Source organism: Microcaecilia unicolor, chromosome 2, assembly GCF_901765095.1.
Source record: "Microcaecilia unicolor chromosome 2, aMicUni1.1, whole genome shotgun sequence".
Lineage (NCBI taxonomy): Eukaryota > Metazoa > Chordata > Amphibia > Gymnophiona > Siphonopidae > Microcaecilia > Microcaecilia unicolor.
The window spans coordinates 398,158,874-398,735,589 of NC_044032.1; the positions used below are offsets into that span (position 1 = coordinate 398,158,874).

Consider the following 576,716-nt stretch of genomic DNA (forward strand, 5'->3'; position numbering starts at 1 on the left):
AATATTTTAATGTCTGGATCCCCCTGTTTTATGCTGTACATGTTTTAAAATGTAAATTAGTTTGTGAATTTGTTTTAAGGGGACACCACTATATTTGCTTGTTAGGTTTGCTGGGCAAACTGGTGTTTTATGTGCTCAAGAGTTTGAAAGAAACGCAATTAAAATGTCAGTCACTTTCATTTAATGCAAAGATTACAATGTTGAGTTGCCTTAAAACAAAGCAAAATGAAAAATTTTCATTGACCTCTGGAAACTCAGAGTAGACTATTATCTTTAGTTATTGGGTATATTATTTCTGCTAGTTTCAGATAGCTTTGCAGTTTGAGTCTAGTAAAAAAAAATTACAATATGCTTTCATGAAGGACCATGCCTTGAGATGGGTGGTTCATCAATTTTGGTGGTTCATTAGGAAACAATGGAGTCATTAGGAAACTGCCTTAGAAACTTTGAGCTGCTTGCTCTGTCAGCATTTTGAGGGTCACAACCGATTGTTTTTTCTTCTGTTGGGGCAGTGATACTTTCTAAACCTTGTATCTTTTTTAGTGCTGGTGCCATTATGCTTCAGAGAGAGTACTCCTCTGATACAAGAGAGGTGTCTTATGTTGTAAACACTAATGCTAACAGCTAATGACAGCAACCCTTTTTAGTTCTGGAAATATTTATTTCAATGTCTACATCTGATTATAATTGGCTTTTTTAAAGTATTAAGCTTTGTGCAAATCCCAAACCTTTGGAGTAGCATAGAGGACTCTTCAGCCAGCAGGAACACTTAGGATGTGGTCATTTGCAAAGGGACGCAAGAGAAAGCTAGCTAAAATGCACTGGGAAAAGTACCAGTGTTAGGTAAGTTTTGTCTCACCTCCACATTCAACTTGCGCAGTATGCAGTGATTAGGTGGAAACTAGATTTTGTTAAGATTTCTCTTAGTCCTTTTGTCATAAGCTGCAGCCTCATGAAATCCACACTTTCATTTTCCACAATGTGGTTTGAAAATAATACATGCATTTTTATATAATCAAAGCAGAATAAGTGGATAAAACTAGCTGAGTTTGAGGGATTAAATGTAGAGCAAGTGGTCTTAACATTTTCACTTAAGCTGTTCTTTACAGCTTTCTTAGCCTTTGAGGATCAATCATGATCTTGACTATATGACAGGTATCATCGCTGTTACAATAGCACCACAAACGATCTTGCCTAGCTTTCAGCACTCATTTGGCTGCAGAGAGGTAAGTGTTGTACTTGTGCCATGTTGTCAGCATGGTGGTTCCTAGCACTTGGTCTCCATCATAGGGGGTTTTATTTTTTCAAGCTTTCAGTTTGTTCAGGAGTGGGTTAATTACTCAAACACCAACAGGCAGTGCTTGTTTTCTGTGGGTCTTAAAACAGACCATTTGTATATTGGAAATTCTGCCTGAAGCTAGGTCAGAGTTGTTCAGTCACTTAGAGGCTACAGAACACTAAAAGGTACACACAGTACATTTCAAATGCTGAACTTTGTCTTGCTTGTAGAATCCATTTCAAGAAACTTGAGGAGAGGGAACTTGGAATGAGCATTGGCTACCAGTTACTTTACAACACATGCAAGCCTTAAGCCTACCTTTTATCTATGTCTTTGTTTTCTTTTAATAGAAACTTTATGCCAGATCTTAATTGAGTATCTTTTTTCCTTACAAAGTTTTAACTTACAAGTTCTAAACTTAATCATTTTCTATAATTCAATAAATAATTCACGTTGTGTATGGGTGCTGGGCTTTTCAGATTGTGTGAAAAACCATGTTGTTATTATCAAACTTTATTTGATGAATTTAATGTTCTCTAGAATTATCAGAACATTTTATTTTTTTCAAGAGAGATTACTATATGTGTGTATTTGTATATTCTGTATATAATATAGACACATCCTCCTCTATGCTGTTGTGATGCAGGATTTCAGAAGTTAACATTCTGTTCTTTACGATGGAGATTTCCTGCAGAGTCCATGTCTGAAGCCGACGTTGTCCAGTGATGGCCTGTGCATCGCTGTATATGTATATTAATATCATAAATCAAAAGCTATTATGAATTACAATAATGTTGATGCAGTAACTTTAAGGGCACAGCAGGGTATGGACACATCATTTTCCTTTAGCGACTGAATTGTTTTGTGTAGTGATATTGTATAAATGTAAATTAGACTTATGTAGATAAAGTAATACCTAATCAAGTTATTTTTCAAAACAAATTGCAATATGTTTTCTTTAATCTAGGAACAGAAGTTGTGTGTGTTGTATATATTCTGTGTTTTATTCTAACAGCACCATTTGTGATGTGTATTTATACATTGTTCTGGGAAAGGGAAAGGGAAAGACCTGGATAACAGATATAGATTATGTATGACAGACCTACTCAAATAATTTGCTTGTGAAAATTTGAAGGTGCAATTGAATGTCCTTAGCACCAAACCCCCTCCTCCAATTTGTATTTAGTGATCTCACCCAAGTATTCTGCTTCTTTTTCTGCGTTCAGTATGTGGATTTTTTTTTTAAATACTTCTGTAACTCTTTATCAAACTGCTAAAAAAAAGATTGTCAGGTTCATTCAGTTTCTTTTAAGTGAATTAAGAGAAGACTTCATTTTCTTATTCTGTTTACATCTGAAAGTAGAAAGATATAAAAATTTATATTTACAAGACCTCTTCAAAGAATACACTTTCTATATTGTAAAAAATTAAGATAAACAAAACAGATCAGAAGAAAAATAAACATTTATACTATTCTATAGAGCAGTTTTTGTGCAGTTTTTCTGTTCAAAGGCTTTGTAGTGATGGGATTTATTTTTAGAGAATTCAGACAAGGGAAAATCTATCATTATCCTTGAATTAGTATTTTATTTTTGTTCAAGCTTAATTTCTGATAAGATAATGCTATAAATTTTTCAGATCTGCTGATCCAATTGCACTATGTGTGGAGTAAATGTAAAGGTGTTTCTGTGCTGATGCTCATTGCAACCCCTACCAAACATGTCACTAACCCAGGTCAGTCCGCGATAAATCGTGAACAGCTAAGGAATGGGCTCAGGGTTTTTGTAATTCAAATTGTTTCTGGAATAAAAACTGTTCAACTGTTTTCTTAACATTACAGTGCCTTGTAAAAGCCTTCACATCTTTGGCCATTTTTCATAGTCCACTATCTAAAAAATATAAGTCAGACTTTAATAAAGTAAGAGTTTTTCACTGATCTAATAGTCTACACTTTCAACGTGAAAGAAGCTATTGTAAAAAATATTGAAAAAGTAATTAAGAATGAAAAAGACATCACAAAATCTGTCTCAGCATATTCCAAAAAAATTGCCTAACAACTCCCATAGTAATTTAAATAAAGACCAGTTGTGTCCTTTTATTTATTTATTGCATTTGTATCCCACATGTTCCCACCTCTTTGCAGGCTCAGTGTGGCTTACAATACATTATGGATAGTGGAAATAAGAAGAGAATATACATTTGGTATTACAGAAGGATTTTGGGTAAAGGAATACATGATAGTGGTATAGCAGATTACATTAAAAGACAATTCTGGGTATAAGTAGAGAATTTTACATGTGTTGATCTTTGTGGTATATCTTGTCAAAGAGATGGGTCTTTAGTAGTTTGCGGAAGTTGGTCAATTCATAGATCGCTTTTAGGTTGCGTGGCAACCCAGGTCGCTGACTGACCTGGGTTAGTGACATGTCTGGTAGGGGTTGCGATGAGCATCAGCACAGAAACACAGTAGATGAGCAGAATTGAATACTCAGGATGGAAAATCAAGCCATTTTTTGTTATAAAGTGAGTTGAAACAAAGGTTTAAATATGCTAAACACCAAGCTGACAGAAGAACATTTCTGTGTTTGGATATCCCTTGGGACATAACATTGGCAATCACATCCTCATTCCGTACTCAATAACAAAAACACTCACTGTCCATTTATGGTGGAAAATCTTTGGCCACAGCTTTATTTAAACTTCAATGCAAATAAATGAAGAAGTACATAACTTATTTTCTCATACACAGCAAGTGCCTTTTAATTAAATTAGCAATTTTTTGGTGCTAGTTGGTGACAAACTAGCCCCAACTTTGTCACTCAAAACTTTCAAATACTCTTTCATGTATTTCAGTGAGACCTGCGGTGTCGTCAAGGTCTCCCGCCAGCTTGTAGCGGTTCCGCACACAAGCCAATGTATTCACAACTTCATGGCACTTGCTCCCCTTACTTTCCGCAGCTGCGACCACCCCATAATCCCATCACACCCCAACCTTACCCTATATAAATTATTCCAAAATAACCCAAACTGAAAAATAACCAACAATCTAAAAAAATTCAGGGTGGCATGGGTAGGCTTAAAATTAAACATAAAAAACTTCTCCCACACACCCAAACCCCATCCTCCCTCCAAACATTCTCCTCATGAAATTCTATTACTCTTCCCTTCCCACCCTTAAAAACCAACCAATCGTCACCTTTCCCGTCCTAGCAACCAGTCAGAAAAAAAACATCACTCTCACTAACATAATAACCCTCCCCTTCCTTATTCCACCATCCCGCTGAATTAATTTATTATTTAAACTTCTCCCAGACATATTTTCATTCAATTTGCTTTAAAATAAAATTAGTGACAACATGTTTAATTGAATTAATTTCAAAATAATTTTTAAGTCGGCATGCGTGCTTACAGCATGTCAAAGGCTAGTGTAATACTGGTGCCTTTAAAATTGGCAGTTGCGTGTGTAAGTGATAATATTCTGTAGCTTATAGAAACACGATGTTAGATAAGGGCCAAATGGCCCATCCAATCTGCCCCTCCACAGTAACCACTAACTTCTCCTTTTCCTAAGGGATCCCACGTGTCTGTCCCATGCTTTATTAAATTCCAACAGTCTTCGTCTCCATGACCTTCACTGGAAGGCTATTCCATGCATCCACCACCCTTTCCGTGAAAGAGTATTTTCTTAGATTCTTCCTAAGTCTGTTTCCTCTTAACTTCATCCTATGCCCTCTCATTCCAGAGTTTTCCTTCATTTGAAAAAGGCTCACCTCCTATATGTTAACGCTACTGAAGTATTTAAACGTCTCTATCATATCTCCTCTCTCCTGCCTTGGATGATGTCAGCTACCACAGTGCTTCCAGCAAGTCATTCAGATTCCATGATGGTATTGTTCAGGAAAGATGGTTCAAGGCCTAACCAGGCATCAGACCTACAAAAGGTGAGATACAGGGGATACCTCTACATATTTCTTTAAAAGAATTACAAGTCTTTAGATAAGACGGGGGGAAATGTGACTGTTCACAATATTACTCAACATATGTGGCCTGTATGGGAGGGTTATCAAAAACAAAAAGAGGAAAACTTTGATAAAACCCTGTATAGGGAACTATAATTGAAACATGAAAATTAAAAAAAAAAAAAAAACCCAGCTCACAGCCCACCCAGGATTAATTATAAAAGTTCAAAAAATATAATCAAACATCTTCTGTGTATCAAAAAACTGTAATATGTAGATAATGAGTATATCCAATTAACAAAGCTTACTTCATATGGATTATTTAATATATATATTTTTTATAGTATTCATTTTTCCCATGGGGATTTTTTGTATTTTCATTTTTCTTCAAGAAAGAAGCCACTGCTGAAAACAAAAACAACTATATGACAAACTTATAGTACGTGTAAAGAAACACTTTGAGCCCCTTATACCAAACTGCAGCAAAATGGGGCCTGCGTTGGCGTTAACACGTGTTTTTGATGCGATCAGAGGCCCCCTATTACCACATGTGGCCATTTGGGGGGGGGGTCCCTTACCGCCACCGACTGAGGTGACGGCTCCCACACTAAGCGGACGGTTAACTGGGCAGCAAGTGGCACTGCCCGATTATCACCGGGTACGCGCTGGCACTATAAAAATATATTTTTTGTAGCACTGGATATGATGTCGCGCTGGTGGTGGGAAGAACTGCCGGGCTGCTGTGCTAGCCCAATGGTACTTTTTAGCGAGCATTAAGCTTGCGTTGGGCTTACCACCGCTTTGTAAAAGGGGCCCTCAGTGCAATCATGTGGGAGAAGGTTTTCTGGTCTGAGATCAAAGTGGAACTTTTTAGTCTTAATGTGTGGTGCAAAACAAACACAGTCCAAAGTACAGCAAAAAGTACCAAGAGCAGTCAGAGACTGGACACAGTTCTTTAGTGGTAAAAATCAATACTCCAAAATGGACCCGACAGGGGCTGTGTTTTGGCACACAGCGCCTGTGTCAGGAGTCAAATATGTTCCAGTGTAAAATGAGGACTATATGTGGCAACTAAGGCTCCTTCCTATAAAATCGGAAGACAATTGGTCTGTTTTATAAAATAGTCAAAATCATAAAGTCACTCCTTTTCTTAATGTGTTTGTTCTTTCATTCTATAACCACAACTGCAAATTTTGGAACGCCCCCACTCCTCCCATGGTCATGCCTCCTTTTCAGCTACGGGCATCAGATTTACAGTGGTGGAAATAAGTATTTGATCCCTTGCTGATTTTGTAAGTTTGCCCACTGACAAAGACATGAGCAGCCCATAATTGAAGGGTAGGTTATTGGTAACAGTGAGAGATAGCACATCACAAATTAAATCCGGAAAATCACATTGTGGAAAGTATATGAATTTATTTGCAATCTGCAGAGGGAAATAAGTATTTAATCCCTCTGGCAAACAAGACCTAATACTTGGTGGCAAAACCCTTGTTGGCAAGCACAGCGGTCAGACGTCTTCTGTAGTTGATGATGAGGTTTGCACACATGTCAGGAGGAATTTTGGTCCACTCCTCTTTGCAGATCATCTCTAATCATTAAGAGTTCTGGGCTGTCGCTTGGCAACTCGCAGCTTCAGCTCCCTCCATAAGTTTTCAATGGGATTAAGGTCTGGTGACTGGCTAGGCCACTCCATGACCCTAATGTGCTTCTTCCTGAGCCACTCCTTTGTTGCTTGGCTGTATGTTTTGGGTCATTGTCGTGCTGGAAGACCCAGCCACGACCCATTTTTAAGGCCCTGGCGGAGGGAAGGAGGTTGTCACTCAGAATTGTACGGTACATGGGCCCCATCCATTCTCCCATTGATGCGGGTAAAGTAGTCCTGTGCCCTTAGCAGAGAAACACCCCCAAAACATAACATTTCCACCTCCATGCTGACAGTGGGGACGGTGTTCTTTGGGTCATAGGCAGCATTTCTCTTCCTCCAAACACGGCGAGTTGAGTTCATGCCAAAGAGCTCAATTTTTTGTCTCTCTGACCACAGCACCTTCTCCCAATCACTCTCGGCATCATCCAGGTGTTCACTGGCAAACTTCAGACGGGCCGTCACATGTGCCTTCCGGAGCAGGGGGACCTTGCGGGGCACTGCAGGATTGCAATCCGTTATGTCGTAATGTGTTACCAATGGTTTCGTGGTGACAGTGGTCCCAGCTGCCTTGAGATCATTGACAAGTTCCCCCCTTGTAGTTGTAGGCTGATTTCTAACCTTCCTCATGATCAAGGATACCCCACGAGGTGAGATTTTGCGTGGAGCCCCAGATCTTTGTCGATTGACAGTCATTTTGTACTTCTTCCATTTTCTTACTATGGCACCAACAGTTGTCTCCTTCTCGCCCAGCGTCTTACTGATGGTTTTGTAGCCCATTCCAGCCTTGTGCAGGTGTATGATCTTGTCCCTGACATCCTTAGACAGCTCCTTGCTCTTGGCCATTTTGTAGAGGTTAGAGTCTGACTGATTCACTGAGTCTGTGGACAGGTGTCTTTCATACAGGTGACCATTGCCGACAGCTGTCTGTCATGCAGGTAACGAGTTGATTTGGAGCATCTACCTGGTCTGTAGGGGCCAGATCTCTTACTGGTTGGTGGGGGATCAAATACTTATTTCCCTCTGCAGAATGCAAATAAATTCATATACTTTCCACAATGTGATTTTCCGGATTTAATTTGTGATGTGCTATCTCTCACTGTTACCAATAACCTACCCTTCAATTATGGGCTGCTCATGTCTTTGTCAGTGGGCAAACTTACAAAATCAGCAAGGGATCAAATACTTATTTCCACCACTGTACGTGTGCCTCTTTTTTTTAGAATACTCTTTAAAAAAAAATGTCTATCCCAATTATTGGCAATTAATACCAATTATTGGCCAATTATCACTGGCTTGTTAGCCAATTAAGGTGTGTGCGTAAATTGAACACTTGCTCAATTTAACACATGTAACTCACTGCGCCTTATATAAAATCCGGGATAGTGCTGACAGGGCCGGTCTTAGCAAGTGCGGGGCCCTATGCAGACAAATTTGGTGGGGCCCCATCCTAGCCCCGCCCCCACCCCAGCTCCACCCCATTGATGATGATAATCAATTTTTTATAACATTTTTTATTTATGAAATTTCAAACAAAGACAAATGAAGCTAACTTGTACAGAAAAGCTGATTGAAATAATAAGCACAATGCTATCATGAAACTCCCCCCTCCCCAGAAATTATTCAGTCATCCACTACAATTAGTAGTTTCCAATTCTCATAACCCCGGGGGGGGGGGGGGGTCAGAGGTGCGGACACACAATCTCTCCACTGCAAAACACTATACACAAACTTGTGCAAAAACACACTCATAACCTTACCAAACCATAACAGCATTAATTCCAAGGACAGGATGAGCTACAACCTTATGAGTGGAAAGGCAGCACTGTACATTACACCAGGCTCTAAAACACCAATACACTACCCTCGTAAAAAAAAAAAACAGAACAAAAAGGGCTGCAAATGCTATACGCTAGCAGGATACTGCACCTTGATCACACATGAAAAACACAGGACACAACAGATATGAAGGCAAAATGGTTACCTTAAGAAGTCAGACTCAGCATGCAGCAATACTAGAAAAATTGAAACTTACATGCAAAATATCACAGATGCACATTTCCAAAAGCTGACATATGCCAATTAATAAATTCTGAATAAAATACTTTTTTCTACCTTTGTTGTCTGATCATTTGGTTTTTCTATTTGCTTAGGTCCCAGTGTCTTCTGTTTTATGCAGTGTCTTCTTTCCATTTGATATTTTTTTCTCTCACCATGTCCACCATCCTCCTGTGTCCTTATGTGTCCTGTCTACCATCTGTAGCCCTGTCCCTATCCTTTCTCGAGTTTCAGCATCTGCCTTCAAAGTGTTCCGATCCAGCCCTTAAATTCAGCAATTTCCCCTCCATGCATATCCAGCATTTCTCCTCACTCCCCTCCTTCCATGTGCATCTACTTTCCTCCCCTCCCCTACATCCATGTCCAGCATTTCTCCTCTATCCCTACTCCTCCATCCATGTGCATCTCCTTCCTTTGTCTTTCCTTCCTTCCCTCCATTCGTGCCCAACATTTCTCCTCTCTCCCCTGCCCTCCATGTCCAGCAATTCTTCTCTCTCCCTGAGCCATGCCCTCCCATGCTCCTCTGTCCCCTGCCCCCTCCATTCATCCCTATAAAGCAATTCCCCTCTCTCCCTGAGCCCTGCCCTCCCATGCTCCTCTGTCCCCTGCCCCCCTCCATTCATCATCCCTATCCAGCAATTTCCCTCCAAGCCCTGCCCTCCCATGCTCCTCTGTCCCCTGCCCCCTCCATTCATCCCTATCCAGCAATTCCCCTCTCTCCTGAGCCCTGCCCTCCTCCCATCCATGCTCCTCTCTGTCCCCTGCTCCCTCCATTCATCATCCCTATATCCAGCAATTCCCCTCTCTCCCTGAGCCCTGCCCTCTCCCATCCATGCTCCTCTCCCCTGCCCCCTCCATTCATCCCTATCCAGCAATCCCCCTCTCTCCCTGAGCCCTGCCATCCATGTCCAGGTCCTCTCTCCCTTGCCCTCCCGCCCCATGTTCAACTGCCTGCCGTGGCCACCTCTTCTCCCCCCAATCAACAAGGATCCTTTTTTTTTTAATTTACCCTCCATCACCAACTTGCTGGAATCTGACTGAACAGCACAGCAGGCAGCGTCGCTGAAAGCGCTCGTCCCCTCCCAAGTGCCCCCGACGTCTCTAGCAGAACGCAGAAGGTTCCTGAATCGTTCATTCTCAGTGTCCCAGCTAGAGATGTCGGGGGCACTTGGGAGGGGACGAGCACTTTCAACAACGCTGCCTGCTGTGCTGTTCAGTCAGATTCCAGCGAGTCGGCGATGGAGGGTAAATTTAAAAGAAAAAGGATCCTTGTTGGTTGGGGGGAGAAGAGGGCGCCAGGGCGGGCAGAATAACGTGTTGTCGGATTGCCGCCAGCCCTGGGAAGAGGCTGACTGAGGCGCGCCGCGCAGGGCCCTATGCGGCCGCCTTGGCCTAAGACCAGCCCTGGTTGCTGACACTGATACATGGATGTGTTGAATATCTGTACTTGCCATGTGTAATTGCCTCTATATGTGGAAGATGCCAAGCAATGCCATACTACTAAGTAGTAAAATTTAAAACAAAGCAGAGAAAATATTTATTTACTCAATGTATATTTAAACTCTGGAATTTGTTTGCCAGAGAATGTGGTAAAAGCAGTTAGCAGGGTTTAAAAAAAAAAAGGTTTGGATATTTCCTAAAAGAAAAGTCCATAAGTCATTATTAAGATGGACTTAGGGAAATCCACTACTTATTCTTATGATAAGCAGCATAAAATCAGTTTACTGTTCTGGGATCTTGCCACATACTTGAGACCTGGATTGGCCACTTTTGGAAACAGGATACTGGGCTTGGTAGACCTTTGGTCTGTCCCAGTATGGCAACACTTCTCATTATACACATATAGTTGTGTGAAATGGCTGCTCCTGCTGTATTGCTAGCAAATATATATGCATTTGATGCCATATTTGCACATATTTATCCAGTCTTGATGTTCATCATCAATTTCTAACCTCTCTGTACTATGCAAAACAGGCTTTTAGTTGGCTGGTGATTTTTTTCATGTGGTTTTAAATTGATGCAAGTCTAGGTATGCTATGGTATCTACACACACAAAAAAAAAAAGCCAATGAAATCACCTGCATTGATATTAATATTAATTGCATTTGTATCCCACATTTCCCACCGTATGGCAGGTTCAATGTGGCTTACCTATTGCTAAAAAAGGCAGTTACAAAATTTGGGTTTGTAGAAGTCTAGTACATAATACAATAACGCTTAAGTTGATATATTAGCATATTGTGAGAGAGGTTAATATTATTGTTTTCCAATTCTGAACTTTTCGTGATGTATGGTGGTGTGGGATTAGGCATATCCAGGGGGGAAAGACTTCTTGAAAAGATGTGTTTTCAGATTTTTTTCTGAATTGTAGGTAGTTTTCTGTGAGTTTCAGGTCGCTGGGTAGTGAGTTCCAAAGTTGTGTGCCTATAAACGAGAGGCTGGTGGCATGTGAAGATTTTTATTTTATACCTTTGCAATTGGGTAGCGAAGGGTTATGTAGGTTCTTGCTGTTCTCGTCTCACGTTTCTTAATGGTAGATCGATAAGTTCCATCATGTAATCTTGTGGTGCGAGTCTGTAGATGATTTGTGGACTATGGTGCATATTTTGAATGTTATGCAAGCGTTAATAGGACGCCAATGTAAGCTCCTTAGGAGGGTTTCGCCATTTTGAAGCATGTTTTCCGAATATGAGCCTGGCAGCCATGTTTTTGTGCTGTCTGTAGTTTCTTATGATTTGATCTTTGCAGCCTACGTAAATACTATTGCAAAGACCAACCCTGTCACGACAAACTAGGTTAATAGAAATAGCAAACCACCCATATGGCAATCAAGTACTTGATTAAAACAAAGACAATGACTCAATGTGCCCTGCCTACATCTGGGGTATTGAAAACGTCTGTAAATATATAAAAACATGTATGAAATTGTATATAAACAGATATAAATAAAACAAAACATAATTGTATAAACAGTAATAAAGATAAATACATGACCATCTGTACTGGCAAAAAGAAAGAGACAAATCAAGCAGTAACAAAAATCTACAGATATGTAATTGCAAAGGTAAACCAACTAGAATATTCTCTGAAAAGTACATGTGAAATTCTAAAATGTTTCTTTTTCAGTCCTTGTCCAGAAACCAATTGTACCAGAACAAACACTACATTCTACAACTATGAAGGAAATCTGAAGAAATAAAAATGCTATTACAAATAACCTATGTATGCCAACTTTTTTTTTTTAGGATATTGGCCATAGTGTAGGCCAAAGAAAAATAAATTACAGTGCTCTAAACAAGGCTAGAAAACTGTGTAGATCACTGTCTGAACTCATATTTAAATAATTCGACAGACTACGATTACTTTCCAATTGCAGGTATTAATTCTCTAAAGCACCACAAAACTTAATTGTAGAACATGATGCTATATTGGAACCAGAATCAACTTCAACATTTTATCAGCAGGGGGCAAACAATCATAAATTGGCAAAAAAAAACAAATTCTGTATCAGAATTTCACATCAATATCATCTGAATATCTCTCATATTCACATAAGTACCAGCAATCACTATTCAGGACTTCAGCAGCAACTTGTTGCACATAGAGAAGTCACTCTGGATGTCTTTTACAAAGGTGCTCTAGCGTTAGCGTGTACTAAACGCTAGACACCCATATATTCCTATGGGTGTGTCTAGCATTTAGTGCGTCCTTATTTTAGCTCACGCTAAAAACTCCAGCGTGCCTTAGTAACAGGGGCCCGTCTATGATGTGCAGACATTATCACATGGTCAGCTCTATTTTGAATCTTTTTAAATTTTTCATTAATCATTTTTAATCAGAACTTTAAACTTTCAGCCAAACTTTGAATGGGCTGTGTCGGCATTGCTGCGGTGGCATAGGATGGCTTAGTAAACAGGGGGAGATAAATGAACAGGTTTTAAGAATTTCTGATCCAATAATGGTCAAATTGTACAAATCTGGGTTAAAGTAAAATAGAACTTCTAATTCTAACCTGAAAGTAGCATGGTTTCATGGCACAATAATCTTATGACTGGCTACTGTAATGCCCTGTACGTTGGTCAAATAAAAAAACAATTTGCACCACGCCAACTAATTCAGAATGCAGCAGTATGACAGAGAAGGCTGGCAAGCGGGAAAACCATATCATACCTTTCTTCTGCAAAAACTACCACTGGCTATCAGTACCTTACAGGGCTAAGTTTAAAACTCTGGCCCTTCTTGTCTGAGGACCTTGAAAATCAAGAGTATTTAAAGATTAAGTTAGCTCTTCTCTTCCCCACATGTTTTGAGACCTCTAAGGTCCTCTCAAGGAGCATCATTTTTCTGTGCTCTCATCAAAGAAATTGCACAATGTGATACCTGCCAGTGAGCCTTTTCAGGAGTAGCCCCCGCACACTGGATCTTACTCCGAGGGGCTACATCTAACTCAAGACTATCTTTATTTCATAAAGTAAGTGAAAACTAGCTCTTCTCCCAAGCCTTTAATACATATGACTGACATTTCACCTGCACCCCCACCCAGGCTAAGTTTGCTGCACACCTGTTATTAGAACAGTTTCACATATCCTATTCACTGTGCCTATGATTTTGCCTTCAGCTTAGCCAACCATGTATTTATCCCAATTGACTTTCTATTACCCATCTTATCCCATCTATATATCTCACCTTAACTTGGCTCCTCAGCTACAGAGTAAGGTGTTTCATTGTACTGTTAAGAACAGCATTATCATATGTATATTATTTGAATTTTCTATTGAGTGCCTATTAAGTGTTGGTATTATACTGACACTAGTAAAAAAGGCTCGTTTCCGAAACCAATGAAAGGGCGCTAGCATGTGGCTTTTTTTGTGTGTATGTGTCACAGAGTTATTTTGTGTGTGTGTGTGTCTGTGAGTGTGGGGTGTGTGTTCTGGTTGTTGATGTGTATCTTTTTTTTTGTTTTTTTTTTTGGTTGGGGGATGGGATGTGCTGTGCTGGCAAAGTGGGATGGATTGGTGTGTGGCTTTGAGGTAGAGAGTTGCACGGGGACAGAAATCCTACCCATCCCCGCCCGTCCCTGCTGGAATCTTACCCGTCCCCACCCATCCCCGCTGGAATCTTACCCGTACCCACCCATCCCTGCAAAACTTTAAACCATCCCAACCCGTCCCCACCCGTCCCCGCAAGAATTTAACCCATCCCCACAAGAATTTAATAGTACATAAAAGAAAGTTCCAGTCAGCTCCCTTTCTGGATTTGAGCCACAGCACTGTAGGCAAGGACGGACCGGAAGTTGGAACTTGGAACACTCTGGTGCGCACATGTAAGATTTGTCTCTGATTCACTGGGATTGTGTGCTGAGAGGCCGCCACATGCACGCGCCAGTAGGTCAGGTGACATCTGATTCTCGTGCCTGTGTCAGAGCTGAGGTCTGTGCACCAGCCTGAGAGCAAAGAGGATTAATAGTAACATAGTAAGTGACAACAAATAGACCTGAACGGTCCATCCACTCTGCCCAATAGTCACACTCATGATCAATTCATCATTAAATCAACGAGTGTGATATTATATACTTGATTATGGTCTTTCTTTCGTGTTTCTGGAACAAAGACCACAGGAGTCTATCTGGCCCCATCCTTATGTTCCAACTGCTGGAGTTGCCATCGAAGCCCACTCCAGCCTATTCATGTTCTCATTTGTGGGACACAGACCGTAAAAGTCTGTCCAGCACTGTCCTCATGTTCCAGCCACTGAAGTTGCTGTCTAAGCCCTTTCCAGCCCATCCTACACCAGATTGCCATGTATGAGACACAGAACATACAAGTCTGCCAGGTATCAGCTCTAGTTCATCACAGCCAGAGTCGCCATCTAAGCGTCACTTGACACACACACATGCAGCCATTTAAGGTTAGCTTTATATAACTTCCATTTTCTAATTAGAGATCCTCTGTGTTCATCCCACGCCTTTTTGAATTCCGTCATCATTTGTGACTCTACCACCTCCTTAATGGAAGACTTTCCACATTTATGCTGTTAAAGCAAGGAAGAAGAGGAGGAGGAGAAAGCACTCAATAAATTGGTATTCGGTAGATGAGAGGCTGGTGCAGGTGCAGCTTACACTTCCACGGGAAGCCCACAGAACTGGTTCCATCCCTGCGGGAACCCCGCAGGAACTGCCTCCGTCCCGCGGTAACCCCGCAGAATGCTTCCATCCCCACGGGAACCCGCAGGAACTGCCTCCATCCCCGCGGGATTCCCGCGGACGGAAGCCGTGCAGCTCTCTACTTTGAGGGTTGTTTGTTTTGTATTGTGTGTGTGTGGTTTTGTCTGTCAAGGACGTTTGTGGAGGGGGGGGGGGTCTTTCTGTTGGTGAAATGTAAATGTGGTTGTAGGGGGGTCAGCCTTTGCTGAGTGGTGGATTTTTTTTTCCAGGTTTTTTTTTTTGTGTTGTGCTGAGGCAGCAGTGTTGTTTTAGATGGGCGGAAGTAGAGGAGCACGTTCTTGGTCTGTCGGTATTTTTGGCCGTTTCAGGGCTGCTGTAGGGGAACGCTGGAAGAGAAATGTGCTGTTGGAAGCAGCGCCGTCTTTTTCCATTGGGCTGGGGTTCTGGGCATCCTGGAGGGGTGATGCTTGCTTGAGGACGGGGATGGTTGTTTTAAGTTGGCGGAAGGGAGAAGAACACGGTCTGGGCCGTGGGGGGTGATCCGGTATGTTTGGTCCATCTCAGGCCAGCTGCAGGGGAATGCTGGAACATTTATGTGCTGCGGGAATCAGCGCTGTCTTTTTCCGGGTGCTTGGGGAATCCCCGAGGTGGGAGACAGCTTGCCTGAGGCTGGGCATGGTTGGGCACGTCCTTGGCCGCTTCGGCAAAAGGGGAAGAGGAAGGGGGTGGGGAGTTACCTTTAGCCGCGTGAGAAACCATGTATTCTTTGTTTTGTATTATTAGTTTGCATTTCTGTTGAAGAAAGAGTGGCTGCCTTTCGAATGTTGGAGGTGGTGCATCGGTGTGCGGTTGTTTCGTTAGTTTGGCAGCCAGTCTCCAGTGATTCCTAGGCAGGGAAGGAGTAGGGAAACACACTCCGCGTATTTCCACTCCTCCCCCTTCCTTGGTCGCTGTTTGCTGCTGGCTGGGTCGTGGGTAATCCTTCCAGCTGGGCCACAGCTTGTCCTGTTCGCCCACGTCCCAGATGGTGAGGGGCACGTTGTTTTCCGACTCCTCCGACTCCACGTCAAGCGATCCCAAATATAGTCTGTGCTATAGGCCCTCTGGCACTCTTCAGTACCGGCATTAGGCATTAAAAAATGTCTCCCCACCCCCCCCGGTCTATTTTTGCACATACCCACAGCAGGAATATTCTTCTCTTGTTCCAGCGGTGGTTCTATGCTCTCCATGCTGCACAGATAATGAGCCATTCTGCTGGGGAATGCTCCTCCCTTATTGTCACGTAGTTTCCTCTGATTGGTCCGCCTTACGTTGCCTAGCATTGCCTGGGAATGGTGTTGTGATGGTCCTTTGTGTTTCAGAACGTTGAGGGTGTTTTTTCTGATTGGTCTGTCATGTGAGGGCGGGGCAGAGACATGGTCAGTGTTGTGGCTTCACCACCATGAACTGACGAACCCTTCAGGCAGTGACTGAGTGACTTCAGAACCTTGTCTTCAGAACGTTGAGGGTGAGTTTTATTATAGTAGATTGTATCATATCTATGTTATTTTAATGGTCTTGTGTTATTATGATATTTGTATTGTACTGACATATTTCTGTTATATGATTGTTCTACAGTGCTGTTAAATGTCTACAATAATACAGTTTCATTTTAAATTTCCAAGAAATTAAGCAAATTAGTGAGGCAAGCCTGCCCTTGGCTGAATCCATTGTTGACTCTGTCCCATTAAACCATGTTTGTCTATGTGTGCAGTGATTTTATTTTTTATAATAGTTTCCACTACTTTGCCCAGCTCTAATGTTAGGCTTAACAGATCACCCTGGATCCCTTTTTAAAAACAGGCATTACGTTGGCCACCTGCCAATCTTCAAGTACTAGACGATTTTAACGACAGGTTACAGATCAGTAACAGCAGCTCTGGAATTTCATATTTGAGTTCTTTCAGAGAGCGGTGCCAACCCAGCAAGCCAAGGTAGAGCTCACAGTAGGTAACAGAGGCACTTATTATTTTTGTGGCTGCCTCTGTGAGCCAACTAGATCTGCATCCTTGGCTGCTAGTTGTTTACTGGTTTGGTTTAAAAGGGTTTTTGTATTTATCATTGTGTGCCCCTAAAGACATTGAAATACATGGGTCAAGTTGTGGCAAGTCTTAAAAAGACTGCAGGATAGTGTATAGTACCCCCCTCTTGCCTCTCAAAAAAAAAAAAAAGGGGGGGGGGAAGGAGCTGTACAACTTCAGAAGAGACAGAAAGAGAGCCCTTCTGGAAGGAAAAACACTCCAATCAGTTTTTCTCTTATAATAATGCTACAATGTATTCAATTAAGGGTTACAATAAAAAGTTCTTTTATCCCAATGTTACAGAAAATTAAATTCTTATAGCAGTCTAAATTTAAGTATAAGGAAAATACAATACACCTCTGGTGTTCTGTATTTCCCTGGAAGATTAACAAACTCTGACTGCCATAAAATGTACTTGTAGATTCCTGAAGCTTAATTTTGTCCAATCACTTAATGCCTTATATTTTCTCTCTTACTTAGCTGGTATCCACCTTCACATAATTCTACTTCTTTGTTATTTTTCCCCAATTATCCATCATTTGCCCTTTGTAATCTCCCTCCCTTGAATACTTATTGCTCATACTTGTCCTTCACTGAGAGTGTCTTGTTGTTATGTTTAGAGCCTGTTTAAAGCAAACAGACACTTGTTAAAGTTTATGGCCCATTACTAGGGCTAAGCAAGCTTGTCTATTGTCCCTGCAAAGGTCAAGAAAACACAAGCTAGCTCTGTGCCCTACTAGATCATAAATAAGGGAATAAGTTATATATAAAAAGCTGGCTGATCTGCTAAAACCAAACAGCTCTATACTAAACAATAGTGTTTTACTGATACAATGCCACTGAGCAGTATGACTGCATATACTCTTACCAATATCAGGGGTATACAGGGAACTCCTTAAAAGAAAAAGTCACAAAGGAACTGTGACAAATGAATTTTATTCAGGAAAACACACTCAAGTACCGCACATAAAAGCCCCCTGCCTAGGCGATTCCTATTTCTGTTTTGGCTTGTCCAATAGCTCAGTGGTTGCACCCCCCCACCCCCCCAAGCTCTGGAAGGACACAGAGGGCAGGACACGTTGTAAAAAAAAAAAAAAGTCTGGTCATTGCAAGTTTGTCTAGCTACATCTACACTCCAAATAATGAACAATTAGACAAAGTCTTGTCCAAAATGAGTTATATCTTGACTTTTTAACTCTGTTAATTTGGGGGAGGGGGGGAGAGCCTTAATACAGTGGCCTTATGAGCAGGATCAATCAAGAATGAAAGCAATTACAATAGAATAATAAAAAATGTTTTACAACCTTGTAGATTACCATTCTTTGATATGCACAGGATTACCCACCCCAATATTACACTTTAGTCTTTGGCTATACTGAAGTTTACAGAATGGACAAAAGGCTCCTTAGGCTCTGGTATACAAATGGCACTACCTGTCCCTGCATGATTAAGAGAGAAAGTGTTTTATTATTTTTTAGTAGAGAGAAAAGGTAGAGGAAATTTTGAGACTTCACTTTTCAGATATCCCTCCCTTCACACCTCTATTGGGAGCAATTTCAAAGAAGCATCTATATTAACAGAATGCAGAAATTGTACAAAACCTTTAATCAGTTTCTGGACAGTCAAATCCAAGGGAGGATGAATGAATTTGATACTACTGGAACATCCTACTCTTGATGTTCTTGTACAACACAAAGCCAATTTTTTAAGGAAAAGCGAACCTTGTGTTGCAGTCCAACAACCAGGAATTGTAGAACAAAAACCAGTTCAGCTCATGTTTTTCCTGAGACGTGGATTACAAGGGGAGCTGGAGGGCCACAAGACTGCTGCTCTTAGATGTGCTCAGGTATGCTAATAGTTGGGTCAATGGCTATACCTATGAGCTGCCTGGATCTACTGCCTTGGTTTCCAACTAGCTGCAAGAGCATGAACTTTATTCATTTAAAGTGGCCTGTTTCTTACAGGTTACAGGGTGTGGTTGTTGCAAAGTCAAAGTGGCAGATATGTGGGAAGGAATGGGAGTAATATCTACCCTAGAAATCAAGTCACTGTGTTCAACATAATGGGGGGGGGGGGGGGGGGTGGCTTCAGCAGTGACAGAAAATGCTACATGAACCTGGGGCCTAGGAGAGGTGATATTGTTTGTGCTTTAGGAAATGTATTCACTGGTATAAAACAAATATGCCCAAAATTTCTTAGTTGGGAGATTCTTTTCAATTGTAAGTTGTAATAGCGCAGGTAATTTTCATAAGAAATCTTATGGAAAAGGTTTTGCATAGTGAAGCTCAGGAATAGAATAACCACAGCACTAGAACTATACTGCCATCTGTATGCATGTACCCCCCCTCCCAAGGTTTTCTAAAAGCAATTTTGAGAGGCTCAGCTCTAAACCTCATAATAGAGGGAGATTCAATATAGTAGTCCCTGCAGTGTGGAGCAGCTATGTTACTGTTAAGTGGGAACAAGGTGAGCAAATTTGAGGACAGAAATGGTGTTAATTTTCAAATCATGTACGTACAAAATTCCACAGTAACATATGGAACTTTGTAAGACTATGCTTTCAAAATGAGCTTCTATAGTTATACAGCACAGTCTAGGCCTGTCACCCTAAAAATTATGGCCCAAAAATAAACAAGGGTCTAAAGATACTCATCCTCCTTTTTTTTTTTTTTACAAAGCTGTACGGCAATGCAGCAGCACCTGCAACCTGTTCACTTTGAAGTGGCTGTGTCAGCATTACCACAACAGCAGCTGATATACAGCTTTATTACCCCCCCCCCCGGGGGGGGGGGGGGGGGGGGTGTAAAGTGTTCAGATAGAATGCAGGAGTGCATAGAGGTATAATTTAATAGGTCAATAAGACTGTGGGTTGGGATGTATAAAGGTGGTAGGAACAGGCAAGTTTATGCAATACGTATCTTAAACAAAAAAAGATTAAACAGACTTAGTCCCAATCTGGTTAACAGTTGAGAAGGGCTGGGCACATAAAAAACCACAAGAAAGGCATTTGGGAGGTTTTTAAAAGTGAGATGACAAATTAACAAGAGGAGGAATTGGAGTTTTTTTTTTTTTAAATAAAGAAGATCGGTACCAACGTAAAGGGATAGACATGTCCACTTACAAGGAAATTTGTTCTTCGCAACTGCTAGAGACACACAGATGGGTAGTGTACCCACATTCACCACAGTACAGGTCCATCATGGTATGGCACATAAGGCTCCTCTGCTCAATTTTTATGCCACACCGTTTTATAGAAAAGTTTAATATTGTTTTTGTAAAAAAGACCATACTTTTTAAACTTGTTATATTAATATTTATTGCATTGTACATTTTCCCAGCGTATGGGCAGGTTCAATGTGGCTCACATATTGCTAAAAAGGCAGTTACAAAATTTAGATTTGTAGAAGTCTAGTACATAATACAGAAGTACAATAAACGCTTAAGTTGATTATTAGCATATTGTGAGAGGTTAATAATATTGTTTCCATTTCTGAACTTTTCATGATGTATGGTGCTGTGGGATTAGGCAGTTCAGGGAGGAAAGCCTTCTTGAAAAGATGTGTTTTCAGATTTTTTTTTCTGAATTGTAGGTAGTTTTCGTGAGTTTCAGGTCGCTGGGTAGTGAGTTCCAAAGTTGTGTGCCTATAAACGAGAGGCTGGTGGCATGTGAAGATTTGTATTTTACCTTTGCAATTGGGGTATGAGGGTTATCTAGGTTCTTGCTGTTCTCGTCACAGTTTCTTAATGGTAGATCGATAAGGTCCATCATGTAATCTGGTGCGAGTCTGTAGATGATTCTGTGGACTATGGTGCATATTTTGAATGTTAGTGTGAGCGTTAATAGGAAGCCAATGTAAGCTTCTTAGGAGGGGTTCGCACTTTGAAGCAGTTTTTCCAAATATGAGCCTGGCAGCCATGTTTTTGTGCTGTCTGTAGTTTTCTTATGATTTGACCTTTGCAGCCTATGTAAATACTATTTGCAGTAGTCTACGTGGCTTGGATCATGTGCAGAATGAATCCCTGTGAAAGTAAGGTTTTATACATTTGAGCTTACACATAGTGTGGAACATTTTCTTGGTTGGTTCTTAGATTGGCTTTCTAGTGTTAGGTTGCAGTCAATTGTTATGCCTAAGATTTTCAAGTGGTTGGCGATTGGGAGGGATGAACCCTGTGCGTAATTGCCGAGGGGGGGAACATTATTGTATTGGGATGAGAGAATGAGACATTGGGTTTTATCTCTATTGAGTTTTAATTTGAATGCAGATGCCAGGATTCCATGATGTTTATTATCTCCTTGGTGATTTATGTGGGGTTCTGTTTCAAGGGAATATAGATGGGTGATGTCATCTGCGTAGAGAAGATGGATTGAGGCCTTGTTTGGATAGAGAGTGAGCCTGTGATATCATTAGGTCGAATAATATAGGCGACAGCGGTGATCTTTGTGGTACTCCCACATACTGCTTTCCAAGGTGAAGATATACGAGTTTGTTTGGACTTGGTATGTTCTGGATGTCAGACATCCCTTGATCCAGGAGAGTACTTTTCCTGTAATTCTTATCTTGCTGATTATTCTCAGTAGTATGGGTGGTCGACCATATACGCCAAACACAGCAATACTTGAAAATGTAGATTAATTTGATAGAAGATTCATGTGATCTCTAATAAATCACTTCAGCCAGCACCACCTGAAGCCAAGAAAAAAAAAAAAATACCCCCAAAAAACAATTTACAACTATAACCAGGATATACAACTGTACACATGCAGACTTTTAAAGATGTTAATATGACAGCTGGGATTGCCAGACAGAACTCTGGCTTCTAGAACTTCATTACTTCATAAAGACATTTTATGGAAGGTAGGACATTACATCTCGAGAATAAGAAATGGGCTTAGTGATTCTAACATAGGACTTTTTCACAAACTAAGCCCATTTCTAGCACTGTTCTAAGTGGGACTCGCAAAAAAGTTAGAAAGTGTTAAGTACTGCTGTGTTAACTCAGCATTAGCCAGTTAGTGTACACTAATATGAATGCACTAGTTGATCAACACTTCCACAATCAATCATTCTCTGCCCCTAACCACCCCTTCTGAAAACTTATTTTCAAGAAATAGTTACATGCAAACAAGCAAAATACTGCAAAACGTTTTTAACACATTCTGCCTTTGACTGTTTTTCATGAATATCATGAGCTAAGTACACATTAGGGCTTAACTCCCTTAGGGGCCCCTAAATGAGCTAGGATCAATGGACACAGAACATGTGTGATGGTGGTCAGCACATAGTAATACTTACCCAGACGGTTTACTTGAGTATATCAATACTAGTAATGCATTTTCAGTTCTGGAGAAGTTAAAAACAAAAGGTCATGCGCATTAATGTTATTACTACTAGACATGACAGGTTACAAAACCCAGCTTTGAGTTTATGCCCTCATCCCATCACTATGTGAACAGCATGTCTGATTTAAAACTTATCAAGTTTGTGTATACTTAGCCCTCTAACAAGACTTCACTGTATTATTTCTAGTATGTTACTGAACCTCTATCTTCCTACTTCATATGCAGTTCTGTGTACTACAGAAGTGAAGTCACACAGGTGATGACCAAGACTAAGTGACAATAGTGCTAGCAAACAGGCCCTCCTACAATGCCAAGGTTCCCTTAATATCTTTTTTTGACTATTTGAGTATTACAGTACAGTCTCAATTATCTGACCTTTATTGATTCAACCATCCTACATATCCAACAGACCCCTTTTCTGAACCTGGGACCCTACGTTTACCGCCTTTGTTTCTGCATTGTTTGAAGGGTTCCATTATTTGTTATATTATCCAACTTTTAATTTATCAAGAGAATGGGTTGGAGCCAGTTAGGTTGGATAATCGAGACTTTGGGCACTTATGGTTGCATTATGTAACCTTCCTTTCTTTCAAACAAAGAAATGTTTAAGCAGTGATCCAAAACTGCCCATTAGTCTGGCAGGGTTGTCACTGAATGCTAGAATGTTAAATTTCAGGTTTTTCTCTTAAGACAAGATTCTATTAGTACAGTGTAATCTTCCCCAAGTGATTTTTCAGCATAAAAGCTCCTAATATAATCACGGACAGCTATGAATCCACCTACTGAAGAATACAGGCTCATGGAGGCATATATTTGCATTTACAGGTAAAGAAATTTGAGTCAAACTTAGTTTAGCAAGTCAAGAGCCTGATTCCCATGAACAGAATTAAAGCAAAATGCTTGTACTACTATACAAAGTTTGCTACAGTTAACTCTTTTAGTAGCAAAACATTTGTAGACGGCTCCATTTAAAATAATTCAGCTTTCCTGTTTCCGGAAAGGCGGGACCAGAGGCAGAGCTGAGACACGTGCGAAGGAAAGTCTGAAGTGCCGCTTGCCTTCAATGCTGACGCCGGACCCCGAGGTAAGATTTTTTACACTACAGCCGGCACTTAAGGCAAGGGGCTGCTGGAGGACAGGTTGTCCTTGCACTCGGAGAGCGGCACGGGGGTGTGGAACTCAGAGGGGAGGTAGGGGGGCAATTCTGTACTCACCTCCACTGGCTGCTGTTGGTTTCCCTTCCCATTGGTCCGCCCTCTGATGTCATCGCCAGACGGACCATGGGAAGTGTGTTATGAACCCAGGCATCCAGACAGAGGTGCAAATTATTATATAGGAAGTTTCCACAAGGTAAAGGATATCTAATTTATAGGTCGATAAGATCTTTCACCAGAAGATGTTTTCCCCATAAAGAGTGAGCATTAATAAAAGCAACATGAAGGACAGTTTGTGATATCGAAGCCTTAATCATAGGTGGAACAGATGTTAAGTATCTTACCTGCGAACGGTCCTTTAAGGTAAGGAAGCAAATAGATAGGTCCAGAGAGCCGTATCTGCGATGGCGCCATAAGTAGGAAGCTCAGAGTTGCTGCCCCTGTTAAGCCCTGGTCTTCACTGTGTCAATGGGGGCGCCCTCAGGAGCATAACCCGCTCCTTATTCATGCTTCTTCGTTGTGTTTTGCAGATATGTAAATATGTAGGGAAATACCAGCGGTGTCACTTCCGGGAGCAAAGTCTGGTTGGACTTATGTGCTGCTGCAAATGCGGCAGCCCGGGCAGGAATGTCAGCCATGGCAAAAAGCCTAGAAGACAAAAACAATACAGACAGCAGTTTCACAGAGAGCATTGGCACAGCAAAAATACTCCAATTGTTGTAAAGGGATTAGGTGAGACTTGGGGTAGTCTAATATAATAATTTGTTACTTGAATGTTCGAATGTGTCTCACTGGGATCATAACCACCTGCTGACGTAATTGGCCAGCACTAGAACCCTGCTTGCCTGATGTCAGGACTCATGAGGTGGTTACGATCCCAGTGAGAGACAGGGAAGCGCGCAACCAGCAAAAACAGCAGCTGACAATTGAAGAACAGCAGGCGCGGGCAGAGACGTCCCTACGTGCACGTCGCCCCCCCCCCCCCTGCTACCCTCCCCTTCTTACCGGGGTCCCGGCGGCAGCAGTGAAGAGCGAGCAGGCTCAGCGAGTCTGCTGCCTTCCCTTCCCTCTGACTCTGGTCCCGCCCTCATTTCCTGTTTCCGCAAGGGTGGGACCAGAGTCAGAGCAAAGAGAAGGGAAGGCAGCAGACACTCTGGTCCTGCCCTCATTTCCTGTTTCCGTAAGGGAGAGACCAGAGTCAGAGCAGGGAAGGCAGCAGACTCGCCGAACCTGCTCGCTCTTCACTGCTGCCGCCGGGACGTCAGTGTAGGGGAGGGCCGAGAAATATATATATATAAATAACTCAGAGGAGAGGGGAGCCTGGAACCCGGGGGGGGGGGGGGGGAGAAGAGAGAGATGCACCACCTGTACAAAAAAAGAAAAAGAAAACAGCACCCCCCCAATCAGGCCTGTAGAGAACACCTGGAAACTTATGGACAAAGTGGTGAGTTGCAGGGGAGTGGGAGAGGGGAGGGAGGACAGCCTGGAAAGGAAATCAGAGGGGAGGAAAGGGGGCTGTGGGACTATGGAGGGGACAGAGGGAGAGAGCAAGGAATGGGGGGGGGGGGGGGGGGGGGATAACCTTCCTAGCGCCCATTTCATACAGAAACAGGCCTTTTTTACTAGTTTAAAGTGAAGCCTAGTAGTTCCAGCACCGAAATAGTTCTCTGCATAGACTCCTGAGCACCTTCCTTCACTAGCCAGGTAAGAAAACACATGGACGCTCAGTCTGCGTAGCAATGCTGTAACTACTGCTAGACGTTTGGTGAAAACCCTGGGAGCTGATGCGAGGTCAATGGTAGAACACAATACTGGAAGTGATGTGTTTGCACTCAAAATCTGAGATCAGGATATGCATGTAGGCATTTTGAACAAGGAAGTACTTGAAATAGAATCCCAGCCCTTCCTCTTCTGGTGGAACAGGTTTGACCACATAAGACTTCAGAAGGGAAGAGTTCCTCTAAAAGTACCTCCCTGTTGTGAGAGCTGAGAAAGGTTGCTCTCTGGGGGCAATCTGGAGGTCTCATTTGCCAATGACGAGCATAACCGAGATGGACTATTTGAAGCATCCACAAGACACAGGTTATAATGGGCCATCTTTCTTGGGGGGAAAAAAAACAACAACAAAAAAAAAACCTTTAGCCTCCCTCTAACGGGAAGGTTGTCCAGCACACATACTTTTACTGTGTCTATGCTCTGCTGGAGCCAGTCAAAAACTTGCCACTTGCTTTAACTGGGGAGCCTCTGGAGCACACTGTTGACAAGAACGAGTGTGCTGGGGTTAAACAGGGTGAGGAGTGTACCTACGCCTCTCAGAGACCTTGCTTCAACTTGCCCAAAAACCTTCTAGAAGAGAAGGAAGCAGAAGACGTCTGCCCGGAGAGAGTGTTGATGGTATCAGTATCTTTCTTAATGAGATCCGAGGTCTGTGACCTCTTCCATCTTCCTCCAAAAAGGTTACCCCTAAGGCAAATGGTGTCCACCAATCTCTGCTGGACCGCTGAGTCCAAGTCAGAGAGAAGCAGCCATGAGAGTCTGCGCATCGCTATACTGTGTAGAGATTCTGGATGCAACATATCATATGCACCCCAGCCAGAAATTTACAAGCCTTCTGCTGGTAAAGACTGCCTGCTCAGATGGGAACATCTGCTATAATCAGTCATACTATGTACCAAGGACCACAAGTAAAGGCTCATGTAGAGATAGTATGATTGTACACAAGAAATGAGCATTGAGGCCTGATACATCTTATGCCCAAATGAGTCCAGGGTTCAAGCTTCTCTGCCTGGGGGCACAGAGGCAAAATCCCTGGAATTTCTGGACTGTTTGATCATGGATTCCATCACCAGAGCACGATGAGGCAACTACGGTTCATTAAAACCCAGGTGAACTCCAAGTCCAATAAAGTGTCAATTTTCTTTGGGAGGAATGGGATGGAGGAACTCCCGATTCTTCGCTTGAACATCATGTAAGATCTTATGAAGAGGGACACTCACAGCCTCTGTAGGTGGACAGTCATAGTCCAGGACCTTGAACATCTGGCCCTGTGCTCATCCTCCCACCTTCAACTTAATTGGGATGGCAGCCGCCATCTCCTTCACAAAAGCTGGGAAAGAGAGATGCTCTGGTGGAGATTTCCATCTTTCCTCTGGTGGGGAGGCCTGATGGAATACAACAGGACTCCTCCTCTGAGAAGTACCTAGGAATATCACCAGACACCCATGATTGATCAGGGAAAAAATAAAAACCTCCTCATGGGAGGGCTAAGACCGTGCCTGCCTCAGGAATAAGGCGCCACATCTGTTTGGAATGGCACCAAGATGCAGATGGTAGAGCCATGGCTGGCACAAACACCCCCAATGCTAATGAACTCTTTTGTAAAAGCCCCACCAAGTGCTCTTGCAGCATGGCCCAGATCCGCTCAAGGGTCGACATTGGTAAAGGCTGGGGTGTCGTTCAGGCAGCCTGCTGAATTATCGGTACTGACTCTAGTACTGAGTCCTGGCTACTTGGAAACCTGTGCAAAAATAGAGCGGAAGTGCTCCTCCCAGCGCCAACGCTTCTGGGTAATGACTCTCTCGGTGATCCTGGCACCATGTGCCGAGGGAGATCGATACCTGTGCTTCTTGGCCTTAGACGAGAACGTCAAATCCTCCCATCTTTTTGGTGTTAAGTCCGATGCTAACCAGTCCTAGGGGCCCTGCACAGAGGCAGGCGGAGACCTACTTAATACATATCCACTCCCAATGTCTGATATAGTAGCCATAGGGACAGTTGTTCCCGATGCTGGTGTTGACAATTAGGACCTAGGTCCAAAAATTGACTTTTTGAGACACTCTGGATATTTGCGTCCTTTTTTGCATTCGCAAAGAATGCGGTTAGTAGAATTATAGTCTAGCCCCATACACAGGATACACCAGGAACGGGTGTCAGTCCCACAGATGGTCTGACTGCACCGAGCATAGTGCTAAAGCCACTGGGAAGCGTTGATGACATGGAAAACAGGCGTGGCTAAATCAACCTACTCTGATACAAAAACAGGGGAAATCAGCAAAAAAAAAAAAAAAAAAAAAAAAATCAAGGAATAGTACCCTGCTGATGCTCAGGCCTAAGAGGGCCCTGTGAGCCCCCTCCCCCTCCAAAAAAGAAAGGAAACTTAAAACTGGGCAAAAGTGATTAAAAAAAAAAAAAGGAAGGGAAGAAAACCCAACCAGAGAAGAAACTAAACCCCATAAGGAAAGGTGCCAAAATTCACAATGAAAATATGAGACACAAAAAACCCCATACAGTCTCTTCACTGTGGATGAAAAACTAACCGGTCTTGCACTTGTGAGTCAGGAAGGAAGGCATCTGTGCATGTGTGGTGTGAGCGCTACCATGAGGTTTGCAAGAAACAGTACACTGGGCAGTGTTTCTGCACCAGGTACTGTAGATAACATCACCCACATGTAAGAATTAGTTCTGGTTCTTGGAGAAACACTAGATTTTACATATTTAGAGTAACTTACCTATTTTCAGTCTGAAGGCTTTTGTCACAAAATTATCCTATGTTAAAGGAAAAAAAAAAATCGAAGTTATTATTCACACTTAAATCACTCCCGGTTTTGTGTTAATAAAAAGCAGCATACAGCTTTACTTAACAGTCACTGGGTTTTTTTTCCCCCTTTATTAAGTCCTCAGCAATAAAATAATAATCACGGATGTTCATGATGTGAACAGCAGCAAAACGTTTTCATCATCAGACGTAACAAGGGGAAAAAAACCTCCTACAAATAACACCATTCTTCTCTTTAGTGTCTTAACTTATAAATCTAGAAAAACCTGGATTTACAAAGCCTTACCCTCATCGCCATCACACAATTACATAGGAATCATAAGGCGCCAATGGATTTAAAATTTGTCCCAGTGGGATATATAAAAAAAAAAAAAGCCAATAAATATACAGCAAAAACAAATATTTCATTCTCCCTACAACCCATAGCTCATCCAGTAATTAACACATCCTCACTGTCCCTGGAACGTAGAGAAAGAGAAAAAAAAGCCCGCGCGCGCCAACTTATAGGGCATATTCGAGGCCACCAGTAGTTGCGTCACCTCCTACGCTAGGCACGTCTCGGTTAGAAGGAGGATCTATTCTCACTCCCCAAAGGCAAGAAGGAGGTATTCCCATTGTCATGGCTTTCTTTTTGTAATTTGCAAAAAATAAATCAAAAATTGAATAAATGAACTCAGACTTAAAAAAAAACCTTGTTCACCCTGCCCATTTTTTCCCTAGTATCACGACCAGTAACATGGAGAAAGGAGGTTTAATAAGATACCTCCTTGGTGGAGACTAAGAGCGAACTCTATGGTCATCAACGGACGCAGGTTTATGACGTCTTCAACAAGTTGAAGCAGGAAGTAATCATCCTAATAAGACTGGGAAAAAGAGCTAAGGAGTAGGTTAAGTGAAGACGCTTTTCTTTTAGCTGCCAATCAGGCATATTTTCAAAGCACTTTGGGAGGCTAAGTGCTTTGAAAATGAGCCCGAATGTATACCGTGTGAGACGTTCTCAGACTGGCCTGTTCTCGGAGCAGCTGACAGCAAATAAAAGAAATCCTACACCACTTAGACGCACAGATAGTGCCTGATAGTTATATAGGAGACTAGTGCTTTCAGTTTTAAAGGCATGTGACGCAAAATGCTGTTCTCATCCTAGTTCATAAGGGACGACCCCTTTCTTTTACTGTAATACCTTCTTTCTCATACAGCCCGAGAGTCTTGTCTTCCCCCCCCCCCCCAAAAAAAAAATAAAAATAAAAAAAACAACTCGAGGCAAAACGAGGCTTGAGTTGTCAAACATTGCTTCCTCTTGACCTCTTCCCCTTTCCCCCTCTCAAGCTAAGGTTTCTTGTGGAGCATGCGCCTGGCCGACGAAAGATGCGAAGCCAGTACGCCTGAAGGGGGCGGGGTTTCGAATGCCACGTTGTAGTAGTGGGACGTGGAAGTGACCGGCGTCTGTAGCTGTTGCTGCTGTGGTGCGTGCGGAAGAGAGAGAGAGAGAGAGCTCGAGACTGAGCGTGAGTGAAGCTGGCGTGTGTCTCTGCCCTCGCTACCCTCCTGCTGCCACTGTGTCCTCAGCCTGTAAGCGGTCCCGGGGAAGGCGAACAGCAGGTGAGGGAGTGGCCCTGGGGGGCCTCCAGTATAGCTTGTCATCCAGACCGGAGCCCTCTTACCCACTAAAAATGTCTTCCTGACCTCCAGTACGAAGTGATGAGTCCGAGGCCCCGGCCTGAGTATTGTGTCGGGGCTCCACTCCCTCCCTCTCTCACTTTCTGGAACGCTGTGCATTCTCTACATTGAACATTATTCATGAGTGAATCTCCAGCTGAGCTTAGAGAGGGAGAGACTGGCCTTGTCATTATTTGGTAGTTCTGTCTGACCGTTTACTATCATTTTGCATGGTGTGAAAGGTTTAGTATTATGTGGGGTGGGGGGTTCCGGGTTTATTGGCATAATGGCCCAACTGCTGTGAAAGGAGTTTGGTGGTGCAACGTTCTCTCTCTCTCTCTCCCCCCCCCCCCCCTGATTATGAGTAGTTGACATTTATTTTGGGGGCAAGAGAGAGGCAATCGTAGGCGAATACTTGGGTCAGTCAGGCTGCTGAATGTGAACAGCATGAGCATGTTCAAAGTCCATTTAAGGCCTGATTCAGGAAAGCTTTACTGTGTCCATGGGGAAGAAAATAACGGAGTAATTCCCTATACTGTCTTTGGTCTTGATTGAAATTGCTGTTGCATGAACCGTCTTTGGGTGAATCGCACCCTGGCTGCTGTTTAACGTAGGCAATTTCAAAAATACTAATTTGCAAGTATTTATTTTCTAAGATGGTTATATTGTCTGAAATTCTAGGGTCTGCAGTGCACCTGAGAAAAACTGGAGACTATGGGGCTCATTTTCAAAGTACTTAGACTTACAAAGTTCCATAGGTTGCTATGCAACTTTGTAAGTCTAAGTGCTTTGAAAATACACCTCCATGGTGACCAGCATAAAAATTGTCTAAAGCTGAGGGTGGACATGACCTTTCACTCTGTGTAGGCCTGTTCTGATGTCACAAGGTAGAATTCAGTTATTTGTTTTATGATGGTGAATAGCTGGTTTACTGTGGAAATATGAATTCTGTAAATAAGCTTAATATTCGTTTTATGAGGAGGAAATATTTTTTCACTCAGTGAATAGTTAAGCTCTGGAACTCTTTTACGGAGGATGTGGTAACAGCGGGGTTTAAAAAAGGTTTGGGCAAATTCCTGGAGGAAATATCCATAGTCTGCTATTGAGACACGTAGGAAGCAACTGCTTGCCCTGGGATTTGTAGTATGGAGTATTGCCACGATTTGGGTTTCTGCCAGGTACTTGCGACCTGACCTGCCTTGGCCACTGTTTGGAAAACAGGATATTCTGGATGGACTATTAGTCTGACCCAGTATGGCTACTCTTATGACATGTGAAGTAAATACATTTGTATTCAAAGATAAATTTGTGCTTTTTAAGGTGGGGTTTCTGGGTTCTTAAAGCAATCACTAGTGAGACAGGAAAAGTTATAACCAGGGTCATGTACCCCAAGTAAGTATACACTTCAGTATGTTTCTATTATAAAAAGCAGTGTACAACATAATCCAGTGCTGGGTCTTTGGGTATCATAAAGATGAAGTATTTTCATGATATAGGAGGGAAAGGGCACGTAATAGCATTTCATTTTTCACAGTTTACTTGATGATGACTTCTCTGTTTTTCGTGAAGCCATCCACTGGATGGTTTTAATGATTTTAATCAAATCTATGGTTATATAAGTACATGGGCCTTGCTGTACTGGGGCAAACCAAAAGTACATCATGCCCAAGATCCTGTTTCCAACAATGGCCAAACCTGATCACAAGTACCTGGCAGGATCTCAAGAGGAAAATGGATTTCATGCCTCAAGTCCAGGTTATTAATGGTTCCTAGACTTTTTTTTTTTCAGGAACTTGTCAAAAGTATATTTTTAAACCCCTGGATACACTAACCATTTTTACCACATTCTCTGGCAACAAATTCTAGAGCTTAATTATATGTTGAGTAAAGAAATAACTTTCTCCTATTTATTCTAAATGTACTACTTAGTTATTCATTTCGTGTCCCCATGTACTTTTGGAAGAGTAAACGTTTGGGAAGCTCGCCAGGTGCCTTTGGCCTGGATTGGCCGCTGTCGTGGACGGGATGCTGGGCTCAATGGACCTTTGGTCTTTTCCCAGTGTGGCATTACTTATGTACTTATGTAAGCAATTCACTTTTATCTGTTTCACTTTACTCATTTTATAGACCTTTCTCATATCCCCTTTCTTCAAGCTGAAGAGCAGTAGCCTCCTTAGCCTTTCCTTATTGGGGAGTAGTTCCATCCCCTTTATCATTTCAGTTACCCTTCTCTGTACCTTTTCTAATTCAGCCATATCTTTTTTTTTTTTTTTTAAGATATGGTGACAGTTCCACACAATTTTAAGTGTGGTTGCACCATGGAGCAATACAAAAGCATTATATAATCTTTGTTTTATTCTCCAGTTCTTTCCTAATGATTTCTATCATTCTGTTTGCTTGCTTGGCTGTCACTGCTGCACACTGGATAGAATATGGACGAAATTTCAAATTCTCACAGAACAGAAGGTTTATTATTATTTAGTATTCTTCATCTCAGAGTATACTAGAGTCATGTCTGACGGAAAGTTCAGATTTGGCATGCACCCATAATGCCTGGATGAATTATTTATTTATTTCCTCCCATGCGTGCCGTTTCCGGCAGTAATCAGCACTTGGATTATTAAGTGGAATCCATTTAGGCAATCAGATGACACACTAAAGATAAGTGCTATTCCCTTAATCTTTTGAATATATTTGAAGATATACATGTATACCTTGGAAGAAAGGCGAAACGGGGTGACATGATACAGACGTTCAAATATTTGCAAGGTATTTTTTATCGGAGAGGGTGGTGGATATGTGGAATGCCCTCCCGCGGGAGGTGGTGGAGTTGAAAACGGTAATGGAATTCAAACATGCGTGGGATAAACACAAAGGAATGGGTCTGTGGAATCTTAGCGGAGATTAGGTGGCGACGCCAGAAATTGGGAAATAAAAATGGTGCTGGGCAGACTTCTACAGTCTACGCCCTGATCGTGACTGAATAGATAGGGATGGACTGGAGTGTAAATTTGAAGGGGCTTCAACGTGAGCTTCAGAACTTAGTACAAGAAGAGTGCTGGGCAGACTTCTATGGTCTGTGCCCTGAGAATGGCAAGGATAGATCAAACTCGGGTATACATATAAAGTATCACATACCATGTAAAATGAGTTTCTTGTTGGGCAGACTGGATGGAGTGTCCAGGTCTTTATCAGTTGTCATTTACTATGTTACTATGAGATTGGAGGTTTTTTAGCCAGTGAAGAAGTGTTGCTCTGCGAGTCTGTAAGCAAGATAAATTCAGACTGCTGAAGTACAGAGGCTTTTTCCTCCTCAAATACTCTACTTCCTCTTGTTGATGTTGTGAAATCCACAAGGTGAAAATATAGTTTAGTTGTTACCACAATATTTTGCAACCGCATGTGGGTTTTGACAAGTGTTCTTTATTTTGGTGGTGGAGTTCTTGACACTTTAGAGCATATTTGACAACTATTTTATCTTTGAAGTAAAGACACTCTGTTAGTGTTTAGGGCATTATGGAGATTATGATCTAATTTTACACCTGAAGTATTTCAGATTGTTAGCGCACCTACAGCACAGCTTAGTAAACAGGGTCCTAAGTAGGAATTTGTTTTGGAGTCTTGTAATTAATTGATGTATCAGTTCCTGGGAATGCTCAGTTATTTGTTATTGTGAGCCATCTTGAATTTCCCTATGTCCATCAATTTCAACTTGCTCATATTAAATTAAACCTACCAGTTAGGTGTCCTGCCTCTCAGCCTCGTACAATCTTCTGAATTCTCAGTCCTTTTTTGATTAAACAACATTGTCATTAGCAGATTTGATCTTGCTCTTTATTCCTGTTTCCAGTTTATTTATAAATATGGTACAAAGCAACAGTCCCATCACAGACCCCTGCGGAACATCATTATTTACCATTTTCCATTGAGAATTTTGACTAAACCAGTTTTTAATCTGTATTATACATATTATTTCACTCAAAAATATATTCAGGTACAAGATACATATAAAAGAGGCAGGAAAAAGGTGGAGAACAGACCTCAGTCTGCCTTGAAGGTAAAGCCCACACCACTAACAATTAGCAGCAAAAAAAAAAAAAGGCTACCCAAGTGAAACATCAACGATCAGAAAAACACCACATTAAACATATAATTTCTTTTTAACATTATCATTTCTTCTTAAATATCAATATCTCGTTTTGAAAAAAAGGAAAAGATTTTCAGTACTTAGTTTATCCAAGAAGTGTGTATTTAAAGTCAAATATATTCAAAGTTCCATTGCCCTCTGCAGTATCTTAAATAAGGGGAAAGAAACCCACTGGCACAGTGAAGGGGGGGAGCTGGTAGCCGGGCCCTCTGTCATGACTGCCTTGCCATAAGGGGTCTCTCTTTGGAGTTCTCGGTAGCAGCCCTTTTTCGCTTATGCTGCTTCAGGAGAATCTATTGCATCCACCAAACGCTGCCTAGCTCATTTTCAAAGTGGCTTTTTTTTTTTTTTTTTTACTTATACTGCAGAGGGTGATGGAAGTTTGAATATATTTGACTTTCATGCACCACTTATTGGATAAGCTAAGTACTGAAAATCTTTTCTTTTGTTTTAAAATGGAATATTGATATTTAAGAAAAAATTATAATGTTAATGTGCAGTTTTTCTGACTTGATGTTTCCCTTGATGTTTACTTGCTGGTAATCGTTAGTGGTGTGGGCTTTTATTATTATTTTTTTTTATTATTTATTACATTTGTACCCCGCTCTTTCCCACATTCAGCAGGTCCAGTGCGGCTTACATAGTAAAAGAAAGCATCTTACATGGTAAAGAATACAGTAAAAACAAGGAAATGTAGGAACAGTATTATAAATTGTGATGATCATAACTACTTACATTATGAAAGGCATTACAAAAGACACGTGAAAAGAATGTAATGAACTAGAATAGGGAAGGTAGACAAGGATATGATAGGAGAATGGGAGGGAAATGGTAAAGGATGGAGGGAAGAAGATGAGGGATTGAGTATAACATTGGGGTCGGAGTATGCGTCGACGTCTTAGCAGGAGTATCGTAGGTGATCTGGTGGAATTAAGCTGGTCCATTAGGGTAAACTTGCTTGAAAAAATGGGACTTTAACATTTTCCTGAAAGGTAAATAGTTGTTATTAGCTCGGGTGGGTCTTGGGAGAGCATTCCAAAGTTGACTACCCAGAAAGGAGAAACTGAATGCATAGTATGTTTTGTACTTGACACCTTTGCAGTTTGGGAGATGTAGATTGAGGTATGTTCTATTTCTAATTGGGAGGTCAATCAGGTTGTTCATATAACTGGGGGATTCTCCTGATATGATCTTATGGATAATTGTATGGACTTTGAAGTATATACTCTCTTTGATGGGGAGCCGGTGAGGCGCTTTCAAATCTTGACTTTCCAAATATGTCTGTCTGCCGTGTTCTGGGCAGTCTGGAGACTTTTCAGGACTTGGGATTTACATCCAAGGAAAACACTGTTGCAATAATCAACCTGAGTGATGACTGTGGATTGAACCAGATTCTGGAAAGTGCTTTACCTTCAAGGTAGACTGATATTTTCTCCACTTTTTCCTGCCTCTTTTATACGTATCTTGTATCTGAATGTATTTTTGAGTGAAATAGTTGTTCTACATAATAAAGCAAAAGGAGCTGAATATTTATGATTATATTTTGTGTAACTTGACATTTTTCTTGGGTAATCCAAAATGGAAATATTTTCCCATCAGGCTTTCTTATTTTACGTATAGAAAACAGGTGGAACTGGTGCATATTTGAAAGTTTCATGAGCCTTAAGAACATAAAAATCGATTCATGTGTACTTTACCACTCTATTCAGGATTTTATAGACTTCTATTCTATTTCCCCTCAGCCATCTCTAAGCCTTTCCTTGTATGAGTAGTGTTCACTCGCCTAATTATTTTGGTCTTCCTTCTTTGTATCTTTTCCAGTTCCACTGTATTTTTTTTGAGTAGTACAAAATATGACTTCAAAAATTAAACAAAAAAAAATCTGCATGGGAAGGCACAAAGAAGTCTTTGACAAAAACGCAGCATGAGGGAGAGAACACAGGACATGTCCTCTCAGCTCTGTGGAAAAACAAAGATTGGAGGACCCGGTCTTGCTTCTCGGGCAGAAAGGCACTAATACATGCACGATAGGACGCTGCTAGAATTTTCCACTTGCTAGTCAGCGTCTGCACTGGGCTCTGTCAGATGATCTCACCCAGATGTGAGAATAATTGGGGAACACCAGCTACAGGTAAATATCTTTGCTTTATTCTTTATTCCTTTTCTAATAATTCCTAACATTGTTTTCTGTTTTTTTTAACTGGCACCACACTGAGCAAATGATTTCAACATCTTTTTCATGATACCTAAATCTCTTTCCTCTACCGTGACTCCTGGTGTAGACCCTAGCATCATATAGCTATAATTTGGGTTATTCTTACTAATGTGTACCACTTTACACTTGTGTACAGTGAATTTCATCTGCCATTTGGATGCCTTGTCTTCCAGCATCCCAAGGTCCTCCTGCAATTTCTTGGTCTGCATACGATTTAACAACTTTGGATAGTTTTATGTCATCTACAAGTTTGATTACCTCAGTCATCATTCCCATTTCCAGATCATTTATAAATATGTTCACAAGCACCAATCCCACTACAGATCTTTGTGACGCTCCTCTATTCACCTTCCTCCATTTACCCATGGCTTTTTAATTTTTTCAGGACTCTCTCATGATGGATTGTCAAAGGCTTTCTGAAAATCTTGATATACTACATCAACTGGCACACCTTTATTCACATGTTTGTTCACACCTTCAAAAAAAATGTAGCAAATTGGTGAGGCAAGACTTTCCTTGGCTGAATTCATGTTGACTGTAACCCATTAAGCCATGTTTGTGTTCAGTAGTTCTTTATAATAGTTTCTACCATTTTGCTTGGCACTTACATCAGGCTTATGGATTTATGCCCAGATCACCCTGGAGCCCTGCAAAAAAAAAAAAAAAAAAATTGTTATGTTGGCAAACTTCCAGTCTTCAGGTACCATTTTAATGACAGGTTACAGATTCCCAATAGTAGATCTGCAATTTCAATTTTTTAGATTCTTTCCAGTAGTCTGAAACATAATACGCAGCCCTACAAGCTTACTGTTTTTCTTTAGTACGTGCGCAATACTACATATAGTAGCAGCAAAAAGAGGAAGACTACAGTGACTCTAACGCAAATAATTAAATATCAACAAGTGAAGAGTCCAGTGTATGTGCTTAACCAAATTATCAACACGATGTATTTAAAATTTCAAATCTTCCTTTATTTTCAAACATACTCTTATTTTTGTATTTTTTATATATATAATAAAAAGTTGTTGAGCACTTAGCTATGGCTCGACGGTGGCCAAACCCGTTTCACTTTACATGTTTCATCAGGAGCCGTGCATCAACTTTCTTACAAAATCCAAAAAGATATCACATCACATATTCTTGTGATATTCAATACTACTTATAAACATTTTGTGTTCTAGAAAACAATTCCAGTGCATCAACATCTTCCAGTTCTTTCCCCAATGTCCCCTCCCCCTCTAACAACTACTCAATACTTTCAGGGATAGAGTAGTTTCCTGTGTTATCAAAACTCACATGTTTTTGTAATTAAAAACCTCCAGGTTACAATGCAAACTCAAAAATGAAATATTTCAGTATCCTGGTGTGTATACCAGCCAGTCGGGGTGATTTTTCTGCTCTTTTTCTTGTTGTTTTGGTTTATAAAGGTTTCCAGGTTCACCAAGACTGTTTCATTTCTTTGCTACCATCACCCTTAAATATCACTTCTGTCTCAGGTATATCCCTTACAATCCTCCTCAGTAAAGACTTGAAGTGAAGAATTCAGTCTCTCTGCTATGACCTTGTCGTCCCTGAGTTCTTCTTTCAATCCTTGATGATCTTATGGTCCACTGGACTCCTCCACTGGCTTTCTACTTCCAATGTACCTAAAAAATATTTTGCTCTGAGTTCTTGTCTCTCTGTCATTCAGATCATTTTTCAATTTTTTGAATGCCTGTTTGACTCTAATATCCTCTCTCACCTTACCTTATAAACATGCCAGCTATTGTTTGACCTGCCTTTCACCTTTTTTGATATGTTAGAATACAACCGGTCTGGTCTTCCAAGATGGTATTTTTACATGTCCATGCCTAACTTAGGGCTTCTTTAACAAAACCATGCTAGCGATTCCTGTGCGGCAAATGAGAGAAGCCCATTCAATTCTCATTTGGCATGCTGGAATTGCTAGCGAAGCTTTGTAAAAGAAGGCCTTTAACCCCTAACCTTTGCAACTGCTCCTTTTAGCTTTTTTATTTAATTATTTAAATTTTCCAATATATCACCACTTAAAGTGAATATGCAATCGGCATTATTTAACATTAGGAAACAAAAATGATAAGTATATATCTTTACAGCCCATTTGTCCACAAGTTAAAGAAATTTGATTCCAAGATTAAGGAAATTAAAAAAGAAAAAAAAATACAAAAATTAATAATCACTAGATGCTTCCTCTGGTTCAGACCCCAGCCTGCTAAATTAGGGAAGGTTTACTATATTCACATCAACTCTTGCATCAATAAACTCTTTCAACTGTTTTGGATCTACAAACTGAAAATGTTTACCCTCAAGCATCACATTACAAAAACAAGGAAATCGCAAAACAAAATTTGCTCCCAATGCCACCACTGTAACTGCTCCTTTTAGCTTTTTTTTTTTTTTAACCCTTTTCATTTTATCATAGTTGCTATTTTAAAAGTTAAATGCTGATGAATTTTTGCATTCTCTTCAGTTAACTCAAATCTGATCATGTAATGATCACTGTTGGCGCGGGAGGTAATAGTGTTGGGGCCACTTGGCTAGTCCTGCATTCTACTAATTCTTAATCTTAAAATCACTTCCCCGCTTGTCAATTCCTGAACCAGCTACTCCATGAAACAGTTATTTCATCTAGGAACTTTGCGTTTCCCAATTTTATTTATCCAGTCAATTTTGAGGTAATTGAGGTCACCCATTATTATAGTGTGTTAAATTTCCTTGCTTTCCTAATTTCTATTAACATTTCATAATGTATCTGTTCCGGTAAGGAAGATAGTGGTATAGCCTTATCAGTATTCTCTTCCTTTACACATGGAATTCTATCCGTAAGGACTCTGGTCTACTGTCTGTTTTCTGTTAGATTCAGTTCCCTCTTTAACATGTGCCACTCTTCCCCCCTCCTATTTGTTCCACCACATCATTGTGATATAACTTGTATTCTGGTAACAGTGTGTGTGTGTGTGGGGGGGGGGGGGGGGGGGGGGGGCAGACTGGCTGAGGGCAGATGGGAAGTAAGAGAGAGAGAGTGGAAGTTTGACTGAGGCAGGTGGGATGTATGTAAAAGAGAGAGAGGCCATACTGGCTGCAGGCCTGTATGGAAGTGTAAACATCATTTTGGAACACTTTTATCAAAATCTGCTTTTATTCAGTTGCTGCCTCTGGCCACTCTGGGTCCTTCCCTCTGCTGCACTGAAACACTGCAAAATAAGGGCCTGGGAAATATTGTGGAGGTGGCAGGTGCAGGAAAAGAAATATCCACAGCTAACAAAAATGGCTTTTACAGAACTACTTCCTTTTGCTTCAGTGTACTTATGTGAAACCACTTTCTCTCATCTAATAGTTTTCAAATGTAAAATGAGAAGAAAGTGGCCTGATTGTGGAAACCAGTACAGTGAAACCGAGATTGAGTTCTTTTATTTGTCAAAAAAACCCCAGATCCCATTAAAACTGTAAAAGCAAATATGCGTGCCTATATTTCACCATGTTTTGACAGTCCACACTTTCAATTTAAGTGGCTGTGGTTACTTTCCTTGTATGTTCTGAAGACAGCTTCTGCTTCTATGTCACTACTATGTGCTATTTATTTTTAAATTTTTTTTGGTACGTGCATAGAAAGGTGCCTTGGTTCATTAGGGCCTGAAGAAAACAAAAGTACTTCGCAAAAGTGGAGAACTTGCCCATAGTGACCAATCAGATTTATTTTTTCATTTTTCCAGAGAAAAGATGAAACTGGATTGGTCACTTTTGGCAACTTTTATGGAGAACTTTATTTTTTCCTGTTCTTATAAATAGGCCCTGACTAAATGTCATTGTTCATTTTTACTCAGGGTCCCTTTTACTAAGCTGCGTAAGCGTCTACATGCGCTCAACGCGCACCAATATGGACTTACTGCCCGTCTACTGTGTGGCTCTTGCGATAATTTCATTTTTGGTACGCGTCCACAAAATATTTTTTATTTTCTGGTGTGCATAGCGGACGCGTGCAGATCATTACTGCACAAATTCTTCACTGCTAGATCTATGGCTGGCAGTAAGGTCTGAGATCCAAAATGGACATGCAGTAATTTTGATTTTGCCGCATGTCCATTTTTTTGGGGGGGGGGAGGAGAGGCCTATTCTGTGCGCGCCCATAACCCGCGCCTACACTACCGCAGGCCACGTTTTACTGTGGCTTAGTAAAAGGACCTCTCAGTTTGTAAGAATAACACACCACCTGTCAAGGGGCCAAACAGTTTATGCGAGACTAAAATATAACAGATCATGCCAATTATGTCTTGGTCTGTATGCCAGTTGCAGAGTCCTGTATTTGTTATGTATGTTACCTAGTTAGTTAACTGTTCTAACAATAAAATGTCCATTTCAAAATCTCTGCTGCTCAGAGCTCGGGGGTAGTTGATTTTTCAACAGGGAGTACTTGGCTTGAAGAAGCTGGGAAACACTGTCATAGGGGGGTGCCTTCTGTCACCCCCACATATATCAAGTCAGTTTGAATTGTCATATCCAATAAGAAAGACCTAAACACATTCAGTATGTGACTCAGGAAACTACTCTATTCCTTTTTTGATAACATGATACGGATTGGTAGCTGAACGCTACACACTATCAAGGCTGCAGAAATATATGAAAAGGAGCCACTGTCACATTATGATATTCAAAATTCATTTGCCAATGATTTAATGTTGTACTCAAGAGATTCTGTACAATATCCAGTTCCAAATTCAAATTGGTGCAAGACAGTTAACTTCTATATGGTCCTGTAATTGTTGAAAAGAAACACCTGCTCGATTAGCAAGAGAGAGGGTGAAATTAGGTAATAGCTACTCACAATGTTACAGTTGGAGGAAGGATATTTGAAGATTTGGGTGAATCAGTTTGAAAATTGATGATGATGATGATCCTCTGTTAATGAAGCATTAATGATTGTTGGTAAAAGCACAACAGTCTCATGCTTTAAACTTTAAGAATTCAAATTGGGTAAAGAGGTTGAGAGTACTTTTTATTCTTCATTTAGAAAATGAGATAACACAAACAAGAGTCCACACTCCACACAAAGCAAATAAGCAAAGAACAGACAGCAGAGTTGACGAGAGAGGCAGGTTGTCTTTAATGAGCAAGTCTTCAAACTGACTCAACACCGACCGTGTTTCGGCGACAGGTTCTGCGTCAGGAGTCTGTGGACATGTGCTTATACAAGAGGTCAAGACAACCAACTAGATCTATGTCACATGAAAACACAGTTTTTGAATTACTGCTTTACATACACATATAGATGACTGCAGATACTGCTGCAGTCCAGATTTACATCATGTGATTAGCCCATCAAATGCATAGAAAGATTCTAAACGCCTGTGGAATAAAATGATTTCTTTACACCCTTAACCATAGACCTATATTGTGCCATTACTGCTTTATAAAAAATCCAGGACTTTATTTGATTATACAGTGAACTAAAACAATTGAGAAAATATAAAGTCTGATGATTTGCATACAGTGATGTCAGAATGAGGAACATGTCACATTGCCCTTTGTTTTAAAGTTACTGCTAAGAGAGGCTTCCTAGTGAGAGCCATTAATGTTGCATTGTTTGGATGCACAGATACAAAGGAGAGATGATGAAAGAAAGGGTTTAATGTATAGGAAAATGGAAGAACTTACATAACACATTTTACATTGTTTACCTTCTAGTTTAGAATAATGGAGATGCTTGTTAAAATAATCACGCTGAAATGAATTCAGAGGTAAGCTGAAATGCTTATGTTAGGAGTTTATATAAACTAGTGAGGATTAAAATGTCTTAACTTTTAATGTGAAATCCTTTCCAAAAGAGCGTCAAACTGCATTTCTCTTGTGTAGTGGGACTTTCTCCCCACGCAAATATTCTTTATATATCAAACAATATACCCAGAAGAAATGGTTGAAACTGTAAAAGTCTCTATTAAAAAAAAATGCATGGGAACAGATTTTATATGGGCCATGTGTCGACATGAGTGTTTTCATCAGGAATCCACAAACAATAAGAAGTTTCCTTGTAATTTGTAACAGAAAGCTCAAGTATTCCTGTTACCTACCCAGTGCCGCCTTCATAGAATCTTGAACATTGGAGTCTCCCTGTATGCTCTTTGCTGCCTTACCACCTCACAAGACAACTTTTTAAAACAATTTATATTGAATAAAACAAAAGTACATTTAATCTAACAAACACTCTAGGAGTTCAGTATTTTTTAGTTTCCTTACCTGCCCTAACTCCTCTCCCCCACCCCACCTCGATGCTAGGTTACAAATAAAATAAGCTTTTTTTTTTTGTTTTGGCTGTTCCAAAGAGAAGTGAGTCATATAAATATAACCAATTTAGTTAGAGAAATGCCCTAATAAGCACCCTTCTCCCAATATACAAAAAATACCTTCAGCTGTAGAGGAGACTTGACTCTGATATTTACCTCAGTCCTTACAAAGCAAGTGGGTCAGATGTGATTCCAAATAACTGTGGAGAAAAAAAGCCCTCATACCTCTCCTGGTCACCTTTAACTGCACCATCAAATAGTATTAAGCACCAAACGCCTTGCCCTGGGAGAGAGATTTTGGATATAAGGTTCCAAACAATCAAATTTATTTCCCCGTTTGAGACACCCTAGCCCTATATTTATCCATTAGAATCAAGTGATGTAGTCTACTATGCCAGCCCCAATAAGGTAGTCTGTTTTCACTGGTCCATACAGTAAAAATCACTTTTTTCTCCAGCAAACCTGTTTTATATACTAGGGGTGGTTCCCCCTACCTTGCAGCACAAACACCTCAAATCTATCCAAAATAAAGCTTGCTGCCAACAGCGGAATCGGGGCATCGAAAATGTATTCCAAATAGGTGACCATCACCCTTCAAAAAGATTTCACCTTGGGGCACTCCCACCAAAAAGCATGGAAAAAGGAATTGGGAGTTTACATACATTTTTGACAAAGAGGGGATGCTATACCTCCTGTTTGAAATAGTTGTGCCTGAATAATGTATGCCCGATGAAGTATATGAAATTGACACTTCCATAGATCTGCATTGCCCACCAATCCCGGTATACGTGAAATTAATTTAAGAAGGTCCAGAGAGACAGGTGACCTGTTTAAATCCAAGCACCAATGAGTAGTCTATGCTTCCACATTCTTAAGGTGAGATATATCTAAAAGGGCTCTGTAGTTCAGATGCTGAAAGTCAGTCTCTTTGGACCTTCATAAAAAAAAAAAAGTTTGAAACTTTTCTTCATGATGAGCAGCTAGCACGCATTTCTTCCCTATAGGCAGGTAATGCTTTAATTGATTATAAGCAAAAACATCCCTTTCTTGCATCAGGGTTCCCCCCCCCCCCCCCCCCCCCCATGCCACTAAAGGCAACCTAGTACCATTTGATTGCAAAAAAACAAAGAGAAGTAGGAGGTAGACCAAATGTATATCCAAACAGAAGGCTTATTCTTGTATAAAAAAAAATCAAAAGATTTGACGCAGTCCTTTGTTTTGGCACTTACCTTGCCTGCCTCAGAAGTCAATGTCAGTTATCTCTGTATAAATAACATAAATAGTATAAACATTTCTCCTCCATCGCTAACTCCAGACTCCGTTCCTTTTATCTCGCCACACCTTATGCCTGGAATAGACTTCCTGAGCCATTACGTCAAGCTCCATCCCTGGCCGCCTTCAAATCCGGGCTAAAGGCCTACCTGTTCGATGCTGCTTTTAATTCCTAACTTGTCACCTGCTCGTAACCTTATCTTGTCTTCCTCTCTTCAATAGTCCCTTTTCCCTATGTGTCTTATCTGTCTGTCCTACCCTTATCTGTCCGTCCTGATTTAGATTGTAAGCTCTTTTTGAGCAGGGACTGTATTTTCTTCATGTTCAATTGTGAAGCACTGTGTACGACTGGTAGCGCTATAGAAATGATTTATAGCAGTAGTATCTAATCATAACAAAATAATAAAACACTGTAATATGCAAATAAAAATAAAGTATGAAAAACATATTACAAAAAATATAGACTGTATTACATAGTAAATGACGGCAGAAAAAGACCTGCATGGTCCATCCAGTCTGCCCAGCAAGACAAACTCATATGTGCTACTTTTTGTGTATACCCTACTTTGATTTGTACCTGTCCTCTTCAGGGCACAGACCGTATAAGTCTGTCCAGCACTATCCCCACCTCCCAACCACCAGCCCCGCCTCCCACCACTGGCTCTGGCACAGACTGTATAAGTCTGCCCAGCACTATCCTCGCCTCCCGCCACTGGCTGGCTCTGCCACCCAATCTCGGCTAAGCTCCTTAGGATCCATTCCTTCTGAACAGGATTCCTTTATGTTTATCCCACGCGTGTTTGAATTCTGTTACCGTTTTCATTTCCACCACCTCCCGCGGGAGGGCATTCCAAGCATCCACTACTCTCTCCGTGAAAAAATTACAGAACATAAAAGTTGCATATATCTTCAAAAGTTGTATATATATAAATATAAAAATATATTATAAAACATAAATTGTAGATATCTTCTAATATGTAGGTTACACTATTAAATATCATAATAAATATCAAAAGATAATGTAACAAACGACCAACTATAGAGTCACTTATCAATGCATATGTACATTCAAACTGTTTTGTGATACTGTCTTCACGTCATGAGATTGTGTTTATCTATTAAATTGTTGTTACTCTTCACTTATTCCTTATTAGATGCTGTATTATTGGATTCTCAAGCCCATTTATGTGTTATCATCAGCTGGTATATTATGTACATTGCATTGATAAGTGACCCTACAGTTGGCCATGTGTTGTTATATTATCTTTTGATTTTGTTTCTTTATTATGATATATTTAATAATGTACACACTATATATACATATATATTTTGAAGGTTTGTATGACTTTTATATTTTATAATATAACTAGACTTTGATTATAGGAAGGGGGGGTTGAAAGGCCCGCCCCCACCGCCGAGTTTGCCGCTGCCCCTCCCCCTCCGAGTTCGCGCCCCCCCACCGAGCCGTCACCACCCACCTTCCACCCGGCCGGGCCCTCGCTCCGCTATTGAAACAGCGGGGGTCCGGGAACGCAGCACTGAGCTCTGCTGAGCTGCCGACGTCGGCCTTCGTTCTTCTTCTCTGCCTGTCCCGCCCTCGTGTGACGTAACGTCGTCGAGGGCGGGACAGAGGCAGAGAAGAAGAAGGAAGGGCGATGTCGGCAGCTCAGCAGAGCTCAGTGCTGCATTCCCGGACCCTCGCTGTTTCAATAGTGGAGCGAGGGCCCGACCAGGTAGAAGGTGGGTGGCAGCGGCGACTCGGGTGGGGGGAGCGTTAGACGGCGGTGTCCCTCCCTCAGCAATGCGCAGTACAGACCCTCTGTGTTCCGCCCCCCCCCCCCCCGTCATCACGTATTGACGTGGGGGCGGGGCAGAGAAGGTCTCTACTGCGCATTTGCGAGTGAGTACGGTCACTCGCCGTTTATATGTTTGACTAGCCGTTAAGCCCGTAAAAACGGGCGAGTATTGCATCCCTCCTGTCTCCCCTGGTCTCACCCCGTTCACCGATCCTCCCCCCCATATCCAGCGACCCTCCTCTGTGCCCTGCTCTCACCCCAAGTCCAGCAACCATGGCCTCTCCCCCCTGCCCTCCCCCCATGTCCAGCTACCCTCATCGCCGCCGCTCCCTCCCCCCTCCGTGCCGGGCCCCCTGCACTGACCTGACAGCGCCTCTCTCCTCCGTGTGAAAACGCTACAGGCAGCAGCAGATCGCTTTGCTGCTGCCTGCAGCGCTTGCACACGGAGGTGAGAGGCGCTGTCAGGTCAGTGCAGGGGGCCCGATACGGAGGGGGGCGGCAGCGGGGATGGGGTGGAGGTTGTTTCACGCGATGTTCCTTTCCAGGCGGCAGAGGCGGCGTCCGACAATTCGACTCAGTTTCCCTCTCTGTTCCGCCCTCTGACGTCATGACGTCTTGACGCGAGGGCGGGACAGAGAGGGAAGTCTGTTCTGCGCATTTGCAATGAGTATGGTCACTTGCCGTTTATATGTTTGATTTATATATATATATCTTTTGAAGATATGTGCAACTTTAATATTCTGTAATACGTTCTATATTTTGTAATACATTTTGTTTTTCATACTTTATTTTTATTTGCATAATATGTTTTATTATGATTCAATGATACAAAATGTTTATATTATTTATTTTGTTTATACAGAGATAATTGACATTGACTCCTGAGGCAGGCGCTGAAAAGCAGGACTGTCGAGTCTTTAAAAAAAAAATTTGTTCTTTTAATGTGAGAATAAACCTGCTGTTTGGATATACATTTGGTCTACCCCCTTTTTTGTATTTTGTGTGATTTGTGGTTAGGGGGACACTTCTTTGTGTTGTTTTGTTTTGTTACCATTTGATTGCAAAACATGCTGTAAGCAAAAAAAATACTCTTCTTTTCCCAAACAGGAAAAGCCCCATTATTGTTACCTTGTAGAAACAAAGCATTTCCCTGAATAGGGTGAGGGCCTGAACTTTCCGAATCAATACCAGGTCATATCTTGCCAAAGGCCCCGCAAAAGTCGTGCCTGGCACCTGGCATAGGTGTTAAGGTGTCCAGAAACCAGTCCTCAAGATGACAACACAAACGTGCTTGGTTGTATTTATTAAGATCTAATAATCCCGTTCCTCCTTGCTTCCAAGTACCAAAAAGTATCTTCTAGGCTTTTTCTCCCCTCAGCAAAATTTGGATACCATATGGTATAAAAGCTTCAAACTCTTTTTAAGTTTTTGAGATGTAGCAATTGCAACATATATAACCATCTTGGAAATTAAAAATGAATTGTACCATGTAAATCCAGAGGACAGTGTTTCTAAGTAGCTAACACCTCAGAGGTGGAATTGGGCAAATGAGAGAGATTAAGTTTATGCAAATTTAGATGAGTTGAAAGTAGTACCCTTAAATATTTAAAAGAATTCGCAGCCCATTTCAAAGGAAAAGTTTCCACCCATCATGCTATACTACTTCTGAAGAAGCCAGCACCAGGGATTTGGAGCAGTTTAAATTAAATCCAGAAAAGTCTTCATATTCTGTGAGCCTCCATCAATTCTGAGGCCTGAGGGCACGTAAGATGTATAAGAAGATCATCCACAAATCTGATATTTTAAACTCTGAGTGCTTAACAGACACCCCCTGTATATCAGGATAAGTTGTGGTGTCTCGTATCAATGGATCTAGTACCAAAATAAATAAAAGTGGTGATAATGGACATTCCTGGTGTGTGCCCCAATAGACATGAAATAGCTCTGAGTACAACCTATTGACCCACATCAAGGCCCTAGGTTCTGAATATAACATATCAACTGCATCCCTAAAAAAAAATCTATCCTGCTGTACTGCTGCAAAAAGAAGAACCTATATAACCTGGTAGAATGCCTTCTCTGCATCGAAATTAATGAATAGAGAAGACATTTCCTACCTGTGTACCTCCTCCGAAAAAGTCAAAATAGACCATGAGGCTCATTTTCAAAGCACTTAGCCTCCCAAAGTTCCATAGAAACCTATGGAACTTAGCCTCCCAAAGTGCTTTGAAAATATGCCTCTATATGTTCTTAGTGGTGTAAAGACCTCACACAAAAGCCACCTGGGACTCTTCCACCAAACTAGGTAAAACCTGGTAGAGCCGATTGACATTAAACTGTTTTCTAAAATATTGGCCAAAATTTGACAGAGAAATGGGATGATAAGTCTCTGGAGAACAAGGGTCTTGTCCAGGTTTCAATAAAATGTGTCAAAACCTTGGACTGAACCATGCAATTGAACAAATTAAACAAGGGAGCCCCAATTTTATTAGAAAGAAGTTTGTAAAATTCAGCCGATAACCATGAGGCCTGGGGCTTTTTGCAATTCTAAGGTAAGTTCCCCTTCAGAAATGGGCTCATTAAAAGTGTCCTCTGTTTTTCGGAAATCTTAGGTTCCATTCAAAGGTTCACCAACCTGTGGCACATAGAAAGATCCATAATATTGCTTAAATATCGCATTATGCAGTGTCTGAGGTTACCCTATTTGCCATTGGGGCCCCGAAGTTGTAAACATTTTGAAGAACTTTTTTTCAGTCTTCACTAAATGGGCCAACAATTTGCCACTTTTATTCCTATGCAGGAAAAGATGGTGTTTATAATATAACAGTAATTTGGTAGCACCTTGGTGTAAAAGTTCATTCAATGCTGTTTGAGTTGCCAGGAGATTTGCTAGTGCATTAGGATGCTGTCCAAATGTCACCCTGTCCTTTCTCACCTGGCATTGTAGTCTCAAAATCTCTTGATCTCTCATTTTCTTCTTATGGGACACATAGGGGCTCATTTCCAAAGCACTTAGACTTACAATGTTCCATAGATTAGTATGTAACTTCGTAAGTTTAAATGCTTTGAAAATGAGTCCCATAAGCTATGTTTTCCCCTCTATGCGCTGTACTCCACTTTGCGTAGCCTGACCACTTCCCCACATACTACCAAGAGTCTCTTAAGCCCTTCAGCTGATACTTTATCTCCCTGCTTTTACTTCTAAGGTTACAGATCTTTTAAATTCTCGTCTATGGCCACCTCTTCTATCACTGATTCCCCAATGTTGGACCCACAAGGCCCATAAATATCCTCTTTTGCACCATCCTCCCCATGTAATTCCCAGCCAAATTTATCATTTCAACCCCTGACCTTGTTTTCACTGATAAAAACACTGTCCTCTATGAGGGCTACTACATGTCCACATGATCCTTTCCCCTCTTGTTGGCTGAAAAATCATTAAACTGAACCTTTCACCCAAACTTTTGTCTTTGGTTAACAGTAATCTCTTGTCTGGTCAGGTCCCTACCCTGTGGAAAACTGCATTGGTCCATTCCACCCTGAACAAACCTTTATGAGATCCTCAAGTCCCTGCCAATTACCAACAGTGTCCAATTTTTGCGCACTCTCAAAACTTCTGGAAAAAAAATGTCTTCTACCAAACATCTTCAATTTCCAAAAAATCCTTGCCCCTCCATCCTAAATAATCTGTCTTTAGGTCACATTATAGTACAGAGACTCGCATCTAGACAATCATAAGGTAGTCTTAGCTGTTTCACTAGATTTATCCGGTGCATTTGGTGGATCGCACCCTCTTGCTTCCCCATCTTTCTTCAATTGGTATAAAGGGAACAGTTCTGTCTTGGTTTGATTCTTTTTCTCTTGGGCTGCTTATACAAGGTCATTACCTCGTCTTCTACATCCATTTCTCGTTCTCTAGTCTGTGGTGTTCCTCGGGGTTCAGTACTCTTCCTCCCCCCCCCACACCCCCCATGTTGGCTTACTGGTAAGTTACCCTGCCCAAATATCCCATTTAACCCTTTTTGGAACCATAGTACAACCCACTGACTCCTTCCATTTATCTTTGTGTCATTCTTGATTCCCAGCTTTCCTTCCTCCTCCCCCCCCCCCCCCCCCCCACCGGATACCTTCTGTGTGCAAGTCTGGTTTTTCTGTTCTTTGCCTGCTACGATTAGGAGGTATTTGATCAGCCTACATTTCACTCACTCACTTATTCTTTCTCTATTGACCACTAGACTAGATTATGGTAATATAGTTAACCTAGGTCGTACTCATACTCATCTGAAGAAACTACAGTCTCTACAAAATACAGCTTTTAGACTCCACTGCCTTGCTCATCACTATGATCATGTTTCTCTTCTATTCCATATGGTTACCAATTGGAACAACAGATTCTATTTAAAACTCTGACTCTCGCATTTAATGCGGTCCGTATTGGCCTGCCACCCTACCTGTCTTCATTAGTGATCCATTCCTCACCTACACGTTCTAAAAATTTGATTAATAACCACCGGTTAGTGCTCCTTCTTTTTGATGTAGTAGTAAATTCCTTACGCCTAGTGGCCACCTTGGCTAAAAGTCTTGGAAACATAAGATTGTATAGTTTTCATATTTTACTGGTCCTTTTGCTCAGAAGGCTTGCATAATTTCCACCTTATCAACATAACTTAATAATTTTAAAAGTAACCACTCTGGGCCTGCGGAAACCATCTTCCACCCGACTAAATCATTGCACCTGTTCTATGTATAAGGGCCCCACTATTGATGGTAATTGCAAAGTTTGCACTAACCAGTTTTCCAGAAATCCCTGAAGCTTGCCATCCTTGACAGGCTCAGATAAGCCCACCAATTGTAGATTGCAATGGTGAGAACAGTTTTTGAGGTCATCCAACTTTTCCTTGAGCTGTTCTAATCATGCTTGCATAGTGGTCTGGGTCTTCTAAATCAAAGATCCATCGTTGATAGGCCATATTCTCCATCCTGGCATCCATTGAGTCTATCTTGCTCACAATGAGGCATATTTTCAAAGCACTTAGACTTACAAAGTTCCATAGTAACCTATGGAAATTAGTAAGTCTAAGTGCTTTGAAAATGAGCCCAATGTCTTGTAAGTGGCCCCCGTAGTAGATCAATCACCAGCCATTCTTCTGAGACAGTCTCAGCCACCTAGGCCAAACTCAGATTCTACCAACTTGGTCTCTGTGCTGCGGTTTTTTTTTCCCTGTTTGCGGGGGTGGTTTTGCAGCCAAAGTTTGGGAAAAATTCTAAATAGAAGAAAAGTGAAGGTCTTCTGATCTTGTGCTGTTTCAAAGCAATATTAAGGGTGAAAATAACCTAGAGGAAGCCCTGGGAGCGACTTCACCCATGCTCGCTTCCTAGCTCAGCCTTACATGATTATTATGTGATTTTATAATGTGCTTGCATAGTATTTCCACTATTTGCTATAATTACTGAACCATTTTTTATTTTTTTTGTAGGATGAAGTTGAAGGAGATAGAGCGCACTGCTATGCAGGCATGGAGTCCTGCTCACCATCATCCCATTTACCTGGCTACAGGTGAGATGTGTCACTGGGCATTATTGTTTCTCACTATAACATCAGCAAATCTGCTTTAAAATCTCTGCTTTGCTCTATTTTTATTTTAAATCATTTAAAAAATATGTGACTATCCTTCTCTGCAGTCTCACCCCTCAAAGCAGAACATTTTAAGGAGTATAATCTGGGACTGTTGACCAAAATTGACACAGCAAATAATACATACAGATTAGGCCTTGGTAATGAGATATGTCGAGACATTTCAAAATGCTGAAGTTGCTGGCCATTTTTTAAAGAAAGATGAATGCTTGATCCGGTTTCTTAATTTTTATACATCTGACGTAGGTCTTTCAGTTCAAAATTCTCCTAAATTTTGGAGAGCTGACTTTCAAAGTTGTTCTTCTTGAACTGATCCTGCCCACTTTTGATGCAAATCTAGGAGGTCTGCATTAAGTGAATTGTTATAGATCTAGGTGCTTAAGGGAAAGTGAGGGGAATGGGACTTGATATACCGCCTTTCTATTTTTGTTTTGTTTTTTTCCAACTACATTCAAAGCGGTTTACATATATGCAGGTACTAATTTGTACTTGGGGCAGTGGAAGGTTAGGTGACTTGCCCAGAGTCACAAGGAGCTGCATTGGGAATCGAACCCAGTTCCCCAGGATCAAAGTCCACTGCACTAACCACTAAGCTGCTCCTTAAAGGCTCTGTTTATTAAGTTGTGCTGTTGGCGCACAAACTTTTTAGTGTGCACTAAAACTTAGCATGTGCTAACGCTAAAGACACCCATAGGAGTATAATGGATGTCTTTATTGTTAGCGCACGCTAAAAAGTTAGCACGCCTACAGTGCGGCTTAGTAAATAGAACTCTAAGTTAGGTGCCTGAATCTTTAGAAAATCTCCCTTTTGATAATTCAGTTTCTCTCCTCAAAGGTCACGATATAGTGGGTCTTATTCAATAAAGATTTCTTCCATGGTCATGATGAGAAAATGTCCTTTTTGAACAAAGTTCATTGATTGACTGAGACTCCATCAATATGCCTTAAATTTGTTACAGAACAGGCTGTTTCTTAAGTTTATTTAATGTACTATCGTACCTCTGTATACTATAATTGTAAATAATTTTACAGTGGGCCACTTCATTTTTTTTTTTTTTTTGTATTGTGAATAGGTACGTCTGCTCAACAGTTGGATGCTACCTTCAGTACAAATGCCTCTCTGGAGATATTTGAACTGGACTTGGCAGACCCCTCCTTAGATATGAAGTCTTGTGCCACGTTCTCCTCATCTCAGAGGTAAGGGTTTTCTTTGTTCACATGTAAAATAGGGACTAAATAAAGCCATGAATGACACAAATTTTTTTTTTCGTATGAGGCATACAAATCTATAGGTTTTCATACCTCTTGTTCTTTGGAGCTTGGCTTCTTGTTTTGGATTCTTGACTTCTTGTACTGTTTTTGCCTTCACTTCTTTTCATGGTTTCATGTACACTATTTGTTGGCCCGAACGGCTCATCTCTGGTAGCAGTTCAGACACTAAGGCTCCGATGATCAATTCCCTGTGCTGTTCTGAAGTAGCGCCCTAAAAATAGCGCTAGAACAGCACGGGGAATTAACTCTCCATTGATCAATGCTAATAGCATGCAAATTTAGGTGCGTTATTAGCATTGATCATCAGGGGAAAGTGCGTGAGGATTGTGCCTGGTAGGTAAGCCCCACCCAGCGTAATCCAGGATGGTTGGGCAGGGCATGGCGCTGGAAGGAGTAGGGAGTGCTATTCCCTCCTCGTCAGTACTTACTGCAAAGTATAGTTTGGGGAGAGTGTGTGAGAGAGGGGCCGCTAGACCATCAGGGCGGGTGGTTGTATGTAGCCCACTGGGCTAGCAGGGGATTACATTTTGTGTCGGGGGGGGGGGGGGGGGGTCTAGAGGTCCACTGGACCTCCAGTCCCCCTGGGCTTGGGGGGGGGGGGGCAATAGGCCACCAGGGCCTCAGTCATTGGAGGGTCCTGGGGTCCACAGAACCCCCAGGACTGATGTTTGCAGCCCAGGCTGCCTCCCATGGATGGGGGGGGGGGGGGAGGAAGTGCTTTAACTTTCACGCCAACTTCAAGCTGGCATAGAGTTAAGGTGCTATTTGCACCATTAGATCATAGCACTATGGGCGGAATACCGGGGAGCTACATCCTATATAATAATTCTCACCTCCAACATTCTGAGGCTGCCTGGAACCGTGGATCCCTTGGAGATGGTCTGGAGTTGGAGTAGATAATAGTGACGTCACACAACCCACACCAGATTGGCCAGTAGAAGGGAGAGGGGCGGAGCCATGATACAGGGAGCAGCGAATCAGCATAACACAGGGAATGCACAGCAGCAGGAACAGAAGCCTCTCTCACACAGTCACTCTCACATACACTCTCTCAAACATACACACTCAGAGGAAAACATTGCTAGCACCCGTTTCCTTTCAAACAGAAACGGGCCTTTTTTACTAGTTTAAATATATTTTAAATGAGCTCTGTGGAATTTCCTGTACGCTCGTGCCAGACACCCTCTGATCATGGGTGCTGGGTAAAAGTGGGTGCTAGTCTGACACTAGTGGCCTCTAGCACGGGCTGTAAGACAGAACTGTATACACGTAATTTGTTTTCCTTGCATTCGAAGGATCTCTTATCTTAGATAGAGAATGACACTGGGATAAAGTTTGGCCCCGTCCCCATCCCATTCCCGTGGGTTCTTTCGCTGTCCCCACCCCATCCCCACAGGTTCTGTCCCCGTCCCTGCCCCGTCTCCATGGAGTCTCGAACAATTATGATTTTATATTTAAATCTTTTTATTAAAGTATAAAAAGGAACAATATGCTTTTCAACTGTTGTGTATAAATTACAAATAGAAAACAATAAGAACAGCGAGCAGCTATAATAACCCCCCTCAACACCACCCTCTACACTTCCAATTCCAACAATAGTTGATTTCTGCTACCCCAAGGAATCCTAATCCACCCTGTTAAAATGTCAAGGGATACAAAGTACAACACTTTCTGTATGCCCTAGAGGAAAGAAATATGCCCAAAATCAGCATGTTTAAAATCCAGTACTTTGAGTTTTGTGCGTCTGCACTCTGTTTTTACTCTTATATCAAACCATATCATGTGAAGATCATTATTGCATAGTTGGGGCACCCACCTGGAGGCTGAAAACTCCTCCTCCATTTTGTGAGCACTAGATCCAGTCAGCCCTTCCCTTGTGGGTTCCGCCAACATTTGTTTGAGCAAAAGCACTTTGGCAGGCACAGAGTCTCTGGTTCTTTCTGATTCTGCTGGTGGGACATTCCAATTCACAGGCAAGTCAAAATCTCCCAACAACAGCAAATCCCTTTTCATTCCAAATTTATAGATATCTTCGATCAGATCCTTGTCCATGTTCTCCAATTATGCTGGAGGTCTATAAACACCCATGTTATGCCTTTTCCATCTTCTCTTTCAGGATGATCAATATAGTTCTTCCTTTCCCTAGCTTCACTACATTTTTGCCACTCTGATATTAGTTTTCACATACAGTGGCACTCCTCACCTTTTCTGCCCTCCCTATTCTTCCTAAAAAGACTATAGCCTGGTATGGTCGCATCCCATTCATGGGAATCATTGAACCATGTCTCTGCTGCAATATCCAAGTCTTCCTCAGACATCCGGTCTTGCAAATCTTGAACCTTTCTACTTAGGCCATGAGCATTTGTACTCATTGTTTTTCATGTGTTAAGTGAGTTTAGATGGTTTTCTATATTAACGTTGCCTTCCTCACTGCTGTCATGTTTTTCCTGGGGGTGACTTTCTGAATTTCCTTGCTTCCTTTTGTCACCCCCATCCTCTAGTTTAAATGTCTAGAAATAAACTGTCTGAATTTATTCCCAATGGTCATTTTTCCTGTCATAGAAAGATGTAGCCTATCATTACAGTACAGCTTCTATTTTTCCACGTACTGCCTCATCCTACTACTCCTATGTATCTAAAATCTTCTTTAGACCAGGCTTCAAGCCACTTATTGAACTCCTCTGTTTTACACAGAGTCATACTTTAAAAGCACTTCCATAAAGTTACTATGTAACTGTGTAAGTCTTAAGTTCTTTGAAAATGAGCCTCATAGTCTTTCTCTCCCTTTTCATATGTAGGAAGCTGTATCTGAACCAGAGATTTGAGTCCTTCCCGAACGATCTCTGTGCTCCAAACTAGCTATTGTTGGCCAGGTCATTTGGCCCCAGTTATTTGGCAAGTAGTACAGTGACTGCAATTAAAGCAACCAACCACTTTAAACAAATCTATCACTTGTTTTCCCAATGTTGTTAAATAATATGGACTCAGTTGTTCTATATCCACCCCCTTGAATGAACTTGTAAAGTTTTATGTATGAAAGTCCTGCCTTTCAAAACAGGAGAATTCTTTTTCTCCATGACTTTTCTTACTTCTTTTGGGTCACAGGGCTGTTTAGCTTTGTTTATTGATAACAAACAGTAGTTGTGTGGTCTGGCAACTGATGAGTTAGCATGCACCATGGGAGAGTGTTAAGCTGGTGACTTGAAGTTCGTATGCCCATTGGCCCAGCTGCCTTCTGAAGTTTCGTCTTCTTTACGTAAATTTCCTCTCTGCAATTGCAGTTACCTTAACTGAGAGGAAGGGGACAACTGGCGGTCAGCCGCCGATGGCCAGCGTTTTATCCCCTGAGCAGCAAGTGCGGGACTGCTGCGCGACGAACTGGCCACAGATGAAAGGGTTGGCGAGTTTTTTGATTAGCGCCGGCGAAGGAGCGTCGATGCTCTTGGACCTGGGAAAAAAATAACTCCATCGCTCCTGAATTATTCAACCACCATGTCCAAAGGAGTGGAGGAGTGAGTTAGAGGTATATGCTGAAACGGAGGACATTTACAGCAGAACCCGAATCGGCGGAACCACTCCTAAACACCTATGAGAAATGAACTTGGAGTTTTTGACTCCCGTGGAGGTTACATTGAATACCATCTGGAAGGCCCTTCGGGACCTAACGGTGGCAGTAAATAATTTTGTTTCAGGTATAATTTTATTAGAGAGTTACGTGGACAATTCAACTGAACCCTTTGAGAGTAAAAAATTGATATAACAAATGATTCTACATGAGCAAGAAGTGGTTATGATTTTGAAAATGATAATAGACCAGAAATTTTGAATAATAAAATGAATATATTATTATAGATGATTAATATCAAGATTATTGTTTTTCCCAGAGTTTCCTCAGAAATATTTCCTCAAATTATTACTTTAAAAGGAGTGAAGCCTGTGAAAACTGGGATTACTTTAATCAGTGGGATTTGAATTAGAGACTTAGTATATGTATTGTTAAATAACTTCTAGTTTTTAAAAGAGAGAGAATGTAATCAAATGTATTATTTCTAACTAATATTGGACAAAAATCAATGAAATGATTTGACTATACACCATATTGGCCTTGAAGAAGCCAACCAGATGATCAATGTGGAATAATGAATTAGACGAGTAATATCTGGGGATAATCAGGTTAATACCACATTTTTTTTTGTCTGTTTACTGTTTAATTGATCTTCTTATCTTGTTTCACTCTCCCTATTTAGTGGTCTAAGGAAGAGAATAGAATTACCTGCCTGAAATAATTCCTCATATTACTTTCTCTGTATTTCCAGCAAGTTGTTTTACCGCTTGTAAAAATGTAAATGGTTCTAAATAAATAATTTAAAATAAAAAGCATGCACCAGCTTCATAGTTGATACATCAGAATTAGTCTTCCTCATATGGTCCGACTGTAGTGCTATTGGAGATGCTTACTGTTCACCGTGGTATGGAAATTTAATAGCTGTGGATAAGCAGAACTTTGAATTGCATTCATGTGGATAAGCACAAGTTCCAAATCAGTATTTTATCCATGTGTGCATTATTTGTTCAGATTTTATGGCTGAGTTTTCCGAATTATGCTAGGCACTGTAAAGACTTACTTAAGATTTAAATATTTATTATAATAAAAAAGTAAACTGGGTTCACAATCTAAATAAAGTAGTAATTATTACTGATATCAATCTATAAAACCGTTTTCTGTATCTGTAACAATAATTCTTTATTAAACATGTACATTATTTTTAATAGTCAATATAATATCAGCTGCTACAATATTAACTCTGCCCTTTTAACTGCTGCAAAAACCACATACATATTTGTAAATGACGCCTAATTCACTTACAGAGATGCAATGATAGCAGTCCAAATTTATGTCATTATTTGGACTGCTATCATTGCATCTCTGCAAGTGAATTGAACTTTCTCTACAGTTGAATTAGGAGTGATTTACACATGTATGCGGTTTTTGCAGTGGTTAAGAGTTAATATTGTAGCATCTGTTGAATTTTAAAAATAGTTTACATGTTTAATAAAAAATTATTGTTACGGATAGAGAAAGTGGCTTTATAGATATTAAGATTTAAATATACTACATTTAATTGCTATTTGAAAAAACCCTGTATTGAACTGAATATCTAGAAAGGTTCTTCCTTAGATGTGTAAATGAAATTGATCTCTGTAATTGTTTGATAGGTACCACAAGTTGATATGGGGCCCACATCGAATGGATTCAGATGGTAACTTGTCAGGAGTCCTCATCGCAGGAGGTGAAAATGGAAACCTGATTCTCTATGATCCAGCTAAAATTGTAAATCAAGAGAGCGAAGTTGTAATAGACCAGAAAGACAAGCACACTGGTCCAGTCCGGGCTCTAGATATGAATCTTTTCCAGGTTTGGTTTCTCTTTTTTTTTTATTTATGAAAATTTATGTACTGCTTAAATTGAGAAACCTTATTACTTGTTATGTGATTAGCAGTATTTGTACCATTCTTTATCGTCTGTACCAGGCCAATCCTGAACTATTCAGTTATGTCTGTCGACTAGCTGATGGAGACAGAGAAAGAAGGTAGTTCTTTGTGACTTGCCCTTTAAGGGTAGTAGGCAGCCATAGAACATTCAGTGTATTTCTCTGCCTCTAAGCGGATGGGTTGATGGACTGTGCTGCTGCTCCTTGTTGCTTTCATCTAGCACCCGACTCAGCTGATGTCTGGTTGTCAGTGGAGCAGGGAGTTTACTGCTAAGGAGACAATCTTTTTGGGGACATGGTGGATACATTCATTGACCTTATAAAGAAGCGCATCGACACCATCCAGTCCCTCTCTTGGCAGCCTCCAGCTGCATCCTCCTCAACTAGGAGATTTTCAAGTGGGCCTAGGTGACGAACCTACTATTCTCAAAGGCGAAGGTTTCCATCCCAGTCCCAGTGCTTTCACCCTCGTCAGTCTTGTCCTCAGAAGCCCCAGCCGGTTCCCCATTCAAAGCAAGGGACAAGCTTTTGACTGGCTCCAGAAGCGCATGGCTGCAGTCCAAATAACTATCCCGGATGACCTTCCGCTAAGGGGGAGGCTTAGTTTTTATTCCCATCAAAGGTGACCCCTTTGTAATCTCAGACTGGTGGGTTTTTGAATTAGTCCGTCTCGGTTACGCACTTCATTGGCATCAGAAACCACCAAATTGCCCACCAAGAGCATCATTCATCAGCTCTCAGCACAAGCAGGTACTTATAGAGGAAATCTCCACCCTTCTACAGGCCAATGAGGTCAAACCTGTGCCACCAGGGGAAGAAGGGAAGGGATTCTAGTCCAGGTACTTCTTGTGACCAAGAAAATGTGGGGATTCTGTCCCATTCTAGCCATAAGGGCCCTGAACAGACTGGTCAGAGAAAAGTTCAGGATGCTTTTCCTGGGCACCCCTCTTCCCATGATTCAGGAAAAAGATTAGCTAGGCTCTCTGGACTTGAAGGGTGCCTATACCCACATATTGATACTTCACAGAAAGTATCTCAGATTCCGAGTAGGGAAACACCACTACCAGTATCGTGTTCTGCCTTTTGGCTCACGTCCCCTTCCAGGGTATTCACCAAATGACTACAGTAGTTGCAGTGTTCCCAAGCAGACTGTGAGTTTGTGTTTCCCTACCTGGACAACTGGCTGGTGAAGAGCACATTGTAGGAGGGGGTACGAGTCATTGCAGAGAGCTATTCGGGTACTGGGGGCTACTAGGGTTCGTTATAAACTATCCTAAATACCACCTTCCCCCAGTACTGCAATTGGAGTACATTGGAGCTCTTTTCAATACAGAGCAAGCTTAGGCTTTTTTACCTCAGGCGAGAGCAGATGCTTTAGTAGCAATCGCCTTTCAAGTCTGAAGCAGCAAGCAGATCACAGCTTGGCAGATGTTGAGATTGTTAGGCCACATGGCCTTGTCGGTGCATGTCACCCTCATCACTCGTCTCCGATAGAGGCCCAGTGGACCCTAGCTTCCCAGTAGTCTCAGGCAGCTGGGAATCTAGCAGGTGTCATCCTGGTCCCTCCAGAATTGGATTCCTCTGGTGGACAATTTGGTCAAATTTGACTTGTGGGACTGCCATTCCAAATTGCGCCTCCTCAGAAGGTACTGATGACTGCTCCATCCAACCTGAGATGGGAAGCTCCTGTCGATGGGCTTTACACTCAGTGCCAAAAACAAAGAGGGGTAACTGGATCAAACTCTTTGTTTTCAGACTTAGGACTCCCAATGTGAAATTAAAGATGTTTATTTAAGATGACTGCTTATCCGCCATTGCTGCATGGATGTCCAACCGCCACCTGAAATTGAACATGGCCAAGACCGAGCTTATCGTCTTTCCACCAAAACCCACTTCTCCCTCCGCTCTCGATCTCAGTTGATAACATCCTCATCCTCCCTGTCTCATCTGCCCGCAACCTCGGAGTCATTTTCGACTCCTCCCTCTCCTTCTCTGCGCATATCCAGCAGACAGCCAAGACTTGTCGCTTCTTCCTCTTTAACATCAGCAAAATTCGCCCTTTCCTCTCTGAGCACACAACCCGAACTCTCATCCACGCTGTCATTACCTCTCGCCTTGACTACTGCAACCTACTCCTCACTGGCCTCCCACTTAACCATCTATCCCCCCTTCAATCCGTTCAGAACTCTGCTGCACGTCTTATATACCGCCTGAACCGATATACTCATATCACCCCTCTCCTCAGGTCACTTCACTGACTTCCGATCAGATACCGCATACAGTTCAAGCTTCTCCTTCTTACCTACAAATGCACTCAGTCTGCAGCCCCTCATTACCTCTCTACCCTCATCTGCCCTTACGTACCCGCCTGAAACCTCCACTCACAGGACAAATCCCTCTTCTCAGTACCCTTCTCCACCACCTCCAACTCCAGGCTCCGCCCATTCTGCCTCGCCTCACCCTATGCTTGGAATAAACTTCCTGAGCCCCTACGCCAAGCCCCCTCCCTACCCATCTTCAAGTCCTTGCTCAAAGCCCACCTATTCAATATTGTCTTCGGCACCTAACCTTTATACCTTTCAGGAAATCTAAACTGCCCCAATTTGACTGCCCCTACTTGACTGACTGTACATTTGTCCTTTAGATTGTAAGCTCTTTGAGCAGAGACTGTCCTTCTATGTTGAATTGTACAGCGCTGCGTAACCCTAGTAGCGCTCTAGAAATGTTAAATAGTAGTAGTAGTAGTAGTACTTGACATGGTACCATGTTTTGTCACACACGTGCCTGCCTCGGGAGTCTGTACAAATATAAACGAATTTATAAGAAGACAAATAAGTAAGGAATCTTAAAATCATACATAATGATAAACAACAGTAATATTGGTACCATGTTTCGGCACACACGTGCCTGCCTCAGGAGTCTGTACAAATATAAACGAATTTATAAGAAGACAAATAAGTAAGCAATCTTAAAATCATACATAATGATAAACAACAGTAATATAAAAAGAATACAATCGAATAAAAAATAATAATAACAGAGTACAGATTAAGATCGATTACTGAAGGACAAGGTTAAAATATTGTATGTCTTTAAAACACAGAAGAAATTATATGTATATAGTTAAAAAAAAAAAAAAAAAAAAAAAAAAAAAAAAAGTGAACAAATCTTGATGCATATACTTGACAATCACATGTACCCTTGGCAATACATCTTGTAAAATAAACATAAGCTGGTCTAAAAAGAAAAAGTAAGAATAAGACTTTACTTTCTTTAATACATTGTGTAATGTGGTGTTGAATATGGGTGTAAGACTAACTAAGGCTCCTACGATGTTCCTAGATGATCAAGAGTTTCTTGATAAGTGGTGTTCTATCTTAAACAAATGTAGTTTGGATTTGATGATCCTAATAGCAGAGACTTCTAAAAATAAGAGCAAATCCTTACATGAGACATAAGATGTTAAACTCAATAATTTGCAACATGACGATCCAAAAGATAAATTTAAGGCTGACACTAAAGAGATTAAAACTTCTAAATTTAAGAGAGATGAGGCAGACTACAAATGAGGAGCTATTTATCCCTTTGCAAAGGCTAGGCCTTATTACAATCACAAAAAGAAAACAAGTGAGGTTTCCCGTATTAGTAAAGACCCATACCGAGTTACTGTGGCTTCCTTTAGAACAGAGGAGGAAAAAAAGAGTCAGGAGTGACTCTGGAGGTTTTTATACTTCACCTTTGAATAGCCCTCGTTGCATCACCAAGACCAGTACAAATGGCCCCTTCATCACCATTACCGCCCATCAAGAAGTTTTCAATGATCCCTCTGTATGCGTATCCTCCAATACTTCTCATAGAGAAGACTTTGCTGAAACTCAAGCAAGATCGAGGAACTATGATTTAATCATCCCTTATTGGCCAGAAGAACCATAAAAATTGAAGTGTTTTCTGACCCTTATCACGAAGAATAAGGGATCCCTTTTGCATCCCAACCTCCAGTCCCTGGTCCTCAGTTTGCTTCCTTAAATCTGCCTGACGATATCACAAAATGCCTAGCCACCCGCCTGTAGTTACCCTGTGGCCACATAGAGGCATATTTTCAAAGCACTTAGCCTTCCAAAGTTCCATAGGTTTCTATGGAACTTTGGAAGGCTAAGTGCTTTGAAAATATGCCTCTTAGAGGGTCTGTCCCCAGCACAGCCTCTTGTGCTCTGTACAAGAACCTTCCTTCCCCTGACTGGGTTTCAACCACCTCTGGGCGAGTTTCCCGCTCTCAAATTATCCCCAGTGATTTCTAGGTTACTGGAGGTCAAACTCCCAGTGCTCCCACAGTTCCCAGAAAGACCCAACACACAAATCACCAGGATTCTTTATCAGTCCAGACAGGCAGAGTCAACAAACTAATCAAGGTTTATTGTCAGAACTTGAACAGTGAAACAGAAAAAGTGCAATCAGCTAAACAATAACAGGTAACTGAAATATGGATCAATTATAACACTAACTAAACATTTGTATACTAACTATTTAGTATCTGGGAAGATCAGTACATACAACTATTCACTGAGCCTCAGCAAATACATTCAGCTCTCGTTTCTTCCTGGCTAAGACTGGAGCAAAAGCCAGTAACTCCTGGGTAACTTCAAACTCCAGGCCAATCAGAGCCCAGAACAACAACATTTGAAAATAGATGTTTACATCACTGCAAGCACTTCCTTTATCTGTGTTAACTATAGAAGAAAATGTCAGTTCTTTTTAACAGCTTAAAACATAACATGCACCACCTGCTGGCCAAACTAGAGAAATACACTTGAAGAATTAATTAAGGTGGTTTTACAGTCTTAAAACACACTGTTCTGTCACAAGGCCCTAGATTATTTTACTTGTCCTACACAAAAACTGCTTTTATAACTTCTTCACATCTTTGAGAATGGTTTGAAAACCAACTCTGTAAGGCTTCACCTTGGTGCAATTAGTGCTTACCATCTCCATATAGGAGGTAAGTCCATCTCTGTACAGCCTCTAGTTGTATGTTTTATGACAGGTTTGCTGTTGACAAAGCCCCCTTTCAAATGTCCCACTGTGTCATAGGATCTCAATGTTGTTCTCACTCAGCTGATGAAATCTCCTTGTGAGCCGCTTAACTCCTGTTATCTGAAGTATCTGACCTGGAAAGTTGTGTTTTTGGTGGCAGTCAGTGAGCTTCAGGCCCTAGTAACTGATCCAACTTACACAAAGTTTCATCGTAACAGAATAGTTTTTTGCACGCACCCTAAGTTCCTTCATAAGGTGATGTTGGAGTTTGTCAATTGTTTCATCTGGTCTTGTTGCAGTCTCCATTTTCTCCCTTGTTTGGGGATGACTGCTTTGCTGTAATACTGCTTTGCATCTATAGTGTAGAGTGGCTTACTAGACACTTTTGTGTAAAATATTCATTATTCTTCCTCTACTGCGTCTTGTTTAAGAAATATGTGATTTTCTTTTTATATGTAATATGTAAATTCCCAGATGTCTCTTCTGGTGGTGCTGCTTTTTTTGTAATCCACATAGAACTATGAAGGTTAATGTGGAATAGAAGCCCAGAATGTAATGTAATTTTGAGATGTCTGAGAATTTAAATGTTCTGGTCATTCCCTTATCTGCTCTTACGGCAGCCTCCAGTGTGACACAGTGATAGCAACCAATTAGTTTGCATGACTACTGCATCATGCTCAATTGGTATAGCTTCAGCACCCACAGGGGTGTTTTTCTTATTCCTTCCTCTCATATTGTCAGTCACTCTGATTCACTATTGTGCATTGCTTCTCCAATTGGGTTCTTTTCTACATCTTTGACAACTCTAGATGGCACACTTTTTCCCAGTTATATTTTACTATTACATCATGTACCTATATTCCTCAAACTGTACATTTCAGCTGGGTGGTATGGCTTCTTGCATTGGCTATTTTCTGTAGATAGCTCTGTTGGTCATTAGCATTAACAGTTAATACTGCCTTTATTATGAACCGGAGGTCTCACGTGGTTGTCTATCCAGTCTGTTATTCCCTTATTGTCAAGGAAAAGATTTCTTTATAGAATCTCTTACAATCCAATACAGTTGCAGAGTTTCTTTTTTTCCTTCTTCCCACTGTGTTCCTAAGATGCATTTCATTTAGCTTTCTCTTTTGGAATAGAGTTCTCTTGGCATTGAGTATTCTTGGCACCCTCTCACTCTTTCCAGTTGATTGTTTTCCTCTTTCAGTTTCAGTACTACTCTTTCTCTGCATTAAGCATATGGTCTCCATCTTACTACTTGCAGTATTTTTTCCTGTTCTTCTAGTCCCACTCGTTTTAGACACGTCTTTGCTACATCGTAATAGTTCTGGACTGGTATGGTACAGACAGTAAAGAGGAAAAAATTATATCTTACCTGTTAATTTTCTTTCCTTTAGGCCTACCAGTCCAGAAACCCATCCTGATTGAGTTTTTGTCTCCTTTTCTGACAGATTTCATTGCTTCTTCAGTCTGCTAAGTCTCGCATATACATAGTAACATAGTAGATGACGGCAGAAAAAGACCTGCATGGTCCATCTAGTCTGCCCAAGATAAACTCATATCTTGAATTTGTACCTGTCTTTCAGGGCACAGACCGTATAAGTCTGCCCAGCAGTATTTCCCGTCTCCCATCACCGGCTCTGGTACAGACCGTATAAGTCTGCCCTCCCCTATCCTAGCCTCCCAACCACCAACCCCTCTTCCCCCCACCTGCTCCTTACTCAGTGAAAACTGTGTTTCAGAGTATATGCTTACTTTGTTGGTGTAGGTATTTCTAATTTGGGACAATTGACACGCTTATTTCCAAAACTCTCCAAGTCCAATGGACTTAGCACGTTTTGGAAATAAGCTCTTCAATTTGTGTTGCCTCTTCACTTTTTTTGGCTGATTTATAATCATGTGCACCATTACATGGCTTATACTGAACATTTTATGGCTTCACGATTCCCTTAAGGAGGAAGTTACAAATACTACTTTCTTTTTCTGCCTATCTGGTGGTCAATGGACATAACCCAGTAGTTGACTGGTGCAGTAGGGGTAACATACAATTTTTATTCTGCTCTGGTAACTCTTTTTACTGAATAACAAAATGAATTAATATGAAGCACTCTTTTCCATATGGCAACAATAATGTGTAATCTCATTTCTCCGAGGACAAGCAGGCTGCTTGTTCTCACAATTGAGTCGTCCTCCAAGGTAGACCCTAGCATCAGGTAACTATTCTTTCCAGTGTGCATCAACTTGCATTTGTCCACATTAATTTTCATCTGCCATTTGGTTGCCTAGTCTTCCAGTTTCCTCAGGTCTTCCTGCAATATTTCACAGTCCGCACGTGTTTTAACAACCTTGAATAGTTTTGTATCATCTGCAAATTTAATCACCTTGCTCGTTCAGATTTCTATTTCATTGATAAATGTTAAATAGCACCGATCCCAGTGGCACTCCACTGTTTACCCTCCTCCATTCAGAGAAATGACCATTTAACCCTACCCTTTGTTTTCTGTCCAGTAACCAATTCCTAATCCAAAACAGAATGTTGCCTCCTATCCCTTAACTCTTACTCTTTAATTTTCTCAGGAGTCTCTCACGATGAACTTTTATCAAAAGCTTTCTGAAAATCTAGATAAACTACATCAACCGGCTCACCTTTGTCCACATGTTTGTTCACACATTCAAAGAAATTAAGCAAATTGGTGAGGCAAGACTTCCCTTGACTGAACCCATTCTGACTCTGTCCCATTAAACCACGTTTGTCTATGTATTCTGTAATTTTATTCTTTATAATAGTTTCCACTATTTTGCCCAGCATCGACATCAGGCTTACTGGTCTGTAATTTCCCAGATCACCCCTAGAACCCTTTTTAAAAATCTGTGTCACATTGGCACCCTCCAGTCTTCAGGTATTACGGATTGTTTTAACGATAGGTTACGTATTACTAACAGCAGAGAAAAGTCTTTCTTCTTTTCGTCCCTTTTCTTTTGCCTTCTTGCAAGAGTGCACAATATAGAGGACATTGTGTCACATGTAGAACAGTTTTCTGATTGGATGAGCTGGGCACACAAAGACTTGCTGGTATAGGTGTGCACGGACAGTAGATGAGGTAAGGCCTTGGCTAATTAGGATCACTGTGCTGGCTTAGATGCTGAATGTTGTTTAGTATAGTCCAGGATAGCTATTCTGTAGAAAATATTCAGGCCTCTCCTAGTCCCCCTCCCTATAGAATATCTTTTAAAGACCTAATCCATGTCTAAGCTGCAGCAATTTTTGGAAGACTGAAGCGTATGGAGGGGGAGGGAGCATTATATGAGGTCTGTTTTCTGTAGACTGTTACTGGCTGTAAAATGTTAAAAGTAATCTCAAGAGGTACAGTGAAGCTTAACTTTTTAATTTGTATATTTTTGATTTTTTTTCTGTTTTATTTAGACTAATCTTGTGGCCTCTGGTGCTAACGAATCGGAAATTTACATTTGGGACTTAAACAACTTTGCTACACCAATGACACCTGGAGCTAAATCTCAGGTACTTTTCTGTTAGTCCAAATTATGGCAATGAATAACCTGTAAGAAATGATTAATCAGTTTGTTAAATATTTTTAATGCCATCTTATTATAACATCTGTGCCACTGAGGTAGCAGTGTAAAATGTGATTCCCTGTTCATCCTGAAACTGAGTGCAGGGGCCCATTGTATCAAGGATTTTGCCTATATGCATTAAGGTGTTCATTTTCTTTAAGCCAGATAGGAGTAGATTCTATATATTGCTTCGAAACAAAATACGCGTAAGCATATTCTATAAAATATGCCTAAATTTAGGTGTATTATTTTTAGAATAAGACTAAATTTCTGTGCGGATTGTAGAATATGCCGAGTGCCCGTCCATGTGATTAAATTTAGTCGCAAACAATTACGCCAAGTAAAACTCGATTTAATGCAGGCGCCTAAATTAGACGTGGATTGAGTGTATTTCTATATCAATGCGCATAGATTTAATAAACGCCCATGACACGCCTATTCCACGCTTATGGCCATGCCCTCTTTCAGCTATTCGACTTAGAATTTATGCGCATCACACTATAGATATGTTGTGTGTGTAAATTCTAATCAGTGCCAATTAGTGTCAATAATTGTTAAGTGGCAATTATCAGAGTTGATTGCCTTGTTAAATAAGTTGCGTGCACAAATCCAGAATACAACTGGATTTGTGTTCGCAACTTAAGTAGTATTATATAGAATCCATGGGATAGTGGCAAGTATGCAGATAGTTTCCTTTGAAGGCTTTCTATAATATAACTGCATACTTAGCCCCTGCCATTTTTTTGAATGGGGGTTGGTGGGATAAACTATATGCGTATATTTGAATATTTCTTATAAGTGCAGTTTTCTCCCTAGGGCAAGTTATAACTGTAGGAACTCGTACATTTAGAATGGCAAAGCAAATTTCAAAAAGGGGATCTAGCTGTCTGTCTCCATGGTTAAGCGGCTTCTGTACAAAGGAAAGTCATGTTCCAGGCATGGCCTGTTGATTCACTACGCATGTTGGTACAAAACATAAATCAATAAAAATTACGGTTGCATGTCGATTAGAAATTTTAAACATTCAGTCACGATAAGTTTTTAAATTTCAAGATGAATTGCATAAATTGGCTAGCAAATGGTTTTATGTTCAGGTACACTGGTATTTTAATCCTGACTGTGTGAGAGGTTAACCCCCCCACACCCCCAAACCATGCAGCATATTCTCTCTCTCTCTCTCTCTCTCATCCAGCATTATCTAGTCACTGGCTTTTCTGCCAGTCCTGTTGGGTCAAGGGGGTTTGATAACAGGAGGCGGCATGATGTCATAAGGCTGAAGCTGGTTTCCACCCAAAGAGGTTTTATGTTTAAACAATTTTTATTGGACAAACAATGGATCCTCAGGAGCTTAGTCCAGATCGGGAGGCGGGGCTGGTGGTTGGGAGGCGGGGATAGTGCTGGGCAGACTTATACGGTCTGTGCCAGAGCTGGTGGTGGGAAGCGGGACTGGTGGTTGGGAGGCAGGGATAGTGCTGGGCAGACTTATACGGTCTGTGCCAGAGCCGGTGGTGGGAGGCAGGGATAGTGCTGGGCAGATTTATACGGTCTGTGCCAGAGCCGGTGGTTGGGAGGCGGGGATAGTGCTGGGCAGACTTATAGATCTGTGCCCTGAAGAACACAGGTACAAATCAAAGAAGGGTATACACAAAAATTAGCACATATGAGTTATCTTGTTGGGCAGACTGGATGGACCGTGCAGGTCTTTTTCTGCCGTCATCTACTATGTTACTATGTAACAAATAAAGTAACAGCCAAAGTATGAAACTGTGAGTCATTTCATATTTTACATATAAACCAACCCCCTCCCTCATCCTACCACCCTATTGAACAATGTTCTGGAAATAAACAAAATGAACATATCAACACCGTCGATAACAAGGTGTGTCTACCCATCAAAACAAAAACTGTAAGAGTACCAAGTCCCTCTCTCCCACCCTCCCTCCCAATACTTCATTCTCCAAATTCCCCCCCTCACCCACATATAAACAAAAACAGCCTCAGAGGGTGTATACTCTTATGACCCCCCCCCACCCCCCAAGGCACTAACATGGGACAAAATGCCAAACCCCCCCCCCCCCACCACCCTCACCACAGTAAGGATAGGGCTGCAGTTACAGACGAAATTGCTAAGGCCAGTAGCCTATAAGCTGTTAAGGAGCAAACTCCAACCTCGTGGGTGGAGGATTTATAGGTAAGGATCCCAGACCAGCAAGAAACGCTTGTTACGTTTAAGTGAGCCTTTTGCTTCTCTAGTCTCCCATGTCACCAACATGTTCAATTGGTTCCTCCAACACCAGTAAGCCGGAGGCTAAGTTGAGGTCCAGTATTGTAAAATGCATTTATGTGCTTCCAAGCTCATTTTATGAATTAACATAGTATTACCCTTTCAGAATCCCAAAAAGCTTGTGTTGTATCTAGTAAGAATTGTTCCACGTTACTTAATGCCCCCTCCCCAACATTAAGATCATGAATCTCCTAATTCGTTCCCAGAAGAGCTGAACCTTGGGACATGTCCAAAATGTGTGATAAAAGGAGTTATGAGGGTGGCCGCATTTAGGGCAAGAGGGATCTTGTATTCCATCCATATGGAACAATTGTGATTGAGTCAGGTAGACCCTGTGCAAAACTTGATGATAACGTTCCCTCAAGCAGGCATCAGTTGTGAGGGCTGGATTGCTCTTCAAAGTGAGTAGTATATCCCAACGGGGCAACGGGTACCCAAATCTAGCTCCCACCTGTTTCTGAGTTCAGTAAAATCCTTTTGGGGTTCCTATATAGTAAGGGCTTTATGGAAGCCTGAAATTGAGACTCTCTCTGTGGATATCTCCTGAAAAGAATCCTTGAATTCGGTCCCCCATAAGTTGACATAAAAGCCCTTTATCTAAAAAAGCTATATAGTGTTTGATCTGATAATAAGCAAACCTGTTACCTTAGGTAGGTCCCACCCGGGCCTATAACTCCTCAAACATAAGCAATGCACCATCCCCACTCAACAGGTGCTTCAAGAGAAATATGCCTTTGCGTTCCCATAAAGCAAAAATGGTTTTATCCAGTACTGGTTCGAAGGCCAAATTGCCTTGTATCAAAATCTGATCTGTGATCAGGGGGTTCCCCCCCCCCCAACCCCTAACAAGCACACTCCACACAGCCCCCCGCGGACGAAGCAATGTGCTCTGCCTTATACCCACATGGAATTGGGCCCGTTTGTTATGTAGCAAAGAGTAAACCTATAGGGAGCATAAAATGCAGATTCTAGGTCTAGTGGGTTATGAAATTGAGTGTGAAGGAACCAATCCCCTAGAATGTTGCAGTAACCAAGCTTGATTATATAGTTTCACATTCGGTACCCAAAGAGGTTTTAATTCTTCCCAATACAGCTGCTGCCATCATGGTACACCCAAAACAATGAAATTGATAGGGCTCATGCCGGCTCCTTTTATCAAACCTCCTTGTGCTGCGCACGTTGTCCTATCTGTGCATTACTAGCTGCTCTTATTTATTGGACTGGCAGAGCCAGCGGTGTCCCCATGTTTGTACTCTGTTTGCTGCTGTTGCCTCTGCTGCCACTCTGCAGAACCCAGACCAGGGGCGTATCTGCGTGGGGCCACAGGGGCCTGGGCCCCCGCAGATTTCACCCTGGACCCCCCCTACCGCCGTCAACCCTCCCCTGCCGTCACCTACCCCCGCCGAGGTCCGCTTCCTCCTGCCTGCCGGTGCCTTTTACTTCAGCTGGCGGGGGACCCCCGCCAGCCCAGCCGAGGTCTTGTTTAAGTTCTTCCTCGTACTGTGCTGTGCTGTTAAAAGCTGCATCCCTTCCAGTTTCGGACGGAGTCTGACGTCGCAGCATGTTGACGTCCTGCACGTACAACGTGCTGCGACGTCAGACTCCGTCCGAAACTGGAAGGGAAGGGATGCAGCTTTTAACAGCACAGCACGAGGAAGAAAACTTAAACAAGACATCGGCTGGGCTGGCGGGGGTTGGGTCCCCCGCCAGCTGAAGTAAAAGGCACCGGCAGGCAGGAGGAAGCGGACCTCGGCGGGGGTAGGTGATGGCGGGGGGGGGGGGGGGGGGGGTAGGCGGCGGCGGCCGGGGGGGGGGGGGGCTATAATGTGCCTCCTCACTTTATCCCCTGCCCCCCTTACCGCTGAACCTCAGATACGCCCCAGACCATGTAAGTGAGGGAGGGGGATAGAAAAGGGAGACAGAACGATGTAGGGGGATGGGAAGGGGGAGAGATAGGGGCAATGCTAAATGGTGGGGTGTTGGGGGAGGGGGGGAGAGAGTGATACAAACCTGGGGTGGCAGTGGGCCTGGCTGGTAGATGAGTGAATGAGCGGGTGATTGGTAGGGAGAGGAAGGTTGTTGTTGGGGTCATTAATTGTGTTAAAAATTTTAACATGTTAAAATTTTAGGGGCCCTTTTACTAAGTTGTGCTAAGAAATGGGCTTAGTGCATCCTTACATGGGACTTTCCCACATGCTAGGCACATTTTTAGTGTGGCTATCAAGAAGGGCTTTTTCATATTTATTAAATATGTTAGGGGTTTGTTTTTGTTTTGAAGCAGATGCATGCTAGCTAATGCAGGAGCATTTAACCGCCTTCTATTTAGGTGGCATTAAGGGCTTCTGTGTTATGGACGTGGTTAGCCCGGCAGTGATGTCATGTCACTAGCTAATTATAACATCCGTGCCCATTCTCTGCTCCTGACATGCCCCCTCCAAAAACAAGTTAAAAAAAGCAATTACTGTGTGCTTAGCGCACAGATGACAAAACTAAAGTGAGACATGCTCAGGCATCCTGCTGTAACATCCAAATATGAGTTCACTAACTGCACACTAAAAATATATATTATCTTGGAACTGTATTACATAATTATTTAATATTTTTATTAGGGCTGCACAGTTAGAGGCCCTTTCACTAAACTGCTCTAAAAAGTGGCCTGAGTGTGTCCTTATGCATGTCTTTCCCGCACACTAAGGCCATTTTTACCACAGCCAAAAAAAATGACTTATTTTTCTATTGTTTGTATTAATGGCCGTGTTCTAATGTTGCCATTAGCATAACTATTACCACATGTGCACTTACTGCCACCCATTTTGTAGGTGGTAAGTCAATGGTTCCCAAATCTGTCCTGGGGGAACCCCAGCCAGTCAAGTTTCCAGGATGTCTGCAATGAATTTGCATGCAGTGCCTCCATTGCATGCAAATCTAACTCGTGAATAATCATGATTGACTGAGATTCACCCAGGACAGGTTTGGGAACCACTGCAGTAAGGGCTTACGTGCTATCTGTGTGCCAACCATAGGTGCCGACTCTGTGGATGCTGTGGGTGCTCGAGCACCCCCAATATTTTCCCCGTCGTCAGAAGTTCCAGTTCCAGCCCGACCTGCCTGCCCTCTTCTCCCTCAATAGTCCTCCGTCCTCGCCTTCCTGCCGCCCAGAATTTAAAACTCATCTTACCTCGGGTCCCGGCAACAGTGAAAGGCGAGCAGGCTCGGCTTCAGCCTTCCCTTCTCTCTCTGGTCCCGCCCTCATTTCCTGTGTCTGCGAGGGTGAGACTAGAGCTGAGAGAGAAGGGAAGACTGAAGCCGAGCCTGCTCGCCTTTCACTGCTGCCGGGACTGAGCGAGGTAAGATGAGTTTTAAATTCTGGGCGGCAGGAAGGCGAGGACGGAGGACTGTTGTGGGAGAACAGGTCGGGCTGTGGCTGTGGCTGTTACTTGGAGGAGAGGAGGAGGAGAGGAGAGGGGGGCCTGGAACTCGGAGGAGAGGGGGGGCCTGGAACTGAGGAGGGGGGGCTGAAAAGGGGCGGGTGAGTTACTGGACATGGAGGGGAGGGGAGAGAGTAGAAATCGCTGGATGTGGAAGGGAGGGCAGGGGAGAGATGAGACTTGTTGGACATGGATAGAGGGAGGGGAGAGAGGAGAATTCGCTGGACATGGATGAGAGGGAAGGGAGGGTAGGGGAGAGAGGAGAATTGCTGGATATGAATGGAGGGGGGAAAGGGGGGGAAATGCACCACCTGTAAAAAAAAAAAAAATTTCAGCACCCCTGGTCTGCCCACTACTCGAAGTCATTTTTCCACTGCAGCATCAGTGACATTCTGACTCAAGTTGACCTACACCTCAGCCAGACACTGTCGGTGCAAAAAATCAACCTTTTCGTAAACACTCTGCTGCATAAGACCCCAAATCCTGTAATAAGCAAGGTTCGGACTGTTAGGAGGCCACAACTCTGACGAAATGAAATCCAGAGTCATTCCTTACAGCAACTGGATGGTTTGACAAGCATGATGATCAGGTGCACTGTCTTGCTGAAACGTAAACATTGCCGGCAATATGCCAAATGGCCAGTAGCAGTTATTGTGATGATAAAACTTCATAATAGTACTCACCATTAATCTTTGCACCTGGGTTGACAAAGAAAAGCTCTGTGTATCCCATTTTGAACTCGCCAATGGAGACTATGACCGATTTGCTGAATTTCGAGCAAGTATGCAGAAGACGATCAGCAGCAAGATTGTACTTCTTCACTGCAGTCTGTGCTTAAAATTCGGTAGTTTTGGGTGTTGATAGGTGGCTCAACCATGAAAATGTTCTCATCTGTAAACCAAATGAAATCAACAGCATGTGGGGGGAACTTGCGAAGGAGTTGCTTGGACTGTTATACAAACAATGCAGTTGTTCTCAGTTAGGTGTTGTGCTTGCCTCCACTTAAGGCACTGTAGGTGAAGATCACTGTGGATGATTCGAAACACTGACTGAGAAATATCAGTTGCTTGACTAATTTAATGGACTTGTGTTAGGTACACCCTTTTGGTTCAGCACAAGTTCAATTGTTGTGATGCTGCTTCTTGACTTGCGATCAGTTGAGCCTATTTCTCACACTTTCTTCAATACATATTCTTTGCTTATCCTTTTCCACCTCTTTTCTGGAAACTCTTGTACCAGTCTACGAGAACCATAACTTTCTCCAGATACAAATGTTTTTGTAAGGATCAGATCCTCCTGACTGAAAACCATGATAACTGCTTATGTATAAAGCAAAATAGTGCCTGAGCATATCATGAAAAGCGCTAGGAGATGGTGTCATTTATGCGAGGTGACCGGCATGAGTGTAGGGGCTTGTACATTTATCCAGGATGATGTATCCCAAATTTTATTGAAATTGGTCAGGTTTTGACAGTTGTGCAGAAAACAAGCTTGTATAAGGTTTTGCTTTTTTTTAACATTACGTTCATATGTGTATGTGTGTATATCTTATATGAAATTTCAAAGTTGATATACTATGGGAGATGACTGAAAGGCATCTAGTGGTTATTCCACCTGCTTTAAAAAGATGGTGTTATGACTTAACCAGATGGCAAGTAACATCTCTTGAAAGTTTTTCGGATAAGAGCACCCAATTTCCATCAAAGATGGCAAGGAAAAAAATTTCTCCTTGTGAAGATCATAGAATCCTGGTGGAGATGCAGGGAAATGCTGTATTCCTATAAAGCTTGGGTTCTCAACCCAGTTCTCTGGACTCAACCAGCCAGTCAGTGAGTCAAGTTTACCTGTACTACCTCCATTGTATGCAGATGTATCTCATGCATATTAAGTGAGGGTATCCTGAAAATTTGGCTGGATATGTCCTGAGGGTAATCGGAGCGGGTGCAAGGGTAGTGGGCAACCTGGGCAAAACTTCAGCCTCCCCTGCCCCCCTCCAAATTCACTTTCAGGTCCCTACCATGCAACCCTCCTAGGATTTTGGTAATTAAACTCAAAAATCATGATCACCACACACACATTCTATAAAAATAGAGGTTAAAGTATGTGCGTACGTGTGGCTGTCTGAACCTATTGTTCTGCTTTGACTAGAACTGCTCTTTGCTGCCCCCAAGAAGCTGCCACTGCAGATGGTTGCCTAGACTTTCCTACCAGTTGGGCCAGCGCTGAGGGTAATTCTAAAAGAGTGTGCCTATTTTAGGGACCAGAATGTGTGTAAAATGACAACAATACCAGCTTTTTTGTGTGTATATGTGCACATAAAGCATGTAAATACCCATATTCCATCTAAACACTATTCTGTAAACTGGTGTCTAAATGCAATGGCGTATAGTTTGAAGGTGGGCGTACACATGGGCAGAGTGTGGGCAGAGTACACAGTTATGTGTGTAAAGTATGGCATATCATAATTTTATGTGTATTTTTTGCCAGTCCAGGTACGAGAGAGCTGAAAATCTTCTGATTTCGAATTGTCTTTTGAAACGGTGATGCTAGCATCAGTTGTTCTTTCATTCTGTTAGACTGGTCCAAACATAGCGAAGTGGTCTTAGTCATCAGTTCAGAGGTGAAACCCTGTAAGATTTGAAAAACTAAACAAGCAGCTTTGAACCCAAGTCTTTCTGCTATGGGAAGCCGGTGCAGTTTAAGATGAGTTGAAACACTAGTATATCTATTCAATTTGTATATTAGTCTAGCAGCTCTAGTCTGTATGAGTTGCAGTTTTTTCTGATATTGACACTTAATACCGAGAAATAGAACATTACAGTAATCCAAGTGAGGTAGGACTAACATTTGGACTAGTAGTGCAAATGCTTTTTGGTCAAAGAATGATCTGACTAGACATAGTTGTCTCATTTTGAATAGTGTTTTCTTCCATAGCTGGTTAATATGGGAAGAGAAGGTGAGTGAAGAATCAAGCAAAACACCTAGTACTTTGGTTTCAGACTTGACTCTAAAGCTTTCACCATTGGACAAAGATATATTGATGATGGGACCTCAATTCCCTGATTTCAGAACCACAGGCCCTTGTTTTTTTGTGCATTCAGTTTCAGTTTATTGGTCAGAGCCCAGGTGCTAACATCAGTCATGCCATTAGCTATAGACTGAGTTTATGTTTAATGCTGTCACTGGTAAGAGAAGCAGGGTGTCATCTGCGTAGGATAATAGTTCATTAAGACCCAGGTGTATTGAGGCAAAGGATGACATAAAGAGATTGAACAGGATAGGTGAGAGGGGAGATCCCTGTGGGACCCCGCAATTAGGAGACCAGTAGTTGGAAATTTGGTTGTTTTGCTTGACAATAGCTTTGATTTGAAAGGAATTCACTGAACCATTTGATTAACAGTCCCTGTTATTCCTATCTGGTCCAGGCATTCAAGTAGCAATGTGTAGTCAACCGCATCAAACACCGCCGATATAGCGAATTGGAGAAGAATTACTTGGTTGCCTTTGCATAGGTGTTGTTTGACATATGTAGTTAGAACTAGCAGCAATGTTTCCGTAGTATATGACGATCTGAAGCCAAATTGTGACCGTGTAATACAGAAAAAATTTCCAGATATGAAGAGTTATCTACTGATGTAGGTTTCTAATACTTTAGTAAAAATGGGTATGCTTGCCACTGGATGGTGGTGTGCAGGTGATGTTACATCTAGCCCAGAGTGAGAGCAATTTTGCCTATATCAGGAGGAAGGGAGACAGTTTTTAACAGCTCATTGAGATCATCAAGTGACCAGTTTACTGCTTCCATAGGGATGGGTGTGAGTAGGTATTTTGGGCATTAATCCAGGGAGCAGTTGGCTTAGGAGCAGTTCAACAGCAGTGATCTTACATTCTCAGCTGTTAGTGGTTGAAATGATTCCCAGTTTTGAGTCCTTGGATTGTAGGATCTTCGGTGATTGAGTGTGAGCTACAGGTTGAACTATTTTCCTCTGTTGGAGTAGCTTTAGATAGTTCAGACCTAATTTGGAGGATCTTATTGGCGAAATGATCAGCTAGGTCTGGGTAGTGGGACATGTTTTCTGTGAATATTAATCATCATTAGTGGAAGCTAGTTTTTTAATTAAGGAGAAAAGTGTTTTGTTGTCAAGATCATCTTGACCTATTAGGCTGTTATTGTACTGACCTTTTGAATCAGCTACCTTCTTTTTGTAGCATCGGAAGGCTGACTTCCATTTGGATTTATCAGTAGTATCTTTGTTCTTTTCTCCATTGCTTTTCAAGGTGTCGACATTCCCTTTTTAGAATGGATAGTTCCTCTATAAACCATGGTGAATTTCTGGGTGTCTTGATCTTTTTAGTGGTAAATGGAGCAATTTTGTCTAGTATGGCTTTCACCTTGGTATTCCAGTGGGATTTGATCGAACCATGTGTAGGAGATGAGATAGTGAGGAAATCTGTTAGCTCAGACCAGAAAGTGACCTCGTTGATTTTACCTCTGGTGGAGATGAGTTTGGAGGACTTGTGCCTGGTTAAGCTTGATATACAGATATCAATGGTGAAATCCAGTTGAAAGTGGTCAGACCATGGTACTGACTTCCATTTGAATGAACTGATCAAGCTATTAGGATAGGAAATCATGAAGTCTAACATATGACCTTTTTCATGAGTTGCACCCTCGGAGAATGTAGTTAGTTCGCAGTCCTTCAATAATTTGAAGTTGTGGACTTCGGTGTCCGCATCGTTTTCCAGGTGTCTGCATCGTTTTTCAAGTGTAGGTTTAAGTCTCCCGGGAAGATAATCTTAGAAAATTGGGACATGGCAGAGGAAGTAATTTTACAAGTCAAGGTTCTGCTGTGGACCAAGCTCCCAGAGGACGGTAAATGAGAAATAGGGCAATTTGATTTGCTTCTTTTGAATCATTGCAGAATTTGCACAGCATATATTCCAGTTCAGGGAAAACCTCAGAATTAACTAAAGACGTGTGGAAGAAACTCTTAAGTATAAGAGCAAGTCCGCCGTCTTTTTTTTATCCTGTCTTGGGCAGTGAAGAATTATTCCATAACCGGGTGGATAGATGTGAGGCAGTATTGGACTATCTGCTTCTGTCAGCCATGTTTCTGTGAGAAACAGCCCAGATCTGAAGATTCTAACAGATCCCTGAGTAAGAGAGCCTTGTTCTTTACAGACCTGCTGTTGATATAAATGGCGGGGACAAGAGTGAGTTGAGACTTGTGTTCCAAAGGAAAGACTTGTTTGGGTAATTTCAAAATATAACAAGTTTTTTTAGGCTGTCAAATGTTAGCCATTTGGTTCTGGTCTGAAAGCATAGTAGTGTTCTGATGGCATATATTGGCATTGTCTAGCAGGTATCTGACATTACAGCTAGGGTGTTTCTTAGTACAGTGTTTTCTAGACGGATTGTAGATTACGTGGCTAGGATTAGGCATTAAGTTATCTGGTAGGTTGCTGCCTGACATGCTCAAAAGGGCTAAGCAAATCCATGTGAGCCATTTCATGGTGATAGCTTTTGGAGCTAATTTAGCGCTCTTTGTGAGTCCTAAATGTGCGCTGTGAAAGACTTCAGAATGGATTCCTCCCTGAGAGTAGCAGTCATTGATGGTGAGGAGAGGTCATGGTGTCTCAGGAGCTGATAAGGTGGCGAGGTGTGGATGTGCCCTTGTGGCAGACTCCAAAATGATGCTATGACTCACTGTTATTATTAGGTAGGGTTCCTCTTTCAAGCTGTTGTTCTTCCATAGTTGGTCATGCAGCAGTAAGTGAAAGTTTAGAGCATGCGAGAGGCCACAATGTAGCTCTCATGTTATAGAATTGTCAATTTCCTTTGCTGTTTTAATTATGGTTACAAGTACAGAGCTGAGCAGGACAGGTATTTGTATGACAAAGTGGAGTAATTGACCTTAACCACAAGTTCAAAATCCAATCTCATCTTCTCCGAGGACAAGCAGACTGCTTGTTCTCACTGATGGGTGACGTCCACGGCAGCCCCTCCAATCGGAAACTTCACTAGCAAAGGCCTTTGCTAGTCCTCGCGCGCCCATGCGCACCGCGAATGCGCGGCTGTCTTCCCGCCCGAACCGGCTCATGTTCATCAGTCTTCTTTTGTCCGCGCTCGGTACGGTTGTGTTTGCGCCGTTCGCGCCCCTTAAGTTGACCCTCGCGCGTCTTTTGACTTTTTCGCTCTTAAAAAAAAAAAAAAAAAAAAAAAAAAGGGATTTCGGAGAAGGACCTTACGGTCTTTTTCCCTTCTCCGTATTTCTAGTTTTTGGCCCCGATAAGTTTTCTTTCGTTTTCGGGGTAGGCCCGTTTGAGGCCTCGGGTCGAGTTTTTTTCTCCCCCTCTTTTTGGTGCCTTACCGCAATTACGAGTTTTGATTTCGCCGGCGTGATTTTTCCGCCCATGTCATCGAAGTCTCCCAGCGGCTTCAAGAAGTGCACCCAGTGCGCCCGGGTAATCTCGCTCACTGATAGGCACGCGTCGTGTCTTCAGTGTCTGGGGGCTGGGCACCGCCCGCAGGCCTGTAGTCTTTGCGCCCTTTTACAGAAAAGGACTCAGGTAGCGAGATTGGCCCAGTGGAACGTTTTGTTCTCGGGCTCTTCGTCGGCACCGGGAGTATCGAGTGCGTCGACATCGACAGCGTCAAGACCTCCGCCCTCGGCCGCGACTGTATCGACTGCATCGAGGCATCGACCCTCTGCATCGTCGAGGCCGAGACATCGGAAGGCTGCGTCGGCGTCAGTGGTACCGGGACCTCCACTAGTGCTGATGTCGTCGGACAGTGGTGCTTCGTCTGGAGTGCAGGTGAGGGCTGTCCATTCCCCTGCTGGTGGCGGTGAGCCTTCGGGTGGGTCTCCACCTACCCTGAGGGCTCCTGTGGTACAGCCCCCCCGAGACCGACCTTCTTCGGGCTCGGCCCCGAGGAAGCGACGGCTGGATTCTACGTCCTCCTCGCCGGTACCGGGAAGCTCCGGTGACATGCTTCGTTTGAAAAAGTCAAACAAGCATCGACACCGGTCTCCTTCCCGTGTCGGTACCGAGAGCTCTGGGTCGCCGAGGGAGTCGACACCCAGCAGGCATCGGCACCGGGAGGACCGCTCACCCTCTGTTCAGGAGGTGTCGATGCGCTTCACCTTGGACAGCCCGGAACAGCCTCCACGCCCGGAACAGACTCTGACTTCGACTCCTGCATCGGCTTCCATGTCTTTCTCCACAGCCGCCCTGCACGAGAGTCTCCGGGCCGTTCTCCCAGAGATCCTGGGAGAGCTGTTGCGCCCTTCCCCTCCGGTACCGGGGGTGCTTGTGCCACCGGTACCGTCGAGTGAGGCGCCGGCTGGCCCCTTGCCCGGGGTGAGGTCTCCGACATCGGTGCCGCTTGCGGTACCGACTGCGGTCGCCTCCCAGGAGGGCTCCCCGACGACTTCGACGGAGGGAGCTTCGCCGGTGTGGGCAAGGGAGTCTACCTCTCGACGCTCCCACCGTGGCCGTGGTTCCACGGAGTCGAGCCGGGCACGGCTTCAGACACAGGTTCGTGAACTTGTGTCTGATACCGATGGTGAGGCCTCGTGGGAGGAGGAGGAGGACATCAGATATTTCTCTGACGAGGAGTCTGATGGCCTTCCTTCTGATCCCACTCCCTCCCCTGAAAGGCAGCTTTCTCCTCCCGAGAGTCTGTCTTTTGCGGCCTTTGTCCGGGAGATGTCTACGGCTATCCCCTTCCCGGTGGTTGTGGAGGACGAGCCCAGGGCTGAAATGTTTGAGCTCCTGGACTATCCTTCTCCACCTAAGGAAGCGTCCACAGTACCCATGCATCATGTCCTAAAAAAGACATTGCTGGCGAACTGGACCAAGCCTTTAAGTAATCCCCACATTCCCAAGAAGATCGAGTCCCAGTACCGGATCCATGGGGACCCAGAGCTGATGCGCACTCAGTTGCCTCACGACTCTGGAGTTGTGGATTTGGCCCTAAAGAAGGCTAAGAGTTCTAGAGAGCATGCTTCGGCACCCCCGGGCAAAGACTCTAGAACCTTAGACTCCTTTGGGAGGAAGGCCTACCATTCCTCTATGCTCGTGGCCAAAATTCAGTCTTACCAGCTCTACACGAGCATACATATGCGGAACAATGTGCGGCAGTTGGCGGGCTTGGTGGATAAGCTCCCTCCTGAGCAAGCCAAGCCATTTCAGGAGGTGGTCAGGCAGCTGAAGGCGTGCAGAAAATTCCTGGCCAGAGGGGTGTATGACACCTTTGATGTTGCGTCCAGGGCCCGCTGCTCAAGGTGTGGTGATGCGCAGACTCTCATGGCTGCGTGCCTCCGACCTGGAGAATAGGATCCAGCAGCGGATTGCGGACTTGCCTTGCCGTGCGGACAATATTTTTGGAGAGAAGGTCGAACAGGTGGTAGAGCAGCTCCACCAGCGGGATACCGCTTTCGACAAGTTCTTCCGCCGGCAGCCTTCAGCTTCTACCTCCACAGGTAGACGTTTTTATGGGGGAAGGAAGACTGTTCCCTACTCTTCTGGTAAGCGTAGGTACAATCCTCCTTCTCGACAGCCTGCGGCCCAGGCTAAGCCCCAGCGCGCTCGCTCTCGTCAGCAGCGTGCGCCTCTGCAAGGCCCCTCGGCTCCCCAGCAGAAGCAAGGGACGAGCTTTTGACTGGCTCCAGCAGGGCATAGCCGACATCCAAGTGTCAGTGTCGGGCGATCTGCCGGTCGGAGGGAGGTTGAAAGTTTTTCACCAAAGGTGGCCTCTCATAACCTCCGATTAGTGGGTTCTTCAAATAGTCCGGCAAGGATACACCCTCAATTTGGCCTCAAAACCTCCAAATTGTCCACCGGGAGCTCAGTCTTACAGCTTCCAGCACAAGCAGGTACTTGCAGAGGAACTCTCCGCCCTTCTCAGCGCCAATGCGGTCGAGCCCGTGCCATCCAGGCAAGAAGGGCTGGGATTCTATTCCAGGTACTTCCTTGTGGAAAAGAAAACAGGGGGGATGCGTCCCATCCTAGACCTAAGGGCCCTGAACAAATATCTGGTCAAGGAAAAGTTCGGGATGCTTTCCCTGGGCACCCTTCTCCCCATGATTCAGGAAAACGATTGGCTATGCTCTCTGGACTTGAAGGACGCCTACACGCACATCCCGATACTGCCAGCTCACAGACAGTATCTGCGATTTCACCTGGGCACACGTCACTTCCAGTACTGTGTGCTACCCTTTGGGCTCGCCTCTGCGCCCAGAGTGTTCACGAAATGCTTGGCTGTAGTAGCAGCGGCACTTCGCAGGCTGGGGGTACACGTGTTCCCATATCTCGACGATTGGCTGGTGAAGAACACATCCGAGGCAGGAGCTCTATAGTCCATGCAGATGACTATTCGCCTCCTGGCGCTACTGGGGTTTGTGATAAATTATCCAAAGTCCCATCTTCTCCCAGTACAGAGACTCGAATTCATAGGAGCTCTGCTGGATTCTCGGACGGCTCGTGCCTATCTCCCAGAGATGAGAGCCAACAACTTGTTGTCCCTCGTCTCGCGGGTGCGAGCGTCCCAGCAGATCACAGCTCGGCAGATTGTTGAGATTGCTGGGCCGCATGGCCTCCACAGTTCATGTGACTCCCATGGCCCGCCTTCACATGCGATCTGCTCAATGGACCCTAGCTTCCCAGTGGTTTCAGGCTGCTGGGGATCTAGAAGACGTGATCCACCTGTCCACGAGTTTTCTCAAGTCCCTGTATTGGTGGACGATTTGGTCCAATTTGACTCTGGGACTTCCTTTCCAAATTCCTCAGCCACAAAAAGTGCTGACTACGGATGTGTCTCTCCTGGGGTGGGGAGCTCATGTTGATGGGCTTCACACCCAGGGAAGTTGGTCCCTCCAGGAACGCGATCTGCAGATCAATCTCCTGGAGTTACGAGCGGTCTGGAACGCTCTGAAGGCTTTCAGAGATCGGCTGTCCCACCAAATTATCCAAATTCAGACAGACTACCAGGTTGCCATGTATTACATCAACAATCAGAGGGGCACCGGATCTCGCCCCCTGTGTCAGGAAGCCGTCAGCATGTGGCTCTGGGCTCGCCGTCACGGCATGGTGCTCCAAGCCACATATCTGGCAGGCGTAAACAACAGTCTGGCTGACAGACTGAGCAGGATTATGCAACCTCACGAGTGGTCGCTCAATTCCCGAGTAGTGCGACAGATCTTCCAGGTGTGGGGCACCCCCTTGGTAGATCTCTTTGCATCTCGAGCCAACCACAAAGTCCCTCAGTTCTGTTCCAGGCTTCAGGCCCACGGCAGACTGGCATCGGATGCCTTCCTCCTGGAATGGGGGGAGGGTCTGCTGTATGCTTATCCTCCCATACCTCTGGTGGGGAAGACTTTGTTGAAACTCAAGCAAGACCGAGGCACCATGATTCTGATTGCTCCTTTTTGGCCGCGTCAGATCTGGTTCCCTCTTCTTCTGGAGTTGTCCTCCGAAGAACCGTGGAGATTGGAGTGTTTTCCGACCCTCATCACACAGGACGAAGGGGCGCTTCTGCATCCCAACCTCCAGTCTCTGACTCTCACGGCCTGGATGTTGAGAGCGTATACTTTGCCTCTTTGGGTCTGTCAGAGGGTGTCTCCCGCATCTTGCTTGCTTCCAGGAAAGATTCCACTAAGAGGAGTTACTTCTTTCTGTGGAGGAGGTTTGCCGTCTGGTGTGACAGCAAGGCCCTAGATCCTCGCTCTTGTCCTACACAGACCCTGCTTGAATACCTTCTGCACTTGTCTGAGTCTGGTCTCAAGACCAACTCTGTAAGGGTTCACCTTAGCACGATTAGTGCATACCATTACCGTGTGGAAGGTAAGCCGATCTCAGGACAGCCTTTAGTTGTTCGCTTCATGAGAGGTTTGCTTTTGTCAAAGCCCCCTGTCAAGCCTCCTACAGTGTCATGGGATCTCAATGTCGTTCTCACCCAGCTGATGAAACCTCCTTTTGAGCCACTGAACTCCTGCCATCTGAAGTACTTGACCTGGAAGGTCATTTTCTTGGTGGCAGTTACTTCAGCTCGTAGAGTCAGTGAGCTTCAGGCCCTGGTAGCCCAGGCCCCTTACACCAAATTTCATCATAACAGAGTAGTCCTCCGCACTCACCCTAAGTTCTTGCCAAAGGTTGTGTCGGAGTTCCATCTGAACCAGTCAATTGTCTTGCCAACATTCTTTCCCCGTCCTCATTCCTGCCCTGCTGAACGTCAGCTGCACACATTGGACTGCAAAAGAGCATTGGCCTTCTATCTGGAGCGGACACAGCCCAACAGACAGTCCGCCCAATTGTTTGTTTCTTTTGATCCCAACAGGAGGGGAGTGGCTGTGGGGAACGCACCATATCCAGTTGGCTAGCAGATTGCATTTCCTTCACTTAAGCCCAGGCTGGGCTGGCTCTTGAGGGTCATGTCACGGCTCATAATGTTAGAGCCATGGCAGCGTCGGTAGCCCACTTGAAGTCAGCCACTATTGAAGAGATTTGCAAAGCTGTGACGTGGTCATCTGTCCACACATTCACATCTCATTACTGCCTGCAGCAGGACCCGACGCGACAGTCGGTTCGGGCAGTCAGTGCTTCAGAATCTGTTCGGGGTTTAGAATCCAACTCCACCCCCCTAGGCCCATGTTTATTCTGTTCCAGGCTACACTCTCAGTTAGTTGAATAAATTGTTAGGTCAATCTCAGTTATGTCCTCGCCGTTGCGAGGCCCAATTGACCATGTTTGTTGTTTTGAGTGAGCCTGGGGGCTAGGGATACCCCATCAGTGAGAACAAGCAGCCTGCTTGTCCTCGGAGAAAGCGAATGCTACATACCTGTAGAAGGTATTCTCCGAGGACAGCAGGCTGATTGTTCTCACAAACCCGCCCGCCTCCCCTTTGGAGATGTGTCTTCCCTTGTTTTGTCTTGCTACATATGGGACTGACGAACACGAGCCGGTTCGGGCGGGAAGACGGCCGCGCATGCGCAGTGTGCATGGGCGGGCGAGGACTAGCAAAGGCCTTTGCTAATGAAGTTTCCAATTGGAGGGGCTGCCGTGGACGTCACCCATCAGTGAGAACAATCAGCCTGCTGTCCTCGGAGAATACCTTCTACAGGTATGTAGCATTCGCTTTTGATTTCTAGAAGTACATGTTACTATATATTATGTGTATATATGCAATATGTGTATATATGTTTGAGCATACTTCCCTTTGTTTAAATTTTTTTCTCTTTTGCTTTTTGACTTAGGTTCTATATTTTGATGATTTTTTTTTAACTTGTGCTATTATGTTTTTCCCCTTTTTCTAGTAGTGGGCATTATTTTATGTTGCCATCTGGTACAGTAACCCCCAAATCAAAGATTTGATCCAAAACATGTCCCTTCTCATGGGTTGGGAAATCAATTTCCTGAGAAAAATCCAAGGGTAACAGTAGCAATATGTTAAAGTGCTAGCGTCTTTATGAAGATTAAAACTCTTGAAAATCTTTTTAATCAGTGATTAATTCTAAATGTCCACATAGGTGCATTATTTTGGGAACCCTATAAAATAAAGCGCTGTAGGGTTAGTGTTAGGATGCTGGACTAACAAACATTCTGATTAAGATAGCTCTAATAAAGGAAGCTTGATAATAGAATGAGATTCTGTATAAACATTCCCTACCCCCCCCCCCCCCCCAAGCAGAATTCATGTTAAATAGTAAAGCCTGTTGGACATAAACATTTTGTTGACCATAATAAAGGTTACTTGTGACTCTGATATTTTACATGTTATTTTACATGTTAATCTATTTTAGCCCTTGGAAGACATCAGCTGCATTGGCTGGAACAGGCAGGTTCAGCATATTCTTGCTTCAGCCAGTCCCAGTGGTCGTGCTACTGTATGGGACCTTCGGAAAAATGAGCCTATACTTAAAGTTAGCGACCACAGCAACCGGGTAACTATGCATACAAACAATAAAGACGTGTGTCATCAGTAGTTAAGAGGTTTGTCTTTCCTGCCTAAGTGAAGCTGTGTGGCTTTAGTATCTGGTGTGTTTCTGTACTGCAGGGTGGGATTGTTCTGGGAAATGGTATGAATTAGTAGTTTGGAGGTGAGTGGTAGAGGGAGCATGGCAGCAGAAACTGCAAATAAGAAAAGGCAAATACAAGTATGAATTAAACTTAAGTTTCCGTTCTATCTTTATTTGTATCTATAAAAATGGAAAATGAACAGGGTCTTTAAATGGGTAAGGCTGTATGGGTGTTCATATATTAAATATTTATTTCATTGACACCTTCAGTACGTCTGTCCCATCATGAGAAATACTGTGTAGATGATCTTTAAAACAAGACACAAATCTTAAATGGAAGAAACATTTCTGGGCACTAAACAGTTTGAGTGAAATTAGTACAGTCTGTATTGTCAGTAATTAGTTATTTGGAGGTTAATGTTGTTGACCATGAGAAGGGTGTGATGTGACCTGAAGTATCTCTGCAGATGCACTGCTCTGGAATGGCGTGGCATCCTGACGTGGCCACTCAGTTGGTCCTTGCCTCAGAGGATGACCGACTGCCTGTCATACAGATGTGGGATCTTCGCTTTGCTTCATCCCCGTTACGTGTTATGGAAAACCACACAAGGTATTGTATCTTATACGTGTTATGGAAAACCACACAAGGTATTGTATCTTAAAAGTTTGTATTCAGATGCACACAGAGGAGGAAAGCCATACCTGTCTTCATTGCCCTCTCCCTTCTTACCTATGACCAGAAAGGGAAAGCACATAGTGAGCAAAATGAAACATACAGAGTTGGGAGCTGGTAGTGGAACAACACAGATGACCAGTTTGCTCAGTTAAAAGTTCACATAGAGGTGTATAGAGATAAGAGGAGAGGTAATGAGGAGTTATATAGAGTAAATCACTTATGGGAGAGTAGAAGAGTCTTAAACTGAAAGTGAAAGGGGGAGTCAGGGCCAGATGCACTAAACAAAACGACCCTTTAACGAACACATTTTTAACTGTGGCATGCATTAAAGGCCATTTTCCGACAATGCTAGCAGCTAACGAAAACGGAATGCAGATGAGCAATTCGTGTAGAAACCCTATTGAAATGAGATGCACTAAAGTTTTCCGCTTGCCCTAACGTTGGAAAACTACTGGAAAGCTAACGAGAGGTCTGTACCTCTCGTTAGCTTAAATGTCAAAATACCTAAATGTCAGAACAAAAAAAAAAATTGCGAAGGGGCAAAAACGTGCGTCTGGAGCGTCCTTTATTGACGCCCGAGGTCGCTGCTGCTCCCCGCTCCCCCTGCATTAAAATAAAAGGGAAAAAAAAGGATTGAGAGGGGGCAAAGGCACTCGTCAGGAGCGTCCTGTATGGATGGCCTCCCCCCCCACCGCCCGAGATCCCTGCTGCTCCCTGCTTCCCCCTGCATGAAAAATCAAAATTTTAGCAGCCCCGGTCCTATGTAGGTTATTTACGTCAGACCAGGGCGCGGGCCCAGGAGGAAAGGAAGGACGCTCGAAGACTCCGCGAAGAGGCATCAGCTGTTCTTGCCCGTGCAGCGCCTTCACACAGAGTGAGAGGCGCTGCGCGGGCCCGGTAAGAGGGAGGGGGGCCCAGTGGAGGGGGGGAGTGGTGGCAACGACCTCGGGGGGCGCGGAGGATGGCGGGAGGCGGAGCTGGGGGGAGATAGAGAAAGGAAGAGAGGAAGGGAGGGGGGGCCGGGGCAGCTTAAAGTTTTGATTTTGGGGAAGCGGGGAGCAGCGGCAACCTCGGGTGGGGGGGGGGCCAAGGCCATCCATAAAGGACGCTCCTGATGAGCGCCTTTGCCCCCTCCTGATCCTTTTTTTTTTTTTACATTGTGGATTAATGCTGATAACGTGTGCTTTCTGTGCGCATGCATTTCCTACTCCGCTACAGGGGATTGCACCAGATTAGCGAAACTTTCATGCATCCGACTTTTGAATACCGTACCAAACATTTCTGAGGTGTGTTTTTAGTGCATTCTTCGTTTTTTCAAATTCGGTAAGCACTTTTACGTTTTAGATTCTTTTACGTTTGTTTGATGCATCTTGCCCTCAGTGTAGAGTCTTGATTGTAATGACATTGATGGAAAGTAATTCGTTCTGTTTAATTTTGAGTAGACTAGTGGAGATAAGTGATCCTTGGGGGGGTGGTTGTAGTAATTACCTGCATACAGACTCTCTTCATTCTTTGTTCTGTGTTTACATTAACTCGCGCTATGAGTACTGTAATATTATGTATGCAGGTATCTCCAAGACTAATTTAAAATGCTTGCAATCTCTTTGTAATACTGGAGCTAGGATCTTATGTAGGATGAAGTGGTGTGACCATGTCACACCTCTTTTGAAACAATTGCTTTGTATCCTGCGCTTTCCCACTCATGGCAGGCTCAATGCGGCTTACATGGGGCAATAGAGGGTTAAGTGACTTGCCCAGAGTCACAAGGAGCTCCAAATAAAAAATGGTTACATCACTACAGGCACTTCCTATTATTTGTGTGCCAAATAAAAGAAAGAGAAGTCAGTGCTCTGTAACAGCTTTAAGCATAAACGTGCACCATCTGCTGGTCAAAGGAGAAATACACGTCAGACATATATTTTACAGGCTTAAAACACATTCTTTACACTCTTTTCCACTTGATTCCCTTATCTGATATCTGAGTTTTCTTTTACCAACTTAAAAAGGAGCAAATGTAATTATCTTGAGAAACAAGTGACTGCAGTATGTAAAAATGCTAATTTATGCAAATATTCTTTAGGAGAAAGGTAGGAAAGCTTAGCTGTTAGTAGATGCTTTAAAGTGGGGCACATTGGCTGACACAAGATTTAGTGCAACAGCAAAGCATTTGCATACTGAAATAGATTGAGCTGTAGCTCATTAGCAGGAGCTGATGCTCAAAGCTAATGCCATAATTAGAAAGCAGTTAGTGCCTGATTTTCATACAAGTTCTTGTGTGCAGAATGCTCAAAGGCCTTGAGCCCAGGTGTTAATGTGTGTGCTAAACCTTGCTGTAAATCATATTGAAATGCATTTAAATTGATGCTTATGAAGTCAGTTAGTGTTCTTTCTCAATGCACTGAAGGAAATGATAGCCTGTAATACTGAAAATTTACCGCCAGTTCAGGGGCAGCATAGAACGTTTACAAGAGAAGATTTCTTGTCTGTTTTTCACATTGCACTGGGGTTTTTGTCAGCTTTTGCAAGCAGACGTAAACCCGCACAAGTTGGAGTGCTACTAATGAGAGCCAAGCATGTGCACGAGTCTGAGGAAAAGTGAAAGCAAACATTGGCACCTGTTTTTCTGTACTTAAATATGAGCATTTCAAAAAATTAAAGTGCATATGATGTTTGAAAGGCTTATATTTATAAGTGCAGAACAACAGCCCCGATGCATACTTGCGCTTCCAGGTTTTTCTGGGTATGCACACAAGAGCCAAGCTTACCGCAAACCTTTGGTGCATATGTGCCATGCACAGTCCTCCCCTTGCTTTTAGTTAGTGCAAATTAACCATGCATATGATTTGCACAAGATTTTTTTTTTTTTAGCATTGCTTTGCTATTTCTTTGCATTCCTTTCTGTGTTATGGGCTTTGTGTAATGCCCTTCTGCACCCTACTTTGAGCATAGGCCCCTAGGAGCAGCTTTGTAGGATGGGCCGCTGATCTTCTTGCAATATGTATGGGAGAGGGCCTCTTTCAATAGGGACTCCCACATGGTCAAATAAATTGCCTCTTGCATTACAACAGGAATCAGATTACTTGCATTTCTGGAAAGCTGTGAAGCCTTGGACTTGGAATCAAGCTGTTGATTGACTGGGGTTGATAAACAATGATCAATTGGTTTAATTTTGCGGTGGGACCAAGAGTAATGCATTATATCTGGATTGGAGATATGTTGAATATCCAAGTGGCCGCCGTCTTCATCTAATGCTCATGTCAGCTCTCTGTGACCTCTGGAACTAGACCGCGATGCCGAAAAGAAGTGGGCGATCCGCTCCCACTGCCTCTCAGTGGCAAAGCTTACCTTGTGGTACCGGCATACTTGATTCCTATTTTCAAAGGGCTGGGATTCCTGCAATGACGGAGGGCAGCCTGCTGGAGCGCTTTGGAGTGAATGGAGACCCTGGGACGCTCCCTGGGCTACAGCTTTCGCTCACCCCCGACATGAGAGCTCATCCCCCACAACCACGAGGCAGTAGCTCCCCATTATCGGCGTCTCAAACCCTGCTAACCAAGGATAGGTTAGGAGAAGAGAGATGAGACGCATCTTGTCAACCCAAAGGAATTCGGAGTAGCAAGGAGCTATTAGCTTTGTCGGGAGAGGTCGAAGCTGTTCCATCTGACATAATGGGGGAGGTAGTAGTTGGAAGTATGGAGAAAGATTCTTCTACTAACAAGGGAACCGAGGCACCAATGACTTTATTTCCTTTATCTATATCTAAACCTACTCTCACCCTTGATAGTCTATGGAGTTTAATTGTGGACTTGGGTAAAGCATTGTGCCCTCAAGTTCCTGTAAAGGAAATTTAAAGAAACTGCCACTGGATTAGAAACTTTAACTCAACAAAATAAGATACAAGAAAAAGAATTGCAGCATATACAAACTCTTCAAAGCACTATGTTAAAGATTTGACATATTTGAGGAGAAATACTGAATCTCTTGAGAACTTCTCTAGGAGTAATAATCTCCGATTACTTAATTTTCCTAAACAGTTTGCAGTCTCTCCCTCAGATATGTTGAAAAAGTATATTAAAGAAACATTAGGAGTGGCTGAAGGAAATATCCCGCCTTTCTCACAAGTATATTATTTACCTACTAAATCAATAGTTAATCAGCAAGATCAAGATAATCAAGAGTTGGATGTTTCTGCCTTACTGGAGTCTTCAGATACTGAATTGGTTGTGGCGTCAACTTTGCCACTGTAATGTTGACACCTGATAAAATTGGTTGATGAAAATGTTTTTTAAAAATAAAGATAAGACTTTCCTGGGATTGAAAATTCAAATTTTTCCCGATATCTCTAAGGACACCCAGAAGAGACGTCAACAATTTTTGTTAATGAAACCAGGTGTTCTTCAGCTAGGAGCTACCTTTTTTTGCGATATCCATGTAAATGTGTCATTGGGAATCAATCGGTAAAATATGTCTTTTACAAGCTTATATCTTACAGTTCTTTTGTCAACTAAACGAATTATTGGGGGATCCCAATAATAGCTGTCTCTTTAATTTAATTTAACAGGAATCTAGTGATTCACCAGATGAAGGAAATGCCTTTACTGTTTTCCTTAAATTAAAATTTCCATTGTTTAATATCTTGGATCTAAAATGTGGACTTGAGTTATGATTGACAGATAACGTTTTTCTTTTTTTTATTATATAATTGCATATTGTTGTCATATCATACTTTTCTGTACAAGTATTCTTTTTTGCTTGATTAATTTTTGAAATTTTGATAAAACATTAAAAAAAAAAAAAAAAACTAATTATGTTAAGGGTTGGCTGTGGTGTTACTGCATTGTGACATTGTATTCTGAATTTGGAAATCGCTTTGAGCTTTTTGATAGGGGTGATAAAAATACTTGCGTAGTTCCATTGCAGCACCAATGAAGTTGAAAATAAGATTAGAAATTCAAGGATACATTTTTTCCCAGAAGGTTAATTTATTTATAAATTTTGGAGCAACACTCCCAAATGAACAGATAGATGTTAGCTGCAGTCCATGTATCTTCACATTTATAGCAGTCTGTTTGTCTGTTGTAAGAGAAGCCTAGAGCTGGCCAGATCTTTAACATTATATAGTAAGAGGATTTTCAGTAATCTGTCTATATCCATTGGCAGCTCTCAGTTTGGAATGTGAGAAGGGCTGCTGTCTTTTGGTCCTTTAAGCAGCATCTGTATTTGAATTTGAGCTCTATCCACAGACTCTAGTTTCTGCCTTGCCACTCCCTTCAGGTGTCTTATGTAGCAGTACTATTATTGTATTATTTTCTTCCCTCCTTGAAGCTGATTTTTTTGAGTTTGCCTGAAGATTTGAAAAGAAAAGTCTACATGGTTTCCCCCACAGCATTGCTGTATGAAGATATGGCTTCTGGGGCTACATGATTTCACATTACTTGCTTTGTGAAAGTAGGGCTGCTAAAGCTCCTGAAATAAATTTGGGATGGGTCTCTTTGACACATCCGGTGTTTTGGTCTGATCATTTTTTTAAATTCATTTTTCTTTTAAGATGGAGGCATCTTCAAAGAGAGGTGAAAAAAGTAATCCACAAAAAAACAAGAATAACTAGGTTGTGTAAACATTTAATTGACAGTGACTTAAGAACTGTAGCAGTCGCTCATCTACCCACTATGTTGGAGTTTGAATTGGAGGAAGGAGTCGGATCAGTGGCTTGATTTTTTTTGGCATAGTTGCAGATTTGCTCCTTGAGACTTTTTTGAGACGCCAAGTGAGCCAGTTGGAATGAAAATGGTGAAAACTTCTGTCACAAGAACTAAAAAAAGAGCTGTAAATTGATGAGTATATTTTATTACTCGGAGGTGGTAAGCTGTAAAAAAATAAATTAAAAAGTTGATGATATTCCACACTATCTGTTTAAAGTTGTAAATAATTTAATATTTTCTCATTGTTCATTAGTTCAAAATATGCATTTGACTTCCTTCAGATTTTCTGAATTTTTCTACAACAAGGTGGCCAATTTAATAGCAGGTAGTTCTTCACCAAATAGCATAAGTTTTGATTCATATTGAACCAAGCAACATCAAGTGAGGCCTACTCACAATTTGTCAGTTACAGATACAATGGTAGCTACCGTATTTTTCGGACTATAAGACGCACCGGACCATAAGACGCACCTAGGTTTTAGAGGAGGGAAATAGGAAAAAAAAAATTTTCCTCTTTCCCTCCTCTAAAACCTAGGTGCTCTGGTGCGTCTTGTCCGGGTTTTGGACCTCCGTTGTGTACTTACAGGATTCCATGTTCCCTGGTGGTCTAGTGACGTCGGGGCAGGAAAGAGCCCCCTCTTTCCTGCCCATCGCGCTGCTCTCCGTGCTTCTCAATGCTTTCTGATGGTCTCGGCGATATTCAAAATGCATTTTGAATCTCGCCGAGACCGTCAGAAAGCATTGAGAAGCACGGAGAGCAGCGCGATGGGCAGGAAAGAGGGGGCTCTTTCCTGCCCCGACGTCACTAGACCACCAGGGAACATGGAATCCTGTAAGTACACAACGGAGGTCCAAAAACGCTACCTTCGGACTATAAGACGCACCCCCCATTTTTCTCCCAAATTTTGGGGGAAAAAAGTGCGTCTTATAGTCCGAAAAATACGGTAAATATTTTCAGAGCTTAAATTCTTCTGCAGCAATTTTGGATGCCATTGATGGCATATTTGGTCATACTTTCTCTCAAGACTGATGTCATTCCAGATAAGTTAAAAGAAGCTGTTATTACTCCAATTCTAAAAAAAAAAAAAAGTTTAACATAAATATTCTAGTTTTTGTGCTAATTCAAACTTATCAGTGCTGAAAAAGTAGTTTTAGAACAACTGGAAGATATTGTGGAGAAAAGGCAGATTTCGAACAAGAACCAATCAGGTTATAGACATCACAGCACTAAATCCTTTTTGTCTCGGGTGGATGATATTTTACTCATGGGGGATCAGGGTTATGACACTCCTTGGAATCATTAGATGTAAGCGCAGCATTCAACACTGTTTCTCATTCTAAACTACTCAATTTGCTGTACATAAAGGGAATTTGTTCTGTTTTTACAATGGTTTCAGTCTTATTTTCTTAATCAGGCACAGATTGTGCGATGGAATGATGAGTTGTTCCCTTCAAGGGAACTGGTGAGAAGAGTACTACAGGGTTCACTTCTCTCTCCTATGCTTTTCTATTCAAATACTCATTTTTATACAAGATGATCAATCTCTGTGAATACTGATTTGAACTGTAAATTAGATTTGTTGTGTAAATTGTTAAGCTATCATGATTTGGTTCTAAATATGGAGAAATCTTCAGCAGTGTGGCCAATCTCGTAAGTCAAATCTGCTGACCATTCAACAGTGCTGCAAGGTAGGCCAGTTCCATTGAAGGATGATAGTCACTTTGGGATTTAAATGCGATAGCTCCTTGAAATTTGACAAACATATTGGTTCTGTTAAATCATCTTATTGATTGATTGATATGGCAATTCAAACCTTTTTGGAACAGATCCAATTTGATCAAGATAACTTATGCATTTGTGACCAGCAGACTCCGCTATTGTAATTCTTTATTTCAAGGACTTAATAAAACTGGTTTAAAGCGATTTCAGTTAGTTCAGAATGCTACAGCATGTTTGGTAGCTAATGGAAAAAGATCTGTTCATATTACTCCTATTTTAGGAGACCTGCACTGGATCACATTTAAATCATTTTACTTGATCTTTAAGGCTGTTTTGGTTGGGGTACCTAAATATCTTTCAGATAAGTTGATGAATCAAGAACAGCAGTACTCTGCGATCGTCTCAGCTCCATTTGTTACAGCCTCCATAACTGACATTGGCTAGACTGAGCTCTACTAGGAATAGAACCTTTAGTTGCGTTGGACCATCTTTATGGAACTCTGTATCCACTACTGTCAATTTATCCAGTTATTTCGGATTCCATAAAATTTTGAAAACCTGTATTTTTGAAAATGTCTGGAGATTTCTGAGTTCTGTAATATCTTGAAGATTTGGATCAGGAAGTGTTTTATCATATTTTAGAGTTGTATGTAGACATAGTTTTGTTGATTTTTAGATTGTAAGATGTATATTTAAATTGTATATTATTTAGTTGTAAACCGCTTTAATACTAATTGTCAAAAGCGGTATAACAAATTAATAAATCAAATTCCATTCTACAGCACATACTGTGGAAGAAGTGGTTTTCCTATAACTTCTCACATCTGCAGGAAGGAGTGTTTCTCTATTGTTAGAAGGGGAGGTTTGCGCCCTGAAGGGCGCAATTGTCCCTCCTTGATCTGTCTGCCTTTCAGCCTGAAATTCACAGGGTCTAGGTACCTACTAATAGAGAAACTGTTGCAGTTTATCAGCTTGAAATGCTATCTAGGTGGGAGGACCCCTCAGAAGAGAATTCAGATATCGTAGAACCTACTTCTTCAAGCTGTTCAGGTTAATCTTTATTTCTAAGCAAACTCCTGGCTCTATGCATGTAATTTTGCTAAGTTAAAAAAAAAAAAGTGGTCCGACTTCTTAGCTGGATGCCTGAGAATTTGTGTTTGCTATGGAGACAGTTTCTGGGGAATTCAAGACTTTTAGTCTTTTTCAAGAAGTATTGCTGTTCTTTATAGGCTGCTTGTACAGACATTCCAGCTTCCACTTTACAAAAGCAGACAGTGTGGACACCAGAGTCCCAGCCTTCTGCCAGATGTAATACCTCTTCCATACAAAAGAAATTTTGTGTTTCTCTCCTTTCACAATGAAGGAGGTGGAAGAAGTAAATCTTGGTAGATTTCTTTATTGGTGACATTTCCTTCACAGTTTTATCAATAAAGTTATTTCTGACAAAATGCTTCTTGGACAGTTCGCAAAGGATGAGGCAGTGTTTAAAGCTACTTGTGATCCTAGTTGCAACAGGTATTTTGTCGTCCTGTGTTTTGGTGGGAATAGTCTCTGCAGTGTTTCACAGAACATCTACCTCGAGTTGGACTTCCTCTTAAGTAGAACTCTATTAGAGGTCTCAAGGAAACATATGAGCGTCTTACAATCCGTATTATATTTTGTAAGGTTCAGTGGTCTCATACAAGAACACCAGTGAAGGTGATACTTGAGGCCAAGCTCTTTTGGCACCAATTTATAAGTCCCATCCATCTAAAGGATTGCTTTGCTGTATTCCACAGGTTCTGGATTCCTTTGGTAAGGACACTATGGAAGAAGAAATGCTTACTTGATAATTTTCTTTCCTTTCGTCTACCAGACCAGCCCAGAGACTCTCCCTAGTTGAATATTATTAGATAGTATTCTATTTTTGGAATTTTGTTCCAATTCTTATCATTTATGCAGCTCGCGTAGCATCCTCTGATTGGTTTGTGAGACAGCTCCTGACCCAACTGAGCTTAAGAGTGCCTTGTTTGTTTTAAAGAATATGACAGTTAACGAGAAGAAAGATATTGTTGAGGCTGCACAGTGCCCCTTTTTGAGTAAAGCCCAGAATTCTAGAATCTGTCTTCACATCTGCTGGTTGATGGGCACAACCCAGTAGTTTTGGGCTTGTCTGGAAGGTCTAAAGGAAAGAAAATTATCAGGTAAGCCATAATTTTTCCATGTGTTACATGAGGGGGAAATCAATAAGGAAAGTGACGTTTTTTACCGTCTGGCATTTCTAATGTTACCTTATTGACTTTTTGTATCTCATGCTAACCCTTATTGATTTTTTTTTTATCTCTTCATGCTAACAGAGATGCTGCTTTACTTATAGCCTTTTATTGTGTTATACAGAGAACAGGAAGCACATTCATACAAAATTCCAGCTCGAAGTAGTGAGGTTCAGTGAAAAACTTTGAGAACTCTTAGTAAATTAACAAATTCTGTTTCATAAAGTATTAGAGAAGGGTATCAGACAAGTGGTTAGTCCCAAATAGGGAGGGATAAAGACATGGTCCTAAAATATTTCAAAATCAGCATTGTGTGGATATATAGTTTCTGCATAAAATCTTTACAAAATAAACACACTAAAAGGTCTTTGGAAAACTATTCCAGCTGTAAATCCAGCAGTTTTATTTAATATCTTGTTTTTTTGGGCACAGATGGGGGTAGCATGAAAGCTTCTAAAAAAACTGCTCTGAATGCCGCTGCTTTAGACATTGCACTGCTCTGTTTTTTTCTGTGTAATTTACAGTACTTTTAGTTAACTGATATGTTCAGCTTGCCAGCATGGATGGGGGATATGGCAGCGCTTTTTACAACATACAGACACTCACACTCAGTGTATGGCGCAGTGCTGCATAATAGTCCAGAATTAGTTATCCTTTGTTTTCAAAGTGATGGTGCGAGACAGGTAAAGGCTGTTCTTCCACAGGTATAGGTTTGTCAGTCACTCCAATGTTGAGTGGTCTGTGGTGGGCTTCCTCTGGTGTTCTGTTGTAGCTGCACAGAAGGGACCAGAAAGCCATGGGTAGTACTGCCAACTGCCCAAGCCCCAGGGTAGGCCAGAGCAGGTTTGTGGCAGCGTTAACGTATTTAACTTCAGGAGTCATGAAAGTTGCTAATGTACAAATAGCTTCTTAAGAAGCATTTTTTAAAAGACCATTAGTTACTACATTTTTTTAAATGGGTGGTTTGGGTTGAAATTTCTTTTATAATTGTGGTCACTGGTAGCTTTAAAGTGAGGATGAGGAGGTAAGATGGAACATCAAAGTTAATAGTTGAAGCTAAAATGCTGCTGTTTGCTCACAACATATCAGTCATGCATTTGCATATTGTAAAGAGTTATAGCAGAATGTACTTGCTCTGAGAAGCACTTTAAAAATTTTGTTATACAGAATAAGTATTCCGGTTCACTAAATATAGTTCTAGGTGGATTATAACAAAAAATATACAGACAATAAATAAATGATAGACATCAAATTAAATATACACTCAAGATTTTAAGTTATAAAAAAAAATCTTTCAAATAACCGTCTTTACAGCATGTCTAAAACTCACATAATTTGAAATAACTGTAATGTTCAATGGCAATGAATTCCAAAGTTGACACTTTTCCTATTATAGTTCTGTTAAAGGTCTGTTTTAGTCAACATTCAGACTTCAGTGGAATTTTCTATCTAACATAGAAATTTCCACTGAAGTTGACCAAAGAGCCCTTCTAGGTTGGTATAAACAAATACAATCCTGAAGGTAGCTAGCACCCATCATATAATGCCTTAAAAATTAAGGACAAGAGTTTAAATTCAATCCTAGCCCCAGGGAAGCCAGTGAAGTTTCATGAAATAAAGTGTTGCATTCTCAAATCTAGTGCCACCAATTTGTGCTACACCATTTTAAACAACCTGCAGTCTCTTCATTTGTCTATCAGATATTCCCAAATACACGATACTACCGTAATCAGTGCTGAGCGCATGTGTTTACCTGTTACCAAGAGGAAATAATGACAGCTGCTTACCATTCATCATCTGCAAGCACCACTAGTCTCTGCTTTTTTCTCAGCCTCATATACACATATATTTCCCTAGAGCTATTTGTTTTGGTGGGTTTTATAAACTGCACAAATATTTTGACATGGACAGTAAAATGTTGGTTTAATGTATAATTTTCTGAATGCGAAACAGATTGGTACATCGTGGTTAGATTGTGTCCAGACAAGGTCTTTAGATGTTAACTTTATCTAATTTGTCTCCTGCAGGGGTATTCTGACAATTGCCTGGAGCATGGCAGACCCTGAACTACTCCTCAGCTGTGGAAAAGATGCCAGAATCCTGTGCTGGAACCCTAACACAGGGGAGGTATGTAACAACCTTTGTGGTGTTGTGCAGTATTTCCATTTATTTGTTCTTTTGTGGAGTTGGCCTTGAAGCAATAATGTGTATAAATAATACCAATATCCAAACAATTTTGCTAGCACGATTTGGAGCACACCATAAACAGGCACCGTTGAGATACTATAATATAATAAAACAAATGAAGCCTCAACTGTCCAGGGAAAGTCATAGACTTTTGAACAGTCCCCCTCGCGGACTTCTTATTACTGACTTCCACTGTCAGTGGAAAAACAGCAGTGAAAAAACTCCCATAGGACAAAAAACCACTGCTTCAAAAACTGTGTCAGTTTCAATCTACAAATAACATGTCCATGTTATGGACTCTCCTAAAATGGTGATGCTAATGAATAAATGAAACAATCAAAAAAACTTTCTATGAATGTGCACTTGGAATATTTATTATTTATTTATTACATTTGTACCCTGCGCTTTCCCACTCAAAGCAGGTTCAATGCGGCTTACACAGTAAATGGAATACAGAATATTGTTAGAGAGGGTAAAAGTATACCAGAATAATAGGCGAGATGGGTAGGTAGAAATAGGCAACGGAGAGGGGAGTAAGGAGGGAGATGAAGTTTGGGTCAATGTCGTTATAAGTACATAAGTAGTGCCATACTGGGAAAGACCAAAGGTCCATCTAGCCCAGCATCCTGTCACCGACAGTGGCCAATCCAGGTCAAGGGCACCTGGCACGCTCCCCAAACGTAAAAACATTCCAGACAAGTTATACCTAAAAATGCGGAATTTTTCCAAGTCCATTTAATAGCAGTCTATGGACTTGTCCTTTAGGAATCTATCTAACCCCTTTTTAAACTCCGTCAAGCTAACCGCCCGTACCACGTTCTCCGGCAACGAATTCCAGAGTCTAATTACACGTTGGGTGAAGAAAAATTTTCTCCGATTCGTTTTAAATTTCACACTGTAGCTTCAACTCATGCCCTCTAGTCCTAGTATTTTTGGATAGCGTGAACAGTCGCTTCACATCCACCCGATCCATTCCACTTATTATTTTATACACTTCTATCATATCTCCCCTCAGCCGTCTCTTCTCCAAGCTGAAAAGCCCTAGCCTTCTCAGCCTCTCTTCATAGGAAAGTCGTCCCATCCCCACTATCATTTTCGTCGCCCTTCGCTGTACCTTTTCCAATTCTACTATATCTTTTTTGAGATACGGAGACCAGTACTGAACACAATACTCCAGGTGCGGTCGCACCATGGAGCGATACAACGGCATTATAACATCCGCACACCTGGACTCCATACCCTTCCTAATAACACCCAACATTCTATTCGCTTTCCTAGCCGTAGCAGCACACTGAGCAGAAGGTTTCAGCGTATCATCGACGACGACACCCAGATCCCTTTCTTGATCCGTAACTCCTAACGCGGAACCTTGCAAGACGTAGCTATAATTCGGGTTCCTCTTACCCACATGCATCACTTTGCACTTGTCAACATTGAACTTCATCTGCCACTTGCATGCCCATTCTCCCAGTCTCGCAAGGTCCTCCTGTAATCGTTCACATTCCTCCTGCGACTTGACGACCCTGAATAATTTTGTGTCATCGGCGAATTTAATTACCTCACTAGTTATTCCCATCTCTAGGTCATTTATAAATACATTAAAAAGCAACGGACCCAGCACAGACCCCTGCGGGACCCCACTAACTACCCTCCTCCACTGAGAATACTGGCCACGCAATCCTACTCTCTGCTTCCTATCTTTCAACCAGTTCTTAATCCATAATAATACCCTACCTCCGATTCCATGACTCTGCAATTTCTTCAGGAGTCTTTCGTGCGGCACTTTGTCAAACGCCTTCTGAAAATCCAGTTATCATGGGGGTATGTGTTAGGTATATGGTTCGTAAGATTAATTTGGATCGTTTGGATATGCTTGCTTGAATAAATGGGTTTTTAGTGCTTTTCGGAAGGGTAGGTAGTTGCAGATTGATCGGATATATCTGGGGAGAGCATTCCAGAGTTGACTGCCCAGGAAGGAGAAATTAGATCCATAATAGGTCTTCTACTTGATTCCTTTGCAGTTGGGGTAATGCAGGTTGAGGTAATTTTGCGAAGATTCAGACATGTTTCTGGTAGGGAGGTTAATCAGATTGAGCATATAGTCCGGAGATTCACCGTGGATAATATTGTGGATTAATGTGTGGACCTTGAAGTTGATTCGTTCTTTGATAGGGAACCAGTGAAGTTTTGGGAAGTATGTTGGAAAATGTTGGTTATTGTGTAATGCTAGTCCGGAGACCAACCAGAGTTAGAACACAAAAAAGAAAATTTTGATGTTATGACAGACTCTGATATATAGATTAAATATATATATTAAAGTGAACAAAGCATTGAAAGAGCATACAGGGCAAGATATCGAAAGGCTATCGGTTTGTCTCCTGAAGAAGCTAATTGTGAAACGGAGGTTCGCTGTAGAGCAAACCACGTTCAAGATAAGTTCCCTTTCAGTATTAAAAATTACTCTTTAAGAAATTGCTCTTTTAACATAGATACAGATCAAAAAGAAAATGTAATTGATAAAATAGTGATTGAATATCCGGAGGTTTATCTGACTGATGAGGAAGCTCGCCCGGCATTCATATTGAATAAACCAAAGATAGAAAGCCGAGCATCTGAAGTAGTTTCCTCCGGTAAATCACTATAGTTGGACAATTAAACGAACCAGGACATAATACTTGCCTATTAATGGTTCAGAAGTATATTCATTAGCAAGCATAAAAGTGTAGTAGTAGTAGTACTACTTAAAGCAGTAATGTATTAATAAGCTATTTATTTTACTTCACTACCTTCATACTGAATCTTGAAATTAAGGAGTAATTGTACTATAATTCGGTCATTGGAATTTAGCCCCCTTTTTTTCTGTATTTTGTTTTGCATTTAATGCTGAAGGTCATCTGTTGTAGTTAGCCAAACGGGTTGGAAGACTCCTTTTGGAGATGAAACTTTTAGTCCAGTCTCGGCTAACGGAATATTTCTGAGACATCTGCCTTCTAGGACCTACACTAATGCCTAGATACTTCCTCTCCACAACAAATCTGCTTACTTGAATCTTTGGTTTGAACACTAAAATCACATATTGCTGTTTTAAATTCTGTTGTTTTTAAATAATTTGTTTACTTTCTTATTCCAGGTTTCAGAATTATTGTAGGCAGGATGAAGAAGTGAACTTCATTTTCAAATTCATCCTGCTGTGTCATAGGCCAGCGTATTCCCTAAAATTGCTGGTCCTTATTTTGTTTGTACTGACACCTCTCTTCTTTGTGGCCATTCTCATATTTGTTTACATTTTTCTGTTGGTAGGTACTATACGAGCTTCCTACAAATACTCAGTGGTGCTTTGATGTTCAGTGGTGCCCAAGAAACCCAGCTGTGTTGTCAGCTGCCTCTTTTGATGGACGAATCAGTATCTATTCTATCATGGGAGGAAGCCCTGATAGTCTGAGGCAGAAGCAAGCTGACAAGGTGAGTAAAGATCTGTTGAAAGGACACACTCAACCTTATTAGGTATCCTATTACTGATTCTGTTTGAGAATATAATGCGCAAATTTTAATAATTTTGGTTTTACTCCAAGGACAAACAAATAGAAACAGAGCCACAGAAATAGCTCATGACTTCTACCACACAAATAGATAACATAGTAACATTGTAACGTAGAGATGATGGCAGATAAAGACCTGCATGATCTATCCAGTCTGCCCTAATGTAAACATAGCATATGATATGATGCAGTATATATAACCTATGAATACCAGGGGCGTAGCCAGACAACAGATTTTGGGTGGGCACAAAGTGTTCTCTCCCCCCCCCCCCCCCCCCCCCCCAAAAAAAAAAAAAAAAAAAAATTAACTCAGCTGGTGAGAAAATGCTTTCTTCCACCTTGGCAGCAGGCATGCACTGAAAACTGAGCAGGTGCCGGTGTCGTGGAGAGTAGCGTTTTTGTTACCATCAGGGGGAAATCTTCAGCTGGCGGAGCTTGGGATTCCCACCAGTTACCACTAAACATGTGCTACTGTTGGGTGGGCCTGAGCCATAAATGGGTGGGCCCTGGCCCACCCAAGCCCACCTGTGGCTACGCCACTGATGTATACTTAATTTTGATCTTCCCTTGCCATTTTTGGGGCACAGATCATAGACGTATGCCCAGCACTGGTCTTGCTCTTCAACTGCCGGAGTTGCTGTTGAAGCATACTTCAGTCCATTCAGATCAGTCTAGCTATAATTGGGCATAGACCATAAAAGTCAGCCTAATTACTGTAGTTGCCACCTATACGCCGCAAAGTTTTAGTTCCATATAGAAATTTTTTGTGTTTATCCTACACATTTTTTAATTCCATTACCATTTTCTTCTTCGTCACCTCTCGAAGGAGGGCATTCCAGGTATCCACCACCCTTTTTGTGAAAAAGTATTTCCTGGCTTCTCCATCTCTGGAAAAGATATGTTTGTATATTAATACTTTTCAAATGTTTAACACCTGTATCATATCATCCGTATTCCTCCTTTCCTCTAGGGTATACATATTCAGGTCAAGTCTTATGTCTTGTGGCAGAAGCCCCATACCATTTTTGTTATTTTGCTCTGAACTGCTTCCAGTTTTTGTATGCGCTTAGCGAGATACAGCCTCCAAAACTGAGCACAATATTTCAAGTGATATCTTATCGGCGACTTGTATAGGGGCATTAACACCTCCTTTCTTCTGTCTTGTGTTGACATAGCACCAAATATTCAACACCTAAAAGTATTTATTGCTATGCATGGTAGCTGCATTGTGATAGCCTTCACAAATTCTTAAGTAGTTGTACTTGGAGGACCCTCCAACCTTCTTAACTGAAGGCTGGGTTGCTTCTGTCTTGCTCAGGGTCATCTATAGGACTTCAAGCAGCAGTGTTTTTAATTCACTTTGGCTCCTCATTTCTCAGCTTCTTTCCCAGGGCTCCTTCTTGGCTGCTGGTTGGGGCTGTGGCCCATGGAGGTCATATTATGCCCCGGGAGGGGTGTCAAACCCGGGTAGCTGGGTCCCTTCCCCTTTCTCTCCCTATTTCTTTTAGTTCCTTGTCCCTGAGGGGTTTCTTTTTGTTTCTGGAGGTCCTTCTTGTGACTCAGCCCCTTGTACTATTTAGGGGCCTTGAGTGTCTAGGAGGTGAACTTCATGCTTGCTCTGTGTGGGGGTGGGGAAAGAACAGAGTCTCTGGTTTGTCAGTGCTCTGCAGTCTTTGTTTTGTGCTCAGTTTGGCAGCACCCAGGCTTTGAGCTGCTGGTGGGCGCTTTTTGGCGGTGTTCTCGGACCCCCCCCCCCCCCCCCCATCCTTCCTCCGCAGCTCTTGACTTTGTAGCTAGTTTTCAAACGAGCAATTCCTTCTTTGGAGGTGCTTTCTTTTGAGCTAGTTTTATTTTGAGCTCCATTTGCCTTGGAGAGGGGCCTTCCTTTTTTTTTTTCTGATCCAGTATTTCTGCTGTGTTAACTTGGAGGTGCCTTTGGGCTTTTTCTCCTGACCCAGTGTATGCCTGGACTTCAGTTAAATTTGGGGAGTGGGCGTGGTGTGTGTGTGCCTTGTTTGGCTCTAGATCCTGTTAAAAATACAATTAAAAAAAAGCAAAGTAGAGCAGAGGTACATTCAGAGGTCTCTGACTTTTCCATCTCGTCCCTCCCCCTACCCAGACCGTTGAAGTCTCCTTTAGAAGACACCGTGTTGAGTTTGTGCTATGTTTTCTGGCATTTTTTCCTCCCCCCCCCCCCCCCCCCAAATATCAGTACTTTGTCACTATGAGGGTGTGTGCACCTCTGCCCTTTTCAAGCATGAGAACAGTTTGTTTTCCTTTTTTCTTGTGGCAGACTTGATTATTGACAGGATAGTTCAAAACCTTCCAAAGCTACCTGTTCTTTGACTGTGGTAAGATGTATTTTATTACTGTTTTCTTAAACTGTGTAGAACACTCGAAGTAGCCAATATTTAATCACTGCTTTATTCAGCTTTGCAGAGTTTGACTCCTGTGAGTGCATGGAGTTCTAGAATTTTCAGATTTCCATGGTAACTTAACAGTCACTCAGCTTAGAGTGCTCTACATCAAGGTTGCCAATTCTGTGGTTCGGCCGCAAATTTGGGCGGGTTTGGTGCGACTGCCACGGTTTTCTTTGAAAGTCGTGGGATATTGGACCTTTTTTTGCCGCCACGGGCTGGCTGATTTTTCCCGCTGGGAGGGACTGTGGAGGGAGGCAGAGATGAGAGCTTGCAGGAGTCTAGAGCAGGGGACACCTTGTGTGGACTTGGATAGAAAGAGCACATGAGGTGAGCAGCAGCAGGGGGGGGGGGGGGGAGGGGCCCGGGGACTTGGTCGGGGCTCAGAGGGAGGAGGGATGGCTTGCTGTTTAAAAAAACAGCGCCCTCAACCCCCCCCCCCCCAGTCCCCCCCAATCCCCCTTGACCCTGGAAAGGAGGGACTAGGGAGAGGTAGCAGAGCACTAAGCCAGGAGTGCAGGGGACACGGAGAGGTCTGGAGGATTTGTCTCTGACTGTGTCGGTCTAATAGTAAGAAGCAGAGCAGACTGAGGGACTGGTTTGCCTGGGAGAATGGAGAGGGTCTGTCTGGAGGAGGGGGACTGGCGGGCTCAGAGGCCCCCCCCCCCCACCACCACCACCGGGCCCTAGCAGTCCAGGAGGACTCCAGGAGGGGAGGGAGAGCACCAGTAGGGAGGACTGTGGAGGAGAGCAGCAGCTTGGGGCAGGTGTAAAAAAACAAACAAAAAAAGTTAAACATAGCACTTCCCCTTCCCTAAGGAACAGAGGGGAGGAGTGAGAAAGAGGGAGGGAGGGAGGAGAACTGTCCAGGGCTATTCCCTCCCTCCTCCCCCTTTCCCTCCTCCGAAACAGAGGGGGGAGGAGGGAGGGAGGAGAACTGTTCACCCAAAACAAAGCAAGCAGATCTGAGCTGCTGTATCCAGGCTGTTGTTCTTTATTGTTGGGTACCATTTTTTTATGTGCTGATGATGATTATGAGGATTAGTTATGGTGATGATTATGAGGGTTATGATTATTATGCTGCTGCTGATTATGGTTATGATGCTGACTGATTATGAGGGTTATGATTTATGCTGCTCCTGATTATGGTTATGCTGATGATTATGGTGATTATAATCTATGATTATGCTTCTGATTACAATTGCAATAATTAATATTTACATTATTAATATTCATATTAATGAGCTATTTTGGGGCTACTTTTGGCCACAAATAGGTTGGAAAAATTTTCACCATCGTGGTGTGCTGCAAAGTGGGTTGCAAGCCAAATAAGTGGGTCATGCACGTTGCTACTCCCCTTACTAGTCTGTGGGCGGACTAGAGGGTGTGCTCTGCTGTCTGCGTTGCTTTGCCCCCTCCAGGCTCTCTCTGCTCTATTGGTTGAGTGAATGAAATAGAGACACTGAAGAGAACCAGGGGAAGGGTGTTTGCTAGCCTAGGGAAGGGGTCTGGGGGTTGGTTTGTTGGTAGCATTTTCATTTGATCTTGCTGTGTACATCCATGTGCTGTACACATGCCATTGGTGGCTTGTACAGCATATCGATGTACACGGAGAAAGGAAGTATTGGTTTTTCATCCGAGTAGTGCTTGGTTTTAAATTGTAAATGTGCCATGTTGAGGGGCTGGCTATAGGGACTCCCCGATTATGCAGTTTATGCTGCTGCTGCTGCTGCTGATTATGATGATTACAATATCAATATTATCAACCTCATTAATATTCATATTGACATTAATATTCATATTTACCTTAATATTTATATTAATATTGGGCAATATTTGGACTGGAAAACTTTTTGCCATATGCAACACCTCTGTGCACATGAGGTTGAAACTTTGGTGGGGGAGGAAGAGATGGAGTTTTTCAGAATATAATCTTTTAGTTATATGGAGTAACTTAATCAGACTTTTAGAGTGCTCTCTGAACGCTGACAGTCAGAATGTATGGAACGCTTTAGGAGCAGTTACATTTCAAAATAAATAAATGAATAGATAATAAAAGGCCAGTAGCTCCTTTTTGGAGTGAGAGAATTGAAAGTTTCAGGTTTAACTTTGCCTTGTGTATGGTTGTGATTAACACCTAAGGATTTAGAGGCAGATGCAGCAACCAAACGTAAAAAAATCTAAATCGTTAAAGTCCCTAACGATTTTAAAATAACGAAAAATGCACCAAAAAAAAAAGTCACACATGCTGAGATCGGTAGTGAAACGTACAATGTATCAAAGAATCACAATACACATCGGTCTGGACCTCTCGTTAGGACAGCTCCGTGGCAGGAAAAAGTGTTAAGTGAAAAAATAAACAAACTTTGAGCCAATCCCAGCGCATTAGCAGAGCTAAAAGCGCTGTGATTGGTCCAAAGGACCTCAGAAAACACATAAAAAAATAAAAATAAAAAAAGGATCGGGAGGGGGCAAGGGCGCTCATCAGGAGCGTCCTGTACGGACGGCCTTGCCCCCCCCCGCTGCTCCCCACTTTCCGCTGCTCCCCCCACCCCGAAAAAGCAAACTTCTAGAAGCCCCTGCCCCCCTCCCTTCCTCACTACTCTCAGCTCCGCCTCCCGACATCCTCCGTCTGTGCCCCGCCCCCTTTGGGGATCGTCGCCGCCATTCCCCTTCTCCATCGGGCCCCCCTCCCTCTTACCGGGCCCGTGCAGCGCCTCTCTCCTCTGTCCGAAGGCGCTGCACGGGCAAGAAGAACGCAGAATCAGCTGATCTGCCTTCGCGATAGAGCGTCTTTCTCCTCCTGGGCCCGCCCCTGTCTGACGTCAGTAACCTACGTAGGTTTGTTTATTTTTTCACTTAACACTTTTTCCTGCCACGGAGCTGTCCTAACGAGAGGTCCAGACCTCTCGTTAGTTTTCCTGCCTTTTTCCTGCGTAAAGGCAATCGGAAAAGGTTAGTGCATGTCGTTTCAATGGGGTTTTCACACTAATTGCTCATCTCCATTCCGTTTTCGTTAGCTGCTACTACCGTCGAAAAATAGGCTTTAGTGCATGGAAAGGATCGGAAATTCTTCCCCGAGGGCTCATTTAACGATGAAAAACGTTTAGTGCATCTGCCTCTTAGTTTTTAGAGACACTGCAGTTTGGAATTCAGCTTTTGTGCGTGCCTTCTCAGATGAAATTCATTGTGAATTTACTCCTTTGATTTTCATAGGTGCTGTTGTTTCCAACACACACCTCTTCACAGATCATTTATTTTGCTTGCTTTCTCCTGACCTCTGCTTGGTGTTGTGAGGTCCTTAGGGAGCGCTTTCTCTGTCTTTCAAATGAAATTTGGCCTGCTGTTTACAGGTGCTTACCCCCTCTGTAACAGAGGCGTAGTTAGGTGGCTTGCAAGGGGAGCAGCTGCTCCCCCAAAATGGATTTTGAATGAAATGATACCTATGCGAATTGGGCTTGCAGCCTCGCACCAACACCTATTTTACAAAAGGTCTGCTCTCCCAGATGTCAATACCTGGCTGTGCTTCTGCTCTGTAATAGCACTGTTTAAACTCTATTCTGGTGTCTTCGGGAGACTGAGGGCCAGATGCACAAAGGTCCCGTTAAGGATCCGTCTGCGTTTCGAAACCAGTAAAAATGTACCTATTTAGAAACACAGAGGGATTCACTAAGAAAATCGCATGGAAGTGAGCTGCTCGTTGCTTTTGCGACCCAGCTCATTTGCATGCGATATGGGGGAAGCATGTCGGTGAGCTGAGCATGCACAGAACAGTCAATCGTTATGCATGGCTGCTCTGCGCATGTTACAGACGGCTCTCATACATTTTTTTGGATGGGCATACCTGTATTGCAGCTCCCTGCCTCCGGCTGCTGGGAAAAAGTGAGAAAAACCTCGCTCTGCTGCTCCCCGTTCTTCTGTGAGGAATCAGCAGCATCAGGGCTTGGTTCCACCCCCAGCTGTTCCTGCTGCTTCCTTCTATTGGCTGGCCGACATCCTAGAATGCCCATCTCCCTGAAGATGGACTATCATTGACTGGCTGCTGTCCCAGCTCCTCCTCCCTGCAGGGCTTCCCTGATGACATCACTTTAGAGCTGTGAACTGATTGGATCCGAACTTCTTGGTGTCTCCCTCCAGTAATGAGTGGGCGGGACATCCCAGGCTGATGCTGTCCAATTGGTTCAGCCCCTCTCTGTGGAGGGGGACACCAGGAAGTTCGGAACCAATCAGTTCACAGCTCTAAAGTGATGTCATCAGGGAAGCCCTGCAGGGAGGAGGAGAGTCCATCTTCAGGTAGATGGGCGTTCTAGGATGTCAGCCGGCCAATAGAAGGAAGCAGCAGGAACATTTGGCGGTGGAACCAAGCCCGTGTCCCACAGACGCTGTTTCTTTGATGGACCCTTAACTTCCTTGCATTTTTGGTAAGTCACCATTACTTTTATGCTTTACATTTCAGTACTCCCCCCCCCCCCCCCCCCCCCCCCAATTTCTTGCCAGTAAATGTAATTTGAAAAAGAAACATATGTGGCACGGCTTTCATACATGCAAAGAAGCTGCGTGTAAGCTGTTATACTATTTTTTTTTGTGCTCCATTTTCCCTGCCTTGTTTCTCCCCTTCTCCTACTTGCAATAATGAAGAACCGGCAGGTCCACACCTTACGTTAAAATTTCCATGGTAAAGGTAGGGACTGCTTTTGTGCATGGGGTCTTAACTCTGCTTCTTCAGCTTTGTCAAGTCTGGATATCAGTCCACTCCAGCTGGGGACCCTCAGCTGAAGACCCAAATAATCTTTCACCTCCCAATGGTTCAGAAATTCAAACTGCTAACATGCCGGTTTTAGTGTTCCAACCTGACATAGCCATTATCTCACTGAATTATACAAATTATACAAAGCTGAAGAAGCAGAGTTAAGATTGAATTGTGATAAGGTATGTAGAAGCTATAAAAAGCTTTATTATCAGATTTAGATAGACAGAAAGTAAAAGAGGAATCCTCACCGTATGTTTTTTGGTCAGTCATCGCCCCTGACGACACCTAGAGCGAAACACAATTGTGTTGGGCTTGATTACAAAGAACACAGTGTAATGTGAAAAATGAGTGGAGACATTGAGAAACGAGGAGCTGCTTGACAGGAGCACAAAGTGCATTGAAAAACTAGTAAAGCGAGACGGCAGAAATGGCAGCCCTCTGGTGGAAATCTCATGAACCGGAAAGATAACTTGAAAGAATGAGGAAATTGAGAACCCATAGGAGATTTAAAACAACTCAAGAGACTATTGCAGACGTGGGAGTGTTTTATAGGTCTTTAAAATGAACAATAAGAGCAATTCTATGAATAGAAGTGGTCATTGGGTAACACAATGACCACAATAAAAGATAGTATTTTCTATGTAAAGGTTTGATTTCAACCAGAAGCAAACAGATTGTACTACTTGCACTGTGCAGTGAATATAATTAGAGTAAGAATATAGTGTGTATGAATGCAATGTGAGTGAAGCAGTGAGGATAGGGGAGTTTTTACAGATTTGTGAATTCATGTTAATGAAGGAAATAAATGAATAAAGATTTGTTAAAAAGTTTAAGGAATTAGGGATAAGTTACTGGGGAAAATGCATATTAATTGGGGAAATCCTGAAAACCCGACTGGATTTCAGCCCTCAAGGATCGAGGTTGGACAACCCTGGTCTAAAGGAAAGCAAATTAACAGGTAAGATCTAATTTCTCCTTTTTTTTTTTCTAAATAAATATTTTTCCTCATTTCTGGTTCTTGGATTTTTCCCTATTTTGTTTGACAACCCCTGAGATGGGAAATTCTACTTGTGAACCTGCATGTCAGCAAAAGGGCAGTTACTTATTGCTGGAAACTGTTAGTCGCACAGTCCATTTTGTCTCTCTTTTTTGAAGGAGTTCACCCACTAGTCAGACCTGTTGCATGGAATTAAGTGGTGTTGCTGAATCACAACAGTGCAGGAACTGCCATGCATGGCAATAAATACTTTTAATTGTTTCTAGAAAGCTCTGGAGAATGTTTGGTGCTGAGCACAATCATGTGACTCACCTGTGTGAATTGCTGTTATCACTACTATTCAAGGTGAGCAGCTTCACTTTCTGTATAATTCTGCATATTCTTGATCTGTTGGATTATCCTCTTCCTACTGCAGTTGTTACTCATATTTATTTATTTATTTGGTGCATTTTTACCCCACATTTTCCCACATAAGCAGGCGCAATGTGGCTTACATTAAGTCAAGAGGATACAATTCAATACAGAGATGGCACAGAAACAGAATGCGACAGGAGGGGAAGATACATGGATGACACGGGTAAATGACAGGGGTGAAGAGCCAACAAGAGATAGAGGTTAAATAGAGGAGTAGCCAGGGGGATAAGCCTTGGCGAATAAGAAGGCTTTTAAGGTCTTCTTGAACTGATGATGGTCGATGAGCTCCTTAAGCTGTCATGGCAGAACATTCCAGGATTGTGGACTGATGTAGGGGAAGGACGAAGCATAAAGAGTCTTGTATTTTACATGCCTGCAGGTGGGGTAATGAAGATTGAGGTAGGTCCTTGCAGATCTCAGGGCATTTCTAGAGGGCAGATCGATTAGAGTAAGCATGTATTCAGGGGCTTCACCATAAATTATCTTTTGTGTAAGTGAACAGATTTTAAATGTAATACGGTCTTTGACAGGGAGCCAGTGTAGTTGAATACAGAGTGGCTGAGCAGGAACAAAGCGATATTTGCCTAGGATAAGTCTTGCAGCCGTGTTTTGAGCCGTCCGAAGCCGTTTCAGAATATAGCCCCGGCAACCGGCATAGATCTCGCTGCAGTAGTCTATATGGGACAGGACCATAGGGGACTAGTCTATAGGGGACTATATTGTCCTTTGGCGTCCGCTTTGAATACCTGCTCCAACACACTCTGGTGCTCTCATTGCTACCAACTTAGTGCATTCTTTCAAGGATTTGCAGAAATGTCCCTTTTTTGTAATTTTATTTTTTTTAACTTTTTTTTTTAATTGAAGTATCCGCATTCCTATTTATCAAGTCCTACCTCCGCCATTTCTCTCAATCCGCCGCTCCCTCCCAGACACTCTCTCCTACCCACCTCAACTCTAGCTGAACCCTACAACAGGAGAAACGAGAACAGAATCAAACAGCTTGATACTGAAATCAGATACTCACAATCCTTATGATGCTGCTACTTTACTCCAATGCATGGTACACTTTTCAGGGCCCAACTTTCAAATGGTGCCCAGATTCTTTCAAATATCTCCAATCTGTCATGCTACAACACAGTTAAAACTTGCTTAAGAAATAATTGTTCCATAATTTCTAGTAAATACTCATTTGCCATGAGATGCGAGGTCCTCCATTCTCTGTCCAGCTCACAATGCAGCGATGGTCACAATCAAAAACTGCGACTGGCACTGTTCAATTTTTGCTGGTTGCAGTTGAAAGATTTTTGACACTAGGGGGAATTTGACCTTCACCATCTTTTATATCAACTCAGCACACATTGTCCAATAAGGCTGAACTGTAATATAGTTTCACCATGTATGCAAAAGTATCTGTCTTTCCACAACACCACCAATAACAATCAAGGACTGACCCAAGGTATCAAGTACCAGCAGTAAAGAAATGTAATCATTTCCACAAATTTGGCTGATACTGCTATTTTATTGGTTTGTTGGAATATGTTTGACTAAATCTTCAACTTGAGTCATGTCCCCCTCCCACGTTTTGATGTATTTGAACTTTCCTTCCACCATTCGGTGTAAGGTTTTATACAGTTTAGAAACTAGTTTTTCTCCAAGGACAGGTAAGCCATAATTCTCACAAATGGGTAACACAGTCCACATTGCCAGGTCCGGAACTTATTACAAGATTCACAAGAGCTTTGTGGAGTACAAGACATGCTCCACTGTGCAAGTGCCTGCCGCAAGAGCACGGTTACTGCAGTTATTTTTCTACCGCAATGAGGAGTGGCTGCTCTTCTCAGTCCAGTCTGGAGAGAACTTTTTTGGTGCCTTTCGGCATGTTTTTTAGCTGTATTTTGCTGTGCCTGTCTGCATGTCCTCTTATTTCCTCTTCCCTTACAGTTTTAGTTCTTTTTTTCCCCCCAGTTTCAAGTTTCCTTTATTTTTCACATCATACAGCCGCATTTAGGCCTTGACTTCAGCCGGGTTTTTCCCTTTCTTTTTTCTGGCACCATTGCTTCGTTTGATTTGGCTGCGGAGGTTTCCCACTCAAGTTTCCAGTTGCTTCAAGCGCTGCTGGCAAAGACACCCATTCTTGGTGGCTCCAGTGTTTAGGGCTTGACCATAGCCCTACAAACTGTGTTCTCTGTCTTGGGATGAAGAAGCAGACTCAGGTTGTTAGAGAGGCTCAGTGCGAGAGAATTTTTGGAGCCAGGTCCGATTCCTTGGCATCGAATACTGCACTGGGAACATGATACGTATGGCTGTTGCTAGAGCATTGAGTGGGATCTCCATCTATCTCAATACCGACTGCTGTGCAGGGCCCCCAGGACTTACCAACATAGGACCCGACCCCAAGGTGACGTGAGGATTTGATGTTGTCCTCGGCACCGAGGAGTCTCGATGTAGAGCTTCAGGCAAAGGCAGAGAAGCATCAGCATTGATAGTCCTTGACGCATGCTGCTGGGAGCTCCGGGACATCGAGGGATTTGGCACCCAAGAAGTGTCGTGCTGGGAGGACCGCTATCCCTCTATTCAGGAGGTGCCGATATGACTGTCTCCCAGCAGCCAAGACCCATCTCAACCCCAGCAGTTCTGCAGTCTGTCTCTGAGCCGACACCCCAGCCTTTCCTGGTGTCTGCCCTTGATGATCGCATCCAGGCCTTGCTCCCTGAGCTGCTGGATGGCCTCTTGGCAATGGTGTGCATCGGGGGTGCTTGCATCTACCCTTCCTCCTGTTGTGGCCCCGCTTGGCCCTTAGCCTGTGGTGCAGCCTGTGACGCTGGTGTTGCGTGCCACCCGGGCTGGCACTTTCTCATCGTCTGTGGAGGAAGCTTTGCCAGATTTGAGGTGGGAGTTGCCTCCTCGATGCCCTTCTCGAGGATATGGTTCTAAGTTGTGGCAAGCTCAGTCTCAGCCCTCCCATGAGGAGGTTTGCTCTGACACCGATGAGGAGTGCTCATGGGAATTGGAGGAGGAGCCACGTTACGTTTCGGAGGATGAATCCTATGGCATCCCCTCTGAACACTCCCCTCCACTTGAAAGGAGAAAATCTCCTCCGGAGAGCCTTTCGTTTCCCTCTTTTGTGAAGGAAATGGATGATGCCATTCCATTTCCTTTGGAGGTGGAGGACGAACCCAGGGTCAAGATGCTTGAGGTCCTGGATTATGAGTCTCCTCCTAGAAGATGCTGTGACCGTTTCTCTCCATGAGGTATTCAAGGAGGTTCTCATTCAGAATTGGGGTCCCCTGTGTCGGTCCCTGTCCTACCCAAGAAGATTGACACTATGTACCAGATCCACAGCACACCTGGATTTGATAAGCCCCAGTTGGCTCATCATTCCATGGTGGTGGAATCTGCCCTCAAAAGAGTCAGGAGTTCTAGAGACAATGCAGGAGTTCTAGAGACAATGCCCCCAGGCAGAGAAGCTAGGACCTTGGACTCTTTTGGGAGGAAGGTGTTCCAGGCCTCTATGCTCGTTTCCCGTATACAATCTTACTAGCTCTTCACAAGTGTGTACTTGCAGGACTTGGTGCGCAAGTTGCTAGACTTGGCTGACTTTCTCCCGCCGGTGCATGCTGAGACGGTATGCCAGTTGGTCAAGCAGCAGAAGACATGTTGTATGTTCTTGGCCGGGGCATGTATGACACTTTTGACATGGCATGACTTGGTTCAGCAGAGATTGGTGGATGCCCCATGCCGGCACCCTTCTTCCCATGATTCAGGAAAAAGATTGGCTATGATCTCTGGACTTAAAGGACACACATACGCACATCCCGATACTTCCAGCCCACTGGAAGTATCTTTGGTTTCACTGGGAACACGGCATTTCCAGTACCACGTGTTGCTCTTTGGTCTCGCGACAGCTCCCTGGATCTTTACCAAATGCCTAGCAGTAGTCGCAGTGTCGTTACACAGGCTAAGGGTGCATGCGTTCCCTTACCTCATCAATTGGCTGATGAAGAACATATCGGAGGATGGGGCTCGGGAGTCCATACAGAGAACTATTCAGGTGCTGGAACTACTAGGGTTTCTCCTAAACTACCCCGTCCCATCTTCTCCCTGCCAAGCGATTGGAATTCATTGGAGCCCTGCTAGATCTGCAGCAGGTTTGCACTTTTCTCCAGGAGCCAAGAGCAGACGTCCTAGTTGCACTGGCTTCTCAGGTTTGAGCCTCTCAACAGGTTGTTGGGCCAAATGGGCCTCCACGATTTATATGTCTCTTATGGCACACTTTCACATGAGGTCACTTATGCCCAGGCTGGGCTCACAGTATCAGAGCCATGGCTGTGTCAGCCCACTTGCAGTCATCCTCCACTGAAGAAATTTGCAAGGCTGTGACGTGGTCTTCAGTCCACACATTCACATCTCATTACTGCCTTGAGCAGGATACCCAATGCAACAGTTGGTTTGGGCAGACTGTGTTGTAGAATCTGTTTGGGGTCTAGAATCCAACTCCACCTAGGCCCATTTTATTCTGTTCCAGGTTGCACTCTCACTCAGTTTGTATATATTTTAATGTTAATCTGAGTTATCTTCTCGCTGTTGCAAGGCCCAATTGACCAGTGTTTGTTATTTTCGGTGAGCCTGGATGCTAGGGATATCCCAATTGTGAGAATTAATGGCCTGCTTGTCCTCGGAGAAAGCGAAGATACTTACCTGTAGCAGGTATTCTCTGAGGTATATTCTCACAAACCCACCCACCTCCCCTTGGAGTTGTCTCTTTTTCTTTACTTTTATGTTTTAGTTTTTAACTGCAGTAACATCGCTCTCGCAGAGGGCAGGATGAGATTGCAGTGGAGTGTGTCTCGCATTCCATAAAGCTCTTGTAAAGCTTTTCATAAGCTCCCTACTTGTTAACGCGGGACCACGTTAACCATTTTGTGAGAATATAAAGCCTGCTGTCCTCAGAGAATACCTTCTACAGGTAAGTATGTTTGCTTAATTGCCCCACCTCCCCCTAAAATGAGTAAGCTCTCACCTTAACTGCACCCTATGAGGGAGCTGAGAGAGAGGTCTCAATTGCAATCAATAAAAAAAAAAAATCACTATAGGGAATCTGGTAAGCCTCTTGGATTCCCATGAATTTCTTGAAATCCTCTCCTTTATAGTTGCCCTGTGGTGGTTATGCCCAACTCCTTCCACCTTTTTACACTGTCCCCTTCTATACCTGCAGATAAGAGGCAAATTCTGCAGATTAGTTAAGTTTGATATGTCTCTTCCTACAATACTTTTTTACACCACCTTCCATACCTCACAGGTTACATCAACACAAGGTGATCATTTGTTTCCTCGCTCTAGGCTCTCTGAAAGCCATATCAGTTCTTCTGATGGACAGTCTCTCACAAAAGCATACTTAATTTGCACCTACGGGCTTAGGAAGATGTTTCCACAATTCTAACAGCACTCTTGCCTGCACCACACTATAATATTTATCCAGATCTAACACCCCCATCACTTGATTTGTTTTATCAGATATAAAGATTTTCTGGTGGACCTGATGTAGTCTTTTCTCCAGATGTAGACAAATATTTTCCTATTTAGATTACTCAGCTCTCTGGATGGAATGGCTAGAGGAAGAGTCTAGCAAATGTATATGGATTTAGATAACCATTTAAGACTCATTATCTGCCCCATCCAAAGAGTGATTTAGCTTACTCTGTTCCTCTAAATCTTTAGCAAAAGACTCGAAACGATGTGGGATAATGTAGCCTACACATGTCCCTGCAATCCACACTCCCAGACCAGATGCTAGATTGAACCTGCTGCCTCCCGCAATTGAAAAGAGGCAAATGAAGCACACATACTCTCCATACCTATTGTGAGCATTAGTAACTGTTTGTCTGGGTTTGAGGTGAATCTTATGAAGTCTACTGTGTATCTTCATCTCTTTCAGGGTTTCTTCTGGCATCCCATGTGGCTATCCTACTGTTAACAAATTCATTGGCAAAACAGCAAAATTTTATATTCCTCTTTGTCCACTGTAATACCCTTCACTTTAGCGTTAGCACATATCTGCCCTGCCAGCATTTCTGTCACCAATACAAAAAGCAAAGACAAAAGTGGTTGGTATCCCTTCTCTTTGCCATTTTTAAGTGGAACCATCTTAGAGTACCCTCCGTTAAAACCTGCACTCTAGCTTTGGGATCTGAACAGAATATTTAATCCATCCCCAAAAATTAGGTAATAAGCCTATCTGCCTTAAGGTAACTATCATGAAACCCCACTCCATGTGATCAAAAGTCCTTTCAGCATTCACCACTATCAAAACTAGCAGTATGTTTTGAACTTGTGCCCAAGTAACCAAATTCATTAGTATCTGCCTGTTGTGCCCTGCTATTCTGCTTGGGATAAAGTCTGACTGATCTGCATTCATTATCTCACTGATAAAATTATTCAGCCATGAAAATTGGATCTTAGCCATAATTTTTATGTCTAAATTTAATAGAGATTGGCCTGTAAGAATCACACAACAGATCTCTGCTCTCAGCCATGTCCTTTTCATCAGGAAGCATGAGGTCAGGTGTATGAACTCTGTGCAGCTCAAATTTTATTCATGGCCACTGTAATGGGAGCTGTAGCAGAAATGGGATTTGGGCCTTATATGGCTGAAACAGATGGATTAAAAAGATAGTTGCTGTGCCAGGGGCTGTGGCAGAAATGGGTTTGACCTGGGTTCATGGGTGCAGTTTAGAGGCCGCAGTTATTCTAGTGGCATTGACTGAAACAGGCAGCACATGACTCAAATGTTGTACGAAAAGTAAATTCTACCAAGAACATGAATGCTACAGAGTGGAATAAAATAGAATCATATTCTAGAAAACTCACCAAAATCAGAAAATTTCACACAGAAAAAAAAAGGTTTAATAGCAGAGGGTTATTCAACCAACTCCTTTTTTGTGTTACTATCAGGGGCATTTCTGAAAGAGAAGGGTGCCCATCTTCCAACACAAATCAGGAGATGGGCGTCCTCTCAGGGTCACCCAAATCGGCATAATCGAAAGCCGGTTTTGGGCGTCCCCAACTACTTCCTGTCACAGGGACAACCAAAGTTCCTGGGGGCATGTCTGAGGTGTACCAAAGGTGAGACTGGGGAATACCTAACAGATGGGCGTCCTTGAGCGATAATGGAAAAAAGAAGGGCGTCCCTAATGAGCACTTGGCGACTTGGTCCATTTTTTTTTTACAACCAAGCCTCAAAAAGATGCCCGAACTGACCAGATGACCACTGGAGGGAATAGGGAATGACCTTCCCTGATTCCCCCAGTGATCACTAACCCCCTCCCACCCTGAAAAAAACAACTTTAAAAACTTTTTTTGCCAGCCTGAAATGTCATACTCGGGTCCATCGCAGTGTGTGTCAGCGGAGGCATAGCGAAGGCATGGACGTCCTTCTTTCAAACATTTTGGACGTCATGAACTCCCCCCCCCCCCCCCCACACACACACACAGGGACGGCCAAATTTCAAGGGAGTGGAGTGGAAGAGTGGCCTAGTGGTTAGAGCACTGGTCTTGCAATCCAGAGGTGGCTGGTTCAAATCCCACTGCTGCTACTTGTGATCTAAAATCCAAATAAATAAAGGGGGTGTCAGAGGCATAGCAAAGGCATGGATGTCCTTCTCACAGAAACATACACATTTTGGATGTCCTCAACTGCCGTCGCAGGGACAGAGGCATAGCAAAGGGCGTCCTTCACCCATACGCTTAAAAAAAAAAAAAGAAAGGCATCCCTGACGAGCACTTGGACGTTTTCACCTGTAGTTGTGTTTTTCTAAGGTTATAGGCAGCTATTATACACGCAGCTTGTCTGCATATATGACGCTGTCTTTGGCATGCGCAGAGCAGCCACACATATCTCTTGGGTGCTCTGCACTGGCTTCCCTTCCTTAGGAAGGAAATCGTGTGCAAATGAGCTAACAGCGAGCAGCTCATTTGCATGCAATTTCCTTCATGCATGCCCGTTCCTTTCCGAATCGCTAAGGGATTGGTAAGGGAAGGGCTTTTTCCGTTCAGTTAGTGGGACCAGTGCACTTCGAATGCTGGCTCTTCCCACGACCAAATGGCTTGGATTTGGTCATTTCTGAGATGGTCGTTCTCGCTTTCCATTATCGCCGAAAATCAGAACTGACAAAGTCCTGGGGACGACCATCTCTAAGGTCGACCTAAATTTGCTGATTTGGGCGTCCCAGACCGTATTATTGAAATGAAAGATGGACGCCCATCTTGTTTTGATGATACGGGTTTCCACGCTCCTTGCTGGCTCGTCCTGCGAGGACGGCCCCAGGAAAACTTGGGCATCCCTTTCAATTATGCCCCTCCACGTGTCCAATATATGCATATGTATTTTTCAAAAAAAATAAAGGGCTAAAAAAATTAAAAAAACAAGAGAAAAAAAATCACAAATAGTACACGACAAATCTAATATAATAAAACGCACCGTGAACGTTCTAATGAGGACAACGTTCTGAAGTCACTCAAACATTTCTTAGGGTTCGTGGATTCGTGGTGTGAAGCCAGCCAGGCTGCCAGCCGTCTCTGCCCCGCCCTCGCGTCAAACGTCATGACGTCCAGGGCAAACGTCATGACGTCGACGGCGCAAAAAAAAACCCAGCGTCAGGGAAGGAGGCGGCGCTCCCGACGTCTCTAGCCTTCCCTTCGCTGTGTTCTGCCTTCTTCTGACGTCAAGGATGACGTCAGAAGAAGGCGGAACACAGCGAAGGGAAGGCTAGACGTCGGGAGCGCCGCCTCCTTCCCTGACGCTGCGCTGCCGGAACCGCCGCCACGGAGGTAAATTAAAAAAAAAAAAAAAGGGATGTAGGGGGAAGAGAAGAGGGTGGGCAGTTGAACAATGGGAGCGGGAGGGCAGAGGAGAAACGACAGCAAGGATGCGAAGGGGGCGGGACATGCTGGGACATGGGAGGCAGAAGAGCATGGATGCGAGGGGGGGTCATGGAAGGGAGAGAGGGGAATTGCTGGAAAAGGATGAATGGAGGGGGCAGGGGACAGAGAAGCATGGATGGGCATGGATTGAGATGGCAGGGCTCAGGGTGAGAGGGGAATTGATGGAAAAGGATGAATGGAGGGGGCAGGGGACAGAGAAGCATGGATGGGCATGGATTGAGATGGCAGGGCTCAGGATGAGAGGGGAATTGATGGAAAAGGATGAATGGAGGGGGCAGGGGACAGAGAAGCATGGATGGGCATGGATTGAGATGGCAGGGCTCAGGGTGAGAGGGGAATTGCTGTAAAAAGGATGAATGGAGGGGGCAGGGGACAGAGAAGCATGGATGGGCATGGATTGAGATGGCAGGGCTCAGGGAGAGAGGGGAATTGCTGGAAAAGGATGAATGGAGGGGGCAGGGGACAGAGAAGCATGGATGGGCATGGATTGAGATGGCAGGGCTCAGGGAGAGGGGAAATTGCTGGAAAAGGATGAATGGAGGGGGCAGGGGACAGAGAAGCATGGATGGGCATGGATTGAGATGGCAGGGCTCAGGGTGAGAGGGGAATTGATGGAAAAGGATGAATGGAGGGGACAGGGGACAGAGAAGCATGGATGGGCATGGATTGAGATGGCAGGGCTCAGGGTGAGAGGGGAATTGCTGTAAAAAGGATGAATGGAGGGGGCAGGGGACAGAGAAGCATGGATGGGCATGGATTGAGATGGCAGGGCTCAGGGAGAGAGGGGAATTGCTGGAAAATGATGAATGGAGGGGGCAGGGGACAGAGAAGCATGGATGGGCATGGATTGAGATGGCAGGGCTCAGGGAGAGAGGGGAATTGCTGGAAAAGGATGAATGGAGGGGGCAGGGGACAGAGAAGCATGGATGGGCATGGATTGAGATGGCAGGGCTCAGGGAGAGAGGGGAATTGCTGGAAAAGGATGAATGGAGGGGGCAGGGGACAGAGAAGCATGGATGGGCATGGATTGAGATGGCAGGGCTCAGGGAGAGAGGGGAATTGCTGGAAAAGGATGAATGGAGGGGGCAGGGGACAGAGAAGCATGGATGGGCATGGATTGAGATGGCAGGGCTCAGGGAGAGAGGGGAATTGCTGGAAAAGGATGAATGGAGGGGGCAGGGGACAGAGAAGCATGGATGGGCATGGATTGAGATGGCAGGGCTCAGGGAGAGAGGGGAATTGCTGGAAAAGGATGAATGGAGGGGGCAGGGGACAGATGGGCATGGATTGGGAGGGCAAGGCTCACACTCTCTCTCTCATATACAATGTCTTTCTGACTCTCACTCTCACACACTCTGTCTCACAATGTATCACATTCACTCTCTATGTGCCACACAGTCACTCACACACTCGCTTGGTCTCATACACTCACTCTCACAGAGAATCTGTGTCTCACACACACTCTCTCGCACACACACACACACACACACACTCTCACACTGTGTCTCACATACACACTTGCACACACTCTCACAAACACACTCACACCCAGACTCACTCTCTCTCTCACACACACACACTCACACTTTCACTCTGACTCTCACACAGTCACTCTCACATACACTCTCCCAAACATACACACTCCGAGGAAAACCTTGCTAGCGCCCGTTTCATTTGTGTCAGAAACGGGCCTTTTTTACTAGTATGTAATATTTGACTAGTATTGCCTTCTGTATAGCAAATAGTGACCTATAGAGCCTGTTGGCCTTATAGCTTCAATTTATTCAGGCAGAGATATTGTTAATTTCTTAATTCCTTCATTCACAGTTGTCGTCATCCTTTGGAAACTTGGATCCATTTGGCACAGGGCAGCCCTTGCCCCCACTACAGCTCCCTCAGCCCACAACTGCGCAAAGCACCATCCCTCCCCTGAAGAAACCACCAAAGTGGCTGCGCAAACCTGTGGGTGCTACCTTCTCAGTAAGTCTCTGCTTTTATTGCCTTACAGCAGTTAGTCACCCTTTGGAGACCATTATGAATGCACTCTATATAAACTGGAAGATGTCACTACTGAGTAGCAGTCAGGAATCTGGCCCTTTTGGGGTCTGTGAACACTTGAAGAGCAGGAACAATGTCTGGATTCAAATCTGGGTCTCTTCAGCAGCAGTTTTCCTGTTAAGGTGTTGTCTGTACTGTGTGTATCTGTTATGATAAGAGGTGCCTCAAACAGTTTACATGCTTGACTGTTTCTGTCCACTTCATACTGCACGATATAGAATCCCTTTATTTCTGTAACTAATAGATGGACTAAACAAAATGATTACAAAGAAAGGTATGTATTGTGATATTAGTGTTCCACGTAAAATCAATTCATCCATAGCATAAATCAGTGCTAACCACACTGAGTATAAACAAAAATAGACTTTTTTTCCCCTTAGGTGTGTAATAGTCTCTTTTTTTCCTTAAGTTTTGCACGATCAGTTTTCTCATGTTTCTTTCTTCTTTCTACGTAGCCTTGCAGTGTAGCTACAGTGGCGGCTAGCAGGTCACCTCTCCTGCACCCACTGAATGATGCAAAGAGCTGAAATGTATCCTGTGGTGTGCTGTAGGTTAGAACACAACCTTGGCTCTGCCTCACAGCTGTAAGCTATTAAATTGCCTTTTCTCCCCTTGTTGATTTCTCTGGTCTCATTTCTTACCTTGCAGTGGCGCCATGTGCTACCACTGCTTTTTCCAGTTGTAAGTACCAATGCCCCAGCAACCACTGCATTTTCCAGTTTTGCCTTTACATGTTCCCCAACATTTATGAAATGAAGGAAAAGGAAGGGGAGGCGGCATTGTATGGAGATAACAATTTAAACATTTTTGTTGCTATTCTCCTTCATCTTTTGTAAGGTTTTGGGGCTTCATACATTTATATTTAAAATGCCAATGTTGTGTGTATGTGTGTGGAAGGCACTGTGAGCCCTCTGCAATATTATCTATACTTTATACAGTGTTTACATCTATGCTGCATTCATTTTTGTCTAGAAAGAATTACCATCATACAGAGGTCAGGACAGTAGCTTAACTGAAAAAAAACAAAACAAAAAAACGAGGTTCTGATTGTATTTAATCCCAGGTCTTTTACATATGCTACGAGCAAGAACCAGATCTTTCCATCTTTTCTCTCAGCTGCAATTAAAAATAACACTTGCTTCACTTCTCTCCCTGCTCTGGGTGTTCTGATATTTGGAAACATAACAACTTTATGCTATGTACATATCTTTCGTATGGGCTATGATTTTTGCATCAGACTAGGATAGGAACTACCAGGTGATGTACTTGAGCTTTTGAGTCCATGTAGGTAATGTCTTAAAATATTATTACAAAATTTCATGTACAGCTTCTTGGATAATTCTTACAAAAGGTTTCATAACCTACAAAAAAAAATCTAGTTTCTTTCAGGATTGGTCCAGGTACTGCTGCATCACCACACTTTTTTGAGTATAGCAATTGTAAACCATTTCAGTACTGTAGGAAACGTAGCAACTGTTGCACTGTGTTAAATTGTGTTGTGTTTCTCCGATTACAGTTTGGTGGCAAGCTGGTGACGTTTGAAAATATAAAGCCACAGCAGCAGCAAACAGCTCAGCAGCACTTCTATGTGTACATCAGCCAGGTGGTAACTGAGAAGGAACTCCTGAGTCGTTCAGACCAACTACAGGAAGTCGTACGTTCAGGAGGGTTTGTGGAGTATTGTCAGAAGAAAATAGAGGCTTCACAAACAGATTTTGAGAAGAATGTTTGGTCTTTTCTGAAGGTAAGGACCATGCTTTGAATAATTTTGAGGTGAATTGAGTGTGAAGGGGAAGCAGTCTTTAAGCCAGAAAGCCAATAGTTAAAAACACTGAGTAGGCATTTTGTTCACAGTTTTCGACAGACAGTTGAAATTTTGTCAGGAGCAGCAGGAGTGTGAGATTTGGTATTTATTCTAATTTGTCACATTGTTTTTGTTCTTTACTTAACCTCACAGTATTTCTCATTTATTTTTCAGTCCTCCCTCATTATTTTCTTATTTTTTTCCCTTTACTTATCATGCCTCTTCTCTTTCCCCACTCCTGTGTCTTTCCCTTGTACCATCTTCATCAAGGCAGTTATTCACACTAAAGCTGCTTCCTCTTCCTCCTAACAAAAATGCTGTTTCTCCTACTGATGCTGTTTATTAGTAAAACTACAGTCTTATCCCCAAATGTAGTGTATCAGTCTGAAAAGTTTTTTAAATTGCAACACGCATGTCAAATCCTGTTTTTTCCTAACTGCATGGAAAATTGCAAAATTGTTTTTCTTATCCTGATAGACCAGTCCAGACAAGTTATATCATCCTACCAGCAGATGGAAGCAGATAATTGAACTGTTTTTCAGTGACACCATTAATATAGGGAGTGGTACAGCCTAGAACTTGTCAGTATTTCTCTGTCTCCAGCATATGGTGAAGATTGGACTGATGTAGCAGGTTTTTGTTTTTCTATCTGAGTAGGCCTGTCTCACCAAGTGCAATCCATGGCATGCAGTCCTTGAAGTGAGGTCTTGGTCAGGGTACTTGGACCCAGGGATTGGTCCACAGACCATCCTGTCGTTGAGCTCAAAGATTATGAGCCTCCATGGTTCCAAGCTGCAATCCAGTGGCTCGGCTTATGAGGCTAGTTGGTAAGGGTCCTGTGGACACTTTACAAATGATAGTAAGTGGGCCTTGCCCTCCCCCCATCTTCTCCTCCTTTGAAGAATCAATTTAGGAAAAAAATAAAGGGGGAGCAGAGCTTCTTTTGTTTTCTGACACTTGTTTGCTGAATAAAGTTAAACAAAAATGCATATGCAAACACTTTCTCTGGTAATTTTAATCTTTAATTGGCAATTCTCAACAGGCAGGTAACTGTGGCATTAGGGCAGGCCTGGGCCAAAGGCTGATGGTGAGTCACTGAGCTTAATTGTTGCTAGTGATGGGAGGTCTGCATTTCTGTGAGCAGCTGGAGTGTTCTCTCATACAAGGTAGGAGGTGCTACGGGGTATGTGGGGACTGGCACGTTAGCAGTGTGGCTACTTCATACTGCCCTGATTGTGATGCAGAGGCCTTGATTTCTTTGGCTGTCTCAGATGTGCTGCTGCACCAAGAACCAGTGATTCACAGATTTACTCCAGCCTCCCACTCCTATATCAGCTGTTGTGGGCCCAGATTTAGCAGTAATGGTGTCTGTTTTGCTGTCAGATTGCCATAATCCTGTGAGGCCCAGGGAGCTTCAGGGGGCCGGTAGATTTAGGGGTTGTAGTAGTGTTTCCCATGCTCCCCGCCTTTGAGATGAGGAGCCTGGAAGAGTCGGGGTGGTTTCCATTGGGGGCCCTAGCCTATGCAGGTCCTTATGGACTTTGTTAGGAGTCCAGGAAATGTTTCAGGGTTTAACCCTTGGCTGGGCAGGACCGCCAGTAACACTGGAAAGTACCCTGGGGGCCTGGCTAGGGGACTATCTCTAGTGAGGGCTCAGACCCCAAGTGGGTCCTGATCCTGCCTCTGTCATTGGTGGAGGATTATTGGGGCAAAGAGGAGGGGGATGCATCTCTGGAAGGTGATGAGTTTGTCCTTAGGAGGATGAGAATTTGCCAGTAGCCAGGCTGTTTTGCAAGGTGGAGCACTTCTCATTGATTAACTAGGTCTCCTTGGCACTGCATATGTTCATAAGGGGGCAGGAAGAGCTCACAGATGAAGACCCCAATTTAGATGATCTTGTAGACCTTCTAAGGCTGCCTTGCTCCCCTGGGGCTTCTCACAGATGTTTCTTACTGAGTGGGAGGCTCTGAATATTGTCCTGCAAGGCAAATGCCAGAAATGAGACCAATTGATTCATATGAAAAAAAAAAATACATTAGGAAGGAAGGAAGGCACTATATGAATGAAAACCAAATCCGCCTTGACTGACAGATGTGGATCCCTACAAGAGAGTACGTGTCACTTAGAGACCCTTCTGGCTGAGAACATAACTAGGAAAATAGTCTTTATGGTCAGATCTCTTAGAGACACATGCTTTAAGTGAACAAAACTTGGATTGGCTAGGGCTTCCACAAACAAGTTGGAGAGAGGGTACCTCTTTGGGACCTCAACAATTACAGCCAAATATTTTATTTATTTTTATTTTTGTTACATTTGTACCCCGTGCTTTCCCACTCATGGCAGGCTCAATGTGGCTTACATGGGGCAATGGAGGGTTAAGTGACTTGCCCAGAGTCAGAAGGAGCTGCCTGTCCCTGAAGTGGGAATCGAACTCAGTTCCTCAGTTCCCCAGGACCAAAGTCCACCACCCTAATCACTAGGCCACCACCTTAAAAAACCAACCCACACCCACCTGAATCACAAGGAATAGACTGTTAAACCCTGCCTCAGAAACACAAGAGGACTGCCACCTCAATCTTGAGAGTCAAGGCCTGGTCAAGACCCCACTGCAAGAATGCCAGACTTAAGGACACATTCGCACATGAAGGACAGGTGCTGCTCCACACACTGGTGCTTGAAGACCCACCAAACAAGGATATGCACCATGGAAGTAAGAAGACCTGCATGTTCTTAGCAACATCATAATGACAGGCTCTGCCCCTCCCTCGAGAGGACTTGGGTTTTTTCACCTCCCTAGAGTGAGCGCTTTCTTGATGGTGGTTGTCAAGAATACCATTCTGGTAGAGCATCGCTTGATCCTTAAGGACTTGCATGACTCGAAGGTAGAGTTGTTTCTCAAGCAGGCCTTTAGCATCTCAGCACTTGGAGTCCAGACGTCTGTTTGCAGGGGGAGAGTTATTTTGCGAGAGCCCTCCTGTGGTGCACACAGCAGATTCCCGCCTCACCAGAAGTTGTGAGATTTCTAAGTGGCACGTACTCCCTTGTAGGGATCCATATCTGTCTGTCTTGGTGGATTTGGTTTTCATTCATACAGGGCCTTCCTTCCTTCCTAAAGTAGTTTTTTTTTTTCATATGAATCAATTGGTCTCATTTCTGGCATGCTCCTACATTACCTGAAGTTGAGAAATACTTTTAGGAAGTTGAATAGACTCTTCACTTTGTTTTACAGGCTGCACAAGGATGAGGCAGTGTCCAAGTGTTTGCTAGGGTTGAGACTTCATTTGACTAGAGTTGAAGTGACTTCTTGTGTGGGAACCCGATCATTTAGCCCTGAACGCATCCATAGAGTGGCAACATGAATGTTGCTGCATTTGTTTGTCAGACATTATAAGACTGATCAATCCAGAGGTGATAGTACATTGACAGGAAGGTCCTGTGGGGAGAGGGAGTCCTCGTCTTCCTCCTGCACCAAGGAGTTTTTATAACAGGAGACATGTCACAAGGCTTAAGCTAGTTTCCACCCACTCCACCCATGTAGATTTAAATTCTCCTCAATGCAGCTGCCGCCATCTTGGTACACTGAAAACAATGTAATTGATAGCGTGACAAACTGTTCCTACTGGCTTCAGCCCACATAATGGGCAAGATACTCTCATGCTGTCTCCTGTAATCAAACCTCCTTGTTCTGCACTAAGGGACAAAGCTTTGGTACATCCTGTCAGATTGGGTTAGCCTACCAGGATGACAAGACGGTGACACTTGGTTTTACCTGAAATTTGCCTTTCTTTGCTAGCCCAGACCATGACCCACCTGAGAAGATTGTGGGGTTGGCTGAGCCTTCATAATTGGCCCGCCTCTTCATGTTTCATACACTGAATTTTTTTTTTCTAATGCTCAGAGGTCTGCAGAGGGTTCCTTGATTAGTGGTTGGGTTGATATGTATATAGGTGGTTTTTGTTGGCTTTGGCATTAGCATACTGACATTCCAGGTTGCACCACTCCCTGTGTTAGTGAAACCATTCAGATTCTCTGCCTCTATCTGCTGGTAGGGCAACAGAACTCATGAATCTGCTGTTCACCTGAATAGTTCTTAAAATTCTCCCTGTGCTGGTTTCCCTTTTAAATATATGCACACACATTCTGGAATGTGCATTTTAAACTAAGCACAGTTCTTGCATTTAAGAAAAATCTTGAACTTCCGTTTCCATAAACTTGAGCAAAGTTTTAGGGTCAGACTTTTTTTTTTCAGTGCTGTACCTGTGGCGCTGTACATAGTTTCAAAGAGTACCCAGAATGTACTTGTTTGAAATAAGGGGACAACTTAGAACTTCTTATAGCTGTCTAGCCTTATTAACTTTTTGACTTGCTTTGATATGAGTGAGGTTAAGTAGCTGGAGCCCTTTGAATGCAAGCAAATGACTTCACTGTGAACTTTTCTAAAATGACACAAGATGAAGAAAACTGATGTGTCTCAGGAAATGTAGTCTAACCTTGGTTTTCTGTTGACTTTCATTTTCTGGGCTGACAGCTGTGTTCAGAGTCCAGCAAAAATGCCTTGCTGAATAATTGTGGTTGAAGAAAGAGGGGATTGAGATGTTTTGCACGGATATGTGAATAACTGATGTAGCATAGTTGCACCTAACTCAGTTTGACTGAGTTCTGCCTGCCTGCAAAAATGTGGAAATACAGACAAAAAAATGTGAACTTTTGTTATTTTTAGGTGAACTTTGAGGAAGATTCTCGTGGGAAATACCTAGAACTTCTCGGCTTCAGAAAGGAAGAGCTTAGTCAGAAGGTAAGGTGCTTTCATTGTTTTCAAAAGGTCAGGGTTTAACTGGGTAATCCAAACAGAAAGTGATCTTTCAGTTCTCAAAACCACACAATGAAATGCTGAAAATATATACCAAACAATACCAGTTAAGCAAAAATGTATTTTTAAGTCTCCTCATGAGTTTCTTCTAGTTAGTAAACATAGTAGATGACGGCAGAAAAAGACCTGCACGGTCCATCCAGTCTGCCCAAGAAGATAAATTCATATGTGCTACTTTTTTATTTGTACTGTCCTCTTCAGTGCACAGACCGTATAAGTCTGGCCAGCCCTATCCCCGCCTCCCAACCACCAACCCCGCCTCCCAACCACCAGCTCTGGCACAGACCATATAAGTCTGCCCAGCACTATCCTCGCCTCCCAACTACCAGTCCCGCCTCCCACCACCAGCTCTGGCACAGACCCTATAAGTCTGCCCAGCACTATCCCCGCCTCCCAACTACCAGTCCCGCCTCCCACCACCAGCTCTGGCACAGACCGTATAAGTCTGCCCAGCACTATCCCCGCCGCAGACTGTATAAGTCTGCCCAGCACTATCCCCGCCTCCCAACTACCAGTCCCGCCTCCCACCACCAGCTCTGGCACAGACCGTATAAGTCTGCCCAGCACTATCCCCGCCGCAGACTGTATAAGTCTGCCCAGCACTAGTCCCGCCTCCCAACCACCAGCCCCGGCACAAACTGTATAAGTCTGCCCAGCACTAGCCCCGCCTCCCAACCACCAGCTCTGCCACCCATTCTAGCCTAAGCTCCTGAGGATCCATTCCTTCTGCACAGGATTCTTTTATGTTTATCCCACGCATGTTTGAATTCCGTTACCGTTTTCATCTCCACCACCTCCCGTGGGAGGGCATTCCAAGTATCCACCACCCTCTCCGTGAAAAAATACTTCCTGACATTCTTCTTGAGTCTGCCCCCCTTCAATCTCATTTCATGCCCCCTCTCGTTCTACCGTCTTCCCATCTCCGGAAAAAGTTCGTTTGCGGATTAATACCTTTCAAATATTTGAACGTCTGTATCATATCACCCCTGTTTCTGCTTTCCTCCAGGGTATACATGTTCAGGTCCGCAAGTCTCTCCTCATACGTCTTGTAACGCAAATCCCATACCATCCTCGTAGAATATTCAAAATGTATTTCTCTAGAGATCAGCAGGATATTACATTCCATTCCAGGTCATTTATACCCCACACATACGGAGATCACGTGAAGCATTGAATGGGGCAGCTGGGTTTCTGTACTGCTCTGTAGCCTCTCCGTTTTTACTTCTCTTTTTAGTATTTGTTTAGCATCAGAGAGGGAGACCTTCGGCACCACTTAAAGTGGAATCCCTGTATGAACAAATTCCTTCAGTCTGGTGATCGGGTATGTCCTCTAAACCTAATAAAAAAAGAAACGAAATCACGGGGCAGTGAAGACAAGATGGTGGTGACACCAGGGCCCGTGGTGCCACAGTTCTCGGAAGCCCAACTGGCATAGTTGACAGTGGCAGTGATGCAAGTGATGGAGCCGCAAATGTCAAAATTATCCGGTCAGCTCTAGCTGAGCTCCTTTTGGCAGAGTTCTCCTGACGCACTGGCAAACTCGAGCAGAGACTTTCTGGGGTGGAAGATACTGAGACCGCCATGTGCACACAGGTGGAGTGACTCCTGGAGCAGCTTAAGGATCAGGTGCTTAAATTAAATGATCTAGAAAACAGATTGCGTCAAAACAATATTCGTATCCTTGGCCTGCCTGAGTCCATTGCAGAGCAAACGCTGGGACGCACTCGCGAGTGGAGAGGCTCGCTTTGTCAGCAATGACCCATTCTGGAGTGAGCTCATCGGGTTGGTCGCAATCGTGAGGGAGTGGTTTACTCCAGAGCAGTAGTGGCAAAAGTTCTCAACTATGCCCATGAATTGTTCAGGGCTGACAAGTGTAAGAAGCAGCAGCTTGTCACATCCTTCGCTCCCTCAGGCTGCTCCTCTGCGGGAAGCAAGGGACGGAAGGAGAGATCTGCAGCCAGAGAGGACTTACCCGACGGTTCCCCGGATGGCCGGCTATCTCGAGTACAGTCGGGGCTGAGCCGGTATTCCTTGCGGCGATGGCCGGCCTTTTTAGAACCGCGGCCAAAAGCCAGGACCCGTCACGCCGATAGCCGCCCTGTCCGCGGCCAGGCCCGTAGACCAGCGATCGCGGTTTCCAGGCTCTCTGTCGCCGGCTACGGAGTTCGCGCTTGCACTAGCAGGGAAGATGGCGCTGAGACGCGATGGCCGACGTCTTCTCCATTTTCAGGCACGGGAACCCGAAGCTCCGCCTCAGAGGGACCAGATTGGGATGCCGGTGCTGTAGCTCCACCTGAGAGGCCGGACGGAACCAACCAGAGGGATTTCTTCGGTAGCCGGGTTCCGATTGGCTGGCCATGTCGGCTGGGGCTGGGCGGCTGAATGCTGACAGTATTTAAGGAGCGGGGCTGCAGCAGGATGTTGCTTCAGGTTCTGTTTCCCGAGGCCAGTCTTCTTGTGCTCCTGTTCTCTGTGCGTTCCCTTGTTTTCCTGGTTTGACCTTTGGACTGTTACTGGACAACTCTGATAGCTGCCTACTTGTTGCCTGTTTTTGGACTACTCTGTTAGCCGCCTACCTTGACCTGCTGCCTGTTCCTGGATTTCTCTGACTTTCCACTTGCTCCCTCCGCTCCCGGTTCTAGTGCTGGGTCAGTCCGTCAACCACGCGGTTCCGGAAGTCCCGTTGGCCGCCTGTAGCTGGAGGCTCAACCCTCGGTGAATGGCGGTCGCCGTGAGTGAAGACTTGGGGTTGCACGGCTGTCCTCTGAGGTCCTTTGGGGCCTTACGGGACCTAAGGGCTCACTTTCTTCCAAGATAAGACACAGCTGCAGTATGACAGGGAACAGGTACTTTTATTTCAAGATTATTCGCTGACGCCGCTGTACGGGCAGAAAGTGCATTTTCAATTTTTGTATCCTGTTCTCAAAGTTAGAGTGGATGGCACCTGGAAAACATATGAGTCTTTACAAGGGGCACAGGACTTGCTGAATTGTCTTGCTCATTTTATATCGTAATGACTGTTTTAGCCTGCATGTCAGGGCTTGAGGGCTGTGACTGCTGGGTGTACCCAGGTTTCATTGATTTGAGATGCACCTGAAGAGTTCAGTTTATTTATTATGTGGCTTCTCAGAGGACTCTTTTCCAGTGGGTCACATGGTACTTTACCTTTCTCCATGGTAATTGAGAGTTTTGGTGGGGAGGTAGTCTAGCTCAAGAGTGATCACTTGCACCCTTGTACACATTGTGTATGGGAATGGTTTCTAGTTCTTGCATAGGGAGAGGATGGGTGGGAAGGGGTTGGGATGTGGTACTGGGATGTTTGGGAAGGGGGGTGGGTTGATCTGCAGCACTGCAAGGGGGAGGGAGAGAATCTGGACAATGGAAGGGGGGGGTTCCTTGGGGACTTTGGCCCCCACCCCCGCTTTGGGCTCTGACCTCCAAAGCTGCAGCAACTGTTCAATGGCTGGTGGAGTAGTCAAAGCCCTGCCAACTGAAGAAATCAGCTGTCCGAGTCGCCCACTTCCTCCTTGCACTGCCTCAGGAGCAAAGAAGTCAGCGGCGTGCCTCCAGCAGCAGACACTGGCACTACTCAAGTATATCCTCTGGCTAAGTAAGAGGGGGGGGAGATCCCCAAAAAGCCCCTCCCCAATTGTACAGTATATCTATCCCTCCCTCCCCTGTACACCTGGATCCACAATCCCCCCTCCCCCCTCCCGCCTTAATGATGCGATTAAAAATTTTTTATTGACCTTCAGCCCTAGTTTACACATTTCTCATTCGATTCATCATTGCCTAGAGTGAAAGTATGAATATAGCATTATGAATTTTAGGCATGTTACTATTATGTTTAGATTTTATATCTTTCTAAATTGATTTTCCTGCCCAGTGTATTATGTATTTTTAGTTGATTCATTTTATATTGTAAACTGTTCTGAGCCATTGGTTAGATACGCTATATATGAACTGCTATGTTATGTCAGTTATTTTAAGTCAGCTGATGAAAGCTCCTTTTTAGCTTACTAGGTACCTGTCCTCTCAAGTACCTAACCTGGAAGGTCTTGTTTTTGGTGGCAGTCACTTCACCCTGCAGGCTTTAGTAGCTGATCCACCTTTCACAAAGTTTTTTTTTTTTAACAATAGAGTGGTCCTGCATACAGTTTTATTCCCTTTTTTTGTTGAGGCACTCTGTAGGTAGGAAGTCCCACACGTGAGAGAAGGTGATATCCTGCTTGACCTCGGAGAAGATAAATTTACTTACCTATATCATGTGTTCTCTGAGGACAGCAAGATACATATTCTCACATACCCTCCTTCTTCCCTTTAGAATTGAATTCTATTAACTAGAGATTCGGCTGGCTAGGTCCCACACAACAGTGGCTGGTGAGAAGGCATGCATGCATGCGCGGTGAACTCTCTCAAAAGTTTCTACATAGCTGGAGAGGTTCTAACATGGAGGTCCATTGGATGGCGTCACTCATGTGAGAATATGTATCTTGCTGTTCTCAGAGAACACAGATACATATAACTACAGATAAGTAAGTTTCTTTTTTTTTGTTCAGTGGGTATATTCGGCCTTTGTTGTCAAACATGTTTTGACAAGTGAAGTAAGAATACACCACGAGGAAGGTGGACTGAGAAAAATTGGTGAAAGTACAAGTTTGCATTGCTTGTCTCAATTTTTTTCCTTGTATGTATTTTTGTACATACAGTGGTGGAAATAAGTATTTGATCCCTTGCTGATTTTGTAAGTTTGCCCACTGACAAAGACATGAGCAGCCCATAATTGAAGGGTAGGTTATTGGTAACAGTGAGAGATAGCACATCACAAATTAAATCCGGAAAATCACATTGTGGAAAGTATATGAATTTATTTGCATTCTGCAGAGGGAAATAAGTATTTAATCCCTCTGGCAAACAAGACCTAATACTTGGTGGCAAAACCCTTGTTGGCAAGCACAGCGGTCAGACGTCTTCTGTAGTTGATGATGAGGTTTGCACACATGTCAGGAGGAATTTTGGTCCACTCCTCTTTGCAGATCATCTCTAAATCATTAAGAGTTCTGGGCTGTCGCTTGGCAACTCGCAGCTTCAGCTCCCTCCATAAGTTTTCAATGGGATTAAGGTCTGGTGACTGGCTAGGCCACTCCATGACCCTAATGTGCTTCTTCCTGAGCCACTCCTTTGTTGCCTTGGCTGTATGTTTTGGGTCATTGTCGTGCTGGAAGACCCAGCCACGACCCATTTTTAAGGCCCTGGCGGAGGGAAGGAGGTTGTCACTCAGAATTGTACGGTACATGGCCCCATCCATTCTCCCATTGATGCGGTGAAGTAGTCCTGTGCCCTTAGCAGAGAAACACCCCCAAAACATAACATTTCCACCTCCATGCTTGACAGTGGGGACGGTGTTCTTTGGGTCATAGGCAGCATTTCTCTTCCTCCAAACACGGCGAGTTGAGTTCATGCCAAAGAGCTCAATTTTTGTCTCATCTGACCACAGCACCTTCTCCCAATCACTCTCGGCATCATCCAGGTGTTCACTGGCAAACTTCAGACGGGCCGTCACATGTGCCTTCCGGAGCAGGGGGACCTTGCGGGCACTGCAGGATTGCAATCCGTTATGTCGTAATGTGTTACCAATGGTTTTCGTGGTGACAGTGGTCCCAGCTGCCTTGAGATCATTGACAAGTTCCCCCCTTGTAGTTGTAGGCTGATTTCTAACCTTCCTCATGATCAAGGATACCCCACGAGGTGAGATTTTGCGTGGAGCCCCAGATCTTTGTCGATTGACAGTCATTTTGTACTTCTTCCATTTTCTTACTATGGCACCAACAGTTGTCTCCTTCTCGCCCAGCGTCTTACTGATGGTTTTGTAGCCCATTCCAGCCTTGTGCAGGTGTATGATCTTGTCCCTGACATCCTTAGACAGCTCCTTGCTCTTGGCCATTTTGTAGAGGTTAGAGTCTGACTGATTCACTGAGTCTGTGGACAGGTGTCTTTCATACAGGTGACCATTGCCGACAGCTGTCTGTCATGCAGGTAACGAGTTGATTTGGAGCATCTACCTGGTCTGTAGGGGCCAGATCTCTTACTGGTTGGTGGGGGATCAAATACTTATTTCCCTCTGCAGAATGCAAATAAATTCATATACTTTCCACAATGTGATTTTCCGGATTTAATTTGTGATGTGCTATCTCTCACTGTTACCAATAACCTACCCTTCAATTATGGGCTGCTCATGTCTTTGTCAGTGGGCAAACTTACAAAATCAGCAAGGGATCAAATACTTATTTCCCCCACTGTATGTATTTCTTTCTCTCTTTGCTCTCTTCATCTTATATTTCATTGTCAATATCTGAATGGGGCATATTTTTTGCATGCCTGTTTTCCAAAAGATGAAGGTAGTTTCCTATTTACCTAGAACATGTTAGTCCTGGTCAATCATGCGCAAACAAGAGAATTAAGGTTTGAAAAAAAATAGTCCAGCTAATGTTTTCCTGTTGCACTAACCTGGTGGCACAGTGACAGGTGTTAGGTGCTGCCATGAGGAAGGTCCCTGATTAAATCCCTAGATGGGATTTCTGCACCCCAGGTTGGGCGGACATGCGGATGCTACAGAGATGTGGTCATGACCTCCTACGTAAGAGTGACATGTGGAGACTGGATTTAGAGCCAATGATACAAGGTTCCAGAAGAAGCTCTGGCATTACAGCCTTTGGTCCAGGACCATTGCTGCAGTGATCAAATTATGAACACTGGGAGGGTGGATTTATTAAATAGGGGTAAAATCCCTAGGTAGTTGTGATTGACTGTTCCATGGCATCAGCAAACCATCAGAGTGCAAAATTAGAAAGACAGAACTATTAGGGCTTTATTTAAATAAACAGCCAAAAAAAAAAACCCTTCCTCACTGCACACATTTCAAAGGTCCAGCTGTTGAACTGTGCAGTCTAAAAGCAGCAGTTGGGCTGGCCACTTCTAGCTGTTTATAATGGAAAATGAAGTGCTTACGTCTTCAATGAAGTTGTTTGTATATATTTTTTAACTTGCTGTTCTTTGCTTTATGTCTTGTATTTTTCAGCCTAAGGACCCTGTTTACTAGGCAGCGTTATAGGCGCGTTAACATTTTTAACGCGTGTAAACAACGTACGTGCTTACAATATCCCTATAGGTGCCTACATGGTTAGCACGTGCGCTAAAAACACTAATGCACCTTAGTAAACAAGGCCCTAAGTTTGCCTCTGTGTGCCTTTGATGTTTAAAACAAACCCAAAACTGTTGAAACTTAAACTCAAAAGTTTACAATTGCACTCTAATTTTTCTTTCAGATTGCCTGTGCTCTGGATAGTAACAGTGTTGTAGATGGGGAGCTAAATGAGGTAAAAATGATTCACACACCTAACTTAACTATTTTATTTTTGTAACACAAGCATGCTTTCAAGAAGTTTGTTTCAGCTTGGTAGGGGCCTCGTTTTGCAGATGGTTCCTTAGTAGTCACAGATGATATTGCACGGTATGGCACTGCTGATTTAGGCTTCAGCTTTTATTTATGTGTATGATATAAAAAAAAATTTAAGGGGAAAAGCCTCTTTAGTATTAAGACTTTAAGCTGTCTTTCAGATATCTATGTGAGTGATGAATAACAAGCTTAGATTCTGTTAGAAAAGTCTAAGGTTGTGTGAGAAAGAAAATGCTCTGCTAGTGTATGTTCAGCTCAAGGATGAGGTATGGAATTTAGGGGTAATTCTAGACCGCTTCTTGAAACTGCATAAACAAATATGGAGTAGAGGATAGCCTGGTGGTCAGAGCTTGGTCTCACATTTTTCTGGTGCCCCTTGTGTTCTTGGGCATTTCACCTTTTGTTGTCATGGGCATATTCTTAGGCCAGAATTTGCTAAAGTGTACTACCGTGATGGTGTACAGTGGGTTGTGTCTACCAATGCATGTGAGCAAATGTTAGTAAACCTAGTCCTTAGATTGCAAGGCTCTTGAGTAACAGGGAAATACCTGTTTCTATCTGATTATAACTTGCCCTGAGTTACTAATAAAAAGGCATCCACTAAATCAAATATACAGAAAAGATTTCAGGAACAGCTTTTGCCAAGGTGCATACATCTGAATCGATTTTTTACTCTTTCAAAAAGTACAAAGACCAGGGGACACTCAATGAAATTACATGGAATTATTTTTAAAACAAATAGGAGGAAATATTTTTTCATTCAAAGAATAGTTAAGCTCTGGAACTAATTTCTGGAGGTTAGCATATGTGGGTTTAAAAAAGGTTTGGACAAGTTCATGGAAGAAAAGTCCATAGTCTGTTATTGAGATGGACATGGGGGAAGCCACTGTTTGCTGGGATTGGTAGCATGGAATGTTGCTGTTAATTGGTTTTCTACCATGTACTTGTTTTTTTTTTTTTTTTTTTACCTTTTATTTTTCTTTTATTGAAAAGATAATAACAATAGAACAAGATTGACATTTATCAATACAACCTTAAACCAATCCTTCCTAACAGGGCATAAGAACAGATGTAAGTTACACCTCACTGATAATATCCTATACCCTCCTCCCTCTTCCCCAGGCAAACTCCATACCTTTGTTAGTAGGTGAACATGAAGCGTCCGGATGTGAGGTCCACTGAATATATAAATCCCAAATCTTATGATACTTAAGTAGATGTCCTGTCTGCACAGCTGTTAGTCTAGACATCAAATGAAAATAGTCCAGCTTGCGTAGAATTATCTGAAGGCCAGGAAGAGTAGGGCTTTTTTAAACACTGCTACTAAAACCATCTTACTAGCCACAAACACCTGTGTGGCCTGCCATGTACTTGTGACCTGGACTGGCCACTGTTGGAGGCAGGATGCTGGGCTAGATGGACCATTGGTCTGACCAAGTATGGCTGCTAGTATGTTCTGAGGAAATACAGATGTCACTCTTATGGTAGCCTAGTGCTGAAATTCAACATAAGATTGTTCCAGGAAACCTGTTAAATCCAAACTATTAATTGAAAGGTCAGCTGCATTCTGGTTACTCATTAGCATTAACTCTCCACTGATCTTCTGATTTTGGTAATATGTAATATCCTTTAGAGAAAGGAGGTAAAGAGTCCTTTCATATATACAGTGGGGGAAATAAGTATTTGATCCCTTGCTGATTTTGTAAGTTTGCCCACTGACAAAGACATGAGCAGCCCATAATTGAAGGGTAGGTTATTGGTAACAGTGAGAGATAGCACATCACAAATTAAATCCGGAAAATCACATTGTGGAAAGTATATGAATTTATTTGCATTCTGCAGAGGGAAATAAGTATTTGATCCCCCACCAACCAGTAAGAGATCTGGCCCCTACAGACCAGGTAGATGCTCCAAATCAACTCGTTACCTGCATGACAGACAGCTGTCGGCAATGGTCACCTGTATGAAAGACACCTGTCCACAGACTCAGTGAATCAGTCAGACTCTAACCTCTACAAAATGGCCAAGAGCAAGGAGCTGTCTAAGGATGTTAGGGACAAGATCATACACCTGCACAAGGCTGGAATGGGCTACAAAACCATCAGTAAGACGCTGGGCGAGAAGGAGACAACTGTTGGTGCCATAGTAAGAAAATGGAAGAAGTACAAAATGACTGTCAATCGACAAAGATCTGGGGCTCCACGCAAAATCTCACCTCGTGGGGTATCCTTGATCATGAGGAAGGTTAGAAATCAGCCTACAACTACAAGGGGGGAACTTGTCAATGATCTCAAGGCAGCTGGGACCACTGTCACCACGAAAACCATTGGTAACACATTACGACATAACGGATTGCAATCCTGCAGTGCCCGCAAGGTCCCCCTGCTCCGGAAGGCACATGTGACGGCCCGTCTGAAGTTTGCCAGTGAACACCTGGATGATGCCGAGAGTGATTGGGAGAAGGTGCTGTGGTCAGATGAGACAAAAATTGAGCTCTTTGGCATGAACTCAACTCGCCGTGTTTGGAGGAAGAGAAATGCTGCCTATGACCCAAAGAACACCGTCCCCACTGTCAAGCATGGAGGTGGAAATGTTATGTTTTGGGGGTGTTTCTCTGCTAAGGGCACAGGACTACTTCACCGCATCAATGGGAGAATGGATGGGGCCATGTACCGTACAATTCTGAGTGACAACCTCCTTCCCTCCGCCAGGGCCTTAAAAATGGGTCGTGGCTGGGTCTTCCAGCACGACAATGACCCAAAACATACAGCCAAGGCAACAAAGGAGTGGCTCAGGAAGAAGCACATTAGGGTCATGGAGTGGCCTAGCCAGTCACCAGACCTTAATCCCATTGAAAACTTATGGAGGGAGCTGAAGCTGCGAGTTGCCAAGCGACAGCCCAGAACTCTTAATGATTTAGAGATGATCTGCAAAGAGGAGTGGACCAAAATTCCTCCTGACATGTGTGCAAACCTCATCATCAACTACAGAAGACGTCTGACCGCTGTGCTTGCCAACAAGGGTTTTGCCACCAAGTATTAGGTCTTGTTTGCCAGAGGGATTAAATACTTATTTCCCTCTGCAGAATGCAAATAAATTCATATACTTTCCACAATGTGATTTTCCGGATTTAATTTGTGATGTGCTATCTCTCACTGTTACCAATAACCTACCCTTCAATTATGGGCTGCTCATGTCTTTGTCAGTGGGCAAACTTACAAAATCAGCAAGGGATCAAATACTTATTTCCCCCACTGTACCTGTGGCATCATCAAAGGATGTTTAGGAAAACTAAGATGGCAGAAATTTATATTTTCCAGCTTTTAATGCACTATGGGGCCCTTTTAAAAAGGCATGCTAAAAAATGGCCTGCGATAGTGTACGCGTGTTTTGGGCATGCATAGAATAATTTTTCAGCGCACCTGTAAAAAATGTCTTTTTTAAAATTTTTACTGAAAATGGACATATGGCAAAATGAAAATTGCCGCATGTCCATTTTGGATCTGAGACCTTATTGCCAGCCATTGACCTAGTGGTAATGTCTCATTCGGTAACCATGCGGTAATAATCTATGCGCGTCAAATGTCACTTGGCGCACGCCCAATATGCGCATATCGGACGCACGCCAAAAATGAAAATACTGCAAGAGCCATGCGGTAGCCGGGCAGTAACTCCACTTTGGCGCATGTTGGGCGCACGTAGATGCTTACGTGCCTTAGTAAAAGGGTCCCTATATCTTTATCCTTAATCAAGGATACTTGCACTTTCTAAAGCTCAGCGGTTTGACTTTCCAAAGTGTCCAACGTTTGCTGGGACTCTTTAGAAGAAACTATCCATTCTAAAGAAATGCAAGTGGTAGTCACTGTTTTTGTCAGAGCAGCTAAAGATTTATGAACACCAGCCAAAACATCCCACTGTGAAGATATGGTGACAGTTTCAGGTCTTGAGAGAGGAGAGATAGCCAAAGTATACTCGGAACATAACAGCACTGACAAGAGGGTACACCAGTTCACTCTCCCCTCTCTTCAGGGGTTACTCACATTCAATCTTTCCTCTGTTGAAGTTTAGCAGTGAGTCAAATCCATAATAGTTGATATTACCGGTGAATCCACAGTAACACGGCTTTATCTCTCTCCAGCACAAACAGCACTATTCACAGTGTTGCACTGGGGCACTTCGGCCTCCGGGGATGCTAGCTGTGGTGGAGGAGGGGCTTGTATGGTGGTCAGAGCAGTATTCGCATCTAAAGGAATCACTGCTTCATTCGGCTCCAAGTCAGACTTTTCTAGCGCAGTCACAGAAGTAGAACTGAGCAGTTTGGAATTGTAACTTGCTGGGACTCAGAGAACATTGGCAGTATACTATGTTTGTTTTTATGTCACTCGTGTCACTTAGCATGGAGACCAAAAAGTTGTTGTAATTTGATCTCATCAATCCACAAAACCTTCTCCCACATGCATGTTTCTTGGTGGCACATCATATATCTCTACTTCTGAAACATGGACAGTATGGAAGGAAATCTTGAAATTGTTGAACAGTCTTACTCAGAAATTTACTTAATCCACACCTACTGACTTGGGAGAGATGGCCTGATCAAAGCAGTGTCTTGGTACCAAACTATTTAGCCTTCCACCACTTTGTACCTTGGAATAACTTTATCCCAGAGTTCTTTTGGTGGCTCAGTGTTTGGCATGTTTAGACCTTTGCTTCAGATTCACTTCATTCAACAAACAGCTTCATTTTTCACCAGAGGTATTCAAATCAGCTGAACTCTACTCTGATTGGACACAGGTTGGCTATATTATAGGCTTCATTTTGACAATTTTTGGAAATGAAGCTAACATGGGCTTGCTACGACAAAGATGTGAATATTTATGCAGTCAAAGTTTTTCAAAATATTTCTGTACCGTATTTTCACGTTATAGCCTGCACACGGATATTACTACTACTATTTATCATTTATATAGCGCTACAAAGCACACGCATCGCTGCAATAACCCGCACTGTGTATGATCCGCAGAAAAGAAGATGCAATGTAGAAATTGTTTTGAATTCCCCACCAGATGTTCCATCATGAAGTCAGTGGCAGGCTTCAGTTCCTGATGCCAGCACTCCCATGCATGCTCAGTTCATGTGCAGGAGTATGGGTGCAGGTAACTGAAGCATGTTGCCAATGCTTGACTGATGAGGAATATGAATTCAATAATGATGAAACGGAAGCATTCGCTGTTGAACATTTCAGCTACTCAGATGATGATGCAGACTTTGAAGTTTTTTCCTTCTAGCGACGAGCGAGATAATGTTTGAGACACTATGAAGAATTAATGCCATAGACTTACCTTGTAATAAGTATTTTAGGCAAACCATTTTGGAGGTTTTTTTTTTATTTTTTTATTATTAGAACAGTAGAATGCCACCTTCCACTGTGCTCATGAAATGTAAAGGCGAGTATAACCCATACCAGGAATATCCTGGCTGTAAAAATGTGTACACCCCGTGGGTTATATTTGTAAAAATATGATAATTGTCATTTCACATTGTGTAGCTCAGGGAAACAATCATGTTTTGATATATTTTGGATTGTATGTTATATTCAGTCTTAAAAATATCAAACTCATGTCATATAAAACTAGTGGAAATATCTAATAAACACAAGAAGGAAAAAGCTTCAGCAAGCTCAGACCATTTATATTTGGTCTTTAAACGGCTTTGGTGCAATCGTTGGCATATAAAAAAACCTCTTGTGCTTTTTTTTATTCCCTTGGTTTTCAATTATTCACTTCTACAACTTGTGTAGTAGATGTATAATGAAAACATAATTGCTGATTTATATCGGAAACTTATGTACTTCTCCAGCTTCTGATCTGCATATCACATTGTCTGCACTTCTCAGCAGTATTGTCCGCAGCCGACGATGGACATCGTTTCATTGTACTGCGTCAGGGACATTTGGAACACTTTCAAAACTCACTTGGTCAACACTGCTGCTTTCATTGCTATAATTGAAAATGAAGACATGAATAAAAAAGGCACAGGAAGTTTTTTTATGTCAATGATTGCACCAAAGCTGTTTGTAGACCGAATTTAAATGGTCTGAGCTTGTTGAGGCCTTTTCCTTCTTGTGTTGTTTATTAGATATGTCCACTAGTTTTGATATGGTGTGAGTTTGATATTTTTAAGATCGGATGATTTGTACTCCACCTCCTTCCCAGATCTGGAGTTGTATTTTATTAACAGAATGTGAAATGTGTGCAAAGGTATGAAGACTCTCTTTTCCATTTGGTTTTATATTTTGCTGCCTTCTATCAGATATGTCTGTGAGATAAAATCTATATACATAACATTACATTTCAGTACTTACATACTTGACAGTAGAATTTCTATTGTAACAAACATAGGGCCCTGTTTGCTAAGTAGAGTTACAGGCACGCTAATGTTTTTAACGCGTGTTAACCATGTACATGCCTAAAATATCCTGATGGACGCCTACATGGTTAATGCGCGCTTTAAGTGTAGGTGCACTAAAAACCCTAATGCACCTTAGTAAACAGGGCCCATAGTGCTTTTATTTGAATTTATTCTTTTCCCTGTCTCCCTTTCTATCCAGTATTTATGCATATGACAGAACTTGCATCTGAATACTGTTGTACCTGTCTTTCTTGTTGATCAATTACATCACACTGCTAAATCCCGCCAAACTTTCTTCTCCTGTCATTCCTTAAAAGGCTTTTAAAGAATCTGACCAGCCAATCACCTGTGATGACGAAGAAAACCATGTTCCTGAGCAGCAGTTTTTGGGGGAGGTATTTATTTATTTCCACTTAAGCTGTGATGGACAGTTCTGTGCTTAATTTTGGATCTATGCAGTTTAACTACTATTTGTGTTTTTCAAGCAGCATGATCCGCTGATGCAGAGATGCATCATTTCACAAACAAAACCACTTCCTTCTGCTTCTAATAGGTTTACTGTTAACCCTGTTATAATCGCTGTTTCTTGTTTAATTACACTGAAAGCGGAGGTCAGAAGTTTGTGTTTCTGCTTTATTTATGTAGTTTGCATAGTGAATATTATCTAAATTAGCAGTTCCTAAATCTGGTTCTTGAGATACCCAAACAAATTTCCTTGTCAAGATATGCACAGTAGAAGCTGACGAGGTTGATTTGAATACTTGTTTATGTAGTTACTAGGTTAATTGGCATTTATTGGTAGGTAGCCATTAAAACTGGACTATTAAGGTGTTTGAAGGACAGGATTTGGGAGCCCCTGACCTAAATCCTGCTTGATGGAGAATAGGAGCTCTGCATTCCTGACTTTGACACTCCTAATTTAATCCATTTCAGGATGTTCATGTGTATCTTGTATCAATGAATAGTATTTCTAAGACATTTCCATATTTTAGCATGAGCTATAAATAAGTCAATTTACCAAAAGTATATTGAATTTATGTTTTCAATTAAAATCTGTCATCATGCAGAGATGGCATCATGAGAGCATTGCCCTATTACTGTTTCCATTTGAATTTTTGTTGTCCACTCAGGCATCAGAAGATTCTCAGAAAGCTTAGAAGAAATGAAATAAGCTACAGAATTTGTTTAACCTCCCCTTGAATACTGTTTCTGTGCAAATGAACTCTGACCAAGACAGAAAACTTTAATTGAGCCTTTGAACTTAAAAGTAGCCTAGACTGGTCATAAGATTCCAATTTCTGTAGCATGATACTAATGTTCGTTTTTAAGGTTGTTTTATAGCATCTATTTAGCACTGTAAATTGTGGACTTTTACAACATATTACATAACACATTCCTTCCAAAAAAAGGCTTGCAATCAAAGGGAATACTGAGAAGAAATAAGTGTCTTGTCCAAGGCCAGAGTTAGTGTCTAGGGTAGAAGCACTTTTTGAATTCATGTCTCCTGGTTCTTCCTTAGCCCATTTTGGGGCTCACTTTCAAAAGAGAAAAACGTCTCAAAAATGTCATAAAGCAGCATTTGGACAGTTTTCTTTGAAAATTTCCAAATAGCAGTTTTCAAAATTCAGATTTGAGACATTTTACTCTGCAGTGTGTACAAATCACAAGGGGGTGTGTTGGGGGCAGGATTTGGGCATTCCCAAAACGTGGTCATTTTTCTGTCATAATGGAACAAAGCAAAAACGTTCAGGGCTAAAAGTTAAACTTTTGGTCTAGACCTGTTTCAACCATGACTAAGCCACAAAAAGGTGCCCTAAATGACCAGACGACCGCTGGAGGGATTAAGGCTTAACCTTCTCACACCTCCAATGGTCACTGACCTCCTCTCACCCCCCAAAGATGTGAAAGAAACAGTACATACCAGGCTCTGACAGCTTCAGATGTTATGGCCCGTCCTATTAGAGTAGCAAGCAGATCCTTGGAGTAGTCTAGTGCTCAGTGCAGTACATTGTAGAGAAGGGGACCCAAGCCCATATCCCACTCTAACTGGTACACTTGTCAAAAGTGTGAGCCCTCCAAAACTCACCAAAACCCTAGTGTACCTACATATTGATGACACCTGCAGGTTAAAGGCCATTGTAGTGGTGTACAGTTGGGTACAGTAGGTTCTTGGTGGGTTTTGGAGGGCTCCCTCATACAATATAGGGGGTAACAGTGAGATGTGTACCTAGGACTTTTTATGAAGCATAAACGCATTCCAATGACAGTCTCATAGGAAGAGGAGGGGTAGGTTAGGTGAGAAATAAGGAGAGCTATGTGGATGAGTCAAGGAGAGATGGATGGTAGATAAGGTGACAAAGCAGTAGAATTTTATGGTTTATAATGGGTTAGGAAACCCAGATCTTTGTTGAGTCCTGTCTGGCGGGTGTCAAACTATTTCATCATTTTGACTTCAAAGATCTTACGTTCATGTTCCTGGATTGTCTTAAAGACAATCCAGGAACATGAACGTAAGATCTTTGAAGTCAAAATGATGAAATAGTTTGACACCCGCCAGACAGGACTCAACAAAGATCTGGGTTTCCTAACCCATTATAAACCATAAAATTCTACTGCTTTGTCACTCTCTTATTTACCATCCATCTCTCCCTGACTCATCCACCCAGCTCTTTCTGTTGCTCATCTGACCTACCCCTCCCTCTTCCTATGAGACTGTCATTGGAATGCTTTTGTGCTTCACTTTATATATTCTGATATTTATCAACATTTACTTATTTCTGATCTGAAGAAGAAGGGTTACCTTCAAAAGCTAATCAGAAGTTAGTCCAATAAAAAGGTATCTTATTATTTTCTTTTCTCTGTTTTGATTTATTTCTATTTATTACCTTTAAAAGTGGACTAACATGGCTACCACACCACTTTACTCAAATAGTTATTACAAATGTTGCTTTTTGTAAAACAGGTTCCCTTTTTGTTAGTAACTTTTTAACAAAATAACTTGTTGCATTTTATTAGATGCCTTGATTCATGATATGTGATTGCATTTTTGAGCTGTTGTCTGGTAGTGGAATCTGTTACACTAAGAACACTTACTTAATTTAGTCTGACAGATCATAGAGGCCAGATGTACTTATCAATTTTCGATATGACACACAATACGAAAAACCCCAGTTGAGCTGATTCTTTTCATACATGAAACTTGGCACCTGAAAAACAGAACATTAAATAGAAATGCGCACATCAAAGAAATTGTGTGTTCTTGGATTAATGCACATTTTCCAGGGTTTTTCAGGGTTCCAGTCCTTTGTGTATTATGCATTGTTATTCATTGTAAAGTAGGTATCAGCTGAAAAGGACCATCTGGGCCACCCGGTTGCCCCGCCTTCCTTATTTTAGCTATGATGTCTCAATTGTTCATAGTATAAACTCAACCACCCGCAGGGGATGTTTTTCTTTTTTTGCCCTCAGCTAGGAAGTGTAGCCAGGTGTACCTGTTGGCCATGGTGTAGGAACCATGTCATTTCCTGATTGTGTCAGAGATGATGCTTAAGGTTAAGGCTATACTTGATTAACTTTATAATGCTACTTAAGATGGAAGATAATGCATGCAGAAAGAGTTATGTAGTTTAGTGTACATAAGTCCAGTGCAGTTGCTCACAAGCAATTGATAAATGCATAGTGTCACATAACACCTCACATTTTAAAGAAATACCTTAGTGGAACACCTGATACTCACTCATGGACACAACTTCAACAGAAAGGACTTAGACTGCCACCCGCCTGTTAGTTGAAGGAAAGCTTAGTGGGGAAACAAAAGGTCTCGGTTCACACAAAGCCCCCTTTTGGAGGAGTGGCCTAGTGGTTAGGGTGGTGGACTTTGGTCCTGGGGAACTGAGGAACTGAGTTTGATTCCCACTTCAGGCACAGGCAGCTCCTTGTGACTCTGGGCAAGTCACTTAACCCTCCATTGCCCCATGTAAGCCGCATTGAGCCTGCCATGAGTGGGAAAGCACGGGGTACAAATGTAATAAAAATATAACAGCTGTAATTCAGATAAGTAGTCAAGAAGTGCTTTTAGTCACTACACAGAATTGAGACGGGTAGTCTGTAGGCGCTCTGTTACTTCCAGCTCTTACTGCTTTGACTTACTGCGTGAGCCTATTTATTGCAAGGAAGAAATGGAATACTGTTTTGAGGTGTGGATAGTACTTGTGTAATGGCTTTTCGGCCTCAGAAAGAGCATGTTTAGATAATTAAAACTGTTTTTACTGCTCTGCAGAGAGACTTTAACTTGTGAGTTTTGCAGATTAGGATCTTGAGAGCACAGAGCAGGCAGTCTGAGCTTCACATTTAGGCTGCCACTGGAGAAGTGTTTTTAGTAGCATGCAAATTAATTTATTAGCTATGCTGAGCTTTTAGGTGGCTTAACTCTTGTTGTCCCCATGGCTTCTCTTTATATCTTTGGTTTTATAACATAGATATTTGATTCACATATTGAAAATAGCAGTGAGTAAGAGTAATTTGGTTACAGTATAAAAATGTAATATGGTAGATCAGAGTATAGAATCACACAGAGACTGCAGAGGTTTATGATCAGACACTTATTAGCACATTTCTCCCTTGCAGAGGCTAGCGGGTGAAGAGACTGAAGTCTTCAGATCTACAGGAGAAACTTTTAATATTTCTGTCAGCGGAGGTAAATCTTGCTCAATTAACAATGAAAAGAAGTACTCTGAATAGCTTTTTGATAGTAATATAGAGGTATTTCTTAGCAATAGCAATGTAAGAAAAAATATAAATGAACAAGGCCTGAAATCAATCAGGGCATCCTTGAAGTGGAATCATCTCTACAGGGCCGCTGAGGGGGGGGGGGGGGGGGACAAAATTCCCTGGGCCTCCAAGGGGGGCCCGGCACCGGGATCTCTCTACTCCTGCTCCCAGGCCACTGGTGCTGCAGTCCCCAGTCTCACCTGCCTGCCCTCTGCTCCGTCGACAGCCCCCTCCGTCTGCCACCGGGCCCCCTGCATTCAAATCAGCAGTGCCTCACCTCCGTGTGAAAGCAGCAGGATCGCGCTACCTTCGGGCCCTCCCTCACTGTGTCCTGCCCTCGTCTGATGTAACTTCCTGTTTCCGCGAGGGTGGGGCACAGTGAGGGAGGCCCTGAAGGGAGGCGATCCTGCCGCTTTCACACGGAGGTGAGGCGCTGCCGATTTGAATGCAGGGGGCCCCGATGGCGGACGGAGGGGGGCTGTCAACGGGGTGGGCGGGTGGAGACTGGGGACTGCGGTGCCAGCGGCCTGAGAGCAGGAGAGGGAGGCGACACTGGTAGTGATTGGGGGGGGGGGGGGCGGCAGGCCCGGCTCAGTCTCTCGGCAGCCCTGCATCTCTGCATCATCTACCCTATACCATTGGCGGTCCCTGCTTCTTTTGCCCAAACTCAGCTCAAAGGGCTTGATTGAGGCTTTCTCTCATGGGTTCAAATATGAAAAAGTAACATACTTTGTACCTTTGTAGTTCAAACATTTTTTTAGTGAGAAATCACACGAGTAGTTTCATTTTTGAAAACTGCTTAAAGCTATGTGAATACAAAGTATACATATATTTTGCCATGCTATTTGTGCAGCTGGTTCTCTGGGAGAGAAAGTATATGCAAAACACAAAAAAATGCAGTAAATAAGCATAGTTTTCCTTCTTGACCTAAACATGTCCCTGGGAACAGTTACTTGAAAAGTGGTTGAGTAGCCTACATTATGAAAGTATACAACTATATTAAGCTTCCTTGCGAACAGATATTTTCTCATTCAAAGGTCTAGGCATTTAGATTTCTTTGAGTGGTGGTCTCTATCCCCAGAATTGTGTGCCTAAATTTGGGTGCATGCCCAATTTAATTGAATAATGAGCCAATTAGTGCTGATAATTGGACAGTTATCAGTGCTAATTGGAATTTGGGTGTATGTGTGCAAAGTAAGGCGCCAGAATCACGTGCAGGTCTAAAAGGGGGGCATGGCCATGGGAGGGTTATGAGAAACAAGATGGCAAGCGATCCACAAAATCCAACGTGGAGACAAACAAAGCAGATCAATCAGTGATATGGTTCATAACATGATGGCAGATAAGGGCCAAATGACCCATCCAGTCTGCCCTTCCATAGTAACCATAACTCCTCCTTTTCCTAAGGGATCCCACATGTCTGTCCCAAGCTTTCTTAAATTCCGACACAGAAATCAATCTTGGTGCTAAACGCCCAACCCAGAGCAGGCTACAGCAACTCTAATCATTGGTTGGTGTACATACTGAAGTTCAGTGGAGAAAAAAGCCTCTTGAGCATTAAAAAAAAACCCTGTACTTGCGCAAAATTAATAATATGAATCAAACAAGGAGCTAATGCAGGCAACCACTGGAAATCCAAATATTGTTTTGACAAATGTTCACAAAAAAGTACTTAAGATATTTTCATACATTATACAACATATACAGCCTGGTGTGCCTCAACAAACCAACAAAGGGCCCCATTAAAAAAAAATCTCCATAAATGTAAATGTTTTTAAACAACGATAATATAGCTTAGTGAATAAGACAGTGAGCTAGAAGTTGGCAATTACGTGTATTGAAGCTAGTTAACTGTCATTTCATCGGAATAATCAAATATTGAATTCTTTCTATAGGTGCTGAGTTAATGTAACTGAATTCTGGGTCTAAATTAAATCTCAATTTATGTGGATAGTAATCTAGCTAAAAATAATTTTGGCATGTAGTAATTCGGGCTGTAATTATTTCTTTTTAATATCTGCACATGTCCCCCCCCCCCCCTTCATTCTCCACTTTCTCCGTATCAAGCCAAGAGCTCCAACTAAGAGCTCGAATTACAAAGTGCAGCACAGTGTTAATTTACAATAATGTAGTTTATTAATGTATTTTGTTAGGCCTAATTTTGCTGTAATTATGCATTAATGAACCTCTCTAGTGCATTTTAGCCCTATATTGTGTGATGCAAAGGCCTTTGTTTTCATGTTGTTGCAAACAGGAATGGTCCATTTGTATATCTTTATATGTAAGTTAAAAACTTTTGCCATTGACAAGCATGGATGTATCAGCCTCACAAGTGAGGAGTGTCATCTAATGATGCTGGTACAAAACATATCTGCTAGAACTCAGAAATAAAGTTCAGAGCATGGTGGCCTCTCCTACATGTAGAAGTACCCAGAGTCTCCACAGTTTTATTTTGTTTGGTCTGTTGAACAGACATGAAGCAAAGCTCTTCCTTAAAAAGCATTTTCTGAAGAAATTTCTCTTGTGGCTTTTAACAATGTTATTAGTTAATGTTGGTTTAAAAAATGTACTTGATGATTTGGAGTAGCGGAATGTTTCTTTTCTTTCTTCCCTTTATGCCAGATGTGGATGGGTTGATTACACAGGCTTTGCTGACTGGCAACTTTGAAAGTGCAGTCAATCTTTGTTTACACGACAATCGTATGGCAGATGCCATTATATTAGCCATAGCAGGTGGACAGGATCTTCTGGCTAGGACACAGAAGAAGTACTTTGCCAAAACCCAGAGCAAAATCACCAGGGTAAGTAGTTTTTTTTGTCATATTGTAAGCATTTATAGTTGAATAACTCTTCTGGGCAAAGCTACCCAATGAGTAATTCCCAGATTCCGTTTACAACTGTCTGGCTAAAACAACTTCCTAGCTCTGTCCAGGGGTTATATTATAAAGGAACCTGGCTGTTCTGGGCCTACACCAGAACTTTTCTTCTGTTAGAGAGAACTGGAATAAAAGTAAAGTCACTGCTGTTAATTTATTATATAGGTAAGAAAATAGAATAATACACCCTACACTACAGCTTAGCTGTACAAATGTAGCTCCCTTATACTGATAAGCAACTGTAGAATGTATTGTCTAACTAAAACACTGATATCACTGGTTACTAGGTTATTACACAATCCTGATTAGTAATACTGACTAGGTCATGAAGTAATACAGTTAGCAGCACATCTTCCTGATCACAAAGTTCTGACTAACCCGCCTTTGCTGAGGTAAGAACCCACTAGCTAATCCCCGACTATAGGAAATAAGTCCCTGTAATTCTCACCGAGCTGACTCTAGGTGGTCTCTCAAATGAAGTGGACACAGGTTTTTCCCTTTAGACTCCAGCTGTTTTCCACAGCGAGTCCCCGTCTTAGGAAACAGCACAGGCTCTCTGCAGCATGCAGGATTACAGTCTCTCTGGCCGGTAGAGCTGAACCAACAGGTACTTTCTTCGGATGGTCCGTTCACAAGGTTGTGGACCACTTCAGGTCTCGCTGGTCTTCTTGCCAGCTACCCTTCTTCCAGTAGAACCAGACAAATTCTCCCTTGCTTCCTTCTCCCTTGTCTGTCCTTTTTTTTCTCCTTTCACTACTTTCTTTTTTGGTTCCCGCTCTCTGCCCCTGATTCCCAGGTGACCAGACAGCAACCAATCAGGATCTTGTCCAGCTCCTTCCCTGAGCAAGAAAACCTTTTTGATCTTCCAGTTGTTACATTGTGGTATACATTCCTGTCTCTCATCAGACTCGCTGGCACCATGGCCTTACCCCCTGTAGCTCATCAGGGAGGTGCAAGGGTCAGGTAGCCCACTGCATATCCTTGAGTTTTTTCCAGACCTGCCAGTTATTTACCACAAGCAGAGCTCTGCCACAAACAGAAAGTTGAATCTGCTTGGTCACTGAAGTGCAGGGTCTTAGTTCACAGACTCCATCTTGACATAGTTGTATACACAGGCTGAGACCAGCAGCGCGAGGCTCACAGGGAAATAGCCCTACAATATGAAGGCCTAGTTTTTCAGTTGTAAAAGTGACAGTGTGGATCAGCAGAAGGCAGTTTTGCAGACTATCTATCAAAGCACATTTAAAATTCAAAGAGTGATTTCATATGAAAAAAATTCTGTTATAATATCTTGATGAAGTGCACTGTAGGACTGAGTAAATAAGTAATATTGGACTGATACAGTTGTTCATGTATCAGTTACATGGTCTGTAGTAAAATCTAAGATGCGTGCTGCACTGCAGTCAATCTCCAGTGTGACGGGAGAGTAAACTTCACTGAGGCATTGGGGATCGTAAATGTCTTGATGTCTTCGCCCAAGGCCTGATATCAGTGTTGGTGATTCAAGATAGCTAGAGACCCAGACTTCTCCTCTGGAGTATGTTTTCTAGTTTCAACTGGCTTAGCATCAGACTCATAGTCTTCATGTAAGAGAAGAAAGTCCCTCCTACCTGAGGAATTCTCATTCATTGATTTTGTTCAGGAAATGTTGAGGCCATGCTATTTGAAGTTAGAGATGGAGAGGAGGGGACCCCCCCCCCCCATGGCTGAAGCTTCAAACATCTGCCAGTTCCTGAATCCCCAACCCCCCCCCCCCCCCCTCCAATGCTGTGAATGGTGTTCACAGATTCCTTAAGGACATAGAGATGAGAATGTGGGAGAACCTCCCCCTTTCTGTATCTTTTAATGAGAAGGCCAATTCTGTATACAAAAATAGTCCATAAGACTCAAAGCAGCAGCTTTCTCTCCATTCGTTGGTGGTTGAATCCAGTCTTAGTAGGGCCAAAATTTCCAAGACACTCTCTTCAGTATCCCGCCCCCCCCCCGGGATGAGAGGTTTTGACATTGAAGTCTTTGGGATAAAGATGTTTAAGAATGCTATTCTCACTTCTCGCATTGCTTCTTACCAGCTCTTCGTGGGTGTATACTTGTGAAACATTATGTGCCATATTGGGGAGTTTGCAGAGCTCTCCCTCTGGAGAAGGCCAAGCACCCCCTGTTCCTAGTGAACAAAAGAAAGGAATGCAGAAAATTTCTGGTCCAAATGGCATATGGTACGGTGTTGAGAACTTCTGCTATAGGTATTGGTTGCCCATAGACTTGCATGACTGTGGGCCTCATACCTAAGATCCAATATGTAAGAAAAGCTTGCCGACATGGTATAACAGAGAGAGAATCTCTTTTGAAAGTAAGATTTAAAAGGCTGCTACCCTTTTCAAGCATCACAGTGAAACTCTGAAGACCTTCTCTAGGTCTACTTCTCACACAGTCACCTCTTCCAAGAGGCAAAAGAGATTGTATTACTCTCAAACGCATAGGGATCCTCCCCCTGTTCTTCCCAAATAAGATGAGGTTCTTGCTCTCATCCTAGACAGCAGGAGGCCCAGAAGACCCAACAGCTCCACAGCAAAACCATAGACAGTTTTGAGTGCCTCCATAAAAATATAATCAGTATTTCAGTATCACTGCTGGACAAACTTGTGTTAGGAAGGAGGCTCAGGTTTTTGGGTTTTTTTTTGGTAAACCACTGGCCTCTTATTGTCTCTGTCAGTGGGTTCCAAAAACCATTCTACTAAGATATGATCTGCATCTATTCGAAACATCACAGATTTACCCACTAAGAACATCGTAGTCAATATCAGTAAATATGGGTCAGACATTTGATAAACTGCCTTTCTATGGTACAACCAAAGCAGTTTACTAAGGAGCTCTTTCCTCTTAGGCACAAATAGGTCAAACCCATTCCACCAGGGAAAAGAGCACAGGGATTTGAATGTGTCCTGATTCTAATGAAGATGGAGGAATTCTGTTGAATCCTAGACCTAAGGCCCTTGAACAAGCTTCTAATAAGAGAGAAGTTCAGGATGATTTTCCTAGGCACCTTAATTCCGTTTCTTCAAAAAAGAGACTGGTTATGTTCTGTGGACTTAAATGATGCTTACAGTCAGATAAGGAGACATCCCAGTCACAGGACGTATCTTAGATTGGTCAACGGAAATGCCACTACTATCATCCCAGATTGAGTTTTGGCATTGCATCAGCTCCTCAATTCCCTATTTGGACAATTGACTAGTCAATAGTGCATCTTGAGAGGAGGCTGAAGAATCAGTGTGTGCAACCATAGGGCTGGAATTTCTGGGGTTTGTCATAAACTACCCCAAGTATCAGCTGAGCTGATCACCATGATTGGAATTCATAAGAGCTGTACTAGGCACAATTCAGATGAAAACCTTTCTACTACAATAAGGGTGTCATCAATCTATTGTCCATAGTGTTAGAAATTCAAGAGTCAGCAGACATTAGCATGAAAAATGTTGGGTCATGTGGCTTCAGTAGTATATGTAACAGCCCTGGCACATCTCGGGATGAAAAGTATTAAATTCTATTTGTGTAGTTAGTAATATTGTGTTTTTTAAATTATATTTGTGTTAGTTATTTTAGCCCCTGAAGCATCCATTTGGCGAAACTTGGCAAAGTCGGGCTCTATGTTCAAAACCCTCTTGTTGCATTATAAAGGTGTTTATGTATTATATTGGACTTTTGCGGTCTTTTTGCTCACAATTTCCTTCGGTCTGGAGTTTGCAGACCACCTGCCCACTTATATTTTGGGAACATCTCAAGATGAGACAAGCTCAATGGACATTGCACATGCAGGGGACACAGGCTGCTTGTGAACTGCAGTACATTTATATCTGTCACAAAATCCCTCTGGGACTGTCCGTCCCAGTGGACAGTTCAATCCAGGCTGGCAAATATTGCACCCCCTTCTGAATTTCACATGTTCAGAAACTGATGATAGATGTGTTCAAACTGTAGTGGGGAGCCCATGTAGATTGGTTTTGCGCTTTTATATCTTCTACATCTGTTTGAATCAGGTTTGAAAATTAACTCTATTTAGGATTCTGTTTAGTGCAATTGGTGTTTCTCACCAACATATAGAAGGCCTTTAGTTGTTTGCTCTGTGCAGTGCTCGCTTTTATTGAAGTCTTCTTCCTACAGTGTCATGGAATCTTAACATATTACCCTAGCTGATGAAAGCTCCTTTTGAGCAACTTGATACCTGTTAACTGAAGTACCTGACCTGGAAGGTCCCATTTCTGGTGGAAGTAACTTCAGTAACTGATCCACCTTACACTACTTTCTACAACAACAGATTGCATCTGTGCACTTATTACATAAGTACATAAGTAATGCCATACTGGGAAAAGACCAAAGGTCCATCGAGCCCAGCATCCTTAGGAATTGCTTCCTAACTTAGTATCAGATTTCCATCTTAATCAGTCTGTCATCCTTCCAACAATTTTTCTAAGACCTTGTACCCACAAAGGTCAAAATGCATTGCACAATCTGAATTGGATGAGAGCTTCGGCCTTATTTGGCTAGACTAACGCCCTAAAAGTCATCTAAACTTTTAGTTTGTTTTGACCTTAACAGGGTGTAGGGACTGTTGTTAATATACTCCATGGCTAGCAGATTGCATTTCTTTCACTTATTCCCAGGTACGCTTCACTCTAGTGTCATCATACTGCTTATATGTCAGAGCTATGGTGGCGTCAATAGCTCACTTGAGATTATTCTCTCTGGAGGAGATTTGCAGGGCTTGTAACATGGACTTCCGGTGAGCCTGATGTTAGTGCTGGGCAGAATGATAGAGACTATTATAAAGAACAAAATTGCAGAGCATATTCATAAGAATGTATTAATGATACAAAGCCAACATGGATTTAGTGAAGAGAAATATTGTCTCACCAATCTATTACATTTCTTTGAAGGGGTGAACAAACATGTGGATAAAGGTGAGCCGGTTGATGTTGTGTATCTGGATTTTCAGAAGGCGTTTGACAAAATACCTCCTGAAAGACTCCAGAGGAAATTGGAGAGTCATGGGATAGGAGGTAGTGTTCTATTGTGGTTTAAAAACTGGTTAAAGGATAGAAAACAGAGAGTAGGGTTAAATGGTCAGTATTCTCAATGGAAAAGGGTAGATAGTGGGGTTCCCCAGGGGTCTGTGCTGGGACTGCTGCTTTTCAACATATTTATAAATGATCTAGAGATGGGAGTAACTAGTGAGGTAATTACATTTGCTGACAACACAAAGTTATTCAAAGTTGTTAAGAGGATTGTGAAAAATTACTAGACTTGGAGACTGGGCATCCAAATGGCAGATGACATTTAATGTGAGCAAGTGCAAAGTGATGCATGTGGGAAAGAGGAACCTGAATTATAGCTACGTAATGCAAGGTTCCACATTAGGAGTCATTGACCAGGAAAGGGATCTAGGCGGCATCGTTGATGATACATTAAAACTCTCTGCTCAGTCTGCATCAGCGGCAAAGAAAGCAAATAGAATGTTAGGTATTATTAGGAAAGGAATGGAAAACAAAAATGAGGACGTTATAATGCCTTTGTATCACTCCATGGTGCGCCCACACCTTGAGTATTGTGTGCAATTTTGGTCACCACATCTCAAAAAAGTGGAATTAGAAAAGGTACAGAGAAGGGCGATGAAAATGATAAAGGGGATGGGACGACTTCCCTATGAGGAAAGGCTAAAGTGGCTAGGGCTCTTCAGCTTGGAGAAAAGACGGCTGAGGGGAGATATGATAGAGGTCTATAAAATCATGAGTGGAGTGGAACAGGTAGATGTGAATCGCTTGTTTACTCTTTCCAAAAATACTACCGTAGCACTAGGGGGTATGCAATGAAGCTACAAAGTATTACATTTAAAACGAATTGGAGAAAATATTTCTTCACTCAACGTGTAATTAAACTCCAGAATTCATTGGCAGAGAATGTGGTACAAGCAGTTAGCTTAGCAAAATTTAAAAAAAGTTTGGCTAAAAGAAAAGTCCATAAGCCATTATTAAAATGGACTTCTGGAAAATCCACTGCTTTTTTCTAGATTAAGCAGCATAAAATGATTTGTACTGTTTGGGATCATGCCAGGTACTTGTAACCTGGATTGGCCATTGTTAGAAACAGGATGCTGGGCTTGATGGACTTTCAGTCTGTCCCAGCATGGCAATACTTACATACTTATGTACATACTTATACATCTTGGTTCTGTTTAGAGAGAGACTCCTGATATGACAGGTTTGGCCAGTCAGTTCTCCAGATTCTCTTTGGGGATCAGAATCCAAATCCATCTTCTGCTACAACTAAGTAACTTTGTTTTAGAGTAATGAGCTTGATGGATAAACTAGCTTTTATAATATACATTTTTATTTCTTTTGTGTTTTTAAGGACAACACCAACTTAAAAACTCTTAGAAATTGTTGTCAGTCAAAATATTTCTCGTTTAGTTTGTCTTTCTCTTGAAGTGTCTCCACAAAAAGGAATTTGAAAGGACATGTATGTGTGGGTTTCCAGTGTTAGTTATCAGGCAGATGTGACATTAACTTAAGTTTTTGTTTCTGCCTATGTATGAAGGGACACAACCTACCTACCAAAGCTGTTCCTGATTTCCTAAATTTAATTTAAAATGTAGTTTCTTTTCAGATTGTTAACACTAGGGTTAATAGAGCATATCTGTGTGAACTTCATTTAGTTCATTGTTGCATCAAGTACCTAAAATGTGTAGGGTTTTAGGCTAAAGAGATATTAAAATAACATTTCCTTCTTTTTTCCCCCCAAGTTAATTACTGCAGTGGTGACAAAGAACTGGCAGGAGATTGTTCAATCATGTGACTTGCAGAACTGGAGGGAGGCTTTAGCTGCTGTGTTAACTTATGCCAGACCAGATGAGTTTGCTGGGCTTTGTGGTAAGATTTCTTAAATTGGTTTCTGCAATACTGCTGTTATGATGCTATATCATTTTTAACTGTTTTCCTGAGTAGTAAGCAGATATCACTGTACTTAGCTCTTGGGAAAAAGGAGGTACATGGGATGCCATTTTTTGTAAAATGCTTGCTGGCTCTGTGGCCTTTCATGTTTACTCTACAAGTTGAATGTTTCCTTATTGCATACTATTTTTGCAATATGAAAACAGTTTGTGGAACCTAGTAGGGTTTTTTTCTCTGATTCTCACGATAAAATAAAACTATCAAAGTTTGTGTTTGTCAAAATCATGGAGTGCAGAAACTGAATTCTGTGATGCATTTTTTTTTTTTTTTTGCATTAATCTTATAAGGGGAGCTGTAACCGTAAATGTGGGTAGATGTGATTTTGGTGCCTGTTAAATAGGCTCAGCAACAGCTGGTATACTGAAGGCATTTCTTTTCTTTTTTGCTTTGGGAGAATTTACACCAAATTTATTTTAAGATGGTGCTTAATCTGGTGTAGGGGATATTTTTATTTATTACAGCTTTATACAGCTTTTTGTGCTAGGCATATCAAAACGGTTTACAGGCTTAAATGAACATAATTGAAAGGAACTCTAGAGTAGAGAGTTGCACAGGGACAGAAATCTAACCCGCCCCCGCCCATCCCTGTGGGGAGTGTAACCTGTCCCTGCAGGATTCTAAGTCGTCCCCGCCGCAAGTAGTCTCCATCCTAGTTTATCGTTTATTTATTTACTATACCATCACTTATTGCATCGGCAAATCAGAATGGTTTACATTATAAAAAATAGTACCGATCCTAGTACCAATCCCTGCAGCACCCTCCTCCATTGAGAAAAATGGCCATTTAACCCTACCTTCTGTTTTCTGTCCAATAACCAATTCCTAATCCACACCAGAACATTTCCTCCTATCCCATAACTCTAATTTTCTCAGGAGTCTCTCAACAGGACCTCTTTCAAAAGCTTTCCGAAAATCTAGATACACTACGTCAACCAGCTTACCCTTATCGACATGTTTACTTATGCCTTCAAAGAAATGAAGCAAATTGATGAGGCAAGACTGCCCTTGGCTGAATCCATGCTGACTCTTTCCCATTAAACCATGTTTATCGACGTGTTCTGTAATTTTATTCTTTATAATAGTTTCCACGACTTTGGCTGGCACTGAAATCAGGCTTACCTATCTGTAATTTCCTGGATCACTCCTGGGACCCTTTTTAAAAATCAGTGTTACACTGGTCACCCTCCAATCATCAGGTTCTACAGACAATTTTAATGACAGGTTACAGATTAGTAACAGCAGCTCAGAGTTCTTTCAGTAGCCTTGGATGCATGCCATCCAGTCCAAGTGATATACTAATTTGTCAATTTGGCTCAGTATGTCTTCCAGGTTCACAGAGATTTCTTTCATCCATATCATCACCCTTGAAAACCATTTCTGGTACAAAATACACAACAGAGAAGTTAATACTACATGGTGATTATCACCAGGCGGGGCCACAGCAAAAGGCATGGCAGGTGCAGACACCCCTGATGCCGATGTACATCAATGCATCGATCCCTCCAATAACTCTGGAAGCAAGGCCCGGATTTGCTCATCAAGCGCCGCCATCGGTAAAGGCTGAGAGGCCGGTTGGGGCTCAGGTTGCTGAACTGTCTGGGGTGCGGGAACTGGATCTCGGTTGCTTGGAGAAGGATGCATCAGCATCTCTTGAATGGAGGGGGAGGCATCCTCCCGGCGTCGATGCTTTTCTGGTGCCGAATCCCTTAGCGTCCCAGAGCTCCCAACACCATGAATTGAAGGAGATCGATGATGTTGCTTCTTGGCCACCGCCCAATGCACCTCATCCAAGCTCCTTGGTGCCAACAACGTCGAATACTCCTGTCGCCTTGGGGTCGGGTCTGACGATGGGCGGTCCTGGAAGGCCTGCATAGCAGGAGGCCTTGAGGAAGGTGAAGACCCACTCAATGCCTTGATTACTGTAATTTAGGGTACACCAGGGCTAAACCCTCTGGCTAAGTGTCTGCAATCTGTACAAAACATTGCCGTTTAGATTCTGTGCCATGCAAGAAATTTTGTTCATGTTACCCCTTCTAATCCAGTAGCACTGGTTCCACTCCAATTCAGGATTCAGCTGAAAATTTTGACTCCAAACAGATAAAGCTTTATATACAGGTAATCTACTATCTAGGCTGCCTAATTATACCTTATACCCCATTTTGTGTGCTCCACTCCTCCAAGGATTGTAGGTTAACAATTCCACCAGTTCTGCATGCACATCTGGACATTACTAGGCACAGCATTTTTTCCCTACATGGCCCCAATGCTTTGGAATGCATTTCCGTTCACCCTCCAGCTAGAAACTTCTTACAAGGAATTCCAGACTACCTTGAAAACCCATTTCTTTATTAGGTGTTTGGCAGATCTTAGGCAACATAAGGTGCAAGAATCTTGGAAGTACTTGCCTGTATTTCTCAACTTAGTAACCACTACTTATTTTTGACTGTTTCTGCTGCTCCATTTCTCTTCTCTTTTCCATCCTATTGTATCTCTAGAGTAGACAGCTGCATGGGAATGGGGATAGCGGGATTCCTGGGGATACCATAGGAATCCCATGGGGATCCCATGTGGATGGACGAAGGTCCACGGGGATCCCGTGGGGATGGACCTGTGTGCTTGATCAGTTCTTCGCTCTATGGAATGCCTATTAATGTGAACTAAAGGGTGTAATATAAATAGAGTAAAACAAAAAAAAAAATCTGTTTTCCGTTGTGTTTCAGGTCTGCTGGGTGCCAGACTGGAGAATGAAGGGGACAGTCGTCTCCAGGCACATGCATGCCTGTGCTATATTTGTGCTGGCAATGTAGAAAAGCTTGTTTCTTGCTGGACTAAAGCTCAGGATAGAAATAATTCATTGTCCCTTCAGGTGAGTGTCTGTGCATCCTAGTGTTTTTAATTTTGTTTGTTCTGGTTTTTTTTTTTTTAGATATGTGTAGTTTATTTTAAGCCTACCCTAAACCTAACCCTATTTGTTCATACCTTCTGGAACACCATGATAGTACTTTACCTATTTCCCCTATCTGCTACCAAACAATGTTTTCAGTAAGATGAAAGAGCCTATTGGAATCTGCCTTAATTTCTAGTTACAGATGTGTTATAGGATAATGTTTGTGATATGGTACTGATTGAATAGATGGTATTGGACAAGATGAGTACAGGTGTGTCATTACGAGGATGTAATTAACAAATAGCTAAATACATACAGGTAAAATCGTCAGAAAAATTCCTTACCCTATAGATCTTAGTGTAAGTGTGGAGAAATAGAGAGCCATACACGATGTAAGGATGGAGGGCACCTGCATCAAGTAGTACATCAGAGTCAATACTGATTTTAAGGGCATAAGTTTCAGGTTAATGGAAAGCAACAGAACAGGCTTACAACAGGGATTTTTAGTCCAGTCTTCAGGAGGCACCAGTCCAGCCAGTCTAGTTTTCAAGATATCATGTACTTCCTCCACTGTATATAAATTTTGTCTCGTGCATATTCATTGTGGTTATCCTGAAAACCTGACTGGGCTGGGTTTGCCTCAAGAGACTGGATTGGGAACCCCTGGCATAGAGGCAAAGTGTCCTTTGGAGACAAATGAGTTATAAATAGTACCATTTATATGTGTAGATATGCTTCATTTAAAAATTTCAGAAAGCCTCTAAATACACAGAGATTTCTGTCATGCAGAGATTTCAAGAGGGCATGTTTTGGGTGTGGTTAAGGAAGACTGAAAATTTTATACATTTGGATTTCCCATTTCACCACAAGAATTCATGTATATTTAACAGTTTCCCATTGGCTCTTTCACCAGCTGAGAGGCACTAATAGATTTCTGTAGTTGGTTCATAGCATTTATGTTTTAATATGTATATAAGTGCTGGCGCTTATATGTAGAAGCTGCTGGGTGAAGTTTTTTATTTTATTTTATAGATGCATCTATTGTATTTATTCTGCAAAAGGCTCTGCATACAGTAATCAAGATATGGGAGTACTAAAGATTGAGCAAATAACCAAAATGCTGCTAAGTCAAAATATTTGCCAGTGGTTCTCTGTTTTCTAAGTAGAAACAAAGCATTTTTTTACTACCTTAACCTGAATACTTGATAACTGCCAATCTCAGTTCCCAAAATTCTGGAAGCGCAGTCTAACATGAACTTGGAATTTCCAATCTTGATAATAGAATTATTTTGTAAAATAGTACATAAGTACATAAGCATTGCCATGCTGGGACAGACCAAGGGTCCATTGACCCCAGCACCCTGTCACCGACAGCGGCCAAAAGAACAAGCTATTTGTTCCGCCCATCCTAGAAAAACTGTATTCCCTCGTCCATTCAATAACATTCTATGGCTTTTTCCTCCAGGAAGCCGTCTAACCCTTTTTTGAAGTCCGCTAAGTTAACCGCCTTAACCACCTTTCCCGGCAGCGAATTCCAGAGTTTAACTATGCGTTGAGTGAAGAAATTTTCCTCCGATTCGTTTTACATTTACCACACTGCAGCTTCATTGCAAGCCCCCTTGTCCTAGTATTTTTGGAAAGCGTAAACAGATGCTCCACATCAACCGGTTCCATTCCACTCATTATCTTATTAGACCTCTATCATATCTCCCCTCAGCCGCCTTTTCTCCAAGCTGAAGAGCCCCAGCCTCTTCAGCCTATCCTGATAGGGAAGCCATCCCATCCCCTGTATCATCTTTGTCGCCCTTCTCTGCACCTTTTCCAATTCCACTATGTCTTTTTTGAGGTGCGGCGACCAGAATTGAACACAATACTCGAGATGCGGTCGCACCATGGAGCGATACAACGGCAGAATAGTATCCTTATTTTTGTTTTCCATCACTGATACCCAACATTCTATTTGCTTTCCTAGCCGCAACAGCACATTGAGCAGAAGTTTTCAACGTATCATCAACGACGACACCTAGATCCCTTTCTCGGTCCGTGACTCCCAACGCTGAACCTTGCATGACGTAGTTATAGTTTGGGTTCCTCTTTCCCACATGCATCACTTTGCACTTGTTCACATTAAACGTCATCTGCCATTTAGACGCCCAGTCTCCCAGTCTCGCAAGGCCCTCTTCTAGTTTTTCACAATATTCCCGTGATTTGACTACTTTGAATAACTTTGTGTCATCGGCAAATTTGATTACCTCACTAGTTATCCCCATCTCTAGGTCATTTATGAATATGTTAAAAAGCAGAGGTCCCAGCACCGATCCCTGAGGGTAGTCTTTCATGAGGAACCTTATCAAACACCTTCTGAAAATCTATATACACAATATCAACCGGCTCACCTTTATCCACGTTTGTTTACCCCTTCAAAGAAATGCAGCAGATTGGTGAGGCAAGACTTCCCTTCACTAAACCCATGTTGATTTTGTCCCATTAGTCCATGCTTTTGAACGTGCTCTGTAATTTTATTTATTTAATTTTGTTCTTGATTATAGTCTCTACCATTTTGCCTAGCACCGGCGTCAGGCTCACCGGTCTATAATTTCCTGGGTCTCCTCTGGAAACTTTTTAAAATATTGGCATTACATTGGCCACCCTCCAATCTTCCAGTACCATGCTTGATTTTAAGTATAAATTACAAATCAATAACAGTAACTCCGCCAACTCATGTTTTAGTTCCATCAGTACCCTAGGGTGAATACCATCCGGTCCAGGAGATTTGCTACTCTTCAATTTGTAGAACTGCGCCATTACGTCTTCCAGATTTACAGATATTTCAATAAGTTTTTCCAACTCTTCAGCTACGAATAGTTGATGGTCCCACCCACAAGAACTTAGTTTATCTTTATTCAACGTTATCTTAGATGAGACCCAAGAATCTATGGTAGACATTGAAGTAAGGGAAAAAAACTGTAGTATCAGCATAAATAAAAGATTGCCCTTTAACTTTTTCAAGTCGTTCTGCCAAATGTTGCCTCAAAATATTAAATAATGTAGGCGAAAGTGGTAAACCTTGTGGCACTCTTCAACCAACCTTCCATGGACAGACATAGTTCCACACATCTTTACCCTATAAAACAGTGGTTCCCAAACCTGGTCCTAAAGGCACCCCAGCCAGTCATGTTTTTAGAGTACCCACAATGAATATTCATGAGATTGATTTGCATGTACCCCCTCTACTGCATGCAAATCTATCTCATGAATATTTATTGTGGATATATTGAAAGCCTGACTGACTGGGGTGCCTCTAGGACCTGGTTTGTGAACGACTGCTATAAAACGTATTTGATAGGAGACCATGGATCTGAGAGAGAACCATGAATTCCAAACATATCCAAAATGTATAACAAAATCTCATGATCCACTAGGTCAAAAGTGCTGGACGGGTCGAACTGAACAATAAGAGATTTCTGCCCCAATTCGATTAGAGAACTAACTACTGTCTCCATACTATAACCTTTCCAAAAATCCGATTGGGATTTATGTAATACCTGAAACTTCTTCTCTAAATAGGATTCATGGTTACATAGTAAGTGATGGCAGATAAAGACCTGTACGGTCCATCCATTCTGCCTAACAAGATAAACTCATTTCACATGGTATGTGATATGTATACCCGAGTTCGATTTGTCCTTTCCATTCTCAGGGCACAGACTGTAGAAGTCTGCCCAGCGCTGTTCTTGTACTAAAAGTTCTAAAACTTAATGTCGAAACCCCTTAAAATTTACACTCCATCCCATCCATATCTGCACATGCTGTCTTGTGTGACCTGATGCTTGGGAACTTGGAGTGACTTGGTCCTACTAATTTCTTTCTTTTCTTGGTTTCTAGGATCTGATTGAGAAGGTGGTCATCCTGCGCAAAGCTGTTCAGCTCTCACAGGCCACAGACTCAAATGTTGTGGGTGCTCTTCTAGCAGAGAAGTTGAGTCAGTATGCCAATCTGCTGGCAGCACAGGGTAGTCTTGCTGCTGCATTGGAATTCCTGCCAACCAACACCACTCAGGTGAACTAGAATTGCTCTTGTTGTATACCCTTGTTCTTTGTCTCATGGTCAGTGAGCAAACATTCTTTCTGGATTAAATTTGTGCCACATGTTCAGTGATAAACTGAAGATGACAACTGTAAAAATTCTTATTGGGCACTTAGCTTTAGTGAGTCTAGGTATTGCAGCATTACCACTGTTACATCAACTGCCTGGATCTTTTGAATGTTTCCTGGTAAGTTTTAACAGCTACACCCCTGCAAACCTGCACAACTGTGCTGTATAATGTCTGTTTTGTAAAACTTTAATCTTAACCTTTCTCAAAACTGACAAGTCTTTTTTTTGCCGCTTTGCCTCCTTCGGGATCTGCACTATTATGAGTTAGAGTGGTGCACCTTGTTAGATTTGCAGCGCTATTGTGTGCATAGTGGTGGTCTCTATTTCAAAAAGCTAGTGTACTGATTATCGATAAGCCATTCTGTGCAGTTCAAATGCACATCCTATGGCCTGTTTTCTTTCTATGAAGTGTATTTCTGAGACGTATTCGAGCTGTTTCATTGTGGTTCTGTAGAATTATCTTAATGGGTAGTAGGTTCAGAGGGATGACAGTGGGTGAACTTTCCAAGGCAAGTTTTAAAGTTGAAGAATAGGAAATCTGTCATGCTGAGTTTTAGGAAGAGAGTGAGACTGGGATGTTAAGGTTGTAATGAACTAGGATGTAGCCCTGAAATGCTAGATCTTTTGAGCTAATGTACTTGTATGTTGGTGAAGGTTGCAAAAGATCTGTTTTGTTAATGGCTTTAATTTTATAGTACTAGAGTAGATTCTCATCAGGTTCTGTTTCCTGGTATTTAGTCTTCTTGCTAGATTATCTGATGTGTGTTAATGTCTTGGGTGGCACTTAGGACTCTATTCATCTTGTAGGTTTGTTGATTGATTAAAATTTAAGTAGGATAATGTTCTTTAAAAAATTTGAGGTATGTCCCTCAAGCCAAAGGACAAATGATAGGTGTTGTATCTGTGAAGGTTTTGTTCTTTAGTAAATGGCCACTAAAATAACTTTTTAACTCAGTCCATGATGTGATTGATCAACTACTGTTTTAAGCTGTGTTCTAGCACAGCACAATAAAAGACTGAGTGCCACAAGCCAGCAAGGATTTCAGAATATCCACAATGAATACTTATGAGATTATATTTGCATGCACTGCTTTCATTGTATGTAAATGTTACTCTGGTTAATTCTCAACAATTTTTTTTAAAACTTTGCATACTTTATTTGTAATTTCATGCAGACTTCCTCCCCACCTCTCCCCCTTCAGCTTTTTGTCACTCGTTAGCTCTCTCCTTTCGCAAATCAACTCAATCTACTCTGGCTTGATCTCCCCACCTCCACAGTTTTAACACACAGCTTTCCCTGCCCTCCTTCCCCCCCCCCCCCCCAAAAAAAAAAAAAGTTTTTGTCTTTGCTGTTCTGTTCTCTCTGCACTCCTAGTTCCTTCCCACTTTCCAACAAGACCCCCCATGTTCTCTGCTCCCCAATAAAAACTTCCCATTTCTGTCTCTCTGCACACTCCCTACCCATCAGTAAGACCCTGCATTCCTCAATATGTACCCCAGCTCCCTATCTATCCTTCAGCTTTTTTCCCTCTCTCTCCCATAGAATTCCCCCAGGAGTAAAATGCATCTTAAGTATGTAAATTGTAGATATCTTGAAAAACCAACTGACTTGCAGCATTGGAGGACTGATGATTCCTACCATTGATTTACACATTTTGTTTATGGTCTATGCTATATAATTCACACTAGAACATCTATTGGACCGTTGTGCTGTGGGCTTGGAGTTAACCTACTCTTATCTTAGATTCTTTTAGTACCTTGATGTAATTTCAGTATACGTTGGGGGCAGCAAAGTGCTAAACTGGGTTTCCAGCTATCTTAACCATGAGCTTTATTCCCCATTTACCCATTCTCTCTTTTTACCTATATCCAGATTGTTCTTAACCCAGTCCTTGGAAAACACCCTGCCTGTCAGGTTTTCAGGATAGCCGTATTGAGTATGCATTTGATTTTCATGCACTACAAACACTATATTCAAACCTTTCATACATATTTAAATAGTAGCCATCAGGGGTAAACTGAAAACCTGACTGGCTGAGTGAATCTTGGGTACTGGGTGGAGAATCACTGCTATAGGCTGTGAGTGTACTGCCATTGGAAAATATAGGCCTGATTAAGTTAACTACAGCTACACAAATGATGATCAGATTTTCTTTTCCTTAGAAAACCTTTATCAGATCTTTTAACACATTTTTCTTAATTAGTAATTAGATGATAGGCTAGTAAATTCAAGTTATCCCTGAGAGAACCAAACTGCTGTGTGCCCATCCATGATATACTTCTAGTTAAGGGATCTACAGTCTAGTTATCACTGACTTTCTCTTTCCAAAGAACATTAGGTTAATTTGGTAAACTGGAAAGTGTGTGTTAACTTGTCATAATTAAGAAGATAATGTGGGCTGTGGTCCCTTCACATCTCAACTACTGTAATATAGTCTGCTTGGGACTTGCAAAGAAAGTTGCTAGCCTATCTGTAGCTGATACAAGATACTGCTACGAAAAGTCATTTATTGGACATAAGAGAAGGGAAGGAAAGAGTTACATTTGAGCTGGTTATGGTGGCTTTTGAAGCTGCTTATATATTTTAGAATTATTTTCAATCATCTTTAGAGTTTTGAAAGGATCAGCTCCAGGTTACCTAGTCAGTCCATTGCAATAAGAGATACAGTACTGAGAGTTTACGAAGCCCAAAGCATAATAATGAGAATTATAAGTTCCTACTTGTTTAGGTGAACGTCCTTTTTGAAGTTACAGAACTGCCAAACCAACATCTAAAAATCTGCAGGCCTCTTTTCCATAGCTGACCTAAGGATTTGTGTATCGGCCATTAGGAAAAAAACTAAATGGGAATGGTGTTCGTGGGAGTATAGCTAGGAAAACATCACTCTTTTCTGGAAAGAACATTGCTTTAGGTTCTGTGGAGAGATGTCATTTCAGTCACAGTAACAAACTCTATGCTGAAATCTATACATTGTCTTCTAATGCTTTAAAATGCATAGTTGTGCTAAAGGCCATAGTAGTCATTTCAATATATGGCCACTTACACAATCAACATTTTCATTTTTGTGTCACTAGATCATCATCCTGTCAAGCGTGGTGGTGGTGACATGTTTTGTCATGGTTTGCCATCATTTATGGATCCATGAATTAATTCTGCTTGATATCAAATTCTAGAGGAGAATCTCGAGCTATCCATTAATAAACTGAGTTGAAAGTAAGTTATATAGCAAGGCAAGAACCCTAAATGCCAAAAATAATGATATCCTGGTTTGTATTAACCAACCAAACCCTATTTGAAATGCTATCGCAAGATCTGAATTGAACTGTTCTTGCAAGGAAGCCTCAAATGTCAGTTGGAGCAGTTCTGTATAGACGAATGGACCAAAATTCCTTAAGGGCTGATCAACATTCAGTTGAAGTTATTGCTGTTTAAGCAAGTGTCCCGAGTTAATGAAGGGTTCACATGCTTTTTCACAAGGATGCTTGTTGAATAAATAGTCAAAATACCATTTTTGTTTGGATTCTTTGTTCATTGGTGATACTTTTCCTTCTCATCAGGAGTTAAATTAGGATCAAATTATGTTTGAAATAAAAATTGTCCAAAATATAAATTATCCTAGGTGGCTCATAAGACACATGATTTTTATATTCTACCAAACACCAATGGCTCGAAACTGTTTACAAAATTTAAAAATCTGGACAACAAAAATTAACATAAATGCTTATGAAATAATCAGATTTTCAGCAATTTACGAAACCTGAAATTTAATTCAACTCTAAGCTCAAAAGGGAAGGAGTTGTAGAAGCCACGTGCCACAACATTAAAAAGTTTCTTTTGAGATGATACCAAACCTATGAACGAAGCTATTGTCTTTTAAGTCTAGATCTAGATCTTAAACCTACTAAGGAAGCAAAATAAATTGGACTCGTTCCATATAAGACTTTTAAAAAGACGGACAAAAAATGTTAAACTCGTCATAGGCAGAAATAGAAATAGATGACCAGTGGAATGATGTCAGTAGTTGTGTAAACCTATGAAATTTAGATTTACAAAGTAAAACTATAGCTGCCTTATTTCGAATTAGCTGAAGACAAATAAATGGTTTTCAAGAGCTTATTCTCAGTACTGTACCTGCTACTTTTGGTGCAGCCAAGGTTTGCCCATGCCCTTGCCATTAGTACAAGACCTCAGAACAGGGGTTCTTAACCCAGTCCTCGGGACATACCTAGCCAGTCAGGTTTTTAGGATAACCACAATGAATATGCATGAGATGGAAGTAGGGCACGCAAATCTATCTCGTGTGTATTCATTGTGGGTATCCTGAAAACCTGACTGGCTAAGGTGTATCTCGAGTACTAGGTTGAGAACTCCTGCCTTAGACTGACAGACACACGAGAGAGCATTCAAAGGGAAGAATCACAGCAATGGAATTGGAATATGAACTTAGTTACCTTTCTTTTCATGAAAAATTGTGAACAATGCTATTTGACCAGCTTTGTTATGTCTCTTTTTTTTTTTTTAAACCCTTGATAAAGAGGGCTGTGAAAATTATTGCGATAATTAATATTGCCTGGCTTTCAATGGTTAGCTGGAAGTGTAATTGCACTATATTTATATCTGGGTTTATGGATTTCACTTGTGCTTCTCAGCCTCCCTCTAAAGGTACACCTGCGTTTTCAGGATTGCTACAATAAATATTTGTGAGACAGATTTGCATACAATGGGTTTTCAATATATGTGCACTTATCTCCTGCATGTTCACCGTGGAAGTCCTGAAAACCCTTACCCAACATGTTAAATGTGCCTTCAGGAGAGGATTGAAAAGCACTAGTATAGGTAATTGTCTAGGCAGTATGGTAATTGAAGATTTAAGTAGAAAAAGGGGTTGGCAACAAGGATTTGGATAGCTTCATGTTTACCATGGTTTGAATTATTTGTTTTACTGTATTTGCAGTTTATTGCTGTTTATAGTAAGGTTGTGGTCTGCTTGGAAATGAGCTGCTGTTAATTTTATTGTGCTTAATGATTACCATTGGGACTTAGAAAACAGCAAGGCAAACAATCTGCAAAATCCAACGTGGAGAATGAGCCAGTAGATCAGTGTAACAGCAAATTTTATTAAAGATACCGTATATGAGACAATTGCCCGACACAGGCCGTGTTTCGCCCAAAGATGGGCTGCATCAGGGGCTATAATAAACATATCAAATTATAAAATCTGAACATTATAAAAACAAATATATAATGTTATATTAAAAATTTAAAAATCAAACTAAATATGAATTATAAAATATATATGTGTAAAACATAGACATGAATTTTAAATTATACATGTAAAACATAGACATGAATTATCAACAATGAGAGTCTCAAATTATAAAAACGAACATTTGAAGCAAATAAAATATATTTTAAAATATATAAATATAATAATCAAATGAATTAAAACATTTCTTACATAAGAGAATATAACATAGAAATTTATATCAAACATCTATAAAATGTATTACCATCAAAGAAAGAGCACAGGTGCAAACATATAAATATAACTATCAAACATCGTTTCAAAATATTGCATAATAAAATCAGCAAATAATCAAGTAATAAAAGAACACATACCTAGTCAGATGCTAGACGAGAGAAATTCAAGAAGCTGCTTTAGCGATGCTACAAAACAACCATAACTTCAATCTAGAGAAAACGAAGCTAAATTGATCCAAATAGTGACCTTTTGGATAACAGAAAGACTCCTGATGCAAGCCGGATAGGCCGAAACACAGCTGTGTCGAGTCTTGCTTACTGACTTTTTTATTGTTTATTTACTCTTTTATTGCCAATTAAATTGTTTTATTGGATTTTCAACTGAAGCGTCTTCCATTTTGATATTTTTGGTGGTCTTCGCTGTTCTTTGTCTCCTGTTTATGGTTTTGCGAAGACTTGTTTCTTCTATTTTTTGCATCATTATAATTTGCTTTGAACAAGAAGTTTCCTTGTTTTTTTAAATTTTATTTATAATTTTACATTTATTAAACAACATAAATGTAATGGGAATACGAGAAATGATTTACAAAAAAAAAGAAAATTGAGAATGGAAATTACATCAATTACTTTGTCCACAAATAATGATCCAGATACTAGGAAAACAAAAGGAAATTAATTATCCATAAGCGTGAAGAACAAGTTTATCCTGCTAGCCAACTTAACAGCATATTACATTCTTTGGGGTTCAACTAAGGAATATTAACACTTTCCTTTGCTATTATAAATTGTTGCAGTTTTAAGGGATCAAAGAACACATAGTTATTTGACTGTAGGGATACTAAGCATCTACAAGGAAATTTCAATTTAAAAACTGCACCCAGGTTGAGAAGTCTTGCCCTATATTGCAAGAATTCTCTCCTCCTCCTCTGCGTATCCCTCGCCAAATCAGGAAAAATTTGAACCCTCGAACCCAAAAAAACTGCATTAAGATGTTGAAAATAAATCTTAAAGATGTTGTTCCTGTCCATTTCAAAGGCAAAAGTAGCCTGCAGGGTGGTCCGTTCTGTCACTACATCCAAGGAACTCTCTAAAACTTCAGTTAAATTTAGCTGCTGGTTTTGCGGTTGTTCATTTAAGTTGTTTGTAGTTCCTGTTATGTACTGGGCCTTGACAATGGGTGGAAAACCCTCCACTGGTAGACCCAGCATGTCAACAAAGTATTTCCTTAACACCTCCACTGCTGAAATCAATGGGGACTTGGGGAAATTTATGAACCGCAAGTTATTCCTTCGGAATTGATTATCAAGAAATTCAATTTTTCGTGCCTGAATTTCTTTATCTTTAATTAAGTTAGTTGTAATATTCTTAAGTTTAGCGATTTCGCCTTCCAACAATGCTGTTTTATCCGATTGCTCTTGGACTTTAACAGTCAGAATTTGGGAGCTTTGTTTAACCCCCACAATCTCTTCTTTAAGAGAATTTGTTACCATTTTAAGGGAAGTGTTTAGTCCTTGAATTGAGTCCCAGAGCACTTCTAGTGTGACAACAGCCGGTCTTACCACTATCCCGCTACCATCTGGGGTGCCTCCTCGATCTGAGAGCGATTCCCTCAGCTCTCCCTCTGCTGTTTCGATCGGGGTAGAGAAGCCGACAGGTCCTCCCAGCTGAACAGGTAGGGGCTGCATACTAGCTTCCTCTAACCGGTTCCTCTCCGTCGGCGTCTGAGCACCTCCTGGTGGCGCGGGGGGGGGGGGGCTGTTCCTGCGGAGGGGCTCAACGTCACCTCCTCTATGCTCTGACCCGTTTCCACGGGTCTCGTCGAAGCAGGAGCTTGCACTTCGAGCGGTCTCATCCCAAAGGCTTCTAATGTTGTGGCTTGACAAACAGCGGGAACTGTAGCAAAGTTCGGGGAGGCTTGAGCCTTCGCTTTCCCCTTCCTTTTCCCCATGCTTCAGACAAAAAAAATGGGGAAATTCTGGCGTTTCGCCACAGCAACCCCTCAGAGACAAGGAAACGCCCACATAGCTCACATTGCCATCTTGGATCCTTCCTATCCAATAAGAAGTTTCCTTGTGAAAGCATAATATAAATGCCAAATCTAGGCCCACAAGGTGGGTAATGGGTATTATTCTCTTCTGTTACGTCCTCTGCAGAGGAGCATTTATTGGTACTCCCTGAAAGATGTTCAGTTTATAGGTTTCTCTAAAAGTAAATAAGTTCAAACTTGTTTTGTTATTTGTGATTGTTTATCGACCAACCAGGGCTTTACGATCTGAATCCTCTGTTAGTCTCTACTGAAAAATTGATGTCTGTTAAATATACAGAAACTCATGCTGCAGCTTTTTTCATTGCAGGGCCTACACTATGGAATGGGGTATCTGGACATTTGAGGTTATGTAGGAGTGTAGAGCAGTTTAGGAAAGGTTTAAAAATACACCTTTTTGACAAAGTTTGGGATTGATCTTTTTCTGTTGTGGACTGATTATGAACAATTTGTCTGGTTAATTTTATTATATATGTTATTATGTGCCTAGCTGTAGGCCGATTAGAAATGTTCAAATAAAATAAATAAATATATACGTTTTGTAGCCAAACATCATACAGTTGTGTGACAGACTTTGTAAAGCACAAGGAGAGCAAGTACTGGGACCTGCAGCAGCACTACAACCAGTACCAGCAGCAGAAACCAGAGGAGGACCTGCACCTGCTGTTGGACGAATGGAGATGCCACAAGTTCCTGTTGCACCATATTATCAGGTAAGGGTCTCAGAAAATCATGGTTTATGATAGGAAATCCTGCTGCTTTTCTTGCACATATTTTGCAATTCTTTTCTACTGGATGTGATGCTGATTTTCAGACAAGATATTAGGAGCCTCTTGGTGTTGGCTTGATTGTCTCATCATTGATTTTGTGATAGTCAATACATGGAGCATAAATAGTGTATACATTCGTTGAGGGCTGCAGCAGTTGTACATAATAGCAAAATATAAGCCATATTGAGTGAATCTAAGGTCCATAGAGCCCAGCAGCATGTTTCTGACAGTGGCCAGTTTAGCACACATGTAGCCAGTAGATCTCAAAAAGTAAATTTAATTTCTCATAGTGTATTTCAAGGGATATGTGGTGACTTTTATTAGTTTGCCTAACTAATAATTTTTTATTAGATTTTGCCTCCAGGAATTTGTCCAAACCATTTTGAACCTCACTGTGTTAGTCACGTTGACAATACCCTCCAGCAACAGATTTCACAGCTTCATTAAATGCTATGTGAAAAATACTTTGTTTTCATTCTGCTTGTTTTGTCATGGAGTGTACTCTCATTTTCTCTGAGGTCAAGTAGGACATTATCTTCTCACATATGGGTGACATCATTAGAGCCGCCAAGAGACAGAGCCTGGCCTGGGACAAACAAAAGGCCCGCTGCTGCCCTGCTGTCCCCCTACCTCATATTTGTAAAAATTGATGCCCCCTCCTGCCGTACCTTTTAAAACAGCAGTTCTTTACTTGCAGCAAGCACAAGCAGACGGCAACTGATTCACATTGCTCCCACTGGCCTACAGCTTTTCCTCTGACGTGTTCCCGCTTATGCGGAAACAGGAAATTGCATCACAGGGAAGGCTGTACAGCTGGTGCAAGCACTGTGTATCAGTCACTGGCTGATCATGCTCACTGCCGGGGGGGGGCCCTCTTGGAGGCTGGGCCTGGGGAATCTTGTCCCCGCCTGCAGCAGCCCTGGATGTCATTCACGGAGCCCCACCACCTGAGAGAGACAGATCTCTTCTGGAAAGTCTTTCTTTTATGGGCTTTGTTAGAGAAATGGCACAGGTTGTTCCCTTTAAATAGGAAACGTAGGAAGAACCTCGCTCTGAATTGCTCACAGTTTTGGATTTTGAGTCACCTCCCAAAGAAAATGTCACTGTACCTCTCCATAGAGTTTTCAAGGATGCCCTATTTAAGAACTAGAAGACACCTCTGTCTGTTCAGGTGGTTCCTAAAAAGATTGACTCTATATATAGAATACAAAAGTGTCCAGGCTTTGATAACTCAGTTGCTCCACCACTCTTTGGTTGTGGAGTCTACTCTTAAGCTTGTTCGCAGTACCAGATCCCATGCTTCCGCTATTCCAGGTAGGGCAGGCCAGACCTCTGAATTCATTTGGTAGACGTGTCTATCAGGCCTCAATGTTGGCCAGTTGTATTCAAAACTACAAATTGTATTCTACAATAAACTTTAAATACATAATCCAAAATGTGCTCTCATTTGCCAGTTTTCTCCCTCCAGATGAAGCTTCTCAGTTTAAGAAGATTGACAAAAACTTGTTAGACTTCAGTTGATGTCAAAGGCACTCCTGGTTGATGTCTTTGACATCACCTCTTGTCTTTCTGCTGTAGGGTTAACTATGTGTTGCCTCTCTGGCTGCGCATGTCAGACCTTGAGCCTGCTGTTCAGGAGCGCCTTGCTTTGTCAGATTTCAGGTGATGACAAAGGCACCCCTGGTTGATTCCTTTGACACCACCTCTTGTCTTTCTGCTGTAGGGTTAACTATGTGTTGCCTGTCCTGGCTGTGCATGTCAGACTTTCAGCCTGCTGTTCAGGAGCGCCTTGCTGTTGTCCCCTGTAAAAGAGATAACCTCTTTGGGGACAAAGTGGAAGAGGTCACTGATCAAAAAACATGCTGACACTATTAAGACTCTCACGGCAGCATATTCCTGCTGCCACCTCTTAGAGAAAATTTTCTAGTTAGTCTAGATGCGGGGCTTATTCTAGCAAGTGGCAATACACGCCATCCCTTCATGCTCCCCAGCAAACACAGACTCAGTGTTCATACCCATGCAAGAGGTCAGAAGGCTCAATCTACCTCTCAGTTGAAGCAGGGCACCAGTTTTTGACTGTTTACGAGAGAGCATAGCTGCTGTCCACCTGTCTGTTCTGGACAACCTGCCGATTGGGGGAAGGCTAACATTTTTTCATGCAATGTGGCCCCTTTTAACCTCCAACTGGTGGCTTCTCCAAATCGTCCAACTCGGTTACGCCCTTTGTTGACAAAGAAAACTGCCAAATTTTCCACCAAGGGCATTGTACCTCACCTTGCTTCACAGGAGAGTACTTGCAGGAGAACTCTCTTCCCTTCAAGCCAGTGCAGTCAAACCCATTCCCTTGGCAGAGAGGGGAAGAGGGTTCTATTCCAGGAACTTCCTTGTGCTAGAGAAAACAAGTGGCTATTGGCCAATCAAATCTCTGAGCCCTGAGCTAGTTTCTGGTTGATCTCCTTGGGAACTTTTTTCCCCATGATTCAACCAAATGATTGGCTATTCTCTCTGGACCTCAAAGAGGCCTTCATTCATATTCCAATACTTCCTGCTCACAGAAAATATATCCGCATTTGGATGGGCCAATCTTACTGTCATTATTGGGTGTTGCCCCTCGGCCCACCAAGTTTTCACAAAATGTCTTGCTGTAGTTGGAGTGTCACTATGCAGACTAGAAGTCCATTTTTTTTCCTTATCTGGATGATGGCTGGTCAAGAGCAAGTCTAGGGACAGGTCTCAACTGTCATTGCAGAGAACTATCTAGCTGTTTAAGGAATATTGCTCTTACAGGTTAAATAAGTATTTGCCCTTCCTCTAATTGCCCCAAGCACATTGGATCCTTCTCTTTCCATCTTGAGAACGCTATCTGCCATCCCTGGAGAAAAGTTTGGATTATGTCACAGTGGAGTATATCTAGAGTAGGCCTTAGTGCCCAATAATTTCAATTTCCATTTTTCCCACACTTCGAATGTCCGAGTGAAAGGGTTTTTAGTCTCTCTAATCCAGGGGTTCTCAACTCAGTCCTCAGGACACACCTAGCCAGTCATGTTTTAAGGATACCCACAATGAATATGTATGAGATAAATTTGCATGCACTGCCTCCTTGGTATGCAAATCTACTCATGTATATTCATTGTGGGTATCCTGAAAACCTGACTGGCTAGCTGTGTCCCGAGGACTGGGTCGAGAACCCCTGCCCTAATCTGTTTCATTAGCTTCTGCCATAGTGAGATTTTTCCCAATTCCCTGTTCTATGCTTCACCATTCTTTGATTCCCATTTCTTTCCATTTTAAAGTTGTGTCTTTATAATATCTCTGGAAATGTTTGGCAAACTCTCAAGGAGGGCTTAACAAACTGTACTGGCAGTTTCTTCTTCCAAATATACTCAAAACTTTACCTTGTAACTTCCTAAAAATTTGACTTGGTATTTCAGTTGGAAAGGTGCTAAAAGTATAAGTAAAATGTTGTGGGGTTGTTATTTTAATCCTTACAGTATTTGTATATTCCATATTTATCTTCAAGAAGTACATAAGTATTGTCACACTGGGACAGACCAAAGGTCCATCAAGCGCCGTGTCCTGTTTCCAACAGTGGCCAATCCAGGTCACAAATACCTGGCAAGATCCCAGAAAAGCTCAGTTCATTTTATGATGCTTATCCCAGAAATAAGCAGTGGATTTTCCCAAGTCAATTTAATAATAGTCTATGGGATTTTGAATAAATTATACAGATCTATTTTATAAAGTTCCTTCCCAGCCCCTTCTTTTTCAATACTTGAAACACAAAAGGTCAGTAGATCTTATCAAATGTCTTTTTGCCATCTATAGATAGTAGCAGAGAGGATTTCTTTCCAGATTTTAAGTGATGTAGGGAGTATGGGAAGCATGTTGAAATGTTTTAAAGGGTTTTTGTCCCAACAATTTTATAGAGTAAGGAAGAAATGACACTTTTCAGACTCTTGGAACCCCAGCTTTGGTGTACCACAGGGCTCTCCTTTATCTCTTTCACTTTTTAATTTTATGATGTGCTGTTCAGAAGTTGAACTTGAAAAGATTAATGCATATTGTTGTCTTTATGCTGATACCACCATATTACTTCTCTTACCAACTTGAAATGTAGGCTTTTAGTCAGATATCAAAGACTGTCTTACAGTAGTTGAAGAATAGGTCCTTTCCCATAGGCTGAAACTAAAGACAAAACCAAATTCTTGTGGTTAGGCTCTCTAGATAAGATGCCAAATGAGTCGACATTTTTAATTTATGGTGTCGGTTACAAATTTGAATGCATAGCACGAGTGTTGAGTGTGTGGGTTGACAGTTTATTAACTATGAAAGATCAGATTAGTCTACTTATAAAGAGTTCTTTTCTAACGCTTAGGAAATTGCGCATCATCAGAAAGATCTTTGAGCCTCCTGTTTTCTGTTTGCTAGTTCAAGCTTTAGTACTTTGGAAGATAGATTACTGCAATATTGTGTATTTAGGTGTTTTTAAGACTTCTATCAAAAGGGTTCAATCACAGTTTGGCTGATTAAACTTTATTTGCTTTACACTCGATTACACTGTTTACCAGTTCAGGTGCTAGTAAAGTTCAAACTTTGTATAACATTTAAAAAATGTTTTAATGGTTTTGCACCATCTTATATGCAGTTGTTTTATTAATTTTTCTATAGACAGAAAAATGTCTTTACTTCCTGATCAGTTTAAACTTTGCTTTTCCACTGTTATGAATGTTAATGCATTTTAACAATGATTGTCTTCCATGTTTTATCAGGCTCCTTCAGTATGCAGTTCGCTACCTGTTTCTTTCGGAATGATTCAAGATTATATGTTTAGGAAAGCTCTGAAAACTTTTCAAAAAAATTGTTTTACAGCCAGTTTAATTATTATATTGTTAAATACTGGTTTATTAAGGTTTTAATGTGTAAGCTCTTAGGAATGCCTCTCTCATTAGAACTAAATAGATATTTGTGGAATATAAGTACTTTTAATGTAATGGGGGTGGATTAATTTTAGAGGTAGAAATAGAAAATGCTGTTCAAAAACAATTACATTGGGGAAGAGGAATTGTGGGCTGTAGGGGAGTTGGCAGGAGGGCCTTGAATCGAATAGACTAAAAATGCTGCAGGACACAAACCACATCTTGTAATCCCTATGGATTGAAATTCTATGTGTAAAGGGGAAAAGGATAGTGATAGGAGTGTACTACCGGTCCACTTGGCCAGGATGAACAGACAGATGTAGAAATGTTATTAGAAATTAGGGAGGCTAACAAACTGGGGAACACAATAATAATGGGTGACTTCCATTACCCTGTTATTGACTGGGTAAATGTAAAGTCAAGGCATGCTAGGAAGGTAAAATTTCTTGACAAAATCAAAGACTGCTTTAAGGAGCAGCTGATTCAGGAACCAACAAGAGGGGGAACAATTCTAGACCTAGTCCTTCGTGGAGCATATGATCTGTTGCAGGAGGTAATGGGACTGGGGCCTCTTTATAACAGTGATTATAACACGATCAGATTTGATATAATTTCTGGAGTAAGAACACACAGGAAATCCAGTATATTAGCATTTAATGTTAAAAAAGGAGACTATGATAAAATGAGGAGAGTGGTTTTATTGCTTTTTTTTTTTTTTTTTAACCAAACTTAGAGGAGCAGCTGCAAAGGTCAAAAATGTACTTCAGGCATGGATGCTATTCAAAAATCCCATCCTGGAAGCTCAGACCAGATATAGTACAAGCAGTAAAAAAGGAGGAAGGAAGGCCAAACGACAGCCTACACGGTTAAAAAGTGAAGTGAAGGGAAGCTATTAGACCTAAAAGAAAATCCTTCAGAAAATGGAAGAAAGATCCAACTGAAAATAATAGAAAACAGCATAAGAAATTGCAAGTCAGATGCAAAGCATTGATAAGGAAGGCAAAGAGAAACTTTGAAAAGAAGATTGTGTTGGAGGTAAAAACATATAGTAAAAACATTTTTAGGTATATTAGACGCAAGAAGCCAGTAAAAGAATCAGTTGGAAGACAAGGCTATAGTGGAGAGATTAAATTAATTCTTTGCTTTAGTCTTCATTGAGGAAAAATATGGGAGATACCAATGCCAGAAATAGCATTCAATGCTGATGAATCAGAGAAACTGAAACAAAATTCTGTAAACATGGAAGATATAATGGGGCAATTTAACAAATTGAAGAATAGCAAATCGCCTGGACCAGATGGTATTCATCCCAGAGTACTGATAGAATTAAAAAATGAACTTGCAGAGCTGTTGTTAATATTATGTAATTTATCTTTAAAATCAAGTATGGTACTGGAAGGTTGGAGGGTGGCCAATGTAACGCCAATTTTTAAAAAAGGTTCCAGAGGTGATCCAAGAAAGTATAGACCAGTGATCCTGATGTCGATGCCTGACAAAATGGTAGAGGCTATTTTATAACAAACAATTTGCAGAGCATATACATAAGTATAGATTAATGAGTCAAAGCCAACATGGATTTAGTGAAGGGAAATCTTGCCTCACCAATCTACTACATTTCTTTTAAGGGGTGAATAAACATGTGGATAAAGGTGAGCTGGTCAATATTGTGTATCTGGATTTTCAAAAGGCATTTGACAAGTACCTCATGAAAGACTCCTGAGGAAATTAGAAAGCCATGGGATAGGAGGTAGTGTCCTATTGTGGATTAAAAACTGGTTAAAAGATAGAAAACAGAGAGTAAGGTTAAATGATCAGTATTCTCAATAGAGAAAGATGGATGGTGGGGTTGCTCAGGAGCATATGCTGGAACTGCTGCTTTTTAACATATTTGTAAATGATCTAGAGATGGGAATAACTAGTGAACTAATTAAATTTGCCGATGATATAAATTTATTCTAAGTTGTTAAATTACAAGAGGATCTTACAAGACTGGGCATCCAAATGGCAGGTGACGTTTAATGTGAGCAAGTGCAAAGTGGTGCATATGGGGAAGAGGAACCCAAGCTTATAGCTATGTGATGCTAGGTTCCACATTAGGAGTCACCATCCAGCAAAAGGATCTAGGTGTCTTCGTTGATGATATGTTGAAACCTTCTGCTCAGTATGCAGAAACAGCTAAGAAAGCAAAAAGAATGTTAGGAATTATTAGGAAAGGAATGGAAAACAAAAATGAGATTGTTACAATACCTTTGTATCACTCCATGATGCGACTGCACCTTGAGTATTGTTTTCTGTTCTGGTCACATCATCTCAAAAAAGATATAGCGCAATTAGAAAAGGTACAAAGAAGGTTGATGAAAATTATAAAGGGGGTTGGATGACTTCCCTATGAGGAAAGGCTAAAGAGGCTTGGGCTCTTCAGCTTGGAAAAGAGATGGCTGAGGGGAGATATGATAGGAGGCCTATAAAATACTGAGTGGAGTGGAATGGGTAGATGTGAATCGCTTGTTTACTTTTTCCAAAAATACTAGGACTAGGGGGTATGCAATAAAGTTTCTAAGTAGTATATTTAAAACAAACTGGAGAAAATATTTCTTCACTCAGCATGTAATTAAACTCATGAATTCGTTGCCAGGGAATGTGGTGAAAGCAGTTAGCAAAAGGTTTGGATAATTTCCTAAAAGAAAAGTCCATAATTCATTATTAAGATGGACTTGGGAAAATCTACTGCCTATTTCTAGGATACAAAACACAAACCAGTAGAAAAGGTCTCTGGAGTATCTCCTTTTCTTGTGTCTACTATCTTATGCCTTTCTAATGTTAAGGGAGAGTCTCATACAGTCACCAGGGTAATTTGTATCACCATTATAGGTGGACCCCTATTTAGTGACACATTTAATCATTGACAACCCCCTCCTACCGCTGTTCTGATATATGTATATTTTTTGTTATATTTTGTGCTTTTTTGAGTTTTTTTTTCTCTTTACTTTTCACGTCAATCAGTATTCATTTGTATTCCTTTCCACAGAGCTCATATGTACTCCTGTATAGATCAAAATGACAGATGGTGTTTGATAACCATTACGGCTTAATAGGCTGTATTTTTAGCATTCAACAATGCCGTTTGTACTTATCTGGTACTCACACTGCCCTTCACTTATCAGTCCGTCCAGGTACTACTCATGGCCCGACAGGTGCCTGTTTCGCTTCATGTAGCTTTTTCAAGGGTTCCTTGCACTCAGGACAGTCTCTCAGCCTTTACTATCTTTTCTACTGGTTTGTGTTTTGTATGTTTGTGACAGTACAGTAGAACATTGCCATAGTTTATTGACAGTATTTCTAGGATAAGCAGTATAAAATCTGTTTTACTGTTTTGGGATCTCGCCAGGTACTTTTGACCTGGATTGGCCACTGTTGGAAACAGGATACTGGGCTTGATGGACCTTTGGTCCGTCCCAGTGTGGCAACTCTTATGTTATGTTTTTATTATCACCCTGATAGAAGTATTAGCTTTTATATTTGTCTGCTCACTGCCCTGTTAACATTTTAGACTGTGTGTACTTTATTATAACTGTTTTCTCCTGTTCTGCTTCTGTGCAAGAAAATCCTTATTGAATCAGGGTAACATAGTTATGTAATAGGTGATGGCAGATAAAGACATGTACAATCTATCTAGTCTGCCCAACAAGGTGGCCAGAGCCACACCTGTCACTCCATACTGGTTACAATCCTTCCTGAATAAGTACTGGCATCAGAAACAGAGCGGTCAGCAGTTTGCCACAGTGCTAAACATATAGGCAGTTATATTTGATACAATCTTGGAAGAGTGGGTTTATAATTTTAGCCACAGTATAGTCATATTCATTGTTAATACCTGGTAAATCAACAGTCCAAAAATGCTGCTGACAGCATTTTACCCTTGAGGTATCTTCTCCTCCTCCTTGGAGATTCTCATACCATATGATACGAATCTGATTTAAAATACACATACTTGATACTACTACTACTATTTAACATTTCTAAAGTGCTACCAGGGTTACGCAGCGCTGTACAATCTAACAAAGAAGGACAGTCCCTGCTCAAAGGAGCTTACAATCTAAAGGACAAAAAAGTTTATGGTCTGTGTCCATTTGCAGGACACAGACCGTAAACGTCTGCCCACCACTGGCTTTATTTCCCAACTACTGGAGTTGCTGTTGAAACTCACTCCAGTACATCCAGATCTGTCTTTGCCATAATCAGGACACAGACTATAAAACTCTGCCTGGCACTGGCCTTACTTCCTAATTACTAAAGCACCACAAAGTTTTATTTTCATTCCATCCTTTTTGCATATAGGGATTCTATGTTTATCCCATACATTTTTTTAATTCTGTCACTGTTTTTATTTTCCCACCTCCCCTTAGAGGGCATTCCAGGCATCTACCACTGTGTGAAAAAGTACTTCTTGTTTCTAAGTCAGCCAGTCTGCAATCTCAATTCGTGTTCTCTAGTTCTGTTTTCACATCTCTGGAAAAGATTTGTTTGTATATTAATACCTTTCAAGTATTTAAACATCTGTATCATATCTGATAATATCTGTATCATATTTGATAACTTCAGGAAGTTATTAAAGACTAACCTGTTCAAAAAGACTTATCAAAAGGATCCTTCATAAATGACCTGACATCAAAACTTTATCAGAACAAGTTAACATTGAACTCTTTTTATTTGTTTTTATTTTTATTTGTTTACATCAATCACATTGTCACTATTGAACGTTATACATCACCCCTTGATTTCTACTGCCTGAAATGAACTGTATATTTATTTACTTCTAATTAATTTTATATTTTCTGTACTTTAAATGCAATAATACTCTGTATTTCTCATTCCGGAAATGACGATTGCCATTACGGCATAATGTAAGCCACATTGAGCCTGCAAAGAGGTGGGAAATTGTGGGATACAAATGCAGCAAATAAATATCTGCCCTTTTCCTTCTTTCCTGTAGGATATACCTATTCAGGTCTCCAAGTCTCTTCTCGTATGTCTTTTGGCACAAAACCCATACCATTTTTTATTGCTTGTCTCTGAAATTCTTCAAGCTTTTTTGCATCATTAGTGAGAGATGACCTCCAAAACTGAACACAGTACTCCAAGTGGGGTTTAACCAACAACTTGTACAGGGGCCGTAATGTCTCATTTTTTTTTTCTTTCCTCTTGAATGCAACCTGACCTCCTTCTGGCTATGGCTACCACCTTGTCACTTTGCTTTGCTGCCTTCATATCCTCAGACACTGAATGCTACTCCCTCCTCCATCACGCACGAGGTATGGGGGAGGGGGCTGCTAGACCACCAGGGCATATGGGATGGGGTGTATAGCCCTCTGGGCCATCAGGGATTTTTTTTTGTGTTTTTTTTTTTTGGGGGGGGGGGGGGGGGTTAAGGGGGCTGCAGATCCACCAGTCCTCCAGCCCCACATGCCCTTTTGTTGAGGAGGGGGAGGTCAGAGGGCTGCAGGTCCACAGGACTTCCAGCCCCCTGTGTCACTGTCCAGGGGAGTGTGGGGACATGAGGGCACTAGGCCACTAGGGCCTCAGCTATTTGGGGGTCCACTGGACCCCCAGGATTGACTATGGCAGCCCGGGCTGCCTAGCAGTGCTAAAGTCTTAACCCTAGCACCAGCTTGGAGCTCACGTAGTGTTAAGGCACTATTTGGCCCGTACGATCAGAGCGCAGTGCTCTGATCCTATGGGTGGAATACTGGAGAACTGATTTAAATGTAATTTAAATTATCTCTGCGCTATTCCTGTGCTGTCACACCGGAGCCCTCTGATCATCAACGCTTAATAAATGCAGTTCCAGCGCTAGTGGCCTCTAGCACCCGCATTTACTTTTGATCATCGGGCTGCCGGTTTATTCATGAGCCTCCTGTGAGGAACTGTATCAAAGGCTTTGCTGGAATCCAAGTAGATTACCACTAGTGGGTGTTCTTTATTCAGTCTTTGGTCCCACAGTCAAAGAAATCAACTAGAGGTTTACCGGCCTGTAGTTTTCCATTTCTTCCCTGTCCCTATTTTTATGAAGAGGAGTCACATCTCCAGTCCGGCGGAACCACTCCCATCTGCATGGATCTATTAAATCTTTAAGAGGTCCTTCTAAGGATTTCTCAGAGTTCCATCAGTTTTCTAGGATGTATCCCATCTTGTCCCATAGCTTTGTCCACTTTGTTTTTCAAGTTCATGTGAATGGTGTTCAAGTTGTGAATTGTGCAATATCCACTCCATTCCCATCTATAGCCTTGGCAGTTGGCTGCAGTCTTCCTCAAGGGTTTTCCTTTCTGAACATAGAACAGACATATTTGTTTAGCATATGTGCTCTTTTTAGTCTTCCATTTCTAGCCTTCCTCCTTTCTCCAATATATCTGAAAAAGCACCATCACTTCTCGTTGCATCTTTAGCCATTTTTTTCTTCCACCTGTTCCCCACCCCCCACTTTTTTTTTTGCTTCTTGGAATTTTATCCAGAAATCTGTTCTATGTTTCTTGAATGCTGCCTCTTTTGCCTTTAGTTTTTCAGCCACTTGTTTGGAGAACTAGATAAGTTTCCTTTGTCTTTTGCTTTTGTTTACTTTCCTTATTAAAGATCTGCAGGCATATTTACTACTACTTATCATTTCTATAGCACTAATAAATGTATGCAGCACTGTACACTAAATATGTAAGAGACAGTCCCTACAATCTAATCAAGACAGGCAAACAGGACAAATAAGGGATAAGAGAATTACTTAAGGTGGGAATGATAAAACAGACATGGATACTGAACAAATATATAGGAGTTAAAAGCAGCCTCAAATAGGTGGACTTAGCCTAGATTTGAAGATGGCCAGAGATGGAGCTTTCAGCTTGGACCAATGTCCTTTCACTTCTCCTATGTCTACCCATCCCTTCATCTTCTTCTATAGGTAGTCCCCCATTCTATTAGCATATTTGAAGTCCAGTACTTTGGTTTTTCTGTGTCTGCATGCCACTTTATCTCATATATAAACCATATCGTGTGGTGATCACTATTGCCTAGGTGGTCACCCACCTAGATGATAGTCACACTTTCTCTATTTGTGAGCACTAGATCCAGCATCACCCCTTCCCTCATGGATTCCATTACCATTTGGCAGGCATCCATAATCTCTCTGCTTCTTTCTGATTTTGTAGATGGGACGTTCAGTCCACATCAGGGAAGTTGAAAATTTCCAACAACAGCACCTCCCCTTTCATTCCGAATTTATGGATATCTTCAGTCAGATCTTTGTCCAGCTTCTCTATTTGTGCCAAAGGTCTGTAGATAGCACTTGTATGGATACAGGTCCCATTTTCTTGTTCCAGGACAATTTATATCACTTCCTCTTTTGTTCCCTGCATTTCAGCAGCTTTAATATTGTTCTAGTAGCATTGTTTGTGAGAAACAAATCTTCAATCTGCAAAGTATTCAAGCAGATTTTGACTTTATTTAATGTAGAGATGGGTCAAATAATTAAACTTCCCTTTAATCCAGGTTTTCATTCAAGAGGAGAGGTTTCTTGGATCACTATAATATAAGGCTAGGAAACCTGTGATGGGCGGGAAAACTTGCGAAAAGGATAGCAGTGGACCCAGGTGTTATGGTCACTTTATCATTTTTAGTTCAGTTTCTTAGGTTCATAACATTGTGGATGAGTATACAGATTAGAGAGAGGAGTTGAAATTGTCTGATCCATCACTTGTTTTGTACTTGTCCCAGACTGTAAATTCTGATAATATTATTTAAAAATAATGTCATTTGTTAATTATACTATAGTTCACCTCTGACCTCAGAGTCCTTTCCACTTTGCTGGGCATTGGAGCTGGCTTTTTGTCAGGATAAGAAGAAGGTTCAAATAAGCTGCTTTACTTTATGCCCAACTATTAAAGGGAATAGAAACTTGAACAAAGGGGCACAAAAGTTGTGTTCAGATGTCTTTCATGGTTCTTCCTGAATGGATGAAAATAGAAGGGCTGTTGAAAAAATATAAATTGTTTCAAGGTCTAGGTGGTATCGAGGACGCCTTTATAGACTAAATTTTTAAATATCCCTTTGAAGTGTTTTGTCCTTTGTACACTACTGTTCCTTCCTTTTTTAAACACTACCTCTTAATAAAGGAAGACATGTTGGGACCCATGTAGCAGAATTTTGCTCTCACCCTTGTGTATTTCTGTTCAGCAAAATATTGATACATCTGACAGCTAATCTTTTGGGGGCACTGTCTCCAAATGGATCAGTTTTGTGCATATCATGACAGCAGTGACTCTCACTCTTAAGTCAAGGTATGTGGAATATGATCTCTCAAACTTACTGCTAACGGTTACTTATTTCTTGCAATTTTCTAAAGCGACGTCTTTTTTGTGTTTTCATAGCATCCCGCTAACTAGCTTCCAAGCATCTTGTAATGTAATACCCTTTTTGTTTTCATTTGTTTTGTTTTCTGTGATTGGTATTTCTTTGTTTGATTCAGGTTAAAACTGCCCCTACAGTCACTGCCTGGAGTAACAAAACTCCTACTGCCCTTCCCAGCTTCCCACCTGCTGCCTCTCACTCAGACACACAGGTATAATATTAATTGTTCCTCTCTCAGTAGGCACGTGGGCCCTTTCGATAGATTAAAAAGGTTATTTTAGTGATTGGAGCTGTGAAGCAGTCCACTGAATCTTATTTCTAACAAATGCTCGTAAACCAATAAGTCAACTGTAGTAGCTTAAGTAGTAGTTAGGAAGTAAGGCCTGTGCTGTGCAGACTTCCAAGTCTGTGCCCCAAATATCGCAAAAGAGGGCAGACTTCTATGCACTGTTCCCTGATTATGGAAAAGGATCTGGATAGGTTGGAGTGGGTCCTCAATGGCAACTTCAGTAGTTAGGAAGTAAGGCCTTTGACAGGCTGACTTCTATGGTCTGTGTCCAATTGTGCGCACAACTTAATTGATTAACAAGACAATCAGCGCTGATAATGGTACTTAACACTAATTGGCTATAATTAGAATTTACACACACAATTTTCTAGGCGTATTCTATAATGCGGTGCACATAAATTCTAGTGTGCACAGTCGTAAAGGAGGCATGGTATGGGCGGGTTGTGTGCGTTTCAAAAAACTATTCATTATTATAGAATACACCCAATCTGCACCTAACTTAGGCGCAGGTATTTAGGCCTGGTTTTAGGTGGCCTAAATGGGTGCAAATTTTAGGTGCAAGAACTGGACATGAGCGTATTCTATAAACTATGCCAAACTTTAGGTGTAGTTTAAAGAATTAAACTAAGCACATGGTTTTACGGTGCAGATTTTTAAGGTGCCATATATAGAATTTCCCCTAACGGGAGTGGGGGCAGGGAAGATGCCTTAAGGATGATAGTGAGTAAGATGTCAGTTTGCAACATTGTTGTTGCTCTGACTGCCTTGTTGGGCAGACTGAATGGACTGTGTGGGTTTTATCTGCCATCATTTACTATCTTAATATGAGCAAGCATAGCGGAAATAAAAACTCAGTGACTGTAGAGGTCTGAATTCAGAGGTGGAACTGGCTGCACTTTTTCTAGCATGATGGGAAGTGTAAGAGAAACTGAAAATTTATATTTGGTTTGTTGTATGTTTTTCCCTGTTCCTTTTTTTTGGTACTGATTGGATCTTTTTACAGTAAACTTGCAGTTCAAAAACACAGAAGTTTACTGTTTGTTGGTTTAGTGCAGCAATTTATTTTGTACACCCTCATGAATTTCTTCCTGCTATGCAGCTCATAGGTTTTAGCTTCCAAGTGCCTTAGACCTTAGCATGAATTTGTATTTTCTTTGTGCTTTAACACACATTAAATGCAGAGCTTCCCAGGATGGTTTTAGAGGAAAGGTAGAATTCTCATGAAGCCTGTATCCTGTAATAGCTACTTGAATACTCAGGGAGAATCAACACTTTGTTGTAAGTTGAACAAATTTTAAAGATGCAGGCCTTCAGTACTATTAAGGGCCTTCAGGTTAATATTGAAGTATTTTGTACAGCCACTATCCTAAGGAAGTTATGCATTAACTCTTTCTTTGCTTTTTTATTTTTGCTTTGCTGCTTTTATCTCCAGAGAGAGAATCCTCCACCTCCAGGCTTTATTGTACCTGGTTCTGGTAATAATCCTAATGCTGCAGCCCAGGTGCCCACACCTAGTGCTCCTGGTTACATGTATCCACCACAGGCTTTCCAGACATACCCACAAAGTAAGTGAGGACTCATTTTCCATGTTCTTTGATGTATCGCATGTTTTGTAATATGGACTAATGTGAAACCCCACCTGTTGGAGTTTCCAACTTTAAAGCTGCTCAGGGGAAACAGTTGGAGGAAGGAAATAGTTTGTTTCCAGCTACATTAAATTAATTCCTGCTACTATCTGCTACATATTAATCATTTACATCATTGCTTGGAGCAGTATGCAGCCTGCTATAAGACTATAAGGAAGTTTCAGTTTGTTTTAAAACTTTGCATAAAGTGTTGTCAGCCCAATGGTTTTGGTTCCTAGACCCTGCTTCTGCTTATTGGGCTGCCAGGCACATTGGAAGCAGTGGTGCAGGTGAAAGTAGAATCTCAACTGTTACAAAATAGCAACATCCATGAATGGGTTTAAGCTGCATTTATATTTGGTTTCAAAAGAAACTATAGTCTGTTGCCTTCTACCAAGGACTGTCTCTGGCACTCGTATCTAGGACTATAGAGGGAAGCAGGTAAGGAAAACCTTGTAGAGCTGCAGATGACTCTTCATGGTGCTGTAGCCCACAGATTCTTACTGAACTGGGACTCCAAAAGAGAAGGAGAAAACTGCCAAGAATTCCCCACCCTCATTCTTCCTGTCCAACCACCAAAAAGAAAGCAAAAATACTGAAAATTTCAGAAATGGTAGTTTTGTTTTTATGGTATTGGGATGGAAAAACAGTTCTCAAAAAAGTATTCTCTTGGGTATTGTAAGGAATATGTGTGGCTTTCTGAGGTCACAGACATTATATCCCACATCTTGCATGTCATCGCATTTTATGTTTCAGGGGTTTCTTAGTGTGAAACTCCTTTTACATTAATCTTCATAGTGTGTCCAGAGAAGGTGTCCTTCCATTGCTTGAGGCAGTAATTGGGGTGTGAACCTCCTCTTACCCCATACCACTCTCTCTCACCATATAGATTTCTGATAGTTGATTAGATTGTGTCACTCCATTTCATTTTGCAAACTGTTTTACTCTAGACACTGTTTATAAAATAATTGGTGATTCTGTTTATTAAACGTATTTGGTAATTGAATTATGAGGAGCTTTTATTTTCCTTCCAAACTGTGGAATTCTTTACTTTTAGTCTTGAGGCTTTGCAGGGAATAATCTAGTCTTTCCAAAACATGTTCAATATGATTACTTTAGTGTGATTTTTGATCTTTCCTGATACACAGCCTTTACATATGAATTGCTGAGTGTTTTTATTTCATTGATTTTGTTATTTTTATGTGGCTGGTATTTGTATAATTCTTTCATGTTAGCATTGTTATTATTTGATTTATACTGTAATTGTATGTCATCTGGAGTGATCCTTTTGACTATGATGACAAATTGAAGGTAATAAATGTCTCTTTCTTTCTCCATCTTTTATTTGTTTGTTTAGCGTACTCACAAACTCAGCAGTATTCTTTCGGAACAGGGGGACCAGCTCTCTATCATCCCCAACAATCTAGTGCTCCTCCTGCTTCAACCTCTTATCCTAACCCCCCTTATGCATCTCCTACACCATCCCACCCTGTGGTGCCTCCTGTGTACCCAGGCCCACCCCAGATGTCTCAAACAAGTTTGAATCCTGTATCTTTTCCTTCTCCTCACCCTCCTGCTTCTGCTGCTTCTGGAGCTCTCTTCCAGCATGGCGGACCCGGAGCTCCAGCATCGTCTCTGACTTATGCACGGCCTCCTGGACCAACAGGTACTCAGCCTGCTACAAGTGAGATGCCTGCATCCCAAAGAACAGGTCTGCACTTAAAACCATGATTTGAGCAGAGGGAGCTTTGTAATGGCCATTTTAATATCTGTAGTGCATGAATAGTTTAGCATGATGTTATTCTGCATGACTTTTTTTTTTTTTTTTTAAATGTCTCTAACATTTTTGGTTCCTTTGTTCTCTCAAATAGTAAAACAAAAGGGAAATTGAGAAAATGCTTCAATAATGACAGGGAGTTTGCTAAATTAGCTTTTTAGATTAGAAGCTTTGGGATATATTTATTGTCTATTGATGGAGCTGACCCTGAAGAATTAAAGAAAAGGAGGTCCATAGAGTTATCCAGAATTCAGTGAGACTGGTTTTGGTCCATATGTCAAGGGCCCATCAGTAGAAAAGAAACACAGCAATCAGTGGAGACAAACTGTTAACAATAAGGCATTTATGTATAAATCCAGTGATGAGGAGTGGAACAGATTCTCAGACTAAAACAAAACTAAAAACACTAGCTGTTATACTAATTGTAAAAAAAACATGAAAAGTTAAAATTAAATAAATAAATATGTAGAAGGAAAAAGCTTCAGACTTCAAGTGAGCAATTCTTCATGCACATTTTTATAATCAATCACATCATTGGCTAAAAATACTTCTTCTCAAAATTTTGCATTTGTTTATGAAATACTTCAGTTGTAGCTTTATATACAAAAAATTAACTTAAACCAAAGTTCCTTAACGGATGGTCCCACCAACAGTGACCAGCATTACACCTCTTTACTGCTTCAGGGAATCAGGACTGTTCAAGGCATTTTTGAGTTCAGAAAGCACAGGAACTAATGCAGTGCTGTAGTTAAGAAATGAATGGTCCTGATTCCCTTGAAGCAGAAAATGTGAAATGCTGGCCACCATCATTGAAACCTTCCATTAAAGAACTTTGGTTTAAGTTAACATTTTGTATATAAAGTTACAACTGAAGTATTTCATAAACAAATGTGTAGTTTTGAGTAGAAGGGGTTTTTTTAGCCAGTGATGTGATTGATCCCAAAGTTGTGCATGAAGAGTTGCTAAATGGGAATTTGAGGCTTTTAACTTCCACATATTTGAAAGAAGACATCTACAGGAAACACCTTACCCTTTCTGCAGCACAGCTGGGTTCTGAAGACCTTTCTATAAAATGTTTAGGGATTGAAAACTGCTAAAGATGGATTTGAAGGGGTTAAATTTACATATGTTTGACATAGTTGTTGATGAAGTGAGGCGGATACCAGGAGGATGTCAAAATATGCAAGAATCTTTATTGTAGAAGTCATAGGAAATGACCCGACATGGCGTAGGCCTGCCTCAGGGGTCAAACAAATATACTTTCAACATCACTTACATAAACCTAAGTAAAATGGTGAAACATAAATATATCGTACATAGATGAAATAAAGAAGACTTATGCACCCACAGAATGATAAAATATCAAACTAATAAATATATACTGTATATGTATTGGTTTGATATTGTATCATTCTGTGTATGCATAAGTCTTCATTATTTCATTTATGTATAATATATTTGTTTCACCATTTTACTTAGATTTATGTAAGTGATGTTGAAAGTATATTTGTTTGTATTTTTATTGTTTTTATTCTATTATTATTACGCTTGTTTAACCCCTGAGGCAGGCCTGTGCGCTGAAACACGGCCGTGTCAGGTCGTTTCCTGTGACTGCTACAATAAAGATTCTTGCATATTTTGATATCCTCCAGGTATCTGCCCCACTTTTTTGTTTTGTTGCTCATGATTGCGTGAGGTTTTCTTTTTCTTCTGACTAGTATAGTTGTTGCACATTATGCTTACTCACCTAGTGGATGGTTGGAATAGTTAAATTTAATGACGTACCACTGTCTTGCTTGTGTCCCAGCTGAAAGTCCATTTAAAATGTAACATTGATACTACTAGTAGCTGTTGGGCATGTAACTTTTTTTTAAAATTTGCATTTATAGTATTACAATTCAAAGAACAAAATTTTGACAGAAATTTAGAAATAATACTCAAGCTAATTAACATTAGCAAAAATACTGCAAGGAAACATTACATAACACAGTCCACCTAAGAGAGGAGAAATATTCCCTGGGAAAATGGAAAAAGCAATAAAGTAAAAAGAAAAAGAGAGCAGAAACCTGTGCAATTAAAGCCCCATCACCTAATTCTGTCATTCAGCACCTGATTAATAAAATTGTTTTCCATGGGAATAAAATGGAAGACAAGCCTCTGTAAATCAAGCTGCTGGAATAAGAAAGAATAGAATGGTCTAGTATGGAAGTAAAAAATCTAGACATCTAAATTTTTTTGCCAGGTTAGGTCTAGTAGTCATTGCCACTAGGGCTGGCCTGGGATAAGAAAGTGCTGCAATTACAGCTAGACTGGAGCTAGAAAAGAGGGGAAGAAGTGGTAGGAGAGGGAAGGGACAAAACAGAGGTTAGATAAGTACATGGGGTAAATAGACTGAAGGGTAGGGAAAGGCAAAAGGAAAAAAAAAGCAAATTCAGAATAAGACAAAACAATTAACAAGTTGGTATTCAAAGCAATTTAACCATGCAGAAATAGTTCATGGCCAATTAAATTATCTGTTCATGGCTAACCGGTAATTTTCAGCAGTACTTAACCAGTTAGTGTTTCGGTCAGCACTTAACCAGCCAAGGTAATCATATAAAAATCAGTCCTTTCTTTATGTGGTGTCCCATACCCAGTTAAGTGCTGAGTATCACACTTAACGTGGCTATTCTTTAGCCGGCACCACAAACCTGAAAATTCAGTGCTAAAGCCCAGATGTGGCCCTGCATTAAATTTCCAGGCACGACATCAGCAGTGGTTAGTAAACTCTGAGCACCGTCAACAGAATATCAACCCTAAAATTTTAAGGTCTTGATTCCTAAAAAAATGTTTGTTGGCACCCAGGTGGATTTCCCTTTAAAAAAAAAAAAGTTTCTATCCATAGTGTAGTGATTAGAATAACGTGTAATTTAGAAAAATAGTATGAGCACTCATTCGGCTCTTACTGGGACTTTATCTCCTCAACGCTCACTCTTTCTTGCATAGTAAGTAACAACAATAATAATGCAGAAATACAAGTACCACAGGCCATCTACTCTAGAGTTTATTAGTCACTCAAAGCAGCAAAGTGATTTACAATAAACAGAGGTGGTTGCCAACAGTTGAATGCTGTCTGCATGAAAAATACTGACCTGTACAAAGTATCCAAGTTAGCAAAATCATTCTTTCACACAGACCACCATTCAGAGTGAATCCTAGAGTAATAAATATATTCCTTCCTTTTAAGAATATGTACTTTGTTTTGTAAACACTTAATAAATGCATGTTTTTGTTTTTTAATGCTCAGAGAATGGATGCATGAGCATGTGACAGAAAGTGCTGCATGTGTACATTGGGATGGCCAAATTACAGACTGTTCTGAGGGATATTTTTGTGAACTGTGCAGTGACAATGCTACAAATTCTCATTGTATGAACTATTTCTATTCTGTAAAAAAAAAATTAATCATAAAAGGCCATTTTTAATAAAAATGATGGCCTATGCTTCAAAATGAACAGGCTATCTCAACGGCATATAAAATAGTGTACAAGTAATATGGCTGGTATTTAATATTACAGTATTGAATTAGAAACAAAAGATCTTAATTCACTGATGACCATGGTTGCATGTTGCATGAGAACTCTGTAGTTCTGAAACCAGTTTCAACTAACTTGGGAAACTTCTATATTTTACACCTCTGTAGCAGGAAGCATAGGGAAACTTTTTAAAGATATGTGAGATTTCCTACTTCTAAATTTCCTTGTGTCCTCTTTTCTTCCCTTGCTTGTATTCTAGCCCACGTGGGTGACTACATTCCATGACTGCATTAAATAGACCTCTTTACAGAGCTTGCTTCCGAAGCTTTTGTGTGCTTCTGAACATGTGCAGTATTTCCCACACAGCTATAACATGCATAAATCAATTTTTTCATGTCATTTCCAGAGGAAATTTAGAGTGCTGCTGTGCCCTGTCACTTTTGTTGTTTTGACCATTTGGCCAGTGTTCTTTAGTGTTTTTTATTTTTTCCTTTATTTTCAGTAAAGCTTTTACATTTTGTTTGTCATTATTTTTGAGTAGATTTGTGCTTAGGTTTTGCATTTCAGTGCTGTTCGTGTCTTCTGATTTTGCCAGGGAGAAATTCACTGGCTTCAAAAGGGGCTCAGATTGTGGTTAATAGATGTTCCTAATAGACCATCACAGGACTAGCTACAAATGCCTGGACAAGGACCTTAATGTTGCTAACTGCTCTATCTATTCAAGGATGTTGCTGAGGACTATCAGATCTTGAAAGGAGAGACTGTGGTCTCACTTGGCACTAAAAGATAAGCCCTAGTTCCTTTGGATTGGTATCAGCACAGTCTAAGTGGAAGACCCCTTGGTGCAGTTCACAGCTGGAGGCAAGGCATTGGCAAAGTGTGTCTTGGTACTAGGCTCAAAGAGAAGACCCAGTCCCACTTGTGCAATCAAAAAACCTGGAGCACTCGAGCACTGAGCGGATGGGGGCCTAGCGATTGAAATCATGTTAAAAATAAAAGGTCTATTGACATAGGCCCTCTTGGCACATCTCAGAGAGCAAGAGGATCCTGGAGAGTTGAGGTCCAATCATAGAACTAGCCATGCTCTGAGGAATACTCTGCTTCTTTAAGAGGAGTAGCTACTGTATGTGTCTTCCTATGACTTAGTTTCCTGTTGTTGAGTTATGGTGCCCATAATTTCTTCAGCTCTTATTTTTGAGGTGGAACTGAAGAGATTATTTTGGAGGAAGTAGATTGATGTATGAAGAGCATTTACTGGCCTTTATTGAAGACTCTGCGTGGTATTCTGCCAAACCCAGCACTAAGCATCAGCAAGTCTGGGGAGAGGGGATTAATGTCCCCAAATGAGTTAGTTTTTAAATGTACCATGACAGTAATGAATCTCATTCCTGAGTCAAGGAATATGATCTTGCATCATGACAGAGAGAACTTCCTTCTGGAATTCATAAGATGTAATGTGTATAAGCACCTTGTTCAGGTGTGCTTGAAAGTTCTTAATCAAGTCTGTGGCACCCAAAGCAATGGGAATTAATTCTTCTATATTTCCTTGGTCTCTGACTACACTGATTGTTGGTGCAGGCTTACAGCATGTAATGTAATACAGCTCTTCTATCCTGGTAACTCCCACAAAAAAGTGGTTCAAAGTAGGTAACGATTAAAGAATGATATAACAAAATTAACCCAGAAATTTTTTAAACAAAGTTTTTAGATTTTTGCGAAGAGAGTAATAAGACCCCAAAGAGCATAGTTGTAGTGGAAGAGATGGCCAAAAATGAGGAGCTTGATAAATAAAAGAAGCATTAAGATAATGCTTGTATCTGACTCCTAAGAAGGAAGGCAGAAACAAGCAAAATGGATCCCTAATTCTAACAATGCTGTTAACTGTATGAAATAATTTATCCTGAAAATAGGTAGCCAAACAAGAAGAAGAGGGGAAAACATTCATCATCAACAGCTGAGAAATTACTTGGCACTAAGTCCTGAACAAACCAAAAAGTTGTTTAGAAGAAAAAGATGCACACTCTATAAGTGAGGAAAAGTAATTTTTTTTTTCACTTTAAAAATAGCAGATTTATATATTTTCACAGCACTTTTCCACTCTACTCAGAGAAGATCCTGACACTGATGGCAGTTTGTTTTCAGTTTTGACAAGTCATGTGAATACCACTTGGCCTTATGACTAGATGGAATCACTTTCTGCACCAAAGTGTACTGCAGAAGCAGAAAGCCTGTGAGGGAAAACCGTGGGACCGTTAGAGTATGAAGGAGCATAAGGGGGTCTCGGGGAGGACAAGTCCGTAGCAGGGAAACTGAATGAAGTCTTTGCTTCCATCTTTACGGAAGAAGATATAAGAGATCTGCCTGCACTGGAAATGGTTTTCAAGGGTGATGATGCAGAGGAACTGAAAGAAATCTCGGTGAACCTGGAAGATGTACTGAGCCAAATTGACAAATTAGAGTATTAAATCACCTGGACTCAGATGACATACATCCAAGGGTATTCAAAAAACTCAACCATGGAATTTCTGATCTGCTATTAGTAATATGTAACCTGTCTTCAAAACTGTCTGTTGTACCTGAAGATTGGAGGGTGGCCAATGTGATGCCGATTTTTAAAAAGGGTTGTAGGGATGATCTGGGAAATTACAGACCAGTAAGTCTGACGTCAGTGCCAGGTAAAATAGTGGAAACTATTATAAAGAATAAAATTACAGAACATATAGACAAACATGGTTTAATGAGACAGAGTCAGCATGGGTTCAGCAGAGGGAAGTCTTGCCTCACCAATTTGCTTCATTTCTTTGAAGGCGTGAAGAAACATGTGGATAAAGGTGAGCCGGTTGATGTAGTGTATCTAGATTTTCAGAAAGTTGGGATAGGAGGCAAGGTTCTGGTGTGAATTAGGAATTTGTTATTGGACAAAAAACAGAGGGTAGGGTTAAATGGTCAATTATCTTAATAGAGGAAGGTGAACAGTGGAGTGTCGCAGGAATCTGTATTGGCACCAGTGCTGTTTAACATATTTGTAAATGAAATGGAAATCAGAACGAGTGAGGTGGTTAAATTTGCAGATGATACAAAAATATTCAAGGTTGTTAAAACACGAGCGGACTATGAAATATTGCAGAAAGACCTTAGGAATTGGAAGACTGGGCATCCAAATGGCAGGGTTAGGGCCCACCTTGGGGGTCAGCTCTCAAGAAAAAGATCTATGCTGCCGATAGGGTTGATTTTCAATGTGATTTATAGAAGCTGATTAAGTGTATTTTTTTCTTTAAAGAATATTGTAATCACACTGTGGAGATTTTAATGCCCCATGATAGAAATCAAGTGTTGGTCACGTACAAAAAAACCATAACGTAACAACACTTAAAACCTCAGGTTTCTGAGGGCTTTTCTCCACAGCATGATATAAGCACAATTTATGTAAGAACGTTTCGCTACAGTCTTGCAGGCAGTAGTATTAGCCATTAATATGTGCCTTGGAAGGAAAAATGTAGGAGAGTATTGTAATGGAAATATTGCTTGAATTGCCTTTGTTTTTGGCTACAATGTCTTGAATATGTTTTTGTCGCTTTCCCTTTTTTCCCTTCTAAACTTTCAAGATTGACTCAATGGAATTATTTTTATAACACATTTTCTGCATGTTCTACGTGCCAAAAAAAATGGCTCTTTTAAAATTGTGCATCTGAATGAGTATGTAAGTGTGTTTGCTAACAAGTTTGTGCTTATTTATATGTATGCTGTGTATTAGTATTCTCTGAGGGCATAGTTTGAGCAGAGCTGAGGTGCAGTTGAGATGTGCTTATTTAAAAAAAAAATAAAAGCACAAAACGTGTACACACAAACATACCTTCAGAGCAGATGTAAATTTGCTTGATAGAATTTATGCTACTAGTGGTCATTGTATGAGCCTATTTTATAAAAGCATATGGGCACCTATGCAGCTTTTATAAAATAGTACTGTTTTAGTCCTTTACGTAGGTGGCATTATGTAGAGGTAAAACTCAGGAATGGGCAGTGATGGTAAAGTGTGGTCCTGAGGTGCCACAAGCAGGTCTGATTTTCAGGGTATTCATACTGGGGGTAATTTTGAAAAGCTTTTATATAGGTAAATGCATTTGAAAATTGTCTCCCCATCTTAGTTGTGGGTAAGTGTGAGCTGGATTATGTAGGGGGAGGGAGAGTGGGGAATTACATGCATGCTTAAGTACATATACAAAGTATGTGGGTGCAAAAGTAGCCTTGGCTTCCTGCCAGTATGCATTTTCAGAGGGCAAATCCAGAGTGAGCTTTTTTGGCAGATTCACTTGTAGGCTCATGGATACAAAGTAGGGCCAGTATGCAGTTATATTTGATTACCTACCTTTACCTTGCAAACAGTAAAACAGGTTTCAGTCCAATAAATTGTTTTATGATGGAATGTGCATGTTATTTGCTTTGAACTTTGGAAACACTATAAACATTTTAAATAAAATAGGTTATAAAACAAACCATCATACCTAAAATAAATTAGTCTAATTATCATAATACCAAAAGCAATACAACAAAATAATTAAAAATATTCAGCAGATATAGAAGCTCGTTTTCAAAATACATAGATTTACATATGCTATCATGTAACTTTGTAAGTCTTTGCACTTTGAAAATGAGCACCAGTGTTTCATTTTCTTCAAATTAAATAACTCAAAGGTTTAAAATTGCCTCTCCATACAAATTAACGCGACCTTTGAATCAAATATATAGAAACTAATCTCATAATATTCATTATGAAAATCTTGTAAATCAGACCTATTTCCTGCACTTGAAGAGCAGAATTCTGCCCACGTCTTTTAGTTTGAGATTTAGGGCCCTTTTTACTAAGCCGTGCTATAGGCACACTAGCATTTTTAGTGCACGCTAAAAATGAGCATGTTCTAATGCTAGACACCCGTAGGAATAGCACACCTTAGTAAACAGGGCTCTTATAGTTTATTTTTTCATTGTATAATATCTTTCCTAAATAATGGAATTCCACCACCCTTTACTGGTACCTCTTATTTTATTGCAGATCTTGGGAAATTAAAGAATAAAAATCTGTAAACTCCTCTTAACTCACTCTTAATTAATGTGTTGAGACAGGATATACCCTAGTTACATAGCACAGGTATGGAGCATGAGAGTGCAAAACTGGTATTTGTGTGTGGGCAGTGTGACAACATTGCATGTGAAAGAATGGTTTAAGAAGGATATGTAGGATTTCCAGAGAGTGTAAATTGGGTCTTTGTTGCCTTCCTGATAAATTCAATTTGGTAATTGTCCTTAAAACAATTAGTTGAACTTTAAAACTCTATAAAGTTATTTTGAAAGTTCTTGAAAGCCAAGACTGAATATATTTTTCTTATCTTTTGAGTTACTTTTGCATTTCATTCACAGAAAATCTGTCTACTCAAGACATGGCATCTTTCCTGCAAGGTGAATTAAAGTTCTAGTGATACTAAAATCATGAAATCACAAATATTCATAGAATTAAATATTAATCTAATTTATCAGATTTAAATTTGATTTGCGTTGATCACGGATTTCAGAATTTGGTGTTTAATGATTATATTTAGATATATCTTAACATAATCTTTAACAGATGATACTAATTTTTTTGTAGCATAAAATTTATGATGATTAGTTCATTAAGATCACAATTTGGAAACTGCTGATTCTGAATCCTGGCCACATGTTCAGGTGCTGGTACTATCAAGAGATGGGAGTGTTGTTGCTTCCCGCATGGCTGCTTCCTTGGTCTCCATCAGCTGAACTCTAGCCTGCTCACCTCATTTCAAGCCAATGATTGGTTGCTTGATTATTCTCAAAACACATGTCATCAATACCACTGCATATCCTCTTAATGTTTTAATTACGTAGTGATACTGCAAAACGCCTAGCAGAATACTGTTGTGCCCAAATAAGACTATTGCTGGGTCCCTTCTTAGTGGCATCCATTTGAAGCAGGGGGGTGTGTTCATTTTTACCCTTCTTTTCTTGTAACTTAATTTTCCCCATGTTTGTCCCTTCTTACCACTGTACGAAGACATTGGGTCTTCTACTTCCTCTGTCTTCACGTCTTCATGTCTTCACTAAGAGCTAGAAAAGAGACTGACCTGATTAGTAATGCGATTGTTCCCCATTTAGGGTATTTCTGCAGTTAACCATCTTGAAATAGTAAATTGTCAAGGATTCCTTAGGGGGAGTTTTACTCAGTGAATAGACTGTATTTTTGCTACACTTGTCACTACTTTAATAAACATTTTTAAAAAAATCTTGTTTAATTTCACACATTTTTACTAAATTGAAGCATATTAAGAGCAATTCTATCACACAGGCACTAACATTTATGTGTCCATTAATTGTGCAAATGTTTAAATGATGGCATATATGTGCATGCACATGACTTGAGTGTCAACATTCCTCCTAAGCACTATTCTGCAGTTACCCACTTAACATAACTCTTATTTGCAAGGGGAGATGTACAGGTAGGCAGAGTATGGAGGGTCTCCCACTTATGGACATAACTTTGTTACATATGTATCTCTATCATATAGGTGCAAGTATTTATTTTAGCTTTGTGGTTGGTATAAGTACTCATGCCTAAGTGCATATGCACGTATATACCCAGTTAGGCAATATTCTATAAAGTAAAGTAAGCACCTGTTTTCCTTAATAGGGAAAGCAGGTGCCCTTTTAAAAAGAAAATGCCCTTATGTTTGTCATGCATCAGATTCCTGCCAAAAAAACAAACCCTGATCCCTTTCCTCTAATTAATGAAATGCATTTCATCCCTAATCATTGTGAGAAAACAGAACTAGAAATCCCAGAATGTATTCAGAAGAGAGTTAAGTAACAATTCACAATCTTTTTTTTTTCCCTTAAAACATGGAAACTTTCCATATTAAGGTTCTGAAGTTAAAAGATAAATTAGATCTATATTTGAAATCACCAAGTGGAGAGCAACTTACATAGTAACATAGTAGATGATGGCAGAAAAAGACCTGCACGGTCCATCCAGTCTGCCCAACAAGATAACTCATATGTGCTACTTTTTGTGTATACCCTACTTTGATTTGTACCTGTGCTCTTCAAGGCACAGACCGTATATGTCTGCCCAGCACTATCCCCGCCTCCCAACCACTAGCCCCGCCTCCCACCACCGGCTCTGGCACAGACCGTATGTGTCTGCCCAGCACTATCCCCGCCTCCTAACCACCAGCCCCGCCTCCTGCCACCGGCTCTGGCACAGACCGTATAAGTCTGCCCAGCACTATCACTGCCTCCCACCACCGGCTCTGGCACAGACCGTATAAGTCTGCCCAGCACTATCACCGCCTCCCAACTACCAGCCCTGCCTCCCACCACTGGCTCTGCCACCCGATCTCGACTAAGCTCCTGAGGATCCATTCTTTCTGCACAGGATTCCTTTATGCTTATCCCACGCATGTTTGAATTCCGTTACCGTTTTCATTTCCACCACCTCCCGCGGGAGGGCATTCCAAGCATCCACTACTCTCTCTTACATCAGTTTATTATGAAGGGTGGGTTAGTCTATTAACGTATGGTAATACTGTTCTGCTATATGACTTTTGCTCCTGAGACCAGTCAGGGATGGGGAAGCTGTGGGAAAGGGTCTAAAATGTGGAGTATAATGGCAGATAAAGACTCTAGCGACCATCCATTCTGCCCAATTTATTTCTTGTTGCATTACCATTATTGCTTTCCTTTGCAACAAAGAATCCTCTGTGCTTACCCAAGTATTCTTGAAATCTGAACTATGTTTTCCTTATGATCCCACTAGATCAGTCCAGATGGGACAACCTGATTAAGGTAGTACCTTGCTGCCAAGCTGTGGCCATTTTATAATAGTGAAAGATAGTGAAATTTTCTTGTAGACTTCCCCCAGTCTGTTCCTTTAAGTAACTATCTCAGATTTGTTTCAGTAGTTCAGTGCTCAAAATATCTAGTCCTTTACTTCAGATTCATTTGATACAACAAATAGTTCAATTTTTCATTAGCTTTATTTTTAAAATTTTATATAGCATATTCCTGAGAATCCATTCAAGGTGGTGAAAAATGTCTACAATCAATAAAAATATACATCTATACAAAAATATTAGAAAACATCACGTAACATAAAATATCAGCATACATGACAACTGGTGTCCCAAGAGGACCACCTTTAGTTTCCTTGTGAACTGCAGAATGTTTCTCTCAGAATGCAGCTCTGTTGAAATTTTCTTTTCAAATTCTTGGGTTGCTACACAAAAAGCAAGCTGTCTTCAATAGGAGTGCCTTATTGCCAATGTAAAGGTATGACTTCCACAATCAACTATTCCACAAGTAACCCAACTATTGGTATTGCAAAATTTTGAAAATCAGCACCTTTATCTTGAACTGATCTTTCTCTTGCTTTGGGAGCCTAGTGTAACTTTTTAGTGATCAATGGGCATTCACCCTTCTACCTAACTCCATTAACATTCTTGCTACTACATAATGGAATTTCTGCTTTCACAACTTTACAGTACGTTTTTTCTAGTGAAAAAGGTGCCGGTACTCAAATGCCAGGCCATCCTTCAGGAGTGGTGGGGTGATCACTGAGGGACCCACCCCACAATAGCCAGGCCCCCTGCAACCAGTCGCAGAATCTATGACAAGGCAGAATTGGTGTGTAGAGCCTGAGCTCTTTCATTAAAACTTGGGGACCATGGGTCAATTTTAGCAGACAATGGAAAAGGTGCCGGTACTCAGTACCCCCAAGTACCCACTCAAAAAAAGCCCTGCAACTTTACTAGATAATGCTACATAAACAGTATTTTGGTAGTTGAGTACAGGGATATCTATCCCCTGCATAATCAATCTCAGTGAATTTTTCTCCAGGTACAATTTTATTGTACTAGACAGAGTGTAGCTATCTGCAATTGAAGTGATTCTATAGAATATAAAAGCACCCCCTAAATCCCTCACTGACTCTCTAACATGGGTTACAACCCCATCAGTCTCATGTTTACAACATGAACTGGCCAGATCAGATCCTTCTAAACAGGTTACTTCAGCTTTCGGCGTATTCAACGCAAGGCCACTTTCCCACAGCCAGAGTTTAACCGATGACAGGCAAAAATTGAAAACACTCACCTCTTACTCTGGTCAGCTACTCAAAGGAGCAAGCCCTTGAATAGCATGTATACAAAGAAAACATAAATTCCAAATTACACCCTCATGGGCATATCGTTCTAACAGATATTGAGCAACAAGGATTAGAGTGAGAACACCTGAGGAATACTCTAAAATAGAGGGTGCTCTTCCAAGATCCTCTGTCCTATTCTGATGAAGTGACTCTCTCCAAAATAGCACCATTCCACTAAATTGCACATGCTGACATTTAATACCTATGGCAAGGCTCACTAAATTAAATGCTGATGATAAATCCATGCATATTAGTAACACTGACTCATTCTTATCCAAACAAGAGTAGACCAATCCAGGATAAGCCAGCATTAGGAAGTCTGTTCTACAGCCCATTCTTAACCTCCTACCCAGTCTAGCCCGTGTCCAGCAATGAAAATCTTCTTTAAAAAATTGCACTCTGAAATCTTACTTCCTGCACTTCAGAGCAAGGGCAGGTGGGAATTTTGGGCAAAAACTAAAAGTCTTGCTCTTCACCTGCTCCCTTTTTTTGGGAGGATAAGTGTGACAATTTTCTTATTACTTTTGACAATATTCCCTTCTTCAAGGATGCATTTCTAATAACTTCACCCATTGAAACATTTCATCTGAAGCCATTTAAAAAAACTTGCAAGGAAATTATGCTGGAAGCTCTCTGGACGGCTATCCAGAAATTGGACATTTTATTGTGGAAGACTGCTTCAGACACATCTTCAGTCATAAGTAAAGTTGATAGTTTGTCTCAAATGATGGATAAGGTGCAACAGGAAAATCTTGACCAAATTAAACAAAGCAATCTGAGGTTAAAATGTTGTAATTATCTGACTGTGTCATATTTTTGATGTGTTTTCTTGAATTTAAGCCACATTGAACCTGAGCTTGTTTGGGATAATGTGGGATACAAATGTCATAAATAAATTGAGTTCAAGCCATATCATATCACATTCGGTGATCCAATCTAATAATTATGTGAAAGGATTCTAACCTAGGTTTGGAAAATAAAGCATCAACCTGTACATCCTCCTACTGCCCTCTTTCTTTAGTGTTCTTTAACCCCACAACTTTATTCAACGTACCCAGCCAAGGAGTCTGCACTCATTTTACTTTCCACTTCCCAAGCCTTTAAATTTCTTACCCCCGCTAACCCTCTCACAGTTCTAAAGATCTGCTTTGGTTGGTTAACTGAACCCTCAAGAGGTGCTGAAAAAGAAACATTCACTCTCTAAATTGGCACTTTATATTTACTGCTTTTCTCTATCTTAAACTATCCTGAACACTATTACTCTTCTTCCACAAGCTTTCTGATTGTCATAGCAACCATTTTTGCTCGTTTGGTGTTTCTGAAAAACATCCCTCTTGTCTCCTGGTATGAACCATGTAGGATTATTTTTGAATTAGCTCAACTTTTTGATTGGACAAAAGTAAGTTCTAGGAATGTGCACAGCCCCCCCCCCCCCCCCCCCCAAAAAAAAAAAAAAGTTTGGTTAGTGGAGAACAGCTTTGGATCACTCTCCTGCAGCTTGTTCCTACCTGCTGCCGTAGACTGGCAGCCTTTTCTCTCCTGCCACCCAGCTCACTGGCATCTCATCCTGCCTTCCTGCCACCCTCCTAACTTGCCTTGTACACATGGCGGCATTAAGCACACGCTGCTCCACTCCTCTATGTAACCAGAGCCCTCCCTCTCTAGTGTCCCACCTTCTTTGATGAAACTTCCTGTTTCCTGTTGCAAGAATCGGATGCTAGAGAGGGAGGGCTCCAGTTACAGAGAGGAGCAGAGCAGCATGTGGTTAATGCCGCCATGTGTACAAGGCAAGTTTGGAAGGCCACGTGTGGCGGGGGTGGGGTGAGATGCCAGAGAGCATGGTGGCAGCAGAGAAAAGGCTGCCGGTCTCCCGGGGGGGGGGGGGGAATGAGATAAGAAGGTGCCCATAGAGGGGAAGAGAAAAGAGAAGGTGCCCATAGAGGGGAAGAGAAAAGAGAAGAGAGATGGATGAGGTGGTGCCCATAGAGAGGAAGGGAAAGAGAGGAGATGTTGCCCACAGATTGGGAGGCGAGACCGGAAGAGATGGTACCCTTGGAGGGGAGGAGAGACAGAAGGAGAGAGGAGATGGTGCCCATGGATGGAGGGGAAGAGAAGGGGTAGAAGCAAGACAGATATAAGGAGAAAGAAAATTGGCAGAAAGTTGAATGTGACAGATGTTATATGGGAAGAAGTGAAGAAGAGAGGAGGAGAGAACAGAAATAGTGAGGCGAGAGGAGGCTCTGAAAATAGAGTTCAGAGCACAGACAGAGGAACAGAACCAGAGACAGGAAATAAGATGATTAGAAAAATAATCACTGGACAACAAAAGTAAGAGAAATGCTTTTATTTTTAGTTTAGTAAAAGAATTTACATCTGCAGTCTATTTTGCACTATACAAGGGGGACATTTTATGCAATTATTCATGTGATTAAAAATTTCAATCATGTGGGTGGGCAGCCCTAATTTTTTGTATATTTCTACTAGCGCTGGAAATGCATGCTGGGGGTGGAACTATCGCTGGTGCCTGCATTGAGCTGGCGGTAGCTCTAGATTGGTACGCAGTAAGCCTGTGCTTGACTTACCACTGCAAAAAGGACCTCTTTTATCAAGCCTTGCTAGCAGCTCCCAGTGCTGTAGTGGCAACAGAGCCCTGTTGGCATTTACGCACAGGAACCGCTGGCATGGCTTGATTAGAGGTCCTAAGGTACTTGCTATAGGTGCTACTTTTTTCCTTAAATACTCTGGCAAATGTATGTATTTTTCAGATATTTTCATGCAACATTTATGCACAAACCAGTTGCGTGCATGGTAAGTCTTTAGGTATATGTGTGCACACGTGATTTGTTTACACACAAATAGTTTTAGGCACCTCCACAAATTGAATACACACTGATGAATTCACACATCTAGTGGGCACTATAACTTATTATGGACCTTTCTAAGGTGTGAAGAGTTATACAATCAAGAATTCTTTGCTAATTACTTTTTGAATATTTTTATAACCTTTTTTTTAACCTTGAAAGTGTAGTATATGGTGTGTAGATCAGTGAAACAAACACCTACTTTAATACGTCAGACTATATTTTTTTAGTCAGCAGAATGTGAAAAATTTGCTAAGACGTGAAGATTTTGAGGCATTGTATTTGTTTTATTTGAATATTAAATCTTTAAACCATGTACAGAACCTTAATTCAGTTTTGTGGAATGTTTTACCTTGACATTCCAGCCAGAGATAATGAAAGGTAAAACCAAAACCAGCAAGCAAACCAAAACAACTTACAAAATAGGAGAGGTGCATATATATGTTGAACAGGAAGTAAAGATAGTCAAGAGTCCCATGCTGATCTTGTCACAGCATATGATGAGTACAGAAAGTACACACATGCTTACTAACCTAATGTAGACTAATGTAGAGAGCTTACTAACCTAATGTAGGCTCTCATCCCCAGGATGTTACTGTACTGTATGGGAGGGGGAAAAAAACTCTGAAGTTAACAAAAGCTGAGTAACTTTATTCCTCAGACCTCTTCTACCAGTTTACTGATCCTAATAAACATAATTGAAGAGAAAGAAGAGAGAAGGTAGAAAATAGGATGGCTAGATAAGAGGAGTTGAATGTTTATAAAAATGCAGTTCAGTTTGAGGAGCCTAAGCACCTGCTAAACCAACATTCCCGTGCTTTCCCAGTGTCCTACACATGCACTAATACAAGAGTATAGTTGTTGCTAGCTTACTGTTCTGTCTCAGTGCAGCCTTCTGGGATGCTACTAGTATATAATTCCAGAATATATAGCATAGTGATGGTATTTACTCATAAATCAATTAAAATTTTAGTTCAGAAATATCTGAAATTTGTTTTTGTTACAGGAAATCAGAATGGTTGGAATGATCCTCCTTGCCTGAGTGGTGGCTCAAAGAAAAAGAAGGTAAAAAAAATCAACATTATACTGTCTACTCAAACATACAGGGCCCTTTATTTACCATTTGTCGCTGGCACTTGTAGGTATCCAAATTTAAGCAGCATTGCCAAATACTGTTTTTCACCTTACTGTTGTAATCAAGCAACCGTGCCTCGGTAGAGTTCATTCTGAAATTCTGTTACAGAATTGTGTGCTTTCCATACAGGAAAGACACTTTATTGTCAAATATCTGGAAGTAGGTAATATTGATTTCTTTATTTTATCCCAGTTAGAATTATACAGGTTAATTCCCAGATTAATTATGTTCACATTAAAAATATATGTAAAAAAAAATTATAATTCTGTTACTCAGTAAAATATATAATCCTAGAATGTCTCCACTTGGATCGATAAAATAGTTTATCCATCGTAATTTTTCAGGTTTTCTTCTTTCTGCTTTACTTTAATTTGTTGCCTTAGCTATCAAGCCCAGTACCTTTCTTGAATCCAATGGATTGTAGGACCTAAAGCAGCATGGTTTCACTAGAGGCAGGTCTTTTCTGACAAGTGTTATTACTTTGGTGACCAGAGAGTGTTGGATCGAGGGAAAGCGCTACATGTGGCGTACTTAGATTTTAGCAGAGCCTTTGACACAGTTGCACATAGACAACTTAAAAATATACCGAGTGCCCTCAGTATGGGGCCTAAAGTGACTTGACTGGGTTAGGAATTGGTTGACTAGAAGGTGATAGATGTAAATGGAGCTTGCTCTGAGGAAAGGGATGTTACCAGTGTGTGCTGCAAGGTTCAGTTTTTGGGCCGGTTATTTTTTATATTTTTGTAAGTGGTATTCTCTGAGGACAAGCAGGATATTGTTTCTCAAATATGGGTGACCTCATCCGATGGAGTGCGGTGTAGGCACTGCCCATCATCTCTTTAATAGGCTTTAGCAGTGTCCCTGCGCACATGTACTAGTGCCTTCCCGACTGATGTGTGAGCACAGGACTAGCAAAGCAGAGAGGTTGCATCTGGATCTCTCCTCAGCGTGGCAAACGTTTCTTTTTGTGGTTCCTTCTCTTGCGGGTTTTTGTGCTCCACATCTTTTCTTATTTTCTCTATTTCAATGTATGCCCTAGTGAGTTTTGTGCGGCTTTGATTTTTTTTTTGTCAGCCATAAATCCACCTTGGGCCCAGGTCAAACCAGGCTGAATCAGAGGTTTTCAGGCGTAGCGTAACTTTACTTCCCTCACCTAGGGTTACCATTTTGTGTCCTCTGAAAAAGAGGACACATGCCACGCCCCCGCCTGCACCCGCCACGCCCACTGCCACGCCCCTTTTGGATCGTAATTCCGCCCCCTTTCCCCTCCCCTCTTCACATAGTCCCCTCCCCCGCACCCCCCCATCACATACTCCCCTCCCCCTGTCACATGCTCCCCTCCCCTTCCTTACCATCTTCCCTGGTGGTCTAGTGACGTCTTCGGGGCAGGAAAGAGTCCCCTCTTTCCTGCCCGGAGCGCTGCCTGCCCTTGCCTAGATCCTTCTCGGTCTCGGCTGAGGATTCAAAATGGCCGCCGAGAGTTGAAGCGGCCTCGCGAGACTTCAACTCTCGGTGGCCATTTTGAATCACCAGCAGAGACCGAGAAGGAGGATGGGCAAGGCAGAGCTCCGGGCAGGAAAGAGGGGACTCTTTCCTGCCCCGAAAGACGTCACTAGACCACCAGGGAAGATGGTAAGGAAGGTGAGGGGAGACCCACGGCGCCGATGGATCGCGCAACTGCACGCACGCCCTCCCGCACGCACGTTTGTCCAGAAATCCGGACAAACGTGCATGCAGGCAAAACCCGCCGGACGCCCCGGACATGCCCTCAAAAAGAGGACATGTCCGGGGAAATCCGGACAAATGGTAACCCTACCCTCACCCATTGAGCCCTTTGATTTTGGGCCATTTTCCACTACATGTCCCAGAAGGCACCGAGCAGGTTTAAGTGTTGTGCTTGGTGTGTCCACTGCTTGGGACGAAACCACGGGGGTCTCAATTGTGTTCTCTGTTACAAGAGAGCCTAGGAAGCTCTGTGTGAAAATCTTTCTGGCACTCAGTCCTGTCCTTCAGCATCAGTGACATGGGGTCTGATACCTGTTGGGACTGCGGGCATCAGCATCGACATTGGCTGCTAAACCAGTGCCCCAAGACCAGCCGGTATTGGGCTCAACACCACAGAGGTATATGCGTTCCACATCCTCATTTGGTACAGCACGTTTCCAAGGACCAGCACAGTGCATTGGCAAAGAAGCATAGGCATCAACCCTCTGTGCACAGTACTAGGAGCTCTGGAACATCAGCACTACTGGTCTCTGAAAAGTGTCAGCACTGAGAGGACCATTAGCCTTCCTTTCTGATGGTGCTAAACTGCCCAGTGCACTCTTCGGTACAAACAAATTTGCAGGCTTTCTCCATGCCAGCTCTCCAGTCTTTACTCATACCTGCCCTTCTTGAGGACATCCGGGTCAAACTCAAGGAGGAGCTGGGGGGCTTTTGCAGATGCAGAGTGCTTAGGCATCGAGGGCATTTGCACCAGGCATGGCACAGTCTCAGATGCCTGAGGAGGCTCAGTGTAGTGAAAAGTCCTAGATGCTGGTCCCACGTTAGCATTGGGGTCGATGTGCACCTATCCAGTGCAGCCCTCGACGTCAGTGGGAAATATCTCCAGGGTCTGAAGGCAGTCCTCTACCTCAACATTCTTTGACACATGGTCGTCAGTCTGGCAGGCAAGCTCAAACTCGTACTTCCTATAATGGGTACTTAGCAGAATCTGATTGAGGCCTTTTCTGGGAGTCTGAGGGGAATCCACAATACTCCTTGGTGGAGGAGTCCTATGATATACATTTGATCCTGCTTGGAAGGCATGGATCCAAAGAAGCTTAGCAGTCATTTGATGGCAACACCAGTAATTGGGAAGCAAAGTCATTGCTGGGCAGACTTCTGTGTTGTGTGCATTGATTGGGCTGGATAAATTAAGCTTCAGAAGTTGGAGAACAAGGCCAGAGTTAGGCATACTTCTACAGACTGCACCCTGATTGTGACTGGACAGATTTAGGTGGGCTGGAGTGAAGTGGGACTTTGATGGCAACTTCAGAAGTTTTAGAACAAGGACAGTCCCAGGCAGACTTCTGTGATCTATGCTCTGAAAATGACATGGGCAAATAAAGATCAGGTATTGTGATATCCCCCTTCTCACTCAGGGTGACCTGGTTCTCAATATGCAAATTAGTGTGATACCCCTTCACACTCAGGTTTCCACTCAGCACATTAAGCAGGTCTCACCAACTGCATATTTTTCAGGCAACTCTTTATTCCAGCCCCTGGGCACACTTCTTCTAGCTTAACACTTTATGCTTTCATAGATCTTCACCTTGAGCCTCCCCACACAGATACATGGGCTCAGTACTATACCAGTACTTTGGGGACTCTCAACCCCAGGCTTTGCAGCCTGCTTGTCTCAGTACTTTGGACACACCATCCCCTCTTTGAACACACAGTTCTAGACACACAGTCTTTTCTTCCTCAGACACACAGTTCTAGACACACAGTCTTTTCTTATTTGGACACACAGTCCCTCCACTGAACACACAGTTCCTATAAGTACTGAGGACACACAGTCAAACACTAATGCTTTAGGGACTTCTTACCCCAGGATTTTCAGCCTGCTGATCTCCTTTGGACACCCAGTCCACCCGAAGTCCATAAGGTTAGCCAGTATCTTTCAGGGGCTCTCTCTTCTTCTGCTGCTAGCTCACTTCCCCTCCTTTCACAACTCAGGTGGGGTATAAAGTAGTTAATTAGCTACCCAGGACCCAGCCCATAATCTCCTACACCTGTGGACCTCCCAGGGCTCTCCCGGGTCCTAGCGACCTCCACCTATTTCTAGCACCCTCTAGTGGCCTACACCGTATAGGACAGCCTCATACCTTCTCACAGTATACATATGAAGTATCACATCATACCTTATGTTAGTTTATCTTTGTTGTGAAATGCCTAGCCACCCACCTGGGGTTACACTGCGGCCACTTAGAGGGTCTATTCCCTGCATAGCTCGTCAGCCTATACCTGCCGCTCGTGCGCTACACTAGCACCCTCCTCCTACTGACTGGCTCACAACTGCCTCTGGGTGAGACTCCCACTCTCCATTTATCCTCAGTGATTTCTAGGTTACTGGAGCCACACTCCCAGTGGTCCCACGGTTCCCAGAAAGCCCTCGCAGACCCAACACACAAACCACCAGCGTTCTTTATCAGTCCAGGCAGGCAGAACCAACAAACAAATGTGTTTATTCTCAGAACTTGGAACAGTGGACAAAACAATTGTGCAAACAGCAAACAGTAACAAGTTAACTGAAAAATGGATCAATTATAAAACTAACTAAACATTTGCATACTTCTGGAAAGCACCGGGGGAGCTCAGGACATATATAGCTGTTCACCAGTTATGAAATATAACCGTTTTTTTACAGGGATTCAGCAAAGAGCTCTCTCTCTCTTCTCCCGGACTGAAGCTGAAGCAACAGCCAGCATCTGCTGGGTAATTTAAAACTCCAGGCCAATCAGAGCCCAGAGCAGTCAAATTTCAAATAAAAACTGGTTACATCAATGCAAGGCACTTCCTATTATCTGTGTGCCAAATAAAAGAAAGAAAACCAGTCCTCTGTAACAGCTTTAAGCATAAACATGCACCATCTGCTGGCTAAACAGGAGAAATACACTTCAGACATATTTAAGACAGGAAAATATCAAATACATTTTACAGGCTTAAAACCCACTGTTTCTTCACAATCTTGTTGGACATACTAGATGGACCATACAGATCTTTATCTGTCGTCATCTACTATGTTACTATGATCCCTCTGCACTACAAGAAAGGCATGTTTCATCCTGAGTTCATATTGTTCATGGGCTTTGTACAGGAAATGGCGGCGACCATTCCTTTTAAATTGGAGACTGAAGGTCAGCCTAGGGCTGTGTTGCTTACTGTTCTGGATTATGAATCTCCACCTAGGTGCGCCATAAAATAGACACTTTGTACAGGAGCCAGAAAGGTCCAGTTGCCACACCACTCCTTAATGGATGAGTCCGCCCTTAAGAGAGGATGGAGTTCAATGTCTCATACCTCTGCTGTCTGGGCAAGGTGGCTTGAACCCTGAATTTCTTTGAAAGGCAGCTTTTATCAGGCCTCGTTGCTCTCCAACCTCATTCGGACCTATCAGCTGTACACTGCTATTTATTTGACATGCAAACTGTATTCTTGTTCTCAGACTGTCTTCCCATGGATAAGGTTGCTGTACTTGCAAGCAGAACAAGAAGCAAGTTTGTAGACAATATCTGACCAGAGGCATCTTTGATGTTTTGACATGACCTCCAGACTCTCCACTCTGGGTGTGGAAATGTGCAAATTTTCATGGCTCCACTTCTTGGATCTTGTTGATCCCTGCTGAGGAGATGATCTTTTGGGGGACAAGGTGGAAGAGATTGCTGACCACATTAAGAATCACACAGACATCATTAAGTCCCTCTTTCGACTGCCTCCAGTTGTGTCCTCCTCTTCTTGGAGCAGTAGCTACTACTGTTACTGGTATAGATTTACCCATACTCCTCAGTAGGCCCAGTTCCAATGCTCCTGCCCATATCAACAACATACCCAGGAGGTCCAGTCTGCTTCCCAGTCATAGCAGGGAGTGAATGTTTGATCGCCTCCTGGAGAGCATAGAAGCTATAGGTAGTAATCTCAAGATGTGTCAGTAAGGGGGGAAACTGAATTTTTTTTCCAGGAAAGGTGGGCCTTTGTATCCAACTGGTGGGTTCTTCAGATAGTCCAGGTCGATTAGGGCTTGAATTTGCAAAGGAGACCACCAACTTGCCCACCAAGACCTTCGTACCCCAGCTCTCTACACAAAGAAGTATTTAGGGAGCAGCTCTCTGCCCTTCTCCAGGTTAATGTGGTAGAACATATTCCACCAGGGGAAGAAGGGATGGGATTCTATTCCAGGTACTTCCTTGATCCAAGGAACTTGGGGGAGGGGGGATTTCCTCCCATCCTGGGAATCTGGGCCATGAACAAATATCTAGTCAAGGAGAACTACAGGATGGTTTCCCTGGGCATCTTTCTTCTCATGATTCAGGCGACTGTTTTTGTATGCTCTTTGGACTGTAAGGATGCATGCATTTGCATCCAGATTCTTCCAAGCCACAGGAAGTGTATCAGATTTTAGGTGGGACAATGTCACTACCATTACTGTGTTTGGCCGTTTAGTCTCGCATCAGCTCCCTATGTATTCACGAAGATTCTAGCAGTAGTTGTAGCATTGTTACGCAGACTGGGAGTCCATATGTTGCCCTACCTGGGTGAGCAGCTAGTCAGGTGCACATTGAGAAAGGTGTTCAGGTGTCCATGCAGAGAATAATTTGAGTGCTGGAGCTCCTGGTGTTCCTCATAAATTACCCTGAGTCCCACTGAACATTGGAGCTTCTGGACATGGTGCAAATCAGGCCTTCCTGCCACGAGCTAGGGTAGATGCCCTCATCGCCATTTCATTTAAGTCTGCAGCAGCTAGCAGGTCACAGCTCAACAGATGTTGAAGTTGCTAGGCCACATGACCTCCACAGTACATGCTACTTGCCTACTCTTAAGAGGCGCCCAGTGGACCATAGCTTCCCAGTCATAGCAAGTTGAGAAGAACCTAGCGGATGTCATCCAGATCTCCCCAGAGCTGATTGTCGTTTCCCTGGTGCACAATCTGGAACACTTTGATCAAGGTGCTGACCACGAATGCATCCGCTTTCGGCTGGGGGCCCGTGTGTACTGGCATCACACTCAGGGGACTTGGTCCACCTGAAACAGAGTATCAATTCAACCTCCTGGAGCTTTGGGTGATTTGATACACTCTAATGGTTTTTAGAGATCAGCTGTCCAACCAAATTCTGCTTACTCTAACAATCAGGTAGCCATTCACCATGTGAACAAGCAGGGGAGTACAGGATCCTACCCCTTGTTAGGAAGCAGTTGAAATAGGAACCTGGCCACCAGCATGAAATGGTTCTCTGGGCCACATACCTGACAGGAAAGGAGAACAGCGTGGCAAACAATCGTGAGCAGGGTGATAAAACCCCCACGTGGTCTCTCAGTATGGGTCTTTTTGGCCACTCATCTCACCAACAAAGTACCTTAGTTTTGCTTCAAGCTCAGTTTACATAACAGGCTTGCGTCAGCTGCCTTTCTTCTGCATTGGGAAATGAGACATCCATGTGTGTTTTCTATGATTCCTCTCACAGGGAAGATCTTGTTAAAACTTAGGCAAAGCTAGGGAACCATGATTCTCATCGCTCTGTGCTGGCTGAAGCAGATCTGGTTCCCTCTACATCTGGAGTTTTTTTCCAAAGTGCTGTAGATTGGACTGTTTTTCCAACCTCATCTCTCAGAACAAGGGATGCCTTCTGCATACCACCTTCTACTCCCTGGCCCTTATGACCTTGATGGTGGGAGTATAAACTTTGCCTCCTTGCAGCTTCTTGAGGGTGTCTCCAAGGTCTTTCTGTCTTCCAGAAAGAGTTCCACTAAGAGGTGTTATATTTTCAAATGTAGGAGCTTTGCTGTCTGGTATGGAGGCAAGGCCCTAGACCTTCCTACTTGCCCTGCACAAAAACTGCTTGAATAACACTTGCACCTCTCTGAGTCTGGTTTGAAGATCAACTGTGTAAGAGTTCACCTCGGTGCGAGCACTGCTTATCTCCAGCTTGGGGACTACAGCGAGCGAGCATAGGCTTCATTGAAGGGCCACTAATAGTGTTAACACCTCTGTTTTTGGAAGGGCAGCTGCCAACAATACTAAAAAGCACTGTGATGCGCCACTACTGAAAAAGAGCTCACTTGACCAGACAAGCTCGAAAACTACTGGCCAGTCTCTTAACATTCCTTTCCTGGCAAAACTTATAAAATAGACAGTCCGCATTCAAGTCAGCGACTGGCTAATTGAAAGTAATTGGCTAGACCCATGTCAGTCTGGCTTCAGACCTGGGTACGTGACAGAGACAGCTCTTGTGTCCTTTCTTGATGATCTGCATAGAAACCTTGACATGGGATCTGCCTTGATACTAATTTTGCTGGATTTCTCAGCAGCCTTTGACACTGCGGATCATAATATCATGCTTACAAGATTGGCAGATACAGGTATTAGTGGCACAGTATTTACATGGTTCAAATCCTATTTGTCAGACAAACAACAATCCATTCTGTTTAGCAACAGTGCATGTTACCTTGGGCACTAAACTGTGGGGTGCCATAGGGATCCATACTGTTTCCCATTTTATTTAATATCTACCTCAAGACTCTGGCTGAGCTGCTTTGGTCGATAGACACAAAAATCTACATCTATGCTGATGATGTGCAACTGCTCATACCCTGGAACCAGATTTACCCACAGCTCTGAGTAAATTGACTGAATGCCTGCCTGCCTAACCGCAACTCAGGAATGGGCAAATAATGATAAATTGGTCTTATATCCCGCTAATGCCTTGCAGTTCAAAGTGGGTAGCACATTATAAGAGACCAGCATCATTTAACTGGGAAAAAATAATGTAATTTAAATCAGTAGTTTGAATGAGATGTATTTTTGGAACAGAAAAATGTTCATTTTTTCCTGAAAACAAAATATGATTCAGAAGAATGGAAAATAACTGCAATCTCATTCTAGAGCCTTGCTCCTTGAAAATCCAAAATTAATTCAAATAGACGTGATATCTTTTTTCCTTTCAGTGAAGGGAATGAAAAACCCACTGCACTATTACATCTTGTTCTCTGAATAGCAAAGAACAAAAAAATGAGAATATAAGTAACCAGGTGCTAAACCATATAGGAGCTTATAAAAAGAAAGCATGCTAACTTAAAATAAATTGTAGCTTCAACAGGCAGCCAGTGTAATTTCAAATAACTAGGAGAAATTCTATCCAATTTGGATAATCCAAAATTAAATGGACAGCAGTATTCTGGATAATTTGAAGTTTCATAATGAGACATTTATTACAGCCTAGATACAAAAGTTTACAGTAGTCTAGCTGAGAAATCAAGAGTTACTGAACCAGAAGTTTAAACTGATCTTGTTCAAAATAACTACGTACACACTGTAGTTCTTTATTAAGAAGAAACATTTCTTCAAACATTTCTTCACTAGACTTGATTTTCTAGTGTAATGGCAGTTCAATTAATACACCCAAAATTGTTATTACTGGTGAAAATTCAAAGCTGACTTGATTAATTCTAATTGATTTTGGAATATTCTCTGGATTAAAGTCAAAACGTAAAAATTTTGTTTTATCAGTATTAAATTTCAATTTATGATAAAACATCCAATTATCTATTAATTTCATACATTGTTGGATCAACTTAGACTCAATATCAAGGATAGAATTAAATGGAATTAAGACTGAGATTGCATAGATATAATGTAAAAGGTTATTGTTTTGTAACAGTAAACCTAAATATCTTAGAAAAGCATTAAAGAGCAACGGCGAAAGCGGAGATCCCTGCGAGGTACTCCGCATACACTCTTCCAGGGGGAAGAAAAAACATCCTTTACTCTAACTCTGTAAGAATGGACCAAAAAAGTCCCAAACCAGTCTAACAGCCTCCCAGTGATGTCTTCAAGTGACTGCAGTAAAATTTTATGATTCACTAAATCAAATGCCACCCAGAGATCAAATTGTAACAGCACTGCACATTTCCCTTCATTTAGAAATCATTTAGCACTATCTATCAGAGAACTGAGAACTGTTTCTGTACAATAGAAGGACAGAAATCCTGACTGAGGAGGACATAATAATGAAAATTTCTCCAAATAATACGTTAATTGTTGTGGATCCAAGCTAAGATCTATAATTGGATATAATAGTAGCAGATAATTTCAAATCTTTCAATATGGAAGTAACAATTATTTCACTTAGTGTTCTGGGAAAGAGGCCAAGGGACAGCTGCTCCTGAATGCAATCATATAAAGCTGTTCTATTAAAAAAAAAAACAAAAAAAACAACAGAGATGCTGCCTGCATTAAGTAAGGGTAACAACTACCCAGTTATGCAGTAAGATGTACTATAATTTTTACAAAGATTAACAAAATCATCCCAACAAATTGGAAGAAAATCACTCCAAATTCTATCACCTGAGATACTTTCTAAGACAGAGGGTGAGAATTCAGCAACCATTTCAAGTTGACAATCTGGAAACCCTGCTCTTAACTTAGTAATTGTATTTTGAAGTTAAGCAGAGATTCTTTGGGTTCCTAACACAAGTGGACCAATACCTGACTTCAAAATACTTTTTATGAAATATGAACTCCTCCTAAAATTACATGTCAGGAATTTTGGGATGCTGCTAGACTCATCACTCACTCTAATCCTGCAAATTCAACCAGCCTTTAAAAATTGTCTGTCACCCACAGCAACTATGAAATCTCTCACCATATATTGAAAAGATTAGTCTGATCACAGTGGGCCATGCCATGATGGGAAAGGGAATGGGACTTGATATACCATCTTTCTGTGGCTTTTGCAACTACATTCAAAGTACTTTACATAGTATATACAGTGACTTATTTGTACCTGGGGCAGTGGAGGGTTAAGTGATTTGCCCAGAGTCACAAGGAGCTGCAGTTGGAATCAAACCCAGTTCTCCAGGATCAAAGTCCACTGCACTAACCACTAAGCTACTGCACTCCAAAATCACAACTAGATTATTGTGAAATGCCTTATATACTGGTCAAACCAAAATGCTGCAGCATGACTGATAGAAGGCTATGCAAGTGACTGCATCACACTGTTCCTGCAAAAACTACACTGGCTTACCAGTATCTTACAGGGCTAAATTTAAAATTCAGATTTTCAAGGCCCTCAGACAAAATAGGCCAGAGCACTTAAAGAATAAATTAGCCCTTTACACACCTTTGAGACCTGTAAGGTCCTCTCAAGGATCATCACTATCTGTCCCCTCATCAAAAGAAATTGTACAATGTGATACCCGCCACTGTTCCCACACTCCTCCTAGAGAAGGAATCACTGTTCTCCTTCATACAGTTATGAGGAATACTCTGATCAAGAACTGAGAGACTCCGCTAACAGTTCAAGTTGCTCCAAAGAAAATCGATACAATGTACAGGATACATAAATGCACTCGGTTTGAAAAAATGCAGTTACCCCATCATACTTTAGTTGTGGAATCCGCTTTAAAGCATACTCTCAGAGCAAGATTTCATGCTTCTGCTTCTCAAGCCTTTATGCTAACCAAATGCATATTAGGTTGCCAACTTTATTCCACAATTTACTTGAAGTCTCTAATACAGAGTACTCTCTCCTTTGCATCCTTCCTTCTTCCTGAAAAGGCCGAGTTACATAAACTTCAATGGATAATTCTGGATTGTTGTAAATATCGTGCAAAAAGCAGGCCTTTAATGCCTTTGATGTCTCTTCTCACATAGGAGTAGCAATGCGACATCTAGTTTCTGACCTTGAATCTGCAGTCCAGGAGCTCTTAGCAGATGTCTCTTGTTGTGGAGACAGCTTATTCAGTGACAAAGTTGAGGAAGTGGCCTGGAGAGAGTTTTAATAGTATCTGTATGTTTTAAATTTACTACCTAATAGCTTCACTGCGTGTCCCCTTGTCCTAGTACTTTTGGAAAGAGTAAACAAATGATTTACCTCTACCTATTCTACTCCACTCGGTATTTTATAGACCTCTTACCATATCTCCCCTTATCTATCTCTTTTCCAAGCCTTTCCTCATAGGAAAGTTGTCCAATTCCCTTTATCATTTTCATCGCCCTTCTCTTTACCTTCTCTAATTCCACTATATCTTTGTTTTGAGATGCAGTGACCAGAATTGCACATAGTATTCGAGGTGTGGTCGCACCATGGAACGATACAAAGGCATTATAACATTCTTATTTTTGTTTCCCATTCCTTTCCTAGCATTCCTAACATTCTATTTGCTTTCTTAGCTGTTGTTGCACAGTTGCACACTGAGCGTTGCCACCGTCCAGTTGCCTGTGTTGAGCAATCTACCAGTAGGAGGCAGGCTATTTCTCTTTCAACAGAGGTGGCCTCCCATAGCCTCCGATCGTTGGGTGCTATGTATCACCCAGCACTGTTATGCTTTGTGTTGGGGGAAAAAAAGACCTCCTGGCCATCCACCAAAAGAGTCTCATTTGAACTCCCTCCAAACGATAGTACTTTGGGAGGGGCTCTCTGCCCTCCCCCAGCAGAATGCAATAGAACCAGTTCCTCTGATAGAGAGTGGACGAGGGTTTTACTCCAGATATTTTCTCATACCAAAAAAGACAGGAGGAGTATGTCCAATTCTTGATGTCCGAAATTTAATCAAATTCCTACTCAAATATTTTGTATGTTTTCCCTAGGATCATTTCTTCCCATAATCCAACTCAACTACTGGCTTTGCTCTGTAGATCTGAAGGAGGCATACAGACACATACTATTCTCCCTGCACACAGGAAGTTTCTGTGCTTCTACTGTGGATCTTGGCATTATCAGTGCAAAGTTTTGACTTTCGACTTGGCTTCAGCTCCTTGGGTCTTCACAAAATTCCTGATAGTGTTGGCTGCAATACTTCACAAGTGGGGCATACATGTCTTCCCCTACCTCGACGACTGGTTAATCAAGGCTGCTTCCCGAGAGACAGCACAGACCTCAATTGTATCTGCCATACATGTCCTGGAGTTTCTCGGCTTTGTGATAAATTACCCCAAATTGCAACTTCAACCACTTCAGACCTTGCAGTTCATAGGTGGCTCATCTGGACACTGCTCAAGGTCGAGCCTTTCTCCCTCAACTGAGTCCAGACAACATAATGCATCACTCCACTCAGATTTCCAGATCCACCAAAGTATCTGCTCATCAGGTGATCCACCAACTTGGCCACATGGCTTCAACAGTCCATGTATCACTATTGGCTCAGCTCCACTTTTGAATACCTCATTGGGCTCTCTCCTCTCAGTGGTCTGAAGCCATTGGGTTGCTGTCAGCCTGAGTTTGAGTTACTCCACAGCTAAACCCCTCTCTACAATGGTAGATAATTCCCCAGAATCTCACTCGGGGACTTGTTTCATCCCCTTCCACATCACAAAATCCTCACCATGGATGCCTCCATGGTAGGTTGGGGTGCTCATCTTGATGGTCTTGTGAGGAGGCAGGAAACTACAAGGTCCAGAATGCACTGCAGCAGGAAGGGAATCAGAGTCAGGGGAAGGACTCTAGGCAGGAGAGTGAGAAGCCAGGAGTTGATTGGGAAACTGAACCAGGTGTGAGAGGTTTTCAGGCAGCTTTATTAAGACAATGGTGGAAAGCTGGAAGGTGGAGATGGAAGCGCTGGGGAAGCTCTCTGCTGAAAAGGTGACAGCTGCACTACCCTCTGAGAAGGAAAAGTAAATGCTTTTGTTTGACTGTTTGAACTGTGAAAGTTTGAGGAACTACTTTCAGTCTGAAAAGGGTTTAATTAGAAGACTCTGAGTAAATGCCTTTTTGTTATGTTTGAGTTGAAGAAGAAATAAGCCATGAAGATTGTTAAATGACAACTAATAAAACCGTTGGTTATAAAGTGCCTGGTGTTGGTGAACATTTGTGAAAGGAGACGAGGAGGCAGAGAACTCCCCTGTGTTTGGGGCAGGGTCCTGGTGAATTGCCGAGAAGTGTAGAGCCCAGCAGTGACTGTGTGTGAAGGAAGCTAAGCAGGGTCAGCCCTGGCCGGGTCCTGGAAGGATGGCCAGTTCACAGTCTCCATACACAGGGTTCTTGGTCCTTACAGAAGAAATGACATTGTATCAATCTCCTGGAATTGTGAGCAGTCTGGAATACCCTCAAAACTTTCCAGGGCTGAATCTTCTAGATAGTTCTCATTTGCACAGACAGCCAGGTTGTGGTGTATTACCTGAACAAACAAGGGGGGAACAGGTTCTTACCACCTTGGTTGACAGACAATCCAGATATGGACTTAGGCAGCTTCTCAAAACATCTCTATAAGAGCTGTTTATCTAGCCAGCAAATGGAATGCTGTGGCAGGCAAATTGAGCAGAGTCCTTCAACCTCACTAATGGTCCCTCACCAAGCCTGTAGCTCACTGAATATTCCAGCAGTGGGAGGCCCCAGCGATAGACCTTTTTGCTTCTCCTCAGAATAATGATTCCCGGCTTTTGTTTCAGAAGCTGTGCTCCCAATCGTTTAGCCCCAGATGCCTTCCCGCTTCTTTACAGAACAGACCTTGTACACATCTTTCTCCCACTGCCTCTCATTAGGAAAACTCTTCTCAAGCTACATCGAGACCAAGGGGCCATGATCCTAATTGCTTCCTACTTGCCACATCAGGTTTGTTCTCTCTTCTCCTATAGTTATCAACCAAGGCACCATTGAAGTTAGATCCCTTTCCAACCCTAACACAGAACGAGTGGTTCCTCCTCCATACAGAACCCCCAGCTCTCTGGCCCTGAAGGCATGGTTTTTGATGACATAGACTTCCTTAAATCTTCCTGATGATGTGTCTAGATACTTCTAGCTTCTAGAAAACTACCTACACAGAGATGTTACCGCTTCAAGTGGAGGAGATTTTCCCTCTGCTGTACAGCCAGAGCACTCAACGCTACTAGGTGCTCTCTTCCTACTCTTATGGAGTACCTCCTCCATCTTTGATTCTAGCTTCAAAACTAACTCAGAGTACCCTTGAGAGCCCATTAGCACTTTTCACTCTAGGGTTGATAATAAGTCAGTTTCCGTTCATCCCTTGATAGATTCATGAAAGGTTTAATTTATACCAAACCACCTATCAAACCACCTCCGGTAGCCTGGGATCTTAATGGCATCCTCGCCACTTTCATGAAACCTCCATTTGAACCACTCCATTCCTGTTCTCTGAAGTTTCTCACGTTTAAAGTACTATTATAAATAGCACTTCTATTAGACGAGTAAGCAAACTTCAAGCTATGTGGCAGACCCACCTTACACCAGTTTCTTCCATGACATTGTTCTCCAAACCCACCCCCAATTCCTCCCTAAATTGGTGTCCAAGTTCCACCTCAATCAGTCCATTGTACTTTTTGTCTTCCATAAGCCACTCTCTCATCTTGGAGAAATAGCACTGCATACCTTAGACTGCAAATGTGCTCTATCATATTATGTGCAGCGTACAAAACTTCATACGAAGTCCTCCCAGCTTTTTGTATCCTTCGACCCTGGCAGATTAAGGATTTTCATCACCAAACATACTATCTTGACTTGGCTGGCTATCTCCTACATGTATGCTTAGACCTTCTAGGCCATGTCACCGCTCACAGTGTAAGAGCCATGGCAGCTTCAATAGCCCATTTCTGCTCTGTGTCCACTGAAGAAATTTGCAAGGTGACAACGTAGTCTTCTATCCACACCTTCATTGTTTACTACTGTCTGGAGTAGTTCTCTACGCGGGATAACCGGTTTGGACAAGCAGATCTGCAAAATCATTTTACTACTTGAATGTTAATTCCATCCTCTGGCTTTTTTTTTCTGCCAGGCTCACTTTCTCCTTAGTGACCAAGTTCATTTTTATAATTGTGAGCCTGGCACTAATGTTCATATCTCTCGGGGATCAGGTTCAACTGGGCAAGCAACATGCTACTTTTGTAGGTTTGAAATAGATATTTAATAGCTGGAAGGACATTTCTGCTATGAATGTTAATATTTGTTGGATGTATGTCTGTCAGGTATATTGATATGAAAGAGTGGCAGCAGAAAGAACGGGGACTCTAAGATTGATCATAGAAATGTGGGCTCTGTTAGAGGACTATACCCCTCAGTGATGTGCCTTGCACAGCTAAGATTTGTTAATGTTTTTTCTGATATGACTTGTTTAGTCTTTTAATAAAAATGTTTGAATTAAAAGTTTATAGAAGGGCAGAGAGTTGCAATGTGTACTTAATTTTAACAGTGTTGCCTCACTACCTCTCAGCATCCTTTCTTAATTAAATTACATGCTCCCATCCAGCAGTCTGTAGTATCTCTTGCTGTGGGATCCAGGTATGAAAATAAGAGCCAGTTGATTTTCCAGCTGATTTTGAGTCTCTAATCCAGCAGTGAGAGATGCTATGCTTAAGTGCTTCTCTGGTTGCCTGGCAGGAACAAGTAATTAAATTAAGGAAAGGTGCTGGGAGTTTCTGCTGCAATACTGTAGTGTGGGGATCACTGGCCCCACTTTTTGGGATTTTCTGAAGTCAAGAGGGATATCATGTCCTCACAGATGGGAGATGACATCTGACAAGAGTCTAAGCAGGAATAACTTTTCCAGTTTAGAAAAATTCTGGAAAGTTGTGTTAGAGCTTACCATGCATGTATACCACTTTCCTTTTTATGTCCCACAGGACCAACTCAACTTTGTTTTTCTGCATAGCCATTTGGATTTCCCCACTGATCTCTCTTGGGAGACTTTTTGTTGTTTTAATTTCTTGGATTTTGTCACATGGACCTACCTCTTCTTCTCTCTTTTCCTTTAATGTCCCTAGGCAAAGTTTTCAACATCTTTTAAAGTTTTCTTTCTTTCTTTGTAACTACCCATAGCTAATTCTTCTTTAGATACAGGGTGCCTGGTAGGGTCTTTTTTTTTTATCCAAAATTTAGTTTGATTTTGTCGTGGAAATATTTATTGACAGCATGTCCCCAAAGAAAGCTTCAGGTTACTGAATGCAAAACTGTGAAGAGCAGCATGAAAAGATTTTAGTGCTTTAAAATCTGGCCCATCAACGTTTGCATCAGAGGCATTAGCCTCAAGGGGTTCCAGATCTGCACTAGATAGTGGGGATGCATCCTCAACATCGTGCATTGATAGAAGCTATTGGAAATGAACATTGAGTGTTTCCTGCCAAATGAATAGGAAGAATTCATCCTAGTCTTCATTGACACCAAGGGCACTCAACATTGAGCACCAAGTGGAAGCTCAGAAGCATTGATACCAAGCCCTATCAGTACTTGTGTCAAACATAATAGTACTGATGACCACCATATCTTTCAGCGCAGTTGGGCAGAGGTCTGCCCAGTCTCCTCAGTGTCAGAGGGGTTGCACCAACTTCCAAGGATCCTAAGATCAGGCCATTGATACGCTAACTTTTTTTTTTTTGTATAGACACCGCACATAACAAGGATTAAGCAACTCAATTACATAACACTGCTAATGTGAAAGATACATTCAGGGGATACCCACAACCGTTCCACCTCCTCCATTACCATTCCGTGTTACTCAGCGTACGCAAGGTGAGCCCTTCAGTGTCGCAATTTCTAGAATTTGCCCCACACTTTATTATAAACATCAAGCTTCTCTTTATGAGCATATAATAACTTTTTGTTTAGAGCAGTCTCCACCACTTGGGAGGACCAGTGGACAAAGGATGGGCTGTTATCTAAAATGTAGCTTATAATATGATGAGCAGCATATACTAAGTACCCAGAAAGGTCTTTGGCATACCCTTGCAACTCTGCATCCCTCACAAATCTCAAGAGGTAAAAGAGGGGCAACAGTGAAAGACCACCCCAGGATAGCTTGCATTGTCTTCTTAAACCCACTGTCAAAGAGACCACCACACCACACTGGATAACTGAGATGTCCAATAGTAGAGCTCCGGATTGTGCAATGCTATGCCCCCATCTTCCCTTAACCTACACAATTTGCTGAAGTGAATCTGAGGGCTCTTACAATGCCAAATAAAACTCAACAATCTCCTATTTAATGCTGGATACACAACACAAGGGATAGGTTGGAACAAATAACACAATAGAGGCAGAACATTGATCTTGATCATCCCTCATCAAGAAATGAGAAGGTCCATCCACACCCAAAGATCATATATATATGATCTAGTAATAGGACATAATTGACCAACTACAAGTCTTTAAGATGAGGAGGAATGTCAATGGCCAAATATTTAAAGGAGGTGACTTGGTGAATCGAGCACAAATATACCTGGCAAAGACCTGAAACTACCCAACAGGAAAACCTCAGATTAGGCAAGATTTAACTTATACCCTGGTACACGACCAAAATCCTCTATCAGGGACATATACAAGCTCATTTTCAAAAGCGAAGGACACCCATCTTTCGACATAAATCGGAAGATGGGTGTCCTTCTCACAGGGTCGTCCGAATTGGTATAATCGAAAGCAGATTTTGGACGTCCCCAACTGCTTTCCGTCGCAGGGACGGCCAAAGTTCAAGGGGGCATATCGGAGGCGTGGCAAAGACGGGACTTGAGTGTGCCTAATACATGGATGTCCTCGACCCATAATGGAAAAAAAAGGGCGTCCCTAATGAGCACTTGAACGACTTTACCTGGTCCTGTTTTTCTTATGACCAAGGCACAAAAAGGTGGCCGAAATGACCAGATGACCACCAGAGAGAATCGGGGATGACCTCCCGTTACTCCCCCAGTGCTCATTAACCCCCTCCCACCCTCAAAAAACATCTTTCAAAATATTTTTGCCAGCCTCAAATGTCATACCCAGCTCCATGACAGCAGTATGCAAGTCCCTGGAGCAGTTTTAGTGGGTGCAGTGCACTTCAGGCAGGCGGACCCAGGCTCATCCCCCTTCTTACCTGTTACGTTTGTGGAGGAAACAGCGAGCCCTCCAAAACCCACCAGAAACCCACTGTACCCACATCTAGGTGCCCTCCTTTACCTGTAAGGGCTGTGGTAGTGGTGTACAGTTGTGAGTAGTGGGTTTTAGGGGGGGGGGGTTAGGGGGCTCAACAGACAAAGTAAGGGAGCTATGTTCCTGGGAGCATTTTATGAAGTCCACTGCAGTGCCCCCTAGGGTGCCCGGTTGGTGTCCTGGCATGTCAGGAGGACCAGTGCACTAGGAATGCTGCCTCCTCCCACGACCAAAGGGCTTGGATTTGGTCGTTTCTGAGATGGGCGTCCTTGGTTTCCATTATCGCCGAAAATAGAAACGACCAAGTCTAGGGACGACTATCTGTAAGGACGACCAAAATTTCAAGATTTGGGCGTCCCCGATCGTATTATCAAAATGAAAGATGGACATCCATCTTGTTTCGATAATACAGGTTTCCCCATCCCTCCATCGGGATGTTTTGCGAGGACGTCCTCAACAAAACTTGGGTGTCCAAAACTTGCCCCTCCAAGGCTACACTGGAAGTATCCATATCCTATATAATAATTTGCACCTCCAGTGTTCCATGGCTGGCTGGCTGGGTTCGTAACATCTCCTGATGTCAGCCAGCCTTCTTTCCATTCCCCCTCACTGTCCCGCCCTCACGTCAAGACGTAATGACGTCAGAGGGTGGAACAGTGAGAGGGAAGGGAACGTTGGAGTAGAGCTGACGTCAGGAGGGATGTTACGAACGGAAGCCAGTGCCAGCCAGGCAGAAAACGTTCAGGTACAAATCGAGGGGAGGAGAGAATCGCAGGACATCGAGGGGAGGGAGGAAGGGGAGGGCAGGGCAGAGGAGAATTTGATGGACATGGATGGGATGGGAGGACAGTAGAGGAGAGAATCGCGGGACACAGGAGGGCAAGGAAGAGGAGAATCGCTGGACATGGAGGGGAGGGAAGAATTGCTGGACAGGTTGGGGAGGGCAGGGGAGAGAGAAAAAAAAAAGCTTACATGACGGCCTTCCTAGGGCCCGTTTCATTGTTGAGTAAACGGGCATGGTTCCACTAGTAAGACAAAATTAAATCATCAGCATTATAAATGGAGAACTTGTTCTTGACACCCTCTATTTTAAATCCCATAATTGCACAAGAGTTCCGCATGAGTTGGGACAAGGGTTCAACAGCCAAATCAGACAATGCAGGGGATAGCAAGAAGTTGCATGCATATGGTAGGGCCTTTCAAAAGCATTCAGAATTTTTCTAGACTGGAAATACTTTTTCCCCAAACAAGCTTAGTCAGATGACGTTGCTTATCTGTGAGGACCTGTATCTTGCTTTCCATGAAGAGTGCCTGCTACAGGTAAGTAACTTGTTTTTTTCCTGGCAAATAATTTTGGATTTATGGAAACAATATGTAAATAATAGTTAATCTTTATGTTCACAGAGTCAAGATGGGTACATGCGTCCTATTCCTATCACATCTCCAATAATGACCCCCCTGGTAGATCCGCAAATGCAGCAGTCACCCTCTTCTGCTCCAGCCCCAGTGCAGCCTACTTTCCAGCCATCTCACCATCCTCCTGTACAGCCAGGGCTACAGATTCCTTTCCAAATGATGCCGCAGCCACAAGCACAACCTGCAATCATGGTACCAGCTGCCTCAAAGCCTAGCATGGAAGGAGCACCAGGAGCCCCAACTGGAAATGTCATTCAGGTTATAATAATTTAATTTTTGAGTTAGGGGTCAACACTGAACATATGGCTGCATCCTCCAGTCTTCACAGTTTTCCTGCTTCTTTGTCTACTATATTTCCAATCATACTGATTTAACTTAACTTTCTTGCACTGAAGGTGTAAATATGTTGCCTGCATATTGATATCAATTGTATTGCAGGGCAAGCACCATTCTCTGAAGCTCCAAAGCTGCAGAGCCAAATATTAGAAAATGGTTGAAAGCACTGAAGACTACTCCTAATTTATATTGCATTTATGTTTTTCTTAAGAATTTTGTAACTGAATTATTTGTTTGTTCGCGGGCAGGCAGTACAAAAATTCTTCTTCAATGGATGAAATCATCGCGTGGGACCTGGGTAAGAAAATGTAAACAAAGCTGTAGGAGCTGTTAGAGATTTCTTACACAGTAAACCACTCAAGTAGAATCCTCCTATGCTGGTATCAATGCACAGGGCCATTTCAGTTCTTTATCCAGTGAGCCCAGAAGTTGTGTTTACACTTCAGTCCACAGTGAGGTAATTTTTACATTCTTTTGCCGGATTGCCACCTCTTTCTTTACCTCCTTTACCTCTTAGAATACCCTAGTTAGGGTTTTTCATATAACTTTATTTTCTTGTATGGTTGCAATCTGCCGAAAAAAAAAAAACAGTGGAGAGATACCCTTGAAGAACCAAAGAGCTTTATTCCAATCAGTGCCTGCCTCAGGGGTCAAATTTATTTAAATGAGATGTTAGTGATTTAGCACAGTAGGAGAGACTGATCAAAAAGCCTGGTCGCCTGACACTGGGTCACTTAACAGTATCACAGAAAAACAAACTGAAAGCGAGTGCTACCAAAAGCACAAATTTGTTAACCGACCTTTTGATTGTTTTTTTTTGGGGGGGGATGGAGATGGACTCCAGACCTTAAAAAGATTCTACATGATAGACTGACCAAACCTATTATCACTTTGACCACCCTCCAAACAGTAATGGGGTGTGAACATGGGTCCATGTCACAGCCTTGCAGATCTCTTCCATGGAGGCAGGCCACTAGTACCACAAAAGCTTTGCTATTATGAACCTTGACATGTTGTTCCAGGCCTTGAGAAACAGAAATAAAGGTCCATATTACATAGAACATTGAAATGGGAATCGAGACATCTAGATTTCTGTAGCCTGATCAGATCATCTTACTATTAATTTGATTTTTTTATGTTTTATTGTAAACAGCCTAGTTAATAAGTGGGCTAGAAATAAGACATAAAATAAGAGAAAGATCTAATTGGACTTGCTTCAAAGCAGCATTGAAAACTTTTTCACTTTCATACAGCAATGCATAGTTCTCTCAGCCTTGAGTTTCTGAGGAATAATAGTTCTATCCTTTCTCTCTCTTTGCACTGTCCACTGACTGAAGTTCTCAATTTCTTTCATTTGCCCCCTTCATTTTTTAAAGTTGTAAACCACTTTGCTATAACTCTGAGAAAGGGTGCATTAAAATCTTCAATGAACTAAGAAACAGGTTGGAAAGTTCACAGTTCCCCCCCTCCCAGTATTTTACATAAGACTGTGCGAAATGTGGAGCATTTTGTAAAATATGATAAGAACGTGCAGGAGTGTACATGTATTTGTTAAGCTGGAGTAACAATTTTAATAAGCTGAATTTTGGGGTGTGGGGAGGTATCCTGCTGGCCCCAAGTGTCTACATATGCAGCCTTTTAAAACTGATGTTGATGAACCACAGATGCAAATACAGAACCATCCTGCTATTGAAAATCTTTATATAGGATGGATCAGTTTCTAAGGCCTGAAGCTTGCTGACTGTATAAGGGTAATTCTGTAACAGTTCGCCAACATTTATATACCACTTGTGCATGTAAAATTACAACATTCTAGAACTTCTGCAGATTAAGCGTACACTTATGCATGTAAATGCTGGCAGAATGCCTAAGCTCTATTCTTTTAGGGTGCACGTAAATGATATATTATGTAAAATGCAAAGGATCCACAGTACTTCTCAGAGGAGGAGTCCTATGGCATCCCATCTAATCCTTCCCCTCCATAGGAAAAGAGGAAGTCTCCACCTGAGAGCCTTTCCTTCCCCTCTTTTGTAAAGGAGGTGGTAGCTGCCATCCCATTTTCTTTGGAAGTGAAGGATGAACCCAGGGCTAAGGTGTTCGAGGTCCTGGGCTACGACTCTCCTCCTAGAGGCTGTAATAGTCCCGCTTCACAAGATCTTACAGGACGCTCAGTGAAGAACTGGGAGTCCACTCTGTCGGTCTCTCTCCTCCCCAAGAAGATTGACACCATGTATTGGATTCAGTCTTCCCCTGGGTTTGATAGGCCTCAGTTGCCTCCTCATTCCCTAGTGGTAGAATCTGTGCTCAAAAGGGCTAGGAATTCTAGGGAAAATGCTTCAGCTCTCCCTGGCAGAGAGGCTAGAATCCTGGATACTTTTGTACAATAGATTTATCGAGCGTCCATGCACATCTCCCGTATCCAATCATACCAGCTCTACACAATCCTGTACTTGCTGTCCTTGTGCACAATATGTCTGATTTAGTAGGCTGTCTCCCTCCAGAGCAGGCTGAATCTGTTCGTCAGCTGGTCAAGCAGCAGAAGGTGTGTCGTAAGTTCTTGGCTAGGGGTGCCTACGATACTTTTGATGTGGCCTCTAGGATTTCTGCCCAGAGTATAGTGATATGCAGACTCTCATGGCTGCATGTCTCTGACTTGGACCTGGTGGTCCAGCAGAGATTGGTGGATGCCACATGGTGGGGGGATAATCTTTTTGGAGAGAAGGTGTAGGAGGTCGCTGATCTCATCAAGAAGTACACTGGTACTATTGATTCTCTCTCCCCCAGGCGCCTTCTGCACCTGCCTCCTACTCTAGGTGTTTTTTTGGCAAGTCAAAGAGGAGTACTTATTACTCGCACAGGTGTAGGTACACCCCTTCTCACCAGCCTCAGCAGGCTGCGTCCCAGCACACTCATTCTCGTCAACAGTGTGCACCTAAGGCCCAGATGGCTCCCCAGTCAAAGTGGGGGATGGGATTTTGGCTCCAGCAGAGCATAGCTGCTGTAAAAGTGACCGTCCCAGACGACTTGCCGGTCAGATGGAGGCTGAAGTTTTACCAAGAAAGGTGGCCCCTTGTAACTTCTGATTGGTGGGTTCTTCAAATAATCCATCTCAGTTATGCCCTGCATTGGCTTCAGAAACTACCAGATTGCCCACCGAGAGCACATCACTTCAGCTCTCAGCACAAGCATGTACTTGCAGAGGAACTCTTCGCCCTTCTCAAGGCCTATCCGGTCAAACCCATTCCACCATGGGAAAAGGACGTGATTCTATTCCAGGTACTTCTTTTGCAAAAGGAAATATGGGGGATGCATCCCATCCTAGACCTGAGGGACCTGAACAAATTCCTGGTCAAAGAAAAATTCAGAATGGCTTCCCTGGGCATCCTGCTTCCCATGCTTCAGGAAAATGATTGACTATGCTCTCTGGACTTAAAAGATGCTTATACTCATCTCTCGATACTTCCAGCTTACAGAAAGTATCTACAGTTTCGGCTTCCAGTATCGCATGTTGCCTTTGGGACTTGCGTCAGCTCCTAGAGTTTTCACCAAGTGTCTTGCAGTAGTCTCAGCGTCGCTACATAGACTGGGAGTCCATGCGTACCCTTATCTGAACGACTGGCTGGTGAGCATGTCACTCAGGGTCCTTGCGGAAGACTATTTGTGTGTTAAAGCTACTAGGGTTCGTTTTAAACTACCCCAAGTCTCATCTGCTCCCTGTCCAGTGATTAGAGTTCATTGGAGACCTGCTAGACACTCAGCTGGCTTGGTCTTTTCTCCCTGTGGTGCGGGCAGATGCTCTTGTTGCCTTTGCCACTCGAGTCCGAGCAGCTCGGCAGTTCACAGCCCAGCAGATGTTGAGGTTGATGGGCCACATGGCCTCTATTGTTCATGTGACACCCATGGCAAGTCTTCACATGAGAACTGCGCAGTGGACCATAGCTTCCCAGTGGTGTCAAGCCATGGGGAACCTAGAGGATGTAATCTGAGTTCCGCCAGAGCTGGTTCAGTCCCTACTCTTATGGGCAATTCAATCCATTTTGACTCTGGGACTCCCATTCCAAATTCTACGTCCCATGAGAGTGCTGGCGAAGGATGCATCCTGCCGAGGGTGGGGAGCTCATTTAGACTAGCTTGAGGTGCTTGATCAGTCCAGAAAACAGATCTCCAAATCAACCTTCTGGAGCGCTGGGCAATTTGGAATGCTCTAAATTCTTTCAGGGATCAGCTGAACAATCAAATTGTACTACACGAACAGGTATGGGGACATTGGATCATGCCTTCTATGTCGGGAGGCCATACGGATGTGGCGGGCACACTAGCATGGGATGCTTCTGAAGGCCACTTACCTGGCAGGAAAACTCAACAGTCTGGCCAACATACTGAGCAGGATCATGCAACTGCATGAGTGGCCCCCTCAGCATGGGCGTTGCCTGCAAGATCTTCCGAACATGGGGCACCCCATTGGATCTCTCAGTTTTGTTCCAGGCTCCATATGAAGCACCCCATCCAGCCACTTGCACAGTTACAGGACCTCAGTGTTTTGACACAGAAGATAAAGGCCCCATTCAAGTACCTGGCCTTTGGTGGTATTAAATATCCATCCTGGAAGGTACAGTAGTGTTTTGATTGTGTTTAGTTCAGCCTGAGGAGTTGTTGAGCTGCAAATCTTGACTTATCTACTGCTTATGAAATTTCATCATGACAGGATGGTGCTATGTATAGTATGCATCTTAAGATTTTGCCTAAAGCTGACTAAATACTGTTCTTACAGAGTGCATTACAGGTGTTCTTTATTTGTTCCAGCAGAGTTTGATACAATGCCTCAAGTGGTATAAATGTGGATGTTTTTGTAAAATTTATTTTTAAAATGTGTTCCATGCCTCTTGTATATTATTCTAAAGTCAGAAAGTGCTTTTAAGCCAAACATCATACTATCTAGATCAGTGGTTTTCAACCCAGTCCTCAGCAACCACCTGGCCAGTCGGGTTTTCAGGATACCCACCATGAATATGCAGGATAGATATTTGCATGCAGTGGAGGATGTGCATGCTAATACATCTCATGCATATTCATTGTGGATATCCTGAAAACCTGACTGGCCAGGTGGTCCCCGAGGACAGGGTTGAAAACCACTGGTCCTAGATAAAGGCTTTTGTTCACCGAGGTAAGCCATCTTTTACTGCTGTAATCTTATTAGGGCATTGTAACCTCTCAAACCTGTTTTTGAAAAAATAAAATTGTGTTTCTTGTAGCCTGTCCACTCACTGACCACAGAGAAGATCACCAAAAAGCCAATTCCTGATGAACATCTTATTCTTAAGACAACATTTGAGGCCCTCATTCAGAGGTGTCTGTCATCAGCTTCAGATCCGGTATGTGGGATATATTTTTTATTTACGACGTTTGTATCCCACATTAGCCTGAGTAGAACTCAGGTTCAGTGTGGCTTACTTTATAATTAGAAAAGCATGAACATGTTCAAATATATTAACAGAAAGTAAAATACATCATATGTTAGACCAGTAAAACTTGAGTTAGAAACAGGTGTAATTAAATACTTAGTTTTTTAAGCTAGACAATTGAGGAGGAAGAAGTTAGAGGGCTAGGATTAACTGGAATAGACAACAGTAGTGGAAGGTAGGATGAGGTAAAAATTATGCCATGAGTTTATTTGAGAAGAGTGCTTATTTCCTTAGAGGCTAGACCAGTGGTTCCGAAACCTGGAGGCACCCCAGCAAGTCAGGTTTTCAGGATTTCTACAATGAATATTCATGAGAGAGATTTGCATGCAGCGGAGGCAGTGCATGCAAATCTCTCTCATGAATATTCATTTTGGGTGTCCTGAAAACCTGACTGACTGGGGTGCCTTCAGGACCAGGTTTTGGAACCACTGGGCTATACCGAAGAAGTGAGTTTTTAGTAGACTTCGGAATGACAAATAATCATCGGTGCATTTGATGGTTTTAGGTAAGGAGTTCCAAATTTTAGTGCCTTGATATGAAAAGTTAGCAGTATAGATTGTTTTGTAGGTTACTTTCTTACAATTTGGGAAATGTAAGAAAAGATATTCTCTAGATGATTTAGAGGCTTTAAAGTGAGGGTAGTTCAATGAGGTTGTTCATGCATATTGGGGCTTAACCATATGAAATTTGGTGAATGCCTTTGTACATGCATAACTTGTTTTGTTCCTTCACAAAAAGGATTTTACTCTGTGAAGGAATGTCACTGCACATGACATTTACTTGCAATTAAAAATAGGTTCTTATTAGCTTTAATAAACATTGGAAAGTCTGTTAGGTTTATGCCATAGGCTCTTTGGATTTAGTTAGACCTAGGTGAGACTTCCATCTTGGATTCTGGGTGCTCGAACTTGGCTGCCGGGTGTTACTGAAATAGCACTCTGAGCCATTGATTGAAGAGCTAAGTCAGACACCTTTGCTAGCTTTTATTCCAAGTAGTTGGCAAATGGCAGCAATGGAAGTAATTATTGAAATGTGTTGTGCAGCTGAAAGCAGGAGGCTAATTCAACTTTTTGTCCCATGCATGCAAGAAAAAGTTGGAGAAAATCAGGGAGGTTTGTTAAACTACCATAAATGAATAATCATCTTTACAAGATCAAAAGAGGAGCAAGCCTCACGTAATCGTGAGCAATGAAATAAAAAAAATGAGGTGAGTCCAAAGAGGATATTGAAGGATATTGTAAATAAAGCTGAAAGACGACCCGACATGAACTCTAACTGGTCGAACAGATACTTCAGCATTTTAGCAAAATTGAGGATTCAATGAACTGAATGTTGACAATATTCTTTTGTTAGATGTTTTGTCATAACATTAGAGATTGACCAGACCCCTGAGGTAGGCCTTTGTGCCGAAACACGGCTGTGTTGGGTCATTTTTCAGCTTTATTTACAATAAAGATTCTTCAGTATCCTCTTTGGACTCGCCTCACTTTTTTGTTTCTATGTTAATCTTGATCGTGTCCTGTGGTAACAGTCTACAACTTAATTATGTGAGGCATTAAAAAATTGCATTCTCTGAGGGCAAGCAGGACAGAGAAATCCTTGTCCATGTGTGGCACCTGACAGAGCCATGTGCAGAAACTTTCTCCAGCCCTGAAGACACTGTGCAAACGGAACAACTACCACATTGCTGGTGGCCGATGGGGAGTTCATTCTTATTACCATTAGTCTGAGGCAATGCTTAAAGTACAAGCAAATCTCTCTGATTAAGTTTGTTTTGTATGCAGCCATCAGTTCCTTCTTTGAGAAACATTCACATTTCTTTGGACATGTGAATGGCATGGTGCATACTATTTTTTTTTTGTCTATTTACAGGTTTATGTAGGGTTTTTCTCTCTATAGCAGCTGCTTTTCCAAAACATTAATCTATACATTACTCTGGGAACCCCCTTTCTTTAAACCTCTTCGTCATATCCTTAAATCTTACAGTGTAAATTTTAGCATCTAAGCAGAGTCTCTAAAGTCTTAAAAATTGACTGTAGGGCAAGTTCAACTTCAAGGATTTGATATGACAGCTCTGGTAGTCTAGTAATTTATTTACATTCATTGGTTTCCCATCTTTGTCATCTGGAAGGGAACAGTAAGCGAACTAAATTATTTTTATGCATGGATAAGTGGTCTAGACAACAGTCTTAAGTTTCAGATGCATTTTGATATACAGATTGAAAAGATAGTATACACCATGCCGTTCACTCACAAGTCCAATGACGTAGTTAAAGTTCTAAGGAAGCATTGGTATGTGATCCAGAATCTTGAATGCTTCTGAAAGAAGGAACTGATGGTTGTATACAAAAGAAAATGTAATCTGAGAGATCTGCTTTTACCTTCAGCATTGTCGCAGATTAAAGGTAATAAGAATGAACTCCTTACTGGCCACTATCAGTGCATAGTCAATATGAACACCAATGTAGTATTCATCCAACTACTGGAGAGAAGTTTGTTTTGAAGCACTTCTAAAACTGTAAAACTGTTGCAGTGGTGTATGTTGCAGTATGCCCATGTGGTCTGCTGTACATGGGAAAAACTAAAAGAAAATTGAACATCAGGATCATGGAGCATAGGAGTGTGATCAGAGAAGACAAGCTAAGACAAGCCTTTGGTTGACCGCTCTATCCAAAGTGGACATTCCTTTGAGGACTTCAGATTTTCTGAACTAGCAGTTCCTAGGAAATCATGGAGAGGGGGAGATCTAGACACACTTCTACAAACTGAACCAAGATTCATTTTTATTTGAAATAATTTTTATGAAGCGTGATAGCAAGAAACAATTGCACAGATCACAGGTCATGAGTACCTTCTGACCCCGCTGTCCTATTGAGAGATTCCAAGAATGATTCCAAACATTTTCTCCCTTTACCCCACCCCTTCCCTCCCTCTCTCCCTCCCCCCACCCACCCCTGTGCTGCATGGAAGCTGGGCTGTCCTTCAATGGAATATCCGATTTCTAGCGGCACGCTGCAAAGTAGAACCAGAGCGCTCCCAACAGCGGCGAAAACGTCTGCCTGAGGACGAGGAGGCATCTGAAAAAATCTGAGCCTCCATAGTCAGCAGAGAAGTCATTTGCATCCGCCAAGATGAGAAAGCAGGGGTCGCGGGCTCCCTCCACTGTTGCAGAATAGTCTTTTTTTGCCATCAGTACCAGTCTCCGGAAAAAATCCAAGAGGCCCGGAGGCGTGGGTGTAGGTAATTGATAGTCTTCAAACATAATCTGGGGGCCTTTATGGTGGATACTTGGAATGCCCTCCCGCGGGAGGTGGTGGAGATGAATTGTTCTTTGGTATTTTGGTTTGTACAATTCTGGAGACCACGTCTTCGAAAAGATATAAACAGGATGGAGTCAGTCCAGATGGTGGCTACTAAAATGGTCAATGGTCTTAGTCATAAAGCATATGGGAACAGACTTAAAGATCTCAATATGTATACTTTGGAAGAGGGGCAAGAGACTCATCTATTACGGACAAGTGAGAAGCTGGTCCAGCATCAGGGAGTTCCCAACTACAATTTGGGAGTTAAAGAAAGGGGAGTACTAGTTGAGGTTTTGAGGGTTCAGCGGGATGAGGGGGGACGGTTTCTGTTAGTGTTGGCTAGGGTCACTGGGCGGGTTTATATGTTGGTTAATATCTATGCCCCCAGTATTGGTCAGGGTGCCCGTTTAGATCAGTGTATTCACGATATTTTATATGCTCAGGATGGTGGGTGGGATGCACTAGGGTGGGAGGGATAGGTCATACGGTACAGCGAATAGGAGGATAGTTGGAGGAAGACTAACCCCCACAGCATGAAATTATCAGGGGAGGTGTTGCCAGAGGCTTTGTGGGAAGGCCTAAAGACTACTATGTGGGGTCATTTAACAGGTATATTGGCCATTAGGAAATGCCAGAGGCAAGTTGAAGAGCGGAGGCTAAAGCTAAGGGCAATATGGAATGTTCTAAAGGCATTCAGAGATTGGTTGTCTAACAAAGTTATCCTAGTTCAAACTGACAATCAAGTAGCCATGTTTTATGTGAACAAACAGAGAGGAACAGAATCATATATCCTTTGTTGGGAGATTGTTAGAATGTGGAAATGGGCCGTTTTTCACAAGGTGTCCCTCAAGGCTACATATTTGGCATGCAAGGACAAACTGAGTCATCTTCCTTTTTGAGTGGTTGTGAGCTACAACGTCGCTCACAAGATTTTTTTTGAGAATGAGCACCCCCTCAATAGAAAGTGCCCCAGTTCTACTGCAGGATGGGGACACTTGGCAAACTAACTTCAGTTTCCTTTCTCCTTTACTGAGGAGAAGGTTTTCTGTATGTGTATCTTCCGATTCCCCTCATAGCAGGACTCTTCTGAAGTTTAGACAAGACCATGGGACCATGATTCTAATAGCTCCTGTTGGGTGAGACAAATCTGGTTCCCCCTTCTGTCCAAAGTTTTCCCAACATTAATCATGCAAACACAGGGGACATTGTTGCATGCCATCATAAAGTCCCTAGCCATCACAGCTTGGTTGTTGAAAGGTTAACTTTGGTTTTTTTTTAGCTTGCCTGATAGTTTTTCTCAGGTCTTGCTAGCTTTCAGAAGAGATTCTACTAGGTGGTCATACATTTTTAAATGGAAGAGGTTATACTGGGGGTTTTTTTTCACCTTCAGTGGGATGCTCTTCTATGTGTCTGTCATCGCTTTGGTAAACACATTTCCCTAGAGTACTCTTGAGATTATCCCCTTCCACCTTCATCTCATGGCCCTGTGTTTTGTTGAAAGAAACCTGCTTCTGTGCATGTATTCCTTAGAAGTATCTAATTTTCTCAGTAACTGAGTTGTCATACAAGCTATCAGGAATAATAATAGCTGAAATTCATACCAATAATATTTTTTACATGGGGTGGAGTTGAACATAAAAGCATAGAGAGGAAAAAAGGAACGAAAGTATATAGTAAAAATAAATTAAAGTACACAGTGATAAGAGCCAGTTTTCTCATGTACAGATCAGACTTAACCTGACATCTACCCCTCTATTATGCTGAATTTATATTCTATCATTGCTGTTACTTTAATGTTACCGAACAGAATGCTGTTTTAATTTCCTTTTAACTAGTATTCCTTAGTTTAGTTCCTGGATGAATTGCTCCAACTCCCCAGAATTATGGACTTCGTTTAATGGAAATAATTATATGTTATGATCTTTAATTTGCTTCCTAAGTTTTTGATTTCATTTTTCTGAGCAAAAGGATTCTCGTGTATATATTTAAAAATTTCAATAAATAATTTTTTTTTTTAAAGACAACCTGTTTTTGCTAAGTGTTCAAAATTGTTTTAGAAATCGAGGGTGAAAATAAAAATTTGAGCAAAAATGGGTTAAGCCTTAGGTTACCAGTAAACACAATCTGGAAGTATTTTTTAACTAACATTTCTTTTTCTTCTCTTTTACAGCAAACCAAGAGGAAATTAGATGATGCAAACAAGCGACTGGAATCCCTGTATGATAAACTTAGGGAGCAGACAGTAAGTTTAAAATAGTGTGGTAATTTTCAGCTTAAACTGTTTTCAATAAGGGTTTGTGTAATGACAAAAAATACTGCCATTTAAGTATCTTGAAACCAATTTTATAAACTAGTCTAACAAGTTTACTGCTATGTGTTTACTGGAATTACTCTGAACTTATCTATGTGTTCATTCATTGCAGTTTTAAGGTCTAGGTTTTACTGCATACTATACTGAAAGAGGAAATCTTGCTACAAATAATCGTGTATATGGTATGCATTTGGTGTAATCCAGAGTCCCTTTCTAGTTAGGTGTAAGCGAAGAAAAAATAATCAGATCTTTTTTAGGCATTTGCCAGATTTTCTCCCTGATTTTCAGATGTTTTTCAGTTTATCTTATAGAATTTTTACTGTATGCATATTGACAGTATGCATGTTAATTCATAGATTAATGCATGTTAAATCAATAGAAGGCACTATAATTGACATACTAATGAACTAAATGCATTGCTAACAATTTATTTAATGGAGGGAAAGACGTCAAAAGTCCACGCTTGGCAACAAAACTTAAGTTTTCTAAGTGTTGACAACTTTTAGACTCTAGTATTATCATTGGTCCAAATCATCCATATTTTTTATGTGATTCAAGTGATTTCTTAATCACTTGAATCACATACAAAATGTGGAGGATTAAAAGTCGCCGGCACTTAGAAAAAGGTTCTGCTGCTGAGCATGGGCTTTGTAAGTGTACTTTATTCATCAAATATACACAGTGGAAAGAAAAAAATGATGGAAAGACCAAAAATGTTCCTAATTGATGTCACTCACCAAAGAGCAAATCAGTTTTTCTTGTACAGGATAATCAGATCAACAAATATGACGTACCAAGATGCTGACTGAAAGGTTTTAAAATATCCACCCGTAGGCAACACAGCTATGGCAATGCAAGTTTGACTTGTAATTTGGCTCGCATATTAGAAAAAAAATGTTCTTTATAGTTTTAATTTTCAATTTTCCAATAAAATTCTTAATTTCAATCTTACTCCATCATTAGTCAGCCTTTATAGTTATGCCACTACAGGGTAGTCACGTGACCTTACCCAGAATGACTGCATAGTACTTGCTCTCCTGCTAGCATTTTTCTTTTTTCACCTTTATTGCTTTTCTCAGAGATTTCAGCTACTGAGAGACAGTACGAATGACCATGGCTAATAAATCCATGAAGAACGATCATTCATTCACTGTGCAGTCTGCTTCCAAGAGATCTAAACAGGATCCTAGCATACATGAGAAGGGCATGATTGTACCTTTGTCTTTGATAAAATGGATAAAATTGCTGAAGACATCAAATCTTTCCATGAATTAACTTTAAATGCTAACTCAAACTTGAAACGTTATAGCATGATATTGAAGATTTATCAAATCAGATGCGTAGAAGTAACCTTTGCCTTTTATGCTTACCTGAAAATACTGAAGGTAAAATTATGTTGTGATTTCTTCCACTTTTTTGACTACTTTGCTGAAATTGCAGCCGGAAGTAATGCTTGATATAGAACATGCTCACTGTATTGCTCAACCTCAGCTTGGAAAGAACTTTCCCCAACCGATAATAATTAAATTTCTTAGACATACTCAAGTCACGATGATACTGGAGGCTGCGCGTTCTATGCCATCTGTAATCTATTGAAGGCTCTAAGATTATTATAACACCAGACTTCTCCTACTACTACTACTATTTAGCATTTCTATAGCGCTACAAGGCATATGCAGCGCTGCACAAACATAGAAGAAAGACAGTCCCTGCTCAAAGAGCTTACAATCTAATAGACAAAAAATAAAGTAAGCAAATCAAATCAAATCAATTAATGTGAACGGGAAGGAAGAGAGAGGAGGGTAGGTGGAGGCGAGTGGTTGCAAGTGGTTACGAGTCAAAAGCAATGTTATAGAGGTGGGCTTTCAGTCTAGATTTAAAGGTGGCCAAGGATGGGGCAAGACGTAGGGGCTCAGGAAGTTTATTCCAGGCGTAGGGTGCAGCGAGACAAAAGGCGCGAAGTCTGGAGTTGGCAGTAGTTTATAACTCTGCGCCTTCACAAGAAATATGCTACTAATCCACTTCTCAAGATAACACACACCCTACTATCCAAATTTGATGATACTTTAAAAATACCCTGGTCTAATATTTTACGTTGGTCTAATACTTTATATCTAACTTTATGGCAGAACCCATCTTTTCTAACAGACAAAAAACAAATCTCTTGGTCTCACTGGCAACGTATAGGCATCTCAGTGCTTTCATTAATCTGTCAGATTTCACTTGGAAAACTTTTTATGATAGGCATAATGAGTATTTCTTACCTCATTCACAATTCCATCAGTGTTTGCAAATATGCTCTATGCTTAAAAAGTGCAACCGTTATATTAAGGATTGCTCTCACACTACAGAGCTCCTTACTATTTGCTCCCAATTGCATAATACTGGGCATATTGCGTCTTATATTTATAAATATTTCAAATCTCAGATGCAACAGAGTTGTTCTGGTTAAGTAAACGCTGGGAAAGTGAACTTTCACAATCCATGTCTGATTCTACTTGGGACGTTTTGGAAACTACATTTAAAAGTTTTAAATCTTCTTCTGTAGTACAATCTATGTTGTTGTTTTTTTTATTCATAGCTCTTACTGGACCCCCTTAAAATCTCATCACATTGACTCTTCCATTCAACCCACATGTTGGTCCTATAAAAGTCTACATGGCTCGTTTAAATGCATGCTATTTGATTTGTGCCTTCATTCAATCATTCTTGACTGATGTATTGTTTCTATTTGCAATTTTGCTGTTCCTCTTGAATATAAATATCTGCTCTTTAGAGGTAACTGTTTCAAAAATATTCTCAAGGAAAATGTCTGTCTAGTGCTAAACATGTTACTTACTTTTGTATTCAAGGTGATCTTTGCTTCCAAGTCAAGCTACTCATACTCACTGGTGGAACTTAATTTGTACCTCTTATAAATATGAATCTTATAGTTCTAAATGATCAAAAGTGTCTATTAACTTTATGAAAATTAGTCAACTCTGTTGAAACATCTTGAAATGTGTTAATGTTGTATTGATAATACAAATAGCCATACTGTTTTGTACTATGTTTTCTTGAGGGGAGGGTTTATTGATTTTTCCTGGTTTGTTGTTTGTTCATTTTTTACAAAATAAATAAAAATTCCTAGACTAACAAAAAAAAAATGTTATGCCACTACAATTGTTTCCTGCCATTCAATTACCTTTTCAGAACTGCTGCAAACAAACAAAAAAAACAAAAACCACTTCAGTCCCTTTCTAAATAGCATTAAAAAGACATCCCCTTTTGGTGTAGGCACCCTAAAAGCCTTCCTCCTCCGTCTCCTTTTTCATCACGTTTACTCGGATATATCAGTGTAATCTTCTGTATTGATCTTAAGGAGTGATTAGGAATGTATTGATGCACACGTTCATGTAGGACTCCCCCCCCCCCCCCTTAAAGGTCAAGACCAACAGTTTAAACACACAATGCTCCTTAATTGGCATCCAGTGGAACTCTTAACAGAGGAGTCCCGCTGTCCTTTTTACTATGTCCCGTCGAATGCCTAACTAATATATTCTGAGCCATCTGTAATCTCTGTATATATTTTTTTTTAACATATTTTTATTATTTTCCATAAAGCCATCTGCAAGACATCATCCAATAATGCATCATAATACAAACAAAAATCCAAGATCTATTGCCATAAACATGTTCCCCAACTACCCTCTCCGTCCCCCCTTCCCCTCGCCAGGGTAATCTCTGTATTTCTACCATACATTTTAGCCTTCTCTATTAATTTGGCCTATTCATTTTCTCATATCACTTCAGGTTTTCATCTCATTTGAAACCATCCTCTACTGGTACAGCAGCATGCACCTTTATTCCACATCTCCAGGGTTTTCCTACCTTTTTTTTTTTTTTTTTTTTTTACTGTAAGCAAGTATTGAGGCTTAGAGGGCTTAAAATTATGGTGAAATGCTGACACAAATCTGAGGCAGGAGGATAATACGGTGCAATATTTGGACCGGCAGTATTGAATTGTTAGGAATTCAAAGTGAGCTTATATTAATAGGCAATGTCAAAAAAGCAGAAAATAAGCCCCAGCAATTGTTCCGTTTGGTAAAGCAACTGACTAGTAAGAGTGAATCCAATAATTGAATTGCTATGCCCAGCCTTTGACAGTATGTATAACCTGAAGAGTGAGGTGAGGGGAGTGGATGAAAGTGATGATTTAGAAGAGAGAGGGACCTTGTTAAGGCCCACTGAGGAACAAATACAGTGTGGAAGTCTTTCAGAAGTAGTGACCCCACTGGTGGTGTCTTAGGTCAAAGCCTGCTGCTTAGCAAAAGACCACCTGCCTATACAATTAAGTCTTGACTGAAGACAGGGTCCTGTTTTCTAAGCCGTGCTAGAGGTGCGTTAAAGTTTTTAGCGTGTGCTAACCTTGTAGATGCATATAATATTCCTATGGGTGTCTACACGGTTAGCGCCCGCTAAAAATGCTAGCGCACCTTAGTAAACAGGGCCCTTAGGGGGTCTTTTACAAAGACACGCTAGCATTGTTAGTGCACTAATGATTAGTGTGCACTAAACACTAGAGACGCCCATAGAAATATATGGGCATCTCTAGCGTTTGGCGCATGCTTATTCTTAGCGCGCACTAGAAACACTAGCGTGCCTTTGTAAAAGGACCCCTTACTGCTGTGTCCAGGCTAAGTAAGTTGGGAAGGAATATTAAGTAGGGAAGAAATCCTTGGGTAGATGCAAATGAAGGCTCATGGCTCAAATCCCAATCCAGGTTCCTGTTGAGCTGAGTATCTGAAGGAGCAGGATAACACTGCCAGGCCCACCTCATTCCCCCATTCCAAAATAAATTGCTGCATTTTTTTCAGATGGGTATTGGTCATATCATCCAAACTGTTGTTGGGTGTACTTTGCATTTATTCTTAACTTTTTTGTGTTTTTTTTGCCTTTTATTTCAGCTTTCTCCTACAATAATCAATGGCTTACACAACATTGCGAGGAGCATTGAGACACGAAACTACATGGAAGGATTGAATATCCATACCCATATAGTGAGCACTAGTAACTTCAGTGAGACATCTGCTTTCATGCCAGTACTCAAAGTAGTTCTCACCCAAGCCAATAAACTGGGTGTCTGAGGCAATGGTTCACAACTCTCTAATGATGCAGCCTTAGGAGAGTGTTAGTGCATTTGTGCACCATCAGGAATTAAATGGACTAAGAACCAGTTCTATTTGCATGTTTTAAATGGCATTGACCTATTTTCTGCATATTGACCGCAAGCCTGGGTTGAAACTTTTCCACATATTACTGTGTTTTATTTTCTTTATATTTTGAGGGGAGGGTGGCGAGATAATTAATTTGACTTTCTCAGAGGAGTGGTGACTCTAAATGGGTTTATTTTGTACACTATAACAGGAGTGAACCTCATTTTTTGAGGTTCGTTAGCTCTCTTCCATTTAATTCTGTATGCAGTCTTTTACTGTGTGCATTCATCAGTTTGTCACTTTGGTTCTTGTATGATCATGCTGTATGGAATGCAGTGTGTGCTACTTTTTCCTACCTTCTTTCTACCCCATCTAGGTCAAGGGCAAATATGATGAGACCCTCTATATGAAAAGGGGGAGTAGCATACCTTTCTGTTTTTGCCCTAATTAGGAAGTTGTTCTAGAAGAGTAATAATTGACTCTGCTTTGCACCAGTAATTTTGCATGCTGCCTCTAGAGATATACCAGCCTTAAACCTCTCTGAGATACAGGTTCCTGAATCAGGAATGGAAATCTAGGTCTACTTTTATGAGCTGGGATGATTCACAGTGGTCAGCACTCTCCTTACATATGGCTGCATTCTACAGATTACACTGTATTGCCAGTTTGACATACAGTTTTCTTAGCAAGTATTTAATGCAACCGTTTTTAATGCTACGGTGCATGACTAAAGAAGATAAACACATGTTGCTGTGTGTAAAGCAGAGCTTACAGCAAAGTTACTCACCCATCAAATCTGTATACACTCACTGTGAAGTGTATCCTGTATTTCATTTTCATAAGTCTCCAAAACAGTATATTCAGAATATTATGTAGTATACTTTGTTTTGCATATTGTTTTTATAGTTTCACCAGATTTGTTTGTGACTTTTTTCCTCATTCTATACAATGCCTAATTTGGCACAAGGAAAAATGATAGGAAATGGGAAAGAAAAGCAAATGCAATATTTTAAATAAACATTTTAATTTATTAATGTGTGTTGTCATGTAATTTAAAATAAAATATTGAATGGGAAACAGAAGATTGCTTTTCCCAGAAATTTAGAGCATATACTGCCTGTCACCACTAAAATTTAGTTTTCATATTTTGTGGTTTCTACATTTTGGCTGTTTTTAGGATGCAGGAAGATGCTTAGAATATGCTAGTATTTAAATATTATGCTTGATTTTCCTTTCTTTTAATTGTTATGCATTTGTTATGCTTTTGCTCTTAGGTATACTGATATTGTGACACAAGTAATCACATTTAGAATGAAATAACACCACATGTATCATCTTGCTAGAACTGTATGTATGTTTATTAACATTTTGTATACTGCCTGGTTATATGTGATCATGGTGGTTTACAGACTATAAATTAATTAAAATAAAAAGGAACTCTGTAATACATAGGATAGACCTCAACCATACATACAGCTTTTTAAAAAAATGTCTTTATTGAAATTTTAACAAGCAGATAAATCATACTTGAACAGAAAATAGGATTACACATAAAGTAATAGCACTAAACAGGTAATAAATTAACCTAATGAAGCAAACTGCTAAATTCTCTATGTAGTTCCCAACCACGGGATCCTTCTGAATATACAGAGAGAGCTAATTCAAAGGTAATTAATTTAAAGGAAAGGCCTAGTCACAATAACAATTGCATTTACTCCTGATCAAACAACTGGGATCTAGACAGAAGTTACATTTCTAACCTGAATGGGAAGCTTATTATCCAGAAATTGTTTAAGAAATACAGGGTCATGAAATATACATCTTACATTCTGAATTCTCTACCATTTTGAAGAACACAGGAGCGTAGTTCCAAAAAGGCCTTATTCCTACATTGAGTCTCTTTACTAACATCATAAAAACACCACATTCTTTGACCCTTACATAAAACTAATCTATGTTTGAAAAACAGTCAAAGAATTAGTTTTATCAACTTCAAACACAAAAGATACTAACAGTATGGCTCGAGTGTCCACTATATCTTGAGATGTTTCTAGCAGTTCTGATACATTCAAACTATCAGGCAATACTACCTCCAGATCCTCATTAAGGTTAGAACCTGCTTTAAATGCAGGTAATAGATCTTTATTGGACGCAAAGTCTCACTAGATAACCTCAAAATGTCCTACATATACATCTTAAAAAATTCTCTTGTGGAAATCATCAGGGCCTATACATACATCTTAACAACAATTTAATATACGCACACACAAAAAATAAGAGCTAAGAGAAATGTCATACATACACCATGCCTAGTTTCTCCCCCCACAACCCTAAAACATCAGGTAAGACATGCTTCAATGAAAAAATATGGAGCAATTGTATTGCACTATCTTCCATATTTAAGATTACAAGGCCGTTGTTAAAAATGGCAGTAATAATAGGTTCAATCTGAGCATCAGAAACGGTGTGCGTGAGGGCCTTAGATAACAGAAAATAATCAATTCTCGATAAGGAGTTGTTTACATGGGAATAAAAAGTGAAATCCTTAGTTAGTTGTAGGATTAAGTATTCTCCAGATATCCACCAGGCCATATTCTGACATAAGGCCCTTAACTAGATTAGTAGGATTGAGAATCTTTGGACTAGGTGTTTTTTCTATTATGGGGTCAATAACTTGGTTATAGTCCCCTGCAATGATGGTTGTGGAATATTTGCATTCTCTATTATCAATGTCTGCAAAGCTGCATAGAAATGTTTATCTCCAGAGGGAGGAGCATAAATAATCAGTGAGGTATGCATACCATCAATTTTAACATTAATTTTTAATAATGTGCCAGCATCATCTGAATATTGTGACACAATCTGTAAATTAGGGGTCTCATGGATTAATATGGAGAGTCTGCTCTTTTTCTTGATAGAGAAAAGAGAATATTTTATCCATTCAACTGAAACTTTTTTAGTGTCTTTCTTGTTCAAGTGTGTTTCTTTCAGAAACTTAATACCAGCACCCTTCTTCATAAGAAACTGCAGTCTCTTTCTGTGCTTAATTGGGTAGTTTAAACCGTTTACATTTAGACAATATAACAGTCAAGATTTAATGGGTTAATGTACTTGTATAGCAAAATATATACTGGTGAGTAAATGACAAAAAAATTAAAAAAAACCCTAGACACAGATACACTGAATTACAGCAACTAATCAGGTACACAATACTGGCATAGAACATCATTTATCACAGTACTCATAACTGAACTCCAGTGGGTGCAAGCACATGGTGCAGTGCATGAGAGCTCACACCATCTGCATGAATAGACATAATATGATTAATGTATTCATATTAATGTATAACTCTACAGGTTTGGTAACACGCCTTCCTTCTAAATTATAACAATATAATTATTTTGATAAAATCTACTATAATAAAATGCACCTCCAACGTTCTGAAGCTGACTCTGTGGCTTCAGTGAAGGGTTTGTAACGGTGTCACATCTCTCTCTGCCCCATCTCTCTCTGCCCCGCCCTTGTGTTAACACGTGATGACGTTGAGGGCGGAACAGTAACAGTGAAGGGATCGCTGGAGTTGCCAGGCAACAGTATGCCACATCAGACGCAGAAGGACCTATCAGAGGGAAGTGTATGGTAAGAAGGGAGGAGCATCAGGAAGGATCGCTGCACAGTTGGCAGGCAACGGTATGCCACGTCAGACGCATGAGGGATCTATCAGAGGGAAGTGTATGGTAAGAAGGGAGGAGCGTTAGGAGAAGGGGTCATTTTCTGTGCAGCACGACGCAGGAGAGGAACATCGCTGGAATGAGAATAACATTGTTCCTATGTGTTCAAAGTTTGGCAAAGGTATAAGGAACTTATCGCTGGGTGGCTGGAGGGGGGGGGGCAGGGGAAAGAGCAGAATCGCTGGGTGGCTGGAGGGGGGGGCAGGGGAGAGAGGAGAATTGCTGCATGGCTCGAGGGGGGCAGGGGATACAGGAGAATCGCAGGGTGACTGGAGGGGGGCAGGGGACACAGGACAATTGGTGGTTGGCTGGAAGGGGGCAGGGGAGAGCAGAATCGCTGGGTGACTGGAGGGGGGCAGGGGACACAGGACAATTGGGTGGTTGGAAGGGGGGCAGGGGAGAGCAAAATCGCTGGGTGGCTGAAGGGGGGACGGGAGAGAGCAGAATCGCTGGAGGGGGGCGGGGAGTGAGGAGAATCACTGCATGGCTCGAGGGGGGGCAGGGGATACAGGAGAATTGCTGGGTGGCTGGAGGGAGGGGGCAGGGGAGACTAGAATCGCTGGATGGCTGGAGGGGGGCAGGGGAGAGAGGAGAATCGCACCCAGTCTCACTGTCACACACACACTCGCACGGTGCTGCCAATCATGCAGAGGGGGGGGGGGAGGGGGTCCTTAGACCTGAGAGGGGGGGAGGGGATCCTGAGACCACAGAGGGAGGGGGGAGGTATCTCTCACACACACACTGTCTCTCTCACACACACTCTCTCACAGTCAGTGTCTTTCCCTCACTCTCACACAGTCTCTCACACTATGTCTCACACAGTATCACATTCACTCTCTATGTGTCACAGTCGGTCTCACACACACACTCGGTCTCATACACTCTCCGTCTCAGAGTCTGTGTATCGCACACACTCTCTCACACTCTGTCTCACACACACACACACACACTCTCTCACACAGTGTATTTGTGTGAAACACACAGTCACTGTGTCTCACATATGCACTTGCACACACACTCATTCTCACACACTCACACAGTCACTCTCACACACTCTTTTCAAACATACACCCAGGAAAACCTTGCTAGCGCCCGTTTCATTTGTGTCAGAAACGGGCCTTATTTATTAGTTAGGTATATTCAGATCAATAAGCTACCAGACATTATCAGCTATGATGCTTGTGTAATGCAGAAGTTACGACTTCACAGAATCCTGATCAATAAAAAGAACAGCCCGCCAGAGTTGAAATTATGTAGTCAGCGGTTTTGTTGACCCTGAGATTGTAGTTCTTCAATAAAGCATTGAACTACTGTGGTGGATGTCCAAATGCAACATAACCAAGAATTTCCAGTTTGCACCGCTACAGTCCTCTCATAATGATTACTTCCAACACCAGTGCGCTAGATGTAATCGGATTTCAGCAAAGTTTTTGATATGGTTCCTCACAGGAGGCTCTTAAATAAACCTGACAGGCTGGTTAGAATTCAGTGTGAACTGGATTAGAAACTAGTTGACGGACAGACACCAGTGGGTGGCAGGTAATGGAATTCACTTAGAGGAAGGAAAGATGAGTAGTGGAGTGCCTCAAGGATCGGTACTGGGGCTGATTCTGTTCAATATATTTCTGATCGACATTGCTGAAGGATTAAAAGGTAAGGTTTGCCTTTTTGTGGTTGATACAAAGATTTGTAATAGAGTGGACACCTCGGAGGGAGTAGAAGACATGAAAAGGGTTCTGAAAAAGAAGAATGGTCTAATGTTTGGTTGTTAAAACTGAATTCAAAGAAGTACAGAATTATGCATTTGGGGAGTAGAAAATCAATGGGAGGCTGATATGCACAGGCAGGGAGAGGGGCCTTGGGATGATAGTGTCTGAGGATCTGAAGGTGAGTAAACAGCGTGATACTAGAAGGATACTAGGTTGCATAGAGAGAGAAGCAGATGAAAGGTGATGTTGAATCCCTTGTATAAGTAGTTGGTGAGACCCCACTTAGAATACTGTGTTTAGTTTTGGAGGCCGTATCTTGCTGTAAAAAGACTTGAAGCAGTCCAGAGGAAGGCAACAAAATGGTATGAGGCTTGCACCAAAATTTGTATGAGAAGAGACTGGAAGACCTGAATATGTATACCCTAGAGGAAAGAAGGGACAGGGGAGATATGATACAGATATTTAAGTACTTGAAAGGTATCAATATAGGAACAATTTTTTTCCAGGGAAGGGTAAATGGTAAAACTAGAGGATATGAATTGAGGTTGGTAGACTTTAGATGGTGATGGTATTCAAAAAGGCGTGGGATGAACACAGAGGATCTCCAATTAGAAAATGGATGGTATTTTAAAAAAATGGCTGCATGTGTGTGGATTTGTCAAGTGGCGCTTAGATGGCACCTCTGCCTGTGAACTAAGACTAGTGCTAGGCAGACTTGTACGATCTGTGTTCCATATATGGCATTCTGGATTAGGATGGGCTAGAAAGGGCTTTGATAACAACTTCAGTAGCTGGAGCATGAGGACAGTGGCAGGCAGACTTATATGGTCTGTGCCCCGCAAATGACAAGACAAACTCAGTATGGAGTGGGCTTCAATGGCAACTCCAGTAGTTGGAATGTAAGGACAGTGCAGGATGAACATCTACAGTCTGTGTCCCAGAAACGCCAAAGAAAGATCCTGATCAAGTATTTTATATCGCATTCATTGTTGGCTTAATCATGAATTGATAATGAGTGGGAAAACTGGATGGACCATCAGGTCTTTATTTGCTGTCGTTTACTATGTTACCATTTGGTTAGCCCACCTTGACTTTTATCTTACTCAGGGTTCCTGATTTTAGACTGAAGACTGCTCCAAGAATATTTACTCCTATAAGGTGTTCATAAATCTTCTCCACGATCGATCAGTGCCAACTCAAACAATCAAGTTGCGATGTTCTATATCAACAAAGAAAGGAAAACTGGTTCCTTCATGTATGCAAAGAAACAGCAACAATCTGGGGCTTTCTGACTTCCAACCACATATAGCTTCATTTATTAGGATTTATATGCTGCCAAATCAAAAGTCTAAGCAGTTAACAGTAAATGTAAATAGCATCAAAGTTAAAATACATACACACACAAATTAATATCTATATACAAACACACAAATGAAAATTAACATAGTACTTCACAATTCAGCTCATGATGGACCAGTCCAAAAATGTATCCTCCAAGTCTTGGGTGTATAACCAGACCTTCAGTGTTCTACAGAAACGATGCATAAATCCATAGGCAACATGTTCTCCAAATATGGATCCTTCACACAAAAAAAGGCATGCAAACAACTAAAACTATGTTTAGTAATTTTCAAGAATGGATCTTTACAGAGTATGACCCTGGAAGTGCAAAGCTCTAAAAGGACAATGATCCTTCAGAGAGGTTTCCAGGGGTAAAAGTTATCAATAGAAATCAAACAAAATAAAGCATGGAAAAGAAAATAAGATGATACCTTTTTTATTGGACATAACTTAATACATTTCTTGATTAGCTTTCGAAGGTTGCCCTTCTTCGTCAGATCAGAAATAAGCAAATGTGTTAGTTGATAGTATATACCATAAACCATAAAGTTGTATTTCTCTGTTTATCACTCTCCTCTCAACTACCCACACCCATCCTGTTAGACTATCAATGAAATGAAATGCTTTGATGTACCCATGCATACATCCTACCCACCCCCCACCTTGCTAGACTGTCATTGAAATGCTTTGAAGCTTCACTTATATATACTATCAACTAACACATTTGCTTATTTCCGATCTGACGAAGAAGGGCAACCTTCGAAAGCAAATCAAGAAATGTGTTATGTCCAATAAAAAAGGTATCATCTTATTTTCTTTTCCATGCTTTATTTTGTTTGATTTCTATTGATAACCTTTAAGAGTGGACTAACACGGCTACCACACCTCTCTACTTAACAGGGGTAAAAGGAAATTCAACTTCAATACCTTAAAGACAAGAGAAAGAACCTAGAATTGTATCCTGGCACCAATTGACAACTGCAGTTGGGCCAACCATGAGCTATATGCTGCCTTAATTTAGCACCAGTAAGTAAACGATCCACAGAGTTCTGGATGTTTTGAAACATATGGATGAAGCAATTAAGGAAACTTTCAAACAGTATTCAAGGGAAGATAAGGGAATAATGGAAAACAGTCCAAAAATCATCCATGCAAAGATAGTCATGTAGTCTATATAAATAGCACTGTTTATAGGAGGACTTCTTAATGAGTTGCTTAATGTGTGGTCTACATGTCAACTGAGAATCCAACAGCAGTCCCAAAAACTGTATCTAAGGTACAATTTGTATCAAGTTAGTGTCTGGGCAAAAAAAGCAGCAGGTCTAGAACATAAAGATACTTGCATTTTCTTGTAATTAAGCATTGCTTTAGTAGAGACCAACCAGCTACAAACCTTTGTTATTACAACCCTCGGTTCAGACAAAGTGGTATGAACTTTATCTTGTAAGAAGGGTAAATCAACATCACTAGTGTCACAAAATGCCTAGCCACCAGCCTGGGGTTATCCTGCGGCCACTTAAAGGGTCTATCCCCAGCATAGCTCAGGTCCACCTGTACCTGCTGCTTGTGCTCTATACTAGCACCCTCCTTCCACTGACTGGGTCACAATCGCCTCTGGGCGAGTCTCCCACTCTCAAATTATCCCCAGTGATTTCTAGGTTACTGGAGGCCACACTCCCAGTGGTCCCACAGTTCCCAGAAAGCACTCACAGACCCAACACACAAACCACTAGGATTCTTTATCATTCCAGACAGGCAGAGTCAACAAACTGAAAATTGTTTATTGTCTTACAAATTGAAGAGTGAATCAGAAAAAATGCAATCAGCAAACAGTTACTCCAATTGGCCCAGTTGGAAAGCACTAGACATAGTGCATTTTACTACATGGCCTCAACTTTATGGAATTCTCTACCCTTAACGATTTGAAGGGAATTATCTTTAAAACATTTCAAATTGGCTGTCAAAGCTTTTTGAAGGTCAATTTTTCAGCAGGCCTGTGATACCTGATTTGGCTGATTTGGGCATCCCTCTTGGAATGTGTATATCTGCTTTATGTTGGTATGAGTGTTTGCCTTTACCATCTATCGATGTAGTTCCTTTCTTTGTGTTGTTAGCCTGTAATCCATCTTGGCCTGCATGGTCAGTAAGTCCTCAATAAGTAAATAAATGATATGGGTATAGAGTATAGGCAGCAAGGGACAACAACCCATGGAGGGGCATAATCGAACATGAATGCCTATCTCCATGGGCGTCTATGTCCGAAAATGTGTATGTGAAGAGGCGGGACAGACCGTATTATCGAAAAAATGGATGTTTTTCAGCTGGGCGGTTTTTTTTAGCGATAATGGAAACTAAAATCGCCCAGCTCAAAAACGTCCTAATCCGAGCCATTTGGTCATGGGAGGGGCCAGGATTCGTAGTACACTGGCCCCCCTGATATGCCAGGACACCAGCTGGGCACCCTAGAGGGTCAGTGCGGTGGACTTCAGAAAAAGCTCCCACATGCATAGCGCCCTTACCCAACCCCCTCCCCCAAAACCCACTACCCACAAATGTACAACACTACCATATCTCTTAGGGGTGAAGGGGCACCTACATGTGGGTACAGTGGGTTTTGGAGACCTCCCATTTACCAGCACAAGTGTTACAGGTAGGGGTGGGGTGGGCCTGGGTCCACCTGGCTGAAGTGCACTGCAGTACCCACTAAAAGTGCTCCAGGGACCTGCATACACGCAGGCCTCTAGGACTTGTTGCTGCTATATAACATTAGCACACCAGTTGACACCTGAAGCCTAATCTCTCTGAAAACGTCCTTTATTGGAATAAGCACGCTTACTCACAGTTAACTGCAGATCAGAGGTTGTGCCCCACTGGCAACGAGTCTCCCTGGTACTGAGATGAGCAGTAGGTCAGAGCTGGCAGAATGGTGTACAATTCCCTCTTTCAGTCACATTCAAAGTAAGAACTAAGTTCTGTAACGTGGCTAACATGTGAAAGGGATCTAAAACTGTTACAAAAGTGGCCACTACCTCATGGACTACCGGAAACAAAACAGGACACACTCTGACCCAGTAAGCAGGGGGGAAAGCACCATGGGAGTAGAGCTTACCAACTACCAACATCTTGAGCATTTGCCACAAGCTAGTGAAATCACGGAGCCCAAATCCCTACACCCACATAACAGAAAAGGTGTCACACTCACCCGAGAGCCACATCAGAACCAGGGAAAGGCTGTCAGAGGATAGAACACATTCTGCTGTCATGGAAGTGGGTACGGCATTTGAGGCTGGCATAAAGGCTGGAAAAAAAGTTTTTAAAGTGGGGGTTTTTTTTGGTGGGAGGGGGTTAGTGACCACTGGGGAGTCCGGGGAGGTCATCTCCGATTCCCTCCAGTGGTCATCTGGGCAGTTGGGGCACTTTTTGGGGACTTGTTCGTGAAAAAAAAAGGGTCCAAAAAAAGTGACCCAAAATCGCGGTAAAAATGCCTTTTTTTTTTTCGATTATCAGCTAAAGACACCCATCTCTCCTTGGCCGATAACCATGCCCCCGACACGCCCCTGTCAACTTTACCTGTTTCCGCGACGGATTGCAGTTGGAAACGCCCAAAATCAGCTTTCGATTATACCGATTTGGGCGCCCATGGGAGAAAGACGCCCATCTCCCGATTTGGGTCACAATATAGGCGTTTTTCTCTTTTGATTATAAGCAGGATAGTGGCCCAAAATGCATCTATACTGGCACACCATCCCCACCTTTTTAAAACAGTGCATCTTAAGTCCTGCTCTGAACTTTGGATAGGACAGCTCAGTACACAGTGGGAGGGGGAGGGTTCCAATAGTAGGGGGACCACTCAAACAACCCCAGATTGGCGCATGAATTCCAGCCGGGTATGAGAGACCGGGGGGGGGGGGGAATAAATACACGGCCATCTTGTAAACAATGAAGGGTTCATCCTGGTGTATGTGGGATTGTGATTGATGAAAAGTATGCAGGAGTGCCAGAGAGTAGAGACTTGTGTGCCAATGTAAACAGTTTAAATTAGATAATTGCAAAATTGAAACGTTCAGACACCCTTAGCAGATATTTGGGTCTGTTGACTCTGGATTTACTTTTGCTCCGAAGTTTTGCACAGCACACCCCTGAACTTTGAGGGAATGGAGCTCTCTGTTTATATGTGGTTTGAAAACTGTACATGTCCACATAACTGAAACATCTACCATCCATGATAGCTTTCTGATTCCTTGTTGAGTCCTAGTAGTGAGATGATACTCCTGAGCTGTCCCCGCCCCCAACTACATGATGTCACTGCTTAAATTGATGACCGTGCCTGAACTAGTCCTTATCACTGAAATGACATTTGATGTGCTGACTCTGGCTAGTAAACTGACCATTCATAGCTTATCCTTAGCAGTAAAGCACCTCTTTCAAAGTCAGGCCCTAGTTGTTAGACTGTGCACCTAGAGAAGGATTTTGGTGGTAGGACAGCACTTCTTGAGCTGGACCCTAGTATGATCTGTGGTTAGAGGTTATGGATTTTAGATAAGTCCTGGATTGTTGAACACAACTGAAAAGACATGATGTTTCTGCTGTGATTTAGGAAGATATTTTCTACACCACAGGAAATATAGCAGAGGTGCCAAACTCTTATCCTGGAGGTACACAATGGGAACTGATTTTCGGGATATCTAAGTGGAGGAACAGTCTAATGGCTAGTGCAGTGGCCTGAGAACCAGAGGAACTGGGTTTAATTCCCACTGCAGCTCCTTGTGACGATGGACATTTAACCTTCCATTTTTCCCAGGCACAAAATAAACACTGATATATAATATGCAAACCGATTTGATTGTAACCACAGAAAGGAAGTACATCAAATTCCATCCCCACCCCTCATGTTCCATAAATATTCAGAACATTTATCTTCATTTGGCTGGTTTAAGGACAAGGTTAATTTGCCTTCTTTGGTTAGTATGAAAACCAGACTTATTTGTGGCTGTTGAGGACTATAGAACAGAGGAACTCTGATATAGAAGTGTGTGCACATTTCAGTGTGGGAGTTGGCTATACTGCTATTGAAAGGTTGCTGCTGGAAATGATGAGGTGTGAGTGATGCCACCTCTGAGCTTAGATGCTGAGGAAGAGAGCAATATTATTATTATTAATTTAGATTTTTGCTCACACCTTTTTCAAGAGTAGTTCAAGGTGAGTTAAATGTAGGTACACTTTATGTTAAGGGGCCCTTTTACCAAGCTGCAGATTTACCACAGCAGTATATTAAGGATTTTTTTTTGTCTTTTTGCAGGTCCCATGCTACTGTTTCTATTAGTGCATGGGTCTTGCAAAAAAATAACATGTGACGCCTGCATTCTCCCGTTAGTGTGTACTAATTAGAACACGCTAGCTGGATAACACTTCCACACCCATTCTCTGTTCTTGCCATACCCCTTCCCAAAAATATATATTTAAAAAACAGAATTGTGCAATTAGTGCATGCTACGAGGCAAACTACTGTGAAATATTTTAACATATTTTGTGGCAGGCCTTTTTTCCTGTATTAAGCGTGTATTAGCACTTAATGAAGTTTTGTAAGAAGGCCCCTAAATCCTTTAGGAGATTGCAGCACTGGCATGGGAGCAGACTGATCATTCAGGCAACCTGGCAGTGTTTGAGGGCCAAGAGCAGTTGGGGGCCCAAACATGGGCGTAGACTGGGGGGGGGCGAGGGGGGGCAGTGCCCCCCCAAACGACGAAGACGACTTAATCTACTTTCCTGCAGCGGCGAACGGGCGGGCGACGCGTAAAAGCAGCAAGCAAGCAGCCAGGCTCGACTTCCTGAATCCTGCCCTCTCAGCGTCCCGCCCGCCTGCAAGGAAATGACATCAGAGGAGGGCAGGATTCAGGAAGTCGAGCCTGGCTGCTTGCTTGCTGCTTTTACGCGTCGCCCACTGTGTCCTGGGACTCCCGCGCGTGTTGTTGACGGTTGGTGAGGGAGTGCGAGGTGGAGCGGGAATAGAGTTTTTTTTGTACCGAGTGAGGCGATGGCGGTCAGTGGAGATAGGGAGTCGGCGGTTTCTTCATTAGTGGAGAATCTACAAACATGGTGCTGAGATATCCATGGCAGTGCATCATAGGAGTGCTGAAATCATTGCTGATGAGGTGGAAGTGGTGAAAAACGAAATGATCAGACAACAAAAGGTAGAAAAAAGTATTTTATTCAGAATTTAATTGGAATATGTCAGCTTTTGGAAATGTTCATCTGTGGTATGGGAAAGGGGGTGGGGAAATACTAGTGGAGAGGAAGAGGGAGTGCTGGGTAAGGAGGAAAGAAGGAAGGAAGGAAGGAAGGGAGAAAGAGCTGGCTTTTTTGGGGAATAACCATAATGTATATGTATGAGATATCTCATACATATTCATTATGATTATTCCCCAAAGAAAGCCAGCTCTTGCTCCCTTCCCTCCTCCATATTAGCATAATTTGCATATACAAATATGCAAATGAATATGCTAATATGCCCCGCCCCTTCCTTTGCCCCCCCCCCCCCAAATGAAACAAACTATGCCTATGGGCCCAATGCTTCCCATCCCACGAGTCCAAAATCTCTCCTTCCCCTCCACTCCCTGGTCTGGCACTGCTCACTCAACTGCTCTCTCCCCTCCCCCCGTCTACCTTAAAACCTGTAGAAGAGTCATCAGCAGAAGCAATCCGCTTTAGCTGTCTGCTGCTGAGTTTGAGCCTGCTTTCTGCTGCAATCCGCCTTCCACCTCCTTCTGACATAACTTTCTACTTCCACAAGGGCGAGATGCAGCAAACAGGCTTGGGCTCAGTGGCAGACAACTGAAGCAGTTCATTGCTGTTGCTGACTTTTGCACAGGTTTTAAGGTAGATGGAGGAGGGGGAAACTGGTCCACAGGTGAGGGGAACGTGGTTGAATGAGAGGAGCATTGCCAGACCAGGGCAGAGTGGAAGGAGAGTGAGAGATGTTGGACATGTGGGGTGGGGTAAAGGAAGAGAGGGAGAGAGAGATGTTGGACTCAGGGCAGAGGGAGAAGGAGACATGTTAGACTCAGGGGCAGAGGGGAGGCAGAGGGAGACATGTTGGTTTCAGGGGAAGAGGGGAGGGAGGGAGGGGTAGAGGTTGGTCTTAGGGGTGGAGGGAGAGAGAGATTGGACCCAGAAAGGGAGGGAGGGAATGGGCAAAAGAGGGAGAGATGTTGAACCTTGGGGTGGAAGGGAGAGAAAGAAAGATATTGGACCAGGAACAGAGGTAGAGAGATATTGGACCCAGGGGCAGAGGGAGAAACGTTGGACCTGGGAGGCAGAAGGGAGGTAGGGAGAGATACGGGACAATGAGAAGGAGAGACGAGAGTGGGAGACATATATGGGAACAAGGGTGAAGGGGAAGGAACAGAGAAGTATCAGGCTATACGGTGGGAGGGAGGGATATAGATATAAAGGAAGAGACAGAGAGAGGGAGGAGATGCTATGCTAGAAGGATAGAGAGGAAGGGAAGGAACTGTGGATGCTGGAACCACATAAGAGAGGCTATGAGGGTTGTCAAGATGATGAGTGATTGGAGAGTAGTGAGTAGAAAGGGTTGAAATGTGGTATTGGGGAGTAGATGAAAGAATAGAATAGGAGGCTGGGGAAGGGGTTAAATTGGACATAGGAGAACTGTGGGGTGAGAGAAGGAGATGGGAAGTTCACAGGTGATAGTAAAAAGGAGATGAAGAACTGGAAGGTGAGAGAGGGTGAAGCTTGAGTGGACATAAGCAGAAAAGAAAAAGAAGGGAAGAAAGAGCTAGAAGGGAAAGATAAGTGTATCAGACAGGTATAGTGAGGGAATGGGAAAAGACAGGAGGAAAAATGACAAATGGACAATAGTCTGTGGAAAGAGAGCAGAAAGGAGGAAAAGAGAAACTGGGACTAGCATGATGGGAAAATAAAATGTCCAGCCAACAAATGTAGGAAATAGAGGTTCAATAATCAGCCTGCAGGAGGCAGCACTCATAAGTGCTGCAATTGCTGCTGACCCTGGATATTCAATGGCATGCTGTTTTCAGTGACTGACATTGAATATCTAGGGGGGGGGGGGGTTGCCGTTAAAACGTTAACCAGCTATGCCAATATTCAGGGCTAATCGGTTAACTTTTTAGCAGTCTAAGATAGGTCTGCTATTTAAGCAGCCTATTTTGACTGCTCAACATAGCCAGTTAGGCACGGAATATCTGTGTCTAACTGGATATGTCGCGCAATATAGCTGGCTAAGTGCTAATATTCAGCAGAGATAACTGACTATCTCATGCTGAATATTAGCGTTTAGCAAGCGAAGTGCCATTTAACCACCCAGGAACTGTTCCTGGCCGGTTAAATAGCACTGAATATATCAGCCAGCAAGTGCTTTAATTTGAACTTATTAGCTGGGATATGTTAGCTTTATTAATTGAAATATGCTAGCTTTGGGAAATGTGCATTGCAAATGGCTTTGCATAATGTTCAGTTTAAGAAGAAAAATGCATTTTTCTTTCTTCAGTGTTGCAATACATGCTGAGTTTGACTTCTTGAGGGTTCTCAGTTCAATTTTTGTCTTCATTTTTCTATTTGTACTTTGTGATTCCTTGTTGCTATATTTGATGAGTCTGTCTGTGATTTGGATATGACCGAGGTGTGGTATTCTGTTTGTATGTAGTTTCTGTATAGAACTTATTGGCAGTCCCACTTGTTCTGCTTAACCTGTGGTAGGTGTATTGGTGTTTTAGGGCACTGCCTATTCATAGGTAGGGTTTTTGCTGTTTATATTGTAGGATTAGTGCTACTGTTTTGTGACATATTTGTACATGTATGTTGATTTAAGATTTTTTCAGGCTTTGTATTATTTCACAATGTGTCTGGTAGTGGAGAGATTTATGTTGCTATTGCTCAGATGACATGAAAATCAGAATTTTTGTTTTGTTTTTCGTATGATGACTTCCATGGAGAAATTTATTTGTTCTTATCTGCATCTATTGTTAGGTGGAGGTGTTTACATTTAACTCATAAGTACTGCTATACTGTGTCAGACCCAAGGTCTGTGAGGGGTTATGTATGCGGTATGTCGCATGTGAGCATCTTCTGTCAGATGTGTATCCAACCTTAGCCCTTTTCTGGTCGGGTTTTCAGGATTTCCCAAATGAATATGCATGAGATTTATTTGCATACATTGGAGGCAGTACATGCAAATAGATCTCATGTATATGCATTGAGGAAATCCTGAAAACCTGACTGGATTGTGGCCCTTGAGGACTGAGGTTGGACAACCCTGGTCTAAATGAAAAAGGTTGTGCCTTATTATCATTTAGAAAGCAAAACATGCAGGTAATTCCAAAAGAATAACCTGGATGCACCGCTAGCATGATTTAATGACTTCAGACAAAAACCTGATGTGGAAATATACAAAGTGAGTTTTAGAAACATTACAACAGAGGGAGGCAGACCCAGTAATCTCAGATGTGAGGTGGGGGGGGGGGGGGGGGGGGTCATGACTCTTATTGAACAGGGGCCCAGATCCCTGTCAGTTCAGGCCTGGCGCTGACTACAAAGCTTGACAATTGTTTCAGCACACTTGAGAATCATACGAGGGAATAACACACGGACGTTATGCCACTTTGTTACCTAATGTTAATAATAATTATTATTATGTACAAGTAGTTGTCCAAAAATCAGTGGTGATTTCTATTATTTCTCTTAATTGGGAGTGCTTTTTCATTTATTTATGTTCTTACCACTTCTCTATCATATGGCTGGAGTTCTTGACTGTATATCTGACTTGTTCAAACAGGGCGAGACAACTGCACTCTTCTTTTACAGAATGGCTACAACAAAATAGGCAGCAGTCTGTATTTGCGGGTGAATGCTGGCCGTGCAGCCTCTAATAAAGCAAGAGTAGGAAGCTTACTAATTTTTTTTTGCAAAAGTAAAAAAAAAAAAAAAAAACCAATCCAGGCACATGATACAAAACAGCACAGTCTCTAGTAAATCTGGGCTGGCCTTGGGTACCTCAAGCTGCCGTCGCTGTTCTAACCTGTGTTTTAGCAATGCACCGAGCAGCCTTCTCCTCCAGACAGTCACACTTACATCTGATTGGCTGTAGCTATGCAGGTCTTTCTCTCTGTCTCTGTGTGTGTCTTTCTTCTCTATCCCCCTCCCCCTCCCCTTTTCTCCTCTTCTGTTGCCGTGTAGCGTTCTGCACTGACACAGCAGCAGCTGCAACATCATGGATGAAATGGCAGCCGGAGAGGCTTTCCTTCGGTACTCATAGTGGTAGGCCATAAAAGACAACTTAATAAAGATAATAATAACCCTAATTCAAAGCAAGGAAAAAAAAAAAGATCCCCTATTTACCAATCCCCTCCCCCCTCCGCATTTCTGATTGCACCTGCCCGGCCTGCAGTGCAGAGAGCTTTGTCTGGGACATGGATGAGAAGGGGAAGCTTGCCGCTGCTGTCTCTGGCCATGAGACAGAAAACGGCGGCTCAGTGACAAAGATCGGAGGAGAGGGGAAAGGCAGAAACCGGCAGGAGATTGTGTGGAGGAATGTCATCCTCATGACACTGCTTCATCTGGGGGCAGTGTACTCTCTGGTCCTCATTCCCACGGTCCAGCTGCTCACATTACTCTGGGGTAAGTTTCTACAGTCAGGTCTCTCTCTCTCTCTCTCCATAGGGTTTTTTTTTTTTAATTAGTATGTTCGAGATATTTCTTTTCATTCTTCATCTCCTTTTATTTAAATTAACAAAAGAGGAATTTTCAGAAGTTCCCTTTTTATTTGTAATTTTTTTTTCTCTGAAGCTCTGATAGCAGGGAATCTCAGCAATCCAAAATATTGTTGAACTTGTGTATTTATATTTGAATGATTTACAGCAAGGGAGTCTTCCAAATCAGGTCTACTTTGTTTCTCAGTTCTTTCTTTAAGATTAAATCCTTAAGGAAAAGAAATTTTTAAAAAATGACCAAGAAATTTTCTGCATGGGGAAAGAGCAGAAACATCTTTGAAGGGTTAATGTAAAATCAGATTTTGAAAACAACATAATGGAAATTCCTTCATCCTGCAATTTTAGTAGTGTGAGCAATATCTGGTAATAAAGACATCAAGAGAAAGTCTGAGCCCTGTTCTGGAGTCATGGCCTGGATCGTCCTGGGCACCAGTGTTCAGAAGGATGCCAGAACTGATGGGTCCTATGGTATGTAGCCACAGCTTGTCAAAGAAATGATTAACGACCTCCTCCTTTCCTCCATCACCCACTAAAACAGGTCTAGTGGGGGCTGAGCTTGTAAAGATGAAACTGTGGGCAAAGCCCCAGGATCAGCCCCTCACTTCTGGCTTGAAGAGAAGAGGCAGCACTGCATATCTCTGCATTGGGTTTCCCTCTCCGCCCTGCCACGCAGTATGTTCTGTGGCCACCCCCTACCCCCACTTCTTGCAGTGTTTGTGTTTCCCAAGTCAGTCCTGGAGTACTCCCTTGCCAGTCAGGTTTTCAGGCTATCTACAATGACTATGCATGAGATTGATTTGCATAAACTGCCTTTAGATAAGTTCCAGGCATTAGGCCTGCTAAAAGGTAAAGGGAAACTTAATGATGATACGCAAGGGAATGTGAAAGATTTCCGTACTTGTTCTGTAGCAGTAGATCCTGCAAAGCTACCCTGTGCTGTGTCACTGAGGGATGCAATTTTTAATTTTAATTTATTTATAAAAATTATTACCTGCTCTATCCACAGATCTAGGCAGGATACAATAAAATATTCATAAAATCAACAAATCTACAAAAAAACAAGAATACATCTACATCATAACAATATATACACAATACTTTATTGTTCTGCAATCCATTAACATAGTAACAGCGCAAGACCGAGATCAGAAATGCTTAAAAAAACAACCACCCAAAAGCTCTTCAGCTGTTTTTGGAAGCGACAATAATCTGATTCCTAATTTCCACAGGCAAATTGCTCAGTTCAAAAGGTCCACCAATTGTAAAAGAATGATTTTATGATTCCAAAAGATGATATGAATTAGCAGAAAAGATCTGCAACAACTTATTTTTATTTTGCTGCATTATCCTCCCAGATTGAAGAACTCAATAATCTACCTGTTGTTCCTGTATATTGAGTGCAATAAATTAAACTAAACTTAAACCTAGTGAATAGTAGATTGCACAAAATACAAAGGAGCATTGTTTGCCATCACACGAAACATAAGATATAGCACTTTAAACTTAACTTGCCACTTGACTGGCAACCAATGTAGTGCAATCAAAGAAGGCGTAATATGCTCAAAAGTGTGGCAAACTGAACAAATGAGCCGCAGACTTCTGAACACATTGAAGGGTCTTAAAAATTGTCTGCAGCATACCATACAATAACAAATTTACAGCAGTCAAGCCTCACCAATACCTAGGCTTGAGGAACTGTATGAAAATTGCCTGGAGCAAGAACATTTTTTTTAGCTTCCTACACAATCGAAGCTGATAATAGGACGATGAAATCAAATACTGCATAAACAAAGTAGAGTCGAGCATCACTCCCAATCTCTTTCTCGTTGATCAAAGTCTAGCCTGTTCGGGAGACCTACTAACAATTTTCATAAACAAATTTCTGTTCCTGTAATTGTTATAGGAGAGGGGATGCACTATCCCAGCCTCCTATTAGCTGGCAGGACAAACTACGGGCCTGTAAAGAAGTGACGGGAAATGGTATGATGTGACAACTTTACAGTCTCAGGGGGAACCCACTAATTGGCACCATGTGGAATATATTAAAGAAATGTTTTCAATCTGTTTATTATACTGTCTACGGGATGGTCGTACTTCTGGAAATGTGGAAGGGAAGAGAAATTCAGCATGGCAGGGGACTAATCTTGGAGGATTGTTATTATTTGATAAAGCTCCATTCTCCCAGGACAAACAAGTATGATATTCACACGTGCGGGTGAAGCCATCCGATGGAGCCCACTGTGGACACTAGCTAAGTGTGCTGTTACTTTAAATCTTTGAGGCAGTGCTACCATCATGCATGTGTGGGTGCCTTCCCACCTGACGCTCGAGCATAGGACCAGCAGTCTTAATGTTTTCTGTGGAGCAGAGAGCTTGGGTTTCTAATCTTTTCTCAGAGCATCAAACTTTTGCCTTTTGGTGCCTTTTCGGGATATTTTTTCTTCATATTTTTCTTTTTCTTTCTTAATTTTGTTGAATGTATTCATGTTTTAAATTATTTTTTTATTTTTCAGCCTTTGGGGTCTGTGAGCCCTCCCTTTCCCTGGGAAGGATCGACCATTTTCAGGTACATGACTACTTGAGCTCCCTGGGCCGTAGAGCCTTTTGACCTTGTGTCGGCTGTTTTTCGCTCCATGTTAATGAGGGTGCCAAGTAGCTTTAAGAAGTGTACTCAATACAATAGGACCATTTCAGACACAGACCTCCGTAACTGGTGTGTTTAGTGTTTGAGTCCATAGCACTGGGATGTACAGTGTAGCCTCTGGCTGCATATGGAGGTGAGAATGCTAAAGCCCACAGAGCTCTAGCATGAAAAACCTTTTGATTCAGCATCGAGCATGGCAGGGGATTTGGTGCTCAATGTACAACTTGCATCGACATTGGGTTCACCAGTGCAATGTTGAGAGGGTCTGTCGTCAGACTCTGTACCACAACCATGTAAGGATGCTACGTCCTCTTTGTTGGAGCTGCGTGCATCAAGGGACCTGCAGCATAAAAACCTAAGAAGCCTCGCCATCATTCTTCCTCCAGGCATTCTGCCAACACCTCCCCTGCATCAACATCTTCGATGCATGGAAAGCACCCATGCCACAGTGACCACTCTCCTTCTCTCCAACTTCTTTCCCTTCAAGAGCCTTGGAGATCTCCTTTGCCTGCACAGGTTATAAGTTTGGTTTTGTCCGCACTGTTTTTTTCTGCCAGTACCAACGCCTACTCTGTTGGAGGAAATCTGGGCTATGCACAAGGAGGAGCTCTCAGGGCTACTGCCTACGCAGTCTATACAGGCTTACAGGGTGCTTTCACTAGCCTTATCCCAGCCCATCGATAACATCGGAGAGACAGCCATGGGAGAGGTCCCATACACCGGCTCAGCGTCGACCATCGAGGACACCACAAAACCAAATGACGCATGCGTCAACATCGGTAGAGGAAGTTTCTCCAACTTCAGAGACTCGCCTCAACGCACAGCTGACACTCTAGTCGACAATTTCTTCCAGATACTTCCCAAGAACAGTACTTTGAAGAGTCAGTCTGTCTCTGGGAGACAGATTAGGACTCACAGGACCTCTCAGCTGAGGACTCCTGTGGCATCCCATCTGATCCTTCTTCCCCACCTAAGAGATGTAGGTCTCCTCCAAAAAGTATATCCTTTCCTGGCTTTTTCCATGAGATGGCCCATGCCATACCTTTCAAATTAGAGACAAAGGGAGAACCTTGTTGAGAAGTCTTTGAGGTTCTAGATTATGACTCTTCTAGAGAAGGAATCACTGTCCCACTTCATACAATTCTGAAGAATACTCTGATTAACAATTGGGAGACTCCACTGACAGTTCAAGTTGCTGCAGAGAAAATAGATACAATGTATAGAATACAGAAATGCAGTGGGTTTGGGAAAACTCTGTTTGTTAGGATTTATTTACCGCCTTTTTGAAAGAATTCACTCAAGGTGGTGTACAGTAAGAATAAATCAAACATAAGCAATAGACAATTACAGCAGTAAAAATATTCAAATAACAATACAAAGTATGGCATAGTATATACTACTTACAATGTCAATACAATATGTAATAGAATATTTTAATAGACAGTGTAGTGTAGTGTATAAGCAAAGATGGAACATACAGATAGGTAAGAGAGTAAGAGGTAAGAGGAGTCAGAAAATAAGGTGACTAATTTAAAGAAAGTTGCACATGAGGTCAGAGAGATGACAAAATGTTATCTCAGCTAGGGTAGAAGTGGATAAACATGGCCTGCTGCAGTATGGTGCAGGCTGTGTCACTCCTTGTGTATGTGAGTGAGACTAGCAAGTTAGTTACATCTTCCATTAAAGGCCTGATTGAAGAGCCAAGCTTTAACCGACTTCCTGAAGTAGAGGTATTCTTGTGTTAAGAGCCTTTCAGGGAGTGCATTCCAGAGTGTGGGGGCTACTCTGCAGAAGGTTCGCGTGCGGGTATCACATTGTATAATGTCTTTTGGAGAGGGTGTGGTTAGGGATACCCCTTGGGAAGACTTTAGTGTTCTTGGAGGTGTGTGTAGAGGGCATGCTGTTCTCAGGGTCAGTCTTAGGCAGGGACGACAGGAGCGGTTGCACAGGGCCCCTGGTGGTCTAGTGGAGTCTTCGGGGTAGGAAAGATCCCCAGTCTTTCCTGCCTGCTACTGGCATTGACCACTCTGTTACCACATCGCTCTTTAAAAATGGCTGCCGAGACTTTTAGCAGCGGCCTCTAAAGACTTCCGCTGGTTAAAGGGACGGGGGGGGGGGGGGGGGGAGGATACTATAAAAAAAATCAAGGTAATATCTGTGTCATTTGGAGGGGCTGGTTAAAGAGATACCTTAGTACTATTATATTCATGCAGAGATTGTTTTTTTCTCCTGGCAAAGGGCCACTAAACAGACATCATGTTATGAGAATTAGGTGCTCAACATTCAGATTTTCTATTTATTTACTTATTTATGGCATTTTATCCCATATTAAACATGAATTAGATTGAAACCTTGGAGAATTTAAAATCTTTTTTTTTTCTGTGCCTACATGAAAAGAAAAAAAGATGGCATTTGGGAACTCGTTCCTTTTGCTTTGTGGAATGCAGTGGTATATTATAAAAATGCACTTGCCTTTGTAAACATTTTTTTTTTTTTACTATTTCACAGAGAAGGTATTGATTAATGAGGGAAGGGTTTCCTTCATGCAGAACTGTCCAGAGTCAGTCTAAATGTTCTAATATTGTCCAGTTCAGCACACTATTAGCAGCCAAGTTCATGCAAAGTTAATTATGTTCAGTGGGAAATAAATCTGTTTGCTCAGGCTGCTTGCTATACGAATATTCAATCACTGTTTCATTATTGCTACCAAGTATTACATATTAGGGGATTCATTTTAATTCATTTATCCAGTTCTTACATGCAGATGGTTTTGCTTTTTAAACCCAAAGGTTTCCTATGGTAGCATTTTACATATTTGAATTAGTTTTTCTGTGCAAGTTTGGCTTGATTTGTCTTTATTTGAAATAAAAAAAATGTTTAAAACACATCTTGTCAAGAAGGGGCGGGGCTAGGTGGGATGGGCCTAGGTGGGATGGGGCTGCAGTTGCTAAGACTGGCCCTGGCTGTTCTTCAATTGCTTGGGACTTTTTCCTTTAAGGACCTTGAAGATCAGACAGAGAGTTTTAAATTTAGCCCTGGATTGTACTGGTAGCCAGTGAAGTTTTTGCAAAAATGGAGTGATGTCATGTCATTTGCAACCTTCTATTAGTGTTGCTGCAGCATTCTGAATCAATTGGAGCTGGTGCAGACCCTTTGTAGTAACACACACACACAGTAAATGACGGTAGATAAAGACCTGAACGGTCCATCCAGTCTGCCCAACAAGATAAACTCATTTTACATAGTCAGACCAGTGTAGAGTGCATTACAGTAATCCAGTCTTGTTATCGTGGCATGCACAGCTGGGATAAGATTTGCCTTCTGAATGTAAGGAGAGAGGCAGTGTAGTTGTCACAAATAGTAGAAGCAGCTCTTGAAGGTTGCTTGGATTTGGGGAATCAGAGTAAGTGTTGAATCTAACTGTATTCCAAGTTCCTGACTTGTAATTTGAGGGGGAGTTTGTACTTCCCAAATGAGATTTTGATGTTGGGTACGTGCCCACTTGTGTTTGGGACCCAGAGAAGCTCAGTTTTACTTGGGTTCAGGCAAAGGTTGTTGTGTTTAGCCCGTTCTTGAATTGATGTTAGACAGGTAATCAATTTATTAATTGCTGTAGGTAAGTCAGGTTCAATGGGTATGAGTAGCTGCACATCATCCACGTAGATGTAGAACTGAAGTGTCCATTGACTGAATCAGCTCGGCTAATGGCTTGAGGTATATATTAAACAGAATAGGTGACAGTATCGATCCTTGTGGTACCCCACAGGTCAGTGCCCATGTTAGCAATGAGGTGCTGCCAGATATTATGGATTGTTGCCTTTCTGATAGATAGGATCTGAACCAAGCAAGTTCTGCTTCTGCCAGTTGTGCTAGCATGATATCATGATCCACAGTGTCAAAAGCTGATCAGAGTCTAGCAGTATTAACACAGGGGCAAATCCCCTGTCTCGATTTCTGTGAAGTTCATCTAGTAGGGATACGAGGACCGTTTCTGTTCCATAACCAGGTCTGAATCCAGATTGACATGGATCTAGCCAGTTTCTCTCTTCTAGCCAATCACTGAGTTGAACATAGACTGTTTGTTGTATAAGTTTCTCTAGAAATGGGATGTTGGATACTGGCCGGTAACTTTCAAGTTTGTCATGGTCAAGGTTGTTTTTCTTTAGCAAAGGGTGAACTACTGCCATTTTTAATGCTGTTGGTAGTTGCCTATTAGAGGAGTTCACAATTTTTGTAGCGCCTTCTATGAGGTCCATACTTGCCTGCTGCACTATCTTTGATGAGCAGGGGTCGAGGGAGCAGCAGGTAGTTGGTCAAAGGTGTCTTAGGATTTTGTCAAGGCTCTCTTCTGTTATTGGGTTAAAAGTGTCCCATATGTCTCTGTCATGAGGGGGCGAATTTGTGCACTCCTAGTTAACTGATTGGAGACTGGGTGGGATTGCCAATAAATCCTAGCAGAGACTTTTAATTTTGTTAGTAAAGTATGCAGCAAAATCATTGCAATTCAGAATTGACTGGGCAGGCTGGTTCTGTTGTGGGCAGTGGTGTGCTGGAGCCGGCTCGCAAGAGCCAGTTGTTAAATTTTTTAAGATCTTGCGAGCTGGTTGTTCTGCACGGCGAGCCGGCTCCGGTGAATGAGGTAAGCATGGCAGGAGGGCGCCATAAACCATGCTTACCTCACCTCCCACAGCCCACATTTGCCTGCACCTGCCCCGCGCCGCCATGGGGGGTTTAAATCTTTTTTATTACCTCCGTCGAAGCGGACTGTGTCATTGAAAGCCCTGCCCATCTCTAGCCTTCCCTTCATGAGTTTGTTCCCTCAGAGTCCCACCTTCTGACGTCATTTCCTCTTTCCATAAGGGCGGGACTTGCCTGTGCCTGCCCTGCGCCGCCATGGGGGGTTTAAATCTTTTTTATTACCTCCGTCGAAGCGGCTGCATCATTGAAAGCCCTGCCTGTCTCTAGCCTTCCCTTCATGAGTTTGTTCCCTCAGAGTCCCGCCTTCAGACGTCATTTCCTCTTTCCATAAGGGCGGGACTCAAACTCATGAAGGGAAGGCTAGAGACGGGCAGGGCTTTCAATGAGGCAGCCACTTCGATGGAGGTAATAAAAGAGATTTAAACCTATGCAGGGTGGCACTGTGGCAGGAAGAAAAAAGGGGATGTTGGGGGCAGGAGAGGAGGGCGGGCAGGTGGATATGAATAGGAGGGGAGGATGGGAGTGGGAGGGCAGGGGAGAGAGGAGAATTGCTGGGTATGGATGGATGGAGGGGTGGCAGAGGAGAGAAGAGAATTGCTGGGTATGGATGGAGGTCAGGGGAGAGAGGACAGTCGCTGGGTATGGATGGAGGGGGCAGGGGAGAGAAGAGAATTGCTGGGTATGGATGGAAAGAGGGGGGCAGGGGAGAGAAGAGAATTGCTGGGTATGGATGGATGGAGGGGGGCAGGGGAGAGAAGAGAATTGCTGGATATGGATGGATGGAGGGGGGCAGGGGAGAGAAGAGAATTGCTGGGTGTGGATGGAAAGAGGGGGGCAGGGGAGAGAAGAGAATTGCTGGGTATGGATGGAAAGAGGGGGGCAGGGGAGAGAAGAGAATTGCTGGGTATGGATGGATGGAGGGCAGGGGAGAGGAGAGTTGCTGGACATGGGTGAATAGAGGGGAGGGCAGGGGAGAGAGGAGGGTTGCTGGACATGGATGGATGGATGGAGGGGAGGGCAGGGCAGGGAGAGAGGAGAATTATTGGACATGGATGGAGGGCAGGTAAGACAGAGGAAGGAGAGATGCACATGGATGGGAGGGGAGGGAAGAGAGAGGAAGTGAGATGAACATGAATAGAGGGGAGAGAGGACAAATGCCAGACATGGATGGAGGTGGGAGATGAAAAATGCTGGACATGGATGGAGGAGAGGGAAGGGAGAGAAGAAATGCTGGACATGGATGGAGGAGAGGGAAGGAGATGAGATGAGGGAAAAGGAACAGAGGAGAAAAACTGCACATGGATGGAGAAAATAGGCAGAAGCTGGATCCACTGAAAAGTCAAGTCTGTGGAGGACCCAGCTTTTACTTACGGATGTAGGGCAAGAAATGAAGAAGAAAGGAGGAAAGTAAAGAAATAAATGGAAAGGAAGCCCTGGAAACGGAGTTAAGAGGACAGATAGCAGCAGAATCAGCTACTGGGCCAGCATGATCAGAAAAACAAAGTCACCAGACAACAAAGGTAGAAAAAATAATTTTATTTTCATTATAGTGTTTGGAATATGTCCACTTTGAGAATCAGGTGCTCAACTTGAAAAGTTTATATTTATTTACTTATTTATGGAATTTTATCCCACATTAAACATGAAATAGATTGAAACCTGGGATCATTTAAATTTTTTTTCCTGGAGAGAGTAATGCATTGCCCCCCCCCCCCTCCCCCAGGCGAGAAATACTGTTGCTTGGTTGCTGTTAAGGCTTGGCAATACTTTGTTGTGTGCTTCCTACAGTTTAGCCTCTTTATCCTGGTGAGATTTCCCCAATCTCCTTTCCAGTTTCCGTCCTTTGCGTTTAAGGATTCGAAGTTCTGGAGAAAACCAAGGTGAGTGTTGTGAGTGGGGTATAAGACCTTTTTTAGTGGTGCTGTTTTCTTTAAGGTCTTGTCTAAGTGTATATTCCAAATGTCAACCTGTTCTGGATAGTCCAAGGCCTCTAGGAAATTCTCAACGGTCAGCTTTTTTTTTTATCTCTGATCTCCTTCCAAACTCTGGGAGGTGCCATTTGTTTCAGGTGGTCACTTAGGGAAAACTTAATTAGAAAATGGTCTGACCATGATAGGGGTGTTATTTCAATACTGCTGTCCCAGAATTCTGGGATGTCAACCCCTTTGTAGAATACCAAGTCTAGTATGTGACCCTTTTATGGGTTGGTGAATTGGTCACCTGTGTGAATCCTAGTGCTGTCATTGTGTCCAGAAAGGCAGCTGTGGTGCATCATATCTATCTGTATGAACCCTTACTGGTGACACATAGTAAGAAGGGTTATTTATATAAATCTATCCCACAAAATAGGTTTTGAGACCCTGTACATGTCTGTTTAATAGTCTTTAGGCGTAATCTTCAGCCTGTGGAAGTAAGTGGCCTGCAAGCTGCTTCCAGCCTCAGGTTGAGCTAACCCCGGATATTGAATGCTGGGGTATGTTGTGTGACGTTGGCATTGAACATCAGGGTACGTGCGCTGATCCAGAAATTAACCGGGCACTGGCCGATATTCAGATCACTATACTACTACTACTATAAATCATTTCTATAGCGCTACCAGTCGTACACAGCGCTTCACAATTGAACATGAAGAAAAGACAGTCCCTGCTCAAAAGAGCTTGCAATCTAAATCAGGACAGACAGACAGGACCAATAAGGATAAGGGTAGGACAGACAGAAGGACACATAGGGAAAGGGACTATTGAAGAGAGGAAGACAAGATAAAGGTTACGAGCAAGTGACAAGTTAGGAGTCAAAAGCAGCATCAAACAGGTAGGCCTTAAGCCCGGATTTGAAGGCGGCCAGGGATGGAGCTAGACGTAACGGCTCAGGAAGCCCATTCCAGGCATAAGGTGCGGCGAGACAAAAGGAACGGAGACTGGAGTACCCAGTTAATTCGCTGCTTAAAGCTGTTACACCCAGAAGGGATGGGTATGGACAGGAAGAGCTATAAATATGTACATAATGTTGGATTATAAATTGCATTTGAAAAGATACACCATATCCCTAAATTTGCCCTCGATTTGTAATTTACATCTGCTTTCAAGCTGGATAATAAATTGACTGCTTCAAAAAAGATTTGAACTGCCTGATGCAGAATCTTCAGTAAAGATTTTGTTTTTTTATGCATAAATTCTGGACTGGAGTATTTTTTTCTTTGAGTGACAGTGAAGCTTATGTGCTCCTAGACAGATAAAGGAAAGAGAGCAGAGAATAAAAGAGAAATAAAGCCCCACTCATAACCATATGGCCTTCTGGATTTTTAGCCGGCTTCGGCCTGTGCCCAGCTCAGTGTGTGACTAGAAAAGCTGCAGTGCTTTTGGTGTACTTGAATTTTCTTTGTGGCCCTGATATCGGGTACCCTGCCCTGACCCACGATGAGCTAGCTGGTGCCTGGACTGTGTGTGGTGAGACCAGGATTACAATATTAAATTCAACTGCAAAAGCTGTTTCCCTTCCAAACACCAAAATAGGCCTGCTACAATTTTATTCAAAAGCATATTGTGGAATTTGCTTGGTACATCCAGCAGCTTTCTCTTTTCATTTGCATCTTGTTTCTAATTTAAGAAGCATCAGATACTAATGTCTGTTAATGCCTGGAAACCAGCATGCAGCTTTAGCTGCTGATAAAATATAATATGGGATTTTTGATTTGACAGTGGAATAAGGTGCTGGCCTATAGCCAAATCAACTTTTTACCCCACATGGCATCACCAATGAGAGCTTTGTATGTAGGATGGAGCTTGGCTAGTCCTTCCAACCAACAAGGGGTTCTGCCAGGGCATAGTCAGACACCCAGTTTTGGGCAGGCCTGAGCCCAAAGTTGGGTGAACATGAGAACCTACCCCCTACATCTTGCTCTTCTCTTCCTAGGCAGTTGGAGATCTCTTAATTCCAGTCCCCAAACCCTTGGTACCTTTTAAATCCTTTAGTTCTTCACCTTATACATACTGCTTGTGCTGGCCCCAAGCCTTCCCTCTGACACAGTTTCCTGGACCTATCAGAACTGATTCCTGGTGACCATACTATAAGGGATCCCCCTCATGGTTTTCTTGGCATGATAAGGAGTAGTGTGTCATTGCTTTCTCCTGAAGCATGGAGGGTTATGTGACATGCCCAAGGCCAATATGCCCAAGGCCACAAGGAGCTGCTTGGGATTTGAACTTGGGTTTTCCAGTTCCTAGCCCACTGCTCTAACCATTAGGCTACTCCTACACTCAACTGCTAAAATTAGACGCTTGAAAAGTGGTGGCTACAGGGCAATTTAGTGGGGGGAGGGGGAAATTTTAGGAGCTTTGCGCTGATTTTTAGAATTAGATACCTGAATTAGGCTCATAAATCTAAGTAAATGAATGGCAGGCCAAAAAATTAACTTTTAAGTTCCTAAATGTAGGTGAATTTTCAGCAGAAAACGTAGGCTCCTGCAGTATGTTTGACTGAAAATGTGGGGAAACATGCACCAAGCTAAGGTGATTAAATTTAGGTGTTCAGTTTCTTTTGAGTATCAGACCATTGGTTATTTGGCATATTTTGGTAATCCTAATAGTTTGACCTGTTGGTGGCAATTGATGACCATACTCAATCTTTGTTCTTGGGTTTGGTTTGGTACCTGCCATCCAGTATCCAGAGAGAGGTGGGAAGGCAGCAAGGAGAAGCTACGCAGTAGGTATTAGTACTTAGAACCTGGACTTGGATGCAGGAGGACCATAGTGAACATTGCACAGGGTCAGCTTGTTTCTTGTCCCTGTGCCTCTCTGTGCTCACCAGGTATAGTTTAGTAATAATCAGGGCTTTTTTTGAGGGGGTACTTTTCCATTGTCTGCTAAAATTGACCCATGGTCCTTAAGTTTTAATGAAAGAGCTCAGGCTCTACACACCAATTTCGCCTTGTTATAGATTTTGTGACTGGTTTCAGGGGGCCTGGCTATTGTGGGGTGGATCCCTCAGTGATCATCCCATCCCTGAAGGGTGGCCTGGCATTTAGAGTACCGGCACCTTTTTCGCTAGGAAAAATGCACTGGTAATAATGATCTGGTCACTGTTTAACGAAGGCCCAAAAGAAGAACAAACCCAGTTCTAGTTTTGTTCCCTTTTATTTATTGATTGGCTATTTATTGATTTGTACTGCTTGTCCTTAAAAAAATTGTACAAATGAGGGTCGACAAACAATTTGCAGGTGATATAATTTTTTTTTTTTTTTTGGGGGGGGGGGGGGGAAATATATTTCTGGTCAGTATTCAGAAACTATCTGGATATATGCTATTTTCATCCTCCAGCAGATCTACAAATATGGCATCTGATGGTTGGTAGATACCAGGGTAACCTCAAGGGCATTCCAGGGACATGACATATTTACAGAATGTTGCACATTGGAGTGGAGGAGTGGCCTAGTGGTTAGAGTGGTGGACTTTGGTCCTGGGGAACTGGGTTCGATTCTCACTGCAGGCACAGGCAGCTCCTTGTGACTCTGGGCAAGTCACTCTACCCTCCATTGCCCCAGGTACAAATAAGTACCTGTATAATATGTAAGCCGCATTGAACCTGCTATGAGTGGGGAAAGTGTGGGGTACAAATGTAAAAAACAAAAAACATTGCCATCCAAAGAGGGATTGCTCTTTCATGGGCCAATGATCAGAACCAAACACGGCTGCTAGAGACCAATAGCACTGTACTAGCGCCCGCATTTGCTTCCGCCTGATGATCAGAGCTGGCAAGCGCATTCAGCAACGAGCTTGCTGGCTCTGAATGCAATGAGCATGCATATGCATGCTAAACAGGGCATTACCTATTCCTCCCCAATGCTCAGCGCTGGCATCAGGGTTTGCGGAGCATTGGGGAGGAATGGGGAGCCCTGCTGTCCAGCATACATTTGCATGCTAGCAGTCTCCCCCATTTCCTCCAGCTGGAACCTGAGCCCTCCACCCTGCAGGAGCCCTGACCCCCCCCCCACCCCAAGCCAGCGACATGGGTGCTGGAGGTCCATGGGTCCTCCAGTCCCCCCGACCCCCCCCCCCCCCCGACACAGGGGCTTTTGACAGCCTGGACCTGTCAAACAAGTGCGGGAGGACTGCGCTCAGTAAGAATCCTTCTGTACTTTTACTCCATGATCAGAGATAATAGTGTACTTAAATTTGAATGCTATTATTTCTGATCATAGGGGTGGTATAGCCCCACACTGTTCTAGCACTATTTTCAGAGCGCTGTGTGGAACAGCGCAGGGCTTCTGATCATGCGCCTGTCAGAGCAAGACATAGCCAAAGACCTGGACATCGTTGCCTTAGCAGCTGATGCACCTCAAGAGCCAGGCACAAATTAAGCCAACAGGCCTTTTTCAATGCAAAGGTGAGATTTTGTTTGCAGATAAGAAGGTGCAAATGTGCAGAATTTCTATGTAGTGTTCCAACAAAATTTCTTCCTCACTTTCCCAGTCCTTCTCCTCAGTGGCACGGTCTGTGATGAAGTGCTCCCATTGTGCTGTTCTTCCTCCTCTCCCAGAATGCTCAGGCAGGGACTCAGAAGCTTCAGAGGCAACCATTGGGCAGGGCAGCTTCTCATCTGGGTAGTATTAGCTGCAGCTGTGCTGGCCAGATGATGGACCTGCTGCTTCTGTAGTTCCACTTGCTCCTTCTACTTGACGATGCCCCATATCCTCTATCATCTGGCAGGTGTAGGCATCCACCTCCCCCTGCTCTCTCTACAGGGACTCCTCCTCCTCATCTTCAGCATCCTAAATGGGGGAAAGTTGGTGACAGAGGGCCCAGAGGTATTTTCAGGGCCACATCTTGCCATGGGTGCCTTTTGCTGCCCATCAGGTGATGCTGTTTCTTGCTGTCTGGAGGTTCCAAAAATAGAGAATAACATAAAGCTCACTACTGCAGACATGCCACAGATGTCATGTATATTTTACTCATGTTATCTCAACCTTTTCTGGTCTCACTTACTAGGCTCTGATGGCTATATAAGCTAGAAAGTGAGCACTTACAACAAGACTGTCTGTGCTTCCTTCCACTATCATACTTGTTCCAAAGGTAAAATGGCATCTTGGGATTATGGTTGCCACCCCACTAATCTGTATATGGTGTGCTACCTCCATAATGCAGGGCATTGCATGCATAGGGCACACACACACACACATATATATATATATATATATTGTAAAGTGGATCCTCTTTTCTCAGCGGTTGTAGCTCTCCACAGCCTGAAGAACACCTTCCAGTACTGCTCCTTTTCCCCTCAGAAACAATGACTTTTTTTTATGGCCTAGGAGGGGCTTCCCTCCTTCCCCCGGTTGTGGCACCAAAACACAAAACAAAGCACAGTTATCCTTCACCTTTTTCAAGCCGGTTAATTGCCCAGTCCAGGCTTCCACAGCTGCTTCCTCTCCCTCCCTCCTTGGGAAGAGTAGCAGCAAATAATAAAAGGAAAAAAAAATACCCGGTTCAGTGTAGCGGGGTTTTCCAAAAACACAGTTCACTTTTAGCCAAGCCTTACTCCACTGCTCAGTTTAGCCAGGCTTTCAAAATACAGTTCAGTTCTAGCCAAGCTTTCCAAAACACAGCTCAATTGAGCCAGGCTTTCAAGAAAAAACACAGTTCAGTTCTAGCCAAGCTTTCCAAAATACAGCTTAGTTTAGCCAGGCTTTCAAAACACCGTTCAGGTCTAGCCAAGCTTTCCAAAACACAGCTCAATTTAGCCAGGCTTTCAAAAACACAGTTCAGTTCTAGTCAAGCTTTCAAAATACAGCTTAGTTTAGCCAGGCTTTCAAAACACCGTTCAGGTCTAGCCAAGCTTTCCAAAACACAGCTCAATTTAGCCAGGCTTTCAAAAACACAGTTCAGTTCTAGCCAGGCTTCCCAAAACACAGCTCAATTTAGCCAGGCTTTTCAAAAACACAGTTCAGTAATGGCTTTGCGCGGGCTCAAAGCCTAGGGTCCCACCCTCTTGGTCAGTCATACTCCTACCTGACCTCCTCCCGCTTGACCCGGCTTGGCCCCGCTACTTCCTTGGCTTTCGCTGAGCCAGAGCCGAAAAGTCCATCGGCTCTTCCAGGGTGTTCTCCGGTTCAGTCAACTCCATAGGGCAAGGCTCACTCTCTGCCCCTCTCTCCTCAGGAGCCCAATCCATATTCTCCTCGCCCCGCCCTTCTCCCAGCTGCTCACCCTTTCTTTCATTAAAGCTCTTTTGTGGCTCTTCTTTCTCCACCCACCTGTTCCACCACCTCTTCCACCAGGTTGGAGAATCAGCCTTATTCCTTCCCCTGCGGCCCTCCTCTGGAGACTCCTGGGAATGCACATAGTTTCTCTTATCCTCTGTCTCCCTTGGGGCATGCTGGGAGTTGTAGTTCTTTATTTCTAGTTTTTTTCTGGGGAATGCCTGCCTATAACGGGGGTATTCTGGCCTATCCCAGGGTTCCTTTGGGGCCTGTCCTACATACTCTTTACAATATATGTTTCAATTTGCTGTTTTCAAGTTTCCCCTCATTTAATGTATTTATGTTTATATTTTGTCATTATACTATTGTTATGCTGTTAACCAAATTGTAAGCTTTAAGTTAAACTGTACCTGCTGTATACTGCCTTTGGTGAATCTGTTCATAAAAGTAGTTAATAAATCCCAATAAATGAATGAATGTTTATATATGTGTGTTGATACCCCTGTACAAGTCGTTGGTGAGGCTCCACTTGGAGTATTGTGCTCAGTTTTGGAGGCCTTATCTTGCTAAGGAAGTAAAAAGACTTGAAGCAGTTCAGAGAAAATAATGAAAATGAGAGGGGGTTTACACCACAAGATGTATAACAACAAATTTGATGAAGATGTATAGGGGTGATATGATACAGGCATTCAAATATTTGAAAGGTATTAATGTACAAACAAACCTTGTCCAGAGACGAGAAGGTGGTAGATCTTGAGGACATGAATTGAGGTTGCAGGGGGGCTGACTCAGGAATAACATCAGGAAGTAATTTTTCACAGAGAGAGTGGTAGATACATAGAATGCCCTCACACGGAAGGTGATGGAGGTGAAAATGGTAACAGAATTCAAAAATGTGTGGGATAAACACAAAGGAATCCTGTATGGAAAGAGACTGCAACTAAGCAAACTTAGCGGTGTTTAGATGGCAACTCCTGTAACTGGGAAACAAAGCCAGGGCTGGGCAGACTTCTGTGTCTTGATCATGGCTGGACAAATCATATTTCACATATTTTACGATGGATTCCTTCATATGATTTTCTTCTCCACCACATTTATTGTTTCCACATTTTGAATCATACCTGTCACTTCACCACTTACTGCTTTATCCTTTATTTTTGTATCATTCATCAAAAACGTTTATTTGATTTATTCTGTATATATTAGACGTCCATGTATGTATCTGATTTATCATATATGTTTATGTATTTATTATATAACTTTTAAACAGTGGCATAGGAAGGGAGGGGCGGTCCGCCCCGGGTGCATGCGCTCGAGGAGGGCCGGCCCCGCTGGTTCCCTGCTCTCTCTGCCCCGGAACAGGTTACTTCCTGTTCCGGGGCAGAGAGAGCAGGGAACCAGCGGGGCCGACGCAGCTCCAAGTGACATGCACTCGGGGCGGATTGGCCCTCCCGCAGGTAAGAATGCGGTCCGGGGGGGGTGCGCTGCAGGGGGGGGGGGTTGCGCCGTGCTGCACCCGGGGGGGGGGGTGCGCAGCGGCGACCCACCCCGGGTGCCATTAGCCCTCGCTACGGCACTGCTTTTAAATATTTATGAATGTTCAGCTTTTTATGTACATATATTTTTATTAGATCCCTGACACACGCATTTTTACGCCAAAACACTGCCCGTGTTGATTTCACTAATAGAGGACTCTTGACTATCCCTTGCTTGACAGCCCCTTGTACTTCTATATTTGACTATTTGACAATTGTCCTTTCTACCTACAAGTTAAAGTATGTACTGATGGTCTTTTGAGTTTGACTGCAGCTGCTCTTTGTTGTTCTCCAGAAGCTGCTGTTCTAGGTAAACACCTGATCTGCCTACTCATTCAACCGATACTGGAGGGTTATGTCTAAGGACTGCTATTATATAGAGAGTGGCTAAATTTTGCTGCTCTCTGTATAACTTATTCCTCTGTCCTTGGAATACCTCTGGCTCCTCCTTTCTTTTTCTATTTAACTTTTGGTCGTATAGCAACTTACATGGCTAAAAATTTAAGTACTCAGCATGGTGGAAAGTTAAGTAAAAAACCCATTTAAGCGACTGGTACCTGTTACTGCCTGTATAAGTGCTTTTAAGTATTGGATTGTTTCTTTGTGCTATGGTGTAAAGGGAAATGTCTGAGATTTGTTTTGGGGACGAGTTCTGTGAAAGTGGAGATGTAGGGTTTATATGGAAATTCTGCCTATCCAGCATAGACTCCAACTTAGAAAAGAATTAGTTCATTTTAATAGTAGTTTTAGCAGGTGGGTAAAATTGGCCGGGGTTTGTTTATTGCACTTTTGCTTTAATGTCTTTCATAGCTAATTGAAAGGTAGTGAGTTGGATTTTAGAGGGAAGGCATGCTGCATGGAAATGCCATGATCTTGGGGACAGAAAGTAGAGAGTGGAACAAGGCAGAGCAGAGAAAAGCCACTACACCATGCTCCAGCCCTCCCTCCTGGCCCTGAGAAAATGGCAGCATTGCAAGGACAGAGGGGAGGGGCTGGCGCAGAGAGCAGATGGATTCTGTCCTGTTGTGTGTACTTCTTTCTATAGCCTTACCCAGTGTGATTTTTGTAACGAAAAGGGTGCCGGTACTCAAATGCCAGGCCACCCTTCAGGGGTGGGGTGATCACTGAGGGACCCACCCCACAATAGCCAGGACCCCTGCAACCAGTCACAAAATCTGTGACAAGGCAGAATTGGTGTGTAGAGCCTGAGCTCTTTCATTAAAACTTGGGGTCCATGGGTCAATTGTAGCAGAGAATGGAAAAGGTGCTGGTACTCAGTACTCCCAAGTACCCCCTCAAAAAAGCTCTGACCTTACCTCACCGTCCAGTTGCCAGGGGCACAGGAGAGCATAAAAGAGCTTGAGTTGTAGGTTGGGCACCTCAGCAATATACAAATAATGGTTTTGAGAACAGAGGCAACTGGACCTCCAAAAGAAACGTCTTTTCTCAAGGTGTTGATGAGGTGTTCACTGCCATTCCTGGAATAAGTAGTTCTCAGAGCAGTCCTTGAGCTCAGTGCATGTACATGTATCTCAGGGATACCTTCAAAAACCAAATTGGCAAGGGAAGAGGGAGGAAGTGAGCATTAAGTAGACCTTTATCAGTATAAGTTACAACATGTTCTTTTTTCAAGAGTATATCTTTTTTGTTCCTTCTCTGCTGTAGATGTTTATAGAACCCTTCTTCCCCCCCCCCCCCCCCCCCAAATTCACCCCACCACCATTGATGTCTGCAGTCTTAAAATTCTGTCTTGTAGCTTACCTATGTTTTTTGCTGTCGGCCCTGGGGGTGACAGCCGGAGCACATCGCTTATGGAGTCACAGGAGCTACAAAGCAAAGCTGCCTCTGAGGATATTTTTGGCTGCAGTCAACTCCATGGCTTTTCAGGTGGGCACAGAGCTGAGTTACACTTTCATAAAGATCAGGCCTGCTGTGTTATATATATATGCTGCTTTGCATGATACACTAATATTTATTCTTTTAGATGATTTTTAAATGTCTTGGTGGTGGTGGTAGTGGGGGGGGGGGGGGGGGCGATGATAAAGATATATCGATTTTACTGTGGGCTTGTAAAATATGTTACAAACTGCATACTTTTGTAAAAATGTCTATAATCCCGCTTCTATGATTTATCTAAAATGGCACTGTACATGTCTAAAAGGGTTTCAAATAAAAGTCTCTCCTTAGCATCAGCAGCAGATGAATCCAGATACTTGTGGGTTGTGATCATCTACCAGCAGGAGGAGATAGAGAGTACTGAATTCTATCTTACAGGACGGTATTGCTCCTGGACATTCAGTATATCTGTATCTCCAGCAGGCGGTGGACTTCCCTGAGAAGGGGGTTTCTGGACCCCCCCCCCCCCCACAGTCAGAGACGGGTGTTTCTGCTGCCTCACTGTCTGGACAATTGCTAGAGGAACTTGAGGAGGGTGAGTTGTTGGCGGACGACGTCTATGAGCTCACTGCGGTCTGCATTTTTCACAAAGAGGAGCTTCCCTCGTTTGTCTGTGAGGCTTTATAGGCTCTTAATACTTCCAGTGTGGAGGAGCCAGCCCCTGCAGGGGTGAACCCTAAAATGGTTACACTAGGTGCCCACGTAGGGCCTTCCCGGTCCATACTGCGATCCAAGAGCTTATCTCGGTACAGTGATTGACCCCGGATGGTAGCCTATGGGTCTCTAGTGTATGTCCAGGCTGTATCCCATGATTCAAGGTGAACTGGATGAACATAAGTTGCCCAAGGTGAATGCCTTGGTGGCTGCAGTTATAAAGAAAACCACACTTCCAGTGGAAGATGGGACTGAGTTGAAAGATGTTCAAGACAGGAAGCTGGAGTCCTCGCTGAAAACATCCTTGAAGTATCAGCTCTTTCGTTGCAGGCAGCCATTTGCAGCTCTTATACCGCTAGGGCTTTCCTCAGCTGGATCCAGCAGCCAGCTGATGTTCTAGTGGACTCTGATTATCCCTCATCGCTAGAGTTTCCTCACATAGAGGTGGGACTTGCTTATTGGCAGACTCCTTGTATGATTTGGTGAGAGCCTCAGACAAGCATATGGCATTAGAAGTGACTAGAGAATGATGCGGGGACAAAGCAGGGGCGTAGCTACGGGTGGGCCACTGCTGCTTTTCCTGTTGAGCAGCAGGGCCGGCACTACAAAAAGAAGAAGCGCTCAGCTGACTGAGCTGAGCGCTAACGACAAAAAATGTTTTTTAAAAAAAGCGGGGCACCGCAGGCAGCCTTGAGGCATTGGCTGCTGGCTCTGCAGGCTCCTCCCATCTCTTACGTCACTGCCCCTGGAGCGAAGCAGGGGCAGTGACGTAAGAGACGGGAGGAGCCTGCAGAGCCAGCAGCCAATGCCTCAAGGCTGCCTGCGGTGCCGTGCTTTTTTTAAAAAACATTTTTTGTCGTTAGCGCTCAGCTCAGTCAGCTGAGCGCTTCTTCTTTTTGTAGCACCGGCCCTGCTGCTCAACAGGAAAAGCAGCAGTGGCCGGCAATGGGAGCTGGGGCTGGCGCTGGCGGGCCTGAATTGGGAGAGAGAAAACAGATGGAAGGATGGGGAGAAAGAGGGAAAACAGATGGAAGGGTGGCAGAGAAAGAGGGAAAACAGATGGAAGGATGGGGAGAGAAAGAGGGAAAACAGATGGAAGGATGGCAGAGAAAGAGGGAAAACAGATGGAAGGATGGGGAGAGAAAGAGGGAAAATGGAAGGATGGGGAGAAAGAGGGAAAACAGATGGAAGGATGGGTGAAAAAGAGGGAAAACGGATGGATGGGGCGAGAAAGAGGGGAGATGGATGAAAGGATGCAGAGAGAAAGGGGAGAGACTGGAAGGATGTGGAGAGAGAAGGGACACTGAACAGAAAAGGGTAGAGAGATAGAGAGACTGGTTAGAAGGAGGGAGAGAGAGACATTAGATGGAAGGATCAGGAGAGAGGGTAGATGGGTGGAAGGATGGGGAGAGAAAGAGGGAAGACGCTGGATGGAAGGGTAGGGAGAAAGAGGTGACACTGGATGGCAGGATGCAGAAAGAAAGAGGGGAGACTACTGGAAGGATGGGGAGAGAGAGGGGAGACACTAGAAGGATGGGGAGAGAAAGAGGAGAGCTGCTGGATGGAAAAGGAGAGTAGTGAAAGACTAGAGAATAAGAGGAAGGGGCATGGGGAGAACAAGGGTGAGAAAAAGATGAAAAGCCATAAGTAGATGAAGGAAACTAAAGAATGGATAGTAAGAATGAATTAAATCTGGAGAGAGAGAGAGAGAGAAATATTGAAGAAAGCAAAGAAAAAGGAGAGAAAATGACAGTTAAGTGAAAACGAAGGAAAGCAGAATTTAGAGACTGGGAGCAACACAGTGAGAAAAAGTAAATGGCCATACAACAAAGGTAAAGAAAATAATTTTATTTTTAATTTAGGATAAAGTAATATGGTACTTGTTGTCCCGTCCCGGGCCCTTACCTGTGCTCCCGCGGGGGGGAGCGATGGTCGGCGGGGCTCGCGGTGTCCAGGGCGGCAGAGATGAGCCGCCGACGGAGCCAGCGCTGCCGCGGGTCGGCCCGAGGCCGGCGACCCGCTGGAGTGAACGCCGGCCTCGGAGAAGGGAGCACGCCGGCCAAGATGGCGGTGCCGGCGTCGACGTCTCCCTGGCCCGGAGCGGACCAGCGAGGAAGCTCCGCCTACTCGCGCCGGATTGGCGTGTCGAAGTTGAGACTCCGCCTGCAAGGTAGGCTGGCCAATCCAGGCGCTCCTTGCCTGCCAGGGCCGGGGGGATTGGCTCCTCTTCCAGGGAAGGGACGGACTGGCGGGAGATTTAAACAACGGAACTGGAAGGGTCCAGTGCTTCCGTTTCAGATGTCAGAAGCCGACACAGTGGATCTCGGAGTGTTGCTCTTCGGAGACTGTGTTCATCTTCAGTGCTAGCCGTCCTTGCTAGCCACCTTCAGAGACTGGGTCCATCTTCAATGCTAGCCGTCCTTGCTAGCCACCTTCAGAGACTGGGTCCATCTTCAGTGCTAGCCGTCCTTGCTAGCCACCTTCAGAGACTGGGTCCATCTTCAGTGCTAGCCGTCCTTGCTAGCCACCTTCAGAGACTGGGTCCATCATCAGTGCTAGCCGTCCTTGCTAGCTGTCTTCAGAGACTGTGTTCCTTTTCAGTGCTAGCCGCCTTGCTAGCCGTCTTCAGAGACTGTGTTTCCTTTTCAGTGCTAGCCGCCCTTGCTAGCCGTCTTCAGAGACTGTGTTCCTTTCCAGTGCTAGCCGCCCTTGCTAGCTGTCTTCAGAGACTGTGTCCCTCTTCAGTGCTAGCTGTCCTTGCTAGCTGCCCTTTAGAGACTGAGTTGCTGACTACCAGCCAGGCCGGCCGTCACCCCACGGTTCCAGCAGTCCTGCTGGCCGCCTGCAGCTGGGGGCTCAACCCCTGGTGAACGGCGGTCGCTGCGGGTGAAGATTCGGGGTGCGCGGCTGTCCTCTGAGGTCTTGCGGGGCCTCAGGGAACCTAAGGGCTCACCTATAGCAGAAACAGGACACCTGTGTTAATAAAGTTTCAGAGACCAATACTTCCTTCCTTAGGTCAGGAGAGGATACCGTAACAGCATTATACTGACCTGAGGCAGGAGGTTTTGGCCTCTGAAAGCTCACTGAAAAAGGTGTTAGGCTATTAAATAAATTGTCTGAAATCTGATGCACTGAAAAGCAGCACTTTACCCTGTGTGACAAATGCATCTGATTAGTGTGACTAAATTTTGCTGGGGGAGAGGGGTAGAGAGAAAATTTTGTGCCCACCCACTTTGGGGTCAGGCCCACCCAAAATTGGCAGTCTGGCTACGCCACTGGGACAAAGTTTGTCCCTTCCCGTCCCCGCAAACTCTGGCCCTATCCACAGAGGCCTTGCTGTTTAACCACACTTAAGATTTACCTTTGGGCAGTGGTGTGCTGGTCCATGTTTAACAACAGTCTCTCTCCCCAGTCCACCTCTGCGCCCCTCGTCCACCTCTGCACCCCCACTAAATTGCAGAGCTGGCTATAGCCGGGGAGAGAGCCTGGGGGGGGGGGGGGGGGGGAGGGGGACAATGCATTACTCTCTTCACAAAAAAAAATTAAATGATCCCAGGTTCCAATCTAATTCATGTTTAATGTGGGATAAAATGCCATAAATAAGTAAATAAATATAAACTTTTAATGCTGAGCACCTGATTCTCAAAGTGGACATATTCCAAACACTTTGTTGTCTGGTGACTTTGTTTTTCTGATCATGCTAGCCCAGTATCTGATTCTGCTGCTATCTGTCCTCTTAACTCCATTTCCAGGGCTTCCTTTCCATGTATTTCTTTACTTTCCGCCTTTCTTCTTCATTTCTTGCCCTACATCTGTAAGTAAAAGCTGGGTCCTCTGCAGACTTGGCTGTCCAGTGGATCCAGCTTCTGCCTATTTTCTTCATCCATGTGCAGTTTTTCTCCTCCCTTCCTTTTCCCTCATCTCATCTCCTTCCTCACTCTTCCCTCCTCTCCATCCATGTCCAGCATTTCTTCTCTCTCCCTTCCCTCTCCTCCATCCATGTCCAGCAACCCTCCTCTCCCCTGCCCTCCATCAATCCTTGTCCAGCAACCCTTCGCTCCCTGCCCTCCCCTCCATCCAGCCATGTCCAGCAACTCTCCTCTCCCCTCCCCTCCATCCACCCATGTCCAGCAACTCTCTTCTCTCCCCTGCCCTCCCTCCATCCATCCATATCCAGCAATTCTCTTCTCTCCCCTGCCCTTCCTCCATCCATCCATATCCAGCAATTCTCTTCTCTCCCCTAACCCCTCTATCCATCCATACCCAGCAATTCTCTTCTCTCCCCTGCCCCCCTCTATCCATCCATACCCAGCGATTCTCTTCTCTCCCCTGCCCCCCCCCCCCCGATTGTAATGTGGCTCTGGGGTGGGTGTGACACTTTTTCTGTCATTCTCATTGCAGAGTCACACGAGCATTGCATTGTGGGGCAGAATGATGAAAACAAACGACTTAGCTACTTTGTCTCCGAAGATCCTGCCCTAAGAACCAATGATTATGTGTTGACACACTCTCCACAATTTACCAGGGCATTGAAACAGTTGGATTCAGGGGAGTCCTCAGATTCTGAGGAGTCAAAACCATCTTTATCGGTGGGAATACCACCTGAGGAAAGAAAGCTCAAGGTACAATATGGCATGATAGCCAGCTTTCCTCCCACCAACTTACATGCTCTTACACGCTCTGACGCACTATCTACCGCTCATGTCCTGAGAGTGGTTAACGAAGCAGATGCCTCACTGCAGCCACAAGCTGCAGAGCCACATGGTAACCGGAGGCAAGGAGAATTTGAGTCACCATCTCCCAGAGGAACACCAGCTATTCACTCTTCATGCAAGCAAGAACCAGCAAGGTGGTCGTATTTCACGTCTATCCCCTCAGAAGACAGGGCAAGCCAGCCCTCAGCGGCTTCAACTGATCAACCTGAAACCTCAACAAGGGATGAGCTAGTAAGGTATCTAGTGTGCAAGGACCTGGGGGGGGGGGGGGCCTCAGGGCTTACTCAGTTCAACAGCCGGCCTGAGCATTACAGGGCGTGGAAATCAGACTTCAAGGACACCATCAAGGGCATGAGGCTTACACCCAAACAAGAGATGAACATGATGCTACACCGGCTGGGGAAAGAAACAGCTGTATGAGTAGAGGAGTTGAAGCATTCATATTTGAATGACCCTTCAAAGGGGTTAAAAGAGATGTGGGAAAGCCTCAAAGAGTACTACAGCAGCCCAGAAGCCATAGAAAATTCACTGTTCAACAGGCTGGATAGATTCCAGGCATCCAGATATCAGGCAAAGATAACTACAAGCTGCAAGAGCTAGGAACCCTCCTTCACAAGCTGGAAGCAGTCAAGGCCGAGAACAGTTTTCCAAACCTCAGCCAGCTAGACACCCCTTGGGGCACCAAGAGCATCTTAGTAAAGCTACCAGACGACATAAGGGAGAAGTGGTTAGTAGTTGGCACTCAATACAAGCAAGATAATCAAGGGAAATATCCTCCTTTTAACGTCTTCACAAGGTTAATTAGAGACATAGCTAAAAGAAGAAATAATCCTTGGTTCATGGTTGAGCCACCTGAATCAAGTCAGTTCCTGGAAGGGAGACCAGTTAAACTATACAAAAAACCTATATCTGTACATAAGACAGAAGTGTCATCCTCAGTGTCTACACTGACTGATTCTTCTTCCACCACAGAGAATGTAGGGGAACCCAAAAAACAGTGCCCTATACACAGAGCACCTCACCCTCTCAGAAAGTGCCAAGGATTCATAGGGAAACATTTGAGGGAGCGTAAAGAGTTACTAAAAAGGTTTAGATTCTCTTACAGGTGTTGTTCTTCCACAGACCATCTCGCCAGAGACTGCAGAGTACCTGTCCAGTGCACAGAGTGTGGTAGCGTTTATGCCCTACACCCAGAAGGGGCAAAGTCGCGTCCTAATCCCGAGATGAATCATGGTGGGGAGAAGGAAGAGGGAAGTACACCGACACTCCAAGTCACTCTGAAATGCACAAAAGTGTGTGGGAAACGCCGTGAAGGTAGATCCTGCACCAAGATAAGCCTGGCCAAAGTGAATCCTAAAGGGCGGCCTGAGAAGGCAATCAAAATGTATGTCGTCATAGACAAGCAGAGCAACCGGTCCCTTGCAAGGTCAGAGTTTTACGACCTGTTTGAGATCCAGCAAGACTACTCCGCATATAGCATCAAAACTTGTGCAGGAGTTGCACAAATGTCGGGGAGAGTAGCAAGCGGCTTTGTGATAGAAGCAATGGATGGAAGCATCAAGTCACAATTACCTGCAATAATTGAATGTGACCAGATTCCAGATGATAAGGATGAGATTCCTACACTAGAGGTTGCTTGGAAACACCCCCATCTGAGGCCCATAGCCAATCAACTTGCACCTTTGGATCCAGATGCTGAGATCTTACTCTTGCTGGGCCGAGACACACCAGAACTCCTGGAGATCCATGAATCGTGCAAGGGTCCACGTGGTGCTTCTTATGCACAGCGTCTCGATCTGGGTTGGACAATCGTGAGCAAAGTCTGCCTCAACCAATCGAGAAAGGCCAATGTCAATGTGCTGTTCATAGAAAACGGGCGCACTTCACTGTTTGAGTCATGTAACAACCACCTAACTACCAAAGAGGCTCCTGTTCACAAAGAGCGGAGCGTTGTCTCAACACTTTATAAAACCATCTCCGCAGCAGATTTAGGAGAACATTTAGGAAGCTCAGTGTTCCAGACCACCAAAGATGATGACAAACCTGCTTTCTCCATAGAAGATAAAGAATTCTTGAACATTATGAACCAAGAGCTCAGAAAAGATGAGTCAAACAGCGGGGTAGCACCCCTCCCATTCCATAAGCCCAGGTTTTGACTCCCAAACAACAGAAGCTATGCTCTCTCCCGACTTTTCTCGTTGAGGAAAACCTTGAGGCGGAAACCAGAGATGAGGCAGCATTTCATAACCTTCATGCAAAACATGCTCATCAACGGTCACGCAGAGCTGGCCTCACCATTGAAAGAGAACGAAGAGTACTGGTACCTACCTATCTTTGGGGTATACCACCCTCAGAAACCACACACATGTACGCACACGGATGCACTACCACTGGCACTTGCTCCAGAAAAACGCGCTAATGGAGATGCTCCATTTCAGCTACAGAGTCTGAGCCTTCACACAGGGTGGGGGCAAAAGAGACCCGAGCAAGAACGCTCATCGCAGAGTCTGAGCCTTCACACAGGGTGGGGGCAGGAGAGACCCGAGCAAGAACGCTCATCACAGAGTCTGAGCCTTCACACAGGGTGGGGGCAGGAGAGACCTGAGCAAGAAAGCTCATCACAGAGTCTGAGCCTTCACACAGGGTGAAGGCAAAAGAGACCGGAGCAGTCGCTCTCAAGCAGGATATCGGCTGAACTCCCCTGGCCTAAACCAGAGGGAGCTGGACAGCCACACTCCTCATCAGGCTTCAGAGGAGCCCAAGTCAACCAACCAGCAGTGACGTCAGCTACTTGACGAAGCCACAGCAAGAGATGAGCCAGCAGACAATCTGACCAGCAAAGACCTGGGGAGTGCAGAGCTGACTGCCCTGAGCACCACAGGGCGTGGAAATCCAATTCCAAGGATGCCATAGCAAGTATGAAGCTTACTCCTAAGCAAGAGATGTATATGATGCCACGTGGGCTAGGAAAGGAAACAGCCGCATGTGTAGAAGAATTGAACTCAGAGAAGATTAACGATTCGTCAGTCGGAAAGTACCTGAATGTCCACCTCTGCACGTGGATATTCAACCCTCCCCATGCTTCACATATGGGGGAGGAGTTTGGGAGCGCATGATTGGGCTCGCTCACCACATCCTTGATTGTATGCTATCAGAAAAAGGGGCTAACCGCCTCGCCCATGAGGTTCTGACCACATTCCTGGCAGAGGTGTCTGCCATTATCAGTGCAAGACCTCTAATTCCAGTGTCCTCTGATCCAAAGTCACCTTTGATCTTGACTCCAGCCACGCTCTTAACACAAAAGATAGGTGTACCACCAAATCCGCCCAGAGACTTTGATGAGAAAGATCTGTGTAGACGGCAGTGGAGACAAGTCCAAAGTCTTGCCAACACCTTCTGAAGCCACTGGAAGCGAGAGTACCTCCCGACCTTAAAGATCCGCAGTAAATGGCAGACCAGTAAGACCAACATCCATGAAGGCAACCAGACTCAACACAATGATTGGCCCCTGGCATTAGTCACCAAAACCATCCCCAGTGATGATGGAAGAGTCAGAAAAGTGGAAGTCAGAACTGTGAAACAAGGAATAGCAAAGACTTTCTGCAGACCCATCACTGAAATCGTGCTCCTCGTGCCGCATGAAGAGGCATGAGCACAGCGAGTCATCATCTACCTAGGAAGACCAGAGACTCAAAGACTTTCTCTCTCTCTCTCTTTTGTGTTTAGTATTGTTGCTGTTTGTCTCTTGTTTCAGTTCCTGTATGCTGAAGAAGATGACCCTACAGCTGGCGGATAACCTGAATGCAAAGAATGGACTTTACATGTTATTAATTTTGATCAAGTGTGGTAATAGTAATAGTGGTATCTAGCGATACCAGGCGGGGAGTGTTCTATCCTCTGACAGCCTTTCCCTGATTGTAATGTGGCTCTGGGGTGGGTGTGACACTTTTTCTGTCATTCTCACTGCAGAGTCACATGAGCGTTGCATTGTGTGTGTGTGTGTGTGTGGGGGGGGGGGGGGGTGTAGTTATCAGGCAACGTGACTTCACTAGCCTGTCTGCACAGAACTGTTATATAATTGGTTATGCTGTTGCCAGTTGTCTTATCTGAATCACATTTTTCTGTGCAGAATGACATTTTTGAGTGGGCTCGAGACCATCGGGCACATCACAAGTTTTCAGAGACGGATGCAGACCCCCACAATGCTAGTCGTGGCTTCTTCTTTGCCCACATTGGCTGGCTCTTTGTGCGAAAGCATCGGGATGTCATTGAGAAAGGAGGGAAGCTTGATTTACATGACCTCATGCAAGATTCTGTCGTTCGGTTTCAAAGAAAGTAAGTGATTGGTCTTACTTGGTTTCTCAGTTGCTGTACCTTTATTTTATCTTGTACCCTAATTTTAGGTTTTGTATTGTTTGTACTGAGTGTTATTTTGCTTCCTTGGATCTGTTATTATTATTGTTACATTTGTACCCCGTGCTTTCCCACTCATGGCAGGCTCAATGTGGCTTACATGGGGCAATGGAGGGTTAAGTGACTTGCCCAGAGTCACAAGGAACTGCCTGTGCTGGGAATCGAACTCAGTTCCTCAGTTCCCCAGGACCAAAGTCCACCACCCTAACAACTAGGCCACTCCTCCACAAGTCCAACAATAGGAGTATACAAAGAATCCAATCGCAGAACATACATAAAGAAAAGAAGAGCATCTTATAAACTGTCATCACACTTTTTTTTTACAGTATTATCCCCCCTCCCTACCCACTATTCTAGTTTAAAGCATCTGTTGGTGATGACAACCTGAACACCAAAGAAACAAGCAAACACCAAATGGCTAAAAAGGTATAAGTAAGAAAATTACCCCTCCCATCCCCCCCAAAATCCCATTTCTAAACCCTTCCCCTCAGGAATCTCTCTCAATCGAGGCATAACAGCTATAAATGGGAAGAGAGAGTTCTAGTTCTTCCGATTCTCTCCTTCCCACAGAAAGATAAGGAACATTCCTAGCAGCCTCCCACCTATCAGGATCCAACCAAACTTCTCCCATATTCCAGATACATCCCACCCCTCACCCCTGTGAGAATAAACGAAAGAGGTAAAGCAAAACTGGGGAAAACAGGAACGCCACTTCGAGTGTCACGGAGGTAGGGTATTAAGGAGCAGGCTTTGTATTTGAGTAGAGAGGTGCTGTACAAAAAGGCTCCCAAAACCAACCGAAACCATTTTCTGCGTTTCACTGTGAGACAGACAGAACGGGCATCCCAGGTTTCTTGGTTTTAATTATATGAATTTTTTGCTTGTAATCTGCCTTGATTCATGTCTTTGGATTAAGTAAACTATAAATTCCCAAATTAAATTAAATGATATGCTGGAAGGAGCTAGTTGGGCTCCCAGTGCATATTTGTAAAGTACACCTAAAAGCATGTTGTTGGAGTTTATATAGCAAGCAGGGCCAGTGCAAACTGCTTCCCCATGGATATACAGTGGGGCACAACTATTTTGCATTGTGATTTTTTTTTTTTTTTTTTTTGCTTTGCAGTGCTGTAGGTAGTATTAGTTACACATCTGTAATTAAGGATAATTCTAAAGAAAAGAGGTATCTATTTTCCTGTACAGAATACTAGCAAACCAGGGCAATATGTACTTATATACAAACAATACTATAAAGCTAAACTATATTTTTGCTATAGACCTTTAACATAGTAAATGTCGGCAGATAAAATCTTGTACGGTCCATCCAGTCTGCCCAACAAGAAAAACTCATTTTACATGGTATGTGATACTTTATATGTATACCTGAGTTTGATTTGTCCTTCCCATTCTCAGGGCACAGACTGTAGAAGTCTACCCAGCACCCTTCTTGTACTAGAAGTTCTGAAGCTAATGAAGATATCATGCCATTGCTGCACCAACTACTTGTTTATTGTACAAAACTGGGACCCGTATAAACCACTTATGCGGGTCCTGGCAGAATATCACCCTGGAGCCCCCATAAAGAATTCAGATACCCTCGGCTCCCCCGATTCCCCGCCCCCAGAGGCATAGAAGCAGTCCTCCTTTCCGATCCCCCTCCCTCTCTCCCCACCTGAGAGGGCATAGTTAGAAGAATAAATCCATTTTTTCTCAAATGCTGCCATAAATAGGTTTGCCACTGCAGGGGCAAATGACGCCCTCATTGCAATACCAGATGTCTGTTGGTAGAATTGATTATCAAAAAGGAAAAAATTAGAACCCTTGGCTATATTGCCTAACTGTCACAAAAAGTCAGATGGAATCAAATGTGGACATAAACGTTCTCCTGCAGCATTAAACAGTATTTCCAGTGCCTCATCCTGAGGTATACTGGTGTATAGAGAGCAGACATGTGGACATCATTTGCCCCTACAGTGGCAAACCTATTTATGGCAACATTATTTTTATGGTGGCTCATTTTTCAACATTATAATGAGATTGGCTGTCCTCTATATGGGTGGACGAAGCTTACTGTTTAAATATTTTGGAGTTGGCGTTTGATGTCAGTTGCCCTGACAATTTTGAAGAAAGAGTAGTCATGACATAGGATGATTGCCCCTGATGCAACTTTGGCAAAACAGGGATTCCCTGTAGGGATTTACTAGTTGCTTGATTCACCACCCCTCAAGAGAAGAAGGCAGTATGAGATAAGTGGATTACAAATAATTAATATTGTGATTTTTAAAAATTTCATTGAGACATTATTTTTTTCATTCCTGTGGATGAAGAGGGGGTGAGGGGCAGGGCCGGTCAAACCCGGTAAGCAGGGTAAGCACTGCAGGAGGGCGTCTGCCTTCAAGGGCGTCACTTTGCAAGCAATCAAGCTCTGCTGAGTATCTAATCTCTGCTGCTCATCTCAGTCTGGCTCCAAAGCTGTCAGCTCTCTGTCCCGTCCCCTCCCCCCTCCCAAGCAGAGAAATATCCTCCTTGTGTTTGTACAGAGGACTTCACTGCTCCAACTGAATCTGGCTCTGAAATAACTTGTGGGAGCTCAGCTAACCTCTGTCCTCTGCCCAGAGAGGGCTCAGACAGAGACAGCACAGCAGAGCCTGGACCCTTGTTGTGTCAGAGACTGCTGTTTAGTGCTGCACCTGACCCACCCTTTTCCACCCCACCCCAACACAGCAACTCACAGGACAGGAGGGCTAGATGCCTGCTTTCAATTCCTAACCATCACCTATCTCTCATTCCCACTTCAGTAACTCCTGTTAGTCTGTCCAACTCAGATTGTAGAATATGTTAGTTTATGCTGATTAAGTCTGTCCTAGCTAGATCCTAAGCTGTGCTCGATGGGAAGGCTATTGTGCTGCATGCAGAGTCTAACTTCTTAGGATTTCAGGTTAATTTTTGAAGAATTTGAAGAGGGGCTATCTCTGTTCTACATGTGTGACTGCAAGGCCAAGTGTCTGATTAGGGATCTGTTTGTTAGATTCTGAAATTTTGATAACACATTTTTTTTCAGAGTTGGCAAGACTGTCTGTTCTCCTAATTCCTGGTCTGTGTGCTAAGTTATTTTTCTTCTATACTGGTGTAATATTTTCAATGATGCCATGCTGGTAAAAGGGGTGTGTCTACTGTGGGGGCGGAGCCATAGTGATCCCGCCTCTGGATGGGTAGGGGCACCGACTAATAGACTGCAGGAGGGCGCTAGAAACCCTAGGGCTGGTCCTGGTGAGGGGGGTCCTGAGACCAGAGAGGTGGGGGTGGAAGGGGGTCCTCAGACCATAAAGGGGGGATGGGGGTCCTGAGAGGGGGGGTGGGGCACACACTCACTCACTCTCTGTCTCTCACATACACTTTCTCTGACACACTCTATCACACTCTATCTCTCTGTCACACACACACAGTCTCACACACACAGACACTCTATCTCTCACACACTCTCTCTCTCACACAAACACACACACACACACACACACACTCTGTCTCTCTCTCTCTCATTCTCTCTCTGACACACACACTCTCCCTCAAACATACACTCCAAGGAAAACCTTGCTAGCGCCCGTTTCATTTCTGACAGAAACGGGCCTTTTTTACTAGTGGGAAAAGAAAATGGACCTAGATCAGGCCAAACTGAAAGAATTTGCTCATTTGTTCTTTAGGCATTTACCTACAGCACATCATTAAAACTGACATTTATTTATTTGTTGCATTTGTACCCCACATTTTCCCACCTATTTGCAGGCTCAATGTGGCTTACACAGTACCGTAATGGCGTTTGCCAAATCCAGTAGAGAGCAGATACATGGTTGTGTTCGAGTAGGTAGGTGTATTCCAGGCTCCATTAGGGTTGAAGGGAGGGAGGTTGTATATTGTCCAGTATGATCATTGGTTTAGTTGTGTGGCCAGATGGGGGGATTTACGTTGGATCTGGAGGGTAGGCCCTTTTGAAGAGGTTGGTTTTTAGTGATTTTCTGAAGTTTAGATGGTCGTGGATTGTTTTCACAGCTTTTGGGAGTGCGTTCCATAATTGTGCGCTTATGTAGGAGAAACTTGATGCGTAGGTTGTTTTGTATTTGAGTCCTTTGCAAGTTGGGTAGTGGAGGTTTAGGTATGTACGAGATGATCTGGATCTGTTTCTGGTTGGTAGGTCAATAAGGTCTATCATGTAGCCTCGGATGAAGAAGGGCAACCTTTGAAAGCTAATCAAGTTATGTCCAATAAAAAAAGGTATCACCTTATTTTCTTTTTCATGTTTTATTTTGTTTTATTTCTATTGATTACCTTTTTAAATAAGAAATCCTGTTCTGTGACTGGAAAAGATTTGCTAGAATTGTTATGAGTTGTCAGTACTTTGTATTTTCTTTCATCTATTTGTCTGTTCCTATATTGCTTGTTTCCTTGTAGGTACTATAAGACTTCAGTACTGATCATGTGCTTTTTGGTCCCTACTCTCCTGCCCTGGTACTTCTGGGGGGAGACCTTGTGGAATTCATATTTCCTAGCAACCATCCTTCGTTACACCACCTCCTTGAACGTCGCCTGGCTGGTCAACAGTGCTGCTCATCTGTATGGCAATCGACCGTATGACAAGAACATTAACCCCCGCGAGAACACCTTTGTCACTTTTGGAGCTATTGGTGAGTACTTAAATAGTAACATAGAAGATGATGGCGTATAAAGACCTGAGCGGTTCATTCAAACACAATTTTTGTGGTCTGGTAATTCAAAAGGTATAGTTCCCACCACACTATCAGTGCTGTCAGGCACTACTATTAGAATTGAAAGGAGAGTTCTTGGGGTGATTTTAGATACATCTTTAACAATGGAGCCCCAAATTAAAGCCCTATTTAGAAAGGTTTTTTTTAAAGACCACACTGCTGTATAAGATCATTCTACTATTAATCATTTCTATACATCTTGTGTACAAGATGTATGCAACACTGTACACAAAGACATAAGAGACAGGCCCTGCTCAACAGAGCTTACAATATATTCAGGAGAGGCAAACAGGACAAATAAAGGATTAGAGAGTTTCATTTATTATGGGAATGATTAAAACAACATGGGTATTGAATAGGTGAATAAGGGGTTAAGAATTTAAAACAAGCTTAAAAAAGGTGCACTTTTAGCTTGACTTTAAGTATGGCCAGAGGTGGAACCTGATTTACTGACTCAGGAAGTCTATTCCAGGTGTACGACACAGCAGGATGGAAGGAAAGGAGTCTGGAGTTGGTGGAAATTTCTAGTACAACTGTTATTCTACCTTATCTGGATCACTGTAGTTTATAGTATCCTGTGATTATTGAAAAGGTTACAACATTATTAGAATGCAACCTCCAAAATTTATTTTATTTTTGTTACATTTGTATCCCGCGGCTTACATGGGGCAATGGAGGGTTAAGTGACTTGCCCAGAGTCACAAGGAGCTGCCTGTGCCTGAAGTGGGAATCAAACTCAGTTCCTCAGTTCCCTAGGATCAAAGTCCACCACCCTAACCACTAGGCCACTCCTCCGCTCAAAATGATTTTTAAAGTTCCTAAATTTGAAAGGTACTCCATTACTAGCTAAATTGCATTGGCTGCCAGTTCAGGCCCGTGTTTCTTTTAAGATGGCCTGCACTGGGCGGTCCAAGATGGCTGCTGCACTGGATGTGTGAACGAGAGCTCTGGTGATTTCCTGTTTTGAGTTCGCCCCAAGGAGCGCTCCCCATGAGAAATGGGGAAGAGGAAAGGTAAAACAGTAGCTCCTACCTCCTCGAGCGCTGTTTCTGGTCCCGCCTTGGTGCAACCCACGCTGGAAACATTTGGAATCTGTCCACCGGGACCGATAGAAACTGCTTCTAGAATCTCCGAAGTGGCAGCTACGGAGCACAGTACCGAGGGCGCTACTCTTAGCCCTCTTGCAGGATTGACCCCGCCACAACCTGGAAGCAGAGGCGGACGGGAGGTTGCGCTGCTGGAACAGGCGTCCGATGAGGTCGACCTAACATCGGCGGTAGGAGGTCCAGTCCAGGCCTCTACTCCAGGTACAAATACAGCATTAGGGGGATATTTTCCCCTAGCCTTAACCCATGAAACGTTGTTTTCTGGGTTAGGAGGAGGTGGTGTCGAAAAACCTGCAGTAATCACTATGGATGTGATTTGGGAGGCCATACAGGGGCTGAATATATCCCTTCAACGTATGTTTAATGCTACTCAGACTGAAATAAGACAATTGAAGGAAAAATCTGAGCAGCACACCACTAGACTGGATATTCATCAAGAAAAATTTTCAAATGTTGATTCTAGATTACAGTCTATTCAAACAACAGTGGTGGCTACCATAAAAGAGAACAAAATCCAAGCTAGGAAATTGGAGTATATAGAAAACCAGAATAGAAGAAATAATCTTCGAATACTTAATTTTCCTATTTCTGCATTTATTACATCAACTGAATTATTGAAAAAATATTTTTTGGAAGTTCTGGATATTCCTGTTGAAAGCCACCCTATGGTGACTAAAACGCAGTATATTAAAAAATCTCCAGTTACTACTATTGAACCAGAAACTCCTCAAGATAATCTGAATGATTTTCTAGAGCAGTCTGAAATTTCAGATCGAGCTACATTGCTTGTGACATTTGCTTTGGACTCGGATAAAAGTTTTATCTTGCGGTCTTATTTCAGAAAAATGAATATTAATTTTATGGGCGAGAAAGTTCGTATTTTTCCGGATTTTGCTAAAGAACCTCAGTCCAGGAGAAGGGAGATATTGGCACTTAAGCCAAGAGTCCTTTCACTGGGTGGAACTTTTGTGCTTAGATACCCATGTAGATGTTTGATATTCTTAAATGAGGTTAATTATCTTTTTTTTTGTCCTGTGAAATTAAGAGATTTTATCATTGCTAAGGAAGGTATACGTGATACTCCTGTGATGACTTCCCCAATTTAGGTGTACTGTCTAGGCTGCAGAGTCTTGACGTTCTTCCAGTTTATTTTTTATATAATTATTTCTTGTCTTTAAAATTAGATTTCCTCATCTTGGACCCATCTGTTGTGGACAAATAATTAGGATTGTTTTTCTTATATAAATATGTGTAATCATATTTCAAATCTATACATTTCGATGTGTTATCATTGTCTTGTAATATATTGTAAACTTATAAAAAAAAAAGATGGCCTGCACTGTATTTAAAACATTACAAAGCTTAACTCCTGGGTATCTTTCTAATATTCTATTCCATTGAACAACATGATCTAAATGAGAGAGTACTACTTGGATTAACCCCCTGTTTACTAAGCCTCTAATTGGTTGTTAAATACCAATTATCAGTACTGATTGGCTTGTTAATCAATTACATTGTGCGCGTAATTTGGCCATGCGGCTAAATTAGCTCTCACAAGTTAAGGTGCTATATAGAAAATTTGGGGTTAGCCTTAGCATAGGCGCCGACTCTGTGGGTGCTGTGGGTGCTCGAGCACCCCCAATATTTCACCCACCGGAAGTTCGTTCACCCGCCCTCATTTCCTGTTTCCACAAGGGCGGGGCCAGAGCTGAGAGAGAGAGAAGGGAAAACAACTAAGCACCGAGCTGAGCCTGCATGCTTTTTACTGCTGCTGCCACCCTAACCCCGACGAGGTAAGATAGATGACTTTTAAAATTCAGAGGAAGGGGGCCTGGAACTGGGAGGGAGGGAGGGAGGGGGGACCATGGAACTCAGATCCTCAGATACAATCACCCCAAGATCCCTCTCCCCATCTGTACATATCAGACTCTCACCGCCTAACACATACGTCTCCTGTGGATTTCTACTCCCTAAGTGCATCACTTTGCATTTCTTCGCATTGAATTTTAATTGCCAAAACTTAGACCATTCTTCTAGCTTCTGCAGATCCTTTTTCATGTTTTCCACTCCCTCTGGGGTGTCCACTCTGTTACAAATCTTAGTATCATCCGCAAAAAGGCAAGCTTTACCTTCTAACCCTTCGGCAATGTCACTCACAAATATATTGAACAGAATCGGCCTCAGCACTGATCCCTGAGGCACTCCACTACTCACCTTTCCCTCATCCGAGCGAATTCCATTAACCACCACCCTCTGGCGTCTGTCCGTCAACCAGTTCCTAATCCAGTTCACCACGTCGGGTCCTATCTTCAGCCTAACAAGTTTATTCAAGAGCCTCCTGTGGGGAACCGTGTCAAAAGCTTTGCTGAAATCTAAGTAGATTACGTCTATAGCACGTCCATGATTCAATTCTCCGGTCACCTAGTCAAAGAATTCAATGAGATTCGTTTAGCATGATTTACCTTTAGTAAAACCATGTTGTCTCGGATCTTGCAACTTATTGGCTTCCAGGAAATTCACTATCCTTTCCTTCAGCATCGCTTCCATTACTTTTCCAATAACCGAAGTGAGGCTTACCGGCCTGTAGTTTCCAGCTTCAAATGCATGTGTTTGGCAGTAGAAATTTTTTCTGCAGGTGATGGCATTGACTGTTTTAGAATTATTTAAGCATACAGCTTGTTTCCACCATGAAATGTGAGCAAAATATTGTTTTTTTTCTCCTCAATCTACAAACTAGTTTCTGTATTATTAATCTAATTCTAATAAATATAAGATTCAACAGCTATGGCACCATGAGCTTTCCCTCACAGATGCATATTTATTGCTCCTATCACCTTCCCTTTTTTCTAACTTGCTCATCAATGTAAGGGCCACAGATCACAGTTCCCTCCCTACTTTCTCAACTCCAGCTGCTCCCAGTGAGTACAAGCTGGAGCGCAGGAACTGAATTCAGCACTGCCACTGGACTAGTGCTGAATATTTATTTGAACATAACTTTTCTTAAAAGTTCCTGCAAAACTTGAAAACACAATATTCACTTTCAAGACATCAAATCATTGGCTAGTTTTGCTGAGTACTCATGCTGCATAAGAAGAGAATGGTGTGCCAAAAAATCCCCTTCTTCTGCTACTCTAGCACACTTTTCTCCTATTAACGCAGCTCTTTCCTTCCAACTCTGTGTGTGCCCAAAAAAGGAGTGATGGGGAGGAATTTAGGGGTCCTTTTACCAAACTGTGGTAAAAAGGGCACTGCGGTAGCAGAGGGGGCTGTTTTTGCCAAGCACCAGGGCCCGTTTTACCACAGCATATAAAAAGCCCCTAAAAAAGACATTATTATTCTTACTGTGTGGCCATGAGTGGGGGGGGGGGGGGGGGGGGAGAGCATTTACCGCCACCAATTGAGGTGCCCGTTGCTGCACTGCAACTCTTTAGTAAAAGGGTCCCTTAGGTATTAAAAATGACCGGTGATTATTTTCTTCCTTCACGTCATCATGTTTGAAGCAAATAAGACAACTAGATGTATTTTGTCACCATTAATGCAAGGTCTCATTATATAAAATGGACCTATGGAAAATATATGTAACTTTGTCTTAAGTGCTTTGAAAATACACTTCCACGTGTGTTAATGCATTTAGCATGTGGTAACGCATTTGCACCTTTTTTGCTTGGGTTAATTTGCTATCTTTATTTTTATGTTGTTAAAAACAATTTCTATCCCATTTTATCTGACATACAAAGCAGTCGTAATATTACATAAGAAATACATGCATAAATAAAATAATACACGCAGACCATAAAAAAATCATCATTAAAAATGATAGGCCACTTAAAATAATGTTAGAACAGCAAAAAAGACCATCCTAACTTATCTGGATCACTATCTGGTCATTGGCTTGAATATCACCACTAACTGGATAGCACTGCCAGTCAGCACTGAATCTGGATACTCAGCACTAGCTGATATCGGGGAGGGTGTGGGAGGACATCTTTAAATCACTATGGGCCCTTTTACCAAGTGGCCAATTTATACCGTGACGCAAAAAAGGCATTTTTATGAGTCGTTAATGGCCGTGCTCTATTATCAAGATTAGCATGTGGCCATTTACTGCTTCAGCCCTTACTGCCACCTACTTAAAAGGTTGTAAGGTCTCACGCTCTGCTCGATTACCACCAGGAATGCCTACTCCCCACCCCCTGCGCCAGAAAATAAAAATGATTTTCTAGCGTGTTAAACTCAGAACTACTGCTGGGCACCTGGGAGTTGCCTGGCAGTATTGCTGTTTTGCTGCGCGCTACTCGCACGATAGCCCTACTGCAGCATGGTAAAAGGGCCCCTGTGTGCACTTTTCCAGGAAGATGCAGTGTCTGTGCATACTTTGAACCTGTGACAATACATCATAGTGGTACCTTCCCTTTGGAAATTGATGGAAGGACAACGGTTGAATAGTACATGCAGATTTGCATCCAGGCGGGCAGTTTGAAAATTGCCCTGTAAATGTACTAACCATAATTCTCTCTGTCTTGCAGGTGAAGGCTTCCACAATTTTCATCACACCTTTCCATTCGACTATTCAGCCAGTGAGTTTGGTCTGAGATTCAACCCGACCACATGCTTCATTGACTTCATGTGTTTGCTAGGGCTGGCCAGCGACCGCAAACAGGCTCCCAGGCAGATGGTCATGTCCCGCAAAGAGAGGACTGGGGACGGCAGTAATTAAACATACACAGCAGTTGTCTGGAAATTTCCACTCTTGTACATGGTTTGCTCTGTAGGGTACAGTATGAATTTCAGTATTTTGTCAATCAAGAAAGCTTTATTTATTTTTTGGGGAATTAACTATTTTACATCCAAAAATGAATGGATTATGTAAAATGTGTTAATGTTAGAGAATTGTTAGCTGCAGAGTTAAATGTGGTAAGACTTTAATTTATTAGTTGTAAAGAAGATGCATCTGATGTACACTGTAACGTGCCAGTACAGGAGATTAACCTGGAGGAGCTGGCTAATATATAAGGTGTGGACAGAACTTGATTTGTCTTATTTTATTAACAAAACCATTGATTATTGAGGATCTGATGCACCATCATGATTGTGGAATGCTAACTTATTTTGTAAATACATTCTAAAGTTGTATAGCAAGATAAAAATATACATGCTTATTATTTGATGCCACTTCATTACACACTTCATGTAAAGGACATCTGAAGTGAGTTACGATCAAAATTTAAATTTCACAATAAAACATCAAAAACCTATACAAATAATATAACCCCATAGTTAAAAAAAGCCCACTCGTACAAACATCCCCCCATCTTCATACTATCCCAGTCCTTTCCACATTACAACCCTGCTCTCTTTCAACCCTCTACCATCCATCACCATCCTCTGCCAACCCAACACAGCAACCCATCTCAACCCCTCCAACCTTATTAATCAAGCTTCAAAAATACCTACAGTGGGGGAAATAAGTATTTGATCCCTTGCTGATTTTGTAAGTTTGCCCACTGACAAAGACATGAGCAGCCCATAATTGAAGGGTAGGTTATTGGTAACAGTGAGAGATAGCACATCACAAATTAAATCCGGAAAATCACATTGTGGAAAGTATATGAATTTATTTGCATTCTGCAGAGGGAAATAAGTATTTAATCCCTCTGGCAAACAAGACCTAATACTTGGTGGCAAAACCCTTGTTGGCAAGCACAGCGGTCAGACGTCTTCTGTAGTTGATGATGAGGTTTGCACACATGTCAGGAGGAATTTTGGTCCACTCCTCTTTGCAGATCATCTCTAAATCATTAAGAGTTCTGGGCTGTCGCTTGGCAACTCGCATCTTCAGCTCCCTCCATAAGTTTTCAATGGGATTAAGGTCTGGTGACTGGCTAGGCCACTCCATGACCCTAATGTGCTTCTTCCTGAGCCACTCCTTTGTTGCCTTGGCTGTATGTTTTGGGTCATTGTCGTGCTGGAAGACCCAGCCACGACCCATTTTTAAGGCCCTGGCGGAGGGAAGGAGGTTGTCACTCAGAATTGTACGGTACATGGCCCCATCCATTCTCCCATTGATGCGGTGAAGTAGTCCTGTGCCCTTAGCAGAGAAACACCCCCAAAACATAACATTTCCACCTCCATGCTTGACAGTGGGGACGGTGTTCTTTGGGTCATAGGCAGCATTTCTCTTCCTCCAAACACGGCGAGTTGAGTTCATGCCAAAGAGCTCAATTTTTGTCTCATCTGACCACAGCACCTTCTCCCAATCACTCTCGGCATCATCCAGGTGTTCACTGGCAAACTTCAGACGGGCCGTCACATGTGCCTTCCGGAGCAGGGGGACCTTGCGGGCACTGCAGGATTGCAATCCGTTATGTCGTAATGTGTTACCAATGGTTTTCGTGGTGACAGTGGTCCCAGCTGCCTTGAGATCATTGACAAGTTCCCCCCTTGTAGTTGTAGGCTGATTTCTAACCTTCCTCATGATCAAGGATACCCCACGAGGTGAGATTTTGCGTGGAGCCCCAGATCTTTGTCGATTGACAGTCATTTTGTACTTCTTCCATTTTCTTACTATGGCACCAACAGTTGTCTCCTTCTCGCCCAGCGTCTTACTGATGGTTTTGTAGCCCATTCCAGCCTTGTGCAGGTGTATGATCTTGTCCCTGACATCCTTAGACAGCTCCTTGCTCTTGGCCATTTTGTAGAGGTTAGAGTCTGACTGATTCACTGAGTCTGTGGACAGGTGTCTTTCATACAGGTGACCATTGCTGACAGCTGTCTGTCATGCAGGTAACGAGTTGATTTGGAGCATCTACCTGGTCTGTAGGGGCCAGATCTCTTACTGGTTGGTGGGGGATCAAATACTTATTTCCCTCTGCAGAATGCAAATAAATTCATATACTTTCCACAATGTGATTTTCCGGATTTAATTTGTGATGTGCTATCTCTCACTGTTACCAATAACCTACCCTTCAATTATGGGCTGCTCATGTCTTTGTCAGTGGGCAAACTTACAAAATCAGCAAGGGATCAAATACTTATTTCCCCCACTGTATAGATAAACAATTTAGTACACAAACAAATATAGCTCTTGGGCCCAATATGTCCAGCTAGATGGAGTTGGGAGGATGGTTGGTGACTTGGCTACTCTGCCTGAAATATTAGCTTGACCCCCAGGTGAATCTCAGAAATCACTATACTGAAGCAGTTTTTTAAATAATAAAACTGCATTATTTACTAGACAATCTGGGGAAAAACTAGTGGAAAATATTAACTAGTGTGGGCAAAGAAATAAATAAACTTTAAATCTATTGAATTAACCTACATTATTTGGGTTTCATCGACCACCTTTTTTTTTTTTTAAACAGCAAAGTGGCCTACAGCACTAATAAACTAAGCCAAAATAAGGTAAAAAAAATAAACATGACCACTTATAAAGAAAAAAAAGATAACACATACAGAGAAACTAATGCGAAATACTATTAAGAACTCTTCTGGAAGGGGGTGGGGACACACAAAAGATACTGATACAGGAATGAGATACTACATCACAACTGTAGAACAGAAAGTTAATTATCAGTGGTTTTACAACTGTACACACTGCAGTCGAGATAACCCAATACTTTTTCTGCCAAATGTTCACGATAGTGGAAATAGACAAGAGAGTTCTGCTGGGTAAAGGATGGTTTGCAACCAGGTGATGTAAGAAAAAAAAATCACACACAAGCTGAGATTTTTTCCCAGAACATTGGAGGCCCCAGTTGAATGCTACTGTATTGTTTTCCTTCCCTCCTTTGGGAGTCAAGTCTATGAACTGGAGCTGGCAAGGGGGTAGACTGTCTCCTTATCCAACCCCATTTCTGACTCTTAAGTACCTCCCAAACTGGCTACTCTTGAGGATAATGTCTCCAAATGGGTTAGTTCTGCACATAACATGTCAGTACTGAGACCCACTCTTATGCCAGGGCATGTGGAGTATGATCTCAAACTTTAAAATTTACTACTAACGCTCAACATAGTACTTGAATCATGCCAAAGAAAGTTTCCTCTGGGGCTTATAAGATGTAATACGTATAGACAACCTAACCAGGTATGCCCAGAACCCCCAAATCTTTGGGGAATATTTTGGTATCTTTCTGCCACATTTTCTTGGTCTCTGACTGCATTTCTTGGTACTTGAGGATCTTCTTTGTCTCCTAACAATTTGCAGAATAATCACTTGGTACTTCTGCTAATCAATGCAGTAGATGGAAGGAGGAGATCCTTCTTTGGGTATGCTGAATTTTCCTTTGTCTACAACACCTCCCAGCTCTGATGAGTCTGGGTGAGCAAAGCGGTTCTCCAGCCTGTTTTCCTCCTGGCTTATCTCTCTGGCAGAGATACACTGCAGTTGTCCTCCTGCAGTGGCGTACCAAGGGGGGGGGGCGGTGGGGGCAGTCTGCCCCGGGTGCACGCCGCTGGGGGGTGCCGCGGCGCGCGCCTGCTCTGAGTTAGCTGACTTTGCGCGTTCGCTGCAGCTCCCTCTGCCCTGGAATAGGTTACTTCCTGTTCCGGGTCAGAGGGAGCTGCAGCGAACGCGCGAAGTCAGGGAACTCTGAGCAGGCGCACGCTGCGGCACCCCCCCAGCGGCGTGCAACTGGGGGGGTGCGGGGCGCCGCCCCGGTTGTCCGCCCCCCTAGGAACGCCACTGTCCTCCTGTGATTCTGTAGCACAGTAGTTTCTTCTAGCACTCTGCACCAACCCCCTAATTCTATATATGGCACTAAAAATTGAGGAAAACTACAAAAAGAACAAGGAGCCTTCAAGAGTGAGGGCATCAACTCAATATTTTATTTATCAGACCCCACGCAGTCTGTGTTTTGGTGAGTCTGCCTGCGTCACGGATCTAGCAGTGGTCACAAACTTCAAATGTATCAATCAGTTAATGGAAAATGCAATCTTGCCGAATCTCGAAACACAAATGAAATGCCGATACTCTGCAGGTTCATGGCAGAGAAAGAATCGTGCAGGTAGCATTTTTGGATCGTTACCTGTGTACCCATGCCATTTGTAGTTTTCTGCTCTTTCAGGTGTGCTCCGGATTCCTTCTCCTGCAGTCTTTCTAAAAATTGCATGCACAAATTTAGGCATGCACCCAATTCGAGCACGCAATTTAATTGCATAATGTATGAACCAATTAGCACTGATAACTGGAGGCTAACAATCAATTATCGGTGCTAATTGGCAATAATTAAAATTTATATGTGCATCTGTTAGTCAGTATTCTATAAATATGTACACGTAAATATTTATGCGCAGTTCCAAAAAGGGGGCATGGCCATGGGAGGGGCATTCCTGGAATTTGTGTGTAGTGTTATAGAATTAGGCAGAACCGCACATAATTTAGGTGTGAGGATTTACGCCAGGTTTCAGTTGGTGAAAGCTTCATATCCGAAATTGGGCCTGGATCCCAAAATCAAATGCTATTCTATAATATGGCTCCCAACTTGGAAATGCCATTTATAGAATAGCTCTTAGCACTCATTTTTTTTTTGTGCTGATTTTTTGGTGCCATATACAGAATTTAGTCCCAAATGCCTCTCTGGAGTGTGGCCTATGATCAGTCTTCTCCCTTCCAAAACAGAGTCTGGAAAAGTCTTGCAAAGTATCTGGCTGGCTGGCTGTGCTGGCCTCTTCCTCTCTCCTCATACTGTCAGAGCACGAGAAGCCCCACCCTTCCTGCCAGTGCTGTTCCTCCAATTGCGTTGCTGCCAATAGGGGGCGGTGCTTCAATATTGTGTTTTCAGTCACTAGGGACAGGCAGATTCCCTGGCATCTTGCAGAGCTTGTCTGTCCCTTGTTATTGAAAATGTGATAGAGAAACAGCACCCCCCACTGGCAGGACTGTAGGCTGAGGACTCCCGCTCAGCTTAAGGGAACAGAGTCTGCCAGCTAGAGGGGGAAGCTAACACCATCACTTCTAGTTCACAGTGAACCAGCCTGTCCTTGATGTTTCCTTTTTCCCTTTCTATACAGCATCTTAACCTGATAGGCTGAAGCACAGGGAAGGGATGAAACTTGAAGATATTGAGAGTCCTCACAGAAGCATTGAAGCATACCCTAAATCAGAACTTCCCAAACTGTGGGTTGGAGCCCTTAATAGGCTACAAACCCCACATTTGGGGTCACGATCAGGTTTGACTCTCCATAGGTGCATCATTATTCTGCACCTCCAGGGGGAGGGGTCACACAATTTTATTTGGCCACTATCATGGGGTCACGGCCACAAAAAGATGAACACGCACTGTCCTTAATATTAGTGAGTAAGCTTCAATTTATCAGTTATACAGTGCAACATGCCAACATTTGTGTGGGTATATGTATATGTATATATATAACATTGCAATAGGCAATTTGTATGTGTATTATCTATTTATACATACACACGCACACACACAAATATATGTTGGCCTGTTGCAATGTATGTATATATGTGTGCATGTGTGTACATGTTACATACACATGCTTAGGTGATCCACCTGTTTCTATAAACATTATAATTGATAAACCAAATAATGCTTCAATTTGAAATGCCAGGAGGATAAGGAGAGTAATACTCTATGGAGTTGGAGCCACTCGAGCATGTGCCATTTTGTTAGTTCTGCATGCACTGTTCACTTCTTTTTAAATTCTTGGTCCTAAAACCTGAACATCATTGCACTATTCACTATTGTTTTATTGTTTAGCTGCATGCAACACGGTCATTACTTGCAGAGCAAAGTGCAAATGATAAAACAGCTTTGAATTTTATAGTGTTGAAAAAATTAGCTTGTTAAAATGCATGCTGAATGAATGGGATATATACAGATACAGATGTATCTGTCTATATATACGTCATTTGTGTTAGCTGTTAGCCGTTGTAAGCTGCGGGAGCTGAGAAAGGCCTTACATTGTTGTCACAGGAGCACTTTGAAGAAAGATATTTTCTGTAGTAGGAGAACATTAAAGTATTTTTTTAAAATAATGCTGGTATATAAATTGTCTTTATGCTGTACTTCATCTAACAGGTGTTAGCAGTGTTACTTTGCTCTTAATAATGTGAAAATATCTGAGTGATTTACAATAAACAACTATGAATTAATCTGTGTAATGTATCATACTTTTGCACCAGTGAGTTACAAGTGGCAGCCTTCAAAAAATCATGATGGGCTGTAAGATGGAGATCCCGAAGGCCACATTGATGCTTGTCTCCTCCCAAGCTTCTGGAAAGTGATCCCAGAGCTTACACCAACTACTTACTCCTGCCTGGCTACAGGGAGGAGAATGTTCCAGGCCTCAAATCCCTGAACCATAGCAACATGACCACCAGGAAGAGAAATGAGCTTACTGGCCATTTTCACAGTCAGAGATCTACAGTGGGGGAAATAAGTATTTGATCCCTTGCTGATTTTGTAAGTTTGCCCACTGACAAAGACATGAGCAGCCCATAATTGAAGGGTAGGTTATTGGTAACAGTGAGAGATAGCACATCACAAATTAAATCCGGAAAATCACATTGTGGAAAGTATATGAATTTATTTGCATTCTGCAGAGGGAAATAAGTATTTAATCCCTCTGGCAAACAAGACCTAATACTTGGTGGCAAAACCCTTGTTGGCAAGCACAGCGGTCAGACGTCTTCTGTAGTTGATGATGAGGTTTGCACACATGTCAGGAGGAATTTTGGTCCACTCCTCTTTGCAGATCATCTCTAAATCATTAAGAGTTCTGGGCTGTCGCTTGGCAACTCGCAGCTTCAGCTCCCTCCATAAGTTTTCAATGGGATTAAGGTCTGGTGACTGGCTAGGCCACTCCATGACCCTAATGTGCTTCTTCCTGAGCCACTCCTTTGTTGCCTTGGCTGTATGTTTTGGGTCATTGTCGTGCCGGAAGACCCAGCCACGACCCATTTTTAAGGCCCTGGCGGAGGGAAGGAGGTTGTCACTCAGAATTGTACGGTACATGGCCCCATCCATTCTCCCATTGATGCGGTGAAGTAGTCCTGTGCCCTTAGCAGAGAAACACCCCCAAAACATAACATTTCCACCTCCATGCTTGACAGTGGGGACGGTGTTCTTTGGGTCATAGGCAGCATTTCTCTTCCTCCAAACACGGCGAGTTGAGTTCATGCCAAAGAGCTCAATTTTTGTCTCATCTGACCACAGCACCTTCTCCCAATCACTCTCGGCATCATCCAGGTGTTCACTGGCAAACTTCAGACGGGCCGTCACATGTGCCTTCCGGAGCAGGGGGACCTTGCGGGCACTGCAGGATTGCAATCCGTTATGTCGTAATGTGTTACCAATGGTTTTCGTGGTGACAGTGGTCCCAGCTGCCTTGAGATCATTGACAAGTTCCCCCCTTGTAGTTGTAGGCTGATTTCTAACCTTCCTCATGATCAAGGATACCCCACGAGGTGAGATTTTGCGTGGAGCCCCAGATCTTTGTCGATTGACAGTCATTTTGTACTTCTTCCATTTTCTTACTATGGCACCAACAGTTGTCTCCTTCTCGCCCAGCGTCTTACTGATGGTTTTGTAGCCCATTCCAGCCTTGTGCAGGTGTATGATCTTGTCCCTGACATCCTTAGACAGCTCCTTGCTCTTGGCCATTTTGTAGAGGTTAGAGTCTGACTGATTCACTGAGTCTGTGGACAGGTGTCTTTTATACAGGTGACCATTGCCGACAGCTGTCTGTCATGCAGGTAACGAGTTGATTTGGAGCATCTACCTGGTCTGTAGGGGCCAGATCTCTTACTGGTTGGTGGGGGATCAAATACTTATTTCCCTCTGCAGAATGCAAATAAATTCATATACTTTCCACAATGTGATTTTCCGGATTTAATTTGTGATGTGCTATCTCTCACTGTTACCAATAACCTACCCTTCAATTATGGGCTGCTCATGTCTTTGTCAGTGGGCAAACTTACAAAATCAGCAAGGGATCAAATACTTATTTCCCCCACTGTATCTATTGTGGTATAGCCAATTTGTTTAACTTAATTCTTTGAGCACGAGTAAAATATTTCTGGTAGCGGTCTTTTTTTTTTTTTTAGATGCTGGGTGATGCTGACTAAATTAGACCCAAGTACCAGCATTGAATATCTGGGTCTTTGGCAGTGCTGAGAAGCTATCTGGGTATTATATGTGATCCATCTTGCCTAGTTAGTTATCCAGGCACTGGCACTGAATATCAGCTACCTGGATGCCTTGGCACTAGTGCTGCTATGGGTTGTGTGGATATTGAGTGGCACTATCTGGGTATGACTTGATCAGCAGGACTTACCCAGGTATGAGCCTCTCCTATCCCAATAAGTCTCATGGAATTTGTCCCCTGCATTTTTAAAAGACTGTGGGGCTCATTTTTGAAAGAGAAAAACATTTTTAAAAGTGGCATAAAGCAGCATTTGGACGTTTTGCTTACCAGAACGTTCAAATCGCTATTTTCAAAACCTATTTTGCAGACGTTTATTTATGCAGTTGTCTGCAGTGCATCCAAATCACAAAGGGGTGTGTTGAGGGCATATTGGGAGCAGGATTAGGGCGTTCCTAACAGTTGGACATTTTTCTGTCATAACAGAAAAAAATCAAAAACATCCAGGGCTAAAACTAAGACATTTTGAGCTAGACCTGTTTTAATAATGCTTAAGCCACAAAAAATGCCCTAAATGACCAGATGACCACTGGAGGAATAAAGGAATGACCCTTCCTTACTCCTCCAGTGGTCACTGACCCCCCTCCCACCCCCCAAAGATGTGAAAGAAACAGTACATACCAGCCTCCATGACAGCTTCAGATGTTATGGCCAGTCCTATTACAGCAGCAAGCAGGTCCCTGCAGCAGCCTAGTAGTCAGTGCAGGGCACTGTGGAGAAGGGAACCCAGGCCCATATCTCACTCTTTTACACTTGCGGTGAAAAGTGTGAGACCCCCAAAAACCTACTATATCCACATATAGGTGACACCTGCAGCCAGAAAGGCTATTGAAGTGGTGAAAAGTTGGGTATAGTAAATTTTTGTTGGGTTTTGGAGGGCTCACCATACAATATAAGTGGGTAAGGGTGAGACGTGTACCTGGGAGCTTTTATATGAAGTCCACTGCAGTGCCTTCTAGAGTGCCCCACTGCTCTGCTGGGATGTCTGTGTGCCCAGTCTACTAAAAATGCTGGTTCCTCCTACATCCCAATGGCTTGATTTTGTGCATTTTTCACTTGACTTTTTGTTTTCTGAAAATGGACCAAAAACATAAATACACAGAGCACAAAAACATCTAGCAAGCGGCCATTTTCAGAAAAAATAAAAAGATAGCTATTTGCTGTTTCTAAACTCGCTATATTTGCCACTTGGATTCTGGACGTTTTGAGCAAAATGTCCAAAATTTGACTTAGGGGTAAAAGATCTGTACCTCAGAAAGTGATTTACTTGGCTAGGAAGCATTTAACCTATGCTAATGTGTCCCACGATGCAGCTAAAAGTTTGCACATTGTTCCACAACCGGCATGCTTTAAGCCACATTCAGATGAGATGTTTCTGGGTGCATGTGTGGAAAAGTTCTATCTTAGAAATTTACTTATTAATATAGCACCAGTTATTAGACTACAATATGCCACTAATTGACCTATATATATGACCATTTGCTGAATGTGCATTACCTCACCATCATAAATGTGAATAGCAGGGTATACTGTAATTTGACATACAGAGCTTTAGGCAAGGAAAACATTGTAAATTATTTGTATCTTGACTTGTGAGTAATCTATAACTCCAATATATAATGTGTAATCTGATGGTCAAGGTGTGAAAGAGTCTATCACGGAGGTCATAAACCATATGTATGCAGTCATAAGAACATAACAGTAGCCATACTGGGTCAAACCAATGGTTCATCTAGCCCAGTATCCTGTTTTCCAAACAGTGGCCAAGCCAGGTCACAAGTACCTGGCAGAAATCCAAATCATGGCAACACTCATACATAACATAGTATAACATAGTAAGTGACGGCAGAAAAAGACCTGAATGGCCCAACAGTCACACTCACTATCAATTCATGATTAAATCAATAATGAATATCATATATACTTGATCATGGTCTTTCTTTGGTGCCATACTACAAATCCCAGGGCAAGAGGTTGCTTCCCATGTCTGCCTCAATATCAGACTATGGACTTTTCTTCCAGGAATTTGTCCAAACCTTTTTTAAACTCAGATACACTAACTGCTGTTACCACATCTCTGGCAAAGAGTTCCAGAGCTTAACTATTCATTGAGTGAAAAAATATTTCCTCTTATTTGTTTTAAAAGTATTTCCATGTAACTTCCTCTAGTGTCCCCTAGTCTTTGTAGTTTTGTAACGAGTAAAAAATCGATTTACTTCTACTCGTTCTACACCACTTGGGATTTTGTAGACCTCAATCATATCTCCCCACATCTGTCTCTTTTCAAAGCTGAAGTGTCCTAACCTTTTTACCCTTCCTCATATGAGAGAAGTTCCATCCCCTTTATCATTTTGGTCATTCTTTTTTGAACCTTTTCTAATTCTGCTATATATTTTTTGAGATACGGCAACTAGAACTGAATGCAATACTCAAGGTATGGACGCACCATGAAGTGATACAAAGGCATTATAGTATTTTCAGTCTTATTAACCATCCCTTTCCAGTCATTGGTAAACTAACCTATGCTCCTGTAATAATGAACCTTTTATGTATTCTTTTAATCCTTTGTGGTCAAGATATCAAGTTCCCTATATAAGGAGACTAGCCGTTGAGCCCGTGAAAACGGGCTACTTTTGGAATGGGGGGATTTCCGAGCCCCCCCCCCCCGAGGTCGGCGCCGCCCCACCCCGCCTCCCCCAGAGTCGCCGCCGCCGCCCGTCCACCCGGCCCAAGCAGCACTGTGAACTTACATCACCACGCAGCAGCAGGCACATCAGCAAAGCTGCCATCAGGGCGGGCTTCCTTCTCTGCCTGTGTCCCGCCCTCGTGTGACAAAGGCAGAGAAGGAAGCCCGACGGCAGCTTTGCTGATGTGCCTGCTGCTGCGTGGTGATGTAAGTTCACCGTGCTCGGGCCAGATGGAGGGGCGGTGGCGATTCCGAGGGAGGGGGGGAGGGGGAGCGGTTCCGACGTCTGCAGCATGCCAGTAGAGACTTCCCTCTCTGTCCTGCCCCCGTCATCACATATTGATGCGGGGGCGGGGCAGAGAGGGAAGTCTCTACTGCGCATTTGCGAGTGAGTATGGTCACTCACCGTTTATATGTTTGATGGCTCTGTCCAGAATTTAGAACTTACTTTGTCTGCCATTAAGACATTTTAGATACCTGCCCCAACTACCTAATGAAAGATGCAACACTTTATAACTCAATTTCACTCCCACATATCATTCATGCTAACCAATGGCCTATTCCCAAAGGAGAGAGGTAGAATAGTACTGATGCCAGTCCCAAAGACTATGCAAAAAAGCTGAAGCAAAGTCTTGAACTACAGAGCAGTGGCCTCCAGCCCACTCATGACCAAGGTAATGGAAGGCCTGATCACCAGTCAACTAATGGACTACCTCAACAACTTCTCCATACTCCATAGCTCCCAACTGGGATTCAGACCTCAGTTCAGCACCGAAACTGTACTTATGACTTTACTAGCCAACTTCAAAAGAAAAGTTGTATTATATTGTAAGCCACATTGAGCCTGCAAATAGGTGGGAAAATGTGGGATATAAATGTAGCAAAATAAAAAATAAATCAGCAACGGCAAGAAAATCCTGCTTCTACAATTCAACATGTCAGGTGCATTTTATATGGTTGACCACCAAATCCTACTAAGAATGCTGGAGGCGAGGTACTACATTGGTTTAAAGATTCCAAACATCAAGATTCTACCAGGTCAAAATGAACTAGATACTCTGTGCCCTATGGAAAGCAGACTGTGGGGTGCTGCAAGGCTCACTGATATCACCCACACTGTCCAAGAAATCTTTACATTCAGAGTAAGTAAAAGATCCACCTTCTGGTTTATTTGCAAAATACACTTTCAATTGCAGAACCCTAATAAAGTTCTCAAAATCAACCCTAAATTGAAAAGGTTGGTGTCATTGTAATGGAACAAAAGATAACCCTTTAGACAGCAGGGATTCCTCTGTCCTAGATAATTATTAATTTGACAAGTTCACTATAATGAATTGTCCCATTTCCTGGCTCTTGTTATCGGACCTTTGTGTCCCTGTACTCCCTGAACTCTGGATCGCCAACCTTGATTCTTCTGGAATGTTCTTCTGGAAGTTAACACAGTCTTTTTCCTTCTCCTTTCCTACGTAGTCTCAAGGTAGAGCTGGTTCTTCTCAGATTAAGGTCTGGGGTGTAGACAGGCTTTATGTTGGGTAGCTTCCTTAGCTTTATTTATTTATTTATTTATTGCACTTGTATCCCACATTTTCCCCACCTATTTGCAGGCTCAATGTGGCTTACAAAGATTTGTCATGGCATCACCATAACAGGGTCAATAATACAGTTGGTATTACAAAGAAATTAGAGAAAGCAAGAGGATCTGGTCAAGGAATTGTAGAATAAGACATTCTGAGTGGAAGGTGTTTAAGTGTTATGTTGTAGTTAGTTATGGGTTCTCGTAGTAGGCCTTGCTAAATAGATACATTTTCAGAGCTTTGTGGAAGCTATTTAGTTCGTTTATTGTTTTTAAGTGAGTTTAGTAAGTGAGTTTTTAAGTGAATTTAGCTGAGTTTAGTAGCACTTCTTCTTTCCTTTGCTTCTGTTCCACTCAGGCAGTGGTGGAAAACAGGTTCCTTATTCTTGTTACGATTCTTATGGTTGTCCGGATCTTGCTGTGTCTGAGTAAGTTGAACCGCCATTTCAGCCATCATGCATGATATTATTACCCCTGCATATACTTTTAATTGATGTTGATTTTTGTTGTTTATTAGGTTTTAGTGTTTTTATTGATTGTATGCATGTTTTTTTTTCTGTTACATGCTCTGGGCAAAGGTGGGATACTAATAAAATAAATCAACTACATTTCTTTGAAGGGGTGAACTAACATGTGGATAAAGGTGAGCCAGTCGATATTATGTATCTGTATTTTGAAAACGCATTTGACAAAGTACCTCATGAAAGACTCCAGAGGAAACTGGAAATTCATGGGATAGGAGGTAGTGTTCTATTGTGGATTAAAAACTGGATAAAGGATAGAAAACATAGACTAGGGTTAAATGGTCAGTATTTGTAATGGAGAAGGGTAGTTAGTGGGGTTCCCCAGGGGTCTGTGCTGGGACCGCTGCTTTTTAACATATTTATAAATGATCTAGATATGGGAATAACTAGTGAGGTAATTAAATTTGCCAACGACACAAAGTTATTCAAAGTTGTTAAATCACAAGAGGACTGTGAAAAATTGCAAGACGACCTTACGAGACTGGGAGACTGGGCATCCAAATGTCAGATGATGTTTAATGTGAGTAAGTTCAAAGTGATGCATATGGAAAAGAGGAACCCAAACTATAGCTACGTGATGCAAGGTTCCGCGTTAGGAGTCACTGACCAGGAAAAGGATCTAGGAGTCATCATTGATGATACTTTGAAACCTTCTCCTCAGTGTGCTGCAGCGGCAAAGAAAGCAAATAGAATGTTAGGTATTATTAGGAAAAGAATGGAAAATAAAAACGAGGATGTTATAATGTCTTTGTATTGCTCCATGGTGCGACTGCTGTGTGCAATTCTGGTCGCTGCATCTAAAAAAAGATATAGTGGAATTAGAGAAGGTACAGAGAAGGGCAACGAAAATGATAAAAGGGATGGGATGACTTTCCTATGAGGAAAGGCTGAAATGGCTTGGGCTCTTCAGCGTGGAGAAAAGACAGTTGAGAGGAGATATGATAGAGGTATATAAAATACTGAGTGGAGTGGAATGGGTAGATGTGAATTGCTTGTTTACTCTTTCCAAAAATACTAGGACTAGGGGACATGCAATGAAGCTACAAAGTTGTAAATTTAAAACGAATTGGAGAAAATATTTCTTCACTCAATGTGTAATTAAACTCTGGAGTTTGTTGCCAGATAATGTGGTAAAAGCAGTTAGCTTAGCAGGGTTTGAAAAAGGTTTGGATAGCTTCCTAAAAGAAAAGTCCATTAATAAAATGGACTTGGGAAAATCCCGTGCTTATTTCTAGGTAGCACAACTGTATTTAACATTACCTGTAGAGGTGACATTAAGTGCAGCTGTACCATTGGCAGTTATAACAGCTAGTGTATGGCATTGAGCTACCCACTAGCTGTCACAGTTGGCACTTTTCCTCTCTGCCCATGTCACTGCACTATCCACCCTTACTTGGGTTTTGCAGCTAGCATGGTTTTTAAACACTGACTGGTTTTAACACATGGTAGATGTTAGCGTGGATCCAAGTTAATGAATACAGTGCAGTAAAACCCACACTAGCTGTGCAATACAGCTTAGTAAACATCCTCAATAGATTTTAAGGGGAAATGATCTTGGCATGGTTTAGGTTGTCCAAAGAACTATATAGGGTCAGTTCTATAACTGGGCACCTCTATAGAGTTTGTGTAAGTGCGGACACCTAAATACGGCAGGAGCAAGCATTTACACCAGCCTTTGACATGGCTCACGACTAAAGTTAGGTGCTAAAACGTAGACTTACGCTTGTATTCTATAATGGCCATTTTCTGCATAATTGCTGATACAGAGCTAGCACTTACCCCCTAATTCTATAAAAGTTACCAAAAATTGCCTGTGCAAATTTGGGCATGCTCCCAGTTTGTGAGTGCAATTTAATTGAATAATGAGCTAATTAGCACCAATAATTGTCTTTTTAACAAGCATTTATTGGTACTAATTAGGTTTAATTGGCATTCATACATGTAAATTTAGGTATGGGATCTGTGCCTAAGCTTTATGTGTGATGTGACTAAGGGGGGTGTGGAAATGGGAGGGGCATGGGCAGAATAGGGGTGTTCCTAAAATTAACATGCACTGTTACAGAATAACGGGGATACTGCCATAATTTAGGTGTGTAGATTTGTACCATGCTTGTAGTTGGTGCAAATGGCTGCATTTAAAGTTAGATGTGATTCCTGGGCATAAGCGTTATTCTATAAACTACACCTAGGTTTAAGTGTGCCTTCTGGATAATGCTTTTTTCAGTGCTGATTTTTTTTTGGTGTCATAGAATCTAGCCCTTGGCACCCAGCACTTAGCACCTAACTTTAGGTGACTTTTAAAGAATTTCCCTCCATGTGGTCTAGAACATCCTGGGAATCTAATGTTATCAGCTCATGCTTAAATAGCAATATCTCACATGGATCAAGTATATAAACATTTTCAAATAATTTCATATCATGCCTATTCTTCCTTGGAATAGTGTGTAGAAAAAGAAGGATTGTCTGAGCAGAAGTGATCCTAAATACACTCAGCCTTTCTGGCTTTTAATTAGGAAATCAATTATTTTCTGGTGCTCAGAACACTTATAAGCATAAATAATACATAAAAGCAAACATTTTATCAAGAATAAATGAAGAACAGTTTAATTTTATTATGGTTTGCATATGGCAGTTTAGTATTTCTTTATTTTATGGCTAAGATTCATTCACCAACCTCTAACCTTAACAATTAACCAGTGCTGACCTAAATGAGAATAGAAACATTTGTTTGAAATAATTGCCCGATTCATTGATGCCATAAATGAGATGCCACACTCAATACAGATGATGAATTTAATGCAAACCCCTTTCTGAGTCACAGAGAGGGGAATTCTATAAATAGCACTCAAAGGGGAACACTGAAACAAAATGGCGCTATGCGCTATTGTATAAAGAGTGTGCGTCCATTATAGAATAGAGCTTACCGCTGATTCCCGCGCCTAACATTGGGGCACCAGACTTATGCCTGCTGAAACTGGTGTAAATGTGCGCTTGCCCAGTATTCTATAACTATGCGTATAACAGTTCGAAACACCCTGACACACCCATGCCCCTCCCATGGCCACACCCATTTTGGGATACACACTATCCAGCTTGTTTTCGAAAGAGAATGACGCCCATATTTCGACCCAAATCGAGAGATGGGCGTCTTTCTCTCGTGGGCGAACAAATTGGTATAATCGAAAGCCGATTTTGGTCGTCTTCAACTGCACTCCGTCGCAGGAACGAACAAAGTGGACGGGAGCGTGTCGGAGGCGTGGTGAAGGCGGGACTGGGGCATGGTTATCGGCTGAGGAGAGATGGGCGTCTTTAGGTGATAATCGAAACAAGAAGGGTGTTTTGGACGAGAATTTGGTCCACTTTATTTGGCCCTTTTTTTTCAGGTCCAAGTCCCAAAAAAGTGCCCCAACTGACCAGATGACCACTGGAGGGAATCGGGGATCACCTCCCCTGACTGCCCCAGTGGTCACTAACCCCTTCCCACCAAACAAAAAACCCACTTTACAAACTTTTTTTGCCAGCCTGTATGCCAGCCTCAAATGCCGTGCCCACCTCCATGACAGCAGAATGTGTTCTATCCTCTGACAGCCTTTCCCTGGTTCTGATGTGGCTCTCGGGTGAGTGTGACACCTTTTCTGTTATGCGCACTGCAGAGTCACATCAGCAATGCATTGTGGTGGGTGTAGGGTATTGTCCTCCGTGATTCCACTAGCTTGTGTTAAATGCTCACGATGTTGGTAGTTGGTAGGCTCTACTCCCATGGTGCTTTTCCCTCTGCTTACTGGGTCAGAGTGTGCCCTGTTTTGTTTCCGGTAGTCCATGAGGTAGTGGCCATTTTTGTAAGCCAGTTTTAGCTCCCTTTCATGTGTTACCCACGTTACTGAAAGTGGGCATTGTACAGCATTCTGCCAGCTCTGACCTACTGCTAATCTCAGTACCAGGGAGACTCTTTGCCAGTGGGGCACAACCTCTGATCTGCAGTTAACTGTGAGTAAACGTGCTTATTCGAATAAAGAACGTTTTCGGAGACATTAGTCTTCAGGTGTCAACTGGTGTGCCAAGGTTCTACAGCAGCAACAAGTCCTAGAGGCCTGGAGCACTTTTAGTGGGTACCGCAGTGCACTTCAGGCAGGCGGACCTAGGCCCATTACCCCTACCTGTAACACTTGTGCTGGTAAATGGGAGGCCTGCAAAACCCACTGTACCCACATGTAGGTGCCCCTTTCACCCCTAAGAGCTATGGTAGTGTTGTGCATTTGTGGGTAGTGGGTTTTAGGGGAGGGGGTTGGGGGCTCAGCACCCGTGGTAAGGGAGCTATGCATGTGGGAGGTTTTTCTGAAGTCCACCGCACTGACCTCTAGGGCGCCCAGTTGGTGTCCTGGCATGTCAGTGGGGCCAGTGAACTACGAATCCTGGCCCCTCCCACGACCAAATGGCTTGGATTAGGACGTTTTTGAGCTGGCCGGTTTTAGTTTCCATTATCTCTAAAAAAAAAAAACCAAAATGCCCAGCTCAGAAACAAACAAATCCATGGCATTTGGTCCATACAAACCGTATTTTCGAAACAAAAAAAAGACGTCCATCTGTCCCTCCTCTTCACTTACCTGTTTTCGGACATAGACGCCCATGGAGATAGGCGTTCGTGTTCGATTATGTCCCTCCACGTGAGTTAGAAGCCCTGCCCTATAGAATAGTGCACAACCAGATGTGCATGCAAATTTTAATGAGTGACAATTAACATCAATAATTGGTGGTTGGCATCCAATTATTGATGATTAAGAGCTCATTAACCAATTAATTTGCGCGCACATCTCAGCAGCACACCCAAATTTGTGTGCCGTGTATAGATATGTGTTTGAGGCTTCCTATCCCTCATCTGATATGCAAGAAAGTAATTTAGTTTGATTTACTTTAATCCCATATTTTTTCTTTTATTTATGCATTTTGAAAATAATACATCAAGAAAATACTTGAAACACAAGAGATACAATATTCTGCTAAATATCAACCAATTGGAAAACAGATGGATAAACCTGTAGACCAAGGAATTCATAGTAGTTTAGAAATCAATTACTGTATTACTGTATTAAAAGCCAGAAGAGCAAAGAAAAAAGGTACAATATGAGTCCAAGATAGCAGAAAATAATAGAGGAGCATTAGAAGGACTCATCTGGGTGTGCATTACATGTCCCTGGGTCCCTGGCATCACTGGAAGCTCTAATGTAAAAGAGAGTTCCAAGGTGTGTTTAAACTTATGTTACAAAGACTCAGCCCGCAGGTAGGAAGGAAGGGAATTGCAAAGAGAGAGTGCAACAAAAATGAAGGCAGAGCATCAGGTTGCCTCACAGGCAGATTAAACCTGATGTCTCAGTGTGGGAACTGGGAAGCCAAAAACTTTTGCCCTATTAGCAGTGGACTTCCAATATGGCACTGCAATAATCTCTACGGAGCGTGGTAAGATTGCACTGGGCTTCCAAGAAGGCTACTACTACTACTACTGCTACTATTTAGCATTTCTATAGTGCTACAAGGCATACGCAGCGCTGCACAAACATAGAAGAAAGACAGTCCCTGCTCAAAGAGCTTACAATCTAATAGACAAAAAATAAATAAAGTAAGTAAATCAAATCAATTAATGTGAGCGGGAAGGAAGAGAGGAGGGTAGGTGGAGGCGAGTGGTTACAAGTGGTTACGAGTCAAAAGCAATGTTAAAGAGGTGGGCTTTCAGTCTAGATTTAAAGGTGGCCAAGGATGGGGCAAGACATAGGGGCTCAGGAAGTTTATTCCAGGCGTAGGGTGCAGCGAGACAGAAGGCGCGAAGTCTGGAGTTGGCAGTAGTGGAGAAGGGAACAGATAAGAAGGATTTATCCATGGAGCGGAGTGCACGGGAAGGGGTGTAGGGAAGGACGAATGTGGAGAGATACTGGGGAGCAGCAGAGTGAATACATTTATAGGTTAGTAGAAGAAGTTTGAACAGGATGCGAAAACGGATAGGGAGCCAGTGAAGGGTCTTGAGGAGAGGGGTAGTATGAATAAAGCGACCCTGGCGGAAGATGAGACGGGCAGCAGAGTTCTGAACTGACTGGAGAGGGGAGAGGTGACTAAGTGGGAGGCCAGCAAGAAGCAGATTGCAGTAGTCTAAATGAGAGGTGACAAGGGTGTGGATGAGGGTTTTGGCAGAGTGCTCGGAAAGAAAGGGGCGGATTTTACGGATGTTGTAAAGAAAGAAACGACAGGTCTTGGCGGTCTGCTGGATATGAGCAGAGAAGGAGAGAGAAGAGTCAAAGATGACCCCAAGGTTTCATGCTGAGGAGACAGGGAGAATGAGAGAGCCATCAACAGAAATAGAAAACGGGGAGAGCGGGGAGGTGGGTTTGGGGGGGAAAATGAGAAGCTCGGTTTTGGTCATATTTAATTTCAGGTGGCGTTGAGACATCCAGGCAGCAATGTCAGACAAGCACGCTGAAACTTTGGTTTGGATGCAAGGTGAGATATCAGGGGTAGAAAGGTAGATTTGGGAGTCATCAGCATAGAGATGGTAGGAAAAGCCATGGGATGAGATTAATGAACCAAGGGAAGAAGTGTAGATAGAAAAGAGGAGGGGACCAAGAACAGAACCCTGAGGTACGCCGACAGGCAGAGGGATTGAAGTAGAAGAGGATCCACCAGAGTGAACACTAAAGGTGCGGAGGGAGAGGTAGGAAGAGAACCGGGAAAGGACAGAGCCCTGGAATCCAAGTGAGGACAGGGTATCGAGAAGTATGCTGTGATCGACAGTGTCAAAAGCAGCAGAAAAATCAAGAAGAATGAGGATAGAATATTGACCTCTGGATTTAGCCAGTAATAGGTCATTGGAGACTTTAGTAAGCGCAGTTTCGGTTGAGTGGAGAGGGCGAAAACCAGATTGTAATGGGTCAAGAATAGCATGTGAGGAGAGAAAATCAAGGCAGCGGCGGTGAACAGCACGCTCAAGTAATTTGGAGAGAAAAGGAAGGAGGGAGATGGGTCGGTAATTAGAGGGACAAGTAGGGTCAAGTGAAGGCTTCTTAAGGAGAGGTGTGACCACAGCATGTTTAAAGGCAGCAGGGACAGTCGCAGTGGAAAGTGAGAGGTTGAGAATGTGACAGATAAAAGGAATAAGAGTAGGAGAGATGGCATTAAGAAGGTGGGTGGGAATCTATCTATCCGAACTGACTCTGTACCACCAATCTTGTCCCCATCTACATATCTGCACTTGGTCCTTCAGCTACATGGTAAGCTGTATTGTAGAAAATCATTAGCATCATATCTCTGTTATTTGAATTCTCTAATGTGTGCTTATTAGGTGTTTCATTGGTATTATGCTGACATCATATTATATCTCTGTTATTTGAATTTCAGTGCTGTTAAATGTGTATGTTTTTGATACTGTTTCATGGTAGTCCTACTATCAGGTTTTAATTTGCTATTCTCAAGTTTACCTCATTTATTATATTTATGTTTATATTTGGACATTACTGTTGTTATGCTGTCAACAGAATTGTAAGTTCTATGTTATACTGTACCTGCTGTATACTGCCTTGGGTGAATCTCTTCATAAAGGCAGTTAATAAATCCCAATAAATACATAAGATAGTTAAATGACTTGCTCAAGGTGACAAAGAGCATCAGTTGGATTTGAACCCTGGAGTCTCTGGTTCACAGACTGGAGCTCTACTTGCTAGACTGCTCCTCCTCCACTCAGGTGTGCCACTAACCGATGCATGAAGTCCTTTGGGTTTGCTCTGGAGGGCAAGGAGTGTCTCCTATTAGAGTTTTAGCTGTGTTTGCTGCATTATTTTCTGCTTTGTACATGCTGCTTTCTGTGTTATCTGTCAAGATTGTCTTTTAGCCACTCTTGTAGTTTCACTCGGATGTGCTCATGCTCTGACGAGGACAAGAAAGAAGATCCTTGGAAGTGAACAACAGAACCTACAACACCCACTCAAAAAACTAACAAAACCCTCCACCTGCCTTTTCTACTTGGGGAAGTGGGGCAAAATTAAAATTTTCATGGTTTTTAAAAATCTTGGAGAGCTTTCTTAATCCTGGGGGAGAAGTGGGGGAAGTCCCTGCATTTTCCATGAAAGAATGGGCATTGAACAGACAGGTGCAAATCTCTTCAGGGTAGCGGCCTATTGGAAGAAAATAGAAGCCACATCTCTAAGTTGGCGAATAACATTTTAGAGGATGGAGGTGGAGTGAAACTCACTAATGGAGAATGTATAGGTGAGTTCCTACTCCTGTGCTCTCTGAATATATTTTTCTGGACTCTTCCAAATACATTGCTGTGTGTTTCATAACCGCTCAAAGAGCAACCGCATATCCTTTTATACAGCTGGAAGTGCTCAGAAGAACCCAATATGTATCCACTATGGGGTTAATTCTCTACAGATTGCCTAAAGTTAGCACTGAGATGATGTGCACTAAGTGCAAATTCTATATTGGCAATTACACATACATTTGCGATTATAATACTAGCAGAAGTCTGCATTTCTGCACCTAACGGGTCACTTTCAAAGTTCTTATGCTTACCTTTCAAACCCTTTGTATCGGCGTCCCTCTCTGTCTCTCATCCCTCAGTATCCCCTACTGTCCGTACTGCTCCCTTCGTTCGCTTAATGACCATTGTCTTGTTCTCCCTATTTTATTTTGCAGCACCAGCCCTTTGGAATTCTCTGCCCTCCACTATCTGAGCAGAATCATCCCTAAAGAAATTCAGATCCCTGGCTTTTCCAAAGAGACTTTTCCACAACCTGAAGAAAGTGTTTTTGATGTCTCACTGTGCGTAAGCTTCTTTTCTCATGGTTTGCTGTTTTGTCTGTTCTTTACTTTTGTTCTTTCCTATTTAAATTGTAGTTCCTTTTCTGTGTGTTATATACTTATTTTTAAATGTGTACACCACTTTGAACTATACATTAGCAAAGTCTGAATCAATCAATAAATAATTAAATAAATAACTTTCATGGGTAACTGCCAGTATTCTGGAAGATGTGCATGTAAGTACTAGAGACGCCCCTGACCCTCTCATGCCTCTCCAGGTTCAGGCCCCCTTGCAGTTGAGTGCTATGGATTTTCCCCTGGATTTTATATAGTGCGCTTAGATTTAAGTGCCGAAATCGGCGTGGATTCTATAATACCGCACATAACTTAATTGACTTAACAAGCTAATGAGCACTGACATTAGCACTTAACAAGCAATAATGAGCACTAATGACACTGATTAGAATTTAGGTGCACAACTCACTAAGCGTATTCTATAACGATGTGCGTCGAACTTCTAATGTGCGCAGGCAAAAAGGGGCATGGTTATGGGCAGGAAAATGGGTGTTTTGTGGGCATTCCAAAATTTAGGTGCCTAGTTATAGAATATGGCCCAATGTGCCTAAATCTACGCACCGAGATTTACGCCATGTTTTAGTTGGTGTAAATGGGTACACTCAGATTTAGGTACTGAAATAACAATTAAGCGTATTCTATTAACGGCGCCTAAATCTAGGTGCCGATTATAGAATATCCTATGTTGGTACTGATTTCAGCACTGATTTTTTTGGTATATAGAATCTCCTCCTTTGTGCTTGCAAGTTACAGAATCTTGACTAAGGGCAGTTACACAAGTAACATCAAGTATAGCCAAAAATTGGTTGTTAATACCAATTACCAATTATTACAGTATGTAAAATGCATAACTGACACTATTCTATAATGTGTGCACTCAATATTGCTTGCTAACCCCTGGATTCCTACATAGGTCACCGAAAGTTGAGTGCTCAGATTTGGTCATGGAGCCCAGGTGCACACACAAACTAATTAGTGAATTGAGTTCTAACAACTAATTATTGAGGTTAATTAGAGTTGATTGGCACTAATTTGGATTTAGATGTGTATCTACCTACATGCTATTCTATAATGCTGGGTACCCAAAGTGTCGCATGCACAACCCACGGAGGGGGTGTGGCCATGGGGACCTGGTGAATAGGGGCATTCTAAAAAGGAGCAGTATTTTAGAATATTGGGGTTATGGGCCCAACTTGCGCACCAGGATTTACAGCAGGTTTCATCTGGCAGACTTTGTGTACAGAAATCTGTCTAACTGTTTTTCTAAACCCTTTATAGACTAGCGTTCAGCTCGAATTTTTCCCAGTGCCCTAACTTGGGTGCCATTTACTGATTCTGGCCCTACCTGTAAAATTGTGCAAGCAAGTTTATATAATTATGGGGTATGAGAATGTCTATATCTTTGGGTGCCTAGAACATGTGTAAATGACCAGAATACCAGCATATAGTCATATATGTCAATATTATGGTAAACGATATTCTGTAACCTGGTACCTAAAGGTGGTGATGTATAGTTTGAAGGGTGTACATATGGGCAAAGTCTGGGTGGAGTGTGGACAGGGCACACAGTTACACATTTAAATTATAGAGTACCAAACTTTTCACGCATTTCTTGGCAATCTTAGCTGGAACATTTACCCCAATGGTTAATGAAAGTAGTCACACCTAAAGTATATGCCCTCTTAAGATAGTATTATGTAAAGAAAGAGGGTGCATGTTTTTATTTATGGAATAAGCTAAAACTAGGTGCCTTCTTGGCTCCTAAAATAAGTGCACTTATAGAAGTACTCACTATCCTCCGGATTCTATATATGGGACTCAGATTTGGGTGTGCTTACAAGATGCTTACGCAACCTAATTGGTTAATGAGTTGTTAACCATCAATAATTGAATGCTAACAACCAATTATTGATGTTAATTGGCACCATTTAGGATATGCATACACATCTGGCTGCAAGCTATTCTATAATGCTGGGTGCCTACATTAAATGCAACCTAATAGGGAGCATGGAAGGGGCATAGACAGGTCATGGGCTTTCCAAAATTTGGCGCAGTGTTAAAAAATATTGGGTTTCTGCAGCCAACTTGGGTGCTGGGTTTTACACCGGATTTCAGCAGGTGTAAGTCTAGCACCCAGAGTTGGGTGCGGGAACCGATGCTAAGCGCTATTCTATAAAGGGTGCACACTCTTTATTGAATAGCACTTACTCCCAGATTCTACATAGTGCGACTCGAGTTGCATATGCAAATATGGGCAAATTCTGATTTACGCTTGCAATTCAATTGATTAACAAGCCAATCAGTGTTGATAACTGGATATTAACAAGCAGTTATCGGCACTAATTAGAATTTACATGCACTATTTGCTAAGCATATTTGCAAAGCAGTCCATGTAAATTTTACCATGCAGATCTCAAAAAGGGGACATGGCCATGGGAAGGTCATAGGCAGGTCATGGGAATTCCCAAGATTTACGGGTAGTGTTATAGAATACCCCATTCTGCGCTTAAAGTTTGGTATGGACATTTACACAGCTTTTCATTGGTGTAAATGACTGTGCCCAAATTAGTTATATGGGTGCCGCTATGCATATTCTGTAAACTGCACCTAACTTTAGGTGCAATTTATAGAATACATGTAGGCGCGTTGTCCATTGGCGCTCATTTTTTCGGTGCCAAATAGAGAATCTGGCCTTTAGTGCCAATCTTTTTCGCACCCATTTTTGAGCACGATTTATAGAATTCCCCCCTATTTGCCTTATTGAGGCTCAAATGTGCAGGAATGAATTGATCCCACAATTAATTCCTCCTCTTCCTTTCTAGAGTATTTTTCTATTACTTTGGATGCTGTTTCAGGTTTATATCTTTTTTGTTTCCCCTGAGGATTTCATCATTAAATGTAATAAATAAATTAAGATTTGCTCACTGATGAATTATTGAGTGGCAAAATGTATTTATTTAAAACAATTTCTATTCTGCATGTCTAGATAGTCTACTTGGATCACAAATCAACAAAAGTCAGTTCTTGCAGGTAGAATACTGTTCTGAATTCTTGGAGTTCATACAGTATTTCTTCTTTCTTTTTCACATACATTAAAAACCTGCAGTGATTTAGGAGGGCTACTGTTAAGAAGGGTTTTTTTACCACAACATGCTATTTTAGCACAGGTCCTATTTTATACAATGAGACCTACAGGCTTATTTTCGAAAGAGAAGGATGCCCATCTTTCGACACAAATCGCAAGATGGGCGTCCTTCTCACAGGGTTGCCCAAATCGGTATAATGGAAAGCTGATTTTGGGCATCCCCAACTGCTTTCTGTGGTGGGGACGACCAAAGTTCACGGGGGCGTGTCGGAGGCATAGCGAAGGTGGGACTTGGGCGTGCATAACACATGGATGCCCTCGACCCATAATGGAAAAAAAAGGGCGTCCTTGACGAACACTTGGATGACTTTAGCTGGCCCTTTTTTTTCTTACGACCAAGCCACAAAAAGGTGCCCGAACTGACCAGATGACCACCGGAGGGAATCGGGGATGACCTCCCCTTACTCCCCCAGTGGTCACTAACCCCCTCCCATCCTCAAAAATTTTTTTTAAAAATATTTTTTGCCAGCCTCTATGCCAGCCTCAGATATCATACCCAGCTCCATGACAGCAATATGCAGGTCCCTGGAGCAGTTTTAGTGGGTGCAGTGCACTTTAGGCAGGCGGACCCAGGCCCATCCCCCCCCTACATGTTACACTTGTGGTGGTAAATGTGAGCCCTTCAAAACCCACCAGAAACCCACTATCCCCACATCTAGGTGCCCCCCTTCACCCATAAGTCTATGGTAGTGGTGTACAGTTGTGGGTAGTGGGTTTTTTTAGGGGTGGGGTGGAGGGCTCAGCACACAAGGTAAGGGAGCTATGTACCTGGGAGCAATTTATGAAGTCCACTGCAGTGCTCCCTAGAGTGCCCGGTTGGTGTCCTGGCATGTCAGGGGGACCAGTGCACTACGAATGCTGACTCCTCCTATGACCAAATGGCTTGCATTTGGTTGTTTCTGAGAAGGGCGCCCTTAGTTTCCATTATCGCCGAAAATCAGAAACGACCAAGTCTAGGGGCAACCTAAATGTCAAGATTTGGGCGTCCCCAACCTTATTATCGAAACGAAAGATGGATGCCCATCTTGTTTTGATAATATGGGTTTCCCCGCCCCTTCGCCGGGACGTCCTGCGAGGACGTCCTCAGGAAAACATGGGCGCCCCTTTCAATTATGTCCCTCCTAGTTACTAATAACCAAGGTTAACAGTAAAATAACATCTTACCAGTAGCCCATGTACCCCTCCCCTTAAAGTGTTATACCGTAGAGCAGCCATTCCCAACCTAGTCCTCGGGGCAAACCTAGTCCCATCGGGTTTTCAGGCTATCCACAATGAATATGCATGAGATAGATTTGCATGCACTGCCTCAATTGCATGCAAATCTAACTCTTGAATATTCATTGTGGATATCCTGAAAACCCGATGGGACTAGGTGTGCCCCGAGGACTGGGTTGGGAATGGCTACCATAGAGGAACTGTGATCTACATTGGTTTGATAAAGCAGGGTATTTTATTTCATATTTGATTGATCATTAAAGTGACATATACTTTTGGACCAGTATGACATTTGTTTACTTAAAATGCAACCATTCAGAAGAAGAAACTTATTTAATTTTGCTATTCCATTTATAGTCTTTCTTCTTGATCTCTTGGGCTGAATGGATGGTCTTGGTGTGGCTCTATGACAGCAGGGAAAACACCAAGATAGTCCGTCACCAATACGCTTTATAAAAACAACGTGGCTCTTCCAATACTCATGCCATTTTCATTTCAACGTCCTTAAAATGTTTTCCTAAAAGTCTTCACATAGTATATACCTCTTCAGAACCCATCTACACATCCTAGGCAGGTCAATTCCACTTCCTAAGTGGAGAATGAGCCCCTAGAGAATGTGGTCATGTCACTCCATGGAGAGATGTTCATGATAATCAAGACTTCTTATTAATAAACTAGATCCATCCCAGTCTCTCTTCTTTTTGACGTGCAGTGCTCAATGATGTTTATTTCGTTGGAACTTCTGAGATCCTAAAGTCTAGTCGCATGAGACCAGGTCAAACTTTTCTCAGGCATCCTAGATGTTACAGTAACTGCTGGCATCCTGCAGGTACTGTCCTTCCTGGCACTGAAAATTCAGTCCATCGTTTATATGCAGCAGATGGATAAATATGCTTCATCTGTCCAGTGTTCTTTCCCCAAAGCAGATTTTATATGGTGACTTTGGCTTTACACACCTAAAGAAGAACAGATAATGTTGTATGAATTAAAGTGACATGTCGTGTTCTAGCATAATCCCCAATCAATCAATCAATCAATCAATCATTTCTGATCCTTATCTCTCTAATTAAAAATTAGACAATATAAATGAAATAATGGCTTTACCTTGCTTTTAACACAGAACAGCCAGATATAAGACAAGGCCTAGCTTATGTTCAGAGGTACTGAATATAATCAAAAGTAACATTGAGCCAACACTAACAACTAATTGTAACTGATTAATGATAATGAAATGATAAACAGCAATCTTGTTAACTGTCGCTGCCATTAGTGCAGTATGGTTTATAGTTATACCAATACCCATGCAAACTCAGAAAGTCTCACTCATTCTATAGGTAATATGAAAGCAGTCTATAGAAAACATTTATAAACAGGTATGCTCTTGTTGGCTTGTTGCCTTCTCATTTTTTTAAAGGAAACATGACCCATACTGGAAGTACTGCAAGACTACTGTTAGGGGTGCCAAATTTTTGAGGAGTTGCAACTGGGGATTGCTCCTACTTACAGACCCGCTGGACCACCAGGGAATGCCCGTTAGGATCTCTGGGTTTAGAGGAAGTCTTGTGGGAGTGTCTGATGGGGGGGTGGGGGGGAGTCTTGTGTTCAGGGGGGCGCTAGAGGTCAGTGGTCCTGTGTTTGGGGGGGGGTACTAGAAATCAGGGCATCTTGTTTTCAGGGGGAAGAATTTGGAGATGGGGGATCTTGTATTCAAAGGTAGGGATGGAGTCAAGATGATTTGCTCCTATTTAGTTTGTCAATTTGCTTTTTGTCCTCCATCACCATCAAAAACTGCTTCAAGCGTGGGTTTCACCCCAACATCATCCTCAGTAAAGACCAGTGCATTTCTCCTAGCAGAAAAGGTGCTGGTACTCAAAAGCCTGGCCACCCTTCAGGGGTGGGGTAGTCACTGAGGGACCCACCCCACAATAGCCAAACCCACTGCAACCAGTCACAGAATCTATGACAAGGCAAAAATCGGTGTGTAGAGCCTGAGCTGTTTCATTAAAACTTGGGGACCACGGGTCAATTTTAGCAGACAATGGAAAAGGTGCCGGTACTTAGAACCCCCAAGTACCCCCTCAAAAAAAGCCCTGGTAAAGACTGACGCAAAGAATTAATTTATGTCCTTGTCTGTCTAGACAGCTCATATAGGGCTCCTTTTACTAAGCTGTGGTAAAAAGTGGCATTAGCGCAGTGGTGTGCTGGAGCGTCTCCAGCTGCCTTCCCTGCTTGCTTCTCAGGAGTTCGGTTTGCGCCCTTAGTCCCGCCACGGGAAAAGGAAATGACGTCAGAATGACGTCAGAAGGCGGGACTAAGGGCGCGAACCGAACTCCTGAGAAGCAAGCAGGGAAGGCAGCTGGAGACGGGCAGCAGGCAGGCACGGGAGAGAATTGCTGGGCATGGATGGGCAGAGGGGGGCAGGGGAGAGAACTGCTGGGCATGGATGGGCAGAGGAGAGAATTGCTGGGCATGGATGGGCAGGGGAGAGAACTGCTGGGCATGGATGGGCAGAGGGAGGCAGGGGAGAGAATTACTGAGCATGGATGGGCAGGGGAGAGAATTGCTGGGCATGGATGGGCAGAGGGAGGCAGGGGAGAGAACTGCTGGGCATGGATGGGCAGAGGGAGATAATTGCTGGGCATGGATGGGCAGGGGAGAGAATTGCTGGGCATGGATGGGCAGAGGGGGGCAGGGGAGAGAACTGCTGGGCATGGATGGGCAGAGGGAGGCAGGGGAGAGAATTGCTGGGCATGGATGGGAAGCAGGGGAGAGAATTGCTGGGCATGGATGGGCAGAGGAGAGAATTGCTGGGTATGGATGGATAGAGAGGGGCAGGGGAGAGAGGAGAGTTTCAGGACATGGATGGAGGGGGAGAGCAAGAGAAATTCTGGACATGGATGGAGGGGAGGGAAGGGAGAGAGAAGAAATGCTAGACATGGAGGGAAGATAGAGGAAGGAGATTAGATGAGGGAAAAGGAAGTGAGGAGAGAAACTGCACATGGATGGAGAAAATAGGCAGAAGCTGGATGCACTGTACAGTCAAGTATGCGGAGGACCAGAAATGAAGAAGAAAGGAGGAAAGAAAAGAAATAAATGGAAAGGAAGCCCTGGAAACGGAGTCAAGGGAACAGATAGAGAGCAGCAGAATCAGATACTGAACCAGCATGATCAGAGAAACAAAGTCACCAGACAACAAAGGTAGAAAAAAAAGAATTTTATTTTCATTATAGTGTTTGGAATATGTCCACTTTGAGAATCAGGTGCTGAACGTTAAAAGTTTATGTTTATTTACTTATTTATGGCATTTTATCCCATATTAAACATGAATTAGATTGGAACCTGGGATCATTTAATTTTTTTTTCCTGGAGAGAGTAATGTGTTGGCGGCCCCCCCCCCCCCCCCGGGTATAGCCAGCTCTGCAATTTTTTTTGGGGGGGGCGCAGAGGTGGGTGGGGGGCGCAGTGGTGGACGGGGGGGGGGGGGCGCAGAGGTGGATGGGGGGGGTGCCGAGGTGGACGGGGGGGGGGCGCCAAGGTGACTGGGGAGAGAGCCTGTTGTTAAAAATTTACCAGCACACCACTGCATTAGCGTGCCCTTATGTTGGTTTTTCATGCATGCTAAGACCATTTTTTATTGCAGCCGTAAAGATGGCTGTTTTGTATCTTTTGTATTAATGACCAAACTAATGTTGCTATTAGCACATGGCCATAAAAGAAACGACCATGTCCGCACTTATCGCCACCCATTTTGTAGGTGATAAGGGCCCATGTGGAATTTCTGCACAAACCTGTTGAAAAGCTGACACAGTGCCAGGGGTAGAGCACTCTTGAAGAGGGATTAATGAACGAGCATATCAAAGGGTGTTGCCCCTTTGGCACTTTCTTAGGGAGTGACAGGAAATGTTTTTTGGTGATGTCAGAAACGTGTTGAGGAGGAAGGGGTAGAAAAATGTTGGTTTAGACTCCTGCCCCTTGTAAGAGAAAAGACAGGAATATGGAATTGATTTGATTGATTGTATTTCATATTTTATTATATGATCATTTTTTTCTGTATTTGATATGAGTTGAAAGCCTTTCTGAGTTTTCAGGGGAGGGTATGATATAAAAATGAAATGTAATATAATTTATACTGACCCTGATATCTAAATTATAGAAATATGCTGAGTAAAATAATGTGGCTGCCTATTAATCCAATTGAATGTGTAGGAATAAGGGGCAATAAACAAATTTTAAGTGATACCTTTTCACTTGTCTACTGTACCTCAATACATCTATAAATAGCTTTTGAGAGCTATGCTAATCTAATTACTAAAGACCAACCTGTTCAAAAAGACATACCATAATGATCCTTCATAAATGACCGACATCAAAACTGTACCAGAACCAGACAAAATCAAACTCTCTATACCTGTTTGCTTCAATCAATTTGTCACTAATGAACGTTAACACACTACCCCCCTTATCTCTCACGCCTGAAATGAACTGTTTATCTAACTTACTTTTTAATTTATTTCAACATTTATGAACTTTAATGTAATACTACTTTGTATTTCTCATTCCGGAAATGGCAATCGCCATTAAGGCATAATGTAAGCCACATTGAGCCTGCAAAAAGGTGGGAAAATGTGGGATACAAATGCAACAAATAAATAATGAAATAGTTTAATTCTTCAAAGCTTGTCACTAATATATGAGTTAATACAACTAAAAAAGTTAATCTATAATTTTCTTTTTCACTCTTATTTTACAGAACTACACTGAGGATATGTCTCAGTTTCACTTTATAAAAATGTTTGATTAGATTTATAACTCTCCATGTAATTTTCATGTTGGAAAAATCTATTTATGAACAAAGCAGTATTTTGGAATAAATGGTTAAATACATTCCATTAAAACTATGACAGTGACTATGTTCGAACTATCTTAAACCAGAGAAATCACCAGGTTTGGATGGCTTTACCTCAAAATTTTATAAGAAATTTTCAGGGTATCTGTTCCTAATCCTGTTAGAAATTTTTAATTGAATACTAGATGAGGGGAAACTTCTTCTATCTATGATAGAAGCAGGTATTACGATCTTACCTAAGCCTTGACAGGATCCCACTCTGTGTGGATTGTATCATTCTATCTCTTCCTTTAACTTAGACCTTATTAACTAAGATACTTGCTACTAGATTGAATAAGGCTATTGGTCTTCCCCCACCAAAGGGGCAATCAGGTTTCATCCTAGACTGCACTACTGGGAACAATGTTAGGCATACTCTTAACCTAATTTGGTTAGCCAAAAGTCAAGACATACCGTTAACTCATTACTGACAAAGGAAAAGCATTTGATAGAATTGAGTGGCAATTTATGCAGCAAGTCTTGACTTCTTTTGGGTTTGGTGCAATACTTTAAAAAGTGGATTTATGCCTTCTATTCTTCTCTGACTGCCCAGGTTAGAGTAAATAGGGGCTACTCTGCTAGTTTTAACTGTAACAGAAAAACACACCACAGATGTCCCGTCTCCTCTTATTTTTATTTTAGTAGTTGAACCCCTTGCAGTGACAATTAGGCTTCATCAGTAAAGGAGTTTCTGTGTGTGGTGAGGAATTTAAAATGTAATTGTTTGCTGATGACCTACTCCTTACTGTCAGGGATCCCTGTAAAATCACTACCCCATATACTTACAGGTCTATGGTAGCCTTTCAGACTTTAAGATGAATACCTCAAAGTCTGAACTGTTAAACATAACACTTCCCATATTTGCTGTCGAGGAACTCAAAACTCATTTACCCTTTGGGTGGGCTAAAGGGCATATTCTATATTTGGGAGTGAAGATACCAGAAAATCTTACTGCTTTATATTGCTTGAACTATGGGAGACTCTTACCGGAATTATGCAAGAAGTTAACCTGTTGGCCAAGACACAGTACACTTGGCTAGGTCGTATCTCCACATGTAAAATGATGATATTGCTACAATTTACGTATCTTTGCCAGACACTGGTTATTGCACTTCCACAGGTAACCCTTTCTCAGTTTCAGAGGAAAATGTTTTCGTATAAATAGAAACTGAGACCACCCCGGGTCACCAGATATGCTTTACAATGCCATCGCATTAAGGATGAGTTAGGGGGTCCCGATTTCAACAGTTACAATAAGGCAGCACACCTTAGGGCGATATTGGATTGGTATGATCCCCACTCAAAAGTATGCATATGGATAGAACGTAACATGCATTATCATTTTTGCAACACCATTTCTGTATGGGTTGGAGTTAGGAAATTACTAATGGGATGTAAGCGTCTTTCTATGATTTCCCCATTGAATGCCCTTTTATCTTTTGCACCTGATTGGGAAGCTAGTTTGTTGGAGGGGTGGGAGAAGAAGGGCATATTGTACGTAGGAGATTTATACTCTGAAGGGGTTATCCTATCCTTCCAACGACTGAGATTGGACTATTCACTTCCAGTGTTGGATTTGTTTGTATATCTTCAGGTCCACCTTCGTTTAAATACTTCATTCATTCAGGAGTATTTGACTCATAAGGTGCTCCCTGATGAGGAGGTTTTACTTATGGGTTCTACTCAGAAAAAGCTAATCTCTAAACTGTATGATATATTACTCACTAGGAAGCATAAGTATATGATTAAATGGGAGCGGGATTTGGGATGCTCAGCTGGGGAAAAGGATTGACAGAATATTCATGAAAATACATTTCAACTATATATTTCATCTAATCTTGTGGAGCAGGGAGTTCAAGGTATTATATCACTGGTATATGTAACCTGCTCAGGCTTCCCTTGTTTCTACTAAAATGTCTGCAAATTGCTGGAGAGGGTGTGGAGGCTTTAGGGTCTTAGGGACCCTTTTACAAAGCATTGTTAAGCCCAACGTGGGCTTACTGCATGCTAAATTCTTTATGGTGAAGCCCCAGGTTACATGGCTACCCTTTTCAATCTGCCACCTAGGAATTCTTCCAGATCATCCCGCTCATATTTAAACCTCCATCATCCTACCTGTAATGGTCTCAAACATAAATCCACTTACGCTTCCACCTTTTCCTTTATTAGCACTCAATTATGGAATGCATTACCTAAATCTGTGACAATTATTCATGATCATCTGAACTTCAAAAAATCCCTTAAGACCATCTTATTTGGAAAGGCTTACCTTAATGGGACCCGTCTTAAATCCATAATTCCTGGAATACAACTAATTTATGGACCTCATGGACCCTATTACCCTCCCCCTTATGTCTGTTGTTACATTGTGATATCTTAAAATGCTAATAAAATATAAGTTGAAAAATTAAAAAGGAACTGTTATTAGGATTTAACTTCTTCCATGGGATCACCACCCACTCTTCCTCCGCTCACTAATTTCCACTCTACACCAACCCTCTATCTATTTCTCACTGATCTACCTTCTCTTCCTACTCTGCAACCACTCACTGCATCACCCATACTACCCTGCAATGGCAGAAGGAAATAAGTCCATTCTGCCTGATTTGTGGGAAAATGGGAAAAAAAACCCCTGTTTTCCTTGATATTTCTGCAATGAACTTGCTTTCTTTTGCCTCCGAAATTACTACTACTTATCATTTCTATAGCACTACTAGATGTACGCAATTGAACATGAAGAGACTGTCCCTGCTCGACAGAGCTTACAATTTAATTAGGACAGACAAACAGGACAAACAAGAGATAAGGAAATTACTAAAGTGAGGATGATAAAATAAGGGCACTGAACAATTGAGTAAGGGTTAGGAGTTAAAATGCAACAAATAAAATAAAGCAGCATCAAAAAGGTGGGCTTTTAGCCTAGATTTGAAGATGGCCAGAGATGGAGCTTGACGTACCAGCTCAGGAAGTCTATTCTAGGCATATGGTGCAGCAAGATAAAAGGAACGGAGTCTGGAAATATTGGGATTCCTGAAGAGGCTATACAAAAGCCCAATTACATTTTGATGGGACATACTTCCTAGATTAAAGATAATCACTTAACTTATTTTTTTGAGTGGACTTACTTCCTTCTGCCATTTCAGGGCAGTATAGGCCCCCTATATACTTATGTGTCCTATCTGTCTGTCCTTCCCTTATCCCTTATTTGTCCTGTCTGTCTGTCCTGATTTAGATTGTAAGCTCTTTTGAGCAGGGACTATCTTTTCTTCATGTTCAACTGTGAAGCGCTGCGTACGACTGGTAACGCTATAGAAATGATTTGTAGTAGTAGTAGTAGTAAATGCCTAATAGAAGGACTCTTTTTTTCTTCTCTTCAGGCCATTTTTAGAAAGGCTTCAGTTCAGCTGTAGTTAATGATCTGGGCTGAATCAAGGCCAAATGGCCAATAGGTAAGACAAAAGGAGCCTTTCTACTGAGAAGGTAAATACACAGAAGGCCTGCAGGCTTGGTAGGGATTAGTAAGTGAGGAGTTGGAGGGTGGGGATTCTGGGGCATAGAACCAAGCAGCCTCCAATTTTGTAAAGTGAAAAATGGTACTAAAGTTAGTAAACTTTTAAACTTTTCTATCATTTTAGTACAGCTGTCCGAAGTATACAAAGTCAATACCTTCTGAGTATCTCTTGACTCCTAGTTTAGGGGCCATTTTAATTAAAAAATTTCCGTGTGGCCATTTACTGCTGAAGCCCTTACTTGTTTCCCATTTAGGAGGTTGTGAGGGCTTCACTGGGCACTCACCCCTGGTGCTAGAAAATCCAAAAATATTTTCTAGAGCCGGAAATGACAGGAATGGTGGAAGTATCACCGGGCTCCTGGGAGCCTGGCAGTAGGGCTGATATGTAGTGCTCCGAGCTGGCGCTAGCCTTCCCATCCAATAGTGTTGTAGAATGCTTTTTTTAAACTCTCGATGTATCTGTATACGTTTTGCTTACATCATCAAGATTGAACTTGTTTTTTAACATATGAGTAAAGAAAATGTTCTAGTCTCATTTGATTACTTTGGGGCCTTAGTGAGATAGGATTATCCCTCATATATTTTCATTTATTAAGTAAAACCATCAAAATAAAAACATATAAGACATTTTCAAAAAGTGTATCTGATACCTCATCTGTACAGTGCAATAGATGAAAGCAATGATTCCACTTAGCAGTATTCCAACACCAACTCCAACTGCAATATAATTTACAGGTGAATCTGTTGAATATGTATTTAATGTTAGGTGTTCACATCTCTCGCCAGTGTAACCAGAAAAACACCTGGTAAAAAAAGAAAAAAAAGGAATGTTATCATAATGACATAATGGAAATAGAGACTTTAATTTATAATCTAACAGGTTCTGCTAATCTAGAAGAACTAAAGATCTTCAGAAGTTTCTTTTTGTTGGACTAATTTTCACTGTGGCAGGGCTGAAATTATGAAGGGGACAGTCCTTGAAAAAGCACAATGCGAAACGTGAGTCATGTCCAATATTAGTCCCCATGCCGACTTCAATTTGAAAATGAGTATCAAGTTTTGAATGTACTTTGAAAAATCTATATATGTATAAGCTGATAAACTGAAAGAGTATATATAAAATTGAAGAGAATATTGAATATAAAAACAGCACAAAATAATTAAAATTAAGCATTGGGATAATCTTAGACACATGAAGAATATGGTGTGTAAATCTCAACAGAGCTTAAGGGGTCCTTTTACTAAGGTGCGCTGAAAAATGGGCTGCGCTAGTGTAGACACGTGTTTTGGGTGTGTGCAGATCCAAAAATGCCTTTTAAAATTTTTGCCAAAAATGGACATGCGGCAAAATTAAAATTGCAGCGCGTCCATTTTGGGTCTGAGACCTTACCGCCAGCCATTGACTTAGTGGTAAGGTCTCACAGGGTAATCGTGCGGTAATTGTCTATGCACATAGAATGACAATTACTGCCCGGTTTTTGCCATGCGCCAGAAAATAAAAATTATTTTTCCAGCGCATGTAGCGGATGCGCATCAAAAATGAAATTAGCGCAAGGGCCACGCAGTAGCCGGGCGGTAACTCAAAATTGACACGTGTTGGGCATGCGTAGGTGCCTACGCGGCATAGTAAAAGGGTCCCTAAGTAACTTGTGAGTAATACCTGGGAAGGTCTGATGAATTAAAATCGATATATCTTCTAGTGAGAGAATTTCTGTGGAAGTATTTTATAAAGACAACATCTGCACAGCTTTTCGTGTGTACCTGCTAGTAAGCATTAGCGCTTATGCATACATTTTAGAAAACGTGCCTGTAACTGCCAATCCTGTTCCTGACCCTGCTCTGCCCATTCACCAAAAGCCAAATATATGGCCTGATTGCATAACACCATGTATATGTGAGAAGTTGAAAAAGGTACATATTTTAAGCCTATTTTATAAAAGGAACATAGAATTGGGATAGGCCCTCAAATATAACCCCAACAATGTGCAAATGCCAATGCACACCTTTGAACCTGCTCTGTGAAGTAGGTGTAAATGTGGGCCTGTCCTCTATGCATCCACTCATATATTATATAAAATCTGTAGTGACATTACATCTCTGATCTTGCCTGGGAGTACTGACATGAGCGCCTGTGTCAGTGCACACCATCTTGTCAGTGCATCTACGTATTACTGCATGATGTAAGAATAGGCCTTTTCTGCATGTAAAACCAGCATTGCATGTTGAAAAACCTTTATAAAATTACCCCCTGGATTGCAGAAAAGTAGTCGCTGTATTTTCCTGGCTCTTCTGTGTATATCTCATAGGATAAATTTATAAACACCTACCTGACCATGCAAAATCCTGTGCCTTGCACTCAAGTTGCCCTTAGCATACCGGGTACAAAATTTCCTGCTAATGCTCTTGTTAAAATTGGCACATTAACCCCAGTTATGAAGCGACCTCAAAGCAACTTAGGGGTCCCTTTTACTAAGCAGCGGTAGGACTAACGTGTGGATAGTATTATTATTATTATTATTATTACATTTGTACCCCGCGCTTTCAGAGCAGGTTCAATGTGGCTTGCATAGTAACAGGGATTACAGAGTATTGATGAAGAAACAAAATATAAGTTAAACATATCAGAATAATAAAAGAAATAAGTAGGTAGAGAATGGGCAAGAGTGAAGGGAGTAGAAGGAGTATGAGCAAGGGTAGGTGAACATTGGAGGAGGGGTAGAAGAGGTGGAAGGGGGATGGGATATGGGATAAGCATAGGGAAATTAGGTGGGAGAAGTGGATTAGGTCATTGTCGTTGTCTCCTGGAAATGTGATGGGTAGATGGGTTCATAGGATTAGTTTTGGTCATTTGGGTAGGCTTGCTTGAACAGATGGGTTTTTAATGAATTCCGGAAGGGTAGAAAGGCACTGATTGATCAGATAGGTCTGGGGAGGGCATTCCAGAGTTGGCTGCCTAAGAAGGAGAAGTTGGATCCATAATAGGTTTTGTACTTGAGTCCTTTGTAATTGGGGTAACGTAGGTTAAGATAAGTTCATGAAGTTACAGACATGTGCCAAATCGACACTACCGCTGAGGTAGCGCAGGCACCCAACGGTAATTTTGAAGTTGGTACGTGCTGTTTCCCGTGGTAGAAAATATTTTTCTATTTTCTACTGGAGGGCGTTCCTGGCGGTAATCGGCAGTGCAGCCACATGGGCGTGTGCTGCCTGATTATTGCAGGAGTAGCACGTGAGCCCTCGCCACTAGATCAATGGGTTGCAGTAAGGGCTCAGGCAGTAAATAGCCATGCGCTACTTTTAATTTTAGTGCACAGCCATTTACTGCCCCATAAAAAAAAGCCCTTTTCCCCAGCTCCAGTAAAAAATAGCCCAGCATGTGCCAATTTCATGCGTCCAAACTACTGCAGGCCACTTTTTACCGCAGCTTAGTAAAAGGGCCCCTTAGTGCATTAAAATATTCCAGGTTGTGAAATTACAAACGTGGCCGAATATCTCATTAGGTTCATCATGGTGATCATTTTCATCATAGATAGACAAAGGGGGCAATTCTATAACACGCCCATTATATGTGTAAATGTTTTGCATAATGGCATTTATGCATGTGTCTGCCAAAATTCCACCTAAGCACTATACTGTAAATGCTCACTTAACTTATATAGCACAAGGGAGTTGTACACATGGGTGAGCATGGGCAGGGCTCACACTTACACATATAAATGATAGAATACTATAATTTATTCACAGATCTGCAGTATATAGCTGCTAACACTTCCAGCAGCTCTATGGGTGGCGTAAGTGCTCACGCCTAAATGTTAAGCTTGTATATAGCCGGTTAAGCAGGTATTTTATAAAAGAAAGTAGGATCCTACAAGGAGCCCTCCAAGTGCCTAATTTTAGGTACACTGTTATAGAATTGCCTTGTATGGGGGTGATATTGGGTCATGGCCGTGGCTGTGCCTCCTTGCACCACGCCTCACCTTCGACCATAGGTGGGCATCAAGATCAGGTCCCGAAGCACCTCTGGGTTTCCCCAGCTGCTCCCTCGGCACAACAGCAGCCAATGCTGCCACTTCTGGTGTCACAGGGCAATGGAAGCTTGGATCTCTCTCTCCCTCTTTGCTGGCTGGTGCTTCTAGACAAGCGCATGTGCGCAGGGACTCCCAGTTAAAAGGACATCAGTGGAGTGCCCCTTGATGACGTCAGGGCTCAGGACCCTTATAGGAGACTGGGATGCACTTCCCCTTTGCAACAGGACTCCTGGTTCTGCCTCAGAGGGTTGCATTGGTTTGTTGTTCCAGTTGTCCTCTCCCTTGCCATTGTCTTGCAGTCTTCAGCCTCAGATCCAGCCAGTCTTCAGCTTCTGTTCCAGCGAGTCTTCAGCCTCAGCTCCAGCCAGTCTCTGCTTCTGCTCCTGATCCAGTCAGTCTTCTCAACTTCTGTTCCAGTCCCAGCCAGTCTTCAGCTTCAGTTCCACCCAGTCCTCCATTCCCGCCAGCTGTTGGCTCGGTGAGTCTTACATATCTCCCGCTCCAGCCACTTGGATCCTACAGAACACCTGGCCTCCGTCTTTCGACAGCTGACCGAGTTGCACTCTGCACTACCTTTGCAGGCCCAGGACTGACTCGCCAACCGCCAGTCAGGGCCTGGGCAACTTTCGGGTTGGTCAGGCAGCACCAATCCAACCCTGGCCCAAGGACTCACTCTCCTAGTTGCGTGACAGATTTCAAAGGCCATGAGCTCAGGCAAGTCAGCTGCTCTGCAGTGGCTACAGCAATTGTCTCTCTAGCTTCAGCAGCTGTCTGGTTCGGTCCAGGACCTGTCCACATAGATGGACCTCCTACAGATGACCGCAAGACCCCAGGTTTCGGCTTCTGCAGTCCCAGATTCCACAGCCCAGTCGGGGCAGGCATCCGTTGGCTCCTGCAAGGTTTGATGGGAGCCCTAAAGCCAGTAGAGAATTTATAAATCAATGACAGGCTATCTTCGAGCTACAGACATGAGCCTTACGTTCTGACAGAACTCGAGTGACATACATTATTTCCTTGCTTGGGCTTCTCCTTTGTGGGAACAAAATGACCCAGTACTCAATAACCTCAATAGCTTTCTCAAACAATTTCAGAGGGTTTTCAAGGAGCTGGGGAAGGCCTTTTCCACAGCCTCTGAACTCCTTAGACTGAAACAAGGATCACAAAATGGAAAAAAAAAAAGAAAGAAAGAAAGAATAAGTGGCCTAGTGGTTAGGGTGGTGGACTTTGGTCCTGAGGAACTGAGTTCGATCCCACTTCAGGCACAGGCAGCTCCTTGTGACTCTGGGCAAGTCACTTAACCTTCCATTGCTCCATGTAAGCCGCATTGAGCCTGCCATGAGTGGGAAAGCACAGGGTACAAATGTAACAAAAATAAAATAGAATGCTAAAATGTGAGGGCAGCCATAAGAAAAAAAAAAAAAGAAGACATCCTGACTTCTCTTTCAATCACCTCAGTCTCTCCCTGTTTGTTTCTTCATGGGACAGGAATGCTTCTGACTGCTCCTGCATCATAAAATAAGCTATATAGGGTACAGGAATCTGGGGCTGGGGTGGAGGATGAAGGAAAGACGAATAGGGAACAGGAGATGACCTAGGAGTTTGGGAGTGTAATTTTTAAAAACTAAACAGAGGAAATTTCATTTCTTTGTCTTTCCTTTTAAGAACAAATTGGAACAACATATGAAGTTTTGTTCAACTTTGCCATTTCGTTTCAAGCCAATGTACATCCCAGGCATATTCCCTCCAAATGCAATTGTGAAAATACTGAACACACTCACCTGCAGATACGTAGACTGAGGTCCTTATGAAAAGAACAGAAACCATGGATGCAATAACTTCGGTGTTCTTCAAGACAAGGGATTATAACTCTGTGGTCCATAGATCCCTTTGTTTTATCTATTTGGATAATAAAAATAGAAAGTATTTCATTGAAAGACCTGGAAAGTTAAATCCTGGGGATCATTTGTAACCTTTGTTTTTATTTCTTCTATACCACTTGCAAACCTGAAAGCTATTAAAGCAGTGTACATTCAAGTACAGTTGGCATTTTTCTATCCCTAGAGGGCTCAAAGTCTGAGGGGCCCTTTTACCAAGCTGTGAAAAGCACTAACTCATACTTACCATCGTTCTCTGTGGTGATTTGCAAATGTGCACAACGTTACCCACTCGCTATAAAATTTTTTTATTTTTAAGCTGTGGGGGTGTGTCTGTGGGTGGATTTCTGGGCTAATCAGCGCAGCTAAATTACTGTGTGCTAACTGATTAGTGCAGAATTAGAACGTGAGCCATTACCCCCTACAAAATAAATGGTGGTAAATGCAGTAGATTTTCCCAAGTCCATCTTAATAATGGCTTATGGACTTTTCTTTTAGGAAATGAGCCAAATCTTTTTTAAACCCTGCTAAGCTAACTGCTTTTATCATATTCTCTGGCAACGAATTCCAGAGTTTAATTACACGTTGATTGAAGAAATATTTTCTCTGATTTGTTTAAAATGTACTACTTAGTAGCTTCATCGCATGCCCCCTAGTCCTAGTATTTTTGGAAAGATTAAACAAGCGATTCACATCTACCTGTTCCACTCCACTCATTATTTTATAGACCTCTATCATATCTCCCCTCAGCTGTCTGTTCTCCAAGCTGAAGAACCTTAGCTACTTTAGCCTTTCCTCATAGGGAAGTCGCACCATCTCCTTTATAATTTTCTTCGCCCTTCTCTGTACCTTTTCCAATTCCACTATATTAAATCAGAAAATGGAAAATCAGTTCCAGCCATGGCAAAAAGTGGCCGTAGCACATGAGAAAAACCTGTGTAAGGGTGCGCTAAGGCCACTTTTGCCAGAGCTTTGTACAAACCCTCCTAAGTTTGTACCTGAGGCAAGGGAGGATTAACTCTCAAATTCTATAAAGGGTGCTAAAAATTGGACATTCAGTTGGGAGTGCAGGGGTCATTTATGTGTGTAACTAAATTAGCTAATTAAGTACCAATAATTGGCATCAGCAAGCACTAATTGGCACTGATTTGTAATTATATGTTTAAGGGGGTCTATTACTAACACACGCTAGTGTTTTTAGCATGTGCTAATAAGTTGGACATGCTAAATGCTAGAGATGCCCATATATTCCTATGATCAGTCTCACTATATTCAACTTCATATAGAGCACGTCCTTGTTATATCACGACGGTCTAAATGATCAGAAGCGCTTTAATAGGATCATCAGATCAGCGTGCCTGCCTCTATAGTGGCTAGTGATTATTATGAGCCAAGCATATTTAAAGAGGCAGTACCGCAATCCTCATCAATCCAAATTTTCGATATTTTACTTATTTCTTCATTATTATATTCACTTATATCATTTATCTTATTTTTTCCACATTTATTGTTATCTTTAAACTCCAAATTAGTACTTAGCTTTTCAGCCACAGTAGACGATACATGATGGAGATAGAGACCCAATGTCACCGACATAGATCCATGTTTTGCTTAAATGCTGTTTCCTCCCTCACACTGTAGGTTTAGTATTTGTTCCCTTTTCCTTCATCTCCTTGGTCTAGTATCTCTATTTCCCTTCCCTCCCTCCTTGTGCTGTACCAGCAGTTCTCTCCCTTCCCTCCAGTTCTCCTCCCCCTCTTCCTCCCACGTCTAGCAGCTCTCTCCCTTCCCTCCAGCCCCCTCTTGCTCCCACATCCAGCAGCTCTCTCCCTTCCATCCAGATCCCCTCCTCCTCTTCTTCCAGCAGCTCTCTCCCTTCCCTCCAGTTCTCCTCCCCCTCTTCCTCCCACGTCTAGCAGCTCTCTCCCTTCCCTCCAGCCCCCTCTTGCTCCCACATCCAGCAGCTCTCTCCCTTCCATCCAGATCCCCTCCTCCTCTTCCTCCAGCAGTTCTCTCTCTTCCATCCAGTCTCCTCCTATTTCTCCCAGTCCAGCAGCTGTCTTCCTTCCCTCCAGCCCCCTCTTCCTCTGAAGTGCAGCAGCTCTCTCCCTTCCATCCAGATCCCCTCCTCCTCTTCCTCCAGCAGTTCTCCCTCTTCCATCCAGTCTCCTCCTATTTCTCCCAGTCCAGCAGCTGTCTTCCTTCCATCCAGCCCCCTCTTCCGCTGAAGTCCACCAGATCTCTCCCTTCCATCCACTCCCCTCCTCCTCTTCCTCCCGTGTCCAGCAGCTCTCTCCCTTCCCTCCAGCCCCCTCTTGCTCCCACATCCAGCAGCTCTCTCCCTTCCATCCAGATCCCCTCCTCCTCTTCCTCCAGCAGTTCTCTCTCTTCCATCCAGTCTCCTCCTATTTCTCCCAGTCCAGCAGCTGTCTTCCTTCCCTCCAGCCCCCTCTTCCGCTGAAGTCCACCAGATCTCTCCCTTCCATCCACTCCCCTCCTCCTCTTCCTCCCATGTCCAGCAGCTCTCTCCCTTCCCTCCAGTCCCTTCTTCCTCTTCCTCCCTTGTCCAGCAGCTCTCTCCCTTCTCTCCAGCCCCTTCCTCCTCTTCCTCCCCTGGCCAGAAGATACCATCCAGATCCCCTGCTCCTTTTCCTCCCACCTCCAGCAACAGTCCCCCTTCCATTCAGCCCCCTCCTCCTCTTCCTATCATATCCAGCAGCACTCTCCCTTCCCTCCAATCCCCTTCCTCCCACAAGTCCGGCAGCACTATCCTCCCCCTAAGTCCAGCACATCTGCCTTCCTCCAATCATCCTGCCCCAATCCAACACCCTCGCTGCCTTTTCTTCCGTGGCTCTGGGTCTGGCCATCTGGGAGCGTCTATCCGGCCCTCTTTGATGCACTTCCTGTTTACGTAGGGCCAGATGGATGCGGCAGAGGGGAACGGAGCTGCCTGTGTGCATCACAGCACTTCCAGCGACGGGCCAAAAAAAGAATGCTGCAGGGACCGAGGCAGCGGCGGGGAGGAGCAGAATTTGAGGCAGGCAACGCTCCCGGACAGTCGGACCCGGAGCCGCGGGAGAAAAGGCAGCGAGGGATGTTGGGTTGGGGCTAGTTAGGGCGGGCCTCGAACAAAAGTGGCTGGGCCTGGGCCCGTCCAGGCCCACCCGTGGCTACGCCCCTGGGTACAATCTTTGCCTGTTCACTTACTTTCATGCAGACTGGATCAGCATGAGAAGAGATATGTAAGATAGATACAGAGCAGCAAGGAGCTGCAAGGTGACCCAATTTTGGAAAGGACACATGGAGCTTGCTCTGCCTGTTTGACACCTCTCCTAATGCAGTTTGGAACTTGTAGGTCTGATTCCAGGGAGATGCCTACAAATGCAGCACTGTATTTCAATGTAAGTTGACAATAAGGAATAGTTAAGGAGGTCACTTTGGAAGCATCCATACGTGGAAATAGCAGCATTTACACATGTAGACTGAATACACATGGACGTGGTAATTTTAGTATATATAGATAACTGGGATGCAAAGATTTTAGGTGGATGTGGTTTGAGCGAGCTGAAAAGTATGTGCGTACTTCTCATTTTACAATCAGAATATACCTATGCCTTAAGAAATTTCTGTGTCAACGTGTGCAAGGGCCGGCTACCTGCTCGCTTAGACCTATGGTTTCCACTAGTGATTTGGGGGGCATTTGTGGTGTCTGCTAACATCTCATTTCTCTGCTGTCCGTAACTGGCTCCTCTTGTACATGAAGAGGCCCTTTTACTAAGCCGTGTAGGTGCCTATGTGCGCCCAACATGTATCAATTTTGAGTTACTGTGTGGCCCTTGCGGTAATTTCATTTTTGACGTGTGTCAACCTGGCGCGCCGGAAAATATTTTTATTTCCTGGTGCGTGAGCAGTAATCGGGTGGTAATCGTCATTCTACGTAGACCATTACCACCTGATTACTGCATGAGACCTTACTGCTAGGTCAATGGCTGGCTGTAAGGTCTCAGACCCAAAATGAATGAGAGGCATTTTTTACAGGTGCGCTGAAAAATGATTCTGCACATGCCCAAAACACACATCTACATTACCGCAGGCCATTTTTCAGCGTGCCTTTGTAAAAGGGCCCCCAAGTTTGTTAAAATTCACGAAATATATGTGTGGCAAGTACACCTGTATATTGCAAAATTAGCACAAACAAAAGTCCATATGGCATGAGTAATGCCACCCTTCATCTGTACATATAGATTCATAAAATCACTGCTCCTGCTACAAGTTCTGGCAGATACATGTACATTTACTGGCATCTATGTAGGTATTTTACAAAAGATTCTAGTTTGGCAGAGCCTTTTGGAAAATATAGAGGGAATTGAGCACATCCTGACCTGGACATCTCAATCCCCAACTCAATGACCTGTGTGAAATGGTGCTTTAAACGTTTACCTTCATAAGCTGAATTCTTGTTAGCTTTGAGGATGGAGTTCTAACTTTCAAATCATTTCTCTTGTGTTCATCTCTCTAGTACATGTCCTCCTAACTTTTGGTATTAGACTCACTTTCCCTCAACAATGGCCTTATACTGAACATGTGTCTTCTTTATGAAATCATGACAAACACCTGAAGTGTAGGAGGAGGAAGCACATAATGCAGTATTTAATTTAATTATATTTAATGATTTATCTATCTCCTTTTCCTACTCACCCAGCCCAAGGCGATGTACAACATGTAAATACATAGAGGGTAATTGTGCAATAACCCTCCTAAAGTATGCAACCAGTACAGGCATAAATGGCACCAAATTTCAAAGAGAAAATATATGTGTACTTTGCCTTTGAAAATTAACCCACCCACATTTACACTTTCTATTGAGTACACAACATTTTCAAGGACATTTAAATTCTACTTTTGAAAATCCAAAGTATGTAGGTAAGTCCAAATCTTGCCCTGCAGAGGACCTCAGCTCAGGGGTGGACTGAACATTGGCATAATAGGGCAGTGTCCGAGGGCTCACAACACTAAGGAGCTCTCTCTCCCCTAGTCTTCATGTAGTTTAACCACTTTTGATAGCTGGTTAGGGGCCCATGACCCTTATTGCTCAGGGGCCCAGGCCATTGTCAGTCCACCCCTGCCTCAGCTCATTGCAGCTAGGAGTGTGTATGAATTGACATTACATGCATAGTATTATCTGCAGAATGTCCAGGCAATTTGATTTATTTTTGTTACATTTGTACCCCGCGCTTTCCCACTCATGGCAGGCTCAATGCGGCTTACATATTGTATACAGGTACTTATTTGTACCTGAGGCAATGGAGGGTTAAGTGACTTGCCCAGAGTCACAAGGAGCTGCCTGTGCCTGAAGTGGGAATTGAACTCAGTTCCTCAGTTCCCCAGGACCAAAGTCCACCACCCTAACCACTAGGCCACATAGAAACAAAGAAAATGATGGCAGATAAAAACCATATTCCATTCCATTGGGCACTATGTGGCAACTATTCTTTCCTTTATAGAATACCAATGTAACTGGGTATATATGTGCCTATTATTTAGGCATGAGCCCATATGCCAGCCATAGAGCTGATATAAGTGTTCATACCTAAATGCCAGAAATACATGCGTAATTCATCCACCTCTATACTTTCCTGTAAAACACACACTTTCCTGGTGCCTAACTTTGGGTGCACTATATAGGATTAGGGGGATACTGTATATGTGTCCTGTACTTACTTGAATTGAGATACTGTCCTGGTTTCTACCCCCTCTGTGGGGCAGTTGTGCTATGCACTCACCAGCTTTCTGCAAAGATCTTTTCCTGAGAATACTCTTGAATCTACCCCCAGAACTTCCTATCCTTTTAAAGAAGCCTGCATCTTGTGCATTTATACATTAGAGATATTTAAATGTCTCTGTCATATCTCCCCTCTCCCGCCTTTCTTCCAAAGTATACATATTGAGATCTTTAAGTCTGTTCCCATACACTTTATAATGAACACCACTGACCATTTTAGTGGCTACTTTCTGGATAGACTCTTATCTGGTTTATATCCTTCTGAAGGCATGGCCTCCAGAGATACACAGTACTCCAGTCATTTCTACTCATAAACCCACTGTTTAATATATGGGAATGGCTTTGAAAGTTAAATCCATAATAGTTATATGGGGTAATTTTATAAAGCAGGTATAGCCACATAAAAAGTAGGAACATGGAAAGGAAGTACCTACTTTTACGTGTACTGGGCTTCGATGTTCCTGGGGTGCAGTTTGGGCTCAGCAGAAGTGGAGTTGCAGTGCACACGCACATCTTATTTAATATGTGAGAACATGCATAGAGTACAGGCACACATTCAGTCGCAGCCCTGTGCCATGGCGGTTATCTATTTTCACATACTCCTCGCCCTGCTGGCCGTGGGGGCGGTGTTGGACTACTTCTCTCTCCCTCCTCCAGATTTCAACCCCTTCTTCCACCTCAATCTCACTGTTTTTCCTCCTTTGAAGTCCACTCTATCCTCCTTTTCTCTCCTCTGCCTCTTCGAATAGCGGTCATTTATCGTCCCCCTGATAAGTCCCTTTCATCCTTTCTCAGTGACTTTGACGCCTGGCTTGCCTTCTTCCATGATCCTTCCTCCCCCTCTCTCATCCTTGGTGACTTTAATATTCCTGCTAATGATCCTTCCAACTCTTATATTTCCAAGTTACTCGCTTTAACGTCCTCTTTTAATCTCCAACTATGCTCCACTTCCCCCACTCATCAAAATGGTCACTGTCTTGATCTCATCTTCTCCTCCAACTGTTCACCCTCTAGTTTCCTTGCCTCTGATCTTCCCTCCTCTGATCACCATCTTATAACTTTCATACTTAAATCTCCTCCCTCCCAGTCCCGTCCTATCTTATCTAATTTATCTAGGAATCTTCACGATACTGACCCTTCATCTCTATCCTCCCATGTTTCAAACCTCCTCTCTACTGTGGCACCATCCACGTCTGTCAACGAGGCTGTTTCTTCTTACAACAATACTCTATCCTCTGCCTTAGACACTCTTGCACCTTTGATGACCCGCCCTGTAAGGCGTACAAAACCCCAACCTTGGCTGACTTCTAATATCCGCTACCTACGTTCCTGTACCCGCTCCGCCGAACGCCTCTGGCGGAAATCTCGGGCCCTTGCTGATTTCTTACACTTTAAGTTCATGCTGACCTCCTTCCAATCTGCTCTTTTACGTGCCAAACAGGATTATTATATCCAACTGACCAACTCTCTTGGCTCTAATCCTTGACTTCTCTTCACCACATTGAACTCTCTCCTCAAGGTGCCCCCTCCCCCAACTCCCCCTTCATTATCTCCTCAGACCCTTGCTGAATTCTTTCACAACAAGGTTCAAAAGATAAACCTTGCTTTCTCTACCTCACCACCTCTCCCTCCACTAGTCCGTTCCCCTCTCTCTCCTTCCCCTCATTCCCTTTCCTCCTTTCCTGAAGTTACTATTGAGGAAACTACACTTCTCCTTTCTTCCTCAAAATATACCACCTGTTCCTCTGATCCCATTCCCACCCACCTTCTTAACGCCATCTCTCCTGCTCTTATTCCTTTTATCTGTCACATTCTCAATTTCTCACTTTCCACTGCGACTGTCCCTGCTGCCTTTAAACATGCTATGGTCACACCTCTCCTTAAGAAGCCTTCACTCGACCCTACTTGTCCCTCTAATTACCGACCCAATCTCTCTCCTTCCTTTTCTCTCCAAATTACTTGAGCGTGCTGTTCACCGCGGCTGCCTTGAGTTTCTCTCCTCACATGCTATTCTTGACCCACTACAATCTGGTTTTTGCCCTCTCCACTCAACCGAAACTGCGCTTACTAAAGTCTCCAATGACCTATTACTGGCTAAATCCAGAGGTCAATATTTCATCCTCATTCTTCTTGATCTTTCCGCTGCTTTTGACACTGTCGATCACAGCATACTTCTCGATACCCTGTCCTCACTTGGATTCCAGGGCTCTGTCCTTTCCTGGTTCTCTTCCTACCTCTCCCTCCGCACCTTTAGTGTTCACTCTGGTGGATCCTCTTCTACTTCTATCCCTCTGCCTGTCGGCGTACCTCAGGGTTCTGTTCTTGGTCCCCTCCTCTTTTCTATCTACACTTCTTCCCTTGGTTCATTAATCTCATCCCATGGCTTTTCCTACCATCTCTATGCTGATGACTCCCAAATCTACCTTTCTACCCCTGATATCTCACCTTGCATCCAAACCAAAGTTTCAGCGTACTTGTCTGACATTGCTGTCTGGATGTCTCAACGCCACCTGAAATTAAATATGACCAAAACCGAGCTTCTCATTTTCCCCCCCAAACCCACTTCCCCGCTCCCCCCGTTTTCTATTTCTGTTGATGGCTCTCTCATTCTCCCTGTCTCCTCAGCTCGAAACCTTGGGGTCATCTTTGACTCTCCTCTCTCCTTCTCTGCTCACATCCAGCAGATTGCCAAGACCTGTCGTTTCTTTCTTTACAACATCTGTAAAATCCGCCCCTTTCTTTCCGAGCACTCTACCAAAACCCTCATCCACACCCTTGTCACCTCTCGTTTAGACTACTGCAATCTGCTTCTTGCTGGCCTCCCACTTAGTCACCTCTCCCCTCTCCAGTCGGTTCAAAACTCTGCTGCCCGTCTCGTCTTCCGCCAGGGTCGCTTTACTCATACTACCCCTCTCCTCAAGACCCTTCACTGGCTCCCTATCCGTTTTCGCATCCTGTTCAAACTTCTTCTACTAACCTATAAATGTACTCACTCTGCTGCTCCCTAGTATCTCTCCACACTCGTCCTTCCCTACACCCCTTCCCGTGCACTCCGCTCCATGGATAAATCCTTCTTATCTGTTCCCTTCTCCACTACTGCCAACTCCAGACTTCGCGCCTTCTGTCTCGCTGCACCCTACGCCTGGAATAAACTTCCTGAGCCCCTACGTCTTGCCCCATCCTTGGCCACCTTTAAATCTAGACTGAAAGCCCACCTCTTTAACATTGCTTTTGACTCGTAACCACTTGTAACCACTTGCCTCCACCTACCCTCCTCTCTTCCTTCCCGTTCACATTAATTGATTTGATTTGCTTACTTTATTTTTTTTTTGTCTATTAGATTGTAAGCTCTTTGAGCAGGGACTGTCTTTCTTCTATGTTTGTGCAGCGCTGCGTACGCCTTGTAGCGCTATAGAAATGCTAAATAGTAGTAGTAGTAGTAGTTAGTACATGAGGATTTGTGTGCTGTTGGGGCAGGTTCTGGGTCTGTTTTATAAATGCATCTTTATTGCCTTTGTAAATAAGCTGAAAAAAGGTGCCTTTTTTGAACTAAGATATAGGTGTCCTTTTTTAAAATCACCCCCCCAGAGAGTAGAAAATATGATGAACACATAATAAAATCATATATAAATACACATAGAGTACATAAGTACATAATTAATGCTACACTGGGAAAAGACCAAGGGTCCATTGAGCCCAGCATCCTGTCCATGACAGCGGCCAATCCAGGCCAAGGGCACCTGGCGAGCTTCCCAAACGTACAAGCATTCTATACATGTTATTCCTGGAATTGTGGATTTTTCCCAAGTCCATTTAGTAGTGGTTTATGGACTTGTCCTTTAGGAAACCGTCTAACTCCTTTTTAAACTCTGCTAAGCTAACCGCCTTCACCACGTTCTCCGGCAACGAATTCCAGAGTTTAATTACGCGTTGGATGAAGAAAAATTTTCTTCAATTTGTTTTAAATTTACTACACTGTAGTTTCATTGCATGCCCCCTAGTCCTAGTATTTTTGGAAAGCGTGAACAGACGCTTCACATCCACCTGTTCCACTCCACTCATTATTTTATATACCTCTATCATGTCTCCCCTCAGCCATCTCTTCTCCAAGCTGAAAAGCCCTAGCCTCCTTAATCTTTCTTCATAGGGAAGTCATCCCATCCCCGCTATCATTTTAGTCGCCCTTCGCTGCACCTTTTCCAATTCTACTATATCTTTCTTGAGATGCGGCGACCAGAATTGAACACAATACTCAAGGTGCGGTTGCACCATGGAGCGATACAACGGCATTATAACATCCTCACACCTGTTTTCCATACCTTTCCTAATAATACCCAACATTCTATTCGCTTTCCTAGCTGCAGCAGCATGACGTAGCCCACTTGATTTTAGAGTCTGGATTTAGACATGTATATCTGTACTGCATGTAGACTGCAAGGTGGTATGGTGTGATGTGGACGGGGGCGTGACTAAAATCTACATGTGTATTTCCTGTTTCACGAAGGGAATACATGTATATATGGGACCCTTTGCATGGAGGGATTTACATCTGCACTTTAAATATGCATGTTGTTCTGTGGTGCACATTTTGGCAGGCCCTTTCCAGGAGGAAATAATAGAGGTATCCTTCTTAATCCTCCATTGTTCTTTGGCTCCTCCAGTTTAGAATTAAAGGAAGATGCGTACGCCTTGTAGCGCTATAGAAATGCTAAATAGTAGTAGTAGTAGTAAGATAGCAGATACTGTGAGACATTGGTAGCATCTACAGGCCCATTATTCAGCTGCTGGTGATCAGCGTTTTGCTGACTGCCACCGGTGATATACCTGAAAATTCAATGCCTGGCCATGTTTGGACTCTGGCATTGAATTTCTGGGTATATGGAGCCACCAAAAACTTAACTGGTTAAGTGCAATATTTGATAGTTAACCACATGGGCGTAGATTGGGGGGGGGCATTGCTCCCCCAAACAATTCGCACCGGCGAACTGGCGGGGCTTAATTGTGTCTTCCCCGCTGGCGCTGCCTCGGTCCCTGACTCCATGCAGCATTTTTGTCTTCACCCGTCCTGTACCCGTCGCCGTCAGCGCTGCCATTTATTCTCTCACAGGCAGCCTCGTTCCCGCTCCCCTTTGCCGCGTCCACTCCTCCGGCTCTCTCTGATGCACTTCCTGTTTAACAGGAAGTGCATCAGAGAGAGCCGGAGGACGTGGCAAAGGGGAGCGGGAACGAGGCTGCCTGTGAGAGAATGAATGGCAGCGCTGACGGCGACGGGTACAGGACGGGTGAAGACAAAAATGCTGCAGGGAGTCAGGGACCGAGGCAGCACCGGCGGGGAAGAGCGAGGCAGCATGCTGGCTGGTGGCAGGGAGACAGGGAGAGACAGTCACAGGAGCACTGTTGGGGTGATGGGGTAATGCTAGGTAGAGGTGAGCGAGAGAGGTGGGGAATGTTGGTGGGGGGAGATGCATGGGGGAGAGAGGGAGAAATAATGCTGGATGTGGAGGAGGAGGGAGGGACAGCAAGAGAAAAGGGGAAATGTTGGAACATGGAAGTGGGAGGGAGGGAGACAGAGAGAGATGCTATATGGGGATGGGAGAGATGCTAAAAGGGGAAGGAAGAGAACGAAAGAGATAGATGTTGGGCCCAGGGTGCAAGGAAGGGAGATACTGAGAGTGATGTGGGCAGTGAGAGAGAAGAAGGAGGGAAGAGAGGTTGTACATGGGGATGGATGAGAGGGAGGGATAGATATACATTAGAGGGGAAAGAGAAAAAGAGGGAGATTGTGGATCCAGGGACAGAAGGGAGTGAGGGAGAAATGCTGGACAATTGGAGGGAGGGGAGAGAGAGAGGAAGAAATGCTGGACCACAGGGAGGGGGGGGGGGGCTGGAAGATACTGGGGTGTGGATGTGTGTGTGGAAGGGACAGGGAGATATTAGGCTACAAGGGGAGAAATGGAGCAGGCGTGCTGGGCGAGAAGGTTGGAGGGAGGAAGATGCTGCAAATGGTGGAACTATTTGGGAGAGGCCAAAGGGGAGGTGGGAAGGAAACAAATGAGAGGATGATAGTGATGGGGGGGGGGGGGCAGAAATGTGGTAATGGAGAGTTGATTAAAGATGAAAGGAAATGGAAGGTTGGAGGAAGGACTGAGAAGAGGAATGGGGCAGCTAGTGGGTGAGAGAAGGAAATGGAATTTGATAGCTGAAAACTAAAAAGGAGAAGGATGAGGACGAGGGTGAAATTTAAGTGAACAGAGAGGCAGCAAAGAAAAAAAAACAGAGGAAACAGCTAAAAAAGAAATAATGTGTCAAAGGTAGGTGTAGTGAAGGAATGGAATAAGACAGGAGAGAAGAGAAAATACAAATGGACAGCAAGCAGTTGAAGGAGAATTAGCAGAAAGACAGGAAAAGAGGAAACTGGAACCAGCATGATGGAACAGTAAAATGTCCAGACAACAAAGGTACAAAAAAGTATTTTATTTTGAATCTATTAAATGGAATATCAAATGGAAAGAAGACACTGCATAAAACAGAAGACACTGGGACCAAAGCGAATAGAAAAACTAAATGATCAGACAACAAAGGTAGAAAAAAGTATTTTATTCAGAATTTATTAATTGGAATATGTCAGCTTTTTGAAATGTGTATCTGTGAAATTTTGCATGTAAGTTTCAATTTTTCTGGTATTGCTGCATGCTGAGTCTGACTTCTTTAGTTAACTTTCCAGTTCAGTATTTTGCCTTCATATTTTTTGCTTTCTAGTAACTTGTGTCATGTGTTTTTCACGAGGTAGTGTATTGGTGTTTTAGAGCCTGGTGTAATTACAGTTCTGCCTTTTCACGCATAAGGTTGCAGCTCGTCCTGTCCTTGGAATTAGTGCTGTTATGGTTTAGTAAGGTTATGAGTGTGTTTTTGCACAAGTTTGTGTATAGTGTATTGCAGTGGAGAGATTGTGTGTTGGCTTTACTGAGGTGGCACCAAAACATCAGAAAGGGTGTAGAGCCTAAATCATGACACACTACCTCTTGAAGGATCTACATATAGAGCTTATGCATTTCTAAGGTCAACACTGGCATGGTATGGGAAAGGGGGTGGGGAAATACTACTGGAGTGGAAGAGGGAGTGCTGGGTAAGGAGGAAAGAAGGAAGGAAAGGAGAAAGAGCTGGCTTGATATCTCATACATATTCATTATGGTTATTCCCCCAAAAAGCCAGCTCTTTTCCCCTTCCTTCCTTCCTCCATATTAGCATATCATTTGCATATGTATATATGCAAATGAATATGCTAATATGCTCCGCCCCATCCTTTGCCTCCCCAAATGAAACAGTCAAACTACGCCTATGCTTAACCAGCTATGAAGAACCTCACAAAGATAGGACTGCTTTTTATGTGATTATCTTAGCCAGTTAAGTGCTGAAAATCAGTATTTAACTGGCTAAGTGCTGACTCCGGCCCTGGAACATCCCCAAAATAGCCGGTTTTGGCTTAAGTGCTAACCAGACATTTTCAGTGGCACTATCCAGTTAAAAGTAGAACACACGTCTAATATAGTAAAAAAAAAAAGGCTTTATTTGTGCCACTCTGTAAAATGTCCCGACGTGGCGACGTTTCACCTCACTAAAGGCTGTGTCAGGGGCTAAAACAGCTATTGTGGTCCCAAAGGGCACATACATGCAGTAGAGCTAAACTCTAATGAAAGCAGCAACAGTCTGCCTTGCAGCTCACAGGGTTGCAAGAAACACAGCAACTGTCTCTCTCATTCAAACTATGAGCTTTTACTCGGAGGTCAGTAGATCGTGTGAGCTTGTGATTGCCTTGGCACGCAGTGCGCTTTGCTAATTGCTTTACAGTTACCTTAGATTGATTTGACGCATGGAGCGCTTTGCTTGTTGTTTTTCCACACTTACTACAAAGAGCATTTCAAGTGGATGATTTTACAGAATCCAAGAGACTCCTGATGCAGGCCTTGTCAGCTGAAACACAGCTGTGTCGAGTCTCGTTTGTCCTACAATAAACTGTTAAACTATCTGAAGCATCGTATGCTTATTCCTGAGTCATCTTTGCTGTCACACGCTAATGTTGCCATTAGTGCACATCCATTAAAAAAATTTACCACATGAGTGCTTACTGCCACCCATATTTTAGGCATTAAGGACTCAAGCACTATCTGTAGGTTCGCAATAGTACTGGATCAGAAAATACAAATGAGTCCTAATGCAGCTGTATCTTGCATTTGCGTGGAAATCTAAGAAAAAAATTTTGCACCAAGAGCAACAGCTTCCTGCTGATCCAAGAAAATACACATTTTGAAAACAAAAATGTAAACGTATCACTGAGTCTTTGTCTTGGACAAACACAAATGACACAATCAAAGTTGCAGTACCAGTCACAAAATCTCCAGCAGTTTCCAAAGGCCTGAAACATCAAGTATAGAAACCTCAGGCTGTGTAGGCCTCACTTGATTTTTCACTACTTATACAACATAATATATATTATTTAGAGGCGGTATAATATTTTCCAGACATCTTTTAAGTACTTATGAAAAACTTCCCTAGGTGCCATGGGAAAAAAAACACGTGGAAAATTTGCAATATGCAAGTTCAAAGGCCTAGACATGTTTTCCATAAGTTCCAATCTCCGGTGAATCGCCGTTTTTGTCAACCACTAGAGAAGACTGAGTACTTTTACCTCTTGATCCAAATTCACCATTTTTTCCTTTAGTATACTTGCCTCAGACTCGATTACCTGTGATTTAGCCAAAGATTGAGAAGCAAATTGTGCAAAAACTCCACAGAGCTTGTGCATAGATTCCACTGCTTGCCAGATTTCTTCCAAGGTGGCAACTAAGGTTTGGCCAAAGAAGGAACAATAAAGATGGCAAGGGAGCCTCAACAAGTTCTCCAACTCCCTGTACAGGGAGGTATCCCCACATCCCCCTGTTCCTTGAGGTTAAAACTCCGTTCCTCCAAGATCAACTGTCTGACTGAGCTGAGGCCATCATTCCAGGCCTTTCCTGCCCCTGACTCCCAGTCAGAGTCCGAAGAGCTGGCAGTACAGGTGGAGAAACTGGGCTCAGCAACGAGTCACTGTCCAGCAGCACAATGGTCTCTGTCCCACCCGCCGCAACAGAAATACCTGAAACAAGTTGAGGTGTTGCAACATACTGCTCCATGGAATGTTGCCCCAAGGCCAACAGAGTTGGTGTCGAAGTTGGGGGGAGGGAGGGATTGCTCTCTCTTTCCCGTCTCTTAGGTATTATAACACAAGGTAAGAGCCAGAAGAAAAGTTATCAGGGAGAAAATCCACGGAGAGCTGTTACGGTGTGTCAGTGTCAGCAGTTATCTCGCTCTTTCCCAGCAGCCACAGAAATCTTGATAAGCCACATTGCAGTAGTTGAACCAGGAGATAATTAGGGAATGAATGAGAAAACAAAGAACTCCTCTCTGGCGCAGTGAGAAAAATGATTTCTTAACTACATTTGAGATATGCTGATCAAGTATTAAATACCTACTTAAATGTACTCCTAATACAGTAAACAAAAGTCATAAAAACAATCATTTAAAAATCATAAATGTTTTGAAGAAAGTTAAAGACTTTTTTTATTTGACAAAGATTATTAACTTGGGTTTAGGGGTTAGCATGATTTATTGTATCATGTACCTTACTTGTCAATGTTTTTTTAGATGCCTCGTGAATTGTGTCAAACCCAAAAGGGGATTTTGCGGTATGTAAGTCTTTTATTGATATTGATAATATTTTAATGGTGTATTCTTCATTACAGAAGAGGGATACATAGGTAAGGACTTGAGCCAAGGGAAGAGAACTGCCTCGCTCTTGGAGAAGTTTAACTTTAATCCATTAGAGCTTAAGCTATAGGGAGTGTCTAACTCAGACAAAATATTTGGCATTGTGTAAAAATGCACAAATCATAATATGTTTGTTTTTCTTCATAGGGCTGTGTTAATGGGCAACGTGATCTTGGTATGGAGTCAAATTAAAACAAAATGTAAATGACCTCATAGCTGGAATGAGCTTTTACAGCAGCTTCAGGGGTTGGGAAGTAAGCTCAATACTAGGCAGACTTCTATAGTCTGGATTCTGTAAATGGCAAAGACAAATCAGGATCAAGGCTGGAGCAGGCTTCAACGGAACGTTCCCATGGCCCTTATGCCAGCACGCTAGATCAAACCAAGGCCCTGGCAGGGAAAGGATTAATGGTATTTATTTATGTACTACATGTTTTTTTTTACTTGCTCCACTGGTAGAGTACTCAGATCAAAGTACGATATACTGCCTAATTTACCAGTATGACTAAAAGCTATTGAGTAGAAGTTATAAGCATAGGTCGTGCTTCAATAGGGTTACAAAAACAGCGCTGAGAAAGTGTTGTATTTTAGAACAATTTATACTCAGAATATACCTTTTTTATTGGACTAACAATACATTTTTTTATTAGCTTTTGAAAGCAACACCTTCTTCAGATCAGAAATAACATGTTGAAGAAACAGTGGCCCCCCTTTTTCTAAGGCACGCGCTAAAAGTGTTGGCGCGCTAAATGTTAGAGACACCCATGCATTCCTATGGGCGTCTCTAACATTTACCATGCCTACAATTTCAGCGTGCACTAAAAAGGTGAGCGCGCCTTAGTAAAAGGGGGCCAGTGTGTTGTAAGCCTGTAAAATCTATTGGATATTTTCCTGTCTTAAATATGTCTGAAGTGTATTTCTCCTGTTTGGCCAGCAGATGGTGCATGTTTATGCTTAATGCTGTTACAGAGGACTGACAGACTTCACTTTCTTTTATTTGGGCACACAGATAATAGGAAGTGCCTGTAGTGATGAACCAGTTTAAACATTTATTTATCAATTTTCAAAATGTTATAATCACATTATAACAATGCAACTAAGGAAATCAAATGAAAACAACAAAAAAGGGAAAATATATATCATCATATATCGTGAAAAAATTATAATCTTTAGTCCACAATTATTAGGTAACTGAGCCAAGATATTAAGCAATTAAAATAAAGGAAAAAGAGTAATTAACACAACAGATGCCAATATCAAGAATAATCCTCAGCTGGCATAACAGTGCATCTAGAACTGTGGGGTTTATGACTGAACCTTCATTTCCTCTTTAGAAACCACATACTAATAATTACATAGGGTCAGTAAAGACATAGGAATTATTTTGAAAGGTGAAACAGCAAGTACAAGGAAACCAAAGCAAAAAACTTATACCCAGAGCCTGTACATTAGAGTACAAGGTCAAGAATTCCTGGTGTCTCCGCTGAGTATTCCTAGATGAATCAGGAAAAATTCATATCTTTGACCCCAAGAAATCACAATTCATATATCGAAAATATAACTTCAGAATAGTATCTCTGTCCAGTACAAAGGCAAAAGTCACCAGTAGTGGTACTTTGAGTAACAAATTCCAAAGGTGATGACTCCAGGAAATCTGTTAAATTAGCATTATGACTATCCTCTCTTTTGGACTGATGATCAGAAGCAAACATAGTAACATAGTAACATAGTAGATGACGGCAGAAAAAGACCTGCACGGTCCATCCAGTCTGCCCAACAAGATAACTCATATTTGCTGCTTTTTGTGTATACCCTACTTTGATTTGTACCTGTGCTCTTCAGGGCACAGACCGTATAAGTCTGCCCAGCACTATCCTCACCTCCCAACCACCAGCCCTGCCTCCCAACCACCGGCTCTGGCACAGACTGTATAAGTCTGCCCAGCACTATCCCCGCCTCCCAACCCTGTTAGCACCATACTAGTGCCTGCGTTTGCTACCGCCCCATGATCAGAGCCCCTGAGCGCTGAAAAAACGCACTCGTGGGCTCCGAACACAGATTGCATGCAAATGCATGCAAAACAGGGCTAAACCTATTCATCCCCAATGATCAGCGATCAGCGTGCCAAAGATTGGCTCGCTGGCCACGGCAAACCCTACACCAGCTTGGAGCTGGCGTTAGGGTTTGCAGACCATTGGGGAGAAATGGTGAACCCTGCTCCGCCAGGCGCATCCCAGGATGCACTGGGCAGGACTGGGTGCTGCCATTTTGCAGGCGGTGCCAATGGAAGAGGAGGGAGGTCACTTCCCTCATCCAACTTAAGTTAGGGGGGTGGGGAAGGGCCGCTAGACCACTAGGTGGGGGGAATTCATCCGTGACCTAGTGGGCCACCAGGGACATCCAAAGGATGTTGGTGGGGGGGTTAGGGGAGGCTAGAGACCCCCCTGGATCTCCAGCCCCCATGAACCTGTGTCAGGGGGGGGTCGGGGGGGACCTTTAATCCTGAAGTTCCTTCCCCCACGTCAGGCTCTATTCTCATGGCTTGTTGTTGTAATCACTGCTGCAATGACAAAGAGCCAGAAATTACAACAGGGGAGGAGGTGAAAGCAGGCAAGCCCTCCTGTGGATCCCAGATGAGGAATCTCCTTCTTTTAAGTCCACTTTAATACTAGCTAGCAGAGAGTTTCCGGGTTGTGGTGGGGCTGTAATGCCTGAAGCTGTCATCGAACTTGGTATCCCCTTCTGGTTTCACTTTCAGGGAAGAGGGAGGGAGACAGCAACCACTGGGCGATGAAAGAGGTGTCATGCCTTAATCCCTCAGTGGTCAGATGCTCAATCAGGGCACCTTTTTGTACCCTGAAACTGCCTGAAGCAGGTCTGAAGGAGGAGATCCTTAATTTTAGACATGGACATTTCTTTCCCTTCGGTAATTGCTGTTGGACATCCAGATTTCAGACCCTCCCTAGTCCTGTCCAAAGCACACCCAGAACATGTCCCCTTGCTATTTGGATGTACTGCAGTGCTGAATATCCCTATTGTGCCTGTGCAAAATTGGAATTTGGACATTTCAAGCACATGAACGTCCATTTTGGCCTTTTGAGACGTCCGCATGCTTCAATAATGAGCACCGTAGTCAGTCATCTTTGCTAGTAATCCTACATATACCCCATTACTCTATAACATGAGTGCCTAGATATGACATTTGTGTACTCAAATTACATTATACTAGCACTTGCTTGTTACTGTTGCAGATTTGTGGTAGCTGGGCTCTAAGCAGTATTCTCTAATCTTAGTGTGCATCTTACAGAGCATGCAAATACTATGGGAAGTTCACAAGGGAGGGGCATGGATGACTCCCCTAGTGTCATTTATGTTCTAATATACTATACTTAGGCTTGCACATTTGTGCCTGCCGTAGACATGGCCTAAGTGGCTCCCTGTGTGTCAATGCTGACTTACACTAGTATTCGATAACTGAATCTGAGTGCCCAGATGCTGTTAGGGGCCCTTTTACAAAGGCGCGTAGGTGCCTCCGCGCATCCAACGTGCGTTAAATTGGCACTACCACCCAGCTATTGCGTGCCTGGGCAGTAATTCCATTTTTGGTGTATGCCCAAAACACGCGGTAGAAAATATTTTCTGTTTTCTACCGCGGGGCCCTTACCTGGTGGTAATCGGCAGTTGGAGCGTGCTGCACGCTTACTGCCCAGTTAGCACGTGAGACCTTACCGCTAAGTCAATGGGTGGCGTTAAGGTCTCAGGCCAAAAACGGACACATGCTGGTTTTCATTTTGCTGCACGTCCATTTTCTGGCACATTAAAAAATCCCCTTTTTTCTAGGCGCGCTCAGGAAATGGACCAGCGTGCATCCAAACAATGCACCTGCACAGGCCACTTTTGGGCATGCCTTAGTAAAAGGGCCCCTTAATGTATTTGTGCTTAGCACTCAGCTTTTGGCATTTAACGTTTGGCGCACTTTATGGAAATTGCCTCCATAGCATATTATAAAAGTCCAAGAAGCTAATCACCAATGCCTGCAAAACAGTATGAAAAGCCTATGCTTTCAAAAACAGCTTTAATTGCCTTACCTTGCATGTCTGATAATATGCCCGCTGTGCTGTTGTACAAACTTTGGAGCAAAAAGGGCCCTTCAGAATCCAGCATACCAAATTCCAAAAGGAGACACCAAACTGTGTTACTTCTGTTGCCACCATTGGTTTTACTGACACCAAAGACCAGTCTAGGGAACCACTTCACATCCCCTAATCAATTGATTTCCAACTACTGCAGCACCAAATCTGAGCAAAAATTAAAAGATTCCATCATCTCATTTGGATTATAAGTAGCTGAAACTATTAACTGAATATTGTTGGCAAACATAAATGTTACAGTGCCAAAAGGATGAATCAGCTTCACCAATGGTTGTAAAAATACACCGAATAGCAGAAGTGAGAGAGAGGGCATTCCAGCGGTGCACCGCATTTCACATTACAGTTATCAGAGACAGTAGAACCCATCTTCACTTTAAATTGTCTACCATTCAAAAAAAAGCAATCCATGGAAGGCCCATTCCCCCGAATCCTATATCTGCACACCTAGCTACCAAAATGTGCGAGGACACAAAATCAAAAGCACTTGATTAATGAAGCACCACAATCAAAACCAAACAATTATCCAATTGCTTGTAAACTAAATTCATCAGTCATGAGTAGCAACTCCACACCCAACTTTGCTTGAAACACTGCATGACCCAAATCAAAAGCATCAGTCCTTTCCATGAACCCACCTACTTGAGAAACCACTTGTTTTCAGATACGTTGGGTAATGAATGACAAGTTCACTATCAGGCTCATTTTTGAAAGAGGACGCCCATCTTTCGACACAAATCGAAAGATGGGCATCCTTCTCACAGGTCGCCCAAATCGGTATAATCGAAAGCCAGTTTTGGGCGTCCCCAACTGCTTTCTGTTGCGGGGATGATCAAAGTTCACAGGGCCGTGTCGGAGGTGTAGTGAAGGTGGGGCTTGGGCATGCCTAACACATGGATGTCCTCGACCCATAATGGAAATAAAAAGGGCGTCCCTGATGAGCACTTCAATGACTTTACCTGGTCCTGTTTTTCTTACAACCTAGGCACAAAAAGATGCCCAAACTGACCTGATGACCACCGGAGAGAATCGGGGATGACCTCCCCTTACTTCCCCAGTGGTCACTAACCCTTCCCACCCTCAAAAAAAATCTTTTAAAATATTTTGTGCCAGCCTCTATGCCAGCCTCAAATGTCATACTCAGGTCCATGACAGCAGTATGCAGGTCCCTGGAGCAGTTTTAGTAGGTGCAGTGCACTTCAGGCAGGCGGACACAGGCCCACCCCCCCTTCCTATTACACTTGTGGTGGTAAATGTGAGCCCTCCAAAACCCACCAGAAACCCACTGTACCCACATGTAGGTGCCCCCCTTCACCCGTAAGGGCTGTGGTAGTGGTGTACAGTTGTGGGTAGTGGGTTTTGGGGGGCTCAGCACACAAGGTAAGGGAGCTATGTACCTGGGAGCAATATATGAAGTCCACTGCAGTGCCCCCTAGGGTGCCCGGTTGGTGTCCTGGCATGTGAGGAGGACCAGTGCACTACAAATGCTGGCTCCTCCCATGACTAAAGGGCTTGCATTTGGTCGTTTCTGAGATGGGCGTCCTTGGTTTCCATTATCGCCGAAAATCAGAAACGACCAAGTCTAGGGACGACCATCTCTAAGGACGACCTAAATTTCAAGATTTGGGCATCCTCAACCGTATTATCGAAACGAAAGATGGATGTCCTTCTTGTTTCAATAATACAGGTTTCTCCCCCCTTCCATCGGGACGTTTTGCGAGGACGTCCTCAGCAAAACTTGGGTGTCCCTTTCAATTATGTCCCTCTACGGGTCTTCAATTAGTGGAAACCACACAATCCAAGTCAGCCTTCCTGAAAAAAGAAGCCATCATAACCTCTTTCCACACCATAGAAGATAACAATGCATTAATCAAATTCCAAAGCCACTCCATGACTTACTCAGTTTCCAAGAATAGCATGTATTAAGGAACTGGAGCCCAAAAATTAGATAAAGGGTAAAGGATTTGATATACTGCCTTTCTGTGGCTGCAACCAAAGTGGTTTACATATATTATATGCAGGTATGTTCTCTGTCCCTAGTGGGCTCACAATCTAAGCTTTATACCTGGGGCAACGGAAAGCTAGGTGACTTGCCCAGGGCCCTGGGTTCTCAGCCCACTGCATTAACCATTAGGCTACTCCTCCATTCCCAGTAATATGTACTGATATAAGTAATTCCTTCACCCTACCTTGCCAACTAAACTAAACCTCTCTCTCTAATGCAATTCTTCCTGACCGTTACTCTCCTTCACACGATCATGCAATCCTCCCAAGGTCGTTTTATTTCTCAAACTATCAATTTTAGAGAAAAAATAATCAGCCAAGGTATCCATATGCAGAGCCCCCTCTACCATCCCCTCTCTGTTAATCTCTGTACCATGCAGATGATCAAAATTTTAACTGTCTAGAATCACTTCCCACTGTCATGATCAACATCTATTAATCTCTGTGCTATGCAAATGATCAAACCTAAATAGCTGCCTAGAATAGCTTCCTGCTGTCATAATCAAAATCATAAAAACATTTTCTTTTTGAATGACTGTTAAATACCTGTTGGCTGTTTTCTTGTTCACATATCTCTGTTCCTCTCATTATGTGAATGGCACCGTATCAAATTCCAGCTATCATAGTTGTTGTGTTTGCAATTTCAAAGACTTTGAAAGCCATTTACTAGTTTCTTTAACTAACTTACAAAACTTATACATTGGGGTTAAGGATTTGAAAGAACCCCATTCTATTGTTAGCTCTTCAATTTCAGCCATCACCTTGTAGGATGTAATGCTGAGGCGCAAACTAATTCACCTCTGCCTGAGGTTCTGGAGCCCAAGTTATTATATGAAAAAGAAACCTCTTGTCTGTTAAACCATCCAATATTTGGGGGGGGGGGGGCAGTACACTTATTGCTAGCATTAGAGCTCTGTGCTGTTTTCTTCTTTTCTCATGTTTCCTTTTTCTTAGCAATGCCATCAAAGCAATATCTGTTGCAATCAATGCTTTGACGTTACCCTCTGTTGAGTGCTCTTGTCTCCTAGGAAATCTTTCCTAATATTGTTGGAGGCCTTTGTAGAGTTCATGCTTTTAGTGATTGTAACCATGGGCAGATGTATCCAAGGTCAGGCACTTAAGGTTACACTTGCATATACCTTTGAATTGCAAATGTGGATAATAGATTTGCCTATAAGATGTGGATTCCCCATATAGGATGTCTCCGAGAGTTATGCCATTGTCCATATGATAGACATACCTGAATCATCATTTCTGTTATAGCAGGGTAAAGACTACGGAAATCTGAGCCCATTTCAGAACTTTGAATTTTATCTTTTCAGGAGATGTTAAGGATTCACCACAGGCAGTAATTTCTTGAGATATGTACAGTGTTAATGCCTCACTGCTACATAGGGGACTATTAACTAAAGTTTTGTAGATACCGATTTTCTATAAGTTTTTGGGTCTCCAAAGCATAGACATGGTGGTGATCACTTTTCCAATGCATAGATTTAACTCTGCTTCAAATGAATGTTGTTAGTAAAGGTTGATCCCAAGTATGTGAACTCATCGATCACCTCTAGCTTCCAGTTGCTGATACTAATATAGGCGGTTTGTCAAAATTGTGTCCCACCACATTTATCTTTTTCAGACTAATAGTGAGTCCAAAGTTCTTGTATGCATGAGAAAAATGATGTAAGTTGTGATGACAATGGGGTAATTCTATAACTTGGTGTCTCCAGTAAGGCATGCCAATGACGCACACAGAGTGCTAATTCTATCATGTCATCTGTGCATCAAAATTACATTATAGAATACTAGCATAAACCTGAATTGGCGCATCAAAATTTAGGCATGACCATTTACACCAGCCCTATGGCTTAAATGGGCATGCTTATGTGCGGAATACAAAACACATAACTTACATTATTCTAAAAGTTACGCGAGTAATTTGGAGACATATTCTAGCCAACCCATGCCCTGCCCACAAATACTCCCCTCCTTGCAGTTACAGATTATTGTACTTAGATGTGACCTTGTACAGGGTAAGGCACCGCCCCTAAAACCCAGTAACCCCCTAGAGTTTTCTGCTGTTTTCTCAGCAACCGCTTGGAATTTCAACGTGAGATTTTACGGCTTTATTTGTTGTTACTACCTATGTTTATGTGCTAAGTGGAATGAGATTATCTCTAAACACAGTGCAGTTACAGACTTTTTAGTGTGATTACCCAGCGATTTTCACACGTTCAAAAATGTTTGCACTGTAAAATTACTATTATTTGAAAAAAAAAAAGCCACCACTGGTACCAGCTCACTGTTAATGATGTCACAGTGAAGTAAGCTTCTGTCTAGGGAGCAATGTTGGTGGCCAATCACATGCTCCACCCACAGCCACAAACATTTGCCAAACTCAAGGAAGTGCTGCTGATGATCTGGGACAGCCTGACAAAGAGACTGATCAACAAGGCTTTTAAGAACTTCCCCAAAGTGCCTGTGTTAAAGCTACAGGTAGACACTTTGAGCATTAACAATGGCAGCAAAATTCTGACACATTGTTAACTGTGTGTGTCATTTGAATGATGTTATTTTACTGTGTTTTAGCTTGAACATTTTGTTATGTGCATAAATCACTAGGTAGTAATGCTAAAATGTCAGTAACATCAACACAGCTTAAGATAATTAAATGCTGTACAATAGTAATACATAAGTATGATGACTAAATAAGTGTGTAAAATTTCTCGATGAAATTACTACTTATCACTACTACTTTTCATTTCTATAGTGCTACTAGACGTACGCAGCGCTGTACACTTGAACATGTAGGTATGTGTTTTGGACACGAACAGGTCATTTTTTCAGCATGCCTGGAAAAAAGGCATTTTTTTGTGGCCAAAAATGGACGTGCGTCAAAGTTAAAACCAGCACACATCCATTTTCGGCCTGAGACTTTACCGCCACCCAATGACTTAGCGGCAAGGTCTCACATGCTAACCAGGTGGTAAGCGGCCAGGGCGCATAAACTGCCGATTATTGTGTGTTTTGGATGCACATCAAAAATGGAATTACTGCTCGTGGCATTCCTTAATGGGGCGGTAGTTCCAATTTAGCGCACATTGGACACACTTTAGTAAAAGGGCCCTTTAGACTTACAAAGTTTCGTGGAGGGGCATAATCAAATGGGGATGACCATCTCTAAGGGCACCCATCTCTGAGGACTCCCCCACAAAGGGGCGGGGCATCCCGTATTATCGAAACAAGATGGGCGTCCATCTTTCATTTCGATAATATGGTCGGGGACGCCCAAATCTCAACATTTAGGTCGACCTAAGAGATGGTCGACCTAAATGTTGAGATGGTCGACCTTAGAGATGGGTGACCTCGGTTTTCACTGATAATGGAAACCAAGGACGCCCATCTCAAAAACGACCAAATCCAAGCCATTTGGTCATGGGAGGAGCCAGCATTCATAGTGCACTGGTCCCCCTCACATGCCAGGACACCAACCGGGCACCCTAAGGGTCACTGCAGTGGACTTCAGAAATTGCTCCCAGGAGCATAGCTCCCTTCCTTACCTTGGGTGCTGAGCCCCCAAACTCACTCCCCACAACTGTACAACACTACCATAGCCCTTATGGGTGAAGGGGGCACCTACATGTGGGTACAGTGGGTTTCTGGTTGGGTTTTGGAGGGCTCACATTTACCACCACAAGTGTAACAGGTAGGAGGTGATGGGCCTGGGTCTGCCTGCCTGAAGTGCATTACACCTACTAAAAACTGCTCCAGGGACCTGCATACTGCTGTGATGGAGCTGGGTATGACATTTGAGGTTGGCATAGAGGCTGGAAAAAAATGTTAAATTTTTTTTTGAGTGGGAGGGGGTTGGTGACCACTGGGGGAGTAAGGGGAGGTCATCCCCCATTTCCTTCGGTGGTCATCTGGTCAGTTGGGGCACCTTTTTGAGGCTTGGTCGTGAAAACAATTGGACCAAGTAAAGTCGACCCATGCTTACCAGGGACACCCTTCTTTTTTCCATTATCGTCCAAGGACGCCCATCTCTTAAGCACGCCCTGTCCCGCCTTTGGTACACTGCCGACCCGCCCCCGGGAACTTTGGTTGTCCCCACGACGGAAAGCAGTTGAGGACGCCCAAAATCGGCTTTCGGTTATGCCGATTTGGGCGACCCTGAGAGAAGGACGCCCATCTCCTGATTTGTGTCGGAAGATGGGCGTCGTTCTCTTTCGATTATGCCCCTGATAGTAACCTATGGAACTTTGTAAGTCTATGTTCTTTGAAAATGAGCACCGATAGACACTTAAAAAAATATCTGAGATTGCATGTGCTAAAATGCTAATTTTGTGTATTTAGTTAGTGCATAACTTTGATAAAATCCTTCCATGCAGAATTTATTGAAACCCATTTATTACTAAAGAATGCTAGCCATTTTTCTTCGTCTTCTTCAAAGTCTTTGTTTTTCCAGTTCAATACTACTGAAACAGCCAAAAGGTGGCAGCATCCCCATCCTGTTATTATATTCATGTATAGTTGCCGCATGAATCAGATACAGAGGCTAACCATCTTACACCTTGCTTCACCTTACAAAACCTAAGAGGCTGACAGAAACTTCATTATGATCCTGTTCTATCTGAACAAATAATTTATAGAAGATCTGGGATAATGATATATAGATAATTTAGCAAGAATGCAAATACACATACCATAAAGAAAATACATTTTCTGGGGTCAGTATTCAAAAGGCTGCCCTGACTTTATCCACCGAGCTCACTAGGCACCGGTCTGAACATCGGCTGATGCCTGGTTAACTTCCAGGTGACTGGATATACCCAGATTTTCAATGTTGGACACAGCCCATGACTGTCAATAACTTAAAAAAAAACTGCTCACCGCCGCAGGCTGAATATAGGGTCCTTTCTGTTTTAAAAATATAGAACAATCAGTCTATTTTGAGTACGAGTACTGCATACTAGTTTAACTAAATTCAATGAACTATGCTAGTTTGGGATGTAACATGAAGGGGCATTTTTGAAATAACATCCAAGTCAGAATTTGGATGTTTAGCTCATTACATCCCCAAATCCATCCATCTTACAGCCATTTTTGAACAGGAAAAAGTCTGAGGTTTTCTTTCAAAAATGGCTCTAAGATGGACATATTTGCAAAGAAGAACCATTTTCCAAAGTGACACATCCAAATTATAAACGCCAAAAAAAAAAAACACCCCAAAAACAAAAAGCCAACAATAACAACAACAAAACCAGTCACTAGAACATCTGTCTGGAATTATTTAGAGAGAAATGGCCACACAGACATTCCTGCAGATCAGAGGGGCAACCTAGTGATCAGTGCAGTGGACTTTAAACAATGGCACCCAGGTACAATTCCCACCATTTCTCCTTTATTTTGTATTGTGAGCCCTCCAGGAGCAGAATAAAACCTACGGCACCTAACTATACACCATTACAATTGCCTTCCATCCTGCAGGTACAGTAAGTAATTTGGTGGATTTGGAGGACTCACAATTTCCACCACAAATGTACTAGGTAGAGTGGGATTTGGATCTGGATCCCCTTGTTCACAGTCTACTGCACTGACCACTAGGCTACTCCTGGGAGCTGCTGGCTACTCTGTTGGGTATGCCCATAATTCATGATGCTGTCATAGTGCCTGGTATCCCCTTTTTGTTTCATTGTTTAGGAGGGTGAGAGGGGGGCAACATCCACTTGGGGATTAAGGAGGGGTGAAGCCTTAATCTATTCAATGGTCGGATGGTCATTCAGAGCATCTTTTTTTATTTTTAACTTGAATGTGATTGAAACAGGTCTAGATAAAAACATACTTTTTTTTTTTTAGGCTTGGACATGTCTTCCTGTTCTATTATCGCTAAAAGACATCCAAATTTTGGGGCTGCCCTAGTACCACTTAAACACACTGTAACACACCCCCTTGCTATTTGGATGAACTCATTCGAAAACATTCAAATTCTGCCTATTCGAAAATCACGATTTAGATTTTTTCGGTAGATGGATGTGTTTTTGGCCATTTTCAGACGTCTATCTGCTTCGACAATGAGCGCCATAGTAACATAATAATGTGGAGGGGCATTTTTAAAAGGATGTCCAAGTCAGAATTGGGACATCCTGCTTATGACGTAAAAAAAAAAAAGTCCATCTCACAGTCATTTTTGAACGGGAAATAATACATCATGGTTTCCTGTTCAAAAATATTAATTTATTTAATACATTTGTATCCTGCACTTGCCCACTAAAAGCAGGTTCAATGCGGCTTACATAGTATTAGGTTATACAGAATTTTGTTAGATAAGGTAAGAAATTAAATATAACATAGGAATAGCATGGATGGGTCGGTAGAGATAGGCGATAGGGGGGTAGTGATAGAATGGATGGGTTGGTAGGGATAGGTGATGTGGGAGATATGGTCTGGGTCAATGTCGTTGTCGTTGTTTCTTCGGTGTTCGTTAGATTGATGGGTTCATAAGTTTAATCAGGGTCTTTAGTGTAGGCTTGCTTGAATAAATGGGTTTTTAATGCTTTCCTGAAAGGTAAATGGTCATGGATTGATCGGATATGTCTAGGGAGGGCGTTCCAGACTTGGCTGCCCAGGAAGGAGAAATTGGATCCATGATAAGTTTTGTACTTGAGACCTTTACAGTTGGGGTAGTGCAGGTTGAGGTAATTTCGCGAGGATACAGACATGTTTCTTGCTGGGAGGTCAACTAGATTTGCATTATAGGCCGGAGAATCGCCGTGTATTATCTTGTGGATTAACGTGTGGACTTTAAAGTTGATACGTTCTTTGATGGGGAGCCAGTGTAATTTTGCACGGAGAGGAGTTGCACTCTCAAAACTTGATTTGCCAAAGATGAGTCTCGCTGCTGTGTTTTGGGCAGTCTGAAGTTTAGAAACTGAAACATCCAAATTATGAGTACTAAAAATCCAGGGATGAGGACGCCTGTCTGACAGCATTTTTACAGACATGGTCACACTGACGTCTTTGCAGAACAGAGGGACAGCCTAATGATCAGTGCAGCGGATTGTAAACCGGTGCACTCAGGTTCATATTCTCCTACAACTCTTGTATTTTAAATGTTGAGCCCTCCAACACAGGGAAACACCTAAGGTACCTGACTGTGCACCACACAATAGCCTTAAGACTTGCAGGTCATAAATATTTAGGTACAGTATACGTCTGTTTACAGAAAGCTCACAATTTAAAAGAAAAAGAAAGAGCTGACGTGGGAATTACACTCGAGTCCCCTGGTTTACAGTCCACTGACCACTAGGCTACTTCTCAGACCTGCTTTCTGCTTTGCTCAGAATGCCCATAACACCTGATGCTGCCATAGAAACTGGCATTCCTATCTGGTTTCAGTTTGGGGGAGAGGGAGGGGGACAGCAATCACTCAGGGTTTCATGAGGAGTCATGGCTTAATACCTCCAGTGGCCAGCTGCTCAATCATAGCACCTTTTTCTACCCTGGACATGATTGAAACAGGTATAAATAAAAACATCCTTCTTTTTAGACTTGGCCATTTCATAGTAACAGTAACATAGTAGATGACGGCAGAAAAAGACCTGCACGGTCCATCTAGTCTGCCCAACAAGATAAACTCATATGTGCTACTTTTTGTGTATACCTTACCTTGATTTGTATCTGTCATTTTCAGTGCACAGACCGTATAATTCTGCCCAGCACTAGCCCCGCCTCCCAACCACCAGCCACGCCTCCCACCACCGGCTCTGCCACCCATTTCTTCCCATTCAATTATCACTGTCGGGCGTCTTAACTTTGGGTCCTCCTTAGCCCCACCCAAAACATGCCCCCGGCTATTTGGGCGAACTGCAGGACGTCCAAATTCTACCTTTCCAGAATTGCAATTTGGACATTTTGAATTCTGTTACCGTTTTTGTCTCCATTACCTCCCATGGGAGGGCATTCCAGGCATCCACCACATTGTCCATGAAAAAGTACTTCCTGACATTATTCCTAAGTTGACCCCCCCCTGCAACCTCAGTTCATGTCCTGTCGTTCTACCACTTCCCCTTCTCTGGAAGTGCATACTAATACCTTTCAAATATTTAAACATCTGTATCATATTACCTCTATCTCTCCTTTCCTCTAGGGTATACATATTCAGTTTCTCAAGTCTCTTCTTATACATCTTTTGGTCCAAACCTTGTAGCATTTTTGTTGCTTTTCTTTGAATCACTTCAAGGTTTTTTTGTATCCTTAGGGAGATACAACCACTAAAACTGAACACAATACTCCGTGGGGCCTCAGCAACAACTTGTACAGTAACATCAACACTTCTTTTCTTCTGCTGGTTATACCACTTTCAATGCAGCCTAGCATCTTTCTGGCTACAGCTACCTCCTTTGGTATAACAGAGAGAGGGAGCAAAGCATAGACAAAAAGCCAAGCCACAAAACAAAAAGCACCAAGGGGCTCCAAAAAATGGGGATTGAAGTCTTTAATCATATGTTGAAGAAACAATACTTGAATGTGTAGAGGAAAGAGGAGAGGAGGGTAGGTGGAGGCGAGTGGATACAAGTGGTTACGAGTCAAAAGCAATGTTAAAGAGGTGGGCTTTCAATCTAGATTTAAAGATGGCCAAGGATGGGGCAAGACGTAGGGGCTCAGGAAGTCTATTCCAGGCATAGGGTGCAGCAAGACAGAAGGAGCGAAGTCTGGAGTTGGCAGTAGCGGAGAAGGGAACAGATAAGAAGGATTTATCCAGGGAACGGAGTGCACGGGAAGGGGTGTAAGGAAGGATGAGTGTGGAGAGGTACTGGGGAGCAGCAGAGTGAGTACATTTATAGGTTAGTAGAACAAGTTTGAACAGGATGCGAAAACGGATAGGGAGCCAGTGAAGCGACTTGAGGAGAGAGGGGTAGTATGAGTAAAGCGACCCTGGCGGAAGACGAGACGGGCAGCAGAGTTTTGAACCGACTGGAGAGGGGAGAGGTGACTAAGTGGGAGGCCAGCAAGAAGCAGATTGCAGTAGTCCAAATGAGAGGTGACAAGGGTGTGGATGAGGGTTTTGGTAGAGTGCTCAGAAAGAAAGGGGCAGATTTTACGGATGTTGTAAAGAAAGAAACAACAGGTCTTGGTGATCTGCTGGATATGAGCAGAGAAGGAGAGAGAAGAGTCAAAGATAACCCCAAGGTTTCGAGCTGAGGAGACAGGGAGAATGAGAGAATGAGAGTTGTGCTTATCAGTCTCTGACCTCCAATCTGGTATATCTCCTTTGGATTTCTGCATCCCAAATGCATCACTTCGCATTAAATTTCAACTGCCAGCCCTTAGACCAGTCTTTTAATTTTTGTAGATCTCATGTTTTCTACTCTCTCTGGGGTATCTACTCTTTGTAACCTTTGTGTCATTTGCAAAAACAAACATGTGGACAAAGGGGAACTGGTTCATATTGTGTATCTGGATTTCCAAAAGGCGTTTGACAAGGTACCTCATGAAAGGCTACAGAGGAAATTGGAGGGTCATGGGATAGGAGGAAATGTCCTATTGTGGATTAAAAACTGGTTGAAGGATAGGAAACAGAGAGTGGGGTTAAATGGGCAGTATTCACAATGGAGAAGGGTAGTTAGTGGGGTTCCTCAGGGGTCTGTGCTAGGACCGCTGCTTTTTAATATATTTATAAATGATTTAGAGATGGGAGTAACTAGCAAGGTAATTAAATTTGCTGATGACACAAAGTTATTCAAAGTTGTTAAATCGCGACAGGATTGTGAAAAATTACAAGAGGACCTTACGAGACTGGGAGACTGGGTGGCTAAATGGCAGATGACGTTTAATGTGAGCAAGTGCAAGGTGATGCATGTGGGAAAAAAGAACCCGAATTATAACTACGTCATGCAAGGTTCCACGTTAGGAGTTACTGACCAAGAAAGGGATCTGGGTGTTGTCGTCGTCGATAATACACTGAAACCTTCTGCTCAGTGTGCTGCTGCGGCTAGGAAAGCAAATAGAATGTTGGGTATTATTAGGAAAGGTATGGAAAACAGGTGTGAGGATGTTATAATGCTGTTGTATTGCTCCATAGTGCGACCGCACCTTGAGTATTGTGTTCAATTCTGGTCGCCGCATCTCAAGAAAGATATAGTAGAATTGGAAAAGGTGCAGAGAAGGGTGACTAAAATGATAGCGGGGATGGGACGACTTCCCTATGAAGAAAGATTAAGGAGGCTAGGGCTATTCAGCTTGGAGAAGAGACGGCTGAGGGGAGACATGATAGAGGTATATAAAATAATGAGTGGAGTGGAACAGATGGATGTGAAGTGTCTGTTCACGCTTTCCAAAAATATTAGGACTAGGGGGCATGCGATGAAACTACAGTGTAGTAAATTTAAAACAAATCGGAGAAAAGTTTTCTTCACCCAACGTATAATTAAACTCTGGAATTCGTTGCCGGAGAAAGTGGTGAAGGCGGTTAGCTTGGCAGAGTTTAAAAAGGGGTTGGACGGTTTCCTAAAGGACAAGTCCATAAACCGCTACTAAATGGACTTGGGAAAAATCCACAATTCCAGGAATAACATGTATAGAATGTTTGTACGTTTGGGAAGTTTGCCAGGTGCCTTTGGCCTGGATTGGCCGCTGTCATGGACAGGATGCTGGGCTCGATGGACCCTTGGTCTTTTCCCAGTATGGCATTACTTATGTACTTATTCCTCCTAACCCTTTGGCAGGGCTATAAAGGAAGTGCGTGGTTTCTAGGAAGTAAACAGATTCTTCTTGGCATGGAATGCTGCTGGAAACCACAGAAAACAGATGAGGGGCATGAAAATATTACTTTCAGCCACATTAAGTACTGAAGCCTTTTTAGGAGCTACTGTGATATTTACTCTCACAGTCTGAGTTAGCATTCTTGTTATTGACCTTCCATACTATCGTATATACAAGATGTATATGTAGTGTTTCTTGTTGTAAATCACAGTTTACTATCCGAGTTTTACGACTGTCTGCATTTGTGTCAGGGGTTAGCAAAATGCACAAATATAAGAAGAATGAAAATAAGTACCTTTGGTATTGCTCATTGTCCGATTACTCCTTGGGACTACGATTGATGGTGATACAGTGATGGCAGCTTCTTCACTCAAAGCTATCAATGCTGTAGGGTTACAAAATATAGGTCTGATTTAAAAAAAATATTCAAAGCAGTCCACCCATCAGCACTAAGGTTATGCCATTGTTATAAAAAAACATTAATTCATTGTACTGTACTTTTGTTTTTTGCTTTGATATTTTGAGGGGAATTCTATAAAGGAGCATTTAGATTTAGGCACTAGAATCACACTTATTTTAGAGCCCTTTTATTAAAGGGCATTAAGCCCTTAACGAGGTTAGAGCTTGCAAACTGGCCACCGCATAAACGCAGGAGGGTGCATGTCATGGGCAAAAAGTGGGCGTGGCAGCATTAACCAGCTAGTGCATTATACTTAATACACACTAACAGGTAGTGGAGGAGTAGCCTAGTGGTTAGTGCAGTGGACTTTGATCCTGGGGAACTGAGTTCAATTCCCACTGCTGCTCCTTGTGACTCTGAGCAAGTTACTTAACCCTCCATTGCCCCTGGTACAAAATAAGTACCTGAATATATGTAAACCGCTTTGAATGTAGTTGCAAAAACCTCAGAAAGGCAGTATATCAAGTCCCATTTCCCTATTTGAGATTCTAGATGGAATGTTGCTACTATTGGAGATTCTAGATGGAATGTTGCTATTCCACTAGCAACATTCCATGTAGAAGCCTGCCCTTGCAGATCAGCAACTCGGCAGCACAGGCTTCTGTTTCTGTGAGTCTGACGTCCTGCACATACGTGCAGGACGTCAGACTCACAGAAACAGAAGCCTGCGCAGCCACATTGCTGATCTGCAAGGGCAGGCTTCTACATGGAATGTTGCTAGTGGAGGAGTAGCCTAGTGGTTAGTGCAGTGGACTTTGATCCTGGGGAACTGATTCAATTCCCACTGCAGCTCCTTGTGACTCTGGGCAAGTCACTTAACCCTCCATTGCCCCTGATACAAAATAAGTACCTGAATATATGTAAACCGCCTTGAATGTAGTTGCAAAAACCTCAGAAAGGCAATATATCAAGTCCCATTTCCCTTTCCCTTCCCTTCCCTAACATAGCGGTAACACAGGAAAACTTTGCACCTCCTAAATAGGAGACAGTAAGTGTTCCCACATTAACTCTAGGAAGGTACTGTGCACTGATGACAACTTTGGCACATGACTTGCATTAAAATATATTTTAAAAATCCCTCCAAAGTTCTGTGTTACATCTGGGCTTAGTGCACACTAAAATCCAGACTTATAATGAGTTAAACCTAGATTCTAGCACATTTTAGTAAAAGGTCCTCTTTATGTCCTCTCAGGTTGCCCATCTTTCCTTTCCTCCACTCTCCTCCTTTCATTCAATGTCTCCCATGAAATGGCACTCTGCTACGCTGGGCTTCACCTTTGGAACTCAATGCACCCACTTTTCTACAGCTTCAAAAAACAATAGAAACACTTGACTATTCCAGCTTACTTAGGCGTAGCCTAATAGCGCAGTGTTGATCCTGGCGACCTGGGTTTGAGTCCCATTGCAGCTCCTTGTGACCTTGGGCAAGTCACCTAACCCTCCATTGCCCCAGGTACAAAAACTTAAATTATGAGCCCTCTAGGGCTAGAGAAAGTACCTGCATATAATGTGTACAGTGCTGCATATGTCTAGTAGCGCTATAGAAATGATTAGTGGTAGTAGTAATTGCCCCAGCAACAAAAAATAAAAAGAGGATTGAAAGTACAAAACAGAATCCAGGCTAAAAAAAGAAAAAGTACCAGGAGCAAAAAATACAAGCAGGTCAAAATCTTTATTCACACTACATATATTCCGTATAAAAAAACTTGTATTATGGACCCGACAAGGGCCGTGTTTCGGCACAAAGCACCTGCATCAGGGGTCGTTAACTTTTGGTCATCCACTGACAACTGAATCCAAATGTGACCAAGCTTTAGTCCAAGCAAAACCAAACCTACAATTATCCCACCAACCGTCCACAAATATCAGAAGAGCACAAGAAGCCACGATCCTGTGCACGGTTGGCGGTGCCCAATTACCACCAGGTAACAGCTTTGCAGAAAAATCGAGCTCTGTTTTTCCCTTGTGCAGGAAATGGTACGCGCTAGGGCTGGAACTACTGCCAGTGCCTGTGTTGGGCTGGCGGTAACTCCAAATTGACACACGGTAAGCCTGCATTGGGCTTACCGCTGTTTTGTAAAAGGGCCCCTCAGTTAGATGGATTTGGCTCATGCCTTTTTCAGTTGTAGGTTTAGTTTAATTTAATTTATTGGTTTTTGATATACCACCTTTCATAATGTGAACAAAAGTGATTTACAAACTAAGGGGCCCCTCTCTTGAAAATCGATGTAAAACAATAGAAAAGGAGGTTATGAAAGTTGGGAACACTCAAAATATTATGGTTAAAGATGTTTCAAACCTTAGAAATAAAGGGGAGGTATATGATAATTATATGCGAAGACACAATTTAAGATTTGTAAATTTTCCAATGATAAAAATGATTAGTCCGCTAGATATGTTAAAAAGATACCTGAAGGCAACTTTGGAAATTCCAGAAACTAATCTCCCACCATTTACTCAAACTTACTATATTCCACAAAAAGAGGGAGCATTAAAGCAACAACAATTGCCCTTGGATGTAACAGACTTTTTGGAGACATCGGAAACAGAACAGGCAGCAGCTGCAACTCTGGTAGCAGCTGTAGCCCTGCTACCAGATAAACAATGGTTATTCAAACTATTCTTTCGGAATAAAGCGAAGTTATTTTGGGGTCACAGTGTATTATTGTTCCCCGACGTTTCAAGGGACACCCAAAAGAAGAGGAAACAATTTCCTGCTATTAAAACCAGCCGTTTTACAACTAGGAGGCACACATTATCTCAAATTTCCCTGTAAATGTATTGTGAATTATAATTCACTTAAATATGTCTTCACGGAACCGGTTCATTCGACAACATTTGTAGCTTCCAAAAGAGTTATAGGAGTATAAAGAGATGGCTTTGTATTCTTTTACTATATGCATATCTCCTTTATAATGATTTCTTGTTCCTCCAAGTACTCAATCATGGAATCTCCAAAATGTGGAGTTAAGTGTTATCATTTAATTTTATTTTATTACCTACTTGTTTTTCTTTTCCTTTAAAAAGAAATGTTGTGAAATTATAACAATATCCTTTTCAAGTGTAAAATTCTTGAACTATGTAATATGAAAATTTAAAAATAAAATTAAAAAAAAAAACCAAAAACAAACTAAGGGGCCCTTTTACTAAGGTGCATAGGCGCCTACGCGTGACTAACACGCATCAATTTTGACCTACCGCCCGGCTACCACATGCCCCAGACAGTAATTCCATTTTTTTATGCACGTCCTATACGTGCGGCAGAAAATATTTTAAATTTTCTACTGTGTGGCGCTAATCAGGTGCTAATCGGCAGTGTATGCTTGCTGACGATTACCACCCGGTTAACGCTTGAGACCTTACTGCTAAGTCAATGGGTGGTGGTAAGGTCTCAGGCCCAAAATGGACATGCACCAATTTTTATTTTGCCGCATGTCCATTTTCAGGCCCCCCAAAAGGCTATTTTTGCAGGCGCACTGAAAAATGGACCTGCGCGTGTCCAACAAACGCGCCTACAACAGCGAAGGACATTTTTTGGCGCATCTTACGGCATTTATATCCCACATTATTCCCACCCACAGGCAGGCTCAATGTGGCGTACAATAATCTATTAAATAACAATATTACAGAATACAGTAATCAGTGTCGTAAGAGGGAAAGAGGGACAGCAGGAGGGAGAGGGAGAGAGGGGAAGGTGACAATTTGTCGCTATGGCAGCCGTGGTTCAGAAGGATGAGACATCAGGAGGGCTCACGGTATATGCGGTAATGAACGTAGAAACAGAGAAGAAAAGCTGATCACCTCATGTGCCGGCCAACCGACCCGCAACCCCACTATCCATCTATAAAGGCCTCAGAAAATAGGTAAGTCTTAAGGACTACCTTGAAGTGGTGGTAGGAGGCTTCAGCCCTGAGATTTGGGGGAACTTGTGTTCAGGTGCAGTGGGTATTTCCCTGTCCCTAGAGGGCTAACGCATGCTTAACGCAGTTTAAAAGAGTTACCATGGGATGCGCTCAGGTGTCCTGCGGTGTGCTAAAGAATTTTAAAATGTTTTCCTTGGAGGGGATGTGTCAGGGAGGCAGAGAGTGGGTATTTCTGCGCTAATTAGTTAACATATCTGCTTTGTCAGCATGCTAACTGATTAGCGCAGGATTAGCACATGAGTCCTTAGCACCTATAAAATGGATAGCAGTTTAAATGCTCACTGCTAATCAGTGTAAATGGCAACATCAGCGCATACACAGCAGTGAGATAACTTAACTGTAAGGAGGGTATTTTAATGCCTATGACTGAAACTACCCAATAAACCCTATCACTATATGTAAGAGTTGGAATGTGAAGGTTGGGCTCTGACGCTTTTTCCCCTTCTTAGATCATACTCACATGCTGTTATTTGCTTTGATTATAATCAATTTGGATAATAGTCAGATTTTTGGAGAGTTTATCATTTATGCAGAACATCAGCGTATGACCATTAATTGAGAAAATAGAAAATCGGCCATTTTCCAGCTGTAGGAAATAGGTCTTTGCGTGTGGGAAAAATCCATGTAAGAGCATGCTAAGGCCAACTTTTCCTGCAGCTTGGTAAAAGGACCCCTAAATTTCTACCCGAGGCAATGGAGGGTTAAGTGACTTGCCCAAAGTTACGAGGTACTGCAGTGGGATTTGAACTGGGATCCCCTACTGCTACTACTCAGGCTACTCCTCCACTCTTACCATTCCTCCATGTTTAGTCGTTAAAGATGCTTTGATTATTAAACTATGAATGTATGAATAGGAAAGGGCAGAAAATCGCATAGGAGATTTTTTGTTTAAACAGAGGGTAAGGTTGTAATAATGCCTATACCTTTTATTCAAAACATGAATAAATATAAGAAAATACATTAGAAAAAAAGGCAGAGCTATAAGAGCACAAGAATTGAACCATGAAATACACAAATGAACATTTTCAAATCTAACCTAATCTCTTATTCATATTCTGCTTAACAAAGTCTAAAGCAGATTGCAATAGTAGTGGTATACTACAAGAACCAGCAAATACAAGGGAATAAGAATTCAAACTTCTAAGACCTCTTCTGAAACATTGTTCTTGGGAAATGCTGATTTAAAATACATTTCCACATCCATTCATTAGATATATTTATGTTACATTCCACAGACTTGGGTTGAAAGCTTTTGCAATGGTATATAAATAATAATCATAATAATAATAATACTGTAATTCTATAATATGTACATGCAAGATGATTCAGCATTTTGTATCTGCAAAAGGTTCGGCGCTTCTGTTCCTGTGTGTGATTTTGTATTTTTGAAAGCCAAATAAATTAAATAATGGCATCCTTATTTTTTTTTTTTTAAAGTTAAAAGAACAGTGCTGGAAATAAATTGCCTCTATGTTCTAGACCGATCTCACTGCAGCCCTGGAGATAGGCAGAAGACACACATCAGGGTTGTGCTTCTATTTGAAACAACTCATGATAAAAATATTCAATGCCAAGAATAGCCTGGTGACAAATAGCTCATAATGCTTGAAATAGTTCATACAAAATTTGCCTAGGCTTAGCTGTTCTTTTCTATCTAATCCTGTTTATCAGTGGTAGCAGAATTCATAAACAAATTCATAGGATAAAGCCCCAACTTCAGTACAAGTTATGAAAGGAGGAAACTTACCAAATATTAAAGTATATCTTAGAATTTCCATATCCAACTGCTGACTAATGTCTGCTTCCCCAGCCTGTCGCTGAATTCACTTTTCTTGCTCCTCTGACTTTCTTCTGCCTTCTAAAAATGGTGTAAGCGTATGTACATGTATATACAAAGTCACCTGGCTGTTCTCTCCAATCAAATTATTCAAATTGTGTTACATCCTACACCAGCCTACAGCTCCAGGGCATACACATAGTTATGAAAACTTGTATTACTGGAGATCTGATGAGGTAGGTTTGGAAGACATCTATTTCCTGTAACCTGTGGGCACGAGCCAGCTGTGCATGTTTGGACACTATTCCAGAGTTCTTTCCTTGAGAGTGGGCAGATGCTTACGGAAGGAGCAACAAAAAAAAACAGGAAACCCACCCACACAGTCTTTAGTAATCGTATTGGGCTGGGTTCTATAAATGGTGCCTAAAAAATAGGCACCGGAAAAAGCCTGCATAAGTGGTATTCTATAAGCTGCACCTAAAGTTCGACATGGTTTATAGAATAACGCATAAGCGGAGAAGTCGCATGTAAATTTAGGCACTGCCGTTTGCAATGGTGGTGCGAATGCTTCTGCCTTAATTTATGTGCAGAGCATCCATATTCTATAATTAGGCATGTAACTCTAAACTAGACCCTGGTCCACTCTGAAATGTCCATGACCCTCCCATTTCCATGCCCCCTTTTTCAGGCCGTGCCTAAATTTATACACGCAAGTCCCAATTAAATTTAATTAGTGCCAATAACTGCCTGTTAAAATGCCAATTTATTGACCCTGATTGGCTCATTACTCTATTAAATTGCATTCGCAAATTGGAAATGAGACTAAATTTTCATGCACAATTTTTGGCGACATTTATAGAATCAGGGGGACTATGAAAATTTTACAAATGTCCTTCTAAACAGTAGGTATAGCAGAGAGAGGGAGTGAAGCACAAACAAAAAGCAAAAGAACAAAAAAGCACCAAGGGCCTTCAAAAAAAGGGGGCTAGAACCTTTAATCATATACGTTGATGAAACAATTCTAGAATGGTCCATTCTAGAATTGTTTCATCAACGTATATGATTAAAGGTTCTAGCCCCCTTTTTTTGAAGGCCCTTGGTGCTTTTTTGTTCTTCTTCTAAACAGTGGGGTCAGAAGACGTAGGGTCACTTTTAGTAAAGTGTGCAGAACAGTTTACGCGTGAATTAGCACATGCTGGTAGTGCATGAGCTCAGTCACTGTTACCATGCTGGTATGACTCTTAGCACACTAATTTATGCATTAACCCACAAATTCTATAAAGGGAGCTAACAAATGGGCACTCAGGGGTCATTTACACCCATAACTAAATTAGCTAACTGGAATTGGCACTAATTTGAGATTACACGCACGTATGACTTATGTTCCTGTTCTATAAACTTTGGGGCTGATATTCAGACTGTGGGAGTTAGACTGGCTTAACTCCCGTGGTTGGTGCTGAACCCGATATTCAATGCTGGGTAGTTTCTGGTGACCGGCTTTGAATATCCGGTTTATTTTTGGCCGGTTTAAAGATAACTGGCTAAGTGATATTCAGACTTAGCCGGTTATCTTTAAACCAGCCAAAGATAAGGCCGCTAAACTGAGATTAAAAATCAGCGGATAACTGGCTATCCGCTAGCCGCTAACCGGAGATATTCAGTGGGGCATAGCCAGTTAAGCTCTATTTAATCAATTAGCAGCCATTCTGACCTGTTAAATAGAGCTTAATATCTGGGGGTTTGCGCCTAATTTCTATGGCACACAACTGCAAGGGGTGCATGGACATGGGAGGGGCATGGGCAAGTCACAGGTGCACCAAGCAACTAGGCAGTAAGTTGTAGAGTAGTGTCAGTTATGCATAACTGCCAGTATTTGGGTATGTACAGCCTATACTGAACTCTCTTTTCAAGCAAAAATATAAAATAATAAAAAAACCCTCTAACCATATACTTTTTGGTGGAGGCATTTGTTCTAAGATATCCGCTCTTTTTGTTTTTGTAGGATTGACTAATTTTGAATTTTTAGTATTTGGGTACAAATATTTACACCATCCCTTGACATGGCGTAAGTGCTCACACTTAAATTTAGGTACCACAATGCACTAGTATTCTATAATAGCCACTGCAATATTGCCCTTCTAGAATTGGATCTTAGCTTAAATCTTTGGTGCATCTCATCAGACCTCCTGCAGTGTCATGGGACCTTGGTGATGTTGTAACTCAGCAGATGAAAGTTACTTTTGGAGCCACTTAAGACCTATCAGCTAAAGTGCCTGACCTGAAAAGTCTTGTTTTTGGTGGCACTAACTTGAGCTTGCAGGGTGCATCTCTTTCCTTTATGCCCAAGCAGGCCTGACTCTTTTGAGCGTTTTGTCACAGCTATGGCAGCATCAGTAGCTCACTTGAGGACTTCTGTCCATACATTCACATCTCACTATTGCTCAGAACAAGAATCCTGAAGTGGCAGCAGGTTTGGCAAAACAGTCCTCCAGAATCTATTTGAAGATTAAATCCAACTCACTCTTCCCCTCCCCTCCCCCCCCCCCCCCATTTCTTTCAGCTCCAGGCTGCTTTCATTTAAACAAAACAAAAACAAAAGAAAGAAAGAAAGAAAGAAAGAAAGAAAGAAAACAGCTTGTTGGAAGAAACCCCCCCCCCCCCAATGTAGACATGTAGTAACATAGTAGATGATGGCAGAAAAAGACCTGCACGGTCCATCCAGTCTGGCCAACAAGATAAACTCATATGTGCTACTTTTTGTGTATAACCTACTTTGATTTGTACCTGTCCTCTTCAAGGCACAGACCTTATAAGTCTGCCCAGCACTATCCCCTGTGTCTGCCTGTTGAGACAAACATTTCTTTTTCTCTTTTTCATTGAAGGTATCCTATAGCTAGGAAATCGCAATTTGTGAGGACTTACTATCCTGCTTGTCCTCAGAGAAAATCAAGTTATTTTACTGTAGTAGCTGGACTATAGGATACAAGTCCTCATATACTCTCCCACCTCCCAAAGGAGTTGTATTCTATGCCTACCTAAGCTATCAAGTAGACTGAAATGGTCCTGTGTAATGGTGTCAGGCAGGAAGTGGTATACATGTGCCGTGAGCCTGCCCAGAAGTTCTAGAAACTTAGGCTAAAGCATCGTTCCCAAGCCAGGCTCCATCAGTGACATCATCCATGTTGTGAGGCGGCATATTCTACTGTCCACAGAGAACATCTGGTATAGGTGAGTACCTTGCTTTTTTTCTGCATGTAAAACATGTTCTACACAGGAGATGGCTTTATAAAATTGTGTCCCATTGAGTTTTGGCTCAAGTGGGAGAGCTCTGTTCTTCGTGAGCAAGTAGCCTTGGTTCTGTGTCATCTAGTGATTTACGATGGGCAATTCCTTGGTCAGTTCAGATAGGATGGTCATGCATTTTTGTAAATATTTCAGTTTACTATATTTTTAAAAACAACTGTCTTATATGCCCATTTCACAATATGATCAGGATGGTAAAGGTAGACATAAAATATAGGCTGGAAGACTTTGAGAAGATCAGAACAGCATGTAGTGTCTGTGTGGAGGGAAAAGGAGGAGTATGGTGAGCTGGCTCTCTCCAAACAACAAGGGAGACGTATACAGAGTTCCAAATCTTTATTGAGAAAACAAACAACTTGACACAGCTGTGTTTCAGCACCAGGGCACCTGCCTCAGGAGTCTTGTAATATAATGGGTTTGATGTTTTCTTGTATAAGGTTGTAGATACAAGAAACAAGCCTAATATTGAAAATCCAAGGAAGATAGATTTCTAGGGTCTGCCAAAAGGTACCGATTGAAGTGGAGCCCTTTTGGTTGAATGGAGAAATACGCTATGTGAATTTTGCCCAGAGGCCTGCCTTGTGAGAATGGATTTCTGGAAATCATGTAAACTATTTACCATCAGTAGGTTTTGGCTGAAGTGGTGCAACAACACTTAGCTTTTTTGTTTTCTACATTGTGGAGATGTTCACCTGTGCATTCTAGTGCCTGTGCCAAGTGCTGAGCCTGTTCGTGGCCTGATGCAGTATGACCAGGAATAGGTAGAGGTGTCATTCTCTTGTTATATGTAGCATATTATGTGTTAAGGTTAGTGCTCTGAGAAAAAATGTATATTAAGATACGCTAAAAATGTGTGTGTAGGGGGGGGGGTCTCTTTGATTGGGGGAGGGAATGGAAGACACCTGCCATATATCCAGAGTAATTGTTAATAGACAATGAATACAGCCATGCATTGTCCCTTGTAATGGTTAATCCCCTCCCTGTCCTTCAAAGGATTCACATCAGGTTTATGGTGGGACGAAGAAAAGAAAACCTGAAATGCAGTGCACCCCCATAAATGCTCAGAAGACAGAAAAAAAGGGGCTGCATTTTCTATTTGTTTTCTCCCCTTCTTCACCTTTTTTTTCTCCCCCTTTTTGGATTAGCTGGTACATGTACCCCAGACTGGCCAATGTTGAAGACAGGATTCTGGGCATGATGGACATTGTTTTAACTCAGCATAGCTTATCCTATGTTTTTATGTATCAAAAGGATATGAACTGGATAAGTTCTGGCATATGCTTTTGTCTTTGTAGATATTTTTGCAATTGTGTTTAATTTTGTTTAAAGATATAAAGTTCAAGTACATATGCATTTGTCTTTCAAGGTCTCATTTGTAAATGTTTGATTATCATAACAATAGGGGGAAGAACATGAGAAACAGGTTGAAAGCAAAAAAGTAAAATTAGAGAGTGAAACAAAATCCTCATCTTCAAGTCACAAGGAATCAAGCAGAATCAAGTAAGTGCTGGGTTTTGGGGTAATTTGGCGGCTGTCCCTTCTTTGTCTCTCTTCTTGGTATATTATTATTGTTTCCTTTTACTCTTCACATTTCTTCTCTGGGGATTTCCCCCCCCCCCCACATATTTGCTTTTATTTTCCACTTCCTTCGTTTGTCTTGCAATTATAGTAACATAGTAACATAGTAGATGACAGCAGAAAAAGACATGCACGGTCCATCCAGTCTGCCCAACAAGATACACTCACATGTGCTACTTTTTGTGTATACCTTACCTTGATTTGTACCTGTACTTTTCAGGGCACAGACCGTATAAGTCTGCCCAGCACTATCCCCGCCTCCCAACTACCAGACCCGCCTCCCACCACCGGTTCTGGCACAGACCTTATAAGTCTGCCCAGCACTATCCCCGCCTCCAAACCACCAGTCCCGCCTCCCACCACCGGCTCTGACTTATACAGGGGCATCAACACCCCCTTTCTTCTGCTGGTCACACCTCTCTCTATACAGCCTAACAACCTTCTAGCTAGGGCCACCGCCTTGTCACACTGTTTCGTCGCCTTCAAATCCTCAGATACTATCACCCCAAGATCCCTCTCCCCATCCGTACCTATCAGACTCTCCCCGCCTAACACATACGTCTCCCGTAGATTTCTACTCCCTAAGTGCATCAGTTTGCATTTCTTCGCATTGAATTTTAATTGCCAAACCTTAGACCATTCTTCTAGCTTTCGTAGGTCCTTTTATCTGGTGTCTGGAGCTATTTCAGCCCCTTTTCAACAGGACTCTTTAAGCCAGGTCCTCAAAAGATAATAGACTAGTCGGACATTCTGGTTAATCAGAGTATGCAAACTAACATGATCTTGATCTCAAGTGTAAGCAAATGATTATAGAATGTTCTTTGGCACATCCAGAAAACCAGGCTATCCTGTGGGGCCCTTTGAAATGAATGTCGAAAGCCCTGCTATGCTTTTTTCTGGAGTCTCCAACATGTTTAGACACTTCAGTTTCCTGTCTAATATGTGCATCATTAAATGTAAATGAGGATGCAGCAAAATTAGTGGAGCTCACAGATGCTCTTCTTTTCCTTGTCTCTTCCCTCTTTCCTGTAAAGGAGCTAGATATCTTTAACTGATACTGTAATATATATTTATGACTTGCAGTGTGAATGAATGGACATTATTTTAATTTTAAAAGAATATTGGTGCCAGACCTCTCAATTGTAAGAAACCTCTGGAACAAGGGATCATAGGGAAAAAAGTGAAAGGCGGCTAAGAAAGCAAATAGAATGTTAGGTATTATTAGGAAAGGAATTGAAAACAAAAATGAGGACGTTATAATACCTTTGTACAGTGGCGTCGCGAGGGCAGCTGACACCTGGGGCGGGTCGCCGCTGCGCACCCCCCCGGCTGCAGCGCGGCACACCCTCCCCCCTCCGGAGCGCAACCCCCCCCCCCGAGAACATACCTGGAAGGCGGTGAGGGGCGGGCGGGAGAGCCAATCCGCCGAGTGCACGCCGTTGGGGGGTGTCGGTGCCTCGCTGGTTCCCTGCTCTCTCTGCCCCGGAACAGGAAGGAACCTGTTCCGGGGCAGAGAGAGCAAGGAACCAGCGAGGTGCCGACACCCCCCAGTGGCGTGCACCCAGGGCCGACCGCCCCACCGCCCCCCCTTCCTACGCCACTGCCTTTGTATTACTCCATGGTGTGACCACACCTTGAATATTGTGTTCAGTTCTGGTCATCACATCTCAAAAAAGATATAGTGGAATTAGGAAAGGTACAGAGAAGGGTGACAAAAATGATAAAGGGGATGGGACGACTTCCCTATCAGGAAAGGCTAAAGCGGCTAGGGCTCTTCAGCTTGGCGAAAGGACAGCTGAGGGGAGATATGATAGAGGTCTATAAAATAATGAGAGGAGTGGAACAGGTAGATGTGAATCACTTGTTTAGTCTTTCCAAAAATACTAGGACCCAAAAATACTAGGAATAGGGGGCATGCAATGAAGCTACAAAGTAGTAAATTTAAAACGAATCAGAGAAAATATTTCTTCACTCAATGTATAATTAAACTGTGGAATTCGTTGCCAGAGACTGTAGTAAAAGCAGTTTGCTTAGTAGGGTTTTAAAAAAGTTTAGATGGTTTCCTAAAGGAAAAGTTCATAAGACCATTATTAAAATGGACAAGGAAAATTCACTACTTATTTCTGGGATAAGCAGCATAAAATGTATTGTACTTTTTTGGGATCTTGCTAGGTACTTGTGACCTGTATTGGCCACTGTTGGAAAAAGGATGCTGGGCTTGAAGGACATTCGGTCTGTCCCAGTATGGCAGTATTTATATACTTTATGTACCTATGCTAAGAAAAGGGTTAAATGGAAGGTATGAGATGTGGGATCAGCTATTACCTTTTGTCCTGTATGCTTGCAGGGAGAATGTGCTGGCTTCCTTAGGGGTTTCTCCCTTTGAATTATTGTATGGACAAAAGAACTTAAGAATAACCATACTAGGTCAGACCAATGGTCCATCTGGTCCAGTATCCTGCTTCCAACAGTTGCAAATCCAGGTCACATATACCCGGCAGAAATCCAGTTATTAGTGTGGATGCCCTAGTGGTGTGGGAAGGTATTACAACTCCTTGATGAAATTTTTGTCATTCTCATTGCAATGGTAACACATCAGTTGTCCCGCCTCATTCCTGCTTGGAGGATTTCTTTTGAGCAGCACTTTCCTGTTCTGAAATGGTGCTCTGTTCAAGCCTTCCAGTTGCCGTCTGATGTTTTGTAATATTTCCTGTTAGCTCTGCTGCCTCTGTTCCAGATACCGTATTTCTGATCCAAAAAGACGAGTCTTTCAGTCACCACTCTTAACTACTGAGTGGCCTCTGCCAATGGATCCAGTTTTCCCATAGATGCCTTGACACCTGCTTCATTTCTACGTGTTAGTATTCTCACATTCTTTTCTCTCCCTGCTACAACTAAGTTTTCCTTCTCCTCAGACCACTTGATCAGTAAAGCAAGCAGCTCTTCCTACGTCAATGTTTTCAGTTCTATTTGAGGGTCTTGCAGGAGGCTAAGGTGGATCTCCAAATATACCTAGTATAATTTAGAGGCTGAAAAGAGGTACTACAACCGAGAAACTAGGGTTGGGGGCTTCTAGGAAGTTGATAAGTTTTTAGTCATGATACCCTCATCTCACTATAGATTTACATTCTACTGGAAGGGCATATTAACGGTAAAACAGAAAGCAGGTCCATGATCCTATGAAGTTATAAATGACAGGGGTAGATGGCAGGTCTATCACATTAACGTACTCAGACCCTGGTGAAAGTGGGATGCAGTGATAGATAGGGACCCCAACTGAGTGATATGTACAAAAAGGGGGCCCCAGTTATTGGTTCAACCTTAACCCCCAAGCAAAAGGGAGAAGTAGCAGCCCTGTTAATAGAGTTTCAGGATGTTCTTAACCCAGTTTCTGTGGAGACCCATCTCATTACCCATGACATACCCTCAGAACCAGGAAGAATGATACATCAAAGACCCTATAGGCTACCTGAGGTCCGTAGATGAGAAATTATTGCCCAGGTGGAGGAGATGAAGGAGATGGGAATCATTAAAGAATCGCATAGCCCCTGGTCCAGTCTGGTGGTTCTAGTGCCCAAACCAGATGGATCTCAAAGATTCTGTATAGATTTCAGGAGGGTTAATGCTATTTCTTGATTCGATGCCTACCCCATGTCCCGAAAGGATGAGTTATTAGATAAACTGGGGTAGGCCCAATACCTTACTGTGCGCGACCTTACAAAGACATACTGGCAAATTCCTCTAACCGAGGAGGCTAAGCCAAAAACTGCCTTTAGCACTCCCATAGGTTTGTTCCAATTTAAAGATTGCTCTTTGGCTTAAATGAGGCTGCTGCATGCTGCCATAGATTGGCTGATCATATCCTTAGGTGGCATCAGGAATATGCTGCAGCCTACATGGATGATATTGTTATTTTTAGGTTGGACTTGGTATCCCATTTACCCCGGGTACGGGCCGTGTTACAATCTTTGCAGAAGGTAGGTCTGACATAATCAAAAAACATGTGTGTTTATAAAAATAGGGAAGTTAAGTACCTGGGCTATTTGGTAGTGGGGGGGGGGGGGGGGGGGGCATGATAAAGCCATTGCTGGATAAAATCCACAGCATTCCCTCTGCCCCAAACCAAGAAACAAGTTAGGAGCTTCCTTGGATTAATAGGATATTACAGAAGATTTATCCCTAGGTTTGTAGAAGACTCCAGCCCCCTTTCAGGTATGCTTAAATAAACAAACCCAAACCAGTTGGTATGGACAGAAAAGGAGAAGCAGTCCTTTAGGAAACTCCAAGATAGTCTCTGTAAGGAACCCATGTTGAAAGGAGTAGATTTTAGCAAACCCTTCCTATTGCAAACAGATATATCAGATAGAGGCTTAGGGACTATGTTATCGCAGGAGTTTGAGGGGAGGAACACTCAATCTTATTCCTAAGCAGAAAATTGTTGCCTCCTGAAACACTACGCTGCTATAGAGAAGGAATGCCCGACTGTAAAGTGGGTGGTGCAATCCCTACAGTATTACCTACAGGGCCACACTTTCACTCTAAAAAAAGATCATGCCCCTCTGAAATGGCTACAGGAAATGAAAAGCCACCTCTCACCAGATGGTATTTGACCCTATAGGCTTTTTCTTTCCAAATAGAGCATCGGGTGGGTAAAGTACATGGTAATGCCAGTGCCCTCTTGTGTATTATGGACTCTTCTGAGGAGGAGAAGAGCGAATCAGAGAGCCACAATAGCTTGGGGAGGGGGGTGGAGGTCTGTGATGAGGCAGGCTTAGTACTCCCCTCTAGGGGGTGAATTCTTAAGAAACCCATCTCCAGGGAAAGGACTCTGGGCATAGATACAATGGAGAGAAGGAAGACCTGGGGCACATTCAGAGCGAAAGGAACAGGATAACTCCTTCTGGAGTAGAGCTGAACTTACCCTGGGTGATCACTAGTGGGGGCCCCAGGGATGAAGCCCAGTTCCCTTGCGTAAAGTAACAATATGTAATGCCTCCTCTCGAGGGAAGGGAAGGGAAGGGGAGGAGTTCTTTGCAGCCCAGTTGAAGACAGACCGGCTTCAACCGGAAGAGGGTGGTGGCCCTCAAGTCTGGACCTTATGGATTACACAGAGGAGAGCACTTCTACCAGAGGAGATGGAGGTGAGATGGAATGGGAAGCCTCCTGAAGGACAAGTCATGATCCTGAAAAGGCAGCTTTGGGAGGACGTAGCCAGATTAGTGCTGTTGTGGGAGGTGAGCTGCCAGCCCTTCTAAAGTGAAAAGGCAGACTGCTAAACATAATAAACACAGTAAATGATGGCAGATAAAGACCTTTATGGTCCATCCAGTCTGCCCAACAAGATAAACTCATTTTACATGGTATGTGATACTTTATATTTATACCCGAGTTTGATTTGTCCTTGCCTTTCTCAGGGCACAGACCGTAGAAGTCTGCCCAGAACTGTTCTTGTACTAAGTTCTGAAGCTAACAACGAAGCCCCTTAAATTTACACTCCATCCCATCCCTTATCTATTCAGTCACGATCAGGGCGTAGACCGTAGAAGTCTGCCTACGTTGCCACCCAATCTCTGCTAAGATTCCACGGAACCATTCCTTCTAAACAAGATTCCTTTGTGTTTATCCCACGCATGTTTGAATTCCATTACTGTTTTCATCCCCACCACCTCCCATGGGAGGGCATGTCACATATCCACCACCCTCTCCATGAAAAAATACTTCCTGACATTAGTCCTGAGTCTACCCCCCTTCAACCTCAATTCATGTCCTCTAGTTCTACCGCCTTCCCGTCTCCGGAAAAGGTTCGTTTGCGGATTAATACATTTCAAATGTTTGAACGTCTGTATCATATCACCTCTGTTTCTCCTTTCCTCCAAGGTATACATCTTCAGGTCAGCAAGTCTCTCCTCGTACGGTTTGCAACGCAAATCCCATACCATTTTTGTAGCTTTTCTTTGCACCGCTTCCAGTCTTTTTACATCTTTAACAAGATACGGCCTCCAAAACTGAACACAATACTCCAAGTGGGGCCTCACCAACGACTTGTAGAGGGGCATCAATGCCTCCTTTCTTCTGCTGGTTATGCCCCTCTCTACGCAGCCTAGCATCGTTCTGGCCACGGCTGTCGCCTTGTCGCATTGTTTCTTCACCTTCAGATCCTCCGACACCAACACCCTCCTGAGTCGAGCTTAATCAAGCTGAGTCGTTGAGAGCAGAATGTTTGAACTTTGAAGCTTTTCAATTGAATACCCCTTGAAGGGGCGGGGTGGTGGTGGTGGTGGGGAGTGCCTGTGGGCCCGCACAGGACACCAAAGACTCTGAGATTGATTTTGGATTATTGGACTGTGCTTTTTTTTTTTTTTTGCTAGAATTATTGGAGCATTTTTTGGTTGAAATAAATAAAGGGAAACCCCCCGATCTGGATCACTTTATGGCCCTGACCTGGACTTCTGGAAAATATAAGGCTGGGAGAGTGGAGCAACTGCCCAAAGTGCTGAAGGAGCCCAGAACCCAGGGTTATCACAACTGTCACTGTTGCAGTTAGAGTGACTGCTCTTACCACCTCCTAATTATGAATACACTTACTATGAGGTAAGGCGTGAGTTATAGAATAGCGCTAAGCACGTTTTTTCCATGACGATTCTATGGCGCCATACATAGAATCTAGTTCCTAGTGCTGAAAATCAGTGCTAAACTCCTAACCTCTTTTCCCTGCCCTTAATCCGCTGCTGTTACCACTCACTTTTTGTGCTCCTAAATTTAACAGTTTAGTGATTAGTCGATATTAAAAATGATTTAACTGGCCAAAAATGGCTGCTGGCCAATTAAATGTCTTGTTTGGAGCTATCCACTAATTTTCAGCGGCATTTAACTGCTTAGGGCTGCTGGAAATTATCAGTTAGCGACTAATACATAACTGGCTATTTTGGGGGTGTGTGTGGGGTGGAGTTTGAACTTGGCTGGTTAAGTGCTGATATTCAGCAGTTAACTAGTCAGGGTAACCACATAAATGAGACTGCAGAAGAGTCTGTCCTATCTTTATGTGGTAGCCCATAGCCAGTTAAGTGCTGAATATCAACGTAACCAGCTAGGTGTTAGCTGGTTCCACAAAAAAAAAAAAAAAGATATTCAGTGCTGAAGCCCGGACATAGCCCATCACTGAATGTCCAGGAATAACACCTGCAGCGGTAAGCAAAACACTCACACCACCGGCTGAATACTGACCTTTGAAATTTTAAGTAAAAATCTATGTACTCAACCCTAGTAAATATTCAGAGCAGTGGCGTACCAAGGGGGGGGGGGGGCGGTCCGTCCCGGGTGCACGCTGCTTGGGGGGGGTGCCATGTGCCTGTCGGCTTCGCTGGTTCTCTGCTCTATCTGCCCCGGAACAAGTTACTTCCTGTTCCGGGGCAGAGGGAGCAGGGAACCAGCGGAGCACCCCCCCAGCAGCCAAGAAGGCACCCGGGGGGGGGGGGGGTGTTGATGCACCGGAGGGGGGGGGGTGTTTGATGTGCCGAGGGGGTGTTGGTGCGCTGGGGGTGTGTGTGTGTGTCGTGCTGCACCCTGGGGGGATGGACGCCACTGCACCCGGGGGGGGGGGGGGGGTGCACACCGGCGATCTGCCCCGGGTGGCAGCCGACCTAGGATCACCACTGATTCAGAGAGGCCAGTTTATGAGCATAACTGTTAGGAGCATAAATCCTTTGAATATCGTGCCCTTTACAAATACTGGTTAATTACTGACTCTTCTATTGTTTTATTTGCCTAAGACAGCAGCATGTACAGCCTCTCAGTTTTTGCTGGTCCCAGCCCTGGTCCAAAACTAATATACTCTTTATGTGAAATTCTATACAGACTCCAGGCATACCAAAGGGACCTGCACAGGGGACCTTGGCAGTTAAAATCCATACTTTATAATATTGGGACAAAAGACTTTAGAAATCTAGCAGAGTTGCAGGTTTCATTAAAGCCATTAAGAGGTTAAAGCAGAATAAATTGAACTGTTACCTGCACTGTATGTTAGAGCAGGTGGACAAGGCAGCCAGCATAGAGATTAAACATTACCCAGCATTAAAATTGCTACATGGAGGGAAATCACTATGTTTTTGTGCCGTTTCAGACATTTTTCTAACTTCTGTACAGCGATGGGAGTAAATTAAAAAAATGGCACAGTTTCCCCATAGTGGGGTGGAACTGCAGCACCTGTGAATGGTGTAATAATTATGTGTTCCAGCCTACCCAACTGGAAAGTACCAAAGCACATACACACAGGCGTATATATAAACTATGCCCTAGAGCAATGGTTTTCAACTCAGTCCTTAGGGACCACCTGGCACTCGGGTTTACAGGATATCCACAATGAATATGCATGAGCTGTATTAGCATGCATTTCCTCCTAGAGAACCTGCACCTTTGTGTGGAGGAATCGAGCCAGACCATGAGGGGATTCCAAGCCATTGAGAGAAACAGGATTCAGGCCTTTCACATGTTGAAGTTCTCTCAACCAGCATAGTAGTGCATGAGAGTTCTTCAGAGGACATCAGTTTAACTACAAAAATGACACACTGCTTAAAGTCAAAAGTGGTCTTGTCTGTCAAGGGAGCAAAGACAGTGGACCACATCAAATGCCACAGGTGCTAATATGAGGCACTGATTCAGTCACCAATCCGATGCTGCAAATATGGGGAAGATTGCTTTGAGACAGAGGGATCCTATGACTCTCAGGGCACAGAAAAATTTACCAGAGCTACCCAGGAAAGCTGAGAGCAGGACCCGGGAATCATCTGTTCGCAGGTCAAGTCAAGAAAGCCAGCACACTACTACTACTACTACTACTACTTAGCATTTCTATAGCGCTGCCAGGGTTACGCAGCGCTGTACAAGTTTAAACATGGGGAAGGACAGTCCCTGCTCAAGAGAGCTTACAATCTAAAGGTAAAAACTATGTAGTCCGTGTAGGTATCAGGAATGGGAAGGTGGTTAGGCACCAAAAGCAAGGGAGAAGGAGGAATGTGAACGATTACAGGAGGACCTTGCGAGACTGGGAGAATGGGCGTGCAAGTGGCAGATGAAGTTCAATGTTGACAAGTGCAAAGTGATGCATGTGGGTAAGAGGAACCCGAATTATAGCTACGTCTTGCAAGGTTCCGCGTTAGGAGTTACGGATCAAGAAAGGGATTTGGGTGTCGTCGTCGATGATACGCTGAAACCTTCTGCTCAGTGTGCTGCGGCGGCTAGGAAAGCGAATAGAATGTTGGGTGTTATTAGGAAGGGTATGGAGTCCAGGTGTGCGGATGTTATAATGCCGTTGTATCGCTCCATGGTGCGACCGCACCTGGAGTATTGTGTTCAGTACTGGTCTCCGTATCTCAAAAAAGATATAGTAGAATTGGAAAAGGTACAGCGAAGGGCGACGAAAATGATAGTGGGGATGGGACGACTTTCCTATGAAGAGAGGCTGAGAAGGCTAGGGCTTTTCAGCTTGGAGAAGAGACGGCTGAGGGGAGATATGATAGAAGTGTATAAAATAATGAGTGGAATGGATCGGGTGGATGTGAAGCGACTGTTCACGCTATCCAAAAATACTAGGACTAGAGGGCATGAGTTGAAGCTACAGTGTGGTAAATTTAAAACGAATCGGAGAAAATTTTTCTTCACCCAACGTGTAATTAGACTCTGGAATTCGTTGCCGGAGAACGTGGTACGGGCGGTTAGCTTGACGGAGTTTAAAAAGGGGTTAGATAGATTCCTAAAGGACAAGTCCATAGACCGCTATTAAATGGACTTGGAAAAATTCCGCATTTTTAGGTATAACTTGTCTGGAATGTTTTTACGTTTGGGGAGCGTGCCAGGTGCCCTTGACCTGGATTGGCCACTGTCGGTGACAGGATGCTGGGCTAGATGGACCTTTGGTCTTTCCCAGTATGGCACTACTTATGTACTTATGTACTAAGAGATGGGCCTTGAGTAAGGACTTGAAAATGGGCAGGGAGGGCGCATGGCGTATGGGTTCAGGAAGTCTGTTCCAGGCAAAAGGTGATGCTAGGCAGAAGGGGCAGAAGGGGAGAAGAAGGCTCATTACTGTCACGGGGTGGGGGTGGGTAATTATATAAAGGCTTTCTCACATATATATGTCAGTATGCATGCATAAAATAGCTCTTATAAAATTACCCTGCACATACATATATGTACTATGACAAAACATGCATACTTCTGTGCAACTCACATGTTCAGGTTGGGATTTGGGCATAGCATTGATAGAGTGATGGTGTATGTATTTACTTTATAAAATTCATGTGATTGTGTGCATTGTCAGGTTTTCAGAATATCTACAATGAATATGCACGAGAAAGAGGCAGTGTATGCAAATCGATCTCATGAATATTTATTGTGGATATCCTGAAAACCTGACTGGCTGGGGTTCCCCCAGGACAGGTTTGGGAATTGTTCTACTCTTTTATGAAAATATTTTTAGGACCATAATATAGGAAGCAAGTTCTGCTGTTGAAGAAATACTTGGAATAAAACAGATCTTTGATGACATGATGAACTCTGCTCACATTTGGTTGCTAAAAGAGAAAACCGTCAGGGAGCCTAGAACGCCAAGTAAACTTTAATGTTAAGCGCTATTGAACTGTTTTGAATTGATTGAAAGCACTGGATACTGGCAAAACATTTTAGGACACACATACACAAGGTCTGTTTAGATTTTTTTCATAGAATGAAAAGTTTTTGATTTATTTTGAAATATGTCACTACTGTTTGTAGGACCAATGCTTAAAATCTGAAGCAAAAAATTGAAAGTTCTATTTAAAAAATTTCTTTGAGAGCAGAACTTGCTTCGTATATGATGGTTCTAAAAAAATTTCCATAAAAGAGTAGGGAATATTTAGGCTATTTCGATATATTATTTTATAAAGGCAATATAGGTACTTACTGTATGTGTCTTTATAAATTAGATTCTCAGAATCAACCCAATAGCAGAAACACGATGACGTGCATATTCAGACCTGCTCCGAGAAAGCTGCATACATTATAACTCTCTTTTCCACCAGGAACACCTACATACAGATTATGTAAAAATAGGCGCCTTCTAGGGGCTGGATTCTATATATGGCATAAAAAAACTCAGCGCCAAAAAAAGCATCAATTCTGGTTGCCGTATCTAAAAAAAGATATAACAGAATTAGAAAAGTTTCAAAGAAGAATGACCAAAGTGATAAAGGGGATGGAACTCCTCTCATGAGGAAAGGCTAAAGAGGTTAGGGCTCTTCAGCTTGGAAAACTTTCAAAAAGTACAAAGACCAGGGACACTCAATGAATTTTCATGTAAGTACTTTTAAAACAAATAAGAGGAAATATTTTTTCACTCAATGAATAGTTAAGTTTTGGAAGTTGCTGCTGGAAAATGTGGTAACAGTTCCTGGAGAAAAAGTCCACAGTCTGTTATTGACACGGACATGGGGGAAGCCACTGCTTGTCCCTGGGATTGGTAGCATGGAACGTTGCTACTGTTTGGGTTTCTGCCAGGTACTTATGACCTGGATTGGCTAATGTTGGAGGCAGGATACTGGGCTAGCTGGACCATTGGTCTGACCAAGTATGGTTATTCTTATTTTCTTAAATTGCGTTTAAAGTTAAGTGTGGTTAATACAATACTGCTTATGCCCGGGAATCACGGCTAACTTTAGGAGCGGCCATTTGCCCAAGCTGAAACATGGTGCAAATGTACATGCCTATTTTAGGTGTGTATCCCGTTATTCCATAACAACGTGTGTTATTTTTAGGATGGCCCCGTTATACCTACAGTGGGGGAAATAAGTATTTGATCCCTTGCTGATTTTGTAAGTTTGCCCACTGACAAAGACATGAGCAGCCCATAATTGAAGGGTAGGTTATTGGTAACAGTGAGAGATAGCACATCACAAATTAAATCCGGAAAATCACATTGTGGAAAGTATATGAATTTATTTGCATTCTGCAGAGGGAAATAAGTATTTGATCCCCCACCAACCAGTAAGAGATCTGGCCCCTACAGACCAGGTAGATGCTCCAAATCAACTCGTTACCTGCATGACAGACAGCTGTCGGCAATGGTCACCTGTATGAAAGACACCTGTCCACAGACTCAGTGAATCAGTCAGACTCTAACCTCTACAAAATGGCCAAGAGCAAGGAGCTGTCTAAGAATGTCAGGGACAAGATCATACACCTGCACAAGGCTGGAATGGGCTACAAAACCATCAGTAAGACGCTGGGCGAGAAGGAGACAACTGTTGGTGCCATAGTAAGAAAATGGAAGAAGTACAAAATGACTGTCAATCGACAAAGATCTGGGGCTCCACGCAAAATCTCACCTCGTGGGGTATCCTTGATCATGAGGAAGGTTAGAAATCAGCCTACAACTACAAGGGGGGAACTTGTCAATGATCTCAAGGCAGCTGGGACCACTGTCACCACGAAAACCATTGGTAACACATTACGACATAACGGATTGCAATCCTGCAGTGCCCGCAAGGTCCCCCTGCTCCGGAAGGCACATGTGACGGCCCGTCTGAAGTTTGCCAGTGAACACCTGGATGATGCCGAGAGTGATTGGGAGAAGGTGCTGTGGTCAGATGAGACAAAAATTGAGCTCTTTGGCATGAACTCAACTCGCCGTGTTTGGAGGAAGAGAAATGCTGCCTATGACCCAAAGAACACCGTCCCCACTGTCAAGCATGGAGGTGGAAATGTTATGTTTTGGGGGTGTTTCTCTGCTAAGGGCACAGGACTACTTCACCGCATCAATGGGAGAATGGATGGGGCCATGTACCGTACAATTCTGAGTGACAACCTCCTTCCCTCCGCCAGGGCCTTAAAAATGGGTCGTGGCTGGGTCTTCCAGCATGACAATGACCCAAAACATACAGCCAAGGCAACAAAGGAGTGGCTCAGGAAGAAGCACATTAGGGTCATGGAGTGGCCTAGCCAGTCACCAGACCTTAATCCCATTGAAAACTTATGGAGGGAGCTGAAGCTGCGAGTTGCCAAGCGACAGCCCAGAACTCTTAATGATTTAGAGATGATCTGCAAAGAGGAGTGGACCAAAATTCCTCCTGACATGTGTGCAAACCTCATCATCAACTACAGAAGACGTCTGACCGCTGTGCTTGCCAACAAGGGTTTTGCCACCAAGTATTAGGTCTTGTTTGCCAGAGGGATTAAATACTTATTTCCCTCTGCAGAATGCAAATAAATTCATATACTTTCCACAATGTGATTTTCCGGATTTAATTTGTGATGTGCTATCTCTCACTGTTACCAATAACCTACCCTTCAATTATGGGCTGCTCATGTCTTTGTCAGTGGGCAAACTTACAAAATCAGCAAGGGATCAAATACTTATTTCCCCCACTGTATGACCCTCCCATTTCTACGCTCTCTTTTTCAGATTAAGCATAAATTTTAGGCGTGGATCCAGTACCTAAATTTACACACATAAATGCCAATTAAATCTAATTAGTGCCAATAACTGCTTGTTAAAAAGCTAATTATTTGCACTAATTAGCTTGTTATTCAATTAAATTGCGCTTGCAATTTGTGGCGACTTTTATAGAATCAGGGGGTATCTGTGCAGGTACGTTTTGCATTGCTTATGCGGTCACACAATTTTATAAAAGCTCATTTCTACATATAAAACAGGCGTCCAAATCCCAAAAAGAAAACCAAAGACTTCCATAAAAAAATACAAATGAAACAACCACAAGGGTGGAAGAAATGGAGTGTTAAGAGACCTCAAATTCAAGAGTGTATGGTTTAATAAACAAGTCCCAGACATGTCAATTTGTTGGTGAGAGCGCCGGTGATTTTTCTTCAACAAGCGGCAAGCATGACAAGTATCATACATTAGTTCATTCATGTTTTGTTGTTTCAAACATCAAGTGAAGACTCAGCAGTTGACTCCTTATGAAGGCTTGTTTAGCTGAAACATAGGCTGTGTTGAATTGATATGACTGTTGACTTGTTTATTAAACCATATACTCCTCAAATTGAGATCTCTTGGTACTTCATTTTCTACCACCCTTGTGGCTGTTTTATTATAATGTAACCCCTAGGGGTTAAAATAAAATTACCTGAGGCTGCTGGGGCAGTGACCCAGAAAGCAAGTGGGCTGCAGGTGGGCATGCGGTTAGCTGGCACGCGCTACAGGGGTGCCTCAAGAAGGAGGGAGAGACAGCTGACAGCACAAGCCAGATGCTGGCTCATGGCAGAGCTATGCAGCGGGCATGTGCTGGAAAGAAAACTGAAATTAAAGCACTTCAGGACTTAAAAAAGTTATGAAAAATATGGTTACATTTTATTTAAATGCTGTGTAATGTTAGAATGTTATGAGTTATTGTAAAATTTGTGCTTTGAAGCTGTTTAGTGGACTGTATGTTAGTGCAGGGGCTCGTGCTGGGCTCGTGTTATGTTATGACATAGTAAAGGTTCTAAACTGTGTGTTAGGCAGTTGGGAGGTAGGTTTGATGCTGAATAGACCTGTGTTGATGGTCTCTGATCAGCTGTGAGGAAAAGTCTGTTTTAAAACGGATTAAGTGAATTTTAGGAATTTATTGTGTTGAGAAGTGTGACTGAATTAATTAATTTTAAAAGCCTCCCACGTCTTTTAAGGCTTATAGAGTTATGGCTGAGAGCTGTTTGGAAAAAACTGCTGTTTTAATAATAAAATAATTTGATATATCAAACAATATTATTAATAATTTGATAAGCTGGTGAGGTTTGTTTAGCTAAAAATATGTCACACTGAGTACTTATGACAAATGTGTTTTCTGCTGTGCACATTATTCTGTGTCTGTTATTCTGAAGTGGGTTCTGTAAGAAATTATTAATTGGAAAATTTCCGCTGAACCTTAGAATAAACTACTTTGAAAAGAAAAGTAATTAAATTGATTTAAAAATACAGTGGACATTAGAGCAGCTGTGGGCTGTTCTGTGTGGGAGGGATAGAATAGGGTTAAACAATTATATATATTTTTTATTGGGGAAAGTTAGATAGGGAAGTAATTCAAGAGTCATATAACAAGATTACTTGAATTTCTGAATTAGTTAGGGTTTAGGTTTTATTTTTTTAGTTTTTAAAGTTCAGAATAGTAGGTACCCCGGACTTGGTTCCTGTCATCATCACGTATAAGGTACCCAATGATAAAAGATGAAGATCCGAAGAAATACAAGAAAGCTGGAAGAAATAGTTAAGTTACTTAATACATCTATACAAGTACATAGATAACAGACTCACAAGAGACTAACTAGGGGGTCTAAAACAAAAACATATATATTATACTTACCTGCCCCTTTGATGAAGAACCTGAAAAAGAAATAAAAACAAAGAATCAATTCTTATAAACTAGATGAATTTTAAAATAATTTATTGATGTTAAATGTATGTTTAGATATAGAATCTTGCTGATCTCAAAATTGATACTTATCTGATAGGTTCCTATTGTGTTCAGAACCGTTATGGTTTGGTAGCCTATCAAGGAAAGAAATACATTGTCAAACATAGTAGAAAATTTATGTTAAATTAATAGTTTTAAATAAATGTATTTAACTTTAAAGGTAAAACATCTGCCTGACTGAGTTACTTATTTTAGATTTATTCCTCTCCTATTTTAGAAATAGGAAGGCGAGGCTAGTGACAATATTTGGACCTTTACCTCCGTTTTGATGGAGTATATCTGAGGTAAACACCTGGGTGCAGTAGGATATACTTTTATCCTTGAAGGTAAGGCCACAATAAAACAGGCATTGCATGCAGAAGTGACTTATAAAATTATCCCTTTTATGTGTGTCTGTGTTTGGGCAATTGCACCAGTAGCAATTTGAGTGCATAAATCAAATTGTTCCTGTTCCCTAAAGTACATGCATACCATGAAGGATGTCAATGAAAAAGAAACTAGGCAGTACCCAGCTCTCCAGCCCTATTTTTATTTAAATTTAATTATTTGTTAATTTGGATTTTGCTTCCCCCTTTTCCAGTAGTAGCTCAAGGTGAGTTACATTTTAGATATTTACCAATCATGATAGGAGAATGCAGATTTTGATTGGAAAGTGTTGATGATGATCCCTACCCACCAGTGCAGGGGATATACAGTATAACAGGAGAAGTGTGGTAGCCGTGTTAGTCCACTCTTAAGGTTATCCATAGAAATCAAACAAAATAAAACATGGAAAAGAAAATAAGATGATACCTTTTTTATTGGACATAACTTAATACATAACTTAATACATTAGCTAATGTATTAAGTTATGTATTAAGTTATGTCCAATAAAAAAGGTATCATCTTATTTTCTTTTCCATGTTTTATTTTGTTTGATTTCTATTGATAAGTATAACAGGAGAAATACACCGGGTACTGTGGCCTTTGAATCCAGACAGTTTTTATAGTAACTAAGGCTATAGTGAGAGCCTTGACAGCTGTTTCCGTTCAGCCTAATTAAGGGAAGGGTGTGATAAAATCCCTGCCTGAAAATCTAGAAAGGGAGAGGCTTAAAGAGGACTAATTTCTTAGAAGCATAATCTGCATATTGTTGCTCTTTTTGGAACTGTGTGAACTGTTGCTGACAGCATCTTTTCTTTTCTGCTTCAAGTAGACTTTCTCTTTGGTTTATTTTTATTTTTACCTGAACTATGTGTAAATAACACATTCCACAGACTAATGGCTTGAGTATTCCTTCCATTTTAACCTGTCCTCCTCCACCTGTGGGATAACAGGTGAAAATCCATCAGTGAAGAGGAAAGCTGCCAGAAGCAAAATGAATGGAGTAAATTCCTTGATGTTAGTGAGACGAAACTAGACTTTTATTTTACAGAATGTAAGTGCAATATTTCACCCTTTTAATGCATGCCTGGCATAATAGGCAGCTACCAATAGTCTTAAGGGAGTTATTAGGTCTGTTATTATTGCATCTCTAAGAGAAGACTATGTTCCAGAGTGTTTGGCACAGGTAGTAAAACACCCAATAGTAAAGAAGCCTAATTTGGATGTCGTAGACTGTAATAATTGTAGACCGGTTTTGAACATTTCTTATCTGATTAAATTAATAAAAAAAAAATCAATGGCAGTGCAGCTGCAGGACTTTCTGAAGGAGGGTAAGTCCTTTGATCCTTATTAGTCTAGATTCAGAGTAGAATTTAACCATAGGAGCCAACTTTTCAGTGCTAAACTCAATGGAAATTTGCCCTCCATGGACACGGTTAAGGTGTTTGCTCAATACTGGGGTGCTTAAGCACCCACAGCACCCATAGAGCTGGTTCCTATGTATGAAACTATGACAACCCTTATAACCATAGCTGCTTCCAGTTGTACTGTCTACATAATGGTGAATTTTCCACCTCCCCCTTCCGTGAATAGACTTCTGAGGGGAACTTCTCTGTGTGCCAATGGAATAATAAAAACTATGTTTTCCCTTACTGCTTTGAGTATGGCCAGGGCCCTCCTCACCCACCAGTGGCATTCCCTTGACAGAGACAGGAGCCCCTATACCTTCAGGTAAATGGCTTTTCCTTCTACTTTGAACATCAGGGTCCATATACTGGATTCTGGGAACGAGACCAGCCAAAGTGAAGCCTAATAAGGGATTTTACTATCCTGTGGCTTGAGAGTGGTCTTCATAAGTAAATTATTAATAGAATATATCTGGCAGATATAATTTGATTACTTGAACATTGCATAGGGATATAGAACAATTGTTTATGCCACTGATGCAGACGCAAGCCGAATTGTGGTCACACTGGGTTTGTTTGAATGAAAGTGACTTTTATCCAACGCTTTTATATAACCTTTGTGTTTTTTTGTTGGATTTTGCCTCTGTTTTTTGTTTAGTGCATAAAGTTGGGCAGCAAAAAAAGCTGTCCTAACTATCCACTGAGCTAACCAGGCGCTGGTATGAATACTGGCCAGCCTAGTTATCTTCCAGGTGACCACACCTGCCCAGATTCTCAATACTGGACATGGCTAGGCATTGAATATCTGGCCTTAATTCAGTCTCTGGCTGTCAGCAGCTTACAAACTGTTGACCACCAACGGGCTAAGAATCAGGCCCTAAATTCTCATTATTTACTGGTGTATTCCTATATGCCTACAATATTGACTGGATCCTGATTAGATAAAACAATGGGATATGAAGTACAACTTAAGGATAGATGGAACACATTAAGCATACTAGAAATCCTATAGCCATAGAACACTTAGGGTTCCTTTTACTAAGGTGCACTAATGGATTTAGCATGCGCTAACAATTAGTGTGCTAAATGATAAGACGCCCGTAGCAATATGATGGTCATCTTAGCATGTAATATGCACTAATCATTAGTGCACACTAAATCTGTTAGTGTGCCTTAGTAAAAGGACCCCTAAGTGTTCTATGGCTTTGAGATTTCAAGTATGCGTGATAGTGTTCCATCTATCCTCAAATGTTCTATCTAGTCAGGATCCAGTCAATATTGCAATTAATTGTAATTGCTCTAAAGTGGCTATAATTTATGCTTGACCTTCCATTGCCCCTGGTACAAGATAAGTACCTGAATATATGTAAACTGCTTTGAATGTAGTTGCAAAAACCTCAGAAAGGCGGTATATCAAGTCCCATTTCCATTTCCCCTTTCCCTCTTGTTTGTCTATGCACCTTGATTTGCATAGGGAAGACTAAATGTATGTTCCGCATTTGTTTCAATGAACATAAGTCACTTAGCCATACAGTGTTTAATTCCCCATTATATGGGGATTACTGAGTGGTGTTAGTTTCTCCCTAGAGTCACTAGGAGGAGGAAGAGTGGGATGTCCCTGGGTGGGAGGGATGGCCAGCCCAAGGGGAGTGTTGTTGAAATAAGTTGTACAGGAAAAGAGGTTCTGAGGAATGATTGATAGTTGGGGATGAGCACAGGGTCTTTGCTTGCCAGAAACCCCACCGGGACCCTTGGAGGAGAGGGAGACCCCGGAGTAGCAGAATAACCTGGCCTGAATTAAGAAGTAGTTGCTGCCCCATAATGTGGCATCTGTGAAGAAGTGTGGAGCTCTGGGTGGGTAAGGGGAACCCAGCCCAAGAACAGGAAATAGAGCAGGGGAAGCATGTCCAAGGCCAGGGTGCAGCTCAAGAAGTTTGTTGCTGAAGGAGGACAGCCAAAAGGGTCTGTGCCTGAAGGAGTTGGATTGTAATTAGGAATATCAGGAGCAGCCTTGGATTATTACTGGCCCAAAGGAATGGGTAAAGGACTGGAGATGATGTAAATATTTAAATATTAAAAATTGCCAAGAAAGTCAAAGTTGGGAAGCGGATGAGGTTGTAATACACAATCTTGAATTGACAGGAGGATTTCTACTGTACAGATGGAGTTATAGATAGTTGTGTTGCCTGTTACAGAACAGTTCAGTAAAGCTGAGTTTGCATCAAGCAAAATCCTCAGAGTGCCGTGTGGTTCTTTGAAGCGGGAGTGAGGACACTTGCTCCTGCACTGGTAAAGTATCACTGAGAAGCCCTCCACTTGATTCCCAAAAACTCCAGATCCCTATTCCAGACCGCTGACCCACTCCTAAGCTCAACTGGGGAAAGCATTGACTGCGTATGTGCGTGGAGAGACAGAGAGAGAAAGAAGGACACTGTGATCTAGGGGCTGTGAGCTGTGGTCGAGGATTGGGTTTCTGATCCCAGGGGAACTGAGCTAGTGGTTTGTGGTGAGATCCCTGGGGTTACAAGTGTATGGAAGCTCCTATTGTTGCACATTGTATTGAGAAAGAAAATCAGTTTAGTTAACTTAAATTTGCCATAGTAGACCTCATGGGGTGATATTGATCTTAAACATCAGTTTAGAAATTTGGTAAAAACATTAGGGGGGTTCCCAAATGTATAGAAAAATTTCAATTTCAATCTCTTCAGTGTAGTACCTCTTAGATTGCTATACGTGGTGAAGTAATAGTTGCTGCCAAGTTTGAGTAAAATAGGACAATATTTAGAGGTTGCTCAAGGTCAATGAAATCTAGCAATATGGGTCTGATATTCAAAATGATTTAAATGGCTAGGAGAGGATCCTGAAAACAGCACAGAGAGGGTCCAAAGTAGAGAACAAAGTCCAAATAGCAAAAAGAAGCACCAGGAGCCTTCAAAACTGGGACACAGTTCCTTTAATCGTATAACTTGAACCTCAATTTCTCCTTAGTGACCCAACATGGGCCATGTTTCAGCGCACAGCTCCTGTATCAAGGGTCAATTAGATTGTAACATCTCAGATGCTCAATGTGCAGCAACAGAACTTTCTCCCTTAAAGATGACAAGTTGAATAATTATCACTAAATCCCAATTATTCTGTTCATGCAATGTAATCGCTTCATCAGTATTTTCGATACCAGTGCAAGCCTGTGAAGTTCACACTTGTAAGCCATCAATCCTTTTCTGAAAACACGGGATAAGGGATTGGGACATGAGACTTGTCTTTTTTCTCAACATGAGCATATAGGAATGTGCTCAATGCTTCCTTAGAGATCGCATATTTAATAACCAATTAAAGCAGCACAATCAGTGCAGTTTGATTGAATGTGCAATATCGCTCTTTCCTCTCTAGTGGTCTGACTGAGCTGTGTAAAAGGAGAGAGAGCAGCACATCTCACAGGCCCTGAACCAACCTTAGCTGCAGCAGCAAGAGGATCCTGGTCATTTAAATCGCCTGTCTGGGGCTCACCAGGCATTTTCAGCGACACAACTGGATAGTGCAGCTGTAAATGGTTAGCGCCCAAGCTGAAACCAGCTATTTTTGCAGCATTCTGGAGGCAGAGTCGGCGCTTAACCAGATAGAGTAACCGCATAAATAGGACCCCATAACATGCAGTCCTACCTTTATGTGGTTCTTCATAGCTGGTTCAGTGTTGAATATGGCACTTAACCAGCTATGTTTTCACTGGCTCTGTATATCCGTAAATTTATTGCTGGAGTCCGGACATGGCCCGGCATTGAATTTCCAGGTATAACGTCAGCGGCAGTCAGCAAAACGCTGATCACTGCTGGCTGAATATCAGGCCTATTTTTACTATTTTTAAACTGCTAATAAAACAGGTCATTAAAATTAGAATTATGTCTATCAGTGTGTCTAATGCTTATAAAGAATGATATAGCCTTTGTAACTTGTGGTTGCATAAAAGTCTATTGTGAGATATTTATTTACTTTTAATATTAGTCCTTGTTATTAGTTCTTTGATGATGTAATTGCTGCCGGGTGGAAAGCACATACTTTGTTTAATGATTTCTTAATATGTAATGTTTTAACTTATTTGGACATTCACTCTTCATGTACATTTTTTAAATTCTTCTTTAACAACTGTCTCTATGAAATGTGATAAAAGTATAATCGTGGCCTCAGAATTGTTATGCAAATCACCATCAGTAGTTATTTGCTTTTCTTGGAACAAAATGTCATATGCCATTAGTTAAGGGAGCGTAGTACATCCACATTTCCTCTCTATTGTACTACAGGCAGTATCAAGAATAAATGGACCATTGGGCTTGTTAGCAAAACCATAACTGGAATAAAACTTCCAACCAATAGACAGGTCCTTTCTGTTTTCTTCTACCAAGATTAGATATGCCAACAAAGAATAAAGGAGAGCTCATGGCACACAGTATGAGCCTTTTTTCTCCACTTCTCCCCACTTGAACCAGTGATAGTACTTTACTCCTCTTTTGAATGGCAAACCTAGCTAAATTAGCGATGGGTGTCCATGAGGTGGTTTGAGGTTCTTTTGTTATATGTAACTATAGATCCTGATTAGGGATTTAAAAGTTGAGAGGGGTGACACACCTATTTTTATTTTTATTTTGAGTTTTCCAAACCATTTTTTGTTTATAGAATTTGAATTACACAGTATGAGCTGCATTTAATTTGTGGAATATGTCTAAGATCACAGAAAGATAGACCAAAATGCAATTGAGAAGCTAGAAAAGATGTTCGACAGATGGCAGAAGTTAAAAAAGAATTGCAACAGAAGAACTGAGACCCAGCAACTAGGAGAAAATTGTGGGAAGTTTTCAAGTCGTGAATGACACAGCTGAGAGTGGCATTAGACAAATTCAGTCCTTCAAGATTCAAGGTTCATTTATTTGATATATCATCTATCATAAGAACAGCTAAGCAGATAGCAATAAAACTAAGTTAGAAAATAAATTACATTCTTCCTAAAGTAGGATAGTATAAGAGAATAGACAGCAGAGCAATGCGTTGTACTTTACATCATAATACCAGAATCTCCGGGTCTCTCATCTTTCTTCAAGAGCTGTAAGGTGTGGAGGAGTAGCCTAGTGGTTAGTGCAGTGGACTTTGATCCTGGAGAACTGGGTTCAGTTCCCACTGCCCCTCCGTGTAATTCTGGGCAAGTCACTTAACTCTCCATTGCCCATGTACAAATAAGTACCTGTATGTAAACTACTTTGAACATAGTGGCAAAAACCACAGAGAGGTAGTATATTGTCCCATTCCCCTTCCTGTAAAAATAGGTCTTAAGACATGCCTTAAATTTCTGTAGAGATGGGTCTGTGCATAGGTGGTGGGAGGTTATTTACAAAAGCGTTGCCATACTGGGATAGACCAAAGGTCCATCAAGCCCAGCATTCTGTTTCCAACAGTGGCCAATCCAGTTTACAAGTACCTGGCAAGATCCCAAAACACTACAATACATTTTATGCTGCTTATCCTAGAAATAAACAGTGGATGATCCCAAGTTCATCTTAATAATGGCTTATTCACTTTTCTTTTAGGAAGTTATCCAAACCTTTTTTAAACCTTGCTAAGCTAACTGCTTTTACCACATACTCTGGCAACAAATTCCAGAGTTTAATTACACGTTGAGTGAAGAAATATTTTCTCTGATTTGTTTTAAATTTACTGCTTTGTAGTTTCATTGCGTGTCCCCTAGTCCTAGTATTTTTGGAAAGAGTAAACAAGCGATTCATGTCTATCCATTCCACTCCACTCATTATTTTATAGACCTCCATCATATCTTCACTCAGCTGTCTTTCCTTCAAGCTGAAGAGTCCTAGCTATCAAAGAGGTGGGCCCACAACAGCGAATAAAGAGCTACAAATATATTCGTAGCACATTTGGCAAAAAGATGGAACACTTAGTAGATGCTGATTTCTGGAACATTTGCTTCTACCAGATATATAAGGAGTCAGATATAGTGGTAGAGACAATAGTAGGCCAGATGAGCGGATCTGGTGTATGAACGTAAGGATTTTGTATGGGATTCTACAGGCTACCGATACTTCAATAACAGTGTCTTTAAAAAGAGAGGAACAAAAGCAATTTGTCTGTCAAGCTGTATGTCTTGCTTTGGTATTACAGCCTGCTCACTTATATCACCACAGACTGTACACAGAATAAAATGCTACAGATTCTTTTAGATTTGTATTGGGTAAATGAAGCTCTTTATTCATATGGAGAGTATATAGATCATTATTGCTTCAATCAATCTACACAATGATTAAGATATATACACACTAGCTATATTAGGGGATATGCACACTAATCAAACCTTCTAACTAAAAGAAAGCTATAAAACAGGTACATATATACATACATCACTGGTCAGAGAGCTTATCAGCTGGGAGGTCCGTTGCGGCGAAAGCTGAGTCTCATGTACCAGGAACAACCTTCTGCACGACACGTCTCCCCACAGATGAACCCCACCTTACTGTGACAATCCCTCCCTTTTTATAGGTTCAGAGCTCATGTCCAGAGCCTAAGGAAAGTTACTAAAAGCTTCTAAGGGAAAATTACAGAATGCTTCTATGCTTACGTCTATGGGAACGTGATCACATGCTTTCCCAAGTCCAGGTGGCCAAGCTGGGCCTGGGAAAGAACCAGTAAACCATCCTCCCCTTTGCATACCAAATTAGTTAGAACTGTCTTATCTCCTGGATCCCAACTTGTTTACAAGAAAAGTTACTTTCGGTCAAAGACAAGATTTCAGAGTGTATTATCAGACAAAAGCAGGGTTAAAAAGCAATCCCTTAAGATAACACTTAAACAATCATTTTTAAACACAATTACTTCTAATCAACAATACAGGCCCCGAATGCACTAGTCGTTCAAGACAGGGTTGAAAAACAATCTTTTAAAATTCACTTCCATTACACTGTATCACAACACTGGTCAAAGTTTCTACGAGTGAAAAAGTCATTACTGGCTGGACAGATGTCAGAGGCAGCAAGTGGTTTGGACAGTGACAATAAGTGATACATTATTGCTGTTAGTGGCAACAGTAATGCTATAAACATTAGTGCATAAGTTGCTAATCCTTTATTTAAATCTGTCTGACCAGTGAAGGCAATTGGTTTTAGTTCATCATATTGACACATGCTACATAGCTAGTGGCTGATTGCTTTATCAGAAGTATTACTAGGAAATATAGGTGTCATGAGTGACCTCTATGTTGGTGGGCCTAAGGTACAGGATAACAAAATACAGGGGTGCCACACATGATATCTGAACCTTCAATTCCGGGTGCCACCTCAGTGTCAATATGGCTCTTATTAACTGCTAGATTCCTATAAATAGGGTTCAGTGTGGTGTACAATAGTGCAAGAAATCCAACAAAAATATTAATAAAATAGACAGCAAAATAAGCAACAATTAAAAAAAAAAACTCTCATCTAATAAAACAAAAAATTGTAAAATTATTATAAAAATCATCTACTACAAATACATATCAGAATTATACATAATCACAATAGATCAAACAAGGTGGTTTTTACCTTTTTCTGAAATACCAAATAATTTTGTTCAATGCTGATAAGAAAAGGAAGGGAATTCCAAGTTTACTTAGAACTTTCTACCCCGCCCTATGGCAGCCTTTAGGGCAGTTTACAATCGAATACATATAATAGGTATAATAATAATAAAGAGTATAGACGTAATATGACAGACAGAGGTATATGGTAGGGGATAGAATAACAATAACATTAGGAAAGAAACATGGTAACACAAAAGCAGTGGGGAGCTCTACAAGATCAGTAGATATCCTGGACTGAATCCAAAACGGTAAATGTTAGAGAAAAGCGTCAGCGAATAGATAGGTTTTAAGGTCAGCCTTAAAATTTGGTAAAAAGGACTATAATCTTATGGATCCTGGAAGAACATTCCAGAGCTGAGGCTTCTGGACAGAGAAAATTGAGTGCCTGGTGTGTTTGTGAACTACATACAATAAGTGGGGATTATGAGCTGGTTTTGCTTAGCAGACTGGAGTTTTCAAAGGGCTATATTGAATCAAATAGCAAGAAAGATATAACGAATCTTCAGAAGCTAGTATCTTGTGAACTAAAAGTAGAATTTTGTAGGTTTTGCAATGGTTGATCAGTAGCCAATGATCATTTTTGAGGTGTGAGGTAACATGATCATAGTTTCTTATCATGGCGATCAGATGAATTTAGGTATTCTGAACGATTTGGAGACATCTGAGTTCTTTGATCCACAGACCTCGATACAGAGAATTACAATAATCCAACTGAGTGATTACCAGTGAGTCCAGTGAGAACTGAAGGAAGAATCATGGAGAGGACAGATAGGATCAAATGAAGCTTATAGAAGCAGCTTGTAACAACTCAGGACATTTGAGGTCTAAAAGAGAGACTGGAATTCAGCAAAATTCCTAAAATACGAACTGTATCAGTCTGGGGAATAGGAGTGTTTGAAAGGAAAATAGACATAGGTAATAAAACCTTCATTTTGATGGAAAAAAATGACAAATTTGGATTTTGCAGGATTATGGACAAGGTTATGATCCTGAAGCCAATTAGTGACACCCCCATGACTAAAAAAAATGGTTCTGGCCATTTTAGAGAAAAATGTACATGTCCAAAAAAAAAAAAAGGAGGACACCACTAGACACTAGGGAATGTGATTATGTTGAGTTCTAACATGTTTCCAGAAACAATGGAAATTATTTTGAAGGCCAGGATATCTAAAAACATTAACCTAATGTTTTGGATTTTCATACTCATCCCAGATAGCTGGTTAATTTTCAACTCTTATTTATTTATTTGACAAGGTTTATAATGGCATCCCTGGAAGAATAACCATCTGAACCTGTGTACTATGTCCAACAATGGGGTCAATGTTCAAAAATACTTATACAGTCACTGGTGGTACTGGCTGCCATAGGCGCCCGGTATAAGAGGCTTGGACAGGCTAAGCCTCCCCTGCTGTGCTCTGAGAGGTTTAAATTGTTGATTTACCTCCATCCTCACAGCAGGAGCTGCAGTGAAAGCCCTCTAGCCTTGTGTAACCAATTGTAGAAATTGGTTTATGGTTTGTTTACTTTATTGCTGGGAGGGGGGGGGGGGGGGGGGTTGGCTGGGTTGCCAGGGAGATATTTAATGAGGATGACTTCCTGACCTGCACTGAGAACAGATAGCAGCAGAATCAGACAACCAGACAACAAAGGTAGAAAAGATCATTTTATTTTCATTATAGTGTTTGGAATATGTCCACTTTGAGAATCAGGTGCTCAACATTAAAAGTTTATATTTATTTACTTATTTATGGCATTTTATCCCACATTAAACATGAATTAGGGTGTTTTGTGGCTCTACATGAGAATTGTGATGATATGATCCCTTGTTTCATATTGTTGACGGTCTGCATTTTCCGTATGGGTGGTATATTGGTGTATTAGGTCTGCCCAGTGTAATATTTATGGTACAGTAAGGTTCTGAGTGTGTTTTTGCACAAAGTTGTGCATAGTGTTTTGCAGTTGAGCGATTGTGGTTAGTATATGCTTTGAGCAACCACTTTATTCTTTGACATATGATACATATCTAATATCTAAATTTAATAAAAGGTATTAATTGTGACTTTTATTTTTATTTATTTATTTTTTTCTGTGTGTTATCAGACAATTATGGATTTAAGCTCCACCCCTAACCCCGCCCCCTTTAGGCTCCCCAAACAGTTGGGCCACCGACCGCTTATGCTGGCTGCATTACTGTATTTTGAAGAATAAACTAATCCTGTAGGCTGAACAGATATTGTAGAACTTTTAAATCATTCTATGGCCAAAGTTAACTCCATAAAGTAAACGGGGTAAGATTTGGGCCATTTCAGTGATGGATTAGAAGAATAACACCAGATTTTTAGTTGGCAATGTTCATATTATTTTAAATGTTGGTGCTGGCACTTAAATTAATATATATATATATTCAGAACTGCTACCTGTATGGGTAACTGTGTTGAATATTTGGGCAGTGTGATCACCGTGCATGCACTATCCATTTAGTTTAGGCCTGTTGTTTGGTGGGCCTAAGCTAAACATATAAGTTATCCTTCTAGTGGCTGAATATTGCTGCTACTGTATCTGGATAATTTTATGGCCCACCCTCACCCTGCATCAAACCTGGCTTCTTCTTAAATAGATAGCATTGGAGTTCAGTCATTTTTTTGACAATCCATGTAAGATTTGAAAATCTACAGAGAGTGAAGTTATTTATTAGGATTTATTTACTGCCATTTGGAAGAAATTCAGGGGCCCTTTTACTAAGCTGCAAAGGTGCCTATGCGCGCCCAATACGTGCCAATTCAGAACTACCACCCGGTTACCGCGTGGTCCAAGTAGTAATTTCATTTTTTATGCGCACCCACTACGTGCGCTGGAACATTTCCGGTGCGTGGCGTTAACAGGGCGGTAATTGGCATTGTATGCATGCTGACGATTACCACCCGCTTAATGTGTGAAACCTTACTGCTAAGTCAATGGGTGGCGGTAAGGTCTCAGGCCCAAAATGGATGTGCGTCAATTTTAATTTTGCCACATGTCCATTTTTGGCCAAAAAATAAACAAAGGCCTTTTTTCGGATGCACTGAAAAATGAACCTGTGTGCATCCAATACACGCGTCTACACCAGCGCAGGCCACTTTTCAGTGCACCCAAGGCAGTGTACAGGAAGAATAAGCCAGACACAGGCACTAGACAATTACAACAGTAAAAATATTGAATAACAGTAAACATTATAATACACATTAAAACATCTTAATAGATAGCATAGGGGGTAAGCAGAGGTGGAACATATAGAGGGGCATTTTCGATATGACATCTAAATCCAATTATGAATGTTTTGCTGAAAATGTCCAAAAATCAAGTAGTGAAAATGACCATTTTCAACTAGAAAAACATCTATCTTTTTTCTTTGAAAATGGCCATTTCCTAGATGGTGTTGTGCTTAGCAGGGCCGGTCTTAGGCAGGGGTGACAGGAGCGGTCGCACAGGGCCTCGCTCCTCCAGGGGCCTTGCGATGCTTCCTGCTACTCCCTGCCATATCGTCGCTCAGCTGCTTTCCTTCCAGCAGCCCTGCGCTTAAAAAGTCGCAGCGGCAGCAGCAGCGAAAAAGCAGGCTCGCCTCTAGCCTTTAAGCCTTCCCCTTCTCTCTCAGCGTGCACTGATGCAATTTCCTGTTTCCGGTTTCTGCGAAGGCGGCACAGTACACGCTGAGAAAGAAGGGAAAGGCTGACTCTCCTCTATCAGAGATGGCAAGATCACCGCCAGTCTGTTAGCCAGTACTTTGGCAAACATCTTGGCCTTCACGCTAAGCAAGGATATAGGTCTGTAAGACGATGGATGCACTGGATCCCGGCCGGGCTTCAACAGCACCACCATCCGGACTTCCCTTAGAGAGTCTGACAAGTCTCCATTCTCCACGAACGTATTAAATAAAGTTGTCAAAGGCGTTACAATCTGATGGCCTAATATTTTATAAAATTCGTATCGAAAGCCAGCTGGACCGGGAGCCTTGAACAAAGCCCCGTGCTGTATCACTCTGGATACCTCCTCTTCAGTAATTTCTTGATTTAATCTAGATCACTGCGAAGCCTTTAAAGTTGGTAGATCCCGCCCTTCTAGGTATGTTTTGCTCTCTAATTCATCCCCCATTGGGCTAGCATAAAGCTCCCGATAATAGTGGGGGAAAGTTTCTGCTATTTCCTCATCTGATCGTACTAGGTCTCCCCCAGGGTTCACAATTTGTAGTAAATTTTGCTTCCCCAGTTTCCGCCGCACCAAGCCGGCTAACATCTTCCCCTGCTTATTGCCATGCAGGTAGAGCTGATATTTATAATACTGCATAGATTTTACTGCTCGAGCATGTAGTAAACTGTTAAGTGAGGCCTGTAATGCCAGCAAGTGTTCCTTATTGTGAATAGTATGTCTGCTTCCCCACTGCCTACGGGCTTCTCCTATCTGTTGGCTTAAATGTATTATCGCTCTATCCCTCGCCTTAGCAGTCTCCCAGAATAATATCGGGTCTTCTTGGTGGGCGGCATTGTTTAGTTGGTATTCTGCCCACTGCTGTGCTATATGTTCTCGAAATTCATTATCATTCAGCTGATATGCAGGGAATTGCCAGCTAAACTTCTGACCGTTTCCTACTTGTGCCCTCATAGTCCACCACACATAAGCATGGTCTGAGACCCCGTATGGCCCTATTCCTGCTTTCTGGACCAGGGAGAAAAGATTCCGGGATAACAACCAATAATCAATCCGTGCTTGAGACGAGTGGGCTCTCGATATATGCGTGTAGTCTCTGAATGTAGAAGCCTCCCCACATCTACTGAGTCGAGGGTCTCGCAAAGCATAGGTATACCCCGTGATCTTGACCCTCTTTCTGCCCTCTGACCCCTTGATGTATCCAAGCTAGGATCATGAACCGTATTCAATGGTTTTGCTTTTTAAACCCAAAGGTTTCCTAGTATAGCATTTTTCATGTTTGAATTATTTTTTGTATACAAGTTTTGCTTGATTTGTCTTTATTTGAAATAAAAGAAAATGTTTAAAACATATCTTGTCAACAAGGGGTGGGGCTGGGAGGACTGGGGGGGCCCCAGCGAACTGGTCTGCTCAGGGCCCCGCAATTGCTAAGGCCGGCCCCCGTGCTTAGTGCGTCTATCTTTTTGGACTATTTTCAAAACAAAAACGTCCAAGTGAAAAATACACAAAATCAAGCCATTGGGACGTAGGAGGAGCCAGCTTTCTTAGGAGACTGGCCACACAGGCATCCCAGCAGAGCAGTGGGGCACCCTAGGGGGGCACTGCAGTGGACTTCACATAAAAGGTCCCAAGTACACATCTCACCGTTGCCCCCTTATATTGTATGGTAAGCCTTTCAAAAACCTACTGTACACAACTATACACCACCTTATGGCTGCAGGTGTCACCTACATGTGGGTACAGTAGGTTTTGGAGGGGGGGGGGCTGACACTTTCCACCACAAGTATAACAGTTAGCGTGGGATATGGGCCTGGGTCCCCTTCTCTACAGTGCACTGCACCGACTACTAGGCTATTCCAGGGACCTGCTTGCAGCTCTAACAGGAGTGGCCATAACATTTGAAGCTGTGTAGAGGCTGGTATGTACTGTTTTATTTACATCTTTGTGAGGTGGGAGGGGGTCAGTGACCACTGAAGAAATAAGGGGATGTCATTCCTTTATTCCTGCAGTTGTCTTCTGGTCATTTAGGGACTTTTTATGGCTTATTCGTTAATACAACAGGTCTACACCAAAACGTCCAACTTTTAGCTTGGACATTTTTGTTTTGTTCCATTATGGCAGAAAAACAGCCAAGGTATTAGGAATGTCCAGATCCCACCCTTAACATGCCCCATCAAGATTTGAGCTCACAATTAAACTTGACTATGACAAGCTATGCTAGGATCAATATAGGCACCTTTCTGGAACAGTACCTCTCAATCACCAGGAAGCAAGAAGGTTTTCACTTTGTTCCTAATCTTCAATTTTGTTGAATTTCTAGAGGCAAACTGTTCCAGAGCTGTGGAACAACTACTAAAAGAGCCCTTGCTTGTAAACACAAGTGCCATAAGGCTTTAAAGCAAACAACCCTGGTTAGAGCACAAGTCCTTGACTAGTGAATGCCATGTCAGTATCCCCACCAAGAGGAGAATTATTGTGCTGTAGATAGGCATTGATTATTTCATACAATTCTTTCCAACATGCTATGTTAGAAAGCATTAAAAAGTAGGGAAAGCATGCAGAGGCATAACTTCAGGATTGCTTTTCAACTCAGATTTGTAGAAAGCATTGGAGTTGTAAGAGGGGGTTGTGGTAGAGTTGTGTTTGGGAGGAATGGACGGTGTGGTTGTATACGATGGTATTAAATAGGCTATGTGGGATGTTGGCAGGAGGGCTCTCTCAAGGGAGGGCAAGAAGTATGACCACCCTGGGCAGCAAACAAGGAGAAAGCTATGCTACCTTTTGAGTCTGTCTGTGAACACACAATCCTGAAAGAGAAGGGTGAACCAAAAACAACCCTTGCTCTAGGCACGTTTTGTCCAGATGCTGCCATGTTCATGATGTAGAACCAGAAGTTTATCTCATGAATTTATCCTTATTCCTGATCAAGGAGTTGGAAAAAATGAATTTTTCATTTGCAAGTATTTATCCTTAGATGAGGGGAAATCCTTTTTCTCTGTTTCAGGGAAATATTCCACACCCAGTTAGGTCACATGTTACTGACATTTGTCTTGCAACATCTGTAAGCTTGCTAATTTATCATGTCAGTCTGAGAAGAGGTAAGCATTTTCAGATGAAACGAAAGTGATATAAGCTCAGATTAATGTCTTCACAGAAAGCATGGTAAATTTGAAACAAGAAGTGTTTAATTCAAATAATCAAAGGATAAGCATAGAGGATGGAGGCAAATATGAAGGCCTGGTAGGGCTTGCAATGTTATAGGTGAAATACTAATGTAGCACCCCCTTCAGGATGTTCTGGGATCTGGGGCCCAAACTGGCTGGAGCCTCCTGAAGGCAGTCTTCATCGGTCCCTTACTCACTTGGTGTCTCCACTTAGGGAAGAAAAGTGTTAGTGGGTCAGTTTACCCTCTTCTCCCCCCAGGAAAAATCCAAAAAACTGCTGTGAACAGGGCTGGCTCATAAATTAAACAGGTTTTATTGAACTATTTGCATAGACCTCTATATACACCATCTTATGCACCTAAGAAATGAGGATTTCTTATCACATTAACTCAGTTACCATAAACAAACTGTCTTCGTACTTAACTTCTTAAACCAGTAGTTGTGCACTTAAACCAACAGCATTAGTCTATAACTTAGATTTTTAGAACAAGTAATTTATAGTCCTTCAAACCTTTCAAACCCTTTCAGTCTTGCTTGCCAAGGTAGTAGCTGTAAGCCCTTCCCAGTTCCTTAGTTAAGTCTGTGTATAGGTGTGGCTGTGTTGCCTAGGTCCCTACACTCCTTTCCTTGCAAGTCATCCTCTCCCAGTCCCCTTAGATCTCATCCCTCCTCTAGAGACTTTTTGGGCTGGTGGTTGCTGGACTTTCATGCTGACTATCTAGCTTGGTTGATGCACTCCCTCCGGAGCAGGCCGAGCCTTTTCACCAGGTGGTCAGGCAGCAGAAGGCGTGTCGAAAATTCCTGGCCATGGGTACGTTTGACACTTTTGATGTAGCATCCAGGATCGCTGCCCAAGGTATAGTGATGCGCAGACTCTCATGGCTGCGTGTCTCTGACCTGGATCATTCGATCCAGCAGTGGGTGGCGGATGTTCCTTGCCGGGGGGGATAACCTTTTTGGTGAGAAAGTAGAGGATCTGGTTGACCAGCTCAAGAAGCACAATGATGCTATGGATTCTCTCTCCCGCCAGACGTCTTCTGCTACTACCTCCTCATCTAGGAGGTTTTTTGGAGGGAACAGGAGTGCTTCTTATTCCTACCATATGCTAGGCATAGGTACACTCCTGCTTCTCGGCAGCCTGCCCAGAATCAGTCCCAGCGAGCTCGTTCTCATCAACAGCGTGCGCCTAAGGCCACTGCAGCTCCCCAACAAAAGCAAGGGACGGGCTATTGACTGACTCCAGTTCAGCATAGCCTCAGTAAACATGTCTGTACTGGATGACTTGCCGGTTGGGGGAAGGTTAATGTTTTTTCACCAAAGGTGGCCTCTTATACCTCCGATTGGTGGGTTCTTCAAATTGTCCGGTTAGGATACACCCTCAATCTGGACTCCAAGCCTCTAAATTGCCCACCGGGAGCTCAGTCCTACAAGTCCTAGCACAAGCAGATACTTGCAGAGGAACTCTCCGCCCTTCTACAGGCCCAAGCGGTCGATCCCGGTGCACCAGGGGAAGAAGGGTTGGGATTCTATTCAAGGTACTTCCTTGTGCAAAAGAAAACAGGGGGGATGCGTCCCATCCTAGACCTAAGGGCCCTGAACAAATTTCTTGTCCGAGAAAAGTTCAGGATGGTTTTCCTAGGCACCCTTCTTCCCATGATTCAGGAAAACGATTGGCTATGCTCTCTGGACTTAAAGGATGCTTACACACACATCTTGATACTTCCAGCTCACAGGAAATATCTTTGATTTCAGCTGGGAACACAGCACTTTCAGTACCGTGTACTGCCTTCTGGCCTGGCGTCTGCACCCAGAGTGTTTACCAAATGCCCAGCTGTAGTCGCAGCGTCACTACATAGACTGGGCGTGCATGTGTTTCCTTATCTCGACGATTGGCTGGTGAGGAGCACCTCGAAGGAAGGTGCTCTGGAGTCCATGCAAATGACTATTCGGGTGCTAGGGCTACTGGAGTTCATCATAAATGATCCCAAGTCCCATCTCACCCCAGTCCAAAAATTGGAATTCATTGGAGCTCTGTTGAACACTCAGACAGCTCGAGCTTATCTTCCCGAGGCAAGGGTGGACAACCTTCTGTCCCTGGTGTCCATGGTTTGAGTGTCTCAGCAGGTCACGGCTCAGCAGATGTTGAGACTTCTGGGGCATATGGCCTCTACAGTTCATGTCACACCCATGGCACATCTACATATGAGATCAGCTCAATGGACCCTAGCTTCCCAGTGGTTTCAAGCTGCGAGGAATCTAGAGGATGTAATCCAACTGTCCACCAGCTTTCGGAATTCTCTTCAGTGGTGGATGATTCGATCCAATTTGACCATGGGAAACCATTCCAAGTTCCTCAGCCACAAAAATTGCTGACGACGGATGCATCTCTCCTGGGGTGGGGAGCTCATGTAGATGGGCTCCACACTCAGGGAGCCTGGTCCTTTCAGGAAAGAGGTCTGCAGATCAACCTCCTGGAATTAAGAGCAATCTGGAATGCTCTAAAGGCTTTCAGAGATTGGCTGTCCAACCAAGTAATCTTAATTCAGACAGACAATCAGGTTGCTATGTTTTACACCAACAAGCAGGGTGCACCGGATCTCGCCCTCTGTGTCAGGAAGTCGTCCAGATGTGGCTTTGGGCTCGCCGTCACGGCATGTTTCTCCAAGCCACTTATCTGGCAGGTGTAAACAACAGTCTGGCCGACAGGTTGAGCATGGGCGTAGTCCGCATGCTCAACATGGGCGTAGTCCGCAAGATCTTCCGAACGTGGGGCACCCCCTCGGTGGATCTTTTTGCCACTCACATCAATCACAAGTTCCCTCAGTTTTGTTCCAGACTTCAGGCCCATGACAGACTAGCGTCACATGCCTTTCTCCTATATTGGGGGACAGGCCTTCTGTATGCGTATGGGAGGATACCATACCTCTAGTAAGGAAGACTTTGCTGAAACTCAAGCAAGACTGCGGAACCATGATCCTGATTGCACCCTTCTGGCCATGTCAGATTTGGTTCCCTCTTCTTCTGGAGTTGTCCTCCGAAGAACCGTGGAGGTTCGACTGTTTTCCAACCCTCATCACTCAGAACAAGGGGTCGCTTCTACATCCCAACCTCCAGTCTTTGGCTCTCATGGCCTGGATGTTGAGAGCTTAGAATTCGCCTCCTTGTGACTTTCAGAGGGTGTTTCCCTGAGTCTTGCTTGCTTCCAGAAAAGATTCCACGAAGAAGTGTTATTCTTTCAAATGGAGGAGATTTGTCGTCTGGTGTGACAGCAAGGCCCTAGATCCTCTTTCTTGTCCTACACGGACCCTGCTTGAATACCTTCTACACTTATCAGAGTCTGGCCACAAAACCAACTCAGTAAGGGTTCATCTTAGTGCAATTAGTGCCTATCATCACCGTGCAGAGGGTAAGCCTATCTCACGGCAGCCTTTAGTTGTTCGCTTCATGAGAGGTTTGCTTTTGTCAAAGCCCCCTGTCAAACCTCCACCAGTGTCATGGGATCTCATAGTCATTCTCGCTCAGTTGATGAAAGCTCCTTTTGAACAACTGAATTCCTGCCATCTGAAGTACTTGACCTGGAAGGTCGTTTTCCTGGTGGCTGTTACTTCAGCTCGTAGGGTCAGTGAGCTTCAGGCCTTAGTAGTACACGCAACTTATATCAAATTTAATCACAACAGAGTAATCCTCTGCACGCACCCTAAGTTCCTGCCAAAGGTGGTGTCGGAGTTCCATCTGAACCAGTCAATTGTCTTGCCAACATTCTTTCCCCGTCCTCATACCTGCCCTGGTGAAAGCAGTTTGCACACCTTGGACTGCAAGAGAGCATTGGCCTTTTATGTGGAGTGGAAAAAGCCCTTTAGACAGTCCGCCCAGTTGTTTTTTTCTTTTGATCCCAACAGAAGGGGTGTCGCCATTGGAAAACACACAATCTCCAATTGGCTAGCAGATTGCATTTCCTTCACTTACGCCCAAGCTGGGCTGACTCTGGAGGGCCATGTCACGGCTCACAATGTTAGAGCCATGGCGGTGTCAGTGGCTCACTTAAAGTCAGCCTCCATTGAGGAGATTTGCAAGGCTGCAACTTGGTCATCAGTCCACACATTCACATCTCACTACTGCCTTCAGCAGGATACCTGACGCAACAGTCGGTTTGGGCAGTTGGTGCTGCAGAATCTGTTCGGGGTTTAGAATCCAACTCCACCCCCCTAGACCCATTTTTGTTCTGTTCCAGGCTGCGCTCTCAGTTAGTTGTTTATGGTTTCAGGTCAATCTATGTTATTTCCTCGCTGTTGTGAGGCCCAATTGACCAATGTTCATTGTTTTGAGTAAGCCTGGTTGCTAGGGATACCCCACATGTGAGAACAAGCATCCTGCTTGTCCTCGGAGAAAGTGAAGATACATATCTGTAGCAGGTATTCTCAAAGGACAGCAGGTTGATTGTTCTCACAAACCTGCCCACCTCCCCTTTGGAGTTGATTTGTTTCTTTTTATGCTTTTGATTTAACTGAGGAACTCGTTCGCGCAATGGGTGGGAAATCGGTCCGTGCATGCGCGGTGTGCGCTGCTCACGCACCAGAAGACTCTGGCAAAACGTTTTTTATATTTTGCTTGCAAAATGCCAATTCCTGGGCCGACGCAGACATCGACCCACATGTGAGAACAATCAGCCTGCTGTCCTCGGAGAATACCTGCTACAGGTATCTATCTTCGCTTTTCTGGGGATATAAAATAAGGTGTGAGAGGTATTTTTGTGCATGATTTATTACAGGTGTATTATTGTAAGTTACACAGAATCATAGATGTTGCTGGATATAATTTTTTTTATATAAGTACTATTATGTAGGTATGTTTGTAGAATGTGTGTGTGTGGACTGGAATGTATGGGAAGGTATATGGTGACAGTAAGCAGTGTGTTCAACCATGGTGGATGTTTGGGTATACTTTTGTGTGAGGAATGGATATATGAAATGTATGTATAGGAAAATGGGAGGGGAGTATTAATGTGGGGTTTAGAGTGTGTATGCACGAAGTGAGCATGAGGGTATGTGGGTGGCCTTGTTTTGAGGCATGGGAATGTTTTTTTAAGTCTAAGAAACTTTTACTGAATTGTATAATTTAAAATATAGAAGCTGTTAGAAAAGGAAACAGCAAAAAACAAAAACAAAACAAACAAACAAACCCCAAAACAAAACAAAAATAACTCCCTCAAACCAAACGAAAACAAAAAAAAAAACAATACCCCCCATACATAACAGATAACTGTATCAGTATCTACTGATACAGACTGAATATATAAAAATTATTGGTTACATTTAAGATAAGCATCAACAAGAGACTAAATTTTACTTTTACAAAGGGTTATGCCCATTTTGGGCTCTGTTTACAAAGCAGAGCTAAGGGCGTCTTAGCATTTTTAGCGCATGCTAATAATTAGCATGCGCTAAATACTAAGTCACCTATAGGAACATATGGGTGACTCTAGCATTTAGCGAGCATTATCAAACGCTAGCGGGGCTTTGAAAACAGGGTCCTTTATCTGCTAGCAGCATTTCAAATTTGAAAGCTTGCAATACAGAATGCCACCAAAAATGTATGTTTAAAAATTTGTTATCTATCCAATTTCAAGGTACATTTTTGATGGTTATAGCAAGTAGGATATCAATTAAGCATATTATTTGTTTTTATCTAAGTCTGTGAATAGTTGTATTCCAAGATATTTTATCCCTTTAAAGGACCATACTAAACGGAGCTATTATATCAGAGGTTGCATTATTTATTTAATTATTGGTGTTTATATTCCTCATTATCCGGAAACACATAGAACAGTTCAATGTGCTTACAAATTAACCACATAGTATACAATTATAGTAATTTATAAACAGAGAAATATTAAATAATAGGTTAGACTATAAAGAAAGTTAACACAGCAGTAACAGGCTTAGATACTGTAAAGAACTACATCTACAATTGATTGCTTAGGACAAAAACATTGAATAAGAAAGCTTTCAGAAATTTATGGAAGGATAAGTAATTACTTACACACCTAGTGCCTCTCGGGATGGAGTTCTACCATTTGGTGCCCAAATGAGAAAAATCTTTAACCAGAATGGACTTAAATTTGATAGTCTTATAACAAAGAAAATGCGATCTCTTGTACCTGAAATAGCATTGGGAGGGGGAAGTTCTACCATATCTAACATATAGTCTGGCTCTAGACCACAGATGATCTTATAGATAAAGGTACAAACTTTGAAAATGATTCTTGCCTTTATGGGAAGCCAATGCAATTTAAGAAGAAGGGGAGATACCCTATCAAATTTAGAAACTCTAAAAATGAGCCTAACAGCCAAGTTTGAAGTTTCTTAACTAGACATTCATTTATACCTAAGTATACATTCCTCTTTTTAGGTAGATGTAGTCAGAGAGAGCATTGTTGGCTTATATGCAAGCAGAGGGATTTGTATAAAGAATTCCAATTCTATTTAGAAAAATATCTGGAGCTCCAAACCATTCCAGTATTTGAAATAAATATTCCCACTCCACCCTGTCAAATGCCTTCTCTGCATCCAGAGACAAGGTGATGACAGGGCCAGAGTGAGATGTAGCCAAATTAGAAGCATGATGGAATAGACGGGAATTATCTGTAATTATCCTATTTGGCATGAAGCCTAATTGATTGGGATGGATTATTTTACTTTTAACTCTGATGTGCTTATTGGACAAAACTTTTGGATACATTTTATAAGTTATACTTAATAATGAGATAGGCCTATAATTTTGCACTTGTTTCAGATCTTTATTATGTTTTGGAAGTATCATAATGATGGCCTCAGAAATTCAAAGAATGTGAGTAGCTAAGCTCTGATTTGAATAATTTATAAAATTCACTAGTTAGTCCATCTGGACCTGGAGCCTTTTTAGGTTTTGAGCGATGGCTTCTAGGATGTCCTGTTTAGTTAAAGGGGTTTGTAATATATAAATTTATATCAGTAGGAGACCAGACCAGTCTAGGAAGTTTTCCCAAAAAGTAATTCAAGGAGTTTATATTATCAGATTGTTCAAAGGAATATAAATTGGAGTAAAAGCTATGAAAAGTTTGTAAATTTTCTAAGGGATTAGAAGCACTGTAATTATATTGTTTGCCTTGACAACTGTTGGAATTTGAGCTTTCTGTTTCAACTTTTAAGATAGTTGGCCAACATTCTACTATATTTATTTGATCTGCATATATATTCCGTTACCAGGCTCTAACACTCTATATAATTTGTTATAGTCAAATTTCAACTGATAAAGTGTATTTAATACTGTGGGGTCTTGTGAAATAGTATATTTCTGCTCGGCATCTTTAGGGGTCCTTTTACTAAGCTGTGATAAAAGGTGGCCTCCGGTAGTATGAGTGCATCTTTTGGGTGCACGCTGGGCTAGTGGTAAGAGCTCATGTGGCATGTGCTACACGTGCAGTGACCGGTTGGCACATGCCAACTGCCCAGGTAGGCCGTTCACACACAATACCATGCAGTTTTAAAGATTTCCATGTAGCTCTTGATATGTCCCTCTAAGCTTTGTGTTTGTTCTAGGGCAAGATAAGTAAAGGCTACTGTTTTGTCTCCTGATGAAGCTTATTATGAAATGGAGGCTCTCTGTAGAGCAAACCCTGATTTACTAGCCACGCTTAAAATAAGTGCCCTTTCTATTTTGAAAAAATTGTCCCACTAAAGTAGTAATAGATCTAACAGTGATTTTTTGGGCAGCCAGCTTTGGAATACACTACCAAGATCTTTCCGATTAATCAACGATTACTTACCCTTTAGAAAAATGCTGAAAGCTCATCTCTTTAAGTAAGCCTACTCTAATGTCCCAACCTAATTTTATTAACCTCCACTCCCAATTCTGCTATGACACTGATACTGACCTCATCATTGGCTTTACTTACCCCACCTCCCCATTCTCCCTCTACTCATCCCAACCTTTCTTCTCCATCTCTCCTTTACTATATCCCTCCTTACCCTATTTCCCCAACCTATACTATCCTATCCTGTTTACTCTCCCTTATCCTAATCATTCATTATCAAGCTTCAACTTTATCATGTTTCATTACAGTTTGAAATTTTTTCTCTCCTTATTAGACTCTGTATTTCAAATTACTATGTAAGCCGCATTGAACCTGCAATGTGTGGGAAAGCGCGGGGTACAAATGTAATAAATAAATAAATAAATTCCCAAAACTGGAGGTTTTTCTGACTGATGAGGAAGTTCGCCCGGCATTCACAAGGTATATACCATATATAGAAAGATGAGCATCTGAAGTCTTTTCCTCTGTTAATTCATCAGTTAATTCACTGCGGACACAATACTTGCCAATTACATAATTCTTTGCAACATTCCAGTTTTTGGAATGCTGAACAAGAGTAGAAAGCATATGGAGCATGGCTTGTAGAATTCATTCAATCCCTCTGCATGTATGTATGTGTGTGTGTTTATAACCGTGTTGTCTCTGCGTACGCTTTGTAGCACTATATAAATGCTAAATAGTAGTAGTAGTAGTAGTATATGTCTTTGAGTTGAAGGAGAGAGAGAGGAGGGCTATCTTAAATGGTGTGGTAACCAAACATTCAGTTTGTTTGGAAGGAATAATAAAATTAGACCAAGTGTGTTAATACATCAAGCCTTTAGATGTCATTGACCACAGATCTGAAAGGATGGATTTTAATTTTTAACTATAGGGTGCCACTGTCCCATGGCCATGACAAGATTAACAATCTTTTGAGCACTAGGCAAATATACTTTAGTTGACTCGTACCATGGACCCCCATTTAATTCTTTATTCAACCCCCTCATAGACTATCATTCACCCTTTCCCTGTCCCTCCTCCCTCCTCCCCTGTCCCTTTGTTCATGGCTTTCCCCCTATACCTCACTGGTCCAGATGTAGTATAGGGAAAGCTTCAGGGCACAGTTCTCAATGTGGTGGCAACAGCAGTTTGTGAATGAACATGAGATTTTTATAAGCGCAGGCATTGAATGTATTGGTCTAATAATTAGAATAGTGAGTTAAGAACCAGGGAAGCTAGGCAAGTCCTTTTCATCGTCCATTACCTTTAGAAGAAATTAATGAGATACTAAGGGTGGATCACCCAAAGAATAAGAGTGAAGTCCAAAGAGTGAGATTTATAGGTGATGTATACTTGAAATATTTAAGTATCAAAAGAGCTTTACAAATGGAATAAAGAACAGAAAATCACAGTTAGCTTTCTTTGGTGCCTCTGAAAGTATATATATGGGGGGGGGGGGGGGATCTTTTACAAAGGAGCAGTAGCATTTGTAGCACATGCTAAATGCTACAGCTGCCCATAGGAATATATGAGTGTCTCTAGCATTTAGTGCACACCTATTTTTTTACCATGCACTAAAAACGCTAGAACGCTTTTGTAAAAAGACCCCATAGAGAGAGTAGAGGCAGTATTAGGCCAATTTTCAAAAGAAAATGTCCAGAAATTCTGCAGACTAAGAAAGTCTTTCCAGTTAGCATGCACATGGGTACATTTGTAGTAGTGGACTTCTCCAGCCCAAATTTTCAATTTTATATGATACTGGACTCAGCAGAAACAGACAGAAACACAAGTGCTCTCTCTCGCCCTTCACACACAGTTGCTGCTGCAGCTCATGTGCTTAATCAGCGAGTGCCCCCTCCATCATCATCTCTGCTCATCATCATGTAAACTGCTTGCAGTTTCTGGCAGTTCTTTTCCTGAGTCTTTAGCAATTCCCTCCAGCACCTCCTTAGGACACTCAATGGCTCTCTCCAAAATCATCCCAATTCCTCTTGCAGAGATCAGCTCATCCTCTCATTGAGAAGTCTAACCTGTACAGCTTGTGACCTTCCCTCTGACATACCTCCTCACCTACAAGAATCTGTAAAATCCTGAAACAATCTAGATAGTTGGCAATCCTGGCCTTCTGATTCTTGACCAGTCTACCTCTTGTGAAAAGAAGCTGCACTGAGTGAAACAAACACAGCAGAAGCTGCACTGAAAGCAGGGCTGCCGAGAGACTGGACCGGGCCCAGGGCAAGGCCGCCCCCGGGGCCCACCCCCGCTGCCACCGCTCCCCCTCCCCCCCTCGAGGTTGCCGCCGCTCCCTGCCCCTCCACACGCCCCTCCACCTGCCCCCCTCCATCCGCCACCGGGCCGGGCCCCCTGCATTGAAATCACAGCGCCTCTCACCTCTGTGTGAAAGTGCTGTAGGCAGCAGGGCAACAGATCGCTTGCCTTCGGGCCTCCTTCCCTCCCTGTGTCCCGCCCTCGCGGAAGTTACGTCAGACGAAGGCGGGACACAGGGAGGGAAGGAGGCCCGAAGGGAAGTGATCTGCTGCCCTTCTGCCTGCAGCGCTTTCACACGGAGGTGAGAGGCGCTGTGATTTCAATGCAGGGGGCCCGGCCCGGAGGCAGACGGTCGACGACGGAGGGCGGGTGGGACTGCGGCGCCGGGCCCCCCTTAGAGGGGCTGTGTTGCCAGTACTACACTGCCTGCATATAATGTGTACAGTGTTGTGTAGATATAGTAGTGCTATAGAAATGATTAGTAGTAGTAGTAGTGATTGGCAGATTCAGTTTGGAAGTTAGCATGCACTGGGAAACTAAACTATTCCCTTAGAAACAAACTCCTCAACAAAGAGGATTTGCAGGATTATCAAGCACTGCCAATCTCCTGAACCTTAGAAAGAAAACCCCTCCAATTGCATGGATGTGCCAGATACATGGTGGTTTCTCCTACCCTCCTTTCAGATAATGTAACAGAAAAAGAGCCATATTAGCTTAAACAAAACTGTGAGCAACCAATTGGCTTGCAAAGGGAGAAAGGTACACTAAGTACAGTCAGAATGACCCTGTAGATGTAAAATTATCAATTAGGCAAACAATGTGAAAAAACAACAACAAAGTGCTCTAGTGTTCTTGCAGTGAGCAATATTTGATGAGTGTGACCTACTCAAAGAATGCATGTTCTTATAGCACAGCGCACACTATTTTTTGAAGTTCACATGGGATGAATTTTTGGATTTTTCCCAGCTTTTTGGGGGTTTTAATGATGTAAAATGACACGGATTATGTCATTGACATCTCCCGTATCATTGCAAGTGACAGCCCATCCCTAATCCTGATTAGTCAGTAAAGTCATACAGAAAGTATTTGTGCCACTGGATCCTCACCATATCTTACAGAAATGTTTTAAACTCTCTGACATATGTTCACCAAATACCCCAATATCATTTAAAGCACACTTACACATGCTGTTGTGCAGGTTAATAGCTATAGTTTCTAATTAATAGTTTACAATACTTGATATACCACTCTTCAAAACAGCCAGAATGGCTTACAAATTAATTCAGAAGGAAGAAAAGAAGGCCATTTAAGATAGAAACGTCAACACAAATTTTACACCCATGCACAATCTCAGATCATTTTAAGTCAGCTAGTTAGTCATGAACTAGTACACCAGAAAGGAGCAGACCAGGTCAAAATGATTTGTGGGATTTGAAGTTTGTGCAATCCTTTTTAATTAGGTTCATTATTTGGTTCATTATTGTCCAGAGCAAATGTCATACCAGCAAATAAATTATAGAATAGTATTAAAAAGTTGCAAGGTGATATAAAAGACATCAAAGCTCAGATTCACACACAGCAAAGCCAATTAATTACATAAGACAAGACCTTGTGTGACACTGTGTAGTTAATCTGTGCTTACAAGAGTTTGAACAGAACAAAGATAATCTGTTATTAGTTTTGTTGAATGAAGAATACAATTATGTAACCTCCACATGACCTTACAAGTGATGGGGTAAATATTGATACTGACTGTAATGAGCATTTTTTTTTTGTCAGTGCAGCTTTATATCCTGATATTCAGTGCCAGGCTATGTGTCTGGGCACAGGTATTGAATATCCAGGTATGTGCAGCCAGCTATTTCTTATGTGGTTACCTGTGATATTCAGCCCTTAACTACCTAAGTGAAACTGGATAAAGATAGGACTGAGTTTTATATAGTATGATTTGGCTGCTTAACTGAGGTGGTTAGGTGCTGAATATCAGCACCAGGGGCATAGCCAGACTGGCGGGAGGGGGGTCCAGAGTCCGAGATGAGGGGGCACATTTTGGCCCCCCCAGTGCTGCTGACCCCCCCATTTTTGACCTCCCTGCCGCCACCACCTTTGACCCCCCCCAGCGCCAACCCTTTCGACCCCCTCTTCCTGCTGCCGCCAACCCTCCCCTGCCGCCGCCGTTGGGTACCTTTGCTGGTGGGGGTCCCCAACCCCCGCCAGCCGAAGTCCTCTTCTCCGGCATGGCCGCGTTGCTGATCTGCAAGGGCAGGCTTCTTTTTCTGTGAGACTCACAGAAACAGAAGCCTGCCCTTGAAGATCAGCAACGTGGCCGCGCAGGAGAAGAGGACCTCGGCTGGCGGGGGTTGGGGACCCCCGCCAGCAAAGGTACCCGACAGCGGCGGGGGAGGGTTGGCGGTGGGAGGGGGGTCGAAGGGGTTGGCGGTGGGGGGGGGCAGGGCCAAATCTACAGGGGCCCATGACCCCGTGGCCCCAAGTAGCTACGCCCCTGATTGGCACTTAACCACATAAATGCTGACTCCACTCCTGGTACTGGTTAATATTGATGTTCAGCACCACCAGCTGGTTAAGTGCTGCTGAATTTCAGCAGATTGCCTAGCACATGCGATTTAACCATTCAAGATCCTCTCCTGGCCATTCCAATTGTTTTGAATATTGACCCAGATGTGTTTAGGGAGCTAGATGAAAGTAGCAGTAATTTGATGGAAAGACAGATTCTTCTCTATTTGGTTCCATTCAAGGTCATTAGCAAAGCCTTTTCTAAGAATTAAATAGCATTGAGCCTTTTTAGATTCAAATTGCTTTCAACATGACAAAACACTATCCCCCTGATTCTGTAAAGGTTACTAAAAATTGCGTGCACACATTTAGGTGTGTTCCCGATTTGTGAATACAAGTTAATTGGATAGCAGCCCAATTTATGCCAGTAATTGGCTTTTTAAAGAAGCAATTATTGGCACTAATTAGATTTAATTGGTTCCTACATAAGTAAAGTTAGGGGTGGGATCAATGCCTAAAATTTACATGTGGTCCAAAAAAGGAGACGTGGACATAGAGGGTCATAGGAGCTATAGGGTGGAGCGGAGGCGTGTCTTTGAGTTACATGTGTAATTACAGAATAATGGTGCTCCATGTGTAAATTTAGCCACGGGCATTTCTATCATGTTTTTGTTGGTGAAAATGTCCGTGCCTAAATTTACACGTGAATCTCCACTTAAGCGTGTATTCTATAAACTGCACCAAACTTTAGACATAGCTTATAATATACTGTTTAAGCGTTTTTGGGGTTTTTTTTTGGCACTGATATTTTAGATGCCATTTATAGAATTTACCTCTATGTGTGTTATGGGTAAATGTACGTAAAGGGCTGGATTTTATAAATGGTTCCTAAAGTGTAGGTGCATCGGAATAATGCACATAGCGCTATTCTGTAAACTGCATCTACAGTAAGATGCAATTTAAAGAATAGCGCAAAGGCCAGGGGAATGCACATATATTTAGGTATGGCCATTTATACCATTGTAAACCTGGTATAAATACCCATGCCTAAATGCAAGCGCATTCCCCTGAATTGTATAATATACAATATGTCTGGATTTTGGCGCGGACCTCTAGGCACGCTATATAGAATCCAGGGGATTCTATAATGCAATGCGCTTAACTTCATGCAAATAGGCAAAAAGGGGCGTGGTTATGGGCATTTTGTGGGCATTCTGAAATTTGCACGTACAGTTAAAGAATATGGCCCAGTGCGTGTAATTGTACACGTTGGGATTTACATCACATTTTCATTGGTGTAAATGGAGGCTTATAGTTTTAGGCGCTGAGATATCAACTAAGCATATTCTATATACTGTGCCTAAATCTAGGTGCTGCTTATAGAATATGCTTAGTCAGCAATGTTTTTCATGCAGATTTTTTAGGTGCCATATGTAAAATCTTCCCCAATATACTTAGTGAGTTGTGCACGTAAATTCTAATTATTGCCAATTAGTGCTCATTATTGCTCGTTGTGCTGTTATCAATGCTAATTAGCTTGTTATGCCAATTGTTTATTTGTTTTATTTATTTATGCATTCTTGTATCCAACTATTATCCATAAACAGATTTTGGTTCAATGGGGCTTACAATATACTGTTAGTTGAAGTTACGATGTTATGTTGCAGTCACAGGAGCGAAATTACAGTGGTGTTTTGCAGTTGCAAAGTGGAATGTGCCATCATTATCCTATGGGTTTAACTGTAGAATTTTTTGAAGAGGTAGGTCTTCAGTTCTTTTCTGAACTGAAGACAGTTATTAATGCTTCTTGTAGACTTGGGTTTTGAGTTCCACCATTTTGAGCCCAGATAACTAAATCCTGCTGTGTAGATGGTTTTGTAAGTTATGTTTCTGCAGTTGGGTAGATGAAGAAGTAAGTAACTTCTGGTTTCAGTGCTTGTGTTTCTTGGGGATAGCTCAATCAGATTTAGCATGCAGGACAAATCCAAGAGAACAGGAGTAGCCTCCATGGGAAATGAAGACGAACAGCAAAAGTAGAGGCTGACAAATGGACAAACCAGCTTGGGAGATGATATGAAAAATAATTTATTGAGCCAGTTTACATAAGGGACCCGACACGGTCCATGTTTCGGCACCAGAAGCACCTGCCTCAGGGATCACAAATAAAATTCTACAAAAAACACACAAAAGTAAAAAATAAAATAAATTATGTGAATAAATACATTACATCTGAACAGCTAAAAAGGACTGTCAAAAGCTATATGATATCTGCATGTTTTAAAATATGTAACCATATAAAACCATTCTTGAAAATAAATACATAAACATAAAACACTGTGTGTTTTTATTCATAAAATTGTATAAAATATATAAATATATAAAAATATAGCTGACATTTTTATTTATTTTTATATGCAGATATCATATAGCTTTTAACAGTCCATTTTAGCTGTTCAGATGTATTGTATTTATTCACATAATTTATTTTATTTTTTACTTTTGTGTGTTTTTTGTAGAATTTTATTTGTGACCCCTGAGGCAGGTGCTTCTGGCGCCGAAACATGGACCGTGTTGGGTCCCTTATGTAAATTGGCTCAATAAATGCTTTTTCATATCATCTCCCAAGCTGGCATGTATTCAGGAGCCATTCCAAATAATATTTTGAAAATTAGGGTGTTAGTTTTGAAAAACAGTCTTGCCTTGATTGGAAGTCAGTGTAGCATTTGAAGCAGTGGAGTTGCTCTTTCGTATTTTGATTTTTTAAATATCAGTATTGTTGCCGTATTTTGAATGGTTTGTAATGATTTTATTGTGTTTTCTTTACACCCTACATATGCTGCATTGCAGTAGTCTAGTTGTGACATTATCAGCGATTGTACTATTAGCCAGAATGATTGTCTGGGAAGTAGTCTCTGATCCTTCTCAGTTTCCATAGTGTTCCGAAGCATTTTGGTGTGACTGCTGATACTTGGTTTTCCAGAGAAAGATGTTTATCTAGAATGATTAAATCAAATGACAGTGGGAAGGTGGAGATGGCTTGAGAAAAAACAGTTACACAGGATGATCTTAAATTGCTAAAACACTTTATTTCTGTGATAACATGCAACATCTGACACGACACTGTGTTTCAGCACAAAGTGCCTGCCTCAGGGATCATAAAAGTATTGATGTGTCCAAAACAATGATTAAGTATAGCAATAAGATATCACTTTAATAAAAGTGTAATCGGTCTTTAAAAAGACCTTTGTGACAGTGATGTGCCTGTGGCAAACTGCAGCATAAATGCTATACAGAAATAATTCCTAGTATTTTTAGTTCTGATTCAATTTGGTATGTTTGTTGGTTGTGAATTGTTGTTGGGATTATGCAGAGTGGATAACACTAGGAATTAGTTTTTTTTCTTTATTGAGCTTGAGTTTGAAGGTTGTGGCCCAGTTTTCCATAAGGTTAAGGCCTGTTTTAACCTTATTCTGTGATGCTATTGTTGAAAGACATATAAATGGTGATGTCATCGGTATAGATGAAAGGGTTGAATCCAGTTTTTTGCCGAGTGGAGCCATCATGACATTAAATAGTATGGGTGATATTGGAGACCCTTGAGGTACTCCACACTCAGAGATCCAGAAATCTGAGAGCAGGTTTGACCTTTTTACAATATAGGATCAGGTCTGTAGAAAACCATTGAACCATGCCACTACTGCATCACAAATTCCCGTGTTGTTGAGCAGGGTCATTAGTATTTTGTGATCTACTAGGTCAAACACACTTGACATATCGAATTGTAATAGTAATGTTTTCTGTCCTTGGTGTATTAGACTTTTGAACTTTGTTATCAGAGTCATAATGACCATTATTATTATTAGCATGCGTATAGCGCTACCAGACGCACGCAGCGCTGAACACCTGACACAGAGAGACAGTCCCTGCTCAATAGCGTCATGGAAATGGATAACATATCGGTGATTCTCTGTTTTTAGGAAGTTAGTGTTTTATAGTACTATTATGTATGTAGACTTGTAAACTGCCTAGTACATTGCATAGTATAGTATATAAACAGTGTAAATAAATAAAATATACAACCAGCTTATGTGCATTGTTTCACAAAGTACATTAGCTAATATAACACTGAAGTGCTAAGTTTGATGTTTACACTAAGTTTGAAGTTCTAATCATTACCATTATTTATTTTGACCTGTTTTATGCTATTAATACAACAAATTGTGCATGTGGTATTTATTATGTGTTAGTGAGTGAGTTATATTCACTTATAAGTCCTTAATGTGGTAATTCTATAACACTGCCACTATATATAGGTGCCCAGAGGCTGCCTTTGTGGCACATATTCTAAAAAGGATGCATCTATAATTTAGGCATGAAGCTGATGTAGCTACTTGCACCTAAATGTCATAGACACATTCATAACTCAAATTCTGCATGTAAGTGTGAATCCCTCCTATGCTCCTCCTAGACTTTGCCTATCTGTACTCCCATCTGTCAAAAATATACTATGCAAAATATGTATGTATTTACAGAATAGCATTTAGGTGGATTTTTCAGCATATATGCTTGTATTCTAGTGTTTTGCATGCATATATGATGGCTAAATGTGAGCGACTTCTTTATAGAATTACCCAATATTGTTTTACAGTTAAGTAATTAATTAATTAATCTTGACCAGTATGTCACTTTGGTTCTTACACTGCTTTGGGTGAATCTCTTATAAATTGCAGTTAATAAATACCAATAAATATACAAATAAATAAAAGTACACAGTTATATCCTCATATAGGGTAAAGATGTGCAGCACATCTCATCTTAGGAGGGGAGAAATGTAGGATCCACAGCTTATGCTATCTTTTATTGAATTTTATGTTGGATGAACCATGAAACAGAGTCTGAATGCAAAGATTTCTGGGATTGCTATATGATAGTGAGAAAGACTGCTTTGAAAAGAAAAGAAGACAATTCTTTGTTCATGAAATGCTGATATCACAGTAAAAGGAAACTATGGCTCAACCAAGAGGCCTGAACTGGTAAACTGGTTTCTTTGCCAGCATTCCTCTATCACCAACTGGCTCCATCATCTGATTGATCAATAAAGGCCAAATGTTGATTTGCATGTTCAGTGCCACTAAACTCTGGTATAGCCAACCATAATATCAGTTTTTTAGAATCTGGGCATTTGCATAATAAACCAATATGACTGGTAAAATGAATTAAATGAGACTCAGAGACAAAGAAAGGTTTCACCCTAAAAATTGCTACCATTATGATCTTCATCTGAACCTTGAGTTCTCACCTACCTCTTTATAAGATATACATATGACTATTACCTTAGAGTTGGGCTGGATTACTGCCAATGATTGAGGTAAAAAGCAGCTGGTGCTTGGGCCTTGTAAAATATCCTCTGCCAAGAGCCTTGCAACCTGCCAAGCTGTCTAGGCAGCTGGAGACCTGGATTTCTGATCAGCTAATCTTCCTCAACCAGAGACTTCTCCTAGAGAAAGCTTCTAAGAGATGTGAGACCTATGGTTTCCATTATTTGTTTTGTGATAGATTAGTTAGAATGACTTGGGACATGCATATTGTTCTATGAGTAATGCAATGCCAAGTATAATATTTCCTGAATAAATAAATTTTCATCTGTAATGAAAACTAGGATTTATTATTGTGTATGTCAACTACTGTGGACTATAATCTGGCCATAATAAAACCTTTATGAACTCAAGGTAAACTTTAAGTGGAGGGTGGTCTTTTACATGATCTCTTGAATTGCCATGGATTGTAATTTCTTATACTTGCACCTGTCCCTACACTTCTGGCTTTCATTCTCATCTCCTGGGGTCATGAAGAGTAGAGTGTATTTTCCCGACAGCTATGTGCTTATCAAGTGATTTTATTTGGGTCCTTAGTAGCCCAGCATCGTAGCATGTAAAGCCGTGCTCTCCTTCTCTATAGCTACCCTGTGGCTCCCAAGCACACATCTTTGTAGGCTCTTCCCTTTCAGGGGTATGTTGTGTATCTGTTGTAGTGCCAGACCAGCCATACCCAAGCCTGACATATGGTGCCCTGGTCCCTCTGCTTGGGTGAGGAAACACTTGTAACGGTCCAAATATTTAAATAGCAGGGGAAATAACAAATCACTACATCAATACCCCAATGCTGGGAATATTATAACAAAGATGTTACATGCTGCATATGGGATTTGTGTAATGTATATACATAATGCACATTATATCTTTACCCTCAGTGGTGACTCATTTCACATGAACATACTCTCAATAGGTCATGACTCACCTCACTTGTCATTGGGCTACTATGTTTTTGTTATTTGTAACTTCCTCATCATATAACAAAATTCCTTATTTATTTTTGACATGTATTTTAGAATATGTAAGAAATATTACATCTTTTATTCTTCTATCAAATATCAGTTCTCAAGGGACCAGCGACCAGCTGTTCCTTTGATGAGGAACAGCTTCTCCTTCTGGTACACCATGATCTGGACCATTAATAGGGTGTCTGTGGCACTAAAATTATCTTTGCATGCCCAATTTGTGATTATCCCAAAGCATGCACGTCAACATGCACATCATATGGAAATGTATGTGCAGAAATCTGCATGCATACATTTCTGTGTGCATACTTTTTCATCAATACATGTGTACTTCAGAGAGTGGAGATGCATCTACTTTATAAATAGTGTAGCTTACAAAATACTGGCAAACTTTTCAACAGCTCGTCTTTCAGACCGTTACCTCCATATCCCTAACTTATGTAAAATTACCCTCCACAAACAAAAATCAAAACTAAAATCATACTGAAGGCCATTGTATCCTTGAGCTAAAATACTATATACTTTTTTTTAGAATAAAATGCTAGGGTTTACTGCATTATATTTGTAATAAAATAATGAAATAAAATGTTTCCACAAATGATGCAATGTCGAAGAACGAGTGCCCGAAACCAGAACATAATAAATTCCAAAAGATTCCCACGCCAATTACAGGAGGTGGAACTATCTTAAATTTGATTATAGTGTTGCAGCAGCTTTGGGTAAGTGAACAAAACCTCAATTTCAAGTGCCAGTTCCATTGGGAAGGAGTAATCAGCAGAATCTGGCCCTCAAGTGACAATTCCTCTTCTGAAAAGCAGTGGGAAACATTTCAGCATAGCTTTTTAAAATACATAGAATGTTGCAACACTACCTAGAAACTAACAGGGTGATTTTATAAAGCATTTTCCGTGTACACCATGGTTTATGTGAGGAAATTAGCTCTTAAAAATTGTGTGGCTGAATGCACGATTTCAAATAGACATGTCAACAAAATTTCACATACTTATATATGCACTGCATAAAGGCATTCCCAGGGGCCTAGTTTGGGCCAAACTGGGGCATTATTTTAATGATAATGCAGGTGTAAATTTGTGCATTATTAGGGATAATTTTGAGAATCTATTTTATAAAGATACATATGCACCTACAGTAAGTGTGTTTTGTCAAATCATTCTGCCCTTAAGAAGGTGATGCTGAAACACTGGCCAGTATTTGGATTTTTGCAGACTAGTGATTTCCTACAAATGTAGCCAGTGCATGGCTGGGCTGTATCAGGTGACAGACTTTACTTCTTGGAGCTTTTTCCACTACAACAAGAGTAAACCATTTCAAACCTCTGCAATTCTTCACTCTTTGCATCAGAAAACAAAACATTATAAAATATGATAAAAATACATTAGACTAAACAATGGATACTAGGAACAAGATGCACATCTGCTGAGTCTTTGAGCCTTCTGATATCCCATGTTTAGTAGGCCTTCTATGGATGCATATATCTGAAAGAGATTTCTTTGGTATGCTGTATGACAAGGGAGAGTAGCCAGAAGGTCATCATAATGACCAATGTAAGACAACTTAAAGAAGAAAAGTTAATATAACTTGAAAAGCATCAGTCATATGAACCATTTTGGTCACTGCAGTGGAACAGATTCAAAGAAGGGCATTTTCGATATGATGTCTAAGTCCGATTTTGGATGTTTTACATAAAACGTCCAAAATCCAAATAGAAAAGAAGGCCATCTTCAAAAAAAGAAAAACAACTATCTTTTTTTTTTTAAATATTGTTTTGAACAAGGTTTTGTGCTTTGGACATTTTGTTTTTTGGTCCATTTTTGAAAAAAAAAAAAAAAGAAGAAGTGCAAAGCGTAGAGATTCATGCCATTGGGATGTAGGAGGATGTAGACTGGTCCTCCAGACAATGGGGCACCCTAGAGGGCACTTCTGTGCATTTTATAAAAATGCTCCCAGGTACACATCTCACCTTTGCTCCCTTATCTTGTCCCCTAAGCCTTCCAAAACCCACCCAAAACACACTGTCCCTCACTGTACACCACTACAATAGCCCTTATGGGTGAAGGGGGAACCTATATGTGGGTACAGTAGGGTTTTGATGACTTTGGGAGGGGTCACAGTTTCCACCACAAGTGTGACAGGTAGAGGGAGAGATAGGGACCTGAGTCCCCCACTCCATAGTGCACTGCACCAATCAGTACACTACTCCAGAGACCTGACTTTAACATCTGAGGCTGTTATAGAGGCTGGTAAGTCATATTTTTATTCCTATTTTGGGGGGGATGGTCATTTAGGGTACCTTTTTGTGCCTTATTCTTTCTGAAAACAGGTCTAGACCAAAGCATCTTAGTTTTAGTCCTAGACATTTTTGTTTTGTTCCATTATGGCTATAAAACATCCAAGTGTTCGGCACGCCTTAATCCCGCCTTTGAAACAACCCCGACATACCCCCCCTTGTGATTTGGATTCACTGCAGACAAACTATATAGATTAACATCAGCAAAATAGGATTCAGAAATACTGATTTGGATGTTTTGAGAAGAAAAATATCCAAATGGTGCTTTATGACACTTTTTGGACATTTTTCTCTTTCAAAAATGAGCCCCAAAGTATATTAGTTCAATGGCTTGGACAAATAACTTTCATTGTATACACAATTTGAAAAGGCTGCTGAGAGACACCTGAAGCTAGGAATAGATGAATAAATCCCCTGTAGGGGGTAGTTCTATAACTTGGTGCTTTCGTTTGAGTGCCCCAAGGCCTCGCATTAGAAGTCTATTCTATAATGGAACCTGGGAATATAAGTGTTACCCAGTATCGATGCCTATAACACGTAGGTGACCGCACTTACAGCGGCCATAGTGTTGGTGTCAATGCAGGTGCCTAGACGTGGTAGGGATGTGCGTCACTTATAGTATTCTGTAAGTTACCCACCTAAGTGGGAGGCATGCTTATGTTCTGCCCATGCGTCTCCCCTTTGTATGCCTCCCTTGCAATATCTGCTATGTAGGTTACATGGATATTTACAGAATAGTGCTTAGGCAGTTTGACATTTACATGCACATGTATGAACATATGCACAAATATGTCAGTATTCTGTACAATCAGACATGTAACCCATGGTAAATATAAGCATCCAGTTCATAGAATTGCCCTTTTACTGCATTTTTAGACTGGCCTTTACTCTCCTGCACATAATACATTATTGACTTCATCACAGTATTCATGATGCTTTTTTTGAGCATGCACAATCTATATGCTGATTTCAGCACCTTCTGGAATAATGCAGAGGAAGTTCATTGAGAAGGTTCATGGTGTGACATTTGACAACTCAAATCACTGCGTAAACTCGTGAAAACATCTTATGTAGCTCTGCTCCATAGGAAACAGTGAGTTAAAAAACAACACTAGTACATGCATAAAAAAATTATTACTTGTCTTAAGAAGCTGCAATGCTTTAGGGAGTGAAAATATTATGAACTATAGTCATGTAAGTTCAGTATTCTTCATGAAGAGCAATGAAACCTAGCTTGCCCAATCTAGGGCATACTCCCTCCCACTTTCTTCCTTGAGTCTATTCAGAGACACTGGATTCTGATGCTGCTCCTGGCTGTCTGACACCATCTACACCTATAGCTGAAGCAAAAAAAAGTATGCTTTGGCTTTAAACTATAGTAGCTCTCTGGCTTCCATAAAAATAGCATATGAAACTTTTTCCAGAAGAGTTTTGCTGATAAGATCAAAAATATTCATGAACACCTAGGACAATAGGCTACATAAGAATGGAGATGGGAGACCCTGCTGTAATTAGAAAAGCATACCTTGAGGCTACAATTCCTGAGATATGCAAGTATGCTTGATAAACAGAGGCAGGAGTATATTTGGAATGAAGGAAATTAGCATTCAAAAAGATGCACATTATTCTCAAAGGTGTACATGTTACCACCTCAAGATTAGACCCTTGCCCCAAATTATTTGAGGACATAAAAGGCAGTGCTCTGGAACCACTACACTTGATTATTATGACTCATTGCAAGAAGGTGTTATACCATCAGCCTTAAAATAGGCAGTAATTATATCATTAATAATAAGATCTGGCCTTGATCCTGCAGTATTGGAGAGCTACCACCCAGTCTCTAATCTGCCTTAGAGAGAAGGGGATACTCTACAATACCAGGAGTTTAAGAACAAACAAAATGTTTTGGACATAGACCAGTAATGTTTTTGAAGGTGTCACAGCACAGATACAGCATTGTTTTTAATCATAAGCTGGGGCAAGACAATCATATCAATTCAGTAATGCTCCTTTTTGATCTCAGTGATATATTACTTCATTTCCTATCTGTTATTGGAATTTCTTGGGTACTCCTGAAATGGTGCATATGCACTGTATTCCTATCATTCTATAATCTTGATTGCCAATTTTTGCACTTCGGACTAAGTTCTCTTTATGACGCCTAAAAAATCGGTGCCTAAATGAAATTCGCCTAAGTGTATTCTATAAAGTATGCTTTAATTTAGGCATACTTTATAGAATAAGCCTACATTTCTACGTGGTATAAAGAATACTCTGAGCACTGCTCCATGTGACTAAATTTAGTCACGGGCAATTATGCCATGTAAAACTTGGTGTAAATTCTGACACCTAAATTATGTGTGGACCAGGTATATTCTATAACAACGCGTATAGATTTTAGAAACACCCATGACCTGCCCATTCCATGCCCATGCACATTTTTTAACTATGCGACTTAGAATTTATGTGCACCATGTTACAGAATACATGTAGACAGTTCTGCACATACATTCTAATTAATGTCAATTAGTGCTGATAATTGGTTGCTAACATCCAATTATCAACACTGATTAGCTTGTTAAACAATTAGCTTATGCACATTGTTATGGAATATGCTTTGATTTCCGCACGGAAATCTCGGTGTGATATATAGAATCCCGGGGTTAGTGGGTAAATTTGTCTGTGTAGGTTATAGAATAGTGCCAGTTATGCATATAACTTAATTGATAAATTAGATGCTAATTGGCACTACCAATACTCAGCTATAAAAGGAGTTAACTGGTGTTAACTGGCACTAATTTGCAATTATGCGAATAACTATATATAGTTGTAATTCTATAACCTTAGCGCATAAATCCTTTACTCCCCTGTTTAGAAAGCCATGCTAGTGGCAATGCCGACACAGCCATTCAAAGTGAATGGGCTGTGTTGGCATTAGTGCACCGGTAGCTAATAGTGTAGCTTTGTAATCAGGGAAGTGTGTAACTGCTAGGGGGTGTGGACAAGGGAGGGGGATGGGAGGGTCAAGGGTATGCCCAGCAGTTACACGCTAAGGTTATAGAATCTACATGTGAGCCTTTGACATACCATGGACACTCAAAGTAAATGTGGAATACTAGTATTCTACAATGGCAATTGCATGCATAATTGCCATTATAGAATTCCTGCTTAGCACACATATAATAGGCACCAAAATTTAGGTGACTTGTATAGAATTACTCCCTATATGTTAGTGATCATCACTGCAAGACCCAGGAACCAGTGGTGGCCTCCATTGACTCCAGGTGCAGCTCCCTGGTTATCTACCTTCAATTCACACTTTCCCACTTTTCCCTCACTTTGTCCAGCCACAAGGAGCAGGAGAAAGTGGGCTTCGTTCCTGCTCTTATTGCCTCTTCTGGATCACCTGAGATTGTAGGTAGGCCTGGGGGGGGGGGGGGAATACTGCGAGGGGTGAGAAGAGGTTGAGGGTGTTTCTTTTAGTTGGAGCAGGGAGGTAATGTCATTGGGCACAGGGGTCGGGGATCAGGACCCGAGTTGGGGGGGGATTGGGGTGGCTCTCTACTTTTTTTTTGGTTGTGTAGGTCCTGGGCAATATTCAGCTGGGGTCTGCAGAACATTTGGTAGACAGAAGATGTGTAGCTCTAGACATGACCTGACAATGAATATCTGGGACTAATTTAACTGGCAATGGTCAGCATTTAAAAAAGCTGCTGCTGTGTGACTTAATGTGAAGGATTTCCTGATTAATGAATTTCTGAGAGGGAAATCAGAGGAAATACTGATCAAGAGAAGGTATATTGGAATTTGATCCAGGATTCTAAAAGCCATATTTTACTTAAACTAAAGTGATTGGTTAAAGGCAGTGGACCAGATTTGGTGCTGCTTACATGCCCACTGCTGCTACAGTAATTATTACCTGTAAATAGAGAACTAAGACATACAATTATTATATAAATATAGCTTAAGAAGTAAGGAGACCTGAGTTGGGGAGAGAGTGAGCTAAGCAAGTGTAGTAGAGAAATAAAAGAGAAGGGTCTTGATAGGGTATCTCAATTATCTTTTTATTTGTTGGATAGCATAGCAATTCATAGTAACATAGTAGATGACGGCATGTGAGGGGGGCCAGTGCACTACAAATGCTGGCCCCTCCCACAGCCAAATGCCTTGCATTTCGCCGGGTTTGAGATGGCCGGGCCCGGTTTCCATTATGGTTGAAAAACGAAGCCGGCCATCTCATATAAACCTGGCGATCCTGCTCTAAACCTGGCAAGCGATTTGGCCGGCGCCTAGCATATTTTGAAAATATGCTTGGCTCCACCCCGTTGCGGAGCTGGCCCTGAAGATGGCCGGCCATCGATTTGGCTGGCACCGTTCGATTATGCTCCTCTACATCACTCTTCTGGTTTCCCTTTACCTGTCCTTAGCTTTTGATCTAGTAGACCACTCTCCTCCATTCATGTCTTGAATCCATAGGGTTATCTGGTAGTGTGCTTTCTTGGTTCTCCTGTTTTCTCACAGCTTGCTCTTCCTCAGTTTCCAATTCCATGTCTTTGTCCACTGACATCCCCCTTCACTGCGGGGTCCCCCATGGTTCAATTTTATCTCTCTTACTCTTTGACATTTTTCTGAGCCCCCTTGTTACTTTGCTACAGAATTTTAATATAAAATTTGTTATCTATGCTGATGATATCCTTCTCATTTTTCCCACCTTGGCTTTCCATCCTAATCTGAGTTCTCTCCAATCTTGTTTATCTGTTTTGTCCCAATGGCTAACCAACCACAGACTTGTTCTAAATACCTCCAAACGGTTACCTGCTGGATCACTGGCTCCTTTTCTAAACTACGTCTAGTCCCTCTACTTTTCAATATCCCCATTTCTGTTGTGGATTCATTTCAATATTTTGGTGTTATCCTGGATTCAAATCTCTCCTTTGATGTCCAAGTTTCATAGGTTCTCCAGTGAGGCTTTCTTTCTCTTCATGGCTTTCATGCAATTTCTAAATTTCTAGATTTTTCTCTCCTCCATTCACTGGTTCATGCTTTTGTCATTTCTCACTTGGATTACTATAATACTGTATATCCTGGTTTAATTGCGCATCAGTCCTGAAGGCTACAAGCCCTACAAAATGCTGCTGCCGGTTTCTTATGTAAAGCTCATAGAAATGACTTGGCATCCTCTTTGTTAATCAAATTACATTGGCTTCCAGTTGTTTCGCATATGGTTTAAAATCCTTTGTATTACTCATAAGACCATTCATCTAGGTTCCCCTTCTTACCTTGCCTCTGTAGTAATTTCTTATATCCTTACCCAATTTCTTCATTCACTCGAATCCTACCAAACAGTCCTTCCTGCCCCCAAACAAAGTCACTATGAATTGACAAGACATGCCACTTTTTTGTTTTTGGCTGGCTTTAAAGCTTTGGAATGATCTTCCCTCTTCTTTTAGATCTCTCATTTTCATGATTTAAGAAGATTTACTCCCCCAGTGGTCACCAACCCCCTCCCACCCCCCAAAAAAACCAGGGACATAGCTAGGTGGGGCCACGGGGGCAAGGGCCCCCACAGATTTAATCCTGGCCCCTGGTTGGGGACCCCCGCCAGCAAAACTAGGGGCCAGGATTAAATCTGTGGGGGCCCTTGCCCCCGTGGCCCCACCTAGCTACGTCCCTGGTCTAGACCAAAATGTCTAACCTTTAGCCCTGGACATTTTTACTTTGTTCCATTATGACAGAAAAACATCCAAGTTTTGGGAACACCCAAATCCCACCCCTAACATGTTGCCTTGTGATTTGGATGCATTGCATATGAACTGCAAAGAAAACCATCTTAAAAATGGGTTTTGAAAATAGCGATTTGGACGTTTTGGCAAAAACCCCATCCATCTGCCGCACTGTGCTGCTTTTTGGATGTTTTTCTGTTCTGAAAATGAGCTCATAAGTACATAAGTACATAAACACCGCCATACTGAGAAAAGACCAAGGGTCCATCAAGTCCAGCATCCTGTCTCTGACAGCGGCCAATCCAGGCTTCAAGAACCTGGCAAAAACCCACTATATGTTACCACACCCTAATGGTATTGTGACATTCCTTGTATAAGACCATAAGAACATAAGAGTAGCCATACTAGGTCAGACCAATGGTCCATCTAGCCCAGTATCCTGTTTCCAACAGTGGCCAAACCAGGTCACAAGTACCTGGCAGAAACCCAAATTGTGGCAACATTCCATGCTACAAATCCCAGGGCAAGCAGTTGCTTCCCCATGTCTGTCTCAATAGTAGACTATGGACTTTTCCTCTAGGAACTTGTCCAAACCGTTTTAAAACCCAGATATGCTAATCACTGTGAGGGGGATAAAAAGAGCACTCTGGGCCGTTTGTATTTGTTACATTGCTATTATTAAGGGATTGTTACATGAGTTTTATTGGATATGTTTACATTTATTTAGAAACTTGATATACTGCCTTTTCTCAAAAGAGGTCAAAGCGGTTAACAGACAATTAAATTTTGGACATAAAATTAGAGAACAAATGCAAATAGAAGAAAGTGTAAACGTCCATACTTGGTGGGAAAAAGAGAGGGGGAGAAAGGAAGGATGAGGTGATATAGGAGGTAACGGTTAACTGAAGAAAGTTCAAAAGCCATCTGGAAACAGTAAGTTTTAAATTTTATCTTAAATTTAGCAAAAGAAAGCTCTGACCTGATAGCTGGTGGTAGATTATTCCAAAGACTAGGGGCCAGAAAAAAAAAAAAGCGGAGTTATGGTTAGATTCATAATGGGCTTGTTTAGGGGAGAGAAGTACCAAATGGTTAGAGTCTAAAGACCGGAGGGAATGTGTTGGAGTATAGGGAATAATCAGAGCTGACAAATAGGGTGGGTTGCCTAGGTACAACATCTTGTGGGTAAGAAGAAAAACTTTAAACTTGATGCGGTATGAGATAGGTAGCCAATGCAGTGTCACAAAACAGTGGGGTGAATGGGTCAAAACCTTTGACTTTACAAAACTTACGGATATGGATTTAATATAGCTGCAGCCAGTACAATGCCATTTTGATGTACAGTATAAGATGTCTGGGAATTTGTGAATTATTTTGGTCCTGGTGTCAATAATTGATGAGAATGTATGGGTGTGTGAATGCCGATGTTGTAAAACAAGAACATATGTTTCTTAAGTGTTTTTGCTTTTACATGCTTGTTAATCAATATTTGTAGGGCATGGTCAGTAGCTCCAGGTTTGGGAAGAACCCAATCTGTTGTGTCTGCTATTACATAGGAACTGTACAGTGCTGCATACACCCAGTAACACTATAAAAACGATGTGTTATAAATGGTAATTGTAGCATCCTACAGAATAGCTTAATAATACTGCTAATTAAATAGATCCTTCTTTTTTATTATATAGATTAATTGTACACTTGTGTATGTTGATTGGCATAATTAAGCTTTCTGTCCAGTGTCCACATCTCACAGAAAGGGACAAAGAGACAGCTGTTGCCCTATTCTATAAAAAAAAACATGCTTTGCTTGAAATGTTTAAAGAAATGTGGATGAGTTAGTTCTGTCTTGTGTTTCATCTGGGTCTTAAATTTTGCAAATGTAAAAAAGTATTTAATCATCTATTCTTCCTCCTACTCTATTGCACATGATTTATTTTCTTAAACTTGTGAACCTAAAGAAAGGTCACATATAAAACCTAAACATGCATAATGCTCAAATTTTAAATGGGTGTTGCATGTGTGTGCTTTGTACCTGGTACAATTATCTCCTCTTCCAAATTTAGATATATAGATTATAAAATCTATAGCCACCCAATATTTTGCGAAAGATAAAGGCACTGCTGAATAATGAAATCTATGATTTAAAAGTAAAGCAATCTTTTGAGACAATGATTTCTGTCAATAAGCAAGTCTCCCCTTAGGTTGTCCATAAACTAGTAAGGGGCCCTTTTATAAAGCCGTGGGAGGGCTAATCCACAGGTAGAACATGGCAAATCAGCACTATTACCGTGGTAGCCTGTCCACCCGTAGGTAATTCTGAGTTTGGTGTATGCGGAATCCCGCGGAAGAAAATATTTTTCTATTTTCTACCGTGGGGATGTTCCCAGCAGTAATCAGCAGCGTGGCCATGTTGGTGCACACTGCATGGTTACCACATGGGTAGCACGTGAGCCCTTACCACTAAGTCAATGGCTGGCGGTAAGGGCTCAAGCCATAAATAGGCACGTGCTAGTTTTTAATTTTTGTGCAGGCCCATTTCCCGGCCATTGAAAAATTGCCTTTTTCCCAGCCACGGGAAAACGTGTCTCAGCACATGCCTAAAAGACACGCCCACACTATCTTAGGTCATTTTTTACCGAGGCATTGTAAAAGGACCCCTAAATGCATGGGCGTAGACTGGGGGGGGGGGGCGAGGGGGGGCAATGCCCCCCCAAACGCAGGGCCGGCAACAGGCAGCTCTCCCTTCACCCCACCCTCTCCCCGTTCCTTCTCCTCCCCCCTGGCCCCCCCGTGAGCCGGCTCTCCTCCCTCCCTCCGTATCCGTCCCTCACCGACCTGATCTTCGAATCCTTTGCCTGCCCGCTAGGCGCTAGCGCTCTCTCCCCTGCTGGTTCGCGCTTTAAAAATGGCCGCCGAGACTTTCAGAGGCGGCCTCGCGAGAAGTCTCGGCGGCCATTTTGAAGCGTGAACCGGCAGTGGAGAGTCAGCGCTAGCGGGCCGGGCAGGTGAAAAATTCGAAGATCGTTGGTGAGGGATGGATCCGGAGGAGGGAGGAGAACTGGCTCGCTGGGGGGGGGGGGGGGGAGAAGGAACGGGGAGAGGGCGGAATGAAGGGAGGGGAGAGAAGGGTCACTACTGGACTGAGTGGATGGAGGGCAGGGGAAAGGAGGGCCACTGGGTATGGGGGCAGGGGAGAGGAGGGTCACTGCTGGACTGGGTGGATGGAGGGCAGGGGAAAGGAGGGTCACTAGGTTATGGGTGGATGGAGGGCGGGGGAAAGGAGGGCCACTGTGCATGGGGGCAGGGGAGAGGAGGGTCACTGCTGGACTGGGTGGATGGAGGGCAGGGGAAAGGAGGGTCACTGGGTTATGGGTGGATGGAGGGCAGGGGAAAGGAGGGCCACTGGGTATGGGGACAGGGGAGAGGAGGGTCACTGTTGGACTGGGTGGATGGAGGGCAGGGGAGAGAAAAGAAATGCTGGACATGGATGGAGGGGAGGAAAGAGTGAGGAAGGAGATGAGATGAGGGAAAAGGAAGAGAGGAGAAAAACTGCACATGGATGAAGAAAATAGGCAGAAGCTGAGGACCAGAAATGAAGAAGAAAGGAAGAAAGAAATAAATAGAAAGGAAGCCCTGGAAACGGAGTTAAGAGGACAGATAGCAGCAGAATCAGATACTGCACCAGCATGATCAGAAAAACAGTCACCAGACAACAAAGGTAGAAAAAAATCATTTTATTTTCATTATAGTGTTTGCAATATGTTCACTTTGAGAATCAGGTGCTCAACATTAAAAGTTTATATTTACTTATTTATACCCCCCCCCAGGCTCTCTCCCCGGCTATAGCCAGCTCTGCAATTTGGGGGGGGCGCAGAGGGGGACTGGGGGGAGAGCCTGTTGTTAAACATTTGCCAGCACACCACTGCCTGTCGCCAAACCCGCTGCCTCTCTGATTCAGTGGCTATCCATTGGCAAACGAACACTGGTTATTCCCAAAAAAGCCAGCTCTTGCTCCCTTCCTTCCTCCATATTAGCATAATTTGCATATACAGTGGTGGAAATAAGTATTTGATCCCTTGCTGATTTTGTAAGTTTGCCCACTGACAAAGACATGAGCAGCTCATAATTGAAGGGTAGGTTATTGGTAACAGTGAGAGATAGCACATCACAAATTAAATCCGGAAAATCACATTGTGGAAAGTATATGAATTTATTTGCATTCTGCAGAGGGAAATAAGTATTTGATCCCCCACCAACCAGTAAGAGATCTGGCCCCTACAGACCAGGTAGATGCTCCAAATCAACTCGTTACCTGCATGACAGACAGCTGTCGGCAATGGTCACCTGTATGAAAGACACCTGTCCACAGACTCAGTGAATCAGTCAGACTCTAACCTCTACAAAATGGCCAAGAGCAAGGAGCTGTCTAAGGATGTCAGGGACAAGATCATACACCTGCACAAGGCTGGAATGGGCTACAAAACCATCAGTAAGACGCTGGGCGAGAAGGAGACAACTGTTGGTGCCATAGTAAGAAAATGGAAGAAGTACAAAATGACTGTCAATCGACAAAGATCTGGGGCTCCACGCAAAATCTCACCTCGTGGGGTATCCTTGATCATGAGGAAGGTTAGAAATCAGCCTACAACTACAAGGGGGGAACTTGTCAATGATCTCAAGGCAGCTGGGACCACTGTCACCACGAAAACCATTGGTAACACATTACGACATAACGGATTGCAATCCTGCAGTGCCCGCAAGGTCCCCCTGCTCCGGAAGGCACATGTGACGGCCCGTCTGAAGTTTGCCAGTGAACACCTGGATGATGCCGAGAGTGATTGGGAGAAGGTGCTGTGGTCAGATGAGACAAAATTGAGCTCTTTGGCATGAACTCAACTCGCCGGGTTTGGAGGAAGAGAAATGCTGCCTATGACCCAAAGAACACCGTCCCCACTGTCAAGCATGGAGGTGGAAATGTTATGTTTTGGGGGTGTTTCTCTGCTAAGGGCACAGGACTACTTCACCGCATCAATGGGAGAATGGATGGGGCCATGTACCGTACAATTCTGAGTGACAACCTTCCCTCCGCCAGGGCCTTAAAAATGGGTCGTGGCTGGGTCTTCCAGCACGACAATGACCCAAAACATACAGCCAAGGCAACAAAGGAGTGGCTCAGGAAGAAGCACATTAGGGTCATGGAGTGGCCTAGCCAGTCACCAGACCTTAATCCCATTGAAAACTTATGGAGGGAGCTGAAGCTGCGAGTTGCCAAGCGACAGCCCAGAACTCTTAATGATTTAGAGATGATCTGCAAAGAGGAGTGGACCAAAATTCCTCCTGACATATGTGCAAACCTCATCATCAACTACAGAAGACGTCTGACCGCTGTGCTTGCCAACAAGGGTTTTGCCACCAAGTATTAGGTCTTGTTTGCCAGAGGGATTAAATACTTATTTCCCTCTGCAGAATGCAAATAAATTCATATACTTTCCACAATGTGATTTTCCGGATTTAATTTGTGATGTGCTATCTCTCACTGTTACCAATAACCTACCCTTCAATTATGGGCTGCTCATGTCTTTGTCAGTGGGCAAACTTACAAAATCAGCAAGGGATCAAATACTTATTTCCACCACTGTACATATATGCAAATGAATATGCTAATATGCCCCGCCCCTTCCTTTGCCCCCCCAAATGAAACAGTCAAACTACGCCTATGCCTAAATGAATTATTGTATTCTATCCACTTTTATTAAATATATTGCAATGCATTTGGAAAAGTAAATAGGAATTAGAATAACACAGTTATTTTTACAATACAGATCCTCTCTATACGTAGGTTATATCCTTGCAAATTCTCATTAGATTATTGTATATAGGGTGCATTTTTGCTGGAATGATGTTGCTTTATACTCAATAAAAATTCAGTGGGATTTATCCAGATGGGATTGGCTCCTAGTCCTACTCATCAGGTCCATACGTGAATTTTCAGCAGCTGAAAATTCTTTCTGAGCACCCCAGAGGTATTATGGTAGTGCTTGGGCAGTATGGGAATGGAGTATGGGCAGTACTCCTGGTTACCAATGAGCAGTGATAATCAGGAGGGAAACTATCAACATGGGCTATGGTTAAGACATGTTAACCTTGGTTCTTAGTCACTGGGGTGGGGGGGGGGGGGTCTTTTACTAAGGTGCGTTAGCTTTTTTAGCTTGCCCTAAAAATCAGCTGGCACTAAGGGCCTTATTCTATAAAGGTTATGCTCCTAAATTTGTGCTCCTAAATTTCTACTCCTAAATTTATGCTCCTAAATTACGAGCATAATCTATGCTCCAAAAAAGATTAAGCTCGTAATTTAGGAGCGTCTCAGCGTTTAGGGCGTGAGCATACTCCAATGCTCCAAAATTTAGGAGCATAAATTTTAGGTGCGTAAATTTAGGCGCATAAGTTTTAGGAGCGTAAATTTAGGAGCATAACCTTTATAGAATAAGGTTCTTAGCGCTAGCTGATTTTTAGCGTGAGCTAAAAATGCTAGCGCACCTTAGTGAAAGAACCCCTAAGTCTCATTGCATAAAATAGGACCTGTGCTAAAATAATACGTTAGTGGTGAAATAACATCTTAACGATAGCGCACATTGATAACAGTGCACCTTAGTCTGCTGGTACCCAGTGCACCTTAGTCTGCTGGTACCCATCCAGATAAAGTTAGAACATCAAAAATGCTGTCCTTATTTTATCTGTTTAGCAATCTGGGTACTGGTCTGAACATTGCAGATACCTGGATACCTGCTTGAGGTCAGTTTATACCCAAATATTCAGTGCTGGCTGGTATCGGTATAAACATATTCTGGCGGCTGGTATTTAAATCAAATGCTGACTGCCACAGCTGAACATTTAAAACTGTGCTTTACCTACATGATTTGACACATACAGATATCCTATTTTCCAAATATTTCAATTATTTTGAATGGTCCTAACAGGATAGTTTGTTAGATGGGACATATTCTGAATATTAAAAGGGAGATTCACTAGATTGTACTGCTGTGAGAGCATGAGTTAGCATGCATTAATGTCTGTTATTTACTGCAAGGGACTTACTTACTAGTAATGCATATTAATGGAATTAGCATGTGGTAGTGCACTTTAATAAATCTAGCCCTAAGTAAGAATGGAATGATACATTTTCAATATGGCACCTATGGAAAAAAATACATGGAGGGGCATAATTGAATGAAAACGTCTATCTCCATGGGCGTTTATCTCTGAGAACGGGTCCGTGAAGGGGCGGACCGAACCGTATTTTCGAAAAAAATAGAAGTCCATGGTTTATTCGACAATTTGTGAGCTGGGCGTTTTTGTTTTTCAGTGATAATGGAAAATGAAAGCGCCCAGCTCAAAAACGAATAAATCCAAGGCATTTGTTCCTGGGAGGGGCCAGGATTCGTAGTGCACTGGTCCCCCTCACATGCCAGGACACCAACCAGGCACCCTAGGGGGCACTTTTACAAAAACAAAAAAAAGGTAAAAGAGCTCCCAGGTGCATAGCACCCTTCCCTTGTGTGTTGAGCCCCCCAAATCCCCCTCAAAACCCACTGCCCACAAGTCTACACCATTACTATAGCCCTAAGGGGTGAAGGGGGGCACCTAAATGTGGGTACAGTGGGTTTGGGGGGGTTGGACGACTAAGCGTTAAGCAGCACAATTGTAACAGGTAGGGGGGGGGATGGGCCTGGGTCCACCTGCCTGAAGTCCACTGCACCCCCTAACAACTGCTCCAGGGACCTGCATACTGCTGCCAGGGAGGTGGGTATGACATTTGAGGGTGAAAATAAAAAGTGGCAGGTTTTTTTTTTTTTATAACACTGACCACCGCAGGCAGCCTTAGGCCTGGATATTTCATGCCAGCACTTGTCTGGGCACATCCACTGAGTATCCGGAATGTTATGCGGGCTCAGCTGATATTCAGTGATGTACCTATATAGCTAAGGGTCCCTTTTACTAAGCTGTGTTAGGTGTTAACACATGCCTAATGCAGCAAAACATGGAGTATCATGGGATGCACTCAGGTGTCCTGCGGTAACTTTGAAATCTATGCGTGCTAATTTTTTTGAGGGGGCCTTTCAGAGGTTGAAATTGGGCATTCCTGCACTTACAGGGCATCTACATTACCCTATCCTAGCTTGTTAGTGTTTGGATATCACATGAGCCTTTACTGCCTTCAAAGTGGGTGGCGGTATGATTGTACACTAATGGCAATATTAACACCTATTAATGCAGAAAACAGAAAAATCAGGGTTTTTATGGCTGCAGTAAAAATGGCATTAGTGTGCAGGACAGACCTGAATACTGTCAGCAATACTAGGGGATGATATTTGGTTATAACCAAGACTCCATCATGTTTGGCTGCCTATATGGTTGGCATGGTGGAGACTTGACAACTAGTATTTAAGCATGGATGGCTAGAGCCCAGTACAGAGTGGCAGGTGCAGCTCTGGCCACTATGTTGGGAAGACAGGATGGACCATGTGGGTTTTCATCTTTCATCATTTACTGTGTTAATGTGTAAGGCACGCTAAGGTCACTTTATACTGCAGCCTAGTAAAAGGACCCCTAAATGAGCAGAATTAGGACTTTTGAGAGGTCTTAAATGCCCAGTTAACTATCTTGGCACTAGCATTGAATATCCCCAGTGCCTGGATAACGTCCGGGTCCATCCTGACACCATCCCTAGACCTCCCTGGTATTAACCGGATAGTGCCACGGCAGTCAGATCAGATATTCGGTGACACTGTCTGGTTAAGTGCCACTGCATATTGGCTCCTAGGCTGCTCAATGTGATAGAGCCCTCAATTTGGAACTTTTTGGTGCAACTGAAAGTATACCCATATTATATATCTATATAACCTGATTTTACATATATAGATAACAACTAAGCCTTAAAAAATGTCCTCTAAAATGTATTTGCCATAATTTATTAAGGGGTCATTTTACTAAGGTGCACTAACAGATTTAGCATGCGCTAAATGATAAGACACCCATCTACTATAATAAAACGCACCTTCAACGTTCTGAGGACAAAGGTTCTGAACTCACAGCACAACGATAAAGGGTTCGTAACTTCATGGTGGTGAAGCTACCCCACTAGGACTCTGTGCCCCACCCTCGCGTCATACGTCATGACGTCAAAAAAACCTTTAGTTGTGCTGTGAGTTCAGAACCATTGGAACGCTAAGGGTGCCAACAAACGAAGCGCAACCAAGCAGAGGGAGAAGTAGGGAAACACGTGGAGCGTGTTTCCCTACTCCTCAACCTGGATGTCCAACAACCAACCCCCGCGCCCCCCCCAAAGCCAAACAAGAAAGGCCAGGCAACAAAATAAGCCCTGCTAAAAAAAGCAGATGAAGCAAAAACCACCACCACCCCTACCCACCCACCGACGCGTAACTTGGCTGCCGGGGAACCAGAAACCACGCAAAAACAAGTCCTGTCTTCTGACTTCGGCGTCATCTTCAGCATTACTAGCCTCTGCTGCAGGCAGGGCTTCTGTGCATCTGACGTCCTGCACTTGCAGGACGTCAGATGCACAGAACCCCGCCCTGCACTGGCTAGCAATGCTGAAGATCACGTCGGACGCTGCACGAGCCAGACTGTTGTTCAGGAGACTAATTTGCATACGAGAGGAGCAGAGCAGAGGCCGATCAACTACGTCACGCTGAAGCTCCTGCGGCCCAGAGGCCATGAGCCAAGTTGGTGAAGCCCCGCCCACGAGCTTGGACGTCACCGCTCCGCCCCACACCGCCCATGAGCTGGGAATGTGTGGCCAGCACTTACAGGTCAACGACCCCTCCATTACCTCCATACTGTGAATGTCAGCGCGTCAAACGCAGGTGTGCATTATGTGTGGCTCCGCCCAGTCAGCGCGCAGTGGCAGGAGCGGAGCAGGAGCCGGTGAGTGGGGTGTCGGTGTTATTGTGTAACGGCAGCAGTTACCGTCGCGCGTTATTTCTCCTCAGGGTCCCCGTTACTCTTATCTTCCGTCAAAAGGAGCCCGGATTCCAAACCCGCCCCTGCGCCGCTTTGTCTTCAAAGCCACCCCTCCCCCCCTTGAGCACGTGCGGCCCTGCAATCCCGAGATGCCACCGCGCGAGCACCTCTTACCTGTCATCTCCCCGCCCAGGCCCCTCCCTTTCTCCCTCTGCAAGACCAGACGATGTTGCCACTTACTATGCAAGGCCGTATATTGACCGTTACATGACTTTAACATTTGGATACACTACCCCTCCCCCCCCCTTGCAGGATACTGATATAGTAACCTGTAGTAAATGAAGGCAGGTAAAATCTGCTTAAACCGTCCTCTGATCTGCTCCACACGGCAGCCGCTCCTTCTTCAGAAAACATTGATGTCAACAAACAAGGCAGCTGGCTGCAATTCACCAAGTTTGCAAACCACATATGAAACAGCCTTGGAACACGATACTGCAACGCTCAAGAGTGCTTTGTGCCTGCTTCATAGTCACATTCATAATTATCAAAGCATGATTACACCAATAATCCAATCATATTCCTAACAACGTTTGACTGCATTCACAACACCTGCACTTATGGCATATGATAGGCATGTGATATAAAATAACAAAACTTGATCCTCGGGTCATAGACTGTACAAGTTTGCCCGCCCCTGGACATTTGCCTATTAGAAACTCTGTGCCTGGGTATAGTTTGAAATAGGAGTTTACTGCATATTGACAATGAGGAAATAAAAGAAAAGTACTTGCTACTAATACTGAAGACAAATCAAAAGTATGAATTCTTCATACCCCCAGTGACTTTCACAAAATTTGAGGCACTTTGAGGAGATAGAAATGACACTCCAATACAATAGCAGGACATGTTAATTCACTCCTACCCTAGCTAAGATAATATTCAAACATCTTTATAATGTAATGTACAGCTTAATTTACATTACTCCCTTTATTTTCTGTTAATTTTATCTTATTTATCTATATAAATAAGTGAGCACGGTAGGGGGAGGGGAATGCACCACCTGCTTAAAACACTCACACATACAGAGAAACACACACACACACACACACTTTCAAACATACACTCTCTCCCTCAAACAATCACTCACTCACTCACAAAGTCTATATCAAACGCACACTCACATTCTTTCTCACACACACACTCACATTCTCACACGCACACTCTCACACAGACAGCCTCACTCAGTCTCTCTCACACTCTCACACACACACTCTCACAAACATACACACTACCAAGGAAAACCATGCTAGTGCCCGTTTCATTGCTCTCAGAAACAGGCCTTTTTACATCTTATTATTTAGCACATACTAATCATTAGTGCACCTAAGTAAAAGGGCCCCTTAAATAGCTCACGAATTTACAAAACCCATTAATTTTTAAAGTCTGATTCTTGCAGTCTTGATGGAAATTATCTAAGATGGAGGTTAGCAGTGTATTTGGCCTTTAGGGAAATGGGGTGACCATAAACATTGGTTTTAGAAATGGGATTCAACAAGTTTATCAATGTACAGTTGTACAGGACCTCACAACAGAAACTAGAAAAACATTAAGCAGCATTAAAATTCTAACATATGCATCTCATGTTTATGATCAGAGAAATAAAGTACAATTTTTCCCTCTTCCTCCTTTATTACTGGACTTACTGTATTTTGAATTTCATATTTACGAATACTTTGAGTTCTATACTTGTCTATGACATTTTAAATTTGCATCATTTGGTTCAAAGAGAACTCACATTACAAGTTTATAATACTAAATATTACCTGCGGGTATGGGCAGTTCCTGGGAACTAATTCTCTGGCTGCTTTAAAAGCCCTTGCAAATTAACCTGTCTAGCCAGGGCAGTGATTCCCAGGAAATGCCCTTCCCACCAGCCATTATTACTTAACTCTCGCATAAAATGAGCACTTACAGATGTTCTCTGGTATAAGATCATTCCATGTGAATTTTATTCTCTCGATACATGAAGGTCAAGCAGACATTTTAAATCAGTAAACTAAACAGGAGTTTGCCATGATTAGTTTTGAACATCCTGGCGACAATCAAAATCAAATACTGGAAGAAGGGCAAACCTCAGGGGATCTAACTGAGAAGTTCATTACGTCTCTGAGATGCTGATAAATTCCCCTCCTCTCTTCGCGCTGACTTTGATGCCTGGATTTTCCTTCTTCATTAAACTATCTTCTCTTTCATTCTTAGAGACTTTAGCTTCTATGCTGTTGAATCTTCTATTATGTCTTGATCTAGCCTCCTTCTTTAACCTCCATCTCTGATCTACTGCCTCTACTCACTGGTACAACCGATACCTTGACATATCCTTTCTTCCACCTACTGTCTCAGACTTTTCCCTTTCATTCTTTCCTTCTTTGATCATCATCTTAAACTGCAGTTTTGTACAGTCACCAACACCACTTTCAGGAATATCCAGGATATCATCTACATAACTGTCTCATCTCTCCTCTCCTCTCCTCTAATCCACTACTTTGGCAAAGACTGTTGGTGTAGTATTTCTTCTTATAACACTATGCCTTTGCTTTGGACATTCTTCTCCCAATGATTCCCTATCCCCAGCTAGAAGCCAAACCTTCCTGAGCAAATGAACAGGATTGATTATGGATAGAGCTGCTCGCTACTTCACTCTTCTGATCTTTGGGGATTTTAATGTCCATTCAGATCTCCTTTTTAGTCTAGTTGAAAGAGACTTTCTATCTTGTATAGTAGATCCAAGTTTCTCTCAACAAGTTTCTTTCCCAATCCATCAATAAGGTCACTGACTAAGGGTGGAAGTTATCAATGTGGGCTACTGTTAAGACAGGTTATTTTACCACAAGTCAGGCTATTTTAGCACAGGGTCTCACTGCATAAAATAAGGCCCTGTGCTAAAATAGCCTGACTTGTAGTAAATAACCCATCTTAATGGTAGCACACGTTGATAATTTCCCTCCTAAATCTTTTCTTCTCTTCAGATTTCCTTTCATCTATGTTGAATTCTATGTCTTCCACTGGTATTTCTTGGTCTATTACAACATCTGCTCTAGCTCATGGAAAAATTCTCTGGTACTGAAGGTTTTTGTATAGGATAGATTTTCTATGTTGTCATCACTTAGCCTTCCAGCCCTAGATAGCCACTGCTAGAGCAGACCCAAGGCTGGAACTCAGGACTATAAACTCAACTAAATACAACGCCCCCTTAAAATAATATATGTCTACAGTACATCTCTCAAAGAAGCACCTTGACTTTATAAAGCTCTATAACATTAAGCAACAGGTATGCCATGCAGAGAGATCTTGGTGAGTAAGTTTTTCTGCCATGAATGCCAAATGACTCATACAGCTGCAGTTAACATAGTGAAGAGATTACTACTCCTGCTTTTTACATCAGCATACCTCCTTGCCCAAACAACTTAGTATTCAGGCTTGGCAAAATGAGCTTAAACCTGAATAAAATTATTTTTCCTTAATAACGTTTTGGATATTTTAAGCTCCTTTTGCCCTAGGACTTTGCCATGTGACTGGCAAACGTATGACAGTCAATCAGAAAATTACTCTGTGATCAAGAAAGCTTTTACTCCACTTTCAATCCCAGTATTAAAAAATATCCTAAGCTCAGTTAGCTCTGCTACCTCCCCATTACCATAACTCTAAATATAAAAGCCAGCTGGTTGATATTCAAAATGATTTAACCAGCCAGAAGTGGCTACTGACTGGTTAAATAGCTTGTTCAGGGCTGTCTACTAATTTTCAGTGGCACTTAACCAGTTATCTCTGCTGAAAATTAGCAGTTAGCACCTAAGTGAAAAAACGGCTATTTCGGGGGCGAAGTCAGTATTTCGCCTGTTAAGTACCAATAATCAGCAGTTAACAGGAGAGAGTAATTGCATAAATGGGACTGCATAAACACAGTCCATAACTGATTAAGCTCTGAACATTGACTATGTGTTAGCCGGCTCCACAAAAACCGGATATTCAATGCCGAAGCCCGGACGTGGCTTGGCATTGAACATCTAGGAATAACGCCAGCAGTGGACAGTAAAATGCTCATCACTGCTGGCTGAATATTGACTCCAGAATTTTAAATCATACACAGGCGACTGACAGCAACAGAGGGTTGTGTTATATGGAATTTGCTTGGAGGAAAGGAAGGTGAGTAGTGGAGTGCCTCAGGGGTCAGTACTGGGGCTGATTCTGCTTAATATATTTTTGAGAGGCATAGCTAAAGGGTTAGAAGGAAAAGTTTGCCTTTTTGAGGATGACACACAGATAGCCAATAGAGTGGATACCTCTGAAGGAGTAGAAACCATGAGAATAGATCTGCAAAAATTAGAAGAATGGTCAAAGGACTGGCAGTTAAAATTTAATGTGAAAAAGTGCAGAGTTATGCACCAGATAGGAGGAGAGATTTATAAGCACAGCTCAAGAGAGGAACCTTGGGGTGATGGTGTTGAGGATCTCAAGGTGATGAAGCAATGTGATAAGGCAGTGGCCATGGCCAGAAGGATGCTAGGTTGCACAGAGAGGGGTATAATCAACAGAAGAAAGGAGGTATTGATGCCCTATACAAGTCATTAGTGAGGTTCCACTTGGAGTATTATGTTCAGAATTGCAGGCCGTGTCTTGCTAAGGATGTAAAAAGACTTGAAGCAATTCAGAGAAAAGTGACGAAGTTGACCTGAAGATGTATACCCCAGAGGAGAGGAGAAACAGGGGTGATATGATACAGATATTTAAGTATTTGAAATGTATTCATATACAAACTTACCTTTTCCAGAGATGGGAAGGTGGTAGAACTAGAGGACATGAATTGAGGTTGAAAGGGCTGACTCAGGAATAACGTCAGAAAGTACTGTTTCACAGAGTGGGTGGTAGGTGCCTGGAATGTCCTCTCACAGAAGGTGGTGGAGTTGAAAACAGTAACGGAATTTTAAAAATGTGTGGAATTATCAAAGGTATCCTGTATGGAAGGCATGGAACCAAACAAATTTAGTGGCGATTAGACGGCAACACCAGTAATTGAGAAGCAAAGCCAGTGGTGGGCAGACTTCTATGGTCTGTGCCCTGATCATGGCTGGACAGATTTGGATGGGTTAGTGTTCATCAGGTACAGCTTAACATAAAGTGCAATTCTATTAACAGCACAATAGTAAAATAACTAAATGTAAGCATAAATACAATTAATGAGGTAGACTTGGAGATGGCAGATTGAAATCTAGTAAAAGGACTAACATGATACAGTATATAAATTTAAACATTTAATAGTACTGTAAAATAATCATATAACAGAAATATGATAAATGTAATCAGAATATAAATGATACTGTAATAGGCAGCATGGAAGAACATCATATAACATAAATATGATACTCATGATGTCAGCACAATACAAATGAAACACCTTGGTAGGCACACACATGCTTATGTTAACAACAAGGTTCAGCTTTGTCTGCAATGTTGTACAATTTGTATTTAGTGACACTCTATAAAGTATAGCAGGGACGGGAGGCTGAATATAGATTTTGTGCAGGCAATATTCAATTTTTCTTTTCCGTTGCTGCTGATTTTCTTACAGGATGTTTGAAATTGAAAATAGGTTTAGAAATGATACGTATATGAATGACTGAAAATAATTTGCTCTAAATTTGACTAAAACTGAGGTGATGATAATAGGGTGAAATGTGAAAAGCTCACAGAATGATCTAATAGTATTTCAAAATATTTCTGTTGTGGTGAAAGATCAATATGAGCCTTGGAATCCTGTTAAACTCTCAATTGAATTTTCAGGCACATACCTCTGGATTCTATACAGTGAATCTGGAGAACCACGCTGAAATTGGCATGGATTCTATAACTGCATGTAACTTAACAAGCGTAACAAGTTAATGAGCACTGATAGCACTTAACAAGCAATAATGAGCACTAATTGGCACCGATTAAAATTTAGGCGTACAGGTTGCTAAGCATATTCTGTAACAATGTGCAGGCAAAAATGGGCATGGTTATAGGCGGGGAAGGATCCGAACTTCCTGGTGTCCCCCTCCAGTAATGAGTGGGCAGGACATCCCAGGCTGATGCTGTCCAATTGGGTTAGCCCCTCTCTGTGGAGGGGGACACCAGGAAGTTTGGATCTAATCAGTTCATAGCTCTAAAGTGATGTCATCAGGAAAGCCCTGCAGGGAGGAGGAGTTGGGACAGCAGCCAGCCAATAAGAGTCCACTTCAGGGAGATAGGTGTTCTAGGATGTCAACTGGTCAATAGAAGGAAGCAGCAGGAACAGCTGGGGGTGAAACCAAGCCCGTTTCCCACAGACATTGTTTCTTTGATGGACCCTTGTCTTCCTTACATTTTTGGTAAGTCACCATTACTTTTATGCTTGACATTTCGGTACTGCCCCCCCCCCCCAATTTCTTGCCAGTAAAATGTAATTTGAAAAAGAAACATATGGCACGGATTTCATACACACAAAGAAGCTGCGTGGAAGCTGGTGTACTTTTTTTTTTGTGCTCCATCTTCCCTGCCTTGTTTCTTCCCTTCTCCTACTTGCGATAATGAAGAACCGGCAGTTCCATACCTCCTGTTAAAATTTCCACAGTAAAGGTAGGGACTGCTTTTGTGCATGGGGTCAGAAACGGTACTGCATCGCATTCACATTATAATAGTAATTAGCTCATTATAATAACTTTGCATTCCGTTTTTGTTAGCTGGTGCCGTGACAGGAAAATGGCTCGGAGAACCCAGCATGTCCCGGTTTACTACTTGCGCGTTAAACTGGCTAGAACCAGTTTAAAAATCACATTGCTAGCTCGTTACGTTTAGTGCATCTGGCCCTAAGATCAGCTTCTGCGTCTGACTGGTGTCATCACCTGCATAGCAAAAAGGGAGGAAGTGTGTTGGTCAAAATAACCCAGCTTTGTTTTGCAACATTCATATACATAGTCCCACATGTGAAGACCCAGGAAACAGATGGTGAGGAATGGCATTGGCAGGCAACCCACAGATGTCATTGTAGATGGTACAGAGCTGGAGTTGAGCTGTGCAGTGTACTGTAGAGAGTGATGTGCAAGAGAGCTACACAGGCAGGTGGGTAAACATAGAACTGTGGAAGGAGTGAAGAGGACGCAGTGAAATTACCCTTACGAGTGGGTGTCTGTTTTGGTGCCATTCTGACAATGGTATCCAAAATTTCGAAAATACTGAGAAGGACGTTTAAATACTGCTCCAAAGATGTCGAAAGAGCAGGATGGACGTCCTAATTTCGATTATGGGCAAAATTCATAAACGTCCCCAGCTGCTCTGCCAATTTGGACGTCCTAATTTCAATTATAGGTAGGAACGATGGACGTTCCCAGCTGCTCTGTGTTTTGGATGTTCTAATTTCGATTATGGGTGGAAATGATAAATGTCCCCAGCTGCTCTTCCGGTTTGGAAGTTTGCATTCCAAACCATTGGCTCCTCTTTAAAACGTCTTTCTCTGTGCTTGCACTTTAGATGTTTTTCTTTAGATTATGGGGTGGCATTTCTACGCATTTTAGCTTCAGTTATAGTTGTTTTTGCCACTGTATGCTTTTGTGTACACATTTTGGCCAATTCGTGAAAGGTAACTGGTGTGTGGGCTGTGTACCTCTCCTTTGGAAAAGTTTCAGACTGGGTGTTAGCTGGCAGCTTAGCATATACTCTGCATTTTCTACATCTGGCCAACTCTCCATTCTCTACCCTCCAGGAGCTGCTTGCTGTGTCTGATGCGGTTCCTCACTGCCCCCAATTCTGTCTCCTTAGTTGAAGCAGCCAGCCTCTGGCCCCTTGGAGCAAACAGATTGGTGTTCCTTTTGGCAATTTCTTGCATCACAAGTTCAAGGTAAGCTCATACCTCTCAGCCACTTCTTCCCTTTCTGCTATGAAGGTGCTAAACAAACACTTCTTGCATCTTGCAGGACAGGTTACAGCACTGCAGCTGGTCAAGAGGATTGCAAGAGACAGCAGTGGTCTCTGATAGTGATGATTGTTTCTACCCAATTCATTGTACAGATGTCTTGTTTTCTACTGGGCACACTCAGTTGTGGCTGCCTATGGGGTGGGGGTTGGGGAGGGGAAGAGGCCCTGAGAATGGATGTGTGCATCCCTCATGGTCAAGGGCTCCCCATTCTGTGTTTGTTCTCTGGATTCAAATCTTACCTCTATTTTCACCAGGCTCACGGGTATCCGCATCTGGTAGCTTTTCTCCCGCTTTGCACCTCATGTTTCTCCCCAGTAGGTTCCATCCTTCTTTATGTGGTGAACCCCAGTCCCCTTTTATGAAGTGCCCACCCATTTACAAGGTTGGTGGGGGTGGGGAGGGGGGAAGCATATATGCACTCAATGTCTTTTACACATTATTGAACACAGTCCTACCATCATCCATAGTTATGGAACAACAACATTTCTAAATTCTATCCTGCAAACCATTTTCTAGGTGGCCACAGATGTGTGCCTACCATGGCCTTGAGCCCTTAAATATTGGTAAGGGAGAGGGGTTCTCGTTACAGTTCCTATTCTAAATTACCTGTAGGTGGCTATAGCGTGGTGTCTATATAATTCCCCTAGCCTGTGCCCTTCTGTACCTGATGTATTATATTGCAATTGTGATGAAGTTAAACATCACAATAAATGCTTTCACTGTTGTTTCCCCTTTTCTCCTCAACAGTATATACCATTGCTGATATATTCAATGTGAAAAGATGACCCAGCTGTTTGTAGCTCCTTCCTGGCCCTCACCGATGTTATTTGGTTATGAGTAAGGTTGTCTGCTGAACAGAGAGCAAACAATAGTCTAGGCACTGCCTATGCTGATCTGCAAGTTTATACTTTGCAGATCACTAGTGCTAGACAACATACCTATTATTTAGACAGCTCTGTGCTGTGGGGCTGTATGGTAAGGGGGGAGAGGCTGGATGGGAATTTCTGAACAGAAATGCCCATCCAGCCTCTCCCCCCTTACCATACAGCCATGCAGCTTGGAAGGAATACAGTAGGTGGCCTTCTACATGGCCACATTTATGACACGTATGCCCCTAAGTTTCTGTGTCACAGTTGACCTATCATGCAACCCAGATTGCTGCCTCCTCTCACATCAACCCCAGCATTTTATAATACCACATATGTAGAGCACAAAGTAGAAACACAGACCCTGGTATGTGGAAAAGTTTAACATATTATAAAAAATAAACTATTTACAAAATATGTTTTTGTCCCATCATTGAGGGTTCTCCCTTCCCTCCATGACCCTTCTTAAAATGTCTATTATCAGCAGTAGGAGATGGCCATGTGTTTCCAGCTGCTGCTGTACAGAGGGCTGCAGTGCTGCCACCTCCAGCAGCAACTGGTTTTGTACAGCAACCAGTTGCTGCAGGAGTTGCAGTACTGTGGCACTGTTGTCCAGTGGTGGTGCTGCTGCTGGGTTTGGTGGTGGTGGTGGTGTGTGCTGCTGTGCCTGCTCCTGCTCCTCCTCTCCCTCCAGAGAATGCATATCTGCCCATTCATTGGGCCCATGTGGCACCTCCCATTCCCCACCTTCTATGAGGACCACCTGTTCCTCTGCCTGAAGTGCACTGCAGTACCCACTAAAACTGCTCCAGATACCTGCATACTGCTGTGATAGACCTGAGTATGACATGTTTTTTGAGGGTGGGAGGGGGTTAGTGACCACTGGGGGAGTAAGGGGAGGTCATCCCCGATTCTCTCCCGTGGTCATCTAGTCATTTCGGGCAACTTTTTGTGCCTTGGTCATAAGAAAAACACGATCAGGTAAAGTCGTTCAAGTGTTCATCAGGGATGTCCTTGTTTCTTTTGATTATGGGTCAAGGACATCCAAGTGTTAGGCACGCCCAAGTCCTGCCTTTGCTAGGCTTCCGACATACCCCCTTGAACTTTGGCCATCCCTGCGATGGAAAGCAGTTGGGGATGTCCAAAATCAGCTTTCGATTATACTGATTTGGACGACCCTGTGAGGACGTCCATCTTCCGATTTGTGTTGAAAGATGGACGTCCTTCTCTTTCGAAAATGAGCCCAATAGTTTACGTCAGACACTGTCACCATTTTAGTAATGGAGTTGATAGAATGAACATGATAATGTGCCTGAAGTGAAAGAGAAAAATGTTTGTTATGGACTGTTGGTCTTTATTATGCAAGGGGGTTGGAAGAGAATACTTCCCTGATGCAGCCCATTTCAAAATGTAGCTCTGTGTCAGAAGTTTATTTTCTGTGTTTGTACAGTGAAGAAGCTTTAAAATTAAGATTAGTATTAATATCCTCTACCATTTTGGACCAGTGTTCAAAAGATACTTATATTGTATGGGAGAAAAGGGGATTTGAAAATTGATTCTCTCTCTCTCTCAATGTATGTATGTATATATATATATATATATATATATATATATATATATATATATATATAAACGAATGAAAAAATGGAGCAATGAGGAATTTTGGTGATGGTAAAGGAAACATTTGTTCCCTTATACCCATCTTCTGAAGGTCCACAAAAACTAGGTTTAGTGAGTGAGATTATATAATACTAAAATTTGCCAACATTTATTAGTGACAGTTTGTTAAAAATTTTAAAGCATGTTAAGGGGCCCTTTTACCAAACATCAGTAAAATGTGGCCTTAGGGCATCATTACATAGGTCATTCTCACGCACTATAGCCATTTGTACCACTGGGGTAAAATGACTGCTTTGTCTATTTTTCTTACTAATAGCCACATGCTAATTTTCCTATTAGCATGTGGCCATTAATGTGTGAGCCCTTACTGCCACCCATTATATAGGCAAGGGCTCGACAAACCCCAGGCGCCAAGTCGCCATGGCACCTAAAAATTCAGACCAGGCACCTAGGTTTTGTATTCTGACCAGCCTGCATCTCTTTCCTTCTTCTCACTTCCATGCTACCGAATCCATCTCTTACTCCCCTCCCCTCCCCCGGTCGTCTATGCTCACCTCGATCACTGGCAGCGGCAATGATTAAGGCATCCTATTCTGGCCAGCATCAGGGCCTTTCCTCTGTTGGGTCCCACCTGTGTGGAAGCAGGAATTACCTCATATAATGTAGGAGTTGCCAGAGGGAAGGCTAGAGCAGTGTGCTTTAAATCGGTGCTTGAGATGAGTTTAGAGGACCCGGGAGGGGGTGTGTGGGTGAGGGAGATATGCTGTACTTGAAGGGGAGATAAGGGAGAAAGATATGTTGGACCTGTTGGGGGGGGGGGGGTAAAGAAAGAGAGACACTGAGATGTGCTGGACCCTGAAGGGCTGGAGGGAGATGGAGATGTGTTCGACCCTGGGGCGCTGGAGGGAGATGGAGATGTGTTCGACCCTGGGGGGAGGGAGATATGCTGGACCATGGGGGAGGGGCTGTAGGGAAATGGAGATGTATTGGACCTTGGGGGAGGGGGGCTAGAGGGAGGTAGAAATGTGCTGGACCCTGGGGGACTTGGGGGATGTCTGAAGGGAGATGGACATATGCTGGATATTGCTGTTACCCCTTCCTGAGGGAGCTCAGCTCTACTTACCTGATGTTAGTAGTCATGGCAGATTCCTCAAACTGAGTTTCAGAAAAAGGGCAAGCAATATAAACTAACCACATCCTCACAGCTCAAAGTTGCAAAAAGGAAAAGAAACTAAAGTTTAGGATTTGCCTTTAAGTTGGAATGTTAGCCACAAAACAGATAATCTGTCAATAAATAATGTTTTTATTCATAACTGTAGTTGGACTGTAATGATTTTCTTTTGAATGTAACAATTTCTTTTGAAAATGACAATTTTTCTCCAAATTTTAAACATCCAAAACTTTGACAAAAGTAAAAATGCAAACAGTGTTAGTTCAGTTGAACTTTACAAATGTATTTTCCTCATTTACAGAAATTTGCACCCTCTGAACCCTTGAACTCAGTAGAATATCAATAAATATTGCTATGTAGTTCTTATAACTTTCAATTTTAACCAGATTTATAGTAGAATTCAAACTCTCTCTTGGTCATAAGAATTGATCTTTTGTGTAAATGTATGGTCTTTTAGGTTCCTGTACTTCCCACTCTGCAGCAGGTAAGTATATCACTCTATTGTCCTTCTCTTGTTTTAAACTTGTTCCTACTGCTTTTGTAGTTGCATGATTCACTTAGCTGAAATCTTTCTTGGCTGGAACACTTTGGTCTTTTTTGCATGTTGGCGCTCAGAATCAACAGTGACGATCTTTGCTCAGCATTGACAATTCCTTCACCCAACCGGGCTGCAGAGCTCACCTGACTCAAACAACTCAAAAGGCACAAAACCCTGTTTCAGCAGGATACCTCATAGGGACTTACAAGTGAAATAACTGTGGCCTATCTAGCTATAGACAAACAAAATAATAGGACCTATCCTGTGAACGCTTTCCCCATATCACTAATGAAGAGCCATGTGTGCTCTTTTCCTGGCTTCCTCTGGAACCCACACAAACTTCAAAGTCCAGTCACTATCATCAAATCAACAGTAGTGGCATACTTATACTTGGACTGTAGACATCCTGAATCAATCAGTTCTCTCAGCAAATAATAACATATACACTGTATTTAAAAAACGTCAATTACTCCTGTATCTCTGTTTTCCCACATAGAATTGATATTCTCATCCACTTCTGTCAAATAGCATGCAAAAGCACTCTCCCACCATTAATTAACGAAATCAATCTCAGCATGAACACCATGACCTCATGGGCAAATGTGTTCTAACTAAAACTCAACACAGAAAAAACACATGGCCTCATCCTCTCATCCCTACATAACACGAACAAACCCACACATTAAAATACACCAGATCACACCCTGCCTATATCAGATAGCCTGAAAATCATAGGGGTTACAATCGACCGTAACTTTACACTCGAGAGCCAAGTGAACTCTACAACCAAGAAAATGTTCCACTCAATGTGGAAACTGAAGCGCGTGAAACCATTGTTCCCGAGGGAAATATTCCGCAACCTGGTACAATAAATGGTACTAAGCCACGCTGACTACTGCAATCGAATCTATGCGGGATGCAAAGAGCAACTCATAAAGAAACTTCAGACCGCTCAAAACACAGCAGCCAGACTCATATTTGGCAAAACACGATTCGAAAGCGCCAAACCCCTCTGAGAAAAATTGCACTGGCTCCCAATCAAAGAACGTATTGCTTTCAAGATCTGCACCCTGGGCCAGAGAATTATTTATGGTGAAGCCACGGGATACATGGCCGACCTTGTAGACCTACCAACCAGAAACACAGTCGCATCTACCCAAGCTGTAAAGGTCCCAAATACAAATTAACCTATGCATCCAGCTTCTCCTACATAACTGTAGAATGCATTACCAAAAACTGTGAAAATAACGTATGAGCACCTCAACTTCCGGAAGCTACTAAAAACCAACCTGTTGAATAAGGCATACCCAACCCAACTCGTAATGAACACTACATAACTGGGCAACACACACACACACACACACACACACACACACACACACACACACACACACACACACACACACAGTCTGGGACGTATGGAATCAACAGGAACGTTACTCAACTTATACAACAGCAACCCAAACTTTCTAATGAAGCAATTAATTTGTAATCCAACTTGGAATCTTGTAACAACAGATCCAGAGCCAAACTCAGGGATATGGTGTAAATCCTCCAGTTCAATTTGTAAGTCTTACAGTATGTACATATTTACAGTGCCTCCTGACCTTTATCAATCCCTTCTGGGTGGAACAATTGAAGGCTGTGCTTGCAGTGCTACAAACTATCTTCTCCCTGGACCAGACTCCTTTGTCCGTCCACTCCTTCCCCCAAGGTGTACCTCTTTGGTCTACTACCTTGAGCTTCTTCCCACCTACAGCACCCCACCTCCTCACAGTTACTGCTTTGACTAGCAGAAACCTCTCCTTTAGTCAGCCTTAGCTTCTTGAACCCATCCAGTATTCTAACTCTCTTCAAGGGTCCCGGCGGGGTAGAGGCAACCAAAGACCTTGTGCTTTCCCAACCACATTTATTAACTACAGACTCCTCCCCTACTGTCATTCAACAACCAGGAAAATTTCCCTCAGCACTTTCCCATAAACAGTCTCCTCGGGACTGCATCCTTGTCCACCCACAAGCTCAAACCCTCCCCCCAGTAACTCTAGAGAGCTCTACACTAATCTTTAGTAATCTGCATTGTAATGGGGGATTAGACTAGTATCGCTGTGTATGCTGATTCTGACTCCTTGAGGTTTCCAGTTCAGTTTTTTGCCTTCATATCTCTATTATTAGTCTGTGGTTCCTTGTTTCATATTTGTTGAGGGTCTGTCTGTGTTTTGCACATGTGAGCAAGGTTCAATGTTTTGCTAGCATGTAGTTTCTGTGTAGAGATTCATAGACTGTTTGTTCTGTTTTCTCACTAGATGGTGTATTGGCGCAGTTACAGCATATAGTGCCTCCTAGTGTTCACTGTATAAGGAGGGATAGAAAATTATATAATGGTATGCTCTCTGAAATTATTTATTTACTTACTATGTCGCTCTGGTCATGCGGATCTGAGTTCTGACGCTCCTGAGTGGTTCTGACAAGCAAGGAAACAGACCAATTATTATAAAAAAATAGAAACTCTTTATTTACAAGCATATAAAACAAACAAAAGTGAAAACACAAACAACTAAGATGTAGATGAAGGTAACAGATGATGATGCAAAATGATGTTCTTTATGTTTTACGCTGAAGAGATGAGCAGAGGAGTTCATGAGCTGAGGTGCAGGTGCTGGTTACAGCTCAGGATCTAAAATGGAATCTGCTCCTTTTTGGCCTCCAGAGATGCTTCTTTATAAAATTCTGATAGAGGCCTTATCTCAGAAAATAAGGTAAGCACTTCACTTTGTTCTGGACGTTCTGACCACAGAAACCATTGAGGATGCAGTTCTTAGAATTCAGGAAAGTCCCTACACCTAGGCACCATAGGGGTAGTCAATCTGGTCTCAGCACAAGAAGTTCAGTTCACAGTGATGGTGCAATCATGACATCAGCTAAGTAGTCCAGAAACAAGTTCCTGCTGATGAATAAATTCAGGCTAAAGTTCACCCTGTACTGGGGTTCTGTTCTTGCAGAAGGTTGTCAAATCAAGCTCTGTATTATAGCTATAATTGCCTGTCCCCCACTGACAGTTTAGGCAATGGGTTTCTGCCAGGTACTTGTGACCTGGCTTGGCCACTGTTGGAAACAGGATACTGTGCTAGATGGACCATTGGTCTGACTCAGTATGGCTATTCTTATGTTCTTATGGCTTAACTCGTCACCCCCTTTACTTAGGATGTCTGGTTGTTCTTCCTCACAGCTGGCTTACAGCTGGGGATTGGAATCATTGGTGTACAAGTATTTCAGCAGTAAATCTGGTAAGTGTATTTTGCCCTGCTTTCGTAACCTTACTCTACTTGATTGCTTTGACTGCCTCCCCTCCCTTCCTTTTGGGATGATCTTAGTTGGTTAGTATGGTCTGCATGTTTGTTTTAATTTACCTACACATCTGTTATAGGGCAGAGAAGTAAAGAATTGTTATGCAGTGTACCCTGCTCTCAAAAACTGCTATCACTTACAGCTGAAACATTCTTAGAATTCTTTGGGATAAAGTCATATAAATTTCCTTCTGTATTTAAAATGGAGACAGCTTCTGAGAAATAGAGAGACTTGTTAGTTTCTATCAAGAGATCTGAGTTAACAAAGAGGAGTAGCCTAGTGGTTAGCGTGGTGGACTTTGGTCCTGGGGAACTGGGTTCGATTCCCACTGCAGGCACGGGCAGCTCCTTGTGACTCTGGGCAAGTCACTTAACCCTCCATTGCCCCAGGTACAAAAAGGTACATGTATATAATTTGTAAGCCGCATTGAACCTGCTATGAGTGGAAAAGTGCGGGGTAGAAATGTAACAAAAAATAATAAATAAATATACTCTATTCTAATACCTGCATAAGAGTCACAAATACCAGATTGGAAATCTTTCAGTGACCTAGTGAGCACAAGATATGTTTGCATATTTCCCTTCCCCCCCCCCCCCCCCAACTTGAGCAGCTTTATGACTGAATGGCTAGGCTGAATGACTGCATTTTATCCAGTAGAGAAAAGCTGTGTCTGTCTCAGGTTTGACATACTTTTCAGAACCCCCCTTATCGGACATGGAAATAGCATGTCATTCTTGTCACATAGCCAGGCCCCTAATCTGAGCTACTAATTTGCTACTTCTCCCCTCTCTGATTCTGGCTCAGTTGTGCCACATCCTGGCACAGCAGCTGCACATTGTACCACTTCTGAGTGAACTGATATAGGGAACTTAATAAGGACACCCTTGGTAAGCATCCCCAATGCAAATCCCTCTGTCACCAAGTCCCAGTAGCTTCCCTCATCTGAAACACTGCCACTGGACTGCATTATTATCACATCAATAATAAGAAGAGATATCATATCCAAAATAGGGAAACCTTGTTCAGCTAATTGTTTCCTATGTAGGTACACTGCCCCTTCTATTTCCAATTAGGCCTTTATATAGCATCTGCCACTCATAAGAATGTTTGAAAAGCTCTGGAAACTCTAACAACTTTGCTGTTCATTCATATTTTCTCTCAAATCTGTTGATGCTTTATCTTTCTCTGCACAAAATTCTAAACATATACAGGATATCGTATTGACTTAAAGCTCTCCATATATATTGGAATGAGGTATTGAAAGCTGCACAATTACTGTTGCCATTTAGACTGATTATTTGTACAACACTAGAATACAGAAACCCAATTAAGCTGTGTTGTAACACAGAACAATATGATTTTACAATGTATGTTTTTACAGAAATGTAATGAGTAAACCTGAAAGAAGTCAATTTAAACAACAGATCTACCTAACAAGCTAGTATCATGCTTATTACTTCAAGGCCAGGCTGTTCTGAGAGCATGCACAGACAAAAACAAATTGAAGAAACTTAACCCTCCATTGCTCCAGGTACAAATAAGTACCTGTATACAATATGTAAACCGCATTGAGCCTGCCATGAGTGGGAAAGCGCGGGGTACAAATGTAATAAAAAACAAATCAAGTTTAAAACCACTCTAAGCTTGCCAGTATTATTGTACTGTGATTATCTTGGTGGAACCTCCACCTGTAGTGGAGCAACTACAGCGTACAGTACCTCCTAGTGTTCATTTTATGAGGAGGAATGCAAGATTGTATAATGGTATGCTCTCTGGAATTATTTATTTACTTACCACATCCCTCTGGTCATGTGGATCTAAGTTCTGACACTCAGCAAGGAAACAGGCCAATAATTATAAAAATAGAAGCTCTTTATTTACAAGCTGGTAAAACAACCAAAGGAGAAAACACAAATAACTAAGAATTTTGTGCAAATGTGAGGTAGCGCAAGACAAAATAATAGACAGATGTTCTTATCAGAAAATTAGTCAGAATAAACACACAAAAGCCCTATTTTAGGCCCTGCAATCAGGCCTCCTACTGTTACCCTATAGTAATAACAAAGCTGGCATACAACCTGGATGTATATGAGGGTAACCGATGGTGAAAGATGATATTCTTTATGTTCCATGCTGAAGAGATGAGTAGAAGAGTTCACGAGCTGAGGTACAGGAGCTGGTTATAGCTCAAGATCTGAAGATGGAATCAGCTCCCTTTTGTTCTCCAGAAATGCTTCTGGAGTAAGTCAATCTGGTCTCTGCACAAGAAGTTCAAGTTACAGTGATTGTACAATCATGATATCAGCTAAGTAGTCCAGAAACAAGTCCCTGCTGATGAGAGAATTCAGGCTAAAGTTCACCCTGCATTGGGATTCTGTTCTTACAGGAGGTTGGCAAGACAAGCTCTGTATTACAGCTATATATGCATGGGCCTAGACCCCTGCATTGGTATTTTAGGCAGGGTGTAGTATTTATAAGTGCTGCCTTTTCCTGGATAAAGTTGTGGCTTTTTGACTCCTGGGAGTTTATGCTGTTATGGTACAGTAAGGTTCTGAGTGCATTTTTGCTTGAGTTTATGCTTAATGTTTTGCAGTGGAGGAAATATTTGATGGCCTTACTGAAGTGACTTCACAACTTTAATTTTAGTTTGTCATAACATCAGATTGGGTTTGTGAAATAATCATAGAATGCACATACATGTGTCATTTTCTTTCTTCTGAGATGACAAACCTAGAGTGGACAGTTGGTTGTAGAGGGGCAGGGTGAGGGAAGGGACTTGGGGTGGCTATGGACTTGGGGTGAGGCATGGGACAGGACATGGGAGAGGCATGGAGAAAGGCAGGTGTTTGGTTTTTCTCTGTCAAAAGGTTGGCAACCATACCCACTACGAGTCTCTGGTGGGCACTGAATAGAAACAGAAGGAAAGCAGAGCGGCTGCATGCTAGGCCACAGCCTCCTCTTCTGCCACTCGGTACAGATTGTACAATTTGAACTAAATTTGCCTCTTATCTGCTTCTTTCCTGCTACTGTTTTAAATAACTTGCTGTACATCATCTTGAGCACATTATGAATGTGCAATTTATAAATATGCATAAAATGAATACAAATGCCAATTGTTCCAAGTCTGATTTTTGTGCTGGCTCCTAGATCCTAAGAAACTTTGTTAAACCCTGATGTAGGCAGTAAGGGTTCACATGCAAAGCGTGTGCTAATCAGTTAGTGCATGGCAATGTAGCTGCATTAACCAATTAGCACAGAACACACTCACTCTCTGCTCCTAGACCTGCCCCCAGCACTAAAAACTAAATTGTATTTTTTAGTGCATGGATAGTGTGCGCCGATCCCAGAGTTACCGTGGGACGCCTGAGAGTGCCCCATGGTAAGGTATTTTTTGCTGTGGTAAGCACACATTAGCGTAAAAGGGCCCCTGAGGTTTTTTTTTAACTAAACAGTTTGAAACAAAAAATAAATGTCCAAAAATGGGGGAAATTCTCCAAAAATGACCCCAAAACAATCAGAATTTTTTTCCATACATATCCCTGGTTGCCCCTATTACTATATAAAGTTTATACTACATTTGCTTACTAGCCAGAGAAAACCAAAGAGTCAATAATCAAACATTTGCTGCGGTGAAAATTGCTACCATACAGGTTGTGTGCACTACCCCTCATTTTCCAAGGGACACTCCATGTGATGGTTCCATTAGAAAATGAGCTTGTAATCTCTTGAATACAAAGCATTCCTGGCTTTGCAGGGAGTTTCATGATTGCTTTCCCTGTGAATACTACTTTTGTCTTTTTATAGTTTTTACAATGATACTTCATCTAACTGTGTAGCAATAAGGTTTCATGCTTGAGTTTACTCATAAGATTCCTCTTGGGCAAGGTGTCACATTCAATGATAGAAAAATATGTTGTGGTTCTGAAAATATACAGGCCAGGAACTAAACTTGACATGTGACTACATTCCTGACTTTCAGTTATGAATGAATTGATCAAAACTCCCAGACCTTTTCTGTCTGGGCTATCCCCTTGATTCTATAAAAGCTGCCAAAAATTGTGTGCACAAATTTAGGTGTGGTCCTGATTTGCATGCATAATTTATTAGAGCAACAAGCCAACAACTGGATTTTTAACAAGCAATTATTGGCACTAATTAGATTTAAATGGGACTTGCGGGAATGTGCCTAAAATTTATGAGTGGCCTGAAAAAGGGGGCATGGAAATGGGATGGTCATGGATGTGTGTAATTATAGAATAACTAGTAAAAAAAGGCCAGTTTCTCAAAAAAAAAATGAAACGGGCGCTAGCAAGGCTATCTTGTAACGGTGATTAAGTTTTAAGGCTCTCGTCACGATTTCTCCTCTCTCCCCTGCCCTTACCTCCATGTCCAGCGATTCTTCCCTCCCCTCCCATCCCCTCTGTGTCCCGCGATTCTGGCCTCCCCTCCATGTCCAGTGATTCTCCTCTGCCCTGCCCTCCCCTCCGTGTACCGCGATTCTCCTCTGCCCTGCCCTCCCATCCATGTCCCGCGATTCTCTCCTCTCCTCCCATCCCATCCATGTCCAGCGATTGTCCTGTGCCCTGCCGTCCCCTCCCCTCAATGTCCCGTGATTCTGTCCTCCCCTCTATGTCCAGCAATTGTCCTGTGCCCTGCCTTCCTATCCGTGTTCCGCGATTCTCCCCTCCTCTCCCCTCCCCTCCATGTCCCACGATTCTCCCCTCACCTCTCATCCCCTCCATGTCCAGCGATTCTCCTCTGCCCTGCCCTCCCATCCGTGTCCTGTGATTCTCTCCTCTCATCCCATCCATGTCCAGCGATTCTCCTCTGCCCTGCCGTCCCCTCGATGTCCCGCAATTCTGTCCTCCCCTTCTTGTCCAGCGATTGTCCTGTGCCCTGCCCTCCCATCCCTCTCCTGCGATTCTGCTTTCCCCAGTGATTCTCCTCTGCTCTGCCCTCCCATGCGTGTCCCGCGATTCTCTCCTCACCTCCCATCCCATCCATGTTCATTAATTCTCCTCTGCCCTGCCCTCCCCTCACCTTGATGTCCTCTCCTCCATGTCCTGTGCCCTGTCCTCCCATTTGAGTCCCGCGATTCTGCCCTCCCCAGCGATTCTCCTCTGCCCAGGCAGGTTGGGCGTGCGTCCCCTCCCCTCCAGCGTTCCGTTGCCTTCACTTGCTTGTGTTCGTAACATCCTGACGTTGGCTCGCCTCCAGCATTCCCTTCCCTTTCACTGTTCCGCCCTCCTCTGACGTCATTACGTCTTTATGCGAGGGAGGGACAGTGAGAGGGAAGGGAACGCTTGAGACTTGCTGACGTCAGGATGTTACGAACCCAGCCAGCCATAGAACATTGACGGTACAAATTATTATATTAGATGGTGCTCTGCACATAAATTTAGAAACAGCCATTTGCACTACATTTTCATTTGTGCAAATGGTGGCACCTAAATTTATGAGTGACCATAAACACTTAAGCATTATTCTATAAACCACACTGAAATTTAGGTGTGGCTTATGGAATACCACTTAAGCATTTTTTTCTGCAATTATTTTTTAGGCACCATTTATTGAATTTACCCCTTTATGTGCTTATACTTATATAATGTAAAAATGTAAAACAAATATATATAGGAAACTAAAAAACTTAGGGCCCTGTTTACTAAGGTGCGTTAGCATTTTTAACGTGCCTACAATTAGCGCACGCGCTGTGTAGGTGCCTATAGGAATATTGTTGGCGCATACATGGTTAACGTGTGTTAAAGACACTAACGCACATATAACGCGGCTTAGTAAACAAGGCCATTAATATAATACAATTTTAAAAACTCTAATTGAAAAATGATCAACTAAACAGACTAATACATAGTCATACTAAACTACATTATATATATACAAATGTTTATACATTTATTTATGCTTTCTATGTTTTGGTGGTGGTATCCACCGAAACATGAGCCTTGTTGGGTCCCTATAGCTGATGCTTTTTAATAAAGAAGTACTTCTGTTCCTTCCCTATGGCTGGTGGTCATTTGTGTCATCCTCTACTTTTCTTGGATTTTATGAAAGTGATTCCCCCATCCATTGGCAGTTTTCTGCCCGTTTGCAATCAGATCCCATGATCCTTCATTCACCACTACCCACAGATTTTTTTTCTTAATTTCATATGTCCTTTCAACTTCCTTAGACATGTCACTGCAGTGATAATCCTCAAAACTATCAAAAGGGTTTGTTTTTAACCTCAATATTATCAGAAGTATTAGTTCAACACAGAGGTAATTAGTGAAAGTATTCATCCACATTACTTTTAGTTTATTTGAATATAATTCCTTCAATGAGTGGATACTCTTAATGGAAACTAGTTCCAGTACTTGAATATATTTTTGCATAATCTAATCCCAAAACTATTTAAGGCAAATAGTTTTTGTTTCTTATTTACATTTCTATGAAAAATATTAATTTTAAATAATTGTCAGTGTTGATAGTGACATGAAATCATGACGTTTTTGCATGGCTTCTCAGGGAAATAGTTTTTAAAATTGAAAACAATTGTTGAGAGAATAAAATGAGCTCATTTAAAAGAATCCATGCTTCATTTCAGCACTAAGGGCTCCTTTTACAAAGCGGCACTACTGATTAGCATGTGCTGAATGCAAAGGAGCCCATGGGAATTAAATGGTCTTCTTTGCATTCAGCTTGTCACTAATCAATAGCGCCACTTTGTAAAAGGAGCCCTAATCTGCAGGGCCGCTGAGAGGGGGGGACAGGGGGAGCAAAATTCCCAGGGTCCAGGCCACCAAGGAGGGCCCGACACCAGAGTCTCTCACCCTCTCCTGCTCCCAGGCTGCTGGTGCCGCAGTCCTGTCTCCACCTGCCTACCCTCAGCTCCCTTCTGTCTGTCGTCCGACCCCCTGCTTTAAAAAAAATCTCTAAAGCAGCAGTGCAGCGCCTTCTCTGCGAAAGTGGCAGATCGCGTCAGGTGGGCCTTCCCTCACTGTGTCCCACACTCCTCTGATGTAACTTCCTATTTCCGCGAGGGTGGGACACAATGTCAGTGAGGGAAGGCCCGCCCAAGGCGATCTGCCACTTTCGCAGAGAAGGTGCTGTGCTGCTGCTTTAGAGATTTTTTTTTTAATTTAAATGAAGGTGGTCGGATGGTAGACAGAAGGGAGCAAGAGGGTAGGTATGTGGAGACTAGGAACTGCAGCGCCGGTGGCCTGGGAGCAGGAGAGGGAGGCAACAGCAGTAGTGAATGAGGGGTGGGGGTATCCTCGGGGGTGAGGGGTGGCAGCGATCCTGGGGGGGGGGGGGGCACGGCCTTGTCCCGGGCCCGGTTCAGTCTCTCAGTGGCCCTGTTAATCTGTAAATATATATGGCAACCTCAAGCTTCTGCTTCATCCTCAATCAATTTTCCTTTTTCTATATTTTTCACACCTCACAGGCTTTCTGCTTCTGATGTACCTGAAAAAATTGTTATTGTGAGTTTTAGCCTCTGCAGCAAGTTTTTCTTCATATTCTCTTTTAGCCTTCTTTATTAATGCTTTGCATCTGACTTGCCAGTGCTTATGTTGCTTCTTATTTTCTTCATTTGGGTCCTTTTTCCATTCTTTGAAGGACAATCTTTTGGCTGTAATAGCCGCTTTTACTTCATCTTTTAAGCCTTCTGGTTGTTGTTTTCTTTTCTTTCCACCTTTGCAAGTACGTGGAATGCATCTGGTCTGGGGTTCCAGGATGGTATTTTTAAATAACATCCATGACTGATTTAGTATCCTAACCTTAGCAGCTGATCCTTTTAGTTTCTTTTTAACCATTTTCCTCAATTATTATAGTCGCCCTTTCGAAAATTAAATGCAGCTACAGTAGATTTCTTTTGCAGGTTCATCCCAGATAGTAGCTCAAACTTGATCATGTTATGATCACTGTTTCCCAGGGGACCCAACATCACCATCTCTTGCATTATGCCATGCACACCACCAAGGATCAGATCCAAAATGGTTCCCCCTCTCTTCGGTTCCTGGACCAGTTGCTCCAAGAAGCGCAGCCATTTATTACATATAGAAATTTTATCTCCCTGGCACTCCCTGATGTAACATTTATCCAGTTAATATTGGGGTAGTTGAAATCCCCCATTATTATAGTTATGTCCAATTTGCCAGCTTTCCTAATCTCTGTAAACATTTCTTCATCTGTCTGTTTGTTCTGTCCCAGCAGACGTTAGTACAGCCCTACAAGAATGCTCCTTCCCTTCACACATGGAATTTCTATCCATAATGATTACACGCTGCTATCTGTTTTATGTGGAATGTTTATTTTATTTGACTCAATTCCATCTTTAACATATAGTACACCCCACCCCCCGCTCTCTATCATTGCGATACAATTTGTACCCTGTTAACACAGTGTCCCATTGGTTGTCCTCTTTCCACCAAGTCTCTGAGATGCTTATTAAATCTACCTCATCATTTAGTGCTATATATTCTAATTATCCCATCATATTTTTTAGGCTTCTAGCATGGAATTTCAAATTGTGTTTTTTCCATGGATCTACAAGCTGCTTAGAAGTTGAAAGGGGTAATGTGCATCCTTTATCCTGCTCTCTTATTAAGCACACCTGGCTTACTTTCAGCATTGTTGAAACCTCTCTACTGGAATTCCCTAAATGTCCTGTTTCAATAGTATCCTTCAAGGGTATTCCATAGCGAACCATGCGCTCCTGGACGACTGTCGGCTTTCCCCCCATTCTAGTTTAAAAGCTGCTCTATCTCCTTTTTAAAAGCTAGCACCAGCAGCCTGGTTCCATCCCGGCTAAGGTGGAGCCCATCCTTTCGGAACAGTTTCCCCCTTTCCCAGAATGTTGCCCAATTGCTAACAAATCTAAATCCCTCCTCCCTGCACCATTATCTCAACCATGCATTGAGACTTCAGAGCTCTGCCTACCTTTTGGGTCCTGTGTATGGAATGAGGAGCATCTCTGAAAATGCTACCCTGGAGGATCTGGACTTCAGCTTAAGTTTGGCTTCCAGAACCTCCCTCCCACATTTTCCTATGTCATTGGTACCCACATGTACCAAGACAGCCGACTCCTCCTCAGCACCGCCACCTTTGCACCAGGCAGGCAAGTGACCTTGCGATCCTCATGTCAACCACTCAGCTATCTATATGCCTAATGATCGAATCACCAAGTACAACAGCTGTCCTAACCCTTCCCACCTGGGCAGAAGTTCTTGGAAACATATCCTCGGTGCGAGAGCACTGTTCCGCTCTGTTGTGTATTCCAAATGGGATAAAATTGCAATCAATTACCACAAGTGCTTTTGGAGGGATGGGGCCAAAGTGATGGAATTTTGTACCATCACTTTGCAACAATTTCAATCTTGTTTCATATTAAAAAAAGTAAAAGCATGCTGGCCGATATTCAGAGCTATTTAAGTGGGCAGGAGGGGATCAGGCCCACTTAAATCTCTTTGAGCTGCCCAACCATCAATATTCAGCAGTACTAAACTGGGCAGTGCCACTGAATATTGTCTCTGACTGTCCATGTTGAAAGTTGGCAGGTCAGAGACCATGTGAGTGGCAGCACTGTAGAGGAACCGGCAGTTATGCAAGTGCTGGCAATATTCAGTGCTAAGACCTGCATAGCTGACCCAGCCAAGTTAGGACAGCTCAAAAGCTATGGCAGCCTCATGGCACTACACAAGTACTGCGAGCTGCTGTGAGAGGTCATGGCAGACATTTTCTGAAGGCAGCCACAAGAGGCAGGAGCAAGTGGGCTTCGTTCCTGCTCCCATTGCTCACAACTGGACCACCAGAGATATCAGGTAGGCCTAGGGGGCTTACTGAGACGAGGGGGTTGGAGGGTTAGGTGGTCATCCCGGGGGGGGGGGGGGTTGACTCTCAAGGGCTGTGGGGAGGAGATTGGAAGGAGGAGGGACCTTTCAGTTGGGCCAGAGGAGGCTCAGAGGGGAACAAACAACTTTCTAAGAGTTATATGGGTCCCGGCCGATATTCAGCCAGGGCCCACATAACTGTCTTATGTGGGCCCTGGCTGAATATTGACCAGGAGCTGCATAAGCCCAGTGCCTCACATCAGGCAAATTTACCCCATGCATTCAGTGCCAGAGCCCGCAAATGACCCAGTACTGACTATCTGGGTCTACATTAGCTGGATATGGTAAGAATGTTCTTAAAGAATAAGTTCTTGAAGAAAGGCACACTTAACTGTGCTGCCGAGTGCGTGCACAACACGTGGCAGCTGCTGCTAATACCGGCATTTTTTTGAAGTTTCCTTTGCCGCTGCTTCCGATTTGGGGTGGCAGAATCCGTCTGTGTCCAACACTGCAGGGTCTCAAAACGACCTTCATCAGGGACCTGGAATGTGACTGCCTCTTCCTACAAATGAATACACACTGTGCCAAACTTTTTGAATGCATTAAAGAACTTATTCTTTAAGAACATTTTCTAATTGTGTTCTTCTTTACATCACATACATATGTTCTTTATTATATAAACATAGGATAAATGAGATATAACTTTTTTAGAATGTAATATTCATTTGATCACAAACGTGATACGTGTATCAATGTTTTGATTGAACTAATGAGCAAGAAAAAAGATTAGGTATGAAAACATTGCTCTATGAGGGATGAATGTTTTTTTTTTCTGTTTTTTGTGAAATATGAGAGTAGGGAAGCTTTTCTTATTCTTTAGGATATAGACAGTTTTTTCTTTAATAGATAATACGTTGGGCACATTATTATTGTGGCCACCATTTGATTTGATTAGGAGCACGTGTTTGGTCACTGGCTAATGAACATTTGGAGATATTCTATGATAGAAAAACCCATCCACCCTCTAGAAACATCCTAAGTTTCAATGGGCTGTTCGCTTGGGTGAGTCCAACCTCTGAGAATTTCTCCTTTCACAGTTCACACAAAATATTATCAAGATTCTATTGTGTATTTGAAAGTGTATTTAGCTCTCTATCTATACCCTTTTATAGTTTCCTTGGTTCTTTAATTCCATAGAACCCTGGTTTGTACTTATTGTATATCCTTGGTTACCAGAGGTATTGTGGGGGATAGTATATTTTTGTTTTTGGTTATCATAAGAGGAGTCATACTATCATATTTTCAAGCACCAAAAATCAGCCTAGCAGCAGTATTCTGCCACAATTACAGTCTATTCATGATACTTGAAATTCCCACGTGCAAAGAATTACAGTAAACTATTTGCAACAAAATTGTCAATTGAACTAGTAGCCTGAAGTGATCTTCTAGGAAATATGCTCTGATGCAATGAAGCTGTTGTAATCTTTAAAAAAAAGACAATCGGAATCAATCTTGTCACTTGTGGTTCCTTGGAAAGAGTAGTATCTAAAAGGGCCCCTAAGATGAGATTTTTTTTCCACAGGAGGTGTCATGACACTACTAGGGGATAACTCTAGTGGTACAGACTCTATAAAATTACTGAACCATAAAATTTGGTTTTCTGAGTATATAGCTTTAAATAATGTGATATAAACCAGAGGTTCTCAACTGGTGTGTCTAGTGTATCGTACGGGGCTGGCACACATGCAGAGCAGTGTGGTCACTACCTGTTTTTTTTTTAAAGGTAGCAGTGTCATTCTCATGTCCCCCCTCCCCCCACAATCAAGCACCTCTATCTCAGTTTCTCTCCCCCACTACCCCACATCATGAATGCACACTTTCTCCCATTCCTTCAATCCTCACTACTCTTCCAGCAGCAGCAGCGAAGGAAACACTGCATGGCCCCACCTGGAGCCTCTTCTCTGCCAGGTCCCGAACACGTGTAAATAAGAAGTTGTATTAGCAAGGCAGTACGCAGCAGAGAAAAGGCTCTGGGTCAGCCCAGGCACTGTGCTACTGATGCGGCTGCTGGAAGACTAGTGACATTTGAAGGATCGGTGAAGGTGGAGGGACCTGAGAGAGGATGGAGGAAACCCGAGAGAAGACAAAGGAGAAGTACTGGACTCATGGGGGGGGGGGGGGGGGGAGGCTAAGGGAGAGTGCTGGGCAGACTTATACGGTCTGTGCCGGGGCTGGTGGTTGGGCGGCGGGGATAGTGCTGGGCAGACTTATACGGTCTGTGCCAGAGCTGGTGGTTGGGAGGCGGGGTTGGTGGTTGGGAGGCGGGGATAGGGCTGGCCAGACTTATACAGTCTGTGCACTGAAGAGAACAGTACAAATAAAAAAGTAGCACATATGAATTTATCTTCTTGGGCAGACTGGATGGACCGTGCAGGTCTTTTTTCTGCCGTCATCTACTATGTTACTATGAGAGGAACTGGACTCATATAGGGGGGAGGGCTGAGAGAGAGGTGCTGGGCTCATGGGGGTGTTGAGGGGAGAGGTGCTGGGCTTGTGAGGTGGGGCTGAAGGAGAGGTAGTAGATCTATGGGACCCATGGGAGGCTGTGGGAGAGGTTCTGGACCCATGAAGGGGGCTGAGGGAGAGGTGCTGGAAACATGGGTGGTTGCTGATCTGCACCTGTGGTTGGGGGAGATAGGGTATTTGTAGATGCAGAGCATCTTTATATTTAATTCATAAGAACTGCCATACTGTATCAGAGCAAAGTTCTGTGAGAGTCATGTATGCAGTGTGTCACGTATACGAGCATTATCCATCAGGTATGTCCTGTCCGAATAAAGGTTGAGAACCACTGATATAGACCACTGTTGAAAAGTTGTCATAAAAATAGTAAGTAAACCAATAGCTCAGTGCCTACTGAGATGAGTGTAAACAGTCATGTTTTCTAAAAAAAAAAAAAAAAAGTCTGATTATTGTTGAGCCACTATAGTATCTAATAATTTGGCTATAATAAGAATACTAGCAATAGGATGAAAATTGCTTGGTAGAGTCAAATCAATACTTTGGGTAATGGTGTTAATATAATGTCCAAAGCTTAGCTCGAGTTATCAGCAGCAGGACCCATTTTATTACTATGGACCCTGCTGCAGATAACTCGAGCTAAGCTTTAGTAAAAGACCCCCTAATGAAGCATGAAGAGGACCCTGCAGTTACATGGCATTTAGTAGATGTGTCAACCAGATCTTAAATTCCGAGGAATAAACGTTAAATGTTCTATTACATATTGTGTTGACATTGTAAGTAGTATACTATCAGGCTCATTTTCAAAAGAGAAGGACGCCCATCTTTCAACACAAATCGGAAGATGGGCGTCCTTCTCACAGGGTCACCCAAATCGGTATAATTGAAAGCCGATTTTGGGCGTCCCAACTGCTTTCCGTTGGGGGGATGACCAGAGTCCACGGGGGCGTGTCAGAGGTGTAGCGAAGGCAGGACTGGGGCGTGCCTAACAGATGGGCATCCTCGAGCGATAATGAAAAAAAGAAGGGCAACCCTGACAAGCACTTGGGCGACTTTACTTGGTCCATTTTTTCTTATGACCAAGCCTCAAAAAGGTCCGCAAACTGACCAGATGACCACCTGAGGGAATCGGGGATGACCTCCCCTGACTCCCCCAGTAGTGACTAATCCCCTCCCACCCTGAAAAGAACAACTTTAAAAACTTTTTTGCCAGCCTCAAATATCATACTCAGATCCATCACAGCAGTACGCAGGTCCCTGGGGGGGGGGGGGGGTGGGGAGGTGTGTGTGTGTCAGCAGAGGCATAGCGAAGGCATGGACATCCTTCTTTCAAATATTTTGGATGTCCTGAACTGCCCCCCCACAGGGACGGCCAAATTTCAAGGGAGTGACTGGAGTGGAGAGGAGTGGCCTACTGGTTAGAGCACTGGTCTTGCTCTGCACTGGCTTCCCCTCCTTAGGAAGGAAATCATGTGCAAATGAGCTAACAGCGAGCAGCTCATTTGCATGCAGTTTCCTTCATGCATGCTTGTTCCTTTCCGAATCGCTAAGGGATCAGTAAGGGAAGGGATTTTTCCATTCAGTTAGTGCATCAGTTAGTCCACTGCAGTGCCCCCTAGGGTGCCCGGTTGGTGTCCTGGCATGTCAGGGGGACCAGTGCATTGCGAATGCTGGCTCCTCCCATGACCAAATGAGTTGGATTTGGTCGTTTTTGAGATGGGCGTCCTTGGTTTCTATTATGGCCGAAAACCGGGGACGACTATCTCTAAAGTCGACCATCTCAACATTTAGGTCAACCATCTCTAAGGTTGACCTAAATGTTGAGATTTGGGTGTCCCCGACCGTATTATCAAAACGAAAGATGGACGCCCATCTTGTTTCCATAATACAGGTTTCCCTGCCTCTTTGGGAGGACGTCCTGCGAGGACGCCCTCAGGAAAACTTGGGCGCCCCATTCGATTATGCCCCTCCACGTAGCTCATTTTCAAAAGATTAAAACATTCCAAAAGCAAGACTTCCGGTCTTCCTCAGATCCATGATGGCCGCCTAGGACAGTTGCTCTGGTGTGGTTTAAGTATCTACCTCATATTTCAGGCACTTTATTAGTCTTTTCATGTTTACTGAATGTGGGAGAGCAAGGTGGGAGCTAAGAACAGTAAGACTGATACTGTATTTCCACCTGTGGTGAGTCACAAACGCCCTAAACAAGATCTACCTACTCCTATCAAAATGGCGACGCCTCAGAAGATCTCCGAACTCCTTGATCCCATTATGGTGGCGTTAATTCAAATTAAAACCATGATCCCTGACAGCTCCCTGGCCATTACTGATCTGAAAGAGGATGTGGTGAACATTAAAGAGAATCTTGGTACCCTTACTTAGCAGCAAGATATGCTTGACAGATGGGTGTGACAAAATAAAGTTGATATCTTAAATCTTCAGCAAAGGCCAACCTTATTGGGTCACTTAACAGAGACCTGGAATATGACAATAATAGGAGCCATAGGAGTAATGTACATATTCTGGGTCTTCAGGAGGGAGCAGAAGGTATGGACCCGGTACCGTTTATTGAAAAACTAATTCCACGCTGTTGGGCCTAACTTTCTAACATCAGTTCAAAGTTGAATGTGTGCACAGGGTACCGATGCGAAGGCCTACCTCTTTCCAAGGAACATGTCCTTTTCTGCTCAAAGTGCTACAATATCTGCAGGCGGCCATATTGACAAAGGCCAAGGAAATGCGCAACATCTCTTGGAATGGTGTGAAGCTCACTATCTTGCCGGATCTGGCTCCTGATACTGCAAAAGCGAGGAGGAACTTGCTTGAATTGAGCCCTCAGCTCCATTTGCTTGGATCGCAGTTTGCAGTGTTCTACCATGCAGCGCTATGAATGACTCTGGCGAATTGCATGCATAATTTTGAGTGCCCTGAAGAGTTGAAGAAATTTCTAGTGGAACATGGTCAGTCGGTTCCTTGACTATTACAGTTTCTTGTACATTGATTGTTTTGGCTTGAACTGTTTAGGTTGTGCAGAACAGACTGAGCCATGTGCTGTTGCATACATACAGTACTTCCTCACTGATATTTATCAGAATTTCTAACATAATGGGTGAGAGGGCGAATTTCTCCTCCTCAGCCCACTGAATGCTGACCAAACATTGTGCCTTTGTGACAATGCTTCTGGACACTTTTGATTAACAATTTGGATTAACATGTTTTCATTTGATCTTATTGACCCCACACAGGCGACAGTGTTGTTTGACGATATTATGGTTTGCTATAATTCCTTTAGTACACTTGTTCATGGAATATTATGACCCTTACATGGTTAAGAGGCTTAAAATCCCTTACTGATAAGCACCCAAGTGTATGACCAGGTGTGTGTCTGGGAATGAGTTGGGTTGGATGTGTGTGTATATGCAGTGTGAGCGGATGTAGTGGATTGTAGTGGATTGTGGATTGTAGGTAGGCAATACATGGGTTAGTGCTTAATTTCCATGCTTCTGTTATTTCAAATGCATTTAAGCTATTGGGTATGCCACTCTTTTTGTCATTTCTTCATGACGATTTGTCAAGTACAGTATGGAAGGCCTGAAGATTTTTTCTCTGAATGTTAATTGTCTCAGCAATCAAACGAAAACGTGTCCTGATGTTTCTGAAAAATAAACAAAAACCAAAGCTGATGTTTATTGCCTCCAGGAAACTCATGTGTCTGCTGCGGAAGCTAGCAAACTTGCTAATGGATGGGTGAAAGCCTGCCATGCAGCGCCTGCTGTCGGCAGCAGATGTGGGGTTGCCATTTTACTTAACAAAGCCTCTGCCATTGAAGTTGTGGACTCTTCCTGTGATATGAATGGTAGATGGCAGACACTTACTATAAAAACAGGTGATAAAATACTGACACTAATAAACATATATGCCCCCGCTGGCCGTGCCAGAGGTTTTTTTGCTTAACTCACCACTCTCATGTCTTCCTTCTCTCCCACAGAATTTGTTGTTGCTGGTGATTTTAATCAGGCCATGGACCCGTTGTTAGATGACTTACTGAAATCTAAATCTTGATTGTTCACTACAGATGCTTTCACCTTTTGTTCCACCTTGGGTCATGTGGACCCTTGGAGGTTTCTTAATCCCACTGGACAAGATTTCAGATATATCTCTCAGGTTCACCACTCTTCCTCCTGGACTGACCTTATCCTAACCTCCAAATTGCTTATAGACAAACTGGAATCTGCTTCTGATGGCAATATCCTTAACTTGGATCATGCTGGTATTGATATCACCTTTCAAGATTTTGCCCCTGTGGTTGCTCCTCCATTGTGGAGATTCAACAATGCTTTATTATAGGATCCTGCTTTTGTAACCCAGATTACAAAGGCTATTACTGATTATTATGAATTTAATGATCTATTGCCTGTTACACCTGATATTAAATGGGATGCCCTTAAAGCCACCCTTCGAGGAGTGATCACTGTGTATTCCGCAAAGATGCATAAAGACAGAAGACAGTGTGTTCAAGCTTTAGAGGCCTCCATAGCCTTGCCTGAGTCTCAGCTTGTATCTACATGGGACAATTCTGTCCTTTAGTGCTTGCTGAGGCTCAGGTTTGACTATAATGGCATACTCAGTGAAACAGCATGCAGCAAGCTCTGTCTGCAAGGAGCACGAACATACATTGCTGAGCAGACAAATTGCTTGCATCCTATCTTAAAGGTAGGAAAAATAGGGGCATGATACAAGGAAGGGTGCTATTCTATCTTCTCAAGACTCATTTGTACAATGTTTTCATGAGTTTTACACTAAACTATATTTTTCTGAAGCAACAGATTCCTCAGAGGATATTGAAAACTTTTTGGGAGATCTGACTGCCCCTTCCCTTGACGAGCAATACAAAGCACCTCTAGATGCTCCTATTTCTGGCAAGGAGATACAAAGTGCTTTGTGTCCTTTTAAAGCAAATAAGACCCCAGGTATGAACAGGTTCACAGTGGAATTTTAAAAATTGTTACAGCTTCCACTTCTCCCTAGACTTTTAGAGATCTTTCAATATTTCCTGGATCGGGGAGAAATGAAGGGTACTATCACTGAATCTCTTACTGTAGTGCTTCCCAAACAGGGCAGGGATCCCCTGGAGGTTTCCAATTATCGGCCTATATCACTTATAAATATTGATGCCAAAATTTATGCTAGAGTTCTTGCAGCCAGGGTCTCAGATATAATTTGCTCAGTGGTGTCTTCGTATCAGTCTGGCTTTATCCCTAAACACCACTCTTCTAATAACATGCGACTTTGTTTGCAATTATTGCATTTGAGTAAATCTATCCCCGAGCCAGCCTTCTCTGTTGCACTCAACGCAGAGAAGGCGTTCGATCACGTACAGTGGGCATATATGTTTTCAGTTCTATCTTGGTTTGGGCCTACGCTCATTGCCATGGTTAAAGTGTTATGCTCAAACCCTAAGGACAGATCATACATTAATAATTCCATTTCAGCTCCTAATAGACTATATCATGGTACCAGGCAGAGATGTCCCCTTTCCCCCTCTCTTGTTTTACCTTGCTTTAGAGCCTGTGCTGTGTGCTATCAGTCAATGGATAATGCCCTCGTATACTTTACTATACCTTCCTCTTCCATTCCTGCCTTGCTGTCTCTTAGTCTTATCAACAGATGTGGTGCCTTGTCAGGCTACAAAGCTAATTGGATTAAATCTGAATTGATGCCTATGAACATTCATGCCACCAAGGATCTATTCTCTCAGTTTCCTTTTGCGTGGAAATCCACAAGTATTAAGTACTTAGGTATTATGTTACTCCCTGATATACATTATACACTACAAGCCAATAAGAAGCATGTACTTCAGAAGGTCTCAGTCCTATGTGCCCAATGGCTTCCATTTCACCTCAGCTGGTGGGGTCGGTTGGATACGATCAAAATGTCTATCTCTCCAATTGTTATGTATACTATGTCTATGATTCCATACCTCCTTGCATAAGGCTCTTTCATCCCTTCTGTGGAGAGGTAAATGCTCTTGCATAGCCTTGCTTACCTTACAATTGCATAAGGAGTCTAGAGGAGTCAATTTCCCACATTTCTACAAATACCATACTGGTTTTCATCCTTTGACAATGTGTTTCTTGGCTCTGTGGCGAACTTTCGAGTCCACTGCCTGCATGGCTTCCCTAGAGGCTCTAACACCTGATGAAAATGACTCTGCCACACCCTTATAAATGCAACCTCATTCTGAATGAGTCCAGGTCTGCTTTAACGTTGCTTGACAGCTCATTTCCACATCGGATTGCACAGTTGTCTCTACTCCCCCTTTGGAGGAATCCTCTTTTTACAATAGGTGATCACTCCATAACCTGGCGGGAATGGATGAACAGTGGCGTATGGACTATTGGGCAGGTGGTCATGGAACAAGGGGAATTGTTATCATTTGTGGAGCTCAGATAGAAATTCAACCTACCTTTTTGAAATACTATAAATGGATACAACTATTATTGAACATCAAAAATAGTAAAATCACCCTGGGCACACCTTTGAGCTCTTCAGATTCCGTGGACTTTTGCTTGCAACATGAGCAGAAGGCTCCTTCAGCATCTTCTTATACCAACATGGGTCTCCTGTTAAGGGCACCTCTACATTACAATCCATTTGAGAGCGTGAACTGGGAGTCTCCATTGTACTACAATCTTGGTCTTATATTTGGATGTCTGTTGTCAAATGCTCCGTTTCAGGCTCCCTTACGCAATCTCTGTTTGTGCTTCACAAGCTGATTTGGATCCCTGTGCGCATATTTCAAATGCATCTGCTACCCTCGGCTGACTGCTGGACTTGTCATCAGGTGACTGGGTATTTGGATCATCTTCTTTTCTACTGTTCTTTCCACCACCAGTTTTGGTTAGAGATTTGGGCTAGGATTCAACAGATGCTACATATCGCTGAATCTCTTTCATATGTGCATATTTTTCTCTGGACTGATATTTCTAGTCATCCATCTGCCCTGCAGAATACAGGATATATTACATAACTGGAAATTCTTGAGTGGCTTGAACGTTCATATGTGGTGGTCTTCGTTGTGTCTGATTTACAAATACGAGACCACTATAACAGAGAAATCTGGCTCTCTACGGAGGTTTAGGAACACCTGGTTTCTCATTCTAGCCTTCCTTGACTTCTGAGCTATGTGCCATGACATGCCTGATCATTTGTATTGTACTGGTTAGTATTGTAATGTATATAATTAGGTATGTTTTATATAGCACCTGTGCTATGTATGTCCATTTTAGAATTATGGACAGTTTTACCCATGTAACTTTAATTACATGTAATACCACCTAAACATCTCCATCCTGCTGTATGCTTATGCTACTGATTGTTTCCTTTGCCCTTATTGTACATTATATCTTTTCAATAAACATTTTTGAACTTAAAAAAAAAATCCCAAAAGTGGCACAAAGCAGCAGATGGACGATTGTCATGGGAAAATGTCCAAGTTGGGATTTTTGAAACTCAGATTTCAGATGTTTTTCTTCACAGTTTGTCTAAATCGCTAGGGGGCACGTTGGGGTGTGTTTTAGTTGGTCCCAGAATGTAGACGCTTTTCAGCAATAATAGAACAAAATAAAGCCATCTAGGGCCTAATCTGGACATTTTTATCTAGATCTGTTTTAATCATGACTAAGCAACAAAAAGGTGCCCTAACTGATCAGCTGACCACTGGGGGGATTACGGTATGACCCCCCCATTTAATCCTTCAGTGGTCTCTGATCCCCTTCCACCCACCCCCAAAGATGTGACAGTGACAGTACAGAACAGGATCTGTGAAAGCTTCAATCTATTAGAGCAATATCTAAGAACCCTCAAGAAAGTAAGACCAAATACAGAAACCCAAAAATACTCTAAAAATATATATATAGTGTGTGCAAATAATAGAGAAGTGCATATATATAAACAAATAATAATAATTGTGTATGTTGAGTCCTTAGTGTGGGATTTCAAAAATAGGGAATAGAGACAATGCTCTTCCCTAACATATAGCCAAATGGAATTAATATTCACAAACTGGCTGAAACTTCACACCATCATTGAGCATAGCAGTGAATAGTGTGTGAAATAAGTGCACCAAACAATAAGTACATAAGTATATAAGTAATGCCACACTGGGAAAAGACCAAGGGTCCGTCGAGCCCAGCATCCTATCCACGACAGCGGCCAATCCAGGCCAAGGGCACCTGGCAAGCTTCCCAAACGTACAAACATTCTATACATGTTATTCCTGGAATTGTGGATTTTTCCCAAGCCATTTAGTAGCGGTTTAAGGACATGTCCTTTAGGAAACCGTCCAACCCCTTTTTAAACTCTGCCAAGCTAACCGCCTTAAACTCTGCATAAACAGTGCATAAAAGTGCACAAAGCATGAGTATCTATAATTAAATCATTATCTCAGTTATCTGCATAAACTATAATGAGCACTAACTGTTCCAGTGTCACTGACTGGAACTGTCTTAAAGCAGTTCACAAATAGTATGTATGATCCATAAAAATGCAAAATTCAATATGAAATAATATCCATTAAGTGAAAAACATATCTAGATAGTAGGATGAGACCAACTGGGTTCTACAAAGCTCCGTTTTGGAAACTGCTCCTTCATCAGGAACCCAACCTCAAAGTAACCACACTCCCCCATCAGGAATATGATCCTCCCAGTGGAATCGATGATTCCCCCAGAGGCAACTGCCACCAAAGATGGCAGGTGGCAACCAAGCAGTTCCTGTGTGACCTCAGCAGCAGCTTCATGGAATCCTAAAGTTAGGACAGGGGCCCCGGCCTCAAGGTCTACTGAACATGAGGGCCGGGACAGGGACCTTGGTCCTGTATGCCAAAAGAGTAATCTGAAAAAACTGCCAAACTATGTAACCATGGGGGCAAGTGTAATTGAGGTATACAGACAGGAGCAAGATGGGTAGTACAAATTCAACTGGGATAAATAGGTGGCTAAACTGAACGCAAATTCTATGTACAGATGAATAAGATATGAGGGATTGGTCTGAGTTAATAGGTGTTCAGCAAGCTAGTTTAGGAGTGGAGTAAGTGGATAGTCAGTCACTACATGTATTAAAGCCTTGGGAGAAGAGTTGGGTAGATTTGGCTATATCTTTTGCATATAGTAAGCAAGCTCTCTTTATATCAACCCATTCCTCCATTAGTGAGGGTAATTCATAGGTGCCAACATTTCAAAATGATTGCAAATTACTCCTCTCTGGACACAATGAAGAAGCTTGCTCAGTTTTGGGGGGTACTCAGCACCCACTGATCTGGCTCCTGTGATAACGTCTGGGAAAGGCCCTCCCTCCCAAGTAGATTTCAACATCTTCTAAACCAGAATGCTGTGGTAGAAACATTCCAAGAACTTATTGGATAATTCTATTTCCTATCTTGTTTTTCAAGCGTAGGTCTACATAGTTTCAAGCCCCAAAATAACTGTCAAGTTATGTGTTTTGGATGTGTCACATTTCAAGAGATGTGATCCCTGGGGCCGTAGCAAGGTTGGCTCTACCTGTGTGACACAAGTGCATCACAGGTCCTTGCTGAAGGCTGCTGACACAGATGTTGACCAAGTCCAGGACCCAGCAATGACTCCAAGCTGGGGGTGATGAAGGCTAGGACCATCCACAGACAGACAAGGACTGGAGCAGGCCCAAGGACTAGGCAAACAGCAGGTGAGGTCAGGAACAGACCAGAGGTCTAGGCAGGCAGCGAGCAGGCAAGGTCAGGAACAAGCAGGGCAGGACCAAACAGGCAGGAATGCTGGAATGAGGCAGGATGGGAACAAACAGGCTGGAACGAGGCAATGCACACTGAAGTCTGCAGGACATCAGGAAGCCTGTTGCTGAGGCACTGGTTGAGTAGATGGAACTTCCTTATATACTTAGGCAGGATGTGATGTCATCAGTCAGCTCCCTCGTCAGGGCTATAAAAGGAAGTGCAGAGTTCCAGGAAGTAGAAAAGATTCTTCAGGCACAGGAGGCTGCTGGACCCCAGAGGACTTCTAGTACAGGTGAGGGGCATGACAGGGTGCTTGTTAGGTGATCAGAAAAAGGACTTGCTCACCTTCTCCTCTTAGATTGGAAGTCTGTAGTACAGTCTAATACCTTCTCTTTTCTATCTGTATATTTACCAAGAGACTTTCCACAGGTTCACCCTCTACATTCATCAGATCAAGTATGTACATTCATGACATATTCGAAGTGAAACCGCTTTCATTTTTTTGTTCTAGAACAATGCCCTTCTACACTAATATTCCAGTCATTTGAATGCTCACACTAAGTCATTAAAATCATTCTGCCCGATATTCAAAATGATTTAGCTGGCAGCTGACAGGTTGGGGCTAGCCGCTAATATTCAGCGACACTTAACTGGCTAAGTGGTGCTAAATATTGGGTTAGCACTGAAAGCCAGCTATCTTGGGGGTGTTCTGGGGGCAGAGTCAGCACTTGACCACTTAAGTGCTGACATTCAGCCCTTAAGTGCCCAGGGTTAGTGCATAAATGGGACCACACAAATGTCTGTCCTATCTTTATGTGTTAACCCATGGCTGCTTAAGGAGCTATAGGTAGTCTGATCTCTAATGTATTCATACACAATATATAAGAGACTCTTATCTGTATAGTGCCTCATATGCAGTGGCGTACTAAGGGGGGGCGGTGGGTGCGGCCCGTCCCGGGTGCACGCCGCTGGGGGGGTGCCGCGCGCCGGTCAGCTTTGTTGTTTCCATGCTCCCTCTGCCCCGGAACAGGTTACTTCCTGTTCCGGGGCAGAGGGAGCATGGAAACAACGAAGAATGACTGGCGCGCGGCACCCCCCCCCCCAAGTGTCGTGCACCTGGGGGGGGGGTTCGCGCTGCACTGGGGGGGGGGGGCGGGGCGCATCGGCGACCGCCCCGGGTGTCAGCGCCCCTAGGAACACCACTGATCATATGAGATATTCTTTTTAATGTAGAGGAAAAGCCTCAATCCAGGCATGTACTCCTTGTACATGCCAGCTAAGTAACTCTTGATAAATTCGTTTGAAATAGAAGTGGGATACTTAGCAGAGGTTTTTATGCCAGTGATGATCGGGCAGTGCTCCCTAAAGTTGTATAACACAAGGAGTACATGCCTGGATTGAGGCTTTTCCTCTACATTAAAAAGAATATCTCATATCAGTCGCTATACAGATGGGAGTCTCCTATATATTGTGTAAGGATGGATATCGACATAAGTGGCTATGTGTTAGCCACTTTAAATTAACCGGATATTCAAAGCTGAAGCTCTTACAGGTCCCGGCTTTGAATATCTGGAAATAACGTCATCGGTGAGCAAAACACTCACTGCCGACGACTGAATATTGACCCCATTGTTCAGACTGAGAAGCTAAATTTTCTATGCAAATTTGAATGTAAAAATTCTGCAAAAGTACAAATTCCAACAGGGAAGCTGACAAAGTAAGCCGAGGATGTGCACATGCACTGCAGCAATGATTTTCTATGAAAGATAATTCTTTTCTCAGCTCCATAAAATGCTAGCTGACTGAGTCACGCTGCTGTTAGGCAAATTTTTGCAAGCTTATTGTATATGCGTAATCTTTCTGCACAATCATGCTGTTCCTTTTTTAATTAAGAAATATAAGCTTAAGAACCTTGCTCAACAGGTTAACATTTCTAGAAATTGCCCAACTCTAAGTATTACTTTGCCAAATCGTTTTTCAATTATTCATATTCATTAGACTTTTCTGTTCACATGGTGAATTATCAGTTCAGACACTCCTTAGGTTCTGGCTAATTGTCAAAGTAGAAATTAATATTGCTATCAAAGTAACATTTTCTTGAAACATACATATTTATTTTGTTATATAGTTTGTTGTATGCAATTTCTATCATCTTCTCCAGTATCACTGATTAAAATGTCATAAAAACTCTTCACAATGAAAACTAGTGGCCTGGATATGATTAAGACTTGACTTCCCAAAACAGTTCTGGCCATCCTGCAGCTAATCCCCAATGAATATGCATAATCATTTACTGAGTATATCCCGTCCTCTAGTTATAAATAATATATCTCATATCAGTAACTGTTACTACTAACTTTAATTACCAAAATTCTTTATTAAATATCACCAATATAATAACATTTCCTTCCCCAATGCTAACCATATACTCCTCTCATTCATACCACTCTAACAATAATAATACAGGTGTCCTTTTACTAAGCCGCAGTAAAAAGTGGCTTGTGAAAGTTTTCAGTGCACGTACCAAAAATGCCTTTTTCCTCCTGAAAATGGACATGCGGCAAAATCAATATTGCTGCGTGTCCATTTTGGGCGTCTGACCTTACCGCCAGCCATAGACCTAGCGGTAAGGAATCTACATGGTAAGGACCTACGCGCATCAGATGCCACTTGGTGCGTGTCTGAAAATATAAAATATTTTCCAGACATGCGTAGCGGATGCGTGCTAATGCAGCTTAGTAAAAGGGGCCCACAATTTGCTAATAATCCAAAATATTTTCCAGACATGCGTAGCGGACGCATGCAAATGCAGCTTAGTAAAAGGGGCCCACAATTTGCTAATAATCCCTCTGTCACTGGAATTTCACTATCCAAGCATTATGACGTGTTTATCATTTTTCCTTTAAAGCCCTATAATACTTTCCATAAATCTTCAATTGCAGAAAGCAGCTTCTCTTAACTCCAATCATATAGGGCATTAATTACGTGCATCCAGATTTAAACCATATAAATATCTTGTTGCACAAGTCACTTATGAACAATAGTTCAATATGTAAACTCAAAAGCTAGTGATCCACTGGACATCACAAATTATGCAAAAAAGTAAGGAAAAGCCTCATAGAGCTCTAAATCCAAACACATAGAGCTGATAGGATCCAACAATCTACTCTTCATCATTGGCAAAAAACCTTCCAATTAAACATATGTACAACACGGGCATTCGGCATTCACTCAGTCACCCCCTTCTATCCAAACACCACACCAGAAGCCAATTTCTTTAACAAATGTGGATTTATTTAGGCCGCAGCCAGGTCCGCAAAAATGTATTTATTGTAAACCTTCACATAAACAATCATTGGTAAACATCATTGATAAACATCTCCCTCCGAGTACACAGCCCTTCTTGCTTATATTACTACAGGCTGTGCCGTCCAAGCACCCTGTTCCTCCTCAGTGCTGTCTGCTATAGCACGCTGTCCAATCAAATGCATCCCGTACAAGGATGCATTTACCACTTTAACCAAAGCTATTGGCCCCCTGGCCGTCCAAGCCAGGAGACTAGCCGTGTCCATCTTGTTCTGTAATCCTGCCCGCATGCAGGCATAACATTTTGCTCAGTATTGTAACTTGCAACAGGTCATTAACATATACATAGTAACTCAGTTTGCCATATTATCCGCTGAGGTGCTGTGTACTCGTCGCTAATGTTACCTAAGTTCCATAGCTTATGCCACAGCCCACGGCAACGACTCCTCGTTCGCCGCGGGCTCCCCCCAAACCCTGGCTGCGACCTACCACCAGCGTAATGGCTTCAATAAAATTCTGTAAATCAAAGTTGAATATATCCAGGCCCACATCCGACAGGTGGACCCCATCCGATCTATATAAACCCGCACAAGATTCTTTAAGGAACTCATGCACAATCACTTGCCCTTTAACTGACCCCATAAATTTACCCATCCACCTATTAATTTTTTTGCGTGTGCCATCGATCGCTGTATGCGACCTCTCGCCCCTCCAAACTCGTCGTGGAATAATATCCGACCAGACGAGCCTGGTCCGGGGCAGCAAACATGCCAGTTTTAATAAATCATTCTGTATTGTTTTCACTAATAGCACTTGAGAAACTGTGGCGCACTGGAAGACATCAACTCCCACTCTATGGTTGGCAACAATTGAGCCCACAGCATCCCTCTCTTACCCAACCATCGTACAGCCACCTTCCCCCTCGGAAAGCCCAAATTCACCCCATCAGGTCGTACAGCTGCCCGCTTTTGTGCCCAATGCACATAAGAGTGACCACAGATCCAGATCTGGTACTGTTCCACCACGTCACCTGCAAGTCACATGCAATTAACATATCAATTATGGCAACAACAGGAAAGCCAACCCATGCAATTAACATATTATCAATTATGGCAACTAATTTACGCTCAAAAACTTCTCAATTATTGATTCAAACATCAAAAGCACTCATCTTTTGAAAGACAAAAATCAAACCAAATTCTTCAAGCTTTCTTCACATCTCCAGACCAACGGTGGTCACTGTTTTGCTTAGCTGCTTCAGGGTCCAAGATGGTGGGGCAATTCAAAAAAGAAAAAAGAAGAATCAAATTTAGCTCACCAGGCTGCATGTATAATCTCAATTCTCCCACAGTCTCTTACTTATAAGGACAGCACTTCTGTTCCTCCCGGCTGTCTCTGACTCACAAAATCGTTCAAAATGGCCTCCCCTTATATCAAAGCTGACTTCAAACGCCTCCGTCATATCATCCAATCAACAAATCAGAAAAAAATGACAATATTCTATACAAGAATTCAGCCCCTTCGGCTCAAGGGACTGTAATTTAAAAATCCATCTTTGCTCCTGTTGAAGTAGAATCCGCTGCCGGTCTCCTCCTCTACGAAGCGGTGCCAGTCGCTGTAAAACCACGCACCGGAGATCTTGAAGGCGACAAAACAGCGTGACAAGGTGGTGGCTGTAGCCAGAAGGATGCTAGGCTATATAGAGAGAGGTGTAACCAGCAGAAGAAAGGATGTGTTGATGCCCTTGTACAAGTCATTGATGAGACCTCACCTGGAGTATTGTGTTCAGTTTTGGAGGCTGTATCTTGCTAAGGATGTAAAAATACATGAAGCGGTGCACCAAAGGTAAGAGAGCTATGCACCTAGGAGCAATTTGTGAAGTCCACTGCAGTGCCCTCTAGGGTGCCCGGTTGGTGTCCTGGCATGTGAGGGAGGCCAGTGCACTACGAATGCTGGCTCCTCCCATGACCAAAGGACTTGCATTTGGTCGTTTTTGAGATGGGCATCCTCGGTTTCCATTATCGGCGAAAACCGAGGTTGTCCACCTCTAAGGTTGACCATATCTTAGGTCGACCTAAATGTTGAGATTTGGGTGTCCCCGACTGTATTATCGAAACAAAAGATGGACGCCCATCTTGTTTCGATAATACGGGATGCCCTGCCCCTTCATGGGGACATCCTCAGAGATGGGCGCCCTTAGAGATGGGCATCCCCGTTCGAAAATGCCCCTCCATGTTAACCTTGGAATTGTTAAAAAAAATATTTGAAAGAAATACTGTTATATCGACTGGTGGATAATCTTTATTATATTCCAAGGAGAACCAGACAAGTACATAATGATGAAGGTGCTATGGATACTATTGCTTTCCCTAGTTCGGATATATCACAATTTCTTGATTCATCTCAGGATAATATTGAAACTCAAGCAACTTTATTAGTTACATTTCAGATAGAAATGCAAATAAAGCTTATTCTTAAATTGAATTTTACCATGTACTTTTTTGTGGACAACAGATTGATGTTTTCCCTGATGTGACTAGACCTACTGTGATATCTCCTGTTGGGGCGCCCCCTTCTGGCCCTAGGGATAAGGCTTTTACCCTCTTACCCTCTGCTCTGGGACACCTCCCCCTGCCTTTTTTGGCTACCCACAATGAGACACAAGTTAAAGACCATTCAGTAAGATGCAGGTTCTTTAATATATCCAAACTAAACAGCATATAACAGAAACTGGGTCATCAAAATACATTCCACATTTCCTGCAATTTCCTACTTAAAAAGCTTCTGCCTGACCTTGCTTACGCACACAATACAGGCCAGGTTTTCTTACTGGACTTATACAGCACTGCTCAATTTATAAACAAGAAATCAAGGGACATTTTCCTTATGTCATTCCTAATAAGGATTAAATCACAATCCTCTTTAACCATTCAAGTAACTGTTTCTTCCCCCCCCCCCCCCCCCACTGTGCTACCTTACAAATTCAGGGTTAAACACCATTTCTTTTCACCCTTTAAGTTATCTACAGGGTTTGGCTTTTCCTCTAGCCCTTCCGCTACTGTATTACAATGAAACCAGAACAAACACCATTCTTTTATCACTTGAAATAGCCAGGGCCACTGAGAGTCACAGCTGGGCCCAGGGCAGTGCAGGACTGGACTGCCCCCACATGGGTCGCTGCCGCTCCATGCTCCCACCCCCCATAGTCAGGCCGCTGCTTTCTCTTTTTGCCTGCGCCCTCACTCTGTCCTCTTCTGCGCTGCGCCTGTGTCGGGAGTCAGGACCTGGATGATGTCATTAACGTGATAGCGCATTAATGCAATCACCTGGGTCCTGGGCAGCACGAAGGAGCAGGAGAGGACAGACCCAGAAGCAGGCACTGGGCTTGAGCCCGGACCCCCCTTTGAGGCCGGGAAATTTTGCCCCCCTTGCCCACCACATCTCGGCAGCCCTGGAAATAGCTGTGGGGTTTCTGCTCTTCCACTAGCCCTTTCTTCACTATGCTATCATAACCTGATATTCTCTGTGCCTTGTTCCCACAGATTTCCATACAACAGATGCCTCCTTTACCAAATCACTCAGGAGAGCAAATAAAAACAACTGTTTGGGAACTTACCTTGCTCATGGATGGAACTCCTCCGAGTTGAGTGGAACTTCAATCCCCAACACTTAGCTCCTTGTCCCTGTTACAACTTTAACCCTCCTGTCTCACCCACTGGACTGGTTCCTAGTCTCAAGGAATCCTGCTCCCTTGTCCCAGGCACTAACGTTCACTTCAGTCACCCACAGGAGCACTGCCCCCCCTTTGCCTTTCTCCAGGCTGGGGCTCCTTTGGCAACAGAGCTTTATCAACCCTGGTTTCTATTCCTTACAGGGAAGAGTTTCACTTTCTCACTCCAGGCACAGCTGTGAGCTCACAGGGTTCAACTTTGCCATGTCCTTTAACCTTAGAGTGCCTTCTCCAGGAACCTCTCTAGAACCCTGGAGTGCTGCTCTTCCCCTTGGGTGTATCTTCCTTTTCTCAAAACGAAAACCTTCCTTTTAAATTCCCCTTTCACTTTCCAGGAAGGCACTGCTAATTAGCCAAGCTGGAAGCATGATGAGTCAGCAGCTTCCTTGGTTCTGAGTACAGCCCTCCTGGCTTCAGTAATGCATAACCTTCTGGGAATTGGAGTCAAACCCATTTTAAAGGGACCACGCACAAAAATACATAAACTTGAACGGAGGATTTTCCCCAATTCCCCCCACATTTTTTGTCCACTTTTCTGACCGCTACTGCAGCGGCCCCAAGGCTACACGCCACACCACCCATTTGCTTAGGAAGGCTTATGTATGGGCTGTTGTAGTTAGGTTAGAAACAGTATTGAAAGAGACTTTGAAGGCACACCTCTCTGAAGTAACTTCCTGTTTCTTTGAAGGTGGGCCATAGTAGAAAGAAGGGGCGGGGACCGGTGGCAGGGCGACCTTTGGGAATCGTTACTGCTGCTGTTGCCGCCACCTTTAAAAAACAAACAAACAAAAAAAAAGGTAAGTTCAAGGAAGGGGGTTGGGGAAGGAATGGAAGGGAGGAGATGCCACCTCAGAAGAGTGCTACCTGAGGCCCCCGCTTCAGGTGGCCTAATGGTAGGGCTTCCACTGGATTTAGGATTCAGTTACTGTTTAAATAAGCCAGAATGAATAGTATAGTAGTGAGGAAAATTTATGAGAAACCAAGATTGAAAAATGATAAACCGGATGAGAGCTATGTATTCTGTGTATTGTAGCGAGCTATGTATTCTGTGTTTGATGTGAGATCAGTGCAATATTCAAGCACCAACTTGATCAAGCATCTCAAGGTGAGTATTGTAGCCTACTGTTGCACTGTCTCATTTTCATATAATTTTTATTTATATGGTGCTGGTTTGGCAGGTTAAAATGTGGTGACAGCACATATTTCACCAAGTACTGCAATTTGTTAAAAACCTGTTGTGATTTATAACTGTCTGACAAATGATTTAAAAATCTAAGTCTAATCCTGTTGCAATTCAGTTGTTATATAAAAATAAAAGTAAAAATGAAATTAAAAATCACTTAGGGCCCCTTTTACTAAGGCACAACAAGCCTACCATGGGCTTGCCACATGCCAATTTGGCACTACCATCGGGCTACTGTAGGAGTCCAGCGGTAGTTTCTGCCCACTCAATGCGCCATTTCTGGCGCTTAAAAAATATTTTTCAATATTTAACGCCGGGGCTTACCTGGAGGTAATTGGGCAGCGCTATGCCCTGCCTGGTTACTGCTGAGTTAGCACGGAAGCCCTTACCTCCTCTTTTGGCTGTTCGAAAGTTTAATCATTCCTACACTGGGGGAAGATTGCTCAAATGATGGCTGAACTGTTCATGGAATTCCACATAACAACTAAGATCATGTGCTGTGCTACTGACACTGCAGGAAATATTACAAAAGCCTTGCGTCTTCTGAATGATATTTGCACTGGTAGCAATGAAGAGAACTTTGACATGGTTCCACATAGGTGACTGATAAATAAACTGAATGCCCTCGGTATGGGACTTAAAGCGACTGATTATTCACTTTAGATCCCATACCATACTGGTTAAGTGGAAGGAGACAGAGGGTAGTGGCAAATGGAGTTTGCTCCGAGGAAAAGGATGTTACTAATGGTATACCACAGAAATCTATCCTTGGGTTGGCATTTTTAAAATATCTTTGTGAGTGATGTAGTGGAAGGACTGTCTGGTAAGGTTTGTCTCTTTGTGCAAGATACCAAACTCTAACAGGGTAGACACCCCAGAGGGTGTAGATAGCATGAGGAGAGATCTAGCAAAGCTTGAAGAATGGTCCAGAAATTGGCAACTAAGTATAGGGGGTGATTTTTGCAGCCAAGTGCAGAGTCATGTACTTGAGCTGCAAAACTCCAAGGGAACAGTATAGTATAGGGGGTGAAGTACTTCTGTGTACGAAAGACAATTGGGGGTGATCATATCTGATGATCTTAAGGTGGCTAAACAGGTAGAAAAGGCAACGGTCATAACCAGAAGGATGCTTGGGTGCACAGGGAGAGGAATGGCCAACAGGAAAAAGAGGTGATAGTGCCCTTGTATAAGTCTCTGGTGAGGCCCCATTTAGAATACTGTGTGCAATTCTAGAGACTGCACCTTCAAAAAGATATAAACAATATGGAGTTGGTCCAGAGAGTGGCTACAAAATTGGTTAATGTTCTCTGTCATAAAGTATATGGGGACAGACTTATAGACCTCAACCCATATACTCTGAAAGAAAGGTGGGAGATAGGGGACATGATTGAGATGTTTAAATATCTTTGTGGCATTAATGTACTAGAGGTGAACCATCTTCAAATGAAGGAAAACTCTGGAATGAGAGAGCATAGCATGAAGTTAAGAGGTTATAGGCTCAGGAGTAATCTAAGGAAATACTTTCATATGGAAAGGGTAATGAACCCATGGAATAGCCTCCTGGTGGAGGTGGTGGAGACAAGGACTTTATCTGAATTTAAGAAAGCATGGAACAGGCATGTGGGATCTCTTAGGGAGATGAGGAGATAGTGGATGCTGAGGATGGTCAGACTGGATGGACCATTTGCTGTCATGTTTCTATGCAACGGCAGTTCATGCTCAACAGAGTCCAACAGCCAGTCACTTTCCGAGTCAGTGGTGGTCAAAGCTGCTGATGTTGGATCTCTGTTTGATGCAGCCAAAGATAAATTATGTGCTGATGACATTGACTCCAATTGGTTTCACAAGCACAAGAGATGTGCCAATCATACACTCAATCTTATAGCAGCTGTTGACAGCTGTAATGCAAGAAAAGATTTGTGCTACAAGTGAATGTTTGACAGCACCATGGGGAAACTACAAGTTATTAGCAATGCAGTCAATCTGAGTACCAAATATGCAGATGTTGTTTAAGACATGGCTGGTTTTACATTCCTTAATCCACCTGCACAAGGTGGGTTTCAGATTACTTAGCTATCAGTCGTCTGGTTACAATTGAAGTGGAGAAGACACGAGAATGTCAACAAAAAATAGGACTAGAACTAATGACTGATATTGAGATGATGTTCTTGAGGAAATACGTCAGTGTCATGAAGCCATTGTCAGCTGCACGATAATGGGAATTCAGTCAAAATTACAGAGATTGACTGTCAACTTGGATCCACTAATCTCAGCTCTGACAAAAGGAATTGCTCCATGGTTTGGTCCAGTATTTGAAGATGATGACTACCATATTACAATGATGCTTGTTTTGAAGTTCAAGTTGAGATATCTACTAGAACAAAAATAGTATGAGGAGATGCATCTGCTCAATCATGCTATGATTGCAAGAGACTGAAGTCAGAGCTAGTGGCATAGTTTTGCTTTTATTTGCACAGCCTCCAAACAAAAGACTGCTCTTGGAGGTGAGGACGTTTTTGATTTTCTGTCCACTGCAAAGAACAACCTTCCAGCAGCCGAATTTGGAACAAAGAAAGAGGTTGGGCCTTACCTGGAATGTTCCAACACTTCCACAAACTGCTTGCTTGCATTTCCAAAAGTGGCAAAAGCTGTTATGAAGTTCAATGCTGCACTTCCCAGCAGTGTAGCAGTAGAACGGTTATTTAGTTGCTCTGGACAAATTTTGGTGCCACTAAGAAACTCTCATAGTGACAATAACTTTGAGAAACTGGTTTTCTGTGGTATAAACTGAAGTGACATACAGAGAATTCTGAGACCTTAAATATAAAGCAGAGTAATCATAAAGTATTTAGCTTAGTTAATTAGTGACTTGCTGAGCATTTATCAACTCTGTTTTTAAACATTAAAGGTTATATTCTATATATGGCGCTTGAAAATTCCATGCAGAACAACCCCCATCTAAGTGTATTCTCAAAAGTACGCCTAAATTTTATACAATGGGCTTACATTTCTGCACAATATATAGAATACGTCGAGCCATTTACATCATGTTTTACTTGGTATAAATCCCGATGCCTAAATTAGGCACAGAGCGAGTATATTTTATAACAACACGCATAGATTTTAGAAACGCCCATGATGTACCCGTGGCCATGCCCTCTTTTCAACTATGTAACTTAGAATTTACATGAGTTGTGCAAGTAAATATTAATTAATGCCAATTAGCGCTGATTGCTTGTTAACATCCAATTGACAGCACTGATTTACTAGTTTACCAATTAAGTTAAGCACAATGTTATAGAATACGCTTTGATTTCCACACGGAAATTAAGGCGCAATACATAGAATCTGGCAGTAAATACATTTCTTCCCAAGTGCAATGGTTGTGCAATTGATTTTAAGGCAAACTAAAATGCCACTGAAGTAGTTCACTACTAGTTAACTACTTTTTCAGTAGTTGTCTCAGGTAGTTAAACTGCTACAAGAAAAATGTAGTTTACCAGGTAGTTAAACTATTTTTTTTAGTAAAGTAACTATAGTTAAAGGTAATTACTTTTTAAGTAGTTGGCATCCAGCGCTGATTACACATTATTTTGCATGTAGTCAATGAGATAAGAAAGTCAAACAAGTATGCTACATCTTTATCTAGGGTAGTCTGAGATGCCAGGGATTACTCAATAGGAGAAGCAATCATTATTAGAATCATTTTACATATTTTAAACCATACTCGTGAATAATTCTAGGCCAATCTCACTGTGGTAACATGAACGGGGGGGGGGGGGGGGGGGGGGGACAAACTGTAACCACATAGCAGCTTAAGGTGAAAAAAATAGTATTTATTTAAGGTGTCAGGTAAGGGTCCTCTTCAAGTTACAGATTGGGGAAGAAAAGAAACCCAAAACTAGCCCTTTCATACAAGTGTCCTTCTATTTTTGCTCCTCCAGGGTAACAGCATACAGGATACACTGCTGGGCTCTGGACTGACTCCCTACAATTGTCAGTAGTTCAGCTAGGCCACTGTGTGTCTAGCTGCATCAAAGATACCAATTTTTAAAGTCCCAAGTAGAATTTGGCCCACTGCAGTGCTTCTCAACCCAGTCCTTGAGACACACCTAGTCCTATCAGGTTTTCAGGATATCCATAATGAATAAACATGAGATAGATGTGCTTGCACTGCCTCCTTGGTATTTATTTATTTATTTAATTTGTTGCATTTGTACCCCACATTTTCCCACCTATTTGCAGGCTCAATGTGGCTTACATAGTACCGTCAGAGGCGTTTGCCCAGTCGGTGGATAACAAATACAAAGTTGTTTATTGATCATATGAGGTAGAAGTGGAGGGTCGGAATGGATGAAGATTGCGTGTTGTCCTGTTTGATCATAGTCATGCTGTGTTGGTAGGTGAAGAGGGTTATGTGGGGTCGTTGGGGTAGGCCTTTTTGAAGAGGTTGGGTTTTAGTGATTTCCTGAAGTTCAAGTGGTTGTGGATTGTTTTCACAGCTTTTGGGAGCCCATGCCATAGTTGTGCGCTTATGTAGGAAAAGCTGGCTGCGTAAGTTGTTTTGTATTTCAGTCCTTTGCAATTTGGGTAGTGTAGGTTTAGGTAGGATCTTGATGATCTGACTTTGGTTCTTATTGGTAAGTCTAAGAGGTCTGTCATGTATTCTGGGACTATGCCGTATATGATTTTGTGGACTAAGGTGCAGATTTTGAAGATGATCCGTTCTTTGATTGGGAGCTAATGCAACTTTTCTCGGAGGGGTTTGGCACTTTCAAAGCGTGTTTTGTTGAATATCAGCCTGGCTGCTGTATTTTGGGTGGTTTGGAGTTTTTTTATGAGTTGTTCTTTGCAGCCTGCGTAGATTCCGTTGCAATAATATGCATGGCTTAGGACCATTGATTGTATTAGGTATCGAAAAGTTGCTCTTGTAAATCTATCTCATGCATATTCAGTGTGGATATCCTGAAAACCTGAAGGAACTTGGTATGCCTCAATGACTGGTTTGAGAAGCACTGGCATAGCTGCCGAAAGGGGGGGGGCAGGGGGGACAACATTCCCCGGGCCCAAGCCTCCAAGGGGGGGGGGGGGCCCTGCTTTGAAATCACAGCACCTCTCACCTCAGTGTTAAAGCGTTGCAGGCAACAGGGCAGCAGATCGCCTCCCTTCGGGCCTCCTTTCCTCCCTGTGTCCCGCCCTCATCTGACATAACTTCTGCGAGGGCGGGACACAGGAAGAGAAGGAGGCCCGAAGGGAAGCGATCTGTTGCCCTGCTGCATGCAGCGCTTTCACACGGAGGTGAGAGGTGCTGTGATTTCAATGCAGGGGGCCTGGCCCGGTGGCAGACGTAGGGGGCGGGTGGAGGGGAGGGAGTGGCAGCGACCTCGGGGGGGGGAGGAGGAGGAGGGAGCAGCGGTGGTGGTGGCGGGGCCCCGGGGGCGGTCTTGCCCCGGGCCCGGCCCAGTCTCTCGGCGGCCCTGAGCACTGGCCTACTTGACTGTCCTGTCCCTCACAATCACAGTTCACAGATACGTGGTGGAGGCATATGCATTTGGGCTTTGCTGGTTCCCTCTGGGCCTCCTTAACCTAGCTGTGTCCCAGGCTTTTATACTTCCTGGACCATGCAGTCTTGGCTCCACCTCTATCATGTCATTTCCCCTTTGAACGGTACTATTGGTTTTAAGTTAGCTCTGAGACTGTGGGTAAAGGGGCAGTGTCCTATAGACTCCCTCACATTCACTTATAAACATGGACAATAAAATCTGCTAAACTATTAGGGCAGTGCTTAATGAGATCTTCACTACAAATTTTATCTGGGGTAAGGAAGCAACGGACAATGCTAGATTATTTTGTAATATAATGGCCCTAGCCCGGAAACCAGAGCGATCTATTAATTGCTCTTTCCTTAGATGTTTTGGTTGGCTTGAATGGCCCCGGATGGCAGCTGACCTAGGATCGCCACTGAACCCACATATGGACACATTAAGGCCACTTTTTACCATGGTTTGTTAAAAGGGCCCCTATATTTGTATTTCAGATTCTGAAGTTTCATAAGAATCTCATATTTTTCAGTGTGGACCCAAAGCTCTGCTATCCCTGATGCAATGATTTGAAACATGATACAGTGTTGGACAGATTACAGCGTACCAGTGTTCAAACTTCAGAATTTATGTTTATGTTTATTTGTACTTGATGAATCCACTTTTATAACAAATAAATCAAAGAGATTTACAAAATAATTAAACACTTATAGAAAAAGGAAAAGAATGGCAAAGAAAAATTTGGGTGCCCTTTTACTAAGCCACTTAAGCATCTACGCGCATCCAATGCACGCCAAAATGGAGTTACCACATGGCTACCACGTGGCTCTTGCGGTAATTTCATTTTTGCCATGCGTCCGATACGTGCGGCCAAAAAATAATTTTTATTTTCTGCCACGTATATCGGACGTGAGCCAAGTGCCATTTGGCATGCGTAGCTCACCGTGTGAGACTTTACTGCTAGGTCAATGACTGGCGGTAAGGTCTCAGACCCAAACTGGACGTGCGGCAATTTTCATTTTGCTGCATGTCCATTTTCGGCAAAAGTTTTAAAAAAACCTCTTTTACAGGTGTGCTGAAAAATGATTCTGTGCATATCAAAACCCACGTTTAACTACCGCAGGCCATTTTCAGCACACCTTAGTAAAAGGACCCCATAGAAAAGAAAACAATCATATCAAAAAAGTTAAAATATAGCTGCATAACTACTACATTCTCTTCAGGTACAACTGATCTGCTAACCCAGAAACACACTAAATAGTTTAAAATAATAATAATAGTTTAAAAAATGTCTTCACAGCTATCTTAAAGTTCATTAACAAAGGCTCAGCTCTTATATACAAAGGAAGGCTATTCCACAAGAATGAGGCTAGGAAATAAAAAGCACTTTTTCTTGTGGCTTTATAATATGTTTGTCTAAGGTTGTGTAAGACAAGTCTATAATCATTGAGCAAACGCAGTCAACGTGCTGGAGTGGAAGAAATAGTCAATGATGCCAGGTAATTATGTAAACCAGTATGAATCGCTTTCAGGCTTATTTTCGAAAGAGAAGGACGCCCATCTTTCAACATAAATCGGAAGATGGGTGTCCTTCTCACAGGGTCGCCCAAATCGGCATAATCGAAAGCCGATTTTGGGCGTCCCCAACTGCTTTCCGTTGCGGGGACGACCAAAGTTCCTGGGGGCGTGTCGGAGGCGTAGCGAAGGTGGGACTTGGGCATGCCTAACACATGGGCGTCCTCGACCCATAATGGAAAAAAAAGGGCATCCCTGACAAGCATTTGGATGACTTTACCTGGCCCAGTTTTTCTTACGACCAAGGCACAAAAAGGTGCCTGAACTGACCAGATGACCATCGGAGGGAATCGGAGATGACCTCCCCTTACTCCCCCGGTGGTCACTTACCCCCTCCCACCCAAAAAAAAATAAAACATTTTTTGCCAGCCTGTATGCCAGCCTCAAATGTCATACCCAGCTCCATCACAGCACTATGCAGGTCCCTGGAGCAGTATTTAGTGGGTGCAGTGCAAAATCAGAACAGAAAGTCATTTTCTACAAAAAAAAAAGTCTATCTTTTCCTTTTGAAAATGCTGTTTGGAAAAATGTTTTGTGATTCGGATGTTTTATTTTTTGGTCCATTTTCAAACAAATACATCCAAATGCAAAACGTACAAGATACACAAGAAAATCCACAATAAAGTGAAACCATTCATATGTTCTAAGTGTGGTAAAAGCTTTGGTTGTAATGTAAATCTCAAAGTGCATCAGAAAGTCCACACGGGAGAGAAACCATTTGCATGTATAGAGTCTGATAAAAGCTTTGTTCAGAAGGTAAACCTCACAATGGACCAGAGAATACACACAGGAGTGAAACCATTTACATGTCCTGAGTGTGTTAAAAGCTTTGGTTGCAAAGAAAGCCTCACATGGCATCAGAGAATCCACACAGGGATGAAACCATTTACATGCACTGAGGAGGTAAAAGCTTCAGCTGCATTGGGACAGGTAATCAGGGAATGTACACTCTTGCTATGAAGTATGGAAAAATAACATTGAAGATTCAACAGTGTTGGCTTTTTTTTCATACGATTTGAATCGGCATCCTAAGCTAAGTGTTACTTTTCTATTTTTTCTATTTTGATAGAATATATGTTTGGTAGTTTATATTAAAGTGGATTAAAGTTTTGTTGTTTTTGAAACTATCAAACAATTTTGGAGGTCTTTTAGACCTATGATTACATTTTGACCATGTACAATGTTGAGTGGCTACATTCTAACTTGAACCTCAGTATCGTCTTTTCCTCCTTAATTTTTAAAGAAAAAAGAAAAGGGGAAAAGTAAATGCGATTTTCCTGTATTTTTCCAAAAATACACCAGTGTACACTTTGGAACCTTTGTGTTATGACTAGTTTGTTTTTCCACTTGGGTTGGTCCTGATCTTTCTTTACTACACCTTCTCATTGTTTTCTCTCCTAAATCTTTTTTTCAGGATCTAATTTCTATTTTCTGCTTCTTCACTGTCCATCTTCTTCCCTTCCTCTCTTATATCTGACTCTAATTTTTATGTTTTATTTTTTTCTCCATTTCTCTCATTTGCTTTATTTGTTTTACCTACCTTTAGCTAGATTTTGTTCCTCCTTCTTCCCTCCCTCCAATCTTCACTCTCCATCGTTCACTCACTTACTGGTTTTTACTTTCTGTACTTACCTCCCTAGTTCTCGCATTCTTGTTTCTTATTCTTCCTCTGGTCTCTTATTTCCTGTCTTTCATCCACTTTTGAGTGTACCATTTCCACCCTCTGTATTCATTGCCTCCCCACCTTATCTGTCTCTGCCGCTCATTCCCTACCAACCCCAGCTCCTTCCTTGTCATTCATCCCCTCTCCAGCAACAGTTTTATGTCTTATTTCCTGATTCAGGCTCCCATGTCTCCTTTTATCTTCTCTATTACTACCCTTTTTCACCTCCTTCAAAGATCTGTCCCCTTATTTTGTCCCTCACCCTCTTCACAACCCTCCCTGTTTTTTGTTTTTCCCTTTCCCAGTCATCCTTTGCTTTTACGTCTTCTCCCTTTCAATAGTATCCACCTTCTCCAGTACCCCCTTCTCCAGTATTTATGTACCCTATCTTTCCTTCACCTTAGCTCCAGTTCTCATCCCTCTGCCCCTCCATCTTCTCCTTCCTTGCATATACTCTTGCTTCTCCCTCTCCCACACTACATCCGTAATCCTTTTCCTCCTCCAAGCCCTTCATCAGCCCTAAACCTTTATATTCCATCCGCCTCTTGTCAGACCCCAGTCCCCTTCGCTCAAGCCTAGCATTAGATCCCTTCTCCCAACCTTATCCTCAACTCCAATTTGATAGCCGAGCCCCCTTTCTTCCTCTCCAGTCCTAGCATCAGCCCCTTCTTGCATCTGCTCCCATCATCAGCCCCCTTTTGCTATCTCCAACCACTGTCTCCTAGCCTCTAAATCATGGCTACCTCCTAACCCCAGCCACTTTCTCCTAGTCCCTAAATCAGAGCCATTTCCAAACCTTAACCTTCTCCCACCCACCTGTTTTTCAGTTCCCAGCTCCAGCCCAAACCTATTCTGCCACCTGCCCCATCTCCAGCTCTTGCCCTCTTCTGCAATCTGCCCCTAGCTCCAGTCCCAGGCCCCTTTTTAGCCCCCAGCTCTAGCCTCAATGCCTTTCTTCCTCTTGCCCTCCCCTTTTCAGCCCCAACATCCTTCTCCCACCTGTCCCTTGTTTCAGCCCCCATCACCCTTCTCCCATATGCCACCCCTCCCCTCTCTTCTGCCCAGCCCCCTTCTCTCACCTAGTGCCTCCCTTTTCAGCTCCCAGTTCTAGCTTCAGTGTCCTCCCACTTGCCCCACCTTTTCAACTCTGAGCTCTAGTCTCAGTGCCCTTCTCTCACGCCCCCAGCCCCCTTCTCTCACTAGCCCAACATTTAAAAATCACTTGCAGAGTGATGGGAGTGTCTCTTTTCACAGTCACCGCTCTTTCTGCCTTCCTTCAGGTCTGGCCACTGTCGCCGCATTAGAAAGATTAATTCTTGTTAATCTTGTTGCACTGGCCCTGGATAGAAGCAGTTTACCCTGTGTGCTTCTGCTCTGAGAATATTTGCTTTGACAGTTTTAGTGCTAAAGCCTTTTTCCATGCCAAAATTTTACTATGCTTAATTTGGAGTAAGATGTGCCAGAAATGGTTTTCAGGGGTGATAATACGGAGGAACCGAAAGAAATCTCAGTGAACTTGGAAGATGTACTGAGCCAAATTGAAAAGTAAAAGAGTGATAAATCACCTGGACTGGATGGTATACACACTAGGGTATTGAAAGAACTCAAACATGAAATTGCTGATCTGTTGCTAGTGATCTGTAACCTGTTATTACATTAAAGTCGTCTGCAGTACCTGAGGCCTGGAGGGTGTCCAATATGACGCCAATTTTTTAAAAAGGGTTCCAGGGATGATCCGAGTAATTACAAACTGGTAAGCCTGACTTCAGTGCCGGGCAATAAGTGGAAACTATTATAAAGAATAAAATTACAGAACACATAGACAAACATGGTTTAATAGGATAGAGTCAGCATGGATTCAGCCATGGGAGGTCTTGCCTCACCAATTTGCTTCATTTCTTTGAAGGCGTGAATAAACATGTAGATAAAGGTGAGCCATTTGATGTAGTGTATCTAGATTTTCAGAAAGCTTTTGAGAAAGTTCTTCATGAGAGACTCCTGCAAAAATTAAAGAGCCATGGTATAGGCGTCAATGTTCTGTTGTGGATTAGGAACAAAGGGTAGGATTAAATGGCCATTTTTCTCAATGGAGGAGGGTGAATAGTAGAGTGCCGCAGGGATCTATACTGGGACTGGTGCTATTTAACATAGTTATAAATAATCTAGAAATCAGAACAACGAGTGAGGTGATTCAATTTGTGGATGACACAAAACTATTCAAAGTTGTCAAAGCTCATGCAGATTGTGAAGAATTGCAAGAAGACTTTAGGAAACTGGAAGACTGGGCATCCAAAATGGCAGATGAAATTTAATGCAGACACATGCAAAGTGATGCACATAGGGAAGAATAATCTGAATCATAGTTATCTAATGCTAGGGTCCACTTTAGGAGTCAGCACTCAAGAAAAATACCTAGGTGTCATTGTAGACGATACACTGAAATCTTTTGTCCAGTGTGCTGTGGCAGCCAAAAAAGCAAACAGGATGTTAGGAATTATTAGAAGAGGGTTGCAAAATAAGACCAAAAATATTATAATGCCTCAGTATTGCTCCATGGTGCGACCTCACCTTGAGTATTGCGTTCAGGGGTCCTTTTACTAAGATGTGCTGAAAAATGGCCTGTGGTAGTGTAGACACGTGTTTTGGGTGCGTGCAGAATTATTTTTTAGCGCACTTACAAAAAAATGCCTTTTTTTGCCGAAAATGGGCATGCGGTAAAATGAAAATTGCCACATGTCCATTTTGGGTCTGAGACCTTATTGCAAGCCATTAACCTAGTGGTAAGGTCTCATGCAGTAACCGGGCGCTAATGGTCTGCACACATCAAATTCCACTTGATGTGCATAGTTGCCATGTGTCAGAAAATAAAAAAAATATTTTTCAGATGCGCGTAGTGGATGCACACCAAAATTGAAATTACTGCAAGGGCCACGCAGTAACCAGGCAGTAACTCCAATATGGCACCCATTGGGCTTGTGTAGGCGCCTACGTGGCTTAGTAAAAGGACTCCTCAATTCTGGTCGCCGTATCTAAAAAAGGATATAGCGGAATTAGGAAAGGTTCAAAGAAGAGCAACCAAAATGATAGAAGGGATGGAGGAGGGACCAGCACTTCCTCCTCCTCAGAGCACCACCTCAAAATGGTGGTGCCCAGCCCTTCCCAGTGCATCCTGGGATGTGCTGGGTGGGGCTTGGCTTCCATATAAGGGAGAAACTCCCTTATATGGAAGTTGAGCCCTGACCAGTGCATTTCATGATGCACCAGGATGGGCGCTGCCATGGTACTTAGCTGTGGTCTTTTTTGGCTTCTCGGTCTCTTTGGTATTTCTTGAATAATAGGGCCCCTGAAGATTCTTCTCTTTGTTTCTCTCAGCAGAGTAAAGCTCACCTAGCTTTACAAACTCAAAAGAGATAAAACCTGATTTCCTATGCTCCAAAGGGAAAGAAACTGGGACCAAATTTTAATTACTGTGGCCACACTAGTTAGTGCAAAATAAAAGTTAATTATTTTCCCTGACTTCCAGGCCTATCTATTCACTTCACCCTATCACTAGAGAAGTGCTTGTAGCTTATTCTTTTGGCTTCCCAGTCTTAGACAATCTCACACACGTAATACTAATGACTCATGTATTTCTAGTTCCAGCCACTCCAGACTTCCAAATCCCACTCTTCAGTCTCAATTATATTTTACACTCACGCAAGCTTTCCGCCCCACCTCTTAGGGTAGGCACCACCAGCATGTGCACCAGACTTTTATTTTTTTTATTAAAACTTTTCTTTCATTCAGACACTAATTTCACCCAAATGAAGCAGACACCACTCCACATTTCTGTTCTCTTCTTCTTCTCATTCATGGCCACTATCACTCATAGATAAGAATAAACTCCCTCATTAAATTCCTCTGTGTTCACCAGAATCTAAATAACAAAGCACAAATCAAGTCTGTCTCTCAATCAGTTTCTCACATGTGCTTTCATATAATACACTTTCTTACAGCAGCCCTCAGTATACCCAGGACAGACAAATAACAGTTCTCAGAATTGTTCACTTACCGTATCACTCACTATTGTCTCTGCTCTCAGAGATACTCATTCATTCACAACTAAATTTAAACCAATTTATTATAAAAAAATTGGTCCCGCACAGGGAGCACACTGTCACACATCTAACCTCCCTGAAATCTTCAGCTCTTTTCGCCAACCGACCCAGATGCTGTTACTAAGGTAATGCTGGCTTGGCTGGGTCATCTGACATGGCTCATCCAATCAGACAGCTTCCTTGAAACTTTAAGTTTTTCTCTTCACCTTATAGAACCTTGATTTAACTGTTCCAATCTCTATTTTGTTTTTGATTTTCCACATAGGAAATAATGGGGAAATGGCACATTTTCAAATTATAATGAGTAAACTAGCATCAAATGCTCTCAAATTTTCCATGTCACCCAAGCACAACTATACCCACACATCCATATTTTCAGTTTTAGAAGCCACTTACACTGAGAGGATATTACATAGTTTTCTCAAACAAAATGCATTTAAATTAGTCAAAATCCATTGAGGGTTTACCAAATAAACCCATCCTGGACACCACAATCAGCCCAAATGTAAACCTTAGGTTTTCACCACTTATATTTTCCCTAAACTTTCACCCCACTAACCCACCTAAGGAGGTTCTCTAGAACCCACAACTAGTTATGTCCTATAAGGAAATGTCTAATTCTATAGATTCCCTGAAAGCATACTGTTTGCCTTGAAAGGTGATAATACATTTATATGGAAATTTTAAGAAGAAACCTGCTCCCAAAACCATCACTCTAGTTTTAAGACTTTAAAAAGCCTTACATTTAAGTTGAGTGGCCTGAGAGACATCAGGAAAAACATTAATCTTTGATCTATAGAAGCTCACATCTTTTTTTCAAGAACAAAATTTTCAATACCAGTGACTTATCACTCTCATTTTTAAAAGTAACCGAAAGAGAAGACCTAGTAGAAATGATATCTTGTGTGTCATCTAAAAAAGCAGTCAAATCAATCTCCTATGTCACCAATTGGTCTACTTGCTTTTTGTTACCCAAGAGCTCTTCTTAGCAAGCAAATAACAGCAATTACTGAATGAAATAGTTTCAGAGTGAGGAAGACCCAGGATGTCCTTAAAATATTTTCTAAGGCAAATCTCTGGAGAAAGTAAATATATCTGAGTTAAATTCAAAAAGCAAAGGTTGCAAGCCCTGTGGACATTCTCCAACACTTCGATTTTCAAATGCAATATGTGAAAATCTTTCACAAAAGAACATGAAGTGGCCTTTAGGATTGCAACCTGAGTCTGAATCCCTGAAACTTGCTTATCCAAAGACAACAAATTAGTGTTCACATTAGCTATTTTAGTAACCACCTGTTATGATTCTGCTAAACAGGCAGGGGAATGGCTGGAACTCGCTTTTCATTGGCCTGTCAGGGAGTGATCTGACATCTGTAGCTGTAGACGTCAGAAGCCAAGATCTACTTAACCTTACGTCTCCCTACAACCTTTGATTTAGCGTTTGATTCCTGTCAGCTGAAGCCTGCTTCTCTTTCTCTCAGTCTGTGCTGTGGCACACTGTGTGTTTGTTGGAGTTTGCCTACTCTCCTTGTAGCTTGTAGGTTCTGTGTTTTCTGGGTGTTCCCAGCATGAGCTTAATTGTTTCACTCCCCTGCACCTGAGTTTGTTCCCTGCTTCGTTGGTGTAGTATTGTCTGTGGTAAGCTTTATATCATTCCAGTCTGTTTGTTTAAGTTTCCCTTTCCTCTGTTTAACCCTTTATGTGCAGGGCTTAGTATTTGCCTGCTGTTGTCCTGCCTCTGTTGGCAGCCTCCCTGTCCTTGTATTGCTTCTGTTTGTTTGTTTAAGTTTTCCTTTGTTTGCCTTACCTTTGTCTGCCTTAAGCCCTGCTTCCTGCAGTTTGGTGTCTCAGAAGCAGCCTTTCCCTTTAGCTTGTTTTTCCCCTTTGTTTGCTGAGTCTGTCTCCTGATTATGGTGAGCATTGCTCCTTATCTGATCTGTGTATGTTAAGGCAACTTTCTCTGTTAGCTTCCCTTTATCCTTGTGTGTTGTGGGGCCAGCCTTGTGCATTCCTGTGTATGGATTCCCTGTACCTTGAGCGCTGTGTGGCACAACCTTGTGTATTCCTATAAGCAGCTTCCCTTTACCCTTGTGTGTTGTGGGGCCAGCCTTGTGCATTCTTGTGTGTGGATTCTCTTTATCCTTGTGTGCTGTGTGGCATAGCCTTGTGTATTCCTATAGGTGGCTTTCCCTTACCTTTGAGTGCTGTACACTACAGCCTAGAGTATTCCTTTGAGGGCCTTCCCTTATCCTTGTCGGCCGTGTGGCACAGCCTTGTTTATTCCTATAGTAGCTTCTGTTTGTCACCCTTTCCCTTGTGTCTCTAGCTAGTGCTGTGTGCATTGCTTGTGCTCCAGTCCCTTGGGGGACGCCTCATTGTTCTTTCTCCCTTCCCAGTGTATGACTCGGTTCCTGTTTGGCTGTGAGGCCCACATGCTTGGACTCTGTACAAGTGGGTTGCCGTTCGGCCGTGAGGCCCGCCTGAGTGCTCTATCTCCCTTTTTCTGGTAGTGCTAGTTGTTTGTCCTGTGTGTGCAGGGCTTGGTGGCTGGGGTTGTGCGTAGCACCTGTTTGGTCTACCCTAGGTCTTGGCCAAAATCCTTCCTAGGCCTCGGTCTGGGCTCAAGGGCTCATGAACAGATTAACACCACCTGTTCAGAGTAAGCTGCTGTCTGAGCTATAACAGATTTTAACATCCCCTCTATACGTGAGTTCAACATTCATATGTCTTTTAAAGTAATCTCCATAGCTGTTTCCATAACTGGGGCCACTGCACAAGAATCTGGCACCTTAATAATTTTAGGAAACATTGTAAAAGTAAGCAAATGAGCTGAGGCTACACAAGTCTGCTGAGACACCAAGGGTAATGGCGGGACCTGTCAGGAATCCCCTGCTACTGGAGAAATTAATGGAGGGGGAAGAGTTCTATCTTGGAGGGGGTCAAAGAGACATCAGAGGAAGGCAGTACCTGTTCACCAAGATGGTCCTTCATCCCAATAGGGACAACATGCTTATCCATCAGGCCACTTGCAATTGGAGTAGAAACCTTGGGCTTAACAGCCCCTTAATGCTTCCACATAATAATAAAAAACTTCCAAAACCTATCATGAAAGAAAATCCCTATGGGATATCTCCTTCAGGGCGTCCCCTCCAAACTGTCATCCACCTCAAGCAAGGCATGAGCCATCAAAACATTCAGTGCATCCATGACTGACATGCAGGTGTCCCACCACTACAGGTGCAACTTGTTGACCACAGAAACACCACTGCATCTCATGAGACCTGGCACCTGCCCACACACCAGCACACAGTCATGAGACACACACCAGCTGCCCCAAAACACTCACTGTCCCACCACTGACAATCCAGACACACGTAGCTGTAGCACAATGCACTCACTCTCCAAGCATCAACACAGAGTCCTCTCTCACACACACAGCAGCAGCACAAAGCACTCACTCTCACAGGAACAGCACACAGCCCTCACATAATCAGCAGCAGCACAGAAGACAGTGACAAACTAAGCAAGGGGGGGGGGGGGCGGTGGGGGCGGTCCGCCCTGGGTGCATGCCACTGGGGGGGTGCCGCACGCCTGCCGGCTCTTCGTTTTCATGCTCCCTTTGCCCCGGAACAGGTTACTTCCTGTTCCGGGGCAGAGGGAGCATGAAAGCAAAGAGCCGGCAGACGCGCGGCACCCCCCCCCCCAGCGGCGTGCACCCGGGGGGGTTCTTTCGCTGGGGGATCAAGGGTTCTTTCACCGGGGGGGGGGGGGGGCGTCGCACTGTTCCGGGAGGGCGCTGCACCCTGGGGGCGGGGCACATCGGCAATCCGCCCTGGGTGTCAGCCCCCCTAGGAACGCCACTGAAACTAAGACTGGAGAAACAGAGGAACACTGAGAGAGGACAAGTAGATAGGGATGTAGAATAGGAGGTGTGGGGTTTGGGGACAGTGAAGGTTTGTTGAGTGAAGGGGGCAAGATACAGGGGAAGGGATGGATGTGACTGGGAGGGCTAGCAGCTATGGGCAAGGAGGTGAGGAGGTGAGACACACTGGAGGCAAGTAAAGAAATGTAAAGGTGAAAAGGTTCAGACTGGGGCAAACAGTCAAAGGTAATAATGCATTCAGCAACTCTCCAGTCTTTTTCACAAATGACCACTTCCACCTCTCCACTCTCCAACTCAGCAAAATCACAAATGGGTCTAAAGACAGGTTTAGCCTTACCCTAGATGCTTTTAAAGCAGGTCTAATTCTGGACTTTTTTCTTCCCACCTCTAGGAAGTTGTTTTGCTATCCGTTATGGGCTGGAAACATTTATCATGTAACACCGCCCATGTCACACCTATGAAACACCCCCTCTGGGAATGTTATCTTCTAAACGAGTAGGATCTTGGCTGGTTTTCCCCCCTTTATTTGATTATATGCTTTAGATGATTTTCTGCTAGAAAAACATCTATCTGCTGTGACTGTCTCTCCATTCAAGTAGGAAGTACAATCACTTATATACATTCATTAACATAACAGGTCATACCTAGGTAATCTGACAATAATCCCATTTATTGGATATATGCTAATATAATGGTTAACACTGATTGGTTATGGTAATGAGTTGGTTAGTATTTACTGGAAAAGCTAATAATAGACTAGCTGTTCCTGGAAGACTAAGTCAACATCCTGAGGAGTTATCTTGTTCTGAGTCATTGAATAAAGTGGTTCTTTGAAATCTTATCTCCCGTTCTCCTGGAGTCATTGGTCCACTTCCCACTCTCTCTGTGCTGTTATATTTACGTGGGAGTTAGTGTTCATCCACTTAGGTGGATTACTCTCTCCCTGTTTTTCACTAAAACATCTGTGACCACCATGTTGCTAAAAGATGTTATTCTGTTTTTCCACCTATGCCCGTTCCTCATTCTGCTGCATAAGAGTGTCACAACAGATCATGAGTTCTGCAGTCACACTGAAGTTCAGGTTAGAGTCATGGGCCTGTAAGGTTTTCTCTCATTTTAGATCCAGAACCAAAGTCAGGCCTTGAATCCAAGCTCTTAGCTATGATGATAATATACAGCAATGAATCAACCTTCTTTTGTAAAATTGAGGTGGGATCCCCTAGTAAGATTTTATAAAAGCTAGTGTCCTGTATTTGCCTGTGTATCTCTTTCACACAAATATTTTTATTTACTATGACAATTCTACCACCTTTGTGTCTTCCTTAATGACTATTTCTGGATTATTCTTGAGTAATTGAGTAAGACACCAAGAAAAAAAAAAATGAAATCACTAACTACCGTCCAGTAGCATCCATCCCGTTGTCAGTCAAACTGATGGAAAGCATGGTAGCCAAACAACTTACAGATTACATAAACAAATTCTCAATACTACACGAATCACAGTCAGGGTTTTTCCCCCTCCATAGCACAGAAACAATACTACTCACTCTCCTAACCAAATTTAAGCAGGAAATAGCAATAGGCAAAAGCATCCTCCTCCTCCAATTCAACATGTCTAGCGCATTCGACATGGTAAACCACAGTATATTAATAAGACTACTAGATAAGTTCGGGATTGGTGGAAACATACTTAGTTGGATCAGGGTTTCCTAACCACAAGAACATACCAAGTAAAATCAAACTCAAACATATCATCACGGATATGTCATCATGGAAAGCAGACTGCGAAGTACCACAAGGATCACCGCTATCACCGATTCTCTTCAACCTAATGATGACCCCTCTAGCCAAGTCCTTATCCAACCAAGGCCTTAACCCCTTTATCTATGTAGACGATGTCACAATATACGTTCCTTACAAATCTAAATTGACAGAAATCACCAACAAAATCACGATCAGCTTGAACATCATGGACTCTTGGACAAATGCATTTCAACTAAAACTCAACAAAGAGTTGAGACCCAGCGGTAGAGCGGAGCGATGCAGTTCAACATAGAGTGAATTTGTACCGGATATCTGAGGTCATTTACCTCTTTACGGAAACCTGTGTGACATGTAATGGTGTGCATTGGCAATAATAGAATATGAGCTCATTAAGCATACCAAAGACAGACTTAATTCATAAACATTGATATATACAGTATATATATAAACATATTTTGTGACCTATGACGAGAAGGGTATGAACCCTGTCACCATTCATAAAACAGTGTTATGGTGACTAATAAGTGACTCTGGGTCTACCTCTGGTGGTCCGAAGAAAAACAATATACAGCAATCACCTATTAAGTTGTGTATTCTTCACAAATTTAGTATTACTGATAATATGCTATAACATAGTGGGCACTATTTTGAATCTTTATCTTACCACAACATCACTCTGTATTTGTTTACACCGGAGTCTGCAAATGCCTCTCTGGTACTATGTAAGCTACGTTGAGCCTACAAATAGGTGGGAAAATGTGGGATACAAATGTAACAAATAAATAAATAAATAAATACATAAATAATTCCATAACCTTTTTTCTTCTTTACAAAGGTTGAAAAAGGATCTTTTATTCTTTTCTTCTAGCAGGTTGATATCTTCCAAGATTAAACTTTCAAAAGTTTGTATCAAGGGATTCGTTACTCCCGGAGAGTTTCAAGTACTATCTTTTTTTTTTTTTATTATGGACATATCAGTGTTGCAGGCAGCTTTGTTTGAAAAATAATCAACGATCTTCAACTTTCTAGTCAGCTTAAAGAGATCTATTCTAGTGTCAAATGTGTTGTTGGGTCACGGTTGTGGCCATGCCCTTATGTTCAGACCTACTGTTTCTCTGTATCTAGCTCTGTGACCTCTCCAGTCTGCCTTTTTCCCTATTGTTGTTCATCCTGTAAGCCAAGCCTCACTTTGGTCTCCCTGCTTCTGCTTCATTTCCTCTTGTTGTTTTTCCTGTTAGCCAAGCCTCGCTTTGGTGTCCCTGAAGCCAAGCCTCGCTTTGGTCTCCCTGCTTTTGCTTCATTTCCTACTTGTGACATCATCAGCCTACTCCTTTATAAGGATCTAGGGAGCTTTCCTACTTTGCCTTTGCAAGAGGTCTCTTAATCTTTTGTTACCTGTTTAGATCATTTCCCTGCTTGGCTTTGTTCCTGAGAATCTTGCTCCTGAAGGTCTGTTCTGTATTTCTTTGATTCTTGTGTTTCAATGCTTTGCTTTTGTACCTTGCTCCTGAAAGCCTGGCTCTAGAGCCACACCCTGCCCTTGGTGTCTGTATCTGTTTGACTCTACCCTTGGCTCCTGCTTTTAGTCTAGCCCTGCTTTTGACTCTTGCTATAGTTAAGCTCTGTATTTAAGCCAATCTCTGTGTTTAGCCAAGCTCTGTTCTTGTTTTCCATGTTCTGTTTCCTATGTGTGTAGTTCTTGTCTGTTAATTCTGAGAGTCTGTAGAAGCCAGCATCATCCCTGATTACTTCATTGCTATGCACCTGTGTCTGCTGCCTGGCCTTTCCCTTTCCAGCTGTGGGTGCTGGTAAGCACATTGCTTCTTTGTTTGTTTGTCTTCCCTTAATCTGCTTAATCCTTTGCCTGCTATGTTTGCTTCCTGGCTCTTGAGCTCTGTTTCTGCCAAGTTCTGTTCCTGTTGTCTGTTTGAGCCAGGTTCTGTTCCTGCTCTATGTTTGAACTAGTTCTGTCCCAGTTCCCTGCTAAGCTAAGTCTGTTCCAGTATCCTGTTCCAGTCAAGCCAAGCCAAGTCCCTTTCAGTATCCTGTTCCAGTCAAGCCAAGCCGTCTGTTCCAGAATCCTGTTCCAGCCAAGCCCGTTCCAGAATCCTGTTCCAGCCAAGCCGTTCAAGAGTCCTGAATCCTGTTTGAGAATCCTGAATCCTGTTCTAGCCAAGCCGTTTGAGAATCCTGAATCCTGTTCCAGCCAAGCCTGTTTGAGAATCTTGAATCCTGTTTGAGAATCCTGAATCCTATTCCAGCCAAGCCTGTTCGTGAATCCTGAATCCTGTCCCTGCCTTGTTTATTGTCTTGCTTCTGTTATTCTTGCTGCCTAGCTCCTACCCTGTCTTGCCTGTCAAGTTGTGCTTTGTCTTGTCTCTTTTAGTCTAGTCCTGTCCGGATCCAGTCCTTGCCTTGTCCTTGTCTTGCCTTTTTCTGGGCCCAGTTTTAATTTACTTCCGTGTTTTGCCTTGTCTTGCATTTCTGGGTCCCACTCCCAGTTTTAATCCAGTTCCAAGTCTTGCCTTGTCCTGTCTGGGTTTCAGTTCTGGCCCTTTGCCTTCTTTTCCTTGCCTCGTCTGGATCCGGTTCTTGTGTTGTCCATTGTGTTTAGTTACCTCTGTCCTGCCTTGTTGAGTCTGTTAGTTTATCCTAGTCCAGTCTGTTCTGATTCCTGCCTGTGCCAGCCCCGGTGATTTGTCTGCCAAAGCTCTGGCTTTGGTCTAAGAGCTCACCATTCCTGACAGTTGTATTTTGGGGTAGGCACAAATGACATTTCTTTTTGTAATACAGAAACTTCATTCTTATATAATGTTCTGTTTGAAAGATTAGAGATTTTACCTAGTATAGGCTTCTGATTATCATCTAAGTTGGAACTTTCTTCTACTTCCAGTACCTGTCTGTGTTCCTGTCCTGATTGTTTTGTGTACCCCATCTCCTGCCTCCTTTTCCTCTTTCTCTGCCCATGTAGTATGATAATTTCCCTCTGGGTGGTATTTGTTGTCTCTGAGATGGTGTTTCTGAATTAGACCCTCTTTTTTTCCATATTTTCCACAACCGAAAATCTGAGATGTTAGATTATGTTCAGGTGGTGTAGTGTACAAAAAAACTGAAGGGTCAAACACTTCATCTGAGTTGCTCCTCAGTCTTTTATTTTTTCTTTGCAAAGTTGGGCTTTTAATCACAATATCAGTGTTGAGTTCAATCTTTACTGGTTTCTTAATTCTATCCTTAATTGTATTGTATCTTAGTTTGTTTTCTTTCCAATGCCAAGGATAGGCAGGACAAAATTTATAATCCAGCTAATCTCTTTTGAATTTTTCATACTTAGTGACTAATTTTCAAAGCATTTAGACTTACAAAATGCAATAGGTTATTATATAACTTTGTATGTCTAAGTGCTTTGAAAATCTTCAGACAGGACATTAAAAGAAGTGTCTTGTTCCTTAAAATATCTTAATTGTGTATCCAGGTCCTCTTTTCATTTTCTGCCTTTTTTGGTTGCATTTTGTACAATTAAAATCTTCAAATCTAGGGAGCATTTATTAAGTAAAGCCTCACATTTTATCATAAATTCGTTGTCATCATTGTACATTCTGGGTTCATTGTTCATCCTCAAGTCCCTAAGGATCATTTTGTGTCTACAATAGTCAAGTAGAGTAGAAGAATGCAGTTCTGGATGCACTAAGGGGCCCTTTTATTAAGACGCGTAGGTACCTACGCGCGTACAATGCATGTCAAATTAGAACTACCAGCTACCACATGCTCCTGGTGGCAATTCTAATTTCTATGCACATTCAATATGCATGGCAGAAAATAATTTTTATTTTCTACTGCATGGTGCTAACCGGGCGGTAATTGGCAGTGTACTTGCGCTGAAGATTACTGCCCAGTTAACACGTGAGACCTTACTGCTAAGTCAATGAGTGATGGTAAGATCTCAGGTCCAAAATGGATGTGCACTGATTTTTATTTTGCTGCACGTCCATTTTATGCAAAAAAGGCCTTTTTTGCAGGTGCGCTGAACAATGGACCTGCGCGCATCCAATAACGCGCCTGTACCAGCACAGGCCATTTTTCAGCACACCTTAGTAAAAGGACCCATAAGTGCTTGCACAATTTGATTGCTTTTTCCCAGTATTCTAATTCATTCATTCTTTCATTCATTCTTATATCTCACAATTGTCCAAAAACAGGTTTCGGTTCAATGTGGCTTTCAATTTTTGGTTATTAGGTGGTACATTCTGTTGTATTTTGCATTACATTACAATCATTGTTTTATCATCATTATATTACATTCAATGTTGGACATTTGTATCATATGTGATAAACCATAGCATTTCTTGAAGAGGTAGGATTTTAGGCCTTTCTTGAACTGAAGGTACTCTGTGGATGCTCTTATCGTCTTGGGAATCCAGTTCCACCATTTGGAACCCAGGTAGCTGAATCCGTTGGATTTGTAGGTTATGTTTCTGCAATTGGGCAGATGGAGTAATACATAACCTCTGGTCTCTGGACTTGTGTTTCTCAGCGATAGTTCAATCAAGTCTAGCATGTAGTTAGGAGCCATGCTGAACAGAATCTTGAAAAAGAGTACTAGTTTTGAAAAACAGTCTGGCCCTAACTGGGAACCAGTGTAGTGTTGCAAGCAGTGGGGTTGCGCTTATATATTTTGATTTTTTGAATATTAGTCTCACCCAATTTATACGCACACCTTAATTAAGTAATGAGCCAATCTGCACTAATTGGCACTAATTGCAATTTGTATGGTTTGCAGCGATTTTAGTATGTTTTCTGTGAATCCTACGTATGCTGCATTGCAGTAATCTAGTATCATCAATTGTACTATTATACGGAAGGATTGTCTAGAGAAGTAGTCTCTGATCCTTCATAGTTTCCATAGGGTTCTAAAGCTCTTTGATGTGACTGCTGATTTTCAAGAGATATGTGTTTGTTGATAATGATACCTAATATTTTTAGTTGTGATCCGATTGGGTATGTCTTTTGGTCACATGAGAAGGTTTTGTCATTCATGGTGTTATGTTGACTGGATAGGACTAGGAATTTGGTTTTGTCTCTGTTTAATTTAAGTTTGAAAGTCATCGCCCAAAGTTCCATGAGGTCCAATCCTGATTTAACCTTATCTACTATCTCTATGGTATGTTTGTTAAACGGTTTATAAATGGTCACATCATCGGCGTATATAAATGGGTTAAATCCCATATTTTCCATATTATCACTATGCTTAAAAAATGGTTCCCTGGGGAGAAGCTCCTACAGCTGTGAATCAGTAAAACTCAAGATGTCTTTCTGTATGGTGAAAATGACATGTTAGCCTCACCCAAAACAGTACAACAGCAAAGAGATGTTGACCTGCATGTAAACAGTCCACAAAGATGAAACCACTGAATCAAAGGAACAGATATTTATTGCTCAAGATGCCTGACGTGGCCACATTTTGCCTTCCAAGAGGCTGTGCCAGGATCTACACTGTCCAATGAGAACATATATAACAATTAAAATCATATAACACTTTCAGGCTCATTTTCAAAGCACATGGAGGGGCATAATCGACCAGAAACGCCTATCTCCATGGGCGTTAATCTCCGAGAACGGGTCCGTGAAGGGGCGGAGTGAACCGTATTTTTAAAAAAAAAATAGACGCCCATGCTTTATTCGCCAAGGTGTGAGCTGGGCGTTTTTGCTTTTCACCGATAATGGAAAATGAAATCGCCCAGCTCAAAAACGAATAAATGCAAGGCATTTGTTCGTGGGAGGGGCCAGGATTCATAGTGCACTGGTCCCCCTCACATGCCAGGACACCAACCGGGCACCCTAGGGGGCACTTTTACAAAAACAAAAAAAAAAGGTAAAAGAGCTCCCAGGTGCATAGCACCCTTCCCTTGGGTGTTGAGCCCCCCAAATCCCCTCAAAACCCACTGCCCACAAGTCTACACCAGTACTATAGCCCTAAGCGGTGAAGGGGGGCACCTACATGTGGGTACAGGGGGTTTGGGGGGGTTGGACGACTAGTAGCATTAAGCAGCACAATTGTAACAGGTAGGGGGGGGATGGGCCTGGGTCCACCTGCCTGACGTCCACTGCACCCCCTAACAACTGTTCCAGGGACCTGCATACTGCTGCTTGGGAGGAGGGTATGACATTTGAGGGTGAAAGTAAAAAGTTGTGAAACATCATTTGTTGTGGTGGGAGGGGGTTAGTGACCACTGGGGGAGTCAGGGGAGGTCATCCCCGACTCCCTCTGGGAGTCATCTGGTCATTTAGGGCACTTTTTGGGGCCTTATTCGTCAAAAAACAGGGTCCAGGAAAAGTGCCCTAAATTCTAGCTACAAACGCATCCATTATCGGCGAAGGGCGCCCATCTCTGTTCGGGTGATAACCACGCCCCAGTTCCGCCTTCACCACGCCTCCGACACTCCCCCGTCAACTTTGTCCGCATCCGCGACGGAGTGCAGTTGAAAGCGTCCAAAGTTCGGCTTTCGATTATGCCGCTTTATTTGTTTTTGTGAGAAGAACGCCCATCTCCCGATTTAGGTCGGAACTTGGGCGTTATTCTCGTTCGATTATAAGCTGGTTAGCCTCCCAAAGTTCCATAGAAACCTATGGAACTTAGCCTCCCAAAGTGCTTTGAAAATATGCCTCAAAATTATCTCACAACCAAATCAGTTAAAATCATGCACATGTAAATAATTAACAAAGAAGCAGTTAGTTAAGTCAATCATAATAAATAAAACAAATGATAAAACAATAAGCATTAGTACATGGATAAAATGTCCAATACTAAATAGAAATCATAAATCTAAAAGTTTAAACATGGAAAAGGGACACATACCTATCAGGGTCTTTCAAAGCACTTTCCTCTAATAGTGAATAATATATTCAAAGCTTACAGCAATAGTGTCTATACAAAGCCTAAAAACAACAAAAGGTATTTACAAATATGCTTATAGCCAATTGAGCTAAAAATACAAATGAAACCATAAGATGCAAAACAGATCTACTCCTCCTTCATCAGCAGAAAAACACCCACACTAATGGACTAGCAAGTTTATGTGTTGTATGCTGGAGGACAAAGGTACATCACATTAAAAGCACCTAAAGTAGATTCAAACAGCCATAAAAATTCAAATAATACAGTGGGTACGCGTAAACATCTTGAAGCAAATAACATCTTGCTCAGAGAATCAAAAAATCTGCCTTTTTACAACATTAATTATAAAAATGGGTCGATTTGTGAAATTTCTTAAAAAATGGAACAGATCATAGATCCAGGTAAAATAACCTCTTTTCACCTAGAATGACTATTTAATATGTAAAAACACTGCAAAAAACTCTCAAAAACGCTAAAAGGCGGCCATTTTGTATGCATTCCAATGACAGTAATGACATCATTGGAACAGGGGAGGACTAAAGAACCATACAATTACTTTGTGAAAGGTCAAAAGTGCGTAAAAATGCACCTAATAAATAACTTATTCAACAAAAAAGTTGCATTTTTAAAAGAATTTTCACAACGATACATTTTTTTAAATTAACGCTAATGTTGTGATGAGTGTGTAGCCATTTAAAAAAATTACCACGTGTGCACTTACAGCACCCATTTTGAAGGCAGTAAGGGCTTAGGCACCATCCCCCAGATTCTATATAAGGCATGGCGAGCTGTGCTTTTTAAGTTGGGTGCATGCCCAATTTATACACACACCTTAATTGAGTAATGAGCCAATCAGTGATGATAGTTGGTCGATAACAACCAATTATCAGCACTAATTGGAATTTACATGCGCATCTTTTGGGCATATTGTCAAAAGAATCATGCGTAAATTCTAATGCATGTAGCTGAAAAGGGGGCATGGCCATGGGAGGAGGGAGTATGGGCATGTTGGGATGTTCCTCAATGCATGTGATAACAGAATTCGGAGGAACGTGCCTACTTTTAGGCACCAGTATTTACACCAGGTTTTCAGTGCAGATGCGTTCCCTGGCCCTATACACTATTCTATAAACCACGCTTAACTTTAGGCACAATGTATAGAATATTTCTAAGCTCTATTTTTGGATGTGCCTATTTTTTAGACGTCATTTACAGAATCTGTCCCTATCTGTGCTTGCGGTAATGTAGCTGTGCTAATTAGCGCAAGAAAGCCCACTCACCTCCCCCTGACATGCCCCTCAAAAAAATGTTTAAAGCTAGCTTGAAAAATGCTTAACTATCTCAGTCTTCATTCAAATGTGATATCCAAATAGTTGCACCTTATATATTTGTTAAAAGTGGAGAAACAACCTCAATAATCAAAGCATGGCAACCATATAATATTTATATTTAATGCCAGCAATCACTTGATTCCGTTCTTATCATTGGTCTGTAAACTCCACTTGTGTGCAAGTAAAAGGCTCTACCTGGGATTATATATACCCCATTAAGAACACCTTAGGCAACTGCTTCAATAGTCATGTTACTTAGCTTTAACACCTTCGCCCAACGGGGGCTCACCGTTTCACTATTACGATTAGCTTCCTCAGGGGGCCAAGCAACTATCAGCAAGTCATATTGCCTTCAACAATGGCGTCCACGATCTCCAGGATACCGGAAGTGAAGTGAACGCATAGTTAAGCATTTTTCAGCTCATTATTAGTACTTTGTTCATCACATTTGCTGAAGATTGGATCTAATTTTTTCTGGACTTAAAGCTAGCTTGCACACATTTAACAGTTACTGCAAGATGGCTGAGCACATCCCGTGGTATGCTATTCTAAGCTGTGTTAATGTTTAGAATAACACAGCTTAGTAGAAAGGATTCTAAATTCCACTCTGAACTCTGGTCAGACACCCTTTTATATGTTCACTTGCCTACGCATTACTGACCAGGAAGCGCTCCACTTCAGTCACAATTTAAATATGAGATTTATAAAGGGTGACTATTAATTACTGTACACAGTCAAAGTCAAGCAGAACATTTTCCCACAGTTGAAGAATGGAAACTCAAGTACATGTTTATTAAAAGCTTCTCATTACATTAATAATGGGTCACAATATTTCCACTTCCACTAAGTATGCTGCAATGCGACAACACCCAGGTTCACCTTTAGCTCAAGCCCTGTATGTCAGCTGTTTCACGAAACAAGAAAATGTTGTAATGTTACATCTGTACCTCATATTTTTAGTCTCTGATGGAGCTTTAAAATAAAAATTAAAAGTGTATACCGTTTCCTAGAGTGTTGCATTATTTACCCAAAGGGGTAGATTCTGGAAAGCATGCTATTGCTAAAGTTTTTTTTTTCTTGTTGTTGTTGCAAACTTTAACATCAAGATAGAACTGGTAGAAACCTGCACTACTGAGTGATTTAGGCCAGATGTTTAAATTATTTTAATTAGGGGATAATGAGGTCAATAGCCATGAAAAGCGCTGCAAACTTTTGCAAGATTGATTTATCACAGAAAGTTTTGCACCATATTGGGTAGATTGTTGGATAATGATCTGGCTCATCAAACCAGAACTTTAGGCCATTATCCAACAATCTGCCCAATAAAGGGGAAGGGATTTGATATACTGCCTTTCTTGGTTACACTCAGAGTGGTTTATTTTATATTATATACAAGTGCTTATTTTTTGTACCTGGGGCAATGGAGGGGTAAGTGATTTGCCCAGATTCACAAGGTGCTGCAGTGGGAATTGAGCTTAGTTCTCCTGGTTCTCAGGCCACTGCACTAACCATTAGGCTACTCTTCCACTCCCTCCCCACGAAATCACCTCTCCATTCTCAATAAGATCCCTACTTCATATATCCAATAAGTCTCCCCACCTGTCGATGACAAGGCAGTACTTGGATGGTTCCTGCAAACTTGGCTATCATGCTGGTAATGGATGCCACTTCATACTGTAACACTGTGCATGCAGTTAATCAGTCACATTAGATCAAGAAGGTTTGAACAAACACTTGACAAGGCCAATTCATTTGCAATGGTCAAGCTGGCGGAGAGGAGGATCTCTGAATGGTCTTCTGGTCTCTGGTACCTGACAAATTGCCTTGCTGCAGCAGCAGGATAAATTTTGCCTATAATATTTGGCACTGTTACTCTGTTATGTTTATCACAAGAGAAACCGCACAAATAGTGGTACAGAGGATAAGATGGGGAGGCGAAGTGGGCACCTCTTTTGGGCCTAGTTTGTGAAGACACATAGGTGCTTATGTGCCTTTATAAAACAAACCCTGAAAACCTGCAGAAATTGTGTCTACAATGAAGCCATAGAAGTTTACAATTGCTCAGGAGCAGGTGTTAAATGTTCACACATAAAGTACACGTGAACCTGTATATTTCATAAAGTAGGCATGCAAATTGCAAATCTGTGCGTGCTCCAGCGAACATCTGCACTTGAGCATGGGAAAAGTATGCACATTCCTTTCCCATGTGCACTCTTACATGAGGGATTATAAGCAGCATGTTGCATGCCTGCTCTGTCATATATGCATAAAAGTTCCTTTACAAGATTATCCCCTACTGAGAATAGCTGAACTCTGCATATCATTAGCTTGCTGAAAATGCCCATTTTTGCACTTATTAGATATTGTCCTCCAAATACAGAGCCCACGGCAATCAGCTTCTTCTTTTTTTTTTTTGAATGCTGCTCTCCATGACCAAAATGTCAGGATATTCAGCAGCAGTATCTGAAAAGTGGCTGCCGTCAAATATCTGTTAGAGTGGTGAGGTGCTGGCAGTATCCAACAGAGGTGAAAGTCAGCTGCTGTCCAGAGAGCTTATCTAGATCACACTTAGGACAGCTTTATTCCTGACCTAAATTTTCCAGATAGCGGTGCTGAAAATCACTGCTATCCGGATACACTGTGCCGCCACCCCTGCATGGTGCCGAAGTGATTTGTAAAAGTATTCAGCAGAATTGTCTGTATAGCAGAGGCGTAGCCAGACTTTGGTGGGAGGGGGGGGGGGTCCAGAGCCCAAGGTGAGGGGGCACATTTTAGCCCCCCCCACAGGGCCGTGCCTAGGGTCTCTGGCGCCCCCCTGCAGACTATCAGTTGGCGGCCCCCCCCGTGAAAATGATCACGCCCCCCCATGAAAATGATCGCTCACCACTTGCCACACTGAAAGGAATTGTCAGCAATATTCTTAGAAACAAATTGGTATACATTGCAAAATAAGATAGCAGATGTAAATTCTCAAAGTGGATATATTCCAAACGCTAAAATGAAAATAAAATAATTTTTTTCTACCTTTGTTGTCTGGTGACTTTCTTTTTTCAATCATGCTGGTCCAGTATCTGATTCTGCTGCTATCTGTCCTCTTAATTCCATTTCCAGGGCTTCCTTTCCATTTATTTCTTTACTTTTCTCCTTTCTTCTTCATTTCTTGCTCTATATCCATTTCCAGCAATTTCTCCTCTCTCCCTGGGTCCTGCCCTCCCATCCATGTCCATTCTTGTCCCTCTCTGCCCTTCCCTCCTCCATCCATAGCCAGCAATCCTCCTCTCTCCCCTCCCCTCCATTTCCAGCAATTTGTCCTCTCCCTGGGCCCCCATGTCCATCCTTGTCCCTCTCTGCCCTTCCCTCCTCCATCCATAGCCAGCAATCCTCTCTCCCCTCCCCTTCCAGCAATTTGTCCTCTCCCTGGGCCCTGCCCTCCCATCGATGCCTCTCTGCCCTTCCCTCCGCGCCCTGGGGCCTTTAAATCTTTTACTTCCGGTCGCAGCAGCGTCAGTGAAAGCGGAGTGCTGCCGACGTCTCCCTTCCCTTTGCGCTCTTGGTTCCCTCAGTGTCCGCCTTCTTCTGACGTCAGAAGAAGGCGGGACACTGAGGGAACCAACGAGTGCAAGGGAAGGGAGACGTCGGCAGCAGTGGCGTAGCTAGGGTAGTTGACACCCGGGGCCGGTCATTTTTTTACCCCCCCCCCCCCCCCAAATCCAGTACTAGGCATACCGAGAATACAAAACACTCACGACCTATAGAGCAATTTTACCATACCATAAGCAGTCGTTTCTATGAGTCACACAAGGAAAAGGAAAGCATCTTAAGCACTACAGTGAGCACTAGAACATCAATTCACCTATTGTAAAACGAAACCAGACAGAATAGTACAGATCGTAGATCCTGCACAGTCAATGCCAACTGAAAGCCATGTCTTTCTCACAAACACAGATACACCCTAATCCACTATAGAATAAGTAATCATAAACTTTCTATTTAGACAAAAATTAAACTGAACCCCCGATGCCAGACTCTGCATACAATGCAACACCACAGAAACAGAAAATGTCTCCTAGTACTGTGCAAAATATAAAGACAGCAGATGTAAATTTGAAAAAAACTAACAAATACCAATCACCACTTTACAAATTAACAAATAGAAATAAAACAAATACAGAAAATAAAATAATACCATTTTATTGGATAAATACATTTAGCTTCCAGAGGCCAAAATCTCCTTCCTCAGGTCAATACAGTATAGTTCTGTTACAGTATCCTATCCTGATCTGAGGAAGGGGGTTTTGTTCTCTGAAAGTTAAGTCAAAATGTATTAAAATTAGTCCAATAAAAAGATTACCTTATTTACATGTTCTATTTATAAACATTTATTAACACAGCTAAATACTATATCCTAAAGCAAAATAATAAAAATATATATTTACAGTTTGTTGTCTTTGGTTTCTGCTTTCCTCATCTTCTTTTCACCGTCTTCCTTCCATCCAGCATCTGTCTTCGCTCTCTCTCTGCCATCCAGTGTCTGCCCTCTCTAATGTCCCTTTCATCCACATCTGCCCTCTATTTCTGCCCCTTCCATCCACCATCTGCCCCAGTCTGCCATCTCTCTCTCCCCCTTCCATCCACCATCTGCCTGCCCTCTCTCTCTCCTTTCCCTCCAGCATTTGCCCTCTATCTCTGCCCCTTCCATCCACTGTCTGCTCTTTCACTCCCTTCTATCCACTGTCTGCCCTTTCTCTCTGCTCCTTCGATTCACCATTTGCCTTCTCTCTTTCCCCCTCCCATCCATTCAGGGTCTGCCCTCCCTCTCACTCCCCATTCCATCCAGGATCTATCCCCCCTCTCTCAATGCCCCCTCTTTTCGGCTCCCAGTTCCCACCTGCGGCTGCCCCTAGTTCCAGATCCATTGATTCTCCCATCCACCCCTGCCCCAGGCATGACCCCATTCTCCCTCCTGCTCACTTTTTAGACCCCAGTTCCAGATCCATGCCCCTTCTCCCATCTGTCTCCCACCCAGTCCCTTCTGCCCATCCAAGTCCCCCTCACCCCATCTGTCTTCCACCCAGTTCCTTCTGCCCATCCCCCTCACCCCATCTGTCTCCCACCCAGTCCCTTCTGCCCATCCGAGTCCCCCTCACCCCATCTGTCTCCCACCCAGTCCCTTCTGCTATCCAAATGCCCCCACCCTCACCCCATCTGTCTCCCACCCAGTCCCTTCTGCCCATCCAAGTCCCCCTCACCCCATCTGTCTTCCACCCAGTCCCTTCTGCCCATCCCCCTCACCCCATCTGTCTCCCACCCAGTCCCTTCTGCCCATCCAAGTCCCCCTCACCCCATCTGTCTCCCACCCAGTCCCTTCTGCCCATCCGAGTCCCCCTCACCCCATCTGTCTCCCACCCAGTCCCTTCTGCTATCCGAGTCCCCCCCCCCCACCTTCACGGTCACCCCATCTGTCCCCCACCCTCACCTTGCCTCGTCTTCTCCCTGCCACCCAGTCTTTAAAAATAAATTGCCGACGCGAATAGCAAGCACAGCACCTCGTGTGCAAGTAAAAGAAGCGGATCCGATCATCTCATTGGGCCTTCCTTCACTGTCCCGCCCTAGAGGAAATAGGAAGTTGCGTCAGAGGAGGGCGGGACAGTGAGGGAAGGCCCAATGAGATGATCGGATCCGCTTCTTTTACTTGCACACGAGGTGCTGTGCTTGCTATTCGCGTCGGCAATTTATTTTTAAAGGGCTGGTGCGGGGGGGGGGGGGGGGTGCCAGGAAGAAGAGCAGTGGGAGCGGCGGCACCCCCCTTTCTGATGACACCCGGGGCGGACCGCCCCCACCGCCCCGCCCTTGCTGGTCGGCAGCGCTTTCACTGACGCTGCTGCGACCCAAGTAAAAGATTTAAAGGCCTTGGCAGCGCGGGGCGAGGGTAAGCACCGCGGCGGCGCCCTCCAGAGGTGGGCGCCCCCCTGCGGCGCTTACCTCGCTTACCGCATCGGCACGGCCCTGCCCCCCCAGTGCTGCTGACCCCCCTGCCATTTTAACCCCACCTCCACCATTTTTGACCTCCCCACCGCCACCACCACCTTTGACCCCCCCAGCGCCAACCCTTTCAACTCCCTCTTCCCGCCACTGCCAACCCTCCCCCGCCGTCAGGTACCTTTGCTGGCGGGGGTCCCCAACCCCCGCCAGCCGAAGTCGTCTTCTCCGACGCGACTGCGTTGCTGATCTGCAAGGGCAGGACGTCAGACTCACAGAAACAGAAGCCTGCCCTTGCAGATCAGCAACCCGGCCGCGCCGGAGGACTTCAGTGGCGGGGCAGGGTTGGCGGCAGGAGGGGGGTCAAAGGGGTTGGCAGTGGGGGGGGGCAGGGCCAAATCTACGGGGACCCATGCCCTGTTGCCCCATGTAGCTACGCCCCTGCTGTATAGTGCAACTGAATATCTGTCTTATCAGCATTTTTTATTGGTCGCAGGTGCTGCTCCCTGGATAAATGCTTTTTAAACCTTAGTCCCTATATCATAATGAAGGTCCCTGTGATAATTGCACAAAAGTGGCATAAATGTGATCATCATGGTGCAAACAGCAGGAAATGTAGTTATGCACAAATAAAACTGTAAGGGCCCAATAGTTAAAACAAGGACAGAAGAAACTCCCGGCCACTTAAATCGCCTGTCCAGGTTTAAACTGGGCATTTTCAGTGGCATGTAGCCAGATAGTGCTGCTGAAAATGTCTGCTTAGCACTCAATCTGAAACCAGCTATTTTGGGGGAGTTCTGGAGGTGGAGTCAGCGCTTGGCTGGTTATGTGTCAATATTTGGCACTTAATTGGCCAAGGTAACCACATAAAGATAGGACCACAGTCAGTCCTATTTTTATGCGGTTCACTATAGCTCTTTTAGGATAAAGGAGCCCTTTAACTAAGGCGCATAGGTGTCTACGCACGTCCAACACGTGTCAAATTGGAACTACCGCCTGGCTATCGCATGCTTCAGGTGGTAATTCCATTTTTGATGCAAATCCAAAACATGTGGTAGAAAATATTTTCTATGTTCTATTTTCTACCACGTGGCTCTTACCCAGTGGTAATTGGCAGTTTACGCACACTGACGCTTACCGCCTGGTTAGTGCGTGGGACCTAACTGCTAAGTCAGTTGGTGGTGGTAAGGTTTCAAGCCTAAAATGGATGTCTGCTGGTTTTAATTTTGCCGCGTGTCCATTTACGGCCACAAAAAAGGCCTTTTTTCCAGGTGCATAGAAAAATGGACTTGCGTGCATCCAAAACACACGCCTACACCAGCGCAGACTGCTTTTCGGCACACCTTAGTAAAAGGACCCCTAAGTGTTGAATATCACACTTAACTGGCTATGTTTTTGCCACCCCTGTAACCCAGAAATTCAATGTCAGAGCCTGGACATAGCCCAGCACTGAATTTATGAGGATAATGCTGGCAGCAGTCAGCAAAAGGCTGATTGCCTGCCAGCTGAATATCAGCCCCTATGATACCAACCTTTGAAAATGTATAATTCCCTGCATTATTCAGACTACAAGACAAAACTTCAACAATATTCTCTGTCAAAGCCAAAAACCTTAAATACTCATAAATAATATATGGAAATCATTAACCTGTGACTCACCGAAATGTACTATAGCATATTCCATGATTCCAGTGTATTAAGTTTGGGTATAAAGGCAATTCATGCTCATATAATCTCTGTATAAATTTTGGTGAGGAAGCACTGGATCTTATCATTTGCTCTTTATGGAATTCTAGTCAGCATTTTTAAAAATTATTTCCATGTTATCGAGCTAATGAGCATAAAAATTGGAAGTAAAAGTGTTGCATTTATACAACAAATATCTGCAATTTCATTTACTCACTATTCATTGTTACTTCTCACCTTCCAACTACGTAATGATTTATTTAACTTTTAGAAAAACTAAAATGTAGGATTCTGTTAAAGGAATGGAAGTCTGATTATCATTTGTGGTCAATTGTTTTCAATTTAAACTATGGAACGGTTTATTTGATGATTTTAACTGTATTTGATTTTTTTTGCAGTGTTTTATGTTGTAAATTGTGTTGCGCAATCATTGATTGGAAGACCATTAATAAGTTATCATTATAAATAATGTTTGCTTTTACAGTATTCCAAAGTATTTTAACACACTTTGGAATACTGTATCCGCTGGATTTTATATATGGCAACTAAAGTTGTGCATGCACATCAGCGTGCATTGCCAATTTGCGTGTGCATCTTAATTGATGAGCCAATCAATGCCAATAATTGGCTGCTAACACCCAATCATTGCTGTCAATTGGACTTAATTGGGAATTACACATGCATCATATTCTATAACGATGTGTGTGGAACTCCTATGGTGCGTAATATCAAGGGGTCATGGACAGGGGCAATTTTGGGGGGTGTTCCAAGGCAAATGTATACAAATTGTTATAGAATAGACTCGATCGGTGTCTAACTTAGGTGTCCAATACAAAAAATAGTAGAATATCCAACGGAGTGTCGAATGTCTTAAATTAATTATGTATAACACTATAATATTCTAAGGGGAAGTCTCATAGAGCCACTGGGGCAGTTTGACCCACCAATATAGGTGAACCCCTGTTTTGTGACAATTATAATCATTGACTAACCCCCTTCCTACCTATGTTTGTGTTACATAAGTACATAAGTAATGCCACACTGGGAAAGACCAAGGGTCCATCGAGCCCAGCATCCTGTCCACGACAGCGGCCAATCCAGGCCAAGGGCACCTGTTTGCTTTTTTTGTGCAAGATTTTTTATATTTTTTTTTTATAAATCTCTCAAACTTGTATATCTCTTGTGTTCAATGGTATGATTAACTCATAACTTCATATTATAGTCCAAGACATCGATTGATTCATTGGTATATAGGATCGAGTACCAGACGGTATTCTCAATGTTACTGCTGTGCTTAACATTTTGTTACAGCAGAGAAATTTGAGTCATCACTTAACTGCATGTCCAGGTGCTGTACTTGCCCCATCAGGTGCCTGTTTCGCTCAATATGGCTTTCTCAAGGGATAGACGCACTCAGGACCTGGAATATTAAATGCACATCTGTCAGTGTGTCCATCTGGTGCTGTATTCTAGCATAAATGAACTTCACAATACATGGCTCACAGTCTTTCAACCTCCTCCTCAGCTCATAGGCCTTAGGTTGTGATCACGCTGGCGTCTTATAGACGATACCAGGGCCCACCATATCCGGTTTCTGTGTTCTGGTGCTTGCTTCAACGTCACTGCAAGGGCCTCACATAAAGCAGCCCCAGTAGATATATGTGTTCAGCCCCTTTGGTTCCAGGGTATCTAGATGGTAGATCCAAAATGTTTCTTGCTGAAGTAATTTTCTATTCTGGTCTCCTTCCCTAGGAGTTGGAGTAACGTGGTCAATCACCATACTTAGGTGTCAGCATAATTGCTAGTGCCTAAAGTTAGATGTTGTTTATGTGCTTAACACTAATCTATAAAGGATGCAGATCCTCAGCGCCAATTTTTTGGTGACATTTATAGAATCTAGTCCCTATGGGCCAGATTCAATATTTGGCACTGAAAAAAATCAGCGCCAATGGAAAACATAGTGCTGTCCACGCTGCTAAAATTTAGGTACTGTCATTTACACCAATGAAAACCTGGTGCAAATGCCCACACCTAACTGTAGGCACGGAATGGGTTATTCTGTTACGCTGCGCGCAAATTTTAGGAATGCCTACGACCTGCCCATGCTTCTCCTGTAGCCACACTCACTTTTGAGATCCGCATGGTAGAATTTATGTGGACTACTTTATAGAATATGCTTAGCAAATAATGTGCATAAATTCTAATTAGTGCCAATTAGTGCTGATAATTGCTTGTTAACATCTAATTATCAGCGCCGATTGGCTTGTTAACCAAGTGAGTTGCATGCGCAAATCAGAGTCCGCCCAGATTTGCACGCATAACTCAAGTTGCGCTATATAGAATTTGGGAATATATGTCTATATTCAAATAATAGATTCAAGCAGTTATTTTAAAGCCTTGCATTCTGTCCTATAATTGGATAAGACAGTGCCGCTGGCTGTCTAGGACATTTGGGCATCTAAATATTTAGGGTAGTACCAATTCTAAAAAAAAATCTCTTTGATCTCACCACAGATTGCTTCAGTCACTGCCTGGGAGTAGTTTTGTTCCACCCCAAGCAACCTGCATAAGCTTTTCACAAGTTACACCTTGAAAGCAGTTGTAAAGAAGGTGTTTCTTAATAGGAGGAGAAAGACTATACCGGCTATGATTTTCTTTTAATTAAATAGGAGTAAGGTTAAACACTAAAGGCTTGTTTCACCCCCAGAGGTTTGGGCCTGGTGAACAGCATCTGGATATAGTTGTTTTTCTTAAAATTTACTATGTAAAAGATGTTATTCGGCTGTTCTTTAACATATTTTGTTTTTATGCTTGTAAGTGTACTTTAGACTATGCAGGATCCAGAGTTAGCCTGTACTGTTCATCACTGGACTTTGTTTTGCCTCTAACCCTGCCCAAAGGGCTAATCCCTTAGGGGTCCTTTTACTAAGGTGCGATGAAAAATGGCTTCTGGTAGTGTAGGTGTGGGTTTTGGGTGCGCGCCAGTACATTTTTCAGCACGCCTGTAAAAAAAGCCTTTTAAACTTTTTTGCCAAAAATGGACATGCAGCAAAATCAAAATTGCCGCGTGTCCATTTTGGGTCTGTGACCTTACTGCCAGCCATTGACCTAGTGGTAAAGTCTCACCCGGCAACCGGGCGTTAATGACCTACGTGCGTCCGATACGCGTGTCTGAAAATAAAAATTATTTTTCAGCTGTGTGGATCGGACGCGCACTAAAAATGAAATTACCGCAACAGCCACAAGGTAACCGGACGGTAACTCCATTTTGGCACACATTGGGCATGCATAGACGCTTATGCAGCTTAGTAAAATGGCCCCTTAACAAGATACATGGGGGGTTAATCAAAGGATTTGTCTAGATAATGTTGAGAGTTACCCATATGAATCTTGGTATTTCAAATTCCTTAATCTGGCCAACTAGTTGGATGGACAAAATTTAGCCAGGTAATAGGAAGAGGAGTCAGAGGTATTCAAGTGATGCAGTTAGAGTTTAGCCAGATAACACCAAATAACATTTAACTGGATAAATCAGGCCACTGAAATAACACGTCTAACGTTATCTCAATAAATTTATATGGCTAACTTTATCTGGCAGAATATCTAGCTAAAGCCAGCTCTGTGGTCTGTTGAACATGAACCCTATGGCTTTTGTCACCATAAGGGTCTCTATTCTGAATCAATTTACCTCTACTCAGAGCAGCAGTAAGTTTAGGTGGCTTCCATGGTTTTGTTATGGGATGAAAAAGTGTAAATTTTTTTTTGTTGCTTTTCTCCCTATGGAAAAGCATAGGAGTCACAATGTCCCTGCCCTTTAGATTTTCTATCCAATTCTATTAGAGTTGAACTGGGGAAACAATGTCATGATATTTCAACGTCTTTTCCCACTACTTTTAAAGAACTCACCACAATCTCTTGTCCTACTTTATACAAAATCTCAGAATCCCAGTTTCAGTTGCAAATGGCACAGAAAGTACCGTTAATCCTACTCTGAAAGGAAAAGAAATAAAAGTCTGCCTAGTGTTTCACCACTATCCAGGTAAATTGTGTATCTACCCCTGGATAGTGTCAAAGCGGTCTACAGATATCCGATATTGCACCTCCTGGAGCTTTAGACATGTTCTGCTTCCTATATGCATAGCTTTAAGTTCAACAGGGCCTTCCCCTATACCTTCCATCCAGGGAGTCATCACAGCAAAAACTTTACTTCATTGCAGGAAACACAATCACTGGTGAAATATAAAGGCCAACCATTTGATGCCATACACAAAAGGAGGTCAACCCTACCTAAACCTAAGCACCCAAACCTAAATACCAGCCATGTATCACACAACACATCTTTGATGACAAAGCAGGTTACTCAGAGCATCCTTGGCAATCATCAACGATCTTATCCTTATGTGTAAAGAATAGATGAGATGACATATAGCTACAGAGGTATCGGGTTGATTAGGTCACACTACATGGTTGTTGTACCAATATGTTTTTTTGAGACATGTCGTTTCTCTTTTTAGACTAAGGATCTCAAGAAAAAAAAGTCTAGTTCCTGTGACTGCATGAACCAGAATTCCTGGAGCAGGTGCAGCATCACATGGAGAGTTACTGAGGTGAAAAACCCAAAGTCAGGTCTGTACCTCTGATTACTCAGCCTCTACTATTCAGTTAGGTGTTACACCTCTGCACAAGGTACTTTCCCAGGGGCTAGTTCCATGCATGTCTCTTAGGATGAAATTACCTCTCAAAACTGATAGCGCAACTGATACACAGCACATCATTGGTGTTTCAAGAAGGAATGGTTTCCAAATATGCATGCCTTTCTTGGCACTGTGAAGGCTATTGTTTAATCTGTCAGTCTTGCTGAGAGCTGCAAAATGTATGCTTTATAACACAGAGATGACGTTCTGAAAGGGGTAGTATTTTCTGAGGATTCGTAGTTGAAACTAAAGATTCGGAATCAGTTTCCATAACCATCCCCTACATTGTGGCTATTCCACATTGATCTCTTACCAAACTATTTCCCAGTAATGTATCCCAGTTGTATATACCCCTCAGAGCCTTTCAATCTAGCTTTAGTTCATATAAAACCAATTCTTCCTTGAGATCCTCTTCTTTCTATCCTTCTGCAAGGACAGCACCTCCTAATTTTTAGCATGCACTAAAACGCTATCGCACCTTAGTAAACAGGGACCTTAGTTATTTAGTCCCTTTCTTATTGCTAGAAGTGGTGAGAAATGCCTCCAACTAGCAGTATCAAGAGGTATAATGGTCATCTCTTCAGGTTCTAGGATTCAAGCCTCATCTGATGTGGGTTCTCAAGGGTAACCTATTGGACACTGTTGGTGTGGGCCAAGAGAACGTGGGCAATTCTCTCTTCCCTCTGTCCATGAGTCTTCAGGTTTCTACAGAAACAGAAGCTCTCTCTTCCAAAGTAAAACAGTTTATGCCCTTGATGACCACTTAACATCCTCTTTCAGTCTTTGGTAAGGTCACCTAGATAGGACCCGGGCCCCACCCAACTCCAGTTCAGTTCCTTTCCACTCCTCTGGGGTTAACACAGTATTCAGAAATGTCCAAACAGAAATTCCACAAAAGTAAAACAAAGGTGTCCTGTAAAGTCTCCTGTAACTCAAAATTACTATAATGAGGTACCAAAACTCCTTTTGGGTCAGGCCTGGTCCTGGCCTACCCACCAGCCATCACTCCAATGCTTCAGCTGCAGCTACATCCACACACAGGTAGTAGTTGCCATTTGTTCTCTTCTCCACTGCGCTAACAACTCTTCTTGCTCCAGTAGAAGAGGGGGATATTGAGCCCGTGAAGATCATTTCCAGGGTGTACAGATAAGCCATAATTGTAAAGCTCAGTGTGTAGGTGTATATGAAACAGAAAAACTAAATAGTCATCCAACATTAAAAAAATATATTAATGTAAAAGAGCCATCCCGGGTCTGCTAGGGCTGCCCAGGGGTCTGCTGGCACTTTGGGGGGTTTTACATGCAAATGATGTGAAATGGTGCCTGTTTATGGTTTAAAAAAATGTAAAACATGGATTGGATTCAGGAAAATGTGGCCTGGATGATGGTATAATTCTTATTAAAGTGTAATGTAATTTATCATGTCTTTTGTATGGAAATCCATTTTCTCCATACACTTTAATGGGAAAATTTGATTTCAAAATGGAGTTTGTGGAAAAGTTTACAAACTATAAAAGTTGTTTCACCTGCCACAAGCTAGCATCTGATTGGTGCTGCTAGGTCAGATGGACTAGCTGCAGTCCTGTTGCTAGGGGGAGGCAGAGCTGGATACTATGAGAGGAACTGAAGACACAGGAGAAGACAGACCTGTGTGTGTGTAAGAGTTGATTTATACAGGAGAGAGAGCTTAAATAAAGAGTTGTCTGATACAAGGTGAGAGGAACTGAAGACACAGGAGAGACAGGACCAGTATGAGAAGTGCTCTGTCTGTGTGCTTGGAAAATTGAGTGTGGATGAGGAGGAAAACCTCAATAGAGTATAATTTGACTGGATCAGAACACCTGGTGATACAGAGAGAGTGGAATTCAGTAAAGCTGAGAGACTGAAGGTACAAGGGAGATATACCTGCATGAAAGATGAGCTGCCCATGTATGTATAAGAAATTTATGTGACTAGACAGGCTGATAATCACACTGAAAATCACAGTATACCTGATAAATTTGCTAAGTGGTTATACAGAAAGGCTTGCCTGAGTTGAAATAGGCTATAAGCTGTATAATAGCCTGCTGGTAACAAGTGAAGGTGGCTAGTGACAGTGAGTGTGTAGGAAAACTGTTGTGTTTCCGCTGATCTGTCTCAGAGCAGAGTTGTGGCCACAATGCATTTGACTGACACTTTGAGTGCAATGCATATGTGTTAATAGGTGGTTGTACTGAGGGGTCTACCTGAGTTTGGAGGGGCTACAAATTGTGTAGAAGCCTGTTGGTGAAGGGTGAGTGTGCAAATCTGGTGTGTTCCCACTGACCTGTCACGAAGCAGGATTGTGATCACCTTGCACCGGTCTGCAGTGAGAATTGGTGCTGATTAAAAATTGAAACAGGACTGTTGTCCTTAGCTGAACTGCTGTGTATGAGGGCAGTGAGGTATGAAATGTGTGACTGGTTACAAGGTGTGATTAACATACATGGAAGAGTGTTCCTCATTAGGCAGGGAAAAGTAATAAGGCAGGTCCTGCGATAGGGAACATTAATTATCTATTGATTTACTCTAGATAGGTTGGCCACAGTTTTGATAACAAAAATCCCTGTACAAATTCCCACAGGATAGGGAGACATGGTTTCAATTTCTTTTAATTAACTAGAGTACAGGTACTGCGGCTGTTAAGTGACGACGCAGGCGGAGCAACACGGAAGCAACACGTGCACCAACTACCACGAAAGACAAAAGTTAACATCATTCAAGAAAGTTCAACTCAAGCAGCTAAGTACAAAAATCACCACCTACACCGTTTCAGAAACTTTAAACTTACAGGTAAATACTTACCTGGAGGGTTATGCTGAGATTCAGTTACATTGCAAAGTGAAGGAAGTGGACATCTGTAAGAAAGCAATTGACACAAAGAATCAATTTTCTTGTTAAAATTTCATAGTTAAAGTAAATTCTGAGTAACAGAGAAAGTAATTATTTGTACTACTTATCTGATTTGTTGTGTTGAGAATTTCAGAGGAAAGTTTATTGATTGAAAGTTGATACATTTTCTGAAAAGTTAAAAAGAAACATCTTGTGCAATAAATTATTATAATTTAAAAGTTAGTGTGCAATATTGTCATTATTAAAATTTTGTAACATCTAGGGAAATTCACTTAACATCTTGAATTGCACACTGTATAATATACAAAATACAGAATTTCCCCACCTTTCTTTGTACCTTCCCTAAATGGTGAGAGTTTAGCGTGGGACCCTACACTGTGATTTTACCATCGTACCACCCTCTTTAAAAAAAACCGCACCCATAGGGGATCTACATTAAATACAGTATGAGGGGCATTTTCAAAAGAAACATCTAAGTTTGGATTTGGACGTCTTTGTAAAACATTCAAATCGGAGGCAGGGAAAACTGTATTTTTGAAAAAAGATGGACAACTATATTTCATTTTGAAAATACCGTTAAAGATGTCCAAAATCCAAGGATGTCCTTAAATTTGGATGTCCCTAGATTTAGACATCTTTGACTTTTGGCGATTTTCAAAACCAAAGATGTCCAAGTCAAAAATGTCCAAATGCAAGCCACGTGGACGTGGGAGGAGCCAGCATTTGTAGTGCGCTGGTCCTCCTGACATGCCAGGACACCAACCGGGCACCCTAGGGGGCACTGCAGTGGACTTCATAAAATGCTCCCAGGAACATAGCTCCCTTATCTTGTGTGCTGAGCCCACCAAAACCTCCCCAAAACCCACTACCTCCAACTGTACACCACTATCATAGCCCTTACGGGTGAAGGGGGCACCTATATGTGGGTACAGTGGGTTTGTGGTGGGTTTTGGAGAGCTCGCTGTTTCCTCCACAAATGTAACAGGTGGGGGGGGGGGGGGGTAATGGGCCTGGGTAAGCCTGTCTGAAGTGCGCTTCAGTACCCACTAAAACTGCTCCTGAGACCTTCATGCGCTGTCATGGACCTGAGTATGACATCCGAGGCTGGCAAAAAATATTTTTAAAGATGTTTTTGGAGGGTGAGAGGGGGTTGGTGACCACTGGGGGAGTAACAGGAGGTCATCCTTGATTCCCTCCGGTGGTCATCTGGTCATTTCGGGCACCTTTTTGTGCCTTATTCGTTAAAAAAACACGTCCGTGTAAAAACGTCCAAGTGTTCATCATGGACGTCCCTGCGATTATGGGTCAAAGACGTCCAAGTGTTAGGTATGCCCAAGTCCCGCCTTCATTACGCCTCCGACACGTCCCCTTGAAATTTGGATGTCCTTGCGATGACTTCAGTTGGGTTTCGATTATACCGATTTGGACGTCTCTGGGAGATGGACATCCATGTTCCGATTTATGTTGAAAGATGGACGTCCATCTCTTTCGATAATGAGCCTATAAGTCACATTAGCCAAATGGTGGTTTCCCAAGTGTGATATCCTTCCAAGCAATGGGCATAAAAAGAACAAATAAAAATATTTTAAATATTTTTTGATATTATAATACAGTGGTCTTCACTAATTTTAACCAGAAGAGAACCTCTGGTTAAAAGTTGCTGCCATCTACTGTCATTTGTAAAAATAAGAAAAAAAGAAAAAAGATAAGTGTTTATGTTCCACTTCATATGTTTTTGAAATAAGTTAAAGTTATGCATTTTTTGAATTATTACTTCCACTGAGGATCCAGATGAGAAAATTCATAAAGGGTGGTCTTATGAAGATTTGCGCCGCAACCATTGCTCAATAGAGCAAGGAACGCTGTGTTCCGATGGTGTGAGTTTGCAGTAATATCTGATGATCCCCGGAAAAAGAGAATGACGCTTTACTGTATAGTTGTAGCTGCTTACAACTCTACTATAATAATGCTCCTGTTTAAATCTAGATAAGATATTTGTGATGGTATAAATTATAAGAGTGGAAATATTTTTTGTTTGGGACATTATATGCTACTACTCACTTTGAAGTCCCCACATATAATATAATATATACGGTCCTTCTATTGGAACATAGTATATATGGGCATCTCTAGCATTTAGCACATGCATACTTAATGCACGCTCTAAAAACACTAGCATGCCTTTGTAAAAGGACCCCCTAATGAGCTCATTAGCATAGGACTTTTGGTCACTGCTTCTGTGCATGGTATAGCAGAGGTTAGAAGCTTCTGTGAATTAGCTACAAAATAATGTTTCATTTAGAATGGCTAAAATCAGTCTAAATGAAACTTTGCAAGCCCAGTTTGCTTTGAGCATATCCTCATTTGTGAATGTGTACTATTTTAATATGCTTTGTGCTCTGCTACCACCTACTGACCTTTTCAAGGAACATGTATTTACATTCATTTGGATTCCCCAGCACTGGGTCTTGTTTTGTGGTTCCTGATTGGTGGATAAACCTCAGACAAGAGCCAGTAAATTACGAGGATCTCCTATGGGGTTCTCTATTTTGTGCACTTCAACTCTGAAGGCTGTACAGCTAACTTCAGCTACCTGCCTCTCCAGAACCTTCAGAAGTCACTAGTTTTTACTCAATATTCAGACTTGATTTAGGAAATCAGCAAATGCACTCTAAAGACTCATTATACCTCCTGACAACCAGGGCCACCTCAAGAAGTTGTGACACCCTGAGTCAATTTTTGCTTTTGCACTCCTCTCTTAAAGCCAGTCTTGTGATATGAACCATACAGATGTCAGGACTCATACCACAAGAATGGACCCCACAACAGAAGGTAGATATCATGATCATTTCATTTTTCTTTTCGGTTGGTCCTGGTCTCCCTTTTCTACTTCCTTTTGCTGGTTTCTCCTTTTTCTAGGATCTAATTTCCATTTTCTGTTTCTTTACTCTCGCTGTCTTCTTTTCTTCCTCCCCTTCATCTGACATTGATCCTTTTGTTTCATCTTTTTTCTCCATTTCTCTAATCTGCCTTTTTATCTACCTATAGCTAGATTTCTTCCTTCCTTGAACCCCCCTCTAGTCTTCAGTCTCTATCTCTTCACCTTTTACCTACTTACCAGCTTTCCATTTCCTACTCTTGTTTCCTGTTCCTCACCTTCCATTTCCTACTCTTGTTCCCTGTTCCTCACCTCTGTCTCTCATTCCCCTCATTTCCACCATTTGTAGTTATTTCTTCCACAAGCCTCACATGTCTTCCCCTTACCAGCCACAGCTGCTTCTGTCACTTAACCCCTTTCCACCTCCAGTCCCTTTCTTTTTTTTTTTTTTTATCCCCATCCAGATTCCCATTCCCCTTTTTGCCTTCTCCATTTCTTTTTTTTTTTTTTTATTAACTTTTCTTTATTAGTTTCAAATTAAACAAAGATAAACCTCTTTGAATAGATACATCCAATTCAAACAACAAAATTAAAAGGAAATAATTTATACATTAATCTTATATTGAAAATGGAGTTTATAGTCCACTAGAATGGTATAGGGAAATCAAGGTGGTTTGAAAAACCAAAGGAAGTTGGCATAAGCAAAGTAATTATAGGAAAACAAGCATTAGTTTCTAAATTTTAAATTTTTTCAGGACTCAAGGTTTGGAGTGGAACCTGGTTCCTCTTCATATCAAGGAAGGACCGCAATTGGTCAGGTTCGAAGAATATATATTTTTTCTCCTTGAATATCAGCATACATTTGCATGGAAATCGTAGCTGGAAGACCGCCCCTATATTGAGGGATTCTTGTCTCATGTCCAAAAATTTTTTCCTTCTCTGTTGTGTCCATCGTGCAATGTCTGGAAATATAGAGACTTTACTTCCCTTGAAATCTGGATGAATGTCTTTAAAATAAAGTCTCATTAAAGATTCTTTATCTTGCAAAAAAACAAAAGTAATAATTAAGGTTGCTCTAGTCTCTGTATTATCCATCGACTGCTCTAGAAAGTTTAAGTCCAAGATTTCAGATGGATTAATCTGTTTAGAAGTATCCTGTTTTGGGGTGGTCTTCATTTCCAGGTAATAAATTTTTTGAAGTGGGGGTAATGATTGATCAGTATATTTGTATACCTCTTTTAAAAACTTCACAAACATGTCCTTAGGAGTGACAAATTTGGATTTTGGAAAATTTAATAATCTTAAATTCAGGTTTCTTGACAAGTTTTCAAGGTTCTCAAGCTTCCTATGAGTTAGAATTCGATCCCCTGAAATTAATGCTTGTTGTTGAGACATTTTCCCCATTTGTCCTTCCAAGTCAGTTTGTTTTTTCAATAACCCCTCAGTCTGAGATTTTAGTGAATTTATCTGTGCAGAATTATTCAAGGAGACGGTAATAAATGAGGTACAGACCTTGTGAAGTGATTCCAGGGCCGTCCAAATCGTCTCCAGCGATACCTCCTGGGGTTTAATCAGAGGCTGCATCGCCAGAACACAAGAAGTTACTTCTTCTTGTGTAGTTGATATCGGCGAGTCCTCTAAGATTTCCCCCGACGATGTTCCGGTCATTCGCTGGGCTCCTTTTGCCATCCCCAAGCTTACATCGGGCATCGCTGCTGCTACCGGAGCGCGCCACTCCTTCGAATCTGCGCTTCTGTCCGCGATCGGCACAGCGCTTCCGGGTGCACGCGGTGGCGTCGGGGTCAACGGTCCCAGCGGGCTGAGCGAAAAATCGCTCTCCAGAGCAGGGCTCTTCCCAGCCCCGCTAATGGAAACGTCCGCGTTCGGGGTAGAAACCCAAGATGCAGGCAAAGACTGCTGTCCCGGCAAGGAGGTGCCCTGCTTCGGGAGGAGTGGTCCCTTCGGCTTGCCCTTCCTTTTCGGCATTTTTCATCGAAGAAAAGGTAAATTATGAGGAGTTATCAGGAGCGTCTTAGTCATGCATCCTGCTTGGTCGCCATCTTGATTTCCTTCCTGCCTTCTCCATTTCTAACCTTTAACTCTTTCAGTTCCTTTCTTTGTCTCACCCTCTCTGTAGCCTTCTATGCCTACCCCCAAATTGTTGATTTTATGCTGCTAAAAAAGCTCTGATCATGCAGATCAACCTTTCCAGCTTGTTTGATTTCATTGATCATAATCTACTGTTATGTACCCTGAGTAGCATTGGTATAACAAGGAATGTTTTGAGTTGGTTTAAAGGTTTTCTCACTTTGAGATCTTATATGGTTAAAATGAAGGGAACCTTCTCTGGTAAATGAACTGCAACTTGTGGAGTTCCACAGGGGTCTCCGCTTTCACATATTTTATTGAATGTACTGATGATTTCATTAGGTAAAAATTTGGAAGACGTACATAAGTACATAAGTAATGCCACACTGGGAAAAGACCAAGGGTCCATCGAGCCCAGCATCCTATCCACGACAGCGGCCAATCCAGGCCAAGGGCACCTGGCAAGCTTCCCAAACATACAAACATTCTATGCATGTTATTCCTGGAATTGTGGATTTTTCCCAAGTCCATTTAGTAGCGGTTTATGGACTTCTCCTTTAGGAAACCGTCTAACCCCTTTTTAAACTCTGCCAAGCTAACCGCCTTCACCACGTTCCAGGTTTTCATCTATGCCAGTGACATCACTGGCCTTGTCCCCATACTTATTGATATAACCAAGATTAAACCTAGAATAATGTGTATTTCAGTGATTAGTAGTTGGATGACTGATAGCTATCTGAAATTGAACAGGGATAAAACTAAGTTCCTTCTTGTAGGAGTTAAGGACAGATTTGGAGAACCATCATTGAAAATTGTAGGTATCATGCTTGATCAAAATCTAACAATGGAACCTCAAATGAACTTTTTAGTCAAGAGTTCTTTTTGAATCTTATGAAATTTAAGAAGGATTCAGAAATATCTACACCAGGAAAAGTTCAGATTGATTGTACAGGCTTTGTTGTTATCTAAATTGGACTACTGTAATGTGGTTTACTTGGGCTGCTCAAAGCACCTATTACAGAGGCTACAAATTTAAAACATACCTGTATTTATTTATTTATTAGAATTTATTTACCATCTTTTCGAAAGAATTCACTCAAGGTGGTATACAGTAAGACTAAATCAAACATAAGCAATAGACAATTATTGAAGTAAAAATATTCAAATAACAATACAAAGTATACAATAGTATACTACTTACAACATCAACACAATATGTAATAGAACATTTTAATATACAGTGTAGGGTATAAGCAAAGATGGGACATATAGGGCCCTGTTTACTAAGGTACGCTAACGTTTTTAGCGCGTGCTAAAAATTACCATGCACTAACGCTAGAGACAACCATAGGAATATATGGGTGTCTCTAGCATGGTTGTCTCTAGCATTAGCATGAGCTAAAATTTAAACGCTAGTGCGCCTATAGCACAACTTAGTAAACAGGGACCCTAGATAGGTAAGAGAGTAAGAGGAGTTAGAAAATAAGGCGACTAATTTAAAGAAAGTTGCACATGAGGTTCCATGGTTAAATATTATCTCAGCTAGGGTAGGAGTGGATAAACATGTCCTGCTGCAGTATCTGCAGCCCGAGTCACTCCTTGTGTGTGTGAGTGAGACTAACAAGTTAGTTACTTCTTCCATTAAAGGCTTGGTTGAAGAGCCAAGCTTTCACCTGCTTCCTGAAGTACAGATAGTCTTGTGTTAAGCGGATTTGTTCCCTGAATAAATTGAATTATAGTGACGCCATGATATATTCAACTACACTGGTTACCTACAGAAGTGAGAACATATTATAAACTGGATTGTCTAATATTCAGAATTGTTGAGGGAATTGCACCACCTTATCCCCCCCGATTCTGTATAGTATGACTTGAGTTGTATGTGCAAATCCGGTCGTATTCTGGATTTGCGCATACAACTTAATTAGCTTAACAAGCCAATCAGCGCAGATAATTGAACTTAGCAAGCAATTATTGACACTAATTGGCATTAATTAGAATTTAAATGCACAAATGTCTAAGGTGGCCAGGCGCCAGCATTTAATATCTTGGTCTGATTTCACTGCACCTGGCCACAGTTACTTGTACAGGTCAGGACTCACATAAGGGGAATTGCCAGTCTGATGTGCTCAATCTGCCCACCCCTGCTTCCTGAAGCATATCCCCCCCTCCAGTCCTCAACCCCCCCCAGATCCCATCCCAAAATGGAAGCCCCACCCATAATCCAAACCCCCTCTTCCTTCACCTCCCAGACCTCTCCACCTCTTAGACTTACCTGGAAGAGATCCTTGGTATATATTTGGATTTTGGATTTTGCTCACGCCTATATATACGCTCCACACATATAGTGGAATTAGGATGGAGCGGTCCTTTTTTCACTCCTGCCCTGTTGGATTTGGGTGTCAAAATGGCAGAACTGACCCTAAGCAGTAGTCTTGCAGTACTATCCCTAGAGGTTAACCTTCCATATAAGGCTTGCTGTTGCCCTTATATGGGAAACTGACCCCTGACGGTAGTACCATAAGATTACATCTCAGGGTCAGGGCCACAATTTTGACACCTGGAGCCGATGGGGCAGATGTCAAAAAGGGACGACTCCAGCCTCATCTCATTCGACACCAGGGATCTCCCCTGGGTAAGTCTTGGGTGTAAATAGAGGACCAGGGATGTGGAGAGGTGGTTGGATTAAGGGTGAGGCTTCTATTTTGGGATGGGATTGGAGGGTCTTGCATGCTTTGGGGAACAGAGGGGACCCAAAAAGGTCATGGTTGGGAGGGAGGAGCATTAAAGTGGCAACCCAGACGTTTTGAAGGTTCCAGCCTGTATAACTAAATGACCAGAGTTAGGACAGCTATTTGTGCAGCCTTATTTGGTTGTTTAGCTATGCAGGCACTGGCATTTAATATTGCAAGTACCCAGCTCCTCTACAATTCCACCTCCAGAATACCATTCTCCTGCCTGCTTTTGAAATAGCCAATTAGTGTCAATATTCAGTGGCACTGCTCAGTGAAATGCCACTGAATATCAGTGGCTGGCCCACTGAGCTCAATTTAAATAGCAGGAGCCTTTCGTGCCCACTTAAATCGCTTTGAATATTGAATGCACAGTAAATAAATTTGGTGCCGACCACCTTAGCTGGATATTCAGCCAGCCCAAGATATTTGACACCTCAGATGAACTTTCATTCATGCATCTTTGGAAAATTAATATTGCATATGAGTATGAATATGTATTATGTATTTATATTAATGATTTTTAATATGAAAGAATAGCACTGAATATTTAAAAATAAAATAAGTGAGAAAGTACAATATTCTAAGGTAAAGCTAGCATCTAACAGTGAAATGCATATATATGTATATGCATTGGGTAATAACGAAAACAATTATGGAAACCCTGAAAAAAACATTCAACACCTATGAAGAAAATGTACCATACCAGAACACCACTAATTCCAGGATTCACACAACATTCAAAAGGTAGCACTGGCACAGGCAGCTCCTTGTGACTCTGGGCAAGTCACTTAACCCTCCATTGCCCCATGTAAGCCGCATTGAGCCTGCCATGAGTGGGATAGCGCGAGGTCCAAATGTAACAAAAAAAAATATATATATACTGGGCTCTAGTACACTACCTACTGGGAAATATAAACAAGCCAAGCTGTCACAGATCCCTACACAGAAACTAAATGCAAGCATGATCCTTCATCACAGACATACATGCAATATAGAACCTCATCAAATATACAGTAAGGGATTGCACATTTGAAACAGAAGTGGGCAGACAAATTCTGAACTGAAAACTTCAAGACGCCAGACTGTGACAGTTTCCTCCACAGAAACTACATATGAGCATAGAACATGCAGTGCAACACTGCAGAAATTTAAAAAACACACAAAAAAACCCAGAAAGGCATCTCCTCCTGTATTGAGTGAAATATAAAGATATAAGAAATGTACATTCCCAATGCTAACATATTCCATTCATTAAAATCTCAAACTAAAATGCTTTTCTTGTGCCTTTCTTGTGTGATCATTTTCTTCTAATCAGGTTGGTCCTGGACCCTTCTTTCTTCTTCTCCCTTGTAAGTCTGCATCTATCTATTCATCCTGGACAGATAGATAGTAATGTACTCCTATCACTATCCATAGAGATTCCAAGATGTGTGTTGTCTCCTGCAGAATTTTTTGTCTATTTGATTCCAGGCCCTCTTTAACGTATAATTCTACCCCTCCACCAATTTGGTTGACCCTATCACTGCAATATAGTTTGTACCCTGTCCCACTGTTTATCTTCCTTCTACCAGGTCTCAGAGATGCCAAATATACCTATATTTTCATTTAGTGCAATATATTCAAACTCTCCCATCTTATTTCTTATCCTTCTGGAACTTGCATAGAGACATTTCAGTGTTTGTTGTTCCTATGTACAACTTGCTGAGCAGTTGACAGTGATAATTTGCAATCTTTAAAATCTGCTGTTTATTTAAAGACACCTGATCTACTATGGTCTTTGTTGCAGCCTCGCTATTGGGATGCCGTGTCTTCCCTGTTTTGGTGATATCATTTAAAGATACCTTGTTCCAAACCATGAGCTTTTGAGCAACTGTCGGCCTTCCCCCAGTTTCTAGTTTAAAAGTTGCTCTATCTCCTTTTTAAATATTGATGCCAGCAGCCTGGTTCCACCCTGGTTAAGATGGAGCCCATCTTTCCTGAATAGGCTCCCCCTTCCCTAGAATGTTGCCCAGTTCCTAGCAAATCTAAAACTCTCCTCCCTGCACCATTCTCTCATCCATGCATTGAGACTCTGGAGCTCTGCCTGTCTCTTGGGTCCTGCACGTGGAACGGGGAGCACTTCTGAAAATGCTACGCTGAAGGATTTCATCTTTCTCCCTAAGAGCCTAAATTTAGCTTCCAGAACTTCCCTCCCACATTTTCCTATATCATTGGTACCCAAATGCTCCAAGACAGCAGGCTCCTCCCCAGCACTGTCTAAAATCTTATCTAGGTGATGTGTGAGGTCCTCCACCTTCGCACCAGGCAGACAAATGACCAAGAGATCCTCATGTCCACCAGCCACCCAGCTATCTACATATCTAATAATTGAATCTCCAACTAAAACAGCTGTCCTAACCTTTCCCTCCTGGGCAGAAGCCCTTGGAGATACATCCTCCTGGTGAGAGGATATTGCATCCCCTGGACTGGAGGGCAGGTCCTGGCTACAGGATCACTTTTATGCCTCTCCACAGTGATGGTTTTGACAGACAAGCTATCAAAGGAGATATAGTAGATGTTATTTTGTCCCTGAAGGGCTCACAGTTTAGATTTGTATCTGAGGCAATGAAGGGTTATTGTTTTGCCTAAGATTAGACAAGGAGCTGCAATGGGATTTCAAGCAGGCTTTGCTAGTTCTCAGCCTGCTGCTCTAACTGTTACTACTACTACTACTACTATTTAGCATTTCTATAGCGCTACAAGGCATATGCAGCGCTGCACAAACATAGAAGAAAGACAGTCCCTGCTCAAAGAGCTTACAATCTAATAGACAAAAAATAAATAAAGTAAGCAAATCAAATCAATTAATGTGAACGGGAAGGAAGAGAGGAGGGTAGGTGGAGGCGAGTGGTTACAAGTGGTTACGAGTCAAAAGCAATGTTAAAGAGGTGGGTTTTCAGTCTAGATTTAAAGGTGGCCAAGGATGGGGCAAGACGTAGGGGCTCAGGAAGTTTATTCCAGGCGTAGGGTGCAGCGAGACAGAAGGCGCGAAGTCTGGAGTTGGCAGTAGTGGAGAAGGGAACAGATAAGAAGGATTTATCCATGGAGCGGAGTGCACGGGAAGGGGTGTAGGGAAGGACGAGTGTGGAGAGATACTGGGGAGCAGCAGAGTGAATACATTTATAGGTTAGTAGAAGAAGTTTGAACAGGATGCGAAAACGGATAGGGAGCCAGTGAAGGGTTTTGAGGAGAGGGGTAGTATGAGTAAAGCGACCCTGGCGGAAGATGAGACGGGCAGCAGAGTTTTGAACCGACTGGAGAGGGGAGAGGTGACTAAGTGGGAGGCCAGCAAGAAGCAGATTGCAGTAGTCTAAACGAGAGGTGACAAGGGTGTGGATGAGGGTTTTGGTAGAGTGCTCGGAAAGAAAGGGGCGGATTTTACGGATGTTGTAAAGAAAGAAACGACAGGTCTTGGCGGTCTGCTGGATATGAGCAGAGAAGGAGAGAGAAGAGTCAAAGATGACCCCAAGGTTTCGAGCTGAGGAGACAGGGAGAATGAGAGAGCCATCAACAGAAATAGAAAACGGGGGGAGCGGGGAGGTGGGTTTGGGGGGGAAAATGAGAAGCTCGGTTTTGGTCATATTTAATTTCAGGTGGCGTTGAGACATCCAGGCAGCAATGTCAGACAAGCACGCTGAAACTTTGGTTTGGATGCAAGGTGAGATATCAGGGGTAGAAAGGTAGATTTGGGAGTCAACAGCATAGAGATGGTAGGAAAAGCCATGGGATGAGATTAATGAACCAAGGGAAGAAGTGTAGATAGAAAAGAGGAGGGGACCAAGAACAGAACCCTGAGGTACGCCGACAGGCAGAGGGATAGAAGTAGAAGAGGATCCACCAGAGTGAACACTAAAGGTGCGGAGGGAGAGGTAGGAAGAGAACCAGGAAAGGACAGAGCCCTGGAATCCAAGTGAGGACAGGGTATCGAGAAGTATGCTGTGATCGACAGTGTCAAAAGCAGCGGAAAGATCAAGAAGAATGAGGATGGAATATTGACCTCTGGATTTAGCCAGTAATAGGTCATTGGAGACTTTAGTAAGCGCAGTTTCGGTTGAGTGGAGAGGGCGAAAACCAGATTGTAATGGGTCAAGAATAGCATGTGAGGAGAGAAAATCAAGGCAGCGGTGGTGAACAGCACGCTCAAGTAATTTGGAGAGAAAAGGAAGGAGGGAGATGGTCGGTAATTAGAGGGACAAGTAGGGTCAAGTGAAGGCTTCTTAAGGAGAGGTGTGACCACAGCATGTTTAAAGGCAGCAGGGACAGTCGCAGTGGAAAGTGAGAGGTTGAGAATGTGACAGATAAAAGGAATAAGAGTAGGAGAGATGGCATTAAGAAGGTGGGTGGGAATGGGATCAGAGGAACAGGTGGTACATTTTGAGGAAGAAAGGAGAAGTGTAGTTTCCTCAATAGTAACTTCAGGAAAGGAGGAAAGGGAATGAGGGGAAGGAGAGAGAGGGGAACGTACTAGTGGAGGGAGAGCTGGTGAGGTAGAGAAAGCAAGGTTTATCTTTTGAACCTTGTTGTGAAAGAATTCAGCAAGGGTCTGAGGAGATAATGAAGGGAGAGTTGGAGGAGGGGGCACTTGAGGAGAGAGTTCAATGTGGTGAAGAGAAGTCGAGGATTAGAGCCAAGAGAGTTGGTCAGTTGGATATAATAATCCTGTTTGGCACGTAAAAGAGCAGATTGGAAGGAGGTCAGCATGAACTTAAAGTGTAAGAAATCAGCAAGGGCCCGAGATTTCCGCCAGAGGCGTTCGGCGGAGCGGGTACAGGAACGTAGGTAGCGGATATTAGAAGTCAGCCAAGGTTGGGGTTTTGTACGCCTTACAGGGCGGGTCATCAAAGGTGCAAGAGTGTCTAAGGCAGAGGATAGAGTATTGTTGTAAGAAGAAACAGCCTCGTTGACAGACGTGGATGGTGCCACAGTAGAGAGGAGGTTTGAAACATGGGAGGATAGAGATGAAGGGTCAATATCGTGAAGATTCCTAGATAAATTAGATAGGATAGGACGGGACTGGGAGGGAGGAGATTTAAGTGTGAAAGTTATAAGATGGTGATCAGAGGAGGGATGATCAGAGGCAAGGAAACTAGAAGGTGAACAGTTGGAGGAGAAGATGAGATCAAGACAGTGACCATTTTGATGAGTGGGGGAGGTGGAGCATAGTTGGAGATTAAAGGACGACGTTAAAGTGAGTAACTTGGAAATATAAGAGTTGGAAGGATCATTAGCAGGAATATTAAAGTCACCAAGGATGAGAGAGGGGGAGGAAGGATTATGGAAAAAGGCAAGCCAGGCGTCAAAGTCACTGAGAAAGGATGAAAGGGACTTATCAGGGGGACGATAAATGACCGCTATTCGAAGAGGCAGAGGAGAGAAAAGGCGGATAGAGTGGACTTCAAAGGAGGAAAAACAGTGAGATTGAGGTGGAAGAAGGGGTTGAAATCTGGAGGAGGGAGAGAGAAGTAGTCCAACACCGCCCCCACGGCCAGCAGGGCGAGGAGTATGTGAAAATAGATAACCGCCATGGCACAGGGCTGCGACTGAAGCAGAGTCATCAGGACAGAGCCAGGTTTCTGTTATGGCGAGCAGATGGAGGTGACGCGAGATAAAGAGGTCCTGGATATAGGGGAGTTTGTTACAGATAGAGCGGGCATTCCATAGGGCGCGAGAGAAGGGCAGAGAAGAGGAGGGGAGTAGAGGAATAGAGATGAGGTTAGAGAGGTCATGGTGAGATCTGTAGAGTTTGGATAATAGTTGGTGAGGAGGGCCAGGATTGGGATTGATGTCACCAGCTGAGAGTAAGAGAAGGAGTAAAAGAGAGCGGAGGAGAGTAGGAGAGGTGTGGTCACGAAGGCGTCGAAGGCGAGAGGTATTTAGGTGGAATGGGGAAGGCAAAATGGAGGGAAGAAAGAGACAGAGATTAAAAGCCAAGAGGGAGGAAGAGGGTAGGAGAGAAGGTGAGGTGATGAAGTCAATGGATGGGAAGTGAGTTCCTGTAGCGGAGAGAGGTAGGGGGTGAGGGAAAAGATTAGGAAGGGACAGAGCTAGGAAGAGAATGTGAATAGGGGCCATAAACGATTAAGGTACTTTAGCAACTTGAAAAAGATTAGATACAAAGAGAAAAATGCCCTGGGCACCTAGAGCGGAGGCCCTGAGTGGATCGGGGTGGACCTGGGTGTCACCCCGGAGAAGGCTGTAAGGATATGCAGATGAGCTGCAAGTCCTCCACAGCACCTGAAAGGCAGCCGGTGGTAGAGGTGGGCACCTCTCAGCTGAGGTTAGGCTACTCCTCCACCCTAGAGAGGCAAATGTGAGTATTTTATGAAAACGTTGCAGTACAACTGCTAAGTGTGTGCTGTAAGAGATTGAAGAGTCAGAGATTGCCTACTGAAGCAGAACACGGACGATGGAGTGCAGCCTGAAGTGCAGAGCCAGTGCCCATGCAAACTCGGACAGTCTCACTCATTCTAGAGGTAATATGAAAGCAGTCTATAAAAAACATTTACAAACAGGTATGATCTTGTTGGCTTGTTGCCTCCTCATGAGCAGTAGGCTCATTTGTTTAAGGAAACATAACCCATAGTGGAAGTACTGAGTCCAGATGCCTTGAGCCTACCAGTGCTGCAGCAACTCGTGCACAGGGATGATCCTGAACTGTCTTCTTCTTTTACTAGTTAGATCCTTGGTGACATTACTTAGACAGTTATCTAAGCCTAGTATTAGCTTCATGCTAGCGGTGGTAAAGTAGAGAAAAACAACACACCGCTTGTCCAGTGCTACCTACATCCCAGATGACTTTCTACCACCAGTGGCGTAGCAAGGGGGGGGGGGCGGGAGGGGCGGACCGCCCTGGATGTCAGCTTGGGGGGGGGGTGCTCCCTGCCAGCTCCCCCCCTCAGCGAATCGATACCCCCCCCGACCAGCTCCCGCACCCTACCTTTAAAAAGAATATCGGGAGGCGAGGCGCTGCCCTGCACGTAAAAGAAATGTGGACCGTCGGGTCTTCTCTCGCTCTGTCTGTCCCGCCCTCGGCTGACACAACTTCCTATTTCCACAAGGGCGGGACAGACAGAGCGAGAGAAGACCCGACGGTCCACATTTCTTTTACGTGCAGGGCAGCGCCTCGCCTCCTGATATTCTTTTTAAAGGTAGGGTGCGGGAGCTGGTCGGAGGGGGGGAAGGGGGTGTCATTGTGCTGCACCCGGGGGGGGGGGGGGGGTGCAACGGTGAACCGCCCCGCCCCAGCTGGCAGCCCCCCCTGCTACGCCACTGTCTACCACCAGTGGAACTGTGAGCCCACCCACATATACTGCACTTGTTAGACTCTGACACTTTAAAATAATCTGTGTCAGTTTGCGTAGCCTCACATATTGAAAACCCAGTAGCTGAGATTAAATACTTTCTCTCTAGGAAACTCTTGAAAAGTTTTTAAGAAGAGAATCACAATCTTTTGAAAGTACCAGCACTTGTTAGAGCTAAAAACAGGTATTTATCAGATATTGACACTTGATGTGAATTTTGTTAGGCAAATAAAAAGAAAAAAAAAAAAAGGCTTAGATTCATAGTAGTAATGATAACAGCATTAGTTCATATATTATGCAAGTGATTTGAGTATTCCTAGCACTGAAAAGAAACAGACGTTCCTTACCGGTTGAGTATTATGTCTAGAATACCGTTACCTTACCAGTAATCCCAATTTGATTTGAACCTACACACCATCTTCTACCTGAGAGAAAGAGAGGTGTACATTTGTTTGAATTCTTCCTTTTGGGTCTGAATTTTGCACAGGTAACATAAATACATTTACATCCCTTTCTTTTCCATCCTGGCCCCTTCTCCCTTCTTCTGGAAAATGTTTTAGCAGGGTGGGACTACCTCCTGTTTAAGCAACCCAGTACGGGAGTAAGATTGTGGGGACAAGCAGTAGGATCATCTCCATTAATTTATGTGCACCTCAGACTTGGAGACAACTAGGAGCATCTAGCCCCAGCTGAGACCCTCGGACCATGAAGCAGGAGCCTCCCATGTTCTTAGGACTTTCTACATACATTCCTGGTAAGGATCCTATGGGTCCTTACCATTACCTTTTTTTGCACATTATTGTAATAACTTTTTTTTTTTTTACAGATGCTGAGGCATCTGAGAAAAATGAAGAAAGCTTTAGTGTATATGTAGCAAGGGCACACGTTTTTCACCACTTCTAAAGAGAGTCAGATTTGGGATTTCAAAACGCTGAAGGAGTGTCCAGTGAAAAGCCCTCTGCAGTGACTTACACAGCCAATTTTACTCTTGGAGGTTCAGATGTGCTACCACAGGAATGCAATAAAATCCCCCTTTACAATGAACACAATGCCAAATATGCTTGGGAAAAACTTTAACCATTATTGCAAAATGTATCACCAGTGAGACTGACTGAACTCTTGTTAGTCATTATTAGTGTATCAAACAAATGAACATTCTAAGAACATAAGAGTAGCAATACTGGGTGAGACCAATGGCCCATCTAGCCCAGTATCCTGTTTTCCAACAGTGGCCAAGCCAGGTCACAAGTACCTGGCAGAAACCCAAATCGTGGCAGCACTCCATACTGCAAATCCCAGGGCAAGCAGTTGCTTCCCATGTCTGTCTTCATAGCAGACTATGAACTTTTCCTCCAGGAATTTGTCCAAACCTTTTTAAAATCCAGATACGCTAACCTCTGTTATCCTCCAGCAAAGAGTTCCAGAGCTTAACTATTCATTGAGTGAAAAAAATATTTCATCCTATTTGTTTTAAAAGTATTTCCATGTAACTTCCTTGAGTGTCCCCTATCTGGAACGAATAAAAAATCGATTTACTTCTACTCATTCTATACCACTCAGGATTTTGTATACCTCATATCTCCCCTCATCCGTCTCTTTTCCAAGCTGAAAAGTCCTAACCTCTTTAGCCTTTCCTTATATGAGAGGAGTTCCATCCCCTTTATCATTTTGGTCGCTCTTCTTTGAACCTTTTCTAATCCCACTATATCTTTTTGACATACGGTGACCAGAACTGAACTCAGTACTCAAGGTGCGGATGCACCTTGGAGCGATACAAAGGCATTATAGCATTTTCGGTCTTATTCACTATCCATTTCCTAATAATTCTTAGCATCCTGCATTTAATTCTGGATAATTAAATCCTGCATTTTTTGCTTTACTTAAGATTCATGTAATTAGAAATAACTATGGGGTCCTTTTACCAAGTGTTGGTAAAAGGGGCCCTGCGGTGGCAACAGCAAGTGGGTTTGCTGCAAACTGAGGCCAGCTTTTATCAACAGGGCCATTTCCTGGGGGAGCCCAGCGGTAGCCTGGCAGGAACCAGGCAGTACACAACACTGCCCGATTACTGCCGGTCATGCACCCGATGCTAGAAAATACAAAACTATTTTCTAGCACTGGAAATGGCTGTCAAATTCGCAGGGTAGGTGACCCCTTGGGCTGCTGTTAGGTTTACGCTGCCTACCTAACCAGAAAGCTAGGCAGGCCCTGGCTGGTGGCAGGCAAGTCATGCCCAGATAAAGAACAGACTAGAGAGTGGCTCTTAAAAGAGCCCTTGGGAGCACCCCAACAAGTCAGGATGGAGAGTGGCTCTTAAGAGAGCCCTTGGGGGCTAGGGCTACCATATGGCTCCAGAAAAATGAGGACAGATTGAGCCAGTCTGGGTTTTACTTCCATTGCCTTCAATGGAAGCAAAACCTGGATTGGATCAATGTGTCCTGCTTTTTCTGGAGCCATATGGTAACCCTATTGGGGGCTGACCCGACAGAGTCGAGGCCAGGGAATAGCTAGAACAAGGCTGGAGCAAGGCATGGACTGGAGCCAGACTGGAAAAAGGCTGGAACAGGACTGAAGACACAGGCTGGACCATAGCTGCAACTCACACTAGACCAGGCTAGGCAACCTGTTGCAAAGAGGAATTTTCTTATATACTACTAGACAGGAAATTATAACATCAGCCAGCGTCCTCTTGTAGGGCTATAAAGGAAGTGCAGGGTTTCCAGGAAGTGAAGCATATTCTTCTGGCATGGAATGCTGCTGGAGACCACAGAAAACAGGCGAGGGGTGTGACAATGGCATGCGGTGGGAGCTGGAACTATTGGTAGTAGAGCCCAATTGCCGCATGGCAAGCCAGCAGTAGGCCCACCACACATTTGTAAAAGTGCCCCTATATTCTGTGATATCAGATTTTTAAAAAAATTAATCAGAACTTATGTTCAAATTAAGTAGCTCAGAGGTATATTTATAGGGAAAATGTGAATAGACCCCCATATATGTGGGCATTAGGAATCATGCAGTACAGTATCAGTTCATTCAGGGCCAGCCCTGCCACTAATTGGACTAGACATGGCAGATTTATTATTTTTTTGGGAGGGGGAGGGAGGAGGGAGGCAGCAGGCTCCGATGTGGCAGGACAGCAGCATTTTAAATCTGCTGCAGTGTGGTGGCAGGCCTTCTGACACAGACCTACACTCAAGAGCTGCTGTGTCCTACCTCTTCTGATGGGAAGTCTTATCGGAGAGGGTGGAACTCGATAGTACTTAATCATGAGCCTGTACCAAAAGGCCCACTGTTGTGCTGAAGTCCAGAGGACAGATGTACTGTAGAGAATAGGGAAGGGGCAGGGGATGCTAGAAATAGGGGCATCTGAGAGGTAAAGAGAGATGACATGCTGGATCCAAGGGGGAGGGACATTTGGAGAGGGAAGGGGAGATGCTGGTCACTTTTAGGGGAAGGGTAGTAGAAGGGGAAAATGACAGTCATCTATGGAGGATAAGGAGGGGAAGGGGAGAGGAGATGCTGGACACCTTGGGGAGGCTAAGATGCTGGACATGAGGGATTGGGAAGGGAAAATGAAAAAGTAAAATGCTGAATGGGGGGAGATGTTGGATGGGGAGGGTAGAGAAAGGAAGAGAAGATGCTGGACTATGGGAGAAGGGGGATTAGGGCCTTGAGCTGCCCCTGAGGGAGTGAACAGTTGAAAGTTTGCCTAGGATGTCATATCCCCTTGTGCAAGTCCTGAGTTCATTACAGTATGCAGAGATGGGTAGTAACAAAGTACTTGTACTTTGTTACAGTATTTAAATACAAGCGGCAGTACTTTTACTTGTAACAAGCTACATTTTTTTGCAATACTTTTTAATTGTAATGAATTACATTTAAACTGTACTTTTGTACTTAGTAACAAAATACAAATTTGGAAAGAAGTTTAAAAAAATATTTTCCACCCTTCTGCTTCTCTCAGTATACAGGCTTTCCAAGCAATGTCAGACACAGCTTGCTACTAATTGGGCCTGAACTTCCGGTCCTAAAAACAGCTGAGCTGGGACCAGAAGTTCTGACCCAATCAGATGCAAGCTAGGGTCTGACATCACCTGGAAGCCCTAGTCCCCACCCTCTACAGTTGCTGATTGGCTATTACTTTGTTGTTGTCAGGTTCAGCTTCCTCCCCAGCCTGAACCGTACCTTCACTGCATGCAGAGCCCACTTCCTCTCCCCTCCCATCCACCATGGCCATACAGCACAATCGCCCTCCCGTTGCACTTCTGCCAGGTTTGCACTAATAAACTACCATAGGAGATGCATGGGACTCGGCTTTCAGCAGTGTCACTAGTGCTTCCTGTGCCAAGCCTGCCTCCTCTGATGTAAACTTCTGGGACTGGCAGAAGCACTAGCAACACTGCAGGGAGCCGGGTCCTGCATATCTCCCATGGTAGTTTATTAGCGTAGGTGCACGGGGGTGGGGGAGGGAGCGAGACTGTGCTACAGCACCACAGTGGATGGGAGGGGGAGAGAGAGAGAATGACAGAGAGAGATGGGGTTATGCTGGATAAAAGGGGGAGGGAGACAGAGGCTATGGATTAGGGAGAGAGAAATTGTGCAAGACTAAAAAGGTGGGGAGGGAGAAAGAAATGAGGCAAGGCTGGATGAGAAGAGAGGGAGAGGGGGGAGAGAGAATGACAGAGACAGATGGGGTGACATTGGATAAAGGGGTGGGGGGAGAAAGACAGAGGCTATGGGCTGGGGAGAGTGAGAGAAACTGGACGACTGGATAGATGGGGACATAGGAGGCAATGTCTCAAAATGATTGGGGATGCTAAACCCAATAAAAATCACCCCTCCCTGGACACAGAATCTGCTCAATATCGGGGGTGCTCAAGCACCCACAGAGCTGGAACAGATCGGTGTTGGAGTTGGTTGTAGTGGAAGAGGTGAAGAAAAAAAAAAGAGGAAAGAAAATGACACACGGACAGGAGACCCTTGGAAAGAGAGTTAAAGGAAGACAGGAAAACAGTAATCAGAGGCTGGAACCAGCACAATTAGAAAAATTAAATGGCCAGACAATTTAGGATGAAGTAATGCGGTAGCTGTGCTAGTCCATTTTAAAAGTAAATAAATATAAATTAAAAAAAAATAATTCACTACTTTTGAAACCAGTACTTTTACTTTATTACTTTATTTTTAAAAAGTAATGAACCCTTCCATTACAAAAGGATCAGTCCAAACAAATGAGTTGTGACCATCCGCCAGCAGATGGAGATAGAGAACTTTAATAAGTTGTGCCTCATAAGCTCCTGCGCTTAGCAACCAAGCTAATATTTTGTATCTCCAGTAGGCAGGATAGCAACTCCTGTTCACTGCGGTGACATCTGTGTGGTCTCCTGTCCTGCTTGCAGGTTCGGTTGAGTTTGGGGTTGAGAATATACTGCGCCTCAGGTGTAAACCTAGTGGTCTAGGTCCCTCCCTGCTTCCCCATTGTCACTTCCTACCTCTTTATCTCAGTCTTCCCTGCACACTGGTTGTCACAGCCAACCGCTCCTCCTACCAACCCGTGTCATAACCAGCTCCCACTCATTTGTATTAAGCAGTTAGTTTAAGATTGTACCACATTAGCTGCTTTTAATATGCCGTAGGCATTAACATGGGTCCGCGTTAATGTTTACCATGCAGTAAAACCCACATTTGCTGTTTTCATGCAGCTTAGTAAACCTGCCCTTAGGTAACTTCTCATCATTTATACAGAGTCTTATCACTAGAAGGAGCTTTATGGAGATATTGGAGTTCAGAGAGGATGTGGAGGTGAGCTCATGATGACGTTGGGTCGGGAGGTAGAATTCTTCAGGGTTCTGAGTTGATAGGAAGTGAACTGAAGCTGTATAAAGGCAGTCTAGGTGGTGTAGTATTAGATGTTGTTGGAGTTCAGAACACACAGTGGATCCAAAAAAGTCCTCTCACAATGAGTGTCTTCCTGAACAAGGTCTTTATTGACAGTAGCAGAAATGACCCGACACGTGACGTGTTTCGGCCGTGAGGCCTGCGTCAGGGGTCTATAAAATAATATAATATACAAAGACATGCATAAAAATACAAATATAATTAAAACCATGAATAAAAACTTGAACATCCATATACAATTTCTTGTACAAATTTAGACAAATAAAACATCAGGATGAAAGATGCAAAGTATATATAATAAAAAATATGATAAAAATATAAGAGTATATGACTTTAAAGGAATAAAGAATATTGAATTATATAAAGATATGAAATTTTACCACATAGAGATGATGAGGACAAGGCATGGAATAAAATACACAACATAATAAAGTATAAATATAGAGGACATACCTAGTATTATCTGTAGAAAAAAGTACCTTGTAGATCAGATGAAAAAAATATAGCACTAAAGCTGCTAACAACGATATCTATAATAAATATGTAAACGAAGACATGAATCACTACATCCTCTCCATACATACATATACAACAAAATGAAATGATACTGAAAAAAGTGAAACATAGAATATATGGACAGGGATCCCAAAAAAAATGTATTGATGATGGAGAATAATGAAGAAGACCACATGGGTATGAAAATAAAAATAAAAAAATGAAAATGAAAACAAGGCACGGCTGCCAAATGAATCAGCAAATGTCAAAAGTGATGAACCATAAAATGATAAGGATGGGAGAAACAGAAAAAAGAATTACCTGATATTACTGTGAAAAATAGCATATATTAAAAAAGAAGACCATAAACTACTAAGAAAAATGAACCATAACATAGGGGAACCACCTAACTGAAAGATAATATTACCTTTGCAAAAGTGCAAAAATAAAACAGACTGCATAGCTATCGGCATTGCACAAGATCAAGCCATAAAAGCGACTAAATGACTGCTGAGTACTGGGAAGCAAATTCGTTTGTGTGAGGCACAAATGCAAACCGCTATAACTGCATTGAATTAGCACTGGTTAAATAAAAGCTAACAGGACTAATGAAAAAACCAATTAAAATGCTTACCGTACACAAGAAAACGCTGTGCTGCTTTGTGAAACGAAATGTATGGCAAAACATGAAACCACCTTCAAGGGAAGGATTTATACCGGAAGTAAAGATGACATCACTTCCCCTGTGATTGGAACGAACCATTACTAGGGAGATATAGCACATGCGAGTGGTGGGGTCGATACTTAATGGTATGATCGATATAAGAGACTCCACTGCTAAAAGGGTTAGTGAAGACAATGGGGCGCACATAAAGCTATAGGTGGAATCTAACAACAATAAAACAAGAGATTGGACTATATAAACCATGTGATCCCATATGTAGTTCCAGCTAACTGCAGAATACAAATGAAAAATAAAAGGTAAAAAATAAAAATAGCGATTCAATTGTTCGACATGGACAAATAATTTTGTAAAAAAAATTTAAACATATATATAGGTCCTCGTATACAATGTATATGCTATAAAAATAAAAATAAAAATGGTAGTAATCCTGAATAATGACACTACAACCAAAACAATGGAACAAAATAATAATGGAAATGGAAAAAATGAATATGAAAAACCAAAATATGTGTAATAGAAAAAAGAGAAAAGAGACAGGCGACTGGGAACACTGAATAAAAATAAAATAAAAGCAAAAATGAAAATAACAAGGATGATCATAAAAAAGGACTGAAATCCATGTCCATATTAAGTCCATGCGGTGTGGCTGTACCTAATGTATATATAGTTCTCTGTTCTTCCCTTAGCAGTTTCTCATCCATATTACCACCTCTCCAGGACATAGATATTTTTTTGAATACAAAAAATCTTAAATGTTCAATTGTATGATTTTTTTCAACCCAATGAGTCACCAGGGGGGCGCTATGTATCTGCCTTGTGAGGCAACTCCTATGTTCTATAATTCTTGTTTTATGGCTCTCTTAGTTTTTCCTACATAGAGTAAGTCACAAGGACATATTATGATGTAAATAACTCCAGTAGTATTACAATCTGAAAAATGTCTGAGAGTGTAGTTTTTGTTATTATGTTTACTGTGAAATGAAGTGATAGTAAGTGAGTGTTTGCACACTGAACATCTCCCACATGGTATATGGCCAAAGGAATCTCCTCTAGTGAAATGGGGCTCTGGAAGGGTAGAGGGAACCAAAAACTCTCTAATGTTGCGGTTGCGGGCGTGTGCAATGACTGGAACTTGTTTTGTAAAGCAGGTATGTGTCTCCAAAATATGCCAATGCTTTTTAATGATGTTTCTAATGCCTCCTGATAAATGTGAATATTTTAATGTGCAAACCAAATCTGGGCTTAGTTTGTCTGGCTTGGCAATCAGGAGATCATTCCTGTTCTTATCAATGGCCCTCTTTAGACTATTATTAACACATGCACGGGGATATCCTCTGGAGCTGAACCTGTTGGCCATATCAACAGATTTAGTTTGAAAATCGTCAAAATCTGTACAAAGCCTACGCAACCTCAAGAACTGTGAATAAGGTAAGTTTTCTTTTAATGATCTATTGTGAAAACTAGTGAAATGTAAATAGTTATTCTTATCTGTAGGTTTCCTATATATAGTAGTTTTGAACCCATATGTAGTTTTTTGTATCAAAATGTCCAAAAAAGGAATCTCACTATGGTGATGGTGCATCTGAAAACGTAAGTTGGGGTCCCTGGTGTTCAACCAAGACATGAACGAGGATAAACTATCTATGTTGCCTTTCCATAGCAGGAAGATATCATCTATATAGCGTTTGTACATTCTGATCTCTTTTTTATATGGGTGTATTCTGAGAAATCTCTCTTCAAACTGGGCAACATATAGATTAGCAATATCAGGGGCCATGGCTGACCCCATAGCTGTGCCTTTAATTTGTTGGAAAAAACTGCCATCAAAACCAAAATAGTTCTTAGTAAGGGCAATAGTAGCCAAGGCAAGAATGAAATGATTAGGAATGCGTCGCTCATGGGTCCTTCTCTTAAGTGTATTCTCTATTACTATTAGGGCTTCCAACTGAGGAATATTGGTATAGAGAGCTTCTATGTCCAGGGTCACCATAGTAACATCTTCAAGATCTCCATCAAACATTTCTAAAATGTTGATCATATGGGATGAGTCTCTAACGTATGAGTCAATCTCTGGGACAAAGGGTCGTAAAAAATAGTCTACAAACTGAGAGAGAGGCTCTAAAACTGAACCGTTTCCTGAGATGATAGGACGACCAGGTGGGTTATCTAACCTTTTATGTATCTTAGGAAGAGTATATATGGTGGGGATAGAAGGACACTTAACTGTAAGGTAATTTTTTTCTTTAAGAGTGATATACCCAGCATCGAAAGCAAAAGACACTAATTCTAATATGTCTTTCTGAAGTTGGTCAGTAGGATCTTTTTCCAGTTGGATATAATATTCTAAATCAAAAATCTGTCGGTGTATTTCCATGATATATTCTTGTCTGTTTTGTATAACAATAGCTCCACCCTTATCTGCTGGTTTTATGACAATATCTCGATTCTGAGAAAGTGTTAATAAGGCATTGTGCTCATCTTTTGTAAGGTTGTGATGAGCCTTACGATTCTTCCTTTCAAGGCGTTCTATGTCTGAAAGAACACACTTGTAAAAAGTGAAAACCACAGGATCTGGAGGTCCAGGCGGTATCCATTTGGATTTACCTTTGATCACTGAGGAATCTTGATAACCCTCTGTATTATTAGAAAAAAAGTTTTTAATCAGTAATTTCCTATAAAACCTAAACATGTCGACCCTTGTCTGGAAGGAATCATATCTTGCCGTAGGGACAAATGAAAGGCCTTTCTTTAAAATGTTTAATTGATGCTCTGAAAGAATGGAATTTGAAAGATTGACTATGGGAGTATCATCATTTTCCTCTCTCATATTCAATATTGTTGGTTGTATCGGTTGTGATAAGGATGGCTGCTGCCTCTGGGTCTTCCTCTTGCCCTTCCTCGATTGTAGCCCCGGCCTCTTAGTGGTGGCCCTCTGTATTGTCGTGATTGTTCTAGAAACGGGGTCCTCGTGGGCCAAATTTGATCTAAAAAAGTAGTAGAGGGACCAGCTGTTGAAACATTGGTGGGGCTGGATAAAGGGGAAGTAAAACATTCATCAGAGTCACTCCTAATGCGTTTATTATTTCTCCTACTGGGTGACTCTATATTTTCTGCTGGTCTCCTAGGTCTTTGATGAATGTCACTAATCATTTGTTTAGAATCATATTCACTTTGAAAACGTGGCCTAGATTTATATTTTTTACGACCCTTTGTCCCAGAGATTGACTCATACGTTAGAGACTCATCCCATATGATCAACATTTTAGAAATGTTTGATGGAGATCTTGAAGATGTTACTATGGTGACCCTGGACATAGAAGCTCTCTATACCAATATTCCTCAGTTGGAAGCCCTAATAGTAATAGAGAATACACTTAAGAGAAGGACCCATGAGCGACGCATTCCTAATCATTTCATTCTTGCCTTGGCTACTATTGCCCTTACTAAGAACTATTTTGGTTTTGATGGCAGTTTTTTCCAACAAATTAAAGGCACAGCTATGGGGTCAGCCATGGCCCCTGATATTGCTAATCTATATGTTGCCCAGTTTGAAGAGAGATTTCTCAGAATACACCCATATAAAAAAGAGATCAGAATGTACAAACGCTATATAGATGATATCTTCCTGCTATGGAAAGGCAACATAGATAGTTTATCCTCGTTCATGTCTTGGTTGAACACCAGGGACCCCAACTTACGTTTTCAGATGCACCATCACCATAGTGAGATTCCTTTTTTGGACATTTTGATACAAAAAACTACATATGGGTTCAAAACTACTATATATAGGAAACCTACAGATAAGAATAACTATTTACATTTCACTAGTTTTCACAATAGATCATTAAAAGAAAACTTACCTTATTCACAGTTCTTGAGGTTGCGTAGGCTTTGTACAGATTTTGACGATTTTCAAACTAAATCTGTTGATATGGCCAACAGGTTCAGCTCCAGAGGATATCCCCGTGCATGTGTTAATAATAGTCTAAAGAGGGCCATTGATAAGAACAGGAATGATCTCCTGATTGCCAAGCCAGACAAACTAAGCCCAGATTTGGTTTGCACATTAAAATATTCACATTTATCAGGAGGCATTAGAAACATCATTAAAAAGCATTGGCATATTTTGGAGACACATACCTGCTTTACAAAACAAGTTCCAGTCATTGCACACGCCCGCAACCGCAACATTAGAGAGTTTTTGGTTCCCTCTACCCTTCCAGAGCCCCATTTCACTAGAGGAGATTCCTTTGGCCATATACCATGTGGGAGATGTTCAGTGTGCAAACACTCACTTACTATCACTTCATTTCACAGTAAACATAATAACAAAAACTACACTCTCAGACATTTTTCAGATTGTAATACTACTGGAGTTATTTACATCATAATATGTCCTTGTGACTTACTCTATGTAGGAAAAACTAAGAGAGCCATAAAAACAAGAATTATAGAACATAGGAGTTGCCTCACAAGGCAGATACATAGCGCCCCCCTGGTGACTCATTGGGTTGAAAAAAATCATACAATTGAACATTTAAGATTTTTTGTATTCAAAAAAATATCTATGTCCTGGAGAGGTGGTAATATGGATGAGAAACTGCTAAGGGAAGAACAGAGAACTATATATACATTAGGTACAGCCACACCGCATGGACTTAATATGGACATGGATTTCAGTCCTTTTTTATGATCATCCTTGTTATTTTCATTTTTGCTTTTATTTTTATTTTTATTCAGTGTTCCCAGTCGCCTGTCTCTTTTCTCTTTTTTCTATTACACATATTTTGGTTTTTCATATTCATTTTTTCCATTTCCATTATTATTTTGTTCCATTGTTTTGGTGTAGTGTCATTATTCAGGATTACTACCATTTTTATTTTTATTTTTATAGCATATACATTGTATACGAGGACCTATATATATGTTTAAATTTTTTTTACAAAATTATTTGTCCATGTCGAACAATTGAATCGCTATTTTTATTTTTTACCTTTTATTTTTCATTTGTATTCTGCAGTTAGCTGGAACTACATATGGGATCACATGGTTTATATAGTCCAATCTCTTGTTTTATTGTTGTTAGATTCCACCTATAGCTTTATGTGCGCCCCATTGTCTTCACTAACCCTTTTAGCAGTGGAGTCTCTTATATCGATCATACCATTAAGTATCGACCCCACCACTCGCATGTGCTATATCTCCCTAGTAATGGTTCGTTCCAATCACAGGGGAAGTGATGTCATCTTTACTTCCGGTATAAATCCTTCCCTTGAAGGTGGTTTCATGTTTTGCCATACATTTCGTTTCACAAAGCAGCACAGCGTTTTCTTGTGTACGGTAAGCATTTTAATTGGTTTTTTCATTAGTCCTGTTAGCTTTTATTTAACCAGTGCTAATTCAATGCAGTTATAGCGGTTTGCATTTGTGCCTCACACAAACGAATTTGCTTCCCAGTACTCAGCAGTCATTTAGTCGCTTTTATGGCTTGATCTTGTGCAATGCCGATAGCTATGCAGTCTGTTTTATTTTTGCACTTTTGCAAAGGTAATATTATCTTTCAGTTAGGTGGTTCCCCTATGTTATGGTTCATTTTTCTTAGTAGTTTATGGTCTTCTTTTTTAATATATGCTATTTTTCACAGTAATATCAGGTAATTCTTTTTTCTGTTTCTCCCATCCTTATCATTTTATGGTTCATCACTTTTGACATTTGCTGATTCATTTGGCAGCCGTGCCTTGTTTTCATTTTCATTTTTTTATTTTTATTTTCATACCCATGTGGTCTTCTTCATTATTCTCCATCATCAATACATTTTTTTTGGGATCCCTGTCCATATATTCTATGTTTCACTTTTTTCAGTATCATTTCATTTTGTTGTATATGTATGTATGGAGAGGATGTAGTGATTCATGTCTTCGTTTACATATTTATTATAGATATCGTTGTTAGCAGCTTTAGTGCTATATTTTTTTCATCTGATCTACAAGGTACTTTTTTCTACAGATAATACTAGGTATGTCCTCTATATTTATACTTTATTATGTTGTGTATTTTATTCCATGCCTTGTCCTCATCATCTCTATGTGGTAAAATTTCATATCTTTATATAATTCAATATTCTTTATTCCTTTAAAGTCATATACTCTTATATTTTTATCATATTTTTTATTATATATACTTTGCATCTTTCATCCTGATGTTTTATTTGTCTAAATTTGTACAAGAAATTGTATATGGATGTTCAAGTTTTTATTCATGGTTTTAATTATATTTGTATTTTTATGCATGTCTTTGTATATTATATTATTTTATAGACCCCTGACGCAGGCCTCACGGCCGAAACACGTCACGTGTCGGGTCATTTCTGCTACTGTCAATAAAGACCTTGTTCAGGAAGACACTCATTGTGAGAGGACTTTTTTGGATCCACTGTGTGTTTTGCCTTTCATTGGTTTTCCTGTGGAGAGTTCACCTTCTGTGGTTGGAGTTCAGAATGCTTAAAGATAAATGAATACCTGGAGCCAAATTGGAAAGGTACCAAAAGGACAAAAGAGCCAGGCAGCATGTATTGAAGGAAGAGAGATCTGGATGAAAAGGCTCTTTGGATATCAAGAAGTAGGGATGTGCATTCATTTGAAATGTCACTGAAAATGCCAACATCATTTCCAATGTCGTCAGTGATGTACCAAGGGGGGGTGGGGGCGGTCCGCCCCGGGTGCACGCCGCTGGGGAATGCGGCAGCGCGTGCCTGCTCTGAGTTCGCTGACTTCACGCGTTCGCTGCAGCTCCCTCTGCCCTGGAACAAGCTACTTCCTGTTCCGGGTCAGAGGGAGCTGCAGCGAACGCGCAAAGTCAGGGAACTCTGAGCAGGCGCGCTGCGGCACCCCCCCCAGAGGCGTGCACCCGGGGGGGGGGGGGCCGTGCTGCATCGGGGGGGGGGGGTGCTGCACCCGGGGGGGGGGGGGGGGGGCGCCGCCCCAGGTGTCCGCCCCCCCTAGGAACGCCACTGAATGTCGTTTCATGTCATTTTTAATCTAAAGTGATGGGAAACTTCAATTTTCTGTATCATCAATAGTGTGCACGATTGCTTAATCGTGCACACTATGAATAGGTGCACTTTGGAAGAACAAAGTATTGTTGATATTACCCCAAAACAAAAAAGATTAGACAAATTAAAAATCTTATACTTGACACGTGAAACTAAGTTTGACACCTCTGAAAATTGTCTCTGCTGCTGGCAGAGGGTGGAAGGATTTTCAGGGAGGTCACTAAGGCAACAGGGGCTGGTCCCGGGGTGCATGACCCAAAGAGCTTAGCCCAGTGGTTCCCAAACCTGGTCCTGGAGGCACCCCAGCATGTCAGGTTTTCAGGATATCCACAACGAATATTCATGAGAGAGATTTGCATGCAATGGAGGCAGTGCATGCAAATCTCTGTCATGAATACTCATTGTGGATATCCTGAAAACCTGACTGGCTGAGGTACTTCCAGGCCCAGGTTTGGGAACCACTGGCTTAGCCGGTGCCTGTGAACTGTGTGAGTGGGATCAGGGTTACATAAGCAAATGAAGCAGACATGCTTATAGCTCAAGATTTGCTAGAATTTACAGCAGAGGCTTGTGTGGATCAAGAGACCCACTTGAATTAGGAGACTTCAATTTACAGGCTGATAAAGAAGATGATGGATTTCTCAGGTAGCTTCCAACCAGCAATAGGAATGAGTTTTCATCAGTTAATAATGAATAGTGCCCATACTGCTAGCTCCATAATGGATTTGGTCTTTTCATTAAAATGTCATTTAAGTAGGCAAGATTCATTTATAATTGACCAACTATGTTGGCCTGATCATTTTGTGTGATTTTTTTTTTTCTAAAATGGAAATGAAAGATGGAAGAGGAAATGAGGAAAAAAGATTTAGAATATTTGCTTCCGGAACATAAGAATTTAGATGTGGTTTATGAGAGGAAAAAAAAAATCAAAGGAGTCCATTTAGTTGTGGCGAAACAGGGGATTTTCATGCCTGTGATTTGTATTACTATTTTTATAACATGTATTTCTCTGTTTGGCCAACAGGTGGTGTCTGTAATCTGCGTTAAAGCTGTTGCAGAGGTGACTGTTTTCCTTCCAGCCTAAGCCCTGAGGGAAAGTAACCTGTATTGCTATTGGCCAAATACCCCTCAGTGCTAATGCTTTGGGATCTGATTGGTTCTGAAATACAAAATTCAGCCAGAATGTGCTGGATTCCCCCAGTCTCAGAGAGGGAGAATGGAGAGTAAATATCTCTCCACTGAGACCCTGTTCAAAGCCTGTGAGAAGTTATTTTTCTGAACTTCCCGGGTACTACTCAGGAAGTAAGAAAGTGTCTAGTTAATGTTGATACCTGTTAATTTACCTGTTATTGTTTGCTATTTACATGTGTTTTTTCACTGTTTCACTTTTCTGATAATAAACCTATTAGTTTATTAGCTCTGCTGTCCTGGACTGACTAAGCATCCTGGTGGTTTGTATTCTTGGTCTATGGGTGTTTTCTAGGAACTATGGGAGCCCTGGGATTGTGGCCCCAGTGTCTTTAGAAACCACTGGGGAATTAACTTGCAGGTGGGAGACTTGCCCAGAGGCAAGAGAAACTCAGTGCAGTGGGGTGGAGGGTATGCCAGTGTAGAGCATGTGCACAGGTGCGGGCAAGCCTGAGCAGTGCTGGGACAGAACCTTTAGGTGGCCACAGGATTAATCCCAGGTGGGTGCTAGGCATTTCATGACACCTCCCACTTAAAGCAGCAGTGGTTGAAGTGGTAAATGAAAGCCCATTTCACCTTGACAGCAGTGTCTGATGCAGCAGCCTGCTTATCTCAGCTGATTCTTTGCCTGCTGCACTGTGTACATGATAACCAAAAAAGTGGTACCTGGAAGAAAGCTCAACAAACGAATGAGATCACCAAAAAACTTTTATTCAATACCTAAGAGAGCAACTCTTATGCAGCTGTTGTATAAATGACTCAACGCGTTTCGGCACATTCATGCCTGCCTCAGTAGTCTACAAAGAGAACAACCCCCCCACCCAAAATGGGTATCAGTTCAAAGATAAAAATACTAAAAACCATAAGCATTTGTGTCTCAAAAAATAAAAGTATACATTTAAAAGACTTAAAATGTATTAGAAACATATGCAAAATTATATATGTATACACTGTAAACATAACCAGTGAAAATTAACACAGTAAAATATACAAATATCTAACGTTGTCTAAATGCAGTCAAATAAAAGACACAAACTATGCTCTCACTGTCTTCAATTCCACCTCCCCTACTTCCTGCAATTGGAACTTTGGAGCTTACTCTTCTCTTCTTACTCAGATCTTCCCTGATGATTTCACCGGCACTCTTTGGGTTTGATTCAGTTTGCAGCTGGCTTAGTTGTCCTAACTCCTCACTCTTCCTCTTCTACAGGAGAAAACCCTCCTAGGAGGGATCTTCTTTCCCCCCCTCAACCATGGTGGGGGAAGACAATGAATTCCTCCCTTCAATTCATTTTATATTTCCGTTCAAATCTAAAGAAAACTTACTACAAGAGACTGCTAGACCAGCCCACCCCCTTATTATTTTTGAGTGGCAATACCTTAAAGGAGGGGCCTAGAATGTTTCTCCAGTTACAGCAAGCCAGGTATATTTTGGCATCCTGCTATACAGTCGTCTTCAAATTAGTACTAAGGCAACGGAGCTAACTGAAGTAAAACAATTTATATGGGCTTTGATCCTTTAAATGATTAAATGCCAGTAGGTATCTTCTGTTCTTTCACTACTTAGCTAAAATTACCATCCAGTATATTTATTGTATACTTTCATCTAGTTATTTAAAAACACTTTTGGTCTATAGATCCCATAGTTTTACGTGGATTACAAATAAATCATAAGAATAAGATGTGAGGTAATTATCAGAATAAAAGGTTGGCATAATGAGACCAGTTTTATTTCACTGTTGTGTTTGTGATCAATTTTGTTAAGCCTGGCAGTTGTAAGAGCAGTGAGATTTGGATCAGTCAGCCAGTGACAGTGGTGCGTGCTCTTAAGTGGAGATCGAGGTTTGATTCATAAGCTCAGTTTCTGCTTGGCAGGACAGCTGGAGGCGCTGTGAAAACAGGATTTTTTTTTTGCCTCATGAGGTTGAGTCTGAGCCATTGTGCAATAGGGAGGGGCACCTAATGGTCAGGGTCCCAGTGCAGGCAGACTAGATTCTGGAGGGGGCTGCAGTCAGTGATTCCTGACTGAAGCAGGAGCATCACTACAATGGTCTAGCTAGATAGGAGGCAGTAGGTAAACATGGGAGTGGGATAGAAAGTCCAGGTAGTTACAGATGAAGGGTTATGAAGTCTCAGTATTAGGAAACAGTTCAAACTGAACTGAACCTAAAAGAGCTGGAAAAATTGCCAGGCACCCCATCCCCCAAAACCACAAAACCTGAAGAATTATTTGCCAAGTGCTGAGGCAGAACTTGATAGCAGCATGGACTTCCTGTCAGCAAATGTTGCAAATAAGTCTGTCCTGAGTTTACAGGCTGCTTAAGAGTATTAGCTGAGGAGTTCATAAAGTGCACTTCAGCAATGTGCTGATATTGCATTACTTTGGGAAATTTGCAGAAGAAGAAGAGAACAATTCATTGCCTGGTTTTCCTTGTTTCACATTTATAAATCAAAGGATTCTTTTTCTACCCCCTCCCCCCCCCTAAGATTTTAATAAACCTGTTTTAGCCTTTTAGAAGCTTGGATGTGTGTCAGATTGATTTGGATCTTACCACTGCTATACCATAAGCACCTGAGAGGCCTCTGACCCTTATCCTGCATTCTATGTCTTCCCTCCGTCTCATCCAGTCTATTATACCTAAGGTATTGCACTGTGACATCTTCTCAAGGGATTGAATAGCTCACAGCTTTATTTGTACATTTTATATCCGAGCGGAGTCTAGAACTGATCCCAACTGGGGTTTGTTTTGTTCCTGCCTCCCAAGCTCCATCCTTGGAGCAAGTGATACTGGCCACCATCTAAGCCCAGCGTGGCCAATCCCATGCTCCTTTGGGATTCCTACCATTTGTTCAACTGTCTTCTTCATCTGATTCCCCCCTCTATGATTTCAGTTAAGTTGTAGCTGACTTAGTTGTCCTAACTCCTCACTCTGTCTCTTTATAGGAGAAAACCTCCTAGGAAGAATCTTCCATTCTCCCCTCAACCATGGAATGGAAATATCCTCCACTCCTGGTGTCATTGACTGATGCTACCAACATCACACACAGTGGGTTTCCACCACACTTCATCTGTGTTTTCTTCTCTCAACCTGCTAGGATAATCTGGGAAATTTGAACAATCCTCCTGTTGTGACAAGTAACAGGTTTACGAACAACTGGAATAGTTGAACAGTAACTTTAACAAATGTGTTCTCAAAGAGCAGGTAGGCAGGAAACTGTGCAGGGCGCCATGGTGAAGTGGTACAAGGTCTATTCTTTACTTTGGCACATAACCTTTGGCACATAACCATTTACCTCAATTCATGAATCTAGACTGCCCCAATTGATTGTCTGCATACTTGTCCTTTAGATTGTAAGCTCCTTTGAGCAGGGACTGTCCTTTCTTGTTAAATTGTACAGCGCTGCGTGACCCTGGTAGCGCTTTAGAAATGTTAAATAGTAGTAGTAGTAGTAGTAGTAGTAGTAGTACTTACCTGGTCCTGCTGGGGTCTACCTTTACTTGTTAGACCTCCAATCCAGGGCCTGATCAGGAGGCATGGGATTGAAAATTGGCTCCACCTGCCTCTCCCCTGCCCTTTCTATTCCTGTCTTTTGACTTGCTTCCTCTCAACCTGCTCCATCCACCATAATTACCCTAAGTTTAGGTTGGGAGAGGAATGTTTACGTTTGAAAGAGGAAGAAAGGCTCTCAGCCATGATAACAACAGCTGTCCGAATTCAGCTAGCCTTCCATTTTTTAGAAGCCTGATGCAGTCTTATCAGTCCTGCTAACGTTGCAACTCCACTGTTCAGGTTATGCCAGAACTTATGAACCTCTTTTGCCACTAGGGGTCCTTTGTGATTCTCCTATGCTTTTTAAAATTCCTTTACTGGTTTTGTTTCCTACGTTATCCTGTGGAAAACCATTCCATGCAATCACCTCCCTTTCAATGAAGAAATACTTTCAGATGTTCGTCCTGAGTCTACCCCCTGAAGCATCATTCTATGAACTCATGGCCTGGACCCTGGACCATTTTTCTTTGGAAAAGGCTTGTATCCTGCGCCTGATTAATACTTTTGAAATATTGAAATGCTTCTGTCAATGCCTCCTATCTCTCCTTTCCTCCAGAGGATGCACATGCAGATTCCTAAATCTCATGCTATATAGTTTTGTTACAACTCCTTCACTATTTTGGTAGCCTTTCTCTGGACTGACCTACAGTGGTACTTCCCTAACGTTTACACAATATGACCCTGTTTTAACACTTAAAATTTTGTGTGATCCCAGATGATGATGACGACGACGACGACGACAACAACAACAACAACATAATCAATCGCCACTCCTCTCCTTCCCTCCAGGGCCAGTGTTAAACATGCTGGGGCCTAGGGAAGAAATGTAGAAGAAGGCCACAAAGCCCATCAAAAGGATGTATCTCCTTCAGATTTAGGCAAGTTTGGGGTCCCCTGTAGCACTGGGGTGCACCTGCCCTGTTTGCACCCCCCCCTAATGCCAACACCAGCCTGTTTCCCTTATTTACTGTTCTTTCCTTTATTTATCCAAAGATTAAGAATGACAGAAGCAATGGTAGCATCAGTAGTGTTTCAGTGTGCACCTACAGGTCCTGTATTTTGCTTAGGGTTTCCAGTTTAATAGGAAGTCCACATGGGAAGAGGTGTCAGGGCCCAAAAACGTTCACTTACTCTCAGGGGCGTGGCCAGACAGCCAATTTTTGGGTGGGCTTGAGTCCAAGGTGGGTGGGCACAGAATTCATGCCCCCCTGTCCCTAGGCCCCCTCTGCTCTGCTTTGCTCCGCTGTCTTCTCTTCATCCCTCCCTTCACCTGCAAGCCCACAGTATTAAATACCTGAGCAGGAGGGGATCTACAAACCCCACTAGCTGAAGATTTCCTCCTGTTCAGGCAGTCAGCACTCTTCTAAACAGCAGCCAGCAGCACTTTCCTCAAGCTGATGCCATGGCCAGCAGGCTCTGCATGCATGTAAACAAACTAAGCATGTGCAGAGGGGCTGGTGCTAGTGTCAGCTTGAGGCAAGTTAAGCCAGCTGCCGTTGGAGAGAGCACCAGCTGCCTGAGGAGGAAATGTTCATCTGGTGGGGTTTGAGGATCTCTATCAGCCATAGCAAGAGTGCCACAATTTTGGGTGGGCCTGAGTCCAAATAGGGTGGGCCTTGGCCCACCCAGGCCCACCCATGGCTACGCCACTTCTTACTCAAAGGCCAGAGCTGCCAAGTTCTAGGAGGGAGAGTTTAGATCAGTCTTCGATTTTTGACAGCCCCATTCTGCAGCAATAATTTCAATGGGTAGAAGCAGGGATTGAAAATACTACACTGCTTTAGGATGTAAGTTCAAAACCAGGAGTGGCCAAAAGGTCTCCCTCCTGGAACTCAGTAACCTCCATGAGTGGGCACAGGTCACAGTGGGGTTCCAGATGAAGGGAGAGCAGCTCTGTTTCTGTCACCTACCTACTGATGATGCAACCCTCCCCCCCAAATCTGGGGTCCCAACATTTAGAGTATCCTGGCCTACAACTTGTATTTATCCCTTTGAAGGAACAACCTCCAGAACTTAGCACTGCACTTCCTGGCTTTTCATTGTCTGCTCACCCACACTTGCATTGGAACCTTTTTCTCTGCTCCAAAGGGCTTTACACCCTTTCTTCCAGTCCTAGTTCTTGTCCTATTATCACCTCATTTAATTTAGCTACTTTTGCTTCCCCCTATGCACTCTAGCATGCCTCTGTCTCTGGCCACCATGTTATCACACAGTTTCATTCCCTTGAGATCAAAGATGCCAGATGGGTGGTTTTCTCGCCCAATTGGGTGGCTTTCCGCGACCCGCTGCGGGAAATTTTTGCCTGCTGCGAGTCATGGTATTTTGGGCGGCTTTCTTTTCCGTTGGGTGGGGTTTTTTTCCTCGACAGCTGCGGTTTATCGCCCCGCGGGGGCGTGGTTAATGACATTGGGGGTGGAGCTGTTGATGTCGGGGGTGGAGCTTTTGACATCAGGGGTGGAGCTGTTAACGTCGGGGTGGAGCTGTTGACATCAGGGGTGGAGCTGTTGACGGCGGGGGCAGGGTTGGTGACGGCAGGGGCAGGGTGTGCGGTTTTTGGGCGGGTTTAGAGGCTGGTTTGGGTCAGAAAAATTATTTTAATCTGGCAACCCTGCTCTAGATCAGCACACTTTAAGTCACCCTGAGGTCTCTCTCCTAACTCCCCAGAATATTGGCAGACTTAAAGCCCAATAGAGATCCAAACCCCTGCCCCAAAACACAACTCACTACCCTCAAAAAGCCCTCACTGTTGAGTTCACCAAGAATGTGTAAACACCATTCCGTTCCACAACCATGCCTCTCATTCTCAATCCTAAAGAAGACCTCCCCTTGCTGCTGACGCCACCAAAGGTCTTCACCCACCCAGAATCTCCTACGACCTTGTTGCCTTCCTAATGTAAAAGTGGCAGGCGTGATCTCATTGGTGCTGTTGTTGATAATGCCAGCTGAACTGAGGCTCCCTTTTGCCCTACAAAATGGAAAGGAGAAGTGGAGAAAAACCAAAAAAAGGAGTTGAAAGATGGGTGGAGGTTAACATCACAACGAAATCAATAGCCTCTCTGCAAGGTGCTTTCCTTATGGAAGAGGTGCTCCAGATAAATGCACACATTTTTGTGTCCGAGATCATAGGTGCCCGGTATAAGAGGCTTGGAGAGGCTAAGCCTCCCCTGCTGTGCTCTGAGGGGTTTAAATTGTTGATTTACCTCCATCCTCACAGCAGGAGCTGCAGTGAAAGCCCTCTAGCCTTGTGTAACCAGTTGTAGAAATTGGTTTATGGTTTGTTTACCTTACTGCAGGGAGAGCAAAGGGGGTTGGCTGGAGGTGTCCTGAGTTGCCAGGGAGATTTTTAACTAGGATGACTTCCTGACCTGCACTGAGG

The 576,716-nt window shown here is 42.5% G+C and overlaps 3 protein-coding genes and 1 long non-coding RNA gene across 10 annotated transcripts; 2 read left to right on the top strand and 2 right to left on the bottom strand.

Moving 5' to 3' along the window:
* Window positions 1-22,472: 22,472 nt before the first annotated feature.
* Window positions 22,473-28,948, bottom strand: LOC115462499. Its single transcript, XR_003940877.1, has 4 exons — window positions 28,501-28,948; window positions 28,168-28,204; window positions 24,004-24,307; window positions 22,473-22,506 (listed from the first exon to the last, which is right to left on the bottom strand). It is a non-coding gene; the product is annotated as an uncharacterized LOC115462499 (long non-coding RNA).
* Window positions 28,949-29,618: 670 nt separating this feature from the next.
* On the top strand, window positions 29,619-242,883 carry SEC31A (SEC31 homolog A, COPII coat complex component). Of its 7 annotated transcripts, none has more exons than XM_030190615.1 (29): window positions 29,619-29,813; window positions 51,074-51,153; window positions 52,305-52,428; window positions 57,721-57,919; window positions 66,451-66,546; window positions 85,112-85,252; window positions 85,795-85,937; window positions 97,705-97,804; window positions 101,165-101,326; window positions 120,749-120,901; window positions 122,496-122,723; window positions 127,504-127,578; window positions 134,979-135,029; window positions 141,835-141,912; window positions 146,144-146,213; window positions 148,910-149,088; window positions 155,957-156,083; window positions 158,885-159,030; window positions 162,937-163,110; window positions 171,278-171,445; window positions 184,928-185,020; window positions 186,531-186,663; window positions 188,081-188,434; window positions 197,431-197,469; window positions 205,091-205,149; window positions 225,232-225,501; window positions 230,832-230,951; window positions 236,514-236,585; window positions 241,601-242,883. In XM_030190615.1, exons 2-29 carry the CDS (start codon window positions 51,075-51,077, stop codon window positions 241,778-241,780), a joined length of 3,813 nt encoding a protein of 1,270 aa, XP_030046475.1. In that variant the 5' UTR covers window positions 29,619-29,813; window position 51,074; the 3' UTR covers window positions 241,781-242,883. The 7 variants fall into 7 exon arrangements, with proteins under 7 accessions (XP_030046475.1, XP_030046477.1, XP_030046476.1 ...); XM_030190617.1 differs by having other exon boundaries at window positions 188,081-188,389; XM_030190616.1 differs by lacking the exon at window positions 197,431-197,469.
* A 16,192-nt stretch (window positions 242,884-259,075) lies between these two features.
* Window positions 259,076-298,701, top strand: SCD5 (stearoyl-CoA desaturase 5). Its single transcript, XM_030192140.1, has 5 exons — window positions 259,076-259,283; window positions 278,200-278,330; window positions 287,838-288,043; window positions 292,565-292,797; window positions 298,511-298,701. Exons 1-5 carry the CDS (start codon window positions 259,076-259,078, stop codon window positions 298,699-298,701), a joined length of 969 nt encoding a protein of 322 aa, XP_030048000.1.
* A 26,602-nt stretch (window positions 298,702-325,303) lies between these two features.
* Window positions 325,304-378,165, bottom strand: EPGN (epithelial mitogen). The gene is made up of 5 exons (XM_030192495.1): window positions 378,069-378,165; window positions 372,234-372,323; window positions 339,350-339,467; window positions 334,194-334,346; window positions 325,304-326,103 (listed from the first exon to the last, which is right to left on the bottom strand). The coding sequence occupies exons 1-5, from the start codon at window positions 378,097-378,099 to the stop codon at window positions 326,043-326,045; spliced, it is 453 nt and encodes a 150-aa protein (XP_030048355.1). The 5' UTR covers window positions 378,100-378,165; the 3' UTR covers window positions 325,304-326,042.
* Window positions 378,166-576,716: the final 198,551 nt, after the last annotated feature.

Excerpts from the sequence above, each read along its gene's own strand:
- EPGN (XM_030192495.1), bottom strand. The coding sequence starts at position 378,099 with ATGGAAATTCTAAGATATACTTTAATATTTG. Across the intron at positions 372,324-378,068 it reads AAGATATACTTTAATATTTG|CATTGATAGCTTTGAGTGAA; the intron begins GTAAGTTTCCTC and ends GTAACCCTACAG. Across the intron at positions 326,104-334,193 it reads TATTGCACTGTACAGATGAG|GTGTGTAAAGCCAAAGTCAC; the intron begins GTATCAGATACA and ends GTTCTTCTTTAG.
- SEC31A (XM_030190615.1), top strand. The coding sequence starts at position 51,075 with ATGAAGTTGAAGGAGATAGAGCGCACTGCTATGCAGGCATGGAGTCCT. Across the intron at positions 66,547-85,111 it reads CACCTGGAGCTAAATCTCAG|CCCTTGGAAGACATCAGCTG; the intron begins GTACTTTTCTGT and ends AATCTATTTTAG. Across the intron at positions 97,805-101,164 it reads GGAACCCTAACACAGGGGAG|GTACTATACGAGCTTCCTAC; the intron begins GTATGTAACAAC and ends TTCTGTTGGTAG.
- SCD5 (XM_030192140.1), top strand. The coding sequence starts at position 259,076 with ATGGATGAGAAGGGGAAGCTTGCCGCTGCTGTCTCTGGCCATGAGACA. Across the intron at positions 278,331-287,837 it reads TCAACTCCATGGCTTTTCAG|AATGACATTTTTGAGTGGGC; the intron begins GTGGGCACAGAG and ends TTTTCTGTGCAG. Across the intron at positions 292,798-298,510 it reads TGTCACTTTTGGAGCTATTG|GTGAAGGCTTCCACAATTTT; the intron begins GTGAGTACTTAA and ends TCTGTCTTGCAG.